The sequence below is a fragment of the Schistocerca piceifrons genome, chromosome 8, assembly GCF_021461385.2.
Source record: "Schistocerca piceifrons isolate TAMUIC-IGC-003096 chromosome 8, iqSchPice1.1, whole genome shotgun sequence".
NCBI lineage: Eukaryota > Metazoa > Arthropoda > Insecta > Orthoptera > Acrididae > Schistocerca > Schistocerca piceifrons.
In genome coordinates this window covers 65,268,628-65,845,343 of record NC_060145.1, presented here as the reverse complement: position 1 = coordinate 65,845,343, position 576,716 = coordinate 65,268,628, and the positions used below count along the sequence as shown (strand labels likewise).

At 43.2% G+C, this 576,716-nt stretch overlaps 4 protein-coding genes, 1 non-coding gene and 1 pseudogene across 13 annotated transcripts; 4 read left to right on the top strand and 2 right to left on the bottom strand.

Moving 5' to 3' along the window:
• The first annotated feature begins 31,259 nt into the window (after positions 1-31,259).
• Positions 31,260-32,003, top strand: LOC124712079 (putative nuclease HARBI1). Its single transcript, XM_047242375.1, has one exon. It carries the CDS (start codon positions 31,260-31,262, stop codon positions 32,001-32,003), a length of 744 nt encoding a protein of 247 aa, XP_047098331.1.
• Positions 32,004-97,941: 65,938 nt separating this feature from the next.
• On the top strand, positions 97,942-467,909 carry LOC124711334 (glucose-6-phosphate exchanger SLC37A2). Of its 8 annotated transcripts, none has more exons than XM_047241361.1 (14): positions 97,944-98,053; positions 396,521-396,784; positions 396,957-397,126; positions 398,199-398,277; positions 398,366-398,501; positions 412,693-412,774; positions 414,680-414,888; positions 423,755-423,859; positions 437,299-437,394; positions 437,484-437,574; positions 437,931-438,079; positions 450,968-451,169; positions 455,547-455,644; positions 467,548-467,909. In XM_047241361.1, the coding sequence occupies exons 1-14, from the start codon at positions 98,004-98,006 to the stop codon at positions 467,614-467,616; spliced, it is 1,800 nt and encodes a 599-aa protein (XP_047097317.1). In that variant the 5' UTR covers positions 97,944-98,003; the 3' UTR covers positions 467,617-467,909. The 8 variants fall into 8 exon arrangements, with proteins under 8 accessions (XP_047097321.1, XP_047097317.1, XP_047097318.1 ...); XM_047241362.1 differs by having other exon boundaries at positions 97,989-98,053; positions 396,524-396,784; XM_047241368.1 differs by lacking the exon at positions 97,944-98,053 and adding an exon at positions 253,022-253,067 and having other exon boundaries at positions 467,548-467,908.
• LOC124712807 lies at positions 260,697-260,814 on the bottom strand (annotated as a pseudogene).
• Trnas-cga lies at positions 320,634-320,708 on the top strand. The gene has a single exon. It is a non-coding gene; the product is annotated as a tRNA-Ser (tRNA).
• Positions 467,910-488,280: 20,371 nt separating the features above from the next.
• On the bottom strand, positions 488,281-516,253 carry LOC124711570 (gamma-secretase subunit pen-2). The gene is made up of 3 exons (XM_047241713.1): positions 515,913-516,253; positions 488,690-488,794; positions 488,281-488,606 (listed from the first exon to the last, which is right to left on the bottom strand). Exons 1-3 carry the CDS (start codon positions 515,971-515,973, stop codon positions 488,467-488,469), a joined length of 306 nt encoding a protein of 101 aa, XP_047097669.1. The 5' UTR covers positions 515,974-516,253; the 3' UTR covers positions 488,281-488,466.
• LOC124711569 (peroxisomal biogenesis factor 19) lies at positions 516,102-576,077 on the top strand. 2 transcript variants are annotated; one of them, XM_047241712.1, is made up of 7 exons: positions 516,102-516,226; positions 516,628-516,744; positions 516,825-516,980; positions 517,109-517,269; positions 547,837-547,992; positions 561,726-561,902; positions 575,842-576,077. In XM_047241712.1, exons 2-7 carry the CDS (start codon positions 516,642-516,644, stop codon positions 575,974-575,976), a joined length of 888 nt encoding a protein of 295 aa, XP_047097668.1. In that variant the 5' UTR covers positions 516,102-516,226; positions 516,628-516,641; the 3' UTR covers positions 575,977-576,077. The 2 variants fall into 2 exon arrangements, with proteins under 2 accessions (XP_047097668.1, XP_047097667.1); XM_047241711.1 differs by lacking the exon at positions 516,102-516,226 and adding an exon at positions 516,320-516,400.
• Positions 576,078-576,716: the final 639 nt, after the last annotated feature.

Genomic DNA, 576,716 nt, shown 5'->3' with positions numbered 1-576,716 from the left:
AAGTCATTTATAATAGTAGATATATACAGATCACCTTCAGGAAATTTTAACCCCTTCATAAAAAATCTGGCAGCTCTGTGAACTTTGCTACTAGGATATGTAACTGCTCTGAGACTGCTATTGATAATATCTTTGTAGACAAATCTAGGGAAAATATCATATCACAAAACCAATAGTAAATGGGCTATCTGATCATGACATGCAACATCTTACGTCAAATGTTGAAACTTGTCAGACTAAAAAATCCATTAAGTCTGAGTACAGGAGGGTAATAAATAAGTCAAAAATTGAGAAATTCAGGAAATTGCTCAAAGACATGGACTGGATAGATGGTTACAATACGTCTGACTCAAATGGAAAATACAAAGTATTCATTAATAAAGTTGCCTTTCTGAGAATTGTTTTCCCCTAAAGATAACTCAAATGACACAGAAGTCAAAAAATAAACTGTAGATTACACAAGGAATAAAGATATCATGTGGGACAGAAAAGAGACTGTATGTACTATGTAGGAACAGCTCTGATCGTAGAACTGTAACGTATTACATAGCGTACTGCAAAATATTGAAGCAAGCAATCCAGAAATAGAAGCAGCTTTATTATGAGAAAAAGATAATTACATCAGGTTACAAAATAAAGACGGTATGGGATATTGTGAAGACATAGGTTAGGCCAAAAAAGGAAGAGGAACAGATAGCTCTAAAAATAAATGAGACTTTGGTAACAAGTACATGCAGTTTGTAAAACTCTTAAACAAGTACTACATTTCTGTTACTGACAGCTTTGGGTTATCAGGTTCAGTGAACAGTGCAATGGAGTATCTGAGACCAGACTTTAAAAATAACTTCAATAAAATGGAAGTGACACTCATGTCTCCCAAAGAAGTAGCATCCATCATAAAATCCTTAAAATCTAAGTATTCCAGTGGCTATGAAAACATATCAACAAAGTTAATCAAAGAGTGCTCATGCAAGATGAGTTTTATATTCAGTTATTTGTGTAATCAATCCCTTATCAGAGGAACATTTCCAGACTGGCTAAAATATGCTGAAGTTAAGCCTCTTTATAAGAAGGGGGATAAAGGGACACCATCAAACTATCAACCAATTTCACTTTTGCTGGCTTTCTAAAAAATATTTGAAAAGGTTGTGTTCAAGCATCTCCTTAAGCATCTGACTGCAAATAATATATTGTCCAAGTCATAGTTTGGATTTCTGTAGGATTCTGATATAGAGAAAGCTATTTACACATACAGTAAGAATGTACTTTATTCATTAGACAATAAATTAGAGGCTACTGGCATTTTCTGTGACCTGTCAAAAGCCTTTGACTGTATGGACCACAGCGTTCTCTTAAGTAAATTAGAATATTATGGTGTCACTGGCAATGCTGCAAAATGGTTTGAGTCTGATCTATCTAAAAGGAAACAAAGGGTGTCACTGTGAAATACATGCGCAGTAAGCAGTCAGTCTTCATCTGACTGGGAATTAATTACATGTGGTGTTCCTCAAGGTTCCACCTTGGGTCCACTGCTTTTTCTTGTGTATATTAATGACCTCTCACCTGTTACATTACCAGATGCTAAGTTTGTTTTGTTTACAGATGATACAAACATTGCAATAAGTAGCAAGTCAAGTACAGATTTATAAATAGCTGCTAATCAAATTTTCACTGACATTAATAAGTGGTTTAAAGCTAATTCACTGTCATTAAACTTTGAGAAGACTCACTATATGCAGTTCAGAACCTGTAAGAGATTTCCTTCCAGCATGAGTATAACATATGAAGACATGCAGATCGAAGAGGTTGACAATGTTAAATTTCTGGGATTACAACTCGATAATAAATTCAGTTGGGAAGGGCATACCCCAGAATTGCTTGAGAACCTAAACAAGTCTGTATTTGCTGTGAGAATGATGTCAGATGTAGGAGATATAAATATAAAAAAATTGCATTCTTTGCTTACTTTCATTCTATTATGTCATATGGGATCATATTCTGGGGCAACTCATCAAACCGAGCAAAAGCTTTAGGGTGCAAAAGCGTGTGATAAGAATCATTTGTGGTGTAAATTCAAGAACATCTTGTAGAAACCTGTTCAAGGAACTTTGTATTCTAACCACTGCTTCTCAGTATATTTATTCTTTAATAAAATTTGTTGCAAGTAATACATCTCTATTTCCAACCAATAGCTCAATACATAGTATCAATACTAGGAATAAGAACAATCTATGTAAAGACCTAAAATCACTCACCTTGGTCCAAAAAGGGGTCCAATATTCAAGAACACACATTTTTAATAAATTTCCAGCAACCATTAAAAACTTGGTTTCAGATAAAGCACAGTTTAAACAGTTTGAAAGACTTTTTGGTCTTCTACTCCATAGATGAATATCTTAACAGAGACTGTTAAGCCAACTTAAGCAAAAATTTCTGTTAGATTCCAGTTTTGACAACACTTGGTCACAACAGTCAAGATTAGGTATTTTTGTGTATGATAAAGTTATTAAAATGCACAACAGTGTTTCATTCTGTAAATATTAGCTGTTCCTGTTTACTGCATTGCATTAACCTGTTTCGACTATCTCCTGACAAATGATCAGGTTAGTAAGTATTTTATGCTTTTTGTTATACTTTCTGACATGTTCTGCATCCACGAGAATCATCTCATTTTTTGGGTCTGTGGAACGAAAACTGAATCTAATCTAATCTAATCAGAATGTTATATTAGCATACTTGAGAGTTTGGTTCAGATTAATAAAGTGTCAGATTATGAAATATATAATACTTCCCATTACCTTACGACTTTTCGTGAAATTATTTGTTTCTGGTGTTCTTAATTCTGTACTACATATTTAAGTCGGTACAATATCACTATACAGTTATTAATTCAACTCATACAAAAGTTATATGAATTAAGTCAATGGTTAGAATAGGTGTGTTATTATAACACTTTTCACACACATTCTTCGTGTGGTTTGGACACGTAGCTTTCAAACATCGTGCACAATGTGATTTATCTTTTATGTGTTTACTCTGTGGACAAACTACCCAGCAGCTGCGATTAGATATCATTTGTTCAGAATGTCCAACATCCTTGCTGTCTTCGATTTCCGCCATTTTATCACGTTTCTCTCTAACTTGTTTAGGCAATGAGCGAGTTGCTGCTCTGTTACGCGCTATTGGGTTTACTAATGCTTTTCTCACTTCACGTAAAAACGTTCTCCGGGAAATCCTCTCACTATTGTTACTTGCATGTACGATGAAGGTGTTAATGCCAGCAATGTCAGTCACAAAACTGGTCAAGTGCTCAGCGTCTGGTTTTCCTTGAGATTGATTAAGTACCGCACACTTGATCTATTGTGTCTGCTCCTATTTCTGTCTTATTGTACGTTGTTCTAATTTCTGGTTTCTTTTCATCCGCAGTGTCAGTGTCAATGGCATCGTCACGGTGCAAAGATGAAAGGAGGATAACGTTTTTTCCTTTCTTTGGCACGTTGGAAATATGGTACTATACTTCCAGAATCCAAAAAGCCTGCTTTTTAAATCACGACCTCTCATGCAAACAAACTTGGAGGTAGCTCCCTCTTATTATTTCTAAGAGTTCCTACTACCGTCAGTTTCTTCATTAGAAGGTCTTCAGCCAGTGAGATGGAACAAAACAACTTGTCAAGTGTCACATTTCTCTGAATTTGACTTTGAAAACGGAGCCTCTACTTGTTTCAGTACATAGATTTCCAACCCCAAAGTATATGATCTTCTTGCATTGCGCAAGAGGAAGATCTTCAATCTATATTTTGCTGGCTTGCTTGGTATATACTGAAAGAAACAGCACTTGTCTCTAAATGCTACCTGTTGCTCATCCACCGTCGCATATTCAAACACGGTGTAATTATTGTCACAGTTTGCCAGAAACAGCACAAACACTTCTCTGAATGCAGCCAGGCGATTAAACTCTCTAGGCTGCGGTGTGCCCCGAATATCATCGAATCTCAAACAGCGCAACAAGAAACGAGAGCGCCACGAACTCACTGCTGCATGAAATATTGCAATTCCAAATACATTCCTGTCCCATAAGTCCTGCACATTTTACTGTCCTGCTGGATAATACCCTGCCAATACCAGTAGACCAAGAAGAAATTTGATTTTCTCCTTCTCGGTTGATTTGGCATCACTTTGATGTAATGTGCTGTATGCAAATGTAAGTGAACGATGTAATCGTTCTAATGATTACGTCGTTCATAAATAGCGAGAAACAGTCCACAGTAGTTTTGGGAGCTTTCACATCAGGGAAGTGAATGATAACAGTTACACGTCGAGTGCTAATGTTGCGACTAGGACAGTTTTTCATCCATTTGGTAACCTTTGTTGTTGTTGTGGTCTGAGACTGGTTTGATGCAACTCTCCATGCTACTCTATCCTGTGCAAGCTTCTTCATCTCCCAGTACTTACTGCAATCTACATTCTTCTGAATCTGCTTAGTGTATTCATCTCTTGGTCTACCTCTACGATTTTTACCCTTCACCCTGCCCTCCAGCACTAAATTTGTGATCCCTTGATGCCTCAGAACATGTTCTACCAACCGATCCCTTCTTCTAGTGAAGTTGTGCCACAAACTCCTCTTCTCCCCAATCCTATTCAATACCTCCTCATTAGTTATGTGATGTACCCATCTAACCTTCAGCATTCTTCTGTAGCACCACATTTCGAATGCTTCTATTCTCTTCTTGTCTAAACTATTTATCGTCCATGTTTCACTTCCATGCATGGCTACACTCCATATAAATACTTTCAGAAACGAATTCCTGACACTTAAATCAATACTCGATGTTAACAAATTTCTCTTCTTCAGAAACGCTTTCCTTTCCATTGCCAGTCTACATTTTATACCCTATCTACTTCGACCATGATCACTTATTTTGCTCCCCAAAAGGCAAAACTCTTTTACTATTTTAAGTGTTTCATTTCCTAATCTAATTCCCTCAGCATCACCCGACTTAATTCGACTACATTCCATTATCTTCGTTTTGATTTTGTTGATGTTCATCTTATATCCTCCTTTCAAGACACTGTCCATTCCGTTCAACTGCTCTTCCAAGTACTTTGCTGTCTCTGACAGAATTACAATGTCATCGGCGAACCTCAAAGTTTTTATTACTCCTCCATGGTTTTTAATACCAACTCCGAATTTTTCTTTTGTTTCCTTCACTGCTTGCTCAATATACAGAATGAATAACATCGGGGAGAGACTACAACCTTGTCTCACTCCCTTCCCAACCACTGCTTCCATTTCATGTCCCTCGACTTTTATAACTGCCATCTGGTTTCTGTACAAATTGTAAATAGCCTTTCGCTCCCTGTATTTTACCCCTGCAACCTTTAGAATTTGAAAGAGCGTATTCCAGTCAACATTGCCAAAAGCTTTCTCTAACTCTACAAATGCTAGAAACGTAGGTTAGCCTTTCCTTAATCTAGCTTCTAAGATAAGTCATAGGGTCAGTATTGCCTCACGTGCTTCAACATTTCTACGGAATCCAAACTGATCTTCCCCGAGGTCGGCTTCTACCAGTATTTCCATTCGTCTGTAAAGAATTCGCGTTAGTATTTTGCAGCCGTGACTTATTAAACTGATAGTTCGGTAATTTTCAAATTTGTCAACACCTGCTTTCTTTGGCATTGGAATTATTATATTCTTCTTGAAGCCTGAGGGTATTCCGCCTGTCTCAAACATCTTGCTCACCTGATGGTAGAGTTTTGTCAGGACTGGCTCTTCCAAGGCCGTCAGTAGTTCCAATGGAATGTTGTCTACTCCTGGGGCCTTGTTTCGACTCAGGTCTTTCAGTGCTCTGTCAAACTCTTCACGTAGTATTATATCTCCCATTTCATCTTCATCTACATCCCCTTCCGTTTCCATAATATTGTCATCAAGTACATCGCCCTTGTATAGACCCTCTATATACTCCTTCCACCTTTCTGCTTTCCCTTCTTGGCTTAGAACTGGATTTCCATCAGAGCTTTTGATATTCATACAAGTGGTTCTCTTTTCTCCAAAGGTCTCTTTAATTTTCCTGTAGGCTGTATCTATCCTTCCCCTAGTGAGATAAGCATCTACATCCTTACATTTGTCTTCTAGCCATCCCTGCTTAGCCATTTTGCACTTCCTGTCGATCTCATTTTTGAGACGTTTGTATTCCTTTTTTGCCTGCTTCATTTACTGCATTTTTATATTTTCTCCTTTCATCAGTTAAATTCAATATTTCTTCTGCTACCCAAGGATTTCTCCTAACCCTCGCCTTTTTACCTACTTGATCCTCTGCTGCCTTCACTATTTCATCTCTCAAAGCTACCCATTCTTCTTCTACTGTATTTCTTTCACTCATTCCTGTCAATTGTTCCCTTATGTTTTCCCTGCAACTCTGTGCAGCCTCTGGTTTAGTCAGTTTATCCGGATCCCATCTCCTTAAATTCACACCTTTTTGCACTTTCTTCAGTTTTAATCTACAGGTCATAACCAATAGATTGTGGTCAGAATCCACATCTGCCCCTGGAAATGTCTTACAATTTAAAACCTGGTTCCTAAATCTCTGTCTTACCATTATATAATCTATCTGAAACCTGTCAGTATCTCCAGGGTTCTTGCATGTATACAACCTTCTTTCATGATTCTTGAACCAAGTGTTAGCTATGATTAAGTTTTGCTCCGTGCAAAATTCTACCAGGCGGCTTCCTCTTTCATTTCTTACCCGCAATCCACATTCACCTACTACGTTTCCTTCTCTCTCTTTTCCTACTGCTGAATTCCAGTCACCCATGACTATTAAATTTTCGTCTCCCTTCACAATCTGAGTAGTTTCTTTTATTTCATCATACATTTCTTCAATTTCTTCATCATCTGCAGAGCTAGTTGGTATATAAACTTGTACTACTGTAGTAGGCGTGGGCTTCGTATCTATCTTGGCCACAATAATGCGTTCACTATGCTGTTTGTAGTAGCTTACCCACATTCCTATTTTCCTATTCATTATTAAACCTACTCCAGCATTACACCTATTTGATTTTGTGTTTATAATCCTGTAGTCACCTGACCAGAAGTCTTGTTCCTCCTTCCACCGAACTTCACTAATTCCCACTATATCTAACTTTAACCTATCCATTTCCCTTTTTAAATTTTCTAACCTACCTGCCCGATTGAGGGATCTGACATTCCACGCTCCGATCCGTAGAACGCCAGTTTTCTTTCTCCTGATAACGACATCCTCTTGAGTAGTCCCCGCCCGAAGATCCGAATGGGGGACTATTTTACCTCCGGAGTATTTTACCCAAGAGGTCGTCATCATCATTTAACCATACAGTAAAGCTGCATGCCCTCGGAAAAAATTACGGCCGTAGTTTCCCCTTGCTTTCAGCCGTTCGCAGTACCAGCACAGCAAAGCCGTTTTGTTTAGTGTTACAAGGCCAGATCATTCAATCATCCAGACTGTTGCCCTTGCAACTACTGAAAAGGCTGCTGCCCCTCTTCAGGAACCACACGTTTGTCTGGCCTCTCAACAGATACCCCTTCGTTGTGGTTGCACCTACGGTACGGCTATCTGTATCGCTGAGGCACGCTAGCCTCTCCACCAACGGCAAGGTCCATGGTGCATGGGGTGGTTACATGTTATATATTAAAAAAACATTTCATATATTTTTTATTTATATATATATATATATATCCCGACACATTATTTAGTATAGTTTTTGAAGGTAGGAGATAGCCTTCAAGCGAACCCTTATCTCACCATCCTCCCCGTACTTTTTCAGTATTTTCTCCAGCCTTTCATCCCGTTTCATGTACACTGTTTTCTTTCTTTTACCTTCCATACTCAGCTCTGTTCTGATTAACACGCACGCTGAATTTTCTGCTTCTGTTTTCATGCAAGTAATTACATCACTAATTTTAGGATTTGGTTTGGAAAGCATACTATTAATTTTGTTATGTCAGCCTTCTACGAAGTTAGTTGTTCGATGGAGCCTTTTGTAGCAGCTCCAAAGGCTAATAGGGTTTTCTTCATTTTCCAATCATTTTTCTACAAAATAGTCGAAAAAGTCAGGAACCCTAGGAACATACGCTGGCTGTGAATGTATCTCCAGCCAGCCATCACATACATCTTCAGGCGTAGAAACGCCAGCGGAGCTTACAAGCGAATTTGTTGTCTCACTTCTTCATTTTCTTTATATTCTCGAGTGAGTACAAGATCCTGTACTTTCCTCCACAGAGACTTTCTCATGTGGAAATAGCATCCATGCACTGAGGAAGTTCGTAACATATGTATAATTGCAGAAATCGCTGTTGACTCAAAATCTACAGTCACACTTGGAGGGTTCCATTCTGAAACGTTTCCAGCACATTTCTGAAAAGTCGGATGTATGTCTCTTTCCTTTTATTTGTTAATAATGCAAATTCAATTGGGTAGATATTAGTCTCATTCTTATTACTTCCAAAATCTGCATGAATTGTACATATCTGTGAAAACTGTTTGCTACAGCACTTGAACGTACCATTCATAAAAATGTCTCGTTTACTTCTTAGAGCCACTCTCCTTGCTCTTCGACAAAAAACTGTTATCCTGTCTCCTGATTTATCGTCGCTTAACAGGAAACTGCTGCCATCATTCATAGTTAATAGCTCTGCTTTAAGTTCAAGCTCTTCTCTTGTCTCTGGATCCCTCTCATTTCCCTGCGACTTCGCCCTTTGCTCGTATAACGTCCTCTTCGTTGTTCGTTGCTCTGGCATTTCTGTCACAAAGTCGTACCCTCGATTATGCAAGCTACCTAGCTCCTCTGAATAGATTTTCGAAACAGACGTATTTTCCTCTCACGCCCTCTTCTTTGCCTGGTTCACAGTCCTATGTACTTCCAACCTTGCGTCATCCGGAGCTGCACATCGATGCTCGTGCGAAAAGAGCACTGCAGAATCCTTGGTTTTAAGCTTTCCTCGGCAATGCTTCTCTTTCTGTGTTGAACAGCGCCAAATCACAGTCCCATCTTCCTTCGTTTTCTTCACTGTGTAAGAATAACCTACATAGTGGCAACTGGGCTTACCACGAATTGTCGTTGAAACTACTGAAATGGTAATATCCAAGTGGCACGATGTGAAGCCTATGAAAACTAGAGCAATACTAACAGGCAGAGGGGACTATGGGGGTGGGGTCGGCCGAGTCCAGGGAACAGGTAGAGCAAGGTGATTAGGGTGGTCCGGCTGCAGGTAGGACGGGACACCATGGACGCAGGAACGAGGCGGAGAGTTCGCAGATTTCTACTGGGGCGGAAAGTTCGCAGGGCTGGGAATTCATACATTCGGTAGGTGCCACCAAGCCAAGGGAAAACAAGACATATAATGGTAACCATGGTCCCTGTAAGGAAACATAATCATTTTTTCCTATTGATAAATGTATAGATAATTATTCAACTGTAATACAAAAGATTCATTTGAAAACTATTTAACACTGACGGACAAAAGAAGATTTAGTCTCTGTATGTCCATCATTTTAGGGATGGTTGTGGCACTCGGCTGTTCGATAGGGGATGTCAAATTAAACACATTTCAGCCGTCAAATTTCCAACACTATTTTATTTGGCAACATTTACGCCCTTCGTTTATTAATTTTAGTAATAGTTACCTTGCATTGTTCTCATGTCCTGGTGATAAGACGTATAAACGAAGTGCTCCGTAATTTCAAGTGAAATTGTGCTAAATAATGAAAGCAAGTTCTGAAACAATACGACTTTCTCATTTACGATACCATGGATCCCAGCTCCTGTATCTCTGAAAGATTATTATTATTTTAATTTTGTATGGAGAATTTAGATGGAGGCGGCGACCTACACGACTGCGCTGCTCAACAACAGAGGTACGTGAATGCGTTCATCTCTTTCCCTTCGTGGCCGCCAATGTCTATTTCAATATTTAGGTCGTTTCAGCCGCGACATTCAGAACCGACAATCTTTCTTTGCATTTAATTAAGAAGTCCGATCATTTTTTTTCTCAGATGAATAAACGCATTTTAACCACGATTCTTTTTACCCAGGCCACGGTGAATGATAGTACTTAGAACTACGTGCCTCTATCCCGATCGTACGTTCTCTTACAACTGCGTGTGTACCGACGTAACTATAGTTATGACCCATTTCCCTTACAGTGTTACTTCTAATTTTGAACCACTCACCAGCGAATGTACGTGCCTTTTTATCATGTGCAGTCAGTCGGAAGTATTACTTAATAACGTTACTTTTAATATTCAGTGCCTTAGTTTCCACAATTGATCTTTGCATCTGTCCCAACGGCGTTTCACGCGAAATATTTATTACGCGACATTCATACTGAGCCGTGGCGACTGGCGGTAGGGTGTTCCACTTGCATCGCTGATATCGATATTCGGCTGTCTTGCTATCTTTGACTGCTCCCCCCCAGCGGTTTTCCGGGTGAACGTGTGACGTAAGAGTCTCCGGTCGGCGTTCAACGAGCCAACTTGTGTTGAAAACAAGCCTGCGTCCCTAACCGTGGTGCATGATGGGCCTCGCCGCCCTTGTCTTTTGTAGCGCCGGATGCACGGTGCCGATCACTGGGCGCCTTGGCGTGCAAAACTGTGGTGGGTTCGTCGTCTCACGCTGAACAGCTTCCCAGCTCGTAATTTGCAAGCTCCAAGTTACGTATGACTTTTATTCTGTGTTTAACTAAGAAGATTGTTGAAACTTATTGTGGCTTGGGTAGCTGCCGCAGATGGTTCTGAATTTGGTTCCACTGTGGCTATTTTAAGGAGGCTGATGTTCCTCATTTCGTTCATCATCATCTGTGGAGTGGTTTTTATGAAAATTTTAACTTGTTTTAGGACATATTGACCGCTTTGGGACTGGCTGCGGTTGTGTACGCGCCCGGCAGCTGTAGAGTTAACGGTTTAATCATTTGTCACGGCGGGATTTGGTATGTTTATTTAATGTTCAAATGCCTTAAGGCAACTGGAAGTGATCTCTAAGTTTCCTGCTAATTTACTGCGAGACAGGTGATGTTAGAGTATTGCTCCATAAGAATTTGGGGACATGCTTATTATATATTCCAGTGTGGCTGTGTAGCTGTGATTTGACCTTGTTTTCATTGCAGTCTATTTGTGCTGCAGGCCATTTTTTTAAGACTGGTCGATTCCTGGCGTCGGTGCGGTTATGGATTCTTGTCAGGACCGCTCATTGTGAGGCCGGCCGGACTATATATAAATGTATACCGCCTGCTAGGCAGCTTGTGCACAAGCCGTGGGGAGTGAACGCTCGTATTGCCTGCCGGCCGTAGCGTTATTGCTTCCAAATACTGCTGTGGGCCTTAACGCTGTTCTCTAAAGTTAAGTGCAATTTGGAAATCATTCTGCGACATTATATTGTTAACATTAGCGTTTCTGTAAGTCATTTTACTGGTTGAGTTATTACTAGCCATTCTTATTTAACACTTACATTAATCATTTGTGTATCTTTAATGAATGTGCTACTTCTAATTTTTCCTGTCTGCCAGTTTTCCGACCTTGGTTGGCCCACTTTGCATTTTTAGTATAAGCATGTTTCACTGTGGACCTTAATCTGGGCAGTTCAGTTTTATTAAGCTCTCAGATTTGGAAGTGTATAGTATCATAAGTCTTTTGAGATATGGTTAAACAAGAACGATTGTTTATGACTGATTATTTCATCTACATCTACATTTATACTCAGCAAGCCACCCAACGGTGTGTGGCGGAGGGCACTTTACGTGGTACTGTCATTACCTCCCTTTTCTGTTCCAGTCGCGTATGGTTCACGGGAAGGACGACTGCCGGAAAGCCTCCGTACGCGCTCGAATCTCTCTAATTTTACATTCTTGATCTCCTCGGGAGGTATAAGTAGGGGGAAGCAATGTATTCGATACCTGATCCAGAAACGCACCCTCTCGAAACCTGGATAGCAAGCTGCACCGCGATGCAGAGCGCCTCTCTTGCAGAGTCTGCCACTTGTATTTGCTAAACATCTCCGTAACGCTATCACGGTTACCAAATAACCCTGTGACGAAACGCGCCGCTCTTATTTGGATCTTCTCTATCTCCTCCGTCAACCCGATCTGGTACGGATCCCACACTGATGAGCAATACTCAAGTATAGGTCAGACGAGTGTTTTGTAAGCCACCTCCTTTGTTGATGGACTACATTTTCTAAGGACTCTCCCAATGAATCTCAGCCTGATACCCGCCTTACCAACAATTAATTTTATATGGTCATTCCACTTCAAATCGTTCTGCACGCATACTCCCAGATATTTTACAGAAGTAACTGCTACCCGTGTTTGTTCCGCTATCATATAATCATACAATAAAGGATCCTTCTTTCTATGTATTCAATGTGCCTACTATCAATGATTTTGGTTGCAGACGCAAAATATGATTGTTACACGTGTTAAAGTAATTCAATTAAAGTGAAGATTTGTATATTGCATCAGTAAGAGGGAAAATGTCCGAACTGAAGTTTATAATAAAGTCTGTTTTGAGTCAAATTAAAATTGTAAAACAATCAAGCTTGTCCATCACTAGTGATCCCAGGCTTCCTACTTCCTTTAAATAACTGTGGTTAGATTATAATTTTTGATTTTCTAAAGAATTGAGTTGTACCACGGTTCACATACTAACTCTCATTTCAAAATTATGACACCGGCTGACTAAGCTTTTAACAATTTAACAGGGCAGTTACGTACCGAAGGATAGACGGATACTTGTGTAGATCCATTGAGCCTTCCAGAATGACGAGATCATTCAGGGAATGCCGTGAAAACATTCCCCAGGCCATAAAGCTCTCTCCTCCAGCATAGACCTTTCTGACGATTGTCGCAGAATGCTTGCTTTCAGACATTTCACGCCGGACACGCCAACGTCCATCTGTATGATGGAGCATAAAACATGGTTGGTTCGTTGACTCGGAGGAGGGGACCAAATAGCAAGTGGATCAGCCCCATCGGATTAGGGAAGGATGGGGTGGAAGTCGGCCGTGCGCTTTCGCAGGAACAATCCCGGCATTTACCTGAAGCGATTTAGATAAATCATGGAAAACCTAAATCAGGATGGCCTGACGCGGGTCATAAAATATGATTCATCTGTGAAGGCCACCTGTCGTCGCTCAGTGGACGTCCAGTTGGTTTCGTCGCCCATGAACAAGTCAGCAGAGGTGCATGAACCAGACGTCTGCTGCGGTGCCGCCTACACACCAACATTCGCTGAATGCTCATTGAGGAGACAGTAGTGGCAGCCTCTTGATTCATTTGAGTGCTCAGTTACTCAACAGTTGACATCTATTTGCATGGGCACATTCCCACAGCCGTCCATCAACCGTGTTATGTACTGCCCGTGGTGCACCAAGGTTTCCTCTGCGCCGATTTTGGATAGAACCATTTTGCCATGTTTAATATGCTTTGACCACAGCGGCACACGAACACTTTACGAAAATGTTTCCACCCTTGGCCCGAAAGGCAATGATCATGCCCTTTTCGACGTCAGATAAGTCGTTCCGTTTCCACATTACGATAACGACTGCACTGTTTTCCGCATCTGCCCAACGCGCCTCATGTACCCACCACTGCTAGTGATTCCTCATGCCATATATGAGTGATTATTCCACGATGACGTCGAATGTAGGTGGTTACATTAATGTGACTCATCTGTGTAACTGTTAATGTACTTGCGACTGCCTAAGAGTATCAAATGCTAGGTAAATATGTAAGTAGGCGGTGGCCCTTTACCTGTCTCCATGTCAAGCGTCAGCATTGTCTTTCCGTTGGAAGGACGACACTACTTCTTCAAGACTGCATGGAAATCCACTACTTCCGTGTGGATTTCCTTTTACTGCTCAAACTTTGGGAAAAAAACATTGCAATTTTACTGTGATGAATGATCAGGACTGTCTTTATGGACTGCGAGAAAATTTTAGCTTTTGACCAACATTGTATCAATAAGTGTGTGCATTTGATTTCTTTGTTATTGTAATTATGAAAAAAGTCTTCAAATCTGTATTGGCCATTGCCTAAAACAATTTGTAAAATTTTTTGTGGGGAGCATGGGGGCTATGTAAGTAGGCTGTTTAGGTTTTTATGATGGTAACGCCATGTAGCGCTCTGTATGAAAATCACTGACTGTGCTGTGTGCAGTCTGTGGCTGGTTTGCATTGTTGGAGTTTGCTATTGTAGTGTTGGGCAGTTGGCTGTTAACAGCGCGTAGCGTTGCGCAGTTGGAGGTGAGCCACCAGCAGTGGTGGACGTGGGGAAGTGAGATGGCGGAGTTTTGAGAGCGGATGATCTGGACGTGTGTCCGCCAGAAAGAGTAAATTTGTAAGACTGGATGTCATGAACTGGTATATATATTATGACTTTTGAACACTATTAGGGTAAATACATTGTTTGTTCTCTATCAAAATCTTTCATTTGCTAACTATCCCCTATCAGTAGTTAGTGCCTTCAGTAATTAGAATCTTTTATTTAGCTGGCAGTAGTGGCACTCTCTGTATTGCAGTAGTTCGAGTAACGAAGATTTTTGAGAGATAAGTGATTTGTGAAAGGTATAGGTTAATGTTAGTAAGGGCCAATTCTTTTGGAGGGATTATTGAAAGTCAGATTGCGGTGCGCGAAAAATATTGTGTGTCAGTTTAGTGTTAATCAGAATAGGTAAAGAGCAAAATGTCTGAGTACGCTCTGTTCTGCTCAGCTGTTTGAAAATCAAATAATGTAAGGGGTTTACCAGCACAGTAATTCATTAATTTTTCTAAGGGGTCGTTTCAAATAAATAAATCGGACAGGGAAAGGAAAGAAGTGTAGAAATTAATTACAAGTTTTTAAGAATATAAATATCTTTATGTATTATAAATTAACATCTTTTGCCAGCAGAGTGCCATGAAAAGAGTTATCGATTTTCTCAATGCTGTATCTTCTAAAGGAATGAAAATAGAATCTTGGATTGAATTTTAACTTACTCAGTAAAACTAAACGTCTGCTTTGACTGAAGTTGTAAACAGCTGATTCGTGTGGTTGCCGGTAGGGTTCTCCCTAGTACAGCTAGCTCCCTCATTAGTTTCCCGGTGTGCGAAAATATGGCGAATATTTCGTTTTTTCAACAGGAGCAGGTGCGACTGTAGTGCCACCTGGAAGTATGAGCATTTCTCAACAATGAGCTGCCTCACCGATGGATCTCACGGTATTTCTTTTTTAATGACTCCATCCGTGTGCCTCCCCTTCCAGCATCATTGGGTGATCTGCATCGTTGCGTAGCAATATCAGCAAATTTAGCGACCCCATTCGTGATCGCAGAGGAATGCCACCAGCAGTGTATGAGGGGCATTCAATAAGTAATGCAGCACATTTCTTTTCAGAAAATAGGTTGGTTTTGTTCAGGATTCCAATACAGCATATTATTACTTACACTTTTGGCTACAAAAACTTGCACTACTGGCCGTTAAAATTGCTACACCAAGAAGAAATGCAGATGATAAACGGGTATTCATTGGACAAATATATTATAAAGAAATGACATGTGATTACATTTTCACGCAATTTGAGTGCATAGATCCTGAGAAATCAGTGCCCAGAACAGCCACCTCTGGCCGTAATAACGGCCTTGATACGCCTGGTAATTGAGTCAAACAGAGCCTGGATGGCGTGTATAGGTACAGCTGCCCATGCGGCTTCAACACGATACTACAGTTCATCAATAGTAGTGACTGGCGTATTGTGACGAGCCAGTTGCTCGGCCACCATTGACCAGACGTTTTCAGTTGGTGAGAGATCTGGAGAATGTGCTGGCCAGGGCAGCAGTCGAACATTTTCTGTATACAGAAAGGCCCATACAGGACCTGCAACATGCGGTCGTGCATTATCTTGCTGAAATGTAGGGTTTCGCAGGGATCGAATGAAGGGTAGAGCCACGGGTCGTAACACATCTGAAATGTAACGTCCGACCTTTATCAAAGTCGGAAACGTGATGGTACGCATTTCTCCTCCTTACACGAGGCTTCACAACAACGTTTCACCAGGCAACGCCGGTCAGCTGCTGTTTGTGAATGAGAAATCGGTTGGAAAATTTCCTCATGTCAGCACGTTGTAGGTGTCGCCACCGGCGCCAGCCTTGTGTGAATGCTCTGGAAAGCTAATCATTTGCATATCACAGCATCTTCTTCCTGTCAGTTAAACTTAGCGTCTGTAGCACGTCATCTTCGTGGTGTAGCAATTTTAATGGCCAGTAGTGTATTTTCCACATTGTCTCCTCAATGCGGCAGCCTTGTGCTGGCGTAAGCTGGCGCCAGCACACCAGGCGGCAAAGAGGTCGCGAGAAAATCGATAGAGGCCGACGACAGACTCGCAATACCCTCTCGGCCGCCTCTGTTTAGATCGACGTCGCGGACCGGAGGGCCAAGTCTGTCGCACCGAATGATATCCCGTGTGTAGCAGTCGCAGCCCAGTGGGAGTCGCAGTAGCAGTCAGCTCCACTGCGGGCTCAGGGACATGCAACACATACGAGGTGCGACAGTAAAGTAATGCGACTGATATGAAAAAAATGTTGCTTACAGTTTTAGTCAAGTCTACTGTTGTCTCCTTCAAAGTAGTTCCCTTCTGATTGCACACACTTTTTCCAGCGCTTCTGCCATTGATGGTAACATTTCTGGAACTCATCTTCTGTAGCATCAAATGGTTCAAATGGCTCTGAGCACTATAGGACTTAACTTCTGAGGTCATCAATCCCCTAGAACTTAGAACTACATAAGTCTAACTAATCTAAGGACATCACACACGTCCATACCAGAGACAGGATTCGAACCTGCGACCGTAGCGGTCGCACGGTTCCAGACTGTAGCGTCTAGAACCGCTCGGTCACTCCGGCCGGCTGTGTAACATCCTCCAAGACCCTCGTCATAGCTTTTTGGACATCTTGTGTTGTTTGAAAATGGTGTTCCTTGACCGCCGTTTTGACTCTTGGAAATAGAAAAAAAGTCGCACGGAGCGATATCTGGTGGATAAGGTGGCTGAGGTAGTACCGATATTTGTTTTGAGGTTAAAAATTGCTGTACTGACAGAGCAGTATGGGATGGCGCATTATCGTGATGCAGAATCCAATTATCAGCAATGTTGGCACGGACACGAACAACTATTTTACGAAGTCTTTCTAAAATTTCTTTGTAGTAATACTGGTTAACTGTTTGTCCAGGAGGCACCCACTCTTTATGAACAATTCCCTTGGAATCAAAGAAGCACACAAGCATGCATTTCACTTTCGACTATGACATGCGAGCTTTTTTTGGTCTGGGTGATCCGTTTGAGCACCATTGCGAACTTTGGCGTTTTGCCTCTGTATCGTACTGAAAAAAACCAACTTCCAACACCAGTGATAACACGGCCTAACAATTCTGGATTGATTTCCATTTGCTCTAACAGATCGGCTGCCACATTTTTCCGTGTCTCTTCCTGTTGTGGTGTGAGATTTTTGGGGACCATTTTTGCACAAATCTTTCTCATATCAAGATCTTCAGTTATTATTAGACGAACCGTTTCTCGATTGATGTTCAGTTCTTCTGCAATCATTTTCACGGATAATCTTCGATCAGATCGTGCGAGTTCACGCACCCTGGCCAAGTTGACATCCGTCCGTGAGGTTGATGGTCGTCCACTGCTGTCTTCATCTTCAACATTCGTTCTGCCGTCACTAAACATTTTATGCCATCGAAAAACTTGAGCTCTTGACATAACCTCCTCTCCAAAAGCCTTCTGAAGCTTACCGTAAGTTGTCGTCACCTTTTCACTCAATTTAACGCAGAAGGAAATGGCATACCGTTGCGCAATATTATGCGGTTCCATTTCCGTGACGAGAGACACAAACACGTGTTAACTTATTACAGCACAACTCACGACTGAGCAGTTGCATCGATGTGCCGCTTGGACTAGAAGCAGCTTATAGACCAAGGTCAAATTTATTGTGCCTAAGCAAGCCTGCAGGGTTTCCACATCTTGCAAAATAATTAGTCTAATTACTTTATTGTCGCACCTCATAGCTACCAGAATAGGGAACATAGCGGACTTGTACATGACCAGCAGTGAGGCTAATGTGGACTATTACACAGAGCCTGTGCCACAAAGACTATGTTAAGTAGATTTCTTACTCTTTGGAATAAAGGACCCAGTTAAAATATGTGTGTAGTTTGTGTTATACAAAGAGGATACCGGCCTCCAAACAACATCCTCTCCTTGCTTCTCAGGGTACACCTCAATAGAGACAACGAGACGACATAAGAAGTCGTAAGCCACCTCACTGTAGGGGCCTGTAAGCGCGCATGGTACCACTCTACTGGCCGACGTCGGAGCCATTGTCTTGCTACAACAATAACCTCCCCATCATCAGAAGATCAAAACAAATGGTAAAACGATTTAGAAGAAATATCGGAATGGTACTAAAAGTGGCAGTTGACCTTAAATAACGAAAACTGTGAGGTCATCCACATGAGTGCTAAAAGGAACTCGTTAAACGTCGGTTACACGATAAATCAGTCTAATCTAAAAGCCGTAAATTCAACTAAATACCTAGGTATTACAATTGCGAACAACTTAAATTGGAAGGAACACGTAGAAAATGTTGTGGGGAAGGCTAACCAAAGGCTGCGTTTTATTGGCAGGACACTTAGAAAATGTAACAGACCTACTAAGGAGACTGCCTACGCTACGCTTGTCTGTCCTCTTTTAGAATACTGCTGCGCAGTGTGGGATCCTTACCAGATAGGACTGGCGGGGTACATTCAAGAAGTTCAAAGAAGGGCAACACGTTTTGTGTTATCGCGAAATGTGGGAGAGAGTGTCACAGAAATGATACAGGATTTGGGCTGGATATCGTTAAAAGAAATGCGTTTTTCGTTGCGACGGAATCTTCTCACCAACTTTCTCCTCAGAATGCGAAAATATTTTGTTAATACCAACCTACATAGGGCGTAACGATCACCACGATAAAATAAGGGAAATTAGAGCTCGTACAGAAAGATACAGGTGTTCATTCTTTACGCGCGCTATACGAGGTGGGAATAATAGAGAATTGTGAAGGCGGTTCGAAAAAAACCCTCTGCCAGACACTTAAATGTGATTTGCAGAGTATCCATGCAGATGTAGATCAACCAGGTACTGATTCTCATGGAGTGCATCCTTCATTGAGCCAAACAGATGAAAGTCGGAAGGTGCGAGATCCGGGCTGTAGGGTGGATGAGGATGAACGGTCCTATGAAGTTTCGTGAGCTCCTCTCGGGTGGGTAGATTTGTGTGAGGCCTTACGTTGTCATGGGGAAGGAAACATCCTTTGCACCTTTGTGGCGACAAACACGGTGAAGTCGTTTCTTCAGTTTCCTGGCGGTAGCGAAATACACTTCCGAGTTAATAATTGCCCCGTGATGGAGAACATTAAACAGAATAATCCCTCCAGAGTAGAAGAAGACCGTCGTCATGACTTTACCGCCTTCGTGTGCGGCTTTGAACCTTTCCTTCGGAGGAGAGCTGGTGTAGTGTCATTCCATGGATTGCCACTTTGTGTCGGTTTGAAATGATGAACCCATATTTCACCGCTTGTCACAATGTCCGACAAAAAATTGCCACGATCATCTTCGTAACAAGCAGACGGTCCCTTGTTCCTCTTTACGGTCTTCTGTTAGGCACCTTCGAGTACCGCAAACGGTGGGCGAGTCTGTTAGAACTACTAACTGAGAGGTTCAGTTGAGCAGCGTGGTGTCTGTGATCCGCCCATCAGCTCGAGTGAGAGTGTCAACACGTTCGAACACTGCAGGAATCACAGCCGTGTGCGGCCGGTCAGCGAGCGAGAGATCAGAGAGTTTTGCGTGATCTTGTTGCGATGATGACTGATGCCTCGCCCAACGGCTCGACGTGCTTTTGTTCACTGCCAGGTCTCCGTAGACATTCTGCAAGCTCCTATACATACCTGTGATGCTCTGGTTTTCAGGCAAAAGAAGTGAAAACTCTGTGCTTGGAACGCACCTCAGCTACAGACACAATTTTAAAGGCTATGTAAAGAGGCGCCACCCATCGGAACTTCATAAAACTATAGGGGCTAAAGCGGGAATATTCCACTACGTTCGACATGAAATTCCGAATGTTTCACCCGAAACTGTACGAATTGCTGCATTACTTATTGTACGCCCTTCGTACACTCCACGCCCAAACAAAAACACCTGCTTAATAGCGTTTTGGCCCACCTTCAGAAGCCGGCCGGGGTGGCCGAGCGGTTCTAGGCGCTACAATCTGCAACCACGCGACAGCTACGGTCGCAGATTCGAATCCTGCCTCGGGAATGGATGTGTGTGATGTCCTTACGTTAGTTAGGTTTAAGTAGTTCTAAGTTCTAGGGAACTGATGACGTCAGAAGTCCCATAGTGCTCAGAGCCATTTGAACCCACCTTCAGAACGCAATACAGTGGCGATCTTGAGTGACACAGATTGGACAAGTCCTTGATAGTTTTATGGACGTACGTAGCACCAGATGTCTATGCAATTACGGGCTAGTGGTTTGTGGGTGTCGTCCTGGCATCCCATACCGTCCTAGATACGTTCCATCTGGTTCAAGCCAGGCGAATTTGGTGGAAAAGACACCGACGTGATTTCACTATAACGCTTGTTAAACCTCTGTAGCACTATTCTGCCCTTGCGACACTATCAGTTATCCTGCTGCGAGAAGCCATCGGCGTCGACAAAGACGTGAAGCACTGGTACCACGGCAGAGCAGGTGAATGTCCCCCATAACCTAATACAGCCCCCAACGTCCGTGTCACGGCGCACATTTCGAGCAGGAGTTTTTCATCAGCAGTACAGGCGATACACTTGCGTCGATTCACGTTCCAATCTCGTTGATCCTAAATTAGAAGTTTTGGAAATTTGTGGTAAGTTCCTATGGGACCAAACTGCTGAGGTCACCGGTCCCTAGGCTTACTCATTAATTAATCTAACTTAAACTAACTTACGCTATGGACAACACACACACACCCATGCCCGTGGGAGGACTCGAACCTCCGATGGGCGGAGCCGCTCGAACCGTGGCAAGACGCCCTAGACCGCGCAGCGATCTTAAATTAAAGAAAAATGTAGACTGGCAATGGCAAGGAAAGCGTTTCTGAAGAAGAGAAATTTGTTAACATCGAGTATAGATTTAAGTGTCAGGAAGTCGTTTCTGAAAGTATTTGTGTGGAGTGTAGCCATGTATGGAAGTGAAACATGGACGATAAATAGTTTAGAGAAGAACAGAATAGAAGCTTTCGAAATGTGGTGCTACAGAAGAATGCTGAAGATTAGATGGGTAGATCACATAACTAATGAGGAGGTATTGAATAGAATTTGGGAGAAGAGGAGTTTGTGGCACAACTTGACCAAAAGAAGGGGTCGGTTGGTAGGACATGTTCTGAGGCATCAAGGGATCACCAGTTTAGTACTGGAGGGCAGCGTGGAGGGTAAAAATCATAGAAGGAGACCAGGAGATGAATACACTAAGTAGATTCAGAAGGATGTAGGCTGCAGTAGGTACTGGGAGATGAAGAAGCTTGCACAGGATAGAGTAGCATGGAGAGCTGCATCAAACCAGTCTCAGGACTGAAGACCACAACAACAACAACAACGGGGCAGTTCTTGAGAGACTAAATAACTGGTGCGTAGAAAACATACTAACTACAGCAGCACACCAAAAAATTTATATGTTACTAAAAGGAACATTATCGATAACGAGAAACTTAAAACACGAATAAATGACCAACCTGCTATAAGTATATGGCTGTGTTGCACATGCAGAGGCATCAAAAACTTATCAAAATAGTAACAACTGTTGAAAGAAGTTTTCAGCTCACTATCGTATTGTATTGGATTATACTGTATGTTAACTGGGGGCCTAGAAACGACGGAGAGGCTCCATCCCCGCCGCGGCCGCAGTGGTCCACAACCCCACGACGACTACCGCAGTCCATTTCACCCCTCCGCCGTCCCACACCGAACCACCCTTTCAGGGTTATTGTGTGGTTCGGACCCAACTGGACCCCACACCCCCAGGGAACGCCTCACCCTACGTTTGCGTGGAAGAGGAATGGTGGTGTGCGCGTATGTGGAGACCTTGTTTGCACAGCAATCGCCGACATAGTGTAGCCCGCATTCGCCGAAGTAAATGGAAAACCGCCTAAAACCCATCCACAGACTGCCTGGTTCACCGGACTTCGACACAGGTCCGCCGGGCGGATTCGTGCCGGGGACCAGGCGCTCCTTCCCAATCCGGGAAACCGCGCGTTAGACCGCATGGCTAACGGGGCGAGCCAGGTCTCACTAAGTGCAATATAAACGTACCACAACGCAGTTTTAATCGCTGTTGTGCGCTGCGGCTCTAGGGTTTGGGCGCATAGAGCCAGAAAGGTAAGGGCAGCACAGTCTATGGCGAGCACAGAGAAGTTTTCTGCTGTGCCTGACTGCCGCGTATAGAACAACACTGACCGAGGCGCTGCTGGCGATGTTAGGCTTCTTGCTAGCCGTAAGGAAGACAGGTACACACTGTTGGTTCACAAAGCCATAAGGTAAAGGAAATATCGGGCACAAGAGCCTTATCGGATAAGAAAATTGGCGCATACGTTGACAGAGAATGGCAAGAAAACTGGGACAGCCCACAAACAAGGATGAGAACGAGTCAGTTCCTTCCTAACATAAAAGAAAGATCCAGAATGTCATACTTCCTTCCGACTAAGGGAACTAAACTACTGGTCATTAAAATTGCTACACCACGAAGATGACGTGCTACAGACGCGAAATTTAACCGACAGGAAGAAGATGCTGTGATATGCAAATGATTAGCTTTTCAGAGCATTCACACGAGGTTGGCGCCGGTGGCGACACCTACAACGTGCTGACATGAGGAAATTTTCCAACCGATTTCTCATACACAAACAGCATTTGATCGGCGTTGCCTGGTGAATGTTGTTGTGATGCCTCGTGTAAGGAGAAGAAATGCGTTCCATCATGTTTCCGATTTTGATAAAGGTCAGATTGTAGCCTATCGCGTCTGAGGTTTATCGTATCGCGACATTGCTGCTCACGTTGGTCGAGATCCAACGACTGTTAGCAGAATATGGAATCAGTGGATTCAGGAGGGAAATACGGAACACCGTGCTGGATCCCAACAGCCTCGTATCACTAGCAGTCGAGATGACAGGCATCTTATCCGCATGGCTGTAACGGATCGTGCAGCCACGTCTCGATCCCTGAGTCAACAGATGGGGACGTTTGCAAGCCAACAACCATCTGCACGAATAGTTCGACGACGTTTGCAGCAGCACGGACTATCAGCTCGGAGACCATGGCTGCGGTTACCCTTTACGCTGCATCAGACAGGAGCGCCTGCGATGGTGTACTCAATGAGAAACCTGGGTACACGAATGGCAAAACGTCATTTTTTCGGATGAATCCAGGTTCTGTTTACAGCATCATGATGGTCGCATCCTGGTTTGGCGAAATCGCGGTGAACGCACATTGGAAGCGTGTATTCGTCATCGTCATACTAACGTATCACCGGGCACGATGGTATGAGCTGCCATTGGTTACGTGTCTCGGTCACCTCTTGCTCGCATAGACGGCACTTTGAACAGTGGACGTTACATTTCAGATATGTTACGACCCGTGGCTCTACCCTTCATTCGGTCACTGCGAAACCCTATATTTCAGAAGGATAATGCACGACCGCATGTTGCAGGTCCTGTACGGGCCTTTCTGGATACAGAAAATGTTCATCTGCTGCCCTGGCCAGCACATTCTCCAGATCTCTCACCAATTGAAAACGCCTGGTCAATGTTGGCCGAGCAACTGGCTCGTCACAATACGCCAGTCACTACTATTGATGAACTGTGTTATCGTGTTGAAGCTGCATGGTCAACTGTACCTGTACACGCCATCCAAGCTCTGTTTGACTCAATGACCTGGCGTATCAAGGCCGTTATTACGGCCAGAAGTGGTTGTTCTGGGTACTGATTTCTCAGGATCTATGCACCCAAACTGCGTGAAAATGTAATCCCATGTCAGTTCTAGTATAATATATTTGTCCAATGAATACCAGTTTATCATCTGCATTTCTTCTTGGTGTAGCAATTTTAGTGGCCGGTAGTGTATATACACTACTCTCATGGACATGGTCTCTCATACCGTGGACTTGTGAGTTCATCACACAATTAAGGGCTAGGAGGGTAAATGCACACAATGTTATACATATACAGCTAATAGTATTGAGGAATATTGTACATCTGATAAGTAGTACTATAGTTACGCAGATCTATAGCCGAGGATGTTTTTGGACCCAGGGATAGCCTGATCCTAAACCGAAAACGATAGTCTATAATCAAATATACAATTACAGTTGACTATTGCGTAATACAGTTCTTAACTTTTTCTTTAAGGCTGTACAATACTTCCCCCATAAAATATTTCCAAAATTTTGTTCTTCTCATTCTGCCGTAACCTGTTTCGTAATCTAAATACACGATGATCTGACGCTGATACAAGGTGTAGCCAGAAATACGTGCGTTTACCGATAAGATCCACTTTTGCGGCGAAATGGGCCGATCATTGGCCTTGCTGACGTGTGATATCGAAAGACACGTGTTAAAATATCTCCCCTGGTTTCGCAACTGTCAAACTGCTTTTCCTCGTTTGTGTTTTGCAATGTCAGACATTTCTTAGTGAGAGTCACACGATTTTCCTGTCTTTTTCTACTGCTGTGGGCACTTTCACGGCCTCATTTATGTGACACACACTGTATTGTGATATGCATCGTTGCTGTGAACTGTAATTGAAGAGATCGTGAAAGGAAAGAAACAGAGGAGCAGGCCTGGATATTAGTATAGAAAATAGATTTTGTGTGATGTGGTTTTGCTGTGCAGAAATGAAGAAGATGGCTGGGTGGCAAGCGCCAAATATGGAGGATAGCATCAAACCAACCTTAAGGCCGATGACCGAAATAGGATGCACTGTCAGTCCTTTTTGACTCGCGTGGCATTCTACAACAGCACAGTCAACGATTTACATTCCATATCAGTTGCCACAAACGCGGAAGACACAGGAGCCATCGCTCAGGGTATTATTCAGCGAGTCACGGTCCTATTACCCATAGACCCCTGTTTAAGTGAAAATATTTGTCAAACTAACCTATCGAACCATCCTTCATTGTCACCGTCAAACAATGAGGAAGGAAAGATAAGTTTAAGTTACCATCAAATTTAAGCAACAACTCTTAAGAACAATGACGAGGAAAGTAGCATCGTAGTATCGGACGTATCCTACACTCTTTTACCTTTCCTTTTGAGAGCTTTGCAAGCAGTTTGAGTCTACTGTTCTATTTTCTCTAAGCAAGTCAAACATTAACAGTGCTGGAACTCGGGAAACTTCGACCTAACAATGACCTAGCAAACTACACTCCTGGAAATGGAAAAAAGAACACATTGACACCGGTGTGTCAGACCCACCATACTTGCTCCGGACACTGCGAGAGGGCTGTACAAGCAATGATCACACGCACGGCACAGCGGACACACCAGGAACCGCGATGTTGGCCGTCGAATGGCGCTAGCTGCGCAGTATTTGTGCACCGCCGCCGTCAGTGTCAGCCAGTTTGCCGTGGCATACGGAGCTCCATCGCAGTCTTTAACACTGGTAGCATGCCGCGACAGCGTGGACGTGAACCGTATGTGCAGTTGACGGACTTTGAGCGAGGGCGTTTAGTGGGCATGCGGGAGGCCGGGTGGACGTACCGCCGAATTGCTCAACACGTGGTGCGTGAGGTCTCCACAGTACATCGATGTTGTCGCCAGTGGTCGGCGGAAGGTGCACGTGCCCGTCGACCTGGGACAGGACCGCAGCGACGCACGGATGCACGCCAAGACCGTAGGATCATACGCAGTGCCGTAGGGGACCGCACCGCCACTTCCCAGCAAATTAGGGACACTGTTGCTCCTGGGGTATCGGCGAGGACCATTCGCAACCGTCTCCATGAAGCTGGGCTACGGTCCCGCACACCGTTAGGCCGTCTTCCGCTCACGCCCCAACATCGTGCAGCCCGCCTCCAGTGGTGTCGCGACAGGCGTGAATGGAGGGACGAATGGAGACGTGTCGTCTTCAGCGATGAGAGTCGCTTCTGCCTTGGTGCCAATGATGGCCGTATGCGTGTTTGGCGCTGTGCAGGTGAGCGCCACAATCAGGACTGCATACGACCGAGGCACACAGGGCCAACACCCGGCATCATGGTGTGGGGAGCGATCTCCTACACTGGCCGTACACCACTGGTGATCGTCGAGGGGACACTGAATAGTGCACGGTACATCCAAACCGTCATCGAACCCATCGTTCTACCATTCCTAGACCGGCAAGGGAACTTGCTGTTCCAACAGGACAATGCACGTCCGCATGTATCTCGTGCCACCCAACGTGCTCTAGAAGGTGTAAGTCAACTACCCTGGCCAGCAAGATCTCCGGATCTGTCCCCCATTGAGCATGTTTGGGACTGGATGAAGCGTCGTCTCACGCGGTCTGCACGTCCAGCACGAACGCTGGTCCAACTGAGGCGCCAGGTGGAAATGGCATGGCAAGCCGTTCCACAGGACTACATCCAGCATCTCTACGATCGTCTCCATGGGAGAATAGCAGCCTGCATTGCTGCGAAAGGTGGATATACACTGTACTAGTGCCGACATTGTGCATGCTCTGTTGCCTGTGTCTATGTGCCTGTGGTTCTGTCAGTGTGATCATGTGATGTATCTGACCCCAGCAATGTGTCAATAAAGTTTCCCCTTCCTGGGACAATGAATTCACGGTGTTCTTATTTCAATTTCCAGGAGTGTATAATCCCATCGCATTGTTCAGTATGCGCGGTAAGCTATTGGATAGATCAGTTCACATCAGGTTATGTACAGTTGCTGGACAGCACAGTACCTCTGACTCGGTGGATTCAAGTCAAACCATAGTTGTTGTGTCCAGGTCTTACCACTACCTTCATTTACTGATGAAACAGCTTCCCGAAGAGGCCAGAAAACTTGGCTCGCTTTTGTTGATGAAACTGGATCCTACCATTCAGGATGGCTAGATGGATTACAATTAAGAGGAAGCCAGTCACACGATGTGATGAGCTCATTCAAATACTGGAGTTTTTTCCTAAAAATTACTCTTTCAGAGCAGCTGTAGGTAAAGTTAAAGTAAATGAAATAAGACAAAAATTGGCCATGTGGGAGTAGGTCTCACGCACATGATTACGTATATCGACAATTTGTCCATTCCGGGAATCGAGAATCTCGGCCACTTTTGCCTGTTATCGACCTGGATAGTTGCAAGATATCCGTCCCACCGATTCCAAGATTTTCGAGAGTTTGTGTTTCAGTAATGTAACTATGAGATAAGGTGATGCAGGGGGCAGGTGATCATTATTGTAACAATCAGTAGTTTTGCATTCAGGATGACTCGGTCGCAATGGTGAAATTGGAAAAAGTGACGTTTTGTCATATGACGTGTGTCGGAATTTATCCGTCATCAGATATCAAGGAGCGATTGTTGCACGTGGATATGGCGTTCACGTGAAATATTCTCCACAATTGTTTGGAAGAAGAGGAAAGTGTGTGCTAAGTTTGTCCAAAACACCTCGATACCCGAACAAAAGCAGTGATGTATCGATGTCTGTCACGTGCTCACTGGAACGCAAAATGTGGACAATTGTTTTCGGGAATAAATCATCACGGTGACGAGACTTGGTACTACCCACACGAACCTACCACAAAAGAACAAAGTACGGAAATCAACATGAAGGGCCAACACTTGGACGATGTAAGTGACATTCAAGTTAGTGTGACGTACGAGCTGAACAACATTCCAAAGAAGGACTTATAAGAAGTTTTCGTGTGTTTGTCATTTTCTACATTGTACTCATGTCGAGGGGAGATTAATAAAATACCTGAAACGGCAAAACAAGCACCTTAAAACGGCAGGACGATCACTTGGCTTGCTGATCTGTATGGACGGAGATGTACTTCAGACTAACGACAAAGTGTAAAGCCTAGGGTCTGACTTTGCTATTTTTCGCATTGAAAGATAACGCTTTCTCAAATTGGTTTATTGCGTATTGTGGCTTATTGACCACTAGGTCTTTCAATACGTTATCATCTTAAGGATTTTCAGTACTTCATACATTGAGAGTAGCAGTGTCTTTGCTCCACAGAAGTGAATATATGTGTGGTGAAAATACACTCCTGGAAATTGAAATAAGAACACCGTGAATTCATTGTCCCAGGAAGGGGAAACTTTATTGACACATTCCTGGGGTCAGATACACCACATGATCACACTGACAGAACCACAGGCACATAGACACAGGCAACAGAGCATGCACAATGTCGGCACTAGTACAGTGTATATCCACCTTTCGCAGCAATGCAGGCTGCTATTCTCCCATGGAGACGATCGTAGAGATGCTGGATGTAGTCCTGTGGAACGGCTTGCCATGCCATTTCCACCTGGCGCCTCAGTTGGACCAGCGTTCGTGCTGGACGTGCAGACCGCGTGAGACGACGCTTCATTCAGTCCCAAACATGCTCAATGGGGGACAGATCCGGAGATCTTGCTGGCCAGGGTAGCTGACTTACACCTTCTAGAGCACGTTGGGTGGCACGGGATACATGCGGACGTGCATTGTCCTGTTGGAACAGCAACTTCCCTTGCCGGTCTAGGAATGGTAGAACGATGGGTTCGATGACGGTTTGGATGTACCGTGCACTATTCAGTGTCCCCTCGACGATCACCAGTGGTGTACGGTCAGTGTAGGAGATCGCTCCCCACACCATGATGCCGGGTGTTGGCCCTGTGTGCCTCGGTCGTATGCAGTCCTGATTGTGGCGCTCACCTGCACGGCGCCAAGCACGCATACGACCATCATTGGCACCAAGGCAGAGGCGACTCTCATCGCTGAAGACGACACGTCTCCATTCGTCCCTCCATTCACGCCTGTCGCGACACCACTGGAGGCGGGCTGCACGATGTTGGGGCGTGAGCGGAAGACGGCCTAACGGTATGCGGGACCGTAGCCCAGCTTCATGGAGACGGTTGCGAATGGTCCTCGCCGATACCCCAGGAGCAACAGTGTCCCTAATTTGCTGGGAAGTGGCGGTGCGGTCCCCTACGGCACTGCGTAGGATCCTACGGTCTTGGCGTGCATCCGTGCGTCGCTGCGGTCCGGTCCCAGGTCGACGGGCACGTGCACCTTCCGCCGACCACTGGCGACAACATCGATGTACTGTGGAGACCTCACGCCCCACGTGTTGAGCAATTCGGCGGTACGTCCACCCGGCCTCCCGCATGCCCACTATACGCCCTCGCTCAAAGTCCGTCAACTGCACATACAGTTCACGTCCACGCTGTCGCGGCATGCTACCAGTGTTAAAGACTGCGATGGAGCTCCGTATGCCACGGCAAACTGGCTGACACTGACGGCGGCGGTGCACAAATGCTGCGCAGCTAGCGCCATTCGACGGCCAACACCGCGGTTCCTGGTGTGTCCGCTGTGCCGTGCGTGTGATCATTGCTTGTACAGCCCTCTCGCAGTGTCCGGAGCAAGTATGGTGGGTCTGACACACCGGTGTCAATGTGTTCTTTTTTCCATTTCCAGGAGTGTATCTTTTTAATGACCATACATGTATGTTTTGCAGACGATGTTTTCATTCTGGGATGCACCCCATTAGTGATCCTTCTGTGAGCCTAATGTTATTGACTAAATTGTTTGGGAGCCTTTTCTCGCAGCGACCTACCTCTCACGTAACTCACCAGAATCTTCCCACCACAAGATGTTATAAAGTGGAATGCCACTCAGTGGCGTCGGGTTGTCTACAGTGACAGGTGCACGATTTGTCAGGAGCCTGAAGAATTTGGAGGCCACCAACGAACGTCGGTAACAGTGACAGCGATATTTCATTTCCTTGTCCACGCTCATTACCAACTGTAATGTCACTTCGTAACGTAAGTTGAGGTAAAAAAATAAAATACCAGACTTGAAAATATATGGAGGAAAATTTCTAGTCGATCGATGAAATCCACAATAAATTCTGAGTGTGACGGAATGGTTATAACATCCTTTTATTTAAATATTGCTATAATATGTTAGTTTAGTGCACGAAGTCGTCAAGTTGAGTCAGATCATGTCTATAGAACATAAGAACAAGGCATTTTTTGCGAGGGTGGCTTTCACCAATTGGATAAGAAGGCAGTACTGGAACACTTCTGGAGTCAAAACCGGACAGACACTTTTTGAGGGGTGCATTCAAGAGCGTGTTCCTTATCGATATATCTTGTGTGATACCGAGTAAATCGTCATGCTGAGTTCTAAATTATTTTGAGCCAACGAATGTTCATGTATTGTGTTCACGCAATTGACTTAGTTTTCGCTCACCTTGTATGACTGTTCAGCTTGGGGATCCCACTACCATCCTTGCTATGCAGGACTGCAGGACTTAGACTGCATTTGAATAAGGTTACATCTTTGTCTGTATTATAACTGGTAATCGTAAGACGACTTCCCATTTATATGAGGCTTTTTTTGAATAACATTATTCAACATAATTCTCTAGCGTAGTCTACATCAGTTTCACACTTATGACCGAGTGCACAAATCTCGATCAACAGTTAACCGCGGTTAAGTCGATATATAATCCTGTTCAACGCAAAATCCTGATGCACCAACATCGATCTAAGTTAAACGAGGGAATCGACCGCGGTTATATTTAACCGGGGCTCTTTCCCGGTTTTTCTCGACATAACCGCGGTTTTAGAAGCATACGCTATTAAGATGGCGGCGCGTTTTGATGTTATGGATGGCATTGAGGAAGAATTGTTATACCTTGACCATTTAAATCGTGACTGAAACCGTGCACGAGTGATTGTGGAAAGGGGAAACCCTTTTGAAGATTATGGTGACAGGAAGTTTGAAGAGAGATTTCGTCTGTCAAAGGAAACAGTGTGGTGGTTATTAAACCAAATTAATGATAGGTTAGAATTCCCCACTGATCGGAATAGCCCTATTTCGCCGATAAACAGACTTTTGATTACTTTAAGGGAATATGCAACAGATTCATTAAACATTCTTATTGGGGACATCAGTAATGCACATCGTACAGCAGCACAACGAATCATCAGTGATGTATCAGACATCATAGCATCAATGTCTCCTCGCTTTATAAAATTTCCTACAAGAGAAGTGCGCTATGTGATGTATGGTTTTAGTCAATTGGACCGATTTCCTGGCGTTCTTGGTACCTTGGATTGTACCCATATAAGAATTCAGTCTCCTGGAGGACATAATGCGGAACTTTTCCACAATAGGAAATCATATTTTTCCTTTAACTGTCAAACCATTAGTGATCACAATTTGTTAATAAGAGATATTGTCGCTCGATGGCCGTGTTCTGTGCACGACGGTACCATATTTCTCAACTACGCTCGCAGAGCTCAATTTGAAAACGGAGAAATGCCACAAGGTCGCTTATTGGGAGATAGTGGTTATGCATGTAGATCCTACTTGTTAACTCCACTTTTAAATCCGCAAAATGAAGCAGAGCATCGATATAACAGGCCCCATATTAAAACTAGAAACACTGTTGAGAGAAAATATGGTATGTGGAAGAGAAGGCTTCCCATCTTATCTGTAGGAATAAGATGTAATCCACAGAAAGCAATGTCAATAATTGTGGGCACGGCTGTCTTGCATAATATTGCGAGGAGTACAAGCAGTGAAGAACCACCAGAAGATCCAGAAATTTCTCGACTTTTAAATCAGTTACGTGATGAGAGAGGCCCCAACATTGAAGATAACGAACCTGTGCCATCTGGACAGCTGATATATCGTGATGATATATTATCTGGAAGAGCAGTTCGCCGTGCTATAATTAATGAACATTTCCGATAAGGTAACATAAATTCAGACATTGTTCAGAATGAAAAATTACGATTATAGTCACGATTTAAATGGTCAAGGTATAACAATTCTCCCTCAGTGCCATCCATAACATCAAAACGCACCGCCATCTTAATAGCGTATGCTTCTAAAACCTCGGTTATGTCGAGAAAACTGGGAAAGAGCCCCGGTTAAATATAACCGCGGTCGATTCCCTCGTTTAACTTAGATCGATGTTGGTGCACCAGAGTTTTGCGTTGAACAGGGTTAAATATCGACTTAACCACGGTTAACTGTTAACCCTTGGATGCCCAAGCCTTTTTTTTCTAACTTGGATTCCTAAGGAGGGGGGGGGGGGGGGGGGTTCGGCGAGCCCACAGGTGTTAAATAAGATTACTGACGAAAAATTAGAACTTTTAAAATGGTTTATGTATTTTAACTAAGGCATCAGTTTATAAATGTTGTTAATTGTTATAAATATTGGATTGAGTGAATAAAAAATTGACGTATTACAATACAAAATACAGATGTGTTCATATACAATAGACTACTCTGAGTCCTCAACTTCAAGGCAAGAGACACACTTCACAATTTTTTCTGAATGTGTGTTACACACATGTTTATGACACTGTCCACAATTCTGTTTTGGTTTACTTAGATTCTTGTACTTCTGCTTCTTTGTTTTAGCTTCTCTGCCATAAATATGGCACTGACCTTTCCCTGCAGGAGGCTGACGTGCTTCTGTTGTCACTTCTTTGATTTTCTTTTGTAGAATAGTCTCCATTGATTGAACAATTTGGTTAGATAACCCTCTTGCATTGGCACTTCTGTCTTCTACCTGCAATTTCACTAGTTCCATCCCAGCTTGCAGAAGATAAAGTTTCCTTTTGTTGTGTTTCTTTTCATTCCATCTTGGGTGTTGCTGGATAAATATGGTGGTTGCATTGATAGCACAAATGTTGATGAGAGAGTAAAATACAGATAGAGGCCACCTATTTGTCCCCCTCTTGCAGGTGTACATACGCGCCATTTGATCAATGGTATCAATTCCACCTTTAGTGGAATTATAATATGCATTTATCTCAGTTTTATTCTTTTCTCCTCCAACAGTGCCTTTATCTTGGTGCATTGTTGACAACAGCAGTAAGTTTTACCTTGGTTTCGTTTTTGTTATGTAGGTCACGAAAGTTACTGGAGGCCTACGTGTTGATGGGTCTGTGAACAAGAACGTTGATGAATATAGGTCTCTATTTGATGTGTTCTTCATTATGTCTGGAATATGCTTCGTATTTGACTGGAGAGTTCCTACTGCAGTAACTTTGTAGTCTTGGTATAACTCTTCCGCCAAATCCACCGATGTGTAGTATCGGTCTGTAGTAATATTTCGACCAGTATTTTTCACAGGTGCTACCAGACGTTTGACGACAGCTGTTGAACTCCGTTCTTCTTTCGACAAATTCTGAACAGTACCTGCATAGGGTTACATATTCAAGATGTATCTGTCAACTGCATCGGACATCATGCGTATAAGGGTGTGTTACTTGCCCAATTTAGCCTTCATAAATACTTTGAAGGGGCAGCGCCCTCTAAACAAGCTGAGCATCTCATCAATAGTGAGATGGAGCCCTAGTTTATACAGTAGTGGAAACCTATCATTCACTTTGTTGAAAACATCACGGATTGCTGTGAACTTGTCTGCTTCCCTTCTTAGCTGGCGGGTACCTTTGTCATCAAACCTTATGATTTCAATAAGTTCCTTGAAACGTTCTCTTGCTATAATACCCTTGTAAACTGGCCGACCTATTAGGTCTGACCAAAGGTCGTGTACATTGACAGAATTGTCCTTATTTGCCCCATGAGTATCAGGATTCCTATAAAGGCATACAATTCTTTGTCATTAATCAAAGTAACATTTCGCTTAACTGCCTCTTCATTTGAAAGCTTTACTATAACATCCATGATGTCAGGTGTAGGAAGTAACTTCAAGGCTTCTCCAGGTGAATGGCAAACACCAGCTGGAGTTACTCCGGCCTGCTCTCTTACTATATTAGCGACAGACCTCCGAGGAATTCTAGGCTGTGTGGTTACGTACCTTCTTCCAGACTTGGCCACAATAACATCCTGATTGTCACTGCCTGAAGCTGCGCTATGTTCATCTTCTCTAACATCCACATCACTTTCCCGATCTGAATCATACTCTATAACACCATCCTCATATTCACTTTCACTCACCGAGTCAGAATCTTCATCTAAAATTTCATTCAGAACTCTTTCTAAAGACAAATCACGTATCCTTTTAGTCATTTATGAGTCTGGGTGTGAACAGTAGGGAACTGCACTAACTCACTGCAAGTTTACAAGATAAATAACCGCTGACTGACTTCAACAATCACTTCCTCTGAAAGTAAACCGATTGTTGTGGATATCAAGAATACCAACCAACAAGAAACTAACTTGCATTATTGTAGAGATGAGAAAAACGAATTCCTACTAAGGAAAATTTTCTATAGCATGGAAGCCTAAAGGGGGGGGGGGGTTGTTGGACCCATAATAAGTTTATTTATTTCTTCTTTCAAAGCAGGAATTTTCTATAAAATATATTGACACTAACGTATCATGAAACAGCCAACAAACAATAACTCAAAGGGAATATGTAGTATGAAAGTTACTTGGGAAAAAGCAGGGGACATAAAAAGAAATTGTGTATTCAACGAACCCCGCCCCCCTTAGGCGTCCTAGTGTGCACTTGGCCATACAAATTGCTCATCTGTCTTCCAGGGAAAGTGGATCAACTTGCCAGTCAAGAGCATTCGCCCCCACCCCCACCCCCCTTCCACCACTATCTCTCTAGCATTTCTCCTTAGTAATTGCTACTCCATTATTAAGTTGACGTATTTTGCAATAACTTGCAGTTAAGTACGTTCAGAGTTCTTGTTTTATGTTATATCATACACCTGAAGCGCTAACCTGTAGGTCTAATTTTTGTGGTTAGTAAAACACGAAAATTCGTGTAGTGTTCAGTGCGTTAAATGATTTGCGTCTATTTTTAGCCGTGTAATCTGTGTTGCAATATGTGATAAGTGCGGATGCTGCCGTAGGTTAATCGAAGAGGGGGTGATATATGTAGACTCTAGACTGAAATTTAACTGGGGTGACTGTGGTGGGGAACTCAGTGGGGCGCTCCCATGGAACTATAAGCTATGCAAAAAAAGGAAACACAATTGCTGAACAGGTGGCAAAAAGATTTGTGCCCTTCAGGCTGAATTGCGAAATATGAACTAGATAGATTGAAGAGGGAAAAAGGCCACCGGAGCTGGGAAAAGGTAACAAGCAGGGAAAAAGTGGAATAGATCTTCCACTTCTTCATCTACATTTGCTTTCATATCTGTATCAGGAGGGGAACTGCATCAACCAGCTGTGTTTCACCGTCAGGTGCTAAAGATTTCTAGCAAACAAACTCAGTGTAAGTGTAAGTAAGTCAATACCAAAAGAGAATAGGAAGAAAAGAGTCTTTCTGCTAGGTAGTAGCCATTGAGGGGTGTAGCCCAGATGGTACGGGGTAAATTAGGAACAGACTGCTAGGGCACAAGTATTGTGAAGCCAAGTGACTGCCTTAGCCAGGTGACAGAGGACATAGGGAATCTGTGCAAAAATTTTGGCAGATAGGATCGGGTTACTGTAGAAGGTGAAGTGTCGAAAAGCCTGGCTAAGGACAGATATTACACCATAGGAGTGACCGGGATGAAATAGGAGTAGCATCAACACGCACAGATGTGAGTGTAGCGGAGGTCCTGCAGCACCATGATCAACCCCGGGTTAACAATGCTGTGAGCAATTTAAACACTCAGTCGAACAGACTGAAAAGAAACCTCATATGAGTGAAGTGTCTGTTGCTACAATTTGGACTTGAGGAGATACTAGACATTGCCTTACAGACTGGCTGGCTGAGGTTCTTGCAGATAATATATGGGGGGGGGGGGAGGGGGAGGGGGAGGGCACGGCACCATCGCCCAGTAATATGAAATGTCTGACAGACAACAAAGTAAAATATGAAGGGAAAAACTGAAGAAGTTTCTCCTTGACAGCTCCTTCTATTCCACAGAAGAATTTCTGTTATAGTAATATGCAAAAGGTGTTGGGTGGAGTTGCTAACTCACAACTGTACATTTTATAAGAATTAGAAGTGTTTAGCATGTAATCACACTTACAAATTAATATGCAATGTGAATGTAAAATGACTAATTATGATTTATCGTGCAAAATGGTCCATAGAACGTGAAACTACTAAATAACTAACTAATTTCCGGGTTCAGCATGTGAGGGGCGCATTGCTTCCTTCTGTAGTGTCGCGGAATAGTAAAGAGTTGGAAACGTGGAATATTGTCAAAGTTTCGTTGCCTCTGCCAACAGCCAGAGGCAGTAGGTTAGTCAAGAGGTAAGAGGATTTCACTTGTATTGGAATGTGTCGTCACGCAGGGGCAGTGGCGTGGTTACACACAACAGGCGAGAGAGCATTGCTTAGCACGTGGGTTTGTGTTAGACGGAGACTTTCGTAGAGTGTAAGACAGAGGTATAGCGCCAGCTGTACTGCATTTCACAACTTCGCCTAAGTCTGCCGTAACAACACGTAACTCTGTCGTAAGAACACCTAAGGGGCGAGTACATCACATAAATCAGCAGTATAAGTGGAACGAATGCGTTCATTACAAACGAGCATGACGTCAGGATGTCGCTCGTGCTTCCTTTAAATACGCCCGCTTTGGTAGCAACAAGGCACTCGCAGATGTGTACTGTGACGCTGCGTAGCGCTCAGCTCGGTGATAGACATGTTAATCTTTATTAAGGAGATGTTGCAGTAAGGGCGGCCCATCCAGCAGCAGACGTGAGGGGACAGTACCAGCTCTGGTCCTCTCTGCTGTCACTGTCAATCATCAACCCAAGATTAGCAGACATCGCGGCAGACTCGCTCGCCGCCAATGCTGACCACATCAGTGAGCCGTCGTCGAGATCGTGCGGGGCCTAGGCCCTGTGCAGCCGCCATTACACCCGGGTGAGCCGATGACGCTGGGGGACCGCAGCCCATTCCGTCCGTCCACCGCGGATGAGCCACCAAGAGGAGCAGGGAAGAAGACGGGGTGGGATAGAGTACACTCCGCACTACGAGAACGCTACTCGTGCCGACAGCGCCGGGACTCCAACTCGGAGCCTCCTGCTGTCCGCAGCCAAGCCGGCTGGCCAGCCAGACGCCGCCAGCCACACGCGGCCGAAGTAAGGGCATTCCACGCTACGTCACAGCACGCGGCGCTGCACTAGCAAGACTGGTGCTGCTCGGAGCTGGTGTCATCGCTCCGAGTCAGCAAGGACTTGGAGAAGGTCGTTGATATCACCAAGCTCAGCCAGCCTGTGTTACGCGGGCCACATTGTACTCGGCAGGAATAAAGGTATCGTGAATTAATAATGTTCCTTTGGCGTTTCTGACACGTCCGTAGTGATTTCCTAGCATCCTGACAACTGGAGAGGACAACGCTCGGCTTCCAGTCCACCGTAGGTCAGCTGGTCGATTCGTTCAGTATCCCTCGCCGTAGTTTCCACAATGCCTGAGGAAAAGAAAGGAATGAAGCACCTAGAGAAACTGGGCTGGATGTCAATCTAACTTCGTACACGTACACGCCGTCAACACGTATGTATACGATTAGAGACAGTTTTCTGTGGCAGGCAGAATGACCATCACAGTGCATGGTGCAGTTCATGATTTGTGTTGTTACTGGGGTTGGTAGGGTATATAAGAGGCATGAACAGTGTTAGGTGTTATCACTGAAGGACACGGAGTTTCTCGTGTTAGACACGGTTATCAGTACCTAGCAGAGACTGAAGAAGCCGCGATTGCGGGCCTCAGTTAGGTCAGCTGGTCGATTCGTTCAGTATGCAAATTTGTGGGGCATGACAATGGCCCGATGCTGGACTTCATGGGAACGTCAGCGCAGGCATAATCATCGTCAAGGTTCCAGTCGACCACGTCTCATCACTTCAAAGGAGGGCTGCCGCTTTGAATACCAAGCACATCGTAACCCTTCACATCTGACCCTACCATCCGAGAACAAGTGATGCATTTCCTGCAACTCTCTGTGTCGTTTTGCTCATTTGGTCGGAGACTAGCCACAGCTGGACTTCGGAATTACCGTGCCATGCGTACACTGAAGCTAACACCACAACACAGACGGCTGCGCATGAAGTGGTGTTGTGACCGGGAAGCACGGACTGCTGATGAAGGGCGTCGCATTGTGTTCAGCGATGGATCGCGGTTCTGCACTACCCACTGAGTATAGCAGTCACTTGAGAAGATATCCACTTTTTTAACTTTATGAAGAGGCACAGTGGTGTTACTCTCGGTGTAATGGCGTGGGGAGGCACTGAGTATGATTTCAGGTCACAGCTGGTAATGGCTAAAGGGACTGCGACGGCGCATCAAGGCCATCCTGCCTCCTCATGTGTTACCTCTCCTGCAACAGTACCGTGGTGCCACTCTTCAACAGGACAATGCTCGTCCACATATGGCATCTTTCTCTATGAATTATCTGCGTGATGATGAGGTACTCTCGTGTCCAACAAGATTTCCACATCCGCCCGATCGAAAAAGTGTGGGACGAGTTCGGAAGCCAACTCAGACCCAGCGTCAGTATCCATGATATCGAGGAACACTTCAAAAAAATTGTGGTCCTGCTCGCCTGAAAAGAGAATACAATGGCTTCATGACAGGTTTTCCAATCGAGGCCGGCCGCGGTAGCCGTGCGGTTCTAGGCACTTCAGTCCGGAACGGCGTGATTGCTACGGTCGCAGGTTCGGATCCTGCCTCGGGCATGGATGTGTGTGATGTCCTTAGGTTAGTTAGGTTTAAGTAGCTCTAAGTTCTAGGGGACTGAGTCCCATAGTGCTCAGAGCCATTTGAACCATTTTCCAATCGAAACAATGTGTGCATTCAGACCAGACGGGGTCTAATGTCACGCTAATAAGTCGGGCCCTACTACCAAGTTCTTCGTAAATCTGACTCGATTTTGTAATAACTGAAATAGCATAATATACCCTCTCAGTACCTGAAATTTCATTCCCTTTATTTGTCCGCTTCTGGGTATTTCACTCTCGTGCTGGGCAGTGTATTTGGAGTTAATAATAACAAATAATACACTACTGGCCATTAAAATTGCTACACCACGAAAATGACGTGTTACAGACGCGAAATTTAACCGGCAGGAAGAAGATGCTGTGATATGCAAATGATTAGCTTTTCAGAGCATTCACACAAGGTTGGCGCCGGTGGCGACACCTACAACGTGCTGACATGAGGAAAGTTTCCAACCAATTTCTCATACAGCACTTGACCGGCGTTGCCTGGTGAAAGTTCATTGTGATGCATCGTGTAAGGAGGAGGAATGCGTACCATCACGTTTCCGACTTTGATAAAGGTCGGATTGTAGCATATCGCGATTGCGGTTTATCGTATCGCGACATTGCTGCTCGCGTTGGTCGAGATCCAATGACTGTTAGCAGCATATGGAATCGGTGGGTTCAGGAGGGTACTACGGAACGCAGTGCTGGATCCAACGGCCTAGTATCACTAGCAGTCGAGACAACAACCATCTGCACGAACAGTTCGACAACGTTTGCAGCAGCTTGGACTATCAGCTCGGAGACCATGGCTGCGGTTACCCTTGACGCTGCATCACAGACAGGAGCGCCTGCGATGGTGTACTCAACGACGAACCTGGGTGCACGAATGGCAAAACTTCATATTTTCGGGTGAATTTAGGTTCTGTTTACAGCATCATGATGGTCGCATCCATGTTTGGCGACATCGCGGTGAACGCACATTGAAAGCGTGTATTCGTCAACGCCATAGTGGCGTATCACCCGGCGTGATGGCATGGAGTGCCATTGGTTACACTTCTCGGTCACCTCTTGTTCGCTTTGACGGCACTTTGAACAGTGGACGTTACATATCAGATGTGTTACGACCCGTGGCTCTACCCTTCATTCGATCCCTGCGAAACCCTACATTTCAGCAGGATAATGCACGACCGCATGTTACAGGTCCTGCGCGGGCCTTTCTGGATACAGAAAATGTTCGACTGCAGCCCTGGCCAGCACGTTCTCCAGATCTATCACCAATTGAAAACGTCTGGTCAATGGTGGCCGAGCAACTGGCTCGTCACAATACGCCAGTCACTAATCTTGATGAACTGTGGTATCGTGTTGAAGCTGCATGGGCAGCTGTACCTGTACACGCCATCCAAGCTCTGCTTGACTCAATGCCTGGGCGTATCAAGGCCGTTATTACGGCCAGAGGTGGTTGTTCTGGGTACTGATTTCTAAGGATCTATGCACCCAAATTGCGTGAATATGTAATCACATGTCAGTTCTAGTATAATATATTTGTCCAGTGAATACCCTTTTATCATCTGCATTTCTTCTTGGTGTAGCAATTTTAATGTCCAGAAGTGTACGATAAAGGGACAAACACATAAAACCAGTACTCGGGAAAGCGTATGGAAGACATGCATTTGCTGGAAGCTTTGTGGGGAAGTGTGGCGCATCCGTAAAGGAAGTTACCTGTAAGGCGTCAGTGCGACCACTTGTAGGGTATTATTCCAGTATTCGGTGTTCTTGTCAGGCAGACATGACGGTAGACATGGAACAAATTCAGAGACGCGCTGCTAGCACTGTAACGTGTCGGTATAGCCCATGCGAAGACCGAGAGTATTTTCATATGTAGGAATCCTTGGAAGGAAGACATTTCTCGCGAAACACTGTTGAGTAAATTTGGAGAAATTGTATTCGAAGCTCGCTGTTCGACAAGTAAGCCTCTACCGTCGTATATCTCTCGTGGGGGTCGCGAGAATGAGATTAAAGGCACGTACAGAGGCCTATAGACAGTAATTTTTCCTAGCTCATTAGGCAAATGGATTAAGAAAGCAAACCGCTGATGTCGGTACGATGTACCCTCCGCCATGCAGTAACAGTGACTTGCGCGTTAGGTATGTAGATATAGGTGGTGTCGTTTGACATGCGTGTCCGCCACTGTGGTCCCTTTATAGTTAAAAGTGGGCCACCTTCCAGCCAGACCGGGCCGTGCGTCATCTGCCATTGTACACCCGATTCACGTGATGAACTCCGCCCGCACGCGACCCTGGGCTCCTCACAAGTAGGCAGAAGGATGACGGGCTGTAACGACACGCCATGTGTGCCGTGGACGCCTCGCCGACACGGGAGCGGCTGGTGCTGAGGCAGCTTCTCTTCCTGGTAGACGTTGCTCCCGTTTGCCGTGTCCACACGTCGTATCAAGTCTAGAACAGTGCAATAGTTACGAGGAGCGTTCAATAAGTAATGCGACACATTTTTCCTGAAAGCAGGTCGGTTTTATTTAGGAGTCCAACACACCATATTATTCCCCATTCTTTTGGCTACAGAAACCTATTTTTCAGTACATCTACTCCCGCATGATACCACTCTACTGGTCGACGTCGGGGCGTCTCAGCCTGCAAGGTCACAGAGGGTGGGATTATTGATAGCTCCAAAGTTAGACGCGTTATGGGGCAGCTTAGGGACTTGGCTGCCAGGAAGGGAGTCATTCCAGACGTGGAACGGGTCCTTCCAGATGCCATGAAGAGCAGAGGGTGCAGCCAACTGCAGGCGGTGGCTCACGTCGGTACCAATGCTGTGTGTCACTTTGGATCAGAAGAGATTCTCTCTGGTTTCGAGCGGCTAGCTGAAGTGGTAAAGGCTGCTAGTATTGCTTGCGAGATGAAAGTAGAGCTCACCATTTGCAGCATACTGGACAGGACCGATTGCGGATCTCTGGTACAGACAAGAGTGGAGGGTCTAAATCGGAGGCTCAGACGGTTCTGCGATCGTGTAGGCTGCAGATTCTTCGACTTGCACCATAGGGTGGTTGGGTTTCAGATCTACATCTTCATCTGCATCTACATGGATACTCTGCAAATCACTTTTAAGTGCCTGGCAGAGGGTTCATCGAACCACCTTCAAAATTCTCTATTATTCCAATCTCGTATAGCGAGTGGGAAGAATGAACACCTATATCTTTCCGTACGAGCTCTGATTTCCCTTATTTTAGCTTTGTGATCGTTCCTCCCTATGAAAGTCGGTGTCAACAAAATATTTTCGCATTCAGAGGAGAAAGTCGGTGATTGGAATTTCGTGAGAAGATTCTGTCGCAACGAAAAACTTCTTTCTTTTAATGATGTCTATCCCAAATCCTGTATCATTTCTGTGACACTCTCTCCCATATTTCGCGATTCCGCTGAATAGGTCAGGAGTCCACTACACGTAGGAGGCGGCTACGCAGGGGCTGTGTGGCGTGAACTGGGAGCCTTTCTTTAGGTTAAAGGGTCTCGGGAAAACACAAAAAGGGCTTCAGTCACAAAGGGTGTAGGCCGAACACAGGAAGAACATAGATACAGGAACCATCGGTATAACAGTTGTTCAAATGGCTCTGAGCACTATGGGACTTAACTTCTGTGGTCATCAGTCCCCTAGAACTTAGAACTACTTAAGCCTAACTAACCTAAGGACATCACACACATCCATGCCCGAGGCAGGATTAGAACCTGCGACCGTACCGGTCACGCGATTCCAGACTGAAGCGCCTAGAACCGCACGGCCACAGCGGCCGGCTGGTATAACAGTTGTAAAATGTCGTAGCTGTGTTGGAAAAGTACCAGAGATCAAAGAGCTAGTAGAATGCACTGATGTTCAAATCGTTATACGCACTGAAAGCTGGCTAAAGCCGGAGATAAGTTAAGCCGAAATTTTTGCGAAGAACCTAACGATGTTCGGAAAGGATAGGCTAAACTCAGTTGGCGGTGGAGTGTTTGTTGCTGTTAGAAGTAGTTTATCTTGTCGCGATATACAAGTAGATACTTCCTGTGAGCTAGTATGGGCAGAAATTGTTGGCAACCGGAATAAAATAATAATTGGATGCTTTTACCGACCTCCCAACGCAGATGATGAAGTTGCTGAAAGGTCGATTTCAAACACGTACCCGACTCATACGATTATAGTTAGTGGTGACTTTAATTTACTCTCGTTATGTTGGCGAAAATACGTGTTTAATTCCGGAAGTACGCATAAAACATCATCCGAAATTGTACTAAACGCATTCTCTGAAAATTATTTGGAGTAGTTAGTTCTTGAGCCCGCGCGAATAGTAAACGGTTGTGAAAACACACTTAACTTCTTAGCAACAAATAATCCTGAGTTAATAACGAGCATCAAAACCGATTCAGGGATTAGTGAACTCAGGGTTGTCACAGCGAGACTGAATATTGTAAACCCCCAAATCGTCCAAAGAAGCAGAAAAAAATTTACTTGACGCCTTCTTGAGCGACAATCTCCACTCCTTCCAAATTAACAATATAAGTGTAGATCAGATGTGACTTGAATTCAAAGAAATAATGTCGGCAGCAATTGAGAGATTTATACCAAATAAGTTAAAAGACGATGGAGGTGATCCTCCTTGGTACACAAAATGGGTCTGAACACTGTTGCAGAAACAACGAAAAAAATGCCAAATTTAAACGGTCGCAAAATCTCCAAGATTGGCCGTCTTTTACAGAAACTCTAAATTTAGCGCGAACTTCAGTGCGAGATGCTTATAATAGTTTCGGCAATGAAACTATGTCCCTAAAACTGGCAGGAAATCCAAAGAGATTCTGGTCGTATGTGAAGTATGCTAGCAGCAAGACACAATCAATGCCTTCTCTGCGCGATAGCAAAGGAAATACTATCGAAGACAGTGCTTCCAAAGCAGAGTTACTAAACACAGCCTTCCGATATTCCTTCACCAAAGAAGACGAAGTAAATATTCCATAATTAGAATGAAGAAAAGCTGCCAATATGAGTAACGTAGATGTAAATATCCTCGGAGTAGTGAAGCAACCCAAACCACTTAATAAAAGCAAGTCTTCTGCTCCAGAATGTATACCAATTAGGTTCCTTTCCGAGTATGTTAATGCAATAGCTCCATACTAAAAATCATATACAACCGTTCTCTCGACAAAAGATCCGTACCCTAGGCCTGGAAAGTTGCACAGGTCGTACCAATATTCATGAAAGGTAGTAGGAGTAATCCACTAAATTACAGGCCCTTATCATTAACGTCGGTATGCAGCAGGATTTTTGAACATAAATTGTGTTCGAACATTATGAATTACCGCGAATAAAACGGTCTATTGAGAAATAGTCAAAAATGTAGAAAGCATCATTCTTGTGAAACACAACTAGTTCTTTACTCGCACGAAGTACTGAGTGCTATTGACAAGGGATTTCAAATTGATTCCGTATTTCCGGAAGGCTTTTGACAGTGTACCACACAAGCGGCTTGTAGGGGAATTGCGTGCTTATGGAATATCGTCTCAGTTATGTGACTGTCAGAGGGGTCACAATGCGTAGTAATTGACGGAAAGTCATCGAGTAAAACAGAAGTGATTTCTGGCGTTGGCCAAGGTAGTGTTATAGGCCCTTTACTGTTCCTTACCTATTTAAACGATTTGGGAGACAATCTGAGCAGGCGTCTAAGGTTGTTTGCAGACGACGCTGTCGTTTATCGGCTAATAAAGTCACCAGAAGATCAAAACAATTTGCAAAACGATTTAGAAAAGATATCTGTACGGTGCGAAAATTGGCAGTTGACACTAAATAACGAAAAGCGTGAGGTCATCCACATGAGTGCTAAAAGGTACTCGTTTAACTTCTGTTACACGATAAATCAGTCCAATCTAAAGGCCTCAAATTCAACTAAATATCTAGGAATTACAATTACGAACAACTTAAATTGGAAGCAACACATAGAAAATGTTGTGGGGAAGGCTAACCAAAGACTGCGTTTTATTGGCAGGACACTTACAAAATGTAGCAGGTCTACAAAGGAGACTGCCTACACTACGCTTGTCCGTCCTCTTTTAGAATACTGCTCCGCAGTGTGGGATCCTTACCAGACAGGATTGACGGAGTACATCGAAAAAGTTCAAAGAAGGGCAGCACGTTTGTATTATCGCGAAATAGAGGAGAGAGTGTAAGTGAAATGATACAGGATTTGGGATGGCCATCACTAAAACAGAGCCGTTTTTCGTTGCGGAGGAATCTTATCACGAAATTCGAATCACCAACTTATTCCTCTGAACGCGAAAATAATTTGTTGATGGCTACCTACGTAGGGAGAAACGATCACCATGATAAAACAAGGGAAATCAGAGCTCGCACGGAAGGATATAGGTGTTCGTTCTTTCCTCACGGTATACGAGATTGGAATATTAGAGAATTGTGAAGGTGGTTCGGTGAACCCTCTGCCAGGCACATAAATGTGATTTGCAGAGTATCTACATCTACATCTACATCTACATCCATACTCCGCAAGCCACCTGACGGTGTGTGGCGGAGGGTACTTTCAGTACCTCTATCGGATCTCCCTTCTATTCCAGTCTCGTATTGTTCGTGGAAAGAAGGATTGTCGGTATGCTTCTGTGTGGGCTCTAATCTCTCTGATTTTATCCTCATGGTCTCTTCGCGAGATATACGTAGGAGGGAGCAATATACTGCTTGACTCTTCGGTGAAGGTATGTTCTCGAAACTTTGACAAAAGCCCGTACCGAGCTACTGAGCCTCTCTCCTGCAGAGTCTTCCACTGGAGTTTATCTATCATCTCCGTAACGCTTTCGCGATTACTAAATGATCCTGTAACGAAGCGCGCTGCTCTCCGTTCGATCTTCTCTATGTCTTGTATCAACCCTATCTGGTACGGATCCCACACTGCTGAGCAGTATTCAAGCAGTGGGCGAACAAGCGTACTGTAACCTACTTCTTTTGTTTTCGGATTGCATTTCCTTAGGATTCTTCCAATGAATCTGTCTGGCATCTGCTTTACCGACGATCAACATTATATGATCATTCCATTTTAAATCACTCCTAATGCGTACTCCCAGATAATTTATGGTATTAACTGCTTCCAGTTGCTGACCTGCTATTTTGTAGCTAAATGATAAAGGATCTATCTTTCTGTGTATTCGCAGCACATTACACTTGTCTACATTGAGATTCAATTGCCATTCCCTGCACCATGCGTCAATTCGCTGCAGATCCTCCTGCATTTCAGTACAATTTTCCATTGTTTCAACCTCTCGATACACCACAGCATCATCTGCAAAAAGCCTCAGTGAACTTCCGATGTCATCCACAAGGTCATTTATGTATATTGTGAATAGCAACGGTCCTATGACACTCCCCTGCGGCACACCTGAAATCACTCTTACTTCGGAAGACATCTCTCCATTGAGAATAACATGCTGCGTCCTGTTATCTAGGAACTCCTCAATCCAATCACACGATTGGTCTGATAGTCCATATGCTCTTACTTTGTTCATTAAACGACTGTGGGGAACTGTATCGAACGCCTTGCGGAAGTCAAGAAACACGGCATCTACCTGTGAACCCGTGTCTATGGTCCTCTGAGTCTCGTGGACGAATAGCGCGAGCTGGGTTTCACATGACCGTCTTTTTCGAAACCCATGCTGATTCCTACAGAGTAGATTTCTAGTGTCCAGAAAAGTCATTATACTCGAACACAATACGTGTTCCAAAATTCTACAACTGATCGACGTATGAGATATAGGTCTATAGTTCTGCACATCTGTTCGACGTCCCTTCTTGAAAACGGGGATGACCTGTGCCCTTTTCCAATCCTTTGGAACGCTACGCTCTTCTAGAGACCTACGGTACACCGCTGCAAGAAGGGGGGCAAGTTCCTTCGCGTACTCTGTGTAAAATTGAACTGGTATCCCATCAGGTCCAGAGGCCTTTCGTCTTTTGAGCGATTTTAATTGTTTCTCTATCCCTCTGTCGTCTATTTCGATATCTACCATTTTGTCATCTGTGCGACAATCTAGAGAAGGAACTACAGTGCAATCTTCCTCTGTGAAACAACTTTGGAAAAAGACATTTAGTATTTCGGCCTTTAGTCTGTCATCCTCTGTTTCAGTACCATTTTGGTCACAGAGTGTCTGGACATTTTGTTTTGATCCACCTACCGCTTTGACATAAGACCAAAATTTCTTAGGATTTTCTGCCCAGTCAGTACATATAACTTTACTTTCGAATTCATTGAACGCCTCTCGCATAGCCCTCCTCACACTACATTTCGCTTCGCGGAATTTTTGTTTTTCTGCAAGGCTTTGGCTATGTTTATGTTTGCTGTGAAGTTCCCTTTGCTTCCGCAGCAGTTTTCTAACTCGGTTGTTGTACCACGGTGGCTCTTTTCCATCTCTTACGATCTTGCTTGGCACATACTCATCTAACGCATAATGTACGACGGTTTTGAACTTTGTCCACTGATCCTCAACACTATCTGTACTTGAGACAAAACTTTTGTGTTGAGCCAACAGGTACTCTGAAATCTGCTTTTTGTCACTTTTTCTAAACAGAAAAATCTTCCTACCCTTTTTAATATTCCTATTTACGGCTGAAATCATCGATGCCGTAACCGCTTTATGATCGCAATCCATGTAAATGTAGATGAGAACATGTTGCTGCATCAATAACCTCCCCGGTATCCATGTACGAATGTGCCATCTTGTTCGCGCTAGATACGTACGGGGTTTATCTTGAACGTGGAGTATTTCAGCTAGAGTCCGACAAACAAGCTTAATCTGGCAAGCCTTAAGCTGCTAGCCAGGCCACGTAAAACTGGCCGTATCGGCAGGTGTGCGATACGCATTTCGGCGTTTCAGTTCGAGGTTAAACACATTAGAGGCACTGAGAATGCGCTCGTGGACGTCCTCAGCCGTATGTTTACTGAACATCCATCTAGTGAGGGCGCCAAAGAAACTGAGGAGGGCAATCTTAATTGTGTCGTGTTAGGCGGTGTTTAGTGACATTGCCGACCATCAGGATCAGGACCCCACTTGGGGGCCGGTTAAGAAACGGCTTTCGGTGGCAGAACTTGTGGATGAATACATTATCAGAAAAGGCATTTTGTGTAAAAGGGAGGAACGTGCCAGGGACTTTAAGATCTGTCTACCAGTCACCGTAGTACGCCCGGTTTTCCTTAAATTTACAACTCGTTGAATAGTGGGCATTTAGGACCCTATAAGACCGTGCAGAAAATTAAGGAGCATCAGACTTGGCCGTCTATTGACCGAGACGTTAGAGAAATGGTTTTTCAGTGTCAGTTGTGTCTTGTGTCAAAACTGAACAACGCTATTCAACAGAGGTTCCTTAGTTCTGAGCTGAATCTTGCCCCATGGACAAACTCTATATTGATTATGTGGTGCCCTTAGCTCGCACCAGAAGAGTCCATCGGTATGTATTAGTCATTATCGACGTTCACCTAGCTTCTTCAGAGTCGTAATGTGACTGCTGCCACCAACATCGCGCATTTAACTAACGTACACTCCTGGAAATGGAAAAAAGAACACATTGACACCGGTGTGTCAGGCCCACCATACTTGCTCCGGACACTGCGAGAGGGCTGTACAAGCAATGATCACACGCACGGCACAGCGGACACACCAGGAACCGCGGTGTTGCCCGTCGAATGGCGCTAGCTGCGCAGCATTTGTGCACCGCCGCCGTCAGTGTCAGCCAGTTTGCCGTGGCATACGGAGCTCCATCGCAGTCTTTAAGACTGGTAGCATGCCGCGACAGTGTGGACGTGAACCGTATGTGCAGTTGACGGACTTTGAGCGAGGGCGTATGGTGGGCATGCGGGAGGCCGGGTGGACGTACCGCCGAATTGCTCAACACGTGCGGCGTGAGGTCTCCACAGTACATCGATGTTGTCGCCAGTGGTCAGCGGAAGGTGCACGTGCCCGTCGACCTGGGACCGGACCGCAGCGACGCACGGATGCACGCCAAGACCGTAGGATCCTACGCAGTGCCGTAGGGGACCGTACCGCCACTTCCCAGCAAATTAGGGACACTGTTGCTCCTGGGGTATCGGCGAGGACCATTCGCAACCGTCTCCATGAAGCTGGGCTACGGTCCCGCACACCGTTAGGCCGTCTTCCGCTCACGCCCCAACATCGTGCAGCCCGCCTCCAGTGGTGTCGCGACAGGCGTGAATGGAGGGACGAATGGAGACGTGTCGTCTTCAGCGATGAGAGTCGCTTCTGTCTTGGTGCCAATGATGGTCGTATGCGTGTTTGGCGCCTTGCAGGTGAGCGCCACAATCAGGACTGCATACGACCGAGGCACACAGGGCCAACACCCGGCATCATGGTGTGGGGAGCGATGTCCTACACTGGCCATACACCACTGGTGATCGTCGAGGGGACACTGAATAGTGCACGGTACATCCAAACCGTCATCGAACCCATCGTTCTACCATTCCTAGACCGGCAAGGGAACTTGCTGTTCCAACAGGACAATGCACGTCTGCATGTATCCCGTGCCACCCAACGTGCTCTAGAAGGTGTAAGTCAACTACCCTGGCCAGCAAGATCTCCGGATCTGTCCCCCATTGAGCATGTTTGGGACTGGATGAAGCGTCGTCTCACGCGGTCTGCACGTCCAGCACGAACGCTGGTCCAACTGAGGCGCCAGGTGGAAATGGCATGGCAAGCCGTTCCACAGGACTACATCCAGCATCTCTACGATCGTCTCCATGGGAGAATAGCAGCCTGCATTGTTGCGAAAGGTGGATATACACTGTACTAGTGCCGACATTGTGCATGCTCTGTTGCCTGTGTCTATGTGCCTGTGGTTCTGTCAGTGTGATCATGTGATGTATCAGACCCCAGGAATGTGTCAATAAAGTTTCCCCTTCCTGGGACAATGAATTCACGGTGTTCTTATTTCAATTTCCAGGAGTGTATTTAGTGTGTTTGGACCTCCTAAGCAAATCATTAGATACTGCACCGGCCTTTCCTTCTGCTCCCTTCAACGCCTTCTGTTTTCAAAGCGGTGTTAAGCATGTAACTGCCACTACGTATTATCGGCAGGGCTCCTTCGTGGAAAGGGTCAATCACAACCTTATATTCGCACTGATTATCTTTCATCAGAAGTCTCCCAGTAAGTGGGATTCTAGTCTCCCTTGGATTAGTTTTGCCCTCAATACCGCCAGCCATGAGGCATTGAAGGCTGCTCCAGTTTCCTTGGTGTTTGCTTATCGTATTAATTCCCCCCTTTCGAACCTATACGGGATTCAAGACGTAATTCCTGCGGAGATCACCCCTCAGGTCGTCAAGGAAAACTGGAATCGTGCCAGGCGCAATATTCTCGGGGCTCACAACAAACAAGCTGGTCGTTATAACCGTAATCGGCGAGCCTTCAGGGGTAAGCCGGGAGATCGGGTGTATGTTCGTAATTTTCCCTGGAGGAAGGTGCGTGTTGGCAACCCATTTTGCGGGTTTGTTTATGATTATGAGGACTTTAGGCCCAGTTAATCTTCTGGTTAAAGACAACTGCACCAGTAAGCAATACCGGGTCCACCTTAGTCAAATTAAGTGTGGTTTGGCCGCTAGCTGAGTCTCTAGGTTTCCGTTCTCTGCTGGAGGCCAGACTGTATCGTTTAGCTGACATGGTTGTGATTGTCTTCTTCTTGTGTTGACTAGCGCCACTTGGTTTCGCAAGCATTGTCTGACCCCTAGTGGCAGCAGCGGTGTTATCGATATGTAATAACTGTGGCCCTATCTTTGGGGTGACGTCGTTGTTCTTCTGGGTCGTGTCAGTGAGCAGTTTGGCTGGGGACGCAGGAGGAACAAGGTCCGCACAGAGCGGGAACACGCCGGGACTGCTGGGGACGCGCATGGACTGCCGGATCGAAGAGGTGTGGTCATGAGGGTGCACGACCTCGTCGAAACCGGATCCTGCAAGTTTTAAGTTGAGTGCATTTCAATTTGAGTAGAGAAACCTCCACCATTTTATAACCTCACAATTCTCCAGTGACTTGGGTTCGTATTGCTGCTCGTAGTGTTGCCGAGGCGGTGAGCAGTGAGTGGAATGCTCGGGGAAGGCAGATCTGATTAGCTTTCCTGGGCTTCTAATTACAATTTTCTGAAGAAGAGAAATTTGTTAACATCGAGTATAGATTTAAGTGTCAGGAAGTCATTTCTGAAAGTATTTGTATGGAGTGTAGCCATGTATGCAAGTGAAACATGGACCATAAATAGTTTGGACAAGAAGAGAATAGAAGCTTTCGAAATGTGGTGCTTCAGAAGAATGCTGAAGATTAGATGGGTAGATCACATAACTAATGAGGAAGTATTGAATAGGATTGGGGAGAAGAGAAGTTTGTGGCACAACTTGACCAGAAGAAGGGATTGGTTGGTAGGACATGTTCTGAGGCATCAAGGGATCACCAATTTAGTATTGGAGGGCAGCGTGGTGGGTAAAAATCGTAGAGGGAGACAAAGAGATGAATACACTAAGCAGATTCAGAAGGATGTAGGTTGCAGTAGGTACTGGGAGATGAAGAAGCTTGCACAGGATAGAGTAGCATGGAGAGCTGCATCAAACCAGTCTCAGGACTGAAGACCACAACAACAACAATTACAATTTACTGCCTTCAGTTTGTTACTGTTGTTAAGTTCAACCAGCAGTATTTTCCTGCCTGGTGGCCGCTAACGCCCCAGTTACCTGCCCTGGGGGTTAGTGTATGTAACGGCAGTGTACGTTTCCTCGCCTTGCCGCCTCTGTCCGGTGAGGCACGTAACTTTGACAGCTTTCTAGATCGTAGATTGGTTGGCGATTCTTCTACTTTGGTGGTAGTGATTCTTTTCTTGTTCCGGGCACTCTAAGCACAGTATTCTGTGGCTGGAGTCCAGACCGCCGGTTCTGGATTTCGCGTATTTTTACATCTTAGCATTTGGTTTAGTGGACATGAGATAACCTCACCTAGATTATCATTAGTCATTCGTTAGACTGTCACTAGTCTGAGTTACCATCTCGTGATGTGAATGCAACACTTGACTGCCTTTCTCATCGCTCGAGGAAGTGTTTTTGGCCTGATCTACTCAGAGGTCGATTCCTGGAGCACTGTCTGTGACTGGCCCTTGTGTTTTATTATTGTGTTATTGTATTACCAAGTTACCATCATTTGTCTCACCTGTTTGGTGATTAGTTCCCTGTCTTTCAAGTTAACTTTTGCTATTGCATTGCCGTTTGATAGTATTTCTGTGAAGTTTTTTTTAATAATTGCCATTCTTGGCGTTAAAGGCCTTCAGCCGTGACTGTGATTACTTTCCTTAAAATTCTGATTGGGAACACACTGCCTTGTTTACAAAATTGTATTTGCTGTGTCTATATTTTATGTGAGTTTGTTACATTCTTTTAATAATTGCCATTCTTGGCGTTAATGGCCTTCAGATGTGACTGTTGTTACATGCCTCAAAATGCTGATTGCGGCCACATTGCCTTGTTTTCAAAACATTATTTGCTGTGTCTGTATTTTATGTATGTTTGTCAATTTTTTTTTAATAATTGTCATTCTCAGCGTTAAAGGCTTTCAGTCTTAACTGTGGTTACTTCCCTTAAAATTCTAATTGCGACCACATTGCCTTGTTTTCAAAACATTATTTGCTATGTCTGTATTTTATGCTCATTTGGTAAATTGTAATGTACTGAAAGTACTGTTAATTAGACATTTGTTTCTTCCCTATTATTAATGCGTGATATTTTTATTTATTGCTGAGATTGGAATTCTTGTCTTAAAATAAATGTGAGAAATTGCAAAAGAAAACCAATAGTAACTGATTTGGGCCCCATCCACATTCGTAACCGAATCCTGTCTTCCTTGAGTACCAGGTCTCAACTGATAGCAGAGCGTTGAGACCTGGTACCAAGAAAGGCAGGATTGGGTTATGATTGTCGACGGGGCCATAATCAATTGCTGTTGGTTAGTTTATTTTTCAATCATGTACACTTTATTTGGAAACAATCGTAAATAAAAGGTGACAATAAATTAAGAAGTGTTCCCTGGCTGAAGGCCTTAATAACAAATTCAAAACTATTTCTCGGCTGAAGGCCCCAATAGTGATAATTTAAAAACTGTTTCAAGGCTGAAGGCCTGAATAGCAATCCATTAAGAACTAGTTAAACATCTTCAAACTTGAAATTACAGTTATTAAATTTTTTAAAATAAAAAAGTCATCAAATCTGACCAAACCAAAGAAAGGAGGGATGGCGCAGACATTGCTCCAAGGACCAACCTGAGAAAGACCCTCAAAACTTCGCAAGCGATGAGACAGGCAACCAAGAGTTGCATTCACTTCACGAGATGGTAACTCACACTAGTGGCAGTTTAAACGCATGTGCAGTAATCATTTGCCGAATCTACCTAACGTCCGATGATCAATGCAGTGATGGACTAACACATCCAAGCCAGAACCGGCAATGGTGGAGATTTCACTACTTGAATTAAGGTCCACTCAACTTAAACTTCCTGGGTCCGGTTGACAACGAGGTTGTACTCCTCGCGACTACAGCCCTTCCATCTGTTAGTGAATGTATGCCGCCAGTGGTCCCGGCGTGTTTTACGCTGTGCGGACCTGGCTGCTCGACCGTGCCCAACCGAAGCTGTTGAACTACACACCTTGCGGGACAGCAGCGGCAAGGCAAGGAGAAGTACACTGCTGTAACATACACTAAGCTCCAGGGCAGGTAACTGGGGCTTTAGCGGCCACTAGGCAGAAAAATACCAGTGGTTGAACTTTACAAATAATAACATATAGAAATGGAGGAAGGCTAATTAGGTTCGCCTTCCCCAAACATTCCACTCGATGCTCTTCGCCTCGGCGACACTGCGAGCAGCAACACGCAAGCAAATGGCGAGATCTCACAATGGTGGAAGTTTCACTACTTGTATTAAGGTCCACTCAAACTTCCTGGGTCCGGTTGACAACGAGGTTGCACCCCTCACGATTACAGCCCCTCCATCCGGAAGTCTTGCGTGCCGCCAGTGGTCCTCGAGTGTTCTAGCTGCTCGTCCGTCCCCAACCGAACTGCCAACCCACACCACACGGAAACACCACAACGTCCTCCGAAAGATAGTACCACCATTACTAGATATCGATAACCGCCGCTGCTGCCACTAGCGGACAGACAACGCTTGCAAACGGAGTGGCGCCAATGAACACAAGAAGAAGACGACAACCACAACTATACCAACTAAACGATGCCAATCTAGCAATGACAGCAACGCGAGCCGCAGCACAGCTCACCTTACTTGGGATCAAGGATTTCATTCACATTATTGTGCAAAAGACTAACAACTTCATTCGGTTCTTTATGCCATACACCTTCAGTGTAAATACAAAATATTGCATCACTGTTGGACATTTGACGATTACTGAAACTGTAAAACGATAATTGACGATTGTAATAAACACAGTTAGTGCTGATAATTGGCAAGGGTGTGTGTCTTGATGTCCAGGCATATTGCTTCATTTTCCCTTGCTTTGTAGTTCGTTTTCTCGATTTCTCTTTCTTGAATAAAATGTAACAGACCTTAGCTTGTGAACCTGGTGTTCCATACTAAGTATTTTGGTTTTTTGTGTAATTCCTTCCCCCATGAAGCATGGACCTTGCCATCGGGGGGTAACGTGTGTGCCTCAGCATTAGAGAGAGCCGTACCATAGGTGCAACCACAACGGAGGATTTTCTGCTGAGAGACCAGACAAACGTGTGGTTCCTGAAGAGGGGGAACGGCCTTTATAGCAGTTGCAGGAACAACAGTCTGAATGATTGACTGACCTGGCCTCGTAACACTAACCAAAACGGCCTTGCTGTGCTGGTACTACGAACGGCTGAAAGCAAGGGGAAACTACAGCCGTAATTTTTTTCCAAGGACATGTAGCGCTACTATATGCTTAAATGAGGATGGTCTCCTCTTGTGTAAAATATTTCGGAGGTAAAATAGTGCTCCATTTGGATTCCGGGCAGGGGCCACTTAGGAGGATGTCGTCAGCAGGAGAAAGAAAACTGGCATTCTACAGACCGGAGAGCGGAATGTTAGGTCCCTTAACCGGAAGTAGGTGGTATGAAGTTAGATATAGTAGGAATCATTGAAGTTCGGTGGCAGGAGGAACAGTACTTCCAGTCATGTGAATATAAGGGTTATAAACTCAAAGTCAAGTAGGGGTAATGCAGGAAATTAGTAAATGAGTAAAAAAAAAATAGGAATACGGGTAAGCTACTACGAACCACATAGTGAAGGCTTCATCGTAGCCAAGAAAGACAAGAAGTCCACTCCTACAACAGTACTACAAGTTTATACGCCAACTAGCTCCACAGATGATGAAGAGATTGAACAAATGTATGCCGAGATAAAATAAGTTATTCAGATAATTAAAGGAGATGTAGGAAAAAGAAGAGAAGGAAAAACAGTAGGTGAATGCGGACTGGGAGAAAGGAATGAAAGAAGAAGACGTCTCTTAAAAGTTTGCACCGAGCCTAATTTAATCATAGCTAACACTTGGTTTAAGAATCATAAAAGAAGATTGTATACATTGAAGAGACCTGGAGACACGGGAGGGTTTCAGATTAATTATGAAACGGTTACACAGAGATTTAGCAACCAGATGTTAATTGTAAGACATATCTAGGGCAGATGTGAACTCTGACCACAACTTACTGGTTACGAACTGTAGAGCAAAACTGAAGCAATTGGAAAAAAAATGGGAAATTAAGGAGATGGGACGTGGATAAGTTAAAAGAATCTGAGGTGGTTGAGAGTTTCAGAGCGAGCAATGGGAAACAGTTGATTAGAGCAGGGGAAGGAGAATACAGTGGAAGACGAATTGGTATCTTTAAGAGATGAAATAGTGAAGGCATTAGAGGATCAAATAGGTAAAAAGATAAGTTCTAGAAGAAATCCTTGGATAACACAAGAGATAATGAATTTAATTGATGAAAGGGGAAATTTAAAAATGCAGCAATTGTTAAAGGCGACAGGGAATACGAAAGTCTATAAAACGAGACTGACAGGAAACGCAGAATGGCTAAGCAGCAATAGCTTCAAATGGTTCAAATGGCTCTGAGCACTATGGGACTTAACATCTATGGTCATCAATCCCCTAGAACTTAGAACTACTTAAACCTAACTAACCTAAGGACAGCACGCAACACCCAGTCATCACGAGGCAGAGAAAATCCCTGACTCCGCCGGGAATCGAACTCGGGAACCCGGGCGCGGGAAGCGAGAAAGCCACTGCACGACCACGAGCTGCGGACAAAGCAATAGCTAAATGGCAAATGTAGAGATTTAGAAGCATATTTCACTAGGGGAAAGATAGATACCTCATACAGGAAATTTAAAAAAGCCTTTGGGGAAAAGAGAAGCAGCTGCATGGATGACAAGAGCTCAGTTGGAAAACCAGTCCTAAACAAATAAGGAAAGCTGAGGTGGAAGGAGTATATAGAGGGTCTATACAAGGGAGATGAAATTGAAGACGGTAGATGAAGATGTAAGGGGGGCTATGATACTGCGAGAAGAATTTGACAGAGCTCTGAAAGATCTAAGTCGAAACAAGGCCCCTTGGGTAGATTATACTCCGTCAGAACTACTGTTAGCCTTAGGAGAGCCAACCATGACAAAACTCTATCATTTGGTTTGCAAGATTAATGAGACAGGCGAAATTCCCTCAGACTTCAAGACGAATGTAGTAATTCTGATCCGAAAGAAATCAATTGCTGACAGGTGTGAAAATTGGGGAACTAACAGTTTAATAAGTTATGGCTGCAAAATACTAACACGAATTCTCCACAGAAGAATGGAAAAACTGGTAGAAGCCGACCTCGGGGAGGATCAACTGGAATTCCGGAGAAGTGTAGGAACACGCGAGGCAGTACTGACCCTACGACTTATCTTAGAAGACAGGTTAAGGAAAGACAAAGCTACATTTACAGCATTTGTAGACTTAGAGAAAGCTTTTGACAATGTTGACGGGAATACTCTTTGAGATTCTGAAGGTAGCAGGGGTAAAACACAGGGAGCGAAAGGCTGTTTACAATATGTACGGAAACCAGATGGCAGTTATAAGAGTCGAGGGGCATGAAGGGGAAGCAGTGGTCGTAAAGAGAGTGAGACAGGGTTATAGCCTATCCCCGACGTTATTGAATCTGTATATAGAGCAAGCAGTAAAGGAAGCAAAAGAAAAATTTGGAGTAAGAATTAAAGTTCAGGGAGAAGAAATACACTTTGAGGTTTTCCGATGACATTGTAACTCTGTCATAGACAGCAAAGGACTTGAAAGAGCAATTGATCGGAATGGACGCTGTCTTGAAGGGAGGATATAAGATGAGCATCAACAAAATCAAAACAAAGACAGTGGAATATAGCAAATGAAATCATGTGATTGTAAGGGAATTACAGTATAGAGTAAGCAGATTCAATGGATATAGGTTGCAGTGTTATTCGGAGATGAGGGGGCTCGCACAGAATAGAGCAGCATGTAGAGCTGCATCAAACCATTCTTCGGACTGAAAACCATAACACCCAAAATATGTAATTTCTAACCTTTGTTTTTCAGAGTTTTGTTGTGAAAGCTTCGCAGTGAAACTTTTGAATTCTGCTTGAAATTTGTCACATGTTCAGCAGGTATCAGTATACAGATACCCAAATGATAAGTTGAATTTACTGTTTAATATTTTCGAGTGTCTCTAATGCAACAGGAAGCTTAGGGTATTTTTCTTTATATAACTCAAAACATTTTTTTTACAGATAGTTCTTCTGGAAGGTAAATTCTGCCTGTTCGTTTGCAATAGCGCCTCTTTCTTTCTAAAAATGCGCATATGTAATATATAGCTGCTGCCTCCTTTTCTGTGATTAGTTTCCAAGGCCGATTAACATGTTTTAGCTTTGGTTGACATTCTAGTATTCTTCACACTCGATTGTACAGTCAGTAATCTGCACTTTGTTATTCCATGCAAAGCATGAAAGTTTTTCGGCAAACATGAATATCACTCATGTTATCATTTCGTTTTTTTTTATCTTACACTGTATGAAAAAGAGCAATGTCTGGCATTTGAATTGTTATGCAAAGGCCTTCTATGAGTAAACAATGTCATAGAAATGAGGCTGGTTAGAAATGAAGATTGGTCATTCCAGTTACCTAGCAAATTAAGACTCTTGTTAACCAGTTCTCTCTCGTGGGATTTGATTTGTTTCAAAGACCCTTAGAGCACCACACTACTACCTCACTTTGAACGAAACACAGTATCGCGTTTGCACTCACAACCAAATTGACATAACAGGTGTAATGTAAACAGTGGAAGCAAACCCCGGTCTTGGCTCATTCTTTCAGTGAGAAGACCGTCTTAGAACGTTCTTTGCATTACCACGAAAAATTAAACCTTTTGTATCTCGTTGACTTGCCACATTTTTTGAAAGTAATTTTGGCTTCCTTGTAGTACCAACGGCTGGTAATCAGAATGTACCGTGAACTCGTTTCCTAATTAAATGGATTTACCCCTTTATTTCCACGATGTCTTCATTATGATATGACTGAACTACATACAGCTTCTGAGAACAAATATCCATACAACTTGATAACAGAAATGTCATGTTTCGCTTCTGGACCGCCAGAGCCGGCGTCAGAGTTGTTTACTTCTGGTCAGACAGAGTGAAGCTGGTCGCAAGAGTCTGAAGTATTACTGTCACACTAGTCTGGGCAGAGCCTGCCTGTTACCACTTGGTGATAACAGTCGGATTTTTTTCTCGTTTCGCGCTCGCACCATTTCGGTCAGGTCTTCATCCAAGGGCGTGGACACCACTGAGAGGACTTTCAACATCATCCCTGTGCTCAGAGCTGTCATCGTGTGCCCAGTGTTGCAGGTGGTAATGTATTCGCAGCAGTCTAATTAATTTGACCCCTCCCAGCTTATGCCGTCTCCTTGTCGCCACACGCAGCCACAGCTTGCATGTTTGATCTGTATAAATGACACTCACTCCCACCGATAATGTTCTTAGTAGTCAGGGGTAACGTGTTATGGCATACTCTCACAAAGTTTGTAAGGCTCTATACCATGACAGTTGATCCCAGTCCTTCATGTGAACTTAGCCAATATCTCATCACTCAGGTTCCATTGTTCTTATTTATACACTACTGGCCATTAAAATTGCTACACCACGAAGATGACGTGCTACAGACGCGATACTTAACCGACAGGAAGAAGATGGTGTGATATGCAAATGATTAGCTTTTCAGAGCATTCACACAAGGTTGGCGCCGGTGGCGACACCTACAACGTGCTGACATGAGGAAAGTTCCCAACCGATTTCTCGTACACAAACTGCAGTTGACGGGCGTTGCCTGGTGAAACGTTGTCATGCCTCGTGTAAGGAGGAGAAATGCGTACCATCACGTTTCCGACTTTGATAGAGGTCGGATTGTAGCCTATCGCGATTGCGGTTTATCGTATCGCGACATTGCTGCTCGCGTTGGTCAAGATCCAATGACTGTTAGCAGAATATGGAATCGGTGGGTTCAGGAGGATAATACAGAACGCCGTGCTGGATCCCAACGGCCTCGTATCAGTAGCGGTCGAGATGACCGGCATCCAATCCGCATGGCTGTAACGGATCGTACAGCCACGTCTCGATCCCTGAGTCAACAGATGGGGACGTTTGCAAGACAACAACCATCTGCACGAACAGTTCGACGACGCTTGTAGCAGCATGGACTACCAGCTCGGAGACCACGGCTAAGGTTACCCTTCACGCTGCGACGCTGCATCACAGACAGGAGCGCCTGCGATGGTGTACTCAACGACGAACCTGGGTGCACGAATGGCAAAACGAAATTTTTTCGGATGAATCCAGGTTCTGCTTACAGCATCATGATGGTCGCATCCGTGTTTGGAGACATCGCCGTGAACGCACATTGGAAGCGTGTATTCGTCATCGCCATACTGACGTATCACCCGGCTTGATGGTATGCGGTGCCATTGGTTACACGTCTCGGTCACCTCTTGTTCGCATTGACGGCACTTTGAACAGTGGACGTTACATTTCAGATATGTTACGACCCGTCGCTCTACCCTTCATTCGATCCCTGCGAAACCCTACATTTCAGCAGGATAATGCACGACCGCATGTTGCAGGGCCTGTACGGGCCTTTCTGGATACAGCAAATGTTCTACTGCTGCCCTGGCCAGCACATTCTCCAGATCCATCACCAATTGATAACGTCTCGTCAATGATGGCCGAGCAACTGGCTCGTCACAATACGCCAGTCACTACTCTTGATGAACTGTGGTATCGTGTTGAAGCTGCATGGGCAGCTGTACCTGTACACGCCATCCAAGCTCTGTTTGACTCAATGCCCAGGCGTATCAAGGCCGTTATTACAGCCAGAAGTGGTTGTTCTGGGTACTGATTTCTCAGGATCTACGCACCCAAATTGCGTGAAAATGTAATCACATGTCATTTCTTGTATAATATATTTGTCCAATGAATACCCGTTTATCATCTGCATTTCTTCTTGGTGTAGCAATTTTAATGGCCAGTAGTGTATTTCATTCAATAATTGTTTTATGGCGTAAAGTCAAGCGATGGCACGCCAGTCGGGAACGATAGCGAGGAGATGGTTGTGAGAAGACGTCAGAAAATTGCATTCTGACCGGCCCTTCTCCAGGACAACAACGCAACAGCAGCGGCTCCTGTGTGAAGAGGACATAAGCGTCGCGCCCGACTGCTCGCGGTCAGTTCTATAGCAGAGATTAGACACTTGTATAGCAGCGGCTTCGGATTGTTTGTACTGAAGAACATTGTTTATGTTGCATGTCACCCTTTGCTTGCGACACATCTGTTTAATTTACAAAGTTAAGTGTTGTAATCTTTTCCTTTTGTAATAAAACTCATTAATACGATTTGTTTGAATGTTGTCGAGCGATCCGAGGAAGCATGTTTCCTAGACGCCCCATATTTGACAACTAGGCTGGATTTAACAAATTGTGTCTGGCAATACTTTAGAAATTATCGTAACAAATCACTTTGTGATACCAAAATCTTCGTATTATTTGGTAGTTGAATTTCATCTTTATTATCAGGACCATTTGCCAGATAGGCGTGATCACCAGTTAAATTATCATCAATAGAACTACATCGAAGGCGCGACTCTGAAAGTGACCACAAACAGAGCCATATCATAATTTCCTCAGTAAATTGCCTTTTGCGTGATAGGAGCTTTGATAGCTAAAGAGGGGAGGGGGGGTTGAGTGTATTAGCCTAATTAATACGGATTTCCTTAATGAATTTGGGTGATACGGCCACCTCTAAACCCCAGTACCTCGCATAATGTACCGATCCACGCCTAGGATCTTTCCAGGTTGGTTCTGAGAGGCAGTCAGCATTTAATAAAGTTCAGTTTTTCCACTCCCTTAATTTAACTCCTCGGTAGTATAAGACGCTGTCGCGAATTTACTAATAATTGTGTTGTTCCTTTTATTTAGCTGTTTTTTTTTCATATGGATGTGGTTTCTGCACCACATTCCATGTTTTCTGTGTGTTGATATCCGGCGTTGCTAACAGCATTCTGGATCAGTTTTGGAGGGGATGATAACTGATAATGCGCATTGATGCGACAAGTGATATTGGGAGACTAGGAAGAGTAACATAAATTTTAAAATTTTTACAAAATGTCATGCACTGCGAAGGGAGGCTTGGTTGAGACCTAGTGGGAGTGTCCGAAAGGTATAGCGTGATGCACAGAGCAGAAGTTATGAGCGAAAACGGGCCAACGGATGAGATGGTTCACATTCCCATGGAACAGGATGATAGACACAATGATGAGAGGTACGATTCAGTAAGCCGTTGCTAGTGTAGCAGTGAATGTGATAATATGGGAGAACAAGAAGACAGAAGCATCAAGAGGCCAATCTTATTAAGATGATGTAGGACTGTACAGGAATCACTATAAAACAAAATCTTTTGTGAGTGAGGGGCTACCAAAGACGCCAAGCTCTCGTGCCTTGTCCCCTTAGTGGTGACGGCAACTTAAGGTCACTGGAATAATGAAATCTGGAATGACAGCTTTGATTTTCGGTAGACAGTAACTGGCTGATGGGGCTGTCACACATTGTTATCGCTTCTGGCCGGCCGCGTGAACGTGATCGCAAGAGTCAAAAGTATTACTGCCACGCTAGTCCGGGCAGAACCTGTCTGCTACCACTTGGTGGCAACAGTCTGATTTGTCTGTCGTCTCGCACTCGCACTACTTTGGTCGGGCCTTCTTTCTCCACGGCCGCGGACCGCCACTTAGAACAGCTGCGACGTCATCTCTGCGCTCCGAGCTGTCGGCGCGCGGCCAGCCTTGCAGGCGTTAATGTATTCGCAGCAGTCTAATTAATTTGGCTCCTCCCAGCTTACTCTATCGCCTTGTAATACAAGGGCACGGTTTGCCTGTGTGATGAGTATCAGAGGCTCTCATTCCCAATCAGTATTGTTCGTAATAATCAGAGGTAACGTTTTAAGGCATATTCTCACTCACAAAGTTTGTAGGACTCCATAATGTGGTAGTTCATCCCACTCCTAAACGTGAATTCAGCGAACATATCATCACACATTTTACATTGTTCTTATTTATATTCCATTAAATAATTGTGTCTGTAATACTTTCGAAATTCTCGTAATAAATCACTTTTTAATACCAAGATATTTGTATTATTTAGTAGTTGAATTTCACCTTTATCATCAGGGTCCTTTGTCAGATACGAGTGATCAGCTACTAATCTATAATGAAGAGAACTATGTCGAAGGCGCAACTCCTAAAGTGACCACAGGCATGGCCATATCATGATCAATATATATTATAAAAGTACGTGTACAAGTTGCGTGCAACAAGAACTCAGAAGCGAGTCCCGGTAGAATCAAGGGAATATTAAAGTTTGGTAGCCCTCTAACCCACAGCCATGAAGAAGGTTCCCGAATTGATCTGAAAGGCGTGTTTTTGAAGATGTAAGGGCTGGGAAGTTTCACCCTCTTGAAATTTCTAGAGTATTAGAGAACATTCGAGAGTATTCGAGAGTATTACACAACATCCCGGAATGTTCCGGAATGTTTTACAATGATCCAGGAATTTCCGGGAATAGTCTGGAGCATTCGGGAAGATTCCAGAATTTTCGGGAACATCCCAGAAGATCCCAGATCGTTGTGGATTATTTCAGAATATTCTCTAATGCTGTGGAGTGTGCTGGAACATTGTGGACCATTCGGAACCTTTTTGGTGTGTTCTGGAATTCGTCACTGATGGGGTTTCCATTGGTAGGGGTGTATAAAGCAAGACCAGTCGTGGGTTAGAACGTCAGCTCTTTATCAGTGATGAAGAGAGGTATCAGAAAAGCAGTGCAATGAGCTAACAAAAACAAACAGTGAAGTGTGAGTAGTCAAATTGATACAGTGACTGAATATAATTCGAAAATAGTGAAAATTGTGTAAAGTGTACTTAGTGTCTATGTAAAGCAGTAAAACTATCGCATGGCGCATGATATAATTTATTTTTTGTCCAGTACTCACTGTAATCGTGACACATTTTGCAGACAGAATGCACATATGCCACTGAAAGTAACTGCAACATTATATCACTGTACGACAAAGTTTAGGAGACATGACGTCATAAACAATGAGAGCCATGAAAAACTGCAGCATCGTACATGATGTTTACATTTGTTACTTCTTCACTATAACTCTGTTCGCAATAAATTTTGTAGGCAGTATCCACATACGTCTGTGAATGTACCTATAATATACGTCATTGTGCATATAATCCAGGACATATGGCGTCATAAGGAGTGAGATGCGCGAAAACTGCCGCATCATGCATGGCGTTTAAATTTACTAATTCGTTGCTACTAACTCCATTCGCAACACAATGTGCAGACAGTATTCACATATGCCGCTGAATCTACCGACAAAATTATATCATTGTGGGACACATGGCTCAGATGCTGCGTGCTATGCAATGCCAGGTTTCTCTGCTAGTTTCCTCGATAAATTGTCTGTTGCGTGATAGGAACTGTGTTTGTTAAAGAGGAAGTTGAGTGCATTAGCCTAACTAATACGGATTTCGTTGACGAATTTGTGTGACATGGCCACCTCTCAACCAGGGCACCTCGCAACATTTTTCTTTTGAACTTTGTGGGTGCTTCTGGTGGCAACATTTTACTTCTTTGTAAAACCAAATATTGCAATTTCGACAGCGCAGCTGTTACCAAGTAGAAATCATGTCCGTGATTATGAACTTGCTGTGTGACTGCACTTTTTGAATTGCACTGTAAATACACTGAAACGCCAAAGAAACTGATATAGACATGCGTATGCAAATACGAAGATATGTAAACAGGCAGAATACGGCGCTGCGGTCAGCAACGCCTATATCAGATAACAAGTGTCTGGCGCAGTTGTTAGATCGGTTACTGCGGCTACCATAGCAGGTTATCAAGATTTAAGTGAGTTTGAACGTGGTGTTATAGTCGGCGTACGAGCGATGGGACTCAGCATCTCCGAGGTAGCCATGAAGTGGGGATTTTCCGACACGACCATTTCACGAATGTACCGTGAACATCAGGAATCCGGTAAAACATCAAATCTCTGACATCACTGCTGCCGGAAAAAGATCCTGCAAGAACGGGAGCAACAACGACTGAAGAGAATCGTTCAGCGTGACAAAAGGGCAACCCTTCCGCAAATTGCTGCAGCTTTCAATGCTGGACCATCAACAAGTGTCAGCGTGCGAACCATTCAACGGAACATCGTCGATATTGACTTTCGGAGCCGAAGGCCGACTCGCATACCCTTAATGACAGCACGACACAAAGCTCATCTGGGCCCTTCAATTCTGACAATGAACTGTTGATGACTGGAATCATGCTGCCTGGTTGAACGAGTCCCGTTTCAAATTGTATCGTGTGGATGGGCGTGTACGGGTATGGGGACAACCTCATGAATCCATGAACCGTGCATGTCTGCAGGGGACTGTTGGCGCTGGTGGGGGCTCTGTAATGGTGTGGGGCGGGTGTGCGGACACATGCCACGCCGAACATCTGCCACGATTTTACCTGCTCCGGGTCCCTTGTCTCCCCCCCCTCCTCCACCTCATCGCTGTCGCGCAGTAAAGGTACTAACTGAGCCTTTCCGCTGGTTTACTTAACATAGGACCAGAATCTCTTTGTATTTTCTGCCACATTTTTAGAGAGACTTTCGTTTTGGGAACTATTAAATGCATCTCGCATTGAAATCCGCACCAAATTTTGAGCCTCAGTAAAACTTCGCCAAACTTGGAGATTGTGCCTTCGTCTAAATTATACGTGCCTTTTTCGGTGGTCCTGCAGCAGCTTTCTACCGTGTTTTGTGTACCATGGGGGATCAGTTCCGCCTCTTATTAATTTATTTGGTATGAATCTCTCGAGTGCTGTTGGTACTATTTCTTTGAACTTAAGCTACATATGATGTTCACTTACATAGTTTGGAAGGATTGGAGACTGTCTCTTAAAAAGGCCTCAACCGAATTTTTAACTGCTTTTATAAATATATATATTTCGTGTTTAGTTTTGGTGAATTTCTTTGTTACGGAATTAAGCCTCGCTCGACTGTGTGTTCACTAATCCCTGTATCCGTCGTGATGCTCAGGATTATTTGTGGCTAATAGGTGAAGTGTGTTTTCGTAACCATTTACAATTTGAATGGCCTCGTGAACTAATTGTTCAAAATAATTTTTAAAAAAGCATGTAGAACAATTACGGAAGTTGTTTTCTATCTACAATAGGGTCTGAAAATGTATTTTTGTCAACATACGGAAGGTAGATTGAAGTCACTGCCAACTACAATTGTATGAGTAGGGGACCTCTTTGTGATGAGACTCAAGTTTTCTTTGAACTGTTCAACAACTGTTTCATATGACACCGGGGGTCGGTAAAAGGAGCCAGTTATTAATTTACCCCGGTTGTCGAATATAACCTCTGCCCATACTAAGTCACAGGAACTATCTGCTTCAATGTCGCTTGTGAGCTGAAACACACATTACATTATTTTTCCTTAAGTTGTGCTTCTTGTTTCTGTTGTAGTGGAGATCATTACAATTACGGCTTTTCCCTCCAAAACCTAGGATGCTTTCTCTGTGACCCTGTAAATACCAGAGCTAGACAATGTAGAACAACAACGTACGTTACAAGCATAGCATTCTGTATTAGTTCATTTCCATATTTCTAAGATTTTAAAATTGTACGTCCACTTTAGATGACATGTCAATCATAGATGATCTTATCTGTATTTAGTGAACGTATTTCCTGTCATGTTTTGAACATTGTCGCGCTACACTTTATTAACTAATGTTTCGCCGCAAGGGATATCGGATTTTAGAGAGTAAATTAATATGGAATATACCGTTCTTCTTTTCAAACATTCACATTCCCATTTCTTCTTTCCTTATTGTTTTTTGGACATGCAGTTGTGGTAATTAAAGTAGGCACAAATACAGTGATCAAAAAGAAATGGTTAACTTACATTCGCATTCTCTTTACATCGCTCCTTCCTTGTTGCTCCCATGCCGATGGACTGTTTCTATCGCAATCAGTAAGAGTGAAAGGAATCTACCCTACAGACAGAAGGATCTATATTTATACTTGGCAGAACTAATTACATACTGACATAATCGTCGGTATTGCTTTCGTTTCCCAAAAGTTATAAATATTTCGATTTCGGAAAAGAAGCTCTGTATTTCGCCAAGATGTCGAAGAAGAAGGTCCCTTACGTACTGGTTGTATCGAGTAAGATGTGGAGACGTCGGTTTGAAAGAAAGAAGTAGTACAAGGAAGGGCGTCCCTTACCTGAGGGATCGCTACTCAAGCTACCTGGTGAAGTTATTCTTGACAGGACGCTGCCTTTTAAGCATTATCGAACAGGGGCAAGTGTGGCAAATGTCCGGCATTCGTGGAGCGTGTGCGGTCTGAGTGATATGGGACCCCTGATGCGTCTAGATACGACTCAGACGTACGTAAGCGCCCTGTCTGATCACCTGCATCCATCCAGTGTACGTTGCCCATATTCTGCTTTATTTTTGCTCTCTTTCGTAATATTGGTTGGGTTAAGTGATTCCTCCCTGAGGGACTCCCACCTAGTGAGTACGTGGCTGGCGACCATGGGGCCCCGAGCTGAGTCCTCTCATTGCTTCCACTTACTTATGCCAGGCTCCTCACTTTTACCTTTCCTATCTGGCCACCCTCGGCCAACTCTTGTTCTTTTCCAACCCTGACGCTATTAGGTTTCGAGGGCTAGGGGTCTTTCATTTTCCAACCTATACTTCTCATGCAGCGTCTGACCCGGAGCGGGCGGGTGCGAAAGGCGTCTGTTTCCCATGTTAGGGGCGGTCTCCAGAACTGCGGAAGACAACGGAATACCACCGCAGATTATCTTCCCTGCATAATGCACTCTCCATTTTATGCACAAAAATGGCTTCCTCTCATGTTAAATCAGTGTCCGAAGGTAAAATAGTTCCCCATTCGGATCTCCGGGGAGGACAACTTGAAAGGAGGCAAAATATCAAAACGAGAATTGGTACCTGGAATGTCAGAGCTCTGCTACAAGCAGGAAAACTAGAAAACCTTAAAAGAGAGATGGAAAAGAATCATATGGACCTCGTAGGAGTTGCTGAGGTAAGATGGAGTGGACATGGAGAGTTGCAGTCAGATGAATATGTATTCTACTACTCACGAGGAGAAGTAAAAGGAATTAATGGAGTAGGAATGATTATGACAGAGGAATTGGCTAAATGTGTGGAATATGTAGACTATGCAAATGACTGGGTTATTGGTGTAAGGCTGAAAGGAGCACAAAAAGATTTACTGATTATCCAGGTGTATATGCCAACTTCAGAACATGATGACCAAATTGTAGAGAAAACGTACAATGTAATAGAGAGAATAATGGACGAAAATAAAAAATGCTGCAAAATAGTAATGGGAGACTGGAACGCCATTGGGGGAGAAGGGAAAGAGGGAAACATAGTAGGCAGTCATGGTCTTGGAAAGAGAAATGACAGAGGTGAATGGTTAATTGACTTCTGCAGGGAAAGGCAGCTGATAGCGGCAAACACATGGTTCAAGAACCATAAGAGGAGGCTCTACACTTGGAAATCACCAGGGGATAAATACAGAAACCAAATCGATTTTATACTGGTAGAAGAAAGATACAGGAATGGAGTCAAGAAGGTGCACACATTACCAGGTGCAGATATTAATAGTGACCACAACTTACTTATGGCAGAAATAGAAATAAGAATGAAAAAACTGAAGAAGGCGACCATGGTGAAGAAGTGGGATTTAGAGAAGATAAGATCCAACAAAGAACAAATTACAGAAATGCTGTCTCGGGACTTTCTAAACACATTACGAGGCAAAGAAGCACCTGATAATGCCAACGAGTACTGGAATATGCTGAAAGAAGTAATCATTAAAGCAGGACAGCAAAATATAGGATATGTAAAAGGGAAAAGGTCAAAACACCATGGGTCACACAAGAAATGGTTTCCAAGATGGAGGAGAGAAGAAAATTGAAAAAACAAGAACACTGAAGATGCAAGAAAGATATACCGAAGGTTAAATAACGAACTGCGAAGACAAACAGAGCAGGCTAGGAAAAAATGGCTAAAAGAGGAATGTGATGAAATTGAAGAACTGGACAGGAAGGGAAGATACGACTTACTATACAACAGAGTAAAGACTATGACATGGGAACAAAACAGAACAGGAAGTGCGACTATAGAAATTTTGAATAAAGACGAAGAGGTAGTGTACAAAGATCGTGACGATGTCCTCCAGAGATGGGAAGAATATATAAAAGAGCTATATGACACAAATAGCAAACCAGAAACTCTGAAACTTGAATCACACAACAGTGTAAGTGATGAAGAGAAAGGACCGACCATCATAATGGAAGAAGTAAAGTCTGCCATAGCTGCAATGAAAAATGGCAAAGCGGTAGGTACGGATACAATACCGGGAGAAATACTAAAATGCTTGAACCACAATGGAATAAGAGAAATATTGAGGTTATGTAATAAAATATATGACAGTGGTGAATGGCCTGAGGACTTTTTGACAACAATATTGATTCCATTACCGAAAAAACAAGGAATCAAGAAATGCAGCGAGCACAGGACAATCAGCCTCATTTCACATGCAGCCAAAGTGATGTTAAGAATAATTAATAAAAGACTTGAAAAAGTAATGGAGGAGAATCTCGGCGAGGAACAGTTCGGCTTTAGACGGAATACGGGCACCAGAGATGCAATAGGGCTCCTACGAACCTTGGGAGAAAGGTTTATTGAAAAAGGAAGAGACCTATATATGTGCTTCATCGATTTAGAAAAGGCATTTGACAATGTGGTTTGGGACAAGCTGGCGACTATAATGAGGGAAAAGAGTGGACTGGAAAACCAGAAGACTTATAAACTCATTATACCTTAATCAAAAGCCGGCCGCGGTGGCCGTGCGGTTCTAGGCGCTCCAGTCCGGAGCCGCGCTGCTGCTATGGCCTTAGGTTCGAATCCTGCCTCGGGCATGGGTGTGTGTGATGTCCTTAGGTTAGTTAGGTTTAAGTAGTTCTAAGTTCTAGGGAACTGATGACCACAGCAGTTGAGTCCCATAGTGCTCAGAGCCATTTGAACCATTTAATCAAAAAGTTTCAGTTAAAGTGAGAGGAGAAAGTACAAACTGGATCAGACTGGGAAAAGGAGTAAGACAAGGATGCTGTTTATCACCTACTCTTTTCAACCTCTACTTGGAAAATATGATTGACCAATGCTCATTAGATGGCAAAGGAGTAGAAATTGGAGGAAGAAGAGTAGGGTGTTTGAGATTTGCTGGTGACATGGTCCTTCTAGCCACAGGGGAAAAAGAGTTACAGGATTTGGTGGACACCATTGCAACTAACGGTAAAAAATGTGGGATGAAAATTAACACAAATAAAACAAAAATATTGGCACTAGGAGGAAATAAGGAAATAAAAATTATGCTGAATGGAGAAACACTAGAACAGGTGCAAAATTTTAAGTATCTTGGAAGCAGGATAGACACCGACTGGAAGTGCACCACAGAAATTAAAACAAGGATAGCAATGGCAAAAGACGCGTTTTATAAGAAAAGGAGAATCTTCTGCAGCGGTCTGGACAGAGAACTCAGAAAGAGACTCATAAAATGTCTTGTATGGAGTGTTCTCCTATATGGCGCTGAAACATGGACTATGAGGAAAAAAGACATAGAAAAGTTGGAGGTTTTTGAGATCTGGACATGGCGGAAGATGGAAAGAATAAGTTTGATGGACAGAGTAAAAAATGAAGAGGTACTGAGAAGTGTGGGAGAGAAAAGACAGTTACTAGATGTAATAAGGAGAAGAAAAAGAAATTGGATTGGGCATATATTAAGAAAGCATGACAGACTGATAAAAACAGTTTTAGAAGGTTATGTAGAAGGGAAAAGGAAGCGAGGAAGGAAGAGATTGACATGATGGACGGTACAACATACAGTAGCCTTAAGAAGGAAGCAATGGATCGCAGAAAATGGAGAGGCAAAGGACCTGCTAATATAGCAGATAACTGATGATGATGATGATAAATGATTCTATATTTGTTTTTGTTTTATATGAACCAGAAACTGGTTTCGTCGTCTGGTATTCTGTTGACTCATATTTGTTTGTTACTGCTTATAAATCCGTGTGTGAACTGCTCGACTTAAATGCATTGTAAGTATAGTGCTCGTAATCTACGTTATTTTTGTTCCCATCCGTTTTTCGTTCCTTCACATTCAATTTTAATTGACTTCTGCTAAAATGCACTGTTTGTAGTACCATTAATAACGTGGAAAAACATTTTCGTGACTACTGTCGTTTTTAGCATTTGCAAGGCAGAATGCTCTAGTCGTTAGAACCGCAAGGGATATTCATCTACTTCCATACTCTGAAAGCCACAGTGAAAATGCGTGGCACTCCGTGGCAGGAAACAACACCGCTCAAAGCAGAATTACGTACTGCACTCTTACCATGAAAGGATATAATAATCTTGAATACCAATACTACCGCCGAGCGAGGTGGCGCAGTGGTTAGCACACTGGACTCGCATTCGGCAGGACGACGGTTCAAACCCGCGACTGGCAATCCTGATTTAGGTTTTCGTGATTTCCCTACATCGCTCCAGTTAACTGCCGTGATGGTTCGTTTGTAAAGGCAAGCCCGATTTCCGAGATTGTGCTCCGTCCGTAATGACCCCGATATCGACGGGACGTTAAACCCAATCTTCCTTTCTTCCTCCCGATACTGCCAAAACTTACTAACAAAGAGTTCTCTATTAAATGCGGAATAGTACGGAAAACGGAGGCAGGCAAAAATAAAGTAGAATCAAAGCAATGTGCTTAACATGCATTTAAACCGAGCAGTTCACACACATTCTTAAGCAGTAACAAATATACAAATGTCAACAGAACGCTATGTAACGAAACCAGCTTCTTTTTTGTATGAAATCAAACCAAATATGGAATCATTTACACCAGCCGATATTACGGATGCGAGCAGAAAATCCGAATACGACCACCATATTTACAGTGCGATTCAAAGACTGCAAAACGCACGAGAAGTCGTAATCAGGAGCACCATGTGGTGAAAAGCTTCTGTTTTGCTGCATGGTGTGGCAGGTGGCAGTTGGCGCTAAATAACGAAAAGTGTGATGTGATCCACATGAGTTCCAAAAGAAATCCGTTGGAATTCGATTACTCGATAAATAGTACAATTCTCGAGGCTGTCAATTCAACTAAGTACCTGGGTGTTAAAATTACGAACAACTTCAGTTGGAAAGACCACATAGATAATATTGTAGGGAAGACGGGCCAAAGGTTGCGTTTCATTGACAGGACACTTAGAAGATGCAACAAGTCCACTAAAGAGACAGCTTACACTACACTCGTTCGTCCTCTGTTAGAATATTGCTGCGCAGTGTGGGATCCTTACCAGGTGGGATTGACGGAGGACATCGAAAGGCTGCAAAAAAGGGCAGCTCGTTTTGTTTTATCACGTAATAGGGGAGAGTGTGTGGCAGATATGATACGCGAGTTGGGATGGAAGTCATTAAAGCAAAGACGTTTTTCGTCGCGGAGAGATCTATTTACGAAATTTCAGCCACCAACTTTCTCTTCCGAATGCGAAAATATTTTGTTGAGCCCAAACTACATAGGTAGGAATGATCATAAAAATAAAATAAGAGAAATCAGAGCTCGAACAGAAAGGTTTAGGCGTTTGTTTTTCCCGCGCGCTGTTCGGGAGTGGAATGGTGGAGAGATAGTATGATTGTGGTTCGATGAACCCTCTGGCAAGCACTTAAATGTGAATTGCAGAGTAATCATGTAGATGTAGATGAAACGAAAACAAACGTGGAAGACTGAAAGTAACCCGATAAGAAAGCGAAAGGATGGACTGGCTCATCAGCAGTGCTCCAAGTGGCCCGTTTGCGAATTAAGATCGTGTTATTTGAAGTCTCTATATGAGTTTTACCCCAAGTTAATAAATATTGAGTTAGCCATATGTTCTGTTGTATCCACTTAGAAGTTTATTTTCATTTGTACCTGTTGTGGAATTTTTGATCAACTGAATTAAATATCAGAACAAGTGGTTGTGGAAATGGGAAACCATACGATCGGTTCCTAACTATGACATATATCAACGGTTGATACGCCTGAGAGGGACCCATTACTCCCCCATCTGCTCCTCTTCCTCGAACATATCCGCATACTCTACACCTCCCGCCGCCTTGATCCCCCTCACCCCCTGGTTCCTCCACTCCTCTACAACCCCTGCCCTCTGCCACGCCTTCACTGTTGTGTCCCCCCTACCCTCCATCTCTACACCCTACATCTCCTTTCCCAAGGTGGTTTCCGTCAACTCCTCCTGGATGATGCCCTCTCTCCCTCCATTTATCCCTCCTATCAACTCTGATCCTCATCTCCCCCTTCTTCTCTCCGTCCTTTCCCTGGGCTCCCTCTCCCCCCCTTTCCATCCTGTTTTTTCCCCACCTACCGTCTCTCTGCCTCCCTCTTCTCCCCCCCCCCAAGTCCTTTTGCCTTCCCCTCCTCTACCTTTCTCCACTCCCTCTCGCATCTGCCCTGCCCCCTCCCCCCTCCCTCTTATGAATCCTCGTCCTCCATCGCCTCCATCATCCCCTCCCCCCCACTTTGTTTTTCCTCTCCTTCCCCCCTTTTCTTTCCCATCGTCTGTCCAGGTTCCCCCATCTGCCTGTAACGCCGGAAATGCATATCCTCGTATTTCCATCTATTGTACTATAATTTGTTTTCCTTATTTTTGTTACCTGAATATATGACATTTCTGTGTCTTTACATATTGTAATTGTTTTACTATTTGTATATATATATATATTTATGCATTTATGTCGATGTATAATTGGTTTGTTTCGTAAATATTATTTGTATTTTTACGCTGGGTCTTGCCTAGGGAAAACTGCTATCGAACGATTACATCGATAGGTCGTGTGAAGAATCAAAGTGTGTAGGATCTTTGGTAGTGTTAACTCTGCCGCGTGGAGCGCGGGCAGAGCAAGGGGGAGTCTGGCTGGGGTGGAGCAGTGGAGCAGGTGTGTTGTGCGAAGCTCCCGCGAGTTGCCGCGCTTTCGGGGTTTGGCAGCATGTAATTGCGCTCGACTTGCGGTGATAGTTTCTGACATGGTGTCGCGGACGGGAAGCATTAGCTGGCGCACGTCAAGAGCCCGTTTCGTCTGGTGACCGTGTCGAGAAGAAGGCGCGCCAACATCCAGCTTCTGCAACAGCGACGGCCGACAATGAGTGACTGTCACCACATCCTCGATTGACGGCTTCAAACCTTCAATCAACCAACAAGGAAGACTGGAAGCACGTAAAGTTTTAGAACTGTATGGCAGACCTCAGCTTTTCAAATTGTTCCATTTGCCTCGCAAAATTACAGCAACTTAGCATGAACCTTTGTTGCTCATTGTCCCAATTGGATTACCAAGCAGGGTCCCTTCCTTTTCCGAAATGAACCCGAGTGTCGTTGAAATTCAAACGCCAGCATAATTCCATTTCAGTGCTTTAATTTCAAAGTTCAGTTAAAGTATTCATAGCTGGCTACAATACTTAGATTACACAAGCACAAATTAAGAGTGCTAGTTTTGTTACCATATTTTAGCTTACCTGTGACTGCAGCTCAGCTTGGTACGTACTAAATTTTACTATTGTTAATTGTTCGGAATCATTTAATTCAAGTTCAAAGCTAAATCTCTTATTTCTAAATTGCGTAGATTCAAGTAGCTTTTGAAATGATTGTTGAGGTAGTCCAAGACTAACCGTATTTTATTGAATTTCGATGTGCTTAAGAAAGAAAGCTTCTTATTAATTTCAGTCATTAAATTAACTTTCAGTTTTCCAGTTTTATTAATTCTTTTGCTAAATTAAGTCAGAGTGCAGCGAAAGTTATTACTTCTGACAAACTTTCAGTTTTCACATTACACGTGTCAACCTTCAGTTGCCACGCTTCTAGTGCTAATTATATGTGTAATTACCTTTCTTTTTCAGTTACTATAGTAATTGTCCTTAGGACTGGCGACCATAATTTCCCCCAAATCTCAAATATCTAATTACCGCTAGTTAATTGTTAACGTAACGGCCGCACATTTACTTTCTTCATTAACTTTACCCCTTTTCAAAATTAATTTCCACCAGTTTCATTTGCATTCTTCCTTTCATTTAGATGTAACCCTTTCCTCCCTCTTTACTGACAGATTAACTTCGGTGACGATTGCTTTTCCCAAATTTCCATTAGGTACACGCGGTTTAATTTTTCACTGTCATTAAGGTCGATAAGTGAGGGGGAGGTTACACGTGGCGACCTGGTGACAGGACAATCTTCGGATTTGAGGTTGTTCTGGACGCGAATTTTGTATGTTGCAAATCTCGTAACAAAGTACTGGTTACGTACAGGCCGTTACGTCAGCGAGAATAAGTAGTGGGAGTAATCCTAATTATATTTGAGATTTGGCATTTATATTGAAAATTAGTAAAATAAGTGAAGGCAACAATTGCCAAAATTTGGTAGACTTGGATACGGAACAATCGGTCGAACAGTGGGAAACGCGCACCGCGGTACCCATTGTTCAGGGGCAGGCGGCTAGCATGAAAGACGCGACCGCCGAAACGCAACAAAGAGCAGAAATGGAATTCCAGACTTTAGAAAATGTTTCGGAATCGGAAGTGAAAATCAAATCTGAATCCCTTGATGACGAATACGGGGGGACAATTAAAGAGGAAGCTGCTACGGAAGTAAAACCGGTAGTTTCCGGGAATTTAACTGATTTATTGAATGTTTTGATTAACGAAATCAAGAGTCAATCGTCCAAACAAGAAGATCAGGCTGCCAAGCAAGAAGCTCAGGCTGCCAAACAAGAAGCTCAGTCTGAAAAAATTGAACGGATGCTAGACAATCAGAACAAAGCTATTAACGTTGTTATCAACAATGTTGGAGTTGTTAACACAAAAGTTGATAAAATCAAAGAAGATATTGTTGTAATTAATACCGAAATCGGTAATCTTAAACAGGAAATGATAGGCGTTCAGGCGGAAATTGCGAGCATAAATACTCGTTTTAATTCCGAAATTAGCAGAATCGAGAAAAGTGTAGGAGAATCAGTTGCTCCGATCATCGAGAATAAGATGACGGAACAAATTCAATTAGTGAAAGAAAGAGGATCAAAAGAAGGTGGAAACTTTAAAGGCTTTAGTATCCGAAGTAGATACCAAAGTGACGAAGCAGGCTAATACCTGCGAAGAGGAAAAAAAGGGAAGTAGAAACGCTTGCGACAACCACTTGCCAAATAATTACGAGAGTGTCGGAATTAGAAAAGAAACTTGACGAAAAACAGAGCTATGTGCCAATCTATGCACATAGTTCGGAATTGTTGACGAAAGAGGAGCGGTTCGACCCCTTGAAAAAAGGCGGTATACACGCGACGGATTTCATTAAGGATTGTGAAAGAGTTTTACCCAGATCATGGACTAATGAGAGAAAAATTAATGCGATTATTGATGTGTTGGCTGGTGATGCCAAGCGTTGGGGCTTAAACCTCAACATTACGAACCTGACTTTTGACGAATTTAAAAATTTGTTTCTGGCTGAATACTGGTCAGAGCAAAAACAGCAAAGTGTCTGGCGCGAATTTGTCGTATCGAGGCCTTTCGATGCGAATTCGCGCGGCTCGATGAAGGAGTTTTGTGAGGGCTGGATCCGCAAGTTGGAATATTTGCGTGATCGCCGCACGGAATCCGAAATAGTCTGGGAACTCTACATGAAGCTTCCAGATGATACAAAACGCTACGTAGGAAGCAATTACAGGACAATCAATGATTTCCTGGAAAGAGTTGAGGACGAGGACAATTGGCGCAATAATCGCGATACTGGTAGAGGCCGTGGTAACAACAACGGGTACCACAGCAACCACAACAATGATAACTATGGGAATAATGCATACCGCAATCTTGGCAGCAATAACAATAATGGTTCGGGCCGTAATGACAATCGGTACAATGCGAATAATAACAGGAATGACGGAAACCAGTATCACACTAGCATGATACGGGCTTCGCAGAATAGTAATAACGCCAGAGGGTGTGATCAGCCGCCTCGGCAGCATCCGGGGAGCGTATCTGCTGGGACGAGACAGGGAAACCATTAGCCGCGCCGGTGAGGGGCCGACCGGGCGTGGAGAAATTTTGGCGGCCCAATAACAGTAGAAAACCGGGGTGTCGTCGTTATGAAAATTCCGTATGGAATAATCAACGGCGGGAGAGTGTGCCAGTGTTAAGAGAAAGGAGTGCGCCCACAAGCAGTAGATCAGCTGTATACACGGCAGTAGAAGGTACATTCACTGTCAGTGAGAACAATTTAAGTAGTGTTCCGGAAATCGATTATAAGGTGCCGGCTGTAATACCCACAGCGGAACTGGAGATTGAGTTTAAGAATGATTCGCAATTGTTGAGAGAAGATCAGATGTCGGATAAAACGTCCGTCATCGAGCGAGGGGATGCAGAGAGGGATGAGGTCTGGTTAAGGCAGTTCGGTCGCTTATACGACGAACTAAGAGATTATAGGGGTCTGTATGGGAGAAGTGTTTATGGGGAGGGCGTGCAGTATTTGCCGCGTCTCGTCCCGCAGGAAGATAGTGTTTGTGAAATGATAGAAAGTTGTGGCCCTAACCGGCAGACTTTACTAGAAATAGTTGATGTTAATGGGGAGCATGAGCAAGATTCGTCGTGTTTCGTCCCGCAGGAGTTAGATGTTGAAATAGTAACGGAAAGTTCTGGCCCTGACCGGCAGACTTTACCGAAAGTTATAGTGGTAGAAGTAGCCGACCCATCCGACGCAAACCTCCAGTTTAAACATTGCGAGAGTATTAAGGAGAAAGATTATGAAAATTTTAGTGATAGCCGGACACGATTGGTAGAAAAGCACGCAGATTACAGAGTGTATGAGGTTAGAGCTGACGTTATACGGTCAGACGATAACAGTGTGGGTTGCGCAGATCTAGAGGAAGTAATTGCAGATACTACTGGGCACATTTCTCCAGGTAGATTGGCAGATGAGATCAATCTGACTAAAGAGGAATCAACGAAGGTGACAATTAGTGAATTGATAGCAATGCAACACTCACTAGTTGACGAGTTACAGGAAAAGGTTTCAGTATTGGAGGCGAAGCTACAGACTAAGCCTCAGGACAGACGTGTTGAAATTAAAACTGTATGTGCACAGAGGCTGAAAAAGCCGCCAGATAAACCGGATTTAGGATCAAAGCCGGATGGTTTTTTCTGGAATGACCTGGATATAGACGAGGATTTACTGTGGGGAAATAAAGAAACAGTCGAGGACAAGTGTAGACAGATAGTAGTGTCTGTTAATATGCACGACCTACAACTAAACGTGTTGATTGACACCGGTGCAGAACTGAGTGCTGTATCTGGGAAAATATTTGAGTTACTGAAAGACAGACCCGGCATCGTAGTTATGCCAATAACAGGAGTGAAAATTATCGGTGCTACTGGGAAGGCCAGTAAACCGGTCACAAAACAGATTTTTGTCAACTTCGAGATATGTGGGGCACGATTTGAACAAGAGTTTGTCGTCGTGTCAGACTTAACTGCGGAAGTAATTATCGGGTTAGATTGGCTATTAAAGTACCGTGCAGTGATTAATTGCGAAAGCAAAACTTTGACATGTACGTCACAACTTAAAAACAATAGTAGTTACTTTTGACGAGGCAGGAGACGGTGTGCATAGGCAATACCAGCCTATACACATTGTTAACTGACCGGATGACATTGACGCAGGAATGAATTTGAACTGCTGTAACGTGAGGAATCTCAGCGTTGACAATAGAGTAGAAAGTGAATTGGAAAGTATTGTAGACGGTGTGTCAAACGTAACACACGAACAAAGACGAGGCCTGTGTGAAGCAATAATGAGGAATAAGAGTGTGTTTCCAGACAAACCGGGTCTTGTGGAAGAGATAATCAAATTCCCTCCACGGATTGACATTAGTATTGGTGTGAAAAAGGATCGTTTGCGAGAAGTAATGAAGCTAAAAGCCGATGCTCGCATACGTCGTCATGACGCTAAAGCGCGTTTTGATAAATTTGCAATCGGAGACTTAGTACTTGTAAAAGCTCATGAGAAATCGAGCGAGATAGACAATGAAAACTCTAAATTTAAGATTGTTTATAATGGACCATATAAAGTCATTGTTATACCTCACACAAATGCTTATTGCTTAGAGTATCCAAGCTCTGGAAAACTATTAGGTATACGGAACATTGTAGACTTGAAATTGTACCAACCTAGGATTGATTAATACCTCGGAAGGGTAATTTGTACAGTATGTAAATATAGAGTGTAAGATTTAAGGTTTGCTAGATTGCCATGCTTTTTCCTGACCAAGAGGACATTAAAGAAGTTGTAATTAATAAGTAATTAATTTTACTAAATGATTTAAGAGAGAGTGATTATTTGTCAGTTGAAAAATCCAAGCTGCTAGTTTGAGTTTTCAGCTGAGTCACAGTAGATTAAGGAATGTAAATATGATTTTGTAACTAGCTGTAAGATTTCATGAATATGTGTTTTACTAGTCACTGCCGATGTACTTAGACGCTGTTTTAAGTTTCAGGCTAGTACATGCGTGTGATGATGGACAGTGTTGAGTTATCCACTGTGATAGTATTGATGGACTCCTTGAGATTACTCGGGAGTGAGTTTTTCCTAAAGAATTCAGTGAAACGGACGTTCTGGAAATGCCGTTACACAGGCGAGTGAGATCAAGCGTGCCGCACAGGCGGGCGCAACAATACTTGCGAGGCGAAGCCGCTGTCGGCTCTTGTGCCACTGTGGGCTCTTGTGCCGCTGTCGGCATTCTTTGTACTTGAGGGTACGGAAGGCGGAATTATTTTTCTTCCTGGACAGCTGAAAGAATTGTACTGTCAATATTTACGGTTTTTTCCATCTGCTGTACATTATTTTCTTGTTTAGCGTTAAATAGATTCTCTTGACGAGAATATTAATTATGAAAAGGTTATATAAAATGTGTAGTCTATTTAATTATTTATTTGCGTATTTTGATCTAACTGTTTTTATGACCATGCACTCTAATTAATTTTGCAAATAGTATTCCATTTCTCATAGTGTTACGAATTTTAATGATTTTGGAATAGCTAAACCATTTTCTATATTTTCTATGAATTTTAATATGTTGTCAACCTGTTTTATTTTGTGCAAGATGACAGAGTGGAATAAGATTAGGACTGTCTCCACTCAATTATTATGGTCTAAAAATTGATTTATGCTTAATTAGACGAATGCTAAATTTTTTTGATGTTTTGAGCATATGCATTTCCGCTGTTTCTTTTTTGGGACATTTTCTGAGTCTGTTTAGGTTACACGAACATCCTCAGACAATGTGGGGCACGTGTAACGCCGGAAATGCATATCCTCGTATTTCCATCTATTGTACTATAATTTGTTTTCCTTATTTTTGTTACCTGAATATATGACATTTCTGTGTCTTTACATATTGTAATTGTTTTACTATTTGTGTATATATATATATATATATATATATATATATATATATATATATATATATATATATTTATGCATTTATGTCGATGTATAATTGGTTTGTTTCGTAAATATTATTTGTATTTTTACGCTGGGTCTTGCCTAGGGAAAACTGCTATCGAACGATTACATCGATAGGTCGTGTGAAGAATCAAAGTGTGTAGGATCTTTGGTAGTGTTAACTCTGCCGCGTGGAGCGCGGGCGGAACAGTAGGAGTCTGGCGGGAGTAGCGAGTGGAGCAGGTGTTGTGTGACGCTCCCGCGAGTTGCCGCGCTTTCGGGGTTTGGCAGCATGTAATTGCGCTCGACTCGCGATGATAGTTTCTGACATGGTGTCGCGGACGGGAAGCATTAGCTGGCGCACATCAAGAGCCCATTTCGCCTGGTGACCGTGTCGAGAAGAAGGCGCGCCAACATCCAGCTTCTGCAACAGCGACGGCCGACAATGAGTGACTGTCACCACATCCTCGATTGACGGCTTCAAACCTTCAATCAACCAACAAGGAAGACTGGAAGCACGTAAAGTTTTAGAACTGTATGGCAGACCTCAGCTTTTCAAATTGTTCCATTTGCCTCGCAAAATTACAGCAACTTAGCATGAACCTTTGTTGCTCATTGTCCCAATTGGATTACCAAGCAGGGTCCCTTCCTTTTCCGAAATGAATCCGAGTGTCGTTGAAATTCAAACGCCAGCATAATTCCATTTCAGTGCTTTAATTTCAAAGTTCAGTTAAAGTATTCATAGCTGGCTACAATACTTAGATTACACAAGCACAAATTAAGAGTGCTAGTTTTGTTACCATATTTTAGCTTACCTGTGACTGCAGCTCAGCTTGGTACGTACTAAATTTTACTATTGTTAATTGTTCGGAATCATTTAATTCAAGTTCAAAGCTAAATCTCTTATTTCTAAATTGCGTAGATTCAAGTAGCTTTTGAAATGATTGTTGAGGTAGTCCAAGACTAACCGTATTTTATTGAATTTCGATGTGCTTAAGAAAGAAAGCTTCTTATTAATTTCAGTCATTAAATTAACTTTCAGTTTTCCGGTTTTATTAATTCTTTTGCTAAATTAAGTCAGAGTGCAGCGAAAGTTATTACTTCTGACAAACTTTCAGTTTTCACACTACACGTGTCAACCTTCAGTTGCCACGCTTCTAGTGCTAATTATATGTGTAATTACCTTTCTTTTTCAGTTACTATAGTAATTGTCCTTAGGACTGGCGACCGTAATTTCCCCCAAATCTCAAATATCTAATTACCGCTAGTTAATTGTTAACGTAACGGCTGCACATTTACTTTCTTCATTACCTTTACCCCTTTTCAAAATTAATTTCCACCAGTTTCATTTGCATTCTTCCTTTCATTTAGATGTAACCCTTTCCTCCCTCTTTACCGACAGATTAATTTCGGTGACGATTGCTTTTCCCAAATTTCCATTAGGTACACACGGTTTAATTTTTCACTGTCATTAAGGTCGATAAGTGAGGGGGAGGTTACATGCCCTCGGCTGTGGTGTGTCATATTTGTGCCAACTTTTTAGTGCAGTGTTCAAGTCAGTGTTCAGTGTTGTGTGTCTTTTCCAAATTGTTGCGAACAGAAACCATGCTGTCGCTGGGAGTGATTTTTATAACTTTTGCGAACAGAAACCAGGCTGTCGCTGTGTTTTTTGTCTGTCTGATTATTTTACCTGTCTGCTTCCTGAGTATTTTATTAGCAACGCCAACCCTTTGTTTTATGTTTTAAGTTTTAAGTCCCACAATTTTCCGCCATTTTACCATTTAAGTCATCGATTTTATCGCCTGATTTTATTATTTATTATCTTCATTTTTTAAAAAAAAATTCTGTTGGCTGGATTGCGGCGTACTAAGCTGCTGCCAGCCCAACCCCTTCGGGGAGCATCGAATCTCAATAAAGAAAAAAAAGGACCCATTACACCACAACAGCTACAAGTGCAGTTTTAGTTTCCTTCTTGGGTTTAGTAACTAAAGTACAAGCGGAGAAAACGGCTATATTAGCAAAAGGGGCAGACATAAGGGAATACAGGCGTCTAAAAAACTTAAAAAATAAAGAGAGACTTTGACGGGAAGCGCAATGAAAAGTTTAGTGCAGGAATTCCAAGCATTTATGACTACAGGAAAGATACACGTATCAGCCAGAACATTATTACAACCTACCTAATAACCAGTACGACGACCTTTGGCACGGATAACAGCGGCGACTCGTCGTGGCAGGGAAACAACGAGGCTTTGGTAGGTCGCTGGATGGAGCTGACCTCACATCTGCACTAAGTCACCTAATTCCGGTAAATTCCAGGAAGGGGAGCGATGAGCTCTGAAGCCACGTTCAATCACATCCCACATGCGTTCGATCCGGTTCAGATCTGTTTGTTGAGGGGGGCCAGCACATCGATTGAAACTCCCCACTGTGTTCCTCACATCACTCCGCCACATTCCTGGCCTTGTGACATGGTGCATTATCTTGTTGAAAAAAGCCACTGAGCAACCGCTGTCGGGAAACATGATCGTCATGAAGGTTTGTACGTGATTTGCAACCGGTGTAAGATACTCCTTGGCCGTCATGGTGCCTTGCATAAGCTCCATTAGACCCAGGGACGCCCATGTGAATGTTTCCCAGAGCATTATGGAGCCGCCGCCCATGTGAATGTTTCCCAGAGCATTATGGGGCCGCTGCCAGAATGCATCCGTCCCTCAGTATAGGTGTCGCGCAGCTGTTCCCCTAGAAGATAACGGATTGGTGACCTCCCATCGGCATGATGAAGAAGGTATCGGGAGTCATCACACCATATAACTGCCATTGCCCCAACATCCAGTGCGATGCTCATTTGCTCATTTCAGTCGTAGTTGCCGACCTCGTGGTGTTAACATTGGCACGTGCATGGGTCGTTGGCTGCAGAAGCGCATAATTCTACATCTACATACTCCGCAAGCCACCTGACGGTGTGTGGCGGAGGGTACCTTGAGTACTTCTATCGGTTCTCCCTTCTATTCCAGTCTCGTATTGTTCGTGGAAAGAAGGATTGTTGGTATGCTTCTGTGTGGGCTCTAATCTCTCTCTGATTTTATCCTCACGGTCTCTTAGCGAGATATACGTAGGAGGGAGCAATATACTGCTTGACTCTTCGGTGAAGGTATGTTCTCGAAACTTCAGCAAAAGCCCGTATCGAGCTACTGAGCGTCTCTCCTGCAGAGTCTTCCACTGGAGTTTATCATCTCCGTAACGCTTTCGCGATTACTAAATGATCCTCTAACGAAGCGCGCTGCTCTCCGTTGGATCTTCTCTACCTCTTCTATCAACCCTATCTCGTACGGATCCCACACTGCTGAGCAGTATTCAAGCAGTGGGCGAACAAGCGTACTGCAACCTACTTCCTTTGTTTTCGGATTGCATTTCTTTAGGATTCTTCCAATGAATCTCAGTCTGGCATCTGCGTTACCAACGATTAACTTTATGTGATCATTCCATTTTAAATCACTCCTAAGGCGTACTCCCAGATAATTTATGGAATTAACTGCTTCCAGTTGCTGACCTGCTATTTTGTAGCTAAATGATAAGGGATCTATCTTTCTACGAATTCGCAGCACATTACACTTGTCTACATTGAGATTCAATTGCCATTCCCTGCACCATGCGTCAATTCGCTGCAGATCCTCCTGCATTTCAGTACAATTTTCCATAGTTACAACCTCTCGATATACCACAGCATCATCCGCAAAAATCCTCAGTGAACTTCCGATGTCATCCACAAGGTCATTTATGTATATTGTGAATAGCAACGGTCCTACGACACTCCCCCTGCGGCACACCTGAAATCACTCTTACTTCGGAAGACTTCTCTCCATTGAGAATGACATGCTGCAATCTGTTACCTAGGAACTCTTCAATCCAATCACACAATTGATCTGAGAGTCCATATGCTCTTACTTTATTCATTAAACGACTGTGAGGAACTGTATCGAACGCCTTGCGGAAGTCAAGAAACACGGCATCTACCTGTGAACCCGTGTCTATGGCCCTCTGAGTCTCGTGGACGAATAGCGCGAGCTGGGTTTCACACGATCGTCTTTTTCGAAACCCATGCTGATTCCTACAGAGTAGATTTCTAGTGTCCAGAAAAGTTATTATACTCGAACATAACACGTGTTCCAAAATTCTACAACTGATCGACGTTAGAGATATAGGTCTATAGTTCTGCACATCTGTTCGACGTCCCTTCTTGAAAACAGGGATGACCTGTGCCCTTTTCCAATCCTTTGGAACGCTACGCTCTTCTAGAGACCTACGGTATACCGCTGCAAGAAGGGGGGCAAGTTCCTTCGCGTACTCTGTGTAAAATCGAACTGGTATCCCATCAGGTCCAGCGGCCTTTCCTCTTTTGAGCGATTTTAATTGTTTCTCTATCCCTCTGTCGTCTATTTCGATATCTACCATTTTGGCATCTGTGCGACAATCTAGAGAAGGAACTACAGTGCAGTCTTCCTCTGTGAAACAACGAAAAGGTATCATGAACAGTTGTAAATATGTTCACTGGATAATTAGGAGTGCTGGGTGCGCTGTGTGTTCAGTCACACTAGTACTCTGCTCAGCAGTAAAGTCTGATGGTAGTTCCACCACAGTTCGCCGCCTGTCCTGTTTTATCTCTCTGCCCAGCCTACAATGTCCGACATCTCTAACGATGGGTGGTAGCCTAACCGCATGACACCTGGACTTGGTTTCACATTGGTTTCGCACGTGTTGGAGACACTCACCATAGAACTCCTCGAACACCCTAGCAGTCGTGCAGTTTCCGAAATGCTCGTGCCGAGCCTCCGGGACATCACAATCTGTCCTCCTTCAAACTCAGATAGATCGCGCGCCTTCTCCATTCTACACAGGGACAGTACACAAGTAACGGGTAAGGAGAACTCTACTTTGCGGTTTATTGTTAGAATCCTGAAGCGATGCAGTCCTTCAACAAAGGAAATCGCTTACAATACTTTAGTTCCTCCAGTCTTATTGTTCGTCTGTATGGGACCCTTACCAGTTGGGTCTGATTCAAGAGATTGAGAAGGTCCAAAGAAGAGCGGCAAGATTCTTGACTGGCACATTTAGCCATCGCGAGAGCGTTACAAATCTCATAGAAAGTTTGAAGTGGGACACACTTGCAGATCGACGAAGCGCTAAACGGAAGGGGCTGCTCATTAAATTGCAAAATCATATCTTAGCCGAGGATATAGGGCATATATTATTGCCACCAACCTTCAAATCGCGCAATGATCAACAATCGAAGATAAGGGAAATTAGAGCTCGTACTGAGGCGTTCAGAAAGTCGTTTCTCCCTCGCGCTATCCGCGAGTGGAACAGAGAGGGGGAAATATGACTTTGGCGAGAATAGCGCCCTCCGCCACACACTGCTTGGTGGATAGCGGAGTATATATGTAGATGCAGCACGCTCACTGGTACTACATTCACCGTGCGTGTGTCTGACTAGCAATCATTCCTCGTCAGGTGCGGCTGCCAACACGTGGACGTGTTTATACCTGTGGTAGGTCGGTAGCCATTATGTTCTGGGTGATCAGTGCAGATGTAGAAACGTTTGAAGGAAAGAGAAACAGTTATTTGAATATCAACAGCTCAGACGGTAAGTCCCTTCAAATCGGTTATACAAAACATGGTCGTGACCGTGTGAGCCCAATCGTTCAGAAAATTAAGATATTCATATCTGAACTAATAACTGATTAGTGGGTAAGAGTGTATAACAAGTTATTTTTTTAATTACTTACTCCACACCCTTCTAATGCAAATTTTCAATGAACGTTATAATGTAGTGCAAATCACACACAACGAAGACAACGGAAAAACGAAATGAAATGTGCGCAAGCCATATTTTGGCCGTCAGTTCCCTACCAAGGAGATTGCCACCTGGTACAAGTCTTTTTTACTTGACACCGCTTTGGCATCTTGCGTGTCAATGACGACGACAACAGAACACCCAGTCTCCGAGCGGAGAGAATCGTTTCGGTCGTGAATCGAACCCGGACCCCTCAGCCACACTGACCGCTCAGCTAAGAGGCTGCCTAGATAACGAAAAGATACCATGAACTTCTTAGTAACACACAGCAAACAAATGACGTTAGTTGAAAATGTGTTCTCTGGTCCAATTGGATAAACACTGTTCATTTAACCAGTCACTTACCTGAACAGTTGAGTGTAACGTAACTAATCTGAAGAAACGTGTGCTGATGAAATAGCTAGCACACGTAACCAACAGAAATCTCTATGAAATAATAAAGAGACGTGTTAACTACGTTTTCGAATTACTAAAGAAAATCAAATTTAAAATTTTGAAGGATGTGCAGATGATCGTTATGGAAATGGTCAAGTGGTGAACTGGCCCTATCACAAGCAAAACTGCGTTACCTCGCAGTGACGTTTACCTTCACAGGCAAAACTTATTAATCTCCCAAATTAAGATTGTAGAATTTCACTACTTTAAATAACTTTAAAATTATTTTCAGCAAGGAAAGTAATTGAGATTAAGCGTGGTTGCAGTGCCGGAATACGAACCATCAAACCATTCAGAAAACACTTTTATAAAATAACCATGATATTTGAAATATAATGCAAGGGCGGTGTACTTGAGGACAATATTATGGAAATGGAATAGGATGTAGATGAAGATGAAATAGGAGATATGATACTGCGTGAAGAGTTTGACAGAGCACTGAGAGACCTGAGTCGAAACAAGGCCCCGGGAGTAGACAACATTCCATTAGAACTACTGACGTCCTTGCGAGAGCCAGTCCTTACAAAACTCTACCATCTGGTGAGCAAGATGTATGAGACAGGCGAAATACCCTCAGACTTCAAGAAGAATATAATAATTCCAATTCCAAAGAAAGCAGGTGTTGACAGGTGTGAAAATTACCGAACTATCAGTTTAATAAGTCACAGTTGCAAAATACTAACGCGAATTCTTTACAGACGAATGGAAAAACTAGTATATGCCGACCTAGGGGAAGATCAGTTTGGATTCCAGGCAATACTGACCCTACGACTTATCTTAGAAGCTAGATTTAGGAAAGGCAAACCTACGTTTCTAGCATTTGTAGACTTAGAGAAAGCTTTTGACAATGTTGACTGGAATACTCTCTTCCAAATTCTGAAGGTGGCAGGGGTAAAATACAGGGAGAGAAAGGCTATTTACAATTTGTATATGTTGTGTCTAGGCAAGACAGCCTAGACACAATGAGAGGAAGCCGAAAGGCACGCACTTAAACTCACGCAGGCTGGCGTGAGGTCTGAAACAGGATACGTAATGAATGCTATAAAGAAAAGTACGTAGCTTCTGGAATACTTAACTTTAATCCACATTTGTAGAACATCACTCTTGATGATACATGCTTCACAATATTAATTACCAATTGAATACGGCGCCTTGCTAGGTCGTAGCAAATGTAGCTGAAGGCTATGCTAACTATCGTCTCGGCAAATGAGAGCGTAGTTGTCAGTGAACCATTGCTATGAACGTCGGCTGTACAACTGGGGCGAGTGCTAGTACGTCTTTCTAGACCTGCCGTGTGGTGGCGCTCGGTCTGCAATTACTGACAGTGGCGACACGCGGGTCCGACGTATACTAGCGGACCGCGGCCGATTTAAAAGCTACCATCTAGCAAGTGTGGTGTCTGGCGGTGACACCACAGTATAGATACCAAATGGCAGTTATAAGAGTTGAGGGGCATGAAAGGGAAGCAGCGGTTGAGAAGGGAGTGAGACAGGGTTGTAGCCTCTCCCCGATTTTATTCAATTGTATGTTGAGCAAGCAGTGAAGGAAACAAAAGAAAAATTCGGAGTAGGTATTAAAATCTATGGAGAAGAAATAAAAACTTTGAGGTTTGCCGATGACATTGCAATTCTGTCAGAGACAGCAAAGGACTTGGAAGAGCAGTTGAAAGGAATGGATGGTGTCTTGAAAGGAGGATATAAGATGAACATCAACAAAAGCAAAACGAGGATGATGGAATGTAGTCGAATTAAGTCTGGTGATGCTGAGGGTATTAGATTAGGAAATGAGACACTTAAAGTAGTAAAGGAGTTTTCCTATTTGGGGAGTAAAATAACTGATGATGGTCGAAGTAGGGAGGATATAAAATGTAGACTGGCAATGGCAAGGAAAGCGTTTCTGAAGAAGAGAAATTTGTTAACATCGAGTATAGATTTAAGTGTCAGGAAGTCGTTTCTGAAAGTATTTGTGTGGAATGTAGCCATGTATGGAAGTGAAACATGGACGATAAATAGTTTAGACAAGAAGAGAATAGAAGCTTTTGAAATGTGGTGCTACAGAAGAATGCTGAAGATTAGATGGGTAGGTCACATAACTAATGAGGAGGTGTTGAATAGGATTGGGGAGAAGAGGAGTTTGTGGCACAACTTGACTAGAAGAAGGGATCGGTTGGTAGGACATGTTCTGAGGCATCAAGGGATCACCAATTTAGTATTGGAGGGCAGCATAGAGGGTAAAAATCGTAGAGGGAGACCAAGAGATGAATACACCAAACAGATTCAGAAGGATGTAGGTTGCAGCGGGTACTGGGAGATAAAGAAGCTTGCACAGGATAGAGTAGCATGGAGAACTGCATCAAACCAGTCTCAGGACTGAGGACCACAACAACAACATTTGAAATTCATAAAATTATAGTTCTAATTTTAGTCATAGTTTTCCAGTATCATTTCAGTTATTTAACTTTTACTTTATTATTTATTTTCGCTCAAACTATAATTATATAGTGCATCTGATTGTTATATAGAACAAATTCACTAGGTTACTGGGGTATCGTCATTTCCCAACAATTTGGAAAATTATACTTTGCCACATTACTTAACGACAATACTGGGGAGCTCGAAATAACGTAACTAGCATTATTATTTAGACTTTCACAGAAGTTCACTGAAATTCGTTGCTTTCGCCGTAAAAAGACTTCCAATCTGATCTGATGTGCACAGCTTGAAAGGTTGTCAGTACTGCTGATATGACAGTATTGGTGTCTGTGACAACGCTTCATTGGCTCCAGTTGTTACTTGTACACATATGTAACTTCCACTATGCGTTCCAAAATGCAATTTGGGGTTGCACGAGACCCACGCTCTTGCACTCTGCATCCTTGCTGGTCCTGGAGTGCCGAGCGCGTGCACTCTGCGTAACAAGGCAACATCCGTAACAAATAAAAATGTCGGTCATCAACCATGTGAAAGTTAGAAGTCACTTTGAACACAAAAGCGTTCTTATCACTATCTCACATGTTCTGCATCCTTGAGGATTTCCTCACTATATATCTATTGGAACGAAAAGTATACCCAATCTAATGTAATCTAATCTACAGTTTACTCTTTGCCAAATATCGAAAACACGTCACTTTCCGTAACGTTTCCCTGCTGGCAGTAACCCAATGTGACAATAATTTACATGAGATCACAAAGGTGAATCAAAATTTCTTTCACAAAACTTACATTAAATAGACCCTCTTAAGACAAATAAAAAAAAAAAAAAAAAAAGAAAGAAAACGAGGCACAGCGAAGGAATTATCTGAATGGGACGGAAATCAGTAGGTCTGATGTACATGTACAAACAAATGATTACAATTTCAGAAAAAACTGGATGATTTGTTCGAGAGAAAGAGCTACACAACCTGACCAAGTCAGTAGCACGTTGGGCCACCTCTGGCCCTTATATAAGTAGTTATTAGGGTTGACAATGTTTGGCAGAGTTGTTGGATGTCCTGCCGAATTCTGTCAAATTGGTCAGTTGTTGTTGTTGTTGATGTGGTCTTCAGTCCTGAGACTGGTTTGATGCAGCTCTCCATGCTACCCTATCCTGTGCAAGCTTCTTCATCTCCCAGTACCTACTGCAGCCTACATCCTTCTCAATCTGCTTAGTGTATTCATCTCTTGGTCTTCCTCTACGATTTTGACCCTCCACGCTGCCCTCCAATGCTAAATTTGTGATCCCTTGATGCCTCAGAACATGTCCTACCAACCGGTCCCTTCTTCTAGTCAAGTTGTACCACAAACTTCTCTTCTCCCCAATCCTATTCAATACCTCCTCATTGGTTATGTGATCTACCCATCTAATCTTCAGCATTCTTCTGTAGCACCACATTTCGAAAGCTTCTATTCTCTTCTTGTCTTAACTATTTATCGTCCATGTTTCACTTCCATACATGGCTACACTCCATACAAATACTTTCAGAAACGACTTCCTGACACTTAAATCTATACTCGATGTTAACAAATTTCTCTTGTTCAGAAAAACTTTCCTTGCCATTGCCAGTCTACATTTTATATCCTCTCTACTTCGACCATCATCAGTTATTTTGCTCCCCAAATAGCAAACCACATTTACTACTTTAAGTGTCTCATTTCCTAATCTAATTCCCTCAGCATCACCTGACTTAATTCGACTACATTCCATTATCCTCATATTGCTTTTGTTGATGTTCATTTTATATCCTCCTTTCAAGACACTGTCCATTCCGTTCAACTGCTCTTCCAAGTCCTTTGCTGTCTCTGACAGAATTACAATGTCATTGGCGAACCTCAAAGTTTTTATTTCCTTTGCATGGATTTTAATTCCTACTCCGAATTTTTCTTTTGTTTCCTTTACTGCTTGCTCAATATACAGATTGAATAAAATTGGGGAGGGGCTACAACCCTGTCTCACTCCCTTCCCAACCACTGCTTCCCTTTCATGCCCCTCGACTCTTGTAACTGCCATCTGGTTTCTGTACAAATTGTAAATAGCCTTTCGCTCCCTGTATTTTACCCCTGCCACCTTTAGAATGAGAGTATTCTAATCAACATTGTCAAAAGCTTTCTCTACGTCTACAAATGCTAGAAACGTAGGTTTGCCTTTCCTTAATCTTCCTTCTAAGATAAGTCGTAAGTTCAGTATTGCCTCACGTGTTCCAACATTTCTACGGAATCCAAATTGATATTCCCCGAGGTCGGCTTCTACCAGTTTTTCCATTCGTCTGTAAGGAATTCGTGTTAGTAGTTTGCAGCTGTGACTTATTAAAATGATAGTTCGCTAATTTTCACATCTGTCGACACCTGCTTTCTTTGGGACTGGAATTATTATATTATTCTTGAAGTGTGAGGTTATTTCGCCCGTCTCCTACATCTTGCTCACCAGATGGTAGAGTTTTGTCAGGACTGGCTCACCCAAGGCCGTCAGTAGTTCTAATGGAATGTTGTCTACTCCTGGGGCCTTGTTTCGACTCAGGTGTTTCAGTGATCTGTCAAACTCTTCACGCAGTGTCGTCTCTCCCGTTTCATCTTCATCTACATCCTCTTCGTTCGTGAGTTAGAATGTCAAAATCCATAGCTGATTAGAGAGCCCTGCCCATAATCCTCCAACCGTTCCGGCGACCTTGCTGGCAAAGGTAGAGTTTTGCAACAATGAGAACAAGCAATAGAAACCCTCGCCGTGTGCGAGTGGGCATTATCTTGCTGAAATGTGATCCCAGGATGGTTTGCCATGTCGGGCAACAAAATCGTCCACGTACCGCTAGGCTGTAATGGTACCGAGGATGGCAACTACAGTGGTCCTGCCAAATGGCACTCCAGACCATTACTTCTGGTTATCAGGCTGTATGGCGGGTGACAGTCAGGTTGGTACTAAAGCACTGTCCGTGACATCTCCAGAAACGTCTTCGGTGGTCATTGGGGCTCAGTTCGAAGCAGGACTCGTCATTGAAGACGATTCTACTGCGGTCAATGAGGTTACAGGCCATAGACGAGTCTGGAGGCGACCTGGACAGAGGTGAGACACCGATGTGACGGTTGCCCGTCGTAGGACACGACACCGAAGACTGATGGCTCGGGGTGCCATTTGGTTTCATAGGAACATTTTTGGTTGTCATCCGCGGCGCTCTTACAGTACAGCATTACGTCGACGATATTCTACGCCCCGTTCTGTTGCCCTTCGTTTGAAGCCTTTCTGGTATTACATTTCAGCAAGATAATGCCCGGCCGCGCTCGGCGAGAATTTCTACTGATTGTCTTTGTGCTCGCCAAACCCTACCCTGTCCAGCAAGGTCGCCGGGTCTCTATCCAACCGAGAATGTTAGGAGCCAGATGGACAGGGCCTACCAACCAGCTCTGGATTTCGACGATCCAATGCACCAATTGGATAGAATTTGGCACGATACCCATTTACACGACATCCGACATCTCTGTCAATCAATGCCAAGCTGAATAACTGCCTTCATAAGGAACAGAGGTGACCAACGCGTTATTGACTTGCACAGTTTGTGAAGCTCTTTCTCTTTGATAAATCATCCAGTTTTTTCTAAAATTGTAATCATTTGTTTGTCTGTAGATGTACGGCACATCAACCGATTTCCGTCCCATACGGACAATTCCTTCGTGTGTTAGGCGGCGCGGTTCTTTCCGTCCCTTTACGACGGACCTGCACCTACCTGTGAACATTGTCTCAGCAGATCATCAGTAGGAAAGCCGAGTGAAACCACTGTACTTCGACGTGAACCAGGCTGCAATTTAAGTCACTAATCTACGTTTCGGGAGAAAGTTTTCTCACGAAATGAAAGGTTGGAAATTTTGTCCTCAGTTAATACACTCCTGGAAATGGAAAAAAGAACACATTGACACCGGTGTGTCAGACCCACTATACTTGCTCCGGACACTGCGAGAGGGCTGTACTAGCAATGATCACACGCACGGCACAGCGGACACACCAGGAACCGCGGTGTTGGCCGTCGAATGGCGCTAGCTGCGCAGCGTTTGTGCCCCGCCGCCGTCAGTGTCAGCCAGTTTGCCGTGACATACGGAGCTCCATCGCAGTCTTTAACACTGGTAGCATGCCGCGACAGCGTGGACGTGAACCGTATGTGCAGTTGACGGACTTTGAGCGAGGACGTATAGTGGGCATGCAGGAGGCCGGGTGGACGTACCGCCGAATTGCTCAACACGTGGGGCGTGAGGTCTCCACAGTACATCGATGTTGTCGCCAGTGGTCGGCGGAAGGTGCACGTGCCCGTCGACCTGGGACCGGACCGCAGCGACGCACGGATGCACGCCAAGACCGTAGGATCCTACGCAGTGCCGTAGGGGACCGCACCGCCACTTCCCAGCAAATTAGGGACACTGTTGCTCCTGGGGTATCGGCGAGGACCATTCGCAACCGTCTCCATGAAGCTGGGCTACGGTCCCGCACACCGTTAGGCCGTCTTCCGCTCACGCCCCAACATCGGTAGCGCGCCTCCAGTGGTGTCGCGACAGGCGTGAATGGAGGGACGAATGGAGACGTGTCGTCTTCAGCGATGAGAGTCGCTTCTGCCTTGGTGCCAATGATGGTCGTATGCGTGTTTGGCGCCGTACAGGTGAGCGCCACAATCAGGACTGCATACGACCGAGGCACACAGGGCCAACACCCGGCATCATGGTGTGGGGAGCGATCTCCTACACTGGCCGTACACCACTGGTGATCGTCGAGGGGACACTGAATAGTGCACGGTACATCCAAACCGTCATCGAACCCATCGTTCTACCATTCCTAGACCGGCAAGGGAACTTGCTGTTCCAACAGGACAATGCACGTCCGCATGTATCCCGTGCCACCCAACGTGCTCTAGAAGGTGTAAGTCAACTACCCTGGCCAGCAAGATCTCCGGATCCGTCCCCCATTGAGCATATTTGGGACTGGATGAAGCGTCGTCTCACGCGGTCTGCACGTAAAGCACGAACGCTGGTCCAACTGAGGCGCCAGGTGGAAATGGCATGGCAAGCCGTTCCACAGGACTACATCCAGCATCTCTACGATCGTCTCCATGGGAGAATAGCAGCCTGCATTGCTGCGAAAGGTGGATATACACTGTACTAGTGCCGACATTGTGCATGCTCTGTTGCCTGTGTCTATGTGCCTGTGGTTCTGTCAGTGCGATCATGTGATGTATCTGACCCCAGGAATGTGTCAATAAAGTTTCCCCTTCCTGGGACAATGAATTCACGGTGTTCTTATTTCAATTTCCAGGAGTGTATATTCTGAAACTTACGTGAACAAGTATCACTGCCAAGCCCGTGCTAGTCTTCACACAGTCACTCACAATCCCTTTCACTCACGTTAGCAAGTTTATGGTGTTGCATTTCCCGGAAACGTAATAGCTACAAAAATACTAATTGTTTTTGATTGAGAACGCTCGCCAAATATTAAGTCTGTCGGTACCAAATGCAGTTACAGTTTTTAGCTACCGGCCTGCTCAATATGCCACGGAATATATGTCTTTTCTCGTCACAAAATTCACTTAAAAATTCCGAAATTTCTACACACACATCGGAATAATTATGCCTTCACTTTCCAACACTTTTGATGTATGAAACACCGCTAGATCCGGCAACTTATCCTTTTCATCGGAACTACTACTGCACACGTCCGATCTCTTTCATGGTTAGGCTTCGACTCCTCTCTAGAATACTCTTCGGTCAGTTTACTCAACAGCCAACAGCAAAACAGCATTCTCCCGCGTCAATCCGCGTTTTCATCAATAACCAATCGCAAAATAGTAAACCTAATGACTGTACTTTTTACCGACTTAATTATCTAATATGCTTAAGTTTTGCTTAAGCATAAAGTTATTCACTATTGTTATTTATACCTGAATTAACTTTCCCTTTACCGTAAACTTAGTTTACAAATCTATTCTACAAAAATCCCCTTTGTTCATATCCATACTTCTTCGAAATGTTCCCACACGAAATCCTACTACACAACTCGTTAAACTATTATCTTCATATTAACCTTAAACCACACTCACGCATCATTCATACTACTAAAACACATTTATAACATTTTACCTACACAAAAAGACATAATAACAATTTATGAAAATACTAGAAGAGTTTATGAAAAACATTCTATTACTTTAGTGCACTCTAGTGGGCATAATGGAAACTGAAATCACAGTCCCACTATACAATATTGTCCTCTATCGGCTGATACATAAACTACGTGCGCGTCCAGTCTCGCGTCACCATCCGTCTCTATCCAGCTCTGAGACATATCTCCCACTTAACCGCCTCCAAGTCAGGATCGTTATACGGCGCGTGGTGTGTCTTTCTTTCTTTTCTCTTTATATCGCGTCGCGTAGCCGTCCTTCTTCCTGCTATCACTGCAACCCAACAGGTTTTTCCCACCTTTAGCCTTCCCTGCTTTACTTAGTACTTACAAAGCTGCAACACAGATCTACATATTTAATATTAATTTTTTCAGTATATTTCGCAAATAAATCTAATTTTGTAATAGTAAAAGCAATGGAGTTTCTTGTAACTAAAACATGCTAAACTAACTTGTAACTAACTAATTGAACTACAAAATATATATATAGGGTGAGTCGCTAAGACGTAACACCCCCTTTTTTCCGGGGGCGATTGCACGTATCGGCACGCGGTTTCCGGTGAATCATAGCGGACTATGGGGCACATACGTTGGTACATGCACAATAATCACAACGTTTATATTGTCCGAGATAATGAGGCAAGTATATGTTTTTTAAATGGGACAATATACTTTTTTTACCATCATTCGAACGCTCTGGAAAAGATGCGTATAGTGATATAACGCAAGTTGCTTTTGTGATTCAAACTTTGCTTAAAAGAGGACGGATGAGGATTTACCTGCCGGCCGGAGTGGCCGTGCGGTTCTAGGCTCTACAGTCTGGAGCCGAACGACCGCTACGGTCGCAGGTTCGAATCCTGCCTCGGGCATGGATGTGTGTGATGTCCTTAGGTTAGTTGGGTTTAATTAGTTCTAAGTTCTAGGCGACTGATGACCTCAGAAGTTAAGTCGCATAGTGCTCAGTCATTCGAACCATTTTTTAGGATTTACCTACGTAGCGTAGGCCGTGCATCCTGCATAGAGCACGGCAACTCGGCCAGCGGGTCGCGCGAGGCGTGTTTACAGCCTGCAGCCGCTTCCGACCGCCTCGACCTTCAATCGTATAATATTTCCCAGCGTCTTTTAAGCGAAGTTTGAAACACAATAGCAATATGCGTTACATCACTATACGCGTCTTTTCCAGAGCGTTCGAATGATGGTAAAAAAAAGTGTAGCGTCCCATTTAAAAAACATGTACTTGCCTCATTATCCCGGTCAATATAAACGTTGTGGTTATTGTGCATGTACCAAAGTATGTGTCCCATAGTCCGCTATGATTAGCCGAACACCGCTTGTCGATACGTGCAATCGCCCCCGGAATAACGGGGGTGTTACGTCTTATGCGACTCACCCTGTATACAGGGTGTTACAAAAAGGTACGGCCAAACTTTCAGGAAACATTCCTCACACACAAATAAAGAAAAGATGTTATGTGGACATGTGTCCGGAAACGCTTAATTTCCATGTCAGAGCTCATTTTAGTTTCGTCGTCCACCTACGCTCAATGGAGCACGTTATCATGATTTCATACGGGATACTCTACCTGTGCTGCTAGAACATGTGCCTTTACAAGTGCGACACAACATGTGGTTCATGCACGATGGAGCTCCTGCACATTTCAGTAGAAGTGTTCGTACGCTTCTCAACAACAGATTCGGTGACCGATGGATTGGTAGAGGCGGACTAATTCCATGGCCTCCACGCTCTCCTGACCTCAACCCTCTTGACTTTCATTTATGGGGGCATTTGAAAGCTCTTGTCTACGCAACCCCGGTACCAAATGTAGAGACTCTTCGTGCACGTATTGTGGACGGCTGTGATACAATACGCCATTCTCCAGGGCTGCATCAGCGCATCAGGGATTCCATGCGACGGAGGGTGGATGCATGTATCCTCGCTAACGGAGGACATTTTCAACATTTCCTGTAACAAAGTGTTTGAAGTCACGCTGGTACGTTCTGTTGCTGTGTGTTTCCATTCCATGATTAATGTGATTTGAAGAGAAGTAATAAAATGAGCTATAACATGGAAAGTTAGCGTTTCCGGACACAAGTCCACATAGCATATTTTGTTTCTTTGTGTGTGAGGAATGTTTCCTGAAAGTTTGGCAGTACCTTTTTGTAACACCCTGTATACAGGGTGGTCAGAAAATGTGTGAAATGCTTGTAGGGATGCTACAGGGCAGGTTGTACCGAGACATAAATGTTAAGAAAGAAATTCGATACGTTGCGCCGTTTCCGAGTTATTTAGCATTGAAGTTAGCCAATCAGATCGTCTCGCGCGTAAATTCAAGTTTCAGCTAACGAGGCAAAACACTCGTTGGGCAACACCGCCCCTGGCAGGCCGCTTGAATGCGAGCGCGCGAAGCCCCGATTGGCTAAATTCTATGCTAAATAACTCGGAAACGGAGCAACGTATCGAATTACTTTCTTAACATTTATGTCTCAGTACAACCTGCCCTGTAACATCCCTACAAGCATTTCACACATTTTCTGACCACCCTGTATATGTTCTAGTTATTGCTTGGTTAGTTACAGATCAGTTTAGTTTGTTTAAGTTACACGAAACTCCATTGCTTTTACTATTACAAAATTAGATAGTATTTGCGAAATATACTGTAAAAAATTAATATCACATCTGCGTTGCAGCCTTATAATTAGGAAGCAAAGTAGGGAAGGCTAAAGGTGGGAAGACCAGTTGGGTTGCAGTGATAGCAGGAAGGAGGAACGATACGCGACACGACAGCGAAGCCACAGCTGCGCAGCAGTCACGCACCCTGGTGTCGGCATAAAGAGGGCCGCCGCTAACTCGTCTGTCCCCAGTGCGAGTCTGCGTTGTGTGGTGCGTGTGGTGTGGTGCGCCGCCCGTGTCGACCTGTGGAAGAGAGAGCACGGCGAGGCGTACATCAATGCTGCTGGCGAGGCGGAGTGACGTCACCGCCGTGTGGGACTGGGGTCGGTAAGTCGCGCCGTCCAACTTCACGCCACGGGCCAGTCTACAGCTGGCTGCGATCACGAATTTTATAGTGACGTCACGAAATCGGCTCGGAGCGTATTGTTCAGCACGGTTCAGATCGGCTATTCCTACAATACAGGGTAATGCTTGCAAGCATTGTCGTGTACCGTCTGTCAGCGGCTCACATCCATCTTGGGGTAAGACCTTGGGTTTAAATGTGCCTCTACTGTGTTTCCATTCTCACTAGACGCAGAAAAGCAGTAGAAATAATGATACTGTCGTACGCGTGCATCCAGTGTTCGATTCTGGAGGAGGTCAGCCGGTATTCCTAACTTAGGACGGTTTTTAAAATACGTTTACCTTTCGGGCTCTCTTTTTGAGGGGAAAGGTGTGAAGAGAGTAATGTCTCATTCCCCTCCAGAATGTTTTATTCGTTGATCAGTATGGATGCTACCTCTACTGAACATTAATTATTTATATCGACAGTGCCTGTCATCCCATCCCCCCCACCCAAAAAAACAAAAAAGAATCTGCACCTCCATTTACATGTAAAAAAAAATCTGCACCTACATTTACATCAGATGTGAAAATTACCGAACTATGAGTTTAATAAGTCACAGCTGCAAAATACTAACGCGAATTCCTTACAGACGAATGGAAAAACTGGTAGAAGCCGACCTCGGGGAAGATCAGTTTGGATTCCGTAGAAATGGAACACGTGAGGCAATACTGACCCTACGACTTATCTTAGAAGAAAGATTATGGAAAGGCAAAGACAAACCTACGTCTCTAGCATTTGTAGACTTAGAGAAAGCTTTTGACAATGTTGACTGGAATACTCTCTTTCAAATTCTGAAGGTGGCAGGAGTAAAATATAGGGAGCAAAAGGCTATTTACAATTTGTATAGAAACCAAATGGCAGTTATAAGAGTTGAGGGGCATGAAAGGGAAGCAGTGGTTGGGAAGGGAGTGAGACAGGGTTGTAGCCCCTCCCCTATTTTATTCAATCTGTATATTGAGCAAGCAGTGACGGAAACAAAAGAAAAATTCGGAGTAGGTATTAAAATCTATGGAGAAGAAATAAAAACTTTGAGGTTCGCCGATGACATTGTAATTCTGTCAGAGACAGCAAAGGACTTGGAAGAGCAGTTGAACGGAATGGATGGTGTCTTGAAAGGAGGGTATAAGATGAACATCAACAAAAGCAAAACGAGGATAATGGAATGTAGTCGAATTAAGTCTGGTGACGCTGAGGGTATTAGATTAGGAAATGAGACACTTAAAGTAGTTTAGGAGTTTTCCTATTTGGCGAGCAAAACAACTGATGATGGTCGAAGTAGAGAGGATATAAAATGTAGACTGGCAATGGCAAGGAAAGCGTTTCTGAAGAAGAGAAATTTGTTAACATCGAGTATAGATTTAAGTGTCAGGAAGTCGTTTCTGAAAGTATTTGTATGGAGTGTAGCCATGTATGCAAGTGAAACATGGACGATAAATAGTTTGGACAAGAAGAGAATAGAAGCTTTCGAAATGCGGTGCTACAGAAGAATGCTGAAGATTAGATGGGTAGATCACATAACTAATGAGGAGGTATTGAATATAATTGGGGAGAAGAGGAGCTTGTGGCACAACTTGACTAGAAGAAGGGATCGCTTGGTAGGACGTGTGCTGAGACATCGAGGGATCACCAATTTAGTATTGGAGGGCAGCGTGTAGGGTAAAAATCGTAGAGGGAGACCAAGAGATGAATACACTAAGCAGATTCAGAAGGATGTAGGCTGCAGTTGGTACTGGGAGATGAAGAAGCTTGCACAGGATTGAGTAGCATAGAGAGCTGCATCAAACCAGTCTCAGGACTGAAGACCACAACAACAAGAACATTTACATACGTAATCAGCAAGCCACCGTATGGTCCATGGTGGAGGGTACCCTGCGCCGCTTGTAGTCGTTTCGTTCCCTGTTCCCCTCGCAAGCAGAGGGAGGGGAAAAATAACTTTGAACCTCCGTATGAGCCCTAATGACTCGTACCTTATCTTCGTGGTCTTTATGCGAAATGTATGTTGGCACCAGTAGTATAGTTGTGCAGTCAGTTTCAAATGCCGGCTCTCTAAATTTTCCCAGCAGTGTTCCTCCAAAAGAAAGTCGCCTCCCTCCAGGGATTGATTCCCTTTTGAGTTCCCGAAGCATCTCCGCAATACTTGCGCATTGTTCGAACCAACCGATAACAAATCTAGCAGCCTGCCTCTGAATTGCTTCGATGTCTTCATCCGAGCTGAATGCAGCCCAAACAGTCCAGCAGTACTCACTAATAGCGTCCTATATGCGGTCTCCTTTACAGATGAGTTACTTTCCTAAAATTCTCCAAATAAACCAAAATCGACCATTCGCCTTCCCCACCACAGTTTTCACTTGCTCGTTCCATTTCATATCGTTTTGCAACGTTATTCCCAGATATTTAAACTATGTGACTGTTTCAAGTAGGACACTACTTATTCTGTATCCGAGCATTACGGGTTTGCTTTTCCTACTCATTCGCATTAACTAACACTTTTCTACATTTATAGCCAGATGCCATTCATCACATCAACTCTAAATTTTGTCTAACGTGCTGTGTTAGCAGAAGAGCCAACACGGTGTTACGAGTGGAGGCCGAAATTCGCGCGTTTTAGCTCACGCAGGCTGGTGTGAGGAGGGAAGAACTATACTGGCGTGAGGTCTGGAACATGACAAGGAATGAGAATTCAGAAAGCGGACGTAATTAGTTTCATACTTAACTTTAATCCATTAATGATGAACGTCGTTCTTGACGGTACACGATTCACAATATTATCTGTTCAGAATACATCCTTGAAAATAGCCATTATAGTAACTGAATATGGCGCCTTGCTAGGTGGTAGCAAATGACGTAGCTGAAGGCTATGCGAAACGGTCGTCTCTGCAAATGAGAGCGTATGTACACAGTGAACCAATGCTAGAAAAGTCGGCTGTGCAACTGGGGTGAGTGCTAGGGAATCTCTCTAGACTAGACCTGCCGTGTGGCGGCGCTCGGTCTGCAATCACTGATAGTGGCGACACGCGGGTCCGACGTATACTAGCGGACCGCGGTCGATTTAAAGGCTACCACCTAGCAAGTGTGGTGTCTGGCGGTGACACCACATAACTCATCCTACAGTGATTCATCTCTGACACCTTCCCGTACACCACTGCGTCATCAGCAAACAACTGCAGATTGTCCGCCCGATATTTATGTATACAGGAAGAACATAAATAAAAACTGCAAACTGCTGGGAAGGATTCCTAATTGGAAATGAAGTAAAAAAGGTCCTATGAAATGGACGGTGTGGTGCAACTACAACAAATCGTCGCAGAACACAGTGCAGAGCTGCATCGCATCCTGGTCACAGCAGGTGTTAAGGGCCACCTCCATGGTATTGCAGGTGATAAGAATAGTAGTGGTTGTCACGCAGGCTAAACATAATCGTACTTTCGCTTACACCATGTTGGCGGGACACTTGCTCGGAGCTTGTACCAGGGTTCGTCTCGGTATCCTGTAGAACCCAGTCTGCCTAATCTGGTGTACCCACATTTGCCACCTCCCAGCACATTCGTCTGTCTGAAAGGATCCATGATCACACAATGACCCGAAAAGGGCTTGAAATGTTGCGTGATGTGGTTGGTGTCTGTGGAGTACTTCTTTTGGTATAGCCCACCTGCTTGGCAGTACGCAAACACCACCTCGGCTTGTTCCCGACGTGAATAGCGGACCATTCTGTTGCTCACAGTACGCTGCGTTACACAGCCCGTTACGCACAAGCAACTCACGGCACGTGGTCAAAGGAGCTTTCATTCGTCATTACCATCTACAGTGGCAACGATGCATTTCCGGATAAGTATTCACAGGATTTTTTTTCCTCTGTTTCTTGTCCGGAATCCGTTCCTGCAGGTTGTCGGTTTTACTAATGGTCACTCTGTATAGAAAATAATAACATTCCTATCACACTTTCCTGGAGCACTCCTGACGACAGCCTTGCCTTTGGTGAACACTCGCCGTCGAGGACAACATACTGGGATCTATTACTTAAGAAGTCTTTGAGCGACTCAAATATCTGGGAACCTATTCCGTGTGCTCGTACCCTCGTGGACAGTCTACAGTGGGCTACCGTGTCAAATGCTTTTCGTAAATCTAGCAATATAGTATCACCCTGCTGCCCTTCATCCATAGTTCGCAGTATATCATGTGGGAAAGGGCAATCGGAGTTTAACACAAGCGTCGTTTTATAGACCGCGTTGATTTCTGAACATAAGCTTTTCGGTCTCTAGGAAATTTATTATGTTCGGACTCAGAATTCTGTAGCAAACTGACGTTAAGGATATTGGCCTGTAATTTGGCGAGTCCGTTCTTTTACACTTCTTATATACCTGGGCTTTTTTCCAGTCGCTTGGAACTTTGCACTGGACAAGAGATTCGCCATATATGGAAGTCAAGGAAGGTGGCAGTGCCGTAGAGTACTCTTTGTAAAACCGAAATGAGATTCCATCCGGACCTGGTGAGTTATTTGTGTTCAACGGTATCAGTTATTTCTCTATGGCACAGATATTTATTCTTATGTCAGCCACACGGGACCCACTACGCTGGTCAAATGACGGCATGCTTGCACGATTCCACTACGTGAATGATTTCTTAAAAGTGGAATTTAAAACCTCGTCTTTCGTTTTGCTATCTTCAATTGCCACACCAGACTGGTGAATGAGTGACTAGATGGAAGCCTTAGATGCACTTAGCGATTTTATATAGGACCAGAATTTTCTCGGGTTCTCCGCCATATCTTTTGCTAATGTATGGCGGTGGTAGTTGTTACATGCTTCGCGCATAGAATTTTTTCACAGACGCACGAATCTCTACTAACCTTTGCTTATCGTCATCTGCGATTTCTCTTTCGAACCGAGTGTGCAGCAGCTTTTGCATCTTCAGCATTTTGTGAATTTCACTGTTAACCCACGGTAGATCATTTCTGTCCTTAATCAACTTACTTGCCACAGACGCCTACGACTGTAAGAATAATTTCAACAATGGGTGCATGTTTAAATATTAAAATGATACGTTTGCTGACTCAGCGGTAAATTGGCACACAATGGATCCGAAGATCCTGAGTTTGAACCCCAATCAGTACTAGGTTTTTTTTCCTGTCACTTTTCATCTCTTTCACCTCTACCAATGGTTGTTGTTGCGTAGTCTGTCGAGTGGCAGCGTGGTTTAGAATCGACTTTAATCTTTAGCTCCGCCTATAACTGGCTGGGTAAAGTTAGTTTTTAGGTTGTAGGAAGGCAACGACATTCTAGCTCCAACTGGACCATGCCTAGTAAAGCACTGTGGTATTCAACCTATCAGCTGATAGATTTATTTTAATAATAACTGATAATTGTTGCCTTGTGGCCTTGTAGTAAAGCACGTGCCCGCAAAGTGAAAGGTCGTAGGATCGAGTCCTGCTATAACCTCTGAATTTTCACGCTGCCTTTTTATGAATCATTCACCTCTCATGCGAAGATTTGACACGTGTTCGGATAAGACGTTAAACTTTGGGTCCCTTTCACCGGATGGATAGCAGGAGTATGTTAAGAAGACGCAAGTCGCCGAAGTAGCGTCCAATTGAAGGTCTTGCAACAGGCCTTTGAGCGACACGAAATTATTATTATTTAGCGCTCATTAAATCGCTAGAACATAGCTTCAATGAGATTGCAGAGCAGAGGAATACATCAACGCAAATTTTGAAAAATAGTGCGGATCTGGAAGCATGTGAATGGGAGCAAACTGCTTGTTTCGGTCATTTCCGCTTACGTTTGGCAACGGCCAATATTTCTGAAACTTTTTCTTAGTGGAAGATATTTGCCTTTCGGGCTTTCCTTACTCAGCTTCGGCCAGTATCTCTGAAACTTATTCTCAGAGGAAGATATTTCCCTTTCGGGCTTTCCTTACCCAGATTCGGTCGATCCACGAAGATGCCGGATGCGTTCTTGGCGGTAGGAGTGGTCGACTTGTGAATGGAAGTCTTTAGCACTCCGGTATATTCTCTGCAGCCGGTGAGGCTGAGAGTGCATCAACGTCGACAGGGAAGCAGCTAAAAAGTATAATTCCTCGCCGTATTTGAGATCCTTAGTTTTGACACATGATTTTTCCCATTCTTGTTGTTGTTGTTGCGGTCTTCAGTCCTGAGACTGGTTTGATGCAGCTCTCCATGCTACTCTATCCTGTGCAAGCTTCTTCATCTCCCAGTAAGTACTGCAACCTACATCCTTCTGAATCTGCTTAGTATATTCGTCTCTTGGTCTCCCTCTACGATTCTTACCCTCCACACTGCCCTCCAATACTAAACTGGTGATCCCTTGATGCCTCAGAACATGTCCTACCAACCTATCCCTTCTTCTAGTCTAGTTGTGCGACAAATTCTCCCCAATCCTATTCAACACTTCCTCATTAGTTATGTGATCTACCCATCTAATCTTCAGCATTCTTCTGTAGCACCACATTTCGAAAGCTTCTATTCTCTTCTTGTCCAAAATATTTATCGTCCATGTTTCGCTTCCATACATGGCTACACTCCATACAAATACTTTCGGAAACGACTTCCTGACACTTTAATCTATACTCGATGTTAACAGATTTCTCTTCTTCTGAAATGCTTTCCTTGCCATTGCCAGTCTACATTTTATATCCTCTCTACTTCGACCATCATCAGTTATTTTGCTCCCCAAATAGCAAAACCCCTTTACTACTTTAAGTGTCTCATTTCCTAATCTAATTCCCTCAGCATCACCTGACTTAATTAGACTACATTCCATTATCCTCGATTTGCTTTTGTTGATGTTCATCTTATATCCTCCTTTCAAGACACTATCCATTCCGTTCAACTGCTCCTCCAAGTCCTTTGCTGTCTCTGACAGAATTACAATGTCATCGGCGAACCTCAAAGTTTTTATTTCTTCTCCATGGATTTTAATACCTACTCCGAATTTTTCTTTTGTTTCCTTCACCGCTTGCTCAATATACAGATTGAATAACATCGGGGAGAGGCTAAAACCCTGTCTCACTCCCTTCCCAACCATTGCTTCCCTTTAATGTCCCTCGACTCTTATAACTGCCATCTGGTTTCTGTACAAATTGTAAATAGCCTTTCGCTCCCTGTATTTTACCCCTGCCACCTTTAGAATTTGAAAGAGAGTGTTCCAGTCAAAATTGTCAAAAGCTTTCTCTAGGTCTACAAATGCTAGAAACGTAGGTTTGTCTTTCCTTAATCTAGCTTCTAAGATAAGTCATAGGGTCAGTATTGCCTCACGTGTTCCGATATTTCTACGGACTCCAAACTGATCTTCCCCGAGGTGGGCTTCTACTAGTTTTTCCATTCGTCTGTAAAAAATTTGCGTTAGTATTTTGCAGCCATGACTTATTAAACTGATAGTTCGGTAATTTTCACATCTGTCAACATCTGCTTTCTTTGGGATTGGAACAATTATATTCTTCTTGAAGTTTGAGGGTGTTTCAACTGTCTCATACATCTTGCTCACCAGATGGTAGAGTTTTGTCAGGACTGGTTCTCCCAAGGCCGTCAGTAGTTCTCCCGGGGCTTTGTTTCGACTCAGGTCTTTCAGTGCTCTGTCGAACTCTTCACGCAGTATCATATCTCCCATTTCATCTTCATCTGAATCCTCTTCCATTTCCAAAATATTGTCCTCAAGTACATCACCCTTGTATAGACCCTCTATATACTTCTTCCACCTTTTTCCCATTAAGTCGGCTAAAAATTTCAAAACTGATGTTCGTTACCTGACGAAGAAAATGAAGCACCGAGAAGGGGAAGAGGACACGAACTGAAACTTCACAGGTTGAGAGGGTATGTGACGGTATCTCAGTGATTACAGTGTCGTGTCAAATGTACGAAGACTTGACAGTATGAGACCACTTACCTATAAGTAGCTGCACACATTTGGCCTAGACGCATGCCCTGATTCGGTTGAGAGGTCTGTCGCAAAGCCGTTGTATCATCTCCTGGGGCAAGATGGCGCACAACTGTTGTAACTGGTGCTTGATATCCCGAATACTGCCTCTGGCGGTGAGTTGACGTCATAACGGGTCCCACACAAGGCCTATAAGGGACGAATCTAGGGATCCTGCTAGCCACGTGAGAACCTCAGTATTGCGCAACAGTTCATAGAGATAACTATCGTGTGCAGACGAGCATTGTCGTCTTGAAAAACGGCACCACGATATTGTCGCATGAGAGATAAGACATGATGGTGCAATACGTTCGTGATGTGCCGTTGTGCCGTCAGAATTCCCTCAGTCAGAACTAGCCGTCACCTGGAGCCATACCTGACGGCTCCCCGCACCTGACGCGACGAGTAACACCACTGTGGCTCTCCAAAGCAATGGAAGAACGGGATCTCTCCCGAGGTCGCCGCCATAGCAGCCGACGATGGTCATCCGGGCGTGTGCGGATCCGCGATAGATCCCTGAACATAATGTGAGCGTGTGGGTTGCTATTCTGTCATTCTGCGCAACGGATTAATCTGAGATGTACCCTTTACCCTGTGGATCCTGCAAGATGCAATTTCCACCCCCACATTACTACAGAAGTCAGACAGACGCTCCTAACGTTCTAAAGAGAAATGCCTGGAAAACTTTCAGCAATAAATATCTTCTGGAGTCGTCCGCTGTAAGGAAATGACACAAAAATTCACAAAATTTCATACATAATTAGCGGGATACTTGGGTACTGGAGTAGTGCTAGTTAGTGTAAGAAAAACATGAAACTAACGAAAGTTATTACTTATTTTGCAAAAATTCTGAGAAATCACAATGGCACTTTTAGTTATGAATTGAACAAGTTATATCCTGGTTCTTTTCGGAATGTGAAGTTACCTCTCAAGGACAGTATTCGCTAATGAAATTTCTATACGAAGTTTAAGATTGTTATTGACTTGGCAGAATGGCTGAGAGCTGCGCCTACTCAACTTGAATAATTATCCGTTAGCATGTTGCTAGGTACGGTCGAGGCTGTCACGTGTGAAATGCAGTGATGTGTACTGTTGTGGAGGAAATATGGGGCTCGCAAGAGCTGTAGCGCACAATACCGCAAGCTGTGATGACTGCTGTCTGCGCCGCTCGCTGCTGACAAATAAGATAACTCTCGTTCTATCTGGATTTACCTTCACCAATCAAACTCTCCCTACGCCTTGATGAAGTCAAGGACTCCTATTCGCCCCTAGTCTAACTATTGGCGTGGTACACCGGTCAGATAACCAGTCCACCGTGATCCCACTCAAAAATTCGCTCACAGGCGTTTATCTATAACTCTGCCCATTCACACCGCATGGACTCAATATAGAGTCGCACTTCGTTCGCTCTCGACAGAGGTGCTCTCCCAGTGAAGTACTGAGGAGAGACTTGTTCCTCGCTCCAAGAGCGACAACGGAACGGCTCCTCTCCACGCCAGACGTGAAGGGGTTTATCTTTCGGTCTCTTCCATTACTCTTTCAGGTCAAGGCGTCAGAAATATTGTCTGCCAATCAGCATTGCTCTTCTAAAATGGGAGAATGACGTTTCGTTTAAGGCAACCAATCCGGGAACCTGTAGTATCGGCATTTCGCATTTGCTGTCTCCCTGTGAAAATCTCTGAAACTGCATGCTATGTGTAAAGAATGCATAGGCTGGGCGCTCCCACACAATGTAGCGGAATTTGCTTTTAAGCCGAACACGGGGTCGTTCCTCCTTTCACTTGGGCAACTGCTGTCTGCTCTATGGGTGGTCACCGGCCGACATAGATAGGCTGGGTCGTCCTCTGAAGGGACCAGCCCCCTGGCGTGTGGTCTGCCTCTCTCAAACTAAAGGCTCCTGTGACCGTCTTGTTTGGAATGTATGTGTGTACACCACCCTCGAGTAATTTCAACCACCCACGGAGTGCTTACTTGTTATATGCATATCGTTTACATGAATTAATACAACATTGACTTTATCTTATCGAGTTTGGGTTCGAATGAATCATCTTGATGTGCGGAATATGATTGTGAGGGCAGAATATGTAAGCAATGAAGGTCAGGAGACAACGATGTCTTACAATAATTCGACTCCATTCTACGGCAGCGCAAGCTTACCGGCCATGGTACCGCTCCAAATGCAGCCATTCCTTTTCTGGTGTTAACAGCAGTCTATTGGTTCAAATGGCTCTGAGCACTATGGGACTTAACATTGGAGGTCATCAGTCCCCTAGAATTTAGAATTTCTTCAACCTAACTAACCTAAGGACATCACACACATCCATGCCCGAGGCAGGATTCGAACCTGCGACCGTAGGAGGTGCACGGTTCCGGGCTGAAGCGCCTAGAACTGCTCGGCCACCCCGGCCAGCTACAGCAGTCTATTCCCTAGTCTGGCTGCTGCTAGGCCGCGATCAATGTTGCAGGATGACACAGAATGTTGCAAAGAGTCAGCTACTTGTTCTCGGGTGGCAAGTGCAGATGTTAATGGGCTACAATGCTCTTGGTACATTATATACCGATCCTCCCTTGCAGCGGTCATCCATGATCGACCAGAACCTCGAAGACGAGTATGGCTGTCCTCACGTTCTCAAGCACTCAAACGTCGCCGGCCGCTGTGGCCGAGCGGTTCTAGGCCCTTCAGTCTGGAACCGCGCGACCACTATGATCGCAGGTTCGAATCCTGCCTCGGGAATGGGTGTGTGTGATGTCCTTAAGTTAGTTAGGTTTAAGTAGTTCTAAGTTCTAGGGGACTGATGACCTCAGATATTAAGTCCCATAGTGCTCAGAGCCATCTTAACCAATTGAAATCCAACGTCGGACCACTGTGCCATCCGAAAGCCCCACAAATCTGGATATTGCGCGATTCGACCATTCGGCGAAAGGAAGGCCCACAATGAGGGGGGATGCTGATAACACTGACTCACACGAATACGCGGCATCTCCGTGCTCTTCACAGTGACCACTCAAAATTTGATCCTGTTCACGTCAGTTATAAACCCTACCGCACCAGGTAAGAACGCTAAACACGAACAACGCTAGTGCTCTCTGGTTGCTGTTCTACTTGTCACGGAGAATTGTAACTCTAATCATTTATATACTAGCCGATGGCACATGCACTCTGAGTTAACGAGCATTGCGCTATCATGTAAATACATGGCCGAAAGAGTCCGTCTACAGGAATAGTGAAATGAACCCTGTCGTCCAGAACCGCGTGCCACGAAGGGAGCAGATTCGCCACGAGATGGGGAAACTAACAGGTGTCTATTGTCTATTGAGGGCTAAGCGCTGTAGTGTGCCAGTGAGACACTTCATACGGAAATCCAGTAGAAGGATTTTGTGGCCAAGGAGACGTAGCAGTGTTAAACATGGCGAACCTAAGATCAGCCATAAAGGGAAACACTTATGAAAACTATCTAATTATGTAGTAATGCAGGGAATCAAGCCACAGTAATTTTAATATCCCATCCTCCATAAAATTTCATGGTGATCCCAATAAAACTTGAATATTGATCATATCTATAATACACTACTGGCCATTAAAACTGCAACACCAAGAAGAAATGCAGATGATAAACGGGTATTCATTGGACAAATATATTATACTAGAACTGACATGCCATTACATTTTCACGCAATTTGGGTGTATAGATCCTGAGAAATCAGTACGCAGAACAACCACCTCTGGCCGTAATAACGGTCTTGATACGCCTCGGCACTGAGTCAAACAGAGCTTGGATGGCGTGTACAGGTACAGCTGCCCATGCAGCTTCAACTCGATACCACAGTTCATCAAGAGTAGTGATTGGCGTATTGTGACGAGCCAGTTGCTCGGCAACCATTGAGCAGACGTTTTCAGTTGGTGAGAGATCTGGAGAATGTGCTGGCCAGGGCAGCAGTCGAACATTTTCTGTATCCAGAAAGGACCTGCAACATGCTGTCGTGCATTATCCTTCTGAAATGTAGGGTTTCGCAGGGATCGATTGAAGGGTAGAGCCAAGGGTCGTAACACATCTGAAATGTAACGTCCACTGTTCAAAGTGCCGTCAATGCGAACAAGAGGTGACCGAGCCGTGTAACCAATGGCACCCCATACCATCACGCCGGGTGATACGCCAGTATGGTGATGACGAATACACGCTTCCAATGTGCGTTCACCCCGATGTCACCAAACACGGAAGCGACCATCATGATTCTATAAACAAAACCTGGATTCATCCGAAAAAATGACATTTTGCCATTCGTGCACCCAGGTTCGTCGTTGAGTACACCATCGCAGGCGCTCCTGTCTGTGATGCAGCGTCAAGGGTAACCTCAGCACGTTGTAGGTGTCGCCACCGGCGCGAACCTTGTGTGAATGCTCTGAAAAGCTAATCATTTGCATACCTCAGCGTCTTCTTCCTGTCGGCTAAATTTCGCGTCTGTAGCATTTCATCTTCGTGGTGTAGCAATTTTAATGGCCAGTAGTGTAATACGTAATTCACCACTAGATCTCACGATACGCGAATCTGCCAGTATGAAAGGGGCGGGTAGTATCTTGTCGTCAGTGGATAAGGAATAACACCAGAACTGGTCGGTCAGGACGGTTCATTGACCCGGAAGGTGGACTAGTCATTCGCAAATTCATTAGGGACGTTTCTGTCGTGCAGGCTACTGTAGGATATTGTGGGAGCCAGTACCGACACAAACAAGGAAGGGGAGAAGCTGCGATGGCCGGTGGTAGGAATCCAAAACGATTTGCAATTACAATGAAATGAACACCCTAAGCTGCTTACAGGCGTTGACATACGTCAACGGGGACAGATGAAAATGTGTGCCCCGACCGGGGATCGAACCCGGGATCTCCTGCTTACATGGCAGACGCTCTATCCATCTGAGCCTCCGAGGACACAGAGGATATCGCGACTGCAGGGATTTATCTCTGGCACGTCTCCCGCGAAACCCAAATTCTCAACGTATTGTCCCGCACTACATTCGTAGTGCCCCTGCCCATTGTACACATTACTCGCGGCGCGTTGCCGATTCCCGTAAGAGTTCGGGCACTGTTTGTGCATTCGCACAGAAGAAGAAGATGGTCAAGTGGCCGGTGAGCCTTAACTATATATATACTGCTTGGTCACCGATGGTATCTGTTCTTTCGGACATGTCCGAAAGAACAGATGCCATCTTAGTATATGATTTGCAATTACCTTTACACTCTATTAGTACTAGCAGAGTGCAGGTTAAGGATCATCTCGACCGGAGTGGCCGTGCGGTTCTAGGCGCTACAGTCTGGAACCGCGTGACCGCTACGGTCGCAGGTTCGAATCCTGCCTCGGGCATGGATGTGTGTGATGTCCTTAGGTTGGTTAGGTTTAAGTAGTTCTAGGGGACTGATGACCTCAGAAGTTAAGTCTCGTAGTGTTCAGAGCAATTTGAACCATTTTTTGAACCATGATTCAAAACACAACTACAATAAATTTTTGCAAGGCAGAAAGCCCAAGACTTTATCCTTAATTTTTTTTAATGAGGCTGAAGGCCCAAACAATCTAACATTTAACAAGTAAGGAATTTTCAATTTTAAAACGGCTGAAAGCCCATTATTTAAAACCCAACTAAAAGAATACAAATTCAAACCATCGGCTATGAACCATTTAAATACACAATCAAACACCAATAAGAAAAGGCAGTACAGCCAGCGGCGCTCAGAACTTTCCGGGCGTGGGTCTGCACTTGAAATATTAACGTTCGCTTAGGGGAGACAGGTAGTCAGACCAGCTATATCCGATCCGCCGGCAACCCAACCAAGATACAGTCAACGGACCCACTGACAAGACGATTAGCTTTCCAACCGACCAGTACACAAGGAACTCCAATGCCAAAACGTAAAAGGCGTAGCAGCCTATAACAAAGCATGCATAAGCTATCAAAACTATATACACGTGTTGGACAGTGCCAACACGGTGAGGAAAGGACACTGCCTGAATTTTACGTCAGCGGACAGGGCAGGTAACCGGAACGCTAACGGCCACAAGGCAGAAAATTCCGCTGGTGCACTTGGACTTCAAATAACCAAAACACAGAATGAAGTTTTCACTGTACAGTGCACTTGGCCGCGAAAGGCAAAGGTCCCGAGTTCGAGTCTCGGTCCGGCACATAGTTTTAATCTGCCAGGAAGTTTCAACCAAAATACAGTTAAACTCCACCGGATGGTGGCCAAACTTTAGCCAACTCGAACACCCGCTGTTGCTCACGGGAATACCCTCAACAGCCAACCATGAAAACCAACGGCACAATGTGAACAGTCTGGCTTCGGTAATTAAATCACCACTCAACTTTGACGTCCTGGGTCGGTGAGCCACCAACCCCGAAGCAATCGGAACAGCTCCCACACACTCCGACACTGCGTACAGACCGCCAGCGGGCCCGGCCCACTGCGCCACGCGGAGATTTCCTGGCTGATCCACACCAACCGACCGACTGCCGCACACCGGCTAGCCGGAAAGGATAAGGACCAGACCAAAGATAGTACTAGGTGTGAATAGCGATACACACCGCTGCTGCCACAAGTAGAAAGAGGAAGAACCACGGCATAACCGCAATAACCGCGGGAAACCAAACGCAGAGTAACAGTCAAGGTTTAGACAAAAGCATAAGCCGGGGCCAGCACGGCTCACGGACCTCGTGCGTTGTTGGTCAAGGACCGACTAGCATTGTGAAGGGTGGTTGTAAAAATATCACATAAAACCAGCAGAAGGAATCACTAGTGAGCTGCAAAATGCTGCAAGCTGTCCAGTTAGAGTAGTGAACGTGCGTACAGAGATAAGAAGGCTGGGGTACATTGGTGGAGCGCCTCTTCACACACCACACATTTCTGTAGTCAATGTTAAGTGACGCTTAAAGTGGCGTAAACAATGACCTCAGAGTGGATACAGGCAATCCGATGGATGGGTTTGAGTTTGACGGATGCGTGCGGAACTTTACTTTGCCATCATGTGTACTGCCAACAGTGTAGTACAGAGTGGGTGCTGTTACGGTATGGGGGTGTTTTTCGTTGTTAGTGTGGTGTCACCGCCAGACACCACACTTGCTAGGTGGTAGCTTAAATCGGCCGCGGTCCATTTAGTACATGTCGGACCCGCGTGTCGCCACCGTGTGATCTCAGACCGAGCGCCACCACAAGGCAGGTCTCGAGATACGGACTAGCACTCGCCCCAGTTGTACGACGACTTTGCTAGCAACTACACTGACGAAGCCTTTCTCTCATTTGCCGAGAGACAGTTAGAATAGCCTTCAGCTAAGTCCATGGCTACGACCTAGCAAGGCGCCATTAGCCTTACATAGTTTGAAAGTTATCATATGAAATGTCTCATCAAGAATGCTGTATTCACAACAAGGAATTAAAAGATAAGTATTCGAGGAGCTGCATACTTTTCTTATTAGAATTCACTACTTATCCTGTTCCAGAATTCACGCCCGTCTGCGTTAGATAGCGTGCATTTCGGCCTCCTCTATCTACAAGGTGTTGGCACATTTGCCAACACATCAGTTAGGTTGTAGTCCACTTCTTGTGCTTAAGAAAACGCTAAATGTGGAAGCATATGACCACCTTTTGCAGCATTGTGTTCAGTGTACAGTAGAGGAACAGTTCCGAGAGGAAGCCTGTATCAGTATGGCAATCCACCCTGTCATAAAGCAGCATGTGCGAGGCAATGTTTTATGGGCAATAGCATTCCTGAAATGGACTGGTGTGCCCAGAGTCCCGACTGGAATCCAATGGAATGCCTTTGGGAGGAGCTAGAAAGTCGACTTCGCACCAGATCCAAGTATCCAACATCATTACATTCTCTTGTTTCGGCTCTCTCAACACCGCCTTGAGGAAGACTACGTGAAACATAGGCAGAAACGTCGACAGTTTTATATATTGACAACGCAGCGTCAACAGACCAGAAGAATTTTATTGAAGTTCAGACATCTCACTGAAAGTGTCTCCAATAGAGAACCAGCAGTCATAAAGGCAAAGGATGCACACATGTCCACTGATAGGTCTCCGGATACTTTTGCCTAGATAGTGCGCTTTTTGGATTTGTACATAGGCGCCTTGATTAACCGAATCATGATTTTGTATCACAGGCTTTTCCGTTATTGTGAAGGTATTTTCACAGAAACTAACACAATTGATGTAGCAAACAGAATGAATCATTATTCCGCTTTTACTAAAGACCTATAGAAGGCCACAGGTCCTTATAACAGAATACTCAGAAGATATCCCAGAAGAGTTTCCGATATTTTTGGCGGCGGGTTTGAGGATCGCCTTGTGGAACGGAACGTAAACTTCTGCAGTCACCCGTTGCGTCCAAACTCCAGTGCTCTGCACCTACATAATGCGAGGAATGTTTTTCGTTTTCTAAGACAGCACCGTTTTGAAATAAAAATAAAACAGGTAGACTTTTCTCAGTAATTTAATTTTCACCTCAACTCTACTTTTCTAAATAGGTCCCATAAATTTTAAGGCACTTGTATTGTACAACCAGCATTGAATAGCTTTCTCGTAGAAATCTGGCACCTGAGCATAAATTTTCATAATTTAAATGTTCTTCATCATTTACATAAAGAACACTTCTTGACACTTGAGGAAACTCATCACATAACGTCGAAGTCGTAAAGCGTCTATCCTCTCTCACTTTCTGCACCAAATCGTCAGTAATGACTGTAGGTCGCCCACCTAGTTCCTCAACATACACACTGGCACGGCCATCTTTAAAAGCCCTCAACCATTTCCGTACCATTACGTCGGTCATATGAGTCAAGAATTGTGTTTTGTGCAAATGCTACAAAACATTTAAATCATGGAAAGTTATATTGAGGTGGCCAATTTCTACCTGAAAGGTATTCACTGCTTGTTATACGATACGATAAATGCCTTAATATCTGTGGGGATTGTGTAGAAAAGTAGATTATAGTAAAGGCTTTCATGTAAAAGTAAAATTGCTGAGAAAAGCCTACTTGCTTATTTCTCCTTCAAATCAGTACTTACTAAAAAAATTTAAAAAAATCCATTCGTCACTTTAGCACATTTGTTTCTGTGTATTAACAAACATTACGTGTTTACATTATTCAAGGCCAGAAAAGAACCCAGCATACCGTACGTACAGAACAGTACTGATGCATTACAACAGCGGCTCAATGTGGCGACCACCAACGTTGGTACAGACATTGTACCTACGAAGCATGTTCTGGTACACACTTTCCATCCCACATTCCATCCCACATGATGTCTCTTCAATTTCCAGTGCACCGGCCGGAACTGGTGCCGGAAAACCTTCCACGTCTCTACAGGAGTCTCGTAGCGTGGCAGACGTTAAGTGACGTCAGGTACACGTCATCCTGTCTATCCTGTTGCATACCAGGACAAGCAACTCTGAGACTTTCTCTTTCCCTCACCAGAACTGGACGTGTTACACATCCGAACCGAAACCGCTGCAGAACGAAAACGGCACGTTTCCGGACATATTATGTACTCACTCCCCTTTACAAGTCCTAGAAGTCTGCAATGGGAACTTCTGAACGTCCTGTATAGTCCATAAAGCCACCGTACAGTGAGAGGTAGTGGGTATTTCGTATCAAATTAGTGGTTTTCCTCCTTTCGCCTACTGTTCAAAAGAAAAATTACTGTATGTCTCTGTATGCGCTCTAATCTCTCTTATCTCACTTTCTCTGGCGAGATATACGGTGGTGACAGCAGGAAAGTTGCACAATCTTGCTCGCACAGAGGTTCTTTAAATTCAACGAACAGGCTATCGCGAGAAACACTTCGCCTCTCTTCCGAGGATTCCTATTTAATTCTCTGAGTATGTCTGTTAAGAAAAAAACCAAAGTGCATTGAGGAAGAGACTTCCCTGAACGATCATGTTTTCAGCATTAAAATAATTCAAGAAAAATGACGTAAATTCTATCTGGAAACATATGTTGCAGTTATTGACTTCGAGGAAGTTTTTCTCCGTCGTTGCAACGAGATAACGGACAACAATGGAATAAAAGGGGATATAACTCATGGATCTTATGCAAACAATGTGAAGGTTCCAAAACAGTCTTAAACACGGGCAGCTCCAAAACAGAAGCGAGAATAACAATCAAGGCGTCAGTCGAGGATACAGCCTCGCACTGACACATCTATACTGAGAATCTCATAACAAAGCGGAAGAATGAATCACATGAAGGAATACAACTCAAAAGAAGCTACCTTCTGAAGACTACTCTGTATACATATGATGAACAGGGGTTGGACAAAAATTTGGAAACACCGAGAGGAATGGACGCTTGAACATACTCGTATATGAAGACTCCAGCCAAGCCCTATGGTTGCGCAGTTGTGTTTGACTACGAATGGCACCTGCGCAATGTTCTCACTACGTTGCCAACATCAGTCGTGGTGATAACTGTGTTCTGTGTAGCTGTGATTGCCAGTCGCGGTGGCCGAGCGGTTCTAGGCACTTCAGTCCGGAACCGCGCGACTGCTACGGTCGCAGGTTCGAATCCTGCCTCGGGCATGGATGTGTGTGATATCCTTAGGTTAGTTAGGTTTAAGTAGTTCTAAGTTCTAGGGGACTGATGACCTCAGATGTTGAGTCCCATAGTGCTCAGAGCCATTTGAACCATTTTTTGTAGCTGTGAGTGCATTATGTTGGAGCTAGGTGACCTCCAACGTGGGCAAATGTTGTTACTCGTATGGTGGAGTGCTTCCGTAACCAAGGGAGCCGAAGTGTTTGGTGTTTCAAGAGGCACCGTACCGAAGATATATACCGAATAGAGGGAGGCGAAAAACACACCACAACGAGGACGAAGATGTGTGTTGAGTGGTAGTGAGAGACGGCCATTGAAGAGGTTCAAATGGTTCAAATGGCTCTGAGTACTATGGGACTTAACTTCTGAGGTCATGAGTCCCCTAGAACTTAGAACTACTTAAACCTAACTAACCTAAGGACATCACACACATCCATGCCCGAGGCAGGATTCGAACCTGCGACCGTAGCGGTCGCGCGGTTCCAGACTGAAGCTCTTAGAACCGCTCGGCCACTCTGGCCGACTCATTGAAGAGGTTTATGACGAAAAACAAGAGGGCGAAACTGCAAACGTCACTGCAGAACTGAACATGGCATTCGCGAACCCTGTCAACATTAAAACAACACGTAGTGAGCTCCGTAAACAGGAAACTGCAGAGCGATCCGGAATTCCAAAAGCAAACATCAGCAACGGAAATGCCCGTAATAGGGAAAGGTGGTGCCGAAGCCATAAAACCCCGGCTACGGAGCAGTGGAAGGAAGTCATTTGGTCGGGTGGGTCTTCCTTCACACTGCTTCCAACTTCTGACCGTCCCAAGAGTGAAACATGGCGGGAGTTCGGTGACTATTTCGGCAGCCATATCGTGGTGTTCCACGTGCCCCGTGTTTACTCTGCAAGGTCTCATTACAGCCAAGGATTATTTGACTTTGGGTGATCAGGTCCATCCCAGAGACAAATATTCAGCCTTTGTGACCTACTTTGGAGTTCGGTACTCACCATCATCGTTATCTGAAATTACCATTATTTTGTAGGAAGACTGTTGAGCCGTGGTAAAAATTGCTGTTTTGAAGTGCGCGCCACAGCGCCTAGTGTGAAGCAGTCGCCCTCCGCTTCTGGCGGTGGTGCCGCTGTGGCAATCGCAGCTTTGGTGTCTCCCTCTGGTGGGAAAGGGGAAAGGTTGCCTGTTCATGTGTATTTAAGGGGCGCTATGAGCTCGCCAGTCGGTCAGTTGGTCAGCCGGGTCAGTGTGGGGCAGTCAGTGTCTGTCTGTCACCCGGAGTGCTAGTATGTGTTAGGCCGCCAGTCTGTTCGAGTATGTTCAGGCAATGGTCATTGGCGGTTGGATCGATTAGTTGGTCGGTCGCGCACTGGGACACAAGATGACTTGTCCGTCTTGAGCGTCGGCGCATGTGGTGTCGCCACTTGAGTCCAGTGGGCCGCGGCGTATAGCGAGGGATAGTGGCTTCGCGGCCGACACGAGAGCAACAGGAGCCAACCCACGACATCGGTCTGGCCGGTGCGAGCTGCGACGCTGTGAGACGGGAGATTGGCGCACCTTCCTGCGTCCGTTGAAGCGGCTGGCAGCGGACGGTTCGGGAGAGCGTTTTGGGGGTGCTGCGCCAGGTCTTCGCCAGACATCGCAGTTTATTAGAAGTTAAGTGGTTCGTGATATGTTTTTTCATTTACTTGTTAAATTCTATTACTTTTCTTGGTCAGTCTCTCGTCCCCAGCTTGCTCCTCTGTCCCTCGTCCGCATTTGTTACGCAGTTAGTGTCTGTCTGTCTGTCGGTCTGACGTACGTTAATAGCTGCCCCTATCGTGTTTGTTGGATTCGGTGTTAACGAATTTATCGCTTGAAGGGTAACGCCCGAACTCCTGAAATACGTTTTTATCTTGCCTATCATCTTGAGAGGCGGTATATGGTTTGGCTAACCTCGTATATTTTATGTAAGACTGCATTTCATGGATTTTTATTTAAATAGATATTTTAGTATATAAAGTTCCACCCTTCCACCGTAAGAGATTTTTTTAAAATAAAATCAAGTTGCACCTTCGGTGGCAAGTTAATCTTTTAATGTTAGTGTTCTGTACCATTTCCATCTACATTTATACTCCGCAAGCCACCCAACGGTGTGTGGCGGAGGGCACTTTACGTGCCACTGTCATTACCTCCCTTTCCTGTTCCAGTCGCGTATGGTTCGCGGGAAGAAAGACTGTCTGAAAGCCTCCGTGCGCGCTCTAATCTCTCTAATTTTACATTCGTGATCTCCTCGGGAGGTATAAGTAGAGGGAAGCAATATATTCGATACCTCATCCAGAAACGCTCTCGAAACACGGGAGGTATAAGTAGAGGGAAGCAATATATTCGATACTTCATCCAGAAACGCTCTCGAAACCTGGACAGCAAGCTACACCGCGATGACGAGCGCCTCTCTTGCAGAGTCTGCCACTCGAGTTTGTTAAACATCTTCGTAACGCTATCACGGTTACCAAATAACCCTGTGACGAAACGCGCCGCTCTTCTGTGGATCTTCTCTATCTCCTCCGTCAACCCGATCTGGTACGGATCCCACACTGATGAGCAATACTCAAGTATAGGTCGAACGAGTGTTTTGTAAGCCACCTCCTTTGTTGATGGACTACATTTTCTAAGGACTCTCCCAATGAATCTCAACCTGGTACCCGCCTTACCAACAATTAATTTTATATGATCATTCCACTTCAAATCGTTCCGCACGCATACTCCCAGATATTTTACAGAAGTAACTGCTACCAGTGTTTGTTCCACTATCATATAATCATACAATAAAGGATCCTTCTTTCTATGTATTCGCAATACATTGCATTTGTCTATGTTAAGGGTCAGTTGCCACTCCCTGCACCAAGTGCCTATCCGCTGCAGATCTTCCTGCATTTCGCTACAATTTTCTAATGCTACAACTTCTCTGTATACTACAGCATCATCCGCGAAAAGCCGCATGGAACTTCCGACACTATCTACTAGGTCATTTATATATATTGTGAAAACCAATGGTCCCATAACACTCCCATGTGGCACGCCAGAGGTTACTTTAACGTCTGTAGACGTCTCTCCATTGAGAACAACATGCTGTGTTCTGTTTGCTAAAAACTCTTCAATCCAGCCACACAGCTGGTCTGATATTCCGTAGGCTCTTACTTTATCAGGCGACAGTGCGGAACTGTATCGAACGCCTTCCGGAAGTCAAGAAAAATAGCATCTACCTGGGAGCCTGTATCTAATATTTTCTGGGTCTCATGAACAAATAAAGCGAGTTGGGTCTCGCACGATCGCTGTTTACGGAATCCATGTTGATTCCTACATAGTAGATTCTGGGTTTCCAAAAACGACATGATACTATTGGAACCTTCCGTTCCTCTAGAGACTTGCGGTACACGGCTGTTAGAAGGGGGGCAAGTTCTTTCGCGTACTCTGTGTAGAATCGAATTGGTATCCCGTCAGGTCCAGTGGACTTTCTCTGTTGAGTGATTCCAGTTGCTTTTCTATTCCTTGGACACTTATTTCGATGTCAGCCATTGTTTCGCTTGTGCGAGGATTTAGAAAAGGAACTGCAGTGCGGTCTTCCTCTGTGAAACAGCTTTGGAAAAAGGTGTTTAGTATTTCAGCTTTACGCGTGTCATCCTCTGTTTCAATGCCTTCATCATCCCGGAGTGTCTGGATATGCTGTTTCAAGCCACTTACTGATTTAACGTAAGACCAGAACTTCCTAGGATTTTCTGTCAAGTCGGTACATAGAATTTTACTTTCGAATTCACTGAACGCTTCACGCATAGCCCTCCTTACGCTAACTTTGACATCGTTTAGCTCCTGTTTGTCTGAGAGGTTTTGGCTGCGTTTAAACTTGGAGTGAAGCTCTCTTTGCTTTCGCAGTAGTTTCCTAACTTTGTTGTACCACGGTGGGTTTTTCCCGTCCTTCAGTTTTACTCGGCACATACCTGTCTAAAACGCATTTTACGATTGCCTTGAACTTTTTCCATAAACACTCAACATTATAAGTGTCGGAACAGAAATTTTCGTTTTGATCTGTTAGGTAGTATGAAATCTGCCTTCTATTACTCTTGCTAAACAGATAAACCTTCCTCCCTTTTTTTATATTCCTATTAACTTCCATATTCAGGGATGCTGCAACGGCCTTATGATCACTGACTCCCTGTTCTGCACATACAGAGTCGAAAAGTTCGGGTCTGTTTGTTATCAGTAGGTCCAAGATGTTATCTCCACGAGTCGGTTCTCTGTTTAATTGCTCGAGGTAATTTTCGGATAGTGCACTCAGTATAATGTCACACTCGATGGTCTGTCCCTACCACCCGTCCTAAACATCTGAGTGTCCCAGTCTATATCTCGTAAATTGAAATCTCCACCTAAGACTATAACATGCTGAGAAAATTTATGTGAAATGTATTCCAAATTTTCTCTCCGTTGTTCTGCCACTAATGCTGCTGAGTCGGGAGGTCGGTAAAAGGAGCCAATTATTAACCTAGCTCGGTTGTTGAGTGTAACCTCCACCCATAATAATTCACAGGAACTATCCACTTCTACTTCACTACAGGATAAACTACTACTAAGAGCGACAAACACGCCACCACGGGTCGCATGCAATCTATCCTTTCTAAACACCGCCTGTGCCTTTGGAAACATTTCGGCAGAATTTATCTCTGGCTTCAGCCAGCTTTCTGTACCTATAACGATTTCAGCTTCGGTGCTTTCTATCAGCGCTTGAAGTTCCGGTAGTTTACCAACGCAGCTTCGACAGTTTACAATTACAATACCGATTGCTGCTTGGTCCCCGCATTTCCTGATCTTGCCCCGCACCCTTTGAGGCTGTTGCCCTTTCTGTACTTGCCTGAGGCCATCTAACCTAAAAAACCGCCCAGCCCACGCCACACAAGCCCTGCTACCCGTGTAGCCGCTTATTGTGTGTAGTGGACTCCTGACCTATCCAGCGGAACCCGAAACCCCACCACCCTATGGCGCAAGTCGAGGAATCTGCAGCCCACACGGTCGCAGAACCGTCTCAGCCTCTGATTCAGACCCTCCACTCGGCTCTGTACCAAAGGTCCGCAGTCAGTCCTGTCGACGATGCTGCAGATGGTGAGCTCTGCTTTCATCCCGCCAGCGAGACTAGCAGTCTTCTCCAAATCAGATAGCCGCCGGAAGCCAGAGAGGATTTCCTCCGATCCATAGCGACACACATCATTGGTGCCGACATGAGCGACCACCTGCAGATGGGTGCACCCTGTACCTTTCATGGCATCCGGAAGGACACTTTCCACATCTGGGATGACTCCCCCCGGTATGCACACGGAGTGCATATTGGTTTTCTTCCCCTCTCTTGCTGCCATATCCCTAAGGGGCCCCATTACGCGCCTGACGTTGGAGCTCGTAACTACCAGTAAGCCCACCCTCTGCGACCACCCAGATCTTGCAGACTGAGGGGCAACCTCTGGAACAGGACAAGCAGCCATGTCAGGCCAAAGATCAGTATCAGCCTGAGACAGAGCCTGAAAACGGTTCGTCAGACAAACTAGAGAGGCCTTCCGTTCAGCCCTCCGGAATGTCTTTCGCCCCCTGCCACACCTTGAGACGACCTCCCACTCTACCACAGGTGAGGGATCAGCCTCAATGCGGGCAGTATCCCGGGCAACCACAGTCGTAGTCCGATCGGCGGATGCGTGGGACGAGCTGGCCATCCCCGACAAACCCCCATCCGGACCCCCACAGTGATGCCCATTGGCAACAGCCTCAAGCTGTGTGACCGAAGCCAACACTGCCTGAAGCTGGGAGCGAAGGGATGCCAACTCAGCCTGCATCCGAACACAGCAGTTGCAGTCCCTATCCATGCTAAAAACTGTTGTGCAAAGAACGTCTGAACTAATCTACAGAGAGCGCAAACAAATCGACACAAAATTTAAACGGTTATTAAAATACAAGATTGCCTAGTAAATGCAGTAATGCTGCTACTTGCGCACTGCTGACACACTGCTCGGCGGCGGAAGGAGACTACGCGATTTTACACTATTCAGGTACTAAAACGCGATGCTACAACTCTCAAATACTATAATACGCCCGAAATTTATGAATTAAACAATGCGAGTACCAAAAACACGCAAAGAAATTAAGAATTAAACTATGTAACAAATGAGTGAGCTAGGAGTATACGACTTGCTGCTGCAGCTGCTTATCCAACGGCGGCAGGGAGTATTTCCATCCCTCCTACGGGGTGCATAGTTATGTACTCGTGTGAGTTGTTAAAATATTTTTAGTTTAAAGTAATCTGGTGTGTTGCAGATTAGCACCAGTGTAGTCTTTCAGAGGTTGTTTTGGGCGGTCGTGACTACGGCCGTGTCAAAAGGGAGCGGCAAGGTTCTCAGCCCGAAAGCTCATACCGTCAAAAATTTCTTTCTGCCTCTGAATAAATTGTAAATTGATATTTAGAGGGTGTTTTTGATTATAATTTTAAATCTGTTTCTAAAAAAAAAGGACTTTTAGGAATAAAATTTCCGTTTGTTGCAAGAAATTTGATTTGGTTTCATCAGTTACCCACTGGCAACTACTTCCACGCTCACATAGTGGGATTAAAGGTGTTAATGTTCTTGATGAATCGCTAGTAAATAAAGTAAATTCTTAAGAAAAGGTTTTGAAAGTAAATTCACTGTTCAATTGTCTCGAAAACCTTGGAAGGTTTCTGAACCTAAAAAATCCACCACTAAAACTAAAGTTATGGCTCGCCACCAAAAACACCTAGTCCCATCAAAAGTCTGTTATGATGATAAGGCACTGGAACAATTCCTCAGTATCAGGTATTTTGGATACGATTTCAACTTAAAATAAAATCAATTAATTTTAGCACATACGTAGAACTGCAACTGAAAGTCTAAAGAATAAGACGCGGAAAGAATGAGATTTTTCACTCTGCAGCGGAATGTGCGCTGATATGAAACTTCCTGGCAAATTAAAGCTGTGTGCCGGACCGAGACTCGAACTCGGTATCTTCTGCCAGTACCTCGTCTCCTACCTTCCAAACTTTACAGAAGCTTTCCTGCGAACCTTGCAGAACCAGCACTCCTGAAAGAAAGGATATTGCGGAGACTGGCAGAAGTAAAGCTCTGAGGACGGGACGTGAGTCGCGCTTGGGTAGCTCAGTTGGCAGAGCACTTGCCCGTGATAGGCGAAGGTCCCGAGTTCGAGTCTCGGTCCGGCACACAGTTTTAATCTGCCAGGAAGTTTCAAGACGCGGAAAGACACGGAATTAAAGCGTTGCAGAACAATGGCTATACAAGCATTTCTCTATGGCAGCGAATCTCAGACTGAAACAAAAGAAAGACAAAAGCAGCATACAAAAGGCTGAAATGAGACTTTTAAAATCTGTCAAATGTTGGTCGAGGAGGAATTTCATAATGAATGAGAATATACGAGAAAAATTAGGAGTATTTAACTTAAATAACGAAGTAGAAGAATATAGTAAGGAATGGAAGTAGCATCTTAAACGTATGGAGGAAGAGAAAATCCTTCAGACTGTAAACAAGTGAATCCCCTCGCGAGAAACGGGTGCTGAAACACCGCTGAAAAGATGGTCTTGATAATGCAAAGTCGATGCAGGAATATTACATAATCCTTTAAGTGAAGACGAGAATAAGATCTCTGCTATGCTTTCGTACGCCTGCGATTTACGATCCTAGCACGACGTATCTGAATTCGTTCCACGTCTTTTATTACGTCTACTTTGTAGGGTCGCCAAACGGTGCAGCAGTATTCGAGACCTGGAGGCACTAGCCTCTTGTATGGGATTTCTTTTAGAGACACACAATATTTTCCAGGACGATTCCAGTAGACGTAAAATTTCCATTCGCCTTCCCTGATAACCGATCTGTCCGCAGCTGGCAGCCTACTGGCTAGTGTCGCTGCCTCTAGATCACTGAGTCCCGAGTTGGTTTCCCGGCCGCGTCAAAGATTTTCTTCACTCAGGGACGGAGTGTCTGTGTTGCTCTGCTCATTCCAACCCATCTTCATAAAAAAAAAAGTGTCAAGCAGCCCCATGGGAGTATCCCGCCCAATAGTGTCAGACGATCATTTCACACTGATTTTACCTGTCGTCAGTTTCGCTACGGTCGCAGGTTCGGATCCTGTCTCGGGCATGGATGTGTGTGATGTCATTAGGTTATTTAGGTTAAGTAGTTCTAAGTTCCAGGGTAGTCACGTATGGAAGTAGGCAACGGCCTTGCCGCAGTGGATATACCGGTTCCCGTGAAATCACCGAAGTTAAGCGCTGTTGGGAGTGGCTGGCACTTGGATGGGTGACCATCCAGCCGCCAAGCGCTGTTGCCATTTTTCGGGGTTCACTCGGCCTCGTGATGCCAATTGAGGAGCTACTCGGCCGAATAGTAGCGGCTTCGGTCAAGAATACCAACATAATGACCGGGAGAGCGGTGTGCTGACCCCACGCCCCTCCTATCTGCATCCTCCTTGAGGATGACACGGCGGTCGGCGGTCGCGGTAGGCCACTCGTGGCCTGAAGACTGAGTACTACTCTTGTGATCGCTTAGTATGCGGTTCTTTCTCCGTTTTATGGACATTCTTCTTTCTCTTCTTCTCTTTCTCTATACCGCCTAGTACGAGGTTTGCTTTCTCAGGACTGGGAAATTTTACTGCATTTTTTTCAACTTCCTGACGTCACATTCCCAAGGGTAACCTAGGGGAGGCAATTCGTGAGTGCTGCCTGTCTGCGAACTGTGCAAGCTGCGTTGTGTGTGTGTTGTATTCTCTGCAGCAGAGTTTGGGGACGTGCGTGGGAAACCACATAAAAACCGCACACAGGCCTGCAGGTGTGCCAGTCCAAGGGTCTGTCCCTATCCTCTCTGCCCCCCCCCCCCCCCCCCCCTCACTGTCGCGCCAGCTAGCGTACTGCGCGTTACGCTATACCAGAGTGTTCCTTTTCTAGGCGCATTACCTTCCTTTTATCGAGATGCGACGAGAGCTGCCATTCATTAAACAAAGTAATTTTGGCCAAATCTACCTACGTACATTTCCCTTCGATCGTTTAATGACGGTACTTTCCTATAGTAAGAGCATCGTAGGAAGACAATAGTTTAGTGCTACTGGTCCTATCTCAAACAGTTTTACTGATACAGAGGACTAATGAGATCGTATCATCCCTCCTCGGTGTACATCCGATGTCACTTTCGTTCCTGTTGGACGCTTTCCTTCCAGTATAACGTACCGGTATTTGGGATTTATGAGTCAAGTAATCGACGAGCCAAACTCGCACCAGCGAAGTTATTCGTGAGGCCGTGTCTTGTTAGTAGCTGACGATGTGAAACCGTACCGGAAGTATATCGGAATTTTAATATGACTACATCTTCCTCTCCTCCTGCATCTGTAGTTTGCGAGATGTCGTGCGTCACTACACGAGGCTGTGTTTCACACTATTGGTTTTTATTAGTGCGGGTTCACTGCGTGGGTGGCAAAAATATGAGATTAATCCCCAGTAAAAACTGTGGTGTCACCGCCAGACACCACACTTGCTAGGTGGTAGCCTTTAAATAGGCCGCGGTCGGTTAGTATACGTCGGACCCGCGTGTCGCCACTATCAGTGATTGCAGACCGAGCGCCGCCACACGGCAGGTCTAGTCTAGAGAGACTCCCTAGCACTCGCCCCAGTTGTACAGCCGACTTTGCTAGCGATGGTTCACTGCATACAGACGGTCTCAATTGCAGAGACGACAGTTTAGCACAGCCTTCAGCTACGTCATTTGCTACGACCTAGCAAGGCGCCATATTCAGTAATTAGAATGAATTCTGATCAGACAATATTGTGAATCATGTACCGTCAAGAGCGACGTTCATCATTAATGGATTAAAGTTAAGTATCAAACTAATTACGTCCGCTTTCTGAATTCGAATTCCTTGTCATGTTCCAGACTTCACGTCAGTATAGTCCTTCCCTCCTTACGCCAGCCTGCGTGAGCTAAAGCGCGTGCATTTCGGCCTCCTCTAGTAACACGGTGTTGGCTCTTCTGCCAACACAACAAAAACCATACGTGCGAAACACAATTACGTCTATTCGTACGTGATGATGATGATGATGATGATACGGTTTTGGGGGTGCACAGCAGCAAGGTCTTCAACGTCCGCACTAAAATGTTATGAGATAGTGTGGAAAATTACTACAATAAAAAACTCGAATAAAAACGTAAGGTAAGTCATGAAAACTTGCAAAACACACACACACACAAAACGCTAGCCAAGTTGTCAGAACACTTGGTAAAAAAGGGCGAAAGTTGTAAAGAGTGAAATGAAGACAGAAGATACCTGCGGCTGGCTGATCAGTGGAATTAAAAAGGGACGAGCCACCCAGTCTGCAGCACATCAAAATGTCCAGCCTAAAAGCTTAGGCCATAGTCATGCTACGTCAAATTTGAAAGCTTGACCGCTCTTGTCTCGTCATAAGATAAAACAGATGACAGATTCCCACCCAGGTTTGCCTCTGCCCGCTTGTCACGAAATAAAATGCGCTCAGTTAAAATATGGCGTGCACTGACTTGTACGCCACAGGCATCAGAGGCGAGGCAGGTCCTCTAGCCAGAGTAAACAGCCATGTGTTATGGGACAGTGCCCGATGCGGGGCCACCTCATCTCGCCAGAGCGACCAGTGTGAGTACCGTCACAGCCAGGCACTGGGCCTCACGAGCCTCACCTTATTTATATGAAGATAGTAACTGTTCTCGAAAGAATAGATACCATCGATGACCGTGCAGCTTCTCTAGAATAAACGATAGTTAATAGAAACCCTCAGCTGCCGACAGGTGTTGTTGATATACCTCGATGGGGACAGCTAAAAATGTGTGCCTCGACGCGGACTCGAACCCGGGATCTCCTGCTTACTTGGCAGACGCTCTATCCATCTGAGCCACCGAGGACACAGATGAATGGCGCGACTGCAGGGACTCATCCCTTGCACGCTTCCCGTGAGACCCACATTCCTAACTGTCCACAATCTACATACATGTGTGCGCGAGTAATGAGTGGATGGGCAAATATCTAATAGGAACATTACGTATTTAGATTGCGGACAGTTGGAATATGGGTCTCACGGAAAGCGTCCAAGAAATAAGTCCCTGCAGTCGCGCTATTCATCTGTGTCCTCGGTGGCTCAAATGGATAGAGCGTGAGCCATGTGAGTAGGAGATCCCGGGTTCGAGTCCCGGTGGGGGGGGGGGGCACACATTTTCAGATGTCCCCATCGAGGTATATCAACAACACCTGTCGGCAGCTGAGGGTTTCAATTAATTATCGTTTACCTCAGCTTATTGTCCGTCGCCGTCAGCCACTCCTCCTCCCGTAACTGTACGGATCTGTGACCCACCAGAAAAATGACAGCATTCTGTAACGGTATGCTCCCCGCAGGCCTCTTTGGCGGTTTTCGCAGCCTGTTCATTACCCTAAATTCTCACGTGGCCACACGACAGCGCGCAGAGGGCAAGTGCACTACCTTAGACTTTTAGTATGGCTCATCTAGTCAAAAGGAGTTCGGTCACACAGTGTTACTTTAAACCGTATGGATCACTCATGAAGGACACAGATTTGCAAAGACAACAATGAAATGAGTAAATAAACAATAAATGGATAATGATCATTTGGAAAGTCATAGTCTCGTGGTTATATCGTGAATTAATGGTAGCCCACGAACAATTTATACTAGTAAGTCAAATGGATTCAACTCTCCCTGGTTAATAAAACCAAACTGTAAAATTACAAGACAATAAGTGCAATGCATGAAAGAAGGTTGTATACATGGATGAACCCTGGAGACACTAAAAGGTATCAGATACATTATATAATGGTAAGACAGAGATTTAGGAACCAGGTTTTAAATTGTAAGACATTTCCAGGGGTATATGTGAACTCTGACCACAATCTATTGGTTATGAACTGTAGATTAAAACTGAAGAAACTGCAAAAAGGTTGGAATTTAAGGAGATGGGACCTGGATAAGCTGAAAGAACCAGAGGTCGTACAGAGTTTCAGGGAGAACATAAGGGAAAAATTGACAGAAATGGGGGAAAGAAATACAGTAGAAGAAGAATGGGTAGCTTTGAGGGATGAAATAGCGAAGGCAGCAGAGGATCAAATAGGTAAAAAGACAAGGGCTAGTAGAAACCCTTGGGTAACGGAAGAAATGTTGAATTTAATTGATGAAAGGAGAAAATATAAAAATGCAGTAAATGACGTAGGCAAAAAGGAATACAAACGTCTCAAAAATGATATCGACAGGAAGTACAAAATGGCTAAGCAGGGATGGCTAGAGGACAAATGTAAGGATGTAGAGGCTTATCTCACTAGGGGTAAGATAGATATTGCCCACAGGAAAATTAAAGAGACCTTTGGAGAAGGGAGAACCACTTGCATGAAAATCAAGAGCTTTGATGGAAACCCAGTTCTAAGCAAAGAAGGGAGAGCAGAAAGGTGGAAGGAGTATATAGAGTGTCTATAAAAGGTCGATGTACTTGAGGACAATATTATGGAAATGGAAGAGGATGTAGATGAAGATGAAATGGGAGATATGATACTGCGTGAAGAGTTTGATAGAGCACTGAAGTCGAAACAAAAACCCCGGAGTAGACAACATTCCATTAGAACTACTGACAGCCTTGGGAGAGCCAGTCCTGACAAAACTCTACCCTCTGGTGAGCAAGATTTATGAACCAGGAGAAATACCCTCAGACTTCAAGAAGAAGATAATATTTCCAATCCCAAAGAAAGCACGTGTTGACAGATGTGAAAATTACCGAACTATCAGTTTAATAAGTCACAGCTGCAAAATACTAACGCGAATTCTTTACAGACGAACGGAAAAACTGATAGAAGCCGACCTCGGGGAAGATCAGTTTGGATTCCGCAGAAATGTTGGAACACGTGAGGCAATATTGACCCTACGACTTATCTTAGAAGAAAGAATAAGGAAAGGCAAACCTACGTTCCTGGCATTTGTAGACTTAGAGAAAGCTTTTGACAATGTTGATTGGAATACTCTCTTTCAAATTCTGAAGGTGGCAGCGGTAAAATACAGAGAGTGAAAGGCTATTTACAATTTGTACAGAAAGCATATGGCAATTTTTAGAGTCGAGGGGTATGAAAGGGAAGCGGTAGTTGGGAAGGGAGTGAGACAGGGTTGTAGCCTCTCCCCGATGTTATTCAATATGTATATTGAGCAGACAATACAGGAAACAAAAGAAAAGTTTGGAGTAGGTATTAAAATCCATGGAGAAGAAATAAAAACTTTGAGGTTCGCCGATGATATTGTAATTCTGTAAGAGACAGCAAAGGACTTGGAAGAGCAGTTGAACGGAATGGACAGTGTCTTGAAAGGAGGGTATAAGATGAACATCAACAATAGCAAAACGAGGATAATGGAATGTAGTCGAATTAAATCGGGTGATGCTGAGGGAATTAGATTAGGAAATGAGATGCTTAAAGTAGTAAAGGAGTTTTGCTATTTGGGGAGCAAAATAACTGATGATGGTCGAAGTAGAGAGGATATAAAATGTAGACTGACAATGGCAAGGAAAGCGTTTCTGAAGAAGAAAAATTTGTTGACATCGAGTATAGATTTAAATGTCAGGAAGTCGTTTCTGAAAGTATTTGTATGGAGTGTAGCCATGTATGGAAGTGAAACGTGGACGATAAATAGTTTAGACAAAAAGAGAATAGAAGATTTTGAAATGTGATGCTACAGAAGAATGCTGAAGGTTAGATGGGTAGATCACATAACTGATGAGGAGGTATTGAATAGAATTGGGGAGAAGAGGAGCTTGTGGCACAACTTGACTAGAAGAAGGGATTGGTTGGTAGGACATGTTCTGAGACATCGAGGGATCACCGATTTGGTATTGGAGGGCAGCGTGGAGGGTAAATATCGTAGAGGGAGACCAAGAGATGAATACACTAAGCAGATTCCGAAGGATTTAGGTTGCAGTAGGCACTGGGAGATGAAGCTTGCACAGGATAGAGTAGCATGGAGAGCTGCATCAAACCAGTCTCAGGACTGAAGACCACAACAACAACAACCCACATAAACTAATTTTAAAGTTATTATCCCCCAACAGATTAGCTACAGCAATCAATAAGTTTGAAGCAATCCCCCAAGTACTGTTCGTTAAAATTCGGCATCATAAATAACATTTTGTCTCTACTGTTTCTCCGTTTCAGATTCCCACGACTCTCACCGACCCCAAGGTGGTGATACTGAAATTATGCGGAGAATGTTGTGTTGACTACGTGAGCGAATGATTAACTGATTAATAATACAGTGAAGCGGCAAAGAAACCGGTATAATCATGCGTCTTCAAATACAGAGATAGGCAGAATACGGCGCTGCGGTCGGCAACGCTTATGTAAGAAAAAAAGTGTCTGGCGCAATTGTTAGATAGGTTACTGCTGGTACAGTGGCAGGTTATCAAGATTCAAAAAAGTCTGAACGTGGTGTTATAGTCGGCGCACGAGCTATGGGACACAGCGTCTCCGAGGCAGCGATGAAGTGGGGATTTCCCCGTGCGACCATTTCACGAGAGCACCGTGAATATCAGAAATCCGGTAAAACATCAAATCTCCGACATCGCTGCGGCCGCAAAAAGATCCTGCAAGAAAGGAACCAACGACGACTGAAGAGAGTCGTTCAACGTGACAGAAGTGCATACCTTCCGCATGTTGCTGCAGATTTCAATGCTGGGCCATCAACAAGTGTCAGCGTGCGAACCATTCAACGAAACATCATCGATATGGGCTTTTGGGCCGAAGGCACATTAGTGATCCCTTAATGACTCCACGACACAAACCTTTACGTCGCGCCTGGACGCGTGAACTTCGACATTGGTCTGTTGATGACTGGAAACATGTTTCCTGGTCGGACGAGTCTCATTTCAAATTGTATCGAGTGGATGGACGTGTACGGGCATGGAGACAACAGCATGAATCCATGGACTCTGCATGTCAGCAGGGGACGTGAGGCGTGCGCAGTTGGAGTGACATGGGACCCTAGATACGTCTAGATACGACTCTTACAGGTGACACGTACGTAAGCATCCTGTCTGTTCACCTGCATCCTTTCACGTCCATTGTGCATTGCGACGAACTTGGGCAATTCCATCAGGACAATGCGACACCCCACATGTCCAGAATTGATATATAGTGACTCTAGGAACACTCTTCTGAGTGAAAACACTTCCGCTGTTGGCCACCAAACTCCCCAGAAATTGAACATATCTGGGTTGCCTTGCAACGTGCTCTTCAGAAGAGATCTCCAACTCTTCGTACTCTTATGGATGTATGGACAGCCCTGCAAGATTCATGGTGTCAATTCCCTCCAGCACTACTTCAGACATTAGTAGAGTCCATGCCACGTCGTGTTGCGGCACTTCTGCGTGTTCGTGGAAGCCCTATTCAATATTAGGCAGGTGTACCAGTTTCTTTGGCTCTCCAGTGTAGTAACTGTAGTTATATTTAAATGCATTTTGCAATACGAGACGTGATCACTAATGATTATTATATGTTTTGAAGGTCATTTCTCTTCTACTCATTTTTTTGTATTCCGACAGCCTTAATTAATTTAATGTTCCATGCTACAGGTACAGCGGATGGACAAAAATAGGGAAACACGATACATTACCGTGCCTAACAAGCCGTAGGAAACACATCGGCATTCAAAACAGCTTCCAGTCGTATCGATAATGATAAGTCCAGGTGACGCCGGCCGGTGTGGCCGTGCGGTTCTAGGCGCTTCAGTCTGGAATTGCGTGACAGCTACGGTCGCAGGTTCGAATCCTGCCTCGGGCATGGATGTGTGTGATGTCCTTAGGTTAGTTAGGTTTAAGTAGTTTTAAGTTCTAGGGGACTGATGACCTCAGAAGCTAAGTCGCCATTTGAACCAAGTCCAGATGACATGCTCTTCAAGAGAGTCTGACATTTTTCCTGCAAAACAGTGGGAAGTTCAGATAACGACTATGGGGTTCAGTAGCAATTGCGCACCCTCCTCTCTAAACTGGACAACAAATTGAGATCTGGTAACTGTGATGGCCAGGGAAGATGCGACAATTCGCCCTCGTGCTCAGAAAGCAGTCCTGGACGATGTGAGTTGTGTGAACAGGGCCCTGTCATTTTGCAGCACAGTATCACCACTGGGGAATAGCCACTGTACCACGGGATGGACCTGATCAGCCAATATGGTCACATAATCCTTGACAGTAATACGTCCCTGCAGAGTAACCTCGGGGCACTTGGAATATCCCAGTATGACTGCCCAAATCATACCCATGTTTCACTCCTGGGACGTAAACTCTGCTGGAAGTTGGAAACAGTGAGAAACGAGACTCATCTGACCGGACGACTTTCTTCCATTGCTCCATAGTTCAGGTCTTACGGCTTCGGCTCAAGGTTTTCCCGTTACAGGCATTTTTATCGTTCACGACTGGTTCAGGAATTCAATTTCGCCCTGCAATCCTCTGAGTATGGAGCTCCCTTAGTGTTGTTTTGGTGCTGTAAGGGTTTGCGAGTGTGACATTCATTTTAGCAGTGATTTTTTCAACAGTGACTGGTAAAGCACTTGACCACGAAAGGCAAAGTTTCCGAGTTTGAAACTAGCTTCGGCACACAGTTGTAATCTGCCCGGAAGTTTCATATCAGCGCACACTCCGCTGCAGAGTGAAAATTTCATTCTTGTGACTTTTTCAGCTGTCGTCTTCCTAATTCTTTTCACAATCCTTTTCAGTGTACATCTGTCACAATCACTACACACACAGTTTCATCCGCGTTGTGACTTAGCGGATGATGTTTTTCCGCTTTCACTGTATCCGGTACAAATCGTCAATACGGTCCCTCTTGAAACACCAAACACTTCGACTACTTGATTCGGAAGCACCCACCATAAGAGTACCAACAATCTGTCCATGTTCGAATTCATTTAGCTCCCCCACAATGCACGGCTGACACTTACAAGGTACTGACGACGTTGCACAGGTGGCTTCGCCGTCAAATAATGCATATGCATTTGTGTTCAAGCCATGCAATTTGTGTATTTTTGTCGAACTCTTGTAAGTACCGCCTTTAAAGATAACAGTCATTATGATGCGCGTTCACGAACCCCAATTTATACTGCAGCAGCCGATCGGTAAGAATCGCGAACGCTCATGAGTTGCCAGCACTGGAAAACAAACAAAGCACAGTCCCTGTTCTCACATTCTTTAACCCCGCAATGGCCGCGCTGTTTACCTCTCTGCCCTGAGGTAAGTTGCCAACTTCATTTAAAATTAAGCACATCATAAGATATTACCCTCTCTGTATTTTTGTCAGTTACGGAGCAGGAAAAGCATCATTAGTAGACTTTTTAGATTCAGTTATTAGCTGGTAGACGCATCTTTTTTTTCCTTCATTGTATTTCGATTCCTCCCCGAAGGGGGCGAGCTGGCAGCAGCTTAGTACGCTACTCTGCAGCCTACAGACTTTTTAAAACGTAAGAAACAAGATAAGAAACAATAAAAGCAGGCGATAAAACAGTGACTGAAATTGTAAAACGGCGGAAAATTGTGGGAAGTTAAAACATAAAGCAAAGGGGTGGCAAAGCTAATAAAATACACAGGAAGCAGAAATATAAAAATCACACCCAGCGACAGTATGATGTCCGTTCGCATAGCCGAGGGCAGATGGGGGGGGGGGGGACCTGGGCAGATGGGGGGGGGGGGGGAAACAAGGAGGGAGGAGAGGAAAAACGAAAGGGGGGAATCAAAGGAGGGAGAGGAATCATAAGGGGGGGGGGGGGGGAGGGGCAGGGCAGACGCGAGAGGGAATGGAAAAAGTCAGAGGAGGGAAATGCAAAAGGACTTGGGGGAGAGAAGGGGGGCAGACAGGGAGGGGGAGTTGATGGAAGCCACCTTGGGAAAGGACATGAAGGGTGTAGAGATGGAGGGTAGGGGGGACACGCACCTTATTATAAAATACAGCTCAAAACTGTGGCCCGCACCAGTACTTGATTCGGGCCGTAGTTTGATAACCACTGTTCTAAAGCAAAAGAAACTATTCTAAAAGAGACACGTTTTAAATTTTTTCTCTATTAACTTATATTTGCATGTAGTCTTGAACCAAAAATAATGTTAGTCAGAATCCCTTAAGACACGTGGTTTATTACGTATGTAATACAGTCTTTAAGAAGGAGCGCTTGAGAGAGAAGAGGTAGTTATTGTAGAACTCTCGTGTCCGCTTCCGCCATCTGTTGATGAATTTTGCTAATATGTTTAGGCTGGCAATATAATTGCAGCCTTTGTTTGTGATGAAAGGGTGATTTTCTTGTTGGCGAAATGCATGCAGTGTTCCCATACATCAGTGACATAATGTCCCATTAGATAGTGAACCTGAGGGCATTTAACACTGGATAACGCTATAGAACAGAAGATGAGTATTATCGCCAATCTGCAGATGGCCCATTCCTGCCCTTGTGGCATCTGGCAGCTGTATTTCGCAATAGCCCAATGGTTACAAAAGAATCATCATCCGTGATTCGCCTCGAAAGTTTTGCGGAAACATTCCAAATCTAAATCTGGGTGTGTTAATCACAGTAGCCGGTCGCTCGGTTACTTTGTTAAGTAATACTGGGAATCCTGACTCGGATCCTCGAGGTCAATGGGCAGAACTTTCCAAACAATTGATCACGTCTTCAGCTATCCTGTCAACGCAGATAACATTTTATACCGCATAGTTCAATTCGAAGACTCACTGTATCAGCTTGTGTCATATCGGCCGATATGGAGTGGGCAGGTGCTACCTTAGTCCACAGAAATAACACGAGATTTGATCTGCCGATGAACTGATTTAAACTTGCCTTGCGCAACCGTCAGCAGTGTCGCCTTCTGTCATTGAGTGAGGCTTTCCACTTGAGCGAATTTTATCATCCAGACTAAAGCTCACATCCGTCAATTGCATGCATAGCTATACATCTTGAATCACACAAAAAAAAGTAGTTAAAGTTCGGTTCACCGACACGTTTTCATTATGTAACATGACCTTGAGAAATGACAAACAACAAAACAGAACGCGACTTCAATTTTGTGGATAACTAATAAACCTCTTGTGTATTACGAAGGGCAGTTTTGGTCCACGGGAAAGAACAGTAAATTCTCGAGTAAATACTTTTTCCCAAATTGCATGGATGCTATGCTTTCGAAAAAAAAGGGACTGCTAAAATATGTTTCCCAGGTGAAAAATTGCGTAAAAGCCTGCTAAGAGGTTGCTGTAAAAACGGAACAAAAATTTAGTAATTAACCACTGATAAGAAATTTACGGCTCTAGAGAACCCTTCAGTATGTGTAATTAAGATGCCAGAAATTCTGAGAAGAATGGGGGTACAGTACACAAACAGCCGACTCAGTTGCAATATCCACGAGAACGAAATGGCAGCAATAAAAACATTATCGAACATGTACGTCTGGTAAGTGATATAATGGAGGTGTGGCTAGGGCCCCCCGTCGGGTAGACCGTTCGCCTGGTGCAAGTCTTTAGAGTTGACGCCACTTCACCGACTTGCGTGTCGATGGGGATGAAATGATGATGATTAGGACAACACAACACCCAGTCCCTGAGCGGAGAAAATCTCCGAACCAGCCGAGGATCGAACCCGGGCCGTTAGGCACGACATTCCGTTGCGCTGACCACTTAGCTACCAGGTGCGGACGATAAGTGATAAAAGAGATGAACAGACTTCGAGAATACGAATGAAGGAACACTGGGAACAGACGGTACCGGAAACCGCAGCTGTGACGGACAAGAGGGACCACTTGGATGAAATGTTTAATGATATGTAGTGCCGAATATCACGAAAGTGGTGAAGCACGGTAGGAGGAAGAATATGGACAGGGAATGTGAAACAGTCTCCAGAGAAACTACTGGAACGGAATGTAGAAGGCAAGATGACGCAAATCTGTCAAGCAAAAGCGACCTGAAAAGCAGGCGAAGTAATGTTTCTTAACAAAAGGGTCCGCTGGTGTCGAGATAGGTCTTGAAATTTTGAACAATGCTTCTGAAACTGCATATATCGCTTACGTCATTTTCTCTTAATGTGGACCATGAGAAAACTGAAAAGCAGAAGGAAATGGTAGCGTCTGAAACGTGAAGCAACAGCAGGATTCGTATTTAAAAACAAAAGAAAATAAGTACACGCGTCACTCTCCATGTACGTAAACGCTCAATAAGCCAATGTACAACGTCCGTCGAAGGGTTCTTCTCACCAATATTAATGTTTTTGTGTCGCATTGCATCCGTATCCGAAGCGAGTGAGAAATTCCTGTACACTCGTGTTAGTGTGAGGCCGTATCTCCCTCGTTCTCAAGGTTCCTGCAAGACCGCGTCATGTACGATGCCTGTTGCTACCAGTTAATCACGGGGTCGGCTAATGGAAGCGAGAGGATTGCGGAGGGACTTATCAGACTTCACTGGCAGACCCTACTTCCTCCCACATACACTTCGGGAAATGGCCACTTCGAGAAAATCAGGGAAATGTGAGCTCAGACGGAAGTTTATCGACTGTTATTCCTCCCACGGACCATTGACGAGCCAGCTGGTGTGGCCGATCGGTTCTAGGCGCTTCAGTCTGGAACCGCGCTACCGCTGCGTTCGCAGGTTCGAATCCTGTCTCGGGCATGGCTGTGTGTGATGTCCTTAGGTTAGTTAGGTTTAAGTAGTTCAAATGGCTCTGAGCACTATTCGACTTAACTTCTGAGGTCATCAGTCGCCTAGAACTTAGAACTAATTAAACCTAACTAACCTAAGGACATCACACACATCCATGCCCGAAGCAGGATTCGAACCTGCGACCGCAGCGGTCACGCGGTTCCAGACTGAAGCGCCTTTAACCGTACGGCCACACCGGCCGGCGTTTAAGTAGTTCTAAGTTCTAGGGGACTGATGACCTCAGATGTTAAGTCCCATAGTGCTCAGAGCCATTTGAACCATTTTGAACCATTGACGAATTCCCTTTTTTATCATAGCTACGTCATTCGCCAATTATGACTGGACAGGCCGCGTCAATGTTGCAATTACAATGAGGTGGCAACAGTCATGGGATAGAGATACGCACATATACAGACGGCGGTAGTATCGCGTACACAGGATGTACGAAGGCAGTGGATTGACGGATCTATCATTTGTACTCAGGTGACACACGTGATAAAGTTTCCGACGTGATTACGGCCGCACGATGGGAATTAACAGACGTTGAAAGCGGGTTGTCTGCTGGATCTAAACCCATGGGACATCTGATTTCGGAAATCGTTAGGGAATTCAGTATTCCGAGATCCACGGTGTCAAGGGCGTGACGAGAATACCAAATTTCAGGCATAACCTCTCAGGGCGGTCAATGCAATGGCCTTTAGTTAACCATCGAGAGCAGTGGCGTTTGTGGAGAGTTGTCAGTGTTAACAGACAAACAACACTGTGTGAAATAACCGCAGGAACCAACACGGGACGTACCACGAACGTATCCATTAGGATTGTGCGCCAAAATTTGGCTTCAATGGGCTATTGCAGCAGACGACCGACAAGAGTGCCTTTGCTAACAGGACGACTTCGCCTGTACCACCTCTCCTGGGATCGTGACCATACCAGTTGGATCCCAGACTACGGGGAAACCGTGGCTTGATAAGATGAGTCCCGTTTTCAGATGGTAAGAGATGATGGTAGGGTTCGATGTGGCGCTGAACCCTCGAAGCCATGGACCCAAGTTGTCAACAAGGCGATATGCAAACTGGTGGTGGCTTCACAATGGTGCAGGCTGCGTTTACATGAAATGGACTGAGTCCTCTGGTCCAAATGAACTGATCACTGGAAATGGTTATGTTCGGCTACTTGGAGATAATTCATGGACTTCATGTTCCGAAACATCTCACAAGACGTGATGTCACCGGGCGACAGTTGTTCCATATTTGGTTTGAAAAACTTCTTGGGCAGTTAGAGTGAATGATTTGGCCATCCATATCCTCCGATATGAATACCATCGTATATTTATGGGACATAATCGAGAGGTGAATTCGTTCACAAAATCTTACACTGGCCCCACTTCCGAAATTATGGACGGGTATAGAGGCAGCATGGCTCAATACTTCGGCAAAGGACTTCCAGCAACTTGTTGAGTCCATGCCACGTCGAGCTGCTGCACTATTGCCGAGCAAAAGGAGGTCCGACACAATGTTAGGAGGTACCCTATGACTTTCGTATCCTCAGTGCATTTACAATAACACAAAAACAAATTAGCACAAGTATAGTATACGGGACGAGTCAACGGCCTTGCCGCAGTGGATACACCGGTTCCCGTGAGATCACCGAAGTTAAGCGCTGTCGGACGCGGTCGGCACTTGGATGGGTGACCATCCAGGCCGCCGTGCACTGTTCCCATTTTTCGAGGTGCACTCAGCCTCGTGATGCCAATTGAGGAGCTACTCGAACGAATAGTAGCGGCTTCGGTCAAGAATACCATCCATAACGACCGGAAGAGCGGTGTGCTGACCCCATGCCCCTCCTATCCGCTTCCTCCTCGGAGGATGACACGGCGGTCGGATGGTCCCGATGGGCCACTTGTGGCCTGTGGGTGCAGTGGTGGATAGTATACGGGACAGGAAAGGAGGAAAACGTACCTAAGGTACCCTCCGTGACGCACCGTAACGTGGCTTGTGGAGAGTAAATGTAGATGTATTTCCCAATGTAGATCTCTCCATTGATGGCTGGGACAGCCTCAGTTACAGAACGGTTTTTCGTGTTGTACAGAGTGATTCTCTGACGATCACACAAACTATCAGGGATGATGTGGGAGGGTAAATGTATCAGTTTGAGATAAGGGACTCTGGTCCGGAAACGGCCGAGTCGAAAGGTATAAGCGAAAATCTCACTAAAGTTCCGTCCTCGCTTCGCGTAGAGCTCAAACTTAGGGCCCCAGCCATCGAACTCTGACGATGATGTTCAGAATTCCCGCTGAATGCTGTCCGATACCCTCATATAATTTTCCCTGTTGATGGACTAGTGACGGCGGAAGGAACTCGTGTCACAGATACCAAAAATCCAAAGTCTACAGTCCAGTAACAATGAATTCCATTTAGCTGCACAAGTTTCACAAGCTGCTGGCACGCCCTGCTAAACCCGCAGGACAGGACAAGTACTATAAATTGTGGAAGGGGGCCAGAATGAGCCGCTGTCAGTTACACTCCAAACATAACACTTTATTTAGTTGTCCAAACATTGACTATAGACAGATAAGGTTTTTAATTCTAAAACGGCTGAAGGCCCATGAATTAAATATAACTACTATAATTATTTTATTTTATTTTATTTATTATTTTTTTTTTTTTTTTTTTTTTTTTTTTTTTTTTTTTTTTTTTTTTTTTTTAGACAGAAGGCTCTAGGCTTTAACCTTAAATAGTATTTAAGGCCAAGCGATGTAAGACTTGACTAGTCAGTTGGATTAAGTTTTTAAAAGCGGCTGAAGGCCCATAAATTAACATAACTACAGTAACCCTTCAATAGGCAGAAGGCCCAAGCTTTGTGACCAATAAGAAATCTTACTTCAAACGACTGAAGGCCATTGTTTAAAGAAAACTGCAACCAATTTTCCAAGGCAGAAGGCCAAAAGCTTTTAACCTTAAATAGTATTTAACCCCAAGACCTGATAAGTAAGAATCCAAAATTTTAAAGCGGCTAAAGGTCCATCATTTTAAGAACAACACAACTACAATAAATTTTCAACAGGCAGAAGGTCCACAGCTTTATCTTGAAAGAATGTAATACTTGATAAAGAAGTACCTTAAAACTTAAAACGGCTGAAGGCCCATGCCTTTTGAAAACAATACAACAATAGGTAGAGACTGCCAGAGGGCCCGGCCGACTGCGCCGCGTGGATACTTGCTTGTTGATCTGCTCCAACCAACCGACTCACTGCTAATACGCCGACAACATTTAAAACAAGTTTTCAGTGGAAATGACACCAACTACACACACAGTTCGACAAACACTTGCACGAAGACTTGAACGACACTCAGCAGTGGCTGTGGAATCACGAATACAAATCGGGAATCGATACACACACACACACACACACACACACACACACACACACACACACAGCCAACCCTAAACGATTGGCGAGCCAATTCAAGTAGTCCAGTAGGACAACCGACCAACTATCCACGAAGACCATCCCCGGCTCAAGTGATGCATAGTGGCAACGGTCGGGCGAGCCATGGACATCCAGGCCTCACCGCTGCTCCAACCCGACTGAACCAGTGCAGCGTTCCAACTGCACGACTGGCACGTTCCAACTGACACCACGACAGACGACAACCGGAAGTAATAGCAGTGCAGCAAAAATAACACGTGAGGGCTATATCGATAGGCGCCGCTGCTGCCGCTGATGGGCAGACAAAGCAGCTACTCAGTGACAACAGAAATTGAAACTAACATAACGAGGTGGCAACACAAAAAAAAAACAGGTTGTAAAATAAGGAGATGGCACAAGCGCGAACCACGCACGGCTCACTGCTACGTTTACAAGTGTTGTTCAAAATGGCGTCCCCCAGCGGCAGTGCAGGCATGGCATCGTCGCACAGTTCCGTGACCCCCCCCAGTGTCTTTTCAACAGTGTCACAGGCAGCGAGAAACCTTGCCAGGAGATCCTCTTCATTCTTGACAGGTGTTTCCTTCACAACACTTTTCACATGGCCCCAAAAGAAGAAATCAAGTGGGCTGAGATCAAGTGAACGTGCTGGCCACGAAACAGGACCTCCTTCGCTGTCTTTTTTTTAGAGAATGACTGATCCTAGGTGTTCATGAATCCTCAGTCCAAAGTGAGGTGAGGCTCCACCATGTTGGAACTACATCCGTTCATCAGTAACAAGTGGGATATCTTCCAGTAACCTGGGTAGTAAGTATCTGATAATCACTACGTACGCTGGTGCATTTAATTGGGGAGGAAGAAGAAACGGGCTTAATACGTAATCATTGACTATGCACCCACGCATCTGTGTTGATAGTTCTCCACGGCTAAAGCGTGGGGATTCTCATCTGCTCAAAGATGGTTATGCGACTATTTAGTATTCCGTCTCTGTTCGAAGAGGCTTCATTCATGAAAAATAATTACGCAGGAAAGCGAGGATCGATTGTAACGCACTGCAGGAACCAGCGGCTGACAACGAAATGAGGACCGAAGTCAGCAGGAGTCAAAGCAAACATTTCCGTGGATGGTAGGGGTCAACTGCATTTCCCATAATTCTCGCCGCGCAGTACTCAGTGAAACATCAATTTCATGTGCAACTGATCGAGTGCTGATTGCAGGTGCCTCATCCACTTGAGCAAGAATTGCTTCTTCTTAGACGGGAGCCCGTGATGCTCATCATCCTCTACATTTACTTCTACATCTGCTCCGCAAGCCGCGTAATGGTGTGTGGATGAGAGTACTTCTGGTACTATTAACTGGTGCCGTGGGAAAAATGATTGTCTCTAAGCATCTGTAACAGCTCTAATTTCTCGAATTTTGTCGTCGTGGTCATTACGCGAGAGGAGGAGGTAATACGTTGTCCCATTCTTCATGGTAAGTGCTCTCTCGAAATTTCAATAGGAAACCTCTCTGTGATGTACAACGCCTCTCTTGTAACGTCCGCCAGTGGAGTTTGTTTAGCATCACGATAACGCTCTCCCACCGACGAAAAGGTCACGTGACAAAACGCGCCGCTCTTTGTTGGATCTTCTCCATCTCTTCTATCAGTCCTGCATGGTAAGGAAGGATACCTTATTGACGAACAGTACTGAAGAAGCGTCCTATAAGCCACTTCCTTCACGAGTCACATCTCCTTAAGATTCTTCCTATGAATCTCAGTCTGACAGCTGCTTTTTTACTAATTTGTTTTATGTGGTCATTCGACTTAAGGTCCCTCTGGATTGTTGCTGTAGATATTCTGAAGGAGATACTGTATCCTCCTCGTTCGTTGTACTGTGGTACCAATTGCCCCGTTTTACTTAATCGTTGGAATAGTCTTGGAAACATGGTGTGAACAGGGAGTCTTCTACGCAGCTGTTTGGTCCTGTACAACCTTTCCGCTTCTCTGCTGCTTCCATTTGCTTTGATGTATAGGAAAATCATATCTGCAAGTTCCGTCACCACATACACCTCCAGTTGGTTAAGACTGATCGACGTTAGTACTTCAGCTTGTAAATACAAAGTGTAGTCTACTACAGTGCAGACTTTGTACACTGGGACTGCTCATGTCAGTTCATAGTACGCCATCTGCATTGGATTACCTGGGATATTATCCCAACGTCTATTCCCAAGGGCATACTAAGAGCATATGGACTTGCTCATGTCAGTTCATAGTACGCCATCTGCATTGGATTACCTGGGATATTATCCCAACGTCTATTCCCAAGGGCATACTAAGAGCATATGGACTATCAGACCAATTGTGTGATTGGATTGAAGAGTTCCTAGATAAGAGAACGCAGCATGTCATTCTCAATGGAGAGAAGTCTTCCGAAGTAAGAGTGATTTCAGGTGTGCCGCAGGGGAGTGTCGTAGGACCGTAGCTATTCACAATATACATAAATGACCTTGTGGATAACATCGGAAGTTTACTGAGGCGGATGATGCTGTAGTATCTCGAGAGGTTGTAACAATGGAAAATAGTACTGAAATGCAGGAGGATCTGCAACGAATTGACGCATGGTGCAGGGAATGGCAATTGAGTCTCAATGTAGACAAGTGTAATGTGCTGCGAATACATAGAAAGAACGATCCTTTATCATTTAACTACAATATAGCAGGTCAGCAACTGGAAACAGTTGATTCCATAAATTATCTGGGAGTAGGCATTAGGAGTGATTTAAAATGGAATGATCATATAAAGTTGATCGTCGGTAAAGCAGATGCCAGACTGAGATTCATTGGAAGAATCCTAAGGAAATGCAATCCGAAAACAAAGGAAGTAAGTTACAGTACACTTGTTCGCCCACTGATTGAATATTGCTCACCAGTATGGGATCCGTACCAGATAGGGTTGATAGAAGAGATAGAGAAGATCCAACGGAGAGCAACGCGCTTCGTTACAGGGTCATTTAGTAATCGCGAAAGCGTTACGGAGATGATAGATAAAATCGAGTGGAAGACTCTGCAGGAGAGACGCTCAGTAGCTCGGTTCGGGCTTTTGTTGAAGTTTCGAGAACATACCTTCACCGAAGAGTCAAGCAGTATATTGCTCTCTCCTGCGTTTATCTCGCGAAGAGACCATGAGGATAAAAACAGAGAGATTAGATCCCACACAGAGGCATACCGACAATCTTTCTTTCCGCGAGCAATGCGAAACTGGAATAGAAGGGAGAACCGATAGAGGTACTCAAGGTACCCTCCGCCACACACTATCAGGTGGTTTGCGGAGTATGGATGTAGATGTAGATGTAAGGGCTCGACGGAACTGCCTACCACACTATCTTAGCAACAACAGTACTGGTAGATGTCTTCCGCCGTCAGAGACATAAGAAATATCGTCGCTTGTAACTTTTGACTAACCTTAAATTGATACATTTTCTCTGAAAATTTGTAATGTCATCAAGAAATCACCCTATCAGTCTGTCTCACTACCGCAAATCAACATTCCTCAGATACACACTGATCGATGATTTTCCATTTCGGACACAGCACTCTTCGCTTTGTAAATTTTATTTGGTTTACCAAAAGCTTGCGAGCACACTTTTACTGTACTGTTGAATACTTCTGCTAACCATACAATCGTTATATTCAAGTGCTCTAAATAGACTGACAAAAAAAGTGAAACACCGAGAAGGGGAGAAGGAAATGAAATGAAAATTCGTGAGTATTTCAGTGATTATCGAGACAAATTTACAAAAAACTTGGCTATGTGAACCCACTTATGAGTACGACGTTGCACCCCCTCTGTCCTAGATGCGTGCACTGATTCAGTTGGGAAGGCTGTCTCAAATCCATTGTATGCTCTCCTGAGGCCAGCTGGTCGGCTGCTGTTGTAAAGATCCTTGATATGCCGGATACTAGCGCTGGGACTGAGTGCCCTCTGAGCTGGTCCCACAGACGTCCTATCGAGGACAGGTCTGGAGATCTTGCTGACCACAGGAATACTTCAACATCACGCAAACTGTTCATAGAGATATTGTGTGGACGACCATTGTCCTGTTGAAAAATGGCACCATGGAACTCTGTATGAGAGGTAACACATGAGGACATATATGTCCGTGATGTACTTTGTACATCAGAGCTCCTTCTGTCACTACCAATCATAATCTGAAGTCGCATCCCATGCTCTCAACCCCCTCCCCTACCCACACTCACCATGAGTACAGGAATAACACTGCTAGGCCTCTCCAAAACACGGAACATTGGGGCCTCTCGCCAGCTGGCTGCCTTACTCAGCATTGATGGTCATACAGGCTAGTACAGAACGCCAAGTCATCACAGAAAATGCGACGCCATCCATTTTAATTACATGCTTCATAGTCGCAGCATCATCCAAAACGCAGTCGTTTGTGTTGTGGTGTTAACGGCAGATTATGTATGAAACAATACGAGGGCTATGCCGAAAGTTTTTAGCAGCCCGTAAACCGTAAGGCGGAGGACAATGGGGTTGATTTCATTCGAAAGAGCAATGTTTTCCGACGTTGGGAAGTGCGCGCGCAGCCCCTGGCTAGCGGTGATTCCCCCCCCCCCCCCCTCTCCCCACAGCGCGGTAAGAAAGCACAGGCAGTGCTGAGTCAGAGACGGTGCAGGATGGAGCTGTCGCGCCATGACTTTTTACGATTATAAAAAGGGTTTAAATGCCGAAGAAAGCCATTCTTCTTTGATGCGGGTTTTTGGTGAAGCTTCCCCTTCTAGGGCCACAGTTGGAAATTGGTTTCGCGACTTTTCGAGGGGTCGGCAGTCAATTGAAGATGAACCTCGTCCCGGTCGGCAAGCAACAGCTGTGACTCCTGAAAACATCGATGCTGTGAGGAAGATGATCAAAGAAGATCCACATCTTACATTTTGCGACATTGAAGGGACCCTAAATATTGGATCAACAGCAATTTAGACCATAGCTCATTGTCACTTACACCTTACTAAGAGATGTGCCCGTTGGGTTCCACATTCCCTGACAGAAAGCCAAAAGGAGGCGAGAGTGGACTGGTGTCGTTTCAAAAAATGGTTCAAATGGCTCTGAGCACTGTGGGACTTAACATCTGTAACCTAAGGACATCACACACATCCTGCCCGAGGCAGGATTCGAACCTGCGACCGTAGCGGTCACGCGGTTCCAGACTGAAGCGCCTAGAAGCGCACGGTCACACCGGCCGGCAGTGTCGTTTCATGCTCGAAAAATTCAGTGGAGGGAAGTCCCAAGACACCTGCAATATCGTCACAGGTGATGAAACGTGGGTCTACCATTATGACCCTGAAATGAAGAGACAGTTTTCTGTGTGGTGCTTTCCAGGGAAGGAACCACTCACAAAATTTCGACGAAGTCGGAGCTCTGGAAAAAGGATGGTGGCAACTTTTTTCACAAATATCGGGCATCTCACCTCTGTGACCTTGGACACACGTCGTACAGTCAATGCTGAATGCTATGTGAACGATTGTCTTCCAAAAGTCATCGGCACATGGAAGTCACAGCATCCAAAGTCCAAGAGTGGGCACCTTCTGCTGCATCGCAACAATGCATCTGCGCACGGGGTTGCCAGAACGATGGACTTTCTGGAGAAGGAAAAAGTGCGAGTATTACCCCATCCCCCCCTATTCACCTGACCTGGCCCCCTGTGACTTCTTTCTGTTCCCTAAGACTAAAGAAAAAATTCGAGGGCAGCGTTTTCATCAGATGAAGAGGCCATTGCGGCATACGAGAGTGCACTAAGTGACATCCCAAAAGAAGCTTGGACTGACACTTTTTCTAAGTGGTTTCAGAGAATGAAAAAATGTATACATGCTAATGGAGAGTACTTTGAAAAGTTGTAAAGGTTTTTTTGCAAATAAATTTTTTTCACACATTCTGCTAAAAACTTTCGGCATAGCCCTCGTAATTCCCTATTCCTCCTGCTACCAATCTCCAACCAATGGTGAGGGATGACATAGAATACTGCAAAGAGTGCATTACATGTTCCATGGCATGTGTAGATGTGAAAGGATTACGATGCCATTGGTGCACTACAGGATGAGCCTCCCTTCAGGTGGTCAGATTTTGTTGACTGAAAACCTGGCAACAAGTATGTCTGCCTCCCTATGGTATCGTATAGAGATCACAGTGCCACATCGAAGTCGGCAGCGTGAATCTATACAACAATAACAGTGAGTGCTCGCTGCAATCCGCAACGACGTATGGGAGGCCCTCCAGAAGACCACACCTCCCTCTTAGCAATAGCAGCGCCCTCACACTGAGGTAAATATAGCGTTGAGCATCCAAGAGCTCAGCCTTGGTTCGAGACCTCAGATACAGCAGTCAACGTCATTGCCTAAGCCCAATGAATGGTTAAAGCTTCAGATTATCTTGTAGTGTCGTTAATGTTGAACATTGTACCTCAAGAGAACAGAATGTTAACGAGAACAGATTGTTAATTAATCCATGAAGTGATGCTTTGCTTGTCCAGTACTCCTGTTGTAACCTCCCCCCTCACTTATCGACCTTAATGACAGTGAAAAATTAAACCGCGTGTACCTAATGGGAATTTTGGAAAAGCAATCGTCACCGAAGTTAACTTGTCGGTAAAGAGGGAGGAAAGGGTTACATCTAAATGAACGGAAAAATGCAAGTGAAACTGGTGGAAATTAATTTTGAAATGGGGATAAAGTTAATAAAGAAAGTAAATGTGCGGCCGTTACGTTAACAATCAACTAGCGGTAATTAGATCTTTGAGATTTGGGGGAAATTACGGTCGCCAGTCCTAAGGACAATTACTATAGTAACCGAAAAAGAAAGGTAATTACACATATAATTAGCACTAGAAGCGTGGCAACTGAAGGTTGACACGTGTTGTGTGAAAACTGAAAGTTTGTCAGAAGTAATAAATTTCGCTACACTCTGACTTAATTTAGCAAAAGAATTAATAGAAGTGGAAAATCGAAAGTTAATTTAGTGACTGAAGTTAATAGTGAGCTTTCTTTCTGAAGCACATCGACATTCAGTAAAATAAGGTTAGTCTTGGACTACCTCAACAATCATTTCAAAAGCTACTTGAACCTACGCAATTTAGAAATAAGAGAATTAACTTTGAACTTGAATTAAATGATTCTGAACAATTAACAATAGTAAAATTTAGTACGTACCAAGCTGAGCTGCAGTCACAGGTAACTAAAATACGGTAACAAAACTCGCACTCTTAATTTGTGCTTGTGCAATCTAAATATTGTAGCCAGCTGAACTTTCAAATTAAAGCAGTGAAATCGAATGGTGCTGGCGTTTGAATTTCAACGACCCTCGGGCTCATTTCGGAACAGGAAGGGACCCTGCTTGGCAATGCAATTGGGACAATGAGCAACAAAGGTTCATGCTAAGTTGCTGTAATTTTGCGAGGCAATTGGAACAATTTGAAAAGCTGAGGTCTGCCATACAGTTCTGAAACTTTACGTGCTTTTAGTCTTCCTTGTTGGTTGATTGAAGGTTTGAAGCCGTCGATCGAGGAGGTGGCGACAGTCACTCATTGTCGGCAATCGCTGTTGCAGAAGCTGGATGTTGGCGCGCCTTCTTCTCGACACGGTCACCAGGCGAAACGGGCTCTTGATATGCGCCAGCTAATGCTTCCCGTCCGCGACACCTTGTCTGAAACTATCATCGCGAGTCGAGCGCAATTACATGCTGCCAAACCCCGAAAGCGCGGCAACTCGCGGGAGCGTTACACAACACCCCTGCTCCACTCGCTACTCCAGCCAGACTCTCTCTGCCCGCGCCCCACGCGGCAGAGTTAACACTCCCAAAGATCCTACACACTTTGATTCTTCACACGACCCATCAATGTAATCGTTCGATAGCAGTTTTCCCTAGGCAAGACCCAGCGTAAAAATACAAATAATATTTACGAAACAAACCAATTATACATCGACATAAGTGCATAAATATATATATACAAACAGTAAAACAATTACAATATATAAAGAGACAGGAATGTCATATCTTGAGGTAACAAAACAAGGAAAAAAAATAATATTACAATAGATGAAAATAGGAGGATATGCATTTCCGGCGTTACACTGTGACAAAGAGGTGTGTCAAAGTTAAGTAAATCTTTTATTCATTTATATAATAAAGTGAACTGATATTTCATATGTTCTAATGAGCCTTCTCCCAGAGCAATGAGATAACCTACACTTGTGGCCGCACGAAAGTAGTTCAGCAGGTCACAACATTCACGTTCCCATGCAGTCCAACAACAGGCCAGGGTCACATCAGAATGCCCCACAAATTGCACGATTCGGTCATTTGGCCAAATGGAGACCCACAATAAGGTTCCTTCGAAACTCTGTCAGCTGCTCATACTGTTTCTTCACCAAGTATGCGGTATCTCCACGTCCTTCAAAGTGATCACACAATGCCGGACACTATTTACACCCCTTATACACCCTACCAGGCCTGATAACAACACTAAAAATGAACAGCATAAATGTGCTCTGGAAGCTGTTCTATCTGTGACAGAAAGTTGCACCTCCAATCAATCACATAACCGCCAATGGTGCATGCATATACGAAGTCACATTGGCATTATACCATTATCTTTCACAGGCTTCACTTTATTTGTCAGGTAGTACAGTGCAAGTAATTAACTGTGTGTTTGCCTTGATCGTTAATTTACAGCGTTCTCTTTTCGATGTTCGTAACGGTAATGGTTGATGAATCTATCTGCACTTGGCAGTCTACCGCATGAGCGGCTACACTTGAGCTCACCTGCAACCGATTCCTATCGTCGTACTGCCACGTGTGGTTAGTGACGTAATGACCTCGCTCTTTGTGGTTATTTTTATGATTTTATCTCACATTCTATTATGAGTCTCTATTTTGTCAAAGAGAACTAGATAACAAACCAGATCGCGTCATTAGCTGATTCTGCTGTGCTACCAACATGCTGCAATGTCGGGCTATTATTATTATTATGGCAGCAAAGTAATTGCTTAACAGCTCAGCAACTTATCCAGATAAATGTCAGATCTTGCTAACTCCATCTACATCATTCTCAAATACCGTTATCGAAAGTCAGCAAATATTATCCGGTTTTTCCTAGCCGATTACGAAACTCTGCACGTAATTTACAGTAATACCATAAAGTCGATTGTAGCTACGCTTTCCACCAGTAAGCCGCCTTGCAGTCCTACAATGTTTCTTTATGAAAGACAAAAGTAGTGCTGAAGACAATTACAGCGAAACTGCCATAGTTCAAAACACACAATTTAAATTCCTCATGTAAAACAATAAAATTGTCTCCATACGAGGGCAGTTCAATAAGTAATGCAACACATTTTTTTTTTCTGAAACAAGGGTTGTTTTATTCAGCATTGAAATACACCAGGTTATTCCCCAATATTTTAGCTACACAACACTATTTTTCAACGTAATCTCCATTCAATGCTACGGCCTTACGCCACCTTGAAATGAGGGCCTGTATGCCTGCACGATACCATTCCACTGGTCGATGTCGGAGCCAACGTCGTACTGCATCAATAACTTCATCACCCGCGTAGTGCCTCCCACGGATTGCGTCCTTCATTGGGCCAAACATATGGAAATCCGACGGTGCGAGATCGGGGCTGTAGGGTGCATGAGGAAGAACAGTCCACTGAAGTTTTGTGAACTCCTCTCGGGTGCGAAGACTTGTGTGAGATCTCGCGTTGTCATGAAGAAGAAGTTCGTTCAGATTTTTGTGCCTACGAACACGCTGAAGTCGTTTCTTCAATTTCTGAAGAGTAGCACAATACACTTCAGAGTTGATCGTTTGACCATGGGGAAGGACATCGAACAGAATAACCCCTTCAGCGTCCCAGAAGGCTGTAACCATGACTTTACCAGCTGAGGGTATGGCTTTAAACTTTTTCTTGGTAGGGGAGTGGGTGCGGCGCCACTCCATTGATTGCCGTTTTGTTTCAGGTTCGAAGTGATGAACCCATGTTTCATCGCCTGTAACAATCTTTGACAAGAAATTGTCACCCTCAGCCACATGACGAGCAAGCTATTCCGCACTGATGGTTCTCCTTTGCTCTTTATGGTGTTCGGTTAGACAACGAGGGACCCAGCGGGAACAAACTTTTGAATATCCCAACTGGTGAACAATTGTGACAGCACTACCAACAGAGATGTCAAGTTGAGCACTGAGTTGTTTGATGGTGATCTGTCGATCATCTCGAACGAGTGTGTTCGCACGCTCCGCCATTGCAGGAGCCACAGCTGTGCACGGCCGGCCCGCACGCGGGAGATCAGACAGTCTTGCTTGACCTTGCGGCGATGATGACACACGCTTTGCCCAACGACTCACCGTGCTTTTGTCCACTTCCAGATCACCGTAGACATTCTGCAAGCGCCTATGAATATCTGAGATGCCCTGGTTTTCCGCCAAAAGAAACTCGATCACTGCCCGTTGTTTGCAACGCACATCCGTTACAGACGCCATTTTAACAGCTCCGTACAGCGCTGCCACCTGTCGGAAGTCAATGAAACTATACGAGACGAAGCGGGAATGTTTGAAAATATTCCACAAGAAATTTCCGGTTTTTTCAACCAAAATTGGCCGAGAAAAAAAATGTGTTGCATTACTTGTTGAACTGCCCTCGTACATTGAGAGAGATCTCTTAGATCCCTCTCATATGTTTTTGCTTTTCTAAACAGTTAATTGGCTTTTGCCACTTGCTAAATGTCTGCAAATATAACCAACCTCTCGGAAAGAAGTGTGCCATTGTTTCAATTAGGTTTACATGTATCTTAAATGATATCAGTCCACACTCCTCGCTTTCTTCCTCATCCAACTGACGTGAAAATTCAATCTGACAACAGACGAAAAAGAGGTAGGTTACCAAACGTGTGACATCAAAGACTGATACCACCCCCACCAGCGTCTCACAGTTGAGAATGGAAACGCACATTCTGACACGCTGATAATGGTTGTGTGGGACCCGGCGGATCCAATGATGCGCGCCCGCTGACCCACGTCTTCAGTGGCTCTCGCCAGGACCATCCTTTGCCGCGGCGATATAGGATGGCCGGTGGCAGCTACACAGCCCCAGTCACAGTTGCAGTCTTTGACAGTCATTAGTCCTAAAAATGCCCAAATGTGTGTGAAATCTTATGGGACTTAACTGCTAAGGTCATCAGTCCCTAAGCTTACACACTACGTAACCTAAATTATCCTAAGGACAAACACACACACCCATGCCCGAAGGAGGACTCGAACCTCCGCTGGGACCAGTCGCATTAGTCTTAGTCAGCCTTCGACAGTCCGCTTGTGCATTAGTAGAGGGAATCTCACACTGCAAGTCGCTCTTTTGATTCTTGTTATGGATGGACGATAGTGCTCTTCTTGTTCTTTTTCAAAGTTTCTTCCCAACGCTTTCTAGAAGGAAATAAGTTAATCAAACTTCTGTTTACGGTAGTTATGTGTTAGCTTATCACTTCTGCTCTTGTCCTGCTTCACTACGATGACAACTGCTGTATCGCTCTGTAGCCCACCTTTCCTTACCATTGTATACGAAGTACCCCACAACAAAAATGAAAATGTGAAGATCCTGGCGTGTGTCCACTACTTGAAATTTGACCGAGTCATCAACCTGCTGTAATTAAGAATTAACTAAGTTTGGTGTTCACCAGAAAATTTCATTGTGAACAGAGCAGATACAATTGCAGCCACAAGCGTAATTAGCCCCTTTCATTAGAATTTAAATAGACAATTTCGTACTCCTGTTAACAGGCTGAGGAACAAGCAAGTAAAATCTGATTGAAATAATAGTTTTGCATTCGTATGAGGTAATGTTCAAATGACTGTGTTTCACACACCAGTCGTGTGCCTCTGAGTTGGGTGGCCCCCTGTATGTCGCTCAGACAAAGCAGTGGCTTTGTATGGCGCATTCAGAGGAGGCGCTGCCAAGGACGGTCGTTCTACAGGCCCGACGGGCGCCCGTCATAGTACATTCTCGTCGATGTACACCGAGCTGGGCACTTATCTGATAAACAGTAGGCACACACTGCTTGCAATCTCGATGGCTCCAGCCAGAAAATGGCAGGTCAGAAACTAATGCCCGATTACGCTCCAGGTGACATACTAGCGCTCGTCCAACGTTGACAACCTGTTGATTAAGTAGGAACTTATGCCCTCGGCGAACGTACCGGCGCCAAAGATGTTTACCAAAACCGTAGGAAGCGTTGAGATACTTTCTAAAAATAACGAAATGAGTATTTGCTCGTGTCTCATAGGCTAACGCATAGACCTCTCATTGTCAATGTGTAGTGGGGATCTTTGTAAGACTCGAAACTTCCTTGCAGATTAAAACTGTGTGCCGGACCGAGACTCGAACTCGTGAACTTTGCCTTTCGCGGGCAAGTGCTCTACCAACTGAGCTACCCATGCACGACTCACGCCCCGTCCTCACAGCTTTACTTCTGCCACTACCGCGTCTCCTACCTTAAAAAACTTCACAGAAGCTCTTCTGTGCAGGATGGTAGAGCACTTGCCCGCGAAAGACAAAGGCCTCGAGTTCGAGTCTCAGTCCGGCACACAGTTTTAATCTGCCAGAAAGTTTCATATCAGCGAACACTCCGCTGCAGAGTGAAAATCTCATTCGGGAGCTACCGCTATATCATGAAGGTTTTACAGCCCGAGGCACTGCCTCTCCTGCAGGCCATTCTACATGTCATATTTCAGCAAGACAACGCCCGGTTGCGTATGGTGAAAATATGCAAGCGTTCTTCGGAGAATGGCGGGTATCATTTATTCCCTGGTCTGCCCGTTCTCCTGACTTGTCACCCATCGAATGTGTCGAGGATATGGTCGGTAGGCGACTTATTCGTTCAGGTCCCCCCGCAGCCACAGTTGATGCTTTGTGGACGCGCCTACAAACCGCGTGACAGAATATTCCCCAGCAACATATTCAGGCGCTCTTTGATTCCATGTCACGATGTTTATTGGCTCTGATTGCAGCACGTGGTGGCGCTACTCCATACCGAATTTGCACACTCACAATGCACTTATTGGCCTGTAACTGTAATCATTTGTATAGTGCAATGTCCCTAATAGGTGGAATAAATTTTATTGTGATCACATCTCTCGTTCTTGATGTTCCACTTCTTCCAAACAGTACTTTATTGCGGTCAAGATTGTTTTTCATCCATTTTAAGGTAGACAGAAGATTCTGATTCGGAGAGAGGCTGAGAACAGCGGCTTCCATTTTCTAAAGTGGACAGAGAGTAGTTGATGTTCATTCGAGATCCCAGACGGTAGCTAGAATGGTAAGTATTCTCACTGCCATTGAGGTCAACGTCGTGTGAGGTTCAGAAACCTTGCAATCAACTTGGAATCGTTTCACCAACCGTAGTCACGTTTCTTAATTTTTCATTTCTGTTCTTTTGCGAGTCATGACTCAGTGTTCGTCACAGTGAATCTGGAGCTACCACTGACTTGCTTGTTAACTGGCCTGGTGCATGTATTAATTCTGGTGTACGTCTAACCTCTCCTTAGCACCCTGGGTAATGCGATTACTTCTGCCACATCATTTAAAGTCGAGTCATCCGCGATTTCTGAAAGTAACGCCTCTTCTGGGTTTTCCAGTACCCTTGTGGACGCACAATAAGTTTATTATTTCTGAATGAGACAGTTTAATAGTTCATATATTTCTTGCTCTTTTTAACATAGACGTTCAAAATTTTTTATATTTATTTCATATTTGTAGGACTTGGTAAAACATACGTATAATAATCGAATTCCTCTGTATAACATTTCGATAAGTAGTCAACCTCACGTCACTAGGATGTTGATTAACCAATCCCACTAGCCATGGTTATATGTGAGGGATGTTGTTTCTCATAACGATTCCCTGGGACAAATCTTCTTTTAAATCAGACAGCTGCCGATCTACTTACAACCCATAGGATTTATTCCCTTGTTTTTGTGTTAATCACTGATGCTCAGATATCGGGCCACCATTGTATTAAATCATGAGTAGAAACAGTAGCAACAGTTTACAGTTCTAGTTCCCCCTCCTCCTCCGCCAACATAATCGTTAACAATAGGCTATCTTCATTTGACTCACCCCGCCAGGATACTCATTTCCGCAAAATAATATCCTTTCCTTTAATCAGACAACTTTCAACATCTATATCGAATAAAATTAGGCCTCATTTGAATTTCTGCTGCCGTTGTCAGTTTGTGACGCGTAAAGTGTGAGCGTCCGTTGCTTTCTATCGTGTCGCTGATCTACAGACTTCCCCATCTCTTATCTTTGGCCTCAGACTTGAGTGCGCTTATTCTCATCACTACTTGTCTCAGCAGGATGTGTCCTATCAGCTGCTTTCTTAGTCAAGTTATGACACAAATTTATTTTTTCCCAACTCAAAACCTAATACTCTTCACTTGTCTAAAGTGTTTAGCGTCCAGGCCTCATTAAAGCATAGGACTAAACCTTCAGAAAATAATTTCCAAATTTAAATTTCTAGTTAAGCGGAAGTTTCTACAATGCGCTGTCACGGAACTCACTGATCGGAACTGTGTAAGGGTGTCGTTGGCTGTGGATGAGGTAATCTCTCAAGTTTTCCACCAGAAAACTGGTCCAGACTGTATACCAATTAGGTTCTTTTCCGAGTATGCTGATGCATTAGCTCCATACATAACAATCATATACAACCCTTCGCTCGACGAAAGATCCGTACCCAATGACTGGAAAGTTGCACAGGCCACACCAATATCCAAGAAAGGTAGTAGGAGTAATCCACTAAATTACAGGCTCATATTGTTAACGTCGATATGCAGCAGGATTTTAGAATGTATATTGTGTTCGAACATTATGAATTACCTCGGTGAAGACGGTCTATTGACACACAGTCAACATGGGTTTAGAAAACATCGTTCCTGTGAAACACAACTAGATCTTTATTCACATGAAGTGCTGAGAGCTATTGACAAGGGATTTCAGATCGATTCCGTATTTCTGGATTTCTGTGCCACACAAGCGGCTCGTAGTGAGATTGCGTACTTATGGAATATCGTCTCAGTTATGTGACTGGATTTATGATTTCCTGTCAGAGAGGTCATAGTTCGTAGCAATTGACGGAAAGACATCGAGTAAAACAGAAGTGATTTCTGGCGTTCCCCAAGGTAGTGTTATAGGCCCTTTGCTGTTCCTTATCTATATAAACGATTTTGGAGACAATCTGAGCAGCCGTCTTCGGTTGTTTGCAAATGACGTTGTCGTTTATCGACTAATAAAATCATCATAAGATCAAAACAAACTGCAAAACGATTTAGAAAAAAACGTCTGAATGGTGCGAAAAGTGGCAGTTGACCCTAAATAAGGAAAATTGTGAGGTCATCCAAACGAGTGCTGAAAGGAACTCGTTAAACTTCGGTTACACAAGCCGTAAATTCAACTAAATACCTAGGTATTACAATTACGAACAACTTAAATTGGAAGGAACACGTAGAAAATGTTGTGGGGAAGGCTAACCAAAGGCTGCGTTTTATTGGCAGGACACTTAGAAAATGTAACAGACCTACTAGGGAGACTGCCTACACTACGCTTGTCCGTCCTCTTTTAGAATACTGCTTCGCGGTGTAGGATCCTTACCAGATAGGACTGACGGAGTACATTGAAAAAGTTCAAAGACAGGCAGCACGTTTTGTACTATCGCGAAATATGGGAGAGAGTGTCATAGAAATGATACAGGATTCGGGCTGGAAATCATTAAAGAAAGGCGTTTTTCTCCTCCGAATGCGAAAATATTTTGTTGACACCGATCTACACAGGGACGAACGATCACCAGGATAAAATAAGGGAAATAAGAGCTCGTACGGAAAGATACAGGTGTTCATTCTTTCCCCGCTGTACGAGATTGGAATAATAGAGAATTGTGAAGGTGGTTCGATGAATCCTTTGCCAGGCACTTGAATGTGATTTGCAGAGTATCGATGTAGATGTAGATGTAGAATTCTGTGCGCTGTGAGGAGTAAAAGCAAAGTGAATAGAGTGAAAAAATGACCCATATTCAAACGAATGAAAACCGAAACTGAAAGTGAGTAAATCGAAAAACATACTACCTGTGATTAAATATCACAAAAAAGTGTGATCAAACTCAAATATATCTCAAAAAACGAAATTAAATAATCTGCCGAATCACCAGAGAAAATGCAGCTGACGACTCTTGCGAGATACTCCCTGTTTGTACAGAAGGGTCAGAAACGGTCTGAAAAGCTTGTAAGGGTGTTGCTGGGTAGTTCGTGCTGAGAAATTATTGTTAAGAGAAAAATTAGATACGTTGCGCCTTTCCCAGCTAATTACCATTGCAGTTAGCCAATCAGGCCGATGTGCGCGGAAATTCAAGTGGCCCACGAGAGACAGTTTTACCAAACGCGCTCTTCGTTTGCTTTCCTAAAACGGAGAGCGATACAGAATGTGGATATTGGACGGTAGTAAGGATCGAACCCGAGCCAAAGGCTGAGCACTCTCGTGCGCTATCGTCTACGCTATGAGAATAACTGACACTAATTGTATCTGGCAGTCAGCTTGAATTTACGCGTGCAGCAGTCTGATTCAATGCCAATCAACTCGTTATTTCTCAGCACAATCTACTCTGCAACACCCTTACAAGCTTTTCAGACCGTTTCTGCTCCGCAGCCAGAGACTGTGGATGTCTGTGTGGGTGAGTTGCGTTTGCATAAGTGTATTTGTGTGTGTTCAAATCAAATGTTCAAATGTGTGTGAAATCTTATGGGACTTAACTGCTAAGGTCATCAGTCCCTAAGCTTACACACTACTTAATCCAAATTGTCCTAAGGACAAACACACACACCCATGCCCGAGGGAGGACTCGAACCTCCGCCGGGACCAGCCGCACAGTCCATGACTGCAACGCCTTACAGCGCGCGGCTAATCCCGCGCGGCGTATTTGTGTGTGTATCTACTTTCGATGAAGGCCTTGTTGGGCGAAAGCTTACTTTCTGACAGTGGCAGATTGTAATGTTAATCATGAATATGGTCTATGGAACATGAAATAATCTACCTAAAAAAAAGTAAAAAAAGAAAAATCATAGACAAAAAAAAGTAAGACGGAATAGTTAATAAATGTCTGCACATATTTTCATAGAACCGATACGTAATGACCTAAATCAATAAATTCGGGACATTTATACATAAATGCGCTATATTTTACAAAGAGGGTCTTCTTAAAAATGGTAAGTTAGCATCAACCTACAAATTGCTGTTGGGTATCGAAAATACACTACCGGCCATTAAAATTGCTACACCAAGAAGAAATCCAGATGATAAACGGGTATTCATTGGACAAATATATTATACTAGAACTGACATGTCATTACATTTTCACGCAATTTCGGTGCATAGATCCTGAGAAATCAGTACCCAGAACAACCACCACTGGCCGTAATAACGGCCTTGATACGCGTAGGCATTCAGTCAAACAGAGCTTGGATGGCGTGTACCCGTACAGCTGCCCATGCAACTTCAACACAATACCACAGTTCATCAAGAGTAGTGACTGGCGTATCGTGACGAGCCAGTTGTGCTCGGCCAACATTGACTAGTTATCAGTTGGTGAGAGATCTGGAGAATGTGCTGGCCAGGGCAGCAGTCGAATATTTTCTGTATCCAGAAAGGCCAATGCAGGACCTTCAACATGCGGTCGTGCATTATCCTGCTGAAATGTAGGGTTTCGCAGAAATCGAATGAAGGGAGAGCCACGGGTCGTAACACATCTGAAATGTAACGTCCACTGTTCAAAGTGTCGTCAATGCGAACAAGAGGTGACCGAGATGTGTAACCATCATGCACTGTGTGCCTCATTCATGGTCTCAAGAAAACTCTGGCCTCTGAACACAGGACATCCACACGTCTAATGTCTCCATCTGTAACCGGTATCCACCCATCAGCTGTTCGAGATGCTGGCTTCATTCTAATGACGTCGATCACTGTCTGCCTTACCCATGATCTCAAGAGAATGCTGCCCTGTGTGAACAGGACATCATGCCTAATGACTCCATCTGTAACTGGTATCTGCTCTTCACTTGATCGAGGTGTTGGTTTCATTCTATCGACAGCATACACTGTTTGCCTCATCCATGGTCTCAAGGAACTCTGGCCTCTGAACACAGGACTTCCATACGGCTAATGACTCCACCTGTAACCGGCGTCTGCCCATCAGCTGATAGAGGTTGTAACGGGACATTCTCCTGTAGCATTACGTTTCCTCAACAGTAGTTGTCGATACCAGTATTATTTTTCTAATTTTGGACAGGTCAGTATTATCTCAGCTGCTTTTCTGAAAACTTTCACGTAATTTTATACACAATAAGTTATATTTCGAGCTAAAATTTATGAAAAGGATTTATTTTATTTCCGATGCTACAATCGATAAGTACTAGCTCTGAATGTACATTTAAAATTATTTTTTAGAAACATTTGAAATTACGAATTATTTGGCACACTTAAAATTTCTGTTGTTAATTACACAATCTAGTACTGTTTATTATGTTTATTTCTGGATTCTTTTACGAAATAATAATCGAAGCTAATAGAAATTCATTTGCCAAGAAAAATTGAAAACCCTCTTGAATATTGTTATTACCGCAGAGTGAAGTAGTAGTAAGCATGCCCATGATGTGATCGGACGTATTTTTGTATTTTGGGCCGACAATGTAAATTCGGCTTTGTTAATGTGAAAATTCAAAATACTGTATGATAAAATATATTAACGTAACAACACCAATTCTGCAACAACAATCTTCAAATTTATTTAGATCAGTTCAACCACGATGACCTAAAATGTGAGAATTTCAGATTCAAGAATCAGACCCCTAGACAAGAAGAACTGCAGCCAGCTCTAGACGAAAATCTAAGTAAACTAGAAAGTTTATTGTAATCTTCGGCCGGCCGCGGTGGTCTCGCGGTTAAGGTGCTCAGTCTGGAACCGCGCGACTGCTACGCTCGCAGGTTCGAATCCTGCCTCGGGCATGGATGTGTGTGATGTCCTTAGGTTAGTTAGGTTTAAGTAGTTCTAGGGGACTGATGACCACAGAAGTTAAGTCCCATAGTGCTCAGAGCCATTTGAACCATTTTTGTAGTCTTCGCTCCTCTCAGATTTTTCATAAAAGACTTTGCTAGCTATTGTGGACAATAACTGGAATTGGGAAGGAGGGGGAAATTACAAGGTGTTGGCTTCATTCTAATGAGATCGTGCACTGTCTGGTTCATCCATGGTCTCAAGACAGTTCTATTCTCTGAGCACAGGACATCCAGGTGCCTGATGACTGCACCTGTAACCTGTGTCTGCCTGTCAGCTAATCGTGATGTTGGTTTCATTCTCATGACAACACGCACTGTCTGTCTCATCTATGCTCTCAGGAGAACCCTGGCCTCTGAGCTCAGGATATCCACTTGCCCAGTGTCTCTATCTTTCATAAGTACCTACCTATCAGCTGATTGAAATGTTGGTTTCATTCTAATGATAACATCCATTGTCTACCTCAACTGTGGTCTCAAGACAATTCTAAACTCTGAGCACACCACATCACGCCTGAAGACTTCATCTGTAACCGGTAACCACGCATCAGCTGATAGAGATGTTGGTTTCATTCTAATGGCTTCGAGTACTGTTTGCCTCATTCATTGTCTCTAGACAACGCTGGCCTCTGCACATAGGACATCACATACTGAATGACTCCACCTGTGACCGGTATTCACCCATCAACTGATCGTGATGTTGGTTTCATTCTCATGGCAACAAGCACTGTCTGCCTCGTCCATGCTGTCGGAAGAACCCTGGCCTCTGAGATCAGTGTACCCACTTGTCTAATGTCTCTATCTTTAATCAGTATCTACCTGTCAGATGATTGAGATGTTGGTTTCATTTCTGAGCACAGGCCATCTGCGTGCCTAATGAGCCCACCTGCAACCGGTATCTGGCCATCAGCTGATCGAGATGCTGGTTTCATTCTAATGACAACATGCGGGGTCTGCCTCATTCATGGACTCAGGTGAACTCTGGCCTCTGAGCTCAGGACACCCACATCACCTGTAACCAGTATCGACCCATCATCTGAGAGAGATGCTGGTTTCATTCTAATGAATTCATGCACGTTTGCCTCATCCATAGACTCAAAAGAATTCTGGTATCTGAGCACAGGGCATCTGCAAGCCTAATGGCTCCGCATGTAACCTGTATCCGCCCATCAACTGATCGAGCTATTGGTTACGTTCTAATAACATCACGCTCTGTCCGCTTGATCTGTAGTCTCAGGAGTGTGCTGATGTCTAAGCATGTGATATCTGTGTGACTATTTACTCCTGTCGCCTGCATCGTCCGTCATATTCCAGTTAGGCAAAACAGATTAGTCAGTCTGTATATGATTAATGACAATTACGGTCGCGCATTTTCTGGTATATCCTATAGGAAACTGATATCATCTGCAATACTGTAGCCGAAATCCATTATCTGTCACCTTGTACATGTATCTCTGTTGTGAAATCAAGCCACAAGCAGTACCCTGAGGGTACATTACCTTCCTGAATACTTGATGTGTAATGACATACTGAGAAAAATACTTTGTTACATTTGTGGCATGTGTCTTATGTCGCTGAGTGGCAATATGAACGCTTTTAGTCAATGCATCACTTCAGATATTATGTACATAAACGTGTATTTCGCTTTAGACTGATAAGGAGACGTACATCCACGTGTTAATATCAGTTAGTACTTAATGAGTACATCCCAAGTTCATTCGTAATTTTTATTATCTGTTGTGACGTGTCTGAAAAATCGCAACTTTGGTCAAGAGGCGTCTACGTTGTTCATGACACTTGTTTTTAGAAATAACACGTACTGAAAGGCTTAGCTAATATAGCATTTAATTTATCGACGTGTGCTGCACCACCTGGTGTTGTTTGACAGGACAACATAGTGTCTGAGTAAAGCATAAGAGAATTAGAATCAACTGACTGGTCAGCTTATCAACCTCTGAAAAACGCTGCAGTCTGAAATTATACGGCAGAACTTTACCCATTTTGTATTAGTTTTGAAATGTGGAACAACCAAAGTAATACATTCATGAGGATGCGGAAGTCGAAAGTATTTTAAATGGCTCTGAGCACTATGGGACTTAACATCTGAGGTCATCAGTCCCCTAGAACTTAGAACTACTTAAACCTAACTAACCTAAGGACATCACACACATCCATGCCCGAGGCAGGATTCGAACCTGAGACCGTAGCGGTCGCGCGGTTCCAGACTGACGCGCCTAGAACCGCTCAGCCACACCGGCCGGCGGAAAGTATTTTCTTTTTAGTTCTAGTCACGCTTTGTTTCTTTTCTAACTACAAATTGTGATGTACCATCCTTTATTTAGATGCCTAAATAAAGGCAACACCACTTGCCCGTAGCTCTAACATCAATTAATTAGGTCGCCCGCCTCACTATAAAAAGTTCGCCCCAGAAGACAAAGGTATTTTTCTAAATACGAGTCCTAAGGCCACTCCGACTGTCCCGAAGGCCCAGTATCCCTCATAGGTTCGACGAACTACAGGAATACAAAGCTGGAAGGTTAACAACAATAAATAAAATTAGACGATCACCTTACCCGTTCACTTATATCCACCCCACATAAAGATTATTGTGCACACTGGAAATACAGCGACCAGCACAAAATCCATATAAACACTTAAAGTCAAAAATGGTTCAAATCACTCTGAGCACTATGGGACTTAACATCTGAGGTCATCAGTCCCCTAGAACTTATAGCTACTTAAACCTAACTAACCTAAGGACATCACACACGTCCATGTCCGAGGCAGGATTCGAACCTGCGACCGTAGCGGTCGCGCGGTGTCAGACTGAAGCGCCTAGAACCGCTCGGCCACACCGGCCGGCACTTAAAGTCAAAAGGACTAACCACTAAGAAGGTAATATCGGGCAGTTCCGGTATTACCCCGTTGCTTCTGTCTTGTTTTACCCCAGCTGCACTTTTTCTATAAAATTCCATCTGCATAAAAAAATATAACGGTATAAGTTACTTATTGAGCAAAAAAATCACAAAACAAGATAAAAACCACAAAAACCTAACAGATTATTTCCTCCAACAACAACGCATCTAATACTACCAAACCTAGTGGTGGTAGTGAAACAGCCAGCTGCTTTCAAAGTCTAACGTCCATCAAGCAATATTACCAACTCCCAAAGAGATTTAAGGGTTCCCGGTTTTATCCCCCTTCCCCTACCCCATTATAGCCCTGCTCCCCGTACCTCTGTCGTCATGCTGACAGCGCTGCAATGCCAATTCACTTAATCTGAGCGGTGAAACAACATCATTTCTCATCATTAGGAAAGTTGGAGAGTGTACGTAGAGGTAGTCGATCTGTTTGCTGTCTATTGGGAAGGTAGAAGTGGGAAAACCAGACAAACATGAATTTCATAAATCGAATAAATCTAAGACCAGAGATGTGAAACATAGAAAGCAAGGTGTACAAAGACTGTAATCTGAAAAAGGACAATCTTGACAGATGTAGTAGGAGATCAACACTGAGGATGGAAACTCCCCGTCGTACCCCCCTCAATTTAATGGTAGAATGGCCCAATGGATAGCCCTTCAAAAATTGAACACAGGTCAATCAAGAAAACAGGAAGAAGGTCTGTGAAAAGAAGCAAAATAGAAACGGTGAATGGTCCAAGTTCAAGAAGTGCAACATCAAGTGAGTTGAAAGAATCACGGTCTAGTGATTATGTGGTCACGATGTTGGACTCCAAAGCTGGAGATACGTATTCAAACCTGCCTCGTGCCCCATTTTTTCCCCACAAAATTATGGACTTTCCGACAGGTCATTGACGTGTCTCTTCTCCTCCTGAAGTCTTGGCAATTGCTATACTGTATATTGGTCGTAGAATACGTAAGAGTATATTACCGCCACCAACAAATGTGAATGAGACGCCGCATAGACCTCACACGGAAATGAAAACAACAAACAAACATGTGTGAACTATGTTACGACAATGGAATTAAAGAGTCAAAACTTCCAAAACGAAACGTAAGAGTCAGAACATATGGTGCTTGTGTAGAGCAAATTCACAGGAGGTACGCACTTCTGGAGGTCCTTCCGTTACACCTCGCTGTTGCAGACGGACGTTATACCACGACACAGACACAAATTTGAATACAACGAACAGAGACGGAAGTGACGCGACGGACAGTTCATAATTTTGTAGCACGGATCCCCTCCCTTGCTGTCCAGCACCATCACCACATGTCTACGTCCGCCCCCGTTAGCTGAGTGGTCAGGCGCCCGGGTTCGATTCCCAGCTGGGGCAGGAGATTTTCTCCGTTCAGGGACTGGGTGTTGTGTTGTCTTCATCATCATTTCACCCCCACCTCCGACGCCCAATGTGGCGTCGAATGCAATAATTACTTGCCCTCGGCGGCCGAACTTCGGCGAAAGGGCTACTCCCGGCCCACAATGCCGTAGCTCATTTCCATACCACATGCCCAAGACGCTGTGGCTCTTTATTTGTGCTCGACTTCACACATCTTGACCTTGGACCTCTGGCTGAGAATTTCACTTCTTTTTTTTTTCAGAGGTTGAAAATACCGTTTTGGTTGTAAGGTTCTTTTCATTTAAAACTCGACCGGTTTCGGGCTTTTACATGCCCATCATCAAGTGTTATAACTGTGCTGTGACCCTAAGCGCCGCGGTGGACGAGTACAAGACGCGGTTTCTCTTCTCCTTGCCAACTTTTACCCTAGTGGAATTGTAAAAGCAGGGGAGCCACATTCACTCCCAGCAGATCGCTTTCTCCATTTCGTGGCAATACTGTGGCCTGTGCAAACACTTCTGATTCGGAAATACGCTGCCGCAAACGTTGCCGGGCAACAATGGCCGGCAATGTTACAGAATACTTTGCTGCAATTCTTCTAGCCGGAAAAGTTGCGTACAACACTGCCGGACTATTTCTCAGCAATGCGCAGTTTGAAAATGGAAGTGACAAACTTCAAAATGCCACCACCGCTCCAGCAGAGCATTTATTCAGATTACCGGTTTCTGCATAACTGTGCTGTCGTTTTCAAATCACATGCAACATTACCTCAAAGCGTCTCGTCCATGTGCACAATAATTTGTGTCAAATAATAATCAGACATTCCGAGAACATGCATAACATGCATGAAATATTATATCGCCTTGTCAAAGGTAAAACAATAATTATGTAAAATATTCCGTATGCAGCTTTTAAGCGACCGTGAGCACGATTTGCCTTTGACATGTCAATATAATACTCCATGTAGCTCCCTGGAATGTCTGTTTATCACGTGACACAAGTTATTGTACATTTTTTTTCTTTATTGAGTTTCGATTCCCCCCCAAGGGGGCGGGCTGGCAGCAGCTTAGTACGCCGCTCTTCAGCCTACACAATTTGTTTTAAAAAGATGAACATAATAAATAATAAAATCAGGTGATGAAATCGGTGACTTAAATGGTAAAATGGCGGAAAATCGGGGAACTTAAAACATAAAACAAAGGGTTGATGATGCTAATAAAATACATATGAAGCAGACAGGTAAAAGAATAGACAGACAATTAAAAAAAACATGGCGACAGTCTGGTTTCTGTTGGCAAGAGATATAAAATTTACACCCAGCGACAGCATGGTTTCTGTTCGCAACACTTCGGAAAGACCAACAACACTGAACATTCACTTGAACACTGCACTAAAAAATTGTCACAAATATGATATACCATAGCTGAGGGCAGCTGAGGGCAGATGGGGGGAACCTGGACAGATGATGAGAAAGGAAAGGGGTGGGGGAAGTAGAGGAAAAAACGAAGTGGGGGGCACGGGGGTTATGAGCCAATGGAGGACGAGGACCCATAAGAGGGGGGCGGGTGCTGGACAGACGCGACAGGGAGTGGGGAAAGGCAGAGGAGGGTATACAAAAGGACTCAGTGGGGGAGAGGGGAGGAAGAGAGAGGTTAGGTGGGGAGAAAACAGGATAGAAGGGGGGGAAGAGAGAGGATAGGACAGAGGAAAGGAGGGGGACTGAGGATCAGAGTCGATAGGAAGGATAAATGGAGGGACAGAGGGCATCATCCAGGAGGGGGAGTTGACGGTAGCCACCTTGCGAAAGCAGATGAAGGGCGTAGAGATGGAGGGTAGGGGGGACACAACAGTGAAGGCGTGGCAGAGGGCAGGGATTGGAGAGGATAGGAGCAACCAGGGGGTAAGGGGGCTCGAGGCAGCGGCAGGTGTAGAGTATGCGGATATGTTCGAGGAATAGGAGCAGATGGGGGAAAGGAATGAGGTCATAGAGGATCTGCGTGGGGGATGGGTGGCGTATACGGAAGGCGAGGCAGAGTGCGTGGCACTCGAGGATCTGGAGGGACTTATAGAATGTGGGGGGCGGATATCCAGGCGGGACTGGCATAACAGGATGGATTAAGAATTTGTAGGTGTGGTGGATGGTAGAGCGGTGCAACCCCCATGTCTGGCCAGAGAGGAGTTTGAGGTGTCGGAGGCAGTTGTGGGCTTTGGATTGGATGGAGCGGAGATGAGGGATCCAGGTGAGGTGGCGGTCAATGGTGAGGCCAAGTTAGGTGAGGGTGGATGAGAGGCGGACAGGAAGGGTGCAGATGGTAAAGGAGAAATCCAGGAGCCGGAAGGAGTATGTGGTACGACCTACGATGATTGCCTGGTTATTGTACACGTGGACGAGATAGTTTGAAGTGTAGTGCGTAAGCTGGCTGGAGTGCCCGAGCGGTTCTAGGCGCTTCAGTCGCAGGTTTGAATCCTGCCTTGGGCATTGATGTATGTGATGTCCTTATGTTAGTTAGGTTTAAGTAGTTCTAAGTTCTAGGGGACTGATGACCTCAGCAGTTAAGTCCCATAGCGCTCAGAGCCATTTGAACCATTTTTTGTAGTGCGTAAGATCCGAATACGGTAACACAATAATACCGAAACTAGTTATCTGAATAAATGCTCCACTAGAGCGATCGTGGGATTTTGGAGTTTGTTAGTTACACCGTTGGGAAAGAAATCAGTATACCTGGAAACACGACATCGATTTTGCTTAGATGACAGCATATACGCCGGCCTGTGCGACCGAGCGGTTCTAGGCGCTTCAGTCTGTAACCGCGCGACCGCTACGGTCGCAGGTTCGAATTCTGCCTTGGGCATGGATGTGTGTGATGTCCTTAGGTTAGTTAGGTTTAAGTAGGGGACTGATGACCTCAGAAGTTAAGTCCCATAGAGCTCAGAGCCATTTGAACAGCATTTACCTCTTGGAGGATAGTAAATGTACTGGTAATGGTTTCAATGTCGTCCACCAACAGATTGCGCAGTGGCATAGTTACCAGAGCAGTAATGTGTCTATCCTTTAATAGGTATTGCTCACAACCAGAAGACTCTCGGGAGTGGGGGGGGGGGGGGGGGATCGAAATGCAATAAAGAAAAAAAAAAAAGACAGGAGACTTAGTAGACAGCAAACGTGGGGAGCGAGCAAGCAACTACGCCACGGAGGTGCACTCGTGCTTCCTCTGAAAGAGTTCAAATTGTGGCCTTCTGAGTGGCGGCATAGTCCTTTCGGAAAATTGTCGCACAGGTTGGACGTGTTGTATCAGTTGTGCAGAGATGTTGGTATCAGCTGTCACGTAAACATTCCCACACGCATAGACGAGGTTCTGGACGTCCAAGCACCACAGACGCCCGCCAGCATCGTCGTCAGCAGTGGCTGATCGTACAGCTACCACATCACAGACAAGAGGACTTGTGAGCCTATACATCTCAACACAAACTGTTGCGAGCTGGTTATTAGTATGTGACTATGGAGTCGCAGACCTGGAGCCCGTCTCCCACTCACGCCACAACATCGACGAGCACGGCTCGACTGAGGCCGTCAGAGGGTCACTTGGAAGATGGAATGGCGCGTTGTGGTCTTCAGCTACGAAAGGAGATTTTACCTGCACGCAAGTACGATGTAGACTTAGTAATCGCTGTCTCGTTGAGTTCCTTTGTCCAGCACACACTGGCCTTAACCCACGCCTTATGGTCTGGCAGGCGATAAGCTACAACTTTTGTACCTCTTGGGTGTTTCTGGAGGGGATGCTAACCGGTGCTCGGTATGTGCAGAATGTTGTTAGACCCGTTCTTTTACCATTCTTGCAACAGGAAGGTGAGGTGTTGTTCCATCAGGAAAATGTTCACACACACACTCAACGTGCTGTGCAACACGTGCAGCAACTTCCGTGGCCAGCACAATCTCCGAACTTGTCTCGAATCGAGCGCGTGTGGATATGATGGGACGAGATGTGACCTGTGCGACTCATCAGTCAACAACTCTCACAGAACTACGTGAACAATTCGTGCAGGCGTGGCATAACATTTTCCGGTACAGTATTCGCCAACTGTATGATCGACTGGATGCCAGAGTAAGCACTTGCATTTCCGCCCGTGGAGGCTTACATGGGTATTTCAGCATATGTCGTTACCTGGTACCTCAGAACCGCTTGTGCTAATGATCTGTAAATGAAATTATTTCATGTATTTCATATGCCCTGTTGCAACAATAAATCTTGACTGAGCTGGAAGTCTCTAAAAGGGCATACTATTTTTTTTTCCGGCAATACATTTCCATACCAGTTTACATCGCCAACCGAATGGAATAATATCAAGCCTGTACCAAGTCGAAACAAGGCCCCGGGAGTAGACAACATTCCATTAGAACTACTGACAGCCTTGGAAGAGCCAGTCCTGAAAAAACTCTACCATCTGGTGAGCAAGATGTATGAGACAGGCGAAATTCCCTCACACTTCAAGAAGAATATAATAATTCCAATCCCAAAGAAAGCAGGTGTTGACAGATGTGAAAATTACCGAACTATCAGATTAATAAGTCACAGCTGCAAAATACTAACACGAATTCTTTACAGACGAATGGAAAAACTAGTAGAAGCCGACCTCGAGGAAGATCAGTTTGGATTCCGTAGAAATGTTGGAACACGTGAGGCAATACTGACCTTACGACGCATCTTAGGAGAAAGATTAAGGAAAGGCAAACCTACGTTTCTAGCATTTGTAGACTTAGAGGAAGCTTTTGACAATGTTGATTGGAATACTCTCTTTCAAATTCTAAAGGTGGCAGGGGTAAAATACAGAGAGCGAAAATCTATTTACAATTTGTACAGAAACCAGATGGCAGTTATAAGAGTCGAAGGGTATGAAAGGGAAGCAGTGGTTGGGAAGGGAGTAAGACAGGGTTGTAGCCTCTCCCCGGTGTTATTCATTCTGCGTATTGAGCAAGCAGTGAAGGAAACAAAAGAAAAATTCGTAGTAGGTATTAAAATCCATGGAGAAGAAATAAAAACTTTGAGGTTCGCCGATGACATTGTAATTCTGTCAGAGACAGCAAAGGACTTGGAAGAGCAGTTGAACGGAATGGACAGTGTCTTGAAAGGAGGGTATAAGATGAACATCAACAAAGGCAAAACGGGGATAATGGAATGTAGTCGAATTAAATCGGGTGATGCTGAGGGAATTAGATTAGGAAATGAGACACTTAATGCAGTAAAGGAGTACTGCTATTTGGGGAGCAAAATAACTGATGATAGTCGAAGTAGAGAGGATATAAAATGTAGACTGGCAATGGCAAGGAAAGCGTTTCTGAAGAAGAGAAATTTTTTAAATTCGAGTATTGATTTAAGTGTCAGGAAGTCGTTTCTGAAAGTATTTGTATGGTTTGTAGCCATGTATGGAAGTGAAACATGGACGATAAATAGTTTAGACAAGAAGAGAACAGAAGCTTTCGAAATGTGGTGCTACAGAAGAATGCTGAAGATTAGATGGGTAGATCACATAACTAATGAGGAGGTATTGAATAGAATTGGGGAGAAGAGGAGTTTGTGGTACAACTTGACTAGAAGAAGGGATCGGTTGGTAGAACATGTTCTGAGGCAACAAGGGATCACCAATTTAGTACTGGAGGGCAGCGTGGAGGGTAAAAATCGTAGAGGGAGGCCAAGAGATGAATACACTAAGCAGATTCAGAAGGATGTAGGCTGCAGTAGGGAGATGAAGAAGCTTGCACAGGGTAGAGTAGCATGGAGAGTTGCATCAAACCAGTCTCAGGACTGAAGACCACAACAACAAGAACAACAACTGTAAACATAACTTTAAGACAAAAGTGAGCTGGCTCTAGGTGATCCTACCCTGTGAAGATGTCTTGCCATGATTACGACAAAGACCTCGAAAACAGCAGAAGAGGCGATGAAATTAATGAGTCCGGAGGCAAGGGTGACGGGAGAGGTAGCCCTCCCACGGAGGGACAATCAGGTGGATGGGTTAACTACTGCCATTCCTACTGGCGCTTCTCCTTCAAACTTACTTTGAAGAATCTCTAGCTACACTGCTGAACAAAACAGGGAAACAGCCATAAGGGGAGGAGGAAGGGAGCTGAAGCTTCGCGGGTTGAGAGGGAATGTGATGTTATTTCAGTGATTACAAAATCGAGTCAGATTTATTTAAGAATTTGTCGGTATGAACACACCTATCAGTACGACGTCGGTCCGGCTCTGGTCTAGATACATGCTCTGATTCGGTTGATAAGGGTGTCATAAATCCATTGTATACTCTCCTGAGACAAGCTGGTCCATAAACGTTGTAACTGGTCCTAGGTATCCTGGACACTGACAATGGCATGCAGTTGACGACAGAGCTGGTTCCAAACATGTTCTATCAGGGACTGACCTGAGGGTCTCTCCGGCCACAGGAGTACCTCAACATCAAGCAGGCAGTTCACAGAGACATGTGCCATGTGTGGACGAGTATTGTTCTCTTGAAAAATGACACCTTGAGTCTGTCACATGTGAGGTAATACGCGAGAACAGGATGTCCATGACGCACTGTTGTGTAATCAGAATTCCCTCACCCATTAGCAGCCGTGATCTGAAACCATGCCTGATGGCTCCTCACACCGTGACACCAGGACACTGCGGTGCCTCTCCAAAGCACTGGAAGAATGCGACCTCTCCCCAGGCCACCTCCACACTCACCGACGTTATTCTGCTTGGGTAATTCAGAGGCACAGTTCATTGTTGAGCACAATGCGACGCCTTTCGTCAGAAGTGCATGCTTCCCAGTCACAGCACATTTTCAAACACAGCCGCTCATTTTGTGGTGATAACGGCAGCCCACACAGGGGCCGGTAATTCCATAGTCCGGCTGCTCCTACTCTCCGATCAATAGTGTGAGATGACACAGAACGTTGAAGCGAGTTCTCCGATGGCAGGCACAAATGTGTCCAGTGCTCAATATGGCGATCCCTCTTTGTGGTGGTCAGACCCGGCCGACCAGAACCTCGACGAAGAGTCTGCCTGACTTCACGGTCCCTTGTCACTGTCACATCCGATTTCGCAGAAATCTGGATATTGCACGCTTCGACGAGCTGGCCAAGTGGAGACACACAACGAGGCTCCTTTCAAACTCTGTCAGATGCCGGTAACGCCGTCTCACACGAGTACACGGCTTCTCCACGTCTTTCACAGTGCTCAGCCTACATATGACACTGTTTAGGCGCCTTACGTTCTCTACCAGGCTTCGTAACAACGCTGAACATGGACAACATTAATGCCGTCCAACCTGTCACCGTGGATTGCAGCTCTAATCATTGAAATATCCGCAGATGGTGTGTGCGTGTGCAAAGTTACTTTGACATCTTACCGTGTCTTCTCGGTGTTTCTCTTTTTCTGTCAAGTAGTGTACTTCTGTACTTAGGGAACCACCTTACGGTGTGTGGCCGATGGTACGCTGATCCTTTTCGTTATTGCATTCGCGAATGGTGCACGAGTTCTAATATCCTGTCCTGGTCGTTTCGCGACATATATGTTAGACGAAGCCTATTACCTAAGCCTTCTTGGAATGTGCGCTCTCTTAATAACAGTTAACCTCTTCGTGATGCATAATGACTCTCCAGCAGCTTGTGTAACTAGAGCATCACATTAACGCTCACTAAACGCTTACTAAACGGATAGCTCTTGTTTTGCATCCTGTCTATCTCCACTATTAATCCAACCATGTAAGGATTCCACACTCACGAACGGCACTCAAGAGTCGATCGAACAAGTATTTGGTTAGTCACTTCTCTCGTGGATGAATCACACTTGTTCAAGATTCTTCCAATGAATCTCAGACTAGCATCTGCTTGTCCTACCTATAGATTTACATGTTCATTCCACTTGAGTTAACTGTCAATGTTTACTCCTAAGTATTTCACAGATTTTACGGTTTCCAGTGATTTAAAAATGGTTCAAATGGCTCTAAGTACTATGGGACTTAACACCTGAGGTCATCAGTCCCCTATACTTAGAACTACTTAAACCTAACTAACCTAAGGACATCACACACATCCATGCCCGTGGCAGGATTCGAACCTGCGACCGTAGCAGCAGCGCGGTTCCGGACTGAAGCACCTACAAACGCTCGGTCACAGCGACCGGCAAATCCAGTGATTTATCACCAATAATTTAACCTAATACTAATGTATCTTTTTGCTTATGAGCAAGACGTTAAATTTCTTTACATTAGGAGCCCACTGTGCGCCCCTGTACCAGTCATCGATCCTTCCTGCATTTCGCTACAGTCTTCTAGAGTTGGAGCTTCCTATAGACGATCAGATGATTCTGTAACAGTCGTGGGAAGTGACACTTCTGCGGAGATGAAAGGTGCTGGTGTTTCTGTGGAGTCCAAGACGTTTGAGGTAGTCTTTTACGCTCACATTCGTTGTCTTCACCAGCTCACCACGTCCGCAGCTCTTGGTCTAGTGGCTAGCGTTGCTGCCTCTGGATCACGGGGTTCCCGTTTCGATTCCCGGCCAGGTTGGGAATTTTCTCTGCCTGGGGACTGAGTGTTTGTGTTGTCCTCATCATTTCATCATCATCATCGTAATTCGTGACAGTGGCTAGATTGTATTGTGAAAAAGTGGATTGTGTAAAAATTTGAAATTTGTACGGGCGCTGAGACGGTCCAGTCGAGCGTCGTACAAGCCAAACATCATCATCACCACTCACCACAAAAATCGAGCTCACACGGAAGTTTACCAGCAATCGTTCTTCCAGTAAACTATTCGCGACTGGAACAAGAAAAGCGTTAAATCACTCTGCTGCATAAAGTACACTCCACCACACCATAAGGTGACTCGCGGAGTATAGATGTAACTGCACAAACGTCACATGCCAACCTACCCTAGACGTCAGTGCAAGCTATAGATCAGTGTGGTGCTGCGAAAAGCCTCTTATCCCAGCAAGAGCCCGAGGTTCAGCAGAAATGTATCTCCACAGAAGCATCACTCCACAGAACTCTTCCAATCCCGATCTCAACAATTGCAAACAGCTCCGGTAACTTCCACACTATCTGCAACATCATCTATAATTCTATGTAGAATGCTTGTCAAAACTAGCATTCAGATGACATGGCCAATGTCAACGTAATTTCGTACGCTTCATCGTTCTTGGTATGTATTGACTCTGTGTGGGGGGTAGTACAGCCACCAGAGTGCATTAGTGTTGTTCGTGTTTAGTGTTACCAGGCCTGGTATGGTATGTAAGGGGCGTGACAGCGTCATATCTTCAGTGATTACTGCGTACTCGCGTGAGACAAAGTAATCAGCACCTCACATAGCTTGAAAGGTGCCTCATTGTGCGTCTCCATTTCACCGTCTGGTTGTGGGTCATTCGGGTGTGACTGTGAGGTGATGTTGTACTCATGGGAATGTGGGTGGAGGTATACGCGTCATCATGATTCCGGTCGATCACATTTTACCACCGCAAGGGAGAATCGCCGAATCGTGCATCAAGCAAAGTTAACGCGTTCACATCTGCACCTGTCATCAGAAAATAACGAATAGACTCCCTGCAGTATTCTGTGTCGTCCCTCACCAATCGTCAGACACTAGCAGTAGCCGAAGGAACTGCCGTCTCATGTGTAGGCTGCCGTTAACACCGTAACACAAACGACTGCATTAGGAATGACACCATGACAGAGGAACATGGACTGCTGATGAACGGTGTTGCACTGTACTGAGCGATGGATCGCGGTGCAAATGCGTGCGTGATTTCCTTAGGGACCAAACTAACGATGTCATCGGTCCCTAGACCTACACACTACTTAAACTAGCTTATGCTAAGAACAACACACACACTCATGCCCGAGACAGGACTCGAACCTCCGGCGGGAGGGGATCGCGGTACTGCACCATCCCAGATGGTCATATCGGCGAGTATGGCGGCAGTCAGCTTCTGGTCACCTTCTGGTGACAAACAGACCCGAACTATTTGAAACAGTTAACGCAGAACAAGGACTCAGCGATCATAAAGCGGTTACTGCATCGATGATTTCAGCCGTAAATAGAAGTATTAAAAAACGTAGGAAGATTTTTCTGTTTAGCAAAAGTGACAAAAAGCAGATTTCAGAGTACCTGATGGCTCAACACAAAAGTTTTGTCTCAAGTACAAATAGTGTTGAGGATCGGTGGACAAAGTTCAAAACCATCGTACAATATGTGTTGGATGAGTATGTGCCAAGCAAGATCGTAAGAGATGGAAAAGAGCCACCATGGTACAACAACCGAGTTAGAAAACTGCTGCGGAAGCAAAGGGAACTTCACAGCAAACATAAACATAGCCAAAGTCTTGCAGACAAACAAAAATTACGCGAAGCGAAATGTAGTGTGAGGAGGACTATGCGAGAGGTGTTCGATGAATTCGAAAGTAAAGTTCTATGTACTGACTTGGCAGAAAATCCTAAGAAATTTTGGTCTTATGTCAAATCGGTAGGTGGATCAAAACAAAATGTCCAGACACTCTGTGACCAAAATGGTACTGAAACAGAGGATGACAGACTAGAGGCCGAAATACTAAATGTCTTTTTCCAAAGCTGTTTCACAGAGGAAGACTGCACTGTAGTTCCTTCTCTAGATTGTTGCGCAGATGACAAAATGGTAGATATCGTAATAGACGACAGAGGGATAGACATACAATTAAAATCGCTCAAAAGAGGAAAGGCCGCTGGGCCTGATGGGATACCAGTTCGATTTTACACAGAGTACGCGACGGAACTTGCCCCCCTTCTTCCAGCGGTGTACCGTAGGTCTCTAGAAGAGCGTAGCGTTCCAAAGGATTGGAAAAGGGAACAGGTCATCCCCGTTTTCAAGAAGGGACGTCGAACAGATGTGCAGAACTATAGACCTATATCTCTAACGTCGATCAGTTGTAGAATTTTGGAACACGTATTATGTTCGAGTATAATCACTTTTCTGGACACTAGAAATCTGCTCTGTAGGAATCAGCATGAGTTTCGAAAAAGATGATCGTGTGAAACCCAGCTCGCGCTATTCGTCCACGAGACTCAGAGGGCCATAGACCCGGGTTCCCAGGTAGATGCCATGTTTCTTACTTCCGCAAGGCGTTCGATACAGTTCCCCACAGTCGTTTAATGAACAAAGTAAGAGCATATGGACTATCAGACCAATTGTGTGATTGGATTGAAGAGTTCCTAGATAACAGAACGCAGCATGTCATTCTCAATGGAGAGAAGTCTTCCGAAGTAAGAGTGATTTCAGGTGTGCCGAAGAGGAGTGTCGTAGGACCGTTGCTATTCACAATATACATCAATGACCTTGTGGATGACATCGGAAGTTCACTGAGGCTTTTTGCGGATGATGCTGTGGTATATCGAGAGGTTGTAACAATGGAAAATTGTACTGAAATGCAGGAGGATCTGCAGCGAATTGACGCATGGTGCAGGGAATGGCTATTGAATCTCAATGTAGACAAGTGTAATGTGCTGCGAATACATAGAAAGAAAGATTCTTTATCATTTAGCTTCAATATATCAGGTCAGCAACTGGAAGCAGTTAATTCCATAAATTATCTGGGAGTACGCATTAGGAGTGATTTCAAATGGAATGATCATATAAAGTTGATCGTCGGTGAAGCAGATGCCAGACTGAGATTCATTGGAATAATCCTAAGGAAATGCAATCCGAAAACAAAGGAAGTAGGTTACAGTACGCTTGTTCGCCCACTGCTTGAATACTGCTCAGCAGTGTGGAATCCGTACCAGACAGGGTTGATAGAAGAGATAGAGAAGATCCAACGGAGAGCAGCGCGCTTCGTTACAGGGTCATTTAGTAATCGCGAAAGCGTTACGGAGGTGATAGATAAACTCCAGTGGAAGACTCTGCAGGAGAGACGCTCAGTAGCTCGGTACGAGCTTTTGTTGAAGTTTCGAGAACATACCTTCATCGAGGAGTCAAGTGGTATATTGCTCCCACCTACGTATATCTCGCGAAGAGACCATGAGGATAAAATCAGAGAGATTAGAGCCTATACAGAGGCATAACGACAATCATTCTTTCCACGAACAATACGAGACTGGAACAGAAGGGAGAACCGATAGAGGTACTCAAGGTACCCTCCGCCACACACCGTCAGGTGGCTTGCGGAGTATGGATGTAGATGTAGATGTAGATTTTTACCGTGTTTTGGAGAGGCCCAGTGGTGTCGCGGCGTGGAGATCCGTCAGGTATAACGTCACGTGACGGCTGGTAGTGATCGAGAGAACTCTGAAGGCGCAACAGTGCGTCACAGACGTCCTGCGTTCTCATCACTTGCGTGATGTTGAGGCGAGAAAGATCTCTAGATCTCTCCCCCGAAAGAACACGTGTGGGACCCACTCGGATGTTCACTCCGTCCCAGTGCCAGAATCTAGGGTATCAAGGATCAGTTACAACAGTATGTACGAGGGGTGTTCGGAAAGTAAGGCCCGATCGGCCGCGAAATGTAAACCACAGTGAAAATAAAAAAAAAATTATTCGCAACAGTTAGCCACACCTTCCGGCTACCTCTATAAATATTCGCCGCTCCGACTTCAGACGTTTGTCGGGGCGTTGCACCAACTTTCCAGTATCCTCGACGCAGAAGGCAGCCGCCTGTGCTTTCCGCCAATTCTCTACGCTGGTCCGCCTTTCATTGTTTGTGCCAAAATGTTGTCTTCATACCCAGTGGTTCATGCGAACAGAGATGAACATCGGAGGGACCCAATTAAGTGTGGTCAAGCACTTTCCATCGAAAACGCTGCACGAGTGTCTCCGTTGCCCCTGCAGAACGTGGCTGAAAATTGTCTCGAAGAAAGAAACGCATGACATTTATGTTATGTGGGCTGCATAGCTTCAGGCGAAATCTCTCACCAGATCCACATACTTGGCGGGAGACACTGTTGTTGTGGGCATCACTTTTTGCTCTGGACTGAAAAGAGTGACGTGAAGCGATCGACAGGCACACTAAAGACACTGTCCAACACATCTGTGCAAAGTTCCATCAGACTTTCACTTTGGTTTCCATTTCGCGCCTAACCGGACGTTATTTTCCAAATACTCCGCGTAATAAAATGGAATACCTACAGTCGTCCTTACGATGTTATTTATTATACGGCTACCAGTGTCGGTGTTTCAGTACACTATCGTCAGGTCTTAATTGACGCTGGAGGGGATAACTGAGACCGTATATACGGTTCCACTAGGGGCCAACACGTATGAACTGGTTTTCGCAGACTTCTTGTAACAACGATGTTGGCTGGAGACAAAACATCGTTATTACAGGTAGTCCGCCAAAACCAGTTCATGGATGTTGGCCACTGATGGAATCCTGTATACGGTCTGAGTTAACCCCTCCAGCGTCAATTAAGGCCTGAAGACAGTGTACTGAAGCACCGACACTGGTAGCCGTGTAGTAAATAACATCATAAGAACGGCTGTAGGTGTTCCATTTTATTACATTAGTGAACGGCCGAAGTCCCTTAAACCTCCAATCAGAAGGACGAACATTAAAAAACTAGTTACACCGCTTGTGGGCCAGCTTGCCTCGGGAAACGATACAACCACTCTCTGACAGCCTTCCAGAACGAATCAGTGCACGCATCCAGATCAGAGGGGGTGCAACGTCACACCGCAAAGTTGGCTCACACTTTCGAGTTCATTGTACATCTGACTCGATTTTCTACCCTCCTAAAGTTTTTTGTCAGGCAGCGTGTACAGTCGACAGTAACTGCCTTGCAACAGTCTCTTGAATACTTAGGAAGTTACAAGCGTTGCTTTCGCCTCACCAAGAATGCGTGTTAAGGTCTATCTGCTAGGCTGTTCTGAATTCAAAGTCGGTCGGATATTCGGAAAATTCTTCATCAGGCACCGTTGCAGAACTGTGCCACGCGGCTGTAGGGTGCACGCGCTTATTTCAACACTTTCTGTACGCACGGGCGTCTTCTGCACTGCCTGATAATCCTTAATGTCTTATCTCGTTAAAAACACCCAGCAAACAGCTTACTAGTATGTTAGCGCAGGCGTGCACATCAGAGCTGTGATAACTGCGGATTACGAACTGTCAGTAACTGGCACGGACGAGTGCGTCAGCGGCTGCTGCTGCACGAGATTACAATTGTAGGTGCCAACATTACTCCTGTATGTGTTCGACTGTGCAGATGTTTTCGCTTGTGTGCTCAGTACAGCCAAAAGGAAAAAAAAGAATGCAATTTTCTATATCTACACCTAAGCACGGTCCGTCCAAAATTTTTCAAGACTGGATTAACAAAAAATACAGAAAAGTTAGTATGATGGTGTTAATATTTCAGGTGTTGTACATTAGATCCCCACCCCCCCCCCTCCCCAAAAGTACAAAACACACAATGTTCATACAACTACGTGAAACTGTCAGAGTAGTCCTTCTTTGGGATGTACGAGGATTGAAACTTTAATAGTAGCAACGACTTATTTACTGCTCGTACAAAATAGATACATGTTTCAAAGTTTTACTGACCTTCAACGTAGTCACCAGCATTGTGTATAACCCGTTGCCAGCGATTTAGAAGTCGTAGGATACTCTTAGCAGTACTGGTTGTGTTGACAGTTCGAGCAACGCAGTCTATTGCCCGATGAATTTATAGCAGTTCTGAACCGAAAGCCGTGAAGTGTTTCCTTCGGTTTAGAAATCGAGTTGAACTCACGAGGGCTTAAGTCCGGGGAGTGCAGTAGGTGGTATAGCATTTAGCAGCCCCATCGGTCTAACAAATCAGTAACAGCTTGCACTGTACGTGCTTGAGCATTGTCCTGCAAAATGATGGTCAGGTCCTGCAGAAAGTGTCATCACTTCTGTCTCTAAGCTGGTCGTAGGTTGTGTTCCAAAAATGAAGAGCATAGGGACGGAAGTGATGACACTTTCTGCAGGGCCTGACCATCATTTTGCAGGACAGTACTCAAGCACGTACAGTGCAAGCTGTTACTGATTTGTTTGACTGATGGGGCTGCTAAGTGCTATACCACCTACTGAACTCCCCTGACTTAAGCCCTCGTGAGTTCAACTTGATTTCTAAACTGAAGGAAACACTTCACGGCTTTCGGTTCAGAACTGCTATAAATTCATCGGGCAATAGACTGCGTTGCTCGAACTGTCAACACAACTGCCACTGCTAAGAGTATCCTACGACTTCTATATCGCTGGCAACGGGCTATACATAATGCTGGTGACTACTTTGAAGGTCAGTAAAACTTTGAAACACGTATCTATTTTGTACGAGCTGTAAATAAGTCGTTGCTACTATTAAAGTTCCAATCCTCGTAGTGGAACCCACGCGTCATATTGGCTTAAATATCGATTACGTCGTCAAAACTTCGAGACGAAGAGATGAATACACTAAGCAGATTCAGAAGGATGTAGGCTGCAGTAGGTACTGGGAGATGAAGAAGCTTGCACAGATAGAGTACCATGGAGAGCTGCATCAAACCAGTCTCAGGACTGAATACCACAACAACAACAGTTCATGTCTTGTGCGCGGATTACCCGCACTACATTCATCCAGTATTAGAGAGAGAGGGCACGTAGCGGCTTCTAACAAACTTTACAACATCTAAAAAAAAAATTAAATATCCTCAGCCGATAGCCGTCCTGGATGCGGATAAGCAGGGACAGGTAGTTAGTACGCCGCTGCCCCCGGCCATTGTCAGTTCTCAGTCAAGTAGCTCCTCAGCTGATCTCACACATTACATTCAATTTTCGTTACACTGACCAAAAAAATGAGATCATCCTCGTCGGTGTGGAACGAATCAGATAGTGCAACATAAAAAACATCAAACATTTGAAAATAGCTCTTACTATCTCTAGCAGTTGTCAGGAGATTGTCAAAATATATGGATGCTTTACATTAAACTGGAACTGTTCATATTTACAGAATTAATGCACTTTTAATAAATTTGTCATACAGAAAAAGTACCTAATCTTGACTGCTGTGACCAAGTGCTGTCAGAACTGAAATTAAGAGACATTCTTACTTCAGCTGGTCTAACTGATCTAACAATCTCTGTGAAAATATTCATCTATAGAGTAGAAAGAGTTGCCTATCAAAAAGTCTTTCGAACTCTGTTTAAACTGTACTCTATTTTTAACGGCTGCAGATAAAGCACAGATTAAACAGAGTTTGTAAGAGGCTCGGAGACCCTGCTTACCAATAACGCTCAGCAGACACGGACTGTCACCCATCGAACTGCCAGTAAAGTCCGTCAACGCTTAACTTCGATGATCTCAAGGGAACCGGTATTACCACTGCAGCAGGGCCGTTGACTTATAATGTCTTCCATTTAAGAATCTTTTTCTCGCTAACACCGCTCCACAAAACGATGAAAGGGAAGACGTTTATCATCTACTACACTTTCACTGTTCTTGCAGTAAAACTGTCGCACCAGGCATGACATTTTAATTTATTACTTCTCAACTGCTTACTCTGTGCGCAACACATTTTGCAGACAGTATCCAAACAAACCACTGAATGTACCTGCAATATTACGTCAATGTACTATTCATAGTTCGGAAGATAAAACGTTATAACCATTGAGATGTGTAAGAAAACATGTTTTGCTAAAAACGGGCTCCAAACTACCCAGACTATCCTCATCCACTATCTGAAAATGAGGGCATTTCGCGACTTCCAACAGACTTTAAATACAATTTCAAACCTTTTTGTAAACTTATACTCGCTTACGAGTTTCGCGTCAATTATTTAACACATTAACTAGTTTGTTAAGTAATCGGACGTTTAGAAGCCGTTTTAGACACGGTGATTGGATTCTTTAGAGAAACGTTGTTTTATTGGTTTAACTCTAACACGGTAAGTGAACTAAGAGGATTCTGGTCTGAACCGGATTCGATTCCTGTAATTTTTCCACCACGACTGTTCGAAATATTAAGGATATGTTGACGTGAGCTGTGGTGTTGTGTTGATCTCTGTGGCGTGTCTTTGTGTAAATATCTGCATAGATACGCTTTTCGCCGAACTCGGTATTAACTACGTGACAATGGCTTTGAGGGAAAGTCACTATAAAGTAAGAACACTGTGCAACATCTCCCGACCGAGAAGATCCGAAGATCGCTCTTGATCTCCGTATCTTATCACGCGTGATGACATCACTAGAGAGAGACAATCTCTTTCTATTTGTTCTAAAGGATGAATCTCAGCAGCCACTCGAAGTCAGCTAACAGATCTCGCTGTCAAATGAAGTGCCTCCATGTCAGACCGAGTACTGAAACAAAGCAGCGAAAATCTTGACGCTTCCTTCGGTCGAGTTTTTCCCGTTGTCTCGAAAACAACCCTGATAATCCTGTTCCACAGAGCGCGCCCGTAAGCCGGCATCGCGTTTAAGACGGTACAGTCGTATCCTAGTGAAACATTTAGCGTCCCATCTTCTGCATTAATTCACAAAAGCTGCAGTAGCTGATGGCTGCGTGCATTCAGCACACTGGCAACTTGCTGCTCTTAAACAAGCTTGTGTCAAAGCGTGATACGTCGAGATATATTACGTCGAGCCGGCCGAAGTGGCCGAGCGGTTCTAGGCGCTACAGTCTGGAACCGCGCGACCGCTACGGTCGCAGGTTCGAATCCTGCCACGGGCATGGATGTGTGTGATATCCTTATGTTAGTTAGGTTTAACTAGTTCTAAGGTCTAGGGGACTGATGACCTCAGCAGTTAAGTCCCATAGTGCTCAGAGCCATTTGAACCATTTATTACGTCGATACACAGGACAGAGTAGTGTGGGGAGCGGCATCATACCAGTTTTCTGACTGAAGACCACAACAACAACAACAACAACAACAACATTTTACTTAACATGACGGTTACAAGATAACATGTGTCTATGTGTTACCACACTGTTTAGTAAACACTTAAAACAAACTTACATACACCACAAAAGTTGACGAAACATATATTGACCGAATCGCACGCTCCGACGGTGCGACAATAACAAAATGTGAAAAGGACGATTACAGCTACATCTACATCTACATGATTACTCTGTAATTCACATTTAAGTGCTTGGCAGAGGGTTCATCGAACCACAATCATACTATCTCTCTACCATTCCACTCCCGAACAGCGCGCGGGAAAAACGAACACATAAACCTTTCTGTTCGAGCTCTGATTTCTCTTATTTTATTTTGATGATCACTCCTACCTATGTAGGTTGGGCTCAAGAAAATATTTTCGCATTCGGAAGAGAAAGTTGTTGGTGACTGAAATTTCGTAAATAGATCTCGCCGCGACGAAAAACGTCTTTGCTTTAATGACTTCCATCCCAACTCGCGTATCGTATCTGCCACACTCTCTCCCCTATTACGTGATAATACAAAACGAGCTGCCCTTTTTTGCACCATTTAGATGTCCTCCGTCAATCCCACCTGGTAAGGATCCCACACCGCGCAGCAATATTCTAACAGAGGACGAACGAGTGTAGTGTAAGCTGTCTGTTTAGTGGACTTGTTGCATCTTCTAAGTGTCCTGCCAATGAAACGCAACCTTTGGCTCGCCTTCCCCACAATATTATCTATGTGGTCTTTCCAACTGAAGTTGTTCGTAATTTTAACACCCAGGTACTTAGTTGAATTGATAGCCTTGAGAATTGTACTATTTATCGAGTAATCGAATTCCAACGGATTTCTTTTGGAACTCATGTAGATCACCTCACACGTTTCGTTATTTAGCGTCAACTGCCACCTGCCACACCATACAGCAATCTTTTGCGCAGCGAAGGTATTGATTGCGTCTTGCCGCTTGTGTGCTTTACATACGACCAGAATTTCTTCGGATTTTCTACCAACCTATTAAAGGCATCTCGCATTGAAGTCCGTGCCAAATTTCGCGCGTCTGTAAATTTTAGGCAATCTTCGGGATTTCGCGTTCTTCTGAACTTCGCATGCTTTTTCCGTTGCCTCTGCAACAGCGTTCGGACCTGTTTTGTGTACCATGGGGGATCAGTTCCATCTCTTACCAATTTATGAGGTATGAATCTCTCAATTGCTGTTGCTACTATATCTTTGAATTTGAGCCGCATCTCGTCTACATTTGCATAGTCAGTTCGGAAGGGATGGAGATTGTCTCTTAGGAAGGCTTCTAGTGACAATTTATCCGCTTTTTTAAGTAAAATGTTAAGAATTGTACGAAAGAGAAACATTTTTAAATAAAAAAAATATTCTTTCCTCAAAAAAAAAGCAAGCATCTGTGCACATAAAAGCAAAATCTGTGGCGCCCAAACCGTGACCGGACTTCCGGACTGGCCGCAGTTGCAGCGCAGCCTTTCTTTCGCCACGGCACTAGGAGGGGGAGGGTGGCGAGCCCATCGCCAGCTCGTCATTTACCCCTGGGAAAGATCAGCAGTACCCAGTTTGATAGCAGTCTGAGTGGCCCTTCGTTCTAGAAGGACTGGAGCGAAAAGAAAAAAATCCCCGCTCTCATTCTGGACTGACACTTGCAATCACACAGAAACCCACAACGCAACAAACCTCTCTGCTACCCCAAGAAAGAGCAATTTTGATATACAAATAATCTGCCTGCACGGAGTCGCAGGCAGCAGTGTTGATTGTACCAAGGCAGTAGATGAGCAGCTACAGACAGTTGCTTCAGGCGCTACACAGGGTCGTCATCCTAGGTAGGCAACAGCAGTAGCAAGCCAAGCTCAAATGGCTCTGAGCACTATGGGACTTAACATCTGAGGCCATCAGTCCCCTAGAACTTAGAACTACTTAAACCTAACTAACCTAAGGACATCACACACATCCATGCCCGAGGCAGGATTCGAACCTGCGAGCGTAGCGGTCGCTCGATTCCAGACTATAGCGCTTAGAACCGCACGGCCACTCCGGCCGGCAGCAATCCAAGCCAGCACATTAGCGGCCCCAGAGAGCTGTGGCAGGACCAAAAAAGAGTCACCATCTATGGTAAGTGGCAGTGATGACGGAGCTGAGTCAGAATGTCGGCGCCGCGCGGGATTAGCCGAGCGGTCTTACGCGCTACAGTCATGGACTGTGTGGCTGATCCCGGCGGATGTTCGAGTCCTCCCTCGGGCATGGATGTGTGTGTTTGTCCTTAGGATAATTTAGGTTAAGTAGTGTGTAAGCTTAGGGACTAATGACCTTAGCAGTTAAGTCCCATAAGATTTCACACACATTTGAACATTTGAAGAATGTCGGTAGTCACAGACTGGTGCTTCAGACCCAGCACACATTCGCCATCCTGCCCAGGTGCCAGTGGTGACGAAGCCAAGTGAGCAAATCGTAGCCAAGGCAGTATATTTCCAGAATGAAATTTTCACTCTGCAACCGAATGTGCACTGATATGAAACGTTCTGGCAGATTAAAACTGTGTGCCGGACGAGACCCGAACTCGGGACCTTTGCCTTTTTCGGTTACTTCGCTACATAGTGAAAATTTCATTCTGGAAACATCGCCCAGACTGTGACTGAGCCACGTTCCGCTATGTTCTTTCTTCCAGTTGTGCTCGTTCTGCAAGATCTGCAGGAGAGCTTCTGTGAAATTTGGAAGGTAAGAGACGAGGTACTGGCGGAATTAGAGCTGCGAGGACGGGTGGTGAGTCGTGCTTGGGTAGCTCAGATGGTAGAGCACTTGCCCGCGAAAGGCAAAGGTGCCGAGTTCGAGTCTCGGTCCGACACCCACTGGTAGGGGCAGCTGAATCACCCTGTATAACTTCATAACATGGACAAGTCTGAGGTTGCAACGAGTACCATCAGTCACGCAATTAACGCACAACATGAACAGCAAAGCTCTATCACACTTCCCCAGAGTACAACAGTCACTGCTTCAGTCTCTGTAGATGACTGTCCATCCAGGATAACATGTTCAGTGCTACCTGTCAGGAAATTTTCCGTCCAGGCGCAAACCTGCTTAGATACACGAAACGTACGTATTTTCTTTAAAGGCATCTATGTTATACTGAAACAAATTGTTTTCGAAAGTCTACAAAGATCAAATTAAACTGTGTTCACTGAGCACTGAATGTATCGAGATTGATGACAGCGAGTTGATTCTGCTGTAAATACAATGCTGGCCTTTAAAATTACAGCACAAAGACAGGTTGCAAATAAAGAGATTATGCTTACTAGGTATGAATAGCAGAGGAAAAGAATAAATAATTAAATTTGTAGCTGATTTGGGATGTATGGGATTTGCAATTTAGTACACAGAGCTGCAAACACGAGCGTCGACAATGACTGTAGCCCAGCTGATCATCAAACTGAACCGAGCTTGGCTGACACACTTGTACGTCATTTCATGCTGCTTCAGCTCAATGCCAGGACTTACCAGTCTTAGTGACTGACGAGTGGTAGCGTTTCTGTGTCTCGGCAACCCATCACCATATGTTTTCAGTCACAGAGAGATCTGGAGAATGTGATGGTCAGTATAAAAATCTAACAACCTCTGTATCGAGATAGAGCAGAACAGCATGAACAACGTGTAGTCTTGCATTATCTTGTCGAAATATATCATCACAGACACCTCGATGACAGGTCACTGCTACTGGCCTTAACACATCAGAAATACAGGGTGTTACACAAAGGTACGGCCAAACTTTCAGGAAACATTCCTCACACACAAAGAAAGAAAATATGTTATGTGGACAGGTGTCCGAAAACGCTTACTTTTCCTTTTTGAGTCCGCAGCTCGTGGTCGTGCAGTAGCGTTCGGCTTCCCGCCCCCAGGTTCCCGGGTTCGATTGCCGGCGGAGTCAGGGATTTTCTGTGCCTCGTGATGACTGGGTGTTGTGTGATGTCCTTAGGTTAGTTAAGTTTAAGTAGTTCTAAGTTCTAGGGGACTGATGACGATAGATGTTAAGTTTCATAGTGCTCAGAGCCATTTGAACCATTTTTCCATGTTAGAGCTCATTTTATTACTTCTCTTCAAATCACATTAATCATGGAATGGAAACACACAGCAACAGAACTTACCAGCGTGACTTCAAACACTTTGTTACAGGAAATGTTCAAAATGTCCTCCGTTAGCGAGGATACATGCGTCCACCCTCCGTCGCATGGAATCCCTGATGCGCTGATGCAGCCCTGGAGAATGGCGTATTGTATCACAGCCGTCCACAATACGAGCACGAAGAGTCTCTACATTTGGTATCGGGGTTGCGTAGACAAGAGCTTTCAAATGCCCCCATAAATGAAAGTCAAGAGGGTTGAGGTCAGGAGAGCGTGGAGGCCATGGAATTGGTCCGCCTCTACCAATCCATCGGTCACCGAATCTGTTGTTGAGAAGCGTACGAACACTTTGACTGAAATGTGCAGGAGCTCCATCGTGCATGAACCACATGTTGTGTCGTACTTCTAAAGGCACTTGTTCTAGCAGCATAGGTAGAGTATCCCGTATGAAATCATGATAACGTGCTCCATTGAGCGTAGGCGGAAGAACATGGGGCCCAATCAAGACATCACCAACAATGGCTGCCCAAACGTTCACAGAAAATCTGTGTTGATGACGTGATTGCACAATTGCGTGCGGATTCTCGTCAGCCCAAACATGTTGATTGTGAAAATTTACAATTCGATCACGTTGGAATGAAGCCTCATCCGTAAAGAGAACATTTGCACTGAAATGAGGATTCACACATTGTTGGATGAACCATTCGCAAAAGTGTACCCGTGGAGGCCAATCAGCTGCTGATAGTGCCTGCACACGCTGTACATGGTACGGAAACAACTGGTTCTCCCATAGCACTCTCCGTACAGTGACGTGGTCAACGTTACCTTGCACAGCAGCAACTTCTCTGACGCTGACATTAGGGTTATCGTCAACTGCACGAAGAATTGCCTCGTCCATTGCAGGCGTCCTCGTCGTTCTAGGTCTTCCCCAGTCGCGACTCATAGACTGGAATGTTCCGTGCTCCCTAAGACGCAGATCAATTGCTTCGAACGTCTTCCTGTCGGGACACCTTCTTTCTGAAAATCTGTCTCGATACAAACGTACCGCGCCACGGCTATAGCCCCGTGCTAATCCATAAATCAAATGGGCATCTGCCAACCCCGCATTTGTAAACATTGCACTGACTGCAAAACCACGTTCGTGATGAACACTAACCTGTTAATGCTACGTACTGATGTGCTGATGCTAGTACTGTAGAGCAATGAGTCGCATGTCAACACAAGCACCGAAGTCAACATTACCTACCTTCAATTGGGCCAAATGGCGGTGAATCGAGGAAGTACAGTGCATACTGACGAAACTAAAATGAGCTCTAACATGGAATTTAAGCGTTTCCAGACACATGTCCACATAACATCTTTTCTTTATTTGTGTGTGAGGAATGTTTCCTGAAAGTTTGGCCGTACCTTTTTGTAACACCCTGTACAAAGCCTGCTGTCCAAATTACCCGCTGTACGAACCAGAGGCGTTCGTGTTGTATACCCAATGGCACCCTATACAGTCAAGTCAGGTGCTGGGCGTGTATGACGATGACGTATGGACTCTAGCAACGTTTGTGCGAAAACAAATATTCGAAAACAAATACGACCATCGAGAAGCTGTACTCAGAATCGAGGCGCCTCTCCATTAATGACGTGGTGACATTCCCGTGTCCAGTTTCGTCGTAGGTGCACCACTGTCGCCACATACCCCCCTCCCCCCCCCCCCCCTCTGTCTCCTGCCGTGTCAAGGAAAGCCACAAAAATGGTCGCCAAGCTGTCAGTCCATGGTGATACAGACGTTGTCGCACTGACCGTGTGTGTACTGGCAAACCACTGTTACTGCAAACCACCCATTGTATTGTATTGCATGGCACTGGGGACCTAGAAACGACGAACAGGCTTCGTCCCCGCCGTAATCCTCTGTGGTTCACAACCCCACAACAACAGGCTACAGTAGTCCACTCACCCCCACCCCACCGCCGCCCCACACCGAATCCAGGGTTATTGTGCCATCTCCCCCCCCCCGGGAACGTCACACACCAGACGAGTGTAACCGTAATGTTTGCGTGGTAGAGTAATTATGCTGGGACCGCGAGACTAAAATACCGTTTCGAGGTCCAAACAGAAAGAAAGAAAAAACAAATCGAAAACTTCAAGATGTTACGGAAGAGTATCTAAAAGACGTCGACAAGGCACCGGAGTCACCAGGTTGAAATCAAATCTCTTTTGTCATTTTACTGCTTTTTAAAAAACTCAAAAAACTTAAAACGCGAGCCGCAGCTCGCACGTCATCCGCTAAAATGTCCGGCAAAGCGGGCGGCGGCCCGACCCTGAGGCGTTAGTGGCTAAAATAGGGGCACACGAACAGGAAATGTCTGACTGTTAATGGCTGGCTACAGAAAGGACAGCTGGGTGCAGGGTCGCCCCTCAACAAGTGACGGTGACTAAAGCGGCAGTGCCCTATTCGCAACCGAGCTAACATTATTTCCCCACGGCGAGACGGCCGGGAGGAAGTCGACCAGGCTGTTGGTAGAGGTTTGATTTCTCTGAGTTTGTCCCCACGAAGGGAGCACCAATGGCCGTGCCAAAGTGACGTGATACGCCGATAAAGAAAATTACGAATATCTTGCGAGGGAAAAGAGTAAGAGGCTGGCCGACCAAGATGGACTGCGGCCTTGGCTGCAGCATCAGCAGCGTCATTCCCAGGCACACCAAGATGGCCAGGAACCCACATGGACATCACTTGGGCTCCCCATCCGGGAACAAATGGAGGCAGTCCTCGATCCGTCAAACGATGGGGTGGACTGTATCTGGATCATCCAGACTCTGAACGGCACTGAGGGAGCTAGAGCAGATCACACAGCGAGTGAGGTGGTGCCTCTGGACGTAGTGAACAGCCTGATAGAGGGCACAAAGCTCTGCGGTAAAAATTGTGCACTGGTCGAGAAGACGGTATCGAAACTTATCATCCCTGATGACAAAAGCACAGCCAACACCGTGGGCGGACTTGGAGAAATTGCTTGGGCAGCAATCGCCGACATAGTGTAACTGAGGCGGAATAAGGGGAACCAGCCCACATTCGCTGAGGCAGATGGATAACCGCCTTAAAAACCATCTACAGACTGGCAGGCACACCGGACCTCGACACTAATCCGAAGGGTGGATTCGTGCCGGAGACCGGCACGCCTTCCCTCCCGGAAAGCAGTGTGTTAGGCCGCATGGCTAACCGGGCGGGCAAACCACCTACAGTCTGACTCAAGGACCGTTGTCGCGGCCTGCGCATCCAAGAGAACAATATGTTTGTACTCTCAGGCGCTAGGCCCGTGGGGTTGTTCAGATCTTGTATGGCGCTGAGTATGGACGTCCTGAACTCACTGATTTCCATATTCACGTAACAGTCATGGAATCCCAAGAAACACTGACTGCCACCTCGACAGGCCACAGTTCTGCGACTGCTGAATTCCGATATGTGTTAGTGGACTTACTCTTCCTTTCACGAGGTGTAACAAGATCTTCACACAAACAACTAACGTTCAGAAGTGGTTTCTGAATGAGAAATGTGTGGTGGGGTTATCTTTCCGTATATAAGTAATGTAGATCCCATGTCTCCTACCTACTTTGTGCGTTTGGGCCGAAATGCTGATCATCTACATATCCGAGCATGCAGTACACTTCATGCCAAATCGACGTTTTTCGTATGGCGCGTTCGTGACATTGTAGTTTTAATGGTTAGCAGTGTAGATGTAATCTTGAAAAATACCAAGGAAGCCTCAAATTTTCTCTTAATTATCTTCAGAGCAGGTGATAACAGTCTGCCCACCGACAAAGAACAAAATATCAGCAGCTTTATGTTGTTGGAACTGAACACCTGCTAGAGATATTTCTTTCCATTACTTCGTCAGTTGTCGAAGGCCATAAGGTACATAATGACTAGTCACCGTGTTAAGACAAGGTTCTACAAGTTCCCTGTCTTATTCGTAATGCACTTGTTATTCAGGATGCCAAATAAAAAAAAGACGCAATAATTACAGGCAGTAAGGTTTGTTTCATAAACATTGTCGTTATTAAAAATCTGATTCAATGCTGCCATCTCTTGTAAATTAGCTCCCATAATTCGCACTGAGTTGTTGTTTCCGTTCTTCGTCTTGTGATCTTCTGTCTGAAGATGTGTCGTATTACCAGTACCTTCTTTTAGTAAGGCTGCGCTATAAAGCTGTTTTTTCTCATTTCGATTCAAAAAAATCTTCTTTAGTTACTCGATCTAAGCATCTACTTTTTTATTTGCAGCGACACATTTCAAACGCATCCATTTTGTTCTTCGCTGTATTGTTTATTTTCTTTGTTTCAATTCAGTATTGTGCTACACTACAGACAAATACTTTCAAAATAGACTTCCCAACAGTTAGATTTACAAGGGGTTGGACAAAAATATGGAGACACCGCGAGAAATGTGCTATGGAATATAAATGCAGATGCTAGACAAGCCTGGAGGTGGCGCTGTTGTATTTGAGCACGAACGACATCTGTGCAACATTTTCAGTACGTTGCACGTGTTAGTTGTGATAACAACAGTGTTTACGTGTAGTTGTGAAGTCGATAGATCAGGGATAAGTAAATTCGAACGGGGGCAAATTATTGGCGCTCGTATTGTGGCATCATCTCGAAGATTTATATCGCATACAGAGAAAGCGAAAAAATATCATCCAGCGAGTCGCAACGGTAACGAAAGGGTGTGTTGACTAATCGTGACAGGAATGTGATGAAAAAGAACGAAAGCTATAAAAGTCACTGCAGCATCGAAACAACATGAATGGACCTCCATAAGCAGTGACCTTCAGCGTGAGCACGAATTCCAAAACTATACATCATGATTCAAACGCCCATAATAGGATATGGTAGTGCCATACCTATTAAACCACGGCTATGCATCAAGTGAAAGAAAGTCTTTTTGTCGGACGTCTTGTTTCACATTGTCTGCAACTTCTGTCCGAGTTTGCGCCCCAAGAACGAAACATGGCGGAGGTTCTGTTATGGCTTTAGATAGCCTTAACGTGGTGTTCCGTGGGACCGATGGGTACTCTGCAAGGTCACATTACTGCCAAGAATTATGTGACCATTTTGGATGGTGAGGTCTATCCCATGGTACAATGTTTGCCCGCCGATGGCGATGCCGTGCTCCAAGACGAGCGAGTATCCGTTCAAACAACTCCCATCGTCTAGGACTGGTTTTGCGAACGCGAGGATGACTTTTCGCATCTCTCCTGTCTGCCACAGTCACCAGATTTCAATATTAGTGAGCCCATGCGGTCTAGTTTGGAGAGAAGGGTATGTGATCAGTATGAACCTCCATCATCGTTACGTGAAGTTGCTACTACACTACTAGCCATTAAAATTGCTACACCAAGAAGAAATGCAGATGATAAACGGGTATTCATTGGACAAATATATTATACTAGAAATGACATGTAATTACATTTTCACGCAATTTGGGTGCATAGGTCCTGAGAAATCAGTACCATAACAATCACGTCTGGCAGTAATAACGGCGTTGATACGCCTGGGCATCATGATGTTGTAAACAGAACCTGGATTCATCCGAAAAAAATGACGTTTTGCCATTCGTGTACCCAGGTTCGTCGTTGAGTACACCATCGCAGGCGCTCCTGTCTGTGATGCAGCGTGAAGGGTAACCGCAGACATGGTCTCCGAGCTGATAGTCCATGCTGCTGCAAACGTCGTCGAACTGTTCGTGCAGATAGTTGCTGTCTTGCAAACGTCCCCATTTGTTGACTCAGGGACCGAGGCGTGGCTGCACTATCCGTTACAGCCATGCGGATAAGATGCCTGTCATCTCGACTGCTAGTGATACGAGGCCGTAGGGATCCAGCACGGCGTACCGTATTACCCTCCTGAACCCACCGATTCCATATTCTGCTAACAGTCATTGGATCTAGAACAACGCGAGCTGCAATGTCGCAATACGATAAACCGCAATCGCGATAGGCTACAATCCGACCTTTATCAAAGTCGGAAACGTGATGGTACGCATTTCTCCTCCTTACACGAGGCATCACAACAACGTTTCACCAGGCAACGCCGGTCAACTGCTGTTTGTGTATGAGAAATCGGTTGGAAACTCTTCTCATGTCAGCACGTTGTAGGTGTCGCCACCGGCGCCAACCTTGTGTGAATGCTCTGAAAAGCTAATCATTTGCATATTACAGCATCTTCTTCCTGTCGGTTAAATTTCGCGACTGTAGCACGTCATCTTCGTGGTGTAGCAATTTTAATCGCCAGTAGTGTACTATTTTGCATGAACAATGGTATAGCCGGCCGTGGTGGCCGAGCAGTTCTAGGCGCTACAGCCTGGTACCACGCGACTACTACGGTCGCAGGTTCGAATCCTGCCTCGGGCATGGATGTGTGTGATGTCCTTAGGTTAGTTAGGTTTAAGTAGTTCTAAGTTCTAGCGAACTGATGACCTCAGAAATTAAGTCCCACAGTGCTCATAGTCATTTTTTGAACAATGGTATAAGATTATCTTAAAGACCATTCAGGTCCTGTATTTATCACCTCCGAAACAAGCTGTTTTGAATGTCGCCTATTTTCCTACACCGTATTAGCCACGATAATGTGTTGCGTTTTTGCTGTTTCCATATGTTTATCCGTCCCCTGTACTGTGTAGGCCGGTTGGTTTTCTGCAGCTATTACACCTATGTTACAGCGGAGTACTATCTGAAGCCGTTGTCTCTTACAGTTTTAATACTGTGTTACTCATATACGCGTAGGCAGAATAACATGGGGGATGGGCTACAACCCTGTATCCCTCCTTTGTCAACAGCTACCCAGCGGCTCTCTTATAACTGCCGTCTGGTGTCATTGCGACGCTCAGAAGAGATGCGTGTTCGATTTCAGGGTCAGGGGGAGATACTGATCTTTCATGGCATGCCATCGCAGCAATCTAGTCTCAAAAATAACGGTGACTTGTAAATCAAATCATTATATTTCCGAAGGACAGAACGCCATTAACCATCGGACCGTGAGAAATTCTGCACGAACTTCGATTAGGAGACTGGAGGATACGTAAGCGACAAACGTCGTTCGTCGTTATCAGCCCAGTTCGCGTTACGAAATCTATGAGCGCGTCCGTGATGGCTGTGCGAGATTGTCCCGCTGATTCTCGTCTGTGGATCGAACGGGCCCTACGTTTGTCGTAATCAGCCAAGGACGAGGCGGCAGGCAACGGTTGCCTGAGCGTTGTGGACTTTGAATGCACGATATGAAATGTCTGAGAGTGAAGATGTCACGCCGATGCCCAGACGGAGTTGTCCTTGCGATGTCGCAGAGCAATGTCTGATACCCCACATTTATAACAGAACGTGACTCCCTGGCCTACCATCACTTGGTTCCAACGACAGTCTGCAAACCATTCATTTTTTTTTTCTTAAGTCAGTGAGCCTTCTCGTGGCGGAGGCGGAGGGTACATCTGGCACCGCTAATATTTCTGCCCTATACTCTTCAATCTGCCAACGGTGGTCGAACAACGACTGTCAGAAGGCCTCCGCATAGATCTTAACTATTTGATCAAAAGTGTCAAGACGCCAGTTAGTGGTGAATGATACCTGTCGTCTTTTACTACTGCATGTCACTAGTAAGATCGGTTACGAAAAATATCTCTTTACTGATTCCCTAATTCCCATAATTGACTCTGCTAGTACGGGCTACATTTGCTTGCCTGCAACAAATACCAAACACAAAATTTCTGATTAATGGGCCAAATTTATTTAAGTATTAATTAACTAAACTGATAAAAGCGCGCCAGCTCACAGATCATTTGATGATTTAGTAAAGTACCAATCCATATATTGTTGTTGTTGTTATTGTGGTCTTCAGTCCTGAGACTGGTTTGATGTAGCTCTCCATGCTACTCTATCCTGTGCACTCTTCTTCATCTCCCAGTACCTACTGCAACCTACATCCTTCTGAATCTGCTTAGTGTATTCACTTCTTCTCCCCTCTACGATTTTTACCCTCCACCCTGCCCTCCAGTACTAAATTGGTGATCCCTTGATGCCTCAGAACACGTCCTACCAACCAATCCCTTCTTCTAGGCAAGTTGTGCCACAAAGTCCCCTTCTCCCCAATTCTATTCAATACCTCCTCATTAGTTATATGATCTACCCATCTAATCTTCAGCATTCTTCTGTGGCACCATATTTCGAAAGCTTCTATTCTCTTCTTGTCTAAACTATTTATCGTCCATGTTTCACTTCCATACATGGCTACACTCCATACAAATACTTTCAGAAACGACTTCCTGACACTTAAATCAATACTCGATGTTAACAAATTTCTCTTCTTCAGAAACGCTTTCCTTTCCATTGCCAGTCTACATTTTGTATCCACTCTCCTTCGACCATCATCAGTTATTTTGCTCCCCAAATACAAAACTCCTATACTACTTTAAGTGTCTCATTTCCTAATCTAATTCCCTCAGCGTCACCCGACTTAATTCGACTACATTCCATTATCCTCGTTCCTCGTTTTGCTTTTGTTGACGTTCATCTTATATCCTCCTTTCAAGACACTGTCCATTCCGTTCAACTGCTCTTCCAAGTCCTTTGCTGTCTCTGACAGAATTACAATGTCATCGGCGAACCTCAAAGTTTTTATTTCTTCTCCATGGATTTTAATTCCTACTCCGCACTTTTCTTTTGTTTCCTTTACTGCTTGCTCAATATACAGATTGAATAGCATCAGGGATAGGCTACAACAATGTCTCACTCCCTTCCCAACCACTGCTTCCCATTCATACCCCTCGACTCTTATAACTGCCATCTGGTTTCTGTACAAATCGTAAACAGCCTTTCGCTCCCTGTATTTTACCCCTGCCACCTTTAGAATTTGAAAGAGAGTATTCCAGTCAACATTGTCAAAAGATTTCTCTAAGTCTACAAATGCTAGAAACGTAGGTTTGCCTTTCCTTAATCTTTCTTCTAAGATAAGTCGTAGGGTCAGTATTGCTTCACGTGTTCCAACTTTTCTACGGAATCCAAACTGATCTTCCCCGAGATCGGCTTCTTCCAGTTTCTCCATTCGTCTGTACAGAATTCGCGTTAGTATTTTGCAGCTGTGACTTATTAAACTGATAGTTCGGTAATTTTCACGTCTGTCAACACCTGCTTTCTTTGGGATTGGAATTATTATACTGTTCTTTAAGTCTGTCCATATATTGGATATACAATAAACAGGCTAAATTTCATTGAAACATTGCTAAGAGGAGGTGCAAACTGACTGATTTTAAGGATCGTGACGAGGGAGCGGAATGACGCTGTGAGATGTAGTAACAAAGAATTTAGCAATAATTCACATTTATTTCCTCACAGACAGTAACACTCACACACAGAAGTTAAAATACAGTTACTTGTGATGCTAGCGCGTGGATCAACACGTGGCACATTATACAGCGTAGCATCTGGACCGACACATATGGGGCAAGACTGCTAAATTACTGGACACTGAATTTATCAAGATCACACACACCACGTTCACATTGGCACTCACACAACGAAAAACAGAATTTTCATATTCCACATGTAAGCTCACTGGGTCTTAGCGCGACTGCCTTTAACCGTCAGTTTCAGAGAATAAAGTCCACTTCTGAAATTCCGTACAAGTCAGTAATTTTATAAAGAGGTTTACGAAACAAGAACACATCTACTCCGTCATGAAACTGACGTTTCGATTCAAACACGAGAGGTGTTTACGTCTAACTGGAGCCTCATGGTGTACACAGAAATACGCGTACTGCACCAGACCGTGGGCTACTAAGTCCTTGGGAATGAAACACAAATTGGACGGTAAATTAAATAAAATTTAGCACAAGCATTCCACAAAGCACACAACACATTCATACATAACATGCTAAACTATACTGGACATTAAAATTGCTACACCAAGAAGAAATGCAGATGTTGTTGTTGTTGTCATCTTCAGTCCTGAGACTGGTTTGATGCAGCCCTCCATGCTACTCTATCCTGTGCAAGCTTTTTCATCTCCCAGTACCTACTGCAACCTACATCCTTCTGAATCTGCTTAGTGTATTCAGCTCTTGGTCTCCCTCTACGATTTTTACCCTCCACGCTGCCCTCCAATACTAAATTGGTGATCCCTTGATGCCTCAGAACATGTCCTACTAACCGATCCCTTCTTCTGGTCAAGTTGTGCCACAAACTTCTCTTCTCCCCAATCCTATTCAATACTTCCTCATTAGTTACGTGATCTACCCATCTAATCTTCAGCATTCTTCTGTAGCACCACATTTCGAAAGCTTCTATTCTCTTCTTGTCCAAACTATTTATCGTCCATGTTTCACTTCCATACATGGCTACACTCCATACGAATACTTTCAGAAATGACTTCCTGACACTTAAATCAATACTGGATGTTAACAAATTTCTCTTCTTCAGAAACGCTTTCCTTGCCATTGCCAGCCTACATTTTATATCCTCTCTACTTCGACCATCATCAGTTATTTTGCTCCCCAAATAGCAAAACTCCTTTACTACTTTAAGCGCCTCATTTCCTAATCTAATTCCCTCAGCATCACCCGATTTAATTCGACTACCTTCCATTATCCTCGTTTTGCTTTTGTTGATGTTCATGTTATACCCACCTTTCAAGACACTGTCCATTCCGTTCAACTGCTCTTCCAAGTCCTTTGCTGTCTCTGACAGAATTACAATGTCATCGGCGAACCTCAAAGTTTTTATTTCTTCTCCATGAATTTTAATACCTACTCCGAATTTTTCTTTTGTTTCCTTTACTGCTTGCTCAATATACAGATTGAACAACATCGGGGAGAGGCTACAGCCCTGTCTTACTCCCTTCCCAACCACTGCTTCCCTTTCATGTCCCTCGACTCTTATAACTGCCATCTGGCTTCTGTACAAATTGTAAATAGCCTTTCGCTCCCTGTATTTTACCCCTGCCACCTTTAGAATTTGAAAGAGAGTATTCCAGTCAACATTGTCAAAAGCTTTCTCTAAGTCTACAAATGCTAGAAACGTAGGTTTGCCTTTCCTTAATCTTTCTTCTAAGATAAGTGGTAAGGTCAGTATTGCCTCACGTGTTCCAGTGTTTCTACGGAATCCAAACTGATCTTCCCCGAGATTGGCTTCTACTAGTTTTTCCATTCGTCTGTAAAGAATTCGTGTTAGTATTTTGCAGCTGTGACTTATTAAGCTGATAGTTCGGTAATTTTCACATCTGTCAACACCTGCTTTCTTTGGGATTGGAATTATTATATTCTTCTTGAAGTCTGAGGGTATTTCGCCTGTTTCATACATCTTGCTCACAAGATGGTAGAGTTTTGTCAGGACTGGCTCTCCCACGGACGTCAGTAGTTCCAATGGAATATTGTCTACTCCTGGGGCCTTGTTTCGACTCAGGTCTTTCAGTGCTCTGTCAAACTCTTCACGCAGTATCGTATCTCCCATTTCATCTTCATCTAAATCCTCTTCCATTTCCATAATATTGTCCTCAAGTACATCGCCCTTGTATAGACCCTCTATATACTCCTTCCACCTTTCTGCTTTCCCTTCTTTGCTTAGAACTGGGTTTCCGTCTGAGCTCTTGATATTCATACAAGTCGTTCTCTTATCTCCAAAGGTCTCTTTAATTTTCCTGTAGGCGGTATCTATCTTACCCCTAGTGAGATAGGCCTCTACATCCTTACATTTGTCCTCTAGCCATCTCTGCTTAGCCATTTTGCACTTCCTGTCGATCTCATTTTCGAGAGGTTTGTATTCCTTTTTGCCTGTTTCACTTACTGCATTTTTATATTTTCTCCTTTCATCAATTAAATTCAATATTTCTTCTGTTACCCAAGGATTTCTACTAGCCCTCGTCTTTTTACCTACTTGATCCTCTGCTGCCTTCACTACTTCATCCCTCAAAGCTACCCATTCTTCTTCTACTGTATTTATTTCCCCAATTCCTGTCAATTGCTCCCTTATGCTCTCCCTGAATCTCTGTACAACCTCTGGTTCTTTTAGTTTATCCAGGTCCCATCTCCTTAAATTCCCACCTTTTTGCAGTTTCTTCAGTTTTAATCTACAGGTCATAACCAATAGATTGTGGTCAGAGTTCACATCTGCCCCTGGAAATGTCTTACAATTTAAAACCTGGTTCCTAAATCTCTGTTTTACCATTATATAATCTATCTGATACCTTTTAGTATCTCCAGGGTTCTTCCATGTATACAACCTTCTTTCATGATTCTTAAACCAAGTGTTAGTTATGATCATGTTGTGCTCTGTGCAAAATTCTACCAGGCGGTTTCCTCTTTCATTTCTGTCCCCCAATCCATATTCACCTACTGTGTTTCCTTCTCTCCCTTTTCCTACACTCGAATTCCAGTCACCCATGACTATTAAATTTTCGTCTCCCTTCACAATCTGAATAATTTCTTTTATTTCATCATACATTTCTTCAATTTCTTCCTCATCTGCAGAGCTAGTTGGCATATAAACTTGTACTACTGTAGTAGGTGTGGGCTTCGTATCTATCTTGGCCACAATAATGCGTTCACTATGCTGTTTGTAGGAGCTTACCCGCATTCCTATTTTCCTATTCATTATTAAACCTACTCCTGCATTCCCCCTATTTGATTTTGTGTTTATAACCCTGTAGTCACCTGACCAGAAGTCTTGTTCCTCCTGCCACCGAACTTCACTAATTCCCACTATATCTAACTTCAACCTATCCATTTCCCTTTTTAAATTTTCTAACCTACCTGCCCGATTAAGGGATCTGACATTCCACGCTCCGATCCGTAGAACGCCAGTTTTCTTTCTCCTGATAACGACATCCTCTTGAGTAGTCCCCGCCCGGAGATCCGAATGGGGGACTATTTTACCTCCGGAATATTTTACCCAAGAGGACGCCACCATCATGTAATCATACAGTAAAGCTGCATGCCCTCGGGAAAAAATACGGCTGTAGTTTCCCCTTGCTTTCAGCCGTTCGCAGTACCAGCACAGCAAGGCCGTTTTGGTTATTGTTACAAGGCCAGATCAGTCAATCATCCAGACTGTTGCCCTTGCAACTACTGAAAAGGCTGCTGCCCCTCTTCAGGAACCACACGTTTGTCTGGCCTCTCAACAGATACCCCTCCGTTGTGGTTGCACCTACGGTACGGCTATCTGTATCGCTGAGGCACTCAAGCCTCCCCACCAACGGCAAGGTCCATGGTTCATGGGGCAGATAATAAACGGTTCATGGGCAGATAATAAACGGTTATTCATTGGACAAATATATCTTATACTAGAACTGACATGTGATTACATTTTCACGCAATTTCGGTGCATAGATCCTGAGAAATCAGTACCCAGAACAACCACCTCTGGCCGTAACAACGGCCCTGATACGCCTGGGCATTGAGTCAAACAGAGCTTGGATGGCGTGTACAGGTACAGCTGCCCATGCAGCTTCAACGCGATACCACAGTTCATCAAGAGTAGTGACTGGCGTATTGTGACGAGCCAGTTGCTCGGCCACCATTAAGCAGAAGTTTGCAGTTGGTGAGAGATCTGGAGAATGTGCTGGCGAGGGCAGCAGTCGAACATTTTCTGTATCCAGAAAGGCCCGTACAGGACCTGCAACATGCAGTCGTGCATTATCCTGCTGAAATGCAGGGTTTCGCAGGGATCGAATGAAGGGTAGAGCCACGGGTCGTAACACATCTGAAATGTAACGTCCACTGTTCAAAGTGCCGTCAATGTGAACAAGAGGTAACCGAGACGTGTATATTTCCATAACAGTAAATAATTGACATATTTGTTTTTTGGATGAACAGTTGCCGTCAACTGAAGCATTCAAAATCTTGCTGAATGATGGAACATTGATCAAAGGATGTCAATACCAACAGAGTGTAGGCTTATTTGAATACAAGTATTGTGAAACTACTCCGCCCTATGTTTGAAAACTGATGTCTCGTTATTAGACGGTGTCCTTGAAACTTTCCGCTCACTCTGTCTCAGAACGTACAAACTGGATTCAGCCCACTCTGTGACTGCACCTTGTTTAGCACGGTATACTGTGCTGAAAATTACTAATGTAAAATTGCAACTTATTAAGGACATAGAACAAATACAAGTTGCTGAGCTTGGCGTCTGAAGTGGCACTGTTCACTGTTCGCATAGGCATGCAGTTGGGAACAATCGGTTCATGGCTGATTATAATGAAAATAACAATGCAAAATATTATATACCTCAGTGTTAGTAGTCTCTACACCTGGGCAATTATGTTACATCAATAACTCTCTGATTTCGCATGACTGTCTGCAGAAACGGTGACCAGTTTTGAAGCTATGAGCTTACCAGGTGATTCAGACGTAGGTTACGTTTTAGAAGTAGGCCTTGAGTATCCAGAAACTGTCCACAACTTTACTCTGATCGACTATCATGCCCAGCATCACCTAGTATCAGCAAGTAAGAGGTTCCAAAGAGGCTGATTTCCACATTACACGAAAAAAAATTTTGTGTCATTCACTACAGAAATTTAATGGAGTATCAGTAGAAAAATTTTATTCTAAGCAAAATTCATCGGATATTATCATTCGGTCAGGTTCTTGATATTAAAATTATATATTGATATTAATGCTGATAAACGTATGAATGCAAAATCTCAATCTTATGAACGAGACGGTTTTTGGCAAAGCTATGTAGAATGTGCGGAGTACAAATGAAGGTATTAATGTATATGGAGCTGCTGCTCTGAATTTCAAGTGCAGTGTTGTATTTAAGAAAAATTTGACTGTTGTTGAAATGAGTACATCTACATATGCATCTACATACATACTCCGCAATCCACCATACGGTGCGTGGCGGAGGGTACCTCGTACCACAACTAGCATCGTCTCTCCCTGTTCCACTCCCAAACAGAACGAGGAAAAAATGACTGCCTATATGCCTCTGTACGAGCCCTAATCTCTCTTATCTTATCTTTGTGGTATTTCCGCGAAATGTAAGTTGGCGGCAGTAAAATTGTACTGTCGTCAGCCTCAAATGCTGGTTCTCTAAATTTCCTCAGTAGTGATTCACGAAAAGAACGCCTCCTTTCCTCTAGAGACTCCCACCCGAGTTCCTGAAGCATTTCCGTAACACTCGCGTGGTGATCAAACCTACCAGTAACAAATCTAGCAGCCCGCCTCTGAATTGCTGCTATGTCCGCCCTCAATCCGACCTGATAGGGATCCCAAACGCTCGAGCAGTTCTGAAGAATAGGTCGTATTAGTGTTTTATAAGCCGTCTCCTTTACAGATGAACCACATCTTCCCAAAATTCTACCAATGAACCGAAGACGACTATCCGCCTGCCCCACAACTGTTCAAAAATGGTTCAAATGGCTCTGAGCATTATGGGACTTAACATCTGTGGTCATCAGTCCCCTAGAACTTAGAACTACTTAAACCTAACTAACCTAAGGACATCACACACATCCATGCCCGAGGCAGGATTCGAACCTGCGACCGTAGCAGTCGCGCGGTTCCGGACTGAGCGCCTAGAACCGCTAGACCACCGCGGCCGGCCCCACAACTGTCATTACATGCTTGTCCCACTTCACATCGCTCTGCAATGTTACGCCTAAATATTTAATCGACGTGACTGTGTCAAGCGCTACACTACTAATGGAGTCTTCAAACATTACAGGATCCTTTTTCCTATCCATCTGCATTAATTTACATTTATCTATATTTAGAGTTAGCTGGCATTCTTTACACCAGTAACAAATCCTGTCCAAGTCATCTTGTATCCTCCTACAGTCACTCAACAACGACACCTTCCCGTACACCACAGCATCATCAGTAAACAGCCGCACATTGCTATCCACCCTATCCAAAAGATCATTTATGTAGATAGAAAGCAACAGCGGACCTACCACACTTCCCCGGGGCACTCCAGATGATACCCTCACTTCCGATGAACACTCACCATCGAGGACAGCGTATTGGGTTCTATTACTTAAGAAGTCGTCGAGCCACTCACATACTTGGGAACCAATCCCATATGCTCGTACCTTAGTTAGGAGTCTGCAGTGGGACACAGAGTCAAACGCTTTCCGGAAGTCAAGTAGACTTCACATTGCTTTTAAGAAACCCCATAGATGTAGGACCACCTACTTTAGAAATTTCTATGACGCTTCTTGTATATTTCCATTCCGGGATGTGTTACATTTGAGGCAAAAAACGTTAAAGTGTGCTACATGGACATAGATAGCTTGTATTGTCTTGTATTGTCTTGTATGTTAACCGGGGGCCGAGAAACGACGGAGAGGCTCCGTTCCCGCCGCAACCGCAGTGGTCTACAGCCTCACGACGACTACCGCAGTCCACTTCACCCCTCCGCCGCCCACACCGAACCACTCTTTCAGCATTATTGTGCGGTTCGGCTGTTTGCGCATCAATCGCCGACATAGTGTAGCTGAGGCGGAATAAGGGGAACCAGCCCGCATTCGCCGATGCAAATTGAAAAACGCCTAAAAACCATCCACAGACGGGCCGGCTCACCGGACCTCGACACAAGTCCGCCGGGCGGATTCTTGCCAGGGGCCAGGCGCTCCTTCCCAATCGAGAAAGCCGTGCGTTAGACCACACAGCTAAACGGTCGTAGATAGCTTAGTCTATCATATAATTTCATCAGATATTCATGGTGTTTTAAAAGAAACGTGCATAAGTGGCTTGACACTTCAGGTTACCCCGATAACAACATTTATAACATCCCAAGCGTCAATAAAAAGAAGTTGGTTAATGCAGGTTGAATTATCGTGGAACATTATTGCAGAATTCACATTCAGGAAAAATATGGATGTTCGATACTGAAACACAACGTGTGATGCAAAGAGCCAGAGGTGTGAAAGAGCCATCACCTAAAGAGTTAAGCATTGATATTTACTGAGAATCTCTATTAAATGATGTTGATCAATCAGCTGTTCAGTATACATGGTTGGGTTTGGTTGCTTGGGGGAGAAGACCAAACAGCGAGGTCATCGGTCTCAGGAAGGATGGGGAAGGGAGTCTGCCGTACTCTTTCAAAGGAACCATCCCGGCATTTGCCTGAAGTGATTTAGGGAAATCACGGAAAAACAAAATCTTGATGGCCGGACGCGGGATTGAACCGTCGTCCTCCCGAATGCGAGTCTAGTATGCCAATTACTGCGCCACCTCGCTCGGTCTCAGTAGAGATGGTGTAACGTGTATAAGGGTAGATATTTCTATTGGTGACTGAGTACGGTGTACTGAACGACATTACATCAGTATTTACGTCATTTGCAGACTAACAATTACTCCTGATGTAAGTCATATGTTTTTAGGTTGGGTAGTGCTCGTTGTCTTGTGGTAGCGTTCTCGCTTGCCACGCACGAGGCCCCGGGATCGATTCGCGGCGGGGTCAGAGATTTTGCCTGCCTCGAAATGACTAGGTGTTGTTGTGTCGTCTTCATCATCATTCATCCCCATTGCGGTCGGAGGAAGGCAATGGCAAACCACCTCCGCTAGGACCTTGCCTAGTAAGGCGGTGCGGGTCTCTCGCATCGTCCCCTACGCTCCTCGGAATATGGGACCCCATAATCATCATCATCATCAGTGTCTTCAAGCACATTTGGCAAGAGCAAGCCATTGATGCTTATTTTCCCCTGGGCAGCATGTCAGGCGTTGAAGTGTGGACGCATGGGCACAAACTGGTTGGTCCACACGACGGGCATAGTCCACTTAATGGTGCACTTATGGCGTGCACAAAACATCCGGTCGTAAAGTTCGTTACGTATTTGTGTGAGACTGTTCAGTGCAGGGGAAAAGGAACCAACACATCGATGTGTGCTCATATTAAGCCATCAAGCATAACAAAATGTCTGCACTTGTACCCACCATACCCTATATAATTCCATCCAAGCTGCATTCAGTTTCCACTTTAAATTAATGTAAACTGGTGTTATTGCCAAAAGGTAAGCGCTTCGATGATAAAGTGAGCGCTGTAGCTTGGGCTCATTCATGAAAAGACACAGACAGCAGCTGTGTGTGCAACAGGAGGCGATTTAAAATTGATTTAGCTCTAAAATAGATGAATGTCAAATTGTAAACTATTGGTTGTAAACGTAATGTACGTAAATTGTAACCTATTTCTTGTAGACATAGACAGTATATAAACTGAAATTGTAACCTAGATAAAAAATTAACACAATATACTGAAATTGCAGCCTGTATGTTGTAGGCAGGTTATGATAAATAAATTGTAATACACTGATTATAGACGTAGAAGAGATGTAAACAAATGTATTGCAAATGCAACCTATGTATTGTAAATATGTTACGAAAATGTGATGCAGATGTATTATGAAAATCTGGTTTTGACGAATCATGTGCATAATATATTATGAGCTACATATCTCATTGTCTGATTTTGGCCTATACCTACCAGACCTGTTTGAACATGCATGACAGACAGACAAGCGAAGTATAAGCCCGTTCCAACCTAAAGGCAGACAAGGACGCAGTTGTAATCAAGACGAAAATGATGTCATGCCTACGCCTATCCTTGCCATAGGAAGCTATCTGATTGGCTGTTTCATTTTTTCAGCCTATTTCCAAGAAGTTAAATAGAAAAAGGGGGAGCGGTGTTGGGAGTGAAAGTATAGCGAAGAGTCAGGAATGGTGAGGAGGGAGGGGCAGAGTGTAAAGGGCAGAAGCTCTAGATGAAATATATTCCAGAAACAGCATAGACCCTCTCATACGGTCCGCTATCGACATTGCCCACCTCCATGGCCCCAAGTCGGCATTTACCTCCTACTGCTGACCGACAAACAGTTCTCAGATCTCTGTTTCGTAGGCTTCGGCACTTGTTTGGCAGGTATAGATGTTACTGTCTGCTACTCATGAACAGTGTACCGTCACGTGGCAAAATTATGTCAAAAGTGTGTCGCATGAACAAAGTGAAACAACGAAAGAGAAAGAAAAACTACGTGCTAATCTTAAAATACCGATTACCTAAAATTGTAAATAACTGTGAAACTGCAGAACGAGAAAGATGGCTGTAATTGAGTTAACATAAATGTCATTATGTTTTATCTATGTGTTGTAATAGTCCAAAGAAGCCATATTCTAGAAAGTCTTTGAAAATTAACTATGTCTCTGATGTGAAAGAGGAATGCTTTTACTTTTGTTCTAAAAGAGAAAAGCAACGGACGTATTTTCTTGTAGAGGTCAATGTATGTAAGCGTCTTTTCGCAAAATACATATTATACATAATTGTGTCTTCCTTCATTTTATCCCTCTCCACGTGAAATAATTAAGAAAATAATAACGTAAGAATCTGGTAGAGAGAGTCTTTTGGCCATCTACTTCCCGTATGTCGCAATGGCGCACAGGTAGTCATACGTTATAATTGGAAATATTAATTATTTACGGGCTTCCCCCGACAAGATAAGGGTAGGAAATAGTTTCAATCAGTTTTGCGTAATATTTGAAGTTCATTACTTTCAAGTCAGACTGATTACAATCTGAATTTAAGTCAGAATGAATTATAAAGCTCTAGCGTGTATCAGTAATAATGTCTTTGCTCAATAACAGCGAGATAACAGCTATCATTAAGAAAATAAAATTAATTTCTATTGAAATACTTAAAAGCATTTCGCCTTTAAAATCAGGTCAGAACAGGTTATTATCATTATTATCGCTGCCACGTTGGTGGTTGTATCGTCTCTCTCTGTAGCATTGTACTAAAGCAGGAAATATTGATACGATTTTTTAACAAGCTTCGTGTATGGTATATGCTGGCAGCGTGTTTGTATTGGGAAGCAAATTTCCACAAAACACTAATTTGATTTTATTTTTTTTTCCTACGTAGCGCATTTCTTTGCTACCGGAACATAAAACTACCCGTTCATGCGAACATGTGAAAACGCATACGGAAAATTACACACACACACTTAATTACAGGAGAGTGGGATGATGTAACAAGTTTTGCGGACTTGCATCGTAGGAGACAGGTACTGTTACGGCTGAGAATGTCTGCTGCTACCTTCACCGTATTGGGCAACACTTATTCTCTTTTCCAACACATACCGAGAAGAATTCCTTTCAATCACCGTATGTTGCACTCAGACGAGGAAACTGAATGCTACGAACCAACCAAGCACTTCTGCTTGTGTGCCTAAGTCTGTTCTTCACGAGCCACGACGGGACTTTCTTCTGCAGCACGACATCTCAGATGCTTCGATTCTCTTCAGTTCCGGTTTTCCCACAGTCCGTGTTTCACTGTCTCACAATGCTGCGCTCCAAACGTACATTCTCGTAAATTTCTTCTTCAAATTAAGGCCTATGTTTGATACTAGCAGACTTCTCTCGGCCAGGAATCCCCTTTCTGCCAGTGCTATTATGCTTTTTGTGTCCTCCCTGCCCCGTCCGTCACGATCTATTTCACTGCTTCGGAGTAAATAACATTCCATTAGAACTACTGACAGCCTTGGGAGAGCCAGTGCTGACAAAACTCTACCATCTGGTGATCATGATGTATGAGACAGGCGAAATACCCTCAGACTTCAAGAAGAATATAATGATTCCAATCCCAAAGAAAGCAGGTGTTGACAGATGTGAAAATTACCGCGCTATAGGTTTAATAAGTCACAGCTGCAAAATACTAACGCGAATTCTTTACAGACGAATGGAAAAGCTGGTAGAAGCCGACCTCGGGGAAGATCAGTTTGGATTCCGTAGAAATGTTTGAACACGTGAGGCAATACTGACCCTACGACTTATCTTAGGAGAAAGATTAAGGAAAGGCAAACCTACGTTTCTAGCATTTGTAGACTTAGAGAAAGCTTTTGACAATGTTGATTGGAATACTCTCTTTCAAATTCTGAAGGTGGCAGGGGTAAAATACAGGGAGCGAAAGGCTATTTACAATTTGTACAGAAACCAGATGGCACTTATAAGAGTCGAGGGGTATGAAAGGGAAGCAGTGGTTGGGAAGGGAGTGAGACAGGGTTGTAGCCTATCCCCGATGTTATTCAATCTGTATATTGAGCAACCAATAAAGGAAACAAAAGAAAAATTCGTAGTAGGTATTAAAATCCATGGAGAAGAAGTAAAAACTTTGAGGTCCGCCGATGACATTGTAATTCTGTCAGAGACAGCAAAGGACTTGGAAGAGCAGCTGAACGGAATGGACAGTGTCTTGAAAGGAGGGTATAAGATGAACATCAACAAAAGCAAAACGAGGATAATGGAATGTAGTCTAATTAAGTCAGGTGATGCTGAGGGAATTAGATTAGGAAATGAGACACTTAAAGTAGTAAAGGAGTTTTGCTATTTGGGGAGCAAAATAACTGACGATGGTCGAAGTAGAAGGGATATAAAATGTAGACTGACAATGGTAAGGAAAGCGATTCTGAGGAATAAAAATTTGTTAACATCGAGTATAGATTTAAATGTCAGGAAGACGTTTCTGAAAGTATTTGTATGGAGTGTAGCCGTGTATGGATGTGAAACGTGGACGATAAATAGTTTAGACAAGAAGAGAATAGAAGCTTTCGAAATGTGGTGCTACAGAAGAATGCAGAAGATTAGATGGGTAGACCACATAACTAATGAGGAGGTATTGAATAGAATTGAGGAGAAGAGGAGCTTGTGGCTCAACTTGACTAGAAGAAGGGATCGCTTGGTAGGACATGTTCTGAGACATCGAGGGATCGCCAATTTACTACTGGAGGGCAGCGTGGAGGGTAAAAATCATAGAGGGAGACCAAGAGATGAATACACTAAGCAGATTCGGAAGGATGTATGTTGCCGTAGGTACTGGGAGATGAAGAAGGTTGCATAGGATAGAGTAGCATGGAGAGCTGCATCAAACCAGTCTCAGGACTGAAGACCACAACAACAGGCAGCAGAATTCCTTAACTTCGTCTACTTCGTGATCACAAATCCTGATGTTAAGTTTCTCCTTGTTCTCATTTCTACTGCTCCTCATTACCTTAGTCTTTCTTCGATTTACTCTCAATCCATATCTGTTCTCATTAGACACTTCGTTCCGTTCTACAGGTCCTGTAAATCCTCTTCAGTTTCACTTTTAATATCACTCTTGGACTTTCATTTGTTTCCGTCATTCTTCTTTCGACGTATAGATCGAACAGTAGGGGCGAAAGACTACATCTCTGTCTTACACCCATTTTAATCCGAGTAATTTGTTCATGGTCTTCCACACTTATTGTTCCCTCTTGGCTCTTTTACATGTTGTATATAACCTGTCTTTCCCTATAGCTTACTCCTAATTTTCTCAGAATTTTGAAGATCCTGTAGCATTTGACGTTGTCGAATGTTTTTTCCATATCGACAAGTGTGTCTTGATTTTTCTGTGGTTTGCTTCCAATATCAACGGCAAAGTCAGAACTTCTGCTCTGGTGCCTTTCCTTCCCCTAAAGCCAAACTAATCCTCATCTAACACATCCTCAGCTTTCTTTTCCATTCTTCTGTGCATTTATTGTTGTCAGCAACTTGGATACAATGGCTGTTAACCTGATTTTGCGAGAATTCTCGCATTTGTTGGCTTTTGCAGTCTTCGAAATTGTGTGGATGTTTTTCCGAAAGTCAGATGGCATATCAGCAGACTCATGCATTCTACACACTAACGCAACATCAACTGTCATTTTGTTGCCATTTTTTCCAATGATTTTAGAAATTCTGATGGAATTTTTCCTGTCCCTATTGCCTTAGTCGATCTTAAGCCTTCCAAAGCTCTTTTAAATTCTGATTCTAATACTGGATCCTTTATGTCTTCTATTCCGACTCCTGTTTGTCCTTCTTCTATTACGCCATCAGACAAGTCTTCATTCTCATAGAGGCCTCCAATGTCCTCTTTCCACCTATCCGCTCTCTCCTCTGCATCGATTTTTCATACAGTCATTTCGTCTTGCTTCCCTGCACTTCCTGTTTATTTCGTACTTCAGCGAACTGTATTTCTGTATTCCTGAATTTCACTGAACATTTTTGTACTTCCTTCTTTCACCTATCAGGTAAAATATTTTTTCTATTATCCAAGGTTTCTATGCATTGTACCTATGTTTTTCTTTCCAACTTCTGTGATTGCCCTTTTTAGAGAAGTCCATTCCTCTTCAACTGTACTGCCTACTGGACTGTTCTTTATTGCTGTACCTATAGCCTTAGAGTTTCCTCAAGCTTATCTCGTCATTCCTTAGTACTTCCATATACCACTTCTTGGCGTATTGATTCTTCCTGACTAATCTCTTAAACTTCAGCCTTATCTTCATCACTACCACATTGTGACCTAAGTGTATGTCTGCTTCTGGCTACGCCTTACAATCCAGTATCTGATTTCGGAATCTCTGACTGACGATGATGTAATCTAACTGAAATCTTCCCATATCACCAGGCCTTTTCCAAGTATACCTCCTCCGCTTCTGATTCTTGTACTGGCTGCTACTAGCTGAAATTTATTACAGAACTAAGTCTTCTCCTCTCTCATTCCTTTTCCCAAGCTCATATTCTCCTGTAGCCATTTCTTCGACTCCTTCCCCTACAACTGCATTCCAGTCTCCCATGACTATCAGATTTTCATCTCCCTTTGCGTAATGAGTTACGAGTTCAATGTCCTCGTATACTTCCTCTATCTCTTCAACTTCAGCTTGAGACGTCGAGATGTATACCTGAACTATCATTGTCAGTGTTGGTTTGCTGTCGACTCTAACAAGAGCAACCCTGTCACTGAACTGTTCACAGTAACACATCGTCATTCATAACGAATCCTAATCCCGCTATACCATTTTCTGCTGCTGTTGGCATTACCCTATACTCATCTTCCCACAAATCCTTGTCTTCTTTCCATTTCACTTCACTGGCCCGTACTGTATCTAGATTGAGTCTTTGAATTTCCTTTTTCAGATTTTCTAGCTTCCCTACCACATTGAAGCTTCTGACGCTCCACACCCCGACTAGTAGATCGTTATCGTCTCGTTGATTATTCAATTATTTTCTCGTGGTTTCCTCCCCCTTGGCATCCCCTCCCGGAGATCCGAATTGGGGCTATACCGTAATCTTCTGCCAAAGGAGAGATAATCATGACATTTTTTCAGTTACAGGCCACAAGTCTTGTTTATACACGTTATGTGTCTTTAATGCAGTGGTTTCCATTGCCTTCTGCATTCTCATTCCATTGATCATTGCTGATTTTTCCGCCTTTAGGGGCAGTTTCCCATCCCAAGGACAAGACAGTGCCCTGAATCTCTGTCCGCTCCTCCACCCCCTTTGACAAGACGTTGCAGAATGAGGTTGACTTCGTATGCCGGAAGTCTTCGGCAGCCAATGCTGATTATAAATCACAATTTAAGCAGTGGAGGAATTCGAACCAGGACCGATGACGTTTTGATTACTGATCAAAGATGCTGCCCCTAGACCACGGTTTCACTCGGCCGTCTCCTTTACTAAACCACAGATAAATGAAAACATGACTCTAGTGCTCCTGAAGAGAGGAAGGTTGAAGATTTCGAACTGTTCGCCTAGAACTTCAATAGCTGAATTAGTCAAAGCCGCTATGACGCTGTTGGTTGTTTATAGTAAAATGGTGACATGACAAAAAATATCGTTTCGTGTGTTGCAGTTAGAAGAATCAGAGACCAGTTTTAATGTGCAACATGCTTTTCGCCGACAGTTCCAGAAAGATACACCTCGTCATAAATAATTTAATCAGAAGCATCGAAAATTCGTAGGAGGTGGTTGGATCCGCAAACGGTTAAACAAATGTTGCTCACGCACGTCACATGGAAGTGTCGAGCGTCTCCGTATAACTTACGAAAGGAACCCTAGGGAATCCACAGCACGAGCAGGCGGTGAACTTAAAATCTTCTAACTAACGGCATGGCGAGTTCTGAAGCATTGCTTGCATCACAGGCCGTAAAACTGTAGTTATTGCAAGCCTTGCATCATGACGACCACACCAAAAGACATGAATTTAACACTGCAATTCTGGAGGACAAGGAAGACAACAGTTTTTCTGAACGGTTAATATTTACAGATGAATCCACTTTGTTTCTTTGTGGTACAATAGAGCGCCACAGATTTAGCTTTTGGGTGAATGAAAATCATATGATAATTATTCGACACGAAAGATATTACACGAAAATTAACACCTTCTATGCCAGTTCTGTAAAGAAATATCATGGACGACTTTTTTTTTTTTTACTCAGAACACTGTCGCAGGAGTTTCGGATCTAGGCGGGGAGTTAACCTGGCTATTTCCCCAACTATCAAATGATTCATATAATTTCATGTTCATGCAAGATGTTCCGCTGCCTGACTTCTACAACCACATCCCACCTGACGTAAATAATTCCACTCCAGGAATCTGGATTAAAAGAGAAGGGCCAGGAGACCAGTTTGATCGTCGGTGGGCTCCTACGTCAACAGACCTTAGCCCCTGCGATATTTAACTGCAGGAGTTGCAGAGTTCTCAATGTTGAGTCCGGCCATGTATCGTGCAGTACAACATCAGTTGCTGTGGATCGAGTTCTTCACTAAAGCATTGCACACTTAGTTGTCGGCATATAAAGCCCTAAGTTAAATAACAAAAATCGGATGACTGCCTTTACCGCCAGTACCTGTACAGTGCCGTAATGGTCAGCTTATATTCTCATGTTTCATAAATAAATGAAAGGTTTTTTAATGAACTCTAATTACACCACGTTTGCAATACGCAAATATACAAAACTAATAGATTGTGAGGCAATTTAAGAATAAGTAATGTTCAGTCGGTTTTGATAATGACAGCAACTTCTGTTAGAGACCGAAAGTGCATCATAGCTGTTACAGAACAAAAAATGAAACATAATTTCAGAAATTACTTAACTTCAAAATTTGCTTACTTAAAAATGTAATTACCTATAGGGAATTTATAGCTCATCAGAAAGGTTTGAAGACGAAGTATTTGCAGTGCCGTTAAATCTTGTTAAACTAGCTGTATGAGTTGTTATGAAACATGAAATATTTACATTGCATCATAAACCAAAATTTCCAAAATATATTTTATTTCCACAAAAGTTGATACTCGATTTCTATATGAATTTTTACAATATTAATGTAATATACAAAACGTAGAAAGTCATTTTCAGAAAAAAGTTAACTTCAAAATGGAAATTTATCTAAAAAATTTCAAAACAGCTAGTGGGTCGATGTTCATTCATTGCACTGTAAAACAGAGAAACTGTAACTTATATTTCTGTAATTAATTATCATTACAAAGAAGTAGAATAAGTGCATGTTAATCACCAATATCCGTTTGGTTTTCATCGCAATTATTGTTTTCCGTATTTCACTTGCATAAGAACGTTAAACTGTAACTTATGCATTTATTCTGGACTATGTCTGCCATGTTCGTTATTGGGGAGATATCACTTGAGAGACGACAGACGTGAGCTTCGGTCTTGCACATTTTATGCCATTCTAGTCTAGGTGGTGTTGATTGTATTGAACAGTAATGTCATTCATAGTGAAATGTTGTATGACTATGGGTTGAAGTGAGCCTGCTCATTAATAAACCGGATACTTCATCTAAATTTACATGTCGTAAAGAGAGTTGAAGTACGTTTCTAATGAGAAAAATATCATGGACAATTAACACACAAATACCTGTAACAATTTATGATGGGGTAGTCCATCCACAAATTTCATGCGGCACCTGGCCTCGGAAAATTCTGGAAATGTGAACATAAAAGAAGTACAAAAGCTACAAAAGAATGCTGTAAGATTCATCACAAAATTATCTCCTAGAGATTCCTGCAGAAATAAATTCGGCGAACTAAACATATTAACAACAGCATCACTGTGACACATATGAAACACTTATTTACGTAAAAAAAATAACTAAGAGAGGTTCATAACTATAATACAAGAAATAAAAATGATTATTATATTGAAGGAAATGGGCTCAAATTAACTGACAAAGAGCTTATACAAATAGGATGCCTTCTATACGACAGTTTGCCGAACTGTGTAAAGATAGTAGAAAATACTTCTTTTTTTTTTCAAAAAAAAATTAAAAATGTCTCTTGATTAAAACTTGTCCATACACTCTTAAAGAATACTTTGAAGCTAAAAATTACTGTAATCTTTTTATATAACTGTGCAAATATGTATATTTTTCGGAAAGCATAAAACGATTTTAATCTTTGGTGATTATGTAGGATTTTTTTTATAGCTAATTGTACTTCAGAAGTTATTTTTGAAGAAATCATTCCACTGATATATGCACGTAGTTGTGCAAATTGAAACTTGTAATTGTGTAATTTTTCAAAATTCATGTTAACCTGGTGTCTCCAGTACCATTGTACAGAATAGTCCAAAAACATAAATAAATAAATAATCACATAACTGAAAAGAGAAAACAATACGCAGTTTTGCACCGACGAGAACATCAAGAATTAAGTTAAGTATAGCAAAGTTGATTGGGTTTCCTCGCCTAGCAAGGAGTTTATTGTGCTTGAATCACGCCAGCCTGAAAGTTTACTCTGATTTCATGTCGAGAACAGGAGCTGTGTTTGAGGTATATAAAAGACCATGTGTTTGTTCCACTTATACCTTTTACTCTTCAGGATCTGTGACATCGAACTACCAAATGCAGACGAACGTTTCCATAAGTAGGATCTCTCTCTCTCTCTCTCTCTCTCTCTCTCTCTCTCTCTCTCTCTCTCTCTCTCTTGTATAGTGATAACGGGTGCATTTAGAGACAGGCCTTCAATTGACAAACTACCTGTTGGCTCTTGTCTCGGGCTCTTCGTCCGACGTTTGTCTGATGATTCTGATGATTTTTCTGACTTTTCGCCAGCACGAGTGGTTGGCATTGACAAAGCTTCACCCTCCGTTGCTGGTGGTGGACTGGCGCCGAGCTCGCGGCCGCAGACTATACGTACACTCTTTGACATAAAACTTGACCGGCGGCCGGCCGCTTCAGAGGCTAAGTCCGCGCCGATTGCGACATGGGACAAAAAAACTGGCCAACTCGCTAATTCTCTAAGTCCGGTTATCTGCACAATCTGGCAACACTGTAGACTGCGGCACTTCCTGGAGGAAAACTTGTCCCATGATAGAGAAACTCTAGGCTTATTACGCCTGTGGTCTAGCGGTAGCGTGCGTTGTTTCTGTTCATAATGTCAGTGGATCGAGAACAGCTGGCATAAAATATTTTTATAGCCTCTTCTGTCTGAATGCTGAAGACGTGAATGTAATGGTAGCGCAGATTCAATCTATTTCGCTTTGTGACACACCGATATCAAAATTTTATCCAGTAACGATTTTGCGGCAGATTTCCTGCAGACTATCCTCCTCTGGACGCCGTATGCGGCAAAGCTCCGGGATCCATTTGCTGGCTACTGGCAGCGGCCGTGGCGACAGCAGCGGCGCTGCACTCCCCCGTTCTTTATCGAAAGCGCCTGCTACCGCTCATCGCTTTTGATGATTTAAAACGCTTTATTATTAAATGTTGCTCCACAGAAAATTTCTACAATTTCCATTCACGCTCAGAAGCAACGGAGACAGACGCCCTGATTAGTAGGCGGGTATTATATTACATTAATCGGCAAGAGCTGAGTATGGCCCGAAATTAATTTTATAGACTGGGACGAAATTACACCACCTCACTACATTCGATGAATTTATAAATGCTTCATACCTCGTTTCTTTTCCCTTCAAACTCAATTATTTATGCAACTTTTGGTCAATGTTTGGATGTTTTCGTCAAGCCAGAGTGAGCGTCTGTGGTGTAAAGTGTATTACAGTTCTTGTTTCATTCCTTATGGTAAGTCTATGCGATAAACTGTGTGAATACCTTGCAATGCATGCTCTGTAGCAGTGCAGAAACACTGCACATTTGGAGTTCCATGTATGGGTTCATGAAGTATTTATTGTTGATCGGAAGTGATAGTTAAGCTCATCAGATTTAAACAAGAAAAATTTGTCGTTTTGAAGGTTTCAGAGAACGGAAAGAAATTGCTAACGCCGGTGTTAGAAAACGTCTACAGTCAAATGCTATTGCAAAAATTTAGAACAAGGGAACTACATTAATGAACATGTGCACTTCATAAACAACCTTCTGACATGTTAGACCTATATGGCGAACAAAGCTCAAATTTATATCGTTGACAGTCGGTTTGAATCTTTTCAGGGTCTATTTTACAGTGAAGCACCTTGGAATTTGCAAAGCAGAAATCCATGATATCAACTTAATTTACTAAGTCGAAATCGGACGAAGATTGATGTTCAAAGGCATTCTTCAGATTTCGCATAAGAAATTTTTACTAGCAGTTTGCAACTCCATTAATTAAAATGGAAAATAAAAGGTTGTAGTCAGCGGCTTCTACCGTGATTCGAACTGCTATGTCTTATAGTACAAGCACTGCAACGCACAAGGGAACCTCTGAGCTAACGACACACTGGCGGCCAGAGGCGGAATATAGTCACTGCGATGTTGCCTGAGCCTCAAAACGCAACCTTAAACACACGAACAGAGGAGGTGGAGATTACTGTTTTAACGTCCCGTCGACAACGATGTCATTAGAGACGGAGCACAAGCTCGGATTAGGGAAGGATGGGGAAGGAAATCGGCCGTGCCCTTCCTAAGGAACCATCCCGGCATTTGCCTGAAGCGATTTAGGGAAATCATTGAAAACCTAAATCAGGATGGCCGGGCGCGGGATTGCACCGTCGTCCTCCCGAATGCACGCACAAACAGGTGTTACTTATGTGAAGAACGCCGTTCTTGGAGTCCAGAAATTAAATATACTTTCTAATTGTGTCATCTTGCAGTGGATTATATCGTACGAGTCTTCGATGTGGAAAACGAATGTCAAGTGAATTTAGCGAGGTAACGCCGACCTACACCCGGAAGTAAATGCACTATCAGAGTGTTGACAAATACTTGCTACGACGCTGCCATTTCTAGGCTCTCTGACGAGGCAGCTCTTCAGCAAAATGCTTGCCGTGATTCTCCGATACGGTTCTTCAGAGTGGAGACGCGCGCGCACGTTTGTTTTTTATGCGGCGTTCTCCCCTGATGGTTTCTGACGTCGCCTTGTGGGCTATGTATACATATGAGACATTCAATTATCATTAATCCAGAATGATACAAGTTTCAGCTTCCGGCGTGGAAGAAGGCTGTTGACGCCGACATTATATCATTTCAACGTAGGGAAAGCAAAACGGATCATTCAATGTTTCTCATTCAACATAAAGCATGTGAGATAATTTTCCGTAACGTTCATAATCATCTAAAAATACAAACGAAGTAAAAATACACCGGAAGCTTATTCGAATTGAATATAACGCTTTGCACCTCGATGTCGAATTTGTCCACTTGCAATCTTTTGCAGCATACACATAGAATGTCATGATTACCACGAGAATGAAGAAATATGTTGGTAAGGATGGAAGCAAGAAGAGACGCAGTCAACAAATATTCTATTCCTCATGGCATTCATTTCTTTTGACACGTAAGAAGAGGTAAAGCGGGAATTTACTTTCGTTAACACGAAAGATATGCCGCACATATTGATAACGAGGAAGTCTGCGTCTTCATACGTTTCCTCCTTGAAATCTGTATGCTCTATTATATACTAAGTAGCCCGATCATTGTTTCAGTAATGTTACCCTCTTGTTTGACCCCGTAACGATGAACAGATTCCAAATGCATGTCTCCCTTCCTGGGTTGTTTTTTGTGTTTTATTGCTTGGAATTCCTGAAGCAGACCACTGTGCCTTCCCCCATCGTGGGTTAGGTCTCAAAACTAAACCGCTTTGTATACAATGGCATAATTTATTCAGACAGCATCAGCATAAGACTATCAAACAAAGCCTTCCATTTACAGTTGCAGCACTCTAACCAGCACTGACCAAAGTGTAATCCACGGTCATGGTCCTAAATTACCAGCTGTCTGCTACTGTGGCAAAGTCCGTACTACACTGTCGATTCCGCAGCACCATTTTTTCTGGTAACACTGTGTAGTTGCACAGTTGTGCTACCAGGTCTGTCCTCACACTGTCAACTTTATGTATCTCACTTCTCCTGTAGCGTAGATCACGAGGAACCGAAGTAAATGAGTGTATTCTGCATGACGTAACATTCAGTATTCCCTTCTTTCATAGCCACTCTTCATGTGCATCGATACCAAATAGGAATGCGAAAACTCTTGCGAGTGAGAGAATGACAATAACAATCGTAACAAGAACAAGCAAATAATGAATGATGATTATTCCAACGCAGAACGAGAATGGCTTTAAATATAAAAATCTGTATCTATATCTGTATCCATATCTATTGATCTTTGAGTTGGCACAATGCAAAAATATTCTTAGCATTTAGTTACTGAATTTAGTTCTGGATGTTTGCAGAGAAAAGGAAAAGTCGGTACTTCTCGCTAGTGTAATATAATGTGAACCAGCAACTACCCTTTCCTTAGAACACGACTCAAGCAGGTCCTCAAGTAGGTAGCAAGGCACTGCTGCACTCTGTTCCCTGACATTGCTCTGATGACGGTTAATGCAGATAGTTCCGATTATGAAATACAAAACGTATTGCAGGTTAGTTTCTAGGATAGTAACATTAAATTTGCGTTGTAGACGGCACATGAACGTGACGACTATCCATATTACTCATCAATATAAAAAGACAATATTTTGGGAATTTAGCAGGATTACTCAAAATGAATTCTGAAATTGGGTGACTGACTGCACAGGTGCTAAACGTCGTCAAGAGTATACGATGTCCTAATCGCATTAGGAATATGAAGATCGTCTTCGACAGCTCGCAACTTTCACATTGCTATCTCCACCCTACTCCAGACAGCCCTCGGTGGAGTTGCACTATGTTGCCGATGTTATGGAAGGCCTTCAAACCGACAACAGACCACATATTGAAAAATACAAGCGAATTCTCTTGCAGCGTAAGCTTATTGTAACTAATCTAAAAATTATTGGAGAGGAACATTGTCCTATTCAAAAAAAGTAAAATGTTACACACTGTTGACGTCAAACGGACATTATCTATGTCCTGTCTTGTGTCCTACTCATCTATAATATCAAGTGTACTATGAAAATGATTATATATAATGGATGATAGGGTAATGCATTGATACCAGATGGTGGGGGCCGGCCGGTGTGGCCGTGCGGTTCTAGGCGCTTCAGTCTGGAACCGCGTGACCGCTACGGTCGCAGGTTCGAATCCTGCCTCGGGCATGGATGTGAGTGATGTCCTTAGGTTAGTTAGGTTTAAGTAGTTCTAAGTTCAAGGGGACTGATGACCTTAGAAGTTAAGTCCCATAGTGCTCAGAGCCATTTGAACCATTTGAACTATTTAACACAAAATGACATTAAAAATTAAAGTTATTCACGAGCAGCTAGTTGAGAATATGTATGAACATTAAATGACACGACGAACTGAAATAATATGACGAAGAGTTCAGCGCTCACTGGGAATAGAGCCCCACACATATCGTTGTTGACTACACACAAAGAGACGTCAGCTACCGAATTTTTCTCCACCAGCTGCTCAGAATAGCATCTTGAACTTACAGTCATCTCGCAAATAGTTCTGTGTCTCACTGGGAGTTAAAAACGTCAGATATCGTTAGTGTTGACAACGAATGAAAATACATTAAAAATCAAAATTATTATCCACCAGCAGATAGGTGTTCTCATGATAGAGCTTGATAATACATAATTAAATCTTTAGTGCCGGGCCAGGATTCGATCCCATTCACGCGTAATATGTGAAGGTGTTGAGGAATCTGCAGTTTTGAACAAACAACAAATTGTAGCCGAGCTGTATTGCCACGAAGGGATCAAATTCCGCGTTAAGGGCGGTCTGAGTTGCATTCCCAGTTTAGAACCAATTTTATCGACATACAGAAGCTCAAATAAAAGATGGAATAAGTGTCCTGTGACCATACATAGCGTTTGTGTCGTCACTTGAAATAAATAACTAGTATAAGAAAGGTTACTGGTGATAGAGTTTCTACATGTCGCCACTCCAGACTTTATTGTGGTTCAACCTACCGTCTACTTGGTAAAGAAGGAATATCATCTTTAATGTGAATTTTCAGACCACGCAGCCATTATACCTCCTTCACTTGGTGTAGCCAGGAGAGAATGGAATCTGTCTCTCCCTATCTAAAATCATCGACGGAAGTGGGAATCGAACCCAGACCATAGGTATAACAACCTACCATCCGTCCAACAGACCACGAAATCCTCTTCTCTGCGAGTCATTTTTCTATCGTAACGCAGTTGCGCCACACTGGATGAGAATTCTGACACACAGGCTCCCTGTAGTAATTTGCAGCATGTTCAGTAAATTCATTTACTTGGTTGAGCGAATCACCATGAACTAGCTGCCTCGGCTACCCAGTGCATACATTCGACTATTTTGTAATCACAGAAATAAAATCACGTAACTACCACCTACACACAACTGCCAACAGTGTAGGATGCAGAAGTTTAAATAGGAAGTGTTCCTTTCCACTTGAGCTATTCTATTGCGCTATCTGTTACTAGAAAACGTCGTTCAGTCCAAAAGAAAAGCTGTAACTGTTTGTCTCTCAGAAGTCAAGACCTGGCCATATGCATAATCTCACAGTGCTGTGGAATCCAAAAGTTCTGGAGGAATAGTTGCCGAGCTCTGGAGCTGCTGTAGCTAGGTGTGAGCTTGTAGCTTAGATGAGATGTCGCGAGTTCGAATACATTCAGTGCTACATTTTTTAAAACGCAATTCTGCTCTCTGCTGAAGGTATCAATCTAATGGAACTTTGAACATAATTCCCTTCACTTCTCAACCCAAAGTAGTCGCATGTGGAAAAAGGGCTAACTACTGTGACATTTTGTTCTATTCAGGTTTAATAGCCAGCAGGCAGCAGATGCATCTCGAAGATGTGCAGGGAGAGCGCATCGTGCCATAATATGTCAGAAAAGTATTTTCTACATTAGCCGTCGTGTGGTAGTGATATTTTATTCTTCTTGTTTGACAGCTTTAACTCAGAACAAGTTTTCTACATGCATGTAATCAATAAACTGCATGTGCATTGTCAGACTGTCATAGGTAACATCTGAGAATTCGCATATATCGTTGATGATTAATTTCTCTATCATGTTTACTATTGTTTTAACAACACTAAAGGAAACCTTACGAAAATTGTGCACTGTATTATAAGAAATGAAATAAAACTAACCATGATAACCTTACGACGAAAGTATCTGTACACAAGCATGCCTCTATCGACACGAATTAGTAAAATACTACTCACTTAGATTTTGATTGGGTCTGTGTTTAATTGGTATGCTGTGTCATACTCAAGAGGTATGCAAATGTGGCATTTCATAAATATAGTTACGTATTCCTAGAAACCCAAAATTCGCTTGTCAGCAGCGGAAAGAGGCCTTACCTGTTGTGCAGCATTGTAAGTTTTTCCACATTGCACTATGAGCTGCAAGCATTTTGTTGCGATTTCCTTATTGATGTTTGATCTGACTGCTTGTAGCTCTTTCACAGAAGGGATAAAAACGTTACAGTCAGTGAGACTGGAACTGCGAACCGTAACAGACGCTTTTTCACAGGTCAGCACGTTACCACAGAGCTGGCGAGGAGGTACGGGTCTTATCTTCCCATTACGAGGGCAATAGTAACTAGAACTCGTAAACCGCTATTTGAAGGTCGAGATTAGTTGCAGTTTCCACCTGCAACGACTTTCCTGGGCTGAAAACCGTAAATTTTCAATCTTTTGTTACCCTTCAAGCGATAATAACTCAGATTATTCAATGGAAATGACAGGTAAAATCAAGTGAACTTTGAGGCTTAATTCCGTGCACACCAGGAAGTAACTCGTCGATCACAGAGTTGCCAAACATACGTTGCCTTGTTGCCAAATCTCAGTTACAGTACCAGCAGGAAGAAGACGAACCGATGTGATCCTACAGCGGTCTGGGAAGTGACCATAGCTGGTGTCTCCAAGTCACGGCTGCTACGGCCTGGAATACGTAATGTGTCTGATTCGCTTTCTGTAACTAGGTTTAGGGACTGGAGCGTAGTTACTAATAATACTCAGAACTGACTGCAAACTGAGCATCATAAATCAGTAACTCTCATTGTTGTTTTTATATTTCTTTCGTAAGTGTACTCAAAACTAAGAAAGTCATTCACAGGCGTTTTCGTGCCTCGCCGATAGTCGAGCACAACATACAAATAAAAATAAGAAAGAATGTGTGTGTGTGTGTGTGTGTGTGTGTGTGTGTGTGTGTGTGTGTGGGTGTGTGTGAGAGAGAGAGAGAGAGAGAGAGAGAGAGAGAGATAAATAAAAAGCAATGAGAGAGAGTGTAAAAAATTGTTGTAAAGAAATTGAATCATGGTATTTAAAGAAATCTTTCATTAAAATGACACGTTCCACATCATTACGAAATGTCGTATTCATGATCTATGGAACAAGAGTTAATCTAATGTAATCTAATCTAATCTAATCACATCATATTGATGATTAGCCATGAAGAGTCATGAATTACCGAAATTTTGGCCAATACCAGTAACCAAATCTAAACTTGAAAATAAAAGACGACAATTTTTGTAATAAACCGTGACTCCTATCAAGACCCTTTCGTCCCTGTTATCGAACCACGAAAGATGTCTGATATACTTCCATTATGAAGTAACGAAGTGTGCATGCATTTAAAGATGAAGTGCATGATGTGAAGTTCTGTGACGGAGATACGAACCCAACACGTAATCCGATTGTTAACTAAGAAAAATCAAATGTTACGTATCGGTTTTTCTTACGAGCCGCTAGGTGTCTGAATCTAAAATAAGGATACAAACTTTTGTGCCTAAGCGACAATCGAACTGCACACCTACCGTGCATCCACGAATATAGCTTAAGTATCAGTTGCTTACTCATGAGCAGTAAGATGTGTGCGTGTTTGACCAGAATTAACGACACCTGTTGCGATTGTTGGAAACACATGAACAGACATTGAAATTGCGCGTTAATTTTCACTAGCAGGTGGGTGTGCACTTGATAAAGTTAGAAATGAAATTATGAATATTTTTGTACTGGATCAGGTTTCAGACCCACATACTTACCTTTGGAGGAGACCTAGAGAAGATTGCAGTCTTGGGAAAAGGAACGAAATGACTGAACTATACTGTTCCGAGAGATTCAGATCCTCGAAAGAGGAGATACGAATTCGAATCACAGTCCAGCACCAAATTTTTAAACGTCTCTAGTTCAATCAAGTACAAGTAAAATAAGAGCCCTGTCCCTTTAAATGGCTATCGGTTCATCAAATAAAATAAAATTTTCTAATGTAAGTAAGCTTACTGGAGACTGTATTTCTGTTTACCATGACTTCCGCTGTGTCATTTCCCAACGTAAACCGGCTCTGCCCAGTTGGTAATGAAGGAACGTGATGTTTAATGCGGATTCTGGATTATAACGTCTTTCTCTTGAGGTTACCAGAGGTACAATAAATCTGTTTGTGCCTCTTAAAAGTAAATGCCTGAACCCACGCGTTGCACCTGTGATAGCTCGTTCCACCATACCATTGTGGCCACATTACCCAGCCCCAAGAGTGTGCTGTAACGGATGATGTGGTTAGCTTACAAAATTAGTCACGGTGGAAAAAATGCGAGTCTATTAAATGGTCGAGTAGAAGCAAGCTTCTGACGCAGAGATTATGCTATTCTCATGTCAGCAGGATGTAAAGACTCTTCTAGGCATCATAGGCTGGATGTGAAGCCATTTTGATTTTTCACAAATTCAGCAAATTTCTTAGTTCGAGAAAATCCACTGTGAAGTGTGAAGTTGCCGGATAATTCGATTATTACTGTTATTATTAATATCATTTTATTCATACCGCTGCTGGAACACAAGTGCTTGAACATCATTTAATGCCTTTTGGTCACTATAGATGTAGTTTCCCAAGAACAGGTTCTTTCCCTGTCTACGGAATCCTTTTCATGTTAATATCAAACACCAGCAATTACTCATAGATTACTTTAAAACTAAAGTAATTGACGAAGACGTTACTTGGTAACAAAAACGCACTGCCTTTCTTCATTTACTTTCGCCTAGAAATGGCTATCGAGTACTGACAAACCAAAAGGCAAGAGATCTTACTGCCTTCCGATATACGTTGCTGTTAGTTCTTCCACATGACTTGGTCGACATGACCTGTTTCAAGTTGTGTATGACAGACAGTGTTTTAGAAAATCTGTTGTTTCCCTTTGACATAAACAGAAGTATTTTCATTCTAAGCTGTCCAAGTACAAAATTTTCGCAATATTAGTTCAAATTTAATATTCGCTTCTATAATGTAGGAAAGTATTTCACAGTCGCAAAACTCGCATCCGAAACGTTGACCTTACACTTAGTCGCTGACCATAAATTCTAGCTCAGAGTGACACCAGTTTAAACAACCTAATGTAGCGAAGACTGTTTGCCAGTGCTCTTTCTCACCGGAAAATACGCAATTCACTCATTTGGCTCCATAAGTACACTGTAACAGTAATTTCTGTGTGAAATTTGTCAGTAAGCTTTTGCCTTCAAACCGGCAAAATACGGCAGAGTACGGCCGGTAAACAATTCACAAACCACGATTTAGTGCCAATAAGACGATTTCTTTAAACATTGTCGAAGCTGAGGGAATTTAGTTTCTGCTTAAATCGTCTTAAGCAGCAACGTTCACAGATATCTCAAATAGGAAAAAGCTGAATATCCAGGTACGAAGGTTGTAAAACTAACTTCCCACAGTTTGTGTCAGGTTGATCTTTTCGTCTGATAACACTGCTTAAGTATTTTGTCTAAGAGGTATCACAAGTAGTATCCCTGTAGCTGTGGGAATCATTGGTTGAAAACGAGTTTAACACCAATGGGTACAGTGCTGCTAAATTTTCACAATTATTATCAACCTAAGTCTGAGTTCATCCCCAAACTGAGGCGTATTTATAATATTGGAGCTAGACTGTGTATCCTTGTCTTTCTTCAGTGGTATTGGAAGGCGTTAACACACACGTAGACAATACTATGAATACTTCGAACGCTATGGTTAACGTTGCTCTCATAAACTACTTTTTTTTTAAAAATTCTTCTTGGTCTTCAGTGTGTAATATGTGTTGTAGATACAGTCTTAGACCAAAAAATTGACCGCCGAGTCGTTCACGTAAGGTGGACAATACAGTCGTGCTCCTCTCAGAATTCTATGTCTGGCAATATGCTCGATCTAGCAACATGTAGACTGCGGCCTTTCCCAGAGGAAGTCGTGACTCCAGTCTTAGTACATTACTCTTGACTACGACCGTAGTCGTGAGGTAAAACGCGAGACCAGCTAATATGATATTGTAGATTCGCTTCAATTACACTCATACCTTCAGCACCGAGAGGAAAGGGGCAATAAATATTTTGTCGGTATGTGCTTTCGATCGCCAGACGTCATATTAGCTGGTCTCGCGTTTCACCTGAAGACTACGGTCGTGTTCCAGCAGCGGTATGAATAAAATGATATTAATAATAACAGTAATAATCGAATTATCCGGCAACTTCACACTTCACAGTGGATTTTCTCGAACTAAGAAATTTGCTGAATTTGTGAAAAATCAAAATGGCTTCACATCCAGCCTATGATGCCTAGAAGAGTCTTTACATCCTGCTGACATGAGAATAGCATAATCTCTGCGTCAGAAGCTTGCTTCTACTCGACCATTTAATAGACTCGCATTTTTTCCACCGTGACTAATTTTGTAAGCTAACCACATCACCCGTTACAGCACACTCTTGGGGCTGGGTAATGTGGCCACAATGGTATGGTGGAACGAGCTATCACAGGTGCAACGCGTGGGTTCAGGCATTTACTTTTAAGAGGCACAAACAGATTTATTGTACCTCTGGTAACCTCAAGAGAAAGACGTTATAATCCAGAATCCGCATTAAACATCACGTTCCTTCATTACCAACTGGGCAGAGCCGGTTTACGTTGGGAAATGACACAGCGGAAGTCATGGTAAACAGAAATACAGTCGCCAGTAAGCTTACTTACATTAGAAAATTTTATTTTATTTGATGAACCGATAGCCATTTAAAGGGACAGGGCTCTTATTTTACTTGTACTTGATTGAACTAGAGACGTTTAAAAATTTGGTGCTGGACTGTGATTCGAATTCGTATCTCCTCTTTCGAGGATCTGAATCTCTCGGAACAGTATAGTTCAGTCATTTCGTTCCTTTTCCCAAGACTGCAATCTTCTCTAGGTCTCCTCCAAAGGTAAGTATGTGGGTCTGAAACCTGATCCAGTACAAAAATATTCATAATTTCATTTCTAACTTTATCAAGTGCACACCCACCTGCTAGTGAAAATTAACGCGCAATTTCAATGTCTGTTCATGTGTTTCCAACAATCGCAACAGGTGTCGTTAATTCTGGTCAAACACGCACACATCTTACTGCTCATGAGTAAGCAACTGATACTTAAGCTATATTCGTGGATGCACGGTAGGTGTGCAGTTCGATTGTCGCTTAGGCACAAAAGTTTGTATCCTTATTTTAGATTCAGACACCTAGCGGCTCGTAAGAAAAACCGATACGTAACATTTGATTTTTCTTAGTTAACAATCGGATTACGTGTTGGGTTCGTATCTCCGTCACAGAACTTCACATCATGCACTTCATCTTTAAATGCATGCACACTTCGTTACTTCATAATGGAAGTATATCAGACATCTTTCGTGGTTCGATAACAGGGACGAAAGGGTCTTGATAGGAGTCACGGTTTATTACAAAAATTGTCGTCTTTTATTTTCAAGTTTAGATTTGGTTACTGGTATTGGCCAAAATTTCGGTAATTCATGACTCTTCATGGCTAATCATCAATATGATGTGATTAGATTAGATTAGATTACATTAGATTAACTCTTGTTCCATAGATCATGAATACGACATTTCGTAATGATGTGGAACGTGTCATTTTAATGAAAGATTTCTTTAAATACCATGATTCAATTTCTTTACAACAATTTTTTACACTCTCTCTCATTGCTTTCTATTTATCTCTCTCTCTCTCTCTCTCACACACACACACACACACACACACACACACACACACATTCTTTTTTATTTTTATTTGTATGTTGTGCTCGACTATCGGCGAGGCACGAAAACGCCTGTGAATGACTTTCTTAGTTTTGAGTACACTTACGAAAGAAATATAAAAACAACAATGAGAGTTACTGATTTATGATGCTCAGTTTGCAGTCAGTTCTGAGTATTATTAGTAACTATGCTCCAGTCCCTAAACCTAGTTACAGAAAGCGAATCAGACACATTACGTATTCCAGGCCGTAGCAGCCGTGACTTGGAGACACCAGCTATGGTCACTTCCCAGACCGCTGTAGGATCACATCGGTTCGTCTTCTTCCTGCTGGTACTGTAACTGAGATTTGGCAACAAGGCAACGTATGTTTGGCAACTCTGTGGTCGACGAGTTACTTCCTGGTGTGCACTGAATTAAGCCTCAAAGTTCACTTGATTTTACCTGTCATTTCCATTGAATAATCTGAGTTATTATCGCTTGAAGGGTAACAAAAGATTGAAAATTTACGGTTTTCAGCCCAGGAAAGTCGTTGCAGGTGGAAACTGCAACTAATCTCGACCTTCAAATAGCGGTTTACGAGTTCTAGTTACTATTGCCCTCGTAATGGGAAGATAAGACCCGTACCTCCTCGCCAGCTCTGTGGTAACGTGCTGACCTGTGAAAAAGCGTCTGTTACGGTTCGCAGTTCCAGTCTCACTGACTGTAACGTTTTTATCCCTTCTGTGAAAGAGCTACAAGCAGTCAGATCAAACATCAATAAGGAAATCGCAACAAAATGCTTGCAGCTCATAGTGCAATGTGGAAAAACTTACAATGCTGCACAACAGGTAAGGCCTCTTTCCGCTGCTGACAAGCGAATTTTGGGTTTCTAGGAATACGTAACTATATTTATGAAATGCCACATTTGCATACCTCTTGAGTATGACACAGCATACCAATTAAACACAGACCCAATCAAAATCTAAGTGAGTAGTATTTTACTAATTCGTGTCGATAGAGGCATGCTTGTGTACAGATACTTTCGTCGTAAGGTTATCATGGTTAGTTTTATTTCATTTCTTATAATACAGTGCACAATTTTCGTAAGGTTTCCTTTAGTGTTGTTAAAACAATAGTAAACATGATAGAGAAATTAATCATCAACGATATATGCGAATTCTCAGATGTTACCTATGACAGTCTGACAATGCACATGCAGTTTATTGATTACATGCATGTAGAAAACTTGTTCTGAGTTAAAGCTGTCAAACAAGAAGAATAAAATATCACTACCACACGACGGCTAATGTAGAAAATACTTTTCTGACATATTATGGCACGATGCGCTCTCCCTGCACATCTTCGAGATGCATCTGCTGCCTGCTGGCTATTAAACCTGAATAGAACAAAATGTCACAGTAGTTAGCCCTTTTTCCACATGCGACTACTTTGGGTTGAGAAGTGAAGGGAATTATGTTCAAAGTTCCATTAGATTGATACCTTCAGCAGAGAGCAGAATTGCGTTTTAAAAAATGTAGCACTGAATGTATTCGAACTCGCGACATCTCATCTAAGCTACAAGCTCACACCTAGCTACAGCAGCTCCAGAGCTCGGCAACTATTCCTCCAGAACTTTTGGATTCCACAGCACTGTGAGATTATGCATATGGCCAGGTCTTGACTTCTGAGAGACAAACAGTTACAGCTTTTCTTTTGGACTGAACGACGTTTTCTAGTAACAGATAGCGCAATAGAATAGCTCAAGTGGAAAGGAACACTTCCTATTTAAACTTCTGCATCCTACACTGTTGGCAGTTGTGTGTAGGTGGTAGTTACGTGATTTTATTTCTGTGATTACAAAATAGTCGAATGTATGCACTGGGTAGCCGAGGCAGCTAGTTCATGGTGATTCGCTCAACCAAGTAAATGAATTTACTGAACATGCTGCAAATTACTACAGGGAGCCTGTGTGTCAGAATTCTCATCCAGTGTGGCGCAACTGCGTTACGATAGAAAAATGACTCGCAGAGAAGAGGATTTCGTGGTCTGTTGGACGGATGGTAGGTTGTTATACCTATGGTCTGGGTTCGATTCCCACTTCCGTCGATGATTTTAGATAGGGAGAGACAGATTCCATTCTCTCCTGGCTACACCAAGTGAAGGAGGTATAATGGCTGCGTGGTCTGAAAATTCACATTAAAGATGATATTCCTTCTTTACCAAGTAGACGGTAGGTTGAACCACAATAAAGTCTGGAGTGGCGACATGTAGAAACTCTATCACCAGTAACCTTTCTTATACTAGTTATTTATTTCAAGTGACGACACAAACGCTATGTATGGTCACAGGACACTTATTCCATCTTTTATTTGAGCTTCTGTATGTCGATAAAATTGGTTCTAAACTGGGAATGCAACTCAGACCGCCCTTAACGCGGAATTTGATCCCTTCGTGGCAATACAGCTCGGCTACAATTTGTTGTTTGTTCAAAACTGCAGATTCCTCAACACCTTCACATATTACGCGTGAATGGGATCGAATCCTGGCCCGGCACTAAAGATTTAATTATGTATTATCAAGCTCTATCATGAGAACACCTATCTGCTGGTGGATAATAATTTTGATTTTTAATGTATTTTCATTCGTTGTCAACACTAACGATATCTGACGTTTTTAACTCCCAGTGAGACACAGAACTATTTGCGAGATGACTGTAAGTTCAAGATGCTATTCTGAGCAGCTGGTGGAGAAAAATTCGGTAGCTGACGTCTCTTTGTGTGTAGTCAACAACGATATGTGTGGGGCTCTATTCCCAGTGAGCGCTGAACTCTTCGTCATATTATTTCAGTTCGTCGTGTCATTTAATGTTCATACATATTCTCAACTAGCTGCTCGTGAATAACTTTAATTTTTAATGTCATTTTGTGTTAAATAGTTCAAATGGTTCAAATGGCTCTGAGCACTATGGGACTTAACTTCTAAGGTCATCAGTCCCCTTGAACTTAGAACTACTTAAACCTAACTAACCTAAGGACATCACTCACATCCATGCCCGAGGCAGGATTCGAACCTGCGACCGTAGCGGTCACGCGGTTCCAGACTGAAGCGCCTAGAACCGCACGGCCACACCGGCCGGCCCCCACCATCTGGTATCAATGCATTACCCTATCATCCATTATATATAATCATTTTCATAGTACACTTGATATTATAGATGAGTAGGACACAAGACAGGACATAGATAATGTCCGTTTGACGTCAACAGTGTGTAACATTTTACTTTTTTTGAATAGGACAATGTTCCTCTCCAATAATTTTTAGATTAGTTACAATAAGCTTACGCTGCAAGAGAATTCGCTTGTATTTTTCAATATGTGGTCTGTTGTCGGTTTGAAGGCCTTCCATAACATCGGCAACATAGTGCAACTCCACCGAGGGCTGTCTGGAGTAGGGTGGAGATAGCAATGTGAAAGTTGCGAGCTGTCGAAGACGATCTTCATATTCCTAATGCGATTAGGACATCGTATACTCTTGACGACGTTTAGCACCTGTGCAGTCAGTCACCCAATTTCAGAATTCATTTTGAGTAATCCTGCTAAATTCCCAAAATATTGTCTTTAATATGGATAGTCGTCACGTTCATGTGCCGTCTACAACGCAAATTTAATGTTACTATCCTAGAAACTAACCTGCAATACGTTTTGTATTTCATAATCGGAACTATCTGCATTAACCGTCATCAGAGCAATGTCAGGGAACAGAGTGCAGCAGTGCCTTGCTACCTACTTGAGGACCTGCTTGAGTCGTGTTCTAAGGAAAGGGTAGTTGCTGGTTCACATTATATTACACTAGCGAGAAGTACCGACTTTTCCTTTTCTCTGCAAACATCCAGAACTAAATTCAGTAACTAAATGCTAAGAATATATTTGCATTGTGCCAACTCAAAGATCAGATATAGATACAGATTTTTATATTTAAAGCCATTCTCGTTCTGCGTTGGAATAATCATCATTCATTATTTGCTTGTTCTTGTTACGATTGTTATTGTCATTCTCTCACTCGCAAGAGTTTTCGCATTCCTATTTGGTATCGATGCACATGAAGAGTGGCTATGAAAGAAGGGAATACTGAATGTTACGTCATGCAGAATACACTCATTTACTTCGGTTCCTCGTGATCTACGCTACAGGAGAAGTGAGATACATAAAGTTGACAGTGTGAGGACAGACCTGGTAGCACAACTGTGCAACTACACAGTGTTACCAGAAAAAATGGTGCTGCGGAATCGACAGTGTAGTACGGACTTTGCCACAGTAGCAGACAGCTGGTAATTTAGGACCATGACCGTGGATTACACTTTGGTCAGTGCTGGTTAGAGTGCTGCAACTGTAAATGGAAGGCTTTGTTTGATAGTCTTATGCTGATGCTGTCTGAATAAATTATGCCATTGTATACAAAGCGGTTTAGTTTTGAGACCTAACCCACGATGGGGGAAGGCACAGTGGTCTGCTTCAGGAATTCCAAGCAATAAAACACAAAAAACAACCCAGGAAGGGAGACATGCATTTGGAATCTGTTCATCGTTACGGGGTCAAACAAGAGGGTAACATTACTGAAACAATGATCGGGCTACTTAGTATATAATAGAGCACACAGATTTCAAGGAGGAAACGTATGAAGACGCAGACTTCCTCGTTATCAATATGTGCGGCATATCTTTCGTGTTAACGAAAGTAAATTCCCGCTTTACCTCTTCTTACGTGTCAAAAGAAATGAATGCCATGAGGAATAGAATATTTGTTGACTGCGTCTCTTCTTGCTTCCATCCTTACCAACATATTTCTTCATTCTCGTGGTAATCATGACATTCTATGTGTATGCTGCAAAAGATTGCAAGTGGACAAATTCGACATCGAGGTGCAAAGCGTTATATTCAATTCGAATAAGCTTCCGGTGTATTTTTACTTCGTTTGTATTTTTAGATGATTATGAACGTTACGGAAAATTATCTCACATGCTTTATGTTGAATGAGAAACATTGAATGATCCGTTTTGCTTTCCCTACGTTGAAATGATATAATGTCGGCGTCAACAGCCTTCTTCCACGCCGGAAGCTGAAACTTGTATCATTCTGGATTAATGATAATTGAATGTCTCATATGTATATATAGCCCACAAGGCGACGTCAGAAACCATCAGGGGAGAACGCCGCATAAAAAACAAACGTGCGCGCGCGTCTCCACTCTGAAGAACCGTATCGGAGAATCACGGCAAGCATTTTGCTGAAGAGCTGCCTCGTCAGAGAGCCTAGAAATGGCAGCGTCGTAGCAAGTAATTGTCAACACTCTGATAGTGCATTTACTTCCGGGTGTAGGTCGGCGTTACCTCGCTAAATTCACTTGACATTCGTTTTCCACATCGAAGACTCGTACGATATAATCCACTGCAAGATGACACAATTAGGAAGTATATTTAATTTCTGGACTCCAAGAACGGCGTTCTTCACATAAGTAACACCTGTTTGTGCGTGCATTCGGGAGGACGACGGTGCAATCCCGCGCCCGGCCATCCTGATTTAGGTTTTCAATGATTTCCCTAAATCGCTTCAGGCAAATGCCGGGATGGTTCCTTAGGAAGGGCACGGCCGATTTCCTTCCCCATCCTTCCCTAATCCGAGCTTGTGCTCCGTCTCTAATGACATCGTTGTCGACGGGACGTTAAAACAGTAATATCCACCTCCTCTGTTCGTGTGTTTAAGGTTGCGTTTTGAGGCTCAGGCAACATCGCAGTGACTATATTCCGCCTCTGGCCGCCAGTGTGTCGTTAGCTCAGAGGTTCCCTTGTGCGTTGCAGTGCTTGTACTATAAGACATAGCAGTTCGAATCACGGTAGAAGCCGCTGACTACAACCTTTTATTTTCCATTTTAATTAATGGAGTTGCAAACTGCTAGTAAAAATTTCTTATGCGAAATCTGAAGAATGCCTTTGAACATCAATCTTCGTCCGATTTCGACTTAGTAAATTAAGTTAATATCATGGATTTCTGCTTTGCAAATTCCAAGGTGCTTCACTGTAAAATAGACCCTGAAAAGATTCAAACCGACTGTCAACGATATAAATTTGAGCTTTGTTCGTCATATAGGTCTAACATGTCAGAAGGTTGTTTATGAAGTGCACATGTTCATTAATGTAGTTCCCTTGTTCTAAATTTTTGCAATAGCATTTGACTGTAGACGTTTTCTAACACCGGCGTTAGCAATTTCTTTCCGTTCTCTGAAACCTTCAAAACGACAAATTTTTCTTGTTTAAATCTGATGAGCTTAACTATCACTTCCGATCAACAGTAAATACTTCATGAACCCATACATGGAACTCCAAATGTGCAGTGTTTCTGCACTGCTACAGAGCATGCATTGCAAGGTATTCACACAGTTTATCGCATAGACTTACCATAAGGAATGAAACAAGAACTGTAATACACTTTACACCACAGACGCTCACTCTGGCTTGACGAAAACATCCAAACATTGACCAAAAGTTGCATAAATAATTGAGTTTGAAGGGAAAAGAAACGAGGTATGAAGCATTTATAAATTCATCGAATGTAGTGAGGTGGTTTAATTTCGTCCCAGTCTATAAAATTAATTTCGGGCCATACTCAGCTCTTGCCGATTAATGTAATATAATACCCGCCTACTACTCAGGGCGTCTGTCTCCGTTACTTTTGAGCGTGAATGGAAATTGTAGAAATTTTCTGTGGAGCAACATTTAATAATAAAGCGTTTTAAATCATCAAAAGCGATGAGCGGTAGCAGGCGCTTTCGATAAAGAACGGGGGAGTGCAGCGCCGCTGCTGTCGCCACGGCCGCTGCCAGTAGCCAGCAAATGGATCCCGGAGCTTTGCCGCATACGGCGTCCAGAGGAGGATAGTCTGCAGGAAATCTGCCGCAAAATCGTTACTGGATAAAATTTTGATATCGGTGTGTCACAAAGCGAAATAGATTGAATCTGCGCTACCATTACATTCACGTCTTCAGCATTCAGACAAAAGAGGCTATAAAAATATTTTATGCCAGCTGCTCTCGATCCACTGACATTACGAACAGAAACAACGCACGCTACCGCTTTTTTTTTTTTTTGACCACTTTTTTTTTTGATAACTTTTTTTTTTTTGAGTGTTCAGATACGGGTAGGTGGAGACAAGGCGGGCAGGGGTCGAAACACGAGGCCTGGCCGCGATGTCTCCCCCCTCCCGTCCCTGAATCACTCCCTCAAAGTAGCTTTTTGATTTTTTTTTATTTATATTTTTTTTCACCAGGAAAAGGGTAAATGAAAAAAAGATCTTTATTGGTACAAACTTAAATACAACAGAAATGCCATCCTTCCGGCGAAAATAACACAAGACAATATACTCGTACAAGGCGAGGAAATTTTTTTTTTTTTTTTTTTTTTATGAACATGGTGTAGGGAAAAAAAGAATAATAAGTCTGATGTAATCTAAGAGGCGTGAAGCAATATACAGTGGAGTGAGGGAAAGACCAGTGTTGTCTGGGGTAGTGCATTAAAGAAAGGAGGCGCGTGTCCATGCGCCTATTCCACTATGGGTTACAATGTAGAAAGTAGCGCGGGGAGTTTCGGATGTCAGCAGGGGGGGCGGGAGTGCTGTCGGCGTGTGGCACCATCCAACTGAGCGGGGGTGAAGTAAAGATCGCGTGTAGGTAATTGGCGAAGAAGGCGCGGTAGCGTGGTCGCTGTTCGACATCACTGTGGGCGGTTTGTAAGTACTGCCAGAAATCAAGGCGTGATTTGTCGCCACCATTATACATGTAGGTGATCGTCCATCCCTTGACCCATACAATCGCATGATTTTTGGAGGCGGGGAAATAAGTATTCTCAGGATGGATAAAAGTCCGTGGGTCAATCGAGTCCGGCGGAACGCGGAGGTAACAGGCAACGAACTGTCGGGCAAGTTTCCAGACGTCACTGGTGGCAGTACAAGTCAGTTGATGGACATCGTCATCCACGAGGTGGCAAATGGAACAAAGTGGAGAGTCCTGTAGTCCGATGGCGTGAAGGCGATGATTTGTGGCGAATTTTTCATTTGCGACTTGGTACCATGTTGCCCGGACGTTGGAGGGAAGAAAAGACTGGTGGATGTGACGCCAAACCGTTGGCCACCGCGTGGACGGATGTCTCAGTTCGATATTGTTGCTGGATATGGAACGAAGGAGAGGGGTGTAAAAATCTGTAGGTCGAGGAGAACGCGTGGTCGGTAAGTGTGTGTGAGCATAACTGAAGTCGACGATGAAATCAGAAATGTGCGTCAAATGGTGCTTGATGTGTCCGACTGGTACTGGTGGTGTTATGGTCGCGGGCACAAGAATTTCCAGCAAGCTGCGCGTAAGGGAGGTGCCCCCGTGCCACTGCTTGTGCATGGTGGACATGTACAAGGACGCCGCTCGGAGTCGCACATTGACAAGGCCGAGGCCTCCTGCTCGCGGGGGAAGGGTGAGCGTGTCGCAGCGGACCTTAAAGATCGTACCGGCCGTAAGGAAGTATCCAAGGGCAGCCTGGAGGCTGCGTCCAATAGTTGATGGCAGCGGGAGGACCTGTGCGATGTGGACCATTCTGGACGCCACATGTTGATTGAGGTATTGGACACGTTGTAAAGAATCGAGTCGTCGGAGAAGATTTTGTCGCACCGTCGTGCGGATAGTTTGGAGTGCACGCCGAAAATTGATGGCAGCGGAGCGGCGCACGGTGGAGGTGAAAATGATACCAAGATATCGTAGTTGTTGTACACACGGGAGAGGTGCTAAGTCTTCGTGTGAGAGGCCGCGTCCAATGGGCATCGCCGCGGATTTAGCCACATTCATGTTACTGCCCGCTGCAGTGCCGTACGTTGATATCAAATCAAGTACCGTGTGTGTTTCACTCCGTGAGCGGATCAAGAGGAGGAGGTCGTCCGCATACGCACGACATCGAAAACTGTGCTGTCGCAAAGTGAGACCAGAAAGGTGGCTCGTCAGACTCCCGATGAGTGGCTCCAGGCTTATGGCATACAGTAGGGTCGAAAGTGGGCAGCCTTGCCGTACGGAACGCCGGATCACCACTGGGCCCGCCACACGGCCGTTAACCTGAATCAGAGATTCGGCGGTGCCGTACAGGCGCCGGATCACGTCGATGAAGGCTGGTGGAAAACCCATGCGGTTCATCACTGAGAACAGAAAAAGATGCCGCAATTTGTCGAATGCGCTGTCAAAATCAATGGCAACCACTGCGGCGCGGAGTCTGCACGCCGCTGCCAGTGCAATTAAATCGCGACATTCTCCTGTGGCCGTTTGTATATTAACTGAGCCGCCCGGAGTTGTCTGTTCCGGGGATAGAATGCTAGGCAGGATCTTGCGGCATCGCGTTGCCAGTAGGCGTGTAAAAATTTTACAGTCTGCGTTAAGCAGAGTCAGGGGACGGTAATGTGCTGTCGTCACACCTGGTGTCGGTTTGTGGATGGGTATAATAATTCCCGTGACGAAGGACGGCGGTACGGCGTTCCCTATCGTCAGCAGTTCATTAAACATCGTTGTCCACCGTGATGCCATTAGTGTGAAGAAAGCGCGATAAAATTCTGTCGGCAATCCGTCGACACCAGGCGACTTATTCAGAGCACCTTTTTTGATTGCATCGTGGATTTCGTCACGCGTAATGGGCTCAATCAGCTCGTCCGCTTCGTCGCTGGTGAGGGTGCGAGTTACGTGTGGTAACACAGACTCCTCAGCGTGGTTGTTGGTAGTCTCCTCCTGGTACATTGTGCGGTAGTGATCGACAAAGGCAGTGACGATTTCGGCCTGGCAAGTGACGTGCTGGCCGCGACAGGTGGTGATCTCGGTGATGAGTTGTCGTCGTCGATGTTTCCTATCGGAGGCGATATGATGCATGGTCGGATGTTCTTGTTCCGCCGAATCTTGACGTCGGGTTCGCACCATAGCCCCCTGCAGTCTACGGCGTGTCAAAGTTACAATTTGCGCCTTAATCCTGCTGCGTTCCCTCTGGGTGTCGGGGGTGGGCGGTTGGGCGTCCAGGTCGCGGAGAACGGCGTAGAAATAGTCGGTAGTGTGCCGGCGCCACGTAGCAACTTCCTTTCCATACTGAATCAAAGTACGTCGAATGGCAGGTTTGGCACATTCTAGCCAACAGGTCAAGGTCGTGCAGTATTTAGGTAAGCGACGTTCACAGGTGGCCCATGTCTCGGTAACACGTTGAAGACATTCGGGATCATGAAGATGGGAGGTGTTTAGCTTCCACGGTGCACGACTACGCCAGACCACTTGCTTGGGGAAGAGAATGTTGCAGATGTAGGCACAGTGGTCCGAAAAGGCCAGGGGCCAAAGTTCTGCACCTTGGACTGCAGGTGTGAGTTCCCGAGAGACGTAAATTCTATCAAGGCGGGTCGCGGAGTGACTCGTCTGGTAAGTATGTCCAGGCGCGTCGCCGTGCCGAACTTCCCAAGTGTCGCGGAGCAACAGATCTCGGACGACAAGACGCAGTTCTTGACAGGTGTTGTAGTGGGGCACTTGATCTTTAGGGTGCAAGACACAATTAAAATCACCCCCAAGCAAGTAATGGTCGCAGCGTCCAAGAAACAAAGGAGCGATTTCTTCTGAATAGAAGAGGGCCCTGTCGCGTCTGCGGGTGGAGCCTGACGGAGCGTAAATGTTGATGATACGCGTCCCCATGACGGTGACGGCCATGCCTCTGGCAGATGGAAGGTATGTGATATCGGCCACTGGAATGCCTTCTCTGGCGTAGATGGCTACGCCGCGTCCCAGGTGGTCACCAGGAGAAGGATAAGTGTTATATCCCGCGACGTCTGGTAGTGTGGCCAGGTGTACTTCCTGTAGTAGTGCGATATCGACGTCCGACGCCCATATCATCTCTCGCAGCAGTTGAAGTTTCACGGGTGAGCTAATGGTGTTAGTGTTGATCGTCGCTATTCGGTAGGTTTGGAGCCGTAACCCGCCGTGGAGGGGAACTCCACCGGCGGAGGATGAAGAGGGACGAGGCAACGGTGAGTCGTGCCGTACGCCACCTGACGGCATTATCAGCGGCGTAACGATGCTTCCGTCTGGGGTAACTCTGTCCCCAGCGTGTGGTCCGGCTCCTCATCGACGTCCTCACTCCACACCATTGAAGGCGTTGTCGTTGTGATGGTCGTACGTTCCACTTCGGTCGTAGGGGCTGAGGACGTCTCGGCGGCAGTCGCATCTGTGGAGTCCATTGGTTCAGGAGCACCTGAGCGAGCCAGTAGAGTAGGCATCGACGTATCCACAGTCGGCGTCATGTTGTCGTCATTCATATCGTCGTGTAGGTTCTCCGAGGCCTCGTCGGGTCGGACGGCTTCTGGAGCATCGGGGGGTGGTGATCCGTCTCGTTCCGAGACCGTACGGCGCCTCCTCTTGCGCCTCTTAGGTGAACGTTGTTTGCGGGTTCGTCCCTCCGTGTCGGAAGACGGGAGGGAGTCGCGTCGCTCTGAGAGGAAGGCCGTCGCGGGAACGTCAAATGAAGGGGCGTCCATATGTTCAGGCGGATGGGTGTCGGAAGTCGTCGCTGTTGGTAGTGGCGCCGGAGTAGCGTCAGGCTTTGAGCGCGACGCGTCGGCCCCAGCGGTATCCGTAGCAGCTGGAAGGGTCACCGGTGCATGGTCCGATGGGCGGCGGCCGGTGGGAGGAGAACAGAGCGCCGATGCGTAGGTGATCGGTAAAACCGTCGTCGGAGCCGGAGGTGCCACAGTAGCGGCTGGCAATTGGGTGATTCGTCGCTGAAGACACTCAGATCTGAGGTGGCCTTCTTTGCCGCACCCGGAACAGGTCTTGGGTTGGCCGTCGTATATGATAACCGCGCGGCACCCGCTAATTTGCAGGTAAGATGGCACGTGGCGATGGAGATCGATGGTGATCTGCCGTACACCGTTAAGAACAGGGTACGTTTGGAATTGCGCCCAGCGTTCGGCAGTGTGGCCATGTACAGTGCCATAGGGGCGGAAAGCCGCGATAACGTCTTCCGCTGGAAGCTCGAACGGGAGTTCGAAAACTCGTATGGTGCGCATTCCTAAGCCGGCATGGTCGACAGTGACCGCTCCGACATTGCCGTCGGCGTGGCAAAAGCGTAATCCATGGTTGGTGTCACGAAGTATTCTTTCACATACCGCGTCATTGACGACTTTGACGTACACAGTACTGCTTAATATGGACAAATGGATGCCCAAGATGTCAGAAGCTGGGATCTTAGCAACGTCGCGTAGGAAGCGTTCCACTTCCAAGGCCTTTGGTCGTGCGTAGTCGTTGCAGAAGTTGAAACGTAAAGTTGATTTTCGAAAACGGTTGGCCATGATTCTAGTGCACGTAAGCGACACGTAAGTGACGGCCGCTGAAATGTAAACAACAGCGAGCGCGCGCGCTCCGCAGGCGGAAATAACAACACGTCCGCACTGCACGGCGGCGAAAGCCGGACTGTCTCCGCTAGACCACAGGCGTAATCAGCCTAGAGTTTCTCTATCATGGGACAAGTTTTCCTCCAGGAAGTGCCGCAGTCTACAGTGTTGCCAGATTGTGCAGATAACCGGACTTAGAGAATTAGCGAGTTGGCCAGTTTTTTTTGTCCCATGTCGCGATCGGCGCGGACTTAGCCTCTGAAGCGGCCGGCCGCTGGTCAAGTTTTATGTCAAAGAGTGTACCTGACGCGCCAGCGTCCAAGGGCTTTTCCGTGGTCATTTCCAGTGCGGTTCTCCTCTTGCTGCCTGCAACGGTCGTTCGGTGCAGCACGGGAATCCAGGTACCGTTTAACTTGAGTCTTTCTTCTTTCTTGTTGAAGCTACTCACGTGTTTGTGTATTTCTATAGCTTGTCTGAACAAGCAGGTGTCATAGCTTTTCTCTACAACCAGAACTTCCGTGTCGGCGAATCTTACTCCGTGGTTGGCCTCACACACTGTATTCAAATATTACGAATCACCTCGAAGGGAACGATCTATTGATACGTAATCAGCATGGTTTCAGAAAAACATCGTTCTTGTGCAACGCAGCTAGCTCTTTATTCACACGAAAGTAATGGCGGCTGTCGACAGGGGATCTCAAGTTGATTCCGTATTTCTAGATTTCCGGAAAGCTTTTGACACCGTTCCTCACAAGCAAACTTCTAATCAAGCTGCGGGCCTATGGGGTATCGTCTCAGTTGTGCTACTGGATTCGTGATTTCCTGTCAGGACGGTCGCAGTTCGTAGTAATAGACGGTTAATCATCGAGTAAAACTGAAGTGATATCAGGTGTTCCCCAGGGAAGCGTCCTGGGACCTCTGCTGTTCCTGATCTATATAAATGACCTGGGTGACAATCTGAGCAGTTCTCTTAGGTTGTTCGCAGATGATGCTGTAATTTACCGTCTAGTAAGGTCATCCGAAGACCAGTATCAGTTGCAAAGCGATTTAGAAAAGATTGCTGTGTGGTGTGGCAGGTGTCAGTTGACGCCAAATAACGAAAAGTGTGAGGTGATCCACATGAATTCCAAATGAAATCCGTTGGAATTCGATTACTCGATAAATAGTACAATTCTCAAGGCTGTCAATTCAAGTAACAACTTCAGTTGGAAAGACCACATAGATAATATTGTAGGGAAGGCGAGCCAAAGGTTGCGTTTCATTGGCAGGACACTTAGAAGATGCAACAAGTCCACTAAACAGACAGCTTACACTACACTCGTTCGTCCTCTGTTAGAATATTGCTGCGCGGTGTGGGATCCTTACCAGGTGGGACTGACGGAGGACGTCGAAAGGGTGCAAAAAAGGGCAGCACGTTTTGTATTATCAGGTAATAGGGGAGAGAGTGTGGCAGATATGATACGCGAGTTGGGATGGAAGTCATTAAAGCAAAGACTTTTTCGTCGTGGCGAGATCTATTTACGAAATTTCAGTCACCAACAACTTTCTCTTCCGAATGCGAAATATATTTTCTTGAGTCCAACCTACATAGGTAGGAATGATCATAAAAATAAAATAAGAGAAATCAGAGCTCGAACAGAAAGGTTTAGGTGTTCGTTTTTCCCGCGCGCTGTTCGGGAGTGGAATGGTAGGGAGATAGCATGATTGTGGTTCGATGAACCCTCTGCCAAGCACTTAAATGTGAATTGCAGAGTAATCATGTAGATGTAGATGTAGATGCCTTGCCGCCGCCGATTTCTCCACCTGCCCCAGTCTGCAATGTCGCTTATGTTCTGTGACCCTGGTGTTGATTGAACGTCCAGTCATTCCAATATAAACTGTACCGCATGTGCTGCGTATGCGGTATATGGCAAGTGATTTCTTTTCTCCTTTGCCGATCTGAGACAGTCTTTGATCTTGTTTGTCGGTTTATAAACAGTCTTTACGCCGCGTTTCCGCAATATACGGCCGATTCTGTCGGTCGTTCTGGGAATGTATGGCGGAAAGGCCGTGCCCGACTTTTCTTTTTTCGATGTGTTACTTCGCCGATTGTTTGATTCTGTTACACTTCTATTATAACTGGTGGGGTATCCATTGCTCTTCAGAACGCTTTCAGGTGTTGCACTTAGCGTCTGAGGTGTTGCGGCTCACGTATTCTTCTTGCTCGCGTTACGAGTCAAATCGCCACCCGAGCCAGAAAAAAGGCATGATTAACGCGCTGTCTAACGCGATTGCCAAACATAGTGTGTTTGAGGTATGTTAAAAGAAATTTTGTTTGACGGCGGATTTGACGAGATATTTGTGTTGATGTTTTGCCGCATTTATAATTTATGTCACAGTGTGGAAACTTCGATCAAGCATAAAAAATAGCACTGACAGTTACCAAAATGGTTGATGTGTTGCGTCTTTCCAAGCCATATATTACGTAGGAAGAGCTTAAGGTGGTTAGGACGTCAAACTGGCCGACTTGGAGCAGAAGAGGCGCTTCAGGACATTTTAATTTCCACTGACTATACTTTTACAAATAAATTCATAAAACTTTGTCAGCATGACCAGGAAGGGTTCAGGATTCACACTCATAGCAGTGAAACTTCAAAAATATAGCAAAATATATGCAGCCAATAGTAAGTTAAAAAATGATGAAATTTCACACGTAAAAAAATTTATTTTGTTATACTTTTGAACTTAAATTGCTATGAGTTTGAATCCTGAATCCTTCCTGGTCGTGTTGAAAAAGATGTATAAATTTATTTGTAAAAGTATAGACAGTGGAAATCAAAGTGTCGTGTGGTGCCTCTCCTGCTCCAAGTCGGCCCGTTTGACGTCCTACCCCCCTTAAGGAGAAAATCAATATTCTACTGAACAATATGTAAGCAGGAGTGGAATAAAATAAAATAAATTGGGCAGGACTCGCGTCCCGAGGTTTTCGTACAAACTTAGCTATACATATAGACAGTTATCCATCTCAGGAATCTAGACTCTCGACGATCTTTGCCTGCTATGAACATTGATACTGGCAAGATATCGGTGCTATCGGTCGCGAGATTTCCAAAACTTCAGTTTCAATTCTAAGTTTGAAATCGGATAAGAAATGATGTGATTAAAAATTAACAATTTTCTGATTTTTCCTTTAATTGTACCGTGAAATCTTGCTTCTTACCGAATTTCATGATTCTATATCAACGGGACGTTCCCTATAGGTTTTGTTGAGTGAGTTTGCGAGTATCAAAATGTGAGACCTAAATGGCCATACCTTTTGCTTGCATTGACTTAGAAGCTTCAAGTTTTTATTCAGCCAAGGGATCGTAAACCTTAGAATGTGCCACAAATTTCGACTTGATACGGTTTTTTCCTGTTCCTGAAAAAAAGGGTCTTAACAAACGAACATACAGTAGTATAACATATCACAAAAATTTTTTTCGTGGGAGAATTATTAATTGATAATTTTTAGTCTTTTCATTTACCTTGTACTGTGAAACATTGCTTCTTGCCAAATTTCATGATTCTAAGTTTAGGGAAGGTACCTTACAGGCTTTTATGAGTGAGTTTGCAAGTCTCAAAATATGTCACATAAATGGCCGTATCTTTTGAGTATTAATTTAGAAATTAAAGTTTTTACTCAGGCAAGGGATCGTCGACCTTAGAATGTGGCATAAATTTCAACGTAATTCGTCAACTCGTTCTTTATAGAAAGGGTTTTTAACAGTCGGACACACAGACAGACGGACAACAAAGTTATTCTATAACGGTTCCGTTTTTACCGATTTAGACACGAAACCCTAAAAATAGAAGCTCTGCGTTTCTTCCACAGATAATGTATGTGCTCGCACGTTGTTGTATTTGAATAATCTGTGACTGGAGGATCAAGCATAAGAGAATAAACTTTCGTTTTCTTGTGTCTTCTTTTTCAATGTGAGGGCGAAGTAATTCGTTTATTTAAAGTTTGACTTTCCATTTGGAGAAATTTCATGTAATCGTCAGGTTTTGGGTGTAACATTCCCTTTAGCGGATTTTCATGGGTATATTTATCTCTCAGTTTCAACCATTCCCTGGACCAGCGTCTTGTTTTCTTTTTCTTCTTTATACAGAGAACAAGAAATGCTTTGTCTGCATTGGTAGCCATTCCAGCTATCGTCAAAATAGTTCGCGACATGAACAGCGTCCGCTCCAGACGTAAAGTTAAATTGAAAAAAACTTTGTTGGTTTGTGCTCGAGCTTGTTGTGGATAAAGAAGAGGGAATTTGACCAAAAAAATTGATCTTGTCAGGCGGTCTTTAGGCTTTTTTTGCTAATCACTATGCCAAATGTTTAGTCCTTGTACTTCATGTGTCGGATCTCATTGAAATGTCGCTCTCTGTGCGTCATTTTCATTAAACCTACTTACAAAATTATAAAGCATTGTAGATCTCTGTAGGAAGAACTGCAGGAGGGAAGTTGTATGGAGATGAGGGCCAGAGATTTGCAGCTTTGGCAATTCTGGCAGGGGTACAGGACAACTTCGGTATGGCTCCGGTTTATCTTATACCATACTAGTTTGGCTTCCCCTTCGTCGCTCGAGTAAACAGTAGGGTCTGCACAGATTTTTTATATTTTTATTTTCCTTTAATAGATTTTATGTTGTTCACAAACTGAAATATCTACTAAACTTTTCACGCTAATTAAGGCTGTAGAAACATGGTTCAAAAATGGCTCTGAGCGCTATGGGACTTAACATCTATGGTCATCAGTCCCCTATAACTTAGAACTACTTCAACCTAACTAACCTAAGAACAGCACACAACACCCAGCCACCACGAGGCAGAGAAAATCCCTGACCCCGCCGGGAATCGAACCTCGGAACCCGGGCGTGGGAAGCGAGAACGCTACCGCACGACCACGATATGCGGGCTAGAAACATGGTCTGTTACGAATGTACAGCTGACCAATAAGCGATTCTGGTACCTGGAGTCAGAGGTTTCTGTTAATCGGGCCTTTTCAGTTCTTGTGGCGATATTTACATAGAAACGTTCATCCTTTTACACAGAGTTTTTATAAGTGAAACAACAATTTTCGTAGATTTATCTTTAAAAATGTTTAATATATAATGAAGTGTTTTCAAAGACACTGAATAACGTCTTTTCTTGTTTCTAACCGAGAAATCAAATACCAAAATTCGTAGATGTAATTTAAAAATGGTTTAGTAGTACTTCTGTAAAGACTTATTTTCAAAAAGAAACTTTCACCCACTATTTTAGACCCTTAGTCGTTGAATTTCAAAACTGGCTGAAACACTTATTTTTTTACTTTGGAACGAGAAACCAAACACCAATTTTCGTAGTTCTTCAAAATTGCCTTAATAGCGACATATTTTCAGAAAACCTTTCATCCTCTTCTTCACTCAGTTAGGGGTGAAATTTCGAACAATCCTTTAATAAACGATGGCTACAGTAAAAGATCACACCTCACCAAATTTCAAGTCAGTGTATCAGTCAGACCCTAGTTCCTCCCCTTAGGGATTTCCAATCCCAAAGAAAGCAGGTGTTCACAGATGTGAAAATTACCGAACTATCAGTTTAATAAGTCACGGCTGCAAAATACTAACACGAATTCTTTAGAGACGAATGGAAAAACTGGTAGAAGCCAAACCTGTAGGAAGTTCAGTATGGATTCCGGAGAAATGTAGAAACACTTAAGGCAATACTGACCCTACGACTTACCTTAGAAGATAGATTAAGGAAAGGCAAACCAGCGTTTCTGGCATTTGTAGACTTAGAGAAAGCTTTTGCCAATGTTGATTGGAATACTCTCTTTCAAATTCTGAAGGTGGCAGGGGTAAAATACGGGAAACGAAAGGCTATTTACAATTTGTACAGAAACCAGATGGCAATTATAAGAGTCGAGGGACATGAAAGGGAAGCAGTGGTTGCGAAGGGAGTGAGACAGGGCTGTAGCCTCTCCCCGATTTTATTCAATTTGTGTATTGAGCAAGCAATAAAGGAAACAAAAGAAAAGTTCGGAGTAGGAATTAAAATCCATAGAGAAGAAATAAAAACTTTGAGGTTCGCCGATGACATTGTAATTCTGTCAGACACAGCAAAGGACCTGGAAGAGCAGTTGAACGGAATGGACAGTGTCTTGAAAGGAGGATGTGAGATGAACATCAAAAAAAGCAAAACGAGGATAATGGAATGTAGTAGAATTAAATCGGGTGATGCTGAGGGAATTAGATTAGCAAATGAGACACTTCAAGTAGTAAATGAGTTTTGGTATTTGGGGAGCAAAATAACTGATGATGGTCGAAATAGAGAGGATATAAAATGTAGACTGGCAATGGCAAGGAAAACGTTTCTGCAGAAGAGAAATGTGTTAACAGAGAGTATAGATTTCAGTGTCAGGAAGTCGTTTCTGAAAGTATGGAGTGTAGCCATGTGTGGAAGTGAAACGTGGACGATAAATAGTTTAGACAAGAAGATGGTTCAAATGGCTCTGAGCACTATGGGACTTAACAGTTGTGGTCATCAGTCCCCTAGAACTTAGAACTACTTAAACCTAACTACCCTTAGGAGATCACACACATCCATGCCCGAGGCAGGATTCGAACCTGCGACCGTAGCAGTCGCGCGGTTCCGGACTGCGCGCCTAGAACCGCGAGACCATCGCGGCCGGCAGACAAGAAGAGAATAGAAGCTTTCGAAATGTGGTGCTACAGAAGAATGCTGAAGGTTAGATGGGTAGATCACATAGCTAATGAGGAGGTATTGAATAGAATTGGGGAGAAGAGAAATTTCTGCTCACAACTTGACTAGAAGAGGGGATCGGTTGGTAGGACATGTTATGAGGCAACAAGGGATCACCAATTTAGTATTGGAGGGCAGAGTGGAAGGAGACCAAGAGATGAATACACTAAGCAGATTCAGAAGGATGTATATTACCGTAGGTACTGGGAGATGAAGAAGCTTGCACAGGATAGAGTAGCATGGAGAGCTGCATCAAACTAGTCTCTGGACTGAAGACCACAACAACAGGGATTTAATTTCCATAAGCTCTGGAAGACTTAGTTTTTTATTTCCAATCGAGAAGACAAATTCTAATTTTCGTACATTTACACGTAAAAATTCTTTCATAATGAAATATCCCTATATCGCCCCCTTAGGTATTGAATTTCCAAGAACGGCGAAACACGTATTTTTTTCTATTTCTAGCCGGAAAGTCCATCATCTGTTTTCGTAAATGTAGCTTTAAAAATGCTTCAGTATTGTTAAATAACAATTTATTTTAAAAAGAAAAAAAGCTTTCACCCACTATTTCATCCTCATTGGAGTTAAATTTCCAAAACTGTTGGAACACGTATTTCTTTATTGCTTCCCGAGAAACCAAATTTTAATTTTGGTAGTTTTATTTCAAAATAGCTGCAATAGCGACATAGTTTCAAAAAACCTTTCATCCCCCACTTCGCCCCCTTAGGGGTGTAATTTCGAACAATCCCTTACTAAACGATGCATGCCATATAAGATTAATTCCTCCTCGAAATTTCAAGTTTCTATCCTTAGCGGTTTGGGCTGGGCGATGAAGAGTCGATCAGTCAGTTGGTTCAAATGACTCTGAGCACTATGGGACTTAACTTCTGAGGTCATCAGTCCCCTAGGACTTAGAGCTACTTAAACCTAACTAACCTAAGGACATCACACACATCCATGCCCGAGGCAGGATTCGAACCTTCGACCGTACCAGTCGCGCGGTTCCGTACTGAAGCGACTAGAACCGCTCGGCCAACGCGGGCGGCCCGATCAGTCAGACAGGACATGTCCTTTTATTTTTTTGTGTCCATCCTTCTGATTGATGGTCCGCCGGACTTCGTCCTTCACTTTCGTAATAAAATATAAAATGAAACACCTGAAGCCGTCGTTTTGATGATATTTCATTACATTGTAACCAGTTTCGGTGGCTCAATACACCATCTTCAGGCCTTAAATGATTGTTAGGGGGTGAACTCCAGTCGTATACACGCTCCCATCAGTGACCTGGCTTCCGTAGTATATTGGAACAACGACGTTTTCTCTGCAACCATCAACTACCAACTATTGTGACTTAATAGAAGTTGGCCACTGATAGGATGATGTATACGACTGGAAATTCACCCTCTCAGTTTCAGTTAAGGCCTAAAGATTGTATACTGAGTCACCGAAACTGGTTGCAGTATAATAAAATAACATCAAAATGACTGCTTCACGTGTTTCATTTTATATTTTATTACGAAAGTGAAGAACCGAAGTTCGGCGGGCCGTCAGTCAGAAGGATGCGCATACAAAAAAATAATATGTTTCATTTTATTACATTTCCTTTTATATAAACAGAGGTGATAAAATTCATGGGATAAAATGGCTCAAATGGTTCAAATGGCTCTGAGCACTATGGGAGTTAACATCTGAGGTCATCAGTCCCCTAGAACTTAGAACTACTTAAACCTAACTAACCTAAGGACATCACACACATCCATGCCCGAGGCAGGATTCGAACCTGCGACCGTAGCGGTCGCGAGGTTCCGGACTGAAGCGCCTAGAACCGCTCGGCCACTGCGGCCGGCTGTCATGGGATACCTCCTAACATCGTGTCGGACATTCTTCTGCCCGGCGTAGTGCAAACCCCTGCAGAAATATTGGGTCATGTTGCCTCTGTAGGCATCTATAACTACGAAAATGTTGCTGGTGCAGGATTTTGTGCACGAACTGACCTCTCGATTATGTCCCATATATGTCCGATGGGATTCGTGTCGGGCGATCTGGGTGGCCAAATCATTCACTCGATTTGTCCATAATATTCTTCAAAGCAGTTGCCAACAGTCATAGCCCAGTGACATGGCGCATCGCCATCCAAAAAAAAAATCCATCGTCCTTTCGGTACATTAACTTCATAAATGGCTGCAAATAGCCTCCAAGTAGCCGAACATAACCATTTCCAGTCAATGATCGGTGGAGTTGGACCAGAGACCCCAGTTGATTCCATGTAAACACATCCCATACTGCTATGGAGCTACCACCAGCTTGCACAGTGCCTTGGGTTCATAGCTTCGTGAGGTCTGCACCACACTCGAACCCCGCCATCAGCTCTTACCAACAGAAATCGGCACTCACCTGCCCACGACAAGGTTTATCAGTCGTCCGGAGTCCACCCGTATGCGGTCACGAGCCTAGGAGAGGCGCTGCAAGTGATGTCGTGCTGACGGCCGGAGTGGCCGTGCGGTTCTAGGCGCTACGGTCTGGAACCGCGTGACCGCTACGGTCGCAGGTTCGAATCCTGCCTCGGGCATGGATGTGTGTGATGTCCTTAGGTTAGTTAAGTTTAAGTAGTTCTAAGTTCTAGGGTAGCCATGTATGGAAGGAGGCAACGGCCTTGCCGCAGAGGCTACACCGGTTCCCGTGAGATCACCGAAGTTAAGCACTGTCGGGCGTGGCCGGTGCTTGGATGGGTGACCATCCAGCCACCATGCGCTGTTGCCATTTTTCGGGGTGCACTCAGCCTCTTGATGCCAATTGAGGAGCTACTCGACCGAATAGTAGCGGCTCCGGTCAAAGAAAACCATCATAACGACCGGGAGAGCGGTGTGCTGACCACACGCCCCTCCTATCCGCATCCTCATCTTCGGATGATACGGCGGTCGGATGGTCCCGATGGGCCTCTTGTGGCCTGAAGACGGAGTGCTCTCTCTCTCATGTATGGAAGTGAAACATGGACGATAACTAGTTTGGACAAGAAGAGAATAGAAGCTTTAGAAATGTGATGCTACAGAAGAATGCTGAAGATTAGATGGGTAGATCACATAACTAATGAGGAGGTATTGAACAGAATTGGGGAGAAGAGGAGTTTGTGGCACAACTTGACTAGATGGAGGGATCGGTTGGTAGGACATGTTCTGAGACATCAAGGGATCACCAGTTTAGTAATGGAGGGCAGCGTGGAGGGTAAAAATCGTAGAGGGAGACAAAAAGATGAATACACTAAACAGATCCAGAAGGATGTAGGTTGCAGTAGGTACTGGGAGATGAAGAAGCTTGCACAGGATAGAGTAGCAAGGAGAGCTGCATCAAACCAGTCTCAGGACTGAAGACCACAACCACAACAACAAGTTCTAGGGGACTGATGACTTCAGAAGTTAAGTCCCATAGTGCTCAGAGCCATTTTTTTTTATGTTGTGCTGTTAGCAAAGACAGCCGCATCAGTCATCTGCTGCCGTAGCCTATTAACCCCAAATTTTGCCGCTCTGTTCTAACGGATACGTTCGTCGCACATCCCATATTGATTTCTGCGGTTATTTCAAGCAGTGTTGCTTGTCTGTTAGCACTGACGACTCTCTACGCAAACGCCGCTTTTCTCAGTCGATAAGTGAAAGCTATCAGCCACTGCGTTGTCCGTGGTGAGAGGTAATGCCTGAAATTTAGTATTCCGGGCACCCTCTCGACGCTTTGGATCTCGGAATATTGAATTCCCGAACGATTTACGACAAGGAATGTCCCACGCATCTAGCCTCAATTACCATTCCGTGTTCAGAGTCTGTGAATTCCTTTCTTGCAGCCATAATCACGTCGGAAACGTTTTCCACATGAATCATCTGGGTACAAATGACAGCTCCGTCAATCCACTGCCTTTTTATACATTGTGTACTCGGTACTGCTGCCGTCTGTGTAAGTGCATACCGCTGTCCCACGATTTCGTCGTCTGACAAGAAGACGGCACGACCGTGTGGGGTCGGGGATTTGTCCAAAATTTTGTGTGGTGAAAGAGGTCCCCTAACACCTCACGTGGTTAAAATATTAGGACGCACTACCGGGAAAATCCCAGGAAAAATCGATCCAAAGTTTCTTAGGTGCGTTATGAGTATAAAATGATAGCCCATTGCCGAGACGCCGTCTGGCTTACCTCGTTGATAGTGTGCCTCATCGTTACACATGTGGAGATCGGATTATCAACTGGAGGTGGACCAGGGAGAAAATTGCTCAAATAACAAGAACTTCAGCAAGCAATGTACCGGCTAACATTTTCTTCAGACCAGAGGAAAGTTACTACCCTCAGGCAAAAAATAACGCAGTGATTTGGTTAATGGGCAAATATACAAGTTATGTTTTTGATAATATTGGGAGCGATGAACATATTGAATACAAGATGTATATGGAAAATGAATTCGAGAAAATACTTAAATATCAGAATCACAATAAGAAATATGGTAGTATGCTCCGAATTGTCTTCAACCGAATGGGTATAAGTTAGGAACTGGATTCCTAGTAGAGAGGAAATGGGTTGGGTCACGTTCCCGACCCTAACCTCACCTGCAAGTCACACATGAAAAATAAATCACTAGTACAGCAGATACAGGAATATGGCGACAAACATCTGGTGTCTGATATAAAGGAATATCTTGAACTCATGGATGCGTTTAGAAGGCTGGAACTGACAAAAATAACAAGGCAGTGAAGTATTTTGCGATGTCGCTGTTCGGGACTGCTCTTCTGTCCACGTAATACACTCTGGAAGGAACACACATCAAGGATTTACTGAATGGTTAATTTGGGTCTGGGAAATGATGATGAGGAACCTCAGGCTGCAGAAGAAGAAAATGTACATGCTGATCTGCCACCAGTTGAAGGTGACAGTGAAGGTGCTAAATGTGTGCTACTGCTAAAGACTCATTTTTTTAATGCTGTAATTTATGACTGCAATTATCTGTCACGTTATTTATGTCATTTCATTGTAGCCATTTTTGTTACTGTTTTTGTGGAATAAAAAAATTTAAAAAAATGAAAAAACAGATGGTTACGGCTCAGATTCTTACGCCAGAGGTCTCGGGTTCGATTCCTCCTCTGGCACTTTTTTTTCCTTCTGTTTCATTTTCTTTTGTTATTCCACCAATTTTTCAGAAAGTTTCCCGTACCTACATTATCTTTAACAAATTAGTTACATTATTGAATAAAAGTTATTTTCTTTTTGTCCAACAACACAATTCATGGCGGTGGGTTTTCCATTTTTCATGGTAAAGTGTATGAGGAGAAACATTGGGTTTTTAATCAGAATAACAAAGTCGACTGGGAAACATTCAATTTTTACACATGTAATATTTATAAACAAGAAGCGCAGTGGCAATTATCGTAAAAAAAAAACAAAGCAATAATTTTTGCGACATGTTTTGCAACATATAAAAGCGGATTTTTTATAGTCTCAGGGCGTTTGCAATAAATGTGTATAAAAACATACCCCATTAACATTTACGTAAATGTTTTGAGTTTCTGATAATTTTGAGGCAAACCAGGCATGCTGAATCATGTCTCGGAATATTGGTTAATCATAGAATGAATTTTTATACAACCTTCCAGGGGATTAATTTCACGGCTCTCCTGTAACAATGCAAGCGCTTTATGAAATTTTTAACTTGCCTGTAAAACTAAACATCACAAGGTCCACCAAAGAAGTGCATTTTGGAAGTATGACTTTTACAGACCAAGTTGGCGTATTTTCGTCATGTTGAAAAATTGCATCATATCTCTCCGGATTCGTTTGACCTCTCAAAGAGTTAATGAGAAGTAAATATTTATTCTCTCCAGTGTATTATTATAAAGTTCTCCGGCCAATAACATAGCATCGCGAGAGCTTTCTTCCGAAGATGTCGATGCAATTAAATTATTTTCCGTCAACAGCTTTTCATAATATACCACTGCGTCCTTCAATCGTAATTTTAATAGATCACTATGAATGGATTCCTCAGGAATTTCTTCTCCTATTCCAGATGAGCCAGCAACTTCTTCAGTTGACATGTTTAACCTCGGATCAGAATAACACTTTGAAATTTGAAACAGGCACGTCTGTTCACGACGAAATCAAAAACAAACTGCCATTTACTTCTCACGGATCGCGCACGGTCCTATGCGCAGATGACCGTTATAATCCCAAGGGGTCTCCTAAAAAGTCCCTTTAAACCTTGAAACCCCATAAATCGAAATAGAACAACGAGCACGAATATTTTTCAGTGAATGAAAAACTTTACGTTCTTGAGCTAAAATAATGTTTTAAAAATAATGTAGGTTTCAGAAACTTTTTGAATAATTGGTGGAATAACAAAAGAAAATGAAATAGAAAAAAAAGTGCCAGAGGAGGAATCGAACCCGAGACCTCTGGCGTAAGTGTGATAACCCTAACCATCTACGCCACACATAACGCACCTAAGAAACTTTGGATCGATTTTTCTCGGGATTTTCCGAGTAGTGCGTCCTAATACGAGGGCTGTCCAGAAACTAAGTTCCGATTGATCGCGAGACGGAAACTGCAGTGAAAATCAGATATGTTTCACTTGTAACACTTAGCTACACGTTCCAGCTACTTCTCTACGTAGTCGCCGTTCTGACTTCTTAGCGTTGTACCAACTTCCCAATACCCTCGTCATATAAGGCAGCCGCCAGTGCTTTCCGCCGATTCTCTACGCTGGCCTATAGCTCGCTGTCTGTGCCAAAATGTTGTCTTCATAGCCAGTGGTTCATGTGAGCAGAGATGAAACTCAGAGAGAGACATTACGTTCTGTATTGTGGGTAATCAAAAATTGGCAATTGAAAACTATGTAGGAGCACTTTCATTGCCCCTGCAGAATGCGGCTATGAATTGTCTCGAAGAAGAAACCGCACGACAGTTATGTCATGTTGGCTACATAGCTTCAGGCGAAATTTCTCACCAGGCCCTCGTACTCGGCGGAAGACACTACTGTTCTATGAATCTTTATTTGCTCCTCGTGAGATCAGAAATGAGAAGAGCGCCGTGATGCTATCTAGGGTCATACTAGAGACACTGCCCAACACACCTGCGCAAAGCTTTATCGGATTTTCGTAGTCGTTTCCATTTCGCGAACGATCGGAACTTACTTTCTGGACACCCCTCGTATTTTAACCACGTGAGGTGTTAGGGGTCCTCTTTCAGCATACAAAATTTCGGACAAATGCCCGACACCACGGTCGTGCCGTCTCCTTGTGAGTGTGTGTGCACAATAAGCGAAATATCTGTTAAGTGTTCTCTTTCCTGGTGCGGTGGTCTAATATGTGTACGATCAAAGGTGGTCCACCGGAGAGCGTAGAGGGTTGCAACTCGGTCAGGGGCTTGGCTCCCCGCGTGGAGTGGGGTCAGCGGCGGCGGCCGAGCTGTGTCGCGGCCACACAATGGACCGTTATCTGCCCGCTGCTGATAAGGAGCGGCACTGCAGTGCAGCGGACAGCGGACAGCCAGTCAGTTGTCGGGCAGACGGCGCTCCGAGAAGACGCAGCTCCTACCGCGGGTGAGTGTGCGCTGGCACGGCGAGTCCACGTGGTCTACCAGGGGGGGTGCAGCATTGCCGGTTCTGCACAGAGTGGGTTTCGCTGCCGGATTTTATCTACTACGCTCGATAGTCTTTCCGTGTAACCACTATGCAGCACTTCAGGGCTCTGCCGAGGGGGTGGCGAGATAGGTACCGGCGAGGGTGGGAAGGCGTTCGTTTCAGTTCCGTACTGTCGCCTGATAAAGCAAAGTAAGAGCCTACGGAATATCAGACCAGCTGTGTGGCTGGATTGAAGAGCTTTTAGCAAACAGAACACAGCATGTTGTTCTGAATGGAGAGACGTCTGCAGACGTTAAAGTAACCTCTGGCGTGCCACAGGGGAGTGTTATCGGACCATTGCTTTTCACAATATATATAAATCACCTAGTACATAGTGTCGGAAGTTCCATGCGGCTTTTCGCGGATGATGCTGTAGTATACAGAGAAGTTGCTGCATTAGAAAATTGTAGCGAAATGCAGGAAGATCTGCAGCGGATAGGCACTTGGTGCAGGGAGTGGCAACTGACCCTTAACGTAGACAAATGCAATGTATTGCGAATACATAGAAAGAAGGATCCTTTATTGTATGATTATATGATAGCGGAACAAACACTGGTAGAAGTTACTTCTGTAAAATATCTGGGAGTATGCGTGCGGAACGATTTGAAGTGGAATGATCATATAAAATTAATTGTTGGTAAGGCGGGTACCAGGCTGAGATTCATTGGGAGAGTCCTTAGAAAATGTAGTCCATCAACAAAGGAGGTGGCTTACAAACCACTCGTTCGATCTATACTTGAGTATTGCTCATCAGTGTGGGATCCGTACCAGATCGGGTTGACGGAGGAGACAGAGAAGATCCAAAGAAGAGCGGCGCGTTTCGTCACAGGGTTATTTGATAAGCGTGATAGCGTTACGGAGATGTTTAGCAAACTCAAGTGGCAGACTCTGCAAGAGATGCGCTCAGCATCGCGGTGTAGCTTGATGTCCAGGTTTCGAGAGGGTGCGTTTCTGGATCAGGTATCGAATATATTGCTTCCCCCTACTTATACTTCCCGAGGAGATCACGAATGTAAAATTAGAGAGATTCGAGCGCGCACGGAGACTTTCCGGCATTCGTTCTTCCCGCGAACCATACGCGACTGGAACAGAAAAGGGAGGTAATGACAGTGGCATGTAAAGTGCCCTCCGCCACACACCGTTGGGTGGCTTGCGGAGTGTAAATTTAGATGTAGATGTAGAAGGGGTGAAGGGGAAGGGGGGGGGGGCAGGACCGTTCGGAAAAGAAAACAAAAACAAGGACAGATTAAGAATAAGCGGGATAGGTACGGTAACTTCCCATTGTTGAACTTCCGCACTTGTGTGTGTGTGTGTGTGTGCAAAACATGTAGACCGGGGGTTTGTTTTAACTTGAGACAGCTAAATTTGTCGAAAACGACGCGTTCTACGAAAAAGAAATGTTCCAGGTGAAAAGTTAATATTAGTAAATAGTACATCTGTATATGATACAGCTGACCACATCCTAACTATCCTTCTTGCGTAGGCGGGGTCTAATTCGTATTTTCAAATGGGAACCCAGCCCCCATTTTCACTGCAATCCGAATTCCACACCGAAAAATACTGTACCTACGGCTTACCCAGACCATTGTTTTCCATATGCAGTAGATGGCGCTGTAATTGACAAATAGCAAGCGTACCTGTTTTTACAATTAAGGACCGACACATTTGATTCTACATTTAATTTTACGATGTAAATATAGACCTTCTTTTCTAACGGTTGATATTTATGTGCAAATGTTATTTGAGTGTTGCAAATGTACAACTAATACGGCTATGCATTGACATTTCTGCCAAATAAGTTATTTGCATGGTAACGTAGCTTTCTGCTCCCTAAGGAGTTGATTGTGGTGAGTCCCCAGTCCATCAGAATGCTTGATTTTGGTAGCGCCCTCGAACGCCGCTATCAGGGTGACTAATTTCGGCGCATGTTCCCATCCAACCACCGTTACTCCCGCGTCGGCCGCTATGTGGCTACCGGCGGTATACAAACCACAACCATCGTAGTAAGGTAAAACGCCAACGAGGTGGTAGTGACTGGCGCGCCTGCTACGGATACCGAAATTAAGCACCCCAATGGTGAGATGCCAAGTAGCTCATAGGTTGGTTGGTTGGTTTGAGGAAGGAGACCAGACAGAGTGGTCATCGGTCTCATCGGATTAGGGAAGGATTGGGAAGGAAGTCGGCCGTGCCCTTTCAGAGGAACCATCCCGGCATTTGCCTGGAGTGATTTAGGGAAATCACGGAAAACCTAAATCAGGATGGCCGGACGCGGGATTGAACCGTCGTCCTCCCGAATGCGAGTCCAGTGTCTAACCACTGCGCCACCCCGCTCGGTAAGTAGCTCATAGACATCAAGCATCCTCACGAGAAGAGAAAACTATTACATCCGCATTGTTGTTCCTGGGTCACGCTTATGTAGTTTCTAACCAGACATTGAAACGGATAACAGTATTGTACTCTAACAATAAAGTAAATTTCGAAAATAAATTTCAGCCTTAGAACACAAAGGTTTACATTTACAAAATGGTTCAAATGGCTCTAAGCACTATGGGACTTAACTTCTGAGGTCATCAGTCCCCTAGAACTTAGAACTACTTAAACCTAACTAACCTAAGGACATCACACACATCCATGCCCCAGGCAGGATTCGAACCTGCGACCGTAGCGGCCGCGCGGCTCCAGACTGTAGCGCCTAGAACCGCTCGGCCAACCCAGCCGGCTTACATTTACATTGTAAATGAAATTAGACAGGCGAAATAGCCTCAGACTTCAAGAAGAATATAATAATTCCAATCCCAAAGAAAGCAGGTGTTGACAGGTGTGAAAATAACCCTACTATCAGTTTAATAAGTCACCGTTGCAACATAGTAACACGAATTCTTGACAGAAAAATGGAAAACCTCGAGGAAGGTCAGTTTGGATTCCGGAGAAATCTAGGAACACACGAGGGGATACTGACCCCACGACTTCTTATAGAATATGGGTTAAGGAAAGGCAAACCTACGTTTCTAGCATTTGTAGGCTTTGAGAAAGGTTTTGACATTGTTGACTGGAATACTCCCTTTCCAATTCTGAAGGTGGCAAGGGTAAAATACAGGACGCGGAAGACTATTTACAATTTGTACAGAAACCAGATCGCAGTTACAAGAGTCGAGGGGCATGAAAGGGAAGCAGTGGTTGCGAAGGGAGTGAGACAGGGCTCTGGCCTATCCCCGATGTTATTCAATCTGTATATTGAGCAAGCAGTAAAGGAAACAAAAAAATGTCGAGTAGGAATTATAATCCAGGAAGAAGAAATAAAAACTTTGAAATTTGCCGATGACATTGTAGTTCTGTTAGAGTCAGCAAATGACGTGGAAGAGCAGTTGAACGGAATGGACAGTGTCTTGAAAGGAGGATATAAGATGAACATCAACAAAAGCAAAACGACTATAATGGAATGTAGTCAAATTAAATCAGGTGATGCTGGGGAAATTAGATTAGGAAATGAGACACTTCAAGTAGTAGATGAGTTTTGCTATTTTGGAAGCAAAATAAATGATGATGGTCGAAATAGAGAGGATATAAAATGTAGATTGGCAATGGCAAGGAAAGCATTTCTGAAGAAGAGAAATTTGTTAACATCGAGTATAGATTTAAGTGTCAAGAAGTCGTTTCTGAAAGTATTTGTATGGAGTGTAGCCATGTATAGAAGTGAAACGTGGAGGATAAATAGATTAGACAAGGCGCCGGCCGAAGTGGCCGTGCGGTTAAAGGCGCTGCAGTCTGGAACCGCAGGACCGCTACGGTCCCAGGTTCGAATCCTGCCTCGGGCATGGATGTTTGTGATGTCCTTAGGTTTAACTAGTTCTAAGTTCTAGGGGACTAATGACCTCAGAAGTTGAGTCCCATAGTGCTCAGAGCCAGAGAGATTAGACAAGAAGAGAATTGAAGCTTTTGAAATGTAGTGCTACAGAAGAATGCTGAAGATTAGATGGGTAGATCACGTATCTAATGAGGAAGTACTGAACAGAGTTGGAGAATTTGTGACACAACTTCACGAGAAGGAGGGATCGGTTGATAGGACATGTTCTGAGGCATCAAGGGATGACCAGTTTAGTACTGGAGGCAGCGTGGAAGGTAAAAATCGTAGAGGGAGACCAAGAGATAAATACACTAAGCAGATCCAGAAGGATGTAGTTTGCAGTAGGTACTTGGAGATGAAGAAGCTTACACAGGATAGAGTAGCATGGAGAGCTGCCTCAAACCAGTCTCTGGACTGAAGACCACAACAACAACAACAACAACAACATGAAATGATAGGATCAAATGTGTGTGTAAAAACAGGAAGACCTTCAAATTACTTCTTTCTTTTCAAGTGCCAAGGAAGTGAAATAAACGTTACTGTTAACTCAGTTTTTAATTTCAAGGGTTGTTAATGTTCATATTGAAAACTGGACCACAGTTAGGCACTGATGTTCATAAATGTGGTCCATCTCGCATACATTTTGGTGGTTTATAGCTTTGACTCTTATGTCCGTTTATAACAGTTGGAAATTAAAGAAAAATGTTATTTATTTAACCCATTTGTGATGCAATGTATAAAACTTAAATACCTGTACAGAAGAAAATAAATGGTACAACTATTTATTCGCCCCATGCGCTTTCGAGTTCCTTTTAAGAATATAATTTTCTTCAGTTGACGCCTTAACCACGGGGTTGAATTTTGCAAATTACACTACCCTGCATAAGTTTGGAAACTCTAATTGACTATGTACAACAGAAAGGAAATACATTACTAAACTGAATTTTATTGTTTTCGAAATGTTTATTAAGCTCAAACAATACATGGGAAAATGTAACAGTTAAATTTTAGATTCCCTAAATTAGCCGCTTCTTGCCTTCAATCACTGCCTTGCATACTCTTGGCGTGCAATGGTTCAATTCCGCCAAGGTTTCAGCTAGAATTAGTCTCCTTTCTTGCTGCAAGACCCCCCACTAGTGTGTCCTACTCATGATATCCCGTTTTCGGATCCTCCTGTCCAAATCATCCCATAGTAGCTCGATTGGGTTACGATAAGGGCACTGGGGAAGCCATTCCACGTTTTTCTCAAAATTTTCTAAATCTCTAGGGATACCACATAGTTCTGAGGCAAACGGAACGTATGTTTCGGGTCGTTGTATTGCTGCAAGACATGCCTTTTCCCAATGTGACGCAAACGAGATGTCTTGAAATATCGCTGAAGAATGGCATGATAATTTTTTGGTTCATTTTTCCATCTATTTTCACGAACCTCCGACTTTATTTCCTCTAAAAGATCTTCATATCATCACGGAACCCCCTACATACTACACAATTGGAATTACCCACTGAGGAATCAAGCGTCCATGAGGAGAACAACGTACGAATTGACGGCGCTTACTTTCAGATATTTAGAATCCGGATTTGTCACTGAATAAGACCGTTTCCAAAATCCCTGCTGTCTACTGTTGGTGTGTCGTAGCCCACTGTAGCATTTTCAATCTGTTAACGGTTTCTGTACTGGTACGTAATCCTGGCGAGTGTTTTCTGCCAGACAACGTCTCACTGTTGACTCACTCATTGGTGTATCCCTAACTGTGTTTAGTTTTGCAGTCAATTCACGGATAGTATTGAATCTATTACATTTACTGGTAACTACCAAATATTTTTCGCGGCGTTCTGACATTTTTGTGGGCGCCCCTGAGCGAGGACAATCACCGCAGGAGTCTGTATCTCGATCCCGGTGCATGGTCTTGACAACTCTGCAATGGACATCTTCAATTACTTTGACGTTTGTCGAAAACTTTTGCCTTCTTAGTGTTCACTGATTGTCTTTACTCGTGAATCACCATTACTTTCGCTGCGTGTACCACCTTCTTTCGCGGCGTATCCTACCTTCACACAAACGGAACTACAACTGAACAGAACTGTAAACAACGGTACTCTACACTGTGGAGCCGTCTACTGGCCCCACCTGGCGTCTTTAGCAGAGCTGCTTGGACCGGTAAAGTTAGTTTATATAAAACCGAGCGGTACCACCATGTATGTATACGTACGACAATTATCTGTACAGTACTGTGTCATTATTAATAGTTATTTGAGAATGCTATTCTGTTTTATAACCAATAACCCACACTGACAACTCCTAGCTTGCTCCTTTGCAATAGGCAGTATTGTGTTTCCAAACTTATGGAGGGTAGTGCGCATCAGATTCGTTGTACATAAGAAGATCCCTTTCTGTAGGCCAAATCCTCAGTTTCCCATTTCTTACCATGGAACTTATTTCTGCCCCAGATTTGTCAGCTTCAATGACTACCTGCCCTGACTTCACTCTCATATTTGATAGTGACTAAATGTTAATTTTAGACGCTTTCCTCCGACTGAGCTACTTTTCAAGTATTTCCCTTAGGAACAAGACCATAGTATGTCGGGGATAAGAAAGATATGGTATCCCACCTTACCTGTTTTGATACTTATTGTTCATTATTTACTGAAGTAAGGCCCGTAGATTGTGTTAAAAACAGCTATTTTAGCTTCAGCGAATCCAAAGAAACTACGTAGACATGAACACCATGTAGATGAAACTCTTGGACCACAGCTATGTCTCAGGCTTCAGTTTTTTTTTATATAAAATATCATATAACACAAATTCATTAAAAATTATGTGACAAAGCATTGCTAAATAACGAGAAGCAATACAGAATATGAACAAACAAAGTCTTGGGTGTAGTGTCAACATTTTTTACTACTTCCCATTAATTTTAACACTGCAACCAAGACTGTTTGTTTGTCCATATCACAAATACTGGTTGTTATGCCAACCGCAGAATGAAATGGAAGCAGCTTTAGTACACAGAACTACTTAAATTTCCTTGTCTGTTTATAGACACACACGAAAGTCTGCAAAAAAATCACATTCATTCCTCAACAAAACTCAACAGCCGCTGAAACTTACCAAGCACGCTAATCAATTAATTTGACTGTTTTCATAGACTGCAGCACCTATCGGACTTCCAAATGCAGCGCAAAAGAAACACAGACATTTTCACAGGTCTGCTCAACAGTATGATTCGAGACTGGCGGTTTGGACCATAGCTGTGGGTCTGGACCATAGTTATGGGAAATTACGGTAGTGAGTGCTCCTATCACTGATGTTCGTATCTCTAGCCTATGAGAACAAGCCTTTCCCTCTAACCGCAACTGTAAATGCACGCTGTTGTCACCGTGTCATCTACCACTAGCATTGTTTTTGTACCAGCAGCGCGCCTGGTTCACAGAGCTGCCACGTACATAGTTCCCTCATGTTCAAGAATGGAGTTCTTTCTTGTACTTCGCTACAGTGTTGTACATTCCGTCTTCAGGCCACGAGTGGCCTACCGGGCCCATCCGACCGCCGTGTCATCCTCAGTGGAGTATGCAGATAGGAGGGGCGTAGGGTCAGCACACCGCTCTCCCGGTCGTTAAGATGGTATTCTTGACCGAAGCCGCTACTATTCGGTCGAGTAGCTCCTCAGTTGGCATCATGAGGCTGAGTGCACCCCGAAAAATGGCAACAGCGCATGGCGGCCTAGATGGTCACCCATCCAAGTGCCGACCACGCCCGATAGAGCTTAGCTTCGGTGATCTCACGGGAACCGGTGTATCCACTGCGGCAAGGCCGTTGCCCTCGCTACAGTGTTGTAGGATCTTAAATATCGATGAGCGGATGCTGAAACCAACTACAACTACAATCAGTCGCCGTTTGTGATGGTTCAATTTTTATTAGGCCGTGACCAGTTTTGAATCTCCCAGCGACTAATCTTGATATGGTACACACTTTAATCAGTGTTTTTGTCACTGGGGGAGCTGTGTAGAGTTATTGGCATCCATGGGTTTAATCCTGGCGCACACTTTACTCTGGAAAATATAATTTATGCCTTCCATTTATGTCACAGCACTACACAAACTTTTCCAAAAGCAACTCCCATAAGCTCTACAGGATGTAAAGCATGTACAGCCCGTAAAATAAACGGGAGTTGATCGTGTGGCAAAGTTCGTGTTTTATATTTGTGTTTTATGTTTGTGCACCAGAATCAAACCCATGGATGCCATCAACTCTACACAACCCTCACAATGATACAATGATTGAAAGTGTGTACCTTCTGAAGATGAGTCGCTTTGCGATTCGAAGTCAGTCATGATATAATAAAAACTTAATCATCCGGAAAGGTAGTTATTTCTCATCACAGTCGCAGTGTTCTACATCCTGTCCGCCCCGATAGCTGAGTGGTTAGTGTGACGGATTGCCATCCTGTGGGCCCGGCTACGATTCCCGGCTGGGTGGGGGATTTTTCTCCGCTTGGACTGAGTGTTGTGTTGTCTTCATCATCATTTCATTCCCATCCGGCGCGCAGGCCGCCCAATGTGGCGTCGAATGTAGTAAGACCTGCACCAAGGCAGCCGGACCTGCCTCGCAAGGGGCCTCCCGGCCAATGACGCCAAATGCTCATTTCCATTTTTGTTCTACATCCTTAATGAATAAAAGTTATAAACATACTAAGGCTTCCGGTTTTTTTCCAGTTTCTGCCGACTGAAGACGGAAGCGAGGCATGAGAATGGAGGAAGTAGTCAAAAGAAAAGGGGGGGGGGAGTAAAATGCAATTTAATTGCCCCTCCTGCTACTAATTTTCCTGCTGCCAAGTTTCAGTTGGGACACTCCGCATTGGAAATGAGAAAGATATCTATACCATCCCTTCTGAGAGTGATTAATAATATTATAGGAGTTGTTACTCGTTGTACCTACAGACAGCTACACTCTGAATATTTACTTTGAATCCTTGTACAAACAAATGCATGTTCTGCCATTGGCCCTCAGCTGTGCTGCACAGGCATCTGGTGTCGCAACACCACTGGAAGAAGCCAACTTGTATTAGATATTTTGTTGTTATTCTACTGTGAGTGAAACGCTGGCTCACGCTAAAGCAGGGATGTACAAGATTTCGGCTTGTGGGCATGCTCGAATTTCGGCTTGTGGGCCATGCTCGAGCCGGAGTGCCAAAGCGCTCAGCCTCGCTTCACATTTCCCCCACCACCACGCCGCAGTGTCTGAGCGCGAGGAGGGGGGAGAAGGGAAAACAGCGAATGCGCCACATTTAAAAAAATGGCAGTATAGTCGTAAATGCTTTTATACTTCACGTTTCTCAACAACACAGATCACAAACAAATCAAGTTTTCAGCATCAATTAATTAGTCTTGGCGCACTGAAGACATACTACAACTTCTATCTCGTACAAACTGTCGGCATACGGACAGACGCAGAATTTCGCTCTCAAGTTGCATGTGATCGAGACATATTTAGTTTCTTAATCGTGAAAAGATCTTTCACACAAATATGTCGACCAAAATATTGTAGCACTTTTGCAACCTCATTATGGAGACTTGGAAAATCATCTGAGAAAAGCAATGTATAAATACTGGACCGATTTAATGTCAAAAGATTTGTAATTAAAACTTTGAATTACCTTGCAGATCAATCAGTTACATCGCACATGCATAGGGGCGCTTTCAACTGAAACGGCAAACAGTCTTGGAAACAGGTGTATGATTGGCAGTGTCCTCAAGAACTTTATAAACTATCGTTGTAATTCTTGCAAGGCCACAATCAATTTGTCAGACCTCGCGCTTTCTTAAATGCCGGTGAGCTTAGCGAATTGGTTTGTCTTTGTCAGAACGCGTCCCTTCCACAACGTGATTTTCTTTTTAAATGCATCCCCATCACATCAGAAACAAGTTACTGTGCACTGTCTTATTGTGGGCAATGTGCAGTGATGCGGCGCAATGGTTAGCACACTGGACCTGAATTTGGGAGTGTTGTGTGATGTCCTTAGGTTAGTTATGTTTAAGTAGTTCTAAGTTCTAGGGGACTGATGACCATAGATGTTAAGTCCCATAGTGCTCGGAGCCATTTGAACCATTTGATTTTGGGAGTGCGACAGTTCAAACCTGTGTCCGGCCATACTAATTTAGATTTTTTGTGCTTTCCTTAAATCGCTGCTGGGATGGTCCCTTTGAAACGGCATAGCCAATTTCCCCCCCCCCCCCCCCCCTCCATGACAAATACGAGCTTGTGCTCAGTCACTGTAGACCTCGATGTCGATGTCTTCCTTCCTTCCTTCCTTCCTTCCTTTCCTTTGTCGTGTGCAGTCAAGTGCAAAGTGTGCAATCCATTCAGGATGTTCTAATTTTCGCTCCTACACTCCTTTTGCCTTCATAAATTCAACAACAGCGAGATTTGCCGCAAGGGATTAGCCGAGCAGTCTAAGGCGCTGCAGTCATGGGCTGAGCGGCTGGTCCCGGCGGAGGTTCGAGTCCTCCCTCGGGCATGGGCGTGTGTCTGTTTGTCCTTAGGATAATTTAGGTTAAGTTGTGTGTAAGCTTAGGGACTGATGACCTTAGCAGTTAAGTCCCATAAGATTTCACACACATTTGAACATTTGAACAGCGAGATTTAAATCGAAAAGTCGTTCCAGGCATGCCCCTTGGCTTTACCAGCTCAATTTGCAGTAATAAATGAAGTCTTCAAACTCTTCGTTCATTTCCACTGAAAATTGTTGCAACTGAAATTGGAAATGTGGGTGCGACTTCAGAAATTTTATTATTCGTACCACCAATTTCGTCGAGTGCTACATGCCCGCAAATTTAGCACAAAGTGTTTCTTGATGTACACAAGAATGAATTCCCTCTGTCAATCGTTCTAATTCTTTGCTCTTTCATTGTCACCTAGAATTGTGAGTTCTTGCTGCTTGGTAGTACTGGGTGATCAAACAGTCAGTATAAATTTGAAAACTGAATAAATCACGGAATAATGTAGATAGAGAGGTACAAATTGACACTCATGCTTGGAAGACATGGGGGTTTTATTAGAACCAAAAAAATACAAAAGTTCAAAAAATGTCCGACAGATGGCGCTTCATCTGATCAGAATAGCAATAAATAGCATAACAAAGTAAGACAAAGCAAAGATGATGTTCTTTACAGGAAATGCTCAGAATGTCCACCATCATTCATCAACAATAACTGTAGTCGAGGAATAATGTTGTGATCAGCACTGTAAAGCGTGTCCAGAGGAGGCATTGGCATCTGATGTTGTCTTTCAGCATCCCTAGAGATGTCTGTCAATCACGATACACTTGCGACTTCAGGTAACCCCAAAGCCAATAATCGCACGGACTGAGGTCTGGGGACCTGGGAGGCCAAACATGACGAAAGTGGCGGCTGAGCACACGATCATCACCAAACGACGCGCGCAAGAGATCTTTCACGCGTCTAGCAATATGGGGTGGAGCGCCATCCTGCATAAACATCGTACGTTCCAGCAGGTGTTTATCAACCAGGCTGGGGATGATGCGATTCTGTAACATATCGGCGTACCTCTCACCCGTCACGGTAGCAGTTAAAAAAACCGGAATCACGCATTTCCTCGAAGAAAAAAGACCCGATAATGGTAGATGTGGTAAATCCAACCCATACTTTCTCGTCGTGCAATGGAGTTTGCACGACAGTTCTAGGATTTTCGGTAGCCCAAATTCTGCAGCTGTGGGCGTTGACAGACCCTCGGAGCGTGAAATGAGCTTCGTCGGTCCACAACACGTCATCTCAACCAGTCGTCATATTCTGCCATCTTTTTAAACGCTCACACCGCAAATACCCTCCACTTCACTAAATCGCCAGGTAACAGTTCATGATGGCGATGGATTTTGTATGGCTAGCATCGGATTGTACGCCTAAGTGCCAACCAAACAGTAGTGTATGGAATGCCAGTGCGACGTGGAACTGCACGAGCGTTGACTTCCCCGTGCATAGACGAACCCGCTACAGTCTCCATTTCTTCCTGAACTGTCTCAGCAGCATTATGCCTTGTGCTCGGTCGGCCACTACGGGGTCTATCGTCTAAACAACCCGTGGCTTCGAACTTCGAAATCATTCTCGCCACAGTTGCATTTGTCAACGGACCTTTACCCGTTCGAATCCCCTTCCTATGGCGATAGGATCGTAACGCTGAACTAGCACATTCCCCATTCTGATAATACAGCTTCACTAAAAGCGACTTTTCCGGTAACGTCAATATGCTGCGACTGCTGGCGCATCTGATTCTCTCTCTCATTACAGCTCCTTTTATACACAATTGTCATGCGCAGTCACTGACGTTTTGCTGTCCAGCTCCATCTGTCGGACACTTCGTGAACTCGGTTTTTTTTTGTTCTAATAAAACTCCATGTCATTCCAAGCATGTGTGTCAATTTTTACCTCTCTATCTACATTATTCCGTGGTTTATTAAGTTTTCAAATTTTTACTGACTTTTTGATCACCCGGTATAATGCCGTTTTCTAGCAAATAAGCAGTACCTGTCGCTTATGCGAATTGAGAATTTCCATTCCTCCGTTCTATCGTTAGTATTCACTTTGAAGGGTTGGTATTACAGATAGATAGACTGCCTCTTTTTGTGCAAACAGCCACTGGAAGTGTGAAAGTCCTTCATATCACGAAACAAATACCAAAGGGTAAACAGTGCCGACACCAGGATTCTGCAGAACTCAAGAGAGTTGTGCCGAATGTAAAATGCCGCACCGCAGTGCACCGGGTGCTTCCGAGCATGACCGAACAAAGCCGAGTGACAGGGAGGGCCTTGGCATCACGCGGCCCGCACCCACTGCACACGTGAAGTTTGGCACAAGCTGCTTTGCTAACCACCGTGATAAACATTTAACCCATGTAGTCCTTCTGCCAATCTCACCGTGCAGTTGGTTTCGCTGTGCTTGCCAGTCGTGCCCATATATATCAGAGTAGCTGCCATGAACAGTAAGATGCAGGTCTTGGTTTACTTTCACGATTTTACATAGTTCCTGGAAATGTAATTTATTTACTACAATGACAGCTTTATGTTTCAGTGTGCAATGTACTTCATCAATATGGATCACTGAAGTAATATTTCTTTAAAATGCTTCATTACAAAATTACAGAATTTGCTAAATCTTCGTATAAAAAGATGCGTAAGAACGGGGGATGGGGTAGTGGAAGCCTGGCGTACCTTTGGCGGTTCTCGCAAGGGTGCAGGTCACCACAGTATGATCTGCCGCAATTGTTTCGTGACTGGATTCGGAGGTTGCCACTTACTTATTAATATGTTGCTCAGTTTGGACGAAGCCATCTTATTTCGGTTCCATTTTGATACGTTCCCCACACTAACCCTTTTATTTAACCGATGCTTGGTTGTGGTGACTGATCTCTAGCGTACTGTGGTGTTGGTCGGACAGTGACAATTTGGTGAAATTGCTGAAGCTAACGGAATTGGAGGTGACGTAAGGGTTCTGGTAGCCCGCCCTGTTAGCCGTGTGGTCTAACGCACGACTTTCCGGATTACGAAAATCCGCCCGGCGGACTTTGGTCGAGATCCGGAGAGCCGGCCAGTCTGTGGATGGTTTTTAGGCGGTTTTCCATCTGCCTCGGTGAATGCGGGCTGGTTCTCCTAATTCTGCCTCAGCTACACTATGTCGGCGTTTGCTGCGCAAACAAGTTCTCCACTTCTCCACGTACGCGTACACCACCATTACTCTACCACGCAAACATAGGTGTTACACTCGTCTGGTGAGAGCCTTCCCCTGGGGGGGGGGGGGGGGGGGGGGGGGTGTCCACCGAGGGCCGAACGGCACAATAATCCTGAATGAGTGGTTCGGTGTGTGGGGCGGCGGTGGGGTGAAGTGGACTGCGGTAGTCGTCGTGGGGTTGTGGACCACTGCGGCTGCGGCGGGAACGGAGTTTCTCCGTCGTTTCTAGGCCCCCGGTTAACATACAATACAAGGGTTCTGGTAAGACTTTGATCTGTGGCCCCTATATTTTATACATGACAACACGTGACATCTGATTTAAGACTGGGGATTTCAGTGTCCGTCGCAGCCAATATTCGCTGCATATTAAACGATCTTTTGGTTACAAATAACCAAACTGCAAGTAAAATCGCTTTGCTATACAAGGCGTAGCTATAGAATAACGGGACTCCTGCTGTAAAACATTTTATTTCAAATACATATATATTTAGTTATTTTCACCCTCAGTATACTCCCCTGCCGGAAGTCTCCCCCTGTGAACTCCTTGATGAGATCCAGTGTTTTTTCTTTCACTACTCCAAAGGACTGGAATCTTGTTCCTTTTAATGCAGATCTGAAGATTTGACCTTGGGGAGTACATAAAAGTCACAGGGTTCTAGGTCAGGCGGAAAAGTCGGGTTTGTCTCCCATTGGAACGCTATACTTCGGTAGAAACCTCTTAAGAGTCAATGTTGTATGAGCGGGTGCGTTGTCGTGATGCAAAACCAATAACCTGTTCTTCCACAGTTCGGGTCGTTTTCTGTCTTGTTTTCTCACGAAACTGAGCAAGAACCTCAAGGTAGCAATGTTGATCAATAGTTTGACCTTCAGGAACCCAGTAAAAATACACAATTCCAGCAATATCTAAAAAAACTGTCGTCATCCCTTTGAATGCTAACTTGCTCATTCGAGCTTTTTTCGCTCTCGGTAAAGATGGCTCCTTCCAGTGCATGGATTATCGCTTTGTTTCTGGAGCGTAGTGAAAAGCCAAAATTCGTTACGTGTTATCACTCTTTCCAAGAAATTAGGATCAATTTCAGTGGCATTGAAAGTGTTAGTACAAAAATTTTCACGAGCTTCTTTTCTTTCGAAGGTGAGAATTTTTGGCGCCAGTTTATCACACACTTTTCTCATGTTAAACTGGTTATGTAAAATTTGCCTTATACATTCTTTGTAAATTCCTTAAGTTTCAACAATCGATCGAAAACTCAACCGACATTCAGATCGAATCAGATTACCTACTTTTCATCCGTCTTTGATGTTGAATGGCGTCCCGGGCGTGGGTCATCTTCAATGCCTTCTCGGCCACTCAGAAACTCGCGTACGTGATAGTCTTCGACACACACTTCTTTTAGTAAAACATAAGTTTCAGCAGCAGTTTTTCCAAGTTTCAAGGGAAATGTCACTACCGTTCGTTGCTCTATTATAACACACATCATTTTTCCACCAGAACAAAATAGTATCTCTTAAACAAACGTAGGCCACAGCCGCACTGATTTGGCACCAGAGACGTCGCATTCGACTGAGAAGGATTCACGCTTCACAGCTATTGGTCGTTCATCCTTGGTGCACGAGTGCTTACTGTGTGACAGCATCAGTCCGTTATTTTATACTCGCATCTCGTAGATTAATCGAAGGAGTATTTTGGTGCACATTCTGCTACGAAAAATGCAAGGGGAAGTTTAGGTCCTTATGTAACAGAATTCATTTCTTGTATTAAACTTCCAGTTTCAAACAGAGGCAGCTGCTGATACCTGTGAATATTACCAAACTATCAGTTTACTAAATCATAGTTGCAAAATACCGGCTGGACTTATTCACAGAAGAGCGGAAAAACTGGTATCAGCCGACCTCGAGGAAGAGCAGTTCGTGCTTATGGTTCAAATGGCTCTGAGCACTATGCGACTTAACTTCTGAGGTCATCAGTCGCCTAGAACATAGAACTAATTATACCTAACTAACCTAAGGACATTACACACACCCATGCCCGAGGCAGGATTCGAACCTGCGACCGTAGCGGTCGCTCGGCTCCAGACAGTAGCGCCTAGAACCGCACGGCCACTCCGGCCGGCTGTTCGTGCTTATCAAAAATGGAGAAACACACGAAGCAATGCTTACCCTACGACTTAGTTTATAAGATGTGTTAAAGGGAAACTTACTTGTATAGCATTTGTAGAGTTAGAGAAAGCTTTTGGTAATGTTGACTGGAATTGTGGGGACAACAGGGATAAAAAACAGGGAGCGATAGAATAATTACAATTTTTATAGAAATCAGATTCTAGTTACAAGAGTCGATGAACGTGAAAGAGAAGCAGTGGTGACATGTTTGCAGCCCACCCCCGATGTTGTTCAATTTGTACATTGCGCAAGCAGTATAGAAAACCAAGGAGAAATTCGGAAAGGGAATTAAAGCGTATAGAGAAGAAATAAAAACGTTGTTTGCCGGTAACATTGTAATTCTTTCAGAGACAGCAAAGGGTGAACAGCTGAACTAAATGGATTGGATTTTGAAAAGAGACCATAAGACGAACAGCAACAACAGTGATACGAGGTACAAGGGAATCTTTACATAGTTAATTAAATCAGTGGCTGCTAAGGCAATTGGATTAGGAAATGAGGAACTAAAAGTTGCAGATGAGTTTGGGCAGCAAACTAATATTGGCCGAAGTAGAGAAGACGGTATAAAATGAAGAGTGGCAACACCAAGAAAAATATTTCCAAAAAAGATAAATTTGCTAAGATCAAGTATAAATTTCTGTAGAAGTATTCAGCGGAAGTATTTTCTGAAGCTATTTGTCTGGAGTGGAGCCTTATATTGAAGTGAAACGTGAACGATAAGGATTTCAGACGAGAAGAGAGCAGAAGGTTTTGAAATGTGGTGCTACAGAAGAACGCGGAAGATTAGATGGGCAGATCTAATAACACATGGGGAGGTACTAGAGCTGCGCTCTACCAAAACTAAAGTTCGGTAGTTTTGGTAAAGTAAGTAAATGACGTAGTAAATGGTGTGATTACAGATAGTACTTGTAGCATTGGTAGGGAAAGAAACATAAATGAAGGTGCAATAGAGAAATCTCTTTGTTAATTTGTTTGCTTTGCACATAATTAGAACTGTACATCGTTCAATGCTAGTTCATTGTGTATTTTATATCTGTACCCCGATATAAATTGCATTTATGAGTTATAAAAATAAGTTGTTTGCGCAACTTCTGCTCTTTTATGCAACCAAAGCAGTTAACTTCTATGGAAGTACATTTTACATGCACAAACGTAAAAAAGTCTATATTATTACTGCTGTTATTTTGTACTCAATAGAACGTTCTTCGTCATGATCAAAGGCAAGAGTTTCCTGTTATGCGGAAGTTGTTTATGAACGTCAGGAACGTGTTTGTGAGCTTGAAGAAGTATTGAAGCGATGTTTGATGTATTTTTGCTTTTTTAAATCTTTTTTTAAGAACTTACGTTTTATAGCACTATATGATAAATCCGTATCTTTTTCGTATTTTTCCTACCACATGCCTCTGTTTCAAGCTACAAATCAACAATTTTCGAATAAAACACAAATTAAATGTTGACAGTTTCACTGTTGTTATAAATACTGTCTGTTTTCAATAATAGTTTTAAGCAACAGGCAGGAGGATAACTATGTAAAATAAAAATGTTACAATTTTCCATATGTTACAGTCAGTAATATCGGAAAAATTACCAATATGGATGTACATTTCAAGACTTGAAGTCAAAGAAATGTCACTAAAGATTGTGAAAACCACTCATGATTGTTACTTTATTTGGCTGTAAACGTAAAGTAATTAACATGGGATGGACTCGAATAGTTACTTACGTCGTGTTGCGGCACTTCTGCGTGCTCGCAGGAGCCCTACACGATATTAGGCTGGTGTACCAGTTTCTTTGGCTTTTCAGTGTAGAAAGGAATGCATCGACTTTTGGACTTCATCCCATATTCGGTTAATGTCATTCTGTGGGTCCCATATTCGGTTAATGTCATTCTGTAGGAGAGTAAATTGCGTCTCCATGTATTATCCTGCCTGCATGTCCACCGGTCCACCGCGCGGTGTAACAGCGCCGTCTCAGGCGCCATGCCACGGTTCTCGTGGCTCCCCCCGTCGGAAGTTCGAGCCCTCCCTCGGGCATGGATGTTTGTGTTGTCCTTCGTATAAGTTAGTTTAAGTTAGATTAAGTAGTGTGTAAGTCTAGGAACCGTTGACCTCAGTACTTTGGTCCCACAGGAACTAACCTCAAATTTCCAAAAATTTCCATTGGTCCCTGTTGTGACCTTTCATCGGATCCCGAATGTGTTGGACTGTTGTAAGGAACTGTGTATGTTTATGACAATAGAAGTCAAATAAAACAGTTATCTACGTCAGTCATTCGTTGTTTCATCCCACGACGGGTTTCGAGGGTTTACAATTTTCAGATGTAACAATAATATAATTTTACAGTTTTGCCATCTGGGTGCAGCCAGTTGTTTGTTGTGGTTTGATTTTGCTACAAAAACGTATAATAGGTACTTGTTAGCGTAATAGTGCACTAATAATATATACTCAATACTTATGACGAACTACAGGGTTCTGTACACTGCGACAAATTGTAAGTAACTCTGTCACCGTTATATTGCTCTAAAAAATATTACTCTAACAAAAAAAAGAAACTGGCTGCATCCAGCTAGAAAAATGTAACACAATATCATTATTCAAATGGCTCTGAGCACTATGGGACTCAACATCTTAGGTCATAAGTCCCCTAGAACTTAGAACTACTTAAACCTAACTAACCTAAGGACATCACACACACCCATGCCCGAGGCAGGATTCGAACCTGCGACCGTAGCAGTCCCGCGGGTCCATACTGCAGCGCCAGAACCGCACGGCCACCGCGACCGGCACAATATCATTATTCCGCCGAAGCTTAGTTGTGCTGACCGACTGATCTCTAGCGTAGCAATGGTTGGACTTGTAAACTCTCGACATTGCACTGCAGATAGCGCACAACAGTGTAAATGTCGACCTGTGTATCTCGTTTCCATTCGCTCACAGTACCTGCTCCTGACAAGAGTAATGCCCTCTTTATGTTGTTGCCTCAAGTCTGCATTCAGTAACGCTCGGTTCTGTCTAGAGATTTGTTTTCGAGCAGCGTTAGTTGTGCATTGACGGTGATTTGCAGCAGTACTCTGGGTAGGCGTATTGATGAAGAGTCGGCCGATATTCACCTTGCGTATGGTTTCACTGAATGCAATAGAAAAGAGTACAACGACGCTAACTTGGACTGTCCCCGCAGCGACGCCAAGCACGTCAGCTGTTGCAAGGCCGCCTACCAGAAACTAAACCCTTTGTTTCGTGTTGTACGTTTTGGGATTACGTTTTACAGGCTTTATTATTATTATGAACGTACTCTCTCACAAACAGAGGTAATTGGGGTAACGAACAGAAAGAAACATAATTACATTGTTACTCTGTAACTGAGACCGTGGGTCCTTTGTAGCATAATACTCAGAAAGTATCTCTGAACAACCTCTGAAAATTTGTCGGTGGAGTTCTGGATCACCCTGCTGCTTCACACTGCTTTGAGCGCCACTTCGGTTGTAATATGAAGTCAGCTCAGTATCCAAGTAGTCAGTATTAAAAATTCAGCTGTCAGGACGAATCCAAGAACAACGTAAGGAGAACGACGCTTGATGGGGCGTGCATACTGTATTGTCCGCAAAATGTGTGTGGATACAGGAAACTGTGTTTCACACGAATGGGTTTTTTCCTGAATCAGTGATGATTCTTTCACACACAAGTTTGTTTCCCTCCTAGAATGTCATAATTTTCGAGCTTCTAATATGCTCCATGATCTTGCAACGGACCTTTCTAACTTGAGACTTAAACAAATCGGGAACATTCCGGTATTCTGGCCACCGATCGAGATCTGAGGTTGAGGGTTGTCAGTGTGCAGCTGAGCGCAACAGGAACGCTTTAACTGAAACTGTGGTTCTCCGACTTCGCGCCGCTTGGTTAGGTGGAGGACTGGGTTCAACATCACATCGGTGTCGTGGGTTTTCCGACCGTGGGCTTTGCGACCAGTGACGTTAAAGTAGTGTTTCTGACCACAAATATTTTAGCAGTGGGTTTTCCGACTGTCAAAGAGAGGCCGCCAGTTTTGTAATAACATCCCTTCATACTTTATCCTGGCTTAGGACTGGCAATGCACATAGTTCACAGCCATGATTAAATTGATATTATTTTATTTTTATTATTTATGATCTTCTACGACATTGCATCAGTAAATGGTTGAACTTATTATCTTATTTTAATTTCTCGCTCGATTTTTTCTAAGAAAGCTAGATATTTTAAACATCTTCTTACACTACCCTCCATAAGTTTGGAAACACCTAGTAATTATAGACAATGGAAAGGAAATACAGTATAAAATGCATTTTGTTGTTTTCCAAATGTTTATTAAACTCAAATAATACACAGGAGGATGCAGCAATTAAATTTTCGATTCCTCAAAATAGCCACCCTTTGCTTTCATCACTGCCTTGCACACTCTCGGCATGCGCTGCATCAGTTTTACCAAGGTTTCAGTTGGAATTAATCTCCATTCTTGCTGCAGGACCTCCCACAATTGTGACCCACTCATGAGCTCCCATTTTCGGATCCTCCCGTCCAATTCATCCCATAGCAGCTCGATTGGGTTACAGTCAGGGGATTGGGGCAGCCATTCCATGTTTTTGAATATTTTACGAACCTCTAGAGACTTCACATAGTTCTGACACAAGCGAGACGCATGTTTCCGGTCGTTGTCTTGCTGCAAGACGAATCTTTCCCAATCAGATGCAAACCAGATGTCTTAGCATGTCGCTGGAGAATGGCTTGATAATCCTTTTGGTTCAGTTTTCCATCTATTTTCACCAAATCTCCGACTTTATTCCCTCCAAAGGATCCCCATACCATCATTAAACCCCCTCCATGCTTTACAGTTGGAATTACGCACTGAGGATTCAAGCGTTCATGGGGTAAACGGCATACAAATTGACGGCGTTTGCTTCCAAATATTTCGAACTTGGATTCATCAGTGAATAAGACTCTTTCCCAATCCCCCGCTGTCCAATGTTGCCCACTGAAGCCTTTTCTTCTTGTTAACAGGGCGCAACAGTGGTTTCCTTATTGCTACATAACCTCGGAGGTTGTTTGCCAGGCGTTGTCTCATTGTTGGCTCACTCACCGGTGTATCCCTCGTTGCTTTTAGTTCAGCAGTCAATTCACGGACAGTTTTTAATCAGTTACGTTTACTGGTCACTACCAATTACTTTTCCTGGTGTTCTGATATTTTCTTGGGTGCCTCTGAGCGAGAACGATCTTCAAAGGAGCCTGTTTCTCGATGCTGGTGTATGGTTTTAACAACTCCGCTGATGGAAATCATCAGTTCCTTTGCTATTTGTCGGACCTATTGCCTTCTTGGTTCTAAGTGATTATCATTACCCGTGATTCATAAGGAATCTGGCACTTCGGTGCCATTTTCAATTACTTTCGCGGCGTGTTATACCTTTATGCAAATGGAACTACAAGTAAAAAGAAATGTAAACGTCGTACCTCTACATAGCCATGCTGTCTACTCGCGGCACCTGGCGTGTTTAGTAGAAATGCTTGGACAGGTAATATGTTCCAGTATGTATGTATATGTACAATAATTAAGTGTACAGTACTGTACGTGTCATTATTAACCGTTATTTGAGCTTGCTATTCCGTATTCTAACCAATATCTCATATAGATCATTTCCCTCTTGCTCCGTTGTAATACGCAGCATGGTGTTTTCAAACTTATGGAGGGCAGTGCAAATCGCCGGAGTCATTATACTTTTAATGTCTTTCAATCTTTTGTCAAGATCTTCTTTTCTCAAGTGGCAGGGCAATAGAACCTCTTTTTAACATCAAATACATCAGTTCCTGCTTCCACTAACTTATTTATCAGAAAGTACGTGTTCAGATGTTTTTTATTTTTTGAGGAGTTTAGTTTCCTTCGATAAACTTCGACAGCATTCGCGGTCTTGTGCCGCTGGTTATAAGCATTCGACATTTCAACTGGTATACTGGCATTTTCCACCTACGGTTTGACCATAGATTCTGCAAATTTCTAGACCTTTTCTTTACTGGGTATTTCCTCCATTATTAACATCCACGCTTCATCTACACTATTTGGTGGAAGATGTGCCACGGTAGCACACATGCGCAAAACAATCGGCCTTCCTTCTGCAGAAAATTGCAATCGGAAATGGATATTCAGGGAACACAGTTTTACTAGTTTTAATTGTAGCCATTGCAAAGTTTAGCACTGCTGTTTTCGGTGAGAAAAAAAAAGAAAAAAGTTCAAATGGCTCTGAGCACTATGGGGCTTAATATCTGAGGTCATCAGTCCCCTAGACTTATCAACAGCCGGCCGGAGTGGCCGAGCGGTTCTAGACGCTTCAGTCTGGAACCGTGCGACCGCTACGGTCGCAGGTTCGAATCCTGCCTCGGGCATGGATATGTGTGATGTCCTTAGGTTAGTTAGGTTTAAGTAGTTCTAAGTTCTAGGAGACTGATGACCTCAGAAGTTAAGTCCCATAGTGCTCAGAACCATTTGAACCATTTCAACCTTAATCGTAAAGATTTGAAGTTCCTCTTTAAAAATGTGGGAAACACACACTGACTTTTTTTCGAGGATTCTTTTCCTGCAGTTACACATTAGCTTCTTCGTCTGCAAATCTGCTTCGTCAGATCGGCAAGAGTGCTGCCTTTCAGCCATGGCTCTGCCATTTGGAATTTCTAAACGGCCTCGGCACTTACTCCGCTCGAAATTCTTGCACAGGCAGTTCATACATTCATCGTATTTTCTGTGCACAAAGTAGCGGTGACCATTCTTGAGAAGACACTGTTTCCCTTTCGTTGTAATTATTTCTGTTACACAGAAGGCACAGAACTCAAATAGCTCAGGCCTACAAAACAATACAGAAACCAAAGCTGTAGACGTGGGCACTGACTCACAGGCGGTGGCAACACATCGGCTGCTGCGGAACGACAGGCATAAATCATCAGTGGGGGTGGTTATGGTCAGAGAACCCACGGTGCAAGACTGTTTGGTCGGAAGTCCCACGGTACCTGTGTCACTTTCAAAGTGATCGGAAACACCACAGTCAGAAAACCAACGCAGTGGTCATCAGACACTGAACACCATCTCGGTTGTTCCGGGGTGCGTGAGCAGTTGGCTGTGCTCGTCCACGTGCAGCTTGTGCGATAAACACTGGAGAGTACAGGGCGGAGGGTGGTTTATACCGTCCTTAACCACTTCTTGTTCTGTTCTGTACACAAATGTAGCGAAAGGGCAGTGGAGGGAAAGGAGGAGGGGGAGGGTATGATGGAGAGGTGGAGACACTCTGTTCGCAACTAGTCTCTCTTATCTCATTCTCACGTTCGCTACGCGAGATATACAACGGTGACAGCAGAACTGTCGCACAGTCTTCCTCAAATCTAGGTTATCTAAATTTACTCAAAGTAGTTACGTGACATCAACGTCGCCTTTCTTCGAAAGATTTAAATTTCACTTCCCCGAACATATGAAAGAACAAACACTCTCGGTTGCAAAACTGGATTTTTTATTTTGTTTATCTTCAAACGGAGCGTTTTGCCTTATAAAAGCCACCTTCAGATTCAAGGTTTCGCAGTGACGGTGCCTGCCCTTTCTCTGCTCGACAATCTGAAGATACCTTGTCTAAGGCGAAATAAAAATCCAGTTTTGTAACCAAGAGTGTTTGCTCCTTCACATTGTTACCAGTGGTTGCTGTATCATGACGCTGAGAATTGGAAAAAGTTCCCCGAATGTCTCTGTTATGCTTTCATTTGGACTGCACCAGCCTGTTTACGGCCCCAGCTGCGCGTCGCGTTCGCGTCATCCGTCAGACTGACTTGATAATGATCGCAAACGCTTCAGCGGAACTCTAGTTGCGTTTTGTGCGCGGTTACAGGTTTCCAGATGTATCACACGCTCTCAGAATCTTCCAATGAATCCTGCTCTTGGATTCGTCTTTATCCCTGTTGCTTTCACGTGTTTATCCCCTTTCATATTCTTTCTTATTACTGTCCCTAACTGTTTAAACTAAACGACAGGAGCCAGATGAATAATCTTGTAATCGGTGCTATCTAGTTGCTCTGAGGGATGATAAGGATCCACCGTGATCCAATAGACCTATTAGGAACGCAAAACGATTTAAGCTAAGCAGAAGTCTAGTCGACAGTTAAAAGCTGAAGAGAAAACAACCGTAATGAGAACTACGTGAGAGGCATCAATGAACATGAGAGCAAAATTTTGCCGCATGACTACAAACCCCAAGTTGTTTTGGTCTTAGTAAAGTTAGTAAGCCTATTGATTTCATCAATTCAGTCACTCAGTGAGCATCATGGCACGGACACGCAAGACGATAGAGAGAGGGTCGAAACACTGAATTCAGCATTCAGAAATTGTTTCACAGCGTAACTGCAATACGTTTCCTCCTTTCAGTCATCGCACGAATGCCGAAATAGCAGAGATTGAAATAAGTGATCGCGATGTAGAAAAGCAACTGAAATTGCTCAACAGTGCAGTAGTTGTTGAGTTCCGACGCAAGAAGGCCAACGTTGTGAAATTATCCACCATTTTGTCAGCGTTCCCACGATACAGAGGCGAGGATGATCTGAACAAAGTGTTTGGTTCCGAACTCCAATCAAACCGCGTATCTCAGCGATAAGAATCAACAATACCCAGAAGTTACCCGGCGGTAGAGGATAAAGCTCCACTAATGTCCCGATTGTCTGTTTTATCACGTACTTCAAGTTGTGCAACATGTATCTGAACAGGCATGCGGATCGAACAGCCTTTTCAGTATTTGTGGGCAGTTTTCCAACTTAGGTTACTTTAAATCTAATGACGTGACTATGTTAACTCATGCAACTACCTACACTGCAAACTGAATATTGGTCACGTATTGATGCCTTTACTTTCACTTTATTATTATTGTTTATCAAAGATGTATTTTATGCGTGTGATCTGTGACATTGTTGTTGCCATTATTATTTGCTGACTTAAATGTCTAGTTATTCCATTTCCCATGGAAGTGCATATATGAGCTCATTATGTTTTAAGTTGTTTTTTAGAAGTGCGACGATCAAATGTTTCTAAATGTCTTTGCTGTGCTGGTTCGAGCTCCGTGTGTTGTTCAAAGATTTGTTTTTTATTAGTATTTTAAATCGGGAGTTCTCCAGACGGGATCTTTGTGTTATGTATATTGTTCTATGAAATGCTGTAAATTCAATCTTTTTACATATACCAACTTCCGCAGTGTTTATGAGTGATTTACTGAAAGTTCCTATGGCGTCAGACCTCCGGTTTCTAGGCATTACTTGGATGTGAAAAGGATTTATCACGTTTGTTTTGCGAGCTATTCATGTTAAAAACCTGCGGAAAGCTTCAAAGAATAATAATTTGTTCTAATGCTTAATTATGCCTGCTGGAGGAATTCCGAAGTTTTTCTCCGAAGCTACAACCTCTCACAGTTTCTTTTCTTAGTAATGAAAGTGGATTTCATCTGTCCCAAGAATCTATTCAGACTGCTTACATTTTCAGTAATTCATGTATATATAAATAATAATAATAATAATAATAATAATAAATGTACAACACCTGAAATCTCAATGATATGTGTTACGTTAATACTGCTTTCCTCCGAAGTTATTTCCAGGCTACTTGCTGTTTTGAAACGTCTACTGTATTTCCGTTCTTTTTCAAAGCGTTACTCGTAAAAATTGAAAATACTGCTTACGTTTCTTGTTTTCACGTTGTATGAGACTTTCGAACGGACTTTTTTTCCCTTCCGCTTTTCTCTATAAAGTTCATGTCAGTTTAAGCTTTGCTGCATCTCACTTCATTTAGGTTAACGTGGTGTTAGCCGTCTTATCCGGATGAGATATCTGTGAGATTAGACAGCGATTATGCGGAAGGACTTGCTCTCATTTCAGCGTCAGTTTTGCGTGGGTTGCTGGAGCAACTGAGGGTACCTAGCGACTGGAAAGAAGCACAGCTCAATCCCGTCTTTAAGAAGGACCTTAGGACAGATGAACATAATTATAGGCCTTACCGCTGACAGTCTATTGTAGAACTGCGGAACACTTTTACTCACAAGTTTTATGGCTTTTTTAGAGAATAAAAATCTCCTCCATAAAAATCAACATGGATTTCTCAAAGATCTTGCGACATCTAGCACGCTCGGTTCGCCCTTGATATTCAGGGCGCAGGCTGATGGCGTGACCCCTAGACTTCCGATAAGGATGCGATACGGTTCCGCAAAGTCGTTAAGTGAACTCAATACAAGCATTCTGACCATCGGACTAGATCTGTGGATTCCGCTCCCTTCCAGATAGATCTCATCGCGCCGATGTAGAAATGATTTCAGGAGTACTTTAAGGGGGTGTTATAAACAGTATACCGGGTGTTATAAATGTCTAATAAGCATGGGCTCCAAAATGGATACCTTAGGATTTATGACCACTTGTTCACCTTCGCTACTGTGAAACGCATCTCTTCTACTGAGCAAGTGGTCAGAGCTCTTAAAGCAATGCGTATTAGAACCTATTTTACTGGACACTTGTTTGGTGTTTTGCTCAAACCAGCCACCTCCCCAAGTATGGAAACCGAAGAGCTTCCAGTAGAAGAGACGTAATCCTCAGTTGCAAAGATGAACAAGTGCTAACAGCTCTTAAAACATGCATTTTAGAGCCGTGTGTACTCTTGGAGAGACTGGTGGTTGATCCTGAACGTAAATAATCGTAACGTTTTACGCTTAAATAAGCAAAGAGATCTATTACTGATCGATTAGGCTGTTACAGAAAAATCACTGGAAAGAATAATTACCGTAAAATAGCTAGCAGTGACCGCCTGGAGCGACATAAAGTGTGATGACCACTCAAAAGAATTATAGGAAAAGCTGATGCCTGGCTCATATTCTTTGGAAGTATCTTAATGTAATTCATCCACCTGAAGCTTACAAAACTTTTGTTCGACCGTTCGTTGAGTATTGTTCACCAGTCTGGGATCTTCACCATGTTGTTGTTGTGGCCTGAGACTGGTTTGATGCAGCTCCCCATGCTACTCTATCCTGTGCAAGCTTCTTCATCTCCCAGTACCTATTGCAGCCTACATCCTTCTCAATCTGTTTAGTGTATTCATCTCTTGGTCTCCCTCTACGATTTTTACCCTCCGCGCTGCCCTCCACTACTAAATTGGTGATCCCTTGATTCCTCAGAACATGTCCTACCAACCGATCCCTCCATCTAGTCAAGTTGTGCCACAAACTCCTCTTCTCCCCAATTCTGTTCAATACCTCCTCATTAGTTATGTGATCTACCCATCTAATCTTCAGCATTCTTCTGTAGCATCACATTTCTAAAGCTTCTATTCTCTTCTTGTCTAAACTATTTATCGTCCATGTTTCACTTCCATACACAGCTACACTCCATACAAATACTTTCAGAAACGACTTCCTGACACTTAAATCTATACTCGATGTTAACAAATTTCTCTTCTTCAGAAACGCTTTCCTTGCCATTGCCAGTTTACATTTTATACCCTCTCTACATCGACCATCATCAGTTATTTCGCTCCCCAAATAGCAAAACTCCTTTACTACTTTAAGTGTCTCATTTCCTAATCTAATTCCCTCAGCATCACCCGACTTAATTCGACTATATTCCATTATCCTCGTTTTGCTTTTGTTGATGTTCGTCTTATACCCTCCTTTCAAGACACTTTCCTTTCCGTTCAACTGCTCTTCCAGGTCCTTTGCTGTCTCTGACAGAATTACAATGTCATCGGCGAACCTCAAAGTTTTTATTTGTTCTCCATGGATTTTAATACCTGCTCCGAACTTTTTTTTTGTTTCCTTTACTGCTTGCTCAATATACAGATTGAATAGCATCGGGGATAGGCTACAACCCTGTCTCACTCCCTTCCCAACCACTGCTTCCCTTTCATGTCCCTCGACTCTTATAACTGTCATTTGCTTTCTGTACAAATTGTAAATAGCATTTCGCTCCCTGTATTTTACCCCCGCCACCTTCAGAATTTGAAACAGAGTATTCCAGTCAACACTGTCAAAAGTTTTCTCTAAGTCTACAAATGCTATAAACGTAGGTTTGCCTTATTGCCTCACGTGTTCCAACATTTCTACGGAATCCAAACTGATCTCCCTCGAGGTCGGCTTCTACCAGTTTTTCCATTCGTCTGTAAAGAATTCGCGTTAGTATTTTGCAGCTGTGACTTATTAGACTGATAGTTCAGTAATTTTCACATCTGTCAACACCTGCTTTCTTTGGGATTGGAATTATTATATTCTTCTTGAAGTCTGAGGGAATTTCGGCTGTCTCATACATCTTGCTCACCAGATGGTAGAGTTTTGTCAGGACTGGCTCTCCCAAGGCTGTCAGTAGTTCACCATACAGCAGGATTAATAGAGAGAGGGAAGATCCAACGGAGAGCGGCGCCTTTCGTCACGGAACGTTTACCGCGAGAGAGTTCCACAGATGTTCAACATATTCTAGTGGCAGACGTTATATGAGACGCGTCGTGTGTCACACAGAGGCTTCTAGTGAAATTCCGAGAGCATAAGTTCGAAGAAGAGCTGGCAGAATATTACTTCCCCCGCACATACGTCTCGTGGAATGCCCTTGACAAAAAAAGTCAGATAAGTTAGGGCTCATACTAAAGTTTATCGGCATTCGCTCTTCCAACCTACCACTCGTCAATGGTATCAGAGGTATCCTCAGCCATATACCGTATGGCGGTTTCCGGAGTATAGATGTAGATGTAATGTACTCGTGTATTTACCGTCGCCATCGTCAGTACTAAATCTATGATTTAGTGGACTGTAAGTAGGCTGTTTAGGTTTTTATGTTGGTAACGCCACGTAGCGCTCTGTATGAAAATCACTGACTGTGCTGTGTACAGTCTGAGGCTGGTTGTCATTGTTGTAATATATGCTATTGTAGTGTTGGGCAGTCGGATGTGAACAGCGCGTAGCGTTGCGCAGTTGGAGGTGAGCCGCCAGCAGTAGTGGATGTTGGGAAAGAAATAGTAGAATTTTGAGAGCGGATGATCTGGACGTGTGTCCATCAGAAACGGTAAATTTGTAAGACTGGATGCCATGAACTGATATATATTATGACTTTTGAACACGATTAAGGTAAATACATTGTTTGTTCTCTATCAAAATCTTTCATTTGCTAACTATGCCTATCAGTAGTTAGTGCCTTCAGTAGTTAGAATCTTTTATTTAGCTGGCAGTATTGGCGCTCGCTGTATTGTGAGTAATGAAGATTTTTGTGAGGTAAGTGATTCATGAAAGGTATAGGTTATTGTTAGTCAGGGCCATTCTCTTGTAGGGATTATTGAAAGTCAGATTGCGTTGCGCTAAAAATATTGTATGTCAGTTTAGTGTTGATCAGAATAAGTAAAGAGAGAAATGTCTGAGTATGTTCAGTTCTGCTCAGCTGTTTGAAAATCAAATAACGTAAGGGGTTTACCAGCACAGTAATTCAATAATTTTTTTCTAAGGGGACATTTCAAGACTTCCAAACAACTATTGCTTGAAATGTGCGAGAATTTTGTAATGAATACGAAGTGCAGTCCCACCTTCCCAGATTTCAGGAGGAGGCAAGCGCCCCTCCATACCATCCTTCCCAAACCCCCTCCCACCCTTATGGATGCCTACATAGACTGACGGAAAAAAATTGCAACAACAAGAGCAGTACTACATAAACGAAAGTTGGTAAAGCTGTTTCCACATCTGAATGAAACATTTCTATTCAAATTTCGCGCTAGTCGATAAGAGAGGAGCTAGTTGGGGCACAACGACGACGCAAATCATGTTTGCTTTAAATACACGGTGTAACGGTAATGAGCATTAGTTACCTTCGAGAGTTTGTTGACGTTAGTCAAGAATGCGTGTAAGCCGACAAAGACCCCGTTATCATCACCTCACTGCATTTTAACAAGGTCGCGTAATAGGATTACTAGAAAATGCATGTTTCTTCTGTGATATTGCAGAAGGACTTAACACGAATGTTGCCACTGTACATGATAGCTGGCAGCAGCAGCCACGAGAACGTGCGTTCGCAAGAAGACCGGTCTCCGGACGGTCGTGTGACACTATCGACAGAGAATACCACTGTTTTCGACTTATGAATCTGGCGCATCGCACTGAATCTCCAGCAGTAGTTGGCACAACAGTGACACGACGAACTGAGCGAATCGGTTACTTTACGGACAGCTCCGAACCAGACGCCTCGTAGCGTGCCTTCCACTCACTCCAAACCACCGCCATTTGTGAATTTACTGGTGTGGAGCAGGGTCAGGGTGGAGGTCTGTTGCGTTTTCTGATGAAAACTGGTTCTGCCTCGGTTACAGTGACCGCCGTGTGTTGTTTAGGAGTAGGCCAGTTGAGTGCCTGCAACCAACCTCTCAGCGTGCTAGAAACACCTACACCTGGAATTATGGTCTTGGGTTCGATTTTGTACGACAGCAAAAGCACTCTCGTTTTTATCCCACACACCCTGACTGCAAACATGTGCGTCGGTCCGGTGAATCGACCTGTTGTGATGCCACCCGTGAACAGCAATGTTGTTGTTGTTGTTGTTGTTGTTGTTGTGGTCTTCAGTCCTGAGACTGGTTTGATGCAGCTCTCCATGCTACTCTACCCTGTGCAAGCTTCTTCATATCCCAGTACTTACTGCAGCCTACATCCTTCTGAATCTGCTTAGTGTATTCATCTCTTGGTTTCCCTCTACGATTTTTACCCTCCGCGCTGCCCTCCAGTACTAAATTGGTGATCCCTTGATGCCTCAGAACGTGTCCTACCAACCGATCCCTTCATCTACTCAAGTTGTGCCACAAACTCCTCTTCTCCCCAATTCTGTTCAATACCTCATCATTAGTTATGTGATCTACCCATCTAATCTTCAGCATTCTTCTGCAGCACCACATTTCGGAAGCTTCTATTCTCTTTTTGTCCAAACTACTTATCGTCCACGTTTCACTTCCATACACAGCTACACTCCATACAAATACTTTCAGAAACGACTTCCTGACACTTAAATCTATACTCGATGTTAACAAATTTCTCTTCTTCAGAAACGCTTTCCGTGCCATTGCCAGTCTACATTTTATATCCTCTCTACTTCGACCATCATCAGTTATTTTGCTCCCCAAATAGCAAAACTCGTTTACTACATTAAGTGTCTCATTTCCTAATCTAATTCCCTCAGCATCACCCGATTTAATTCGACTACATTCCATTATCCTCGTTTTGCTTTTGTTGATGTTCATCTTATACCCTCCTTTCAAGACACTGTCCATTCCGTTCAACTGCTCTTCCAAGTCCTTTGCTGTCTCTGACAGAATTACAGTGTCATGGGCGAACCTCAAAGTTTTTATTTCTTCTCCATGGATTTTAATACCTGCTCCCCTGGAAATGCCTTCCAATTTAAAACCTGGTTCCTAAACCTCTGTCTTACCATTATGTAATCTATCTGATACCTTCTAGTATCTCCAGGATTCTTCCATGTATACAACCTTCTTTTATGATTCTTGAACCAGGTGTTAACTATAATTAAGTTGTGCTCTGTGCAAAATCCTACCAGACGGCTTCCTCTTTCATTTCTTACCCCCAATCCATATTCACCTACTATGTTTCGTTCCCTCCCTTTTCCTACTCTCGAATTCCAGTCACCCATGACTATTAAACCTTCGTCTCCCTTGACTACCTGAATAATTTCTTTTATCTCATCATACATTTCATCAATTTTTTCATCATCTGCAGAGCTAGTTGGCATATAAACTTGTACTACTGTGGTAGGCGTGGGCTTCGTGTCTATCTTGGCCACAATAATGCGTTCACTATGCTGTTTGTAGTAGCTTACATGCACTCCTATTTTTTTATTCATTATTAAACCTACTCCTGCATTGCCCCTATTTGATTTTGTATTTATAACCCTTTATTCACCTGACCAAAGTCCGCAGCTCGTGGTCGTGCGGTAGCGTTCTCGCTTCCCACGCCCGGGTTCCCGGGTTCGATTCCCGGCGGGGTCAGGGATTTTCTGTGCCTCGTGATGACTGGGTGTTGTGTGATGTCCTTAGGTTAGTTAGGTTTAAGTAGTTCTAAGTTCTAGGGGACTGATGATTATAGATGTTAAGTCCCATTGTGCTCAGAGCCATCTGAACCACCTGACCGAAAGTCTTGTTCCTCTGCCACCGAACTTCACAAATTCCCTCTATATCTAACTTTAACCTATCCATTTCCCTTTTTAAATTTTCTAACCTACCTGCCCGATTAAGGGATCTGACATTCCACGCTTCGATCCGTAGAACGCCAGTTTTCTTTCTCCTGATAACGACGTCCTCCTGAGTAGTCCCCGCCCGGAGATCCGAATGAGGGACTATTTTACCTCCGGAATATTTTATCCAAGAGGACGTCATCATCATTTAACCATACAGTAAAGCTGCTTGCCCTCGGGAAACAGCAATGCAGGGGCGTTTTCCAACAGGATAACGCTCGCCCGCATAGCGCTGTTGTAGCCCAACAAGCTGTGCAGAATGTCGACATGTTGCCTTGGCCTGCTCGACCACTAGATCTGTCTCCAATCGAGCTCATTATGGGACACCATCGGACGACAACTGCAGCGTCATCCACAACCAGCATCAACCATTCCTGTACATACCGACCAAGAGCAACAGGCATTGAACTCCATCCCAGAAACTGACATCCGTCACTGTGAAACACAGTCCATGCACGTCTGCATGCTTGTACTCAACATTTTGGCGGTTGCAGTGGTTATTAATGTACCAGTATTTCACATTTGCAAAGGCATATCTCGTGTTTACATGAAGTTGTGATTTTGCATTGTTAATCACTTACTCTATCTAGACAATTGTATTCCCGAAATTTCATTTTTCTACATCAATTGCTTTTTGGTGCTGTGCATTTTTTTTCCTTCAGTGTACCTTGATATGATAGAAGAGAGTGATGAAACGGAGAAAATATTCCAGTGCAGCTCTGTCCGGCGCGTCCTAACAGAACAAGGGGTTGTAGAAGGACTCAGGACTCGCGCCTTCCACGTTGCGAACGGCAGTCGCCAGCCTTCGGGTATATGGAGAGGTTCCGCAACAGAGCGACCTTGGTCACGGCAGCTGGGCCCCGACGTTTATCAGCGAAATAGCTCCGGTATCAGCGACCGCCGTGTCTGGGCGACCAGCGCAAACACTACAATCGCTGTGTAGGCACCAAACATTCCAAGTAACGGTAGGCTGTCTAACCCGACACGCCTCGGGAATCCTTTGTCTTCTCGCGACAGCTTAAAGGTCGCCGGCGCAATGATGCACTCGCCCGTAGCTGAAGAAGAACGTATTCCCCGCAGACAGTAAGAGCCTACAAATCAGAAGAACGTTCTGGAAGCGGGTATTTGGAGCGTGGCTCTGAGCTCTGGTATATGGAGAATGAGAAGAGGTAAAGATTGAATTCTTTTGAGGCAACCGGGGAACCAGTGGGGGTGGAAGGTGGAGGTTATTCGGTTCAAAACGTGTCCGTCCGCCCCCCCCCCCCCCAACTTTCCACACCCATAACATATATTAATAGAAGCCTTAAATTTTTACTTACACTAACTGATAGAAAGTGTGTGTACACCAGTTAGTGGACATTAATACGCACCGTGTCAACCCTTCGCCTTAATGGGCTTGTGCTCTGCTGGTGTTAGTGAGTTTTATGACTGCCTCTGGAGCAATGGCAGACCATTCTTCCTCAAGAGCCGAAACCAGAGACTGTAATGTCGGACACTGGGGGTCTGGAGCGAAGGCGACGTTTTAATTCGTACCAAAGGTGTTCTACTAGGTTTATGTCGGAACTCTGGGCAAGATAGTCCACTTCAGGAATGGCATTGCCCACAGACCATTGCCCCACAGATGCTGCTTTATGACAGGCTGCACTGTCAATCTGGAACAAACAGTAACTATCTCCGAACTGTTCCGATTTCTGTACACAATACACAGTGTCGTAAAATGTGCTCATTCGTTCCGCATTTAGCATTTTCTTAAGTGCAATAAGAGGACCACACTCTGACCACAAAATAACACCACCTTACCACAACACCACCTTCTCCGTACTCCACTATTGGCGCTACACATGAAAGCAGGTGATGCTCTCCAGACATTCGCCAAACTCAAACCCTTCCGTTGGATTGCCACAGGGTATACAGTGATTAATAAATTGTTTACTGTCGCCCACTGCCCAATGGCGTCGCTCTCCACAATACCTAAAGTGTTACTTAGCACTGACTGACTTAAGAGGGCCTGATCGATCATAATAGCCCATCCTTTTTCATTCCTTACGCGCTAGATGACGATCAGTTTGGCTTTAGGAAAGGTAGGCAATTCTGACGTTGCGGTTAATAATGGAAGCAAGACTAAAGAAAAATCAAGACACGTTCATAGGATTTGTCGACATGGAAAAAGCGTTCGACGATGTAAATTGGTGCAAGATGTACGAAATTCTGAGAAAAGTAGGGGGTAAGCTATAGGAAGGTATGGGTAATATACAATATGTGCAACAGCCAAGAGGGAATAATAAGAGTAGATGACCAAGAAAGAAGTGTTCGTATTAAAAAGGGTGTAAGACAACGGTGTAGCCTTTCGCCCCTACTGTTCAAACTGTACACTGAGGAAGCAATGATGGAAATAAAAGAAAGGTTCACGTCAGAGACTAAAATTGATGATGAAAGGGTATCAATAATACGATTCGCTGATGACATTGCTGTTCTGAGTGAAAGTGAATAAGAATTACATGATCTTCTGAATGGAATGAACAGTCTAATGAGTACAGAGTATGGATTGAGAGTAAATCGAAGAAAGACGAAGGTATTGAGAAGCAGTAGAAATGACAACAGCGAGAAACTTAATATCAGGATCGATGGTCACGAAATAGATGAAGTTAAGGAATTCTGCAACCTAGGTAGTAACATAACTAGTGACGGACGGAGCAAGGAGGACATGAAAAGCAGACTAGTAATGGCAAAGCGGGCATTCCTGGCCAAGAGAAGTCCACTAATATCAAATATCGGCCGTAATTTGAGGAAGAAATATCTGAGAATGTACGTCTGGAGTACAGCATTGTATGGTAGTGAAACACGGACTGTGGGAAAACTGGAACAGAGAGAATCGAAGAATTTGAGATGTGGTGCTACAGACGAATGTTGAAGAATAGGTCGACTGATAAGGTAAGGAATGATGAGGTTCTGCACAGAATCGGCGAGGAAAGGAGTTTGTGGAAAAGACTGGTAAGGAGAAGGGACAGGATGATAGCACATCTGTTAAGGCATGAGGGAATGACTTCCATGGTACTAGAGGGAGCTCTAGAGGAAGACAGAGGTTGGAATACATCCGGAAAATAATAGAAGACGTAGATTGCAAGTGCTACTCTGAGATGAAGAGATTAGCACAGGAGAGGAATTCGTAGCGGGCCGGATCAAACCAGTCAGAAGACTAGTGAAAAAAAAACGCGCAGTCATTCTATTTGCTGAACTGCTGGTAGCACTTCGAAACTCACGAGTGGTTTCTTCCGCTGATTTCATGCGACTTCCGTACTGCCAATCTCCGCAATGCTCAGCACTCTCTGTCCGTCATTGCATGAGGTCTGCCAATTTTTGGCTTAGCTGTAGCTCTTCCAGTAACATCACCAGCAGTCGACTTGGGCAGCTTTAGATAGGTTGAAATTTCCCATGGCATTTGTTACCCAGGTGACATCCAATGACGGGTCCACGTTCGAAGTCGCTGATCTCTCCTGACTGACGTAATCTGTGATTATTGCTTCTCTACTGGGGACACAGAATAATCCGTGCCTCCTTATGTACTGACAGATTTGCCTCTCCTGAGATCTGGTGGTCCATTCCAGATTACATAGGCATATTTGGGTACTTCAGGTAGTGTATATCAGTTTCAAAATTTCGCAACTACCTGTTGGAAAATAAAGTATCATGAAAGCCACTAGTCTCAAAAATGCCAGGGAACTCTACAAAGTACAAAAATGTGTGTATGTATGTGTGCATGTATGCTCAGGTCTCCTCCCAAACCACTGGACCGTTGTCAACCAAACTTGGTTTACATATCAGTTACTGTCAGACAACAACTGTAATGTATACCAAGCACGCCGCTGCCAACGAAACTTCTGAGTCATCACTCAGATATTAGCTGGAAACTAAAAACACAGAAATCCGCAATTACACTGGCGGAAAAAAACAGCAACGTCGAAAAACAGTTAATGTAGCGTAACGAAATTTCGGCAATACAAGTGTCTAGGTAGCATGTTTCAGTGATTAACATTGCAAGATCACAGGTTCATGTAAGCGCGAGACATGTCATTGCAAATGTGAAATGCTGGTAGATTAATATCCGGTGTGACCACCAGAATGTTGAACACGAGCCTTCAAATGCGTTGTGTTGTAGAAGTGCCGGATGTCAGTTTGTGGGATGGAGTTTCATGCCTGTTGCATTACATCGCTCAGTACAGGGACAGTGAATGCTGTTTGTGGATGACGCTGGAGTTGTCGTCCAATGATGTCGCATATGTGACGGACAAGAGACAGGTGTGGTGATCGAGCAGTCCAAGGCTACATGCCGACACTCTGTAGAACATGTTGGGTTACACAGCGGTATGTGGACGAGCGTTATTCTGTTAGAAAACACCACCTGTAATGTTGTTCATGGCTGGCAGCACAACAGGTCGGGACATCAGACAGACGTACAAGTTTCCAGTCAGCGTGCATGGGATGACCACGAGGGGGCTCCTGCTGATATACGTAATCGCAACCTACACCAACGCTCTTGTTGTAGGTTCAATATGTCTAGCACGTTGAAACTTCCCCTTAGCAAAATTAATGAATTACTGTGCTTAAACTGACACACAATATTTTTAGCGCAACGCAATCTGACTTAAAAATCCCTACAAAAGAATGGCCCTGACTAACAATAACCTATACCTTTCATGAATGACTTACCTCACAAAAATCTTCGTTACTCAAACTACTGCAATAAAGCGTGCGCCAATACTGCCAGCTGAATAAAAGATTCTAACTACTGAAGGCACTAACTACTGATAGGCATAGTTAGCAAATGAAAGATTTTGATAGAGAACAAACAATGTATTTATCTTAATAGTGTTCAAAAGTCATAATATACACTCCTGGAAATGGAAAAAAGAACACATTGACACCGGTGTGTCAGACCCACCATACTTGCTCCGGACACTGCGAGAGGGCTGTACAAGCAATGATCACACGCACGGCACAGCGGACACACCAGGAACCGCGGTGTTGGCCGTCGAATGGCGCTAGCTGCGCAGCATTTGTGCACCGCCGCCGTCAGTGTCAGCCAGTTTGCCGTGGCATACGGAGCTCCATCGCAGACTTTAACACTGGTAGCATGCCGCGACAGCGTGGACGTGAACCGTATGTGCAGTTGACGGACTTTGAGCGAGGGCGTATAGTGGGCATGCGGGAGGCCGGGTGGACGTACCGCCGAATTGCTCAACACGTGGGGCGTGAGGTCTCCACAGTACATCGATGTTGTCGCCAGTGGTCGGCGGAAGGTGCACGTGCCCGTCGACCTGGGACCGGACCGCAGCGACGCACGGATGCACGCCAAGACCGTAGGATCCTACGCAGTGCCGTAGGGGACCGCACCGCCACTTCCCAGCAAATTAGGGACACTGTTGCTCCTGGGGTATCGGCGAGGACCATTCGCAACCGTCTCCATGAAGCTGGGCTACGGTCCCGCACACCGTTAGGCCGTCTTCCGCTCACGCCCCAACATCGTGCAGCCCGCCTCCAGTGGTGTCGCGACAGGCGTGAATGGAGGGACGAATGGAGACGTGTCGTCTTCAGCGATGAGAGTCGCTTCTGCCTTGGTGCCAATGATGGTCGTATGCGTGTTTGGCGCCGTGCAGGTGAGCGCCACAATCAGGACTGCATACGACCGAGGCACACAGGGCCAACACCCGGCATCATGGTGTGGGGAGCGATCTCCTACACTGGCCGTACACCACTGGTGATCGTCGAGGGGACACTGAATAGTGCACGGTACATCCAAACCGTCATCGAACCCATCGTTCTACCATTCCTAGGCCGGCAAGGGAACTTGCTGTTCCAACAGGACAATGCACGTCCGCATGTATCCCGTGCCACCCAACGTGCTCTAGAAGGTGTAAGTCAACTACCCTGGCCAGCAAGATCTCCGGATCTGTCCCCCATTGAGCATGTTTGGGACTGGATGAAGCGTCGTCTCACGCGGTCTGCACGTCCAGCACGAACGCTGGTCCAACTGAGGCGCCAGGTGGAAATGGCATGGCAAGCCGTTCCACAGGACTACATCCAGCATCTCTACGATCGTCTCCATGGGAGAATAGCAGCCTGCATTGCTGCGAAAGGTGGATATACACTGTTCTAGTGCCGACATTGTGCATGCTCTGTTGCCTGTGTCTATGTGCCTGTGGTTCTGTCAGTGTGATCATGTGATGTATCTGACCCCAGGAATGTGTCAATAAAGTTTCCCCTTCCTGGGACAATGAATTCACGGTGTTCTTATTTCAATTTCCAGGAGTGTATATCAGTTCATGGAGTCCAGTCTTACAAATTTACCGTCTCTGATGGACACACGTCCAGAGCATCCGCTCTTAAAACTCCGCCATCTCTCTCCCCACATCCACCCCTGCTGGCGGCTCACCTCCAACTGCGCAACGCTACGCGCTGTTCACATCCAACTGCCCACCACTACAATAGCGAATATTTCAACAATGCCAACCAGCCACAGACTGCACACAGCACAGTCAGTGATTTTCCTACCTTCCCACTTGCCCGCGAAAGGCAAAGGTCCCGAGTTCGAGTCTCGGTCCGGCACACAGTTTTAATCTGCCAGGAAGTTTCATATCAGCGCACACTCCGCTGCAGAGTGAAAATCTCATTCTGAGTTTCTAATGTTGGTAATTTGATTAAATTTACTTCGCGAAATCCAGATTACATGTTCGAATAATTTCTACGTGCTCTATTCTTTCTCGTACTGGCATTCATGTTGTAGCGGACACTTTTCTGGCAGTCGGCCGCGAACTTAAAACGAACGAGGAGTTCTGGCTGCCGATGGGAGCAGAGCGGAGTGGGGGGACAAACCACGCCTCCCTCTCACAGGGCTGGCAGCCTACGTCAGAATTCTATGCTTCTGGGAAGGCAAGACCGATGTAATAGTGGACATATGGATCGCTGATTCCATCTGGTGTTGTCAGAGTCGTATTCGAATCCTGTTACAGAGCAAGATTGCTCTCTGTACACATCTCAAAATAAGAAAAGGAAACAACCAGCAAGCACAACTCAAAGGAAAGCGGAGCACATAAATCATTCGATAACGACTAGAGCGCAATTGTTAGCTGAGGTTGGCAGTGTCGTTAACGTGATAGCTCAGGCCCGATCTCAATCGGTATCTTACGCAACCATACGTCAAAACATCCCCCACTTACGACCGCCACGTGTAAGTGACCGCACATATCCTGTGAGCAATGAAGAATTGTGCTGTTGATATGTGTGGGCGCGCGTGCATTTGCGTGTGCGAGAGAGATTTCGGAATTAGTGTTACGTTTTATATCTCACGCGGACAGGCGGAAAAGATTAATAAAACGACCACTCTCTCTCTCTCTCTCTCTCTCTCTCTCTCTCTCTCTCTCTGTCTTATACAAACGCTTGCTATCATGTCAGGTCAGGAGACAAACACGCGGTGTCTAAATAAAGATAATAGGTTTAAATCAAGATCATTACAGTGTTAGCATCCTTAGCAAAATTTCATCTTACAGTCGTATTTAGAAAACACGTCTGTGAAGTATCTTCAAGGAAATGTCAAATCTGTGAAAGGGCTCCGTGTGATCGTATGTTGGTTACTAGCCGATGATGTGATATAGTGCGGACGCGTTTAGGGAATCCTGGAAAATGGAATCTACCTGTCCACCTCCATTTACTGTTTGGAAGTGTGATAAAAGTGAGGCGTGTTTCGCTTGGGAACATCATAGTGATTGAGCCTAATTGTGCTCTAGGTTCCTGCAACAGACGGAAGTTAACTACAGTATATTGGACTATAACTTTGTGCACCATATAGTTTACCCTCTTTGTAAACTTATACTTCTTTCTAAGTACGCAGTATCATTCGTTGCGCAAGAGATAATCTAGCACTAACATGTCCAGACACGTCACGGCTATATTGTCCTGTGACGTAGCACGTATATTTGCTGAGCAATTGGATCGGCTACTTTTGTAACCGATGTATTGGTCTCTGAAGACGCGTCGTGTAGAACAGAAAGCGGCCACAGTTTTAGAAGTACATGATGGTTGGTTGCTTTTGGGGGAGGGGACCAAACAGCGAGGTCATCGGTCCCATCGGATTAGGGAAGGATGGGAAAGGAAGTCGGCCATGGCCTTCCAAAGGAACCATCACGGCATTTGCCTGAGGCAATTCAGGGAAATCACGGAAAACCTAAATCAGGATGGCCGGGCGCGGGTTTGAACCGTCATCCTCCGGAATGCGAGTCCAGTGTGCTGATCACAGCGCCACCTCGCTCGGTAAAACACATGCAATCTACGTGGAAAGTAAAACGTTTGGTACTTCAGTTCAAAGTGGATTTTCCGGATGTTTGGTTGTACGCACGAGGAAATATCCACACCGCGGCAGCTTTTTGCACAAATAAGTCGTTTGCGCTGGTCCGTTCCGTCGTTTGGGTAGCAGTTAGCAGGTAATAACGTATAATAAATAACGCACAACGCGTTGAACCCAAATCTGTTTTTGGGATCAGCAAACAGTCGTGCCACGGATATTAGCACTTGGCCGTGTGCTGACGTTACGTAAACTGAGGCTGCCGAGTACTAATACACGCAATTGAGAGTGAGCACAACGTTGCGTTAGGTGCCAAACTGGGACCACTATCTGTACTCCGCTACAGGATCCACTTATTTACCTGGATACTTCGTCCAAACAGCGCCGTACACACACGTCACATCAGTACAAAGAGACAAATAACAAAAAACTTCATCAATTCACACATACAGCCGTATTACGAGGGGTGTTCAATAAGCAATGCAACACTTTTTTTTTTTCCTGAAAGCTGATTGGTTTTGTTCACGATTCCCACACGCGATATCATTTCCCACTCTTTTGGCTACAAAACTCTATTTTTCAACATAATCTCCGTTCAATGGACGGCCTTACGCCACCGTACTGTGTGGGCCCCTATGCTGCCATGGTGCCACTGTCAATGCCGGGGCCAACGTCTTGCTGAAGCAGTAACCTCCCCATTATCTACGTACTACTTCCCGCGGAGTCCTTCCGTCATTGGGGCCGAACAAATGGAAGTCGGAAGGCGCGAGATCCGGCCTACAGAGTGGACGAAAAAGAACAGTGCAGTGAAGTTTTGTGAGCTACTCTCGGATGCGTAAACTTGTTCAAATGGTTCAAATGGCTCTGAGCACTATGGGACTTAACAGCTGAGATCATCAGTCCCCTAGAACTTAGAACTACTTAAACTAACTAACCTAAGGACATCACACACATCCATGCCCGAGGCAGGATTCGAACCTGCGACCGTAACGGTCGCGCGGTTCCAGACTGAAGCGCCTAGAACCGCTCGGCCACTCCGACCGGCGCGTAAACTTGTGTGAGGCCTTGCGTTCTCATGGAGAAGGAGAAATTCGTCTGCATTTTTGTGGCGGCAAACACTCTGAAGATGTTCCTTCAATTTCCTGAACCGTTGTACGAGGTGCACTCAAGTTCTAAGGCCTCCGATCTTTTTTCTCCGGACTGGAAAGAAATAAAAACATGCACATTGTTTTAAAATGAGGCCGCGTTCATTGTCAGTACGTCCCAGAGATGGCAGCACCGTACGGCAGATGGAATTTTACCGCCAGCGGCGAGAATGAGAACTGTTTTAAATACTTAAAATGGCGACGTTTTCCTTACTTGAACAGCGTGCAATCATTCGTTTTCTGAATTTGCGTGCTGTGAAACCAATTGAAATTCATCGACAGTTGAAGGAGACATGTGGTGATGGAGTTATGGATGTGTCGAAAGAGCGCTCGTGGGTGCGACAGTTTAATGAAGGCAGATCATCGTGTGACAACAAACCGAAACAACCTCGGGCTTGCACAAGCCGGTCTGACGACATGATCGAGAAAGTGGAGAAAATTGTTTTGGGGGATCGCCGAATGACTGTTGAACAGATCACCTCCAGAGTTGGCATTTCTGTGGGTTCTGTGCACACAATGCTCCATGACGACATGAAAATGCGAAAACTGTCATCCAGGTGGGTGCCACGAATGCTGACGGACGACCACATGGCTGCCCGTGTGGCATGTTGCCAAGAAATGTTGACGCCAACGACAGCACGAATGGGACTTTCTTTTCGTCGGTTGTGACAATGGATGAGACGTGGATGCCATTTTTCAATCCAGAAACAAAGTGCCAGTCAGCTCAATGGAAGCACACAGATTCACCGCCACCAAAAAAATTTCGGGTAACCGCCAGTCCATGTTCTGGGATAGCGAGGGCGTAATCCTTACCCATTGCGTTCCAAAGGGCACTACGGTAACAGGTGCATCCTACGAAAATGTTTTGAAGAACAAATTCCTTCCTGCACTGCAACAAAAACGTCCGGGAAGGGCTGCGCGTGTGCTGTTTCACCAAGACAACGCACCCGCACATCGAGCTAACGTTACGCAACAGTTTCTTCGTGATAACAACTTTGAAGTGATTCCTCATGCTCCCTACTCACCTGACCTGGCTCCTAGTGACTTTCGGCTTTTTCCAACAATGAAAGACACTCTCCGTGGCCGCACATTCACCAGCCGTGCTGCTATTGCCTCAGCGATTTTCCAGTGGTCAAAACAGACTCCTAAAGAAGCCTTCGCTGCTGCCATGGAATCATGGCTCAGCGTTGTGAAAAATGTGTACGTCTGCAGGGCGATTACGTCGAGAAGTAACGCCAGTTTCATCGATTTCGGGTGAGTAGTTAATTAGAAAAAAAATCGGAGGCCTTAGAACTTGAATGCACCTCCTACCGTGAAGGAGGTCATCAAACGGAACAACCCCTTCAGAGTCCCAAAGGACCGTCGCAATGACTTTACCGGCTAAGAAGAGGTCGTGTGGCGCAACTCCAAGGATTGCCATTTTGTTTCGGGTTCTAAGTGATGACCCCATGTTTCATCACCTGTGACGATGTTCGACAAAAAATTGCCACAGTCAGCCTCGTAACGTGCAAGCACTTCCGCACAGATGGTCCCTCGTTGCTCTGTATGGTCTTCTGTAAGGCGGCAAAGAACATTTGAGCCACCTTGTCATGCCATTGAATACTACCAATGAACTGTGGATGAAGCCCGACCAACAGGCATTACATGCATTGATCAAAAATGATAGTGCACTGAGAATGGCTAATTTCTAGCTGAAATGTGGATCTGCGAATAAAATTTAAAAAGGACGACTGATAGCTGAAATCTATTATTTACAAGTCAATACAACAGTCACTGCGTGCAACAGCCTTATGAATGGAAGGTAACCTGATAAGGAGGAATTTAATTACATCTAACATCATAAGGGCCCGGGTTCAATTCCCGGCTGGGTCGGAGATTTTCTCCGCTCAGGGACTGGGTGTTGTGTTGTCCTAATCATCATCATTTCATCCCCATCGACGCGCAAGTCGCCGAAGTGGCGTCAAATCGAAAGACTTGCACCAGGCGAACGGTCTTCCCGACGGGAGGCCCTCGTCACAAGCCATTTATATCATTTTAAGTGGCAGGAAGACTTTTCTGAAGGTATTTGTGTGGAGAGAAACAATGTACGGAAGTGCAAAGTGAACAATAAACAGCCTAGGCAAGAAGAGACGTACTGCTACAGAAGAACATTGAAGGTGAAAGTTATATCTACATCTGCGTTTACATCCTCATGATTACTCAGCAATTCACAAGTAATTAGTTCATCGAACCACATCCAAGCTATTTCTCTACTGTTCCGCTGTCGAATGGCACGTGGGAAAAACGAGCAGTTAAATCTTTCTGCGTGAACTCTGATTTCTCTTATTTTATCTTGATGATCACTTCTCTCTGTGTAGGTGGGCGCCAACAGAATATTTTCGCAATCAGAGGAGAAAGCTGGTGATTGAAATTTCACGAGAAGATCCTCCCGGAACGAAAACCGCCTTTGTTTTAATAAATGCCACCCCAATTCACATAACATATCCGTAGCACTCTCTCCTCTAGTTCGCGATAATACAAAACTAGCTGCCCTTCTTTGAACTTTTTATATGTCATGCATCAGTCCCATCTGATTCGGAACCCACACTGCAGAGCAATACTGCAATAGAGGGCGGACAAGCATTCTGTACGCAGTCTTTTTAGTAGACATGTTGCACTTTCTAAGTGCCAATAAATCATAGTCTTTTGTTTGCTTTCCCTGTAATATTATCTATGTGATCGTTCCAATTTAAGTTGCTTATAATTGTAATCTCTAAGTATTTAGTTGACTTTGCCGTCTTTAGATTTTTGTGATTTATCATGTCATCGAAATTCAGTGGATTCCTTTTACTACTCATGTGGATGACTTCACACTTTTCATTATTTAGTCAATTTCCACTTTTTGCACCATACGAGATACCTTGTCTAAACCATTTTGTAGTTCGTTTTGATCATCTGATGACTTTGCAAGGTGGTAAATGACAGCATCATCTGCACATAATCCAAGGGGGCTGCTCATATTGTTTCCTATATCATTTATGTAGATCAGGAGCAGTAGCGGGTGTATAACACTTTCTTGGGGAACGCCAGATATTACTTCTGCAACTCAATGACTTTCCGTCAGTTACTGTCTTTCTGACAGGAAAGCACGAATCCAGTCACATAACTGAGGCGATACTCCATAGGCACGCAGTTTGATTAGAAGTCGCTTGTAAGGAACGGTGTCAAAAGCCTTCTGGAAATCTAAAAATATGGAACCAATTTGACATCACCTGTCGACAGCACTCAATACTACACGAGAACAGAAAGCTAGTTTATTTCGTGAGAACGGTATTTTCTGAATTTGTGTTGGCTGTTTGTCAATAAAACGTTTTCTTCGAAGTAGTTAATAATGTTCTAACACAGTACCTGTTCCAAAATCCTAGTGCCAATCGACGTTAGTGATATGTCTATAATTCAGCGGATTACTTCTATGTCCTTTCTTGGGTACTAGTGTGACTTGTGCAACTTTCCATTCCTTAGGTACAGATTTTTGGCCATCGAGCGGTTTGTTGTGTATGATTGCTAAGAACGGAGTAACCGTGGAGGAAGTACTTAATCTCATTGGGAAGAAAAGAGACTTTATGGTACGTGACTAAACGAAGAGATCGGTTGACAGGACCCATCCTGAGCCAGCTAGGAATCGTGATTTTGGTAATGGCGGAAAGCGCGGGGTGTAAAAATTGTAGACGGAGACAAAGGCTTGATTATGGTAAGAAGGTTCAAACAGATGTAGGTTGTATTAGGAACGCAGACATGAAGAGGGTTGCAAAGATTAGCCTAATTTGGAGAACTGCATCAAACCAGATTTCGCAATGAAAGCCACAACAACAACACAATCGTAGAATGACAGACGTATTTTTTATGAAGTTTTTAAATATTTATTGCCAATCCCTGCTCTGTGCTCCCAGCACGATTATTGACTGTTTAATGTCATCTAAAGAGTATGCTTTAAGAGACTTTTTAAACACTTGTTCAGGTTCATAGGAACTTGTTGTCTCGTTTAAATCTTTCCACCGCTTGGCGTTACCTCCAAATTCCAGAAACAACACGTACTTAGAGTGGTCGTCGTTTAATTGCCTAAAGTGTGCCGACAGCAGCGTTAAGTACATAAGCGTCCATGTTTTGGGAGGAGGACCGCTGAAAGGGCGAGGGTGTTGTAGTCTTTCTGACCGAGCACTTTGCGACCCATGACCCCAGCGTGGTGCTCCCGACTTCACGTTTTTTAGCCGTGGTGTTTTCGACCGTCAATGGAAGCCGCGACAGTGGGGACGCTTCGGTCGCACATACCACGGTGCAAAACTGGTTGGTGTTAGCCGTGGCTTTTCCGAACGTTGTATAATAATAACACCTCTTAACATTTTGTCCAATTAAAAAACAAGATGAAATTTGTATTCTTCCTTGGTGTGATTAGACAAGAACTTAAGAGGACAGCTTAAATTGCTGCGAAGGAGCAGCGATGGCATTTATATTCTGGCTTGTAGTAAATATTTGGCTGTTTATTTCTGAAAATGTCGCTATTTACGAGGCTGTGGTTAGGCAGGAACCAAAGAACGCAACTTATATTGGTGCGAGTAAAAAGGGCTACCTCTCTGTTGTCGCATAAAGGTAAGACAAAAGTGGGGCGACATTACTTCGCTACGAATGGTTACTTCTCGATACTGTACGATTGTTAATCTTTCCACTGGTTGATCGCTATTAGCGTAATCGGACAGTGACGGATTTCTTCACCTCTTTACGCGCAATATGTTAGATTTACACACGACGAGGGTAAGCTCGTAAGTTATTTTCTTACGACCTCTCTCTGTGCTGGCGTGTAGAATTTGTCGCCGGTTTGTGCGTCCGTTGTGTCCGGCGCAGTGAAGAAGTGAAGGGTCTCATTCCACTCGTTGTGCTGACGTCTTGTGACTTATTGGTGTTAATCACTTCGGCAAACCACCGAGGAGAAAGTCACCGCTGTCGAAGGACTTCTGTTACAAGCAGATCTTTTTGTATCAGCTCCGTTGTTATCTACAGTATTTTCATCAGCTCTCTCTCCCTCTCTCTCTCTCTCTCTCTCTCTCTCTCTTTCTCTGTGTGTGTGTGTGTGTGTGTGTGTGTGTGTGTGTGTGTGGGTGGGTGTGTGTGTGGGTGGGTGCGTGTGTGTGTGTGTTTGTGTGTGGGTGTGTTTGTGTGTGGGTGTGTGGGTGGATGGGTGGGTCTGTGTGTGTCTATGTGTACGTATGCTCTTTTTCCATAATATTAGTAATTAGAGAAAGATCAAACAATGCAAAATTCCGGACGGAATAACTTCAATATTATGAAAAAGATAGATTACGGTGGGTAATAATCTCCCCTTCTCATAATTAGAGCACGAGTATTTTTCGAGTTATGGCAAGTGACGAAAAATCTGTTATGGTATATACGACGCAGCTGAGTTGTGTAGTTGAGTTGTTAACTGAAACGTTTCAGGTACGTACGTAAGGAACTAAGCACCGATGTCTGCACTTATAAACTGAAGAGTACTGATGCATCTACAGGGTGATGCAAGTGGCATTCCTTCCATACTTGAGGGTTTCTAGCAAAGCTTGGTGGTAAACATGTGCAAAATCGAGAACTTCAAGGGATCCAGTAGCCTAAACAAATACGAGAACCAAACGGAATTGAATACATGTTTGAGAACGGAGCAAGTGCTTATATTCATTTATTTGACCTTCGGAAAAAATTTCCATTTAACTAGCTAAAAACTATATGCAGTAAAGTAATATGCACTGAAAAAGATCATTCGAGATACAGGATGACATTGAGCGAAGAAGAGCGAAATGAAGAACAGTTCAGAGTAGGGTCCAAACTGAAAGGGATGTACATTGATTGCTTGGCCTTTGTGATTGACCTAGCCCTTTATTCCAACAATATTAATTTAGCAATCAAACAGATTATCGACTGGCAGTGATAGCTGAGAAAATAGGAAAAAACGTCACCTATGAAAAGACGAACATCAGTAATGGATAAGGATTGATGATTTTAAACCAAGAGAAATTAACACAGTGTGAAGAAATTTAGATACCTACGTGAGGCAATCCAACAGAAAGGTTTAGAACAGGAAGCGTTCAATCTTAGGCTCTGCAAATTCGACAGAGCATATCACCTGACAACAAAGAAGTCGCTGAGCATTGCAGCCACGTTAACACACTACGGTACGGTCGTCAAGCCAGAAGGATTTTATGCTTTGGAGACTTTGGTTATGAACAGACGGGGACTAGTCGATATGTTAGTAAAAGGAAACACAGCGTATTGAGGGAAGATTTTAGACAGGAACGGATTAATGGGTACAAATATTTGAGATGAAACGAAGAACTGCACAGAAAGACAGAACCAGTAACATCATCGATTAAAAAGGAAAGGTTAATGTTGTATGGGCATATCTTAAAAATTTGTAACAAAGAAAATGTGGACTTTCACGGGGATAAAGGCAAAAAGGTTGCACATCGACCGACAGACATAAAGTGAATTGTTAATTTAATAAAATAGCAGGTTACTACAGGGACCTTCTGACTAGCTGTAAATACACACGTTTACTGAAATGGTATAAAGATAGCAGTTGAAAAGTGCCATCTGAAAGTGCAGGTTTATCAAAAACACTTATAGGGTCAAAACAAAATAAAGAGGATATGACACTGATGTATACCGTAGTGGGTGGTGCACACTACTTATGAATGGACATGCTCAGGTAGTCAAAGACCAATGGAACTTCATTAGTCTTCTAAACAAACCCAGTAACACTTTCGTAGAAAGTACGAGCCGTATCGTTTATGCTAACCATAATCACAGACTATGTCTGTCCTAACAGGATATCACTGATGTTGCTGGGAAATGTTCGTACGTGGACGTAGGTTGAGACTGAGGCTCTGCGAACTCCCAATATCGAAAATCTGGAGAGCGGCCAGGTGGTATAATACAAAGCCATCCGCAGGCCGTTGTGGCCGTGCGGTTCTAGGCGCTTCAGTCTAGAACCGCGTGACCGCTACGGTCGCAGGTTCGAATCCTGCCTCGGGCATGGATGTGTGTGATGTCCTTAGGTTAGCCAGGTTTAAGTAGTTCTAAGTTCTATGGGACTGATGACCACAGATGTTAAGTCCATAGTGCTCAGAGCCACTTTTTGAACAAAGCCATCCCACAGAAGGGTATTGGGAAAGCGTGGTCGTGGCGTGTGACTCGTGGAGCCTAGGTAGTGTCAATAGCAGCAGCACAGTGCTACCTGTTCCATAGTGCGTCCTGGAATTGTGATCTCCCTCATTGCGTTAGTGTCTGGGCCATAGGTGACAGCCAAGAGTACAGCGTCTCTCTTTCCTAAGAATGAGATGGTGGAGCTATCTTGCTGTGTGATTGGAGGCTCTGACGTAGGTGACATCCAAGGATATGGCATCCTTCTTTCTATCTACATCTACATCTACATCCATACTCCGCAAGCCACCTGACGGTGTGTGGCGGAGGATACCTTGAGTACCTCAATCTGTTCTCCCTTCTATTCCAGTCTCGTATTGTTCGTGGAAAGAAGGATTGTCGGTATGCCTCTGTGTGGGCTCTAATCTCTCTGATTTTATCCTCATGGTCTCTTCGCGAGATATACGCAGGAGGGAGCAATATACTGCTTGACTCCTCAATGAAGGTATGTTCTCGAAACTTCAACAGAAGCCCGCACCGAGCTACTGAGCGTCTCTCCTGCAGAGTCTTCCACTGGAGTTTATCTGTCATCTCCGTAACGCTTTCGCCATTACTAAATGATCCTGCAACGAAGCGCGCTGCTCTCCGTTGGATCTTCTCTATCTCTTCTATCAACCCTATCTGGTACGGATCCCACACTGCTGAGCAGTATTCAAGCAGTGGGCGAACAAGCGTACTGTAACCTACTTCCTTTGTTTTCGGATTTCATTTCCTTAGGATTCTTCCAATGAATCTCAGTCTGGCATCTGCTTTACAGACGATCCACTTTATACGATCATTCCATTTTAAATCACTCCTAATGCGTACTCCCAAATAATTTATGGTATTAACTGCTTCCAGTTGCTGACCTGCTATTTTGTAGCTAAATGATAAAGGATCTATCTTTCTGTGTATTCGCAGCACATTACACTTGTCTACATTGAGATTCAATTGCCATTCCCTGCACCATGCGTCAATTCGCTGCAGATCCTCCTGCATTTCAGTACAATTTTCCATTGTTACAACCTCTCGATACACCACAGCATCATCTGCAAAAATCCTCAGTGAACTTCCGATGTCATCCACAAGGTCATTTATGTATATTGCGAATAGCAACGCTCCAACGACACTCCCCTGCGGCACACCTGAAATCACTCTTACTTCGGAAGACTTCTCTCCATTGAGAATGACATGCTGCGTTCTGTTATCTAGGAACTCTTCAATCCAATCACACAATTGGTCTGATAGTCCATATGCTCTTACTTTGTTCATGAAACGACTATGGGGAACTGTATCAAACGCCTTGCCGAAGTCAAGAAACACGGTATCTACCTATGGCCCTCTGAGTCTCGTGGACGAATAGCGCGAGCTGGGTTTCACACGATCGTCCTTTTCGAAACCCATGCTGATTCCTATAGAGTAGATTTCTAGTCTCCATAAAAGTCATTATACTCGAGCATAATACGTGTTCCTAAATTCTACAACTGATCGACGTTAGAGATATAGGTCTATAGTTCTGCACATCTGTTCGACGTCCCTTCTTGAAAACGGGGATGACCCGTGCCCTTTTCCAATCCTTTGGAACGCTACGCTCTTCTAGAGACCTACGGTACACCGCTGCAAGAAGGGGGGCAAGTTCCTTCGCGTACTCTGTGTAAAATCGAACTGGTATCCCATCAGGTCCAGCACCTTTCCTCTTTTGAGCGATTTTAATTGTTTCTCTATCCCTATGTCGTCTATTTCGATATCTACCATTTTGTTCCTACGGAACTGACGGCAGTGCCACCTCGGTGGGTGGTCCGTGAATGTGATGTAGTTGACAGCCGAGGATACCATATCCCTTCTTTCATAAGGGAAAGATGGCAGAAAAGAAGCACCTCCTAAAGGGAGGAGGCGCCCTGGAGGATCTAGGAATGGTTGGTAGTGGTGGTAGAGACCACGAGTTGGAAGCAGGTGTCGAAGGCAGGCGGTGCTGACGCGTCCGTGAAGATAGAGAGATCTGCCTGTTTGAGAACAGGGAGTAGCGAACCTGGAAAACAAAGGAGATGGCGACTGGACAGTCGAAGTTGGTACGACTTGGTATGGCCAGGCTTTGCAATGGAGCCTCCAAGATGGAGAACTAGATTGTCGGGAAAGCGCAGACGGTGTCCCGTGGAGGCCGTCCAGTTGAGGAAGCAAAAGGCCTCTGTGCGGGGCAGAGGGCCCTTGAGGTCACAGCAGACAACCACAACCAGAGACTCCAGGGGCAACGAACAGGCTGGAGTGGCACATGATGGGGTCCTGACATACGACGTGAAGTCGCCTGTCACAGAAGTAAGCAAGAGCATGAGATGAGCGTGACCCACACTCGGAAAGGAAGCAGCCTGGGAGAGGAAGGAGAGCACTGAGGATGTGATCTGACAGTCAGTGACAGGTGCGAAGGAACACGTTACCAAGCGCGACATGCCAGCAGAGGACAAGCTGAGGCCAGCATAGTCGGAAGAGCGCAGGGCGATACTACTGTCAGATGGAGAGGGTGAATTAATGGATTGGATGGGTGCTGAGAGCACAGGAAACAAGTGGGAGGGTCGCATGGAGGTGGGCGTTGGTTGGGCTGGTGGAGGAGGCACCGATAGCGCTGGGGCTGGTGGCACTGGAGGCAGTGACGCTGGAGCGAGAGGTACCTGAGCTGGTACCTGAAGAGGCACTGGACCCTAAGGTGTCAGTACAGGAGGCAGAAGTACTGGAGGCAGAGGGCCCAGAGTGGGCTGGGAAACAATCATCTCGAAACGCAGAGGCCTTGAGGCAGTGGTTCAGCCTTTGCAATGAAGGATGGCCACGAATCCAAGACGTCATTAAACTCCTGAGGAGGTGAAGGCAGTGTCGTCCAAGCTGGGAGCTGGGGCAACATTAAACAAGCATGGAGGCGTTTGAGACAGAAGCTGGGCCAACATGTGTACCGCTTGTACTGGTGCTGCCATTCAAGACTGACTGTAAGTGAACCAATTGTTGAATACTATAGAGCAACTGTGGATCTACTGCCCCGTAACTGTGAAATCTGAGTTAATGACAGTTCCAGCATTAGGTTGGTCATGAAGGCTAGCGACCACAACCACACAAGAATCCTTATTTATTCACTCCGCAAACAAATGCAAAACTTGTATCACAGTTTCACGAGCAATAAAGAGTTTCCAAACATTCTCAGGTGAAAGGAACAGAATCTGAATTTTCAGAGTTAATAGCATAAGCATCTATCTTTTAAGTACTTCATAACAATGATAACAGCCGGTCGGGTGGCCGAGCGGTTCTAGGCGCTACAGTCTGGAACCGCGCGACCGTTACGGTCGCAGGTTCGAATCCTGCCTCGGGCATGGATGTGTGTGGTGTCCTTAGGTTAGTTAGGTTTAAGTAGTTCTAAGTTCTAGGGGACTGATGACCTCAGCTGTTAAGTCCTATAGTGCTCAGAGCCATTTGAACCATTTGAACACTGACAACAAAATAAAATAATTTTCATCATCCACTAGAGAGAAACAAAGCAAATAGGCAAAGAAAGTGATATGAAATCACTGTATATTATATAGCAAGAAGCGTGCACACAAATATGAGAACTTAGTCACACTGACCTGATAGGAAGAAGTAAGTGACTTGGAATTCACACGAAGTTCTGTCTCCCACAGAAAAATGGATTAATAAAGAATTTTAAAGCAGGAAGTAGCTATGACTACTGTCAATCCAAGACCAAACAGTTGGTGAAAACACCAATAAGCCACAATTCCCTAGAACATATAGTACTTAAGAAAACCACACACACCATGCCAAGTAAACAGCAACAAAGACTGTTCATGGTCGTATTGTGGGGCAGCAACCAACTGCAAATAGTGCATGGAGAGGCCGTGAAAGAGCAAATGAAGCGAGACGCTATACTGGTTGAGCACAAGTCGCTGGAGACGCAATCCTGGAAGCAAGAATCCTCGTCAGCTACTAATGGGACGAGACCACTGCGGAAACGTTTTACCCTTATCACAACTCACGAGACGAGAACGTTGCCAACTGATACATCCTGTAGTGCACGGTGCATATTGCTAATGAACAGATGTGCACAGGTGACCAAACACAATATAAATTTTATTAATCTGTTGAACAAATAAAGTAACAGTTTCTTAGATGGTATGAACTGCATCGTTTATGCTAGCTGCAGTCACTGACGTTGCACTGGTCCGTCCTAATAAGATGCTACTGACGGAACCGGGAAATGTCTGTATGTAGCAGTAGTCCATGACTGAAGCACTCATGATGACTCGGTAGTTTGGAGTGGCATTCAAGACAGTGATGACTGATCGGTGGACCGTAGGCGCAGCCAGCATAGAGCACAGACTGTACTCTGTGCTCGCGAATGGAACTCTGATTACGGGACTGCTTGGTGCATTTGGCGTTAAGCACAGAGAACCGTGAACCGTGAACTCCCAATGTTAACTGCCTGGGGAGCGGCCCGGTGCCATCCTATACATTCCATCCAGCAGAAGGATACAGGAAAAGTGTGGTGGTGGCACTCGACTTGCAAAGTAAAGATAGCGTCGACGATAACAGCGCTGCGTATTGTGAGCATAGCGACATCTGGTATCGTATAGCTGCTGGATGCGTGATATCCTATGGTTGCGTTGCTAGTGTGCTGGAAGGGCGGCAACCCGCGATACACTGGTGTGTGGCTGGTAGTTGCACTGTAGGCGACAGCCAAGAGCACAGCAGATACAATAACATTAGTATCGGTGATCTAACACTGCAGTTCAACAATGTTTACAACCAGGTTAAATACACTTTTGCTATGACTGCTAGCATAGTCCCCAATGGTTCATTTTAACTATATCTGCATCCTAATGGACTGTTGTACGCTACTGGCCATTAAATTTGCTACACCAAGAAGAAATGAAGATGATAAACGGGTATTCATTGGACAAATATATTATACTAGAACTCACATGTGATTACATTTTCACGCAATTTGGGTGCATAGACCCTGAGAAATCAGTACCCAGAACAACCACCTCTGGCCCTAACAACGGCCTTGATACGCCTGGGCATTGAGTCAAACAGAGCTTGGATGGCGTGTACAGGTACAGCTGCCCATGCAGCTTCAACACGATACCACAGTTCATCAAGAGTAGTGACTGGCGTATTGTGACGAGCCAGTTGCTGGGCCACCAGACGTTTTCAATTGGTGAGAGATCTGGAGAATGTGCTGGCCAGGGCAGCAACCGAACATTTTCTGTATCCAGAAAGGCCCGTACAGGACCTGCAACATGCGCTAGTGCATTATCCTGCTGAAATGTAGGGTTTCGCAGGGATCGAATGATGGGTAGAGCCGAGGGTCGTAACACATCTGAAATGTAACGTCCACTGTTCAAAGTGCCGTCAATGCGAACAAGAGGTGACCGAGACGAGTAACCAATGGCACCCCCTACCATCACACCGGGTGATACGCCAGTATGGCAATGACGAATACACGCTTCCAATGTGCGTTCACAGCTATGTTGCCAAACACGGATGCGACCATCATGATGCTGTAAACAGAACCCGGATTCATCCTAAAAAATGACGTTTTGCCATTCGTGCACCCAGCTTCGTCGTTGAGCACACCACCGCAAGCGCTCCCGTCTGTGATGCAGCGTCAAGGTTATCCGCAGCCATGGTCTCCGAGCTGATAGTCCATGCTGCTGCAAACGTCGTCGAACTGTTCGTGCAGATGGTTGTTGTCTTGCAAACGTCCCCATCGGTTGACTCAGGGATCGAGACGTGGCTGCACGATCCGTTACAGCCATGCGGATAAGACGCCTGTAATCTCTACTGCTAGTGATACAAGGCCGTTGGGATCCAGCACGGCGTTCCGTATTACCCTCCTGAACCCACCGATTCCATATTCTGCTAACAGTCATTGGATCTCGACCAACGCGAGCAGCAATGTCGCGATACGATAAACCGCAATCGCGATAGGCTACAATCCGACCTTTATCAAAGTCGGAAACGTAATGGTACGCATTTGTCCTCCTTCACGAGGCATCACAACCACGAGGCAACGCCGGTCAACCGCTGTTTGTGTATGAGAAATCTGTTGGAAACTTTCCTCATGTAGCACGTTGTATGTGTCGCCACCGGCGCCAACCTTGTGTGAATGCTCTGAAAAGCTAATCATTTGCATATCACAGCATCTCCATCCTGACGGTTAAATTTCGCGTCTGTAGGACGTCATCTTCGTGGTGTAGCAATTTTAATGGCCAGTAGTGTAATATTAAAAAAAACATTGTTAATACCAGGGTTGGTCTTAAGGGGGCAGAATGAGAATGCCTGTGGGTAGTTCTACTTTCAGATAGTACAGCTGTTGTAAAAATGGTCGTCTGTTTCTTTCCAGCTTCGTGCACGGAAACTGAATTTGCTTAAGGTCAGCTTCTGTGGGAATGATATAGCCACAGTGCGGGTTTCGATTCATTCCAGTCTACATCTACATCTAAATTCCGCAAGTTATTGCGTGTGGCGCAAGGTACCTCGTGTAACAGTATCACTTGCCCTTTACCTTTTCCACATCCGAATTGCGTTCGGGAAGAACGATTGTTGGCAGTCCTGCATTTGAGCTTCATTATCTCTGATTTACCTTCATGCTTTCGTGAGATATATAGAGAAGAGGGCAGTATATTTGTTGAATCTTTTAGGAAGGTATACTCTCAAGATTTTTATAGTAAACCAACCGTAATGCACTTTGTCTCCCTCTTAGCATCTGCCACTGTATTTGGATAAACATCTCCGTGTCGCTTTCTTGCATACTAAACGACCTCGCGACGAAATGTAGTGCTCTTCTTTGGACCCCTTCTCTGTTTACTTTATCAACCTGACCTGGTAACGGTAACGGTAACGGTAGGCATTAGTGGACAGTTTGTTTCTATCTTGAAGCATCTACCATTTACGGTTTTTCCGCATCTCCATGACGTTCTTTCACAAACCGATATCAATCAGGTTTCTGTGAACAGTACAGTACAACTTCTGCCTTCATAAAGATAACTGATGACCTGAAGCTTGTCATGGATGCACAAGGAGATACTATCATGTGCTTCTTATACCTCAGCAAAGGTTTTGACACTGTCGTCTTCGACCATCTACTTGCCAAACTTAACAGCCTGACGTCTCGCCAGCAACGCCTCATGTCTGGGACCATAAAGTCACAACGGAGGCAGGAGTATCAGGTGTCCCCCAGGGTTCCGATTTAGGTCCTATACTCTTTTCATTGTGTGTCAACGCTGTATCATCAGTTTTGTCCTGCTGAAGATAGCACTCAAATCTTGAATATATAGACGAACCTAACTGCTTAATAACACCTCCAAATTTCAGGTAAACTTACGAGCCGAACTACCACACATCACTCACTCGCGCCGGCCGAAGTGGCCGTGCGGTTCTAGGCGCTGCAGTCTGGAACCGCGAGACCGCTGCGGTCGCAGGTTCGAATCCTGCCTCAGGCATGGATGTGTGTGATGTCCTTAGGTTAGTTAGGTTTAACTAGTTCTAAGTTCTAGGGGACTGATGACCTCAGAAGTTGAGTCCCGTAGTGCTCAGAGCCATTTGAACCATTTTTGAACTCACTCGCCGCCATCTTGTAGAATTGGAATTTTGTGGTAAGGTCTTATGGGACCAAACTGCTGAGGTCATCGGTCCCTAAGCTTACACACTATTTAATCTAATTTAAACTAACTTACGCTAAGGACGAGTGTACCTAAGAGCAAAGCCAATGAACATGAAGACGGCTGCCGAGAATCTCAGTATTGGCCTGTGTGCACTATCAAAATGGACGCAGGATATACGGTAAAAGCCAAACCATCCAAAACCCAAGCGGCACTGGTTGATCATTTTACTCTCATTAGCCTGAATTATCGGGTCTCCCTTCTGTCTTTAGCCCTTCATAAGTAGAATGCCTGGTTAGATGTAAGAGAGGGCCTGATGGCCCTAATCTTGCCAGGTTAAATAAATAAATAAATAAATGGGACACATACCAACTTCTTTCTTTCAGCAAGGAGCCTAGGAGTAATGATACATGAAAATCTAAAGTGGACTGAGCACGTAACTACAGAGTGCAAGAAGGCAACAGAATGTCTCGAAGCCGAATAAAAATATAAATAGCTCTACTTCCAATTATTATTTACAGAAATGTTATCCTGCAAGAGCTTTATCGGAAAGGTCACGGCGCCTGCAACTGGTTAAGAATGCCTGTGCTCGTTATATTCGTGATGTTCTATTATGATCACATTTTACTATCATATACTGCGTAGACAAGCGCGGGGATTTCCATACCCTCTGTCTTCTCTACTGTCTGTCCCCCGTATCTCTCGTCGGCCTTAACGCTCTTGTCTGCACAACACGGCAGAAACACCCGTTCCTATCAGAGCAACATCCTTTTTGTCCCACTCCATCGTTTAGCCACTTTCTTCAAGTGCGTCTCAGTGGCAGCAACCCAACTCTGGAATAACCTGCGGCAGTATATTATAGAACAGAATAACATCTCCAGCTTCAGAAGACAGTTAATGACATATCTACTGAAGCAACAATAATGATTGCTTAAAAGACATCATAGTCGCCGTTGACTGTATGAAATATTTATTATTACGACTGCAATTTCGGCCTTAGGACCATTTTTAAGTAACACTGCAACAGTTACATTCTGTCAGAATATGAGACTATCTGAAATGAGTACATATCGTCTTCAAAATGTAGCCTTTTGAATGCGAGAGCTCCACAAGAATTCTATACTGTAGACTTTCAATGCCTTGTCGAAAGATGGGATAATTTTTTAAGTTTACTAGGAGAGTATGCTGAAAAGGAAAATAATTTTCAGGCTAGTACACATTTTATTTTATTTTTTGACTCACCCTCGTGTTTCATCTTCCGATTTTTACATTTATTTATGGCGCTGCAGAATTTTACAACGGAAGTTTTTAAGACAGCTATTGTAAAACGTCATAAGTAAAGAAACAATGTTCACTACGCGTAAATAAATGTAAACATCTGGAGATGGGGTAAACATAAAATCAACGTACTCTCAAAATGCGTATTTTGAGGTATAATTTGTACGCGTGCCGTGTCGGGAAGTGGGTGCCATTCATATTGGTGCGTTACCCGATAAACATAAACGTCACAGATCCTGTAGTTTTGACTTTGTGCCCCAGGTGCGCTGCTGTCGCGTCACGTGCCGAGGCGGTCAGCGAGCTTAAGTAGGTAAGTGAATCAATCAATCATCAATGGTTGCCCATGCCTGTTTTTACACGATGCACAGTTTTCATAGTGGACTATTTAAATTTCCGAGTTAAAAGTCCTTATTACAAACATTGTTAAAGCGCGTAAATAGATACATTTCTTCCGAGCATTCCTAGGTCGCTCTAGAGTGGTGTCCACTCTAAGTTCGCTCAGTTTAAAAGAGCGATTTTACAACATAGTCGCCAAACGAGGAAAGAAGTTTAAATGTTAAGCGTGCGATACCACAATGTATCGTCACAGAATTATCCTCGAACTCGACAGCCAGGCTCCTATCGAACCTGGGACAACAGGGAGTGTAGTAAAACGACCTCTGATGCCGTATTAACGATCGCGGCGGGCATGGGGTCACAACTAGAGCAACGGTCACAAATTCCTATCTGAAATTCATTCCAATTCTCATTTAGCTCCATGACTCTCGCCACACAAACGAAGCTGTGCGTCCAGGTGAGATTCCTGTTGTGTGTGGATGGCAACGCAGTCAAAGTTGCAGGCTAAACTAAAGTAAAATAAACATCACCTTAGCTGTCGAGCGGGTTCTACAAGGTGCATTCAAGTTCTAAGGCCTCCGATTTTTTTCTCCAGACTGGAAAGAGATAGAAACATGCGCATTGTTTTAAAATGTGGCCGCGTTCATTGTCAATACGTCCCAGAGATGGTAGCACCGTACGGCAGATGGAATTTTACCGTCAGCGGCGAGAATGAGAACTGTTTTAAATACTTAAAATGGCGACGTTTTCCTTACTTGAACAGCGTGCAATCATTCGTTTTCTGAATTTGCGTGGTTTGAAACCAATTGAAACTCATCGACAGTTGAAGGAGACATGTGGTGATGGAGTTATGGATGTGTCGACAGTGTGCTGATGGGTGCGACAGAAAATGAAGGCAGAACATCGTGTGATAACAAACCGAAACAACCTCGGGCTCGCACAAGCCAGTCTGACGACATGATCGAGAAAGTGGAGAGAATTGTTTTGGGGGATCGGCGAATGACTGTTGAACAGATCGCCTCCAGAGTTGGCATTTCTGTGGGTTCTGTGCACACAATCCTCCATGACGACCTGAAAATGCGAAAAGTGTCATCCAGGTGGGTGCCACGAATGCTCACAGATGACCACATGGCTGCCCGTGTGGCATGTTGCCGAGCAATGTTGACGCGCAACGACAGCATGAATGGGACTTTCTTTTCGTCGGTTGCGACAATGGAAGAGACGTGGATGCCATTTTTCAATCCAGAAACAAAGCGCCAGTCAGCTCAATGGAAGCACACAGATTCACCGCCACCAAAAAAATTTCGGGTAACCGCCAGTCCATGTTCTGGGATAGCGAGGGCGTAATCCTTACCCATTGCGTTCCAAAGGGCACTACGGTAACAGGTGCATCCTACGATAATGTTTTGAAGAACAAATTCCTTCGTGCACTGCAACAAAAACGTCCGGGAAGGTCTGCGCGTGTGCTGTTTCACCAAGACAACGCACCCGCACATCGAGCTAACGTTACGCAACAGTTTCTTTGTGATAACAACTTTGAAGTGATTCCTCATGCTCCCTACTCACCTGACCTGGCTCCTAGTGACTTTTGGCTTTTTCCAACAATGAAAGACACTCTCCGTGGCCGCACATTCACCAGCCGTGTTGCTATTGCCTCAGCGATTTTCCAGTGGTCAAAACAGACTCCTAAGGAAGCCTTCGCCGCTGCCATGGAATCATGGCGTCAGCGTTGTGAAAAATGTGTACGTCTGCAGGGCGATTACGTTGAGAAGTAACGCCAGTTTCATCGATTTCGGGTGAGTAGTTAATTAGAAAAAAAATCGGAGGCCTCAGAACTTGAATGCACCTCGTAAGTACGCTACCTCGATCTTAAGGAAAATATGAGCAACGAATAGGGATAGATACAGATAAATCGTTATTGCCAAGATGGCATCGGAAAATCGCTATCAGGACAGCGATTCGCAATACTGACTACATATTTGGTCTTCTCCGAAACGCTTCGTCTGATATGATATCTGGACAGTGTGGCAGTGCGTTAAAACACCAGAGGCAGTTGCGATATCAGATATATAGTTTCGTTAACGAGATCTTACAAAGGCTGAAACAAAGTTCTCCATCTGCATAACATGCACGAGTTATCTAGACCGTGGGCCAGTGTGCAGCAGGTGGATGAGGGTAGTTCGTTCCATTGTTAGTCCTCCCCTTTCTAGATCCACAATAAATACCGGTGGCAGGTGCTCACACAGAAGCGTACAGGCAACCATATTCCCAACCCACCATTTGCCGGTGGCATGGAAATGGGAGGACTAGCAATTGTCCAAGATACCCTCATCCAAGTGTTCCATACTAGCCTGCGGAGTAGGCAGTACATGAATGTTGTGCAGATGTAGGACTTTGTTTCAGCACTTATGGTTAACGAACTCCTATATGTGATATCGCAGCTGTTTCAGGTGTTTAATCACACAGATACACTTTCGAGATATCATATCAAGCGAAGCATTTCGGAGAAGAGCAAATACGTCATCAGTACCGCGAATCCTGTCCTTATAGCGATTTCCGACGCTGTCATTCACATCTTGCTGTTAACGAGTTATCAGTAAGTAGCTGTCGCTCTTCTTTGTTCGTCTTTTGCTTAAGGTTGAGGTAGCATACTTAGACCGACCGCAGGCTAAGCTGACGTTTATTTTACTTTAGTTTGACCTGATTGTGGACTCTGTCTTATGTTGTAAATTCTTCCGTAAATGGATTTTATACTGATCCTGACTTTGACAATTAATTTAGCGGTTCAGAAAGTGAAGAAGTTTGCGATGTTATTTCATTAAAGACTGAAAGTGAAGACAGTTCGTCAGACGGCTGACAAGTGCTCGCCAGTATTAAGAGATAAGTATATCTACTGTGCTCCACTCAGCTTCTCCAGGATTTCAGTTCACAGGAACCCATTATGGAGTATATGGTTCGACTTCATAGCTACACAGACACTAAAAAATTGACTAAGTTTCAGTATACTTTAGTCGAAGTCCAGTGCACCGGCAGACTCGGGATTTATTAATGACAATCTTAAAAAAATAGATAACGCATTATTTTGAACTTTATGTCTATACTAGCGGTTGGTTTCGCACAGGTAGCGCTAAGAATCTTCAACTGGATGACTTGTCTGGCGTAGCGGCAATTTTGTTTACAGTTCACTGCGTAATTCAAATGGCTCTGAGCACTATGGGACTTAACTTCTAAGGTCATCAGTCCCCTAGAACTTAGAACTACTTAAACCTAACTAACCTAAGGACATCAAACACATCCATGCCCGAGACAGGTCGCGCGGTTCCAGACTGTAGCGCCTAGAACCGCTCGGCCACCCCGGCCGGCCACTGTGTAGTGTGTTGGTTCAAAGATGACTTAATATCATCACCTTCCTATAAATTAAACGACTGAAACAGCACACGACACTTACAGAAGAACCCAGCGCCTAAAAACTTGAGCGTTCTGCGCAACCGCTACCCACAATGCGAGCCATGCGTCAAAGGAGTCTCGCCAAGCAGGAGATTTTAATTTATAACGTGCATAGAGGAGAATGTGTAAGTACAGGGTTACCCAGAAATGTTGGAACAAACGTCGAGGGCTGTAGAAGGTGTTTTGAAGAATTAATCGAGGATGGAAATCCTTTCCGGAAACGTCAACCAACGTAGCGTCGTTGGATGACGTTTCCAGATACAGATTCCTATCCTCGATTTGTTCCTCGAGACACCCTCAACAACCCCTCGAAAACTGTCGCAACATTTCTGCGACGCCCTGTATATAAGGGGCAGTCAAATGAAAACCGAACACCCACCACAACAGGACGACGGAATGGTTCTATTCAAAAACAATTACCACACACAAGACATTCATGCCATTGGAAGGCGAGATGATCAAGTCCTGTTTCGTAGAAGGCTGTTGGCTGCTGACAGATCCACAACCGCAGCCATTCTTGCACTTCCTTGTCAGACTGAAATCGAAGTCCATGCATAACTTTCTTCAGGTCGCCAATGACGTGAAAATCACGTGGTGAAAGTTCCACGCTGTACAGAGGATGTTGCAGTGTTTCCCAACGAAATCCCGGAGCGTAGGCTTAGTCCAATGGGGAGTGTGGGGGGTGAGATGCATTGCTGTTTCCGTAAAGTGTCTTCACAGCGCTGCACGTTGATTGTGATATCACGCTCGAGGAACTCGACGAGCAGAAGGGCCCCAGCAGTTGGGGTAGAAGATCACTATCACCTTACTGGTATCTGTGTGAATAGCTTTGAATTTCTTTGGCAGGGCAGGCGTGCGATGTTTCCGCTGTTGAGTTTGCTGTTTCCCCTTGGGCTGTCGGAGGGAACCATTCTGTTGCATGACAACGCCTGCCCCCACTCTGCCAATTGGACGAAGGTGTCGCTTTAGCGATTTGGGTGGAAACTCTGCAATATCTTCCGTACAGCACGGATCTTTCACTGTGTGAGTTTCACATCTTTGGTGACCTAAAGAAAGACATGCATGGACGCCAGTTTCAGTTGAACAAGATGCGCTTGTGGATCCGTGAGCGACCGGCCGCGTTTTATGAAACAGAAAATGATTGTTCCATCTCCCAGTGGGATAAATGTCTTAAAGTGTGTGATAATGACATTTGAATGGAACCATTCCATGGTCTCATTGTGGCGGGAGTTTGGTTTTCATTTGACTGCCCATCATATATATAGATACTGGTAATAATAATTTAGTGTTACTTGATGTCCATGTGCAAGTTTTTCAATTAGACGTCACTTCGACGATTAGAGTCTTCCTAGCCAGTCATTCAACCAGGAAAGGTGTCCTACAGTTTAAAGCGGAACGCGAAAAATGTTCCATTTCTGGCGAATCTCCGCATTACTGACAGGTGACTGCTGGGTTAAAAACTAGATAAAACTGTGTGGTATGATCGGGATTCGATCCGCGACCTTTCCATTTTCAGGCGCGCGCTAGACGACCAGGCCCAGCAAAGGCCAGTCTGCTGTCTGGAGTTGCAGAGACTTTACCACTAGATGACACTGCCATCGTCTTCACAACAGTGGCGTCTTTAATTCATCACAGTTCTGCCAATTTCCATGAAACATGTATAAATAATACACGCAAACTTCGTTCATGAATTAGCCTATGTCTTCGTCAAAACCTGATCAAAATACTTACAGTTCTTTCTGAGATATCCCAGTACAAACAGAAGTAAGCAGAGAGCTTAAAAAAATGGTTCCAATCGCTCTGAGCACCATGCGACTTAACTTCTGAGGTCATCAGTCGCCTAGAACTTAGAACTAATGAAACCTAACTAACCTAAGGACATCCCACACATCCATGCCCGAGGCAGGATTCGAACCTGCAACCGTAGCGGTCGCTCGGTTCCAGACTGTAGCGCCTAGAACCGCACGGCCACTCTGGCCGGCAGAGAGCTTCCGTTTATATATATATAGAGAGGGGGGGGGGGAGAACGATAGTAGAAGAAGATGTAATGTTATTCATTATACAACGTTCTTCATTAAGAAATGGGGTTTTGTGTAAAATATTTTTTACAAAAATCAAGAAGTCAAAGGGTTAAAAAAAATGTCGAAGCAGTTCAACGGCTGGATGTGTTGATCAATTGGCGAGTACGAGAGTACTGCGGCCATTTTTCATGAGCTTATATCAGATCATTGGAGGAGAGGAAACGAAATTTTCGCGGAAAAAGTTTGGCATTTGTGACAGACTACAGAACGATTCCATCTACTCCGAGACTTGGCAGAAGCTATGTCTTCCTTCTCCAAGGCATCCATCCCAGCATTCACCATAAGCGACTTACGGAAGTCACGGCCTAGTGGGCAATTGAATCGCGTCGCGTTTGACTGATCTTCCAATTCTTTAGCCGTTTCCGATAAAAGAAAAATCTTTTATAGGTGGACAAAAATGCCGCGAGAAGTGAATGCTCGTACTTAAAGGCAGATGCTTCTCAAGTCTGCAGGTCGCGATGTTGTATTTGAGCATGAACGGCGCCTGTGCAGTGTCAATACATTGCAACTGCTAGTCGTGGTCATAACAGCGTTCTGTGTAGTTGTGAGTAGAGATGGGCAAACTCGTTCATCCTTGGGAACTAGTTCACTGCTGATCGTTCTTTTTTGAGAATCGTTCATTTTTACTCCTTCACCGTTCATTTGTGCTTGGTATATGTTTCTTATAAAAACTGAAAACTAGTAGTGTAGGTGACTGAAGGATGGAGGGCACGAAGAGGCGGCACTTGCCTCCCCCCCTGGAGTATACAGTTTTCTTCATTACAGATTCCTTACACACTTTTAGAAATAATTTCTGTGATTCTGCAGAACCTCTCGTTTAGCCAAAAGTAGCCTTGTGTGGCTGATCGCAGGGAAATAATATAGGGTGGCGCACGGAAAACCGGCCCCGAGTACAGACTGCTCGCCAGTTACGGACGATGTGTTGCTCGTTACGAGCAGATACAACAAACAGACAAACATGTAATAACTAAGCAGTGAAGAAATAATAAGCTAATGCAAGCAACAATTGCGAAACAATCAATGACGATGTGTAGAGAGCTGGGGAAGAGAACATGAAAATCTCACGCGACGCGCATGGGCTATAGCTCATGTAGTCTTGTAAACCTGTTGGTGGCTGTTTCCCAACTTAATAGACCACAAGTGTCTTGTATAAAATTCTTCGTTTCGACTTTCACTACATAGCTATGTACGTTGTAAACAATAACCGTTTTCACTCTATATATACTTCACATTGTCTCTGAGTTCGTAGGCGAAGTAGAGACTTTATGGAAGCATAAAATAAAATGTGGTTTTCTCACATACTTAGTAAAAATTAGGTTTTTATGTTGCATTATTAAAGTTAATGCAGCAATAATAATAATTAAGTTCGCAGTAATAAAGTTTTTGGTTTGAAAGCTCCTTCTGAACAAATGTTTTTGAGATAATAAGTAAATACGATTTTATGACAATCTATGTCTTTTCAAATGGAGAGGCACCGCTTTTCCTACTGAGCCAAAATGACCCTCAACCCATTTTTTTTCGAAGAAACCAAACTAGCAGGTAATGCAAATTGGAAACAACCAAACTTAAAAATAATTAGAGCCTTCCAAAATGTAATGTTTTGTATATGAAAGATACATGAAAATCGTTTTATATGAATTTTCTTAAACTAAAAATTAAGCAAATTACTGAAAGTTAGCTGCTAAATGAAGTCGATGAAACCAAAAAATATATGAATAACAAGAAACTTGCCTTGTTATAAGTATGTCTTCTGCTGTTCATCGATATAATGAAGTGAGCTGATATGCCCTTTTGTTACCTGAAAAGACGTACATATTACATACAACGTAATTTTTATGTAATTTACGTAACTACAAAATACTTTTTGATTACCGGTCGTGGACGCTGAATAGCCAGAACCAAGTGCAAGAACAGTTTGGAATACATGTAAAATAGGCGAGCGCAGTGAACGAAACGAACATCTGGATACTGTACTAACTAGGAGCAGTCGGCAGTGGAACTGAGACAGGTGGTCATGCGAAGAACGACGGGTGCGGCCGAGGGAGACCGAGACTGAGACGAACAAGCGACCGAGGCTGGAACGAGAACTGCCGAGGTGACCGCCGCGACCGAAGTGAACTAGTGAACTATGAACCGATCGTTCCTCGTTCCCGGGAACTATAAGTAGACCGCCGCGACCGAAGTGAACTATGAACCGATCGTTGCTTGGAATTCGTTCCTCGGTCCTTTCGCTCATCTTGGTGAACCGTTCCTTTGCACCCGTTAGTTCGCGAACTACCCATCTGTAGTTGTGAGTCATTATGTTAGAGATAAGTGGATTTGGACATGGTCAAATCGTTGTTGTTCGTGTGATAGGTGTATCCGCAATTAAGGTAGCGGGAAAGCTGAAAAACATCATCCACTAAGCTACAACGCATACAAAATTGTTTGTTGAGTGGTAGTGATGGACAATCGTTGAGGAGGACGGCAGCTGCGAAAGTCACTGCGCTACTGAATATCGCACTCGCGAACACTGTGGACACCAAAAAGGCATATAGGGAGCTCCAGAATCAGCGAATAGCAGGACGAGCTTGAATTCCAGAACCACTCATCAGTGATGCCCGTAACCGGAAAACATGGTGTCGAAGCCATAAAACATGAAAGATGGAGCGGTAGTAGAAAGTCATTTGTTGGGATGAGTCTTGCTTCAGTCTGTTTCCAACTTCTGGTCGAGTCTACGTCCCAGGAGTGGAACACAGCGGGGCTTCGGTGATGGTTTGGGTAGCCATTTCGTGGTATTTCATAGGCTCCATAGTTACTCTGCAAGGTCGTACCATTTTGGCCGATCAGGTCGATGCCATTGTACAATGTTTTTCTCTGATACTGGTGCTGTGTTCGAAGACGACGGGAGCCCTTTTCACACAATCATATCGCCCACTGCAGGTTTTGTAAGCACGAGGACGAATTGTTGCACCTCCACTGTCCACCATTGTTGCCAGATATCAATATTCTTGAGGGTTTGTGGTCTACTTGGAAACAGTATGTGTGAGATCGTTATCCACCTGCATAACCGTTACCTTATGACGTTTCCGCAGGAATAGAGGTATAACATTCCATTGAAAACCACACAGGAAGGACACGTATTTATTCATTCCTCCCACACCGATTAGCCATGGTAATGTATTGTGTTTTTGGGGTTTCCGTATTTTTGCCCATACCGTGTAGGCATGTTGAGGACATTAGTGACCTATTGCTCCTATTATGGCCCACCAGATTCATTTTTTGTTTGTTTTAAATATTTGCCCTTCATTAATTTTTTGAAAATCAAATGATTAGTTTTTAATAAATTTAAAGTAAATCGAAGATTCTTCTGTAACAATACATCCATTTCAAGTGCTGGAACTTCTCCAGAGTTTTCCAGCGCCTATCAGTGAGTTGTTGTTTAATTGTTTCCTTAGCCCGAATGAGATTTTCACTCTGCAGCGGAGTGTGCGCTGATATGAAACTTCCTGGCAGATTAAAACTGTGTGTCCGACCGAGACTCGAACTCGGGACCTTTGCCTTTCGCGGGCAAGTGCTCTACCATCTGAGCTACCGAAGCACGACTCACGCCCGGTACTCACACCTTTACTTCTGCCAGTATCTCGTCTCCTACCTTCCAAACTTTACAGAAGCTCTCCTGCGAACCTTGCAGAACTAGCACTCCTGAAAGAAAGGATATAGCGGAGACATGGCTTAGCCACAGCCTGGGGGATGTTTCCAGAATGAGATTTTCACTCTGCAGCGGAGTGTGTGCTGATATGAAACTTCCTGGCAGATTAAAACTGTGTGCCCGACCGAGACTCGAACTCGGGACCTTTGCCTTTCGCGGGCAAGTGCTCTACCATCTGAGCTACCGAAGCACGACTCACGACCCCTCCCCATAGCTTCAATTCCGCAAGGTTCGCAGGAGAGCTTGTGTGAAGTTTGGAAGGTAGGAGACGAGATACTGGCAGAAGTAAGCTGTGAGTACCGGGCGTTAGTCGTGCTTCGGTAGCTCAGATGGTAGAGCACTTGCCCTCGAAAGGCAAAGGTCCCGAGTTCGAATCTCGGTCGGGCACACAGTTTTAATGTTTCCTTAGCATTTCTAAGCCGATCTTCACATTGTTTGGGCGTTAATGACTTTCAAAATCCTAAAAAATCGTAGCCCTCAAATGCTGTCTAGCCAAATTCATTTGTCGATGCACAAAGAATCTTTATACGATGATAATTAACAAATTCTTCGAGGAAATCGAACAAACTGTACGGCCATCAACATAAAAAACATTAGAAAGCAGGTGTCAAATAGAATCAAATTCCAATTGTTTTTAGAACCTTGGACTCTAAATTTTTTCAGAGTCTCGCTCATGCTGGGTCTGTTAATCAACAATTCGTCGATGCACTCTCGTATCTGCGTAGGGGTCTTCCCCAGATCCGTGCTGTTAGCGTGTCGTGTGCCTTGTTACCCTTGTTTGTTAATTATACCTGTTATGAGGCAGCAATATTTGTCAGCTCGCTCCTGCAGCCGTGTTGGCTCCACGGGATTTTCAAATGCTAGCCATCAGAGTGGCACGATTAACTCCCGGCTAACGGCCGTCTCATACCATAACGGCCGCCGCGTGCCGTGACTTTTTACTGGCTTCGTGTGCGCAGTTCTCAAATGGGCCCCGAGAAAAACAGCACGCCGGCGGCAACGTTCCCTGGCCGTCTGAGGTACGTAGCCAGCCCGAGTGTCCGATCTGAACGTTCGAGGCACTGTGGCAGGTCCGCTGTTGTTCGTGATGTCTGTAAATGGCCTGGCGAAATGGGGAAACGCCTGTTCGCTGTGGACACAGCATTTACACTGGAGTCTATGGGCTTGCACCATTACACTTTAAAATAAAAGAAAAATCTGTTACTATTGGTCATCCGTCTTTAGCTGACTGCAAAGTAATTAAAAATAATTACACCAGACGCGTTTCCTTTTATTTGTAAACTATCTTCCGTGGTTATTCTGCAAATTGTATAATTACATTTGTACATTTTTTGTTCTTTTAGGTTAAAAACAGCGTTTCGCTTGCAGCAGTTTTCTTTTTTCATTGTTTTCTGTTGCATGTTCAATGTCTTTCAAAGTGTTTCTCAACTTCCTTTAGAATCTGTTAGCTGGATCTGATTATAGTTTTAAAATTTTATTTTTTCTGATGAGCTCTTGTGTCTTATTGATGTATTGCTCTCTATCCATAAGAACCACGGCGTTTCCTTTATCTGAATCTATATTGTTTTAGTTTCCCTTATTTCTTTCATCTGTGCTATTATGTTTTTGATTTCGTTACTGACTAGCTCTCTCCTCAGACCAATCTTTACCTCACTCGTTTCAACTCTGTTTTCCTGTGTGAGAATGCTTTCTGATTCAACTATGAGGTTCCCATTGTATTTTTATCTATTTGTGTGCTGACGTTGCGTTTCAGGCCTTTTTCGAGCAGTTTCATTTCTTCTGTATGCAAAACCGTGTCAGTGAGGTTCACCAGTCTTGGATGGAAGTGATGTTTTCCGTTAGAGTGGGTGTAATTTGTGGCTGTGTTGGATGTTTGTTTAGCTTTTAAATTTGCAAGCTTTCTTTTGTAAGTATTTTTCATTTTTTCTATCACTGCATAAGTACGATTTTCAACCTTACTAACAAGATGGGAGAAAACAGCGGTATTATTCAGAACTCTCGTAAGATTAAGATGTGCTTTATGTAGCTCCCAATTTATGGTTTGCTTTTTGGCATAAAGAGACTTGATTTCGTTGTTTAGCCAGACTTAATAAAAGAAAAATCTTCGATAGTTTCGTTTGCATAGCCGTATTACACAGAACTTATTAAATAATCCAATTATTATTTTTTCCTCTTAAGATTACGGTAATTTAAGATCCCATTTCACCAGAAGCGTTTCGCTTTACAAAGCATCTCTAATGCTCATTGATGTTCTTAGCCTCTTGTTTACTTGTTTTGCAGATCAATAAATTTTGCTTCGTTTCTCGCGTAAAATGTAATTGTAATTTTTTCGGCTTTCGTGAATCCACTTTTCTTAATTTTTTCGGCTTCCGTAAATCCACTTTCCTTACGCTAAGAATGAAAGATACGCAAGAGCATCCAGACCAAGCTTTTTTGTCTGCTGTCCAGCGCCACCCTCTTCATTAAGAAAGGAACATTTAGAGCTTAATGCACCATTGACAACAAGGTCGTTTAGAGACGGAGTATAAGTTATGATGTGTGGTATAAGGGGAGATCCTTGGACCCCATAATATGCTGTGGAGTAGATTATATGAGAATTTCATCTCAGAAACTTAAGCGTATTTCGTCACATGTATTGTATATTGCAACACGTAATATACAACTAAGACAGGCACATCCGGAGTCCTGATGACTGTAGACACGCCTTGGAGTCTTGCTCTGTTATTGGGTTCGCTTCAGACACGTTGATATTGCCAAAAGTAGAGAAGCTTATGTATATGTTATGTTTATATTAGCTGTATATGCTCTTTGGAACCATATAAGCTTGGCTTAACTTTGCTCTAGACCACTACCACGATTTAGCTGTTTCAAACCGAAACGTCAGTCCAGTCATCGGTATTCTGGCTATGCCTCCGTTGGTTGTATACCAGTAAACCCCAGATTCTTTAAAGGATCCAACTTCCATGTATAAAACAGCTGCAAACTTCTGTTATTTTACAAACGAGTTGATGTCTTAAATATTTTACTTTAAGCATGGAAGAGAGGAAGAAAGTTTAGAAAATGTTTGAAATTATATATATAAAGATTGCTGGAAGTCGCTAAGCGCTCTCATTAGCAAACGCTGGATGAGTATATTCTGGATAATTTGCTCTCGGTTTTAAGCGAAAGCTGGTTTTCGTGTATCTCAATGCTTGTGACGTATCTCCTGAACCATATGTCGTACAGTGATATAAACTTGCAGGTACGTTCAGCGTATATGTGGAGACTGTCTGCAAAACGAGTTTCTAATGCAGTTAGTAATAAAGAGGAAATAAATTAAAACATCATGCCTGAGGCAGCAACTTTACTGCATGAACAGCGAAAATGTAGCATGTGATAAACTTTTACCCTTCCATCATCTTGTGTGTGTGTATAGGGAAGGAGGTGGTAAGGGGGGAGCGGAGCGGTGTCCGTGAGAAAAAGTACCGAAAAGGTCTGAAACTATGTGCAGAGTTTGCTGCAAGTTTCTAAGTGCTGTCATTCTCAAATACTGGATGAATATACTCTGAGATACACTGCCGCAATACATATACACAGTTTACAACTTCGATATGAGGCATGCTCATAAAAAATACCGTTTTGGGAAAAACACAGAAAATTCGTTTTCGAATCAAAATTTATTTTTACAAAAAAGAATATTTCTTAAACTATTTTTTACATAGTTACCGTCATTGTTCGGAGATTTGTCATAGCGGGAAACCAATTTTCTAAGCCCTCTTCATAGAAAGTTGCCGCTAGTGAATATAGCCACTGCTCAACACGGATTTTTGACTCGTCGTCGCTGTCAGACCGCTTTCCTCCAAAATGACGCTTCGAGTTCAAGAAGAAGTAGTAGTCAGGAGGTGCGAGTTCGGGGCTGTTTCGTGGGTGAAGGAACTGCTCCCAACTTAATTGATGAATAATATTTTGAGTGACAGCAGCAGAATGGGGACGTGCATTGTCACGAAGCAACACAATGTCTTTTGGTTTGAATGGCTCGCCAAAGTTTTCTCACCATTTCACACTATCGTACCGCATTGATGGTTTTACCTCTGGGAAGCAATTCAACAAGGAGAATGCCTGTCTGTCTCAGAACACAGTGCACATGATTTTTTGTGCCAACAACGTTGGTCTGAACGTTTGTTTTTTGGGGTATCGTGAGTGCCTTCACCCCATCGACTGTTGTATTGATTTTGGAGTGACATGACAAGCTCAAGTTTCATCAGCGATTACAATTCCGTTTGAGAATTCATCTCTCTCATCATTGTACCAGATAAGAAACGTCAAAGCACTGCCAAGTCGCTTCTTTTTGAGGACATCCGTAAGCATTTTCGGAACCCAACGGAAAAACAATTTGCGAAAATTAAAGCGATTTGTGGCAATCCCGTGCAAAACAGTTTTAGAAATTTGTGGAAATTCATCAGAAAGCCTTCTTATTGTGAACCGTCTATTTTCAGGAATTTTCTCATTCACCCTGTCAACCAAACCACCATTGACAACAGAAGTTCGCCAATTCATCTACATCTACAACTACATGGATACTCTGCAAATCACATTTAAGTTCCTGGCAGAGGGTTCATCGACCCACTTTCACAATTCTCTATTATTCCAATCTCGTACAGCGCGCGGAAAGAATGAACACCTATATCTTTCCGTACGAGCTCTCATTTCCCTTATTTTATCGTGGTGACCGTTCCGCCCTATGTAGGTCGGTGTCAACAAAATATTTTCGCATTCGGAGGAGAAAGTTGGTGATTGGAATTTCGTGAGAAGATTACGTCGCAACGAAAACCGCTTTTCTTTTAATGATTTCCAGCCCAAATCCTGTATCATTTCTGTGACACTCTCTCCCATATTTCGCGATGATACAAAACGTGCTGCCTTTCTCTGAACTTTTTCGGTGTACTCCGTCAGTCCTGCCTGGTAAGGATCCCTTTTCTGTGACACTCTCTCCCATATTTCGCGATAATACAAAACGTGCTGCCTTTCTCTGAACTTTTTCGATGTACTCCGTCAGTCCTACCTGGTAAGGATCCCACACCGCGCAGCAGTATTCTAAAAGAGAACGGACAAGCGTAGTGTAGGCAGTCTCCTTAGTAGGTCTGCTACACTTTCTAAGTGTCCTGCCAATAAAATGCAGCCTTTGGTTAGCCTTCCTCACAACATTTTCTGTGTGTTCTTTCCAATTTAAGTTGTTCGTAATTGTAATACCTAGGTATTTAGTTGAATTTACGGCTTTTAGATTAGACTGATTTATCGTGTAACCAAAGTTTAACGAGTTCCTTTTAGCACTCATGTGGATGACTTCACACTTTTCGTTATTTAGGGTCAACTGCCACTTTTAGCACCATTCAGATATTTTTTTATAAATCGTTTTGGAGTTTGTTTTGATCTTCTGATGACTTTATTAGTCGATAAACGACAACGTCATCTGCAAACAACCCAAGACGATTGCTCAGATTGTCTCCCAAATCGTTTATATAAATAAGGAACAGCAAAGGGCCTATAACGCTACCTTGGGGAACGCCTGAAACCACTTCTGTTTTACTCGATGACTTTCCGTCAATTACTACGAACTGTGACCTCTTTGACAGGAAATCGCAAATCCATTCACATAACTGAGACGATATTTCATAGGCACGCAATTTTACTACGAGCCGCTTATGTGGTACAGTGTCAAAAGCCTTCCGGAAATCCACGAATACGGAATCGATCTGAAATCCCTTCTCAAAAGCACTCAGCACTTCATGTAAATAAAGAGCTAGTTGTGTTTCACAGGAACGATGTTTTCTAACCCATGTTAACTGTGTGTTAATAGACAGTTTCCTTCGAGGTAATTCATAATTTTCGAACACAATATATGTTCTAAAATCCTGCTGCATATCGACGTTAACGATATGGGCCTGTAATTTAGTGTATTACTCCTACTACCTTTCTTGAATATTGGTGTGACCTGTGCTACTTTCCAGTCTTTGGGTACGGATCTTCAGTCGAGCGAACGGTCTCATATGATTGTTATGTATAGAGCTAATGCATCAGCATACTCCGAAATCAACCTAATTGGTATACAGTATGGACCAGAAGACTTGCTTTTATTAAGTGATTTGAGTTGCTTCACTACTCCGAGGATATTTACCTCTACGTTACTCATGTTGGCAGCTGTTCTCGATTTGAATTCTGGAATATTTACTTCGTCTGCTTTTGTGAAGGCATTTCGGAAGGCTGTGTTTCGTAAATCTGCTTTGGCAGCACTGCCTTCGATAGTATCTCCATTGTTATCGCGCAGAGAAGGCATTGATTGTTTCTTGCCGGTAACATACTTCACATACGACCAGAATCTCTTTGGATTTTCTGCCAGGTTTCGAGATAAAGTTTCGTTGTGAAAACTGTTATAGGTGTCTCGCACTGAACTCCGCGCTAAGTTTCGAGCTTCTGCAAAGGATCGCCAATCTTGGGGACTTTGCGTCTGTTTAAATTTGGCATGTTTTTTTCGTTGTTTTTGCAACACCGCTCTAACTCGTTTTGTGTATCCAGGCGGATCATCTCCGTCGTTTGTTAGTTGATTTGGTATAAACCTCTCAATTGCTGCCGACACTGTTTCTTTGAATTTAAGCCACATCTGATCTACACTTATGTTATTAATTTCGAGTGAGTGGTGATTGTCTCTCAGGGTGCGTCAAGTGAATTTTTATCTGCTTTTTTGAATAGGTATATTTTTCGCTTATTTTTCGAGGATTTGGGGATTACAATATTCAATCTCGCTACGACAACCCTGCGTTCACTCATCCCTATATCGGTTTTGATGCTGGCTAACTCCGCATTATTTGTTGCTAAGGGGTAAAGTGTGTTTTCACAACCGTTTACTATTCGCGTGGGCTTATGAACTAACTGCTCGAAATAATTTTCGGAGAATGTGTTTAGCACAATTTCGAATGATATTTTATGCGTACCTTCGGAATTAAACATGTATTTTCGCCAACATATCGAATGTAAATTAAAGTCACCACTAACTATTATGGTATGAGTCGGGTACGTGTTTGAAATCAAACTCAAGTTCTCTTTGAACCTTTCAGCAACCGTATCATCCGAACGGGGAGGTCGGTAAAAGGATCCAATTATTATTTTATTCCGGTTGCCAACAATGACCGCCGCTCATACTAACCCACAGGAAGTATCTACTTCAATTTTGCGACAAGTTAAACTACTTCTAACAGTAACAAACACGCCACCGCCAACCTTGTTTAGCCTATATTTTCGGAACACCGTTAGGTTCTTTGCAAAAATATCGGCTGAGCTTATATCCGGCTTTAGCCAGCTTTCAGTACCTGTAACTATTTGAGCATCAGTGCCTTCTATTAGCGTTTGGAGCTCTGGTACTTCCCCAACACAGCTACGACAATTTACAACTGTTATACCAATGGTTCCTGTATCTATGTTCTTCCTGTGTTCGGCCTGCACCCTTTGTGACTGAAGCCCATCTTGTGTTTTCCCGAGACCCTCTAACCTAAAAAATCGCCCAGTCCACGCCACACAGCCCCTGCTACCCGTGTAGCTGCCTCCTGCGTATAGTGGACACCTGACCTGTTCAGCGGAACCCGAAACACAACCACTCTTTGGCGCAAGTCGAGGAATCTGCAGCCTACGCGGTCGCAGAACCGTCTGAGCCTCTGGTTCAGACCCTCCACTAGGCTCTGTATCATAAGTCCGCAATCGGTCCTGTCGACTATGCTGCAAATGATCAGATCTGCTTTCATCTTGCAAGCAAGACTGGCAGCCTTCACCACTTCTGTTAGCCGCTCGAAATCAGAGAGAATCTCTTCTGATCCAAAGCGACACATATCATTGGTACTGACGTGAGCAGCCACCTGCAGTTGGGTGCACCCTGTGCTCTTCATGGCATCCGTGAGGACCCTCTCCACAACTGGAATGACTCCACCCAGTATGCACACAGAGCACCCTGTGCTCTTCATAGCATCCGAGAGACCCTTTCCACATCTGGAATGACTCCACCCGGTATGCACACGGAGTGCACACTGGTTTTCTTACCCTCCTTGTCAGCCAAGTCCCTAAGAGGCCCCATAACGCGCCTGACGTTGGAGCTCCCAACTACCAATAGTCCCACCCTCTGCGATGGCCCGGATCTTGCAGGCTGAGTGGTTTCCTCTGAAACAGGACAGGCGACAGCATCTGGCTCAGCGACAGTGTCAGACACAGACAGCACCTGGAACCTGTTTGTCAGACTAACCGGGGAGGCCTTACATGCGGCCTCCTGGAAAGTCTTTCGCCGCCTACTTCGCACCGGGGCGACCTCCCACTCGACCACAGGTGAGTGGGAGCAGTAACTGGGTTGGCCACCGGTGAGGACTGATCGAAGGACTCTGACGCCCTGGACGTTCGTTGGATCCCCACGGCCGGCCCATAAGTGGTGCCCATCCACTGCAGCCTCAAGTTGTGTAACCGAAGCCATCACAGCCTGAACCTGAGAGCGAAGTGTCACCTACTCAGCTCGCATCCGCACACAACAATCGCAGTCCCTGTCCATACCAAAGACCGTGGAAAACTAAACTATGCAGATAAACGGACTATCGGCACGTGCTGCGCAACTCTAATGTAGACCCTGACGAAAACGCACGAACTGTGTCTAGTAATATGCAGATATTCAAGAACCTAACTACCGAAGCACTCAGGTGAAACTAGATAATTTGCCCTTGATAAGGAACTTGTAATATGTCACAAAATCGGTTTACTTTCTGATGCAAACTAAAACGCGAGAACTGTGGTTATTAGATTTTAAATTTACACACAGAAACGCAAGAAACTAAACTATTATAGCACACAGATGATATTATAGAATTCGCTCATGGTTAGGAACTCGTAAATGTCACAAAGCGGTTTACTTATCTGTTGCTGCTTCTGTGGCGGTCGGCTACTACTGCGTTACTGTGAGTCAAATTCCGTGCTTCATCATGAACATTGGTTCATCCATTATTGAATTGTCTCACCCACTTCCTCTCCATTCTAGTCATTACATTTTCACCATACCGAGCGGGGTGGCAAAGTGGTTAGTACACAGAACTCGCACTCGGGAGGACGACGGCTCAATGACGTGTCCGGCCATCCTGATTTAGGTTTACCGTGATTCCCCTAAATTTCTTGGGGAAAATGCCGAGATGGTTTCTTAGAACGGGCACAGCCGATTTCCTTCCCCATCCTTCCCTAATCCGATGGGACCGATGACCTCGCTGTTTGGTCCCCTCCCCCAAATCAACCGATCTTAACATTCTTTGCGTTCAAAAACCGTATTACAAAGCGCACTTCCCAGTCGGCAGGCTCAGAGATTGTGCTAAACATCTTGAACGATCACTAACAAATGTAAACACAACACACTTCAGCTGTAATGGGAGAGACGAGCGCGAATGTGCGGAACTGCGATATTTGTGCTACGGTGGCGATAGAACGAAACGGTAGTTAACTTTCCGGACACGTCTCGTACCTGACTCACTGCGTTGTCCTTTCACATAAGATTATATCTCTTAATGAGCAGAATATGTCGGCATTTTAAATTTTGAAATCCGGTCACTATTTATACGAAATGAGAGTTAAATTTTTGTCGCCTCTGGAAGCCTTTAGATAGGCAACCTGCAACAAGATCATGGTTCAGTGTCCCGGGGTAGTGGGTCGGTAACAGGCAGTGGGAAGGTATCGACGGTGTCCTTTACAAAGGAATTACCCCGACAGTTGGCAGCAAGCATGCAAAATACAAACATAATATTCTGTAAAAATTAGGTTTTCTTCTGAATTGATGGCGAAGTATGATTTTGAATTTGCGTCAGCTAACATACGGACACAGTAATTTTACGAAGAGAAAATGCAGGGTGCGTTAAAATTCTGCCGATAAATATTGATAAGTTGACATGGTTTCTTGCTGAGTGGTTTTGTGTTGCCGGCCGGAGTGGCCGTGTGGTTCTAGGCGCTACAGCCTGGAGCCGAGCGACCGCTACGGTCGCAGGTTCAAATCCTGCCTCGGGCATGGATGTGCGTGATGTCCTTAGGTTAGTTAGGTTTAGTTAGTTCTAAGTTCTAGGCGACTGATAACCTCAGAAGTTAAGTCGCATAGTGCTCAGAGCCATTTGAACCATTTTTTTGGTTTTGTGTTAGCAACTCTCGGTCATCAGTGGCTCGTTTATTACTCAAACTACCTTTGCGCCTGAATTGCACTGCTAATAGGAATAACTGCACACTAGAGTACCCTGGGCGTGGAAGCAGCCAGCGAATGTAGTTTACCTCCCTTATTAGATAAAGACAAACCCTCGTCCCACACGGCTAATTTTAACGATTTGCGAATGTGTTTCACTGGTGTCCTTACGAGACACGTTCGGAAAAAAGATTCGTTTAAAAGATGAAAGCATTATTGACACGATTAACAGGTATCCTTTCTTCTTTTCTTCTTTTTATAACATCTAGTGCCCGATTTTTGTCTTTAACGGCGTTGTTACGATGTTTCAGTGATTTTGGTATCGATACTGAAACATCGGTGTTTAAACTTCCAGCGTCGATGTTTCGTAAGCGCACCTCTACCAGAAGGCTTCGAGGAAATGCGCTGGCCAGCAGTAGCAACACCGACTCAAAGGAAGGCCTCGGCGCTTGTTCGTGAGGTCACATCAGCTAGGCACGGCGAACGCCAGGTCTGTTGCAGGCATACTCATAATGGTGGTGTCTCCCTCTCTGACACAGGAAAATGTGAAACTATTGGCGGTAGTTGACCAACACATATTGTTCTGAGAGATTTCTGAAATCAACTAATTGTGCAATTCATTACACTTCTTAACAAATAGTGTACTCCTGAACTTAAATTTCCACCTGTTTTATGGATTGACATACAGAAACAACTTCATGGCCCATCAGCAACAGAATTCGTGCTTCTTTAACTTATTTGTAAATCTGAGGAAGTTACGTTTGTACTGGGTTGCTTTTACAAGAAACTGTGAACATATCGGTGCTCTTCTTTAGCTATCTTGGTTGACTATGGGGTGAGGAGCACTGAATGATAATGAAATATCTTGCGATTGTACACGTTGGGGGAGGGGGTGGGGGACAGAAGAAGAGGCAAAAGAGAGATATTTGTTTTACCAAATAAATTTTTTTTTATCTTATGAAGTTTCTCGTTTCAGTTGCAAGAGGGGAATATTTATCCTTTCTAATGTGCATGTTTAAAAAAGTTTAAGCTCAGCAGTATTTTCGATATATGAAGCTATTTTGTTTCCTGTTTAGAATTCCTTTCGCTGAAAACGACTGTAATCTAATGACTGGCAACAGTTGGACATTTACACATGTAAATTAGTTCACATTTCCAGTGACGATGTCAAACGAAAATAAATAAAAGAAACGAGTTCATTGTAAGGGGGTTGGGGTAAGTTTCGATAACAAAATGGATCAAGTAAATAAAGGTACTTGAATGTAAAATTTCCGAAGCTTGCAATGGGGCAAAGCGTCTTCTCATATTGATGTACGTTTGTTTCGACAGGATTCAGTAATACAGAACTATGATCTTCATTTGTAGCTTTACGATAGTAAGAAAATCTTTCATCTAAATAAAACTGCAGAATCCAAAACAATACCAAACATTTTGTCCAAAAAGAAGAGATTTATAGTGATAAGCACGCCCAGGCGTTTCTGCGTGCAACAGACGTGGCGTTCGCCGTGCCTAGCTGACGTGACGTCACCAACAAGCGCCGAGGCCTTCCTTTGAGTCGGTGTTGGCAGTAGGCGCAGCGGCAGGAGCGACCAACGCGTGACGGCTGGCATCAACAGCGCGTCACCGAACAGGCGACCGTCAGCAAACACACCTGTCGCCCCGTGCTAAGCGGTTCCGGTTAGCGCTCGCGGGCAAGTGGCGTGGAACGCGTAGCATTCGCTGTGCTGTGGCAACACCACTGCGCCATCTGCGTCTACAAACCACTGTGGCACATAGACCAGCTGACAGTTTTCGCATGTATATATCTACATTCTGCGCATTGCTATACATGACGTAAATTTTAAATTGACAATCCAGAATAACTCGAAAAAAAAAAGCTTCACACGAAAAAATGTGTAGAATCCAAAGTTGATTATTTTCGAGGGGGACATCTGCTAGTGCTAAAATTAGCCCGCCACCCCAGCACCCTGGGGGTGTGGGGGTGGGGCGCGAGACAACTTTAAAATTTCAAATGGGAGCCATTTTTAATTGCAGAATAAGATTCTACGTAAAAAAAATACGTCCATTTTGTCTTAAACATTCGTTCTGATTCTTGGTAGTTGGCGCTGTAATTCAAGAAGACCCATGTTCGCATTTTTACGTGGAAAATGGTTACGGGTAAATAAAAAATACTTGTTTACTTCGTAAAATTTCGATTCGCTAAAACTAAAACTTTCCCTCTCTCCCCATAAGGTGGGATTTGAGAGAGAGGAATTAGGGTTTTACAAATATTAAATTAATATTTGGGTCAACATTTGTAAAACTCTAATTCCGCTCTCTCAAACCCCACCGTATGGGGAGAGAGGGAGAATTTTAATTTTAGCGAATCAAAATTTTACGAAGTAAATAAGTATATTTCATTTATCCGTAACCATTTTCACGCAAAATTGAGAACATGGCTTTTCTTGAATTACAGCTCCAACTACCAAGAATCAAAACAAATGTTTAAGACAAAATGTACGTAGTTTTTTATGTAGAATCTGATTCTACAGTTGAAAATGGGGGTTCCCATTTAAAATTTTAAAGTTGCCTCCCGCCCCTCCCCCAGGGGGCTGGGGTGGCGGGATAATTTTAGCACCGGAAGATGTCCCACTCGAAAATAATCAACTTGGGATTCTACACATTTTTTCGTATGAAGCTTATTTTTCGAGTTATTCTGGTTTGTCAACTTAATATTTGCACCCTGTACAGTGCGTGGCAGAAACTACTTTTTATTGTACAACCACATGGGTCTCCTGCCCGCTCAATATTATATCTACATCAGTACTCTGCAAACCGCTGTGAAGTCCAGGACAGAGTCTACTTTCCAATATACCACTCAGTATTGATTCTTCCCGTTCCATTCGCTTACGGAACGCAGGAAGAATGATTGCATCAGTGCCTCTGCACACACAGTAATCAGTCTATTTTTATATTCGCTGTCCCTACGTGAGCGATACGTAAGGATCTGCAATACGCTCGAAGACATAAAAAGACGACACACCAGAAATCAATAGATGTTATGCACATGTACAAACAAACAAATGATTACGATTTCAGAAAAATTGGATGATCTATTCAAGAGAAAGAGCTTCGTAGATCCAGCAAGTCACCTCTGGCCCTTATGCAATCAGTTATTCGGCCCGGCATTGATTGATAGAGTTGTTGGATGTCCTGCTGAGGGATAGAGTGCCAAGTTTTATACAAAATCGTCAAAACCTGGAGTTGGTTCAAGGGCTATGCCCAGAATGCTCCAAACGTTCTGAAGTGGGGAGAGATCCGGCGACCTTGTTGACCAAGATAGGGTTTGGAAAACACCAAGAGCCGGCCGCTGTGGCCGAGCGGTTCTAGGCGATTCAGTCCGTAACCGCACTGCTGCTACGGTCGCAGGTTCGAATGCTGCCTCGGGCATGGATGTATGTGATGTCCTTAGGTTAGTTAGGTTTAAGTAGTTCTAAGTCTAGGAGACTGATGACCTCAGATGTTAAGTCCCATAATGCTTAGAGCCATTTGAACCAAGCACGAAGCAGCAGAAACATTCGCCGTGTGCGGGCGGGCGTTATCTTGCTGAAATATAAGCCCATGGAGGCTTGCCATGAAGGGTAACAAAACGGGGCATAGAATATAGTCGACGTACCGCTGAGCTGTGAGTGTGCCTTGGATGAAAACGAAAGGGGTCCAGCTATGAAATTAAATTGCACCCCAGGCCGTCACTCCCAGCCGTCGGGCCATATGGCGAGCGAAGGGTCATTTTGGCAGCCCACCGCTGGTATCTTCGACCTGGAATCTCATTGAGTGGAGTAGAATTGTCTTCAGTGATGAGTCTCGCTTCGAACCGAGCCCTGACCGCCAGTGAAGACGAGTCTGTAGATTCCCCAGACAGTAATGGGATATTAACCTGGCTGTTGCGCGCCGTACGTCCCGATAACCAAAAATGGTGGTCTGGGATGCCATTTCTTTTCACAGTAGGCCCCCTTTGGTTATCATCTGCGGTACCCCTACAAAACAGCAGTACATCGGCGATATTCTACGCCCCGTTTAGTTGCCCTTAATGGCAAGTCATCCAGGGATTACATTTCAGCAAGATAATGGCCACTCGCATATGGCCAGTTTCTACTGCTCGTCTCCGTACTTGTCAAACCGTACCTTGACCAACAAGGTCGCCGGATCTCTCCCCAACTGAGAATGTTTGGAGCATTATGGGCAGGGCCGTCTATGCAGCTCCGGATTTTTGCGATCTAACGTGGCAATTGGACAGAATTTGGCCAGATATTCCTCAGGACGACCTCCAAAAACTCTATCAATTAATGCCAAGATGAATAACTGCTTGCATGAGGACCAGAGACCAATAAACGGATTATTGACTAGTGTAATTCGTGAATTTCTTTCTCTTGCGTAAATCACCCAATTTTTTTGAAACTGTAATCATTTTTTGTCTGTACATGTACATCACGTCCATCGATTTCCGTCCCACTTGAATGATTTATTTGTGGTGCGTCGGTTTTTTTGCTTTCCTTACTATTGTGTACAACTTTGTGCACAATGGTAAGGAGATGTGGGATAAGAGTGGTGCGGCAACTGTCGTCGTAGGAAAGCTGCACAGGAGCAGAAATAATTAGCGAACAAAATAACACAGCAAACGGAGGTTTCACTTGTATTTCTCCAAACGTATGAAGACTCATTACGAATGATGCAACAGCATATAGAGTGCAGCACGTACAACTGCAGAAACAGTGATACTTGAGCCATGACAAGGTGGCGTCTGCATGGCGTCCTGTAGAGAAACAGCTCCAAGCGAGACCGGGATGAGCTGCTCCCGCTGGCCCTCCTATACTGCGCCGGGAGACGGCACTCGAAGTACCGAGCCGCTAGAGGCATGGCTCAGCGGGTTTGCGCCATTGGGTCCTGCACGACCACTATCGGCGTCTCACAGACACTTGCAGTTCAGTTGCTATGACGACCGTGCACTGGTATCGACACGTGATACGACACTTACTGTGTACATTCCTAGATTCTGCAGTTCACACTGCCACTCGAAATTTTGCAAGTAGGCTTTTGTGGGACAGTTGACGTCTTATCTTTAAGTGTCTGCCAATTCAGATTTTTCTGCATCTTCGTGACACTTTCCCATGTTTCAAACAATTCTGTAACTCTTTTGTGATGCCCTTCTCTGTATACTTTCAGTATCTCACATTAGTCTTTCTCAGTATGAGTCCCGCACATCCTGTTAATATTCTGACATAAATTGCACAAGTGTTTTGTAAGCAGTTTCCTTTGTAAACTGGTGCGTTTCCCAAGTATCCTACTAATGAACTGAAGTTTGTCGCTTGCTTTACACTCAACTGGCTAATATTGTAATCATACCATACTACGTTTTTTTCGTTTTGCAAAGCCCTGAAAATTTTGTACCTGCTAACCCATTAGTAACCCCCGTTCATATTCAACCAGAATGATATTTCTTATTTGCATATGCAATTCTACGATCAATCCCTAATAAGCTTGGAGGTGTTATTGCATTATTCTTATCAATGAGAATCTTAATAATTTTACCATTTTACATTCCCACCATTTTTCCGCACTATGGGCTTTGAAATTTTATCAACAGCTGACTGGATATTTTTGCAGCTTGTTTCGGATAGTACTTCATTATAGATAACTGCCGAAAACCCAAAAAGTCCAACGTTGGGATTAAAATTAACATAAAACATGAACAGCAAGGATCCCAACACACTTCCGTGGGGACATCTGTAAATACTTCTACGCTCGTCGGTGATTCCCCATCCAAGACAACATGTTGCGCCTTCCCTAGAGAGAAATCCCCCCAGTCACAAACTCCTTTTGATACCCAATACGATCTTATTGTCGTTAAAGGTACATTTGTGGAACTGAGTCAAATGCTTTCGCGGAGCTCACGAAATGCTGTGTCTGCATGATTTCCTTGATCCATGGTCATTTGAGAATAGTGTAGGGTGGCCATTTGTCCCGTTTTTACCGGGAAAATACCATTTCTTTCCAGAATGTCCCACTGTTCCAAAAGATTTTTTTGGGGACGCAAAAATATCCAGCATTTTTGTGATCCCGCTTGGCTGAAGCAGCTAACGCTAGTAACTTACTGCGCAAGTATATACGCTAGAAAGCGGCACTTGACCATCTTGCTTTACAATCTCTGTTTATTTACATAATAGAAAAGGAACAACTCGTAAATTATCAGACCTGCTTGGCAAACCACAAACTTTTTAAGCTGACTGACAACGTAACATAACATTAAATATACACACATAACCACAGCTCCATTTACCACTACCATCTCTTCCCAGATTCTGTCCTATAATCATCATGCAGGCCCATCCCCGACACTCCCCTCCCCAAAAAAAAAAAATCCTTACACCCCTCTTCCCCCCCCCCCAAACTTCTCTCACATCTCTGCCTAACATACAAGACTTTTCAGTCATTTACACTAATTCACACACACACACACACACACACACACACACACACGCGCGCATTTTAACAAGATGTAGTTTCACATGTTGTCAACACTTACATCGTGAACGAAAAGAACCGAACAGACATAAACACTGCTACTGTGCAGAGTGATAAACACACATAACTTCAGTTCAGTTTACAAAAATAAAGTGTAGATAACGCAGCCCAAGAAATACTGCAGAATAACGACGGAAGATGCTTTATAAATAAAAGCAAAACGCGTCTGGTGCAATTCTCTTTAATTAAACTGCAGTAAGCTCAAGGCAGAAAATCAATAATAATTGAGTGTTTATCTACTGTTAATGTGTTGCACTGTTGTTAGTACTGATTCATGTTAATTTGTATTTTCGATTGGTTTACATAGTAAGAAGTTCCGTTTCCTTTGTGGTAAGCAATATGAAGGCATTATGGTGGATATGTAATAATTTTAAATGTATGGAAAAACTGTTTCATCCTGCCAAGACGAGACGGTAATTTAACGACAATATAAAAAGCGAGTTTCGTTTTATACTGGTAGTGGAGAAATTGTACAACATACGTTTGTTTTCCTTAGTGAACGTTTAGTGATCAATGAGAAAAATCTGAATGAAAGTTGAACCTTTCAAGACCTTTCTCATTGTCAAAACACACTTTAATGAGGTATAATGTCCTCACTTTTATGAAAAAATGCCAATAAAGCGCTTCTTGATACAATACGTAGAAATGAAAAGTACGGTGATATAGCAGCAGAATAATTGTAAAAAGTTATTTGGAATCATCTGAGCGCATGCTGCAAAGGTGAACTTCTACGTTCATTAAATTTTGTCATTACAGTTTGTGCCCCGTTTTCCTTCTTAATTGTCTCAGGTTTTTTTCTAAACTTTTTAAAAGTTCCGTTTTTAATAAAAATGAAAGTCGGATCCCACAAGAGCGCAAGTTGGGTTTCGCAAGATCGACGTTTCCGGAACTCATGCGTGGTTGAGGTCATTCTGTTCGAGGTGCCTCATAACGTTTGAGCTCAGAATATCTTCTAATATTCTACAACAGATGGATGCCAATCACCATGGACATCGCTCCAGTTACCGTTCTCATTCACAAATGGACTGACTGCTTAAAAGCGTCTGTGTGCACTGCTGTTTGCCTAGTTTTGTCTGAGCGGTCTTTGCCATACCGACACGTAGGAAGCTGTGAAATACCTGTATTCTGATTCTTGGCGTTTTGTGTGCGGTTTTCCGTGAGATGCCGAGCACCTTTCTTCGACTGCCTGCCGTATGAGATTTCGCAGCGTATCACTTTCTCTCGCGTTTCGCAATGAAGCTCGTTACTATCTGCGCTGCCCGTCTTTGCAGATACTCCAGGTGACTCGTGTTATTCGCAGAGACGGGATTTATACCATAAGACGACAACAATACGCCAAAAAACAGCAACATCAAAAATGGTGAAGCCGGTTTCACCTAGCAGAAAGACGATTGCCATTGCCTTCTGGAAATGGGCGATGATTCCCGTGATTATTTATCCAGTTTAGTGTAAAACAATATGTGGTTGATACCACGCAGCTTTTCTGAATAATGCAGATGAAGAAAAGATTGCTCTATTGTGAGAGGAAAAATTAGCCTTAGGCACTCCAGTAAAACATCCTTTGCCTGTGAAGCAAACTTATGTGTGGAGTAGGAATTATAGGAGCATCTACATCTACATGCGTACTCCACAAGCCGCCTTACGGTGCGTGGCGGAGGGTACTTTGCGTGGCATTGCCTCTTCACCCGTTTTCTGTTCTAGACACGAAAGGTCCGCGGAAAGACCCACTGTAGGAGAGCTACAATGTCTCTAATTTTACCTTCATTGTCTTTTCGCGAGATACGTGTACACGGAAGCAATGTATCGGTTGACTTTTCTAAGAGGGTACGCTCTCGGAAATTTAAAAACAAATTGTTGTGAATCACTGAGAAGTTACTACTTAAAATTTCAAGAGCGGGCGTTCCAGGGAGAGTCCGGCGACATATTACTTCCACCGACAAAATCTCGCAGAACGACCAAGACGGTTAATACACACCCTAATGTGGCTTGCAGAGAATATACAAGTAGACGTAAGATGTTAACTTCAAGCTCTGCGGGAACCATTTAAGGTACAGAAACAGGGTTTAAGACAAGTAAAGAGTAGGTATTTTATCCCGCGTTCAGTTATCGTAACTTCCCCAGCTAAACTTACATCAAGAAACTATGTTTTTTGAAAGTGAATCATCTACATCTACATGATTACTCTGCAATTCACATTTAAGTGCCTGGCAGAGGGTTCATCGAACCACAATCATACTATGTCTCTATCATTCCACTCCCGAAAACCGCGCAGGAAAAACGAACACCTAAACCTTTCTGTTTGACCTCTGATTTCTCTTATTTTATTTTGATGATCATTCCTACCTATGTAGGTTGGGCTCAACAAAATATTTTCGCATTCGGAAGAGAAAGTTGGTGACTGAAATTTCGTAAATAGATCTCGCCGCGACGAAAAACGTCTTTGCTTTAATGACTTCCATCCCAACTCGCGTATCATATCTGCCACACTCTCTCCCCTATTACGTGATAATACAAAACGAGCTGCCTTTTTTTGCACCCTTTCGATGTCCTCCGTCAATCCCACCTGGTAAGGATCCTCCACCGCGCAGCAATATTCTGACAGAGGACGAACGAGTGCAGTGTACGCTGTCTCTTTAGTGGACTTGTCGCATCTTCTAAGTGTCCTGCCAATGAAACGCAACCTTTGGCTCGCCTTCCCCACAGTATTATCTATGTGGTCTTTCCAACTGAAGTTGTTCGTAATTTTAACACCCAGGTACTTAGTTGAATTGACAGCCTTGAGAATTGTACTATTTATCGAGTAATCGAATTCCAACGGATTTCTTTTGGAACTCATGTGGATCACCTCACACTTTTCGTTTTTAGCGTCAACTGCCACCTGCCACACCATACAGCAATCTTTTCTAAATCGCTTTGCAACTGATACTGGTCTTCGGATGACCTTACTAGACGGTAAATTACAGCGTTCAACAGAGTTCCAGAGCCAATAAAAATATGTTTATGTTAATCATTCCAGCTTTTTGAGCAAATATTTGACCTATCTCTAACAAAATAGGTCAGTTTCCCCTGGGTATCGAGCGACAGGAATTTCATATTCTGCACATTTTCTTATTGTTTTTGCTGAAAATTGTCTCTGGAAATTTTAATATATTTCTCTTCCCAACGACCCTGTAACACCGTTAAATAATTACGTGGGATGGAAACGCAACCAACATTGTCCAAACAGCGATATACGCGCCTCTTCGTGCACTATCTCTTGACAAAGACATTGTTTACTTAGTTTCAACTGTTCCGGAAATATTTGAGGCTAACAGACTTGGTTGGGCGCCTGCTGACACAGATAACGTCGGCAGCTCTCTCAGAACTATCCACGAACGATGCAGCAGTATATGGGGAGGAGTCACTGTTAGAAAATCGTTACGAAATGCCAAAAGGCGTATAGATAGTCTATGACTGTTGACTCATATTGTTCCACTCACTGGCATTGCTGAACCTGCGTCGGGTCCTTCGCTTTCACGTGGGCGATGCCTACGGTCCCATCTACCTACAGGAGTCGGCCACCTGCGTTTTCTTACAAAGGAAACTCCCCATCGCACCCCCCTCAGATTTAGTGTTAAAATGCCCAAGAACTGAACAGATATCAAACATGAAAACAGGAAGAAGGTGTACTGAACTGTGAAAAAAGAAGCAAAATAGCGTAGGGAAAATATGGTGTATTGGAATAAAAACAACCTGCTTTCAGAAAAAAATTGTTGCATTACTTATTGAAGTCCCCTCGTAGAAGTACTAGTAATAGGATATAACTTTACCTTGTGCAGTATCGAATGGGAAAACTACGTATACGTTGTCGGCAGTAAGGACGAAGTCTTGTGAACTAATATTAAAAGCTTTGTCTAACGACTGCCACGATCAACTAGTCGGAAATATTCTAGACGTTCTGGTTACAAACAGACCCATTCTTTTCGAAAGGTTCACCAATGAGATAGGAATTGGCGACGTGATGCTGTCAGGGGACAGTGGTCAACAAGGGAAAAGAAGTCATCAAGAAAGCCAGGAGGGTAATTTTTCTCTTTTTTGTCAAAATGGGAATCATTACACTGGGGAACAGCCATTTTGTTGTCCTAGATCTGTGACTTGTTCTTAACTAATATTTGGTCTCTGAATTCAAAATTGTTAGCAGTTTTTCTCTATCACGTCACGTTTTAAACTATAGAATACTCTCTCTTTACCCTAAAAGTCATTAAAACTGGACATACAAAGGAAAATAAAATTGGTACTAATCAAACGTAGTAGAAGATTAGAATATTTTATTCATTCAAAGGTTATTATAATATTCAAAGCTACATTGTGTTTGTACAAATAATAAAAACAAAGATATTTGGGTACAAATTTTCGCTTATAACTTTTCCTACAATGTTCCATATGGGGACATTCTCGCTTGATGCTCCAACAGTAGTCAGCCATCATACCGACATCCCATCTACCTTGATACCTTGCTTCCATGACCTTCAAATCTTTGTGGAATCGCTCACCCTGTTCGTGGCTAACAGCACCAACATTTTCTGGAAAGTTAGCAAGATGACTATGTAAGAAATCAGTTTGATACTCATGTTGCAGCCAAGCTTTTTAAAGCTCCCTAAGAGTTGTTGAACAATTTCGACGTTATTCTAGGCTCGTGTATTTCCTAGAAAGTCCTTGACAATACTTTTGAATGCCAACCAAGCATTCTTTTCAAGTTCGGTCATTGTTTCTATGAAACGTTCATCTTTAATAAGTTGCCAAATCTGTGGCCCATCAAAGACACCAGCCTTCATCTTCTCATATGACAAGCTAGAAAATGCCGAAATGATATACTTAAAACACTCCCCTTCAGTTGACAGAGCTCTAACAAAATGCTCCATGAGACTCAGTTTTATAAGCAAAGGCGGAAATATAATGTTTTTTTTTTCTGTCGACAAGTGGATGATTTACAATGTTTGGATCACCACGTTTCAGATCAGATCTTGGCGGTCACTTTGACTGCACCCAATGCTTCTCAAGAGCTCTGCTGTCCCACATACACAGAAAACACGGATACTTGGTATATCCGCGTTGCTGGCCAAGAAGGGAAGAAACCATTTTAAGGTCAGCACAGATGATCCATTGGTGTAAGTTACATTGCAACACGTCAATGACCTTCTTTATGTCTTCGTATTTTTCATGCAAGAAAACTGAATGGCCTATTGGGACTGAACCGTATAAATTTCCATTGTGGAGGAGAACACACTTCAAGCTACGTTTTCAGCTATCTATAAACAATCGCCATTCGGTTGCATTATAGTCTGAAATTCCCAATTCCTTCATTAAACCAGGTATGTTGTGGCAAAACACAAATCCATCAGCATTCCGAAAGAACTGTAGAAATGCACTTTCTCTCGATCGGAAGTAGGTGATTTTAGCTCCTTTTTCTAACAAGTTTTTTTGCGTGCAGTCTTGATGAAGAAGTTCTGATGCTTTTTGGGATAGTCCCAAATCCCGTACCAAGTCATTTAACTCGTGCTGATTAAATCCTTTACGAACAGAATCATCGTCACCTTTAAAATCTTCGTCGCTGCGGTCACTTCGATCTTCGCCCGACTCATCTTCTTGTATTTCCAAAGAGGTTAATTCTTGAAACAATGGCACTGGAATTTCAGCTGAATGAGGCACAGGGCGTATAGCTGACTTTAAAGTAGGGTAATCTATTTTATATATTTTTTTGTTATATCCTGACGATTTTACTATACAAAAGTAACAATCACTGGAGAGGTCTTTGGGTTCTCGCCAAATCATTGGTATACCAAACGTAAGTTTATCGCGTGTTCCTTGTGTCCACATTCTCAAACCCTCCACACACTGCTTGCAGACTTTGTGACAATCTGAGCAGTTCTCTTAGGTTGTTCGCAGATGATGCTGTAATTTACCGTCTAGTAAGGTCACCCGAAGACCAGTATCAGTTGCAAAGCGATTTAGAAAAGATTGCTGTATGGTGTGGCAGGTGGCAGTTGACGCTAAAAAACGAAAAGTGTGAGATGATCCACATGAGTTCCAAAAGAAATCCGTTGGAATTCGATTACTCGATAAATAGTACAATTCTCAAGGCTGTCAATTCAACTAAGTACCTGGGTGTTAAAATTACGAACAACTTCAGTTGGAAAGACCACATAGATAATATTGTGGGGAAGGCGAACCAAAGGTTGCGTTTCATTGGCAGGACACTTAGAAGATGCAACAAGTCCACGAAAGAGACAGCTTACACTGCACTCGTTCGTCCTCTGTTAGAATATTGCTGCGTGGTGTGGGATCCTTATCAGGTGAAATTGACGGAGGACATCGAAAGGGTGCAAAAAAGGGCAGCTCGTTTTGTATTATCACGTAATAGGGGAGAGAGTGTGGCAGATATGATACGCGAGTTGGGATGGAAGTCATTAAAGCAAAGACGTTTTTCGTCGCGGAGAGATCTATTTACGAAATTTCAGTCACCAACTTTCTCTTCCGAATGCGAAAATATTTTGTTGAGCACAACCTACATAGGTAGGAATGATCATCAAAATAAAATAAGAGAAATCAGAGCTCGAACAGAAAGGTTTAGGTGCTCGTTTTTCCCGCGCGCTGTTCGGGAGTGGAATGGTAGAGAGATAGTATGAATAGTATGATTATAGTTTGATGAACCCTCTGCCAAGCACTTAAATGTGAATTGCAGAGTAGTCATGTAGATGTAGATGTAGGGGCCCATGATTTGTCTTGGTCGCCAATTTTTACTTTAAAATAAGCAAAATAGGCTTCCCTGACAAAATTACCGATGTTTGTCCGTTGACTGGGAATGATAAAACTGCCACATGTATAACAAAACGAATCGGGGCTGTTTAAGCACTTACGACGCGAACTACCAGCGGCAGGCAGAGAGAAACTTTTTCGTTTATGTATAAATAAGAAGTAAATACAGATAATCATGTGTAAATACAAATTCTTGCACTACTCGTTGGAAACCAGCTTCACTATATCAGAGCGACAAGTACACCTCTTCACTGCAGCGTCTCATGCGTAACTGACAGCATTAGTCTAGACAGTATGAATCTAAACCAGTCGCGTGGCGTCACTATCCCCTCCAGTCGTCACTGGTTTAAAGTTCGCCGACAGAGTGATGCATTGCTTTCTGTAACAAACAAGTTACCTGTCGGAAGCGTAATCTCATGCGCAACAACTGTAGAAACAAAACTTGACGTGATAGGAAAAAGTAGTTACACTTTTGGAATGAGCATGTCCACTTACCTCTAAAACGGCCTAAGAATCGAAGTCATCAGAAATTAAGTTACAAATTGTTCCCCAGTGTTATCAAAGTAATTAAACGGAAACTGAGAACATACACCACTGGCCATTAAAGTTGCTACACCACGAAGATGACGTGCTACACACTCGAAATTTAACCGATAGGAAGAAGATGCTGTGATATGCAAATGATTAGCTTTTCAGAGCATTCACACAAGCTTGGCGCCTGTGGCGACACCTACAACGTGCTGACATGAGGAAAGTTTCCAACCGATTTCTCATACACAAACAGCAGTTGACTGGCGTTGCCTTGTGAAACGTTGTTGTGATGCCTCGAGTACGGAAGAGAAATGCGTACCATCACGTTTTCGACTTTGGTAAAGGTCGGATTGTAGCCTATCGCGATGCGGTTTATCGTATCGCGACATTGCTGCTCGCGTTGGTCGAGATCCAATGACTGTTAGCAGAATATGGAATCGGTGGGTTCAGGAGGGTAATACGGAACGCCGTGCTGGATCCCAACGGCCTCGTATCACTAGGAGTTGAGATGACAGGCATCTTATCCGCATGGCTGTAACGGATCCTGCAGCCACGTCTCGATCCCTGAGTCAACAGATGGGGACGTTTGCAAGACAACAACCATATGCACGAACAGTTCGACGACGTTTGCAGCAGCATGAACTATCAGCTCGGAGACCGTTGCTGCGGTTACCCTTGACGCTGCATCACAGACAGGAGCGCCTGCGATGGTGTACTCGACGACGAACCTGGGTGCACGAACGACAAAACGTCATTTTTTCGGATGAATCCGGGTTCTGTTTACAGCATCATGATGGTCGCATCTGTGTTGGCGACATCGCGGTGAACGCTCATTGGAAGCGTGTATTCGCCATCGCCATACTGGCGTATCACCCGGCGTGATGGTATGGGGTGGCATTGGTTACACGTCTCGGTCACCTCTTGTTCGTATTGACGGCACTTTGAACAGTGGACGTTGCATTTCAAATGTGTTACGACCCGTGGCTCCACCCTTCATTCGATCCCTTGCGAAACCCTACTTTTCAGCAGGATAATGCACGACGCACGCTGCAGGTCCTGTACGAGCCTTTCTGGACACAGAAAATGTTTGACTGCTGCCCTGGCCAGCACATTTTCCAGATCTCCCACCAATTGAAAACGTCCGGTCAATGATGGCCGAGCAACTGGCCCGTCACAATACGCCAGTCACTACTCTTGATGAACTGTGGTATCGTGTTGAAACTGCATGGGCAACTGTACCTGTACACGCTTTCCAAGCTCTGTTTGACTCAATGCCCAGGCGTATCAAGGCCGTTACTACGGCCAGAGGTGGTTGTTCTGGGTACTGATTTCTCAGGATCTAAGCACCCAAATTGCGTGAAAATGTAATCACATGTCAGTTCTAGTATAACATATTCGTCCAATGAATACCCGTTTATCATCTGCATTTCTTCTTGGTGTAGCAATTTTAATGGCCAGTAGTGTACAACTGAGACGTGGCAAACGCAGAACGAAGCGGGTTGGTCTTACAACCCGCAGTTTGGATTCGACGAAAGGAGCACAGCTCCCGTGGCCTTGAGCTGCGCTTTGTACGAGCAGGCTCCAGCTGATTGAGAGGTTCAGGTGCACTCCACGTGCTCGCGTCGCTCCTCTCCACAGACGCAATCTGCAGCACCGATCATAAGTTCTATGCGTGGGACACTTTTCAAGGAAAAGCAGTATCTCATCTTTAGAGCAGAATTTTATTCCACCTCCATACTGGTTTTGTGAACACGACTTAGGACTTGGAAACAGTGTCACAGCGACCGCTCTCCCTCCCACCATCAGAGATAATTCCTAGCACAGTCTGAGATTTTAATGCAGCCTGGATGCGACAGTCTCTCTGGCCTTGTCCTGAGAAGTACCAATAGCTCGTTAGCGGCAGCTTCGCTTACAACGAATAGTGGGCTTCTGTATGGACTAAGTGATGGTTCAAAACGTTTGTCTAATGTCATTGTCAAAGCCTATGCGTTTAGCGAAAGGAACAGAAAGCCACATGTGTCTTGATTTTAAATTAGCATTTATATTTAGATGACACCTGAGTGTTCGTCAGAGGTCGGCGTTGTAGCCGAGCGGTTCTAGGCGCTTCAGTCCGGTGCCGCGCTGCTGCTACGGTCGCAGGTTCGAATCCTGCCTCGGGCATGGATGTGTGTGATGTCTTTAGGTTAGTTAGGTTTAAGTAGTTCTAAGTCTGGGGAACTGATGACTTCAGATTGTAAGTCCCATAGTGCTCAGAGCCATTTGAACCATTTGTTCGTCAGAGAGTTTACAGATCCACATTCCGATCAGTTCTCTACCTTTTCACTCTCTAATATTACGAACGAAAAATGATCACCTGTATCTCTGCATACGAGATCGGATTTCTCTTATTTCATTAAAATAGTAATTTCTCCCTACGTAGGTGCGAGTCAATAAAATATTTTGGCACTGGGAGCAGAAAATTAGCGTTTGAAGTTTCTTGAAAAGATCTCGCCGCAACGAAAAACGCCTTTCTTTTAACAATTACCAATCCCAATTCGCTTACGTACTCGTGACGCTCCCTTCCCAATTTCGTAGTAACACTGAACGAACTGCCTCTCTTTAAACTTATCCAATGTTCCCCTTCAATCCTACCCGGAAAGGGCGAGCATGAAGTAGACAGCTTCTTCAGTATATTTGTTGCACGTTCTAAGAGTTATACATATAAAACGCAGTCTTTGGTTCGCCTTCCCCAAAATAGTTTCTACGTGATGGTTACAACTTAAGTTGTTCTTAATTTTAATCCCTAGGTATTTAGGGGAATCGACAACGTTTAAATCTATGTGATTCTCTGTAACTTACATCTATCGGACTTTTGTTAGTATTATGTTGGAGCTTCTTACACTTTTTGTTGCTCAGGGTCAGTTGCGAATTTTCCGCACCATGCAGATATCTTGTTTAAATCATCTCGTAATTCGGTTTGATTCTCTGATGACTTTATTACGAGATAAACGAAAGCATCCTCTGCAAACTATGTGAGGGCTGTTCTAATGGTCTCCTAAATTGTTTGTGAAGGGTTTATCATAACAAAAAAATGGTTCAAATGGCTCTGAGCACTATGGGACTCAACTGCTGAGGTCATTAGTCCCCTAGAACTTGGAACTAGTTAAACCTAACTAACCTAAGGACATCACACACATCCATGCCCGAGGCAGGATTCGAACCTGCGACCGTAGCGGTCTCGCGGTTCCAGACTGCAGCGCCAGAACCGCGCGGCCACTTCGGCCGGCTTATCATAACAAGTGGCACAAATGCATGGAGTTGAAAGTACACAATACTATAAGCAAAAAAGTCTCAGTAAACATAGGTCCACAAACGAACCGTTTGCGAGATGATTACGAATTTGTGGTTACCAGACGCCACTGGCATGATTCTGTGTAAACTCTGGATAGGTGTGCTCAGATTACACCTGTTCTTGAAGGTGTAGTGCTGCAAACTGTTAAACACTCTCCAGGAATCGCGACAAGGAGACTTGCTTCACAAATTTCTGAAATGAGCCACTGTAGTGTTTGAGGGATAATGAACCACAGTGCAATGTACCTGTACCACCTCCACCGAGTTTAATGCCTTAGTGAGGTAGACTCTGGTTCTAGCTGTAGGCAGTTCAAAAATGGTTCAAATGGCTCTGAGCACTATGCGACTTAACTTCTGAGGTCATCAGTCGCCTAGAACTTAGAACTAATTAAACCTAACTAACCTAATGGCATCACACACATCCATGCCCGAGGGAGGATTCGAACCTGCGACCGTAGCGGTGGCGCGGTACCAGACCGTAGCGCCTAGAACCGCACGGCCACTCCGGCCGGCAGCTGTAGGCAGTCCTACGTTTGACAGCAACACATACTTTACAGATGAAGCAGGATTCATTCGTGATGGTGTGTTAATTCTCACGTTTGGAGTCATGTAGGCTCCAAACGACAGGCTCTGCGTGGGGCTCCACATCAGCGACGTTTCTCATCGAATGTGTGGTTAGGGGCACAAGTGATCGTCTTATTGGGCCATACATGTTACCAGACAAACTTAATGGACGGATTACCTACGGTTTATGTGGCATCATCTTGCAGGATTGCATGAGGATATTCGCTTAGAGTAACGCCTAATGATGTAGTACGTGCGTGATGGGGCACCAGCACCTACTGCTGCTGTGGTGAGATGAAATCTAACGCGCAAGGTGGCCATAGACGGATTGGGCGAGAAGGACCTGTGCCGCGGCCTCCAAGGCCGTCTTATCTGAACCCCATTGATTACTGGGTTTGGGGCCACTTTGGAGGTGTAGTGCAGGCCCTATGGTCAATACGGTTGAAGAATTGGATGACAGACTTGTCAGTGTTATTCAAGAATTTCGAAATGATTCAGGCGTCTTTGAAAGGATTCCAAACTCACTGCGGCGACGGATATAGGCCTGAATCTGGCTACAAGGACGGCATTCTGAACCTCCCCTTTACCTAAGCGTTCAGCTGTGTAACTATTATTGTGTTCATTCAGAACCCCTGCAAATCTACCAAAGTATCTTTAATAACTTTTCTTAACTTTCTACAGTATTGTTACGTATTTCCTAAGAGGGATTACGTTTACACAGGATCAAGTCAGTGGTGGGTGGTAACTACAGAGTCGCAATTATCTCAATAACAGCTCGTTGTGGACCTATGTTTACTGAGAGTTTTTTGCTTCTAGTACCAAGTACTTTCAAATGTACGTATTTAAGCCATTAATTTGAAACATCCTGTATACAGGACGCACCAAAATACGCACACTCGGACGCCACAGAGCGATTCCTTGCATAATAGCAATACAAGAACGTCTCTAATAAAATTTCACCCGGTGCATGTTTTCGGCAGAACACTTGCATTGCTATATGGACGCCTCCACTCCCTTATGCGAAGATCATCAGGTGTCAGAAAACTGTCTCTGACCCAGTGTCCCACGGTGCTGGCGGAGCTCTACTCTTGTTTCTGTTGGACAGGCATAGGCGATGTTGATGACAAGGAGACGCATGCACTCTGTCTGGGCCGACAGAGCCATCCCAGCTAACTCCAAAATGGGAGCGCGAAGTTCTGCTCCGCTATGCTCGGGATACCTATGATCCTCAATTTGTAGGTATCATCAGCTGGTTTTGTTGCCGGGCGACCGCAGGGACCCACACACGAGCGGTTGGTCACAGCGATCGATCACCAGGGCGTGCGGTCTGTCCGGAGACGACACGAGTGCGGGCAAATTGCAGATCGCAGCAGTCGATCGCTGACCGCTTGGAATTCGCATGGAAGCTGATGAATCGCATGCGAAGTATTGCAGTATGCCTCCCTTGCTGCGACTCGTATATCTAGTTATCAAGCGTGGTTGATTAGTTTTGTTTAGCTTTGCCCGCATTGAGTAAGACCTTACGTTAGAATTTATAGTTAAACTACTGGCCATTCAAATTACTGCACCACGAAGATGACGTTCTACAGACGTCAAATTTAACCGACAGGAAGAAGATGCTGTGATATGCAAAATATTAGCTTTTCAGAGCATTCACACAAGGTTGGCGCCGGTGGCGACACCTACCATGTGCTGACATGAGGAAAGTTTCCAACCTATTTCTCATACACAAACAGCAGTTGACCAGCGTTGCCTGGTGAAACGTTGTTGTGATGCCTCGTGTAAGGAAGAGAAATGCGTACCATCACGTCGGATTGTAGCCTATCGCGATTGCGGTTTATCGTATCGCGACATTGCTGCTCGCGTTGGTCGAGATCCAATGAATGTTAGCAGAATACGGAATTGGTGGGTTCAGGAGGGTAATACGGAACACCGTGCTGGATCCCAACGGCCTCGTATCACTAGCAGTCGAGACGACAGGCATCTTATCCGCATGGCTGTAACGGATCGTGCAGCCACGTGTCGATCCCTGAGTCAAGAGATGGGGACGTTTGCAACACAACAACCATATGCACGAACAGTTCGACGACGTTTACAGCAGCGTGGATTATCAGCTCGGAGACCATGGCTGCGGTTACCCTTGACGCTGCATCACAGACAGAAGCGCCTGCGATGGTGTACTCAACGGCGAACCTGGGTGAACGAATGACAAAACGTCATTTTTTCGGATGAATCCAGGTTCTGTTTACAGCATTATGATGGTCGCATCCGTGTTTGGCGACATCGCGGTGAACACACATTGGAAGCGTGTATTCGTCATCGCCACCTGGCGTGATGGTATGGGGTGGCATTGGTTACACGTCTCGGTCACCTATTGTTCGCATTGACGGCACTTTGAACAGTGGACGTTACATTTCAGATGTGTTACGACCCGTGGCTCTGCCTTTCATTCGATACCTGCGAAACCCTACATTTCAGCAGGATAATGCACGACCGCATGTTGTAGGTCCTGTTCAAAACGCCTCTGAGCACTATGGGACTCAACATCTGAGGTCATCAGTCCCCTAGAACTTAGAACTACTGAAACCTAACTAACCTAAGGAGACCACACACATCCATGCCCGAGGCAGGATTCGAACCTGCGACCGTAGCAGTCACGCGGTTCCGGACTGAAGCGCCTAGAACCGCACGGCCACCGCGGCCGGCTGTAGGTCCTGTACGGGCCTTTCTGGATACTGAAAATGTTCGACTGCTGCTCTGGCCAGCACATTCTCCAGATCTCTCACCAACTGAAAACGTCTGGTCATTGGTGGCCTAGCAATTGGCTGGTCACAATACGCCAGTCACTACTCTTGATGAACTGGTATCGTGTTGAAACTACATGGGCAGCTGTACCTGTACACGCCATCCAAGCTCTGTTTGACTCAATGCCCAGGCGTATCAAGGCCGTTATTACGGCCAGAGGTGGTTTTTCTGGGTACTGATCTCTCAGGTTCTTTGCACCCAAATTGCGTGAAAATGTAATCACATGTCAGTTCTAGTATAATATATTTGTCCAAAGAACACCCGTTTATCATCTGCATTTCTTCTTGGTGTAGCAATTTTAATGGCCAGTAGTGTATATTATCTGAATTTTGAGTAATTTTTTTCTATTTTTTCATTTGCTGTTGTAGAACTTTTTTTATTTTTTTCCTAAGATTTCTCTATTTATATGTAAAATAATGTACAGTTAAATCTGCTTTTTCCTGTTCTTCATTAATTCCTAAAACCCACTTCCGAAACTTTTAAATAACACGTGCTATCATAATCAATCTGAATTTTAAAACAGAATTTTTTGGCATCAGTATGTCTAAATATAGCTTTTACATTCGATTAATCGTCGATAGCGATGGTTATTACAGTTTTATTCGATTACATCGAATATCGAATTTATCTTCCAATGTCCGCTTTCGACTACGAGGTCACAGTCAGGAGAAACACCTTCCGAAAAGACTTCCAAACATTTCAATTTATATTCTATGTCGACAGATTTGCCTTTTTTATAAAGGCTCTTTTCTCTAGTGCCAGTTTGCATTTTACATCCTCTCTTCCTCACCATCATCTGTTATTTTGCTGCTTAACTAGCAAAAATTTATCTACACGATTAACATGTTGGAATCCTTACAGCAGTTGTCAGACTTACCGAAATTTTGGAACTACTGACTTCAGAGATCACATTCCACAAATAAGCTGTATATCTTTCCTCCTGTCGTCTTAACACGCTCACTCCTCCTTCCTCCTTCCCCTCCCCACCCCCCACTTCCCTCCCCCCCCTCCCCTCCCACCCACTCTTTACCGACGTGTCATTGCAGAAAGTACGTGTTTCGAGTCCGTTATCACTTTGTCAGGGCTGTGTTCCGCTTAATCTTATCTACCTCTATTCGTGCAGCCTGCTCGCAGCACGCTCTGTCGTAGGCTCGCGACTTTGCAAACAGCTACTCCACAGTGTCCGCAGTCCACTCGAAACGGATCTTGAGCAAGGCATGGCGGAGCAGAAGGCACCGGCGTGATGGAACTCTGCGAGCGAAAGACTGCCACCACTAGTGCGCGGTGAGTACTCTTTCCCTCGGCGCGTGTTTGTTGCCGCACGATCAAGCCTACTCGCGCTTTCTCTATCGGTATTCAATGAGCTACGCTCGTCTCGTTCCTAAAAAAGGCATTCCTTTCGTGTTATGATCCCACTCACTCTCTCTCTCTCTCTCTCTCTCTCTCTCTCTCTCTCTCTCTATCTTTCTCTCTCTCTTGATTTGGCTCTGAGCACTATGCGACTTAACGTCTGAGGTCATGAGTCGCCTAGAACTTAGAGCTACTTAAACCTAACTAACCTAAGGACATCACACACATCCATGCCCGAGGCAGTATTCGAACCTGCTACCGTAGCGGTCACGCGGTTCCAGACTGAAGCGCCTAGAACCGCACGGCTCTCTTGAATTCTTCTCTTTCTTTTAACTCTGGTTCTTATACTAATAATGCTTCTCGTTCTATTGAGCGTTACTCCCTTGCAAGTTGCTTATATTTGATCGTACTAACTCACCTTGTAAGCTGCCACTTCCTTTCTCGTCGATCTGTCCTCACTGTCGCAACAGATAAACACTTTTAATCCGTGTGAGACCTGAGTTTCTCCAGGCGTATACAACTTTCAAATAACTTCCGGGAATTCAGCCAGGTAACACTTTCAGCGACCGCCGATATTTCGGCGGGAGAACACCCCGCCATGTTCAAGGCAAACTGTAACGGACAGGCGGCGTACATGCAAATTTAAAACCTCGCTTCTCGGACTGAAGCAGGAAAGATAACACACACACTGAACACTAGTGCCACCAAGGATGACCAAAGTCAGAGCTATCGACAGTGAGACTATGAATTCGCAGGTGAGGTAGCATTGACTCTGTCCCTCTGTTTTTTGACAAGGGAGAGAGCCGGATTCCAAACAGAGTTTAAACAGAAACCTCCATCCCTGTTAACGAGGTTGCTCGCTAATTTAATCTCAACTGCCTCCCTAATAACACTGTCCCAATAGCTGGACGTGCATGCCAATATCTCGTTGTTATTATATAACATGGGGTGACCAGTTTCCAAGCAGTGTTCGGCAATAGCAGATCTACTTGGCTGCTGTAATCGTGTGTGCCTTTTATGCTCAGTACATCGGTCCTCCACGTTCCTGATAGTTTGACCAATATATTCCATGCCGCAGCTACAAGGAATACGATATACACGCGCCTTACGCAGTCCAAGATCATCCTTAACGGAACTCAAAAGTGCTCTAATTTTAGATGGAGGTCGGAAAACACATTTCACATCGTATTTACGCAAAATACGATCGATCTAGTTGGACGTGTTTCCTACTTAAGGCAAAAAGGCAGTAGACTTAGGTCGTATTTTACGTAAATACGATGTGAAATGTGTTTTCCGACCTCCATCTAAAATTAGAGCACTTTTGAGTTCCGTTAAGGATGATCTTGGACTGCGTAAGGCGGGTGTATATCGTATTCCTTGTAGCTGCGGCATGGCATATATTGGTCAAGCTATCAGGACCGTGGAGGACCGATGCACTGAGCATAAACGGCACACACGATTACAACAGCCAAGTAGATCTGCTATTGCCAAACATTGCTTGGATACTGGTCACCCCATGTTATATAATAACAACGAGATATTGGCATGCACGTCCAGCTATTGGGACAGTGTTATTAGGGAGGCAGTTGAGATTAAATTAGCGAGCAACCTTGTTAACAGGGATGGAGGTTTCTGTTTAAACTCTGTTTGGAATCCGGCTCTCTCTTTTGTCAAAAAACAGAGGGACAGAGTCAATGCTACCTCACCTGCGAATTCATAGTCTCACTATCGATAGCTCTGACTTTGGTCATCTTTGGTGGCACTAGTGTTCAGTGTGTGTGTTATCTTTCCTGCTTCAGTCCGAGAAGCGAGGTTTTAAATTTGCATGTACGCCGCCTGTCCGTTACAGTTTGCCTTGAAAATGGCGGGGTGTTCTCCCGCCGAAATATCGGCGGTCGCTAAAAGTGTTACCTGGCTGAATTCCCGGAAGTTATTTGAAACTTTTAATCCATTTCTAAATTAATTCGCTAACTGCAAATTCCTATACATCAGCTGTGCTAGGTATAGATCTACTACTCAATATTAACATACAAAGTTTGCATCGGTGAGGGGAACGTGCAGGGATAGCCGACGTGTTTAATGTGACCACTCGGGATAAGCGGTCACTGCGAGTCTTTGTACGGTACAAATTTTCATATGTCACTGTTGGGTAGCAGATCTAGACTTAATATAGCTGCTGTCGAGGAATTCGCAGTTAGTGAATTAACTTCGAAGCATTTCGTACAGCTGTGTGTCGTCAACAGGGTCTGTTCTTGTAGAGATGCATGTAATCATTTAATCCAGATAATACACTACTGGCCATTAAAATTGCTACACCACGAAGATGATGTGCTACAGACGCGAAATTTAACCGACAGGAAGAAGATGCTGTGATATGCAAATGATTAGCTTTTTCAGAGCATTCACATAAGGTTGGCGACGGTGGCGACACCTACGACGTGCTGATGAGGAAAGCTTCCAACCGATTTCTCATACACAAACAGCAGTTGACCGGCGTTGCCTGGTGAAACGTTGTTGTGATGCCTCGTGTAAGGAAGAGAAATGCTTACCATCACGTCGGATTGTAGCCTATCGCGATTGCGGTTTATCGTATCGGGACATTGCTCCTCGCGTTGGTCGAGATCCAATGAATGTTAGCAGAATATGGAATCGGTGGGTTCAGGAGGGTAATACGGAACGCCGTGCTGGATCCCAACGGCCTCGTATCACTAGCAGTCGAGACGACAGTCATCTTATCCGCATGGCTGTAACGGATCGTGCAGCCACGTCTCGATCCCTGAGTCAACAGATGGGGACGTTTGCAAGACAACAACCATATGCACGAACAGTTCGACGACGTTTACAGCAGCGTGGATTATCAGCTCGGAGACCATGGCTGCGGTTACCCTTGACGCTGCATCACAGACAGAAGCGCCTGCGATGGTGTACTCAACGGTGAACCTGGTTGCACGAATGACAAAACGTCATTTTTTCGGATGAATCCAGGTTCTGTTTACAGCATCATGATGGTCGCATCCGTGTTTGGCGACATCGCGGTGAACACACATTGGAAGCGTGTGTTCGTCATCGCCATACTGGCGTATCACCTGGCGTGATGGTATGGGGTGGCATTGGTTACACGTCTCGATCACCTCTTGTTCGCATTGACGGCACTTTGAACAGTGGACGTTACATTTCAGATGTGTTATGACCCGTGGCTCTGCCTTTCATTCGATCACTGCGAAACCCTACATTTCAGCAGGATAATGCACGACCGCATGCTGCAGGTCCTGTACGAGCCATTCTGGATACAGAAAATGTTCGACTGCTGCTCTGGCCAGCACATTCTCCAGATCTCTCACCAACTGAAAACGTCTGGTCAATGGTGGCCTAGCAATTGGCTGGTCACAATACGCCAGTCACTACTCTTGATGAACTGTGGTATCGTGTTGAAACTACATGGGCAGCTGTACCTGTACACGCCATGCAAGCTCTGTTTGACTCAATGCCCAGGCGTATCAAGGCCGTTATTACGGCCAGAGGTGGTTTTTCTGGGTACTGATCTCTCAGGATCTTTGCACCCAAATTGCGTGTAAATGTAATCACATGTCAGTTCTAGTATAGTATATTTGTCCAATGAACACCCGTTTATCATCTGCATTTCTTCTTGGTGTAGCAATTTTAATGGCCAGTAGTGTATATTATCTGAATTTTGAGTGATTTTTTTCTATTTTTTCATTTGCTGTTCTAGGACTTTTTTTATTTTTTCCTAAGATCTTTCTATTTATGTGTAAAATAATGTACAGTTAAATCTGCTTTTTCCTGTTCTTCATTAATTCCTAAAACCCACTTCCGAAACTTTTAAATAACACGTGCTATCATAATCAATCTGAATTTTAAAACAGAATTTTTTGGCATCAGTATGTCTAAATATAGCTTTTACATTCGATTAATCGTCGATAGCGATGGTTATTACAGTTTTATTCGATTACATCGAATATCGAATTTATCTTCCAATGTCCGCTTTCGACTACGAGGTCACAGTCAGGAGAAACACCTTCCGAAAAGACTTCCAAACATTTCAATTTATATTCTATGTCGACAGATTTGCCTTTTTTATAAAGGCTCTTTTCTCTAGTGCCAGTTTGCATTTTACATCCTCTCTTCCTCACCATCATCTGTTATTTTGCTGCTTAACTAGCAAAAATTTATCTACACGATTAACATGTTGGAATCCTTACAGCAGTTGTCAGACTTACCGAAATTTTGGAACTACTGACTTCAGAGATCACATTCCACAAATAAGCTGTATATCTTTCCTCCTGTCGTCTTAACACGCTCACTCCTCCTTCCTCCTTCCCCTCCCCCCCCCCCCACTCCCCTCCCCCCCCCCTCCCCTCCCACCCACTCTTTACCGACGTGTCATTGCAGAAAGTACGTGTTTCGAGTCCGTTATCACTTTGTCAGGGCTGTGTTCCGCTTAATCTTATCTACCTCTATTCGTGCAGCCTGCTCGCAGCACGCTCTGTCGTAGGCTCGCGACTTTGCAAACAGCTACTCCACAGTGTCCGCAGTCCACTCGAAACGGATCTTGAGCAAGGCATGGCGGAGCAGAAGGCACCGGCGTGATGGAACTCTGCGAGCGAAAGACTGCCACCACTAGTGCGCGGTGAGTACTCTTTCCCTCGGCGCGTGTTTGTTGCCGCACGATCAAGCCTACTCGCGCTTTCTCTATCGGTATTCAATGAGCTACGCTCGTCTCGTTCCTAAAAAAGGCATTCCTTTCGTGTTATGATCCCACTCACTCTCTCTCTCTCTCTCTCTCTCTCTCTCTCTCTCTCTCTCTATCTTTCTCTCTCTCTTGATTTGGCTCTGAGCACTATGCGACTTAACGTCTGAGGTCATGAGTCGCCTAGAACTTAGAGCTACTTAAACCTAACTAACCTAAGGACATCACACACATCCATGCCCGAGGCAGTATTCGAACCTGCTACCGTAGCGGTCACGCGGTTCCAGACTGAAGCGCCTAGAACCGCACGGCTCTCTTGAATTCTTCTCTTTCTTTTAACTCTGGTTCTTATACTAATAATGCTTCTCGTTCTATTGAGCGTTACTCCCTTGCAAGTTGCTTATATTTGATCGTACTAACTCACCTTGTAAGCTGCCACTTCCTTTCTCGTCGATCTGTCCTCACTGTCGCAACAGATAAACACTTTTAATCCGTGTGAGACCTGAGTTTCTCCAGGCGTATACAACTTTCAAATAACTTCCGGGAATTCAGCCAGGTAACACTTTCAGCGACCGCCGATATTTCGGCGGGAGAACACCCCGCCATGTTCAAGGCAAACTGTAACGGACAGGCGGCGTACATGCAAATTTAAAACCTCGCTTCTCGGACTGAAGCAGGAAAGATAACACACACACTGAACACTAGTGCCACCAAGGATGACCAAAGTCAGAGCTATCGACAGTGAGACTATGAATTCGCAGGTGAGGTAGCATTGACTCTGTCCCTCTGTTTTTTGACAAGGGAGAGAGCCGGATTCCAAACAGAGTTTAAACAGAAACCTCCATCCCTGTTAACGAGGTTGCTCGCTAATTTAATCTCAACTGCCTCCCTAATAACACTGTCCCAATAGCTGGACGTGCATGCCAATATCTCGTTGTTATTATATAACATGGGGTGACCAGTTTCCAAGCAGTGTTCGGCAATAGCAGATCTACTTGGCTGCTGTAATCGTGTGTGCCTTTTATGCTCAGTACATCGGTCCTCCACGTTCCTGATAGTTTGACCAATATATTCCATGCCGCAGCTACAAGGAATACGATATACACGCGCCTTACGCAGTCCAAGATCATCCTTAACGGAACTCAAAAGTGCTCTAATTTTAGATGGAGGTCGGAAAACACATTTCACATCGTATTTACGCAAAATACGATCGATCTAGTTGGACGTGTTTCCTACTTAAGGCAAAAAGGCAGTAGACTTAGGTCGTATTTTACGTAAATACGATGTGAAATGTGTTTTCCGACCTCCATCTAAAATTAGAGCACTTTTGAGTTCCGTTAAGGATGATCTTGGACTGCGTAAGGCGGGTGTATATCGTATTCCTTGTAGCTGCGGCATGGCATATATTGGTCAAGCTATCAGGACCGTGGAGGACCGATGCACTGAGCATAAACGGCACACACGATTACAACAGCCAAGTAGATCTGCTATTGCCAAACATTGCTTGGATACTGGTCACCCCATGTTATATAATAACAACGAGATATTGGCATGCACGTCCAGCTATTGGGACAGTGTTATTAGGGAGGCAGTTGAGATTAAATTAGCGAGCAACCTTGTTAACAGGGATGGAGGTTTCTGTTTAAACTCTGTTTGGAATCCGGCTCTCTCTTTTGTCAAAAAACAGAGGGACAGAGTCAATGCTACCTCACCTGCGAATTCATAGTCTCACTATCGATAGCTCTGACTTTGGTCATCTTTGGTGGCACTAGTGTTCAGTGTGTGTGTTATCTTTCCTGCTTCAGTCCGAGAAGCGAGGTTTTAAATTTGCATGTACGCCGCCTGTCCGTTACAGTTTGCCTTGAAAATGGCGGGGTGTTCTCCCGCCGAAATATCGGCGGTCGCTAAAAGTGTTACCTGGCTGAATTCCCGGAAGTTATTTGAAACTTTTAATCCATTTCTAAATTAATTCGCTAACTGCAAATTCCTATACATCAGCTGTGCTAGGTATAGATCTACTACTCAATATTAACATACAAAGTTTGCATCGGTGAGGGGAACGTGCAGGGATAGCCGACGTGTTTAATGTGACCACTCGGGATAAGCGGTCACTGCGAGTCTTTGTACGGTACAAATTTTCATATGTCACTGTTGGGTAGCAGATCTAGACTTAATATAGCTGCTGTCGAGGAATTCGCAGTTAGTGAATTAACTTCGAAGCATTTCGTACAGCTGTGTGTCGTCAACAGGGTCTGTTCTTGTAGAGATGCATGTAATCATTTAATCCAGATAATACACTACTGGCCATTAAAATTGCTACACCACGAAGATGATGTGCTACAGACGCGAAATTTAACCGACAGGAAGAAGATGCTGTGATATGCAAATGATTAGCTTTTTCAGAGCATTCACATAAGGTTGGCGACGGTGGCGACACCTACGACGTGCTGATGAGGAAAGCTTCCAACCGATTTCTCATACACAAACAGCAGTTGACCGGCGTTGCCTGGTGAAACGTTGTTGTGATGCCTCGTGTAAGGAGGACAAATGCGTACCATCACGTTTCCGACTTTGATAAAGGTCGGATTGTAGAATATCGCGATTGCGGTTTATCGTATCGCGGCATTGCTGCTCGCGTTTGTCGACATCCAATGACTGTTAGCAGAATATGGAATCGTTGGGTTCAGAAGGGTAATACGGAACGCCGTGCTGGATCCCAATGGCCTCGTATCTCTAGCACTCGAGATGACGGGCATCTTATCCGCATGACTGTAACGGATCGTGCAGCCACGTCTCGATCCCTGAGTCAACAGATGGGGACGTTTGCAAGCCAAAACCGTCTGCAAGAACAGTTCGACGACCTTTGCAGCAGCATGGACTATCAGCTCGGAGACCGTTGCTGCGGTTACCCTTGACGCTGCATCACAGACAGGAGCACCTGCGATGGTGTACTCAACGAAGCACCTGGGTGCACGAATGGCGAAATGTCATTTTTTCCGATGAATCCAGGTTCTGTTTACAGCACCATGATGGTCGCATCCGTGTTTATCGACATCGCGGTGAACGCACATTGGAAATGTGTATTCGTCATCGCCATACTGGCGTATCACCCGGCGTGATGGTATGGGGTGCCAATGCGGCTCCTTTTTGTGGGGCTATATTAAAGACAATATCTACAGCAATAACTCCAAAACTATTGCTGAGCTGAGAACAGCCATTCAATAGGTCATCGACAGCATCGATGTTCCGACACTTCGCCAGGTCATGCAGAATTTCGCTATTCGTCTGCGCCTCATCATCGTCAATCATCGCAGGCATATCGAATATGCTAGAACCCAAATCCAAATATCTTTAGTGACCTTTACATGTTTAATAATGTGCACCCCGTAGTAGGAAACTAATTTACGGTTTTTTTCACATATTTCAATAATTGTCACCCAGTAGATATAATGCACTCCTGACCCATTTTGAGGGAACGTACATTTCACAACCGTGTGGCGCAAGTCAGAAAAGTCCCATACCAGCCTGTCACAGAACATTTGAAGTATCTGGTTCAAGACTCCCACTCGACTCAGCAATGTAATACAATGTTTACATTAGTTGTAATCTGCAAAGCAAAATGTCACTGCCATAACGTATGAGGCGAAGAGCAAATGCATTCGCGTTATCTCCTTGTCGGTCGGTTGAGATGCGGAACCCTTTGTGAAAATCCACTTGTAGCCAGTAGAGACAACAAGACTGGTGGCAGGAGTGGCGTTCTCATAGTGAAGATATGTACTTGTCAACCACGTCCAACAACACATTACGTCGTATCTTTCTCTCGTATAAGTGCTGCGTGAACAGTTGATAACTGAACTCTGAGTAGTGTTCTGCCCACTCACGTCTTCCAGTCGGCATACGCAGTTCTATGTCTGCCCGAACAAGTGGACCCTCAGTAGTCTCCAATAGTCTCACCTATCTGCACATTCCATTCTACTTCTGTTCCAAAATAATTAAGGCGTTCGCAGGATGCTTTTGAACGGCCACCGCTTTTAGTCGAGATAGCAACATCGTGGAGACACCAGTTCGAACCCTGTTAACAAAAGCAACTCCATAAGCGAATCTATATTGCATCAGCCCCTTCACCTCTGCTTAGCAACTGCTACCAACATTTGTTTTATCTGCTTACAAAAGACACCCCTCGCCCGCACTACAAATTTTGCCCCTCACGCTGCCTTCCATTACGCAATCGATGATTCTTTCATGACTCAGGATGTGTACTGTCAACCGCTTCCTTTTTTTAGCCAGGTTGTGGCGCTGGTTGACCTCTAAAAGACTAAGCCTTCATTATACATATTGTTTTTTAAGCAGAAAAGCATCGTAAGCAGCAATGACATATGGTGTCTGAACAGTTGCACCCCGTAATGTTCGAAGAACGGTAAATAAGAGAATTATACTCAAGACATTCTGATAGTTACGATTATTGAAAACTTAATCAGATATTCTACCATTACTGCCTACATCGAAGTATAGAACTCTATTAGTTGATATTATCAGTGCTAATAGCACAGTCCAATGAGTCCCTTTATAACTAAAGTATACACTGCCTTCTTTCTTGCGAGCCTGAAAGACTACATGTTTCCCATTCATAGCACCAATAATGATTGGAGAATCCCACTACTTTCAAAATCATCGGCAATTTGTAGCCATTCTTCTTCTGTTCAAGGCACTAAAATTATAGAAAACAATGATTATGTCCGAAATTTAACTATATGAATAGTAAGAAACGCACTACATTATATTTATTTCAGGTGTCAGACATAGAAAGCAAAGATAATCAATGTGATACAAATATGCCTATTGCTCTGGAGGACAATTGTGTGGAATCAAAAGCCACAAGGACTCCATGCAAAAGGGAGAAACACAGGCAAATTCTAACCAGCGGAGAAATGCTCCCATCGGAGCACAAAAAGGACGAATATGCTGCTAGTTCAAAAAAACTCTGACCGAACAGTGGGCTACCAGCTGCCTCATTCTAACTTCCACAGCACCTTCAAAAATTTTGGCATGCGAACGTATGTGCGCTCTTTTTAACATGTAACTCACCTTTCACTCCCACAAGCTGCCTTCACTATAATTCGTTGACATCCACTAGTCCATCACTGTAACTCGCTCATACCCATCCACTCCTGTTTGCCCATTCTCACTCACTTATTCAGCCCAACTCATGGTCATTATCTCTTCGTCTCTCGCCAGCTGTCACTCCCTCCTGTTTCACAGCCAGTCTCCTTCATTCCGTCCTTCTACTACTGTCTCCTCTCCCTCTCTCTCCCTCTTGCTCTCTCTTACTGCTCCTATCTCATTCATTACTTCCCGCCGTTGCTGTCTCTTCTCGCTTTCACGATCTCTCTCTTCCTCATTGTCACTGTCACAGACTTTGTCACTCACTATCACTGGTTCTCACCCACTTCCACTTTGTCCTTCTCTTTATTCTGGTCCCATTGGCACAGTCTCCTTCGCTCTTTCCCTAGCGCTGTTCTGTCCTTGTCAACTATGTTCCACTGCAACTGTGTCCTTCTCTTTCTCTCACGCTGCCAATGTCTCTTCGCTCTTTCTATGCCACAACCACTGTCTATTATCTTGCAGTACTTGGTACTTTTCCGTTGCTTTCCCACTATCTCTGCCGCCTTCTCTCTCAGCATAAAAAAGTGCAAATATTTTCGCATGTAAAAAATTTTAAAGGTGCTGAAGAAGGCAGAATAACGCAGTTGGCACCCCATCTTTCAGTCAGAGTCTTTTAAACAGGAGCGTATTGCCGTTTTTGTGCTCGGAGAGCAGCATTATTCCCGCTTGTTCCATTTTTTCCCCTACAGCAGGGCATGCCACTCATATGAAAAAACTTTATGGGCTCAGTAAAATTTTGATAGTTTACCTATGTGACATTGAAATAACGCTAAACTAATTTCACACCTGAAGCCGGATTTTACGTACATAAAGCTTTTGCATATGCTTCAGTTCTAGAATATGGGGTTCCTAGAATGCTTCTGACGATAACTGAGACGCTTTATAGAATATTTCACCATGATTCGCCACTTTATAAATGACGCTTTAGCCTCACACTAGATTTTACGTGTGCAAGTAGGGAAATTTTGAATCTCTGTATCTAGAAAACGGTTAAATGTATCAAGAAAAGTTTCAAGGTTATTCGCGATCGGGATCTTAGGAATATATCATAAATATTTCAGCCATTAACTATGCACAGCCACCTTGGAATCCAGGGTCGGTTTTGGCACCCAAAACCATTTTTTGGTTGTTTCTCGGTAACAAATACAGAAACGAGAAGATGGTGCTTCTAGATAAAAGCCTAGAGCATATACCGTTGAAATGTGAGTAATTTGCTACATTAGTTATTTATATATCCGCTGCTGACCGCAAAAAATGGTGAAAAGCGCTTTTTTCGAATTTTCTCAGGAGCCGCCCACGAACTAAACAGTGCGTCCATGAGCCCTTAAAGGCGACACGTAGACCACATACAATGCAAAAAGAACCAGCCTATTGTCTCCATTTGCCAAAACTGGAGGAAGTTTTTAATATTCAAACTTTGACTATGTACTGTAGGATACTCAGAGTAAGACTATCCTTTTGTTGGGTATACGAGTGGTCCCTAGCCCAAGGACTATCCAAACCACATGATCCTATCTTTTTATCACCAATGGAACCTGAGATATGACCCTAAAAAATTCCCGTTATTATGTGCGGCGTTTTGGAACACATTAGTAATAAAAATTAAAAGTAAGTAAATAAATAACGCATTCCCTCGCATGCACACCGGTGCTGTTTTTAAGAATGCGGTAGAAATTATGCAGAAGCTGACTGACGAATTTCGAGTCTTTGGTGATCATGTTGCTTCCGAGCTTAGTTGTCACAAGCAGTCTGTAAAAAAAAGTTAAAATGTACAATTCGAAAGACGATATCGGAAGTTTCGGCAGAGGATGACGCTTGAACTGAAGTCAGCCGCCATCTATCGGCTGCGCTACGTATTAGAGTATTAGGAGATTTTTCGTTTTACACGAATGCTCTCCTTAACCGCTTTGGATATCCGTGCACGACCCACGGCCAGGCCCAGGCTTCCATATGTCGCTGTTCCTAAGTCACGATTAAAATGTCCTCCCTTGTATAGTAATTACATAACGTGTGTGCGAGTACAGGCAGTGGCACAGGAAAGACGACAGATGGAAGTTTGGGGTCTGACCGTGGGTCGCGCACGGAGAGCCGAAGCGGATAAGGCGACCGCTCAAGTAAACTGCGAAATCCGGTTTCTAGTCTCGGTCCTGCAAAATCTTTCATTGTCCTCATTTCCTTATAGTGCTCATGGTTGTTCGTACTCGCAACTGCAAATACATTTCATGTTGTCCTGCAAATGTCCTTAAGTGAATTATTTGAGTGAGCTTATGAAATAAGCTTTAAATATTCTCCTTCCAAACATTCAACTAGGGCCTCGCACCAGCCCTAAAAAGATACGTGAGCGAGTGCAGGGAATCTCCTTGTTTTATATTTATCTGTTTTTTTCTCTTACTTATTGCTAAAAATCTAAAAGTAATTAAAAGGCTAAGTGAAATACACTGCTAAAAACAATTAGGGGAGCACGTGTGTCAATATCCGGCATGTTAAATCTACTGGGTGATCAAAAAGTCAGTATAAATTTGAAAACTGAATAAATCACGGAATAACGTAGGTAGAGAGGTACAAATTGGCACACTTGCTTGGAATGACATGGAGTTTTATTAGAACCTAAAAAAATACGAAGTCCAAAAAAATGTCCGACAGATGGCACTTCATCTGATCAGAATAGGAATAATTAGCATAACAAAGTAAGACAAAGCAAAGATAATGTTCTTTACAGGAAATGCTCAATATGTCCACCATCTTTCCTCAACAATAGCTGTAGTCGAGGAATAATGTTGTGAACAGCACTGTAAAGCATGTCCGGAGTTATGGTGAGGCATTGGCGTCGGATGTTGTCTTTCAGCATCCCTAGAAATGTCGGTCGACCACGATACACTTGCGACTTCAGGTAACCCCCAAAGCCAATAATCGCACGGACTGAGGTCTGGGGACCTGGGAGGCCAAGCATGACGAAAGTGGCGGCTGAGCACACGATCATCACCAAACGATGCGCGCAAGAGATCTTTCACGCGTCTGATAATACAGCTTCACTGAAAGCTCCTTTTCAGGTAACGTCAACATGCTGCGACTGCTGGCGTATCTGATTTTCTCTCTCTCTCTCTCTCTCATTACAGCTCCTTTTATACACGATTATCATGCGCAGTCACTGACGTTTTGCTGTCCAGCGCCATCTGTCGGACATTTTGTGAACTTTCTTTTTTTGTTGTAATAAAATCCTATGTCATTCCAAGCATGAGTGTCAATTTTTACCTCTCCATCAACATTATTCCGTGGTTTATTAAGTTTTCAAATTTATACTGAGTTTTTGATCACCTAGTATTTCGACGAAGGCTATATCTGTGGTCTTATTGAACAGCCTGAGATCTTCGCTTTCAATGGATGCAATAATTAAAGTCTTTCGCCATTATCGGCTGTGTTATACGAGGGTCATTCAATAATTAAAGATGCAAATTGGTCTGGTGAAAAAACTGTTAGTAGGGCAAGTTTGGTACTTTTACGGCTTTAAGTTGGCATCACTAGGATGAGCCCCGATCAGTTGATGTATCAACACTGCTTTGTTTATAACCTCAAAAACACATTTCAAGATGGCGATTCCGCTTGGAACGTCCACAGTAGTTGAACAACGTTCTATTATTCGTTTTTTACTTGCTGAAGGTGAGAAACCAGTGAATATATGCTATAGAATGTCTAAAGTTTATGGTGAAGGTTGTATGAATCGTGCAAATTTTTACAAGTGGGTAGAGCAGTTCAAAAATGGTCACGACTCAGTCACTGACGAACACTGTTCTGGCCGATCAGTTTCAGTTTCAACTGCCTCACTTCAAAGTCGAATTGATGACATTATCCGTGGCGACCGCCGTGTGACTGTGGAAATTATAGTTGATATGGTTCAACTTAGTACTGGTACACTTCGAACATTACCTGTAACAAGCTGAAGTACCGCAAAACATGTGCAAGATGGGTCCCAAAGGAGTTGACGCGGCTACACAAGGAAACAAGGTTGCGAGTGTGCACAGAGCTAAAGGAACGTTATGAAAGAGAAGGTGAGCACTTCCTCAACATAATTTTAACTCGTGATTAAACTTGGCTTCACTGTTATGAGCCAGAATCAAAAAAGCAAAGCACGGAGTGGAAGCACACCAACTCACCTGCCAAGAGAAAATTCAAAACCAAAGCATCAGCAGGAAAAGTCATGTTGACGGTGTTTTGGAATGCTAAAGGTCCAGTTTTTGTGATTATCTCAAAGAGTAGCGTACAATAAACAGCCAATACTACTCGGATTTGCTTTTAAACAAGGTGAAGCCAGCCTTGAGAGAGAAACGTTGTTGATCTCAGAGAAGAGGTGTGATTATCCAGTAAGACAACGCACGTCCTCATATTGCTCAACTAACCCGTGTGAAACCACCGACAAAATGGACTGGGGAGTACTGCCTAATCCCTCCTACAGTCCCGATTTAGCATGTAAGGATTTTCATTTGTTTGGTGCACTGAAAGAGGCATTACATGGGAAGAGGTTCCAGGACAACAAGGACGTGAAAAAGTTTATGGGAAATTGGTTCAAACATCAAGATAAAGAGTTCTTTGCAGCCGGAATAAAAAATCTTTTAGCTCGTTGGAACACGTGCATAAATGGTCATGCGAATTATCTTGAAAAGTAGAAAAAATATTGTTCCGTAAAAAATAAACGCTTTTTCTCAAGACCAATTTCTCTCGTTAATTATTGAATGACCCTCGTACATTACAGTACAAGCTAGTATCTCAGACGAAAGTAAGTACCGGTGTCCCAGTGTTCTGTAGTGAGGTACACAAACGACAGCTGTCATTTGTGGAAGTTGTATTCAGCTAAGCACATGAAGTGCGACATCTTCATGCCATGCAAGTTGCAAGAGCAATCAGTTTGACGCAAGAGGAATGGACTTTCCGTCGTGTTGCTGCAGATGCCAATGTCTCTCCATCTGTCAACCATAGGTTGTGGACACGCAACAGGGAGACAGGTCAGTACATAAGACGAGTAGGACAAGGTCACTGACGCATTACAACCCCAAGCGAAGACCGATATCTGGCCATCTCTGCGTTGCGACGTCGTGTCGCTACGGCCAGAGCACTGCAAGACGATCTCAGAAGTGCCAACGGTGCTACTGTGACCGATCGGGCTGTAAAGAACAGGTTACGAGAAAGGACCTTACGACCCAAACGTCCTGTTGGAGTACCATGCTTGACACGATAGCTTCTCGCAGATCGCCTTCAGTTCTGCCGTTCTCATATCTACTGGAAACTTCGTCACTAGCGAAACGCGTTATTCACAGACGAGTCCAGATGTCCTCTGCCACAGGCGATGGCGGTATTCGTGTGTGGAAACGCCGTGGTGACCGGTATCTGTCAAATGTTATCAAGGAAATCGACAGATTCGGCCAAAGTTTTGTGATGGTGTGGGGAGCCATCAGTATTGACTGCCGTACATCCGTACGTCGTTGTCCACGGTCTCCATACCGCCAGGCAGTACATCAAACAGATGCTGTTGGACCATGTGGTCGGTCGTTGTCACATACGCTATGACCCTTAATTACTTCTCACGCATGATAATGCCAGGCCCCATGTGGCGGGCGTCACCAGGGTTGTATTGCGAAGCCTGACCATTGAAGTAATGGAATGGCCGGCGGTGAGTCCCGACCTAAACCCCATCGAGTATGTGTGGGACATGTTCGTGGTCTTCCTGCACGACTACAGATTCTCCGAGAACTCCCAAGGGCTCTCACTGAAGAGTGGGAACGGATACCACTGGTTGATCTCCGTAGCCTTATACGCAGCATGTCACATAGGTGTCAGCCGGTGATAAACGTTCACCGAGGGAATACACATCACTGAAGCTCTCAAAGTCCACTGAAAACCAACCATGGTGACGGGATGATTGATTGTTTCCACTTTGTTTTCTACACCTGTCGGACATTTGTTTTCTTGTTATGTAAATACACTACTGGCCATTAAAATTGCTACACCACGAAGATGACGTGCTACAGACGCGAAATTTAACTGACAGGAAGAAGATGCTGTGATATGCAAATGATTAGCTTTTCAGAGCATTCACACATGCTGAAATGAGGAAAGTTTCCAAGCGATTTCTCGTACACAAACAGCAGTTGACCGGCATTGCCTGGTGAAACGTTGTTGTGATGCCTCGTGTAAGGAGGAGAAATTCGTACCATCACGATTCCGACTTTGATAAAGGTCTGATTTAGCCTATCGCGATTGCGGTTTATCGTATCGCAACATTGCTGCTCGCGTTGGTCGAGATCCAATGAGAGTTAGCAGAATATGGCATCGGTGGGTTCAGGAGGGTAACACGGAACGCCCTGCTGGATCCCAACGGCCTCGTATCACTAGCAGTCGAGATGACAGGCATCTTATCTGCATGGCTGTAACAGATCGTGCCGCCACGTCTCGATCCCTGAGTCAACAGATGGGGACGTTTGCAAGACAACAACCATCTGTACGAACAGTTCGACGACATTTGCAGCAGCATGGACTATCAGCTCGGAGACCATGGCTGCGGTTACCCTTGGCGCTGAATCACAGACAGGAGCGCCTGCGATGGTGTACTCAACGACGAACCTGGGTGCACGAATGGCAAAACGTCATTTTTTCGGATGAATCCAGGTTCTGTTTACAGCATCATGATGGTCGCATCCTTGTTTGGTGACATCGCGGTGAACGCACATTGGAAGCGTGTATTCGTCATCGCCATACTGGCGTATCACCCGGCGTGTTGGTATGGGGTGGGTGCCATTGGTTACACGTCTCGGTCACCTCTCGTTCGAATTGACGGCACTTTGAACAGTGGGCGTCACATTTTAGATGTGTTACGACCCGTGGCTCTACCCTTCATTCGATCGCTGCGAAACCCTACATTTCAGCAGGATAATGCACGACCGCATGCTGCAGGTCCTGTACGAGCCATTCTGGATACAGAAAATGTTCGACTGCTGCCCTGGCCAGCACATTCTCCAGATCTATCACCAATTGAAAACGTCTGGTCGATGGTCGCCGAGCAACTGGCTCGCCACAATACGCCAGTCACTACTCTTGATGAACTGTGGTATCGTGTTGAAGCTGCATGGGCAGCTGTACCTGTACACGCCATCCAAGCTCTGTTTGAGTCAATGCCCAGGCGTATCAAGGCCGTTATTACGGCCAGAGATGGTTGTTCTGGGTACTGGTTTCTCAGGATCTATGCACCCAAATTGCATGAAAATATAATCACATGTCAGTTCTAGTATAATATATTTGTCCAATGAATACCCGTTTATCGTCTGCATTTCTTCTTGGAGTAGCAATTTTAATGGCCAGTAGTGTAAATTATTATTTTTCGTTGTGTACTTCACATGAAAGCCAAGGGTATAATTTGGTAACATACCCAGTCCTCAGTTAATGCTCTGTGGAGTATGTTCTACTAATTGTTTTGAGCAGTGTAGCTGGCTGCATTATTGTTTCCTGTTTTCGAAAACGTGATTCTACAACATGACAGAACTGTTTAAAACCGTACTTACGACATTCTCAGCAAGTTTTTTATTTGAGCAGTGTTTTCTGCTTTTAGTTAATTCAATGATGTTTCTTGAAAACTTAACCATTTACGCCTCTGTACGTATTTCTTCACCCGAGCCCTTCCTGTTTCTTAAAATTTTGTTCGTCACGTTTATCCTTCAATAACCAATACGCAACGAAGGTGACGGCTGTTCTGATTTATGCGCACGCCACTGTAAATTTCCTGTTGCCTATCTCACAACAACGTGACTCTCGCAGAAACACTTCCGCAAGGACTTGCAGCAAGTTCCCGAAATAAGTCGCCCAAAGGACTTGCAGAAGAAAATTTGTGCACGTTTTTGTTCTGATGTAAAAACCTTGGTAAATAAGTCTTCTTACAGAAGTTACTCGCGGAAGCTACTTGGCTTCGGACACACACCTTGCGGGCTTTCGAATAACTACGGACTCTCCGACTCAGTGTTGCAATATTAAAAGTTTTCGCTGGTTTCGTTGTTTAGGGGCTGGGATATGTAGTTGCCGCATTAGAAGCCAAATACTGCTGAGTCTACAGTATACGATAAGGATACACACATGAATCGAATGGTCGAAGGTTCTATCACTCGGCAGTTGCGAATTATGAACGTAACATATAAATTTAAAAATGAAAGATTGCAATTAAATGAAATCTGCAGGCACTATCTTAACGAATTTAAATGATGAGTACGACAGCAGAATGCGGTATATTTCTGCAAAACACTTATTGGTGTCGAGGGTCCAGCAATTAAATAAAATATAAGTTGAATAAGAGGGAAACAATAGATTCCTACTGCACGTTATTAGGTATGAACAACAACATAGCTCCCGAGATATTCACTTCTAAACGCACACTACTTCTTCACTGCAGAAGCCACGGAAATCACACAAGAGCACCTGTCGGCACTCCGAAATATTTCTATCCTCCGCGACCACGCGCAAACTGCTCCACTGTCCAAGTCTTTCCGCCGACTGTGCGTCCGTCGCGCCGTCGAGTCCAGCACCCCCGTCCTGTGCCGTACTCCCCAGAACTACCCGTCTCTCAGAACCACCTCGTGTCCTCTCCGGAAACGATGCTCCTCCCCATCCTCCATACGTCTCTCTTACAAGGGGAGGCCGCCAATTGTGAAATTCAGATTCGATTCATACTGCGCATAATAAAAGCTCATGGCCAGAGGTGTAATGTGGCAAAGCACCAAGATGCACTTCTCAGCCGTTGTCGAGAAAATCGACAGTTAAAAGAAACCGTTGCGGTGAAATAATCCCGACGATTAGTAATTTTCTACAGCGTCGTGGCGCAGCGGTAAGCGCTCGGGTTCGTAATCCGAAGGTCGCCGCATCGAATCTCGCGCCATGCAATTTTTTTTATTATTATTAGTTTTTTGTAATTCAAATATATATATATATATATATATATATATATATATATATATATATATATATATATATATAAAGTGTTAATGAATGGCTTATGCATGTTGGTGAAGGCGGATCGCTCTCCAATTGTACCGCCTCCATTTTTCAGTTTTTTTTAACAGGGTGTGCCAAAGCTCTCCCGTCCGCACTGATTTTCGACAATGTTATAAGTTGCGCTAGGGACCGCATCTACCTTCTTTCGAAGTTAGCAGGCAACTGCACTGTTATGTGGCGGCTCGTTTCGGCCCATTCAACATCTGTCATTCAAGTGTAACGAGCGAGTAACGGAGTTTATATTTCATACCTGCCACAGCAAATTTGTGTTCGTGGGGTCTCTATTCTAATTCGAACGTTTGACTTACGCTATACGTATTCGTTTCAGAATATCGTTTCTACGTCTTCCGTTAACTATGCGTGGTTAACATTATGAAGACAATTAATAACATTTGTGAAATACAACTTTGTTTGCGGAAAACATAATGATGTTCGAAGTCGCCAGTTTTCCCACGACAAACGACTTTCAATAACTTATTATATGCATAATTGTTGCAACTGATTGCCGGGAAATATATATATATATATATATATATATATATATATATATATATATATATATTTGAATTATAAAAAACAAATACTAAAAAAAAAAGTTGCATAGCGCGAGATTCGATCCGGCGGCCTTCGGATTACGAACTAGAGCGCTTACCGCTGCGCCACGACGCTGTAGAGAATTATTAATCGTAGAGTGTATTTCACTGCAATGGTTTCTTTTAACTGTCGATTTTCTCGACAACGCCTCGGAAGTGCATCTTGGTGCTTTGCCACATTACACCTCTGGCCATGAGCTTTTATTATGCGCAGTATGAATCAAATCTGAATTTCGCAATTGGCGGCCTCCCCTTGTTAGTAACGAGCGCTGTGATTGGCTAGAGCGCTCCCTCCATGTCTCTACGCCAACGTATAATCACAAACATATTTAAACACATACGAAATACTGGATCTACATTTAAATACTTGAAGTTAAATAAATATTCCTACGGCTGGACCATAAACACGCTCTAACACACATTAGTAAATACATGAACAAATTAAATAGATATATATCAAAGGAATAGCAAGCAAAAGTAGGACAGTAACCTAATCTACATCTACATCCATACTCCGCAAGCCAGCCGGCCGCGGTGGTCTAGCGGTTCTAGGCGCGCAGTCCGGAACCGCGCGACTGCTACGGTCGCAGGTTCGAATCCTGCCTCGGGCATGGATGTGTGTGATGTCCTTAGGTTAGTTAGGTTTAAGTAGTTCTAAGTTCTAGGGGACTGATGACCACAGATGTTAAGTCCCATAGTGCTCAGAGCCATTTCTGAACCGCAAGCCACGTGACGGTGTGCGGCGGAGGGTACCTTGAGTACCTCTATCGGTTCTCCCTTCTATTCCAGTCTCGTATTGTTCGTGGAAAGAAGGATTGTCGGTGTGCCTCTGTGTGGGCTCTAATCTCTCTGATTTTATCCTCATGGTCTCTTAGCGAGATATACGCAGGAGGGAGCAATATACTACTTGACCCCTCGGTGAAGGTATGTTCTCGAAACTTCAACAAAAGCCCGTACCGAGCTACTGAGCGTCTCTCCTGCAGAGTCTTCCACTGGAGTTTATCTATCATCTCCGTAATGCTTTCGCGATTACTAAAACATCCTGTAACGAAGCGCGCTGCTCTCCGTTGGATCTTCTCTATCTCTTCTATCAACCCTATCTGGTACGGATCCCACACTGCTGAGCAGTATTCAAGCAGTGGGCGAATAAGTGTACTGTAACCTACTTCCTTCGTTTTCGGATTGCATTTCCTTAGGATTCTTCCAATGAATCTCAGTCTGGCATCTGCTTTACAGATGATCCACTTTATATGATCATTCCATTTTAAATCACTCCTAATGCGTACTCCCAGGTAGTTTATGGAATTAACTGCTTCCAGTTGCTAACCTGCTATATTGTAGCTAAATGATAAGGGATCTTTCTTTCTATGTATTCGCAGCACATTACACTTGTCTTCACTGAGATTCAATTACCATTCCCTGCACCATGCGTCAATTCGCTGCAGATCCTCCTGCATTTCAGTACAATTTTCCATTGTTACAGCCTCTCGATATACCACAGCATCATCCGCAAAAAGCCTCAGTGAACTTCCGATGTCATCCACAAGGTCATTTATGGATGTTGTGAATAGCAACGGTCCTACGACACTCCCCTGCAGCACACCCGAAATCACTCTTACTTCGGAAGACTTCTCTCCATTGAGAATGACATGCTGCGTTCTGTTATCTAGGAACTCTTCAATCCAATCACACAATTGGTCTGATAGTCCATATGCTCTTACTTTGTTCATTAAACGACTGTGGGGAACTGTATCGAACGCCTTGCGGAAGTCAAGAAACACGGCATCTACCTGGGAACCTGTGTCTATGGCCCTCTGAGTCTCGTGGACGAATAACGCGAGCTGGGTTTCACACGATCATCTTTTTCGAAACCCACAGAGTAGATTTCTAGTCTCCAGAAAAGTCATGTCTCTGTGATTTCTAAAACACAGTAAATATTTAACCAATTTCTTCATGAATAGTATATATCGGATATAAACAAAGACATAGACGAATAAATATATTTATAGGCATGCTGCTACCGTTTTTTCGTGTAACTGCGGAGTACTTATGACCTGACGCGATCGATAGTAATCGGCTACTTGAAAAACTGAACACAGATCAATCGAGAAAACAGGAAGAAGTTGTGTGGGAATGTGAAAAAATAAGCAAAATATACAAACTGAGTAGACCATGTGCAAGATAGGCAACATCAAGGAGAATTTGAGCTCGGGCGCGCCGTGGTCTCCTGGTTAGCGTGAGCAGCTGCGGAACGAGAGGTCCTTGGTTCAAGTCTTCCCTTGTATGAAAAATTTTTCTTTCTTTATTTTCCCAAAGTTATGATCGGTCCGTTCGTTCATTGACGTCTTTGTTCACTGTAAGAAGTTTAGTGTCTGTGTTTTGCGACCGCACCGCAAAACCGTGCGATTAGTAGACGAAAGGACGTGCCTCTCCAATGGGAACCGAAAACATTTGATCGCAGGGTCATAGGTCAACCGATTCCTCCACAGGAAAACACTTCTGATATATTCTATACGACACTGGTGACGGCATGACAGGAATATGTTGTCCACCCACCGATCTTGTACACTTGGCGAATGGGTAAAAAAATTCTTCTACCTTGCCCGATTTAGGTTTTCTTGTGGATGTGATAATCACTCCCAAAAAACTGATGAAAACACAAGAGTTTGTCACATAAACTGCAACAAATGAATGCAACCGTTTCACAGTCGCACACTTTTCCCTGTGCTCTGTCAAAACATATGTTTTTAACGTTTTCAAATTTTTCCGTACGTAGACCGTCAAATCCTGCATATGTCCAAGCAAATCTGAACATGTCCTGCAATTTTGGAGAGCGAAGTTGATTATGTGTGAGTGCCTTTGATAATTGTCTGAAAATAAATAATTAAAATATTCGAGCGAGGGAAGTCTTGAACCAAGGACCTCTGGTTTCGTACGTGCTCACGCTAACCACAAGACCACAACGCTGTCGAGCTCTCACGCCCCTTGATGTTGCTTATGCCACACATGTACTACTCAGTTTGTATATTTTGCTTATTTTTTTCATAGTTCCACACAACTTCTTCTTGTTTTCTCGATTGATCTGTGTTCAGTTTTTCAAGGCCTATCCACTGTGTCAACATATAATTAAATCTGAGGGGGGTGTGATGGGGAGATTCCCTTGTTAGAAGCAGTGCCGCTTTGCGTGTTCCTGCGTTACAGTCTTTGCATTCTTCTGTAGGTGTTTCATGCCAGTGTTTTTGAACCGGGACTAACTGATGGTTGCGTAAAAGTCACGCCAGTCAGCACCTGCCATACTTTGGACTGGGAATATTACCTTCTTTTTGACGTTCAGACTATTTCGATTGCTTCATACACCGCACGTACAGCGGGAATAACGTCAACTACAGTAGCCTAACACGTATCAACAGATATAGGAAGACGGAAGAAAAGTTCTGGAAAAAACAATCGGTCGAAAGTTTTGTAAAATGATTTGTCCACAAGCGAGAAACAAAATAGATTAGAAAAACATTGGACACGCCCTTGAATGGCGCTCGAAATCGTGTACAGCAAATGATATGTAGATTGAGAACTTCAAGTTCAGTGTTTAACTTAGAATTTTAAAGAGTGCTAGAGGATATTTGTGTGGAGAATGATGGAGGTCGCGTTGTCTGCTTTGTGTGGCACCTCATTATTTGCACACGAATTCTAGCATAATTCAAAGGTGTGACGAGTGTTTCCTAATCGGTTTTATTTTTTACTTTTAGATAAATCATTTCATAAAAAGGTCTGACAGCTTTTTTTTAGTTTTTATTTTCAAGTTTGGTTCAGAATGCATGTAACACATTTATTCACAATTAAATATCACATAAATGTAACTTTTTATGCGCGGAACGGCCAGGTCTTGAGTGATGAACTTTTGACACTTCATTTACATAGCCAACAGCAGCTGTTAGTGAAATATTTCAATTTTCGTCAAGTCTCAAATTAAGACAATTTAAACTTTTTTTGCGTAATTATACCTCACACTGGTCGTTTTCATACCACATTTGTCCACTTCCCACTCTTGATTCTGCTATGAAACTTGGGACAAAAATTTCCCCTCAAAATCACTAAGTTTGTTTAAAGTATCCTGATTACTTTGAAGCAATTTAATCGCCTTTTTCGCAAAACTGAACCTTCGACTGGTCAGTTTGGTAAAGTATCTGTACATTTCCCTCTCTTCGTTTAGCAATGAAAATTCGTCCACTGTGCAATTTCTAGGAAGGTAGGAAGTCTTGTTTTCGTTCAGCTCAAGCATTAAGCCAAAAATCCCTGCACCAAGTTCCGCGTCACTCTCGGCAATGTCTGGTATGCAGACAGTGCGTTATATAAATCTACACGTACTACATACCCCGCAAGCCACATTACAGTGCATGGCGGAGAGTACTTCACACCTACATTGTCGATATTCTGCCCCGTTTCATTCGCATATTGCGGAAGAGAAAAGTGACTGTCTAAATGCCTCTGTACCCGTCCTAAAATCTCTTACTTTACTCTCACGGTCCCTATACGAGATATTCAGTGATGACAGCTTTCATTTAGTACTCGGTTCTCTACATTTACTCGACAGGGTTTCACTGCAACAACGTCGCATTTCCCGCAAAGGTTCCCCGAACATCTCTGTTAGAATTCCGTATGGGCTATATCGACCTATCGCGATACAATCAGCTCGTCTTTGAATTAGAAACTCCAAACACTGGAACAATTGTCAAGAACTGCTCACGCTAGCGCCTCTTGCGCGATTTTGTTTACACATGTACTGCACTCTAGAATTGAGGGCAAGTATCTGAGTTTCCCAGAAGCCTTGCACTACGTTCCATTGATTCTTCGTACCATTTTGTAGGGGTTCCTAGTATTAGCACCAAATATTTAATCTCTATGATGTGCTCTATTAATTTTTTTTCTGTTACGGGTATTATCTTGCATTTAACCACTTTTTAAGAGCATTGCCTGTCGTTGAACAAAGGGAAATTTTATCTAAATCTTTCTTTATTTCCTTGCGAATATACTGGGCTCCGTCACTTGAACAGCCGCCAATAGAAACTTCCTGGCAGATTAAAACTGTGTGCCGGACCGAGACTCGAATCGGGACCTTTGCCTGTCGCGGGCAAGTGCTCTACCGTCTGAGTTACCCAAGCACGACTCACGACCCGTCCCCACGGCTTCAATTCCGCAAGGTTCGCAGAAGAGCTTCTGTGAAGTTTGGAAAGTAGGAGACGAGGTACTGGCAGAAGTAAAGCTGTAAGTACCGGGCGTGAGTCGTGCTTCGGTAGCTCAGATGGTACAGCACTTGCCCGCGAAAGGCAAAGGTTCCGAGTTCGAAACTCGGTCCGGCACACAGTTTTAACCTGCCAGGAAGTTTCATACCAGCGCACACTCCGGTGCAGAGTAAAAATCTCATTCCTGAAGCCGCCAAGAGTCCATACGATCATATTTCCATTATTACTCCACGATGACATACTGAATCGAAACTGTTTTTAACTCTATAGTGAACGAAATTGGGGATCGAAGAAGAGGTACTGAATCGAATTGTAAGAAAAGAACTGTATGTCAAAATTTGACAAAAGGAAGGAATTGATTGACAGAACACATCCTGAAGCATCAAGGAATGGTTAATAAGTGTTAGTGTATGAGAAAGAGAGGCGGGGTCAGGGGGAGAGAGGGTAAAAATTGTAGAGGGATAACATGGCTTTAATACGTTCAAATGCAGATGGTGCTATAGTAATAGAGATTTGAAGAGTTTTGCGTGCAGAGGATAGATTAGCGTTGGGAGGGCCGCATCAGACATGTCTTCACACTGAAGGTCACAGTAACAGTAATCGAAACGCCAAAAATGTGTATCTTCTCCAAATGCTTACAGAAACACCAGTGATGACGTTTTAACAATATGAACCATGGACCTTGCCGATGGTGGGGAGGCTTGCGTGCCTCAGCGATACAGATGGCCGTACCGTAGGTGCAACCACAACGGAGGGGTATCTGTTGAGAGGCCAGACAAACATGTGGTTCATGAAGAGGGGCAGCAGCCTTTTCAGTAGTTGCAGGGGCAACAGTCTGGATGATTGACTGATCTGGCCTAGCAACATTAACCAAAACGGCCTTGCTGTGCTGGTACTGCGAACGGCTGAAAGCAAGGGGAAACTACAGCCGTAATTTTTCCCGAGGACATGCAGCTTTACTGTATGATTAAATGATGATGGCGTCCTCTTGGGTAAAATATTCCGGGGGTAAAATAGTCCCCCATTCGGATCTCCGGGCGGGGACTACTCAAGAGGACGTCGTTATCAGGATAAAGAAAACTGGCATTCTACGGATCGGAGCGTGGAATGTCAGATCCCTTAATCGGGCAGGTAGGTTAGAAAATTTAAAAAGGGAAATGGATAGGTTAAAGTTAGATATAGTGGGAATTAGTGAAGTTCGGTGGCAGGAGGAACAAGACTTTTGGTCAGGATTATAAATACAAAATCAAATAGGGGTAATGCAGGAGTAGGTTTAATAATGAATAAAAAAATAGGAGTGCGGGTTAGCTACTACAAACAGCATAGTGAACGCATTATTGTGGCCAAGATAGACACAAAGCCCATGCCTACTACAGTAGTACAAGTTTATATGCCAACTAGCTCTGCAGATGATGAAGAAATAGATGAAATGTATGACGAGATAAAAGAAATTATTCAGGTAGTGAAGGGTGACGAAAATTTAATAGTCATGGGTGACTGGAATTCGTCAGTAGGAAAAGGGAGAGAAGGAAAAGTAGTAGGTGAATATGGATTGGGGGGAAGAAATGAAAGAGGAAGCCGCATTGTAGAATTTTGCTCAGAGCATAACTTAATCATAGCTAACACTTGGTTCAAGAATCGAGAAAGAAGGTTGTATACCTGGAAGAATCCTGGAGATACTAAAAGGTATCAGATAGATTACATAATGGTAAGACAGAGATTTAGGAACCAGGTTTTAAATTGTAAGACATTTCCAGGGGCAGATGTGGATTCTGACCACAATCTATTGGTTATGAACTGCAGATTGAAACTGAAGAAACTGCAAAAAGGCGGGAATTTAAGGAGATGGGACCTGGATAAACTGAAAGAACCAGAGGTTGTACAGAGTTTCAGGGAGAGCATAAGGGAACAATTGACAGGAATGGGGGAAAGAAATACAGTAGAAGAAGAATGGGTAGCTCTGAGGGATGAAGTAGTGAGGGCAGCAGAGGATCAAGTAGGTAAAAAGACGAGGGCTAATAGAAATCCTTGGGTAACAGAAGAAATATTGAATTTAATTGATGAGAGGAGAAAATATAAAAGTGCAGTAAATGAAGCAGGCAAAAAGGAGTACAAACGTCTCAAAAATGAGATCGACAGGAAGTGCAAAATGGCTAAGCAGTGATGGCTAGAGGACAAATGTAAGGATGTAGAGGCTTGTCTCACTAGGGGTAAGATAGATACTGCCTACAGGAAAATTAAAGAGACCTTTGGAGAGAAGAGAACCACTTGTACTAATATCAAGAGCTCAGATGGCAACCCAGTTCTAAGCAAAGAAGGGAAGGCAGAAAGGTGGAAGGAGTATATAGAGGGTTTATACAAGGGCAATGTACTTGAGGACAATATTATGGAAATGGAAGAGGATGTAGATGAAAATGAAATGGGAGATAAGATACTGCGTGAAGGGTTTGACAGAGCACTGAAAGACCTGAGTCGAAACAAGGCTCCGGGAGTAGACAACATTCCATTAGAACTACTGATGGCCTTGGGAGAGCCAGTCATGACAAAACTCTACCATCTGGTGAGGAAGATGTATGAGACAGGCGAAATACCCATAGACATCAAAAAGAATATAACAATTCCAATCCCAAAGAAAGCAGGTGTTGACAGATGTGAAAATTATCGAACTATCAGTTTAATAAGTCACAGCTGCAAAATACTAACGCGAATTCTTTACAGACGAATGGAAAAACTGGTAGAAGCGGACCTCGGGGAAGATCAGTTTGGATTCCGTAGAAATGTTGGAACACGTGACGCAATACTAACCTTACGACTTATCTTAGAAGAAAGATTAAGAAAAGGCAAACCTACATTTCTAGCATTTGTAGACTTAGAGAAAGCTTTTGACAACGTTAACTGGAATTCTGAAGATGGCAGGGATAAAATACAGGGAGCGAAAGGCAATTTACAATTTGTACAGAAACCAGATGGCAGTTATAAGAGTCGAGGGGCATGAAAGGGAAGCAGTGGTTGGGAAAGGAGTGAGACAGGGTTGTAGCCTCTCCCCAATGTTATTCAATCTGTATATTGAGCAAGCAGTAAAGGAAACAAAATAAAAATTTGGAGTAGGTATTAAAATCCATGGAGAAGAAATAAAAACTTTGAGGTTCGCCGATGACATTGTAATTCTGTCAGAGACGACAGCAAAGGACTTAGAAGAGCAGTTGAATGGAATGGACAGTGTATTGAAAGGAGGATATAAGATGAACATCAACAAAAGCAAAACGAGGATAATGGAATGTAGTCAAATCGGGTGTTGCTGAGGGGATTAGATTAGGAAATGAGACACTTAAAGTAGTAAAGGAGTTTTGCTATTTAGGGAGTATAAAATAACTGATGATGGTCGAAGTAGAGAGGATATAAAATGTAGACTGGCAATGGCAAGGAAATCGTTTCTGAAGAAGAGAAATTTGTTAACATCGAGTATAGATTTAAGTGTCAGGAAGTCGTTTCTGAAAGTATTTGTATGGAGTGTAGCCATGTATGGAAGTGAAACGTGGACGATAACCAGTTTGGACAAGAAGAGAATAGAAGCTTTCGAAATGTGGTGCTACAGAAGAATGCTGAAGATAAGGTGGGTAGATCACGTAACCAATGAGGAGGTACTGAATAGGATTGGGGAGAAGAGAAGTTTGTGGCACAACTTGACTAGAAGAAGGGATCGGTTGGTAGGACATGTTTTGAGGCATCAAGGGATCACAAATTTAGCATTGAAGGGCAGTGTGGAGGGTAAAAATCGTAGAGGGAGACCAAGAGATGAATACACTAAGCAGATTCAGAAGGATGTAGGCTGCAGTAGATACTGGGAGATGAAGAAGCTTGCACAGGATAGAGTAGCATGGAGAGCTGCATCAAACCAGTCTCAGGACTGAAGACCACAACAACAACAACAGTAAAACGAATCGTGCGAAATATTTTCTTAATTTGGATTACGCTTAGGACGGGAAAATCAAATAATATTTTATGTTGTTGTTGTTGTTTTTGTTGTTGTTGTGATGGTGGTGTTCAGTCCGAAGATTGTCTTGCACGAGCATTTTCACCTCTGTATAACTGCTGCAAACCCATATTTATTTGAACCTGTTTGCTGTTGTCAAGTCTTGCTCCTCCTAGGGCTGCTTAGAGAACAGTTTTCACGCAAACGACTTATTGTTTGGTGGCCACCTTACCCATTTTCCCTTGTACACTTTCACCGGTGTCAGATTGTCTGCTAACTGTGACACGCACTGTATACAAACCTTGCAGTTAGGCGCCCCTCTCAATTTGGCAACCCAGGCGGCCGCTACTGGCAGGAGAGAAGTTAAATTCATATAACCCTTCTCCGTGACGTACACGAACCCGATCTGTAGGTGGTATCATGACAGCGGATACTCACCACCTCGTACTGCTCTGGATCATGTTGGGGGCGCAGTCGGCGACTACGTATCACATCGTTAGAAAGTTGGTCCGTTGAAAGTGGCAGAAAGGCTGGCGCACTGTGACTTCCATTCCTTGTGCTGCGTTTCGAATTTCTCATTCAAGCCTTTCACATGTCCTGTCTTTTGTTTGGTCTCGTAGAGAACGTATATACATCTGAATAAACAATAACGTATATATTCGTTTGTTCGAAATCTTAAATCTCCAAGCTTTCTTCACCGACTGATTTGAATACGCGCGTGTTTTCGTACACCTACTGCAACGCCATTTTATAATACATACATACATATTTATTATATAATGCGCTGACGTCGTTACCAAAAATCTCGAAAATTTCTTGACCGATTTAGTTCATATTTTACATGATACGCTGGATACAAGCTATGAAACGTTGCTAGCAAAAATCTCGAAAAGTTATTGACCAATTTACTTCAAATTTTTACAGGACACTGACTCACATTCATGTGAACATACGCTACGCATTTTTTAAACTACACTCATCAAAAAAAGTTTTCATCACCTCGCTTCCGAGGTACAGAAAATCGGAATAGAGATCAACATAAACATTATTTCCGCCTTTTTATTGCTGATGAAAAACACACATTGCATGTTGTACCACCATACAGCGAGACCTTCAGAGGTGGTGGTCCAGATTGCTGTACACACCGGTACCTCTAATACCCAGTAGCATGTCCTCTCGCATTGATGCATGCCTGTATTCGTCGTGGCATACTATCCACAAGTTCAGCAAGGCACTGTTGGTCCAGATTGTCCCACTCCTCAACGGCGATTCGGCGTAGATCCTTCAGAGGGATTGGTGGGTCACGTCGTCCATAAACAGCCGTTTCCAATCTATCCCAGGCATGTTGATAGGGTTCATGTCTGGAGAACATGCTGGCCACTCTAGTCGAGCGATGTCGTTATCCTGAAGGAAGTCATTCAAAAGATGTGCACGATGGGGACGCGAATTGTCGTCCACGAAGACGAATGCCTCGCCAATATGCTGCGATATGGTTGCACTATCGGTCGGAGGATACCATTCACGTATGGTACAGCCGTTAAGGCGCCTTCCATGACCACCAGCGGCATGCGTCGGCCCCACATAATGCCACCCCAAATCAGCGGGGAACCTCCACCTTGCTGCGCTCGCTGGACAGTGTGTCTAAGGCGTTCAGCCTGACCGGGTTCCCTCGAAACACATCTCCGACAATTGCCTGGTTGAAAGCATCTGCGACACTCCTCGGTGAAGAGAACGTAATGCCAATCCTGAGAGGTCCATTCGGCATGTTGTTGGGCCCATCTGTACCGTACTGCATGGTGTCGTGGTTGCACAGATGGACCTCGCCGTGGAAGTCGGGAGTGAATTTGCGCATCATCCAGCCTATTGCGCACAGTTTGAGTCGTAACACGACGTCCTGTCGTTGCACGAAAAGCATTATTCAACATGGTGGCGTTTCTGTCAAGAGTTTCTCCGAGCCATAATCCGTAGGTAGCGGTCATTCACTGCAGTAACAGCCCTTGGGCGGCCTGAGCGATGCATGTCATCGACAGTTCCTATCTCTCTGTATCCATGTCCGAACAACATCGCTTTGGTTCACTCAGAGACACCTGGACACTTCCCTTGTTGAGTGCCCTTCCTGGCACAAAGTAACATTGCGGACGCGATCGAACCGCGGTAGTAACTGTCTGGGGACAGTTGAACTACAGACAACACGAGCCGTGTACCTCCTTCATGGTGGAATGACTGCAACTGATTGGCTGTCGGACCCCCTCAGTCTAATGGGTGCTGTTAATGCGTGGTTGTTTATATCTTTGGGCGTATTTAGCGACATCTCTGAGCAGTCAAATGAGCTGTGTCTATGATACAATATCCGCAATCAACATCTATCTTCAGGAGTTCTGGGAACTGGGGTGATGCAAAACTTATATTGATGTGTGTATAACGTGTTAAGTTTTCTATTAAAAGCGACTGCGGGAAAGAAAATGCTGTGCTTTGCTCTGTTTTGTGAATACGTGCGGCTTGTTTTCTTCCTCGTGGTCAGTTTTCGCAGAAAACAGAAAAGTAGTATTTATGGTTTATCAGCTTATGATTAAAATACTGCTATGGAATTTGAAATTGCAGCAACAATAAACAAGGCTCAAAATCAGAGAGATGGCGAAGCAGCAGATGCACGGAGAAGGAAGAAGCGTGGGGGGGGGGGGGGGGGGGGGAGAGAGAGAAGGACATGAAGACAGAGAGAGGGGTAAGGAGGCGATGGACAGAATGGAATGAGGATGAGGAGATGGACAAAGAGAGGGGTAGGAGGAGATGGGTGGAGAGAGGGGGAGAAGAATATTACCACATATAACAAATTCCGCTACGTACTGAAGAGTAGCAAATGCAAGCTTTACTGGGTTCGCTAGTATGTATAAAAATCCTCTTTGTGGAATAATTTCAGTGTCAATTACATGTAGTGAATTTGTCTTTCATCGTCTTGACAGAATTTCCATATGGACCCCAAAAAGAACGCTGGTTTCTTGTTTCCTCTCCGACAACACCTGCCACCCCCTTTTCCCATGTTCACTACTCCATGCACGTATTTTCATGAAAAGCTATTTTTTTGCTGGTAGCAGGCTCAGTGGTATATCCTATACTTGTTTCCGGAAGCTGCTTTCAGCTGCATTTCCTTCGTACCATCTGTTAACAGTCTTATTATGTTTCTCATCTGGGTAAGGAGAAATGTTATCTGCCTTGTGTAGCTATCTACGTGATTAACATAATGGAAGCAGCAACTGAGCAAGACGCCTGCAAATATTAACGATATGTTAAGAGTCTCTCACCTATGGATCTTTGGAGCTGATGACTCAACTATAAGGCATCATGGTTTATACTGTTTACTTTAATTTTTTCCCCTTCACAAATTTCCACTTAGTCTCCCTGGGCCACAAAAGAACAATTAAAAAATGCTGTATTGAAACATAAAAGTACCAACACGTCGCGTTGCTGAAGGTAGAACTGCAATCTTACCGCTTTCCATAGTGATCATGTGTGCAGAAGCTTCAGAGAATACATTTTAGTTGCTACCTAAAAACGGAGAGCGAAGTGGCGCAGTGGTAGCACCCTGGCATCTCACATGACAGGACACTAGTTCAAATCCCGATCCAGGGTTATGTTTTCCCTGCTTTCCTTAATTCTGTAACGGCAATCACTGGGGTGGTTTTTTTGAAGACACGACCAATGTTCTTGCACATCTTTCCCCAAACCGGGCTGCACTCCGTTTCTGATGACCTCTCCGGCGACTGGAAATTAAACCCATTCTTTTATCAATTACAGAAGACACAGATGTGACAGGTACGTTTGTAAAGGCAGCAACAGAAAACCTGATCTGTCGGCCCAACAGCGGACACGACGATTCAGATGCAGCATCTACACGGCCTGGCGTAGCGCCCGATTTCCTCAGTCGACTCTTGGCTTCTGTTGAGAATACGAAGTGTGGCAATGAAGAAACCGGACTCATAGTCTAACTCCAACAGAAATGTTGTCCACTTCAACGTAGTCCCCTCACTCTTCAGTTTCGAGAAAAGAAAGAAATTGCGTGGAGATAGGTCAAACGACTACGGTGGATGTTCCATAACTGGAATGTTGTTTTTATCCAAAAACCTCTTCGCAGACATGGCGTTATGGGTCGGCCCATTGTCCTGACAAGGAATCCATGAGCGATTCTTCCACAAATCTCGTCTGCATCGCACACGCTCAAGGAGGGTCTTCAGAACAGTTACATAATAAGCTTTAGTCACTCAATATTCACAGATAACACCTTGTATATCAAATAAAACGATCATCATTGGTTTGAATTTTGATTTGCTCATGTGCGCTTCCTTCTTCCTACAGGATTGAGGGCTCTTCCAATGCAAGGATTGGCGCTTAGTCTTTGTATCATATTGGAATATACACGTTTCATCACACGTAATTACTTTGATGAGGTAACCAGGGTCATTTTCAATGTTTTCGAGAGTGTCAGCACAGTAGTGCACTCTATGTTGCTTTTGCTCGTTTGTGAGGTTTGGAAGGTAGGAGACGAGGTACTGGCAGAAGTAAAGCTGTGAGTACCGGGCGTGAGTCGTGCTTCGGTAGCTCAGATGGTAGAGCACTTGCCCGCGAAAGGCAAAAGGTCCCGAGTTCGAGTCTCGGTCGGGCACACAGTTTTAATCTGCCAGGAAGTTTCATATCAGCGCACACTCCGCTGCAGAGTGAAAGTCTCATTCTAGAAAAGAGTTGTTGAAGCTTTACCTCCAGGCCATGACAGGGAATGGACAGCTTGGAAGTCCCTGAATAGACTGAGATCTGGAGTTGGAAGATCAAAAGTTAACTTGGCAAGATGGGGATACACTGATCCAAATGATATTCGGTGCGACTGTGGAGAAGAACAGGCAGTTCGACACATGCTTCGGTGTCAATTGTGCCCAGTCTCGTGTACAGAAGATCATCTTCAACAAGCAACAGTAAATGCACTGAAAGTGGCCAAGTTTTGGTGAAAAGTAATGACAACTGTGTGAAATGTATGTACATGTACCTGTATGTTTCTGACTCGAGTATAATAATAATAATCTACTACAGGACATTAATATGAGGTGCATCACCCCTTTGCCTTTATGACAGCTTTAACTGTGCTGGGGACACCTTTAATGAGGTGTCTGAATGTCTGTTGAGGGATGGCATACCATTCTTCTTCAAGAGCAGAAACCAGAAACAACAGTGATGTTGGACGCCGGGATCTGGAGTGGAACCAACCTTTTTAACTCACCCAGAAGCGTGCCATTGGTTTCAGTTCGGGACCCTGGGCAGGCTAATCCATTTTAGGAATGTTACTGTCCACAAACCATTGCCTCACAGATGCTGCTTCATGACACGACGCATTGTCATGCTGAAACAAGCAATCATCGTTTCCGAGCTTTTCCTCTAGTGTACACAGTACACAATTCTGTAAAATGTGTTCGTATCCTTTCTCTTTTCCCGGTTCCTTGGACGCAATAAGAGGAACACATCCTAACCACACACACCCTTACCATAACATCACCTCCCCCGTACTCCACTGTTGGCACTACGCGCGATCCCAGGCAACGTTCTCCAGGTAAGCGCCTGGGTTGGCAACACTGCGCCAACGCGGACTCTTCGAGTATTTGCTGCACTAAGTAATTATAAAAAGCGTTGTTATTAAGCTATTTTTAAACGTCTACAGGCATTATAAATATAATATAAGTGTTGTTAAATTAGTGGAAATGTTAGTGCAGTATAAAATAAGATTAAACGGTGTAAGAAGCGTATTTTTCTTCTCGCGCCTGTAGCACGAATCCTAGGCCTAATTCACGCGCGCGAATCGTAAGCAAGCAGTGAATTAAACTTATAGGTAAACGTTTCCAGTTGGTATAAATATAAGTGTTGTTACATTAGTGGAAGTGTTAGTGAAGTGTTAAATAAGATTAAACGGGATAAGAAGTTTATTTTCCTTCTCGCGCCTATAGCACGGATTTTAGGCTTAATTTCACGCGCGCGTATCGTAAGTAAACAGTGACTTAAACTTATATGTAATCACCAGTTTTTTTATTCAATACTCTTTCAAATTATTTATATCTGCCTGAATAGTTTCTAGGGTCCTTTGTTTACGTATTAGTCAGTACTTAAATCAGTTTATACGATTTCTGTTATTACCATGAGTGAGAAGTGTGTGACATGCCGTAGGATCGTTAGTTCCGGGGTATGGTGTGATTCTTTCATTGGGGCGAATGTAGTGGCGTGGGAAATGGGGACATAAATGAGGCTCACCAGTGGTATTGTAGGATCTGCAGTAGAGACAGGAAAATACTGGAACAGGAAGGGAAAATTGCAGCTCTTCAAGCTGACCTAGACAAGGCAAGGGAGGATGTGGACAGGTTAAAAAGGGAGAAGGGTGAACAGAGGTGGGAAGTGGCAACAGGTAATAGGGGGAACAGGCAAAGGAGAGCATCAGACAGCTTTGTCATAAATCTTGAAAATAGATTTGACCTGTTGCCTCAGTCAGAATCGGATGAGCCTCATGTAGCTGAAGCTGTAGAAAGGGCACAACAAGCTTTCAAGGACTTGAAAAAGGTAGGGAAATTTGTGAAGAGAAAGAAAGTTCTGTTGTTAGGTAGTTCCCATGGTAGAGGTGTTGGCCAACTACTGCAGGAAAATCTAGGTCCAGAGTACCAGGTCACAAACTTTTTCAAGCCTAGTGCAGATCTGGGTCAGGTAACAGAGGATGTAGGTTCTTTATGCAAGGATTTCACGAAGGAGGATGCCGTGGTTATAGTGGGTGGTCCGGGAAATAACATTGACAGAGACTCTGAATATTCCATAGAGAGTGACCTGGTGAAGATAGCATCAGCAACGAAGCATGCGGGTGTGGGATTTGTGTCTGTGTTGAGACGCCATGATCGGCCTCATTTGAACTCTTCTGTAGGGAGGGTGAACTTGGAGTTGGTGTGGCTGCTTAGGCCGGATATAGGGTCCCATATTGGTTTGATTCCCGTGGATGCTATCGATAGGTGGGACTACACTAGGTATGGCCTTCACCTCAATAGAAAAGGAAAGGGAAAACTGTCTGGGTTGATTGCAGAAAACTTAAGGGGGGACACTGTCGCAAGTGGTAAAATACCAGTGGTCATAGGTGTCAGAGGGATGCCTTTTTTAGGATAGGGAAGAGGGAAAGAAAATCTAATCTAAACCCAAACCCTCCCATCGGATTGCTGCGGAGTATAAGCTGATACACTCGTTTCCAGTCACCAACTGTGCAATTGGCATTGGCTACACTCTTTTTAACGCCCTATGAACAGTTGTTGTGCTAGCTGGACTGCGGGTAGCACTTTGGAACTCACAAGTAATTCCTTCCGCAAATTTCATGTGATTTTCTACAACCATCCTCAGCAATGCTTTGCAGTCGCTGTCCGTCAGTACATGTTGTCTGCCTGGTCTTGGTTTAACTCTGGCTGTTACTCAGCGTTTCTGTTTCACATCCACATCACCAACAGTCAACTTGGGCAAGTTAAGAAGAGCGGAAACGTCCCTCATGGGCTTGTTATCGTGTGACATTCAGTGCCTAGAACACGATCAAAGCCAGTGACCTCGTAAATGGCAGACTCTCGAAGGTAGACGTGTACTATCCCGAGAAAACCTACTTACAAAATTTCAAGAACTGGCTTTAAATTATGACTAGGAATAGTATTCAACCCGCTACTTATGACTCTCGTAGGGACATTTCTACTTCTACTTCTATATTCCGCAAATCACCGTGAAGTGCACGGCAGAGGGTACATCCCATTGTACCATTTATTACGGATTCTTCCTGTTCCATTCACATATGGAGCGAGGGAGAAATAAGTGTTTGAATGCCTCTGCGCGCGCTGTAATTGTTCTAATATTATCCTCACGGTCCCTAGAGTGTTGTAGTATATTCCTAGGGTTATCAGTTAAAGCCGGTTCTTGAAACTTTGTTAATAGACTTTCTCAGGATAGTTTACGTCTCTCTTCAAGAATCTGCCAGTTCAGTTCCTTCACTATCTTGTGACACTCTCCCGCAGATCAAACAAACCTGTTAGTACTATTTCATACTGATCCTACACGCTTGAGCAATATTCTAGAAACGGTCGCACGAGTGACTTGTAAGCAATCTCCTTTGTAGACTGGTTGGACTTCTCCAGAATTCTACCAGTGAACCAAAGTCTGCTTTACCCGTGATTGAGCCTATATCATCATTCCATTTCATATCCCTACAGGGGAACTTGTATGAGTTGACCGATTCCAAACACTGACTCATTGACATTATAGTCATAGGATACCTTTTTTTTTGTTTTGTGAAGTGCACAATTTTACATTTCTGAACATTTAAAACAAGTTGCCAAACTTTGCACCACTTTGACAAAATATTTATGCAGCTAATTTCAGACAGTACTTCATTAGAGATAACTGCATCATCTGCAAAAAGTCTGAGGTTACTGTTAATATTGTCTGCAAGGTCATTAATATACAGGGTGATTCAAAAAGAATACCACAACTTTAGGAATTTAAAACTCTGCAACGACAAAAGGCAGAGCTAAGCACTATCTGTCGGCGAATTAAGGGAGCTATAAAGTTTCATTTAGTTGTACATTTGTTCGCTTGAGGCGCTGTTGACTAGGCGTCAGCGTCACCTTTCTTCGAAGGTGCTAACTGGACTACAGTATCTGGAGATGTTAGAGAATTGGCTGTTCCCTCAGCTTGAACAAGAAGCACAACAATTCATATTTCAGCAGGATGGAGCGCCACCACATTGGCACTTATCTGTCCGTAACTACCTGAACGTCAACTACCTGAGGCGATGGATCGGCCGCCAGGCAGCCCGTGACAGAGCACTGGCCTCCAAGAAGCCCTGATCTTACCCCCTGCGATTTTTTCTTATGGGGGTATGTTAAGGATACGGTGTTTTGGCCACCTCTCCCAGCCACCATTGATGTTTTGAAACGAGAAATAACAGCAGCTATCCAAACTGTTACGCCTGATATGCTACAGAGAGTGTGGAACGAGTTGGAGTATCGGGTTGATATTGCTCGAGTGTCTGGAGGGGGCCATATTGAACATCTCTGAACTTGTTTTTGAGTGAAAAAAAACCTTTTTAAATACTCTTTGTAATGATGTATAACAGAAGGTTATGTTATGTTTCTTTCATTAAATACACATTTTTAAAGTTGTGGTATTCTTTTTGAATCACCCTGTATAATATGATCAGCAAGGGTCCCAACACATTTCTCTGGGGCACACCAGAGGGTACTTCCACATCTGACGATGACTCTCTATCCAAGATAACATACTACGTCCTCCCTACCAAAAATTCCTCAATCCAGTCACCAATTTCACTTGATACCCCATATGATCGTACATTTGACGATAAGTGAAGGTGTGGAACTGCATCAATCTGACTGCTCGATCCACAGATTTCAGTATGTTATGTGAGAAAAGTGCGAAGATTGTTTCACAAAAGCGATGTTTTCGGAATCCATGATGGTTGGCATGGAGGAGGTCATTCTGTTCAAGATACATCATTATGTTTGAGCTCAGAATATATTCTAAGATTCTACAACAAATAGATGTTAAGGATTTTGGACGGTAGCTTTGTGGATCATTTCTACTACTCTTCGTCTACACAAGTGTGACCTGTGCTTTTTTCAAAGAACTGGGCACGGTTTTTTGTTCAAAGCATGTACGATAGATTATAGTTAAAAGAAGGGCTAACTCAGCCGCAAATTCAGTACAAAATTTAACAGGGACTCAATCGGCCCCTGGAACTTTATTCAGTTTTAACGATTTCAGCTGTTTCTCAATAACACTGACATCAATACTTATTTCACTCATCTTTTTAGTCGTACGAGGATTAAATCTGGGCGATTCTCCTGGGTTTTCCTTTGTAAACGGATTTAAGCATTTTAGCTTTTGCTTTGCTACCCTCAGTTTCAGTTCCTCCCTCACTCGCTAGAGAATGGACAATAACTTTGGTGCCACAAACAGAATTTACGTACAACAAGAATTTCTTTGGGTTTTGTGAAAGATCATTTGACGTTATTCTGCTATGGTAGTCATTGAAGGCATCACACATTGCTCTCTTGACAGCCAAATGCGTTTCATTCAGTATCTCTCTGTCTATAAACCTACACTTTGTTTAACACCTATTATGCAGTAATCTGTTTCTTTACACTGACTGTATACCATAGGGGGTCCCTCCTATTATGAACTGTTCTACTGGGCACATACCTATCCAGCGCATGGTCAATTATTCTTTTAAATTTGGGCCATACTTCTTCTGCATGCTCCTGCCCTGTGCTGAAAGTCTCAAGTTCCTCATTGATGTATGACACTACTGATTTTTTTATCCAGTTTACTGGAACCATGGACCTTGCCGTTGGTGGAGAGGCTTGCGTGCCTCAGCGATACAGATAGCCGTACCGTAGGTGCAACCACAACGGAGTGGTATCTGTTGAGAGGCCAGACAAACGTGTGGTTCCTGAAGAGGGGCAGCAGCCTTTTCAATAGTTGCAGGGGCAACAGTCTGGATGATTGACTGATCTGGCCATGTAACAATAACCAAAACGGCCTTGCTGTGCTGGTACTGCGAACGGCTGAAAGCAAGGGGAAACTACGGCCGTAATTTTTCCCGAGGGCATGCAGCTTTACTGTATGATTAAATGATGATGGCGTCCTCTTGGGTGAAATATTCCGGAGGTAAAACAGTCCCCCATTCGGATCTCCGGGCGAGGACTACTCAAGAGGATGTCGTTATCAGGAGAAAGAAAACTGGCGTTCTACAGATCGGAGCGTGGAATGTCAGATCCCTTAATCGGGCAGGTAGGTTAGAAAATTTAAAAAGGGAAATGGATAGGTTAAAGTTAGATATAGTGGGAATTAGTGAAGTTCGGTGGCAGGAGGAACAAGACTTCTGGTAAGGTGACTACAGGGTTATAAACACAAAATCAAATAGTGGTAATGCAGGAGTAGGTTTAATAATGAATAGGAAAATATGAATGCAGGTAAGCTACTACAAACAGCATAGTGAACGCATTATTGTGGCCAAGATAGATACGAAGCCCACACCTACTACAGTAGTACAAGTTTATATGCCAACTAGCTCTGCAGATGACGAAGAAATTGAAGAAATGTATGATGAGATAAAAGAAATTATTCACATAGTGAAGGGTGACGAAAATTTAATAGTCATGAGTGACTGGAATTCGGTAGTAGGAAAAGGGAGAGAAGGAAACGTAGTAGGTGAATATGGACTGGGGCTAAGAAATGAAAGAGGAAGCCGCCTGGTAGAATTTTGCACAGAGCACAACTTAATCATAGCTAACACTTGGTTCAAGAATCATAAAAAAACCTGGAGATACTGACAGGTTTCAGATAGATTATATAATGGTAAGATAGAGATTTAGGAACCAGGTTTTAAATTGTAAGACATTTCCAGGGGCAGATGTGGACTCTGACCACAATCTATTGGTTATGAACTGTAGATTAAAAATGAAGAAACTGCAAAAAGGTGGGAATTTAAGGAGATGGGACCTGGATAAACTAAAAGAACCAGAGGTTGTACAGAGTTTCAGGGAGAGCATAAGGGAGCAATTGACAGGAATGGGGGAAAGAAATACAGTAGAAGAAGAATGGGTAGCTTTGAGGGATGAAGTAGTGAAGGCAGCAGAGGATCAAGTAGGTAAAAAGACGAGGGCTTGTAGAAATCGTTGGGTAACAGAAGAAATATTGAATTTAATTGATGAAAGGAGAAAATATAAAAATGCAGTAAATGAATCAGACAAAAAGGAATACAAACGTCTCAAATATGAGATCGACAGGAGGTGCAAAATGGCTAAACAGGGATGGCTAGAGGACAAATCTAAGGATGTAGAGGCTTATCTCACTAGGGGTAAGATAGATACTGCCTACAGGAAAATTAAAGAGACCTTTGGAGATAAGAGAACCACTTGTATGAACATCAAGAGCTCAGATGGAAACCCAGTTCTAAACAAAGAAGGGAAAGCCGAAAGGTGGAAGGAGTATACAGAGGGTCTATACAAGGGCGATGTACTTGAGGACAATATTATGGAAATGGAAGAGGATGTAGATGAAGATGAAATGGGAGATACGATACTGCGTGAAGAGTTTGACAGAGCACTGAAAGACCTGAGTCGAAACAAGGCCCCCGGAGTAGATAACATTCCATTGGAACTACTGACGGCCTTGGGAGAGCCAGTCCTGACAAAACTTTACCATCTGGTGAGCAAGATGTATGAAACAGGCGAAATACCCTCAGACTTCAAGAAGAATATAATAATCCCAATCCCAAAGAAAGCAGATGTTGACAAATGTGAAAATTACCGAACTATCAGTTTAATAAGTCACAGCTGCAAAATACTAACGCGAATTCTTTACAGACGAATGGAAAAACTAGTAGAAGCCGACCTCGGGGAAGATCAGTTTGGATTCCGTAGAAATGTTGGAACACGTGAGTCAATACTGACCCTATGACTTATCTTAGAAGCTAGATTAAGGAAGGGCAAACCTACGTTTCTAGCATTTGTAGACTTAGAGAAAGCTTTTGACAATGTTGACTGGAATACTCTCTTTCAAATTCTGAAGGTGGCAGGGGTAAAATACGGGGAGCGAAAAGCTATTTACAATTTGTACAGAGACCAGATGGCAGTTATAAGAGTCGAAGGACATGAAAGGGAAGCAGTGGTTGGGAATGGAGTGAGACAGGGTTGTAGTCTCTCCCCGATGTTATTGAATCTGTATATTGAGCAAGCAGTGAAGGAAACAAAAGAAAAATTCGGAGTTGGTATTAAAATCCATGGAGAAGAAATAAAAACTTTGAGTTTCGCCGATGACATTGTAATTCTGTCAGAGACAGCAAATGACTTGGAAGAGCACTTTAACGGAATGGATAGTGTATTGAAAGGAGGATATAAGATGAACACCAACAAAAGCAAAACGAGGATAATGGAATGTAGTCGAGTTAAGTCGAGTGATGTCGTGGGAATTAGATTAGGAAATGAGACACTTAAAGTAGTAAAGGAGTTTTGCTATTTGGGGAGCAAAATAACTGATGATGGTTGAAGTAGAGAGGATATAAAATGTAGACTGGCAATGGCAAGGAAAGCGTTTCTGAAGAACAGAATTTTGTTAACATCGAGTATAGATTTAAGTGTCAGGAAGTCATTTCTGAAAGTATTTGTATGGAGTGTAGCCATGTATGGAAGTGAAACGTGGAGGATAAATAGATTAGACAAGAAGAGAATAGAAGCTTTCGAAATGTGGTGCTACAGAAGAATGCTGAAGATTTGATGGGTAGATCACATAAATAATGAGGAAGTACTGAATAGAATTGGGGAGAAGAGAAGTTTGTGGCACAACTTGACCAGAAGAAGGGATCGGTTGGTAGGACATGTTCTGAGGCATTAAGGGCTCACCGATTTAGTATTGGAGGGCAGCGTGGAGGGTAAAAATCGTAGAGGGAGACCAAGAGATGACTACACTAAGCAGATTCAGAAGGATGTAGGTTGCAGTAGGTACTGGGAGATGAAGAAGCTTGCACAGGATAGAGTAGCATGGAGAGCTGCATCAAACCAGACTCAGGACTGAAGACCATAACAACAACAACTGCTTGTTTTAGTTGTCCTTTGTACTTTGCTAATCATTGTTGCTACAACCACATCATGGTCACTGATAACAGTTTCGCCGGCCGGTGTGGCCGTGCGGTTTAGACGCTTCAGTCTGGAACCGCGTGACCGCTACGGTCGCAGGTTCGAATCCTGCCTCGGGCATGGATGAGTGTGATGTCCTTAGGTTTAATTAGTTCTAAGCTCTAGGCGACTGATGACCTCAGAAGTTAAGTCGCATAGTGCTCAGAACCATTTGATAACAGTTTCGATGCGGACATCCTCAAAGAGGTCAGGTCCAGTTGTTGCCATTAAATCCAACCCTTTTTCCATCTTGAGTGGGATTCCGAACTATCTGTTCTACCTAGTTTTCAGAGAAGGCATTTAGTATTATTTCACAGGATGTTTTATCACGCTCACCACTAACAAAACTATAATTTTCCCAATTGATTTTCGGATGATAAAGTCTCCACTGATGATTCCATTGTGATTGGGAAACTTATAATTAAATTTTCCCCTAAAAAACTCATTGCTATCAATTTCATGTTTCAACCAGCTTTCTGTTAAATTAATTACAGCGCACACAGAGATATTCAGTCATTCTGCCCACGCTCCATAGACGAGTGCAACGGCTAGAAACTCTAATACATGCCACAATGAGAAGTACCCTCTGCCATGCGCTTCACAGTGGTTTGCAGATACAGACTCCAAACCGAGGACGGCTTGGCATTTTTCACATAAACGAATAGTTGCCGTTGGTGAAAGAAGAAATTCTTCCAATATCTAGCGCGCTTACTAAAGTTTTTTAACTGACTGATAAAATGCCTTGTAAAAAAATCGAAAGTTTGCTTCTTATCTTCGCCATTGACATCATCACCGTTTTGGTGGGCCAGACGCTGCTTCCTGACACCGCTATAACATTCATCACAGTTGTCAACCGCGCGTTGACAGTCGTTGGAGCTCCCGTGGCGATGGAAATCAGCGAGAACGTCAGCTGTCGAGAGCTTTATGGAGAAAAATAAACATATTTTGTTACTCTCTTTGTATCCTTTCTTGTATCCACTGAGATGTATTTATTGTTTTCCAGTTGTCATACCTATTTCGAAGCCAAACGTGTTCATTTTTAGGCACGAAAGGAAATCGATGTACAACAACATTCGATCAACATACGGTATACCATGTCGTGACGGCGAAAAGAATGCTCATTCATGTATCACCAAGCACGAATCTTCATTCTCTCTGTGTAGCTTTGTCACGCTTAATTCGTCATAGCGGGATGTAGTCATAGCTCTTGCCAGCGCTACCGTGGCCTCCAAAAGTAGCCTACGCAAAGCAAGCCGTTTCGCGGGGAGGGGGGATGTGTATCAGAGTGCCACTGTCTTTGTGCAGTCCCACGCTTTGTGTCATCGTATGACAGAAGGTGCGTGTAAACATTGCACACTGTCCGGTGAAGTAATTGAGACAGCGACCTGACAGAGTCAAAAATCGGGCTTGTTTTAAGTGTGAAATGGGCGGAAGTTTAATATTGGCCCCTCTGGTTGCCTGTTACGGTTTTTGAGCGTTTTTGCTGCCAGTGTGTTGGAGTTCCCATAACCTCGTACCTCGCCAATTAGGGCGGTATCGCAAAGTAGATAAAGTTATCGTAAGTGAAAAATGAATGTGATGATTCTGTAGCCTTCTAATTTGCTGATTTCTTCACAGCAGTGGGTCAGCTGCACCACCCAACTTCGGAAAATCTGGAGAAACTCTCACAACTACTGCGAGAAATGGAGTGACAACTGGGACCAGGGCAGAACACCTGCAGGAAACAAAGACTCTCCCAATTTTCTGTGAGATATTCACCAGGAGGCGGCGAAAAACGTCTAAGAAAATGTCGCGCTACACGGACGTGCCGCTCGGCATAATCGCCGTACAAAAAGTGTCGAACTGTTGCAGTATTGAAGCTGGACCAAGACGAGCTTTACTGTGAGTACAGACAGTATGTGTACGTTTTAAACTTCATTTGTTGTGTATTTTTGTTCTAGTTGTTTGTCCTAAACGGGCGCTTGGGCTAATGAAACAGTTTTGCCTATTTGTAAGTAAGGTTAAATCGCCTCTTTATCTTCTAAGTGTTGTATTCATTTTTGTCCCCATTCAGATATAAAGTCAGTGTTCTGTTACTGACCTACATGTCATACATGTTTTATCATATGTCACGAAAGCCATTAAGTGTGGTGAAAAACGTGTTTCATCAGAACTGCAGTGGACTGACTCCTGGTGCTGATGATGATGCAAATGTTTCAACATGGTGCGACTGGGCTCCATTTGGTAAGAATTTATTGTAAAAAAAAAATTGTTACCTCTCTCATAAACACTACTTGTTGACATAGATTGCCCTCTGTGTATACTGTAGGTGATGTTTCATTTACAGTTCCTTACATGTTCGTTATCTAATGTACATTACTAGTTACTCAAATGAACATGCAGCTTTTAAACAGCAAAGAAATTTTGCCAAATTTATCTGTTCACTATTTTAATGAAGACTAAGTCATTACCTGTGTCTAGTGTTTCAAATATTACAATTATTACACATAGAAAAAGCCAGTTTTCCTCAGTTCAGATTCTTTGCAAGGCATATGTGACTATGATGTATGGTCTGAGATAAATTTCAGTTGTAGCTTTTGATACATAAGCAGTTAGTTCTGTTAAAATTAACATAAATAGTAATATTTAATATTAAATCTTTCAGTTCTGTGATTTTCTTCTTGTTAGTACACATTACAATTTTTGGTGTAGGCCTGCTGCAGATTTATTCAATAACTTTTGCACAATAATGAAGAAATTGTTAAAAGTTACTTATTGGAAACCATCCCTCCACCCCCATCTTTTGCATTTTTCACTATGTCATGGATGTAAATATTAGGGTCCACTACTAATCAGTTTGTTACCACAACCAGATTTTATGCCTTTACATTTTGTGACCTTCCAACCTAACCTAGACCTCAGGCTGCACTACAGATCAGTCTGTTCCCACAACCAAGGTTTCAAGGGAGTAGGGGGATCCAATATATAAGTTTAACCAAGAAATTATACTTAAAAATTATATTACTAAGACACTAGATTAACAGTTCGATAAATAATCTTTCTCTTAATGTAGCATTTAGTCTTAGTTCTCTTTTTTTAAAAGTATAACAGAATATTAACTGAAAATTCCAAAGTTAAAAATGCTGGCAGTCTTTGCATTAAAATAGATAGTAGCCTTCTACATACAAAAGCAACATATGCATCACATTTAACTTAGTAAAAGAAGGCATTGATATTTAAATTATCATTTCTTTGTTATGAGTGCTTGAGGTGTTCTGCTTATTCTTATCTTCCCTTCTTTATATAATATTTTTAGATCGAGATGACTATTCCACATTGTTTGGCACACTGGACTCTGCATTTTTGTTTGCTTACAGTGCTGGAATGTTTGTGAGGTGAGTACAGAATTAATGAGGATGTGCATGTAGTAGTTGTATTACTAACCAATGGGTACAAGTTTACAGTTTTACTTCCCATTTGCAGTGGAATTATAGCAGAGCGAGTAAACTTAAGGTACTTCCTATCACTTGGGATGATTTTCTCTGGTGTATTCTGCTACTTATTTGGACTGGCAAGGACGTGTAACATCCATGTCATGTGGTATTTTATTCTTATGCAGGTACAGTATGCCATAGTATCTTCACTGTTCAGTATATAACCTATGTTGTAAGTGAAGTAGAGGATGTATGCGAGTGTGTGTGTGTGTGTGTGTGTGTGTGTGTGTGTGTGTGTGTGTGTGCGCACTTTTGCATGTCTGCATGCACATGCATGCATGTATGTTCATAATTAAATATCAAAGTCTCACAATTGGTATCTTTCTTGCTGGAATTTCCTTAATCATGCAACTATCTTTATGCATCATCACAGACAGACAGAAAGAATGATGATATACAGAATCAGTGCCATTTGGGAGAGTTCAGTCAGTTTGTGATGTCTGAAGTTTACACAGAGAGGAATTAATGATTGAGACAGCAAGCAAAATGTGAGAAAAGATGAAATGTGCTAAGCTCATTGGTTATGCAATCTGGCTATCTAACCTTCAACTTTCTACTGTAACACTACATTTCAAAAGCTTCTCTTCTTGTCCAAACTGTTTATTGACCACACTTCCATAAATGGCTACACTCCAGACAAAGAACTCCTGAAAAGACCTAAAACTTAAATCTGTATTTAATGTTAACAAATTTCTCTCCTTCAGAGACACGTTTCTGGCTGTTGCCAGTCTACATGCATTAGTTGTTTTGCTGCCCAAGTAGAAAAACTCATCTATTACTTTTAATGTCTCATTTTCTAATCGAATTCCTTTGGCACTGCCTGATTTAATCAGAGTTCATTATATTACCCTTGGTGTACTTATGTTAATGTTCACCTTGTACCATCCTTTCAAGACATTGTCCATTCCGTTCAGCTGTTCTTCAAAGTCCTTTGCTGTCTGAGACAGAACTACAATTTCACTCTCAGACATTCTTGCTCCATTTACAGACTGAATAAAAATCGGCAATAGGTACAATTCTGCTTTGACCCCTTTCTCTATCCCTGCTTCCCTTTCACACTCATTGACTCATAACTGAAATCTGATTTCTGCTGAAGTTTTATGTAACCTCCTGCTCCTTGTATTTTACCCTACCTACCTTCAGAATTTCAAAGAATTTTATCCGATTGACATTTACACATATTCTCCAAATTTATAAAAGCTGTAAATGAAGACTTGCATGTCCTTAACCTGTCTCTTAAGATAAGTCATAGAATCCATGTACTCTCACATGTTCCCACATTTCTCTGGAATTCAAACTGGTCGCTCTGATGTTGGCTTCTATCAGTATTCTCATTCCTTTGTACATAATTAATGTTAGTAACGGTAGTTACTTATTGAACTGCAAGTTCAGTAATATTCACTCCTATCAGCACCTGCTTTCTTTGGAATTTGAATTACTATATTCTTCTTGAAGTCTGAGGGTATTTCACCTGTCTCATATATCTTGCACACCAGGTCGAACAGTCCCAAGGATATCATTAGTTTTGAGGGAATGCCATCTACTTCAGGAGCCTAGTTTTGACTTAAGCCATTCAGTGCTCTGTCAAATTCTTCTCACCGTGTCATATATCTTATTTCATCTACATCAACATCCTCTTCCCTTTCTATAATATTGCCTTCAAGCTCATTTCCCTTGCATAGCCCTCTTTATATACTCCTTTCAGGTTTCCGTTCTTTGCTTAGTACCAGTTTTCCATCTGAGCCTTTGATAATCATATAGCTGGTATCCTTACATTTGTTCTGTAGCAATTCCTGCAAAGCCATTTTGTATTTCCTGTCAGTCTCTTTTTAAGATATTTTCATTTCCTTTTCCTGCTTCATTTGCTGCATTTTTATATTTCCTCCTTCATCAATTAAATTCAATATTGCCTGTGATAGCCAACGATTTCTACTAGGTCTTGTCTTTTTACCTATTCGGTCCTCTGCTTCCTTCACTATTTCATCTCTCAAACATAGCCATTTGTCTTGTACTATGTTCCTTTCCCCTTTTGTAGTCAGTCTTCATGTAATGTTCCCTCTGAAATTCACAACCACCACTTATTCTTTCAACTTATCTAGGTCCCATCATCTTAATTTACTACCTTTCTGCAGTTTCTTCAGATTTAATATACAGCTCATAACAAAAAATGTGGTCAGAGTAGACACCTGCCCCTGGAAAAGTCTTGCAGTTTAAAATTTGGTTCTGAAATCTTTTCTTTCCATTGTAGAATCAATCTGAAAATTTCCTTCTTTCAGGATTCTTAGACGAAATGAGCAGTTAAATTAAAAGGAAGGTCAGCGTTGCCCGTAATATTGATGATTTATTGATAGCAGAATTGATTTTTGATCACATAGTGATCATCTTCAGTGCTGTACAAATTAAACTCAGACACTGGTATCAAGTTATCAATAAAACATCAATATGACGGCCAACGCTGATGTTCCTTTTAATTTAAAATATATGGACATTGTGCACACAGCACTCCATGGAGTCACCAATCAATGAAATGAGCAGTGAGTAAATTATGCTCTATGCAAAATTCTGCTTCCTCTTTCATTCCTTTCGTCCAGTCCGTATTCATCTACTAGGTTTCCCTCTCTTCCTACTACCAAATTCCAGTCCCTCATCACAATTAAACCTCTCTCTCCCTTAATTATCTAAATAATTTCTTTTGTCTCATCATACATTCTTTCAATCTCTTCATCTGTGGAGCTAGCTGGCTCATAAACTTGTTCTAATGTGGTGGATGTTGGCTTCGTGTCTACCTTGGCTACGATAATGCATTCACTCTGCTGTTCATAGTATTTTCTTATTCATTATTAGACCTACTCCTGTATCACCCCTATTTGGTGTTGTATTTATAACCCTGTACTCACCTAACCAGGAGTACTGTTTATCATGCCATTGAACTTCACAAATTGCCACTATATCTATCGTCAACCTATCCAATCCCCTTTTTAAATTTTCTTCAGTTTTTCTGGATGACAAAATCCCTAGAGTAGTGCCTGGCTGGAGATACCAGTGGGGGACTATTGTACCTACAGAATATTTTACCTAATTTAAGCATACAATACAGCTCCATTCCCTTGGAGAAAAAATGGCTGTAGTTTCACCTTGCTTTGTCATTTGCATTACCAGCCTAGCAAGGCCATGTTACAAAGCCAGATCAGTTAATCATCCAGACTGTTGCCCCTGTAACTACTGAAAATACTGCTGCCCCCTTTCAGGAACCACATGTTTGTCTGGTCTCTCAACAGATACCCATTTGTTGTGGTTGTAGCTATGGTACAGCTATCTCTGTCATGGAGGCATGCATGCCACCCCACCACAGCTAGGTGTACAGTTCTTGGGGAGGGGGTGGGTGAGGGGGAACAATTAAAGATATATTAACAACAGACAGGTAAATTATAAAAACTTAATCTGTGTACAGTATTTTTGGAATGAAGCTGCAGCTGTGGAAAAAAGCTGCTGCCTCATTTATACTAAGTGACTGCTGTTGATCTATTGATAGCTTTTCTTGATTACAGTCATAGTTATCTACATCCTTAAGTAAAGAGCTCAGTTTACAGTACATTTCTAGTAAACAAGAAGTTCTACAGCATACACTTCTACTTGCCATGTAACTAACAGAATTTTTTAGCATTGAATCTAAAAATTCAGGTAACTTGTAGAAAAAAATCATATTAAGATGTATTTTTAATTAATTTTTGTTGTGATTTCCAGTTTCCTGCTTTATATTAAATGAAAGCTAGTTGAATACCTTTGCTCCAGAGTACACAACTCCACTCTGAGTATTAGACATGGAGGCAAAGTTTACAAGAAAATTATTTTTGTGTCATGTATTCTGACTGTGTAGTTATAGTTCTGTGTCTACATACATATTCTACAAACCACAGTGAAGTGCATGGCAGTAGATACTTAGCACAGTACCATACATTATGGTTTCTTCTCATTCCAATGTGTGCAGCAGGGGATCAATGACGGCCTAAATGCCTCTGTGGAGAGCAATATGTAGAAGGCACAAGAATCTCTCTAGACTCACTTAACACTGGTTCTGGGAATTGTAAACAGGCTTTTGGAGGATAATTTACATCTGTTTTCCAATTCTACATCATTTCTGTGATGCTCCCCCATGAATAAAAACACATGTTAACATTTTTACCTCCCTTCTTTGTATATATATCATTATCCCCCATTTGGTATGGTAGTCAGTCTACAAATGAAACTGTTCATAAAACACTTGTGCCTCCAATAATGAAATATTGTTCAAGTGTGTGGACTCAAACCACACAGAACAGGAGACTTGTACAGAAACTCAATTCAGTTTCTTTTTCTCTATGTCTACATGACGTTAAAACATACTCAAACAAAGGCAACATGAGTGATCATAGGTTTGCTTGGCTCTGGGGGGTCTCATGGAAATGATGCAAAACTTTAATTTGTAAACACTTGATGCCAGCTATCCCTTGAAAACTTGCATACAGAGTTTCAATAACCAGTGTAAAGCGAAAAATCTAGAAATATTCAGAGCTATTAGAAATTATTGTTTTCAGAGTTCAATATTTTCCAAAATATTACATGTACAAATATGTTTGATGCATGAATTGAACCAAAAACTCTACAAATATTCTGTAAGTGCCCGTCTTGTCACACGACACACTTCCAAGAGATACTAAGGCTCATTCCACACCTTATTTAGAACATCATGTCAGTGGTCATCGCAGCAGCATTTGTGTGTTCTCTGAGCCAATCCACTTTTGTTGGTAGTGGGAGTACATAAATGTGATCCATAATGTACTCCCAAAGATAGGAAAAAGTCACAAAGCATTGAGTCAGGTGACCTGAGGGAGGGAGTCACTATGCCCAATAGAGCAACACAGAAGTTCATCGTTTTCATAGAATCAAACATCATTGCTCCAATGAGGGGGTGTCCCATCTTGTTAGAAGATGATTTTTGGAATCAGAAGTCAGTTGTGGAAATAATCACAAGTTCATTGTATCAAGGTATGAGGTACCTGTCACAGGGTCCTCAGAAGAAAAACAGCCCATGCATCTTTGTCTAGATACCAACACACAATCCTCTGCTTATACAGTAGTTCTTTCTAATTCTTTGTGAATACTTCCTGCACTCCTGTAGCAGATAAACATCTTTGTTACCATTTTGTCAGAGTGCTGCACTCGTAACACCAACTGGTGAGCACAATGCAAATTCGGTGAAATTACAGTTCTATTCATGCATCAATCAAATCTGTGCATGTAATACTTTGGAAAATATAGAACTCTGAAAATGAATGAATCATTTGTAGCATCCCTGTATTTTAGCTTCTTTCGTATCACTCCCATAGAGATCACAAAGTCAGCATTAGCCTAATTATAGCATGTGCATAGGTATTTAAGTAGTCATTTTCTCCTTGCTCCATACGTAATTAGAACTGGAAGAAACTGTAACAAGTGATATGATGTTAGGGGTCTTCGACCATGCAATTCAGTGGTTTGCAAAATGGAAATTTAAATGTATGTGTGGATTTCCATCACAAAATATACTCACTGCTGCTTCTGCTGAATAAACACTTTATTTCCTTGGAGTGTAACTGTACTTTTTTGGTCCACTAATCATTTGAAATGAAAGAGGTGTACTGTGTGTATTGTGATGTAGGACAAGTCAGTATAGTGATATTGTAAATTATGCAAGATTATATAATGACAAAAGTGATGTGGATTGTTTTGCTGATGTGGCAATATATGATTAGATGAAGACATGATTTCAGAAAAAGTAGAACTTTAGTTGCACTGTAGCACAAGATAATTCAATAAAAAGGGAAATGAAAATAAAGGGTGTCTCAAACAGAAGACTGGTTTTGAAGCTACTATAAATTGAATGCATTTATTTGAAAGAAGCCAACAAAGCACACAATTCTCTTCAGGAGGTGTTTTGTGGTTTAAACATGAAATGTAGTGTCTGGTATACGACTCCCTAACCCCCCCCCCCCACCCCCACCCCCCCCCCCCCCCCCGCTCTCTCTCGCTCTCTCTCTTACACACACACACACACACACACACACACACACACTAAAAGTGATTACTTGGTCCATGAAATTAACCATCACCCACTCTCACTTTTCCCCATCAACTTCGTCATGAATATGTTAAATTTCTTGTTTGCGTTCCAACGGATTAAGGGGTTTGTTCTGGTAAACTCATGATTTAGTGTATCCCCAATAGGTCAGGTCACAAGACTGAGGTGGATAGATTTGGTCTCATCATAACAAGATTAGTCTGTCAAGGAAATTTTCATGCAATGGAGGGATTGTGTCCCCTGAAGTGTGGCAGGTTGAGCCGTCTTGTTGGAATTAAAATTCTCAATCTACATTTGATCCAAATGGGGCCAAAGGAAAGCAGTGTGCATCGTGCAGTAAAAAGTGAACTCCATTTAGTGTGACAGCCCTTCCTTGTTCATCTTCAAAAAAGTAATGACGGATTAAGCCAACACTCCAAATCCCACTCTAAATTGTAATTCACTGAGGATGCATGTATTTTTCATGAATTACTCTTGGGTTCTCTGATCCCCACATTTGACAACTATGCTTGTTCACAAAGCTGTTTAAATGGAATTGATCTTGGAAAGTGATTCACTTTGTGAAACCGTGCTCTCTCATTCCTTTTCCAGGATCCATTGCACAAGTGTTGTTTTTTTCCATGATCCATTGGTTCCTGTGTTAAGGGGAGCTGGAACGATAAAAATGACAAAATTAATGTTTTTTTGTTTTTTTTTTTTTTCATTATAAAATTATTTGGAGTTTTCTGAATAAAACAAATCAAGTTTTACCCTTCTAAGTAAATTCTAAGTGTGTTTTTTATCGCTGCAAAATTGACGCGCCACGTAAACGGTTTAACGACTTGGTATGTCACCTCTGATGGCGCCGCTCACTGGCTGCAAGCAGGGTATCTTTGCAGAATTAGACAGTGTTTTGTTTTCCAACGTTGTGTGGCTTTATCTCTGTGACAAGTGACTGTTTATATCGGTAAATACAAATTCTATAACATGTGTGTTGACTTGTGGAGTTCGCTTTGTGTTGTTTAGCTTTTCAATTTTGTGTATTTGATGAATGGCAGCTAACTCTAAATATAGACAAATGTAAATTAATGCAGATGAATAGGAAAAAGAATCCTGTAATGTTTGAATACTCCATTAGTAGTGTAGCACTTGACACAGTCATGTCGATTAAATATTTGGACGTAACATTGCACAGCGATATGAAGGGGGACAAGCATGTAATGGCAGTTGTGGGGAAGGCGGGTAGTCGTCTTCAGTTCATTGGTAGAATTTTGGGAAGATGTGGTTCACCTGTAAAGGAGACCGCTTATAAAACACTAATATGACCTCTTCTTGAGTACTGCTCGAGCGTTTGGGATCCCTATCATGTCAGATTGAGGGAGGACATAGAAGCAATTCAGAGGCGGGCTGCTAGATCTGTTACTGGTAGGTTTGATCATCACGCGAGTGTTACGGAAATGCTTCAGGAACTCGGGTCGGAGTCTCTAGAGGAAATGAGGCATTCTTTTCGTGAATCACTACTGAGGAAATTTAGAGAACCAGCATTTGAGGCTGACTGCAGTACAATTTTACTGCTGCCAACTTATATTTCGCGGAAAGACCACAAAGATAAGATAAGAGAGATTAGGGCTTGTACAGAGGCATATAGGCAGTCATATTTTCCTCATTCTGTTTGGGAGTGGAACAGGGAGAGAAGATGCTAGTTGTGGTACGAGGTTCCCTGCGCCACACACCATATGGTGGATTGCGAAGTATGTATGTAGATGTAGATTTTGCACATACCTGTTTTACATATTTGGTTTGTGGATATCAATATGCCCCGTTTCAGCAATTGAGTGTTTAAGAAAAGGCAAAATGAGTGGAAGAATAAATCTTTTGTTGTTTCGAAGGGAGATGCTGCTCAGACTGCTTCACTGACTACTCCAAATGAATGTGATAGAACTTCTTCCAGCATGAAACTTTGTGACAGCAAAGAAAAATTTGAAAACTATGAAAGTGACAGTAATGTTGTGAATGAAATAATTAACATTTCCTGGCTCTCTAATATTTTGAAACAACGGTATTTCAGCATCGAAACCATTCTTATGAAGTTTTACACACTTCGCACCACCACAGTCTACACAGTCCCTTCTTCCCTCATCTGGTAGTATTCCATATTTGCGGCAAAAAGTCAAACAATTTTCTATGCTGGATAATCATGGAATTAGATTTTTCCCTGTGAGAGAATCCACTGAAGAAACATCAAGAACACCAGACATCCCACTCACTAACAACATAACTCATCTGGGTTTTCCCTAGCAACTCACAAATAATTTGTGGAGGTATGTAATTTGAGCAACTACAGGAACAACAGGAAACAGACAAAAATGATGATCACCAATAACTGATCACAACACCCGCCACCGGAGTTGCATGATCAATTTACGATCGCACATTCGATATGTGTCGTTTGGACCCAGCTACTTCGATAGGCAATCATTCTTGGAAATTACCGGCTAGTGTATGGTTTGCGTTGCATTGGCGAGGGCAGTGTTGCAGGGACAATGTTATGTGGCATTATGAACTTGCCAAAACCACCAACCAAGTTTGGCTTTTATAATGAATGGTGGGATCTTCTGCTGAAGATATTGCTCAAGCAACAATGAAGAAAGCAGTTGAAAAAGCTGTGACAGATAATGGGAATTGTAGAGATTTAACTGTTGCTTTAGATGGATCATGGCAATGTAGAGGTCATAAATCTGTAAATGGAGTTGTGACAGCTACCTGTGGAGACAGTTGCAAAGCAATTGATGTTACTGTTCTCTCAAAACATTGTAGATGTAAGGGCAATACCAAGGACGAACATAGTGAAAGTTGTGAAGCAAATTTTCACAGCACGAGTGGAGCAATGGAAGTAGAGGGAGTGAAAGCAATTTTTTCCAGATCACGGGAGTGGTATGATGTATGATACACTAACTATCTAGGAGATGGTGATTCTAAGGGATATAAAGCTGTAGAGGAACTCAAACCTTATGGCAGCGAAATTCACATTAAAAAACAGGAGTGCATTGGACATGTGCAGAAGCGCATGGGGACTCACTTATGCAAACTAACGCAGACATTAGGATCCCAGAAGCTTAGTGATGGTAAGACCCTTGGAGGAAGAGGGAGATTGACAGATGAAGCAACTGATAGATTGCAGAGGTATTATGGGTGTGCAATTAGGCTAAATACAAGAAGCATTGAACACATGAGGAGAGCAGTATGGGCATTATTTTTATACTGCATCAACAAATGAGCACCCACAACATGCACTGTGCCCCACAGGTGACGACTCGTGGTGTAAGTACCAATCAGGAAAGGAATATGTCCATAAAAACAGTTTGCCAAATGCTGTAATTGATGTAATTGAGCCCAAATTCAGAGATTTATCACAGCCAAGTTTATTGGAAAAGTGTTTACATGGGAAAACACAAAATCCAAATTAAAGTGTAAATAATTTAATTTGGATTAGGATTCCCAAAAGAGTGTTTGTACAGATAAAAACATTGCATTTTGGAGTGTATGATGCAGTGGCAACATACAATGAAGGAAACATTATCAAATGTGATGTGCTGAAACATGTAGGTGTCCAACCAGGACGACACAACACCATTTCCAAAATGTGCCTAATTGATGAAGAAAGACTAAGAGGTGCAGGAAGAAGAGACAAAAGCCTACAAAATGCAGCAAAAGGGAAGAAAAGACCAGTGAAAAGGAAACTAACACTGGAAAGAAAGAAGAGGATGCTGATAATCCATCATATGGGGTAGGAATAAAAACTTTATAAACCATTTCCCGTAACTTTAAAATTTTCATCTTTGAGGAACATTTTCTCAAAAACTGCCTACAGTATATCAATGAAATTTATACACAATATTGTTTACTACTTTTCCTTTATTTGTATAACAAATTGTAAAAGAATATTGTATAATTCAAGAGCTATAGAAGAAAAAGAGCAAAATTTTAGAGAAAAAAATAAACATCTGTTTAAAAGAAATTATAAAACAAAAACCAATTAATATTTCTTAACATGACATTATAACTTTGTAGAGAAATATTCACTGAACATGTAGTCCAAATTTCAGAGCAATATGTTTAATGGTTTTAGAAAAAAGGTTCCTTCTACTTGCTAAAATTAACTTGAAGGAGATGGATCGTTCCGGCTCCCCTTAACTAAGCTTTGTACGCTTGCAAGCACAAATTTTTCATTAAGATTCTGTGCATTGTTGCGGGACACATGCACACTTCTTGAGCATGCAGGTGACATGATTTTCCCCGACTCACAGTAACAGAGTAACGGACAGCAACGTCATTTGCCTCATTCTGGCCACTTTGAGGGTGTTCAGGGCTTTTGACACATACTGTTAAACTGTCTTCTGTCTTCCCCCCCCCCCCCCCCCCCCACACACACACACACACACACAAATTTCTTGATGGACATATGGACAGTGGATTCATTTGTTGCATTGTTGTGTCCAAAAATAGTACAGAGTTTCTGAACATTTTGCACAAAACTTTTGCCATTCTTCTAGTGAGTTTTCACAACCTACACTCACTGTTCGATACTGTATGTTTCCATGCCAATACTCCACAAACACAGACCTGGAAAACAAAAGCACAGTATCAAAACATACCTCAATGAACACTCATGACAAAATATGCGGAAACAATCTTTCCAATACCAATAAATAAAAATAATGTGCTTTCAAAATCCAACACTCTTTTTGACACACCCATTATGAAAATAAGCAAATGCTACTGTCTTCAGAGAGATGTTTCTGAGAACAGAACATGCTGAACTGAGCTTCTCGATTAGTTTATCTATGTTTTCACTATCTTTTAACTTATTATCCAGCTGGGTTCCATGGAATTTGACACTGATTTAGTGAATTATAGTAATGTCTTCTTCTGGTGCTAACAAGTTGTTAATGTTTGTCTGAAGTGGCATAATTTGAGCCTTCATGAAATTAAGACTTAAACTGTTAGCTGTAAACAAGTTGTAGGCCTTTTCAGTTATCAACTGAGGTGTGACTGATAATGCTGTTTCAACCCCTCATTAGAATGCTTGTCTTCAGCAAATATTAGTTTTTGAACCATTCGTTAAAGTCACTCGATGGTTTCATGTCTGAGACAGTCTGTTAATGAGGTACCCTGTTTGCTGTTGTGACGGTAAGAATCCATCCGTGTAAAATGATTACCATTATTGCCATAACACTTCAGTTTCTAAGTTGAATTTTGTGACCCACACAAAGGCTTGGTAATGTCACAAAATTTTTGCCTGATGTAGTTCAGCAACTCAGCATAGCATGGACTCAATGAGTTCTTGGAAGCCCCTGCAGAAATATTGAGCCATGCTGCCTCTGTAGTCATTCATAATAGCAAAAGTGTTGCCAGGATTTTGTGATTCATACAAGGTATGTAACTGACCTCTTAGATTATGTTCCATAAATGTATGATGAGGTTCATGTTGGGCAATCTGGGTGCCAAATCATTCATCAAAAAATCATTCGCTCAAACTATCCACAATGCTCTTCAAACCAATCACAAACAATTGCGTCCAAATAACATGGACCTTTGGCATCCATAAAAATTCCATTGTTGTTTGGGAACATAAGTTCTACATTGATTTCTGTGGTTATTACATGCAGTGTTGCTTGTCTGTTAGCACTGACAACTCTACACAAATGCATCTACTCTCAGTTGCAAAGTGAAAGCTTTGGCCACTGCATTGCCCGTGGTGAGAGGTGATGCCAGAATTTTGGTATTCTTGGCACATTCTTGACACTGTGGATCTCGGAATATTGAATTCCATAACAATATCTGAATTGGAATGCCCCATGTGTCTGGCTCCAACTACCATTTCTGTCATGCAGCCTTAGTCATGTTGCAAACCTTTTCACATGTATCACCTGAGTACAAATGACATGTCCTTCAACATACTGCCTTTTTATACCTCATGTATGCGATACTACCACTATTCGTATATGTGCTTATTGCTATGCCATGACTTTTGTCACCTCAGTGTATTTCTGAGATCATTTATTGCTTTTTCTGTGGATGATCTTTTATGAAAAATAAATTGCCAGGCAGTTAACACATTCATCTCACTTAAATGAGCCAGTGGTCTGTCGTAAGACATTTTCTCAAAATTGTTTGAAAAAAATGGAAGGAAAATAGGTCCGTAATTAAGGGTGTTGCTTGTCTTTGTCTTCAGTTTTATAGATGGCTTTTACTACAGCATCTTTAAATCTGTTAGGATATATGCCCTGGGACATTTATTGATTACAAAAATGCCATAAATAAATCTAATCTCGATGGGTACAACATTTTCTGTCACTGTGGGGAAGTAGCCATTGAATTTGGTGGCCATTGATTCCAAAGCATCACCATTTCTCCCAGGCTATTTTCTAGGTGCTTAATTTCATTTGGATAATTTTTTACAGTGTTCCAAATTGCTTTGCCTTATTGTTCAAGTCAACTTATATCGTAGTCCAGGTGTCTGTCCTTTTAGTAACATACTCAAGGAGTTTACAGCACTGTTGGTAACGAAGTTTCAAATTTTTGACTACAGTATGTCCTCTGTATGAGGTACAGCCCTCTCTTCCAAGTCAAGAGACTTAATCACATGTGTAATCCATCTTTCATTGTGGTTTCTGTTCAATTGTCACCTTTATTTGTTTCAGAGGTAAACAAGTTGCAAAGTGCTGTGAAACATGTTTAATAAAGGGTTAACTTTTCCATCTAATCTGTTTGCTGTATAAATTTTTCAAAGCTTTCTTCCTGTAGTTTCTCACAAAACACCATATTGAGTCAATGCTTATGATTCTGCGATATGATATTTTTCTTCTGTGGTCTGTACCCAACTGGTCAGCATTCTTAGTGTTAACATTTGACCATCATGGTCAGATAAAGCATCATACAGTTCATTACTACAGATTCTTAAGTCTAAAACCAAATTGTTGGTGGGTATTGAACTATATCCCTCAACTGTCACGGGAATTTAATGTGGTAAATAATTCAAAGCTTGATGTCAACTTATGTACTGTCTGGCAGATAATCAACATTAGTCTCCACAAGGAATGATTTTTCCCAGTCGAATCTTTACAACGTAACTAAAACTATCTCCAGCTGTTTTATGGAGTTTAAGATACTGCCACCTGCCAGAGGTTTCTCAGTAGTTCAATATCTGTGATTATTTTGAGTTATTAACATCTGTACTCCATAAGCCACCTTTTGGTGTGTAGTGGAGGGTACTTTTTGCAACACTATCATTTCCCCCCTTTCCTGTTCCATTTTCAAATGGTGCATGTGAAGAATGATTGTGTGTAAACATGAATATGAACTGCAATTTCTCTGATTTAGTGTTTAGGCTTATTTTGTGAGACATACATGGGAGGATTTAACATGCTGCCCAAATCTTCCCAGAATGTATACATTTGGAATTTCAACAGAAAGACCCAATGTGATGCACAACATTCTCTTCTTGTGTCTACATTGTAGTTTGTTGAATGTCTCTGTAAAGCTCTCACACTGATAAAATGATCCCATGACAAAATGTCATTATTCATTAATCTTATCTGTTTTTACTAACCCAATCTGGTGAAGGTCCCAGATCGATGAGTAATAGCCAAGAACCAGTGAAACAAGTGTCTTGCAAGGCACTTTTTTCGTGGATGAATTACATTTCTGTAAGATTTCTCCATTGAATCTTAGCCTGACATCTGCTTTTGCTGCAGTTTGTTTTATGTGAACACTTCACATTGCTTTGGGCACATTCTGTGAATAACATGTACAAATTTTTACAAACAGCCAATACACTGTAAAATATTCTTGGGAGAGACAGTTTTGAGTGAAAGCAAACCTTAATCAATTAACAGTACATGGAATAAGAATGGTTCATCCTTCTCATAAGCAACCCTGGATAACTGTGTGTGTGGCGGTATTATCTATGAACACTATAGTCTTCTGTATATGTGATACCTGTCGCTTTCATCCCCTATCTTCCTTTATGTTAATCCAGAGAACAAAACATGTTGATAAAAAAGATCTAAAAGGCTTCAACACTGTTAGTATATTGTGATGTTCAAGAACCAGTTCCCTTTAATCAAATATCTGTTCTTCCCAATTTCAGTATCTAATATGTCTTTCTACTGATTGTTATATAAGTTTATTTCGCTACATGGAGTATTTTGAGTAAATTGCATGTACTTTACTTTCAGGTGCTAGGTGGTATTGTGCAAACAACAGGTTGGCCTGGTGTTGTAACAGTTGTTGGCAACTGGTTTGGCGAAGGAAACAGAGGTAAATAGTGAGCAGCTTGTTTTCAAAGAGAAAAAATATTGCCTCAACAGATATTCTCACCTTTCGTATCTCCATTCATCATATCTCTATTACAAATCTCGTTGGTTTCCTAATTTACATTGCATCCATGTACATTCGAAACCTTGCAACATTCTCGGTCTTGTTTATAGATCTATGTTATATGGGGGAGTTCAACAATATTAGGAAACAGGATAGATTGCTACTCATTGAAAAGATGACTCTTTGAGTTACAGACAGGCACAACAAAAAGACTTGAGCTTTCAGCCAAGGCCTTCTTCAGAAAAGAAAACACAACACACATTCACACAAGCAAGCACACCCCATGCACATATGACAGCTATCTCTGGTGGCTTGGACTGGAATGCAACTGTTAGATTGAATTAAAGCAGCAACCTGGAGTAAGGTGAAGGATACAGGGGGGGGGGGGGGGGTTGCTTTCTGGTGAAGTGTGCAGCCTGTGTGCCACCCTCTGAAAATGCACCTGCCTGTCTTTCCCCATCCCTGCTCCTCTCCTTTTCCGCTCTACATCCCCCCCCCCCCCCCCCCTCTGCCTCAAAGCCTCCTGCCTCCTGACACTGCACCTGACAGTCTTGTCATGTCTCCACCTAGCCCCTGCATGCTCAGCCATACAGCGCTCTTCTCTCCCCACCTCCCCACGTCCCCACACACACACATCCCTATCCTGCTATTATCCCCCTCCCCACTCCAGATTGCAGCTTTTGTTCAACATGACAGCTTCATTCCAGTCTGAGCTGCCATAGATGGCAGTCGTGTATGTGGGAGGTATGCTTTCCTGCGTGAAAGAGTGTGTGTTTGTATGTGTGTGTTCAAAAATTATTCAAATTGCTCTGAGCACTATGGGACTTAACATCTGAGGTCATCAGTTCCCTATAACTTAGAACTACTTAAACCCAACTAACCTAAGGACATTACACACATCTGTGCCCCAGGCAGGATTCAAACCTGCGACTGTAGCAGTCGCGCGGTTCTGGACTGAAGAGCCTAGAACCACTTGGCCACCGCGGCCGGCTGTGTGTGTGTGTGTGTGTGTGTGTTTCCTTTTCTTTTCTGAAGAAGGTTGTGGCTGAAAGCTAAATGGGTAACAATCTTTTCGTTGTGCCAGTCTGCAGCTCAATGTGTCATCTTTAAGGCAAGTAGCAATCTATCCTCTTCCTAATATTATTGATTTTCTGTCATGGAATTTCCATTATACTGTCACAGAAGAAGCTGAGTTGTGCTGTGGTGTAGTGGTTATGATACTAAACTGTTGCATGGAGGGTCGTGAGTTCAGAACTCACCTGGACTGTAAAATTTTAATTTCCATATTCAGTTCAAGTACATTCTAGAAGTATCCACAAATGTCAAGAATCATTGTACTGGAATGTTCTGTAGTTGTATATATACTGTATGTGTTCTGACTGGAGGCAGTTCACTCCCTGCTCTTGTACGTGCAAATGCTGAATAAACCTTTGTTAAGTGAAGTTATTGTTCACCATTCATCTAATTACACCTTCTTATACATGACAATATGGTGAGCAGTTTCCTTTACTTTTTCCATTATTTATATTCCTCCAAGGACTTCTCGTTATTGTATTCATATTGAAATAGATATTATTAAAATCTGTGTCAGTACTTCCAACATGCCTTTTCATTTGCTGTTCGTCTACTATTACACTCATCTTGCGTGAGTCTTGATCAGCTAGGTTTGATTCCTTCTGAATTAAGTTTCTTCTGGAAATAAATCAGAACTAGTAATGAACTGCATTTAAATGACAAATTTTTGTGTTTTTCGAAATGTTTATTTAACATTTATGCTTGGTTTCAGTAGGTATAGTGTAGCTGAAGACTATTATATATTTTCTAATTGTTTACCTGAATTTACAGGTTTAATATTTGGCATCTGGAATTCCCACACTTCAGTAGGGAATATATTAGGTTCTTTAGTAGCTGCTGCGTTTGTCGAACAGGATTGGGGCTTGTCATTTATTGTTCCTGGTGCCATTATTGCTGGGGGCGGTTTCCTGATATTCCTCTTCATGGTCGAAAACCCATCACATGTGGGTTGTCCGAGACCAGGAGAGGATGAATCGGAGGTAGGTATCTAAAGCAAATGTGTCCTGCATTTCGTGCAGTGCCTTTTATTAATGGTGTACTAGATCTAATGATATATTATGCATTCATTTAGTGAAAACACGATAATGATCAGTGCTAGTTTTTTTTGTTTTTTTGTTTTTTGTTTTTTTAAAAAGCAGTGCAACAGTTAACATTGATTTGCAGCAACATACAGTTATTTGAGTTATTAGTGTTATGCTATGAAAACTTACACTTGAAACATATTATTAATTAAATTATACTTCTGCAAAGGTGTTGGTGGCTGGTACCTCCTTCAACACAATTACTACTGTGTCTTTAGTGACACTGATTTCTTGCCTTGGTCACAGACGCTCAAATTTGTAATGTATCATTAAACTGTGTGTGCAGATTGTCACATATTAGGCAATATAGCACATATCTTTGATAACTACAGTCAAGACAGCATAAGTAGATCCTTGACAGCTTGCAGCCCTGTTGCTAGCTTTCAGCACAGTGAAGCACTAACGGCTGCAGGTGAAAACATTAAAAACATTAGCCATCTACAAAGCGCTGAGGCACTGCCATATGGACGTTCACAAAATTGGTTGAGGCAGGCACGTGAAGCTATTGTACCCTGCCCACTGCAGCTGTCTGCGATAAACTTATGCAGTAGTCTTCATAAATTGTTTTGGAAACAGTTTGAGCTGCCCTCTTAGATCGTTTGCAGATGATATCCTTGTTAACTGTTGTGAATTCAGCACAAGATCAAAACAAACTGTAAAGTGATTCATACAAGGTATGTAACTGGTGCAAGAAGTGACAATTGGCCGTGAACAGTAAAAATCATGAGGTCCTCCGTAGAGATACTAAGACAATTCCATTGAATCTTTGTTACATGGAAAATGACAAAAAATTTAGGTCATCAATTAAACTAAATATATAGGACTTATAGTTAGAAACCCCAAAAATTAGAAGCAACATATAACAAAAGCTGCACTGATGGTAAACTGAAAACTTTGTTTTATTGGCCAGGCACATGGAAGGTGCAAATTCACTAAAGAAACTGCCTGCGCTACACCTGCCTGTCATCTTCTAGAGAATGGGGATCTTTTCAGATAGGATAGACAGAAGTTATTGAAACAGTTCAAAGAAGGGTGGCACACAGGTGTAATAAACAGTTTGTGATACAAATCATTGATAAGATTTTTCTCATTGTGATAAAATCTTTTCATGAAATTTCAGCCAACACTTTTCTGCTTCAAATGCCAAAACATTTTGTTTCCTTCCAGTTCCATGAGAAGGAATGGCCATTGTGATGAGACAAATCAGAGTTCACACAGAAATATTTAGGTGTTTATTTTTCTGATGCACTATCTAAGAATGGTGCAATAGAGGTGTTGTTGTAGTAGTTGTTGGTGTTGCTGACTTCAGTACAAGGGCTGGTTTAATGCAACTCTCCACACTAGTTCATCCTGTGCAAGTCTCTTCATCTGTACATAACTACTCCCCAACCTACAGCCACTTGAACCTGCTTACTGTATTGTATTCAAGCCTTGGTCTCCCATACAGTTTGTAACCCCCCCCCATTCTCACTATTTCCATACTGACTATTCCTTGATGCCTCACATGATGTCCTATTAATTGATACCTTCTTTTATTCAGGTTGTGCCATTTCTTTTTTCACCAATTCTGTTTAATACCTCCTCATTAGTTATTTTTTCTACTGAAGATTAGACAGGTATAGTTAACAACTTTAATTACTGCACCACTAAAAATGTGTGTGATATAGATATCAGTGTCATTGACATTGAGAAGCAGCTGAAATTATTAAAATAGGCCAAGACCCCAGGGACTGGTGGAATCCCTGCCAGATTCTATAAGGAATTTGGGGATGATTTCGCTTCTATCTTAGCCATAGTACAGTGTGTACCTTTGCAACCTCTCACACATTTCAAAGATCCAGGAAAGAAAAAACTGCAGTAAATATATCACACGATATGCTCAAGCATCTCAAAGAATTTATTTAATAATCGTCAGTACACCTCTACATGTGAACCATTTGTATCATGAACGATATTGAACCTGTATCCAATTTCTCTTCTTCTTTGTAACATGTCCTCTGCTAAATCTACAGAGCAAGAACCAACTTGCTTTGCCAACTTATTTATTATGGAAACCACAATAAATCACCAACAGTAACACACTCTTCAAAACCAACAAAACAATAAGGATCCCTTCTACAGTTCAAACAAATAACAACTAATTCCTACAATCAGAATTCCCTTTGACTCTATACCTATACAGCTGTTCCACACCAAAATCGGCTGTTAGCAGCTGGTAGATAACGTAACCCGATGCAAGCAACATATCCTAACCATTGCTGAAGAGAGGATGGTCGAGGTGGCACGCAGCGGAACTTGCCGATCTTCTCAGCACTTGGCAAGTCAAGAACTGCTTACTGAATGGCTGGGCACTGGCTTATCTAGCCCCGCATGGAATGATATTTCTGGGACTATTTGCACACACATGATCACCAGGAAATAGTTGGCTGATCATCACATCCCCTTCCTCTGCTGTTGGTTGATGCCCTCTGATGGATGGTGGCCACACCTATGTGTTTGTTGTCAACTGTGGTACTTGATGGTAAACACCCTTGTCAGACTTCGTAACGGAGCCGGCAATCCATGTCACTGGTCTGTCTGCAGTGTTGTCGCTACAGTCTGTGGTGACTCCAGCATCTTCTGTCACTGTTGCTCTTATATCAGTGATAAGACAGCTTGTTGTGTCAGACTTCTTGGATGCTGAGGTGGCCAGCAATAATACAGTTAATTAGAACTCTCTGAATAAGTAATGCTTTATTAATTACAACAAAACTCATATTTGATCGCCAGACTTGGCTTTAGCTATGAAGCTGCACATGCAGACTTGCAGTTCAGAACACACTATACAGAGCCACGATTACGGAGTGGCAAATTTATACAAGTTCAGAATAGCTGTACTGTGGCTTCATTATAGTCACTAGAAAACACAATTTCATAGACACTCATTGAAACAGTTCAGATAGCGTTGGCATGTAGGCAGAGTTCACAGGAGACAGAAGTCTCTTCACTTCCCAATGGTTGACATGGGCTGTGTCATGGCGAGTAGGCAGTACGATGACGTTACTCTGTCAGGAACTACCTGGAAGTGGACAGGACCCAGCCTCGGAACAGAACTGCCCTTCTGGCCTCTGGCAGTGTCATTTCAGGGTAGAGGTGTGGCAGTGGTGCCCTGTGATACTGCTTTGCTGTGCAGTAGTTCTGCAGTGGTTGATACTTCTTGCACTGCTCTCGATACTTGACGACACTGCACATCTTGACACAGGAATATCATCCACTTTGGTCACATACGTGCTGTCCTTCACTATTCCCCACAAGAAAAAATCCAGTTGGGTAATATTGTTGGGAATGTGGTGCTCAGGCAATGAGTCCTCTGCATCTCATCCAGCAACTGGGAAATTTCGTATCCAGTAACTTGCAAAAGGCTGTTGACCAATGCAGCAGAACTTCATCTTGTTGAAAGATGATGTAAGGTTCCAATACTGTACGGTATACACCTGTTGCAACATATCCAGAAACACTGACATATTGACTATATTTTCTGCAGAGAAGAACAGTACAACAATCTTATTGTATATCATCCCACACTTGGCATTCAGTTTAAAGATATCACGAACATGTTCATTGATAGTGTGCAGATCTTGCGAGCCCCAAATCTGAACATTATGCTGGTTAACCATTCCTGATAATGAAATTTTGTCTCATCATACATTAATTTGTCTATATGCCTACCAAACTGACCTATGTGGTCTACTGCACAGTTTCTTCTGAAACACCATGACCTGCACCACCAGAATGTTTCAGAACCCTTCCAGCTGCCACTTATATACCACTTATTAACTGTTTTCACACAAGGTCAATCACATCCATACAATGTACAATAATTTCTTTGCACATTCATTTGTGATTTTTTCCCCTGCAAACCACATTACTCCTTGCATTCACTGCTGGGGAGGTTGAAAGGGCCACCCTGTATTTTAAAAAAAATCTGCCCAGTAGTTGGAATAAAATGCAGGTCACTCCCACTGGACAGAAAGGTAGTAGAAGTTACCCAGAAAATTACCATCCAGTATCACTGAACCCATCCTTTGCAGAGTCTTAGAACATGTTTTGAGCCTATACATAATGACTTTTCTTAAACAGTGTGACATTATCCACATTAAGCAGAATGAATTTCAAAAACATCTGTCATTCAAAATCCAACTTGCACCACTGGCCAGTATGTAGAGCGCATCTACATGAAATTTTCAAACTGCTTTGTATATGTTGGACGAAGATTGGCAATTTTATGCATATTTGTACATAGCAATTGTGATTTTTAATGGATTTTGTGCTATTTGATGCCATAGGTTAATGCCACCAAGTAAGCTGTTTTTTAAGTCTAATAATACTCCTGATGATGGTCATAATACAGGAGTGTTTATCAGCTCTCAGTAGTGAAACTAATATATTTTTAAATACTTGCAAGCTGTGAGGCACCAGATCAACAAAATATACTTACAGAATTTGTTCGACTCTTTGGGTGACATGGGATAGTGCCAATTGAATGACCTGCACTCAGTCTCTGGAGTCAAGTGAGACAGTCTTGTCTCATCACCAGTAATAGTTTGCTCAAAAAAGACATATCTGTCTTCACATCCGGCCATCCTGATTTCTGTTTTCCATGATTTCCCTAAATCACTTCAGGCCAATGCCGGGATGGTTTCTTTGAAAGGGCATGGCCAACTTCCTTCCCCACCCTTCCCTAATCTGATCGGATCGATGACCTTGCTGTTTGGTCCCCTCTCTCAAATACACCAACCAATCAACATATCTGTCTCCGCAATAACATGTCAAAAACATCAGAGAGCTGCAACTGCTTTAGTGTTTTGTATTCTAATATAATTATCAGACTTGATTCATCAGAATACTGTGTGGTGATTTATTTGGTACTTCAACTAAGATACATCACAACATTACATTAATTAATTATAAGTCGTTAGAACAAAAATAACATTTGTACTTAATTTTTGTGTAGAAATGACAGGTCCACATTTCTTAATCATAAATTAATAACCTTACAGTATTTGAATGTATCTCCCACTTTACTACTTCCAGGTGCGGTAAATAAATTCAGACATTTGTACAAACATCAGATTCCATTTTTCTGATAACTTCAGATCCGATCTTAAAACTCTACTGATCACAATAATACATATATACTAACTCTAAACAGAACTCAGTAGAACTCACTGCTTGGCCTTGCACCCACCCTTATAATAAAATGTAACAAATTGAAGTAAAAAATACATTATTGGTTCTAGAACATTAGTAATATTATAATGAAAAGTGACATAGTAATAAAAAATTGAGCATAATTGTATGTTTTAAAATAAAAGCATAAATGCGTCATACAGTTTGATTAACATAATTTGATTTGGTGTGGAAAATTTTGTTAAATATTGTTTCGAAACAGTTGCTTTCAAAGTATGCAAATTGCTGCTGAAGTGCTTAACTGTTTTAATTACTACCATTTACAGAGGCTTCAACACAAATGTTACATTATTGGGAACACACAGTTATCTTAAGAACAATGTTAAAGATTATTATGTACTGAACTGTTTAAAATTTCAGTAATCAGTCACAATATTACACAGTGATTTTTCTAGAACTTTCTATTTGTCATTTTACAAAACTGTATTATGGGAACATGTTTGACTTGAAATTCCAAACTATCGTAATTTTGTCAACAGCGTAACTAACTTGTCATGTAAATGCTATTTCATTATTCCAAATAGTATAATATTAAAAAAACAACAACTGGAAAAGGAATAAACACAAACATAAATTTAAGATTAAATGAGGAAAGATACAATACATTAAATAATACACAAAATATTATGTGTCATGATATTAATAATGAAATGTATCATTCACTACTGTATGTGAATCTCAGTCAGTTACATTACAGTGCCAGTCACTCATCTGCCGGGGAAGGAAATGGAAATGTCGTGTGGCTAGGGCCTCCCGTTGGGTAGACCGTTTGCCTGGTGCAGGTCTTTCGATTTGACGCCACTTCGGCGACCTGCGCGTCGATGGGGATGAAATGATGATGATTAGGACAACACAACACCCAGTCCCTGAGCAGAGAAAATTTCCGACCCAGCCGGGAATCGAACCCGGGCCCTTAGGATTGACAGTCTGTCACGCTGACCACTCAGCTACCGGGGCGGACATCTGCTGGGGAGTCCATTGTGCACAAATTTTGCTGTAGTCAAGATGTTCAGATGCCTAATTACCAAGCAGAGAATGAGAAACACTTGGAAAAGATTTTATTCTTCAATTCATTCTTAAAATCTGTAATGAGGACATCAAAATTGAATTTTGTAATGCTTATTTGTTCATCTATTTTTGAATGCTTCACATCACTTTCTCACATTTCTTTTGTTCTTTACTGGATGGTAAATTTTAGCATATTTCAAATTCTGAGCATTTGAAAATTGAATAACATGTGTCATCTATAATGTGCTTCCAGGTGTTATGCCAAGTTGTTGTTTCTATTTTAACCACAATATTTAGATGACAAATTCAGCTGCCTTCTTTCAGTGCTAAAGTTTTGCTGTTACGTGTACTCACCAAACTGTGAACTATTGTTGGTCTCACACCAATAGTTACAGTAGAGTTCAATTCCAGATGCCCGATAGGCCCTTCGATGCTTTTTTGCTTTTCAAAGCTCACACTGATACTCTAGTGAAATGCAAATTTTCTGTTTCTCAACTCTGGTGGATGTGATGGCATGCAAGATTTTAATACATTATTTAAATTGCTGTCATCCCTGTTTATTAGATTTTCTGACGTCTTAAGTTTGATAGACCCCTTAATTATGCATTTGTACCACGATACTTGTTTCATCGTAGTTTAATGGAGTCCAGGGAATGACTACACAAAACAGCAAAACTTGTAGCACTTGTAGGAGGAGGCTGGGTCAGTCATTCAAATATTGTGCATAAAGTGGAAACAACAACTTGGCAGAACACAAGGAACCGAACTATTAATCAGTTGCACTGAAAGAACCAAGGAGATAATACCTATAATCTCACTGCTGATGGGACTTTGTATCAGAAAGTTTGTTTTAAAGTCACATAATCCAGACAATAACAACTTGTGTCAATTGGGTCCCATACAGCACTGAGACAAGAAGTTTATGAAACCACTAGACTGTGAACGGAAGTCTGGTATCAGTCTGTGGACAGGGAATGCATAATAGGGCACTGCCTCCTGGATTATTTTTTATAATTGTGTGGGAAGGAGAGAACAAAGAATCTCATATGAGATCAGTATATGTAGCAAAAATGTAAGTGATTTATTAGAGAAGCAGCTCATTGCAGAAGCAGCAGTACTTGGAGACAAACGGTGCAAGTCTGTACTCAACAACAAACGGATAAATGGTGAACAGAGAAAATCAGTTAACTATATAAAATAATTACAGGGATGGGGTGTCAGTGGTATAAAGGGGTTACTTGAAATGCAATACTGAGAACTGTTTGTGCTTTTCATGTGTAGTCACTTGATGTTCATTATTTTGTGTTTGTTATTTTTATTTATGGTGTTTTTTTCCCACCTCCTCTCGGTGATGATATAGTGTCTATTCAGAAAACTGTTTAAATCAGATGTTGGACTAGTATTGTTTTCGTAATTTGGTGATGGCTGTGCCATTTATTCTTCTGGAGTAACAAAGTTGTGATTTTGTTAACTTTGTATGGCATTTGTTGATTGCACTCACTATTAGGTGTAGTTCATGTATATCTATAGGGTAAGTGGTTGGCTTGGTGGTGGCAAAGCATTCTGTTTTGTTTGGAATGCCTTTGAAGGTGGTGGCCTCGCTTTTTTCCACACTACTTAGATATTATCTGGATAACTTCACACTTGAGAGTTCATCACTGGATTTGAAGGATGATATGAGTAGAACATCATTTTTATGAATAATTTGTTTTCCTGCATATCTCCCTGCATGACCATCCCTTTTTCACAGCCAAATAAAAACTATTTCTTTGAAGAAAGTATAAAATATATTTCAGTAAACTTGAGGTTTTCATTGTATAGGTTTTATTTACTAGTCTGGTAGCTTCATAATTATTTCCCTAAAAATTGTGTAATTTTCATAATACAGTTTCAAAATTACCACCAAAAACAGCATCGCAGTAATTTTGGCATGGAAAAACTAAAGTTTTGATGTACCAAATCAAATGGTTGTTCTCTTCCATCTATTAGTCTCTATGATAAGACATGTAACAACGGAGTAATAAGCAACAGGAAATCATACATGCCCCCCCCCCCTTTTTTTTGTAATAAAGTTGATAATAACAAGCTGAAGACTAGTCGAATATATGACAGTGGTATCAAAAAATAGTTTTCAACATTTCTGTTTAGTGTATCCTATTAACTACCACTGCATCTGTTACATAAATACTGATGTACTCTGTTCAAGAATAAGTGGTTTGATAAGTACATTTGAGATAAATTGTAGAATATTCGTAATCTCGGAAGAAACCCATTATCTTGTTAAGTTTCAAGTGAGTAACAAGTTGTAAGTGAAGAGCACTACATTCATATACCAGATGCTGACATTGCTAATTGTATTCAAACCAATTTGAATGTGGAAAATGGAAGCCCACTAAGTGGTATCGATTTTGGAATCTTATTTCTGAGGACTGACATGACTTTCCCAATGGCATCCTCACATATTTTGGCAGCCACTCGTGTTTCTGTATTTATCTTTGTTTAGGCACCATGTAACTTCACTGTTTAGATGCGCTCGGCATTCGGCTACCAAAGGATCAGCACAAGAGTGACGTCAGATTCAAGTTCTGATGAGTACAGCTCAGGTGAAGAGGATTCCCTACTGGGAGGGCAGGTAAGGCTCCACCATTTGTGAATGATGCAATTTTTTGTAAAAAAATTCAGGCATGCTTGTGGACAGGACCATCATGCATGCTGTGCTTGTGCATAGGTATTTCTTCCAGTTCTGCAGTGTACAATAAGACATGCATGTCTGATACTTCCCATTGTACATTTCTAAATATGGTAAAAGACTAATGGTTTGAGAGTTAAGGTAGCCAGAGCACAAATGGAGTATACTGCAGTTCAGGCTGGTACCACATAGATGAACCATTATGAGGTAATTATTATGTACTGAAGGTTTACATTTAATTTTACATTGATGATACAGGCATCACAATAAGAATTAGCAGTGGAAGATATCCATTGTCACATAAGTCAGCAGCACACCTAATACACTGAAAGATTTGCTGTATAAACTTCTGCTGAGCAGTCACTTACATTTTATCATAGCTTCTACCTCTTTGCATTTCATTAAATTTTCCGACAACTGTTGAAAACAGGAATTAAAGATATGCATTATCATTTTTCTCTTTTACCACACTTGAATTTGTGAAACTGGACATTAACAAAGTGCATGATTTTGTGCACAGTTAGTCAAAAATCAGGAAGCTATTGAAAAAACTTTCATTAGCAAGATTTGATAGAGGTCAGAAGCCAGGATTAAGGTTAATAACAAATATTGTTCATTATATTCTGAGGTACACAAAGCACTAAGCACATTATTCAAATTGAAGTTTATTGATAGTTTGGCTAGAAAGTGGCTACTGCTTTTTTTTATTTCAGTCATGTGACCTGTTTACCTTGTGTAACATTTCCAGCTCTCCTTTTACATCAGTTCTATCTTGAATGTTTGAAACATCAGCAAAACTGGACCATGATGGGGAACCCTACAACTTACGGGATTTATTTAGCATCACCTAATTTTGTTCAACTCAGTGTATGTGAGTCATCCAACTTCTTTTTAAATATTTTTTTTTTACCACTATACAGTATTAGTATTAATCCATTTCTACATAACGTGTTACTCCAGTCACTGAAGACAGCTGTGAAGATTCATTCATACATACATACATTGTGTTCTGTAACTCCTAACCAATCATGAAGGAGAGCCTCTGGGATGTTGTAACGAGACAAGCTCAGGCAGAAGTACTTCTGTGTAGTATACTAACACTTCCCTTTTTCCTACTGCTTTCACTGAGGATGCTTGTTACAAATTGCTCCCAACATGTCCTTGCATAAGCCCAAATGTCCCAAATTTTACTGGTCAGTACATGACTCATCTTGCATCAATAATAATATAGTTATTCACCTTTGAGCCCCATGGGGGCTGTGCATTGTACAACAGAGGGCATTTCAGAATTTTCATTTGGTATTTCTTTGTGCCCATATTAATTTCATTCTTCAAAAATGGGCTCTACTTATTTTAAAACTAAGTGGTCACAGTCATGTATGTGTGGGTTTTTTTCCTGACTGGTAGATTTTTCCGCCATGAACTTTCTGCCTAAATTTTTTTCTACCTTGTATTCCATGTTTATCTCTGCTTCATTTAGCTCTTCTTTTATAAAGATAATAATTTTAAGAGTGAGGTGTTTCTGTGATCCATGAACTGTACATACTCAAACTTGATGGGTCCTGTCAGAGAGGCAGCTGAGTGGTAATTTTAATACTTTTCTGCAGTCACATGTTGCTTTCTATTATAGTTGCCTGAAAGCAAAGCACCCACATAATTTGGGGCTAAGTGTGCTGAAATAGTTTTGTTCTTTCTGCTGTAGTGTGTGACACACGTTGTCCAGAAAATTCATACATGCCCTGTATCTTGTTACTTTAAATAAATCTGCCTGATGATGCAGATATACAGGGTGGTCCAAAAGTCCGGAAACACCCTGATAAACTCCAAATCGAGTAGCAAACAAGGAAACAGTGTCCCTACACACGAGGAACAGGAAGGGGGAAACTTTATATGCTATGCCACCAACATGGCGGCCATCTTGAAAGCCGCCATATTGGATTCAACTCCAAAATTTCAAATGGGAATGTGGTCATGTGACATATCAAACAGATAGAGAATTTCACCAGAAAAACAGAGCCGTTGTTATTTTAAACATAGCTTTATTCATTCTCGGGTTATAGCCAGTTACATGTGGCAGTGGTGGGACGCTCGGCAGCATGTGTGTTATGTGCCGAAGAGACATTACGCCGATGTTACACAGTCCCGAGAGACCACCAACAGTCATAGGAATGGCTCGATATGTTGTCCATTATGTTGGATTGTTAATGCTATCCTCCGAACCCAGTCCTGATGAACTTTGACCAACACATCTGGCTGAATTTGACCACACGCATCAACAATGCGCTGCTTTAGATGATGCAACTCCCGTATTTTCACAGATAAAAATCCAAAGGTGTCAAATCTGGTGAACGTGGTGGCTAATCCACAGCACCCCTACGACCAATCCACTTTTGACGGAACTGCACATCCAGGTATGCTCGCACATTGTGCCCATAATGTGGTGGGGCTCCATCATGCTAGAAGAATTCTGGAAATGTCCCGTCCTCCATTAACAACGAGGGAAACACTTCTTCATCCAATAATCTCAGATAACCGTTAGCTGTTACGTACCATCAATAAAAAAAGGTCCAACGACTTTGATACCCCCATACGCCACACCAGACCATCACTCTTGCTAAATGATGCCAACAGGCTCACTGTTGTTGCTTCATCGGTGGCGGATTTTGGTCTTCCAGCCTTAGGTTTATCTGCGACAGAACCTGTTGCTCAGAATTAGGCCAAAAGCTTGGCAACTGCGCTATGAGCGATGGGCTGTCTGGTTGGGTGACGACTGTTGAAATCTTCAGCAATGACCCGTGTGCTTCCTTCTCCTGATATCGAGATGATTTCAGTGCATTCTTCATGTGTTAAGGACATTTTGTAACCTGTAAATAAGGAAACAATTATTAAAATGTTAGCATGAGTAAATGATACCAAACAGTTAAACACATGTAACATATCAGGCATGGGATAGTCACTTTCTACCGTTTCAGACTCCATTTTATGACTTCTCAGTACGTAATACTCACGCTGCCGAGCGTCCCACTGCTGCCGCAAGTAATTGGCTATAACACGAGAATGAACAAAGCTATGTTTAAAATAACAACAGCATTGTTTTTCTGGTGAAATTCTCTATCTGTTTGATATGTCACATGACGACATTCCCATTTGAAATTTTTGGAGTTGTATTCAAGATGGTGGCTTTCAAGATGGCTGCCATGTTGGTGGCATAGCCTATAAAGTTTTCCCCTTCCCGCTCCTCGTGTGTAGGGACTTTGTTTCCTTGTTTGTTACTCCATTTGGAGTTTATCAGGGTGTTTCCGAACTTTTGGACCACCCTGTAGAATCATCTGAAATATGTAGTGGAAAGATCTGTAAAAATGTTGGTTACATTGACTTATGTATTCTGTTCATATTCATACCACAGTTAGGCCTCACCTGAAATGTTTGTAGTAATTTAACATTTTTGTTAATTGTTTTCACTGTCTCTCCAGCTGCAACAAATAATTAATGAGACAGTCAAAAAGCACAGAGTTTTTCAAGCTAACACTTGTTTGTCTCGAAATAAGCATAGTGAAATTCCATACATTCAAACACTACTCAAAATAGTAAAATATATCATTCACCACTGATTGCTACAGTTTTAATGGTTTGTTATATTGATGGATTAGTTACAGGATTTGATAGGAAAATTCATCCAGATAGAGTTTGAAGCTGCACACGAGATTGCTTGGGCAAAACTCAGTATCAGGGGTGGGCATAAAATTATAACTGGATTCTTTTATCAACCTCCAGAATCACCTCCTGATTTAACTGAAAACATAAGAGAGACATTCAGCTCACAAGTATGCAAGTTCCCAAGTCATACTGTAGTCATGGGAGAAGACTTCAGTCATCCTACAATCACTTGGGATACTTAGTTTTTTAGTTTTGGGCATGACAGGACATACTGTAAAACACTACTTTTCTATATATTTGCCTTCTCTGAAAACTATCAAAAACAGGTGGTTTGAAATCCCACTGATGATGGAAATACAACTCATGGCAACAAATGGACGTGACTTCTTTGAGGACATCCACATCGAAACTGTTATCTGTAACAATAATGATTACCGAAGTGCAAAGGGCAACTAAAGCAAGTAGAAAGATTTATATGTTCAGTAAACTAGATAAAGAGATGGTAGTGTAACATCATGATGAGGAACTTCAAACTTTTAGCTTGGGACAGGTGAAACTAAAAGAACTGTGCCTCAAGTTCAAAAGAATAGTTTACCATGTAATGGATAGATATGCACCCATTGTAGCGGTTCATGGTGCGAGGGGTGCTTCATGGTACACCGTCACTGTAAAGAAACAGACTGCCACATAACAGGTGTAAAATAAAGCACAGGGCTATCAATATCGAGATGCTCAGTGAAACATGTTTGGCTTAGAGAGAAATGTGTGAACCTTCAATGACTACCTTAGCAGAATACTGCCAAAAGATGTTTCACAAAATAAAAGGAAATCTTGGTTGCATGTAAAGACTGTTAATGACACCAAAGTTAGTTTCACTCACTCATGGATGAGAATGGAACTGAAATGGAGGCTATCAAAACAAAAGCATATATGCCTTTACATATGGAAACCCAGGAATGTTGCCTCAGTTTGATTCCCATACCACTGAAAACATAAGTGAAATAGATATTAGTGCCAGTGGAACTGAGATAAAGCTGAAATTGTTTAAATTGAACAAACTTCCAGGGCCCAATGGCACCCATATCATATTCTACACTGAATTAGCCCCTCTTTTAATTATAAATACCACAGATCCCCCCCCCCCCCCCCCCTCAAAAAAACTGTGCCCAGTAGTTGCAAGGAAGACCAGTCACTGTCGTCTACAGGAATGGTTAAAGAAGTGTTCCACAAAACTACTGTCCAATATCTTTGATATTCAATTGTTGTAGAATCTTGGAATCTAGTCTGAGGTCAAATATAAACAGTATGGATTCCTGAAACATTGATCATCTAAAACCCAACTTGTGCTTTTGTCACTTGACGTACTTTGTTGTGGTAGAGGTAGTGCTTGTCAATTTCGAAAAGTATTTGCCTCCATACCACATCTACACCTATTATGAAAAGTGTGATCTGTCAAGTGAAATTTGTCTCTGGATTGAGGCCTTTTTGATAGGGAGTATGCAACGAGGTATCTTCGATGGAGAGTCATCGACAGATGTAGAGTTAATACTAAATTCGACTAAATGAGGATGTTGAATGGATATTAAGAGCAATAGCACAAAGAGTCACAAGTTCGTTAGACCCAAGGAGAGAGTCATGAATGTGATGAAAGAAGTGAACTGGCAGATACTTGAAGACCGATACAAACTCTCCTATGAAAATCTACTTACAAAGTGCCTAGAACAAACTTCAAGAATTGACTCTAGGCATATACTACAACCTACCCCCCCATCCCCCCCACCCCCCACCCTTACCCCTCTCTCCACAAATCACTCTCATACCGGTCGCAAAAACTTGCAACGCACACAGAGGCATTTAAGCAATCATTCTTCCCACACTCCAAATGTGAATGGAAGGGGAAAAAGCCCAAGTACCTGGTACAATGGGACATATCTTCTATTGGGCACTTAAGAGTTTTGCAGAGTATGGCTGTTGAAGTAGATATAGAGACAAAGATATGTCAGAACATAGAGTTATTGTGCTTAGAAAAACAGTCTAGATCACACAAATCACATTTATTAGTGCCCATTTTTAGTCTAAACATGGATAGTCTCCAGACTATACTCGAAAGTTCATGTGTGGAGATGGATCCATGGAGCAGGAACTGCAGAAGTATCTAGATGCTATCAAGTGCAGTTTACAGTATTTGGAGACTTCTGGTGTTCCTGCTCCATGCATCAGTCTGCACTCAAGTTTGGAGTACAGTCTTTAGGCTGAAATCAGTATCAAAAAATGTGATTTGCACAATGTAGATGGTTTATTTAAGTACAATTGTGAAACTGATTGCTGTTTTCCCACAATGTTTTTGAAAATATGTACTTAAAGAGTTATTGCAGATTATGAAATATAATTAAAACGCATAATAAACAAGATCATATGCTCGAGAACTTTAACAGCTGTTACTCCTTTTACACAGATTTCACAAAATAATTTTGAATACATAATAACATAATATCAGTATTTTGAAAAGAATTGATTTTATTCACCATATAGTGGTGATGTTGAGTATCAGACAAGCACAACAAAAAGACAGCTAAACAAGTGAGCCTTTGGCCAAAAGACCTCCTTCTAAAGTAGATAAAGCACACACAAACATTCACGCTAACACAACTCACACGTGACCACTCTCTCTCTGGCCTTCGAACCCAGACTGCGATTGCAAGCAGCTGCATGTGAGGGGAGAAACAATTTGGGTGGTGGTGGTAAGGAGGAAGCTGGGATGGGGGGGGGGGGGGGGGGGAGGGTATAGTAGGGTAGGGGTGGGAGATGTTAAAGTACTGCTTGCGGAAATGTACAGGCACGTGGTGGGGACAGAGTAGGGCAGCTAGGTGTAGTTGGGGAGGGGAAATGGGGCACTGGAAAATGAGAGAAGTAAAGGCTGTGGGTGCATTGGTGGAATAGAAGGCCATGTAGTGCTGTAGTGGGAGCAGAGAAGGGGATACATGTATGAAGGGCAATGATTAACGAAGTTTGAGTCTATGAGGGTTACAGAAACATAGGGTATACTGGAGGGAGAGTTCCCACCTCCACAATTCAGAAAAGCTGGTGTTGGCAAGAAGGATCCAGATGGCACAGGCTGTGAAGCAGTCATTGAAGTGAAGCACATTGAGTTGGGCAGCATGCTTAGCAACTCGGTGATCCAGCTGTCTTTTCGCCACAGTTATTCAGAGGCCACTCTTGTGGAGAGACAGCTTGTTGGTTGTCATGCTCATGTAGAATGCAGCACATTGGTTGCAGCTTAGCTTGTGGATCACATGACTGCCTTCACAGGTAGCCCTACCTTCGATGGGCTAGGTGATGCTTGTGACTGGACTGGAGTAGGTGATGGTGGTGGGAGGTATGGGACAGGTCTTGTACGTAGGTGTATTACAGGGATATGAGCCATTAGGCAGGGGGTTGGGAGCAGGATTGAATTAGGGATGAACAAGGATATTTTGTAGGTTCGATGGGTGGTGGAATACTACTGTGTGAGGGGTGGGGAGGATGGTGGGTATGATATTCCTCATTTCAGGGCATAACAAGAGATAGTTGAAACCTTGATGGAGAATGTGATTCAGTTGCTCCAGTCCTAGGTGGTACCAAGTTACAGGGTAACTGCTTGTCTGTGGCCAGGTAGTGAACTTTGGGAGGTAGTTGGTGACTAGAGAGATTACGCATGGGAGATCATTTCTGTACAAGGTTGAGAGGGTACTTTCAGTATATGAAGACTTTAGTAAGAATCTTGGTATATTTGGAGAGGCACTGCCTGTCTCTACAGATGTGACAGCCATTGGTGTCTAGGCTGTATGGAAAGGACTACTTGGTATGGAATGGGTGGAAGTTGTTAAAGGGAAGGTATTATTGGTGGTCGGTAGGTTTGATATGTATAGAGGTACTGATTTTGCCATCTTTGAGGTGGAGGTCAACATCGAGGAAGGTGGCTTGTTGGGTTGAAGAGGACCAGGTGAAGTAAATGGGAAAGAAGGTTTGAGGTTCTGGAGGAATGTGGCTAGGGTGTTGTCACCCTCGATACGGATCATGAAGATGTCATCCCTAAATCTGAACCAGATGAGGAGTTTGGAGTTCTGGGTGCTTAGGAAGGATTCCTCTGGATGGTCCATGAATAGGTTGGTATACTCGTATGATGGTATCATGTGGGTGCTTATTGCAGTGCTAGGGAGATATATATATAAAAAAACAAAGATGAGGTGACTTACCGAACGAAAGTGCTGGCAGGTCGATAGACACACAAACATACACACAAAATTCAAGCTTTCGCAACAAACTGTTGCCTCATCAGGAAAGAGGGAAGGAAAGGGGAAGACGAAAGGAAGTGGGTTTTAAGGGAGAGGGTAAGGAGTCATTCCAATCCCGGGAGCGGAAAGACTTACCTTAGGGGGAAAAAAGGACAGGTATACACTCGCACACACGCACATATCCAACCACACATACAGACACAAGCAGACATATTCTGTCCTTTTTTCCCCCTAAGGTAAGTCTTTCCGCTCCCGGGATTGGAATGACTCCTTACCCTCTCCCTTAAAACCCACTTCCTTTCGTCTTCCCCTCTCCTTCCCTCTTTCCTGATGAGGCAACAGTTTGTTGCGAAAGCTTGAATTTTGTGTGTATGTTTGTGTTTGTTTGTGTGTCTATCGACCTGCCAGCACTTTCGTTCGGTAAGTCACCTCATCTTTGTTTTTATATATAATTTTTCCCACGTATAGTTGGTCATGGCAATCAGGGAGGATATTGTAGGTTTGGAATCCACTAGACATTTGGGAAAGGTAGTGTTCAATAGTTGCAAAGCCATTAGCATTAGGGATATTAGTGTAAAGCAAAGTGACATGGATAGTGATGAGCAGGGTACCTTGCGATAAAGTAAGAGGAATGGTCGGGAGTCAGTGGCGGAAATGGCTGATGTCTTTTGTATAGGAGGGAGTTTGCGGGCAATAAGCTGAAGGTGTTGGTCTACAAGAGAAGAGATTCCCCAGTGGAGTTACAGTAACCAGGCAGTGGTGGTCGATCATGGACAGATGGAGTATAGTGAAGGAGTGAACTTAATCAGGCTCCAACTGCCCCAAAATCATCCCCTGCTAACATTCCAGAATTGCTTATCTTCAAACCTTGTCTCACTATAATTCAATTTAACGCAAAAAGAAATGGCATAATGTTGCACAACTCACGACTGAGCAGTTGCATCGATGTGCCACTTGGACTAGAAGCAGCTTATAGACCAAGGTCAAAGATATTGTGCCTACACAAGCCTGCAGGGTTGCCACAGCTTGCAAGAAAATCAGTCTCATTACTTTATTGTCACACCTCATATACCAACCTATTCATGGACCATCCAGAGGAATCCTTCCTAAGCACCCAGAACCCCAAACCCCTCACCCAGTTCAGATTTAGTGATGACATCTTGGTGCTCCATATCAAAGGTGAGGACACCCTAGCCACATTCCTCCAGAACCTCAAACCTTCTTTCCTATTTGCTTCACCTGGTCCTCTTCAGCCCAACAAGCACCTTCCTCAATGTTGACCTCCACCTCAAAGATGGCAAAATCAGTACCTCTGTCCATATCAAACCTACCAACCACCAATAATACCTTCACTTTAACAACTTTTACCCATTCCATACCAAATAGTCCTTTTCATACAGCCTAGACACCAATGGCTGTCACATCTGTAGAAATGAGCAGTGCCTCTCCAGATATACCACTCAACATGCAAGATAACTTTACATCCACAGAATGAACTGCAATCCACCACCTAAAATCTGATCCCAATCTAATAATCCTGCCTGCTGCTAAAGCGACATCACTGTCGCTTTGAATTGCAGTGATTATCTCGCAGGAGTCATTCAGCTGTCAGATTCATCCACCTACAATTCCTATCAGAGTGACCCTGTTCCAGACAACCAACAGGATCTCCAGTGTCTCTTCAAATTCTTAGGCCCATCCCAAAACCTTTCCCTTGAGTCCGTCTCTTCCCTCACCCCTACTACTCACCACACTCCTACTTTCTACGTGCTTTCTGAAGTCCACAAACCCAGCCACCCAGGATGCTCCATTGTGGCCAATTAATGTGATCCCACTGAGAGACCCTCTGCTCTTGTAGACAAATATGAGCCTATTACCCACAACTTACCCTGCTGTATAAAACACACCAACCATTTCCCTGACAGACTCTCCACAGTTCCTGTTTCTTTACCACACAGTGCCCTGCTCATCACTATTGATGCCATCTCTCTTTACACTAACATCCCTAATGCCTATGACCCTGTTGCTATTGAGCACTACCTTCCCCAACGGCTGACAGATTCCAAACCTACAATATCCTTCCTGATCGACATGGCCAACTATATCCTCATCCACAATCACTTCACCTTTGAAAGCATAACCCACAGACATTTATGGTACAGCAATGGGCAACCACATGGCACCATCCTATACCAACATATTCATGGGCCATCTAGGGGAATCCTTTCTAAGCAACCCCTCACCTGGTTCAGATTCATTGATGACATCTTCTTGATCCAGATTCTTCATAGCCTGAAATTGCCCCCCCCCCCCCCCCCCAAAAAAAAAAAAAAGTTCCACTGTCGGGCTACAAAGGAGCATTCCCCTCATGACTTGGTACCAACCAGGACACTTTGACTACCTCTTGCCATGCCCAGAAATGAGGAGTATCCCACCCACTATCCTTCCCACCCCTCCCACGGTGGTATTCCACCACCCATCGAACCTGCGATGCCCTTGTCCGTCCGCAATCTGCTCCTGCTCCTGACCTCTTGTTCATGGCTGATAGCCCTGAAACAGATCGAGATGCAAGACCTGTCCTATACACCCTCTCAGCACTACCCACTCCAGTCCAGTCACAAGCAGCACTACAACATCCCCACCCCCACCCTCTTATCCTTCCCCCTCCCCACACCAGCCTCCTCCTTAACACCATCACCCAGATTGCTTCCATCATGTGCAGTTGCTCATAGTATAGTCTTGGAGGCCAGAGACAATGGTCAGGTGTGTGTGTGTGTGTGTGTGTGTGTGTGTGTGTGTGTGTGTGTGTGTGTGTGTGTGTGTGTGTTTCTGTTTCTGTGTTGTCATCTTCTTTAGCTTTGACTGAAAGCTCACTTGTTTAGCAGTCCTTTTGTTGTTCTGTCCTTTCCATAATATTTTCATTATTCCATCCTGAATTTTTCATTATTTAATAATATAACATTTCTCAAAGGAAAATTCAGTTGAGAAAACTAATAAATATGAGGCAGAATACCAGGCTAGCACTTTACCTTCAGGAGGCAAAATAGTTACTATTGCTGCCAGACAACATACGAAAATAAGTGTGATGACCTTATCCAAGCTGTATCCTAGTGGAAGTGGTCTATTACAGCTCAAGTGACACTTTGTTTTCTAATGCAGAAATAAAAATAAATGTAAGGGGCACTCAAAGGAAAAGGAGACTGATGAAAAAAAGTAAACTGTTTATTATTTCAAAATGAATCACCATAACTGTTAACACATTCACCCACTGAGAGACAAGATGGTCACCGCCTTCATGGAAAACTGTACGAGTGATCGATTCGTTCAAAGCAAATCGAAAATATAGGAATTGGGGAGATCGGGACTTTATGGAGGGTGTGTAAGGGCTTCCCAGCAAAACTTCTGCATTGTATTCAAAACAACAGGCATTTCAGCTCTGGGAAAGTCATGATCATCTTTTTCTTTGAAAGTAGGAGCCCATTGCTCATAGACTTTCTGGAACAGAGCACCACAATCGACGCACAGCTGTATGTGAATACTTCACAAAAATTTAAGTGTGCCATTAAGTCAAAAAGCCTAGGAACGTTGGCAGGTGATATCATTCTGTTGCAGAATAATGTCCACCCACAAAGGTTGTTTCAATTACACTGCAGAAGTTTCGCTGGTAAACACAATCTCTTCCAATGCAATTTCCATATTTTTGGAGCCCAGAAGAAAGACATTCATGGCCATTGATTTGCTTTGGATGAAAAGGCACACACCTGACTACAATCATGATTCCACAGGCAACCACAAACATTTTTCCATGAAGGTGTTGACCAATTTGTCTCAGTGTGGGAAAAGTGCATTAACGATTATGGTGATTACTTTTTAAATAATAAACCGTTTGCTTACTTTTTTCATTTGTCTCATTGTCACTTTATTGCCCCTTATAGGTAACACTATTTCAGTACCCGTTGGCCCTCATCCTTCCCAGCAGAGAAACTATGCAGTATTTCTCTCCAGCTTCTATTCCTCCACCCAGGGGGACCAAAGAAAGCTTTCAAGACACTAAAATTACCTTTAAATCACTATCTTGGCTCTTTTTTTTTTTCACTTACCTTGCCTTTATACATTGGACTATGAATGTTGGTCAATAAATATGTGCATTAACTCTCCACTGCACCTACCGAAATGGTTCTCTCTTTGAGGATACAAATAAAAATTTACCATGAGCCTCATGTTTTAGTAATCTGTATGTAATTTTAAAAACAAATCTGTTACATTAGAAAGTAACAGAGTAACTATACATTGGTTCAGCACAGTAGTACACTTAAGAGTTTCCTAAAATTGTGTGTTAGTGATGCCTGGAGTGAGACAGAAGGGTAATGACTTGTCTGAATACTTCCCCATTCATCCCCTTGACATTACTCACACTGAAATGGAGTATAAGGTGTTCAGGACGTGACAGTATTTCTCTCTGTGTGCTGTCTTAAAGTAAACTACATTATTTGAGGCACATGTAACATCTAAACCTTTTTTTTTGTTTACCTGTCAGAGCAAATTATTAGACCGTTTTGTATAGAATTGGCAACCTTTATAGCTTGTAATTTGTCTTGGCCTTACTTTCATTAAAGAATATAGCACATACAGTAAATGCAGTTTTCTTTTGTCCTGCTGTGCTTTATTTGTGCACCTTTATTAAATTGTGATGTAAACACATGGCTAACTAGCTTTGCAACTAAGTGATTTTTAACTGTTGTGTCTCTTACAGTAACCCTTCCTTTTTGAGACAAGGAGGGTTACTTGAACCTTCCATTTTAGGACCAGGAAGGCATTCATTGTTGCATGCATGTTATGAGGTTTTTCTAGTTTGTTGTTTTTCAAATGTTTTTTGTTGTTGTTTCTTTCACTCATAACTAATTGCATGCTTTTAACTGTTACTTGTACTTTTGATACACTGTATCTCTCCTGAAACACACATGAGGAATCAGGGATTTTCTGTGACAAAGTAGATGACAAATAAGTGTAAGTATAAAATCTACTTCTACGTAATGAGTATTAATGTTTTACACACTGATTAGGGTGTGTGTAATTGTAGTATCAGGCCATTACTAACTGCAATATTTTAATAATACTTTAATGTTTGATCATGATCTTAACAGAGTGAATTATAATTAGAAATTTGAATTTGAAATCCAGTTTCTGTCCATCACTGTTCTGACAAAATAGAAGAATCTTCTGATACTGTTACAAATACATGTTAATTGTATCCAGAAACTTTCTATTAACGGCCTCGATGTGCTCTAATCATCATATTTGAATCCAGATTGTTAATATTTTTGTTACTGAAAGCAACAAGACTGAAAATGTATGACACTGATTTCTGCAAATAGTGTACCTTGCATCTATGGAAATTTACACTGATGACTGATATATGCAACTTATCATTCCTAAAATTGTCTGTCCCAGGAAATAAAGAGATTCCCTCCAAATGAGACAATGCCAATTGCAGCAGTGATTCCAAATGAAACACCCATCGGTTTCTGGTCAGCACTAAAAATTCCGGTATGTTTAAAGATTTCAGTGTGCTTTGAGTTAATGGAAAATTAGCTTTGTGTATAAGTGTCAACACTTTTAATTTCTTCTTTTTCCAGGGAGTTGTGGAATATTCTCTTTCCCTATTTTTTGCAAAATTAGTGAGCTACACGTTTCTTTACTGGCTTCCTTTATACATATCAGCATCAAGTAAGTATAGTTGATCTAGTTAACTATTAAAATGTCAGCCCCATTTTTTTGATATTTTGTTTCTGTGTCACTCAGATATAGATATGAACATAATACTAGACAAAAATGTCCATAAACTGCATTGTATGTGATTGTCTAAAATTTAATTTTTTTGTTGTATGTAATTCGTGATCTCCAACTTCTAATCAAAACCCTCCTTAATGCATGGGTTTCAAACTGCAAGTATGTCATCAAGTGAAGGTCATAATGTTTTTATATGAAAGTATGTTCTGTGGTAGATTTTTGTTGATTAATACTCCGACATTTAATTGTGATGTTTTGTGTTGTGCTGAAAATTATGAAGACATATCTCACAGCAACATTGGGTGCAACTCTCAGCGCTGACGTTTCTACCTTATTTGATGTTGGTGGCATAATCGGCGGCATTGCGGCAGGTGTGATCAGTGATTACACTGGAATGAGCGCTGTTACTTGTGCTGGGATGCTTGTTGTAGCCATTCCTTTGGTAAATATGCATTGGAACATATTTACTTATAGTTTAGAGAATATGCAAGTAGTTTCTTTTTTATGCATAACATGAACTTTAATATCAAGTGTTAGCTGACAAAAGAAAGTAGAAGTTACATTCAATACCTTAAGTAATTCCCACTGCCAAAGGGATCCTGTAATTTGCATATTGTCAACACACTGTCTGATTCATGTTTTCCCAGGCGTTATGGATGAGCCATGTTTTTGAGTGTCCAGCCAGGTTGCCAGTTCAGTTTTTATGCAAAAAGGAAGTTATCCATGTGGCTACACGCACAAAAACATATTGTCTACCAGTTTACAATTTTTGTTTTTTGTGATACTTGGTTAACAAGGAATGTGCAGATACTCTTTATAAGAGGACAAAATAATGGATAAATTGAACAGTTCCATGTCTTGTTAGAATTACCACAAGTCAGGGGCGAACTGACATTTTAATTTCACCTTTTTATGGGAGCTGTTAGTTGGATAGAGTTTCTGAAAGTTATTTGTGAGCTTCATTCATAATGTTAAATCATGCTAATCACATTATTGTGAAAATGAAAGTTGCTACTCACCATATAGTAGAGATGCTGAGTCACAGTTAGGCACAACAAAAAGACTGTCCCATATAAGCTTCCGACCAACATGGCCTTTGTCAAAAATGTGTGTGGCTTCAGCTGCCAGAAGCTGCAGGTGTGTGTGTGTGTGTGTGTGTGTGTGTGTGTGTGTGTGTGTGTGTGTGTGTGTGTGTTTGGTGTCTATTTTAGACAAAGGCCTTCTTGGCCGAAAGCTTATATTGTGACAGTCTATTTGTTGTGCCTATCTGCAACTCAGCATCTCCGCTATATGGTGAGTACCAATTTTCCTTTTCATAATATTCTTTCACTCCATCCTGGATTTTCCATTGTTTAATCACATTATCTCTCTCTCTCTCTCTCTCTCTCTCTCTCTCTCTCTCTCTCTCTCTCTCTCTCGCACACACACACATACACACACACACAAACACAGAGAGAGAGAGAGAGAGAGATTGGGGGGGGGGGGGGGGTTGTGCTTCCATCATCAGGCCAAAAGCCATATAAGAATTTTGCACCCTAGCACAAGATAAATAAAAACAAGCAAAGTCAGTCCTGTCCCACAATAAAATACTAGATTGTTAGTGTTAACCTAACTCCATATTAACAGTCTGCTGCCTTTAGTGCAAGCTCCACCATCAGTACTCACTACATTTGATAATTGTTTTCCCTCGTGCTGCTGTGTATTGTCCCAAGTTTCGTTTCACAGTGTGAACTGTGCATGCCTCAGTTACCAATTAGCAAGTGAACAAAGAATGTGATATCTGAACTTGCAGCCAAATGATAGAAATAGGTCACAACTAGGCTGGCATGATAAGGAAGACATCGAACCGGAGTAAACTGAGAGAGCTGTCATAGTGGAGTTAGCGCTGATGGCGTGTTGATATGGAGTAAGGGGAAAAACAATAGTCTGAAATTTTAGTGTGAGACAAGATTTATTTTATTTGGTTTTATTCATGTGCAAGTTTGCAAAATGTTTGCATGGATCTTGCCTGATTGTGGGAGCATGTTCTCTCTAAATATGCCATGTGTACGAGGTGTGGCTAGAAAAAAACCGGACTAGTACTGGTGAAATAGTAAAACGAATGCAATAAGGCTGAAAGTCGCGTGGCCTGTCACGTGACTCTCGCTCCGCCTACTGCTTAAGTTTCATCTGCCTCCTGCACTCAGTCTGCCCGTGGCGTCTGTTTTAAGTAGTTGACGTTTTGTCTGTGCGTCGGAAAATGTTGAGTGTACAGAAAGAACAGCGTGTTAACATCAAATTTTGTTTCAAACTAGGAAAATCTGCAAGTGAAACGTTTGTAATGTTACAACAAGTGTACGGCGATGATTGTTTATCGCGAACACAAGTGTTTGAGTGGTTTAAACGATTTAAAGATGGCCGCGAAGACACCAGTGATGACACTCGCACTGGCAGACCATTGTCAGCAAAAACTGATGCAAACATTGAAAAAATCGGTAAACTTGTTCGACAAGATCGCCGTTTAACAATCAGAGCAGTGTCTGAGTTAACAGGAGTTGACAAGGAAAGTGTTAGGCAGATTCTTCATGAAAGTTTCAACATGAACAAAGTGTGTTCAAAAATGGTTCCAAAGTGTCTCACAATTGAACAGAAGGAACGCCGAAGAATGATTTGTTCTGACATCCTGGAAAACATTGATAGTGATCCCACCTTCTTACAAAATGTTATTACTTGCGATGAATCGTGGTTTTTTACTTACGATCCCGAAACTAAACGCCAATCGATGCATTGGAAAACTCCTGGTTCTCCACGACAAAAAAAAGCACGAATGTCAAAATCGAAATTCAAGGCAATGATGATTGTTTTTTTTGACATCAAAGGGATTGTGCACATTGATTGGGTACCAGAGGGACAAACAGTGAATCAGCATTACTACATTAGCATCCTGGCTACCCTACGTGAGCGAGTACGGAGAAAACGGAACGATTTGTGGAGAAAAAAGTCATGGATCCTTCACCAAGACAATGCCCCAGCTCACAGTCCGTTGTCAGTGAAGATGTTTTTGGCAAAACACAACATTCCCATCTTAGATCATCCACCCTACTCACCTGATTTGGCCCCCTGTGACTTTTTTCTTTTTCCTAAAGTCAAGTCAGCTTTGAAAGGAACTGGATTTGAGACTGTTGAAGCAGTAAAAGAAAATGCGACGGAAGTAATGTATGGCCTTACCGAAAATGATCTGCAGCATTGCTATGAACAGTGGAAAATTCGTATGGAGCGGTGTAGAGACCGAGGAGGAGAGTACATTGAAGGAGATAACATGAAATTGTAAATAATTGTAAATAAATGTTTTTTCCAGCATCAGTCCGGTTTTTTTCTGGCCGCACCTCGTATATTAATGAGAGTAGTATTATTAAACATTACAGTTGAAGCAGACAGGTAAACTTGGAAACTGACATCTAGAGTGATGAGAAAGACATTTGGATGGTTGCAATTAGGAGAAACGTGGGAGCACAGCATTCAGACTGATTAGATTTAATATACTTTTTGTTCGGTAGGTCCATAGAGAGGAGACTGTCAAGTCTGTAGAACAAAATTTTGAGCCCAAAAAACTTAGCCTGACCTCAATAGCCCTTAAAGAGATGCTGTTTTACATTATGGGGTGAAAGTATGCAGTGTATGCTAGCTTCTTTATATCTATGTCATCTATATCTGACAACATGCAAATTGCAAATAAATGTATAAGAAGGGAAGGGCAACCACTTACCTGTGAAGTAGTGGTGTATGACGAACAGAAACGAAAACTGTTAATACTAGCTTCCGAGCTATTGCTCTTTCTCTCATATGAGTGCACACAAACTCTCACAAAACAGAGTCATCTGGTGAAAGACCTCTCTCACACTACCTTTCTGCCCGCTCCATGCCTCGCGCCTCCTTCCCTAGCCCATCCTCCCCCTCCCTACCCCCTTCCATCTACCTTGGCAGCTGCTTTCAATAATAAATATCCAGTAACCAGTCTTGCTGCTACTGCAGGCACGCACATTTGGGTGTCTGTGTGGTTGTGTGTGAATGTGCGTATTCTTACTGTTAAAAGAGCAAGTACTCAAAAGCTAGTGTTCATTGTTATCTATAATGAGTTTCTGTGCACCACCCTTCTGTCCTCTTTACTATAAATTTTTAATCTCATAATTTTAACCCTGTGAACCTCTTCTAAAAATGTTTTGAGTTTATAGGGGGCGTATTCTCAGAGTTTAGTGACTAAGTTTGGGTAGTAACAATTTGTTAACATCTCGAAAAATTTAAATAACTGGCCTTTCTAAAACTATATTTGATTTGCTGTTTATTGCAATGTTTGTGTAATATGGAACCAAAACAAACTTGGATCTGGTAAAAATACTAATGAAAGGTCATTAACAAACACAAGAAAGAACAGATGGCCGTAAGATGGATCCTTGTTGGATACTGACACAGCTTAATAACAGGACTCTTTCCTGTTGACACCCTTTGTTTTGTACCATTTTGTCATATTCCCTGTTAAATCATAAAATTATAATTTACTTAAAAGGATATGGTGGAATCTTATTAGCACATTTTTGAAGGGACCACTATTTTGAACATCATACTACTGAAAAATACCTAATTTGGTAAAGATTGTTTGTTCATTGGTGAAAATGTGGGATTTAAGGTACCATGTTTGGAGTACACACCTCCTGGTGTGCTCCTTCAATAAATTAAAATTCAAAATGTGCCTTTTTAAGAACACATTCGGAATATCGCAACCAGAACCTCTCAAAACAGTGTCAGTATTCAAGAAGCAAAAATGTGTAAAATACAGCAACATGGGCTAAATCCAATAAATTGAACTTGTACACTTATACTATCAGCCATTTGGAATGCAGGGCAGTTATGTTACACAAGAGCATGACCTTTAGCATCCAAAATACGTACCTGGCATGTGTTGTGGAAAAAATATAAAAATACACTAAAATCGCAACTTTTATTACACTTCTCAAAACAAATGAATGTCATTCATTCAGCATAGCTCCATTAGCAAATCACTACTGATAAGTTAATAGGTATTGTCCTTTCAACAAACTATCTTAAACTGACAACACTATAATACAAGAAGATACAATGTGTAGTCCTAACTTCACAAAAGTTTGGAAAACATATAAATACTTGAGTGTTTCTTTTGTGCCTAGTTAATATGTCTGTCACTTCCCTGTCAACTCAAAATTCAAAACACAATGCTGAAGTGTCCATTGCTTCAGTAGTTTTGATATTATTGTAACTGACAAAGATTCTAGTTCATTCTTGTCTTCACTTTCTTCTTGTTTCTTTGCCACGTGTTCCTGCAACACTTCCTCAATTGTTATGGACTGACAAGATGGCAACACCTTCATCACATTTAACATATTAGTTGAAGCTAAGATAGCCAACGTTTTCTTTTTGCACCATTATTGGCTGCTATTGCTCAGCTGCAGTTCCTTTGTTTTGTGACACAATGTCCTCTATAAGCATCTGATGAAAGTCAGCCTTCTTTAATCAGTTTGAGAGTGCTTTCTTGCACGGAATCTCTGGCACTTCTTATAAGATGCATAGTGTTCAAGAACATTACCTTTCTCATTCTAGTATGAAGACAGCCCAGCCTCTTACATACAAGAATCTTCCTGTGTTTTCCTTTCAGGCGTTTTATAGTGCTGTGGTCTAGTGACTGAAGGTGACTTGTAAAGGTGGGAGGAAAAAAAATTACATTTAAATTATATAGCTTTGTCTTATCTTGGGAATGCACTGCACACTGTTCAATAAACAGGATGTTTGGCCGCTTCTAATACCCAACCTTCCATCCCAGGCACATAATAATTGTTCGAATGTAATTGTTGTTACCCATGCTTTCGCATTAGATAATTATTTGCATGGAAACATCCACGCATTTTTAAAGCATTGTGGACTCTTCACCTTTTCAATTATTATTGGCATCAAATTTTTTTTTGTTCCATTTTCATTACAACATAATAAAACAGTTAGCCTCTCTTTTAAATTTTCTGCTGTAGCCTTTCTGTCCTCTGAACTAGAGAGTTTTTGAACTAGAGAGTTTTGTCTGGAAGGAGGTGAATGAATAAGCCAATTTCATCTGAATTGTGGCTGTACCTTTCTATGACTGATGGAAGAGTATTTTTCCATGACTGAACAGTGTCAATGTTTACGCTTCTAGTCTCACCTCAAACTTATTTATACACAACAAGTTCTTGAACCTTTTGATCCTACTGTTGAATGCTTTGAAATCTTTAAGTAATAATTTTTGTGTGAAATATATGACCATCATGCACTCAATTTCATTTACTGTTTCTCCTTCCAACCAAGCTGCTTCAGTTACTTTTTGTGTGCTCACTAATGTATTTAATTTTGATGGAGAAATGTTCAGTTTTCATGCAGTATCATCAACCTTCACGCGTGAGTTTTTGTCCACTTTCTGAATAATGCACCATTTTTCATTGTTTGTTAACTGTCTCACTATCTTTTTGTCCATGATGTATCAGTACACTGTTAAGACAACAACAACAACAACAAAACAAAAAAAAAAACAAAAAAAAAATCACAGTCTACGTCAGTCAGAAGCTAAACGTGAACAAAGAACACTAGCAACTGAGCTACATGCTAATAAATAATTATTATTATTATTGTTAGTCTGCTACAGAAGTTGGAAGTTGTCAGAGTTACTGCCAGCTAATATGAATTACTTTGACAAATCATTTCTACCATAGCAGATGATCTCTGACTTGCAAAGCTGCTGCCACTGAATAACACTGTCTGACAGCACATTTCTGCGCCCCACATCTGCAAATGCCCTACTCCCGCCACACTCAGAATTCATGGTGACAAAAGTTGCAGCAGCCAAATAATACAGTTACTAACTATTTTGAACATGCTAAAAGGGGTGGAAGAATGTATAAATGTTTTAACATGTGTTTGATGCAAATTAGGACTGGGACTTCCAAACATGAACTTACTATGCGGGAAAAGGCGGTAATGAGGGACGTACAAACACGATATTGCTGTATTGTGATTCACATAGTCAAATGGCTTTGATAGATCACAGAATATGCCAGTAGCCTGTAATTTATTGTCTTAAAGAATGAAGTACATTGTCGTTGTATGTGTAAATAGTCTTTTCAGTATCAAAACCCTTCAGAAACCCAAACCATGACTGTAACAATGTATTACTTGTAGTTATAAATATAGAAGGAAAGTTCTGGTAGAATGTAAATAATTTAAAAGTAAAAGAGGTCACTTGTGGAATATGAGAAACGTTCAGTTATCAACAGGCACACAAAAAATGGAAAGAAAACTTGCTACCTTCCAGGATCAATCTTTTCTCAAGATAGTGTGTACACACACACACACACACACACACACACACACAAATAATCACAAAATCTCTGTGCCCCTACACAGTATCAACTAAACACACATTGCTGTGATTCAGTTTGGCATGGGGACTTCTTGGGGTGGGAAAGGGGGGGAGGGGCAGAGCCAGGAGGCAGGAAAGAGGAAAGAGGGCTCATGGTGGGTAGGTGACAGCTCAGAGAGTGGCAGCTGGTTTGCTGGCTAGAAATGTGGGAGGAAAGGGTGGCAGGTGTAGAGGCTAGCCTAGGCTTGTGGTGCACCAGTGGTGGTAGTGACCAGCACACGGTGAAGGTGGCATGGAGATGTGAATTGGGAGGGAAACTGTGGGGTGGAGGGTGTGTGGACAGTGGTTAACAGAGACTGGGTCCAGGAGGATTACAGGAGCAAAAGATTTGTTGCAAGGATAACTCCTGTCTACGTAGTTCAGGAAAGCTGGCGCTGTATAGAAGGATCCAGGTGGCATGGGTTATGGAGCAGCCATTGCTCTCGGTGGTGCCCATTCATTGTGGCACACAGCTGGTTGATTGTCATACTAACTTAAAAAGCTGTGCAGTATTGCAGCATGACCTGGCTGCTTTCTTGGGCGGCTTTGCCACTGGTAGGATAGGATAATCCCATGACCGGACTGGAGTAGAAAGTGCTGGGTTGGTGGATTGGGCAAGTCTACCACCTGGTTCTTCCACAGGGATATGACCCCTGTAGCAAGGGGATGCAGTGGGAATGGTATAAGGATGGACTCGGATGCTTTGAGGTTGGGTGGATGATGATGTAACGGCGACCGGAACAGTCGCGGGGTAGTAGTGACAGAAACGTGGCGGGACCCGCGGACCGGCCCGCGAACAACAACACAACTGGAGAGGATGGACACAACCAACGGAGGACCTTACGACACAACAAGAACAGACAACAGAGTAACGAACCAAACAAGACAACCATGTCCACTGGAATAGTAACACGAAGTCAATACGCTGTCTGAGACGATATGTCCTGAGACGCAACACAATGTTAGACTGTTGGCTGAGCGTGAGGCAGGCGCTTAAGTATGCTATCAGGGGCGCCGCTATTAGCCGCTGGGACCACATGTTTCACTGTGGCGTCCTCACACTAAAAGCCACTACAACTTACGGCGCGATGGTGCAGAGACCTCTATGGATCTTCAACGTCCATGGCGTTTGGCGCAGATTCAAATTCCGCGGTGCGCGGTACCAGAGGTGATGGAATAGAAAATGGGTGGAAAGGATCATGGGTAGGATGTCCTTCATTTCAGGGCCAGTGAATGTTGATAAATAAACAAAGCTCTGGTGAAGGATATGGACCGGTTGTTCCAGTTCAGAGTGATATTAGGTGATGGGGGGGGCACTGCTTCCTGGGGTGGTGGGAGGATCAGAAGTGTGTGAGGATACGGCACAGGAAATTTATTGTAGACAGTGTTTGGAAAGAAGTGGTGGGGTTAATGTGTCTCTGGGAAGGCACCACTAGGCAAAGGAGTTCTTGTCATTGCAGATACACTGTCAGTAGGTGTCGAAACTGCATGGGTGGATTTTTTGGTGTGTGGAGGGAGTGACAGCTGCCAAAATGCCAAATGATTTGGCTGAAATTTTCGATGTAAAATTTTGAAGATGATAGATTGTAACTCGCATAAAGGTAATACACAGAGTTGCAGACAAGCAGAATAAAAAGACTACTACACACTTACCTTTTGATAAGAAAAGGAAGCGCACACGCACACACACACACACACACACACACACACACACACACACACACACACACACACAAAACCAAGCACACTTTATGCATACATTATGGCTTTCTCCAGCCACTGTGGTCAAAGAGAGTGGTAACAAGTGTGTGTGCGCGCGCACATGCACGTTCGCATGTGCGCGCGCAGAAATGAAATTCATAATTGAAACGAGACAAGTAAAGAGCCCAACGCAGGAGGCAGTGTGCAGCCTTGTTGGGAAACGACGTTGATGGATGAAACAAGGAAACAAGTGGCTTGTGGTCCGTAACAAGATGAAATTTGGATCCATAGAGAAAAACACCAATGTTATGAAGAGCATAGCTAATGGCCAAAGCTTATTTTTCAATTTGAGAATATTTTTGTTGGGCATCCGTGAGCATTTTGGGGCATAAGCAATGGGTTGTTCAGAACCATCAGAAAAACGGTGCACAAGGACTGCACCAACCCCGTATTGAGAGGCGTCTGTGGCAAGAACAAGATGTTGGCCAGGTCGATTAGTAGCCAGGCATGGGGCCTGTTTCAGCATAGTCTTCAATTTCTGGAAAGCCTCATCGCATGATGCGGACCAGTGAAAAGGCACGTTTTTATGCAACAGGCGATGCAACGGCTGAGCCACCGAAGCAGCAGACGGTAAAAACTTGTGATAGTATGCTAATTTCCCCAAGAAGGCCTGCAGTTCCTTAACAGATGTAGGGCGAGGAAGGGCATTGATCACAGTGACAGTTTGCTGAAGCAGACGAATACCGTCCTGAGAGAGTTGAAACCCCAAGTATGTGATAGGCGCCTGAAAAAATTTTGATTTCTGAAGGTTACACTTAAGACCGGCAGCGTGTAAGACATGAAAAAGTGTGCAGAGATTTCGAAGATGTTCTTCAGTGGTGGAGCCAGTGACAAGAATGTCGTCCATGTAATTTATACACCCAGGGACAGGGAGCAATAATTGTTCCAAGAATCGCTGAAAGAGAGCAGGGGCACTGGCAACCCCGAATGGCAATCATTGATATTGATAGAGGCCAAAAGGCGTGTTTAAGGACCAGGAACTGTCAGGAAGCAGAGTCGAGAGGAAGTTGGTGATAAGCTTCTGACAGGTCAAATTTAGAAAAATACTGGCCTCCAGCAAGTTTAGTGAACAATACTTCAGGTCGGGGCATAGGGTAAGTGTCGATGAGGCATTGAGCATTTACTGTGGCTTTGAAATCGCCATTGGGCTTAGCAACAATGATGACAGAAGAGGACCACTCACTGGAAGTGACAGGAAGCAAGACCCCTGAAGCAGTGAGATGAGCCAGCTCCCATTTGACCTGATCACGAAGGGCCACAGGAATGGGCCGAGCCCTAAAAAACTTAGGCCGAGCAGTGGGTTTGAGCATGATATGAGCTTCAAAGTCATTTGCACGGCCTAACCCAGGAGAGAAAAGGGACAAAAATGTCGTCGACAAGAAATCCAGTTGAGCATAAGGAATAGCATCAGAGACGATATTGACAGAGTCATCTATGGTGAACCCAAAAATGCAAAAGGCATCAAAACCAAAAAGATTCTCTGCATTATTATGATCGACGACAAATATGGGAACAGTGCGAACGACAGATTTTTAAGATACCTCAGCATCAAATTGTCCCAAGAGAGAAATCTGTTTATGGTCGTCCGTAATTGCCTAGCAGCAGGTGATAGGATTGGAGAACCCAACTGAAGATACGTGTGAGAATTGATGATAGCAGCAGCAGAACCAGTATCCACCTGCATGCAAGCATCCCGACCAAGTATTTGGACAGTGAAGAATAACTTCCCTGAAAGGGAAGAAGTACCATTGACTGACAACACAGAAGCAGAATCAGCGTCACGTTCATGAACATCAGGAATGCGGTCGGATTTGCAAACGGAGGACACATGACCCTTCTTTTTGCATTTGTGACACACGGCCCAATGTTGAGGACAATCCTCCCATGAATGTTTCGTAAAACACCGTGGACATGAAGGAAGTTGCCGGGGGTTTTGCTGCAGTTTCTTAGAGGTTTGTTTACGGTTAGGCTGAGGCTCAGCTTGGGAGTGTACTGCGGCCACGTCAGCCGGCAGGGACATGCCACATGCTTCATCAACATCGCACAGAGGTTGTATTTCCCCGACGTCACCCCATGCCTCTATTTGCGCTCCAGCGACGCGAGAAATTTCAAAAGACTGCACAATGGATAGGACTTCATCTAGAGTCGGATTTGCCAACTGAAGGGCATGTTGCCTAACTTCTTTGTCGGGTGCTGGCCGGATAATAGCATCCCGTACCATGGAATCGGCATAGGATTCTTTGTGAACTTCAGTAACGAATAGACACTTTCTACTGAGGCCGTGAAGTTCAACCGCCCAAGCGCGATAGGATTGATTTGGTTGTTTTTGACAACAATAAAAGGCAACACGAGAGGCTACCACATGCGTATGCTTTTGAAAATATACGGACAGAAGTGAGCACATTTCAGCAAAGGACAAAGACGCAGGATCTTTCAAAGGAGCCAATTGTGACAACAACCGATACATTTGAAGTGAAATCCATGAAAGGAACAGAGACTTACATGTTTGTTCGTCCGCGACATGAAATGCCAAGAAGTGCTGTCGAAGACGTTTTTCATAATCAGACCAGTCCTCCACTATCTCGTCGTAAGGAGGAAAAGGAGGTATAGATAATGACGAGAGATGTCCCGCATTGGATGCCGCGACAAAATCATGAATCGCCGATGTGAGAAGCGTTTGCTGTTCAATGAGACCTTGCAATAGTTGTTCTAAAATAGCCATGGAAACTTGTGGGTCAATGATGAAAAAGAAAAATTCACTACCTCATCGCCAATTGTTATAATGTCAAGTTGAACAAATATATTTTGAGGATGACACAATACATGTAAGTCACAGATCAAGTAAACAAAGTAAGACGTATGTACACTGTAACATTCAAATCACACTGAGTCCCAGTCTAGCGGCTGCTGGCTGGCTGGCCGCTTAGGTGGCGCGGCTGCTGCATAGCTGGCAGACAGCACCGCATGTAGAGGACACGCGTAACTGCGGGGCAGTACTTTGAAAGATCAGCGAGTCACAACACTTACACTACTCGGCTACCATTTTTATCTTTTTATCTACGTCTTCAAACTAAACATTTATGTAAATTTACACACATTTGTATTAAATAGGTCTTGACTTTTCCAGTAGACCCCATATAAATGCTGACACTGAAAAATTCAAAACCCGTTTAATATAAACATTAGACTTCAGTGGAATTTACATCCTCAAGTTCAAATATTCTGATAAACTGTAGGAGCAGTGGCTGATAAGGTACTCTTCTAGTCAGGATATCTGAGGATTTTCAATTTCCTGTCTGGTGTCTGTTACTAAGCTCTTATAGACTTTAGCATCAGAATATAAAACACCATCCTGGAGCCTAAGTGTGGATGTTTAGTGTATATGGAAATTATTTTTACTGCTAGTGCTATCATTGTGAATTTCACTGCCCATCCTAAATTTGTTGAAGTTGTTAAGCACAAAAAATTAGGGAGTAAACACATTGCCACACAAGTGTAAGAATCTCCCTGCAGATGCTCTGCATGATATTGGGTTATCAACTTTAAATAAGACTTTTACTGTACACTTTTTGACCTTACCTGCATCTCTCCAGAAGATTATAATATGACACTATTGAGTGAAAGAATGCTAGCAGTCGCATCTGCAGGTCAAAAAAAGTGAGACAGATTTTAAAGTGCAAAGAGACCTGACTTTACCATCCAACTGGGTGACCTACCGTATCTAGTATATGTCCATTGATTTTTCACTTCTGATTTTTATTTGTTTGGAATTGGATCATATAAGTCTCTGTACAGTTAAGGATAAGGTATTTGCAGGTATGGATGTGTTAGAGCCCTTTATCGTGATACTTGTCATCAAGAAACATCAAAATGTTTGAAGAGCCCTCCCATGTTCTGGGAAAATCATTTAGGTGAGTAGTCAAGAACATGAATGGGCAGGCACAGAACATTGCAAGAGACCACATTTCACATTTCCTCACCCCCAATTTGTACTCACTCCTGTTATATCATTTGTTAATGTGATCTCCCATATCTGTCATTATGTGATATGAGTTGATAAGTGAATAAATGACTTTCATTATACTGATGCTGAGGATATGGAAGAAATAATTCTAAAACTGTGTGCTTCTTTATTTTCAGATGTTTGTGTATGATGAGTACGGGTCTGTGAGTGTGGAGATGAACATCTTCCTGCTGATAGTGGTGGGCATTCTTGTGAATGGGCCCTACGCCCTAATCACCACGGCAGTCTCTGCAGACTTGGGCACACATGAGTCACTCAAAGGGAGCTCCAGGGCATTGGCCACAGTCACAGCCATTATTGATGGCACTGGTTCAATAGGTAACCTGAAAAACTTTATACTGGTTGTTTGTATTATGATAGAAAATAAAGTTTGCTTCAAAAATAGGTAATACGAAAAAGAATGATTATATTGTAAACTAATAATGATTTCATACAAGAAAATGGATTGGAGCACTGAGATGGAAAAGCGAGGGAAAAGTGATGAGCAATTTCAATTGTTAAAAATTACAATTTTCTCAAAATTGAGAGGTAAACTTTGGCAGCAATATCTTTTCTGAAAACTATTGTCCTCTTCTTACAGTGCAGGTAGATATGTAATTAGTGCAGTAATTCCACTTTTTTCACTCATTGGCATGTTTCTCCTAAGTTGGTGTTTGAAATATTCAATTGCAAGGTAAACTTGTTTGAATTAGATGGCTGCTTTGACAATATTATGAAAATGATAGTTGCTACTCAGCATATAGCGGAGATGCTGAGTTGCAGATAGGCGCAACATAAAGACTGCCAAACCAACCTTTCAGCCAGACAGGCCTTAGACAGAGTAGACAACATACACACCCATACTCACTCACACTCACACAAACGCAACTCACACTCACATGACCACAGTCTCATGCTGCTAAGGCCAGACTGTGAGCAGCAGCACTTGATGGGAGATGCAACTGGTTGGTGGGGGTAAGGAAGGAGGCTGGGATGGAAGGGGGAGGGATAGTAGAATAGGGGTGGGAGACAGTAAAGTGCTGCTTGTGGGAGCATACAGGGACAAGATGGGGAGAGAGGGTAGGGCAGTTAGGTGCAGCAGTGAAGCTGGGAGATTGACAGAGGGCTGGGAGGGGGGACAGCGGAAAAGTAGAGATGTAAAAAGACTGTGGGTGTGATGGTGGAATAGAGGGTGTGTAGTACTGGAAAGGGGATAGGTGAGTAAGGCCAATGACTAATGAAGGTTGAGGGTTATGGGAATGTAGAATATATTGTAGGGAGAGATACCATCTGCAAAATTCAGAAAATCTGGTGTTGATGGGGAGGATCCAGATGTCATAGGCTATGAAGCAGTCATTGTAATGAAGAATATTGTGTTGAGCAGTGTGCTCAGCAACTGGGTGGTCCATCTGTTTCTTGGCTGCAGTTTGTCGGTGGCCATTCATGTAGACAGACAGCTTGTTGGTTGTCATGCCTACGTAGAATCAGCACAATGTTTGGTTGCGGCTTAGCTAGTAGATCACATGACTGATTTAACAGGTAGCTCCGCCTTTGGTGGGATAGGTGATGTTTGTGACCTGACTGAAGTAGGTGGTGGTGGGAGAATGCATGGCACAGTCTTGCATCTAGGTCTATTACAAGAATATGAGCCATGGGACAAAGGTTTGGGAGCAGGTGTTGTATAGGAGTGGACAAGGATATTGTCGAAGTTCAAAGAGCAGCAGAATACTACTGTAGGAGGGGTGAGAAGGATAGTGTGTACGGCATTCCTCATTTCAGGGGCATGATAAGAGGTAGTCAAAGCCCTGGCACAGAATGTGATTCGGTTGCTCCAGTCTTGGGTAGTACTGAGTCACCAGGGGAATGCTTCTCTGTGGCCGGACAGTGGGACTTTGGGTGGTGGTGGGTGCAGGGGTTGTGTAGTGATGAACAAGGATATTTTGCAAGTTTGGTGGGCAGGGGAATAACATGGTGGGAGGGGTGGGAAAGATAGTGGGTAAGACATTTCCCATTTCAGGGCACGAGAGGTAGTCGAAACCCTGGCGCAGAATGTGATTCAGTTGCTCTTGCCCTGGATAGGACTGAGTCACAAGGGGAATGCATTTCTGTGACCAGACAGTGGGACTTTTGGAGGTGGTGGGTGACTGGAGAGATAAGACTGTATCTTTATGACTCTTCTGAGATGTGAATCCATTCAAGTGGACCAATTTTGAAACAAGGGACTGATGACCTTGCTGTTTGGTCCCTTCAACCCCAATCAGCCAACCAACCAACCATCCTTCACCAACTCGAAGATCCTATTCAGTGGCGTCGCCACATGATACCCTCGCCCAGCCAACCTCCACGTTGCCAATGCTCACCACCAACCGTTTTTCTGCCCTGGATTTCACAGGCCGACAGAGGGAGAGTGCTAACATCTCTGTAGATCTCTTGAAGCAGCATCCTCCATCCTCTGTGCCCTGTAGCAGTGAGTCTTTTAAGGCTGGCACTCGGCAGCCACTGAGATGATACCCCTTCATTTTTTCGCTCCTCCCCTTTCTTCATTACGGCTCTCCTTCAATGGAATGTTTGTGCCTTTGATCAAACAAAGAGGATTTACAGCTGCTCTTAGATTTGCAGCGTCCACTTTTTCTCTGCCTCCAGAAAACAAAATTGCGCCCTCATGACCGCTTTGAGCTTTTGCATTTCTTCCCGGTCCATTTTGACCTTCCCCTCAAGGACAGCATTCTGTCTCGTGGGGGAGTCATTCTGCTCATATGGGAAGACGTTCGTAGTCAACCTGCCTTTAAGCTGTTGCAGTTTGCCTTTTCCTTCCTCACTTTACCTTTTCCCTTTGTACTGCTTAATCCCTCCATCATTCGATATCACCAGGGCAAACTTCCTCCAACTTATTGGGCAGCTACCTCACCCCTTTCTGCTGCTCGGTGACTGTAATGCACACCTTCCCCTTTGGGTTCTCCCAGAACCTTTCCCAGAGGTGCCCTCTTGGCTGACCACCTCAATCAACTTAACCTCTTCTGCCTTAACACAGGAGCACCCACGTTCCTTTCAGACTCCTCGCACAGCTATTCCCATTTGGACTTATCTTTCTATATTGCTCAGCTTGCCCACTGTCTCGGTTGTTCTGTTCTCTCTTGACACATACTCGAGCGACAATTTCCTGAGTGCTACCCATTTGCCGACTCCTACCCCAAACTACGTGCACACCCAAATGGCAGCTTACTATGGCCGACTTGACACTTTACTCCTCCCCCTTGACCTTCGATGAACAACATTTCTCCAGTTGTGATGGCCAGGTGAAATATCTTACAAATGTTATCCTTACCACCACAGAATGTTCCATTCCTCACACTTCCTCTTTACCATACTGTGTCTCAGTCCCGTGCTGAACTGAGGCTTGCCGTGACACAATAAGACTTTGGAGATGCGCTCTCCGCATTTTTAACCATCATCCTATGATGGCAAATTGTATTCATTATAAACAGTTGCATGCACAGTGTTGTTATATTCTTCAGGATGGTAAAAAAGCCAGGTGGATTTCTTTTAACAGTTCCACTCCCTCTTCCGTCGTGTGGACCAATCTCCGGCGGCTCTCTGGGACCAAGATCCATTCCCCAATTTCCAGCCTGACAGTGGCAGACAATGTCATAGTGGACCCTATTTCTATCTCCAACACTGTGGGCCACCATTTTATGGACATTTAAAGATCTTCCCACTATCACCCTGCCTTTCTCCATTGGAACCCAGTGGAGGAGGTTCAGGCGATACTCTTCTCTTCTCAGAATCGTGAGTGCTTCAATGCCGCCTTTACTAAGAGGGAGCTGGATCATGCTCTTGCTTCATCCCAATCCTCTGCCCCAGGGTCAATTTGGTCCTACAGAACTTGACGTGTAAATAAATAAATAAGGAGAGTTCCCACAGCTGTACAATTCAGAAAAGCTGATGATGTGGGAAGAATTCGATGAAACATAGCTTGATGCTGCACAGAGCCCACTATCATGTCCTTGCATTCTCTCACAAGCGACACTGGTGTCTTCCACCACCAACCCTATCCTGTTATTCCTCCCCCTCTCCACTCCACATGTCTTCCATACACTCACTACTCATCCCAGCGAAGATCATTGCTCACCTCAGGTCCAGTTACAGTTGAGCCTTAGTGCCAGGAGACATAATGGCTGGCTGTGTGTGTTTTTTTGTCCACATCTGATGAAGGATTAACATCTAGCAGTCACCATGTCCCTGTCTGTCACTCAATGCCTCTCTGTGTGGTGAGTAGCTGTGATTCTGGAATGATTGCATAGGCTCAGTCGTAAGAAAGACAGATGGCAGACTTTGGTATATTTTCTGGATACTGGGGAAATGCCTTCAGACTACAAATCAGACTGCTTACAAATCACTGGGCCTTCAATCTGCAGAGTATGTATGTTGATGTTCTACAGACAGTAAGGGCAAGAAATAACTGAGATTTCTGCTCCTGATATTCTGCAATGTTCTTTTGCATGTTCTATTTTTGATTCTTAAGCACACAAATTTAGTAGAACAAAATGAACAAATATACAGATTATTAAATTTAAAGGTATGTGGATGTTGTTATTTCATGAAGCTCTAGGGACAAGTTTCCGTAACTTAAAACTTCTCACAAACTTAACTACATTTATCTACTTGGCAAATGTTATGAGCTAATTTGTCATACTCGTGTATTTGTTCTCTCAAAAGGTGCTGCAGTTGGACCCTTGTTAGCTGGTGTCATATATTCATACGGCTGGGAATCGGTGTTCTACATGCTGATGGCTTCTGATGTATTAGCATTGCTGGTACGTACCATTCGCATACTTGGTAACACTGGACATTTTGCTGTATCAAGACAACATATTTCCATTCATTAATGACTTGTGCTATAATTTCTGGTTTAACTTATCACTTAGAGGAGGAGTAACAATTGCACAAAAGTGATCCTTGAAAATGATACATGGCGTTCAGCCACAACCATCTTGTAGATGCCTCTTTAATGAGTTGGACATTTTATTATCTGACCCTTCACAAGATGCATTTTGTGCAACTAAACCAGACATAAAATTACTGACAGATAGCAAAGGACATTTTTAAATGTAGCCTAACATAATTTCTTTGAATTGCTCCTTCTGTCCTAGATAAATATTTAATGAAAACTGTTAGCAGAATGTGTAGCTTAAAAAAGCTTAAATGTTTCACAAATTACATTGTTAGTATTAAAGCAATACCTTAACTGCTGGCAGAATTAACATCCCAAGTCAACATTTGTGATGAATTAAAACTGCCACACTCCTTCATTTGGCAGGCAGTGAGCTATGCAATTTGTACTTAAGTGAACCATGCTCATGGACAAATAAGAACTGACACCACATACATTACCTCCCATTAGAGAGTATAAATGTCGTATCTGCACACCAACTGAGAGACCTGTCCTTAAGACCACTGAATTCTAATAATGTCATGAATGATGGCCTCCATTCAACACTGAACATCAATTTTAATTATAAATCTACCTTGTTTTGGTGACATCCAGTTTCAGCAAACATTTGCTGTGTTTAGGTCTACAGTGGAAATAAAACACTGAAAGGCTTGTGAAACTAGGAAATAAAGTAAAACACAGCATATCTTCTCCAACAGCCACACACGGTAAAGTTTTCACTGTATGCCATTGACAGTAACTGTTGGGAAAAGATTCATCAGTTCGTACAAGTAGTCTTCTTGTTGTGCATTTTTCTACTTAATAATCATCGCAGGAGTGAAGGGAAATATTCACCTTTCAGGCAAGACACTTAAATAGTAGACAGATCCCTAAATGCATTTGCCCCCATCTCCCCCTTTATCCTCATTAAATTACACTTGCACAGGCGCATACACCAATATTGTTGTTTGCATGATTCTGTCTCCTCACCAGTTTCACATTCCTGGCTTGTCTCCAAGATACTTCTCACCCACTCCACCCAACACAACCTCAATCAGGCTGCAGAGCCTGGACAATGTAATCAGGCAGAGATTTCTAATTTTGTGGTTATGTGTGTGTGTGTGTGTGTGTGTGTGTGTGTGTGTGTGTGTGTGTGTGTGTTTCTTTTTTAGAAGACAAAAACGCTTTCAAAGAAGAAAGTTCAGCAGTGTTTTCACCATCGTCTTTGTTCCTCTTGACTGAACTTTCCAACATCTATCGAACATGAGAATTCATGTCAAGCTGGGAAAGTTGTGTAAGAACAATTTTTATCAGATAGAGGTTGACATTTGAACATTGGTGCAGTAAGCCCAGATGTTAGAGCTAAGTCAATATGATAGGAATGAACTTTGTGAATACTTGTGCTTTCAGAATCGACATGTGGACTTGGACACACTTTTTCTGTAATTTAAAACGATATGGCAGTGCTACAAGGAAGCTATGTTGTTCTCAGAAAAAACTCCTTTAGCAAAATTCTTTTCAAGGGTAATAAATTTAGTATCACAATCTTGCTGTATCCACGTGTATAGATGTGCAGAAATGTTGTCTGACCAACATTCTGTGCCCACCAGTTTCCGTCCTGCACTAAAGGAGGATTCCCCAAAGGAAAGGTGGCATTCATCATCTTTTTGGCAGTAGTTTGTCAGCTAATAACCAAGATGTGATACTTTTGCATACCTTCACAGATATGAGAATGACTCAAAGGCTTTTTGACTGAAAGAACTGAGGGCATTATAATGGACAGCAAATGTTCAAAAGAAATGAAACTAGGTATCAGGCATGTCCCAATGTTCACAATACGTGTAAATGATTTATGATACAGGGTCAACAGCACTATCAGATTGTTTATTAATCATGCTGTTGTCTACAGTGAAGTATTATTTTTTTCGATCATAAGGAAATGCAAAGAGATATGGATGAAATTTCCTTTTAATGTAATGAATGGCAGCTGTAAGTACATAAATGGAAGATAATGCCCAAGATAGGACCCAGCAGGATCATATTAAAGATCTGGGGAATGTTTTATAATTTAAATATTTTTGGATAATACTGAGAAATTGTACAAAATGTGATGAACATGTAAAATCTGTAATATGTAAGGTGAACAGAAGACATAGATTCTTTGGAAACGTTCTGGGATAGTGCAGTGCATCAGTAAAGGAAAATACATACAACACACTAGTGGAACCAATACAAGCATATTGCTTCAGTGTTCATATTACTTATCAAGTAGACATAAGAACAAACTATGAACACATTAAGAGATTTGTTGCTGAGATGCTAAAAATGTCAGAGTAGATAATTCAAAAGTGTAACAGAGATACTAGGGGAACTAAATTGGGTATGCCTGGAAAAAGGATGGTGATGTTAACACAAAAAGCTGCTAGGTAAACTTTGGAAACCAGTGTTGGAGAAATAGTGTGCAATGATTGTGCTGCTACAGTTGTACATCTCACCTAAGAATCCTGAGAATAAGATAAAGGGTATTAGTTCCGGCAGTATGTAAATAATTTAGGAGTAAAAGTAACAATCCACCAAATACTAGAGTGTTGAGTCACCCACTACCTTGTAAAAGACTCATTCAAAAATGAACACAGTTTTCAGTCTTCTTTATGTGCCCATCAACGATTCAATGCCTCTAACATTCAGTGAGTTGTTACCTTCATTCCTAAATTATTTACATAAAGGAGATAACAGTGCATAGGGAGGCATTCAGTCAGTTATTTTTTCTTCACTCAATACACAAATAGAATAGGGCAGAAAATGTAATATTAGCTCCTTGGCCCGCAAAAGGAGGTTAGTTGATGTGATTGATCATATGATTCTGCAAGGATTACAAATGGCCTCTGGGATTGTACTCTGTGGTTCAGGGAGCATAGCACAAAACAAGTTTTACTTCACTGTGCTTATGCTGGTAATATCAGTTTTAATCAATTGTAGAGAGGCATAGAGAAGCCAAAGCTTTGGGCAGCCATGATGTTTTAACTAGACTATACAACTAGGCATTGTCACAAAGTGAGCTGCAGTCACCTGTTGTCTGTATCAAGGAGGGATTAGATAAGTTATGCGAAAGCAGCATTTGTAGTTAATATCTGAATACAGTCAAAAGCAGACACCATTCCTATACGGCTATGTAGATAAACAAGGGAGTAAAAATAACACTCAGTTTGCAAAGCAGTGCATATGGCCCAAAAATAGCAGAATTAGTGAAACAAGTACAGGTAACAAGTCACTGTATAGTTCAGGTGCTGAACCTTCAATATACACATTGAGAAGAGTGAAAATATTGCTGAGATTTCAACAATATCCTTCCTCCTCCAGAACTAATGTAACAAAACGTGTGCATGCGAGGCTCCCACTTCCCCCCCCCCCCCCCCCCCCCCCCCCGCCCCACACACACACCCTACCCCCCTACCCCCTTACACACATGCACGCACGCACGAACGCACGCGCGCGCGCGCCCCCCCCCCCCCCCCCCCCCACACACACACACACACACACACTTCATTGTTCCAGCATTTGGGTGAGGGGTTGTGTCAGGTAGAGTTGGTGATTCAAGCTGGGACACAGAGTTAATTGTTTCACTGCTATGTCGTTCCCCGGGTGCTGTGGTCATATGTATGAACACCGCTTGGGTTTTCCAACAGTGCTATTGTGTCTGTATGTGTCCTGAGCTGCCTACCTCTCACAGCTGCAGACAAGTTACTTCTCTATCTTGGTGAATGAAAAAGCGTTGAGTACTTACCATTGCAACATATGTGCCTCATTGTGCGCTATCATTTGCAAACACTTGTTTCGATATCTTGAATCGTTCCTGAGGTATGGCGTTTGTTACGATGATGATTCACAGATGCGCAAGAAAGTGAATAGGCGAATCGCGTGACTGTCCGCCAGATATAAAATAGTAACTCAAGAACCTTTAGCTTAACTTAAAATTCACCTTTTGCTGTCTGTCAGTCATTTTATATCATTAGTTAAGATTTGGTAGGAGCATCATTCAGTCCGTTTTGAGTTAAGGCACATTTGTAAACAGTAATGAAGGCCATCTTTTCTTCTATTATTATAATTTATCCAATCTGTTCTCCAATGGATTATTTACAACTACTTTCAGATTTATAATTTGTATTGTTGTGCTGCAGTTAAAATATCTCCTTCTTTTCTCAGTTTTCTACTAGATGATCATGGCTGAATGCTACACATTTTATGGCACACTTTCATGCAATGAAAAGTCACTGTTTTAAAAATGAGTTACCCCACAATATAACTGTGTATGACATTGCTGGATGAAATTTTTTAAAAAAATGTGTTTACTTACTTATTTTTGTTTCTCTCAGAGATTTGCAATGAAATTAAATACAAATTTGGCTGAATTAGGTTGCTTAATTTTGAATATGTTACCGAAACTTTTGAAGATTCTGTGATATTAATTCTTGCCTATGCTTTAAGTATACCTTTTGATGTACAGAATTTAATATCACATCAGCAAAATTTTCTGCAATCTTTTTGTTGTTAAGTGTGATGTGAGCCATTTGTATGTGTACTGCCATTTCTCTCACGGAATGTTATGATTTACACAGTCAAATGTCTTTGATAGGTCACAAAAACTGAGTGGTGCTGTTTCGTTATGTAATCCTTGTAAAATTTTGTGCATGAGCATGTAAACACCAGTATCAGTTCAGCGGTGTTCCTGAAAGTGTGGCAAAGAATGGCTTGCGAGTCACCTACCTCCTGCTTGTGCAGCCCCATGCTAGTCAGTTCTTAGTGTGCTATCATGGGCCCACCACAGCCATGATGAGTGATTGCAGGGGCAACTGTCAGTATTGGGAACCATGCCTACCCTTTATGCATAAACATCATAAGATATAAAGTGCTAAAACATTTAGTTTTATTCAGTCATTTGTCTCAAAGTGTTGTACTTACATTAATGAGATATTCAGATATTTAGGTTTGATTTATTTTACTAGGTCTTGACAAGTTCTGCGATATCAATCTTAATTCATGTTGTGCAGAACCAATGTTGATATTCCAATGACTCACTGGGTTCTGAATTACACTTAGCAGGTTTAATGCACTTCATCAAAGAAAGTTTATATAATTTTGACTCAAAAAGAGTCTGCAAGTTTTAGGACTTCAAAAATTTCAGAATCCCTTTCATTCTGGATAGCATGAATGGATCATTTTGCAAACTGTGCCCTTCTCAAGAATCACTTCTGGCACTTCAAAGACTGATGTTCATTGTATTATTAAAGAAAACTGTATCAGATTTAACATCTTTAGAATGACTGTGAAATGCAATGGAGACTCCATCACTAATAGAAGTAATTTTTTTTAAAAATTCTCCATGTATTCTTGTTTCAGTTCACAGCAACTCAGGAAAGACACACATTTTCCGTGTTTAGTTGCAACACAAACACTGTGTGCAAAAAAAACTAAAAATTTTCCCACACTCAACCAACAAATTTCAGAATGAAGCAGCTTATCTTCATACAAGGCCTGTTCAAGAAACTCAGGAACTTTGTCCACAAAATTTTTCTACACTTACTTTTTACCTATTGTGCATGGTCTCCTTTGAAATACTCTCCTCCACAATTGATGCACTGTTCCCAACACCGTCTCTATTTCCAGAAGCAGTTTTGGTACGCCTATATCTGGATCGAACGAAGTGCCTTCTATGAATTTTCTTTTACCTCATCTCATCTATTGTCCTTTCAGCTTTGTCCTTGCAGTGGGGTTTTCAATTTTGGAAGTAAAAAATAAATAAATAAAATGTCCGTAGGGGCCAGGTCTGGAGATTACGGAGGATGAGGTAGCACAGTGATTTCGTTTTTCGGTCAGTAGTCATGCACCTACAGAAATGAATGTGCAGGTCCATTATCATGATGCAAGAGCCATGAATTGTCTCATCACATTGCAGGCTGTTTCCTTCACTCATTTTCTTGCAGGCATCGCGACACGTTCCGACTGTACCATCAATCAACAGTAGCCCTTATGTCATGAATTCATGATGAACTAATCCTTGCCGGCCGAGCGGTTCTAGGCGCTACAGTCTGGAGCCGCGCGACTGTTATGGTCGCAGGTTCAAATCTTGCTTCGGGCATGGATTTATGTGATGTCCTTAGGTTAGTTAGGTTTCAGTAGTTCTAAGTTCTAGGGGACTGATGACCTCAGAAGTTAAGTCCCATAGTGCTCAGAGCTATTTGAACCATTTTTTGAACTAATCCTTCAAAGTCAAAGAAAACTACCAGCATGGCTTTGACATTTGACCTGATCTGACAAGCTTTGTTTGTACTTGGAGAACCTTGCCCAACCCATTGTGAAGATTGAACCTTGGTCTCAACATCTTAACTGTAGACCCACATCCCATCACCAGTCATGATTCTCTTAAGGAACATCTCACTCTCATTTGCACGCTCCAAAAGGTCTTCACAGATCGCAAGGTGAAGATCTTTCTGTTCTTAACTCACGAGATGTGAGACGAACTTGGTCGCAACACGAAGCATTCCAAGATGCTATGTCAGGCTTCCATAACATGATCCAACTGAAATGTTACTTTCTTCTGAAATCTCTTGGACACTCGTTTCTCAGTTGGCACAAACGATTTTTGATGTTCCTGAAATGAGCATTGTCAGTAGACATCAAAGGGCGTCCTGAACGAGGGTCACCTTTAACTTCCGCCCAGCCATTTTTAAACTTTGTGAAACATTTGTAACACTCGGTATGGCTTAAGCACTCATCACCATAGGCTTCCTGCATCATTTGGTGTCTCTGTAAAGGTTTTTCTCGAGTTTCACGCAAAATTTAATGTAGACGCATGGCTCCTCTAACTTCTGCCATTTCAAAATTCGCAAACTGTGCTACACAATGTTCAACTCAATACAGCACGAACAATAACAGACATACAACAATGAAACTCGTGGCAGTTACATATTAAACATAGGTGTGTGCAGGGATAGGGATGCCAACTGCATTTCACTCCAACACACCATTGGAAACAAAATTATCAATGTTCAGAAATTTTTAAAGAGAGCTAGTATTCTGCACCAGTTTCTTTCAAAAATAGTTCAAATTTTCCATGAGATACTGATCAATTTTCTCCATGTATTTTATTCATAATTTTTATTACACCTGTCATTGTGAACAGCATTCTGACACACACACACACACACACACACACACACACACACACACACACACGCACACGCAGTGCTCCTTGAACAATAATGCAACGAGAAGTCGAATATTTTACTCCGTTTTTCCTTAACTGATCAACGAAATTGTTTTTGCTACCAACCATAGCTGGTGTACAATCGGTAGAAACTGCACAATATTTTTTAAAACTACCAATTTTGTCAACATGCTTTTTAATTACATTAAAAAACAACCAAACCTGTTCTTCTGACTAACAGAACTACAGTGAGTAACAATTCATGCACAGAAAAGTCATCCAATATTATGCACATAAAAATTAGTAGCCAACTAAGATCTTTCTGATCAGTACTCTGGTCCACGTATACAAAGAATAATAGTGACAGTCTGCAATGAAATTGTTTAACTTTGTTTTACGCTGTGTACTATATCAAGAAATCAACTTTTTATAGTATTAAGGTACAAAGCATCTGTCTTAAAGTGTTCAGAGGCATCGTCATAATCAAATACCTTTGCCATTTTTACTGCACATTCTTTCACGAGTAATGTGTTGCTGAAGCATTTCTAAGCTTTTGCTAATTTTAAACATACCACATATGATGCAGTTAAAATCTTTTCTTTAAGACTTGATAGTTCAGGCAACTATTCACGAAAGTGCATAGTTGATTGTGAAAGTGACATCCATGTGTTTCTTCATGGAGCAAAGAGAAATGTCAAGAAAAAGTACTATCTTTGTTTTGATGCAAGCATTTTTTACATATTAAACAGTGGGGTTTTTCATAGGAATTGCTTACAAAAAAGTACTTAATCTTGGACTCGTCATTGAAAATGCATTTCTCAGCATTCTTAAGAACTGTAATAGCAAATTAATTACAGTAATAAATAAGATCAAAACCAGAATAATAGCCAACCTGAATAATGAAGCAATATTAAGGATAGTAGATCTGAACAAAATGCCGAGAGCAAGGTGACTAAAAAAGACAGCAATGCCTTTCCAAAGTCAGACAATGAGTGAAGGTGCTACAACTTATGATTTGAGGAAACAGTCTAAGGGATGCTGCCCCACTCAACTGCCGACAAACAAGTGTACTGAAGCTGTGGCAAGGTCATAATGACTCTGCACATGTAGAGTTTTATGGAATACTGAGAAACCCCACATTTCCATTTTTTGACAAAGTCAAGTTACCTATGATTTTGTACTTTAAACACATAGGCTGATGATATGGAGAAATCTGTGCACTGCTGCCCCCGCCTGCGGGGCCACCCGCATTTCCACCCGCGCCAACTCCGCCAGTCAGCCCGCATGCTATTCATTCGTTTCTTTCTTCAGTCAACTCAAATGAATCGAGATGCGTCATCGTATTTTATATATTTCTGTCTGGTACATAGACAGCTAGCACATACCTACTTGAAGTTACAGCCAGTTTAGTGCTCTCAATATGTTATTCTGTTCAGTATTTGTTCGAGAAAAGTCACCAATATTCTACTGTTTTCCTGTACAGAGAACTTTTGATATGTAGCTTTACAAATACAGACTATTCACCGAATAGGAAGCTAGTTTACATACAGAAGCAGAAATATTAAGAATGAAAAATGAATAAGTAAAAAATCCTAGTTGTAGCAAGTGTAAGTGTGAAGATTAGTCTAGGGTGGGAGTGATCAGTTGATTGTGAAGTATTAACAATAGTAATTCATCGTAATTTCTCAGTAAAAATATTGTTAGGAGACTCTTAACAATATTTTTACTAATAACGTAACAATGGTTTCCCATATTTAACTCCTATTATGAGTTAGGTGTGGGAAACTATTGATTCATATATCTCTGGTTAAAGCGACTTTCGAGAAGATTCCTAAAAATGCATTGTTACTATATAGGCCCTCTATCAAATGCACTAGACAAGAACAGAATCGACACAAATTGTCGGATGACGTTGTCATTGGAAACTCTTGGCATTGTCTTCTATATGTATATAATTAGTTTAAATAAAACTTCCTTACACTTTGGATGTGACTTGATTAGTTTTATATTACGGTAAAAGTAAAGGTAGCTCAAGATATCTTTAGTGCCCCCTCCTTGAGGTTTTTCCCGCCACTGGAACTGCTACACTGATGTATACAATTGGCCAACATGTGTCAAAGAAAGAATCATACGTGGTGTATAATTCCAAAGAGAATGGAAACTAAGCATACTATGTTTGATTTTTGTCCATACTAGCAACAAAGTATGAGTTATGCAATGATGTATGCTTATTTATTACAAAACATTGAGAAAACCCACATGTTCACTAAATAAAATTTAACTTAACATCAAGAAAACATATCAAAAATGTCTCAAGGCACGGACATTCTTTTCTCTATGTTCATTTTAACAAAAACTGAGAAGAAAACTGGAATTTCAGCATAATTTTAAGAAAGAATATTTTTTCTATCCCCTGAAAAGTTTAGTTTTTTGGACACATGGGGTTTCTCATTGTTTCTATTCATCTGGGATGTTAAGTTTCTGCTTTAAAAAAAAGAGCATATTTTGTTCATTGTCTGCAGCTTTATTTTAATGTAACTTAATTTGTGTATCTCATTGTTTGTTGCTGGCAGAAGGGTGATAGTGCTACGTTTCTTGGTAGGTGGCCTCTACTTCACAGTCTTGAATCAGTTGTCTAACAATCAACCATGTGAAGCATAGGTAGTGTTGAAGGGTTGTGTCTGTAAATGATATTTCACATGTTTTTGTTCCTCCTCCTATGTCTTAAAAATACCTTTTCATTCAGGGAAACACGAAATACCAGAGGGGATACACATACAGTAAAATGGGTGTAAAACCTACTGTCTTTGGCAGTGCTGGTTAACTAGTGTACCTTCAAGAAACAATCATCCTTCATCTCAATAAAACAAACTTTGTTACCACTTTGGTTCTCACCTGTTCCACCTCCTTTGATTGTGGTGGTAATGAAGCAAGCTTTCAATGGCTCATTACACCTGTACACTACAATGATTTTTTACAACAACTATGTCAGCAAATTTTTCTATCAATTACAAAATTTCCAAACACACACATCACAGTTTACCTACATTCCACCCTAAATGATGCTTTCACACAGATGAAAGTCAGTCCCTCGATTCAGAGTAGAGTGGTGTCCCAATAAGAAAGTGGGAGCATGATGCATTCTATGCTGAGGTGGATGGAGAAACCTTTGCTGTGTCACCAATGTGTGTCCTGTCTCAGTTCCACACAACATGCTCCAGCGCTTGCTTATCCTGGTAGTAACTCTGGGGCCACTGCCACTATTCTTGCTTCTGGCTCTCCCCAAAAAGATTTATATGCTTGGAAAACTATTTTTGCCACTTCTTGATGTAATAATTATGAATATGTTTGGTATATGCCATCCAGAATGAGCACCAGAATGGCTAAAGGCTCTGTCAACATCTAATTTGATAACTGGTGCAAAGTGTTACATGTGCACACTACACTCAGATGTCACAGAATGATGTTATCGGCTGTAGTGTTGTGTGGTGAACTGCCCATCACTATTGCACATCCCCTAACTGCCCATCTTCTTAAATGCCAATCTTGGCTTTCCATTACAGTGTTCATCTCCTTCAGCAATTCTGTTTTTATATCATCAGTGGTGGCAAAACTATGTCCTTTCATGGTTCTCAGAACTAGAAGGAAGATGCAGAAGGCCATTGCTTCATGCAGATGGTGCATAACTTCTAGGTAGTATTTCTTCTTGACTGTACAACTGTAAGGCAGTAACCCACAGTAACTGAAGAAGACAGTGAGAAGAACCTTAACATCTGATCAAATCTGGCAAATTTTTTGGGTCTTGGCTCTTTAGGCAGTTTTCATGGGGATGATTTGACCTTGGCTTTGATGTCGTATCCATATACCCATGTTTCGTCACCTGTTATAACCTTCTTTGACATCTCCTTTGGTTGAAATATGTCAATTTCAGAACAAACTTTACTGCTACATGTCTCATGTCCAATCCGAAAAAATTGCTTGGCTTGAGCTGAAGGATATGCCAACATCAGCAACCACTCTCATGTAGATTTGATGATTTTCCAGGATCATATTATTTACTTCTTCCACATTGTTATCAGTAATTGATGTGCTGGGGTGGTCATCGTCAATGTCTTATTGACCTACTGTGAAACATTTATACCACTAAACTCTTGTCTTACTAATGGCAGACTTGCCAAAAGCCACAGTCAACATTTCAAACATGGGGCTGCATTTTATTCCACTCTTCAAGCAAAGTTTAATGCAAATTTTCTGATTCATCTGTAACATAACTAAAAATTTACTGAGCACACAGAAACACGTATAACCCTTTCGACTGTCAGCAGTAAACTAAATATTCAAAACATCTGAAAACGTAAACATACTTCAAAACGTATGTACCAATAAGATAAAAAATTGGATGTATAAGGCTCGCGAAGTTAAAAAGTTCCGTGTCCTTTTTTATCACACTTCACATCTGGAAAAGCCATTTGCATCACCATTCATATCGTTACAGAGCAATTATCTTTCACTGTTTTTGCTGTGTATAAAAGACTCTGTCAAAGTACAGTTCAATAAGAGACAAATGCTTCTCTCTTTTACAGCTTTTAGTACGTCTGGTGATCAAGGAATTCACTCAAAGGCGGCGCAGGACTCGACAACACATAGGTTAACTTTCAGCAGTTGTATTCCTTCATCATTCTGGAAGACATCAGCCAGAGGAAATTACTAAAATGAAGAATACTTTCATGCAATGAAAGTATTTAACATGCTGCCTTCCAGGATTTTACGATCTGAAAACTTTCAGAAAACTGGATGTGTCATAAAAAAACAAAAAAGCTCAACAGTTCCTCAGCTACAAAGTACATCAGGATACTGTAATCTCCACAGCATATTGCTAAAATGAAGCAGGAAAACAATTTCCAAGAAATACTTACATTTGCATGCAATAAACCATTTTTATATAAAAAAAATTCTTGTGTCCTCTTTTTTTAACTCTGTGGTGATGGAGTTATCGAAACACAAAGAAACAAAGAACAAAGTACAAATATGATTTTAACCACCACAATGTTATGAACATTTAAGCAGTAAGGAGTGTTCCCTGAGACTGCAGTTGTGTGTGTGTGAGAGAGAGAGAGAGAGAGAGAGAGAGAGAGAGGCGCCTTACTGGCCAAAAGCTTTATTTGTGACAGTCTTTTGATGTGCCTCAGCATCTACGCTATATGGTGAGTGGCAACTTTCTTTTTCATAATTCTGTTTAAGCAGTAATATATGTACATGTAAGACTGGGTCACAGTAAAACAGCAAAAAATGTCATTGGCTAAGGAATTGCCAGTTGTTAGTCTACTAACTTGAATTTTTGTTAGAATTTTATCCGACCCTTAGTTAATATTCCGAAAGTTTCAAAAAAAATATATATCTGTTACCCGCTTTACAACTGGTTGAAATTTGGATAAGGAAATTTTGTCTGACTGTGGGCCACCATTGTTTGCAGTGAGACATCATACGAAACAGAGTGACACAGATATTTATTTAATTTATTACAAACTGATTCATGTATTCAGATAAATTAATAGGAAAATATTACGTCAATAATCATTTCACATTTAACTTGTCGAAAATCAACCAAAAATGAAAGATTGGAAATACATGGTGTATCAAAAAGAATCATCCCATTTGGCACATCTATATTTTTGAAACTAATAACATATAAAATGAATTTTGTTTTTTTGATGAACAGGAAACTCAAAACAATTTTTTCGTACCTTTTCATAGGTGTTCAATATGCCCTCCTTGAGATGCACGGTGTATGTCAATGCGATATTCAAATCGTTCCCACACTGCAGCGAGCACGAGCACGTCTTGAGTTACAGCTTCCGTAGCTGCTTTTATGCTATGTCTCAGTATATTCATTGTTGTTGGTAACAGAGGTACATAAACAATGTCTTTCATAAACCCCACAAGAAAAATCTCATACAGTCAGGTCTGATGACCTTGGAGGGCAGTAATGTAAGGCTGAATCATTTGGTCCAATGCAACCGATCTACCATTCAGTAAACCTTTGATTTAAAAATTCCCACTTCCAGATGCCAAAATGCTGGTAAATGAAGTTGCTCCAATAAGTCTACTTTCCCCATAGTTGTAAAGTTCTCAAGCATATCAAGATGTGTACTTCCTGTAACAGTAATCTCGGGAAAGAAAAATGAACCTTACACCTTTTCCTGTGAAACTCCACAAAACACATTAAATTTTGACAATCCCTCTCATGTTGTACAGCTTCATGAGGTTGTCTCGTACCCCATATTCTCAAATTATAACAGTTCACCTTTCCATTTAAATGGAATGTTGCCTCATCACAAAACACTAAGTGTGGAAGAAAACCTTCATCCTACATCTTGCCAAGAACAAAATTAAAGAACTCCACATGTTGTCATTTGTCACCTTCACAAAGAGCTAGCAGTAGCTGAATTTCGTATAGTTCCTGTGTAAACGTCGATGCAACACACACCAGATGGACATCGGGGGCAAGCTGAGCTGTCGAGCTGCATGGCGAATGGATTTCTGCGGACTCCTTGTGACGCTATGGTGGATGTGGTCGAGGTCTGTGATACACACGCAGGAATGGCCCGGCAGTTTGCCTTTACACAAACAACCCATTTCTCAGAATTGTTCATGCCATCAACTAATGCTCTGCACTGTAGGACGATCTACACCATACCTAGTATGAAAGTCATGCTATACAGTTATTACTGATCCACACTGCGCAAAATGTAGAACACAATAAGCTTTCTGTTGTCCCGACATAACTTTTACTAGAACTGAAATTGACACACACTGCTTCCACCTAGTGGGAACCATGTAAAACTTGAGAGTTTGCTCTTTCCAACAGTAACTTAATAGTTATGATTTTTTAAAATTGCATAGTCTTTTTGATGCACACTGCATGTTGTTTTGGTTTATCAAATGAAACTGGTGGCAGAAAAACCATTTTCACATTACTATCATTCACTGCAACAACATCTGGTACCTCAGTCAAAATCTTATTTATATTCTTCTCTCTTTGAAGTTCCACAAGTGTGGTGACAAACGCTATATCAAAGTGAGGTGATCCCTGCACGAGTGAATGAATGAATAATTAAATGTAATCCCTTGTTTATGTTTGACCAACATTTTCAAAATTAAATGCAGCCAACATGAGCAACCAGTCTTTATCTGTAGAAAGGTCTGATATTGTAATTTCATGTCCTTACTGTGGATCTGGGTAGGAATACTCATAATGGAATAACTAAGGCAGCTAGTGTATTTAAAACACACTTTATTACTGGCACTGTGACACAGAGAAAGGCCCATGTGCAAACAACTATTGTTCAGAGTGAACTGACTCAACCCAAGATAGTCTTGTCCCAGTGCTCTCACAGCTGAAGAAAGTCCCCGTCTCCCTTGCTATGGTTAACGGTGGTGGAGCTGCCACAGAGCACCCCTACACACACACACACACACACACACACACACACACACACACACAAAACCACCACCACAACCCTGCCTCGGAGTGTGAAGCCTTGGGAGGAGGTGCAGGGGGGCGGGGGGGGGGGGGGGGGGGGGGGGGCGGGGGGTGTAGTTTCCGGAGCAATACCAGCCATGCCTTGGCTGGCTGTGCTATGCAGGGCATGGTATTGCATAAAGTGGGGAGAGAGTCATTGGGGTCAGCCATAGCTTGACTATTGGCCTGTGTTGGAGTGGGGTGGGGAGGCAAAGGCAGGGGACTGTGTTGCGGGAGCGGCAGGGTCATAGTTGTGGTTGCCTCAACCTCTGTTTGTGTACATGGAGTGCTGCTTCTTAGTATCTGTGACAGTAAGGACTCCATCAGCTGATAATTGTGATGTGTTTGAGGTCAGTTTGACATTGTAGGGCAGTTTGCAGGTGCAAGTGAATTGCCTGGAAAGGGAACTTTCATTGATCCGCTGTCCCCTGTGGTGTCCTTTGACATTGATGAAGCAATCATCCAGTTTCACTGTTACATCTTCTGGTGGCAATTGCTGAACATAAAGTTTCACTACAAAAGTGTGTTTCTTTTCCCATTTGACATGTCAGCAGGTTTTCTCTCGAGTGTTGAGAGAATTACCATTTGTGTGTGTTATATCTCTGTTACTTATGTCGCTGGTATTCCACTGAATCCACGCAGGTTTAAAACAGTTCAATGTAACAGTGGTTGGTTTCTGACAGAGGAAAATGCCACAGGTATTAGGTCTACATTTTATCACCTTATAGGGCCTGAATATGGTGGCTGTAAGTTAGGGCAGATCATATCACCCCACAATGTGACAGTCACAGTCCTTTAGAACAGTGATGTACAAAAATTTTGGGTGAGTTTTTTGCCTGTGGAGGTGATAGTCTGAAGCAAGTGATGTGCTGTTTAACTTAGCAGATGAGAGTAGATAGTTCCTTGTATGTCGTTGGTTATGTCAGAAAGACGAAGTCAGCAGTGCCAGCACTTCACCAACCCATTGCTTTGAAAGTGATGGCTGTGGTGCAGAAGGGCTGGACACTACAGAGGCAACAGAGTTTGGTAAAGTGCCAGCTTGAATTGAGGACATTGGTGAGTCATGATGGAGGCAGTGCAGCCAGAATATGAGATCCAAAAATGCATAGTTTTTGCCGTGATGTCATGGAAATGTTTGGCCTCGACCCAATGGGTGACCCAGTCAATTGCAAAAATGGCTCTGAGCACTACGCGACTTAACTTCTGAGGTCATCAGTCGCCTAGAACTTAGAACTACTTAAACCTAACTAACCTAAGGACATCACACACATCCATGCCCGAGGCAGGATTCGAACCTGCGACCGTAGCGGTTGCTCGGTTCCAGACTGTAGCGCCTAGAACCGCATGGCCACAGTCAATTGCAGAGAGAATGTACTGGAAGCTTCCCAACTCTGGGAGGGTCCGACTAGGTCAAGGTGAACATGTTGAAAGCAGCCCTTACATATCATTAGTTGACCATGTTTTGATTGTCCTATTTTACATTACATTACATATTTTACATTACATTACGTATTTTACATTACTGTCCTATTTTAAATCACTGGCAAGCTGTTCATCTTTGTGTCCAATTTTTGCAGTGTCATTTGATGTTTGACTTCATGAAATGGTCTGTTGTTCGTTTGATTGAGGGAAGTAGTCTTGGGTATGTTAGTCCATGTAGCTGATTGAAAATAGCCTTCCGCATGTTTAGTAGGATGAGGGGTCTGAAGCAGTTTTGCAGCATGTCGCACCAAACTCGTGCAGAGGAGCCAGGCAAAGTTTAGTGTACTATTTTCAACCATGTCGTGGTGGTACCTAGGAGTTTCCGTATTTATTCGTTATGATGATGTGTTCTGGCTAGTCCATCATAGTTCATATCCATAGAGAGTATGTTCCCTCCAAAGAGGTCATCTACAACAGTGTTATCTGCCCCATGAAGGTGCTTAACCTCAGTCATAAACTGTGCGATACTGTTGCTGGTTGTGGAGATGGCCAATAAACAAATTGTACATCTATCAAAAGGTAAAACATTAAACACTGATTAAAATTACTTTGTGACTGATGCGAGATGAGTGGTAGGGGACAGTCGCCCAATCATAGTTCTTTCTTCTACAGCTACATCTACATCCATACTCCGCAAGCCACCTGACGGTGTGTGGCGGAGGGTACCTTGAGTAACTCTATCAGTTCTCCCTTCTATTCCAGTCTCGTATTGTTCGTGGAAAGAATGATTGTCGGTATGCTTCTGTGTGGGCTCTAATCTCTCTGATTTTATCCTCATGGTCTCTTCGCAAGATATAAGTAGGAGGGAGCAATATACTGCTTGACTCTTCGGTGAAGGTATGTTCTCTAAATTTCAACAAAAGCCCGTACCGAGCTACTGAGCGTCTCTCCTGCAGAGTCTTCCACTGGAGTTTATCTATCATCTCCGTAACGCTTTCGCGATTACTAAATGATCCTGTAATGAAGCGCGCTGTTTCCTTAGGATTCTTCCAATGAATCTCAGTCTAGCATCTGCTTTACTGACGGTTAACTTTATATGATCATTCCATTTTAAATCACCCCTAATGCATACTCCCAGATAATTTATGGAATTAACTGCTTCCAGTTGCTGACCTGCTATTTTGTAGCTAAATGATAAGGGATCTATCTTTCTATGTATTGGCAGCACATTACACTTGTCTACATTGAGATTCAATTGCCATTTCCTGCACCACGCGTCAATTCGCTGCAGATTCTCCTGCATTTAAGTACAATTTTCCATTGTTAAAACCTCTCCATATACCAAGGCATCATCCGCAAAAAGCCTCGGTGAACTTCCGATGTCATCCACAAAGTCATTTATGTATATTGTGAATAGCAACGGTCCTACGACTGTGGGGAACTGTATCAAACGCCTTGCGGAAGTCAAGAAACACTGCATCTACCTGGAAACCCGTGTCTATGGCCCTCTGAGTCTCATGGACGAATAGCGCGAGCTGGGTTTCACACGACCGTCTTTTTCGAAACCCATGCTGATTCCTACAGAGTAGATTTCTAGTCTCCAGAAAAGTCATAATACTCGAACATAATACGTGTTCCAAAATTCTACAACTGATTGACGTTAGAGATATAGGTCTATAGTTCTGCACATCTGTTCTACGTCCCTTCTTGAAAACGGGGATGACCTGTGCCCTTTTCCAATCCTTTGGAACACTATGCTCTTCTAAAGACCTACGGTACACCGCTGCAAGAAGGAGGGCAAGTTCCTTCGCGTACTCTGTGTAAAATCGAACTGGTATCCCATCAGGTCCAGCGGCCTTTCCTCTTTTGAGCGATTTTAATTGTTTCTCTATCCCTCTGTCGTCTATTTCGGTATCTAGCATTTTGTCATCTGTGCGACAATGTAGAGGAGGAACTACAGTGCAGTCTTCCTCTGTGAAACAGCTTTGGAAAAAGACATTTAGTATTTCGGCCTTTAGTCTATCATCCTCTGTTTCAGTACCATTTTGGTCACAGAGTGTCTGGACATTTTGTTTTGATCCACCAACCGCTTTGACATAAGACCAAAATTCCCTAGGATTTTCTGCCAAGTCAGTACATAGAACTTTACTTTCGAATTCATTGAACACCTCTCGCATAGCCCTCCTCACACTACATTTCGCTTCGCGTAATTTTTATTTGTCTGCAAGGCTTTGGGTATGTTTATGTTTGCTGTGAAGTTCCCTTTGCTTCCGCAGCAGTTTTCTAACTCGGTTGTTGTACCATGGTGGCTCTTTTCCATCTCTTACGATCTTGCTTGGCACATACTCATCTAACGCATATCGTACAATGGTTTTGAACTTTGTCCACTGATCCTCAACACTATCTGTACTTGAGACAAAACTTTTGTGTTGAGCCATCAGGTACTCTGAAATCTGCTTTTTTGTCACTTTTGCTAAACAGAAAAATCTTCCTACCTTTCTTAATATCTCTATTTACGGCTGAAATCATCGATGCAGTAACCACTTTATGATTGCTGATTCCCTGTTCTGCGTTAACTGTTTCAAATAGTTCGGGTCTGTTTGTCACCAGGAGGCCTAATATGTTATCGCCACGAGTCAGTTTTCTGTTGAACTACTCAAGATAGTTTTCAGACAAAGCACTTTAAAAAAATTCACTGGATTCTTTGTCTTTGCCACCTGTTACGAACGTTTGATTCTCCCAGTCTATATCCGGCAAATTAAAATCTCCAACCAGAACTATAACATGGTGGGGAAATCTACTCGAAATATTTTCCAAATTATCCTTCAGGTGCTCAGCCACAACAGCTGCTGAGCCATGGGGCCTATAGAGACATCCAATTACCATGTCTGAGCCTGCTTTAACCGTGACCTTCACCCAATTATTTCACATTTCGGATCTCCGTCAATTTCCTTCGATACTATTGCACTTCTTATCGCTTCACTGTCCATCCTGTCTCTGCGGTATACATTCTAATCTGAGTTTAGGATTTCATTACTGTTTACATCTGAGAGTTTCAGCCAACTTTCTGTCCCTAGTACTATATGGGCATTGTGACCGTTTATTAATGACAGCAGTTCTGGGATCTTTCTACAGACGCTCCTGCAGATTACTATTAGCACATTAATATTGTTATTCCCTGTTGCATTTTGCCTACTCCTACCTTGCCGCGTCTCAGGAGGCGTCTTGTCGAGCCTAGGGAGGGAATTCTCTAGCCTAAAAAACCCACATGTGCACTCCACATGTACTCCGCTACCCTTGTAGCTGCTTCCGGTGTGTAGTGCACGCCTGACCTATTCAGGGGGACCTTACATTTCTCCACCCGATAGTGGAGGTCGAGAAATTTGCACCCCAGATCTCCACAGAATCATCTGAGCCTCTGGTTTAAGCCTTCTACTTGGCTCCAAACCAGAGGACCGCGATCGGTTCTGGGAACAATACTACAAATAGTTAGATCAGATTCCACCCCGCGAGCGAGGCTTTCCGCCTTCACCAATTCCGCCAACCGCCTGTACGAACTGAGGATGACCTCTGAACCCAGACGGCAGGAGTCATTGGTGCTGACATGAGCAACAATTTGCAGTTAGGTGCACCCAGTGCTCTCTATCGCCGCCGGCAGGGCCTCCTCCGCATCTCGGAGTTTAATAGGTACATGCCTTATGAAGTGTGGCTGGTAACACTGTTACCCTCCTCCCAACCCCCTCTCTCTTCCATTGGAATCTGTCAATCACAAAGTAATTTAATTGGAGTATAATAAGTTTATTGATATTATGCAAAGTTGCCACATGTTTCCCCAAGTGAAATTCCCTGATGTATCCCTGATTTTCAGACAAGAGCAGATGGTGTTTCCTGATGTGAGCAAAACTCTTAAGCACTAACATCAACATCTTTTGTAATGAATTGTTTTTAGATGGAGAAAGCAAGCCAAATGGTATGTGTGCTTCATTAAGACCACTAACGTTATTTTATTTCAGTAAAATGAAACACATTTGGTGACAAAAATATGCATTTCCTTGGAGTCACAAGTCAGATTTAAAATAGCTTCACTGATTTCAGAAATAACCTCAGAAAAAAGTAAGCCTCTTCAGAGAAGTGTATAATGTGGGGAAGCATTGTGTAAACCAACACTGTAAGTGATTGCCAATAAAAGCTGGTTCTACTATGTTCGTTATTGTTGGTTATTACCCACAGTGTTATATCTATTATTTTACAGGTATTTCGTATTTTTATTTCAGGAAATATATGAGTACATAGCATACAAACCTTCAGTGACTGACATAATTTTCTTCTTCTTATTGTCCATACTTTCTAACATATAAACTACTTTTTAAGTGCCAAATATGTGCTAGAACAAATAAAATGTTTATAAAATGCCACACTGTACAATGTACATATGGTGAGACAGTCGCAGTTCCTGAAATCCACTGACCTTAGCCTCTGGCCTGCAGAGAAGCAATGCATTACACTACACACAAACAAATCCAGCCTGCAGGCAGATCGGTGAGACTAGATCCGACGGGCAGGGCATGCACATTAGTGGGAACTGAATGGCTTCATATCGGAAGGCCCGATCCATTACAGCTACCACAGAAACAGCCTGCGGCTATGGACCATCACAGAAATCCACTTGTGTGCCAGCTATTCATGAGCCACAACAGCATGTTGTTGAAATGAGACCACAGTGATCAATCCAGGCAACAGATAAGCTGTTCAAATAATCTGAGAATCAGTAATAATAATAATAATAATAATAATAATAATAATAATAATAATACAATCATACTCTCACAACTTAATTTTCAGCTATAGCTTTTGTCAGAAAACGAGAGCACACACACAATCACTCAGACACAACTCGTGGACATGCAACATCCGTGTCCGGCTGCTGCATCTACAGTCTCTGAGAATCAGGTCCAAAGAAAAAGAAACTGCTCCTCACGCCTCCCTGCCTCTTGTCGGCAGCTGCTAGGCTAGCGGCAAGAAGTGGTGGCAGCACTGACTGCAAACTGAAGGGAGTGACAGGAAGGGGAGAAACAGTAGGAATGAGGGAGTAGGGAAGCAGCACATGTACTGAGCTGGGCCCAGCCAGCGATGATGCATGACACCTCAATAAACAAACAATGTTATCTACTGAGTCAAAAATGAGACTTTTCCAGTTTTACTTATTTTTTTATTTAATTTATTTATTTATTTTTCAAATTTCCCCGTCGGGTTTGAAATTCCCTGGTTTCGAAAACCTGTGGCAATCCTGTTACGTGTACTTAATAAATGAGTGATACATAATTTTGAAATGCTGTAGATTCTTCTGTGATGCTGAGTTATATGCAAATGATAGTAATTTCTTGATAGAACCACATGGTCTTTAATGATAATACACTTACAATCAGTCTCTGAATGTTACTAATACTTACGAGGGAACCTCCCTATCGCACCCCCCTCAGATTTAGTTATAAGTTGGCACAGTGGATAGGCCTTGAAAAACTGAACACAGCTCAATCGAGAAAACAGGAAGAAGTTGTGTAGAACTATGAAAAAAATAAGCAAAATATACAAACTGAGTAGTCCATGCATAAGATAGACAACATCAAGAGTAGTGTGAGCTCAGGAGCGCTGTGGTCCCATGGTTAGCATGCGCTGCTGCAGAACGAGAGGTCCTTGGTTCAAGTCTTCCCTCGAGTGAAAAGTTTACTTTTTTTATTTTTGAAAAGTTATGATCTGTCCGTTCGTTCATTGACGTCGCTGTTGACTGTAATAAGTTTAGTGCCTGTGTTTTGCGACCACACCGCAAAACCGTGCGATTAGTAGACGGAAGGACGTGCCTCTCCAATAGGAACCGAAAACATCTGATCGCAAGGTCATAGGTCAACCGATTCCTCCACAGGAAAACATGTCTGATATATTCTATAAGACACTGGTGACGGCATGTGCATCACATGACAGGAATATGTTGTCGACCCACCTAACTTGTACACTTGGCGAATGGGCAGAAAGATTCTTCTACCTTGCCCGATTTAGGTTTTCTTGTGGATGTTATAATCACTCTCAAAAAAAGTGATGAAAGCATAAGAGTTTGTCACATAAACTGCAACAAATGAATGCAATAGTTTCACAGTCGCACAGTTTTCCCTCTGCTCTGTCAAAACATATGTTTTGAATGTTGTCAAATTTTTCCATTTAGGTGTAGCGTCCCCATACTATGGCGCAGTTACCTCGCATCGGACAGACAGACGGACAGATAATAACTGTCTGAAAATAAAAAATTAAACTTTTCACTCGAGGGAAGACTTGAACCAAGGACCTCTTGTTCCACAGCTGTTCACGCTAACCACGGGACCACGGCGCTCCTCAGCTCATATTATCCTTCATGTTACTTATCTTGTACATGGACTACTCTGTTTGTATATTTAGCTTATTTTTTTCATAGTTCCACACAACTTCTTCCTGTTTTCTCTATTGATCTGTGTTCAGTTTTTTCAAGGCCTATCCACTGTGCCAACATAGCTAAATCTGAGGGGGGTGCAATGGGGAGGTTCCCTTGTTAGTAGAGTAACACCATGTTCAAAGCATTGTCCTCAGTGCAGCCTTCCACACTATTGTTGATAAGTCTAATGACACAGTAAATCTGGGTGGTAAGCTTTGACTTGCAGTGCTTAAAAGGAGGCACTCACCAGACAGTCTCGAGCAGTGAGGTATCATGGATTTGCATCCTCTTGTGGCTTGTACGTGTGGTGCCACCCGACTGAAAACAGCAAGCAATGGAAAAGGGAAGCTCGCCTGGTGACATGCTGATGACAGATCCAAAAGTGTCATTTCTTGCATTGCTGTGGGTGGCACACCATTGATACTGCATATATCATCCATGTGTTGAAAACACCATGGGCAGCAGACTTTCGATGAGTTAAAGATGGAATCTGCCCTTCGCTAGTGGTCAGTGTGAATAGTAAGTTGTCTGGCCTTTCTCATCTTTGAAATGATGCATCACTGCATATGTATGCAACAACTCCGTATTGTATTATGGTCGCTTGCACTGGGCCTTTTGATTATTTCCATTAGAGGAGGAGGAGGAGGAGGAGGAGGAGGAGAAGAAGAAGAAGAAGAAGAAGGCAAGGTTTATTGTGTTGCTGTTACAGTCTGTTCAAGTACTGCCATATCACTCGTAGCAGATGTGACTGATGAGAGCGGTAGGCAGCAGGTGTGCCAACGTTGTAGCGTGGATAGGCTGTTTATAACCTGATCAAATACTGGTCACATTTGCGGCGTCCACACAAGATATCTTTTGCACATGCACGTTTTCCTGACAGTGCATTCGTCAATGGAACCTAAATGGCAGCTGCATGGTGTAAGTGCCATCAGTAAAAGTTCCCTTGCCGAGAAATCAGCTAATTTCTGGCAGTTTTCTGGTTTAACATTGCTTATGGCTTCGTTCCTTCATATTTTTACTAAAAATTTTAGTGGCTTCTTTATTGTTATTAGTGCCCAGTCACTTGCCAAAGGTGTTTTCGCCTAGCCAATAAATGATGCACTCTTGAGATTTTTCTGCTCACTGATTATGCCTATTTGCCTAAGTTAGGTATCCCTTGCACACTTCAGTAGCTCTCTTCTTCCTACTGACATTACTTTTTCGTTCTGTTTCTAGGCGATGTAATGAAGCATTGACAGTGGTTGTCTGGCTATTACCTCCCAGCTCTGTGAGATTCTTAATTACATTCAACAGCAAACAAAGCTGTTTTTTTCTGTTCTGCAGATCTATTACAGTTGCTGCACCAGTGCCACTGCAGTAGTCATGGAGTGAGGTCATTTCAGATTTTTGCAGTTGGCCTTTGGCATCAATGATCATGATGCCAAAAATGTTTCAGTGCTTTGAAAATGATTGTGAGATGTTCCACGCGTTCATGCAGGGAAGGGGGAAAAGACTAAAAAATCGACTAGATCTGCATAGCAGAAAGGGAACTTGACGAGAATATTTACGAAATGCTGCAAAGTTTGCGCCGCATTTCTCATGCCGTAGTGTAGGAACCGAATTCATAAAGGCCAAACGGGGTGGTGATCGGTGTCTGGAGTATGTCCTTATCCACAGGAATTTGCACGTCAGATTTTCTACAATCCAGAGCACAGAAGCATCTTCTAGGGTATTGTTGAAGTCTCTGATGTTTGGGCTACGGTAGCTATCGGGAATTGTGACACCAGTCCACTACTATTGGATCGACGAATGAAATCCCTGGACTGCATGGGGCATAGGGTTGCAACATTTCTCTCAAAAATAACGATGCTGAGACATCAATGTTTGTAAGGCAAAGCATAGACGTTAAAAAAAAAATTGCTCTTAATACGATACAAATTGAAGTTTTTATACATTTTAGAAATATTAGTAAAAGTGTGCCGAATTGATTTTTTTTTTTAAATAATATAATACAAGAACGTTAGATATATGGTCAGAGATATTTTAAACCCCAAAAGAACTGGAAAACGTTAACAATGACACTGACTGATGCTATGATTAACTATCTTCATATAAATCTGATAGATCTACACACAGCTAGCTACTACGATAAAAACTACCATAAAACAGATTAAGTGTGACAATTAAAGCATAATACTATGCCAGATTTTGGAGGAAATATATCAAAATATACCTTTGACAAAAATCTGAGACAAACTGGCGTCCAGAAAATATTTTTTGAGGCATTACAGAATTTAATGTAAAACCGGGTTCGTCCCCAGGGTACAAGGACGTCTAGTAACTCTAGCCCTTAACATCCCAGGTGTGGTCTCACAAACCACTAGCGTTTATTGTTACTGTTGCTGATGCATAAGAGTGGGGTAGGAGATTACAGCGTTATCTAGTTGTTCTTTCCCAAAGCTGCAGTGATTTCCTTTGTCAGTAGCCGCTTTACAGTGACGTGAATCTGTACTATTACTGCTTTGTGACGTGAATCTGTGCTATTACTGCTTCTTTCATCCTAGTCGTCTCGATCGCACCCAGGACTCTGCGTTATGGATTCAGTAGCCAATTCTTCATCTACTGTTCATGCTACTGACCTTGACTTTGAGGATACTGTTTCAAAATGGTTTGAGCACGGTATAAGAAGTGATGATGGATTAGACAGTGACAACGAAATTGAAAGTTAACACAATTTAGAATAGGAACAGTGCGGGAGTGAAGGCGAATTTGTTTTGCCACCTATGAAATCCTTGTAGAGACTGAATCTTTAGCTAAAGGTTCTGCTAGAAATGTATTTAGTTGAAACAAATATCGCTGGTCTTCGAAGCCTCTTCCAACGATGGCCAATGGCATTATTTTCCACATGCTGCACATGAGTGGGATGAATGCGTTTGTCCTTCACAATTCCAACAAAAGTGATACTCAGGTGAGCCGCTTTAATTTTTTGAAGAAACTTGCAAACTCGATGGTGACACCACTAATAACAAGGGAGTCAACAACAATCACATAGCCCATGAACTTCGTGTATCCATACACCATTTTTTGGGTGTAGCAGAACCAAGAGTAGAGCAAAACATGCTCCACCTGCGACCAAAAAAAGAAGAGAAAGACGTCTTATATTAATCATTGTTGCAAGATGCCAATGTAGCTCGGTTTCTCTATAAAAATTTCCAGTGAGTGCAAAGAAAACCTCTGGAAAGAAAACTAAAAACCCAAAAATTACTGCAATTTTCATTTTTTGAATGTTTTAAGGAAGTTTGTTTTATTACACATATAATAAGCAATAAAAATGTAGCAAAAAATCAAATTTAGAGTGCATAGCATTAACATTATCATCTATTACTACTTTGATTTTGTATAGTTTTTTTGAATGCTTTTTTTTCTTAAACCTTAAAATTTATTTGAATATTTTTTGTGTGCTTTTAATACAACCTTTTACATAAAAACTGAACTGCTTAACTGAAACTGCTGAATGCAAATTTTGTTGCTATTTAAAGGCAGTGGTCTGTCAGACCGCACAATTAACAATGTGACAAAAAAAGTGACCTGGGAAGCTAAGGGATAGGCAAGAGTCACAAAGTCTTTCACAGACTGTACCGGAAGTGAACCAAATAAACATATGGTTTTAGGATTTTAGAGGTTAGGTATGTAATTATAAAAAAAGTAATTATGCTACAGGCTTACAGTACACTTAAAAACAACATTACCGGTATAGTTAATAAGACACTACAATAAACAATGTTACCCAAAATGAAATCATTAAAATTTAATTTGTACGCATTGGCAAAGTATTAAAATCCATGACAACACAATCTTCATTCAAAAATTCTCGCATCTCCAGACAATGGTCACTGTCAATGCAACAGGGAACAGGAGAGAAATACGACAGCAATTGTTGGCTGTTATACTTCTCTGGTACAGTCTGTGTGTGAAGTTATCGCCCCAGGCACCAAACAGTATGTGTCAGAAGAAGTGCAGTAGCCAGTGCTACTAATTGTGTTGTTATAACACAATTAACTTTCATATTAGTTAGTAATAATAAGAACAAAAACGTCTGTCATTTAAACCAAAGCGGATGCTGTTTGTCTGTTGTCATCACTGAGAAGATGGAAATTCTTTACTCCGCAGTTTCCCATCCCTGTGGCGGTCTTTATGCTGATTTCCCCACTCTTTGCACACCACTCTACACACGGGGCATAATGTTGCTAGCAGTCTGTACTAAGTTATTATCTGGAATTATACAGTTTGACGTTAAGATGTAGATTCTCAGCACGTGTACAAAAATGTTTACTGCCCCCTTTAAACAAAGGTCTCTACCCAGCAAAAACATTTCCATGGTGATACCATCCACCAAAGAATTTTAGTGAGCGATTTCTGCTTGATGTTAATCCTAGTAATCTACCAACAAATTAAGCACTGTTACGTGATCTATAAGCAGCCCTTTTTTTTAAGACGTCTATTTGTCAAATTCTGGGTACTCCTGTGTTCTTGTAACCTAAAGATTACCATTAATTCAAGTAAAATACTACTAAAATTTGGCACACGTTCATAAATTTCTCCCCAACTAATCAATAAATTTTATTTATTGGTATATCTGTTTACTAAACTGACACAAACATAATAGACCAGTAACGAACTATCGTAATGCCATCAAATGTTACGGCCCACAAGCACATGCACAGACATGGAACCTAGAATAAGAGTCACTTACATTAAATCCAAATAGGGTTGCCAGATTTCAGTGAGGGAAAATGGGAACACATTTATCGAAACTGACATTTTTTTAAATAATTATATTTACTGCACATTTTCTAATAGACTCCACTTCACCAAACTTGTCCTCGATATTTTCCATGAAAAACAATGGCTCTGTGGCGGTGAATGTGTCCCCATCTGTCCTAGTACAGATGAGGTAAAGGGGAAAGGGTTTCATACCAAGATGGCGAGCCTGGCCTTCCTCCCATGGTGTAGCTAGGGAAGAGAGGCAGCATTCAAGGATCCTTCACCATTAAAAGAGATGGCTGTTAGAGAACAGCCAGATTTTTGCAGCTTTGTATGATTCATGTGCCAGGCACCTGCTCTGATACCATTCACTCCGACCATGGGCTCTCCCCATGGGCACCACCCAGCCACAGCAAGGGCTGTATGGCATGGCGGGCGTTGGTGGGAGTTCCAATGCTCCAAGAAGATAAGCAACCACTCCTTGGCTTGCATGGGGAGGCAACAGCTCAGGTATCAGTAGTGTGATCCTTGTGTTGTCAGGGGGCTCTGCCATATGGGTACGTAACAGACCCACCACACGGACTGGCTACGCATACTGGTGACCTAGCATGGTGGAAGAGGGCTACAGTGGGGAAGGGAGGGAGGGAGTTCTTCCCCATATGGCTCACACTAAAAAAAAGGAAATTTTGAAGTGGAGGTCAAACCTCAAGTGGGGATCAAAATGCCAAAAGGGTGAAAGAACAGGCAAAAGGAACAAAACTGCAACCAATACAGAAAACCAGGTAGATAGCCACGTCGACATAAATCAGAACACCAAGAGAGGGGAAGGAGGTGACACTGGGGTAGGAGTGGGGGGTAGGGAGGGAGAGGGCAGGGGGAAGGAAATGCAGCCAGGGAATGAAGAATGGGCTCATGTGTGCCACGCACGAACTCACGAAAGAAGCGTGAGCCCCCTTGGAGGTGGGGGGTGCGGGAGGGGGGAAGGGGGGTGCTCATCTGAAATGTTCTTAAACGTATATCTAAAAATTTATTCAGACTGCTTCTTTTTTTAAAAACCAGTCAAATTGAAGAACCCACATTGATGATTTAATCCACCTTTAGCATGAAATGTTAATATCTGACACATCCATTTCTAGAAGATGCCTCTCTGCTAATCTCAAATAGCCTCATTGCTTGTGGCTACTACTGAAAAGATATTCCAACGGTCGGTGAGCAACAGGACAGTATGCAGGTGCCTGGGGTAAGGAATACATATTGTACTTATCATACCACAAATAACTGCCACCCAGTTAAAAGTGGTGGCTTGCAAGTTTCGCCACAAGGGCTGGGGCTCATTTTAAATGTGCTTGTTGCCAACATAATGCCCTCATGGTGTACTTAAGCAAGAAGTACCTTAAGGTATGATGGTCTAGCAGACCCACACACCATGCATCCATAATCAGCCTGGGACCAAATAAAAGCTCCATAAAACTGGAGCACCCATGGTCAGTCTACTTCCAATACCCAAAGTGCAACACATTTTAAAACATTAAAGGCTCTGTGGGATTGAGTTCTCAAGCTCATGAAGTGTGGAATCCATGTAAGCATCTGATAGAAACAGAAGCCTATACACCTAACTGACTCTTGAAAATTTAAAACAGAGTCTATTGATTTAAGTTCTGGAATGTTAGAAGGATGATGAGAATGGTTGAAAACAGATGACACAGATTTTTCAGATGAAACTTAAAATCAGTTTTTAGTGCCAATTCCTCCAATCTCTTAACAGTCATCTGCATCTGGCATGTACTTGCTAGAAGACGAAGATGCACAAAAAATTGAAAATTTGCCCACAAATAAGGAGCACTTAATTGGACCCTTTATTGTGGATGTAATGCTGTCTACAGCTATTAAAAGTACAGTAACACTTAAAACATTATGTTTCTCATATAAAATGATCTAATAAATCATCACTACCTCCACACCTAAAATAAAATTGGCTATTGGGAGGGCCATATAAAACAGGAAGACATCCCCGAAAAAGTCACATATTGAGTTGTTCAACATATTATGCCTCCAAGTAATATTATAGTCCTCCTCATTAGTTATAGGCAGGTTCTGCAAGGTACAGTTACCAACGATGAAGCAATACCTCCAGAAAACACACTGTATGCAACCTACGTGCTGCCTAGATTCTAAGATCCAGACAAGGTGGTGGCTGACTATCCACTCCAGTCTTTCCCATGCAGCTACCTGAGCATTTCCTAAGTTTAAGAAGGAAGATAAAATAGCTTCCTTGCATGAATTAAGAAATTGACAGGTTTCCCAGTTTTAAGAGAATTTCCTTAACAGTCTTAGTAAGGTCTCGCCTCACATGCTGAATCCGCTATCACACACTGATGGGGGCAGGTACAGACAACACTGGTGCACCTCTCAGCAAGCAATCAGTAGTGACAGGAAGTTGGATCTTGCCTGGTGATCTGAGCGAAGTGCTCTGCCTTGGTCTCTGCAATATCTTTCATGTTGGTTAGGAGACTCATTCATCATTACAGCATTAGGCACCTCCCATCTCTCCCTGAAATCCTCTTAATGGCTTCCTATACAAGGGCTGGTGTAGTGGAACTATTGCAATGAAATCTTTTTATTCTCCATAACTGCACAACAGATCTTTGCCCTCACCACCTTAAGGGCTGTGAGTTTCTCATCAGATGGCTAGCACTTGATCCTCCACACTCTCCTTAATTGCAAAGTGACAATCATCACTCCACCGTTGGACAGGCAGTCTTCCCGGCTGGCCCAAAAACTTCAGCATGGATGCACCAGTAGGTAGTGGATTGTTTTGATGATATGATACACCCAATCTTTGATGCCATCTCTACACTCAAATACAGCCAATTGGCAGAACAGCATCAGTTAGCCTAGGTAAGCACCTATCTAGACAGCACTCTTTTTGGCATTATTCTTTTTGGTATAAGAATCCAGTTTGGGAAGTGGTCACTGGGATGCACTGTTATTGCAGTCGACACAAGTGGCTGCTATTGAATTTGACACAGAACAGAGAAACTGCACCAATTTTCGCCACCTTCGTTTGTAGCTCAGCAACATTATCCACATTGCATCATGATATGATGTGATCATAGTACTGACATCTGAAACAACGGATTGACCTGAGGGCAAATAAATCCTACTGTAATATGCTCTGGCAACAATGGAGAGGTGTAGGTTAGAATAAATGTAGGTGACTTTTGTTCTAACTTGCCATTTAATCACTCTAATTGGTTTCTGTCATCTGTCATCCTCCCATTCTTCCCAAGTTTCTCTACATCTATATGCATTAAGTCCCAGAAAACATCATTTGCTTGAATTAAGGTTGTTGTGTAATTCAGTCTCAGTTCAATATTCTGTAAGAGCGTTCACTTCCGGCAGTTGTTCCTCTTTATGTCATGTGGAAGTTTCTACCAATAGTGTGTCTGTTCACAAGCTCTTTGTAAATTTCAGTATGCCTGCTATATGTTGTAACCTTTTATTTATACAAGAAATGTGAAATCTTTTCAAAGCTTTCCTCCTGTCTTTTGATAATCAAAAAAACACTGCGAGACACATTACGTGTACTGTTACTAATAGCCTAGGAGGCGTTCTTTTTTTAGCCAGAGCATGCGGAGGGCTACCTACAGTCCTTTTTGCCGAGTGCGTGTCTTTACTCCCAGGTGTACGCCCATTCCGTTGAAAGCATTTTTTTGTGGTGAATTAATCATGGTGATCTGTGTTACTATTATTGCTGCTTCCAATATTGACAGATGTCTCAGGTGGACTAGTCATGTGAGATCTCATTGGGATTTGGGTGTTAATACCACCCGATGGACCACCTTTACCACTGTGAGTTTTTGAAAATGATGAAGGCTGCATTTATGTCCCATAAGCAGCTATGGAAACAGGAGTCCACCCAGAGACCCACTTGCCTGACTAAGATTTTTATCATCAAGGTGAGGCAGATTCCTTAGAAGTTATTTCACCTCAAAAGCCATTTACCCCATCGGCATGTAGTTCATCATGACACTGAGGTTTTCTTTTATACAGGTTTGTAGCAGCCTCATGATCCAGGAGATAAAGCAAGGATTCCCATTCCTTATGATGTAAAACCATCCACTGCCATGCATCACTGTGGTTGCTGAAGCCTGCCCAGAAATTAAAACTACAGAAGGCTCATGGCACTCACCAAACCTCAACTCAGGAAGCACAGATTCACCAATCCCATAACCAGTCAACGAAGACAGAGTCGCCTGATGTGTTTGCCACATGGCATGTTCCAAGAGGCACAGGCGCACCTAGCATAACCTCTCAGTAATATTAAAGCCACTTCTTTTGATCTGTGGGACTGGAATGACATTTTCCATGATAAGATTGTGGTCTTAAGCAGTCTTAATTTGTTATTGTGTACCTCTAGCCACCCATTCTATCACTGACACATAACTTCCCCCCTCAACATTGAAGTAATAGCACTCATGGGGACAGCACAGACTGCAACAAAGTTAGGAACCTAGGGATAATTGTCTGGGACATCACAAGTGTTGATGATGATGTTACGAAGATTAGGAGGATGACAGTGTGTGATGTGGTATGAATACTGGCAAGAGATTAGGGCTCAGCTAAAAAGAAAAAAAATTAGTCTTGGTGAAGTAATGGATTGGGGAATTCAAGGTCTTTGAGGCCTAGGTGGTACTGGGTGACAGGAGGGCACAGGAGTGCTTAGAAAGTTTCAGGAAATGAGAGCTTATTTGTCAGTAGCTGAGAGGAGACTGCTTGGGACACTGGTCTGTGAACAAGATCTGTGAGGAATATGTGAGATAGAAGAGCTTGGGAGAAGTTATCAAAAGAGGTGTGGAGGCATTCAGTATTGGGGCAGATATGTTTGTCGCAGGTGCCTAGGCTGTTGGGAAAAGAATGTGATGTAGCAAGAGTGTCACTTCAATCATTACAGCCATATATTGAATGTTGCCCTATATAACATAAAAAAAATTAAAAAACTTAAAACCAGTCTTCAAATTTAATCACTGATAGTTTAAGTAGTTCCAATAAATTACAAGAATTTGAACAATTTCAAACTTTGAAAATTTATTGTTTTCAATGTGACAAACCCTACATCTTTTGTTACATATTTATAAAAAAAAAAAAAATCAAAGAATGCACTAAAGATTTTGACAGTGTTTCTCAAGTTTATTCCAATACTACATTATATTTACAATGCTTCTTTTAAAACAAAGTTTGTCTCCCAATAGGTTCAGTATTATTAAGATAATGAAAAATCACAGGCTCACAGTTTATAGTCTCCTTCTCATAACAAATGATTAGCACAAACCACAAAGTGCCAGCATTCTGCAGTTACGGGACCCCAGTTGGTATAATGAACGACATGTAATCAGCTGTAGCTCCCCATTCTGCTCTGTGTGTTTGAAACATGACAATCCACGACACCAGAATTATAGTCCAAATAATAGCTCCAATCGCAGATAAAATCACATCTGAAACAACATACAATAGTAAAACACATGATCTTATCCTTCGAATATTCCATAAATAAGATTTGGATGTAAGAAATACATACATTTCTTGATAGGCTTTTGCTCTTCATACTCTGGTCGTTTGAATGCTTCCGGAAAAAACCATATAGCATTTATGCACCACAGAAATGGCAAAAATGCAAAGCCCGCTAAAACAGAGAGAAAACAAATTCCTTATAAAAACGTATCTCAACATCACAGCAGTTTGATGAAAGAGAATTTTGCTAGACACATGCCAGCAAACAAAAATACTTTAGGGCTGGGAAAGGACAGTTTTGTTTACCAAAAAAACAAGACAAATGAGGTATTTTTTTATGCCACACCAACCATACTGGAACATAAAGATGGATCATGATTGATTCTTTCACTATGAAATTATGTGTTCGTAGCTACAAAACTTTAAGGCAGATTAATTTTATGTCAGACTAAGACTCAAACATGGACTCACTCTCTTCCCTAGGAGCTATTTAGCTCTGAAAATTACTAGTCCTTCCTTTTCCTCTTGCCTGTTTACTTCTGTACAAGACTTAATATCCACTATTTTATTCTTATGAAACTTACTCAAAAGAAAGCCTGAGGTGGTAGAATTATTCTGCAGTCTATTGCAAATGCTATTTCGCTAACCTTTCTCAGTAGTGTTTCACAAAAAGATCCACCTTCTCTCCAAAAACTACCATCAAACCTATGGAGCATTTCTATAATACTCACACACGATTGAACCAACCAGTAACAAAGCTGGTACGATGCCTCCGAATTGCTTCCATGTCTTCCTTTTGTCTGATGTTGTAGGGACATCAAACACTTCAGACAGGGCAGAACAAGCATTCGGTACACTATCTCCTTTAAGGGTGTACTACACTTTTCCAGAACTTGAGGGTCCTGTAACAAATGGCATTAAATATATTGGCCTATAATGTGGCGCATCTGTTGTTGAGTCCTATACAGGATACTCTGTGCATCTTCCCACCTGCTTGGGGTGTTCCCTCTGTGTCAGGGCTCTCAAAATAATCATGAACTAAGACAGGAGCAATGCAAAGCACTGACTGTAAAACTGTTGCTTTTCAACACAAGGGATGTTTATATCTGTCACCGTTTTGTGAGAATGTTTGGTTATCAAATGATTATAATTCTGTACAGTTTTCATGTGTGGGTGATGTTTTTAATTTTACTCAACTATTTCTTCTGAGATTAGTGGCCACTGTAAACAGTGTAGTTAACAGCTCAGTTCAGTGCCAGCTATCGCCTGTGACACATATCCAGGGTATCAAGTTACATACTTGGCTTTTTCTGTGTTTTCTTAAGTGTACATATTTGTTTAATTGCTTGTGTGTTTTGGTATTTAAGAAGTTTAGTCTCACTTTTCTGTTAGCTGTAAATGTGAATTCAGGCAGTCTGTACTTCAGTTGTCATTTCTTCTGAACAGCCAGCTACATAGTTCACTGAGGTATCCGCATCCCTTTGTTACACACCAGGAGGATAACAAGTTGCTTACCTAAGATTCTGCCACCTTGTACTGTTTACTCTTCAGTTAGTCTTGCTAGGATGGGTAGGTTATGTGCCTACTGTGTGCGGACACAGGAGGGGTTGGCCCCAGTTTGCGGGGAACAGTTGAATGTGGTTTTGGCTGTGATCAGTCGCCTTCAGGACCGTCTTGGGGTGTAGCGGTGGCAGAGATTCTGGAGCGTTGCATGGGACACCTCATGTGTCACTTGTTTCGCCCAAGGGTTCTATTGCTGAGGCACCTTCTATCGCACCCAACGTGGTGGACCCGAATGGCGAATGGCGGACGGTAACATGTTTGTGTCGTATGGCCTCGCCTATTCACACTGTGAGTGAACTGGTGACTCTTCCTTCAGCAGCATCTGAGCAGGAACAAGTGGTCAGCAGTTTGCTGATAATTGGGTGCTCCATTGTTAGGCTGTGCACTTGATATGTCTACTGGAGGCCCTCATCCAAGACGTGGAGGCGACCTTGCCTGGAGCTGTCAAACACACAGCATACATGCGCAGTCGTCTGAAAGCTGTGGCTTACATTGATACCAATGATGCCTGTCGCATGGGTGCTGAGGGCATCCTCAGTTCTTACAAGTGGCTGGCAGAGGTGGTGAAGACGGCTGGCCTTATATGCTGGGTGCAAGCAGAGCTCGCAATTTGCAGCACCATTCCCAAAGTTGATGGGGTCCATTGGTTTTGAGCTGAGTGGAGGGTCTCAACCAAGGTCTTCATTGTCTTTGTGACAGTCTTGGCTGCAGATTTATGGACCTCTGTCATTGGGTGGGAATTTGTAAGACTCCCCTTGGTAAGTCAGGTGTGTACTACACAAAGGAAGAAGCTACTCGAGTAGCACAGTATTTGTGGAGTGCACATGTTTTCTTTTTTAGGCTGGGTGGTAGTTTGAGGTATTCTCACAAATACTTTCCAGTCAATATGCACATAGGGAAATCATATAGTGTTCAGAGTAAAGAAAGTTTGACTGCAAAAATTGTAATAGTAAACTGTCAAAGTATTCATAACAAAGTTCCAGATTGTATTGTCCTCCAGCAAAGTTCTCATCCTCAAATTATTCTTGAGACTGAGAGCTGGCTAAACCCCGAAGTAAAAAGGTCTGAGATATTTAGCATGTCTTGGAGTGTTCATCGGAAAGACAGATTAGATACTGTAGGAAGGGGCGTGTTCATTGCAGCTGACAAAAATATTGTCTAGCGAGTTTGAAATTGAGTGTGGTAGTGAAGTTATCAGGTCATGCATAACATGTCTAGGTGAAACCAAGTTAACTGTGGGACGTTCTTTGGACCACTCTAGTCCACTGTGACAATTCTAGAGCCATTCAAAGAAAGTTAATAAATCAGTCAAGAGAGCTAGGAGAGTGTTCGTGCTAGAAAAAGCAGATAAGCAGTTGTTAGCATCTCACTTAGACAATGAACTGCAATCATTTAGTTTCAGAATGATGGCCATAGAGGAATTATGGGCAAAGTTTAAATAATTGTAAATCTTGCTCTGGACAAGTATGTGCTTAGTCATTGGATTAAGGATGGGAAAGACCCACTGTGGTTTAATAACAAAATCTGGAAAATGCTGAGGAAGAAAAGGCTGTTGCACTCTTGGTTCAAAAGAGGATGCGCAAATGACGACAGGCAAAGTTTAGTAGAGATTCGTGCGTCTGTGAAAAGATCTGTGCTCGAAGCATAGAACATCTACTGCTGTCCTACCTTGGCTAGAGATCTGGTGGAGAAACTGAAACAATTCTGGTCCTAGGTAAAATTGCTAAGTGGGTCTAAGGCTTCCATTCAGTAGTTTGTTGACCAGTCTGGTTTCACAGTAGAAGATAGCAAAAGGAAAGCAAAAGTTTTAAATTCCACATTTAAGAAATCGTTCATGCAGGAGAATCGTACAAATGTACCATCATTTGACCATTCCACAAAGTCCCATATGGATGGCGTAGTAATAAACACCCCTGGCGTAGAGAAACAACCAAAGGAGTTGAAAACAAATAGTCTCCAGGTCCAGATGGAACCCCAAGTCAGTTTTACGAAGAGTATTTCATGTCATTGGCCCCTTACCTAGCCTGCATTTATCATGAATCTCTCGACCAGCACAAAGTGCCAAGTGAGTGGAAAAAAGTGGAAGTGATTCCTGTATCTAAGAAGGGTAAAAGAACGAGCCCCAAAATTACAGACCAATATGCTTAATATCAGTTTGCTGCACAATTCTACAGTGCATTCTGAGCTCAGATATAATAAATCCCCTAGAGACTGAAAAGCTTATCTCCACAAATCAGCATGGCTTTAGAAAACATCGCTTGTGCGAAACTCTGATTTCTCTTTTCTCACATGATATACTACAAACTATGAATGAAGGACGACAGGCTGATTCCATATTTCTAAATTTCCAAGAAGTATTCAACACAGTACCCCACTGCAAACTGTTAATGAAGGTATGTGCAAATGGAATAGGTTCCCAGATATGTGACTGGCTTGAAGACTTCTTAAGTAGTAGAACATAGTATGTTGTCCTCGATAGTGATTATTCATCAGAGGCAGGGCTAACATCAGGAGTGCCATGGAAGTGTGATACAGCATGTGCTATCTTCTGTACACATTAATGATCTGGCAGACAGGGTGGGCAGCAATCTGCAGTTTTCGCTGATGGTACTGTGATGTACAGGATGGTGCTGTAGATCAGTCACTGTAGGTTGATGCAAGTTGACCTAGACAAAATATCTAGTTGGTTTGATGAATGGCAGCCTGTTCTTAATGTAGAAAAATGTAAGTTAATGTGGAGGATAAGAAAAACAAACCCTTATTGTTTGGATACAGCATTAGTAGTGTCCTGCTTGGCACAGTCAAGTCGTTTAAATATCTGGCCATAATGTAGTGAAGTGATATGAAGTGGAACAAGCATGTGAGCACTGTGGTAGGGAAGGTAAATGGCTGACTTCAGTTTATTGGGAGAATTTTACGAAACAGTGGTTCAAATGTAAAGGAGACCGCATATAGGACACTAGTGAAATCTATTCTTGAGTACTACTCCGGTGTTTGGGATCCGCTCTACATCAGACTGAAAGAAGACATCAAAGCAATTCAGAGGCGAGCTGCTAGATTTGTTACCAGGAGGTTCCATCAGCATGCAAGTGTTACGGATATGCTTCGGGAGCTAAACTGAGAATCTGTGTACGGAAGAAAACATTCATTTTGAAAAACCCTATTAAGAAAATTTAGAGATCCAGCATTTGAGGCTGACTGCAGAACAATCCTACTGCCCCCAACATACATTTCGCATAGGGACCATGTAAAAAAGATATGAGAAATCAGGGCTCATATAGAGACATACAGACAAAATTTTCCCTCACTCTATTTGCAAGTGGATCATGAAAGGAAAGAACTAGTTGTTATAAATTTATACTAAAGACAGAGTTTACTTATTTATCAAAAAATAAGCTTAGTGCATTTTGGTAACATCTACTTCAAGTCCGATGAACATTCTGTTTAAATTGAATATTCATGAATAGGTAAAAAGCTTTAATTTTTTAAATTCTAAGCTCAAGGTATAAAAAGGCGTTTCCATTTGTTTAGATCCAAAATCCAAGCACAGTGTGCCATTTTCATTTGGGAAGAAGCAACTGGAGCAACTATACGCGCACACACACTACCTGATCAAAAGTACATGGACACCTATATGTAACTCTAAATTGACCGCTAGAAGCCACAAGTGGCAGACCCCCACTAGTATAAAAGGAGTCGGGGAGTATCGAGTTGTCATTAGAGAAGCAGTAACAGCAGAATGGTTGGTTGGTTGGTTTGTTTAAAAGAGGGGGGACGGGACCAAACTACGAGGTCATCAGTCCCTTGTTCCGAAGGAAACAATGCCACAAGGATGAGAATAAGACACTTGAGACAACACAAAACAGAATGAAAGGAAAAACCATAACAATGACTGAAGGGCAACAAACACTTAAATGGAAAAAAGGGGACAACAAAACCACAAAGAGACAAGGAGCAGTTAGAGGAGGTTAAAACAAGAAAGCATGTTACCATTGCTGGCTGACCATGAGGATAAAAAGGAAAAGCCAGCCACTCTGTAACAAAATAAAACCCCCACGCTGAAAGCACTAGGGTGGAGGACACACAGGGACAAATGACAGGTGCTAAAACTTTGAGCAAATGATAAAACTCACCCTCACGAATAAAACGTAAAACTAAAGCTGCTGTTGAGGCATTATCGTCCAACACTGAAGGTAGGATGCTGGGAAAGTTAAAAGTCTGCCGCAGAGCGGCTAAAAGTGGGTAATCCAGTAAGAGATGGACAACCGTCATTTGTGAGCCACAGCGACACCGAGATGGGTCCTTGTGACAGAGGAGGTAACCATGCATCAGCCACATATGGCCAATGCAGAGCCGACAGAGAACCACAGAGTCACTGTGAGAGGCGTGCATGGAGGTCTTCCACACATTCGTAGTTTCCTTAATGGCACGCACCTTGTTGTGCATACTGAGGTTATGCCATTCCGTCTCCCAAAGCTGCAAAACCTTGCGGCATAATACTGAACACAGGTGAGTTTCAGAGAAGCCAATCTCCATAAGCGGTTTCTGCGTAGCCTGTCTGACCAGCCTGTCAGCAAGTTTGTTGCCTGGGATTCAGATGTGACCTGAGGTCCAGACAAACACCACTGAATGACTGGACTTTTCCATGGCACAGATGAACTCCTGGATGGTCGCTACTGAAGGATGATGAGGGTAGCACTGGGTGATATCTTGTAGGCTGCTCAAGGAGTCAGTACACAGGAGAAATGACTCGACTGGGCATGAGTGGATGTGCTCAAGAGTAGGAGATATGGCTGCCAGCTCTGCAGTGAAAACACTGCAGCCATCTGGCAAGGAGTGCTGTTCTATCTGCCCTCCATGAACATATGCAAAGCCAACATGACCATCAGCCATCGAGCCACCATGGACCCGGTACATGTTGAGCATCGAGCGGAAGTGACAGCGGAGAGTCTACATCTATATGATTACTCTGCTATTCACAATAAAGTGCCTGGCAGAGGGTTCAATGAACCACCTTCAAACTGTCCCTCTACTGTTCCACTCTCGAATGGCGCGCGGGAAAAACGAGCACAAAGGTTTCTGTGTGAGCCATGATTTCCCTTATTTTATCGTGATGATCATTTCTCCCTATGTAGGTGGGTGCCAACAGAACATTTTTGCAAGCAGAGGAGAAAACTGGTGATTGAAATTTCATGAGAAGATCCCGTCGCAACGAAAAACACCTTTGTTTTAATGATTGCCACTCCAATTCATGTATCATGTCTGTGGCACTATCTCCCTTACTTTGCAATAATACAAAACGAGCTGCCCTTCTTTGTACTTTTTCAACATCATCCGTCTGTCCCATCTGAAGCGGATCCCACACCACACAGCAATACTCCAGAATAGGGCGGACAAGCGTGGTGCAAGCAGTCACTTTAGTAGACCTGTTGCACTTTCCAAGTGTTCTGCCAGTGAATCACAGTCTTTGGTTGGCTCTACCCACAACATTATCTATGTGATCGTTCCAATTTAGGGTAATTGTAATTCCTAAGTATTTAGTTGAATTTACAGCCTTCAGATTTGTGTGACTTATCGCGTAATCGAAATGTAGCGGATTTCTTTTAGTACTCATGTGAATAACTTCACACTTTTCTTTATTCATGGTCAATTGCCACTTTTTGCACCACACAGACATCTTATCTAAATAATTTTGCAATTTGTTTTGGTCATCCGATGACTTTACAAGATGGTAAATGACAGCATCATCTGCAAACAATCTAAGATGGCTACTGAGATTTGTCTCCTATGTCATTAATATAGTTCAGGAACAATAGAGGGCCTATAACACTTCCTTGGGGTACACCGGATATTATTTCTGTTTTACTCAATGACTTTCCATCTATTACCATGAACTGTGACCTTCCTGACAGAAAATCACTGATCCAGTTGCACAACTGAGGCGATATTCCATAGGCATGCAGTTGGGTTAGAAGACGTTTGTGAGAAACAGTGTCGAAAGCCTTCTGGAAATCTAAAAATATGGAATCAATTTGACATCCCCTGGCAGTAGCACTCACTCATTGCTTCACAAGTATAAAGAGCTAGTTGTGTTTCGCAAGAATGATATTTTCTGAATCCACGCTGGCTATTTGTTAATAAATCTTTTTCTTCAAGGTACTTCACAATGTTCAAATACAGTTTATGTTCCAAAACCCTACTGCAAATCGACGTTAGTGATATGGGCCTGTAATACAACGGATTACTACTACTTCCCTTTTTGTGTCTTGGTGTGACTCGTTAGGTATGGTCTTTCTGTGAGCGAGTGGTTGTATATAATAGCTAAATATGGAGCTACTGTATCAGCATACTCTGGGAGGAACCTGACTGGTATACAATCTGGACCAGAAGCCTTGCTTTTATTAAGTGATTTAAGCTGCTTTGCAAAAGTGAGGATATCTATTTCTATGTTTCTCATCTTGGCAGTTGTTCCTGATTGGAATTCAGTAATATTTACTTTGTCTTCTTTGGTGAAGCAGTTTCGGAAAATCATGTTTAATAACTCTGCTGTAGTGGCACTATCATCAATGACTTCACCATTGTTATCATGCAGTGAAGGTATTGATTGCATCTTGCCATTGGTGTGCCCGAATCTCTCTGGGTTTCCTGCCAGATTTCGAGACAGAGTTTCATTGTGGAAATTATTGAGAGCATCTAGCAGTGAAGTACACGCTATATTTTGAACTTATGCAAAACTTTGCCAGTCTTGGGAATTTTGCGTTCTTTTAAATTTGGCATTCTTTTTTTGCTGCTTCTGCAACAGCAATGTGGCCCATTTTGTGTACCTTGGGGGGATCAGTACCATAACTTATTAATTTATTTGGTATATATCTCATAACTGCTGTCACAGCGTTAACTGAGTCCTTAGGGCCACGTGAAAGGTCCAGGCAAAGCCGCAGCCAAGGTGTACACCGCGGAGATGTACGTGAATGAACCACAAGTATAGGCGGCAAAGGCAAGGACTCCTGTTCGGAGAGAAGGGATTGTACATGAACTGCAATTTTAAGCCCTGATCTGGGCCGCCGATGCGGGAGATGAACTGCCGTGGGTGGGAAAAGGAGACGGTAATTCGGATGTGCAGGAGGACTACAAACATGTGCAACATAACTGGAGAGCAATTATGCATGCCTAACTTGCAATGGAGGGACTCCGGCCTCCAAAAGGAAGCTGATCACTGGACTCATCCTAAAACCTCCTGTCACTAGGCGAACGCCACAATGGTGCACTGGGTTGAGTAAACGCAATGCTGAGGATGCCGACGAACCACAATACAAACTCCCATACTCAAGGTGGGATTGAACAACGGCTCTGTAGAGCTGCAGCAGCATAGAGTAATCTGCACCCCAGTTGGTATCACTCAGGCAGCGGAGGGCACTGAGGTGCTGCCAGCACTTCTGCTTAAGCTGACAAAGGTGAGGAAGAAAAGTCAATCGGGCGACGAAAACCAGTCCTAAGAATCGACATGTCTTCACTACAGTGAGTGGATCGTCATTAAGATAAAGTTCTGGTTCCAGATGTACGGTATGACGACGACAGAAGTGCATAACACAAGAACTTGCAGCTGAAAACTGGAAACTGTGGGCTAGAGCCCATGACTGTGCCTTGTGGATGGCTCCCTGTAAGCACCGCTCAGCAACACCAGTATTGGTGGAGCAGTACGAAATGCAGAAGTCTTCTGCATACAGAGATGGTGAGGCGGACAGCCCTGCAGCTGCTGCTTGACCATTAATGGCCACTAAAAATAGAGATACACTCTATATGGAGCCCTGCGGGACCTCATTCTCCTGGATACGGGGCGAAATATGAGAGGCACCAACTTGGACATGGAAAGTACAAAGCGACAGGAAATTTTGGATAAAAATCGGGAGTGGGCCTCTGAGACCCCACTTGCATAATGTGGCAAGGATATGAAGTCGCCGGGTCCTGTCATATGCTTTTCGTACATCAAAAAAGACGGCAACCAGGTGTTGGCATCTGGAAAAGGCTGTTCAGATGGCAGACTCGAGGGACACAAGATTATCAGTGGTAGAGCGATCCTGGCAGAAGCCGCTCTGACATGGAGCCAGTAAGCCACATGACTAGAACCCAATCCAACCCAACTGCCTACACACCACACATTCCAGCAGCTTACAAAGAATGTTGGTGAGTCTGATGGGCCGATAACTATCCACATTGTGGGTTTTCACCACGTTTAAGCACTAGAGTGATAGTGTTCTCCCACCACTGCGATGGAAAGACGCCATCCGGTTGAAGATGACGAGGAGATGTCGCTTGTAGTCAGATGACAGATGTTTAATCATCTGACTGTGGATCTGATCAGGCCCAGGAGCTGTGTTGGGGCAATGTGCAAGGGCACCGAGGACCTCCCACTCTGTAAATGGGGCATTTTAGGTTTGACTGTGGCATGTAGTGATCGAGAGGACTTTCCTTTCCATCTGCCATTTGAGGGTGCAAAATGGCTGGGGGGTAGTTCTCCAACGCAGACACTCGAGCATAGTGCTCACAAAAGTGCTCTGCAATCACGTTTGCATTGGTAGACAACACACCACTGATGTTAATGCCAGGGACACCGGTTGGGGTCTGGTACCCAAAATGATGTCCGAGCTTCATCCAGACTTGGGAAGGTAACGTATGGCATCCAATGGTCGAAATGTATCTCTCCCAACAGTCCTGTTTCTGTCTTTTTGATAAGCTGGCAAACACGGGCACGGGACCATTTAAAGGCTATGAGATGCTCCAGGGAAGGGTGCCACTTATGCTGCTGCAGAGCTCACTGGCACTCCTTTATTGCCTCAGCGACTTAGCAACTTACGTTAACCACCAGGGGACCGCCTTTTGCCAGGGGCACCCTAAAGAGCAAGGGATCCTGTTTTCTGCCACATTAATGATTGTTGTAGTCTCCTGCTCAACCATCACATCGATGTTCCTATGTGGGGGAGATTCAACGGTGAAGCAGAGGTGAAAGTTTCCCAATCCCTTGTTTAAAGCCCATCTGGGCACGTATCTGTGTGCCTGACGCCGGGACAGTGACAAGGAGATGGGGAAGTGGTCACTACAACACAGGTCGTCATGTGCTCTCCAGTGCATAGATGGGAGAAGTCCTGGGTTGGCTGAGTAAATACCACAAGCCATGCTGACATGTGTGGCGGCCCCAGTATTTAAGAGGCAGAGGTCAAACTGAGTCAGTAAGGTTTCGACATCTCTGCCTCGGCTAATAAGCATGGTGTCACCCCACAAGGGGTTATGGGCGTTAAAATCTCCCAAAAGTAGGAAAGGTTTAGGGAGTTGATCAATCAGTGCACTTAATACATTCAGGGGTACTGCACCATCTGGAGGAAGATATACAGTGCAGACAGTTATTTCCTGATTGTCCCTATTCTGACAGCCACAGCTTCAAGAGGGGTTTGAAGGGGCACAAGTTCACTACAGACTGAGTTTAGGACAGAAACGCAAGCTTAACCTGGCACTTGATTATAGTCACTACGGTTCCTGTAATATCCCATATAGCTGCGGAGAGCAGGGGACCACATTGCTGGGAACCAGATTTCCTGGAGGGCAATGCAGAAAGCAGATGTAAAGCTTACAAGTTGCCATAGCTCAGCCTGGTAGTGGAAAAAACCACTGTAATTCCACTGAAGGATGACATTGTGAGACTGGGAAGGCATTGAACATTCAATGAGGCAGTTTACACCTCAGGGTCACCTTCTGCCACTGACTTATTGCCTGAGCAGTCTGTATCCATTGCGTCTGAGGGTCCGGCGAGATCTAGGTCCTCATCGGCCGCCAGAATCTCCACCTCGTCCGCAGACACAGGGCTTGTAGGTGGCAGTGGTGTGGGTGCACTGCAAATTTCCTTGGTCTTAGGGGTCTTCTTTTTGACTTTTCTCAGTGCCCCTTGGGTTTCTCTGACTGGGGCTGATTCAGCCACGAGGACTTAGGAGGATTATGAAGCCCTACAACCAGCTGCTTTTGGGCACTGCATCCACTGGCGGCTGCAATCTCTCCCACTAGCAGAAAACTGGGAAGGGAGTGACCCAACGGATCCCTTCCTGGGGAGGAGCTGAAGAAGACTGATGCCTCTCCGGCTGGGAGAGGGGGGCAGTGCTCCTGAGGTAGGTGGTGCGGGAGCAACAAGATAGGGAGTGGGGGGGGGATTGGAATTGCCCCCCCTCCCCCATCAAGGGGGCAGGTGTAGCCTGAGAGCCAACTGGAATTCACAGAACTAATGGGGCTACAACTGTTCTCATAGCGACGGCATATGAGGAGGTCATAGCCACAGGATGTAGGCGCTCATATTTTCGCTTAGCCTTAGTGTAGGTCAGTCGGTCCAGGATCTAGTATTCCACGATTTTTCTCTCTTTCTGTAAAATCCTGCAGTCTGGCGAGCAAGGTGAATGATGCTCTCTGCAGTTGACACAGATGGGAGGTGAGGCACATGGAGTATTGGGATGTGATGGATGTCCACTATCTCGGCATGTGACGCTGGAAGTACAGCAGGAAGACATATGGGCGAACTTCCAGCACTTAAAGCACTGCATCAGGGGAGGGATATACGATTTGACATCACAGCGGTAGACCACCCACCTTGACCTTCTCGGGTAAGGTTATAACAGTACAGCCTCCCCCAAGAATCATATGAAATGTCTGATACCATCTTTTTTCTATATGCATCCGGATAGTTATCAGACAGTGCTTTCTAAGGCCTTGTATGTGTGTCTTCATATATATCATTCTGTCCATATTGCTAAAACACTTGATGTTCATTGTGAAAGCATATAGAATATTCTGGAAGGACGTACGTTGTTTTGATTGTCAATAGATTGTTGTTATTAATAAAATTATGTACATACGGTACATTAAATATACAATCAAGAAATTGAAGTAATAAATATGCAGCAACAGATAACAAAAGGCTATGGAAATGTTGGCATAAATAACTAACACTTGTAATTACCATAACTGCAATTGAGTAACGAGTAAACACAGAAAACCTCATTACCTTGAGAAACAGCTTAAAAGTTATTACCAAGCGATGTATTTTCATTTGTTATCTATTTTTATGTCTTCCTCTGTAAGTAATATTCTTTGTAATTACATTTCTAATTAACCCTCCAACTGTTTACATCATACAACTTTCCAATTTCCAGAATTTGAGGCCTTATTTCCGCATTTTATGTATGTAATCGGATAAAGCACGAGTTCTGTACTACCACTGAATGTTAGAAACCAAATCCAAACTGTAATTGATTGGATGACTAAAATAATACAAGAGACATTACTGTAATTAAAGTGCCGCCAGAAATGAGCACCTCACTGCTCAAAATTGGCATACAGCTCATCGTCAGAGTGCAAAAGAAGGTCCCTGTGGAATATAATACCCTGGACCACATTTAAACTCTTATGTGGTGTGAAGATAACAGAAACATCACCCAACTTGTTACAAGCGAATAAAGCCTGTGACTGGGCAGAGGATGCTATTTTTATCAAGACTGACCCAGAGCGCATTATGGACAAGCCCTTCACCTCCACAAACTTGTCCTCTAAATGCTCCACAAAAAACAGTGCCTTCATCGAAACAAAGGAGTCCCCATCAGTTCTCATACATATGGAGTACTGGGGTGAATAAGGTTCACTGCCATCCTTAGCCTGGTGTTCCCCCCCATGGTGTGGCCAAGGAGGGGAATGATTTAGGGTTGTACTTTCTTGCATTGTACTGAGACTTGGAACACTTGGAGACTGCTGGTGTCTGATCACCAGCAAGTGATGACGCGGTACGCTTCATCGCGCGTCATCCGCCCTGATGCCATCCACTCCTACCCGGAGCCCTCCCCACAGGTGCCACCTGGCAGGATGGCCTTTGCCAAGAGTCCTGATGCCCCAGCATGACAGGCATCTACTCCCTGGCATATGTGGGGAGTTAATGGCGCAGGCATCAGCAGAGTGGTCCCCATGTTGTCAGGGGGGCTACAACCAACAGGGTACATGGTGACCCCACCACAATGGACAGGTTACCGCGCTAGATATCACGTGCAAAGAAGTCCGTGGTTATCGTTGGCGCAGAAAGCGACACTGCATAGTGCATGGTGGAAAACGCACTCATGAAGGATTCCTCACTCCAGAGATGGAGAATGAGCTGGACTGCAATGCGATGACGAGAAAGTGGGCTAAAGATCTCAAGGGACAATGGACACGATGCACCATATAAGGCACCCTTCCCCAATTGGCTCGCTCTTCGGGTAAATTTTGAAAATGGAGGTCAAACCCTACAGGGGACATCACATAAAGGCCAAAATGTGTGAGACTTCTGTTAGTTGCCTCTTACAACAGACAGGAACACCTCAGGCCTATTCTAACCCCCGGACCCGCGGGGGGGGGGGGGGGGGGGGGGGGGGGGAGTAACAGCAGAATGTATCAGGTAGAAGAGCTCAACGATTTTGAACATAGACTGGTCATTGGATGTCACCTGAGTAACAAATCCATCAGGGACATATCACCCCTTCTTAATGTCCGCAGCTCGTGGTCTATTGGCTAGTGTTACTGCCTCTAGATCACGGGGTCCCAGGTTCGATTCCCAACCGGGTTGGGGATTCTCTCTGTCCGGGGACTGGGTGTTTGTGTTGACATCATCATCATCATCATCATCTGTGTTGACATCATCATCATCTGTGTTGACATCATCATCATCATCATCATCATCATCATCATCAAACCCTTCTAAGGCTGCCCACATTGACTGTTGTGATGTACCGGCCTCATGTACTGATGGACAGGAAATGTCAAACATTGCACAGGGAAGGTGTAAAAAATACCTGGTGTCAATTCAACAGAAGTTCTTTGGGTTTGGCGAATGTATGGAGAACATTACCTGCCATCACATGTTGTGCCAACAGTGAAGTACGGAGGAGGTGGTCCTATGGTGTGGGAGTTTTTCATTGTTACATCTACAAAATACTCTGCAATCCGACCCTCCTCGGAGGGTACCCTGTACCACTGCTAGTCATTTCCTTTCCTGTTCCTCTCGCAAATACAGTGAGGGATAAACAACCGTCTATATGCCTCCATACGAGCCCTGATCTCTCTAATCTTATCTTTGTGGTCCTTACACTAAATGTACATTGGCAACAGGAGAACCATTCTGCAGTCAGCCTCAAATTCTGGTTCTTTCAATTTTCTCAATAGTGATCCTTGGAATGAATGTCGCTTTCCCTCCAGTGATTCCCATTTTGGTTCCCGAGAGGTCTCTGTAATACTTGCATGTTCGTCAGACCTATGGGTAACAAATCTAGCAACCTATTTCTGAATTGCCTCAATGTCTTCTTTTAATTCGACCAAGGCAGATCCCAAACACTAACAGTACTCAACAAAGGGTTACATTTCCTAAAATTCTCCCAATAAGTCGACCATTTGCCTTCCCTACTACAATCCTTACCTTACACAAAGATATTTAATCAATATGACTAAATCAAGCAGCATGCTACTAATGCTGTATTTGAACATTTGGGTTTGTTTTTGCTGCTCATTTGCATCAAGTTAGATCTTTCCATATTTAGAGCTAGCTGGCATTCATCATACCAACTAGAAATTTTGTCTAAGTCATCTTGTATTCTCCTACAGTCAATCGATGACGACTCCTTTCACACAACACAGCATCATCAGCCACAAACTGCTACTTACCCTGTCTGCCAATTCTTTTATGTACACTCCTGGAAATTGAAATAAGAACACCGTGAATTCATTGTCCCAGGAAGGGGAAACTTTATTGACACATTCCTGGGGTCAGATACATCACATGATCACACTGACAGAACCACAGGCACATAGACACAGGCAACAGAGCATGCACAATGTCGGCACTAGTACAGTGTATATCCACCTTTCGCAGCAATGCAGGCTGCTATTCTCCCATGGAGACAATCGTAGAGATGCTGGATGTAGTCATGTGGAACGGCTTGCCATGCCATTTCCACCTGGCGCCTCAGTTGGACCAGCATTCGTGCTGGACGTGCAGACCGCGTGAGACGACGCTTCATCCAGTCCCAAACATGCTCAATGGGGGACAGATCCGGAGATCTTGCTGGCCAGGGTAGTTGACTTACATCTTCTAGAGTACGTTGGGTGGCACGGGATACATGCGGACGTGCATTGTCCTGTTGGAACAGCAACTTTCCTTGCCGGTCTAGGAATGGTAGAACGATGGGTTCGATGACGGTTTGGATGTACCGTGCACTATTCAGTGTCCCCTCGACGATCACCAGTGGTGTACGGCCAGTGTAGGAGATCGCTCCCCACACTATGATGCCGGGTGTTGGCCCTGTGTGCCTCGGTCGTATGCAGTCCTGATTGTGGCGCTCACCTGCACGGCGCCAAACACGCATACGACCATCAGTGGCACCAAGGCAGAAGCGACTCTCATCGCTGAAGACGACACGTCTCCATTCGTCCCTCCATTCACGCCTGTCGCGACACCACTGGAGGCGGGCTGCACGATGTTGGGGCGTGAGCGGAAGACGGCCTAACGGTGTGCGGGACCATAGCCCAGCTTCATGGAGACGGTTGCGAATGGTCCTCGCCGATACCCCAGGAGCAACAGTGTCCCTAATTTGCTGGGAAGTGGCGGTGCGGTCCCCTACGGCACTGCGTAGGATCCTACGGTCTTGGCGTGCATCCGTGCATCGCTGCGGTCCGGTCCCAGGTCGACGGGCACGTGCACCTTCCGCCGACCACTGGCGACAACATCGATGTACTGTGGAGACCTCACGCCCCACGTGTTGAGCAATTCGGCGGTACGTTCACCCGGCCTCCCGCATGCCCACTATACGCCCTCGCTCAAAGTCCGTCAACTGCACATACGGTTCACATCCATGCTGTCGCGGCATGCTACCAGTGTTAAAGACTGCGATGGAGCTCCGTATGCCACGGCAAACTGGCTGACACTGACGGCGGCGGTGCACAAATGCTGCGCAGCTAGCGCCATTCGACGGCCAACACCGCGGTTCCTGGTGTGTCCGCTGTGCCGTGCGTGTGATCATTGCTTGTACAGCCCTCTCGCAGTGTCCGGAGCAAGTATGGTGGGTCTGACACACCGGTGTCAATGTGTTCTTTTTTCCATTTCCAGGAGTGTATATAGAAAATAACAATAGTAGTATCATACTTCCCTGGAGTACTCCAGATGATTCTCTTGATTCTGATGATCACTAGCTGTCAAGGATGACATACTGGGTTCTATTGCTTAACAAGTCTTCAAGCCACTCACATATCTGGGAACCTATTCCGTATGCTTGTACCTTCCATTAACAGGACACCAGTGGGGCACAGTGTCAAAGGCTTTACAGAAATCAACAAATCTGGAATCCACCTGTTGCCCTTCAGCCATTGTTCACAGGATATCATTTGAGAAAATAGCAAGCTGAGTTTCGCATGAGTGAGGCTTTCTAAAACCATGGTCTTCTGATTTGTTGCAGTCAGTACTAAAAGTTTTTATACTCGGCTTGAACAAGTACTGCAATAAGTGCAATGCAGATCTCCCAGGCGGTCACTTCGCAAGAGCCACCTCACCAAGCAACAGGTGTTGGAGATGTGGGAGTAGGCCATACTATGCAAGTGATCTAGCCACTGAATGTGACATTCCTTGAGAGTGGCAGTGATACTCAGCAGCTTTGCAGTATTCAGGAGCAACCTTTTTTTTTTTTTTTTTTTTTTTTTTTTTTTTTTTTTTTTTTTTTTTTTTTTTTTTTTTTTATATGGTGCACAACAGCTATGGTCATAAGCACCCATTCTGTGGCTTAGTGAAGGGTAAAAACAGGAATATAAATTAGCAGCAATGGAAGTGAAACTCAAGGAGGAGGGAAACTAAAACTGAAGGAAATATTACAAAAATGCTATTGAAGAGGCATTGTTTTCCCTGAAAAGAGCTTCAAATGACTGATGTCATCTCACTAACACTTATAAACTCAAGGAGGCGATTGGTTGAGCACGCATCATATACTAAAAGGGAAGATAAATCAGGCGACAGCTGTAAATGGGCACGTAGCTGATTAAAATATGAACACTGAAGTAAAAGGTGTCTCACCATCCATGACAGAGAGCAGTGGGGGCAAAGTGGGAGAGTATCGCCATTTAAAAGATGTCGACAGCTACAAAGACAGTGCCCAATCTGGAGTCTATTTAAAATTAACTCCTCCTGACGACGAGACCGGGAGGAAGAGGTCCAAGCACAGGGAAGAGATTTTATGCCCTGTAGCGAAGAGGTTTTATGTCCTGTAATTTATTATCCTGAAGTGCAAACCAATGTGTATGCCATAAAGGAGCAGCACGGCAACATAAAATTCTCTATAGATCAGCAAAGGGAACCATGCTAACTATGCAGTTGCCTGTTTCCACATATACCAATATGCCCTGAGATTTAGAGGAATGCCACAGATATGCTCCCCAAGTGGAGCATGTGGAGGCAGTCCTGAATCCGGTGGTGGACCAGAGGGTGGATGGGATAAAGAGCTTGGAGGTTGAGAAGAGAGCTGAGGGAATCCGAGCATATAATATACTGTAGCCACTCATGGCAACGGATGTATTGGACAGCCTGGAGAACAGTGTAAAGCTCCACAGTAAAAACCGAACACTGGTTGGGAAGCCAAAATCTAACAGAGGTGTCGTCAATAATATAGGCACTCCTGACACCAAAGGTGCTTTGGAGCCATCACGTAAATAAATGAGGCATCCTCCATTTGTGTGCATAGAGCAGCAAATGCCCGACGATAAACTAAAGGGAGGGTACTATCCTTGGGAAGCTAACAAACGCAATGGAGAAGGCAGATATGGGGTGAAGCCAGGGTGGTGTCGTATCCCCCATTTGTCAAGAAAGTTTTAGGAAACTGGAAGGAACGTGAATGTAACAGTTCACTGAAGCGGACTCCTGGTGGTAGTAGAGCGGGAGAGTTGCATGCATACCCTAAATCCAAGGAGCCGTCGAAAAACGGGCACGGGTCGGTTGAGCAGGCATGGAAGACAGATGACTAGCGTAACAACGCATAAGGACAGCTTGCTGATTGGACAGTGGAGGTTCAGTAGTCTCAGCGTAAAGGCTCTCTATGGGGCTAATGTAAAAAGCTCCAGACACTAAATGCAATCCACGGCAGTGGACAGAATTTAGACACCGAAGAATTGACGGCCATGCAGAAGAATAAACTATGCTTCCATAGTCCAATTTCGAGTGCACTAACACGTGATATAGGCAGAGGAGGACCACTCGGTCCATTCCCCAGGAGGTACCATTCAGAACATGGAGGGTGTTGAGGGACCGCAGACAGTGAGCTGAAAGATATGAAATGTGGGATACCAGCACAGTTTTCTGTCAAACAAAGTCCCAAGAATTTTGCGGCATCTGTGAACAGAAGGTCAACAGGGCCTAGATGTAGGGAAAGTGGATAAAACTCTATACGATGCCAAAAATTTACACAGACAGTCTAACTGGGAGAAAATCGGAAGCCAATTTCGATGCTCCATGAGTGGAGGCGATTGAGACATCCTTGAAGACATTGTTCAAGAAGGATGGTCTGTTGAGAGCTGTAGTAGATTGTAAAATCATTGACAAAGAGGGAGCCCAAGACACCGGGAAGGAGACAGTCCATAATTGGATTTATGGTGATGGCAAAGAGTACAACAATTAGCATGGAGTCCTGGGGCACCCTGTTCTCTTGGGAGAAAGTACGGGACAGAGTAGTGTTCACACGCACCTCAAATGTGCGCTCTGCAATAAATTCATGGACAAAAAGTGGTAGCTGACCTCAAAAGCCCCATGAGAACACTGTCCTCCAACAGGTATCGTATGCCCTCTCCAGATCAAAACATATAGCTACCGTTTGGCGTTTCCTGAGAAAATTGCTCAAGTTATAAGTGGAGAGAGCAACAAGATGGTCAATGACGGATCGATGCTTTTTGAAACCACACTGGGCAGTTGTTAAAAGGTTTCAAGACTCCAGCCACCAGCCTAAATGGCAATTTACCATACACTCCAAAACCTTACAAACACTACTCGTGAGAGAGATTGGGCAATAGTTGGAGGGGAGACGTTTGTCCTTTCCAGGTTTCGAACAGGAATGACAATAGCTTCCCGCCATCTTCTAGGAAAGTTACTGCTGACCCGAAGTCTATTATCAAGGCGAAGGAGGTAGCACAGACTAGGATATGAGAGATGCAACAACATTTGGACGTGGATACCATCTGGTCTTGGGGCAGAAGAGTGAGAGGAGGAGAGTGCATGTCTGAGTTCCTGCACAGAAAAAACGCCATTATACCTTTTGCAATTTTGAGAGGCAAAAGCAAGAGGTCACTCTTCCGCTACCTGTTTCTTCGGGAGAAAGGCTGGTGGATAATAAGAAGAGCTCGAAATCTCAGCAAAGTGTCGACCCAATGAGTTAGATATTGCGGCTGGGTCCACAAAGGTATCCTGCCCTGAGGTCGGGGAAAAACTGGACATGGCGGATATCTGTCGGATTTGACTCGAAACAACTGATGAGGGAGTGAAGGTATTAAAGGAGCTGGTAAACCCAGCTTGCCTTCTTGCTATCGCGTATGATGCGACGGCATCATGCAGATAACTGCTTATAGTGGATACAGTTGGCCAATGTAGGACGATGGCAGAAAACGCAAAGAGCACATCTCCGCTTGCATATTTGCATCACGACATGCCTCGTTCCACCAAGGAACTGGGGGGTACTGGGACAATGGGGAAGTGCGATGTATTGAACGTTCCGGTGCTGTAAGAATAACTTCTGTAACATGAGTGACCTGATCGTCAATGCTAGGAAATTGATGGTCATCAAATGTTGCTAGAGAGGAGAAAAGTGTCCAATCTGCTTGGGAAAACTTCTAGCATTCTGGATGCATGGATGGCAGTTGTGGTTGCAATCGAAGGACACATGGAAAATGGCCACTTGAGTGTGTATCAGCAAGAGTGAACCATTCAGAGCGCTAAGACAGCCAAACAGTACCAACTGAAAGGTCCAAATGAGAGAAGGTTGACTTGCAGCCAGACAAAAATGTAGGTTCCCCAGTGTTGAGGCAAACAAGATCCATTTGGTCAATCAATAGGGAACCTCTCTGTGACAAGGACCCGGAGATCCCCAAAGCAGGTGGTGGGCATTGGGAGTCCCCAACCACCAAATTGGGGAAAGGGAGGAGGGGGGGGGGGGGGGGGAGGGACCTGACCAAGGAGATGAAAGAGATCAGCTCTTGCCATTGGTGTGGACGATAGAAAATACTGGGTGATCAAAAAGTCAGTATAAATTTGAAAACTGAATAAATCACGGAATAATGTAGATAGAGAGGTACAAATTGACACACACGCTTGGAATGACATGGGGCTTCATTAGAACAAAAACAAAAAACAAAAAAAATAAAATAAAATATACAAACATTCAAAAAATGTCCGACAGATGGCGCTTCATCTGATCAGAATAGCAATAATTAGCATAACAAAGTGCTGGCCGGGGTGGCTAAGCGGTTCTAGGTGTTACAGTCCGGAACCGCGCGACCACTACGGTCGCAGGTTCGAATCCTGCCTTTGGCATGGACGTGTGTGATGTCCTTAGGTTAGTTAGGCTTAAGTAGTTCTAAGTTCTAGGGGACTGATGACGTCAGAAGTTAAGTCCCATAGTGCTCAGAGTCATTTGAATCATAACAAAGTAAGACAAAGCAAAGATGATGTTCTTTACAGGAAATGCTCAATATGTCCACCATCATTCCTCAACAATAGCTGTAGTTGAGGAATAATGTTGTGAACAGAACAGCACTGTAAAGCACGTCCGGAGTTAAGGTGAGGCATTGGCGTCGGATGTTGTCTTTCAGCATCCCTAGATGTCAGTCGATCACGATACACTTGCAACTTCAGGTAACCCCAAAGCCAATAATCGCACGGACTGACGTCTGGGGACCTGGGAGGCCAAGCATGACGAAAGTGGCGGCTGAGCACATGATCATCACCAAACGATGCGCAAGAGATCTTTTACGTGTCTAGCAATACTTTGTTTTTTATTTTGGTTCTAATAAAACCCCATGTTATTCCAAGCATGTGTGTCAATTTTTACCTCTCTATCTACATTATTCCGTGGTTTATTAAGTTTTTAAATTTATATTGACTTTTTGATCACCAGGTATATGATACAAAGAGAGAAGGTGAATGCAGAAAGGGAAAGACATACAGAGACAGCTTGGAAGGAACTGTGTAAGTGGATTAGGTGATAATGGATAGTATCATGGAGAATCATCATAGGTGCCCCATGTGCCAGAATGCCAGCAACAGAGGGGAGATCAAACCAGACTGACTGGAAATGAGGGAAGAGAATGCAATCATGGAAATGTAGCTATGTTTTGTGAAGACAGAAGATGACCGAGGAGTAGGACCATAAGAGGATCAAGAGTTCATCCCAATTAGAGTGAAGGATTGGGGACAGGAAGAGATGTGGAATGGGAAGGTACGCAGCCCAGAAAGGAAAGAGAGTTGCACAAGCTCAGAGTCCTGTGCTCACCACACATGTATCCACAAAAGGGTTGTGGACCCCTGGGTGGGAGGGGGGGAGTAACTTATTTGTTGCATGATCTCCCTGTGTTATGCTTAGAATATTTCAAAGGCACCATATGTGAAAAGTGTTGAGCTTAGCATATGATGTCCAAGTCTTGGCCCCATACAAGAGGGTGTCACATGTGTGGCAGACAAGTATTTTAGAGTTATATATGTATATCTTATTACAGGACACAACTTTCTACTAACTTTTGTCTGTCGGGATTCATGCAGCCTTTTCTGAAGCTTGAGTACGGCTACTTTCTACACTACATGTAAAATATCCTGCTAATACAAGGAGTATCCAAAAGATTCCAGAACAGTGCTGCCCTGGGCATAGTTTGTGTAGTACAAACACTCTTATTTTCGATGTGTTGTACAACTCCTTGCAAGCTACAGTATTGCATCTGGTGTTGCCTGAGAATATTTTGTCTCCTCACAGTGAATTTGTTTGCTGTAGCTGTTTTGCTCTGTACTCTTTTTATGATGGGTGTTAGTGAACATTGCATAGCAATGAAATTTTGCTCCCCACTAGGGAAAAGCATTGCACACAGTATTGTGACGAAAACAGCTTACAATGATAACACTATTAGTAAAGCTGAAGTGTACAAGTGGTTTTCCCCACTTACTATCCAATATGTGGGGCAGAGTTAACTATATGTCATCAGAGCCCATTAAGAAGATTTTAAAAAGAATGGAGAATGAGAATTTTGGCTTGTAAACTTCGGTCTCAGGTTCTGGCTGACCAGAAATGGTATGTGAAATGGAAACATGCAGTGCTTCGCAGGAACAGCTTCAAACTGACCCAGAATTTTGTTCCACTATCATCATTACCAGTGATGGGTCATGGTGCTAGAATTATGTGGCATCCAACATTGATCAGATAAAGCAGAAGTGCCTGGGATAAACAAAAACGGGGAGCAACTGTAAGCCATGACTAAAGCCGAGTATAAAAATGTTTTCAAAATGGATTCACTGATTGTAAAAAAAACTTGTGTGTAATGGAACATGCCTTGAAGGAAATGTTGTTTTGTCAAAAAATTTAAATAAATAGTTTCTTTCAGGAACCCTCTTGTACAACTAGAAAGCAGTCCTGCAAGAAAAGAAGAGAGAGGAGAGGCATTGGCAGTTTGAAGCTATGGCTTACATTCAGACACGTCAGACAGTGACAGCGGAGCTGCCAGAGGGCATAGTCTTCCTCTGTTGGGAAGTTCCATATGAAAATGGATCTCAATAGAAAAAGGAGTTGTTGTTGTGGTCTTCAGTCTGAAGACTGGTTTGATACAGCTCTCTATGCTACTCTATCCTGTGTGAGCATCTTCATCTCCAAGTAACTACTGCAACCTACATCCTTCTAAATCTGCTTACTGTATTCCTCTCTTGGTCTCCCTCTACGATTTTTACCGGCACGCTTCCTTCCAGTGCTAAACTGATGATCCCTTGATGCCTCTGATTAGGTCCAGTCAACCAATCCCTTCTTCTAGTCTGGCTGTGCCACAAATTTGTTTTCTCCCCAATTATTTCAGTATTCCCTCATTAGTTACACAACTTACCCATATAACCTTCAGCATTCTTCTGTAGCACCACATTTCAAAAGCTTCTATTCTCTTCTTGTCTAAGCTGTTTATTGTTCATGTTTCACTTCCATGCTTGGCTACACTCCATACAAATACTTTCAGAAAAGACTTCCTGAAACTTCGATCTATATTCAATGTTAAGAAATTTCTCTTCTTCAGAAAAGCTTTTCCTTCCATTGCCAATCTAAATTTTATATACTCTCTATTTCGACCACCATCAGTTATTTTGCTGCCCAAATAGCAAAACTCATCTATTTTAAATGTCTTGTTTCCTAATCAAGTTCTCTCAGCATAACATGATTTAATTGGACTACATTCCAGTATCCGTGTTTTGCTTTTGTTGCTGTTCATCTGATAACCTCCTTTAAAGATGTTGTCCACTCCGTTCAACTGCTCTTCTGAGACTCTTGCTGTCTGACAGAATTGCAAAGTCATCAGCAAACCTCAAAGTTTTTATTTCTTCTCCCTGGACTTCAATTCCTATTTCAAATCAGGGTTTATTGTACCTCCAGAATAGAAGAGGATGCCATTATGATTTACACATACAGGAGAGACGCATGCCCCTCAGGAAAAATTAAGGCTGTAGTTCCCCCTTGTTTTCAGCGTTTGCAGTACCAGCACAGCAAGTCATTTTTGCCCCTGCAACTACTGAAACAGCTGCCGTCCCTCTTCAGGAACCACACATTTGTCTGGCCTCTCAATAGATATCTCTCCGCTACAGTTGCACTTATGAGACGGCTATATGTATCACTGAGGCATGCAAGCCTCCAGGGTTCAGGGCGGGAGGTGAAAAATTAAATTATGAAAGAAGTGAAGCAGAGTGATTATTCACAGGAGATACTGTGAAGGGAAATATTCTAAACAAATAACTAAAATGGAATAAAAATTATTTTAAAATGTGGAGATGTGCATAATCTACCACACATCACATCTGTATACATCTGCATTTGCAGATCGATATTTAATGTTAACAAAGCCCAAGACTCTGAAGAAGCAATACTGTGTACCATAACTATGAGCAGCAGATTCACTAGAGTCATAATTGAGATATTATTTGACAACTACAGCATTTGATTGAAACAATATATATTAATGCTTGTGTGAGTTATACACTGAAACAGAAGTTGCTTTTGTTGGACATTCTTCACATCAATCCTAAGAACACTCTACAGTTGCTGGTTTTTAGCTGAAGGAAATCTGTGGATGGAGTCCACTTGCCCTCTCCAGCGTGCATAGCACCACTCCTAACAATATGACAGAGGAATTCCACTTTCTGACAAGTAAATCTACACTATCTTAGTTGGAGGCTCAAGTCAGCACGATACACTGCTCTTAACACTTCTCCCACAGCCTGACAGTGCTCTCCAATACTCTCTGAGGACATTAAAATGTCACTGATGTAAAAGGTGACTCATCTAGCAAGGTCTGGCTGATGACTGCATCCACTGCATGTATAAATGTTAGGACATTTAAATTTCACTATAAAAATAGCACAGCCAATACATAAATGCTGCCATTGATTAGAAACACTGTATGCTCCTTGAGTCCCCTGATTAATAAACACACCTACTATAAACACATACTGTTTCAGCATCCTGTGATGTGTACAGCCTACACTGCAGCACTTTGACCACTGTCAGTTTAATTGCAGCAACTGTAAATTTTGAAAAAGTTTTTGATGATGTTCACTGAAATACATTCTTTGAACTTCTGAAGGGAGGAAAAGGCTATCTACAACTTGTACTGAAACCATACTTCTGTAATAAGGGCTACATGAAATGAAAGAAAAGCTGAATTGTAATTAAGAAGGGAGTGAGAGGTTCCCAGCTTGTCCCTTATGCTATTGATTATGTACACTGGGTAAATTGTAGAGGAAACCAAGGAGAAACCTGGAAAGGAAATTTAAGTCCAAGAAATTGAAACAAAAAATTTTTGGTTTATAGATGACATTGTAATTCTGTTAGAAATACCAAAACACTTGAAATAACAGTCGATTCGAATGGGTAGTGTCGTGTAATGAGGCTGTACAATTAATATCTGCAAAAGTAAAACAGGGGTAATAGAACATAGTAAAATCAAATCAGATGGTGCTGAGAGACTTGTACTATTAAATGAGACACTAAAAATAGTTTAAATGACTTTTGTAATTTGAGTAGCAAAATTCCTGATGATGGCTGAAGTACATATAATATAAAATATTGACTGGCACTACTAAGAAAAGAATTTGCAAATAAGAAGAATTTGTTGACATTTTATAAAAATTTAAGTGCAAGGGTGTCTTTCATTAAGGTTTCAGTCCAGAGTGTGTCACTGTATGGAAGTAAAACATGGATGATAAACAGGTAAGACAAGAAGAGAGCTGAAGTTCCCGAAATGTGATACTACAGGATACTGCTGGAGATTAGGTGAGTTGATCAGATAACTAATGAGAAGGTACTGAATCAAATCAGGGAGAAAGAGACAGTTCTGGTACAACTTGACTATGAAAGGGTGCTGATAGAAGAACACACACACACACACACACACACACACACACACACACACACACACACAGAGAGAGAGAGAGAGAGAGAGAGGGGGGGGGGGGCTGAAGTGGATGTGGCTGCAGTAATCATGCAGAGATAATGGAACTGCATGGGAACACTGAATCATACCAAACTTTGGACTGGACACAACGACAAGTCATTTATATCAAAAATTGCACATGCACTAGCAAGAGAAATAATTACTTTTGAGCCGACATTGTACATAAAACGTCTAGCAAATGTATCAGCACTGGAAGATGCTGACTTGAGATACTAAACACAAAACAGAGTGGTCATTGTAAGTCACTCATTTTACAAATGTTAACCTCACGATTCTCTGGCAATACTTCTTAATAACGTGAAAAAATGCTGAGTTGCATCACATTTTGTAGTCAATGTTAAACTGCAAACCTCCCTTTATTTGGCGAAGTCAGCCGACTGTAAGACCAAAAGATGGCAATTTCAAATCACCCCCAATTGGACCATGTCTAGTAAAGTACTTCTGTGTACAAACCAACCTTCAGATTGATTGCCACTGATCTTTTTTTAACTTTAAAAATGCTTCTTAGGACTCGGCGTAACACAGGGCAACTACGCATTAACAGACGAATACTGAAGAATACATCCTCCAGCCTGCCGTTCTCTGAAACGCAGTCGTTTCTAGTGCAACACTGAATGTACATTTACAACTGTCGGGGTGTACGCCAAATACCATTCTCAAAATGGGTTAGAATGTAGTACGGCACCATCTCGATATCTTCGTTTTAGCGATAGGCTGATTAGCACTTAAGCAGAGAGATAAAGTGATACAAATAATTAGCTGCAGGCAATATTAGGGCAATACACTTTAAAGTTTGTTTATTGATGGTGACTTTCTCTTTATGAACGAAAGTATTTGCTTCAATCACAGTTTACTGTAGGACTGGTAAACTGCAGCGGCTTCCCAACTGTCGATGGGACAAGGTTGGTTTCCTTCCTTTAAAATGCATTGATTTTATCATTTTATAACCTGTTACTTGCGAATACACTCACCTCTGAAGTACCATCGACATAGATATAGCTTCCTTTCATTTTTCATTTTAGACAAATCCATAGCGGATATATCAACACAAAACTCACTGACGTCTAACGAACAGTTGTAAACTTACGCACACCCATTATCACAACACTGTACCAAAGATCAAAAAGTGCAGACATTTTACTCTAGCCTGAGACAGATCAATTTAAAGAGTCAAGCCCAGTCTCCACATCGAAAATCAGTTTAGGGGCTTTTAACACTTCTTACTGTCGTACCAGCTGACAAGGCAGTGAATCAATAAGATGTTTTTTCACAAGCTAACTGACAGGTAGGTGCGGTATTTTGGGAGGAATGTATGTGCTTGTTTTCGTTGCCTGCGGAAACATGGCTTCAAACATGACGTAAACAAAAATCAAAGACTTTCATCTTTCTTCCTTAGGCGCTAATGATTTATGATCACTGTACAGGCAGTGCAAAGTCGAAGGATGAGTTTGTGTTATAGGTAATCAGAATTTAACTTTTTTCCTTCTTTTCACAGAATGATGGTGGAATAACGCTTTATATTGTCTCATTCGTGTTGTTTTAAATAAACTGAAGTTATTTATAGTGTTTTTTTTTGTGTGTGTGGCCCTGAAACTGAACGTATTTATATATACAGTGTGTAACATTAGACACGGACAGCTATGAGTTCCGGAAACGTAACAGTACGTATGTTGTAATGTTTTACAGTGACAAAATTTAAAATGGCAGAGGCAGAGAAAGGAACAGATACGGGGGCGAGCGAGTCCGTTAGTGAACACAAATCAGATGCTCCGCAAGTAGACACACTGGATAACATTCTGGACAGTAGGGGCTGATAATTTATTTTGTTTATGTACCTGCCACGACTTGTTTGGTACGGTCAACGTCAATTATTTGTGTAACAGGTGCTCTCGAAGATTTTGATAATCCTCCTCCAAACCGAGGAAAATCAACTACTGATGATGCGGCACAGAGCACGTCTTCTGATAATGCACAAGAATTATTGGACAATAGATGGACGGAGGAGTTCATTAAGGAGGCAACGGCCGCCCTAAATCTTGGTGAGGTTTCACTCTTTAGATAAATGTTGCATTGCTGCATGTCAGTCAAAGTGTGAATTAAGAAATTTATTCCGAAATGTTGTTATATGACTCTTTCATGAAATTTTAAAGTGGTTATTATATACCAGATAGCAGCTCTTCGATAAGTGCAGAAGAGTTTGGAGCTACTATACAGAAAATAGCAGAAGCAGCAGGGCAGGCAATATCTGAGGATACATCTGATAGCGATTTCACAGAAACAATATCACGAACATTGAAGAACCTGTCTGAGGGAGCAGACGGACTGCAGGTATGTTGACGTTTGAATTTCCACATAGGACATTAAAGCCAAAGACTTGTTTAATCCCTTGTAAGTGTAGACAGTTAAGACTATCTTGTAATGATAATCATACATATGTAAATTGTAGATTTTAAAATGTAATTGATGTACTTCAAACCTAAGATAGGTAGCTACTATCATTCTGTAGAGCTTTTTTCTGTTCGTAAATGGTGAGATGGAAATAAATTGGCTGTTCCCTGTTGTTGTTGTTGTTGAACCACAGCCTTAGTCTCCCTCTCTCTTTTGTTTATTTATCTGTTTAATAGTGGCAGACCACAGACAGGAATAATAATTGACGTACCATACTCTCCTTTTTTCCAGTGTTTTCAAATCAATTTCTCTCTTCTCTCAACGTCTGCCACTCATGTAAAGTACTTATTCTGCTGGTCAATGTGATTTTTGATCCAAGCGCACACAGAATTTGATATTTTTCCTATAAGATTTTCTTTATATTCAATTTTTTGGGTCAACAGAACCACTGATAACAATTGTTGACCGAGCGAGGTGGCGCAGTGGTTAGACACTGGACTCGCATTCGGGAGGACGACGGTTCAATCCCGCGTCCGGCCATCCTGATTTAGGTTTTCCGTGATTTCCCTAAATCGCTCCAGGCAAATGCCGGGATGGTTCCTTTCAAAGGGCACGGCCGACTTCCTTCCCCGTCCTTCCCTAATCCGATGAGACCGATGACCTCGCTGTCTGGTCTCCTTCTCCGAAACAGCCAACCAACCAACAATTGTTGGCTTGGGCCAATATCATAACAACAGTGTGGATTATGATGTCATACAGGCACAAACGGAAATAGAACATAACTCTGTCTTCTCCTCTCTGATGTTTTTTGTATTCTTTTTCTGCCTACTGTGTCTCATCATGCTCTGCTATGAGGGGTATCCTTCTCAACATCCTACAGTCACCTTACAAAATAGTAGTCTGTCATCCACCTGACGTATGTAATAGCGTGGATCTTTAGGGTTGCACTTTTGTAGATGGCCCAGATACAACATCTGTAAGATCCATCAAATATACCCATGTACTTCCCTTCTACAGCAATCAAATCACAATACTGTGCAACATTCTTGCAACATGAAAACGAGATAACAATCCCACACCACACTTATGTTCTACATCTACATTTATACTCCACAAGCCACTATGAAAACGAGATAACAATCCCACACCGTACCTGTGTTCTGCATTTACATCCATACTCCACAAGCCACCTGACAGTGTGTGGCGGAGGGTACCTTGAGCACCTCTATCGGTTCTCCCTTCTATTCCAGTCTCGTATTGCTCATAGAAAGAAAGACTGTCGGTATTCCTCTGTGTGGGCTCTAATCTCTCTGATTTTATCCTCATGGCCTCTTCGCGATATATACGTAGGAGGGAGGAATACACTGTTTGACTCCTCGGTGAAGGTATGTTCTCGAAACTTCAACAAAAGCTATGTATTCGCATGCACATTACACTTGTGTACATTGAGATTCAACTGCCATTTCCGGCACCATCAACCAATTCGTTGCAGATCCTCCTGCATTTCAGTACAGTTTTTCATTGTTACAACCTCTCGATATACTACAGCATCATCTGCAAAAGGCCTCTGTGAATTACCGATGTTATCCACAAGGTCATTTATGTATATTGTGACTAACAATGGTCCTCCGACACTCCCCTACGGCCCACCTGAAATCATTCTTACTTCGGAAGACTTCTCTCCATTGAGAATGACATGTTCCCACCTACAATAACTTATTTTGTAGTTTCTGTGAACTAGTATCATTCGTCGGTAAGAAGACATAATGATACCACACCAGATGAGTGATGTGTATCTGTCATCACATATTAACCCACGTATACTTGCTGGAACTGTAGCAATTGCCCTACTTCATATGAAAAGTTTGTATCATTTTGAAGTATTTTTTTTATGTTAATAATAAATTCTTTTCATACATCTTTTTAATTCCAGGCACTTTGTTAAAGTAGGGATTACAGAAGCATCCGATTCGATCTGTCTCCTTTGACCCATGACATCATCAATATGGCGGAAAAGGCCATTCTCAGTGTCTCCAATGCATCACTATGATGCCGCTACATACACATGGTAACAAACACGAAAATACATATAAATAAAACAATAACATCTCCCTCCAAAAATAGAATCAAACTAACAGCACAACGGTGGGAAATAAGGGGTTTTAGGGTGGGAATAAGCTAAATATATTTTAAAAAAAACACACACACACAATCCCAAAACACAGGACATGATGAACAAAGAAATAAAAAACAAAATTACAACATTCTGCTATCCAACAAAAACCCACAGGAATGGGACGCTCCCATGACCTATATAGCTAAACTGCAATTGTCGATACCACAAGAACAACACCTACAACTACGAAAATTGGAATTGGACATTTCCCTTGACCAGTATAGGTCAACAACAGCTGATGATACCAGAACACCAATGACAACACCAACACCTACACTTACGAAAACTGGAATCAGACATTTCCCGTGGCCTATATCGGTCAACCACAACTGTCGATACCAAAAAACCAACACTTACAACTCTTGTTGTTGTTGTAGTCTTACGTCCTGAGACTGGTTTGATGCAGCTCTCCATGCTACTCTATCCTGTGCAAGCTTCTTCATCTCCCAGTATCTACTGCAACCTACATCCTTCTGAATCTGCTTTAGTGTATTCATCTCTTGGTCTCCCTGTATGATTTTTACCCTCCACACTGCCCTCGAATACTATATTGGTGATCCCTTGATGCCTCAGAACATGTCCTACCAACCGATCCCTTCTTCTAGGCAAGTTGTGCCACAAACTTCTCTTCTTCCCAATCCTATTCAATACCTCCTCATTAGTTATGTGATCTACCCATCTAATCTTCAGCATTCTTCTGTAGCACCACATTTCGAAAGCTTCTATTCTCCTCTTGTCCAAACTATTTATTGTCCACATTTCACTTCCATACATGGCTACAGTCCATACAAATACTTTCAGAAACGACCTCCTGACACTTAAATCTATATTCAATGTTAACAAATTTCTCTTCTGCAGAAACGCTTTCCTTGCCATTGCCAGTCTACATTTTATATCCTCTCTACTTCGACCATCATCAGTTATTTTGCTCCCCAAATAGCAAAACTCCTTTACTACTTTAAGTGCCTCGTTTCCTAATCTAATTCCCCCAGCATCACCCGAGTTAACTCGACTACATTCCATTATCCTCGTTTTGCTTTTGTTGATGTTCATCTTATATCCTCCCTTCAAGACACTGTCCATTCCGTTCAACTGCTCTTCCAAGTCCTTTGTTGTCTCTGACAGAATTACAATGTCATCGACGCACCTCAAAGTTTTTATTTCTTCTCCGTGGATTTTAATACCTACTCCAAATTTTTCTTGTTTCCTTTACTGCTTGCTCAATATACAGATTGAATAACACTGGGGAGAGGCTACAACCCAGTCTCACTCCCTTCCCAACCACTGCTTCCCTTTCATGCTCCTCAACTCTTATACCTGCCGTCTGGTTTCTGTACAAATTGTAAATAGCCTTTCGCTCCCTGTATTTTACCCCTGTCATCTTCAGAATTCGAAAGATTCCAGTCAACATTGTCAAAAGCTTTATCTAAGTCTACAAATGCCAGGAACGTTGGTTTGCCGTTCCTTAATCTTTCTTCTAAGATAAGTCGTAAGCTCAGTATTGCCACATGAGTTCCAATATTTCTACAGAATCCAAACTTATCTTCCCCAAGGTCGGCTTCTACCAGTTTTTCCATACGTTTGTTAAGAATTCGCGTTAGTATTTTGCAGCTGTGACTTATTAAACCTATAGTTTGGCAATTTTCACATCTGTCAATGCCTGTTTTCTTTGGGATTTGAATTATTAAATTCTTCTTGAAGTCTGAGGGTATTTCTCCTGTCTCATACATCTTGCTCACCAGATGGTAGAGTTTTGTCAGGACTGTCTCTCCTTATTTGATTTTGTATTTATAACCCTGTATTCACCTGACCAAAAATCTTGTTCCTCCTGCCACCGAACTTCACTAATTCCCACTATATCTCACTTTAACCTATCCATTTCCGTTTTTAAATTTTCTAACCTACCTGCCCAATTTAGGGAGCTGACATTCCACACTCTGATCTGTAGAACACCAGTCTTTTTTCTCCTGATAACGATGTCCTCTTGAATAGTCCCCACCTGGAGATCCGAATGGGGGACTATTTTACCTCCGGAATATTTTACCCAAAAGGACGCCATCATCATTTAACCATGCAGTCAAGCTGCATGCCCTCGGGAAAAATTACGGCTCTAGTTTCCCCTTGCTTTCAGCCATTCGCAGTACCAGCACAGCAAGGCCGTTTTGGTTAGTGTTACAGGGCCAGATCAGTCAATCATGCAGACTGTTGCCCCTGCAATTACTGAAAAGGCTGCTGCCCCTCTTCAGGAACCACACGTTTGTCTGGCCTCTCAACAGATACCTCTCCGTTGTGGTTGCACCTATGATACAGCTATCTGTTTCGCTGAGGCACGCAAGCCTCCCCATGAACGGCAAGGTCCATGGTTCATGGGGGAAATGTAACATACTGTAAATAATAACGAATAAGAAACAAATAACAACAAAATCCGTCCCAGTTTTTCCGTTGTTTGATACTGTGTATAAAATGACATGAAAGTTTTCAGAAAGGCAACTGAGATAATATTGACCTATCAAAAATTAGAATAATAATACTGGTATCAACAATTACTGTTGTGGAAAAGTAAAGAGGAGGATGTCCCATTACAAGTTCTCCTTTTAAACTTAATATAATAGATAAAGTACATCAAGTTCTGATATTTTTTGATTTGTGTCAACCTTTCCCTGACATGAGTTAGCAAATTCTCATCTAAATTATTGTCTTGTTGGTTTGTTTTAGTATTTCCTGTACCAGAATTAGCTTTTTGTTGTATTCTATTTGTGCTCCCAGATCAGTTCTGACTGTTTCATTTTAGTAGCTAACTTTCCCATTTTAGCATTTAGGTCTGCCTTAAATGGCTCTTTATCTGCCCTAAATTGTTTACTAAAGTTTTTCAGAAATCTTCAAATCCTCTACTTTGTTTCTGGACAATACTGCCACACACTTTAAATAATGATACTTGAACAACACTTTCCCAGTTCAAAATAGTTATCAACACTTCAGTAAATTCTACAAAAAAGGGGAGGCAGTTTTCACTCAAGATATGACACACAAGATGGGAAGGGGGGGGGGGGGGGGGGTGTTGCTCAGGAGTAAATACAGCTCACCCGGCTCTGCCGTGCAGTGCACATCAGAATGTAGACTGTACTGCGCTGCTGCAACTCATTGACATTGTGAAGTAACTGCACAACTACCCCTGACCCTGCTAGCTGTTGTATATTCATTAATCGCCCATTAAAATCTGTGATCTTTAGTCAAAGCAACCAGCCATCGATTTTTCATATCAATGTCTTAGACTTTTACTTGTCTGACATTGGCGATACATTACTTTTTAATATTTGCCGTTCAGTGTGTAGTATGTGCACTTTCTTTCTTGAAATAGTTATTTATCAGGTTGTCGAGGGCAATGACACAATTTCACAATAATTTTCTGTATAAATTAGTTTATTCTTCTCAAATAGTTGGGACTAGTGCAGCAGGGGATACAACCCGTCGGCTTTGGACAATGACGTCACAAGTGGCCAATCGAGAAGCGATTCTTCTTAGTGTTGTAGCTCCCTTCAGTGGCTGATAAGTGTTTTTTGACTTTTTTAAAAAAAAATCTCACGAGATAGAATAAACAGATCCACTTTATTAAGCAATCAGTAAAAAAACTAAACTGAAACATAACAGCAAAAGCGAAAATGGTAAACTGCTCTCTGGCGGCTTGTGACGTCCTTGTCCAAAGCCGACGGGTTGTATCCCCTGCTGCACTAGACCCAAATAGTTTCATTCAGTAGTTGTTGTTATTCTTTTGTGTACAGCTTCTTCCTCTTATTATTCTTTGTGGTGTCCATTTGTTTCTTACATAGTTTGAGTTTCCATTATAATTTCCAGCAATCATTTCATCCATGTTCTGTACTAAGACACCAAAAATTAGCTGTTCCATTGGATGTTGTATGATTTTATACAGTTCTTGTTACACTTGTATATTTTCAGATGTATGCTCTTGGAAGGCTGTGCGAAAAATCGTCTCCAACCATATTTTTATTGCTATTAAGAAACTTCTTACCACAATTGTAACTACCTTAAAGGGGCATGAGAAGTCCATCATTTGTATTAATAAAACCATATCTTGACATTAAACATGTACATCATTGACCTTATCACATCAGTAGCTTCCGTCAGCCATAACATCCCAACACAGACTTTGAACATAGAATGGAAAATTAAGAGACCATTTCATTTGTCTCTTTACACCACATAATAACCATTGTCAAAATGATGACTTGCCACATGAAAAAAAATAGCAAACCTGCACAACATCTGTGCTGTTACTTTCAATATCTTTCTTGATGATTTTTATTTACAAGAATTGTTCATCAATAAGAAGACCCAAGCTTATGCAATATTCCTCTGGAGTCGTATATATCACCACAAGCAGTTGGGTTTGAAGATATGAGTGGGTTGCAGAGTTACAACCGAACATAAGGACAAATGATCCTTAAATTAGTTATATAGGTTAGTCTGAACAATTTGAAAAGCTTGTTTAACGGTGTTGCACCATTTCCAAGTTAATTAGCATAGAAGTTAGACAATCAGGCCGTTGCGCACACAAATTCAAGCAGCCTGCCAGATATGGTTAGTGTCAGTTGTTCTCATGATGTAGATGATAATAGTGTGCAAAACTGGTCTGCCTTTGGCTCAGGTTCACTCCTTATTACTGTCCCATGTCTGGTTTTTATATTGCTCTCCTGTTTGGTTTTGGGAAGCCAAACAAAGAACCAGTTTGACAACACCATCTCTGGCAGACCATGTGAATTAGCACCCACAACAGCCTGATTGGCTAACTTATATGATAATTAAGTCAGAAACATGTCAGTTTTTTTCTTTTTCTGAACAAATATTTCTCATCACAACCTACCCTGCAACACCCTTACAAGCTATTGAGACCCATCCAGAGAACAGATAAAAGATATGCCTGGATCTTTATCTAAGCCCAAAGGAACTGGTAGCCCCTTGAACCTTCCTGCATTTGTTCCTTGCAGTTCTCTGTGAGCGTTTTTATTGTGACTCATTATGATGGAAGGCTGAACTGGTTAAGCTTGCTCTCATAACAGAAATCTCTGGTGACATTGGGTTCTCTCTCTCTCTCTCTCTCTCTCTCTCTCTCTCTCTCTCTCTCTGTGTGTGTGTGTGTGTGTGTGTGTGTGTGTGTGTGTGTGTGTTAAACCAATCTTACTTTCTTATGTTGACTCCTGTGTTTGGGCAATGTTATATTAAAGACTTTTAAAAATAGTGTTCATCAGAGGGACTGCATGTTCAGAAACAGTTATTTAAGGTTATTTAGTAAACCCAATCATGGTCACTTATAAGTTGTTACTTTTTACTTGTGGCTAATTGGTTTTGATCTACTAGAGATTGATCTCTAGTAGATTGAAACAAGTCATCCGCAAATAAGAGGTAAAAACTTATATGCAACCACAGCTGTGTTTACTAAATAATTATAATACTATTAGGTCACTGGTTCTTGGAAAAATATTTTTTAAAAAATATGTTATTTAAGGCTCTACTTGTTTCAAATGCTAATTCCTCCCATCAAGTATTACAGTTTTTATGTCTTGTTGTGAACCTTTCTAATGCACTTTTACTTCCTTTTTCATGAAACTATCAGTACTTTCTGTAAGTAGATCCATACAGGATTTGGCACGTATTATGGTAGAACCTTCTTTCTCCGACATAAACTTATTTAGAGTCCCTAGATATTTCTTTCTATTAAACACAACTGCTCACCTTCCTTCACCATTACTATTTTTTCCTTCCTTTTTGCACATCATTTGCACTTAATATTGGATGTAATTTCTCATGCACATTCATGAAATTATTGCAGCTTTTCTAAATTAATCCTTTAGCTTTATTTAAGTCATCCTGCATATTCCATACTACACATGTTGTACTTGAGCTATTCGGTTAATAAACACAACATGTGTTTTATCTATTTCGTGTAGCCTGCCATCACTCTTGGGTACACTGTTTTCTATTTCCTCCACTCATTCATCTAGTTTCAGTAATTCACTTAACCTCTCATCAAGCCAAAACATCCATTTTTTTTTAGATATTCTTTTCCCATATAACTCATTTCAGAATGCATTACATCCACTGTTAACTGAATCCTCTACATTGTCTGCATCAGTGGACTGAATGATTCATTATTAACAGGTGTAGCCACACTTATAGGTTGCACATTTACACAGTTCATAAAACCAAATTACTACATTGCTTTTGCAATAGCAATCCTTGATTATCAAACTTATTTGCTCACTTGATAACACAAATTATAAAACATCGAATGAATTATTATGCACCCATCAGATGTGTGTAGTTATCACGTGACTAATGCGTTAGTAATAATGTGACATTCTGCGCACTCTCACAGTGTACATTGACCATGCGTACAGCCACAACTGATCTGCTCCATCTCCATACTCCAGTTTAATGCAACTTGTTGTGTGTAAAGCGCCCATGGGTTCGCAGTGGATTGACAATGGCCTGTAGAGCCAGATGTTGACAGCTGATGTGGCATACCTGTCCAAATAAGACTGAGGAACAGTCCATTCTTCACTTTACTTCAAGTCGAATCAACTTTAGATGGGCCACACTGTTCTATAACGCATCTCACCTCAAAAACCAGTTATCGTAACGTCTTCTTTGGTTCATATTTCCCTTGAATCACCTCTGCTGTAGCTTGCAATTCATTTGGTTCTTACAAATTATCACAAAATGGTTTTAATTCTTTGTTAGTTTGTTTGTTAAGGTATTTGCACATTAATGCTTGCAACATACACATTAGTTCTTTAGTTTCTGGAGCATTGCTAAGCAGTTGTTTATCGTATCAGTAAATTGTTTCTACATAATTGGTGCATATAATCAAGCTGTTTCTTTGCAAAATTATTTCAGACTTTCAGTGATCGTTGCCTTAAACCATCCTTTACAGTTTTCTGTTCCGTGTACTAAACTTTTCCACATGGAACGGTATCTACCTGCAATGCCCGTACACGTTGTCTCCTTGAAGGGAGCTCATTAAATTGGTATAAACTAGGTTTTAGGAATTGGTCTAATACTGTACACTGCACACTTGTATTATTAAGCCTGAGACTTCACACATTTATTGCCTCTGTCAAACCCCTGCTGACCAGTTCCAGTTGTGACGAAAAATATCCTTTATTGGTAGGTTCTTCCATAATCCCTTTCACCAGTACAATGTAGACAACAAAACTATTGAGAATTCTCACTACCCAACTCTAACTTTATAATGTCACAACAGTGGCTGCACACATTATAGTCCTGATGTAACAACACAGATAATATATATCCAATATTTATACATAGTAAAGGCCAAAAAGGCAGTACATCTACATCTACACACCACAAGCCACCTTGCAGTGTGTGGCACAGGCTACTTTGTGTACCACTCTCACTTCCCCCCTTTCCTGTTCCAGAAGACTGATTGCCGGTAAGCCTATGTGTGGGCTCGAATCTGTCTAATTTTATCTTCATTGGTCTTTTCACTCTCAAAACTTTGAGATAAACCACAATGTGATCCAGAATGCCTCTCTTTGCAGCATCTGCTACTGGAGTTGGTTGATTATCTCAGTGATGCTTTTGTGCTTACTAAATGTATTTGTAATGAAATGCGTTGCTCTTTGGATATTCATTATTTTGTATATCAATTCTCTCTTGGGCAGTTCCCATATTGATCAGTAGTTTCAAGTATTGGTTGAATGAGGGATTTGTTAAGCTACCCTCTTTGTTGACAGACTACATTTCCTGAAGCCTTTCCAGTGAATCTCTAGCTAGCATCTGCCTTTCCTGCAATTTGTTTTATGTGTTTGTTCCTCTTCAAATTGCTTTGTATGTATACTCTTAGATATTTTATGGAAGGAACTGCTTCCAGTTAATGTTCTGCAAATGTGTAATCACACAATAATGGGTGTTTCTATGTATGTATATGCAATATGTTACATTTTTTTAGGTTGAGTCGATTTCCACTACCTGCACCAACTGTCGGTCCTCTACAGGTCTTCCTGCATTTTGCTGCAGTTCTTTTAGCATTGCAACTTCTGTGGGTACAAGAGTATCATCCACAAAAATTCTCAGGGAAATTCCAGTGTTGTCTACTATGTAATTTATATATATTGTGAAAAATAATGGACCTATAGCAACTCCCTTAGGCACACCCAAAGTCACGTTTTTGTCTGAAGACCTCTCTCCATTGACAATGACGTGCTTTGTTCTATGTGCTAGAAACCCATCAGTCCAGTCACAAGGTTGGTCTGGTATTCTGTGTGTCTTTAGCTCATTAAGTGGCAGTGTGGAACAGTATCAAATGCCTTACGGAAGTCAAGGAACTAGGCAGCTACCTGGGCGCCGGTATCTACTGCCTTCTGGGTCTCATGGACCAATGTAGTGACATGGGTTTCACATATAATCATTGTTTTACAGAGATTTTCAGTCTCCAGGGGCAAAGTAGGTGGTAGGCTTCAGTTTATTGGTAGAATACTGGAAAAGTGCAATCATTCTACAAGGGAGACCGCTTACAAATCACTTGTGTAACAAGTTATAGAATACTGCTCAAGTGTGCGGAACCTGTACCAAATAGGACTTACAGGGGATATTGTATGTTCACAGAGCAGGGCAGCACAAATGGTTACAAGTTTATTTGATCCATTGGATAGTGTAGCAGATATACTGAAGCAACTGAACTGGCAGACTATTGAAGATAGACATCAACTATCCTGAGAAAGTCTGTTTACAAAGTTTCAAGAACCAGCTTCAAATAATGACTCTAGGAATATACGACAACTCTCTACATATCACTCACGTAGGGATAGTGAGGATAAGATTAAAATAATTACAGCATGCACAGAGGCATTCAGCCAGTCATTCTTCCTGTGCTCCATACGTGAATGGAACAGGAAGGAACCCTAATAACTGGTACAATGAGCCGTACCCTCTGTCATGATGGTTTACAGAGTATAGATGTAGATATAGACCAGAATCAGAACCGATTTTTGCATAACTCAGAATCGATTTTTGCATAACTCAGAATGGTCACAGTCTCCTGACATTTCATGTAGGTATTACCTGTTTGCTAATCTGGTACTGACACTTGTGGAGAGGTGGACGCAGTGATAGCAGACTATTGTGTGCCATAAAAAGATTGGTGTATGAACATATCATGCTTTTGGAAACTGTGAGGATCATATTGAAAGTAGTGGCAGTGGTCCTTAAATCTCTTAATATTTATTTTTTAGAGAAACCAAGTACCTTGTCATAATCTATGGACTTTTCTCGTGCTTTTATATGTAGCATCTAATTCTTTCCAGATGTTTTTCCCATCATTCTACGAGTTTGAAAAGGGTCTTACAATAGAACTCACTACCCCCACCCCCATCCCCCGTGGGACCGGAGGTTAGAATAGGCCCGAGGTATTCCAGCCTGTCGTAAGAGGTGACTAAAAGGAGTCTCAGGCATTTCAGCCTTCATGTGATGGTCCCCTGTAGTGTTTGACCTCCATTTTTCAAAATTTTCCCGAAAAGTGAGCCAATTGTGGAAGGGCGCCTTACATGGCGCATAGTGTCCATCATGCGCTGAGACCTCTCACATCGTTCGTTGACATGGATCTGCACTTCTGCTCATTCTCCAACTGTTGGTTGAGGTCACCCTCTTGGGTGCGTATTTTTCCATGAACTGTGCAGTATCGTTTTCTGCGTTGACGATGATAATGGACTTGTTTACTTGGTTGCACCTGATAACCACACGGTAGCCAGCCCATTGTGGTGGGGCCCCCATGTACCCTGTTGGTTGTAGCCCCCTGACCACACAGGGACTGCTATGCTGATGCCTGCACCGTTAACTCCTCACGTATGCCAAGGAGTAGATGTCCGCCTTCCTAGGGCATCGGGACTCCCAGCAATGGCCATCCTGCCAGGGGCCTTTGCTGCGGATATGTGACGCCCGTGGGGAGGGGCACTTGTTTGGATTGGGTGGCATCAGGGCGGATGACAAACCATGAAGCATAGTACATCATCTCTTGCTGATGGTCAAACACCAGCAGTCTCTAAGTGGACAAGGTGTAACTTAAGTTCTAAGAAATATGACCGAAAATCGTTCCCCCTCCTAGCCACACCATGGGAGGAATGCCAGGCTAATGATGGCAGCGAAGCTTGTTTACCCCGGTACCTCATATGTACGAGAGTTGTCAATGAAACCTCAGTTTTTTGTGGAGCATTTAGAGGACAAGTTTGGGGAGATGGAGGGCTTTCCAAAATGCGGTCAGGGTCAGTCTTGATCAAAACAGCATCCTCTGCCCAGTCATGGGCACTGCTCACCTGTGACAAGTTGGGGGACGTTTCTGCGTCCATCATGCCCCATAAGAGCTTAAATATGGTCGAGGGTATCATATTTCACAGGGACATTCTTTTGCAGTCTGATGATGAGCTGCGCACCAATTTAGAGTGCTGAGGTGTCCATTTCATCCGGCGCGTCCACCAAGGTCCAAGGGACAATCAGGTTGCCACCAGTGCCTTCATCTTGGGCTTCGAGGGTGACACATTATCCGAGCTCAAGGTGATGGTCTACCACTGTGACGTAAAGCCATATATCCCTCTCCTGATGAGGTGCTTTAAGTGCTGGAAGTTCGGCCATGTCTTCCCGCTGTACTTCCAGCACCAACTGTCAAGATTGTGTACGTCCTTCAAATCCCAATACCCCCTGTGCCCCGCTCCCATCTCTGTCGACTTTGGAGAGCACCATTCACCTTGCTTGGCAGACTACAGGATTCTCCAGAAAGAGGCTAAGAGGAAATATCAGAGGCTACATCCTGTGCATTTGACATCAAACTACACTGCCGCTACGACAAAGGTTCTACTATCTTCCGTTCCGCCATGTATAGTTGGCTCTCAGAGCCATCAGACTCCATCTGCCCTCTTGATGGTGGAGGGCACTTCCCTCCCTGTTGCTCCTGCTCAGCCTACCAACCTATTTCAGGAGCAACCCCCCCCCCCCCCCCCCCCCCGCCCCCACCCCTGCACAACAATCGGGGACGTCAATCCCCACTTAACAGCCAGAGAAGCGTAAGTCTTCTTTCACTCCTCTCGCCAGGAAGGGATCCCTTGGGTCACTCCCTTCCCAGGTTCCTACCATTGGCAAAGTTGACACCCGACAGTGGCTGAAGCAACCACAGGTAGCTGGTTGTAGGGTTTCACGGTCCTCCTCAGTCCCTGAGACACTCAGTGAAACCCTTCCAGCTGGGCAAACGTAAGGAGCAGTGCGAGAAACCTAAAAGGAAAAAGACCCCCAAGAAACAAGCCGGTGCCTTCCACAGTTCCCCCCATGTACAGGAGAATGGTGTTCCGCAGGGCTCCTTATTGAGTGTGTCCCTATTTTTAGTGGCTATTAACAGTCTAGCAGCAGCTGTAGGGGCGTAGGTCTCACGTTCTCTGTATGCGGATGACTTATGCATTCCATACTGCTCCTCCAGTACTGGTGTTGCTGAGTGGCAACTGCAGGGAGCCAGTCACAAGGCGCAGTCATGGGCTCTTTCCCATGGCTTCCAGTTTTCAGCCACTAAGTTGTGTGTCACACATTTCTGTCGGCGTCGCACCGTTCATCCAGAACCAGAACTTTACCTTAATGACGATCCATTCACTATATTGGAGATGTATCGAATCTTAGGACTGGTTTTTGACGCCCGATTGACTTGGCTACCTCACCTTCGTCAGTGTCATCTTAAGTGGAAGTTCTGGCAGCACCTCGATGCCCTTTGCTGCCTGAGCAACACCAACTGGGGTGCAAATCGCTCTACGCTGCTGCAGCTCTACAAAGCCCTTGTTCAATCCCACCTTGACTATGGGAGTGTGGTTTCTGGTTCGGCGGTGTCCTGAGCATTGCATTTACTCGACCCAGTGCACCACTGTGGCGTTCGCCTAGCGAGGAGAGCCTTTAGAACGAGTCCAGTGACCAGTGGCCTGTTGGAGGCCGAAGTCCCTCCATTGAAGGTTGGGCGTGCACAACTGCTTGCTAGTTATGTTGCACACATTCATAGTTCTCCTGTGCATCTGAATTACTGTCTCCTTTTCCCAACCACAGCAGTTCATTTCCCGCATCAGTAGCCCAGGTCAGGGCTTACGATTTTGGTTCGCATCCAGTCCCTTCTGTCTGAACTGTGTTCCTTCCTGTTACCACCTTTCCTCGAGGTCTATTCCCATACATCTCCATGGTGTACACCTAGGCCGCAGATTCTTCTGGACCTTTCGCATAGAGAGAGGAAAAAATATTGAGCAGAGTGGGAGCCAGTACACAGCCTCTTTTCACAGCAAATGGGTCAGATGTGATTCCGTCAAAGACCACAATACCTTTCACATCTTCGTGAAAAGCCATGATCATCTTTAAGAGCTTTGGAGGACACTCTATCTTCAGAAGTACTGCATACAGTCCTCTGCTGACTGTGTTGAAAGCCTTCTTTAGGTCGATAAAGGCAATGAACAGATGAGTTTTCTGCTCGCGACACTTTTCCTGAATTTTCCAGAGCGTGAAGACCATATCAACTGTAGATCGTTAGGGACGAAACCTACATTGTTCCTCAGGGTATCTGCACTCAGCAAGCTTCTGAAGTCTGCCCAACACTACACAGGCAAATGTTTTTCCAGCTATACTCAGAAGTGAGATTCCATGGTGACAGTTGCAATCGCCACGATCACCTTTACCTTTGTATAAAGTAATGATAGTGGCATTGCGTATGTCTTGCACCACATTACCCTCAGCCCAACATTTCAGTAAGGGGTTGAAAAGCAGTGGAAAACATGGCTTAAGGTTTACAATTTCTGTAGAGATGTTGTCTTTGCCAGGGCACTTCCCACTTTTAAGCTGTGCAATTGCTCTTTGAAGCTCTTCCGTAGTAGGCAAGACATCCAAATCATGGTAAGGTGTTGTCTGAGGAATTTTATCCATTGCATTTGGACTAATGTTGGTGGGATGTGAGTAGAGGCTGGAGTAATGTTCTACCCAACAATGCAGTTGACGATTTTGACTTGTGATGACTTTTCCATCCATTTCCTTGAGTGGTATGCTCCTCTTTGGAATGTCTCCAATGGCATGTTTGATGCCCAAGTACACACCACCAATGTCGGCGCATTGGAACACTCCTGTATAACAGTGCAAAGTTGCTCCCAATAGGAACTGATGCAGTTGCAACCAGTGCATTGAACAGCTACCTTTGCTTAGCTTAGCTCTCGGTGTGTAGAACTGCATGGGTTTTTATGCCAGATGACAGTGGTCCGACACTTAGTCTCAAGGAGTGGTTTCAGGACATCTACATTCTCGATGAACCAATCCTGGGATTTTGCTTCCAGATTACTGAACACATTTTCAGCTGTAATGGTAAGAAGCGATTTTACACCTTCTGCCAGTCTTCAGAAATAGGAGTGGCTGAGTCTCAGGGATCCACCTCTTTCCATGTCTTGTCACTAAATACTTCTACTGCACCAGTGTTTCTTGTTTTGTTTTTCAAGGTGTTCTGGCAGAGTGAAACTTTTTAGTCATGAAGCGCACTATTGTCACTACTAGTGCATAATCTGTGTCACAGTCTGCACTAAGGAAAGAACGTTTATGAAAATGGTAAGGCAGATCTTTCCTTTTAGTTAGAATAAGATCTAATTGGTGCCAATGTTTTGAGCGGGGGTGCATCCAAGAAACCTTGTGATTCAGTTTGCCTTTAAAGTATGTATTGGTGAGACATAACTGATACTTTGCACAGAATTCAAGCAACCGCAGACCATTTTCATTCATCTTGCCCACTTCATGTTTGCCTAGGCAGTCAGTCCAAGAGGCAAAATCACCACCAATACGAGCATTGAAATCACCAAGGTTGCATAGACGGTCCCTGGAGTGCACTCCTTGTACCACATCACTGAGTTGTTCATAAAACTGAGCCTTGGCATCTGCAGCTGAGGTAAGTCTTTATGCATATACAGATATCAGCATCAGTGGTCCACTATTTGTTGTGAAACGCAGAGTCATAATGCGTTCTGAGATCCCAATCAGATATTCGGCACAACACAGCAAGTCATTGTGGACAGCAAAACCAATTCCATGCTGTCCGGGGCTAGCAACATCTTTGCCCTTCCAGGAAAAAGTTTAGTTTTTTCCCACTATTGAGCCTTCTGGTATCCTGGTTTCCTGCAGTCCTGTTATAGCGATATGGAGACTGACTAGCTCAAAGTCGATAGCAGCCATTTTGTGAAGCTCTTGTGAGCTTCCAAAGGTGTCCGGGAAGCCTTGCAGCATAGTGCGGATGTTCCACGTACAAAAGCGTAATAAAATATCTTTACTTTTTATTTTATTTTAGTTTTTTTATTTTTGTAGCAGCAGGTGTCGATATTACAGTGACGACTTCTAGCAGTGCCAGTCTTCCATACACCCAATGGAACAATCGGCACCAGGACGGGCCAGTACCTAACTGGCTTGGGGCTGTTCAGCTTGGAGCGGGCAGTGACTGACCAGTGGACCTATGATGGACCCTCCCACTGGCAGTAGCAACCCTGGCACCCACTCCTACACCTATCAGAGCGAGCTTATGACTGGTAACTGCCACTATCCATGTTGTTTTCACATGGGTGGAGTGTTCTCTCCATGGATACTACTGCGCCTTGGATGCAGATTTTAGGTGATGGTGAGCTTGCCCACTACTCGTGCAACCCTCTTGGCCTAGCTGACTGGTTCCACAGGAGTGAAAATAAGTGACGTGCGGAGTCAGGTTGGCTGCATGCAATTGTCACTCATTTACAGTTGGACCGTACTTGCACCTAACATTAGTGCCGATTCCAGGTTTCAATTTGGAGTTGCCCCTCTCCTATTCGGATGGCATGCCAGTGGTAATGAAGTCCATATCTCCAAAGACAAGAGATGGGAAACAGGATATGGATAAGAGGAAAGAAAGGGCATTGTGAGACACACTCTGTCTGGTTTCTAGGGAAAATGAATGCACTATTGTAATCAGCATATGAATAATTTTAGCCTGGATAATAAATATACAGGAAGCATCATATGATAAATGTTTTGAAAGATTCAAGCATATATTACATTTGCACAAGTAGATCAAAGTTGAAAATTGAGTAAGAAAAAAAATAACTAACTGGAGTGTAATCATAGATGGGGTGGTTCCATCTTCATATGCTGTACACCGTATGACTACTGCAATTGCATACGGCTTGTCTATGCTCTACTAATCACGCTATTGCGTCTTTGCTTCACTGCATCAGTTAAATTCGTAACATATTTTGTTGTAAATATATTCTCCCTCTTTAGCTCATACCTTGTTCCTGCAGAATCACAAATTCTTCATGACCATAAATTCTTCATTTTGCATTTTCAGAACATCACCATTCCTGTAGTCACTACTTACGAGCATCATCGATTCTCCATGGGAAGGTTTGAATGTTATGCAAATTGTGAAAAATCTGTTCCTTCAAGTAATTGGCTTGTTTGCTTGATTAGAGCTTGGACAACACAGGGATATCAGATTCTAAGCCAGCGGGTTTACTCGCAATTTGTTCTGCCATCTAGGAATTCAACCAATTATGTTTCGGATTACAATAAGAAAATAAATTATTGTGGTATGCCCCTTGGGGTTAGAATAAGCCCAAGGTATCCCTGCCTGTCGTAAGAGGCGACTAAAAGGAGTCTCAAACTTTTCGGCCCTATGAGTTCAGGTCCCATTTTATGGTTTGACCTACCACTTTCCAAATTCTACAGAAGTGCGGACTATATGGGGAAGGATGGCTTTCGTGGTGCATGAGTTATCCATAGTGCCCTTAGATTCGATCTCCTGAACCTCTTTTCTTGGCTTTGCGTCTCCTCTTGCAATTCAACTATTTGGGTGAGGAAACTTTCTGGGGTATGTCGTCTTCTTCCATTGTCTCCTGTCCTCTTTCGCCCCCATGACAGTATTGGATTTCTCTGTGCCCAATATCCAGCATGGTAGCCAGTCCATTGTGGTGGGTCCGTCATGTACCCACTTGGTGGTAGCCCCCTGACAACACAGGTGCCTGTCTTCCTGGGCCATCAGGACTCCCGGCAACAGCCATCATGCCAGGTGGCTTTTGCTGTGGCTGGGTGGCACCCATAGGGAGAGCCCCTGATCAGAATGGGTGGCATCAGGGCAGATGACTTGCAATGAAGTGGACTAAGTCATCTCTTCCTGGTGATCGTACGGTGTCTCTAAGAAGGGCAAGATCGAGTACAATGCTGACAGGTATGACCCTAGATCATTTCCCTCCCTTGCTACACCATGGGACTACTGAAAGAAGAGAGGTATGTTCGCCTCGGTATTTAGTCTGTAGCAGAATGGACGGGGACTCCTTTCTACCTATGAAGCCTCAATTTTTTGTTGAACATCTTGACGATAAGTTTGGGGAAGTGACAACACTGTCCAAGATGAGAAGCGGTGCAGTCTTGAATCAGACAGCATCCCCAGCCTAATCCTGGGCATTACATGCTTGTGACCAGCTGGGTGATATTCCTGTTGGCATCACTCCCCATAAAAGCCTCAACATGGTCCAGGGGATTATTTTCCATTGCAACCTCCTATTGCAGTCTGACGACAAGCTCCACGCCAATCTAGAATGGCGAGGTGTTCATTTCATCCGGCGTGTTTACAGGGGACCCAAAGACAACAGGGTTGCTGCCAGTGCTTTCATCTTGGCCTTTGAGAGTGATTCATGGCCTGAAAAGGTCAAAGTGATGGTTTACCGTTGTGACATTACACCGTAAGTCCCTCCCCCTATGCAGTGCTTTAAGTGCTGAAGTTCGGGCTCATGTCTTCCCACTGCACTTCCAGCACCACATGTCGAGACTGCGGACATCTACTGCTTCCACATACTGCATGTGTGCCACCTCCCACTTGTATCAACTTTGGAGGCCAGCACTCCCCCTGCTCGCCAGACTGCACAGTACTCCAAAAGGAGTGGAAAATCATGGAGTACAAGACCCTGGACTGGTTGACATACCAAGAGGCTAAACGTATATTTGAATGATTACACCATTTGGTTGATGTCCACATATGCTGCAGCTACATTACCATCACCGTCACTAGTACCAGTCGTACCACACTCTGTGCCATGAACAGTGGGCCCTCCTGGCCTCCAGATGGTGCAGTACCCCTGAATGCATTGGCTGCACTGATTCATCAGTTCTCTAAACCTTTCCTACTTTTGGGAGATTTCGATGCCCATAACCCCTTGTGGGGTGGCACCACACTTACTGGCCAATGCAGAGATGTCAGAACTTTTCTGTCTCAACTCGACTTCTGCCTCTTAAATACAGGGGCCCCCACACATTTCAGTGTGCCTCATGGCACTTACTCGGCCATTAATTTGTCCCTATGCAGCCCAGGACTTCTCCCATCTGTCCACTGGAGAGCCCACAATGACTTGTGTGGTAGTGATCACTTTCCCATCTTCCTGTCACTCCCCCAGCGCCATTCCTCTGGAGGTCTACTAAGATGGGCTTTAAACAGGGCAGCCTGGGAAGCTTTCACCTGTGCTGTCACTGTTGAATCTCCCGCACATGGTACCATTGATATGGTAGTCGAGTGGGTCACTAGAACAATCATTTCTGCGGCGGAAAACGTGGTCCCTTGTTCTTCAGGGTGCCCCCGGTAAAAGTCAGTACCTTGGTGGTCGGTGGAAATTTCTGAGGCCGTTAAAGAGTGTTGGCAAGCTCTTCGGCAACATAAGCTGCACCCTTCCCTAGAGCACCTAATAGCTTTTAAATGATTCTGTGCCAGCATTCGCCAGCTTATAAAAAGATGGAAACAGGAATATTGGTAGAGGTATGTCTTGACCATTGAGTGCCATACACCACCTTCTCAAGTCTGGACGAAAATCAGAAGTGTTTGTGGGTACCAGGCCCTGACAGGTGTCACGACATTAACATCAATAGTGTGTTATCTACTGACACACACCTAATTGCCGAGCACTTCGCTGAGCACTATGCTCGAGCCTCTGCGTCAGAAAATTGTCCCCCAGCATTTTGCACCTTCAAATGGCGGATTGGAAGAAAAGCCCTCTCGCTCACTGAACTTCACAGTGAACCCTATAAAGCTCCATTTACAGAGTGTTAGCTCCTCAGCGTCCTTGCACATTGCCCTGACACAGCTCCTGGGCCAGATCGGATCCACAGTCAGATGTTCAAACACCTCTCATCCGACTATAAGCGTCATCTCCTCGTCATCTTCAGCTGGATCGGGTGCAATGGTCTTTCCATCCCAATGGCGAGAGAGCATCATCACTCTAATGCTCAAACCCGGCAAATACCCATTTGATGTTGGTAACTATCGGCTCATCAGCCTCACCAACATTCTTTGTAAGTTGTTAGAACATATTGTTAATCAGAAGTTGGGTTGGGTCCTGGAGTCACGTAGCCTACTGGCTCCATGCCAGGGTGGTTTCCACCAGAGTCACTCTACCACTGATAATCTAGTTTCCCTCGAGTCTGCCATCCAGACAGCCTTTTCCAGATGCCAACATGTGGTTGCCATCTCTTTTGATTTACGAAAAGCTTATGACTTGACCTGGTGACATCATATCCTTGTCACATTGTATGAGTGGGGTCTCTGGGGCCCACTCCAGATTTTTATCCGAAATTTCCTGTCGCTTCATACTTTCCATGTCCAAGTTGGTGCCTCCCATAGTTCACCCCATATTCAGGAAAATGGGGTCCCACAGGGCTCTGTATTGAGTGTATCTCTATTTTTAGTGACCATTAATGGTTTAGCAGCAGCTGTCGGGCCGTCCGTCTCACCTTCTCTGTATGCAGATGACTTCTGCATTTGGTACTGCTCCTCCAGTACTGGTGTTGCTGAGCTGCACCTACAGGAGCCATCCACAAGGCACGGTCATGGGCTGTAGCCCACGGCTTCCAGTTTTCAACCACGAAGTCGTGTGTCATGCACTTCTGTCGACGTCGTTCTGGTCACGTTCTAACAACCGTACCACAACAAAGGTCAAAAATTAATTATGATTGTAGTGTTGCTCACACCGCTAAATATGCATTTTCGGGCAACAACAAAGTTATATTATGTGGCAGGTGTCATTAGAGCACAGTTAATAAAGTCATTTCTTGAAATAATGGATAAACTAGGCACTCATTTTTTTTGTGTTTCCCAAGCTGGTCTCATTGTGAACTCATGGCTCAATCGTCGAAAATCTAGGTAGTGATGATTCCAAGCTCAGATGCAAAGACGCCTAGGTGTTATTCTGCGATATTAAAAAGTTTTTTAGATGTGTTTCATAAACCATTCTTGAAGATTAAACTTTTGCAAGTTAAGACAATGGCGATGTAAAAAAGTAATCAGCACTCCAAATTTAAGTTACACTTCTTTTTTATTACTTTTGTTGCAATATCACGTGATTCGTTCCAAAACATCACTTCACAATATAAAACATACTTGAAAATATCTTCCTCACTGTTAAAGTTCACATTTCATAAACATGACGACCAAAGCTTGACTCTCTAATAACCGCTTACGCGCCCAAAAATCAGAGTTACAAGTATGACAAAGATCATAGTGACAAAAGAAAGAATACACATAAGAATAATATCATTGCAATATATACATATCAATGTATCGAAGTACCTCTACATTAATGAAATCAAATCTAAATGTTGTCACAGAAATATCTTAACTATTTTACAGAAACACAGTAGAATATTGCTGGTATCGAGAGGTTGAGGTGAGGTGCCGTAATGGTTACGTAATTCAAGTACCATTACAACCTGGAACCAGAACTTTATCTTAATGACGATCCACTCACTGTAGTGGAGACATATCGATTCTTAGGACTGGTTTTCGACGCGCAATTGACTTGGCTACCTCACCTTCGTCAGTGTCAGCTTAAGTGGAAGTGCTGGCAGCACCTCAATGCCCTCTGCGGCCTGAGCAGTACCAACTGGGGTGTAGATCGCTCTATGCTGCTGCAGCTCTACAGAGCCCTTGTTCAATCTCGCCTTGACTATGGGAGTGTGGCTTATGGTTCGGCTGTGCCATCAGTGTTGCGTTTACTCGACCCAGTACACCACTGTAATGTTTGACTGGCAACGGGAGCTTTTAGGACGAGTCCAGTGACCAGCGTCCTGGTGGAGGCAGGAGTCCCTCCATTGAAGGCTAAGTGTGCACAACTGCTCGCCAGTTAGATTGCATACATTCATAGTTCTCCTGAGCATCCGAATTACCGTCTCCTTTTCCCACCCATGACGGTCCATCTCCTGCATCGGAGGCTAAGGTCAGGGCTTACGATTGTGGTTCGCCTCCAATCTCTTGTGTCTGAAGTGGAGTCCTTGCCTTTACCACCTATACTCGAGGTCTATTCATGTACACCTCCATGGTGTACACCTAGGCCAAAGCTTTGCCTGGGCTTTCCACATGGTCCTAAGAACTCAGTTAAGCCCATGACTCCTTGCTGTCACTTCCTCTCGATTCTTGACATGGACCAGAACCATGAAGTGGTATACCCCGATGGCTCGATGGCTGATGGTCATATTGGCTTTGCATATGTTCATGGAGGACATATTGAACAGCACTCCTTGCCAGATGGCTGCAGTATTTTCACTGCAGAGCTGATGGCCATTTCTCGTTCATTTGAACGCACCCGCTCGTGCCCTGGCGAATCGTTTCTTCTCTGTACTGACTCCTTGAGCAGCCTATAAGCTATTGACCAGTGCTACCCCTGCCATCCTTTGGTAGTGACCATCTAGGAGTGCATCTATGCCCTGGAATGGTCTAGTCATTCTGTGGTGTTTATGTGGAGCCCAGGGCACATTGGAATCCAAGGAAATGAACTTGCTGACAGGTTGACCAAACAGGGTACACGGAAACTGCTCCTGGAGATCGGCATCCCCGTAACTGACCTGCGATCATTATTACGCCGCAAGGTTTTTCAGCTTTGGGAGACGGAATGGTGTAATCTCAGTATGCACAACAATCTGCATGCCATTAAGGAGACTATGAATGTGTGGACACAGGGACACTGTAGTTCTCTGCATACTCTGCATTGGCCACACGTGGCTAACACAGGGCTACCTCCTCCGTTGTGAGGACCCACCTTGGTGTCACTGTGGCTCACATATGACTTATCATCCACATCTTGCTGGACTGCCCATTTTTATCCCCTCTGCGGTGGACTTTTAACCTTCCCAGTACTCTACCTTCGGTGTTGGGTGACAATTCCTCAACAGCAGATTTAGTTTTACGCTTTATTTGTAAGGAGGTCTTTTATCATACCATCTAAGGGTGATCATTTAGCCTTCTCCCTGAGGCTGCCACCCTCCCTCCATTTTAACTCTGTCGCACTTTCTTTACATTTGGTTGTCTTGGTGGTCATCTTTTCCCTACATGTGTTCATCTCACCTTGTCTTTCTGCAGTGGACATTGTAATGTGTTGCAGAGTGGCTGGCTCATCCTCTTTTTATTATTGTGATCAGCCAGCACAGACTCTCTGCTCTATGGTTTTAATACCTCCTTCTACTTCCTTGTGGTGTATGTTTTCCCTATTTTTGTTCGTTCCATTTGTTTTCCTTTTAGGTGTGGTTCCCCATTCCTTTTCTCCCTTTTACTTTCTCAAACATACTTTGGGTGTTTTCGTACCTTGAGCCTTAATTGCATCAGGAAAAAGGAACTGATGACCCTTTAGTTTGGTCCCTTTATACCCCAAACCAACCAATCTTGTGGTATATACTGGTTTCTTATTACAACTGGGTGTCGGCCAAAGTTGCATCAGGCTAAACACTTCCGACACAAACCAGACATCTTGATTTTTTGCATTGAAATTGTTAATAGTATGGGGTGTATCATAATTAATGGCAGAATTGGTTACAGTTGAAAGTATGTGAGACTAAGGAAAAAAGTTTTAGTAAACATTGGGTTCTAAAACAAGTACTTTAAGAACTGTGAGCACTTCTTCATCCTTGATACTGCGAAACAAATCTCTTCTATTGCAAGCTCTTTGCTCTCCATATTTTGGGAGAAGGCAGTATGGACCAAAACAAATGCAGTAAACACAGGCTCTAAAGTACATATACCTTAAGAACTATGAGCACTTCATCAGTAGAGATATGTGTTTCATCAGTAGAAAAGATGAACAAGTGCTCATAGCTCTTAAGGTATGCACTTTGGAGCCCATGTTTACTAATTGTTTTTTCTTGTTTACCCCATACTACTTCCTCCCAAAGTGTGGAAAGCAAAGAGCTTGGAATAGAAGAGATTTGTTTCACTGTATCAAAGATGTAGTGTTCATAGCTCTAAGCATTTTAGTATGTTTACTTAGACTTGTATTGCTTCAAGTACTGTGTACTTTCAACTGTGTGTGGTAATGCCATTAATGGTGATACACCCTGCATAATCAATTCTTGGAGACTGCTATCTTGGCATGATAATGCCCACCCCCAGAGTGGCGGTTGGATGAGGGGTACAGCAATTTGGTTGGAAACACTGCAACATCTTGCGCACCTCTTTGGTGACCTGAAGGAAGATGTGTGTGAACGTTGGTTTCAGTTAGACAAGGAAATTCAAGAGTGGGTGCAATTGTGGTGTCAGCAGCTTACTGCTTCGTAGGAAACGGGCATTGATCATGTCCTTTTCCAGTGGAATAAATGTCTTACCATGTGTGGCTACTTTTGAATAGAACCATTTCATGGTTCCATCATGACAGATGTTCAGTTTTTATTTGACTTCCCCTTTTATGACATGGTGTAGTGCTACATGGGTTATTCATGAGAATGGCCTATATTCCACCACGGTACCCACACTGTCGAAAGGGATTTTGTCTCTTATAAACATCTTTTCTAGTGGAGAAATACGCTGTGCATGCCTCCATCTGTGATCTGTGCAGATTGTACCTGTGGTGATGTAACACAGCAGGGGTGACGCATGGAGTGGTGAGTGTGGAGCACTACTTGGACATGGCCATTCATGCCTTGGTGATGCCCCTTGAAGATGTTGTGCACACCTCAGAGGAAACGAACATACTTCAATGTAAACACTCAAGACAAATGAAGATTGTAAACCTTATATCTTTACTAGAGTTCAGTTGGTTGGACATACTGTTGGACGTATTTAAATTTATGAGTTGCTGATATTTGGATCTGTCTTCACAGTTGATGTACATAGTTGAAACAATACAGAAGATTATCATTGAAGATGCATTCATCATTCAATAGTGCAAAGTAGCGAGACACTTTCTTAAAGCATCACACTGCCTGGAGACAAAGGCTGGAGGAGAAAGCTTGTGCATGGCTGTGGTATTGGGTAGTCTGACCAAGAGAACAAAACAAAAAGGTGACTGTAGTGAAAGAAGAATAATCAAAGACAACTTAAACCATATCACACTGACAAACCCTTACTCGTGGTGTTACAGCCGACACACACACACACACACACACACACACACACACACACACACACACACACACACACACACACACACACAAAGAAAAGGAAACACCACAACAGCTGCTTTCACAGGTGGCCTGGCCTCTGATAGAGTATGATATGCCTGTGGCAGAACTTGAATAGGAAATGCTGAGTGGGTGGATTGCGCAGGTCTTACATCGGGCTCTTCCACAGAGGTGTGATCCCTGTGTCAAGGGTCTGAGACTGGGAGTGGCATAAGGATGGACTAGGATGTTGTGGAGGTTGGGTGGGCAATGGAACACCAGTCTAGGAGGGATGGGAAGGATCTTGGATAGAATGTTCCTAATTTCAATGCATGATGATAGTTAATCAGGATCCTGATGGAGCCTGTGGTTCAGTTGTTCCAGTGTGGGATAGTATTGGGTGACACTCTTTTATAGCTTAAAAACTATAAATTTAATGTTATACCTAAAAACAAAGATGATGTGACTTACCAAACGAAAGCACTGGCACGTCGATAGACACACAAACAAACACAAACATACACACAAAATTCAAGCTTTCGCAACAAACTGTTGCCTCATCAGGAAAGAGGGAAGGAGAGGGAAAGACGAAAGGATGTGGGTTTTAAGGGAGAGGGTAAGGAGTCATTCCAATCCCGGTAGCGGAAAGACTTACCTTAGGGGGAAAAAAGGACAGGTATACACTCGCACACACACTCATATCCATCCACACATACACAGACTGAGTGTGTGTGCGAGTGTATACCTGTCCTTTTTTCCCCCTAAGGTAAGTCTTTCCGTTCCCGGGATTGGAATGACTCCTTACCGTCTCCCTTAAAACCCACATCCTTTCGTCTTTCCCTCTCCTTCCCTCTTTCCTGATGGGGCAACAGTTTGTTGCGAAAGCTTGAATTTTGTGTGTTTGTTTGTGTGTCTATCGACGTGCCAGCACTTTCGTTTGGTAAGTCACATCATCTTTGTTTTTAGGTATATTTTTCCCATGTGGAATGTTTCCCTCTATTAATAAATTTAATGTTATATACATTTATCATGCATCATTTAGTAAGTAAATTTCTTCAGCTTTCTATTGCTGTTCTCTGTTTTTCTCTAAGGTAAATAGTTTGTTGACAAATAATGATTTTGTCCAAGTGAACACTACTTTACGGCATGTCTTTACTAATGTAAACAATTAAAACCAAGTACCTTCATACCACCCTGTCTATGTCTACTGAGTAATACTGTCACTATTTTTAATGTTTAATTTTTTTGTGTGAAAAGTGAAAATTCAAGTTTCTGTGGGCAGTATGCACATTGTGGCCTATAATTCAAAATAAATCACGTTTATAAAAAAAAGTCTTATGATAGTCCGATAATGCTCAATGAGACCTATCTGTAGACACTTAAAGTGTTGTCAAGACCTTAATTTTCAAAGTTCATGTTATATGTTGTTGTGGTCTTCAGTCCAGAGACTGGTTTGATGCAGCTCTCCATGCTACTCTATCCTGTGCAAGCTTCATCATCTCCAAGTAACTACTGCACCCTACATCCTTCTGAATCTGCTTAATGTATTCATCTCTTGGTCTCGCTCTATGATTTTTACCCTCCACACTGCCCTCTAATACTAATTTGGTGGTCCCCTGATGCCTCAGAACATGTCCTACCAACCAATCCTGTCTTTTAGTCAAACATTTAATATGAAAAAAATTAAAGACTACTCTTCGGACAAAGAGCGCGTCTTGATGCACAACCTCTTCTGATTTTTCTCTTTGTAACCATGTTACTGGCTTCTTTGTTGGGTTCACTTTTTCACTTTCTGTTGGTTTTAATCTCATTTGATTTTTTTTATGCTTAACCAAGCCATGATGGTTACTCCTGGTTTCAAGCCAACAGCCAGATGCCTGGGTTTTCCCCAACATGTGGCCAGAGCATGGCTTTATGTGCTAGCCACGGTCCTGTGGTCTTGGTAATTCTCGTAGTCAGGTCAGCTTGTTTGCCAATCACTTCAGGTAAAAGGTCCTACCATCTATTGATGCCAATGCAAGACTGGTGCAGCAACTGGGCTCTGCCTGGCTCAGATGCCACCCCTTCTCAGCTGCCAAAACACTTGCGCAGGCTTGGCAGCGCATGTCTCTTGCCACAACAGAAGGCGTGTGCACAGCTGCGCCTGTTTTTAAAGTTCCAAGTCACAATTACAGACTTGTACCCTCTCAGATTGTATTTTATTTTATAAGCAAACTTTGTTTATACAACTTCACTCAAACGAGATATGTTAAATCTTTGGACTTGGCGAATTCAGGAATGTTGAGGACCCCAGAATGCACAACAACAGATATTGTGTTCTCAAAACTTGTATCTGCATCATCCATGTCCTTCATTGTAGTGTCTACTTAAAGATCCATTTGGCTGACTAAATTGCTATGTCTCCAGGAACCTCATTATGGCTCTGTTGCTTTTTTATCTTCATCCCCCACCCTTCTCCCTCTCTCCCCGTCTCCCTCCCTCTCTCCCCGTCTCCCTCCCTCTCTCCCCGTCTCCCTCCCTCTCTCCCCGTCTCCCTCCCTCTCTCCCCGTCTCCCTCCCTCTCTCCCCGTCTCCCTCCCTCTCTCCCCGTCTCCCTCCCTCTCTCCCCGTCTCCCTCCCTCTCTCCCCGTCTCCCTCCCTCTCTCCCCGTCTCCCTCCCTCTCTCCCCGTCTCCCTCCCTCTCTCCCCGTCTCCCTCCCTCTCTCCCCGTCTCCCTCCCTCTCTCCCCGTCTCCCTCCCTCTCTCCCCGTCTCCCTCCCTCTCTCCCCGTCTCCCTCCCTCTCTCCCCGTCTCCCTCCCTCTCTCCCCGTCTCCCTCCCTCTCTCCCCGTCTCCCTCCCTCTCTCCCCGTCTCCCTCCCTCTCTCCCCGTCTCCCTCCCTCTCTCCCCGTCTCCCTCCCTCTCTCCCCGTCTCCCTCCCTCTCTCCCCGTCTCCCTCCCTCTCTCCCCGTCTCCCTCCCTCTCTCCTCGTCTCCCTCCCTCTCCCTCTCCCTCTCCCTCTCCCTCCCTCTCTCCCTCCCCCTCTCCCTCCCCTCCCCCTCTCCCTCCCTCCCCCTCTCCCCCCTCTCCCTCCCTCTCCCTCCCTCCCCCTCCCTCCCCCCTCTCCCTCCCTCTCTACCCCTCCCCCCTCTCCCTTCCTCTCTCCCCCTCTCCCCTCTCCCTCCCCCTCCCCCTCCTCCTCCCACCTTCCCATCTTCCCATTTTCCTCTTAGTTCTGAGATACACTTCTCATCTATCTTCCCCGTAAGTGATTTATATTTCTCTATCTCTATGTTCTGCCAGTGCTGAACTGAAGCTATCACAGTCATCATTTGTGGTCTCCTCACTTCTTGATGGTTCCCTCTCTATCTTTGTATTCCCTTGTTCTCCCAGCAGGTGGTTCTTCCTCTTGGAATGATGTAAATATTCCCCAACCAGTCCCTTTTTCCTCCGTGAAGAAGGAGCATTTAATCTGGAAAAGTTGGGATTAGTATTTTCTACCTTTAATGACAATATTATGAAAGGTAGATTGTTACAAACCATAGAGAGGAAATGTTGAGTCGCAGGCAGGTGCAACAAAAAGACTGCCGTACATGTGAGCTTTCGGCCAAAAGGCCATGTATTCATACAAGCAGAACTCCACACACATGACCACTTTCTCTGGCTACCAAGGCCTAAAGTCTTAATATTGTCATTAATCCAACTTGGATTTTCCATTGTTTTATTTTGTACCTTTCATTTTTGTGTTTGCAGTACTAGGAATTTTACTTAATGCTGGTAAGTACTAACCAGACATTCTGTTTCCTTGTGATTTAAACAGTTTTGTTATTTGAATTTTCCATCTGGTGCGTTTACTGTAGCATGTGAGTGCCCTATTTAGGAAATCTCAGATGTACTCGGACCTCACTTAACAGGTGAAAGGGTATTACGTAAAATCTTTCTTGTTTTTCATTCTCAGGCCATTAGAATTTCACCTGATCATTTCATTGTTCCTATTGTAATCTGAGATTGTACTGTAAATGATGAAGGAAGCAAACATCAGTCCCACTATTATTTCAGGGCTGCAGCCAATGGTAGCATTTTGAGATTTTACATACAGCAGCGTATTAAAGATAATCTCATTATTGTTGTTGAAATTTCTTATAAGTATGGATAATATCAACAAATATTTAACTTATTATTATAGCAAATCAAAATTTAATCCAGAACACTAAAATTATGAGAAATAATTGTTTGCGAATGCTTACCATCAGGATGCAGAATGTTTAGTACTGCCAATAGATACAGCGAAAAGTAAAAGTGACAGCATTGTCCTAGCTTTCAAAACTGTTGAGTTCCTTCCTCATAAAGGAGTGACAGATAGGTTGGGTGAGGTTAAAACTGAAGAGCAGGTCACTCAGTACCCAGGGTGATGGGGACTCACTTATAGTCTGAGTGACCTGCCCTCCCTTCTCAAACTTTGCCAAACAATTCCCCTCTCCTCCCACTGAGCAAAGTGATGCAGTGGTTAGCACACTGGACTCACATTTGGGAGGACAACAGTTCAAATTTGTGTCCTGCCATCCAGGTTCAGGATTTCCAAGATTTCCCTCAAATCGCTCCAAGCAAATGCCAGGATGTTTCCTCTGAAAGGGCATGGCTGGCTTCTTTCTCCATTCATGGAACATGGTGAACTTTTGCACAATCTCTAATGGACTCAATGTCGATGAGACATTTAAGCCAATCTTTCTTCCTTACCCCTCTCTCAAAGGAAGGAACTCAGTTCTGAAAGCTAGGACAATCTTGTCACTTTTATGTGTGTCTGTTGGCAGGACTAAACATTTTGCTTTCTGAAGGTAAATACAGCATCATAATTTAAACTTTGTTATCTGACATGTGCAAACTTCTTCCTTTATGTTGTGATTCCAGAATGAATTCTCCGACGAGCAGATGGCGAATCTGTTGGGTGGACTTGGCCTGGGAGAAGGTGGAGACAATGACTTCCTTAAATTCATGCAAACAATGATGCAGTCCCTTCTGTCAAAAGAAATATTATACCCTACAATGAAGGACATTGTCGACAAGGTAAATGTAATGTTCAGTAGTTTTGGATGTTACTGTTTGACACTGTGTAACTATTCATTTGATCCTATTAGCTGTGACCGTACCAGCCAACTTGTGTAAAAGATGTCACAGTGTTAGAATAAGATTTGTAGAGTTCGTATCTTCATGTCATTCTGTAGTGTCAGGACAATGTAGTGTGTGCCTATTTGTGCTTGGAAGAAGAATGCAGTTGCATAAACTGAACTACTATGCTCAAGTTCTTGTGCCCTCTCCTTCCTTCCTTCCTTCCTCCCTCCCTCGCTCCCTCCCTCCCTCCCTCCCTCCCTCCCCCTCCCCCTCCCCCTCCCCCTCCCCCTCCCCCTCCCCCTCGTCATCTCCTTTCCTGTATTGTGTGATATCTGATCATCTTTACGCATCCATTGTTGGTATTTCATGCAGGATTTTGCAGTAGTGTGTGGATTACACATTCAGTTTCAATACGGTTATTCTAGTTTCCAATTAATTATTCACATATTACACCATCCTCATAGTCCAGTCAATGAAGGGAAAATGGGGGAAATAATTTGGGTCATTGCAAATTTTTTTATACAGAGTTATGTGCCATCAACCTGTTTTGGGTGCCTGTTGAGTCTCATGGAAGATAATCTTAGCCATTGTTTCTCCTATGATTATGTGACATAACAATTATTTAATAAAAGTACACATATGGTTGAATTTACTTTGTCGTACACCTCAAATTTATTGATATTAAGCATATAATGATCAACATTCGTGTAATATATTAATATTGTAACATGTTAAGGTTGATTTTGTAACACAGGTTGCAAAGTACATATGCTATGGGTTGTTGTTGTTGTGGTCTTCAGTCCTGAGACTGGTTTGATGCAGCTCTCCATACTACTCTATCCTGTGCAATCTTCTTCATCTCCCCAGTACCTAACTGCAGCCTACATCCTTCTGAATCTGCTTAGTGTATTCGTCTCTTGGTCTCCCTCTACAATTTTTACCCTCCACGCTGCCCTCCAATGCTAAATTTGTGATCCCTTGATGCCTCAAAACATGTCCTACCAACTGATCCCTTCTTCTAGTCAAGTTGTGCCACAAACTTCTCTTCTCCCCAATCCTATTCAATACCTCCTCATTAGTTACGTGATCTACCCACCTTATCTTCAGCATTCTTCTGTAGCACCACATTTCGAAAGCTATTCTCTTCTTGTCCAAACTAGTTATCGTCCATGTTTCACTTCCATACATGGCTACACTCCATACAAATACTTTCAGAAACGACTTCCTGACACTTAAATCTATACTCGAAGTTAACAAATTTCTCTTCTTCAGAAACGCTTTCCTTGCCTTTGCCAGTCTACATTTTATATCCTCTCTACTTCGACGATCATCAGTTATTTTGCTCCCCAGATAGCAAAACTCCTTTACTACTTTAAGTGACTCATTTCCTAATCTAATTCCCTCAGCATCACCCGATTTAATTTGACTACATTCCATTATCCTCGTTTTGCTTTAGTTGATGTTCATCTTATATCCTTCTTTCAAGACACTGTCCATCCGTTCAACTGCTCTTCCACGTCCTTTGCTGTCTCTGACATAATTACAATGTCATCGGCAAACCTCAAAGTTTTTACTTCTTCTCCATGAATTTTAATACCTACTCCGAATTTTTCTTTTGTTTCCTTTACTGCTTGTTCAATATACAGATTGAATAACATCAGGGAGAGGCTACAACCCTGTCTCACTCCTTTCCCAACCACTGCTTCCCTTTCATACCCCTCGACTCTTATAACTGCCATCTGGTTTCTGTACAAATTGTAAATAGCCTTTCGCTCCCTGTATTTTACCCCTGCCACCTTCAGAATTTGAAAGAGAGTATTCCAGTTAACATTGTCAAAAGCTTTCTCTAAGTCTACAAATGCTAGAAACGTAGGTTTGCCTTTTCTTAATCTTTCTTCTAAGATAAGTCGTAAGGTTAGTATTGCCTCACGTGTTCTAACATTTCTACGGAATCCAAACTGATCTTCCCCGAGGTCGGCTTCTACCAGTTTTTCCATTCGTCTGTAAAGAATTCGCGTTAGTATTTTGCAGCTGTGACTTATTAAACTGATAGTTCGGTAATTTTCACATCTGTCAACACCTGCTTTCTTTGGGATTGGAATTATTATATTCTTCTTGAAGTCTGAGGGTATTTCGCCTGTCTCATACATCTTGCTCACCAGATGGTAGAGTTTTGTCATGATAGGCTCTCCCAAGGCCATCAGTAGTTCTAATGGAATGTTGTCTACTCCCAGGGCCTTGTTTCGACTCAGGTCTTTCAGTGCTCTGTCAAACTCTTCACGCAGTATCTTATCTCCCATTTCGTCTTCGTCTACATCCTCTTCCATTTCCATAATGTCCTCAAGTACATCGCCCTTGTATAAACCCTCTATATACTCCTTCCACCTTTCTGCCTTCCCTTCTTTGCTTAGAACTGGGTTGTTATCTGAGCTCTTGATGTTCATACAAGTGGTTCTCTTCTCTCCAAAGGTCTCTTTAATTTTCCTGTAGGCAGTATCTATCTTACCCCTAGTGAGATAAGCCTCTACATCCTTACATTTGTCCTCTAGCCATCCTTGCTTAGCCATTTTGCACTTCCTGTCGATCTCATTTTTGAGACATTTGTATTCCTTTTTGCCTGCTTCATTCACTGCATTTTTATATTATCTCCTTTCATCAACTAAATTCAATATTTCTTCTGTTACCCAAGGATTTCTATTAGCCCTCGCCTTTTTACCTACTTGATCGTCTGCTGCCTTCACTACTTCATCCCTCAGAGCTATCCATTCTTCTTCTACTGTATTTCTTTCCCCCATTCCTGTCAATTGTTCCCTTATGCTCTCCCTGAAACTCTCTACAACCTCTGGTTCTTTCAGTTTATCCAGGTCCCATCTCCTTAAATTCCCACCTTTTTGCAGTTTCTTCAGTTTCAATCTGCAGTTCATAACCAATAGATTGTGGTCAGAATCCACATCTGCCCCTGGAAATGTCTTACAACTTAAAACCTGGTTCCTAAATCTCTGTCTTACCATTATATAATCTATCTGATACCTTTTAGTATCTCCAGGATTCTTCCAGGTATACAACCTTCTTTTATGATTCTTGAACCAAGTATTAGCTATGATTAAGTTATGCTCTGTGCAAAATTCTACAAGGCGGCTTCCTCTTTCATTTCTTCCCCCCAATCCATATTCACCTACTATGTTTCCTTCTCTCCATTTTCCTACTGACGAATTCCAGTCACCCATGACTATTAAATTTTCGTCTCCCTTCACTACCTGAATAATTTCTTTTATCTCGTCATACATTTCTTCAATTTCTTCATCATCTGCAGAGCTAGTTGGCATATAAACTTGTACTACTGTAGTAGGCATGGGTTTGTGTCTATCTTGGCCACAATAATGCGTTCACTATGCTGTTTGTAGTAGCTAACCCGCACTCCTATTTTTTTATTCATTATTAAACCTACTCCTGCATTACCCCTATTTGATTTTGTATTTATAACCCTGTAATCACCTGACCAAAAGTCTTGTTCCTCCTGCCACCGAACTTCACTAATTCCCACTATATCTAACTTTAACCTATCCATTTCCCTTTTTAAATTTTCTAACCTACCTGCCCGATTAAGGGATCTGACATTCCACGCTCCGATCCATAGAACGCCAGTTTTCTTTCTCCTGATAGTGACGTCCCCTTGAGTAGTCCCCGCCCGGAGTTCTGAATGGGGGACTATTTTACCTCCGGAATATTTTACCCAAGAGGACACCATCATCATTTAATCATACAGTAAAGCTGCATGCTATGGGTAACCTAACCAAAATTTACAACTCGAAATAATCAACACAGTAACTACACATCTTCATGACAAATAAATGTTTGTATATTAAATGTTGAGCCACAACTGACTGACAATTTTGACTTCTTTTATGCATAAGTGATACAGGTTCTGATGGGACAGAACTGCACCAATGCCATCCTGAATTGTCACAGGCCAGGGGTAAAGATTTGCCCAGTGGAAAAGAAGTCAAACAGGGAGCAGAGTACATACACTTCTTGAGGGACGGAAAAGCCCATTGACAGTCCACAGACCAGACAAACTTTACACCCTGTTGGTGAAGCTGGTTGAGTGAATGGGAGATGTGTTCGGCCTGGGGATTGAACTTAGCATAAGATGGAAATCTTGCCCAAAGAAGACTGGAGCTCCTTTAGGTTCTTGAGTGCTGCAAGTTGACAATGGCTTAGATGTGGTCATCCCCAGGGAGGGGCCATCTTTGCTAAGCATGTCCCAAAAAAATGCAACATTGGAGAGAGAAACACTGAACTTTTTGAGATTGCAATGAAAGCCATTCTCTGGAAGGCATTGGAAAACCCTCTGTAGGTTTTGTAAATGCTCCTTTCTTGTAGAGCTCATTAGACAATTGTCTGTTGCATCAATAATGGGGAATGTCTGGCATCAGCTGTTCCAGATATTGTTGATAAATTCTCAGCACAGACGAGATTACAAAAGGAAAGTGATTAAACTGTTAAAGCCCAAAGGTGGTGTTGGGTACCAAGAAAGTTGGAGAAGCTGTGTCCAACAGCAACTGCAGGTATGCAGCACAAAAGTCAAATGCATGAAAAATACTGGTCCCTGTAAAACTTCACCAACAACTCCTCCGGCCTTGGAGTTTGATACATTTCTGTGACACATTATGCATTGACTATCTGTTTAAAATCGCCTAAAGGCACACGGTGCTGCTGAGCTTCTGAATCGCCACCAAAGCAGTGCCCCACTGACTCAACAAATAAGAGATAAGACACCCTGATCCTGCTAGCTTTGCAACTTGGCCTTTACCTCGTTACACATGGAGAAAGGAATGGAGTAGGGCCACAAAATTTACACACCACTGACAGCTTAAGAAAAACTTGGGCCTCAAAATATTCTGCTCACCTTTCTTCAAGTGGTTTTATGACTGCACTAAGGAGTCAGAACCTTGAAAAAGTACTGGCTGAGACATTGAATGGACTTCACCAATTATCTTCAAGTCCAAAACAGCAAAAGCTTCTAATCCAAAAATATTTTGCAACAGGGAATTGACCATTAACAATGTAAGTTGATGTTCCATCTTCTTATGACTCACTGAGATGAAGAATTGTCCACTCAAAGTATACACTGTTTACTGTACAGCACAGCCTGACATCGTGGCTTACATACATATCTAAAAGAACAGACACTGTTGATTATACACAGCTGTACAAAATATTTCAAAATTAATCCGATGACTGTGAATCTCATGACTTCAGCTGTATTAGGGACTTGAGGTGTGTGAGAAAAGTAGTATGAATGATTTTTTATCTACTAACAATTTTATTTTTTCAAAGTAATACCCTTGGGCATAGCACTGAAAGGCGCCAACTGATAGGGCCTCTAATATGTCAATTAAATTACTCTGAATATTCTCCGAAGTTCCAAAATGACGTCCTTTTAAGATGTTTTTCAATTTCAGGAAAAGAAAAAAAGTCACAAGGACTCAGATCAGGTGAATAGAGGGCTGTGGAGCAACAGGAATGCCTTTTGAGGTCAGAAATTTCGTGATGGAAACGGCCATGTGACATGAGGTGTTGTCATGATGCAGCATCCACTTGTCTGTGATGTTCAGTCTCACTTGATTCACTCTTTTCCTTAGCCTTTTAAGGGCATCTTTGTAAAACACATAGTTGACAGTTTGTCCTGGAGGAACAAATTCCATGTGCACGATATCCCTACTGTCAAAATAGCAAATCAGCACTGTTTTGATCTTTAATTTGCTCATTCGAGCTTTTTTCAGTTGAGATGTCTCACTGTTCCGTTCCTCACTTTGCATCAGGATTGCACTCGTAAATCCAGGATTCATGACTTGTGATCACACAACTGACAACCATCCACAGTCATTGGCAATACTCTCAAGATTATCAGTGCACATGTTTCTTTGATTGTCCTTCTGCTCAGTTGTGAGGTTTTTCAGTACTATTTTGCCACAAACCTTTCGCATGTGTAAACCTTTGGTCAAAATTTGATGTACGGTGAAAGTGGTTAAGTTTAATACACTCCTGGAAATGGAAAAAAGAACACATTGACACCGGTGTGTCAGACCCACCATACTTGCTCCGGACACTGCGAGAGGGCTGTACAAGCAATGATCACACGCACGGCACAGCGGACACACCAGGAACCGCGGTGTTGGCCGTCGAATGGCGCTAGCTGCGCAGCATTTGTGCACCGCCGCCGTCAGTGTCAGCCAGTTTGCCGCGGCATACGGAGCTCCATCGCAGTCTTTAACACTGGTAGCATGCCGCGACAGCGTGGACGTGAACCGTATGTGCAGTTGACAGACTTTGAGCGAGGGCGTATAGTGGGCATGCGGGAGGCCGGGTGGACGTACTGCCGAATTGCTCAACACGTGGGGCGTGAGGTCTCCACAGTACATCGATGTTGTCGCCAGTGGTCGGCGGAAGGCGCACGTGCCCGTCGACCTGGGACCGGACCGCAGCGACGCACGGATGCACGCCAAGACCGTAGGATCCTAAGCAGTGCCGTAGGGGACCGCACCGCCACTTCCCAGCAAATTAGGGACACTGTTGCTCCTGGGGTATCGGCGAGGACCATTCGCAACCGTCTCCATGAAGCTGGGCTACGGTCCCGCACACCGTTAGGCCATCTTCCGCTCACGCCCCAACATCGTGCAGCCCGCCTCCAGTGGTGTCGCGACAGGCGTGAATGGAGGGACGAATGGAGACGTGTCGTCTTCAGCGATGAGAGTCACTTCTGCCTTGGTGCCAATGATGGTCGTATGCGTGTTTGGCGCCGTGCAGGTGAGCGCCACAATCAGGACTGCATACGACCGAGGCACACAGGGCCAACACCCGGCATCATGGTGTGGGGAGCGATCTCCTACACTGGCCGTACACCACTGGTGATCGTCGAGGGGACACTGAATAGTGCACGGTACATCCAAACCGTCATCGAACCCATCGTTCTACCATTCCTAGACCGGCAAGGGAACTTGCTGTTCCAACAGGACAATGCACGTCCGCATGTATCCCGTGCCACCCAACGTGCTCTAGAAGGTGTAAGTCAACTACCCTGGCCAGCAAGATCTCCGGATCTGTCGCCCATTTAGCATGTTTGGGACTGGATGAAGTGTCGTCTCACGCGGTCTGCACGTCCAGCACGAACGCTGGTCCAACTGAGGCGCCAGGTGGAAATGGCATGGCAAGCCGTTCCACAGGACTACATCCAGCATCTCTACGATCGTCTCCATGGGAGAATAGCAGCCTGCATTGCTGCGAAAGGTGGATATACACTGTACTAGTGCCGACATTGTGCATGCTCTGTTGCCTGTGTCTATGTGCCTGTGGTTCTGTCAGTGTGATCATGTGATGTATCTGACCCCAGGAATGTGTCAATAAAGTTTCCCCTTCCTGAGACAATGAATTCACGGTGTTCTTATTTCAATTTCCAGGAGTGTAGATCATCCGCCATCCTTATTGTTAAATGTCAGTTCGATCTTACAAGAGCGTGCCCACATTCAACATTTTCATCAGTTTTTGAAGCGAGTTTCATCTTCACTGTGTTTTCGGCCCTCTAAAAATGATTTGTGCCAGCGAAAAACTCTTGATAAGAAATTTTCCCCATAGGCCCATTTTAACTTTTCAAAGATCACACTCGTAGATTCTCCCCAATTAACACCAAACTTTGGGTCATAACCTTGCTCTAAATTCCATTGTTCCATTTTCATAACACACAACTAAAACACATCTTCCCTGATGGCACTGTCAGACGACATGTGGTCGCTGTATGGGGCTGAAACTTGGACTCAGCTTCTGGAAGGGATGAACACGCTGGTCTATTCAGGTTGAACAACAGAGTGTTTCCAAATTACTTACAATGTTTGCAGTTCCATTACTTTTCTCACACACCTCATAGATCTACTAACCAATAGTGACACATGAAAATTTGTGTGAAACTGGGACTTGAACCCAGATTTCCTGGGAACATATGGAAGCTTGAGTCAGTTCAGGGAGCAAGCACAGATAGACAATTTACTTATGCAAACCACTTGCGGTAAATGGAAAATCCAGGTTTGGATACCGGTGGCGGGCAGTCTTTGCTTAATCTGGCTAATGGATGTGACCTCACCCAACCGGAAGGTTTACAGAGGTGAGCGTTTCCCACAGGATGGCTGGCATTTCCTAGTATCCTTTCGGAACAAATTACTGAAATTGTCAGCAAGCAGCAGCACTTTGCAGTAGTACTATGAGCACTGGGCAGGAAATGACCAATAGCAGCCCCTACTTTCAGCTCTCGAGGCTGATTGGCTGAAAAGTCTGTGTGTGAAAAAATGTTGTGTAGCTGTGAGCAGCTAACAAAATGGTGGAGTCAGTTGGTGGTCGTGGTAGGGTGCATGAGCCGAGTCTGGCACTCTGGGGCGGAGGTGATGTGGAGGCGTATTGCGGAAGTTTGTAGTCAGGAGTCACTAATGTTGTTCTTTAGGTGTGGAAAGTTCAGAAAGTGTTAAAAATAGCATCCCCTTGCACGGGCATAAGAAACATTTTGGTTTATTGCATGTTTTCAAGGTGAGTGTTGCTGCTTAGTGAGCGTACATGGACTGTTTAAGAAGAGAGCATACACGGACTGTTTAAGAAGAGGCCGCCTAATGGAGCTTGTAGCAACTGGCTAGTTGGTGTTGTCTAATGGACAAAGTGGACTTGGTGAGGATTTTTAGAAAATAATAAATTAAGTTTTGCTCCAATATAAGTTATGAAGCTTGTTCTTTTGTGTGTTCTTATGCATTTGGGCGTGAATCCTTTGATGTCTACATCAGAAATTGTAGAAATCAGTTGGTCATGGTATAGTGACTGATGGCGGTGTTTGTTGTCTAGTCCAGTGGTTGAATTCTGGGAATCACTTCCTCTTTACCTGTACTCAATACCTGTAGAAACCTGATTTCTCTCGAAAGAAATCAGGTAGCTACAGGTATTGAGTAGGAGTATAGAGGAAGTGATTAACTTAACCCTAAGTCACGGATCAAAGAAAAGCTGGTGACCTTTATTATTTAACTTTATACTGTATGTTTATCAGGGCCTACAAATTACCCAGGTCCACCTACAAACATTTCAGAGGAAGTCTACGGTGCAATACCTCATGCAATCTAGAGATGAGTTCATGGCCACAGTCAAGAAAAGATTTCACCAGATGCTACAGAAGCTACAAGATGATGGACGAGAAGGAACATTTCTGTTCTCATGAGAGATTCTACAAATTGATGATCCATGGCACATGATTGCTTGGGGTGCATGTGGTCTGGTTAAACTGCAACTGTGACACCACCAAATGGGTCTGATGTCTGAAATACTGCCTAAGCAACCGACAAAGTTCATCAGAGGAGAATTTCTCAGGCTCCATGGAGGACTTTAAATTCTGCACAAATTCACATAAACCTGCACTGCTATACAATAACAAGGCAGCTGTATCAACTACATCAATCAACGATGTGCCCTGCCCAGCAGTGCAGCAAGAACTGGCGCAGGTAATTTTCAACCTCTCCATAGACTCATCAAAACTGGCGGTGGCAGGGGCTAGGAAGAAAAGTGTGCAGAGGGCACCTCACCCACCACTTGCGTAGCTTGGGTGTGAAGCAATTCCACATTCTGGTTTAGCAGTGCGTGCATCTGACCATGCTGCTGCTGCTACTGTAGGTGTAACTATTCCTGCCAGCATTGCAGAAATACTCTGAAAAGTAAAGAATAAAAATGAACTATCACACATGTAAGACTGTCCTTCATCACCATTTTAGTATCTGCAAAGGAATAAGGACACCACTAGAAGCTGTACGGGCCAACGGTGGCTCAATCAGAAGCTGGGGAGCAGAAACCTTCAGGGGGAAATCAAAATTCACTGTGCGACTCAGTCTATAGGGAAGCAGAAAGTCTGAAACAGCATAGAGACATGTACAGGTATGAACAAAACATGGGTGCGAGCAGCTGACAACTGAGCATAATGGGAAGAGCACAGAGCACAAGGTGTGAGGCGAGGTCAGATCTACAGTGGTTGAATTCGGTATTGGAGCTGCCGTGCCCTGTTTACCATCACCTGCAGGCAAACAGTTCAGTCAATGGATCTGTCCATTCAAAGAGTTGCATGCACCCCCCATGGCAGTTGTCCACACTAGTCCGCTGCACTACCCACACCAGTCCATCTGCCTCCATTGTGATGTTGCAGGGATACTAGAGCTGGGATTCCCAAAGCCTACGAAGAATGTGACGGAAGCTTAAATTTTATAATTTGGATAGTTCATAAACTAATGTGTTATTTTAGAAAAGTCATATGGGTTTGTAATCAGGAAAATTCATCGCTACAAAATTGTAACAGCAGAATTTTGATCAGATTGCATTTTTAAGACTGGAGCATTCTGGAATATAATAATTTTGATTATGTACTAATAACTTTTGAAATATTGAGTTTTCAGAAAAAGTATAACATTTGTTTGAAAGAGAAGAATGAGGGCTTTCAAATAAGCACTGTCAGTCTTGAAACAAACAGTTACTAGCAGTGTCAAATTTTGCAGTGAGTGTAGTTTTACGAGACCCTAAAATTGTAAATATCCCTTTAAATAAAATGTTTCCATATCAACTAAATACATCATCATCATCAGTAGTTTGAAAACTGTACTGTGAATAATAATGTTTAATGAAATATTGCATGAATAAAAATTTAGCAGGTTTGTGTAATTGCATTATATGAGTTACATACATATAGAAAACAAAAAAAAAACTGTTTATTTAAGGAGTAGACATGCATCAGGTGTGACCATTCCACCTTGCTTTGCCTCAAGTGGCAGTGGTGGGGGTAGGGGAGAGGAGAAGTATCTTATATTTATTTTTCTGCTACTAATGCTGCTGATGCCGGCCAAAGAAATCTTATGGCTTTTGTTTGTCAATATTCTCTCTTTGTCTTCCTTGGTAAAATATAAAAGGAGTAACTTATTTCATCAAATGATGTAGTCTGCACTATCGGATTTTAAACTAACCAATCTATTCATAGTTATGGCACATAGCTGAGAGCTTGCTCTTCTTTGCATCCGCTCTGTTTCATGGGTAGCAAAGAAAACAAATCTGATATGTTTGTTTATTTTGAGACAAGCAAAAATGTGATGACAGCAGAGGTGAAACTGCTTTAGTGAGTGTCCAAAAAAATAGATACAATAAAAATTATATCTAAACCACAAAACTAAACAGGAAGAGCTATGCTACAGCCAGGGAGGTGTGTTATATTATAGGGACTGCCTTGAAGAACATTTTGTTACACTTTCCTCGAACAATTCAAACACCTCAGTCTCTCACAAAAATGTGACCCAGCATAAAATCAAATTACATTAAGTGCTTCCAGGTGTTTTGCCAACTTGTTTCCTTTTATGCTCAATATTTTGACAACTGATGAAAACACCATCTCCAGGCTCTGTGAGTTTTGCTGTTCTTGCATAGGCTCCAACTACACTGAGAGCTGTCATTGGTCTGATGCTGCTATTTTAGCAGAGTCCTGTTCACTACGCCCACTGTGCTCGTTGATGCTCCTTTGCTTTTCAGAGATCACCTTGATATTCTGTGGAACACAAATACTCTCAGCATTTCCCATCTCCTGTGGATGTGACTACCAGCATTATCATAATAAAGTGAGTGCAAGGGCCAAGCCTTGTTTAAATGGAAACCTCTGTCCCTGCATATTAGTTTCCCTGGCATCTTTATTTCAATTGACTCCTGGATTATGCTGCCCCAAAACTTGGTGTTTGCACCATGAGGCTGGTCTCATCATATTTCATTTCGTGATTATATTTGAGGCAGTATTAAGCAACAGCTGATTTGCTTGGTTGTTTTAGTCACTTGTGTCGCTGATGTACCTGGCATCTCTCTTCGACTGTTATGGCAGTCTGTCCACATAAGATGTGCCACATACATGTATCTATATCCAGCTTTCGGAGATCTACATCGTCTTTTAACATTACAAGGAATACTTTTTATCTTAATTGAAGGGAACAAAATACACTGTGTATCATGTTTCTGTAGGCATCTAGCGATCTTCCTGGATATTGGGCCAGCATAAGATAGATAAAGGAGTGAGTCTTGGCTTCCCTTCCTCTGTCCCCATATCAAGCATTTTCCCAGGTATTCTTGAAATTGACTGCAGTGACGATCTGAGTACTCATTCTTTTGGAACACTGTTCGTAGATGTAATTTTTCGTTGAGGCTCTCCTTTTCTGAGAGTGCTTGAGCCATGAATCATTCTCTTCAGCCCCAAATTTCTTTGTAATGGATGGTGATGGCTTGAGATATGGAACATTGTGTGTACATTTTCTATACACACCATGATCCAGAGATCTGTCTATTATTGTCTTAACTAACACATCGAGGGAAGGTAGTTGGTCCACATTTTCCAAGTTCTGTCATAAATTTTATATTGTGGTGGCCAGAGTTTAATGTTTCAGGAACTCTTCCAAGATTAACCACTCCATGTGGCCATGTCCGTGTACTGATAGAATGACATTGGTTTCAATTTTCTGGAGTCTAGTGCCTTTGCTTCAAAGTGCTCCATGTAAGAGTTTGACCACGACAAAGTGATAACGGACTACCTTTTGCCGCGCCATTGATTTGTACATAATATTTTCTGTTCTGTGAACCAGTCACCAAACTTTTTCATGACTAGTTCTAAAGAATCAGAAAGTGGGACTTCCATAAAATAGGGAAACTGCATTGAAACTGACTTTGTTAAAAAACCATTCAACAGCCAATATCTTATTAAATATTTCTTTATTTAAGGCAACTGGTTGTCTTTTTTATGCAATATTGGCAGGTGAATAGTTTTTTACAATTAAACAGAGTGCCCTTCATTAGTCTCAAAATGAGAAATTTCAATGAAATTGACTTTAATATCTATGTCCTAGAATTGCAATTGGCTTATGTGGTGTATAGAGTCAAGGCAGCTGCAAATGTGGTGTCGGCACTTCTCCACATATTCACTGAGTATGCTTTCCAAGTATTTTGCCATCTGGCATTTAAGTGTACCATATTATTTACTATTAGTCTTACAGGAGTTCCTTCCTTATGCATGTTAGGAAGGCTATGTGGTCATGGTGGCAGTCAGACTTCAATATGACAAGTGTCACCATTTCAGTGTAATAGTGCCACACTTCAAATGTCCCAATTTGCCCTTGTTTTTGAAACGGGAGGACAGATATTGTCACTTTTAGCCAAACATATTGGTATCCACCTTTATTGGGTGTGTTTTGAATCAAAACATCACCAGCATGATTTTAATTGTGTCTATCGTCATCTGCATTTCCACGGTGGGAAATTTGACCTAGCACTGACAAGTTTATTTTAAACTGTCTAGCCCTGTAAGATATTTGTGGGTGTTAATGCTGTTTCTTTCTACAGAAAATCATTTGCTGGTATTGGAAAGTAGTCTGAAACTGCTGTTTTGTCTGTTCCTTACAGCTTTTGTGTCAGAATGCCAAGCAGTTCCACATAGGAAGAGGAAATAGCTATAACATCCAAATTCTTTCTGTATAAGATTATATTTTTGTCTTGTTATGGCTATATAAAGTGATGTCAGTGTCTGCCAGATGGTAGCTGTAAGATCTACAGGTTTTCTGCATGTCGAATGATAAGTGTTATTTATAATTTTGTTGTTGCAGTATCCAGCATGGCTTGAAGAAAATAAGAGTAAGTTAGCTACCTCTGAATATGAACGGTACAGTAAACAAAAGGAACTTATGACACGCATGTGTGAAGAACTGGAGAAAGAGGACGACACAGACAGTGCTGAGGTTAAGGAAAAGAGATGCAATCTCTTACTGGACCTTATGCAGAAGGTGAGATTTTGCAAGGAAATTTCACGTTGAATCCGTCTTTTCCTATTTATGCACTCTGCCAAAACTTTACTTTGCTCAGCTAGTGTATAAACAAGGAATATTTTATAACATATATATTGCACCAGCTTTTTAGTTGCTGAAATCTGTTTTTACTAATCTCACTAAAATAGACTTCAAATATAGAAAAAAAGTTCGTTCCATAATACTGTTATGATGGGAAGTTCAGATTTGACAGATTCGTAGTCATCGTATAAGAACATTAAATTGTGCTTAACAAAGCAGTTTAATGTATGTTTGTCTCATTAATGGTCATTTTTGAAGGGAAAGATGTGAAATTACATTTTGTAGGAGGGAAAAGGGGAGAGGCGTTCCACCGCCCGTAGAATCTTCCTCCCCCCTCTTAAAAAAAAAATTAAAAAGGATCACTTTGTAGTTGAGGCATTGAGTGGTTTGTTAGGCACTTAAACAAGACTGAAAGCTTGGCTAAGTTTTGGGATGATATCCTTCTCAGAGCTAACTACGCATACAGATATACACCCCAACTACATTGTACTGATACTGTTGCTCAACTGGGGTGAGGGTTGGTGCCAGGTGTAGACAGTGAGGCAAGAAAAGAAATGGGTGGGGGAAGGGGGTGGCGATGATATGAAGGAAGAGGCGGCAGCAGCAGGAATGTGGTACCAGTAAGCTAGTTCAGTTTGGTGGTTGTGTGCGACACACATTAACATTATGCGGAAGAGATCAGCGCGCGCACGAGAGAGAGAGCGACGAGCGATGAGCGAGAGAGAGAGAGAGAGAGAGAGAGAGAGAGAGAGAGAGAGAGAGAGAGAGAGAGAGAGACTGCCCTCATGGGTCGGCATTCATTTGTGGGTACCAGGTTGGCGACCCTGGGGTACATGAGCTGGGGAATGGTGCTGCCACATGCTTCAGGCGACCACTGTGTTGCACGGCGGTGGAACATTCTATGTCATAGGGAATGGGGATCTTAGCTTGACTTCCCAGATCACGAGGATGGTAAAAATCTCTATTAAAAAAAAACCTCCAATCTCAAGGTGTACTGCATGCCAATCAGATGCATGGCTGTTGAGGTGGAACAATCATTAGCGTGGGACCTCTGGGGAATCTGCTGCCCTCAGATGTATATGACTTAGGTAGGCATATGGGCTCTGTCTGCATTGACTTTCCTTTGCCTAGCTATTCTTGGGCTCGAGATGGAATGCTCAAAATTTTCTTCTCTTCCTCCTCCTCCTCCTCCTCCTCCTCCCAGCAGAAATGGTGGGCTGCTGGTGGGTACTAACACCCAATCAAACAAGAGGGTCAGTCCTCCTGACTCAGGGGTTCCTTCCAGAAGTTTTGTCTGTAGTAACAGAACACATTCTGGTAGTCATGAGAATGTGTTTTTAATAGTGAAAAGGAAAGAGGGTAGCTTTGAAAAAGTTTCACCTCTCTATATTAAAAAAGCTGCAGAGGACATTGCTGGCGTCTTAAATTCAGTCAAGCGATTGTGTAATGGGTCACTTTTAGTTGAAACTTCTAGTTCCCAACAAGTTAAGAACCTCCAGAAAGATCAGTGCCTTGGGAAATTGCTATGAAAACTGAGCTACACACCACCTTGAGTTACAGCAAACATATTGTGATGTGCTGGGATCTGGTGGACATTCCCAAGGAGGAATTGAAAGCTGAATGGGGCCCAGAATGTATAGTCGATGTGTAAAACGTAATGAACAGGGTGGATGAGGATCTTCTCAAATCTGTCTCCTGTATCCTAACATTCAGTAGCACAAACTTCCTGAGCATATTAAGGCAGGTTTCCTTCACCTAAGTGTGAGGCCTTACACCCCCAACCCAGTGTACTGTTTCAAATGGTCATACTATTCTTACATGCCATGGAGAAGCCACTTGTGGCAAATATATAAGGGGCATTCAAATGAAACCCGGTCACTAGTGTAAAGTAACACTAATGATTTTATAAACCCAAAAATGAAGTTATACACAGTACACATACTCAAATAGTCGCCAAAACTGTTGGCACATTGATCCCATTGCGGCACTAGCTGGTCGATTCCATCTTTTAAAAAGCTGGTAGGCTGTTGTCAGATCCAGGCCTGGACCCAGTCACACACTCCATTGTCCGTTGCGAATCAATGTCTGTGAGTATTTTAGAGGTCCAAACACATGAAAGTCACACGGTGAAAGATCGGGACTGTACGGTGGATGTTCCCACATGTTCCATTGAAACTGCAGCAGTGTCATCTTCACTGCATTGGCTGTGTGTGGGCGGGCATTATCATGCAGGAGGATAATGCCATTGGACAACATGCCTCAGCGTTTCGACTTAATGGCTCACCTAAGGTTCTATAAAGTGGCTTGATAATGCTGGGCATTGAACTCAGCAAGCGGTTGGCCCTTGTGGTTAAAAAAGGACATCATGACCTTACCAGAACTGGTGTGCGTGGCCTTTGATTTCTTTGGAGATGGTGAAATCGCATGTTTCCACTGCTTGCTCTGACGCTTGCTTTCCGGTTCAAAATGGTGACACCATGTTCCGTCACTAGTGATAATACGTGACAAAAAGCTGTATTCATCCTTATGATAATGTTGCAGATGACTCAAAGACTGCGCCATTTGAGTATTGCACTGTTAGGCAATCAGTTGGTGAGGAACCCTCTGCACGCAGATTTTTTGAAAGTTCGAGTGTTGATGCATTGTGGTGTGGGCGGTGCCCATACTAATACCCAGTAACCGATGGATCTTGTCCACGATGACTCTGTGGTTGTCCAAGGCTAAAGCATTCACTTCCGCAACCATTTCCAGTGTGATGACGCGATGAGCCTGTCCAGGAGGAGCACCGTCTTCCAGTGACTTGCACCTCTCAAGGAATCATTTGTGCCATTCCACAACACTTGAACGACTTAGACTGTACTCACCCTATACACCCTTCATCCGACAATACATTTTGTGGCCTGGCCTCCAACTCCCTCTGCCGCCAAAAATCAAATCACTTGTTGGTCCTGCTTACTTGCTTGCATGTTCGGTAGTGGACGATAACATGTGGGACCACCTTCTCTTCGGCGTGAAACCACACTGGTGCTATGCAACATCAAGCACGGAAGATGCAAGGGCTTAAGATGATGAAGTGCGTCTGGTATGGTGAGACCAGTAAGCTGTATAAGGCAATGCTGCCCCCAAAATTTGCCACCTCCTTTGCTTCATTTCTTAAACAGCCAGTGCAGAAAGCTGATGCTGCTACACAAAGGGAGATTGCTGGTGTCAGCACTGGTACCTGTGACTGTCAATTCACCTTTGCTGCTGCAGTTATTTTGACGCTTGTCTCCCCCCTCCCGGCAGAACATCAGAAAAGGCCGTAGTTGCCAATGTTTTGGGGCTCCCAGCCCCTCCAAATTTTCATTCTGGTCCACTGTCCAGCACTGCCACAAAGACTTCCATGGTTGTGGCTCTGAAGCCTCCTCAGACAAATAAATAAAAAGTTGAAGGTGAAGAATCGCTCAATGGCAGAGACGGAAAGTACACAGTCTGATGATGTCGACGTCATCCTCTCGGACATCTCTCTCAACCCTTCTTCAGCGGCAATGGACCTTGATATCGGATTGGAGCAATCATTTCGCTGCCAAGAGTGAGCCTCTACCCATTGCGGGCTCCCCTCCCCAGCAGAAAGTCAGGAAAAAAGTGCTAGCCCCATGAAAGAGCGCTCCCATCCTACAGAGGAACATTAATGGGTTCAGGACACGTGGGGGAACTGAAACTCCTAGTAAAAGAATGCCCCATGTCCTTGTGTTTGCAGGAAATGCACTTTAAAGCATCTGATGCCTGTGTACCAAGGGGATGTATGCTCTTTTGCAAAGATGACCTGACTGACAAAAGGGCCAAGGGAGGGCTTTCTGTGTTTGTAAATAACATGCACCACCCCTCTGCTCTCCCCCTGGTTACTGACCTACAAACAGTTGCAGTTGAAATTCATGTGTGTCAGAGGATCACTGTTTGCTGACTTTATTTACCTCCACAAGATGCAATGGACTCTGAGGCTCTCAGAGATCTTATGGAACAACTCCTCCAACTGTTTCTCGTACTGGGAGACTTCAATGGCCATCAAGTCTTGTGGGGCTCAATCACTACTTGCCATTGGGATCACATTTTGGAGAGCTCATGATGTCTCATGAGCTGCCAGCTGTGCATCCTCAACACAGGTACTCCCACTCATCTCTGCGCTGCTACTACGTCATTGATCATTCTCAGCCATACACCTCTGTTTCTGCTCTCTGTTCAGTGGGAGGACGTTGATGACCTTTCCAGTGACCACTTCTCCCTCAGCATTCATCTATTGGATGGAGCATTATTTGCACACAAACCACCAAAATGGATGGTCGTCGGGGCTCACTGGACGGTGTGCAGCCAGCTAGCTGTGTTTGAACACCGTAACAGTGTTCGGAAGTGGACGACCACATCACACAAGTGATCCATCGTGCCACTGACTTATCAATTCCAAAGTCTGCAGGTTATCTTAGGAGGCAACCTGTTCATTGGTGGTCCAATGAGTGCCACTCAGCAATCTGGGACAGGCATGTAGCTTTTCAATGGTTTAAGTGTCGCCTCACAGCCTTTCAGGTTTCAAAAGGCTCAACTCATCATTAAAGAGAGCAAGAAAAGCGTTCCATCAGGAGGTTTTCTGGTAAATACAGCCATTTACCAATAATGGCAGTGCTGAAACAAGGGTGTCTTCAAACAGTGCCAGGAGACATCACTCAGACACTGGCAGAGCATTTTGCAGCGACTACTGCTGATGCATTTTGCTGCTAGCATGCGACTGCTGAGAGGGGCACGCTGGACTTCAGGCCACATAATTCTGAGAATTACAACTACCCTTTCTCCATGTGGGAGCTGGAATTGGCACTGTCTGTGGCTCATGATACTGCATGTGGTCACAATCAAATCCAGTACTGCATACTTTGACATTTGCCAGCAGTGTCAAAGGAAATTCTCCTCAAATGTTTTAATTTTATCTGGCAGACAGGCTACTTTCCCAGATCATGGAAGGAAACACTTCTGTTAACCTGATCCAAACCAAGAAATTACCGCACATGTCCCAGTAGTTACTGGAGCTTTGCCTTAACGAGCTATGTAGGAAAGACCCCAGAGCAAATGGTTAACCATCGCCTGGTCTTGTTGGTGAAGACTAGGCAACTCCTTGCCGCTCTCAGTGTGGATTCCTGAATATTTTGATCCAATGTCAACAACCTGGCCCTACTAGAGGCAGCTATTCAGCAGGCTTTCCTACGTAAACATCACTGTCTCAGCATATTCTTCGATATCAGTAAGATATACAGCACTACTTGGAAACACAATATTCTCATGCAACTCCATCAGTGGGCTTTTGTGATCACATCCCCATTTTCATATGGTCCCCCCTGTCTAACCTCTTTCTTCTGTCCCAATTTAGTGACGTGCTGTCAGATTGTTTTGAGCTGGAGAATAGTGTTCCTCAAGGCAGTATTTTAAGTGTTACCCTCTTTGCCATAGCCATAAACCGTACCATGTCTACAGTAAGGAGTCCTGTACAGTGTTCCTTATTTTTGGATGATTTTGCTGTTTTCTGTTCCTCCTCCAGTGTTGCAACAGCAGTCAGTCAGATGCAAATTACAGTGTGGAGGTTAGAGGAGTGGGCTGCAAAGATGAGTTTTCAGTTTTCTGTAGACGTGTGTGTGTGTGTGTGTGTGTGTGTGTGTGTGTGTGTGTGTGTGTTCATTTTAATCATTCTTGTTGTTGAAGTTTTAATTTACATGATTTACATATGAGGGACACCATTCTACATTTTGAATATTGAGTGAGGTTTCTGGGCCTCATTTTTTACTCCAAACTATTATGGTTACCACACCTGAAAGACCTGAAAGCCAGAACCCAGAAGGCACTGAATATTGTAAAGTGCCTTAGCTACAGGTCTTGGGGATCAGACAGGGCATGTCTGCTCCAGTTTTATGGGGCTTTCGTGCGTTCACAGCTAGACTGTGGATGCACAGGGTATGGGTCAATGAGGCCTTCTTACCTGAAGATTATTGACACTGCCCACCATGGGGGTATTAGGCCAGCCACAGGCTCTTTCAAGACAAGCCCCTGTAGGCAGTCTCTGTGCTGAAGCTGGTGAACTGCCACTCATAATCTGGTGCCAGCTCCTTGCAGTGTGTCAGGCGTGTAAGTTACTCACAACTCTGACTTCACCCGCATGCCATGCTGTTGTTCGTCCACCTTTGGAACGCCTTTTCTCCAATCGTCCACAAGTAACAACACCATTTGGGATTTGGATGCGACATGTGCTGGAGTCACTTGGTGTGGAGCACATACAACCCCAAATTCACAGCTTTAACCACCAGCCACCATGGTTATTGCAGAGGCCCAGAGTAAAATTACTGGTGCAGTGCAGAAGACATTGCATTCCTGCATATGTTTGTAATACTTTATTTTATGACATTTTAACTGAGCACCACAATTCTACAGCTGTCTTTATGAGTGGGTCAAATTGGGGGGATTCCGCTGATTGCTAAGTTTGTTTTTCCTGATTGCGTCCTCCAGGTCCAACTGCCTCAAGATTGAACTGCCTTTGATCTGGAATTATATGGAATCTTCAAGGCACTGGAGTGGATGAGATGTGCTTCAAGGGCTAAATTCCTTGTCTGTTCTGATTCTCTGAGTGCCCTTCACTCTCTAAAACACTTGTATCAAGCAGATAAAGTAAACCAGAATATCCAGGAACCTTCCCCCAGCTACAAGAGCTGGGGAAGAAGGCGTCTTTGTGTTGAGTTTCAAGGCACATGGGTATTGCAGGGAAAGGCAGATGAAGCAGCTGATGAGGCATGTCATGAGTCTCGGTTATTCCCCTGCATGCTATCACCTCACTGTTGCTGTACAGTCATGTGTTGAAGGGAGGATGAGTGGCTGGAAGTGAGAGATAATAAGCTGTATCTAGTAAAGCCCACTATGCAACCATGGCACACCTTTGAGCCACGAAGACTTGGTGAGGTCCTCCTTACTCGTCCTTGCATGTGCCACAGTCCTCTGATGTGTGGCTTCTTGATTTGGTGTGGTGACCTTCCAATGTGTTGTGCTTGTGGCCTACAGATCACTGTGCACCACATTTTACTAGACTGTGTTTTCTCTCTCTCTCTCTCTCTCTCTCTCTCTCTCTCTCTCTCTCTCTCTCTCTTTTTAAGTGACTTTCAAACGAATGTGGTGATGCTTTTAAGATTTGTGATTTGTCCAACTTGTCAAAAAAAATTAAGGAGATGTTCTCAATGTGTTAGCAGGATGACTGGCTCACTCATTTTCCTTCAGTTTTCCTCCCAGGCGGGGAGGGGGGGGGGGGTGAGATTAGATTACACCAAAAACTTTCCATTATCAACAACACTGCATTATTTTATGCCAAGGACTTTCCAGAATCAAAATTTTGTTCTGTAGTTCCTGTTTTGGTGGGTGATTAGTAGATGCACAGCAAATAATTTGTGTGGGAACTGCAAGTCACTTTATAACGTTTTAAAAACTTAACTCACATTCGAGACTCTGCAGGCTCATTATCAGGTCGTGGGTATTTGAAGGAGCCATCTATCTGATGATGACAGACCTGCGAAGGATGAAGGTTGGTTAATGAGAAAGTGAAAGCTTTTAAAAATCATTATAAAGCTACCAATCACAGTTTCTGTGCAGATAATACACTAATTCAACCACAGTTGCAGTGTAATGCACCAGAATGGGGTAAGATAAAAATAGATATAAACTTAATCATTTAAATTGTGAAAATAAAAAGGGACATAAATGGATGTGCTAAGAGGCAGAGCAGGGAAAACTTTGCAACAGCCTGTGAAATATGAACAGCAGGCAGAGTGAAAGAGCTTAATGAACATTATTAAAAATGTGCAAGATGTGCTTTTAATGTGGCAGAAGGATAACCAAACATAAGTACCTGAATCATCATGGCCTAAAGTGAGTTTCCAAGATCAAATGTGGCTATTTATCTTCAACAAAAGGGGTAAAAGTGAGATAACAGCACAACAGTAACAAACATACAGGATTTCCTGAATGAGACGACAATGAAATACGAGGGTAATCCCAAAAGTAAGGTCTCCTATTTTTTTTATATATACATAGACCTGTTTATTTCTACAATGGTTTACATCAGTTTACAGCTTGAACATTTAGCTATTTTTTGACATAATCACCATTTCTGTCGATGCATTTTTGTAGATGCTGTGGCAGTTATTGTATGCCCATGTCATACCAGCTCGCTGCCATGCTATTCAGAAAGTTATGAACCTCTTCTTTCACCTCGTCGTCGGAGCTGAATTGCTTTCTGGCCAAATGTTCTTTTAACCTAGGGAACAGGTGACAGTCACTGGGCGTCAAGTCAGGACTATAGGGTGGGTGCGTGGGTGATTATGTTCCACTGAAACTGTTGCAGGAGAGCAAAGGTTTGCCGAGCGATGTGTGGGTGAGCGTTGTCGAGGAGAATGTGTACTCCCTTGCTCAACATTCCTCTTCTCCAGTTCTGAATTGCCCGTTTGAGTTTTTTGAGAGTCTCACAGTACCTGTCAGCATTAATTGTAGTCCCAGCGATTCAGCTCCAACAACGAGGTGAAAGAAGAGGTTCGTAACTTTCTGAACAGCTTGGCGGCGAGCTGGTACGACATGGGCATACAAAAACTACCACAGTGTCTACAAAAATGCATCGGCAGAAATGGTGATTGTGTCGAAAAATATGTAAATGTTCAAGCTGTAAACTGATGTAAACCATTGTAGAAATACACAGGTCTATGTACTTATAAAAAAAATAGGAGACCTTACTTCTGGGATTACCCTCGTATTTATAGAAAAACTTACTAACTATCAAATGATAGCAAACCTATGTAATCGTCCACACAAACAACAACAAATTGGACTTGAAGTTCCTTTTTCCCAGAGGAGTGGAAAGGGATAGCTGTTGAATTCTCACTCACCTTGTCCAGCTGCGCCTCTTTTCATGTTGTCAATATAATGGAAGGAAACATTCCACGTGGGGAAAATTATATATAAAAACAAAGATGAGGTGACTTACCGAACAAAAGCGCTGGCAGGTCGATAGACACACAAACAAACACAAACATACACACAAAATTCAAGCTTTCGCAACAAACTGTTGCCTCATCAGGAAAGAGGGAAGGAGAGGGGAAGACGAAAGGAAGTGGGTTTTAAAGGAGAGGGTAAGGAGTCATTCCAATCCCGGGAGCGGAAAGACTTACCTTAGGGGGACATATTTAAAGATGTCTGCTTGTGTCTGTATGTGTGGATGGATATGTGCGTGTGTGCGAGTGTATACCTGTCCTTTTTTCCCCCTAAGGTAAGTCTTTCCGCTCCCGGGATTGGAATGACTCCTTACCCTCTCCTTTAAAACCCACTTCCTTTCGTCTTCCCCTCTCCTTCCCTCTTTCCTGATGAGGCAACAGTTTGTTGCGAAAGCTTGAATTTTGTGTGTATGTTTGTGTTTGTTTGTGTGTCTATCGACCTGCCAGCACTTTTGTTCGGTAAGTCACCTCATCTTTTCATGTTGTGGCATTCATGATGTTCCTACTTCATTCATGAGTAGTCTTAGCTTCCCAAATCTTCTCTTTCACCATTTAATGGAAAAGCAAGGGTTTTAATTGTGCGTTTTTGTTGCACAATCTGTAAGTGGCAGAAAAAGGGAGAGAACATGTGAACACTAGGAAAGAATGCCCTGAATGTACTTGTTTGGCGAAACACAAAAGAATGATTCAATAAAGTATGGCTCTCATCTTATTTCTTTAGACACCTAGCCTTAAAATGTCGAACACACATTTGATTTTAGTAGTGGAACAATGACTGATTCTTTTTTCCCCAAATGCATACAGAAACCTATTCTAGAATCAACGGTGAATCCAAAACAACCACCTCCTTCCTAGTCGCCATGACCAACTATATCCTCACCCACAATTACTTCTCTTTTGAAGGCATTACCTACAAACATATCTGGGGTATGGCTGTGGGCACCCGCATGCCACAATCCTATGCCACCCTATTCACGGCCCATCCAGAGGACTCCTTCCTAATCACCCAGAATCCTACACCCCTCACCTAGTACAGATTCATTGATGACATCTTTGAGATCTGGATCGAGGGTGAGGACATCCTATCGACGGTCCTCCAGAATCTCAACTACTCTCCTCCCCCCGTTTGCTTCATCTGGTCCTACTCAATCCAACAAGTCACCTTCCTAGATGTTGGCCTCCACCTCAAAGATGGCTACATTAGTACCTCCGTCCATATCTACCCTACTAACCCCCAGCAATACCTCCACTTCAACAACTGCCATCCATTCCATACTAAGAAGTTCCTTCTGCACAGCCTAGCCACCCTTGGTTGTCACACCTCCAGTGACGAGTGGTTCCTCTTGAAATATACTGAGGATCTCACTGAAACAGACCATAACTATCCTCCCAACCTTTTACAAAAACAAATCTCCCAAGCACTTATCTTTCCAGTCTCCCAAAGCCTTACGATCCAGGCACGAGCATTCGCCTCGTAACTCAGTACCACCCAGACTGGAGCAGCTGAATCACATTCCCCGCCAGGGTTTCAATTACCTCTCGTCATGCCCCGAAATGAGAAATGTCCTTCCCACTATCCAGAAATATTATTCAGTGCATTTGAGTAACTGGGTACAAGTTAGTGGATCAAATGAATATTCCTATTGAAAAATATATTCAGAACGTTTCCGCCCTGAGGATTACTAGTGGGATTATTATAAAAATGAGGCATTAGCTTTGCCTTTTAAATAAGGTGTAGAAACTGAACACTGTTCTGTCATAGAAATCTCTCTCTCTCTCTCTCTCTCTCTCTCTCTCTCTCTCTCTCTCTCTCTCTCGCGTGTGTGCGTGTGTGTGTGTGTGTGTGTGTGTGTGTGTGTGTGTGTGTGTGTTTCCGTGTTTCCATATCTCCTAAACCATTGGATCGATACCAGCCAAATTTGGTGCACATCCTACATACCATCTGGAAAGAAGTACTGTGGGGAAAGAACTGCCTAGCTCCCAAAGGGGCGGGAGTGAAAATGATTTGTAACACCTGACATCTAGGCTGCCTCCACAACTGGCATGTCATGTGAATAGTATTGGAATTTGTTCCAGGAGATATATGTGTGTGGATAGGCACAGCTGAACAGAGAGGGGAGAGGGCAGTTGGTCAGATATTGGTGGAAGTTGGAAATGGTCAAAGAGAGAGGGGGAGAGGAGATGGACTGAGAGGGCTTTGCAGAATTTGTTGGTTGGTTTTGGAGACGGGGATCAAACAGCAAGGTCATCGGTCCCATCAGATTAGAGAAGGATGGGGAAGGAAGTCGGCTGTGCCCTTTCAAAGAGACCATCCCAACATTTACCTGAAGTGATTTTGGGTTATCATGGGGGACCTATATCAGGATGGCCAGATGCGGGTGGCAGAGGAAGAGACAGATAGTGTTAGGGGATGGGGATGGACAGAGTGGAGTGGAGATTAGGGTTGGATTGTCTGGGGGACAAGACCAAACAGCTAAGTCATCGGTCTCATTGGATTAGGGAAGGAGGGGGAAGGAAGTCGGCCATGTCCTTTCAAAGGAACCATCTCTGCATTTGCCTGGAGCGATTTAGGGAAATGATGGAAAACCTAAATCAGGATGGCCAGAGGCAGGATTGAATCGTCATCCTCCTGAATGCGAGTCCAGTGTGCTAACCACTGTGCCACCTCGCTCGGTTAGTGGAAATTAGGAAATGGATAGAGACAGGGGTAGAGAAGGAAGGGGGAGAAGGTGATGGACAGAAGTGGTGGACAAAGGGGGGAGGAGATGGACAGCAGAGGGGAGAAAATGTGGATTAAATAAATGCCTTTTTTATTACTAATTGGCTTGCCAGGTTCATGGTTCAAGGTCCCAGTTACAGACTGCCTGTCAAACGGCATCCAGGTGCAACAGAATTTTGATTTTCAACATTTCGTATAATTAATGACCAAATTTAAAAACTTGAAGTGCTGCAATACTCTACTAACTAAGAAGATTAACACATTAAGAGAAGTATTATATTTAGAAACTGAATACATGTCTTGAGACAGCGTAACTCATGGCAGGCAAATACTCAGACTATATTCATTGAGTATTTAAGAATGAGCGCACTTGTTGGCTGCCAACAAACTTTACACAGGATTTCAAACTTTCTCTCTCACTGACACACACACACACACACACACACACACACACACACACACACACACACACATATTCTATACTGAAAGGAAAAATAGTTTATTGTGTACTTTTCACTGTCCATGCAGTGAAACTGCCACATCAAATACGACCTTTTAATTTATACATTTTTACTATTGACTCTATTCACAACACATTTTGCAGACTGTATCCACATAAACTGAATGTACCTGCAAAATTATATAATGGCACGACACAGGTTTAAGAAATATGACGACATAAATATTGAGACGCATGGAGAACTAGCTTTTACGGAAGACAGTGCAAATTGCCCAGACTGTACTTACCCTTGTTTGATAATGACAGCACATAATGACTTCCAACATGTAATGTAATCAGAAGACTGAAGCTGTTTTATACATGGGGTTCAGTTCTTTACAGAATCAGAGGTTTATTTGGATTATATAGAATCCATAAGTACATAATTAGTGTACTTTTCCTTGTAGGATGTCACAGAATTGCAGTGGCACTCTTAAGCCTTCCTCATTTTCAAGTAGATATCTCAAATGAAAATGATATAAACTCAAAACTGCGATTACACCTGAAATGCTGCAAGAGTAGCTCTTCTTGCACCTGTCATAACCAAACTAAATTCCAAAAATCATCTTAAAATATTGTTCCAGTTTTTAAACTTTATGTTTGGGAGTTCAAAAAAAAGAATTATGTTTTCTTCAGCATTTTCACAGCTTGCACATTGTGACATAGAAGTAACTGTGCAGTTATTCTCACACCTTGGTGTACACTGCCAGTAATATTCTGATACGTCTCTGAAATGTGAAATGCAATTGAAAGATCATAGATCATCCATATCTTGATGCCTCAGATCTTTTATTAACTTCTTTGTCAAAGTCATGACATCTGGCAAAATGGAGTCCTTTGTCTAGTGAACAGTTTCTTAGCAATTCCACGAAGTGGTACATTACAGAACACCCATAATCATGTCATGATCTGAAGGGTTTGAGAAAGGCTTCATTCGTAGATAGCTGAAGCTGCTTCTGTACTTTCAAATTTTTTGCTCCCATGTCACAAGAAAAAAGCTAGAGTGAATCCAGATCCTTGTTCTTACTATTATTCATTTTGCTGAAAATTCTTGCAAACTCTACAAAGTGTGCTGACCAGAAAATTGTGGGCAAGTATTTTAAAAGCTGACTACCTAGTGAGTTTTCACATTTGGCTATAAGAATTTGAAATTATCTGCATCAGTTGTGCCATGTTTAAACCTTCCTGTTTTGCTAGCTGTTTTCTGACAAACATTTCTTATAATTCAAATTCGTATTGTAAACTGTGGAATTATCACTTATCATGCAAAATCGTAACTCCATTCTTTCAATGTCATTGTGTCTTGTAAAATCGGGTTTACTTATTCAATTTTTTAAAGTGTAACTGTTTATTGTCTTCAACTTTTGACATGAAGGAACATTACATTGTTACACCCAAGAAGGTAAATTGTTAAATGAAAATTGGCCTGTTTGTTCATTTGTGAAAAGAATCATCAGTTTTAGTGAACAGAGGAATAATTTATTTGTTGGGTATGACGATACATAATCAGCTCTTTACTTTTGTTGTAGAATAGTTTGGATCACATAGACATGTTTACAACTTAAAGAAAATTAGATGTGTGTGGAACCAAATGTAATTATGTACATTTTTGTTTTATAGATGCAGAATTGTGGTCATCCACCAAAGGATCTTGTTGGAGACATGAATTCAGTTATAACGTTCGATGAACAAGGCAACCCAGTTCTGCCTTCTCTGCCACCTGGGGCAGATCCCAGCCAATGTGCTGTCATGTGACATAGGAAAACGTGCACTGCTGTATACAGTGCCACTTTGTAATCTTTTAGTCGAGAAATCCTTGTAAAAAGTTTGTTTAATAAAATTGTATACCAGTGTAACCTGATAGTTTCCATCTTACTGTAGTCATCCTTTTGTAACTGCATTGTTTTTGGGAGGACAGCATTTCAGTTCCTCATCCAGTCAACCAGAATTAGGTTTCCATACATTACTTAGGTTAAATGCCTGCGTGATTACCATGAAAAGACCATGACCAATTTCCTGCCCCCATGTTTCTTGTGACCGAGCTTGGGCTGCATATCTCATGACCTTCTCACTGACAGGACATTAAACCCTAATCTTCTTTCCTATTTCTATATGACACCAAACTGAGTAGTGGCAGAAAAATAATTGTTACTGTGGCACTTCATATTCTGCCTTAGTGAGGAGTCAGATAAGCTTTTATCTTTATTGTCTTTCCTTCAAATGGAAATGTTGAAGTAAAAACTGTAAACCATGCAAAAAGTAAGCATTGTAAATGATTAGTATCTGTTGATGCAATTGAACAGAAAGAAGGATGCATCTGACTCAGATTAATGTTAGATTTAGAAAGCTAGTGAAGGATAAAAATTTGTTTCCAAGAGACTGAAGTAAAATCAGTTTGGCATGAATTATAGCTTGCAGTGTGATGCACAGATCCTAAGTTAAATGGTCGATGTGGATGTGAAATAGGTATATCTGAATCATATTTTTAAGCGGTA

Excerpts from the sequence above, each read along its gene's own strand:
- LOC124712079 (XM_047242375.1), top strand. The coding sequence starts at position 31,260 with ATGTCTCCTCGCTTTATAAAATTTCCTACAAGAGAAGTGCGCTATGTG.
- LOC124711334 (XM_047241361.1), top strand. The coding sequence starts at position 98,004 with ATGCTGCTGGCGAGGCGGAGTGACGTCACCGCCGTGTGGGACTGGGGT. Across the intron at positions 398,278-398,365 it reads AGTGCTGGAATGTTTGTGAG|TGGAATTATAGCAGAGCGAG; the intron begins GTGAGTACAGAA and ends TCCCATTTGCAG. Across the intron at positions 412,775-414,679 it reads GTTTGGCGAAGGAAACAGAG|GTTTAATATTTGGCATCTGG; the intron begins GTAAATAGTGAG and ends CTGAATTTACAG.
- LOC124711570 (XM_047241713.1), bottom strand. The coding sequence starts at position 515,973 with ATGGATTTGTCTAAAATGAAAAATGAAAGGAAGCTATATCTATGTCGA. Across the intron at positions 488,795-515,912 it reads ATGTCGATGGTACTTCAGAG|CGGGCTTTGCATTTTTGCCA; the intron begins GTGAGTGTATTC and ends TCTCTGTTTTAG. Across the intron at positions 488,607-488,689 it reads GCAAAAGCCTATCAAGAAAT|ATGTGATTTTATCTGCGATT; the intron begins GTATGTATTTCT and ends ATGTTGTTTCAG.
- LOC124711569 (XM_047241712.1), top strand. The coding sequence starts at position 516,642 with ATGGCAGAGGCAGAGAAAGGAACAGATACGGGGGCGAGCGAGTCCGTT. Across the intron at positions 517,270-547,836 it reads AGGGAGCAGACGGACTGCAG|AATGAATTCTCCGACGAGCA; the intron begins GTATGTTGACGT and ends TTGTGATTCCAG. Across the intron at positions 547,993-561,725 it reads TGAAGGACATTGTCGACAAG|TATCCAGCATGGCTTGAAGA; the intron begins GTAAATGTAATG and ends TTGTTGTTGCAG.